Genomic DNA, 576,716 nt, shown 5'->3' on the forward strand with positions numbered 1-576,716 from the left:
TGTCAGGCTGTGTGAGACTGTGTGTCAGGCTGTGTGTCAGGCTGTGTGTCAGGCTGTGTCAGGCTGTGTGTCAGGCTGTGTCAGGCTGTGTGTCAGGCTGTGTGTCAGGCTGTGTCAGGCTGTGTGTCAGGCTGTGTGTCAGGCTGTGTGTCAGGCTGTGTGTCAGGCTGTGTGTCAGGCTGTGTGTCAGGCTGTGTCAGGCTGTGTGTCAGGCTGTGAGTCAGGCTGTGTGTCAGGCTGTGTGTCAGGCTGTGTCAGGCTGTGTCAGGCTGTGTGTCAGGCTGTGTGTCAGGCTGTGTGTCAGGCTGTGTTTCAGGCTGTGTCAGGCTGTGTTTCAGGCTGTGTGTCAGGCTGTGTTTCAGGCTGTGTTTCAGGCTGTGTTTCAGGCTGTGAGTCAGGCTGTGTGTCAGGCTGTATTTCAGGCTGTGTGTCAGGCTGTGTGTCAGGCTGTGTGTCACGCTGTGTGTCAGTCTGTATCAGGCTGTGTTTCAGGCTGTGTGTCAGGCTGTGTGTCAGGCTGTGTGTCAGGCTGTGTTTCAGGCTGTGTGTCAGGCTGTGTCAGGCTGTGTCAGGCTGTGTGTCAGGCTGTGTCAGGCTGTGTCAGGCTGTGAGTCAGGCTGTGTGTCAGGCTGTGTGTCAGGCTGTGTGTCAGGCTGTGTGTCAGGCTGTGTCAGGCTGTGAGTCAGGCTGTGTGAGACTGTGTCAGGCTGTGTGTCAGGTTGTGTGTCAGGCTGTGTCAGGCTGTGTGTCAGGCTGTGTGTCAGGCTGTGAGTCAGGCTGTGTGTCAGGCTGTGTGTCAGGCTGTGTGTCAGGCTGCAACAGGCAAAGAAGGGAAAGCCAGGGAGAGGGAGAAAAAGATATTGTACCATAATGTCTTATTTACCAGCCATACACACAATCCCCTAAATTGCCCAGATCAAAAGAGAGGAGCAAAGTTCATTAAAATCAAACCATTACTTTCAGGCTTTTTTATGGGTTATGGACCATAACGTATCCATAATTGTATGATTTACAAATCCTTATGAAAAATGTGAGCATCTTTTAAAAGATCTTTTTGTTGCAATCTCTAAACAATCCCTCAGTGGTTGAAAGAAGAACCAAACCAAACCAAACCAATCTGCACATCCAAGTAAAGTAAGGCCTAAATAATTCTTTTGCAGTCATGCAGTTATGGATACTTGCAGCATTTAATTTTCACAAAATTGTCCTTATTTTTCTTAAGACAGAAGAAATTTGCCTCAATTAGGGAAATTAACCATACAGTAGGAAGAGAGCCCATCTCTTGTTACCAGAAACAATCACAATAAGTGTTACTTTTTTGATATATATTATGACTGAATGGAATTTTGAATGACAATGGGAATAAAACCAACTATTTTCAAGGAATTGGTCAAAAGCAATTAACAATTAACCAAACATTAATGTCTTTTGTTCTAGCTGACAATTAGCAATTAGCCACTAGTTGGGACCATATGTCACATATCTGCTACGGAAATTAAAATGACTGACAAAGGAAATTAGAGTGACTGGGGTCAGTGATTACATTAAGCCAACTGAGTATAGGCCAGGTCAGTGCATATGTATTGCTTATTGTGCTTTGTGTGAAGTGTGCTTGGAGCTAGGGAAGAAAAGCCCTGCAAGTGACAGGAGGAGAAGGGAAGGACTCCTTTCCCACAGGCAGCAGTGCAGAAGGAGCACTCCTGGAGCAGGCAGAGAAGCTGCTGTGTGAGAATCAGGGAGAGGATACATGCCCTGGTCTACTAGGCAATGGCAAGGGAGAGATTCTTCTAGGGACTCAGTGAATACTGTGCAGAGTTTGGGCAACCTTTAAAGCCACTGAAAAGGATTGGTCCCCTGAGGACACACTGACAGGGAAAAGATTAGTTTTAGTCTTTCCCTTGTGGCATGTCTAAGATTTCTTTATCTGAAGTATTTACTCTCTTGTAGTTTTGTTTTACTCTCTTATAGTTTTGTTTCATCTTCTTATGGCCTTTTGTTTTATAGTCTGGAAGACATCTAGGTGTTTTATGTGCATATTTTAATATTTTAGGGAAAAAGCGCAGCCAGTTCCACACAGATCTGTGTTAGGCATGTGGTCCAACCACCAAGTTTCTCTGCATTGGTTCATCTCCAGTAGTTGAGCAGTGAGATTGAGTACCATGAGAAGTCACTGTCTGAAGAACTACAAAGATGAAAGACTTTTTCCCCTGGGATGAGGCTGTAACTGTCTCTTCTGAGATATGATACTGCAAGGATCAGAGAAAATGTTTCTGACAGTAGGCAGGGTTGCTGAATATGTGTAGGTGACTTGGTGAGATATTTCATTTACCTCCTAAGAAAAGTAGATTCAATTCTGCTAAGGAAATACTTCTATTTCTTCTTTTCTTTTTTTTTCATGGTAGAAGATGCTATGGACTGGGAACCATTCAGCAAAAGCTTTAGTTTTCTTCCTGCCAAACTTGGTTTTAAATATAGAAAGGTGTCAAGTTACTCCTTACTACTAATAGAAAATAAAGTGCAAATAAACCTGTGGCAAAGCATAGCAGATTTATATCACAACTATTTCCATAAATAATATAACGGGCACTTGTTGTCTGAACAGCAAATAATTGATCTAAGGAAGAAGAAGTTTCTCTTTTATATATTTCTATCACTTCACATGCAAGGTTCCTGTCTCAGTGTGGTGTAGGGCAAAGCACTGGCTGGTGTTGCACTGCAGCATAGCCTATGTGACATAATGCAACAGGACAATTGCTATTTAAAGAAAAATGAGGCTAAGCTAAATCAGCCCTTACTACAGGGGCTGTTTAGCTGGATTATAAAAGGAAAACTGTTTCTTCAATTACAGTTAACTATAGTCCATCCTCTGGCTGAAGCTGCACAGAGAAACATTTGCTTTATTCTCCAGAGAGATTCCTCTGAAGGTGACCCTTGCACACAAACCAGTCCCTGGACACTCTCACTTACTGCAGTTAATATGAGCTGGAGAGCCTCAGCTTAGAGACTCATTCTTTCAGAAGTGCTCAGGCTCTGTCGAGAGCTGAGGTGCATGAGAGAAGCTTCAGCCAGGAGAAATGATTCTTGCTTGAAAGGATCAATCTCTGAGGAGCACAGCTTCTCTCACAGAGCAGTGCACAGACCATCCTCCTCCTTGCATCACCCAGCTGGGCTGCTTGAGGGGGCACTGGGTATAACCCAGCTGGTTTTGGCTGGTACCTGGGTTGGTACCTCTTCCATCTGGCTGATATACTGAGACCATCAAAGGTAAGTCTCACAGAGAGATATCAACAAAAGAATAGCAAGACTGCTGTTGGCCTTGATGGTATGTGGAGAGAAGAGCAGGTCAGATGAGCAGGAAGCCCTGAGGGGGGGAAGTCCTCTAAAGAAATGTGCTGGAGAGCTCAGAGAGCTGCCTGGATATGCCAGACCTCATTTGTATGATGGATATGAAGTATTTGTGACATTTTTGTTAAAACATCATTCTAGGTAACCCTGGAGTGAGCATGATGTTTGTATTCATGTTTGGAAGTGTTTGAACAATGTTTCTGGGAGAGAGGGGTCATTGAAAGCTCCATCAAAGCCTTCAGTGTTTGCAAAAAAGAAATAGTGAGAAGTGGGCAGTGGAAGAATATTCTTTCAGGTATTCTGTGTTACAGAGACAAGTGAGAGAAAGTCTGGAGTACAGCTGATGACTCCTTGAAACAGCAGTAGACTTGATGTATAGATTGCTAAGAAAAGGAGGAGGAATAGTTTTGGTGAAGTTCACAGGAGTGAGAAAACCAAAAATTAGATGAAAAGCAACCCTTGGGCTGATTTCAGCAGTGGAGATAAGGAGAGCTGGAGGGGCCCCAGCAGCCCTGCTGAGCTCTGATCCCTGCTGCAGCTCCAAGTAGATCCTGATCAACACTTACATATCCTTGACAGACATATGAACTTTAAACCAAACAAGCTACATGCAAATTTAATCAGAGAAGGAAGACCATAACATCTGCCATACCAGCATCTCTGTCCTGCTGGAATAGCCATGGGCAGGTAGAGTACTTAGCCTTATTCAATTTTCCCAAGTTATTGTTTTCTTGCGTCTTCCTCTCCTTTGTACAGCTTCCTGTTGATTAGTTCTGCTTAATAATTCTCTGATCTAAGAACAAGAAAAGGTTGTTCTGTCCTTAGTCATAGTTGGAATATTAAGAAATATTGCTCATTCTTGAGCACAAAAAATCTTTCTCAGTTCTTTTCGTATTTATCACTCTGTGTAATATATAGAGAGAAGATACATATTTCTCACTGTCATTTTCCATCTGCTTGAAACAACACATCAAGTGTTGGTCAGCAAGGGAATAGAGACAAAAAAAGCACTGGTGTCTGTCAACGAATTTTTGCCATCTTAGCAGGAATCTTTGCTTGGTTTATGCTTTATTATTTCAATTAATTGGGCAGCCATATAACCCAAATATTTATTAGCTTAAAATAATGCTGAGTTTATATGAGTCCCAAATTTTGCCTTAAAAAGTGAAGTATTCTGTCAGTGATTTTACAAGAGTAGACAAGCATGAAATTAATTTTATATATTAGCACTAGGAAAGCTTACAGCTTGCTAACATTGGTAGGAAATTTTACTAGAACTGTAATATAAGGCTGTAGGGATTTTCCCCCTTCAGCTAGGTGAATTTCTTCAGCAATTCAAACCTCTAATAACTTCTTTAAATAGGGTATCTAAATTTCCATACTGGGACTTCCTAATCTAATTCTACTCTGCTGCCTTGTGTGTGCATAGCTGTGATATAGAATATATTTTTGTATACATAATAGTATCATGCCTCTATATAGTTAGACTGGGGCTATGTTGGGAAGATTAGACTCATTGAATTAGAGAAAGCTTGTTTCACAGTTCTGCTTAGACTATGAAAATGGGGTTTGATAAATATGGAGATGTTTGTCCACTATTCCTGTGTAATGGCACAATGAACTGCCAACACAGTAGAGCTTAGGATATTCTTCTGTAACAGCTGATTCTACTCTCCTCATGGATACTCAGGGAAGAGGTTTGTAAGTCTGTGACTAATTTCTATGCATTGCAGGGCTGGGTTCATCCTGATACATCTAGATGTGGCTGATCCAAGTTCTTATATAAACTGTTCAGGCCATCTGCAGCTGGAAATAGCTCCACCTGAGAAGCACCATGTATTCAATATTTCCATATTTTCAAATAATTCCTTTTTTATATGATTGCTTCCTTGCATGCATTCTAGTAAAACCACTCTAGGAATTTGTTCTGCAAGTCAGATTGTAGCTTTATAGCAGCACATATACCATGATTTTTTTGATAATGTCAGTCTCTCAGCAATAAAGCGAGCAGGCCTATTTTTAACAGTAGATCAAGAAGTACTTGTACCTTTGAATGTTTAATTACAGCACATAAGGACTTGTGATAGGTCTAGGCATGGTACTACATGGCTTCTAACACAGTTGTATGAATTCGCTTTTTCATTTCCTATTGAAAACATAATGTAAAAGAATCTTTCGCTGCCTTTCAGTGTAAATTAGAGTTTTAAATTATGTGGCTGTCATTTGAATATGCTAATTATGCTATATTATTTTACAGACCATTAGACACGCCTATAAAAATGTGTCTTAAGTTCTAAGCCTTTTGATTAACTTGTTGACACTCTGTATTCTCCAGTACTTGCTTAAGACTGGTAATTGGCATTCAAAGAGGTAGCAGAATGCACCTGCCATTCTGACCACTGGTGACCTTCACTATGAATTAACTGAAAAATCCATGTCAGGCAGTTAATTGAATGAAGCTGTGAACTTGTAAGTGGTAATGGTTATGATTAGTGTATAACATGCCATAACAGTAATGATGTAATCTTGGTCTCAAGAGATTTAGGGTTGAAGTCTTGGGGGTTTTATATGCCAAACTAAAGAGGGGCTAAATGACAAGAGGGAAGCTTGAAAGGGGGAGAGAGGGAAAGGAATGCCTCTTCTTTCCAAAGACTCTAAAGATAAAAATATTTAATTGGATTTGAGAGGTTGGTGAACTTTTTATTCCCATCAGAGTGCTTCATCTGTCTTTAAGGTAGAAAGAACTGTCAGCAGCCCTTTCGTCTAGTCATGGAGAGGTATTTGTCACTTGTGGCTGGATGTGAGGAGCTGCATGAAAATGACTGTGTTTTGTCATTGTTTCAGGGAGCCAGAGAACATCCATGGCTCGCTGGGGCACATGCTGTGCATAGCATGAACGTGTGGACTGGCTTATATGCTACTTTCTTGTTGAATGCTATCATAGCCATTACAGTAACAAGATTAGTGATGCAAAGCTGTTCATGCTTTCTTTAGACTTTACATTTCTGTATGCTAGTGACAAATATGACCTGAGCAGCCAGAAAAAGACATTTGGTAAGGATGATGTGGATACATCTAAGCACACCCTGCATGCAAGGAGGAAGAGCTTTTGTAAACTGGATGGATCCTGCTGGGCTTTCAGCTTTGGAGCCCTTTTGTGAAATGTGCTTCTAACTCCATGCCCTGTTTATATGCTTGTTAGAATATGACATCTTGCAAATACACTCTACAAGGCATGTTGCTGAACCAATAAATAAGAGAAATGAAGCCTTTCATGGCTGTTGTATCAGGCCAGTAACCAGCTTGCTCATGAGCTGAAATGGAGCATATATCCAGAAATGCAAGGGAAAGCTTTGCCAAGTGCTGCCAGTCTACTTTAAGCATAACACTTTCAATTTAGCAAGAGTTGTACTATTGAATCACAAAAAGTGTATTTCAGGAATCTGCATATTTATACTGAGATTAATTATGTAAATTATATTTAATATGAACGAATTAGGGGAACCAAATTTAACTAGAGTTTAGGAAGAGTAATGGAATAATAATCTAGCTATTAAAGGTGGTCAAAGATCTGCATCACAGGAGTTATATTAACCTTGCTAGTAATTTAGTGTGTCATAATGGAGTTAGACTTTCTCTTGTCAGTGCATTTGCAACCTGGCTATAATAAAACTCAGATTCTACCAAGACAGAATAAGACATAAATATGTCTTCTTTGTGTAGCCCACATGAGAGCTTCATTGGGTTTGTGTTAATGCATACATGTGTTGAGTAGCATGACTAGACTCTATACCTGTATGTTTACACAAAAATAGAAATTAAGTCCTAGTTAATATAATGAATCCTCTCTCATGCATTATAGGGACACAGATAGGCTACATTATTTTTACTCATTATCACTAGAGTGAGGGTGGAACTATGCCTCTCTGGCACTGTTACTCTGAGCTCTTTATGTTTTAAGAATCTGTCTTCTGCATGTCATATAATGATTAAATGGTTCTGAATACAGTGTTTAGAGGTTTGTAATGTACCTTCTATCTAGCATGTCAAGCCTGACTGTATCAAATGTCGTACTTTTTTTTCTCTAAACACCTTCACTGTCCATCATTTTGATCCAAAAAGCCTGAGTCAGTATATGGTTTTCTATATTCCCACACTTTGGTTTTGCTCCTTTCTGCTGAGGTTATTGTTGTTCCACAAGGCTTTGGCACACCTTGTAACCCCAAATCCTAACTAAACAGCTCACTCTGGCCTTGTTTCTGAGTGAAATGAGTGTAGTGTAGTTATATTGCATGTCTTTGAAACCTTCCTGGCAGATTTGATTGAAGCTGACACAAGTTTTCACAATGATTGGAAAAAGTCAGTTAATTCAGGTCTTGTGATGGTAAGAGGACAGGTAGAAGTGACACTCTATTGGCATCTCCTTAAAGGGAAAGATCACATGAAGCCTGTGTTAGGCAGCAGAGAATCCATAAAAAGAAAAGATTTAGAGATGTCTAGACCTGGGAGATGCTTTAGTCTGAATTCATGTTGTCTTGGACCTCCCAAATCAACTAATCTGTGGAAATCCAGGCTACCCTATCTGCAGGTCCCAGAGTGTGGCTTTCTTCAGTGGCTGAACACATTTTTAGAGTATCAGGGGGCCTTCAGCACCAGAAGTGTGAAATGATGACAGAACAGAGGCTGAATGTGTAGTAGCTTGGAAAGCTGTGTGCTGTTCAAGACTGGGGTTAAAAGACAACGAAAGCTAAAAAGATATTTATAAGATAATGAATACCCCAGAACAAACCTGAAAGCACTGAGATTTGGCCCTCTAAAGCATGAGATTTGGATGATTTCTTGCAAAAACACATTCTGAGGCAGAAGTGCAAATCTATCCAAGAGTAACTCAGAGTCCAGGAGCCCTGTCACTATGTAAAGCATGCACATATATAAGTGTTCAAATTTAACACTCTTACAGTGTTAATCCATTGCTTTTGTACATTCAGACAAGTCTTTTGGCTTCTCTGCTTTATCGACTGACATTGCATGGTTAGTTATCATATGGTTAACAATTGTTCTAATATTTAATTTTTACATCATTTAGGTATCTATAGAATAGCAAACATCATCACTGTTAAAGGCAGTGAGTTGACCTCTGGAGAATCTGAATCTCCATACTGGCTGTAAAACTAATGAAGGATTTTTCAGAGCCAGTGCCTTTGTCCTTAGGACAAATGTCTGTGTTTGACAAAGTTCATTTTTGGTTTAATTTCCAGCCCTGCACTAGAGCTTGAATCCTTGATCCTGTTTCTGCCAAGCACTGAGCTCACTGTTCTTCTGCTGTTGTCATCAGTGAGAGCCGAGGGCACTCGCACCTGGCAGGAACTGGCACTTTGATGGCAAGCAGGGATATTGCAAAGCAGGATTAAAGTGCACTTGCTGACAGAGCTGTTTGAAGAAGCTTTCAGAGCACCTGCCCATGCTGTGCCTGACTCTAGACTTTGCTATCAGCCCCTCAACCTCATTAGCACCAAATTCATTCTCAAAATTAAATAAATAAGAGCCTGTGACAGCACTATTTATTTTCTGCAGCATGCCTAAGATATTCCCAAATAATAAAATATAGCATCTTGCTGTTCTTGCTCCCAAGGGCAATTTAAGGGATAGAGCAGTTCTGAATGTTTTGCCCCAGAACAAAAGAGAAAGGGTAAAACATTAAAGATGCCTGAAGTTTCTTTAGTTTTCACTGAAACATTGTTTGTGTTTTTTCCCCAAACCAAGAAAGCAGACAGAATACAAAGTAAAATTCATGGACTGAGGGTTTTCTTGTCCTGAGAGTCTTTTGCCTTCACTATATTTTGGTGGTGACTATTATCATATTAAATCAAAATGGGAGAACAATGCATCCTGCATCATTGGAATTGCTCCCTACCCTTTGGACTTATCTTTCAATAAAAAATTATTTCCTTGCACTTGGGGTGAATTAAAATTTCCAGAGGCAGAGAACATTGACAAGGTAATTGGCTTTCTATAAAACCTTTCAAGATTGAGAAGAAACCTTGCCATAATAAAGGAAACTGTGAGCAGAAAAGAAATGGAGGAAAAAGGAAACAAGAAAAACTGAAAAACAAGTACTTTTTAAAGTCTCTACTTTCCTGTAATGATGAATTCCATTAATTTTGAATTAAAATTTCATATGCACAGTATTTTTGGTAAAAGGCTACCTGAAGACTTCGGGTTTTTTTGTATAACAGGGGGCCTATTCCACTGACAACACAGAAACAGCAGTACTTTGGTATGTTTTAGTGCTTACCATCAACCTCGGGCAAGAATGTAGGCTACTTTCCAAATTAATATTCACTTGCAGCTTTTCTACCCTAGCAAGAACTTGCACCCTCTTTGCCCTAGCTCATCACACAGCCTCTTTCCCTAAAAATATTCCATCTTAGATTCCTACCCCCGCATCCAATGATTTGGTGAATTCATAACTGATCTGCTGCCATTATTTGAGCATCACCCTTGTAATTTTGACAATGTAACAATGAAATTTAGAACTATATGGATCAGGGAGAGATGCATGAGGAAAACTCCAGATGTAATGAAATGTTTCATATATTAATAAAATGTTTTAATTTAGTGAGATTTGGGGTTTTTTATTGTACCTGCAAAACTATTTGTAGGAAAATATGGTTGGTTGTTTCATGACATTTCTGGAGTTTCTGGTGTGTGTGTGTGTGTGTCCACTGACTGGCTTGGCAGCTTCTGTAACATCACTGGATAACCGCTAGAATCAATTTAAATCAAATTACATGCATAAATCTAATTATCTGCTATTGTTTATAGAAGCAAGCCCTGAGGGATTTAACAGACAGGAAAGCAAAGTGTGAAAAAAAAAGGTTTGAAGTGGGTGGTTCTGTTCCACTACCCCTCAGCTTTTCAAAAGTGCAGGAAATTAAAAAAAACCCAAACAAACTCTGAATCTCAAACAGTAAATCCTAACAGCAGGCTTCTCATTGGTTCTTTTTATTTATTCTTTTATTTATTCTTTTTATTCTTTTTTTTTATTGCTGCAATGCAACTTGGACTAAAAATTGCATATTCTTGAGTGGGACGTTTAATATTTGAATTGGAAAAATAACACTGTTTTAGTTTTCCCCTTCCATCTTTGCTCTCCTTCGCCAAATATTTATTAAGAAATAAAAATGAAATTTTATGTTTTATTTCATTAGTTGCTATTTTAAAGATGGTTTTGTCACAGTTTTCTCTGGTTTGAGATTTTCACAATAATATTCTTTTTCTCATTCTGTTTTTCACTGATGTATATAATTTCAAATTCTGTAATAATTTAAGAATATCTTGGGGATTGTCTTCTAATAGTATAAATCAGGAGTAAATCAAGTGAAGTTAATTTAAAACAGATGCAATGGGCTTGAAAATCAAATCTTCTTGTCTACTGTATTATGTTTTAAACAAAGTTGTTGTTCTTGTTTTTAAGTACATGTGTTTATTTCATGTTTTCTCTGTGTTGATTAGATCTCTGTGGATGGCTAAGACAAGCCTGCTCACGTTAAATCAGGAGTGGTGCCTATGAGCTCAACTGATAGGAAGTGCTTTCCAGACTTGCTGAATGCTGCAAACCTTTTACCAACACATTGTTGTCTGCCACAGGACACAGAACAAATATTAATTTATAATATCTAATTAATAAATTCAAATATTAAAATACCATAAACACTTAAGTTTATATGCTATTCTCTGGTTGGTTTGTTGTTTTCTTTTCTTCTTTTTTTTTCTTCTTTGATTGTTTGTTTGGGGGTTTTTTGGGGGGTGATGTTGTGCTGGAACACCACACCATTAATGTTTTGATGAGCTGTCCTGTAAGATACACTGCTTGCTCTTCAGAGATTGCTTTGGTCCTTAACGACCTTTGAACTTTTTTCTTCTTAAAGGCAGACTGGTGTGTACTGCTATAAATTACAGCTCTCATAAGCTGTGCTATTCATCTTTTTAAGAGAGGAATACTTGACACAGAGCTCAAACATACAAACCTTAAAAGGGCTGCAGTATTTGCATTATTTTCTTTCTTGCTGCTTAGTGGAGTAGGTGGGAGACTGACACAAGGAAGACAAGAAAGAGGTGGTCAGCTGCTTCGGACATGATTTCTCATTTTGAGAGTTCTCTGAACTTTGCCATTCACTCTTCCATGATATAAACAAACTTTTATTGTTCTTAAATACTTAGGTAGCTGTTAACAAAAATTAAATAAGTCATTGCTCAAAAAATGTCTGTAATGCTTCTAGCAAGGCTTTATCTTTATGACACTAACGATAATCCCTTGTGTAATTAACTGTGGAGTGGTTATGCATGCAGTATGCAGTCCATGACAAGCCTCATAGAAAATACATCAGTATTAGCCACAGGTGAATTCATTTAGAAAGATTAATGACTGCACCTGAATTTTAATGTCTGAAAAGGGATGGAACACTGAATCCTTAATTAAAAAGTTGAATGACTGGTATGGTTTGTTTAACATCGCAAATTTCACCGGGAGATTTTTATATTCAAATGAAGTCTGCAAAGGAAAACTTTCGTTAGAAAGTGGTGAAGTAAGGGTGAAAAGCAAAAATGTTTTATGTGCTTTATGTAAATTGATACATGGATCAGTACCTTTGATATGGATCAAATGAAGTATAATTATGGCTCCTCTCTGTTTACAGTGAATATGGGGCAAAGAATTCTTAAGAAATGCAAGGCACTGCTATACTCCTACTGATATAAAGTTAGATGAGAAGAGCAGTAAAATTGACGAGTGATCTTATTCTTTCCTTAATGAGATGGTTTCCTCTTCATTATTATTTTACAAAGTTTTTAATGAAGAGAAAGTAACCTTGAAAAACACTGTTACAATCCCATTCCCAGAAGATGCTTAACTCACCTTTCTCAAACTCAGCTTTCAATTACAAAGTTAGTTAAAAGTAATTCAGAGACCCACCATTATCAATGAAAACAGTGCCTTTCAAAAATTTCATGCATTTTAATATTTAATAAAAAGAGAGGCTGGATTTTGAGAAGAATAAATAATTAAAGTAGAATTCTCATACCTGTTCAGAAATGCTAACATAAGGGACATTTGAATGTACTGTTGCTATGCTGCCTAAAATACATCTTTAAAAACCCTCTGCTGACTGCTTTCAGTTAGTCTTAATCATGGGAAATGTATTCTAAAAACTGGAGCCCTGGTAGAGCTTATTTGAACAGCAAAATGGATCACTTTTCAAAAGCAAGACTGTGACGTTTATCTACTGACCTTAATAGACATTGAAGGTCAGTTGTTTTGCTGTCTTATTTCTAACAAATGACAGTCAGCCAAACTTTATTTTTAATGAGATCTCCTTCTCTACTGTAGTACCAGACTCCAGGAAAACAAGTTTCTAAGCAAAAACAAGAACACTGGTTCAATCAAAGATTGTCTTCCTAATAACCTAATTATATTTCCCATTGCTCACTTTTTATCCTCTCGGAAAAGGAACACAGCCTGAAAACTTTCAAATGAGAGAGAGAAGAAAAAAAAGGGAAATCAAAAATCAAGGAAATAGTCCCAGTGATTTATCCTGGGAAGTGTCTGTAACTACTGCTCAGAGCTGTAGTGAAGCAGATTTTGATGCTAAAGCTGCAGCATGGTACCTGCTGTACTGCTTTTGCTGCCAAGGCTTTATTCCTGACTACTTTCCAAGGAAGCATATTTTTAATAAAATGTCATTAAAAAAAAAAGTACCTTCTTGTAAAGCTTGAAGGAAAGGAGGAAGCATTTGAAAAGCTGCAGAGAGGGTGTGTGCACTTGTGTTCCTGTATGTGTTTCAACACTTCCAGTTACTCATGTAAACTACCTGCAGTATTTCCCCAAAAACAGAAAACTAGAACATTATACTTATACACATATCACATATGTCTGTGGGGTTTTTCTTCATGTATATAAAATGGTTTCGTTTTCAGGTACATCAGTTGTTTGAATGGTCAGATGGAGAGGAATACCTATAATAAGCTATTACTAATATCTCTAGTTTAGTGCTCAGCTTGTTTATTTCCCCAGATTTCCACAGTCTGTACTGCAGAACAATCACTGGCATATGAAATGTAAATATTTTTGATATTCAAAGTTTAATTTCCTGGAATTAATTCTGATGTCAGGGATAAAAATGAAGCTGGAAAACATGTTGAAACTTCAAGAATTCCTTGTCTTGATGAACTTGATTAATGCAACTCAGCAAAAATCAACTGCAGGATACAACTTTCAGTGAGCTAAAGTTATGATTTTGTTAATACCAGCTAAAATCAGTTGCAAAAGGTGTTTTTAGATGTTAGCAAGCAAATGCTAACTGACAGAAGCAGGTTAAGTCCTTGGCTATCCAAATTATTTTCCACAAAATATCAGCTGATTTGGGCAAACTGCAAAAGCATAGCAATCGCATTGAGCTCAGATATGTATCCAAATATTTCAATCAACTGTTTTTGGAGCATGACCCAAAATAAATAGAATTCCTTCTGTTGATTTCAGTGGAAGCTGGACCATTATAGCCTAGATAAACAGAGATACCTGGTTCAGAAAGTGTTGTTAAATTTAAGTTCTTTATTTTTAGCTTTTCAATTTTAAGAAGGGTGGTTGTTGTAAGAGATGGGACTAGAATAAGAGCTTGTCTCTTGATATGAATTGTAGACCACATACTTTCTTCAAATTCCCTGGGCAGTAAATGGCTTTGAAGAAAAAATTTACACTAGGCAAGAAAATAAGCAAGATGAGAATTGAAATGATACTAAAAGAATGGAATGTGAAAACAGAAAGTAACAATTTCAAAGTTGTTCAATTTTGCCTTGAATAAGCATTTTTATATTTCTGATTTTATTTAGACAATTTATTTTCATTACTTTCGTGGGGAATCCATATGCTCAGGAGAAAACAAGCTCTTGGTAAACATTTGCTGTACACACTGTCCCACGTGGTAGTTAAGGACTACACACACAGACACGGTCCTAAGGACACAGGGACACACATTTATACACATCCCCCCTCTTAAAATCAAATATCTCTGCACCCTAGGGCTCTGACTTCCTGAAAGAAGTGAGGGGTAAATGTCTTCCTTCACTCTTTGAAAATTCTACAGAAATAGCTCAGAAATTTCCTACAAGTCTCAAAGGTTTATAATGTCCAGAAGGTCACCATCCTGTCCACTCAACAAAGGCAAAGGTAAATGTAATCTCCATCCCAGAAAGCATATGGAAAAGCTCCCTAGTTTTTATGGCAGACTTTCCTATTGAACTATAGCAGTGTTCTGGGTCTGCTGCAAAATGTTGTTTCTTCTGTGAAAGTTACCCCTTATAGGAATAATCTTTCCTAAATCACCCTTTTAACTCAGCCCACCATATTTTTAGAGCAGAAAGGCTTTTAATTTAGTATTTGGTTTAATAGCTGGACAATTTCAGATTGCCACAGATCACTTTGTCCAGTAAAATAGTTTTATGTGTGGGTGCTGCATAAATATAACTGAGGTGGTCCTTTGAGAGTAAAAGACAATTTTATGCAGCTTCTATCAAATCTAGGAATTTGAAAAGTCTTGGACAGTCAGTGTCCTTAACAGGGGAGTGGATAACCTCCTCAGGATGGACTGCAAGTCCTGAGGCACTCTGTAAATCCCCACATCTGCTGCCATCTGGGCCAGTTTGTCCATAACCCAGACATGAAATGTATTGGTGGATCAATCTGAACCTCTTTCTTTGCTGAAAGATGAAAAACAATGGTTTTTTTTTTGCCATAACAGAGCTCAGTAGCATGTTTTGGCATTATCAGTGCGATGCAAACTGGTTTTAACACAGTTTAGACTCACAGCTGTGGTATCTAAGGGGTGTATCTGCAGCAGTCCTGTTTCCTGAGGTAATCACTCGAACAATATATAACCTCAGAGAGAGAAGTCCCAGCTAAAAGCTATTTGAAAACAATGTAGCCCACAGGGCACCCCGAGATAAGCTGATTCCCCTTTCATTACTTCTTAACCATCCATTAAAAGCTAAGCACTCTATTCTGCCCCTGCTGCACACCCCGAGGATCCTGGGGTTTGTGTGAAGTGAATGAAAGGCACTACCCCAATCTGTCATTCAAACTACAATTACACATCCATCTTTAAGAACCCAGGGCAGAAAGAAAATATAAAATAGAGGGAAACAAGAGCTTGCAACGGAAGGTAGGAAACAAAGAACACATGGCCCATATAGGCGTTTTACGTGTGTTTTCATTTCTAAAATGTTTTGTAGGCTTGGAAAAAAATTGGGTGCATAGGTTAAAGCAGTCCCTAGGCAACTTTAACTTGCACAACCAGCATTTACTGAGCTGATCACCATCCGTTATCACTGACCTTGGCAATACTACAAGAATCCTATATTCACATGGATAAACTCCTCTCCGCAACTTCACCAACTTATTAGGGATAAACAGGCTTTGCTTCAGCATCTGGCATGTGTGATTCATATCTGTCTATTTTCCATTCAGCCTCCTCTTTCCACCTCTCTTTGGACAGTGATTGCTTCTCCTCCATTTCTCCTGCTGTGTGCTATGTAAGTAAGTTTTCAAGAGATCAGTTTATTCAACAGAGAAAGCTGACAGTGAATAATATCCAAAAGAATGCAAGCTTATGTTACCCCAATTAGTCATGAAGAAGGATGTGGAAAAATAAGAAATGCAAGGGACCTAACTAGGACTGGAAAAAAAATTCTTTTCATTGGGCTAAATTGTACAGAAGCTACTGTTACCCATTTTATATTATTCTTTACTTGAAAATTGTTGGAGGAAAAAAAACTGAGTCACTGATACCAAAGTGCTTTTTAAGCACCTTGTTACATTTATATTTTAGTTCAGAACCTAAAGTCAAATGTGGATTTCGTTATTTTTGTGAAAAAGTGTGAAAAAAGCCTTTGTGTGTGTATATAAATAATATAAGCTGATTAATACTCAGGATAAATAGCTGTGACTAGCACACTGACATTATATTAAAACCATCTCAGTATCATTCTTGGGCCAGACTGTACACTTGATATCAGAGAAGCTCATGGCTAGGTATTACTGAAAAATAAATTATACCTATAAATGGTGAGATTGAAGTAAGCATTTCCACAATGAAAATACAATTCTTCAACGATAAGTTACTCTTTCAGGTCGTATACTTGAGAAGTGTTTAGGTTTTTCTTTTTTTAAGAGCTGTTTCAGATTTAATATTTCTTCTATAATTTCTTCTATAATAGAATGTCTGTGGCAAAGCCAAGAAGAGCACTTACTGCTAAACCATTCCTCACATAGTTTCACTGTCTATTCTGTACCTTTTGTGTACCAGTAAAATTAATTGTCATTTTAGTAGGAATTGTGTACTGCAGACAATAAAGAGCAACATTAGAGCATAAAAAAGTAAAACATTATGTAAGTATTCATTATACCTGTGTATGTCCTGATTTCAAACATTGCAATAATTTCTTAACCAAGGCAGGCTGCTGTACAGTCATATATTTTATGTGCCCAGCAAAGCTGGAGGTTTACAGTTTTCACATTTAGCATTAATACTTGGGGATTATGCAGTCGAGGAGTTGGATGAACTAACAACAATGCTTTTGTTTATATGGTGTTAAGGTGAAATAGTCCAGTGACAACTGTATTATTTCATGCCTTTTCAGCTGTCCACACTTGTGCAGTAAGCTCAGTGTCCTGTCAGGTTTCATCATGTATCCTCTTTATTATCACATTGTGTGAGCCTGTATAGATATAAAATAGAACAACTTTTATTTTCTTTTTTTTTTAATTTGAATTCCTCTTCACAGCAAAGATGCCACGGTTACCATGTCAATCAGGCATGGGTAATCAAGTCCATAATAAGGGATCTCAGGTATGTTTGGTATTTGGCTGGAAGATTAAAGCTTCAAAAGTTAGTGCCACTAGAACCATGGAGGAAAACAGCTGCAATATGGAACGTGGTAATTTTTTATTTTTTTTTTTTTTACTTTTTTTAAGGCCCAAGAGGAATGCATAAGGCAATGTTGGTTACTTTAAAAATGTTTGTAGATTTGATTGTCTCTCATGTACACACATTTCCATTATCCTTCAGAAAATTCCCTTTGAAAACATGATAGCAAGAGTCTGGTGCTGTTGATCAGGACTATCTGAGCACACCACCAGGTTTCCTGTTTGTACACTGTGTTTGTCACTGCGAAGTGGGACCCATTCTGTTTGCAATCTTCATCGTCTACATTTTCTTTGAAAAGCAGTTAGCAGCTCAGCGCAATCCCGGAGCTTGGCTTGTGTTTGTTTTCATCAGAATGCAATAATCCATTCTCATAGGATGGCTGTGTGAGCCACAAAAGTGTAAATGCCATTCTTGCCTACGCTCTCAGTGCAGGTGCTGAACCAGCTCTTTCTCCTTTGAAAGACCCATGAATCTGCTAGCTGTCAGCAATCTGAGACTTAGATGCTAACTTTTCCTTGTGTTGCAGTGCATTGATCTCTTTTATCCTAATTTCTGTTTGTTTGTTGTTCGGTTCACTATCTCTGAGTAAGCTAATCTGTTTAGACTGTTATGTATACACATGGCTCTGGTTTAGGCTTGTGTTTGCTTTAGGGTGGTAGAAGTACACGAATGCTCGAGGTGTCTGTTACATGGGGCAGCCTCTCTGTTATGCACACACCCCAGGGATACTGGAAACCCTTGGTAATTGCAGGTTCACTATTTGGGTTTTTCTTTCCCTTGATATCCAGGTTTGGGAAAGTAGTATTAAAAAAATTTTTTTAAAAAAAGATAAAATATAGTAACATGGACATCATAGTCAGTTGGATTTCTCTTTGTAGGATACCAGGAGGCCCCAAATCATCCCCTGTCTCTCCTTGTGTGTCACTACATTGCTCCTAAAGCTCCACAATGAGCATTTTGATCCTTTGCCATCTGTGGCTCTACTCATTATTCCAGAGGTACAAAATAGAAACAAAGAACAGAGAACAAGTAATAAACAGAATAGAGTGAATCCCTCAAACCAATATGGAAAAAAATTGCTAATAATTGCTAGTAAATTGATGGTAATTGCTAAAACTCATAGCAATTTGTTTGCTTTGCATAAACAAATTACTAAAATATGTTGCTGTGACTTACAGGTCCCCATTTTATCTCACCCACTACATGGTTAGTGCTCCACACTTTAAAACACTGTTTATACACAATTCTGTAACAACCCCAGTGTACGACAAACTCACATTAGCATCTCTGACTTAGTGTCTGGAGCATTCACACTCACAGAAGGTCTGTCTGGAAGGCCCCTAAGATCAGTGAGAATTTTCCCATTGCTTTCAACATGCTTACTGTGAATCCCAAAGTGAAAAGTAGCTTGCAGGGAGCTGGATACTGAGCAGGCTGGTGCACACAAGTAGGAAGTGCCAGACTGCAAATTTCTGGGGAATGTTTTTGCTTGTGAGCCAGACTGATGGGTTTGGTGTGAAACTTCTGCCTTTGGTTTCCTTAGCAGCCTCTCATGCAGTTGGAGCTCCCCAGCCTGACCTGCACTCTAGCGCTTCAGCTGCCACAATATCGCCTCACCCCACATGGGCGAATGCTAAATTTAAAAAACAACCCTAATGGTTCTTTCATGCACTTCACTAAGCAATTTTTCTTTTAAATGTGTAACATATGCTATGTCTATGTATTTCCTTCTCCTTCACTGCCCTCTCTCTCCTCTCCATTCCCTAAGACAAGGGAATTTTTAACAATTTTTCCTCTGCTGTGCATGGGAACACCATTCAAACTTGTGCTGTGTCAGTCAAAGCTCATCACTCTGCAGTCAGACATATCAGCTTAATCCTGCTACAAAGTTCTGATTTTTTTTAAATCTGAGAACTGAGTTTGTCAGCCAACAAACAGCATCAAATTCCTTGCTCTTCATGTTGAATGATGAAATGTCTGTACTTTATTTCTTTTTCTGGCTTCTAATTTCCCAGCAGTTCATATGCTCCTGTGATGGGAACTTCAAAAACTTTCATTAATTATTAGTAGCCCTGGTCAGAGAAATTTAGCTGGAATCATATTCCCCTGGAACATTCAGGTCTGTTAGCACAGTACAAGGTCAATTCTAATTTTGTCAAAATTGACTTTACAAAAAAGGCTGGAATACATTTCTGCCAATGTTACAGCACTCAAATGTTAACAGTTTGTATTTCAAACTTTTTAATGTTTGTGGTTATAAATGTATGATTTCCATGATAAGTTATGATAATATTTATTATAATAAATCTAAAAAATAAAAGTAACTCTTACCAGTAAGTTAATTTCAGAACACTAAGATTTAATTTCTTGTCTCTTTCTAGATTGAAAATATTTTTATAAGTTGAAAAGTTCCCATGTGATCCAGGAAACTCCAATAAAACACTAAGCAGAGAGGACTCTAATGCACAGATCAGTGAAATGTCTTCTTGTACAGGCTGCCATAGATGTTTATCATTTCTCTGATATTTCCCATTTGACTGAATATAAAGGTAGAAATATTCTGGAAATAATGAACTTATAGAATGCATTTGCAGTTAAGATTTTTTAAATGTGTGCTATACAGTATATTGAGGATCTTAAAATGAATGCAAATCAAACTAATCAGTTTGGTCTAAATGCAGAAAAAAGTCAAATGTTTTTTGCTACAAAACCCAGGTAGCCACTAAATGTAGTTAAAGATCCTAAAACATCCCAAAGCTCTCAGCATTTCTCATCCTTACCTGTTTTACAGTCTGACTTTTTAAATGAAATATTCCAGTACAAAAATCTAAATATACACACAAGCACGCATTCCCATGCTACAAACACTGAATCTTACATGCAGTGAAGGTTAAATGATATCTATCTCTAAAAATATTGTGATAAAATATTTCATATTTATTATTAAAAATATATAAGAAAAAAATACAGGAGAAATATACAACTCAAAAACATGTAGTGGAAGTTTCAGGAAATTAGTTTATTTCTTTGGAATGCATAAGTAACTTCTCCTATGTCTTCTCAGCTTGCTTTTTAGTATCCTGTGTGCTGTACTCTGTATCTAACTTGATGCAAATTGCTTTTAAACACAGGCTTCTAATAATGACAGGGTTTCCACATCCCTATACTGAAAATTCATGCAAACATTAGCTATTAATTCAATAAATGTGGGGCCTGCAAAACAGCACAAGCCTCAGCTCTTCTTTCCTGCACATTGACCCTTCTCAGAACCAACTGTAATAAATTCCACCACACCAGATTAAAATTTCAAAATTAAACTCTTGAAAATAACAGCCCTTTATGCAGTTTTAGTGGGGGCTCAATTCAAAATTCAGGTTCTGTTTAATGGCTAACATCACTGGCTTGAGTGAGCCTCCCTGAAAAGCCTTGTTCTGTCCTCTGCTAAGTGTTCTTTGGCACATAAAAAGCAAATGGTGAGAAACTAAGGTAAAATCTGTTTGCACTTTTTTTTTTTTAATGGAGGTAATTATAGCTGTTTGCTAATTCCACTGAGAGGATCAAATTCTGCTCTCTAAAGGCAGTGTAAGTCCACTGAAACCATCTGAATTACTCCAAATTCATTCCAGGTAAGTGCCAGAGGAATTTGTCCCCTTGGACTACAAAGACACAATGTTAAATGTACTAAACAGAAAATCAGAACTCCAAAAGACAAAGAGTTAATTAGTACACAGCTGAATATATAAACCAAATAAATTATCCAGGACATATTGTGCCCAAAGAAGTGGTGCCAAGCGTAGCTATTTTGAAAAGCTGTCAGATGGAGGCCTTTGGTGGTTTGCATAGCAGACAGAGACTGCTGAATGCCTCCCTCGAGCCTGACACCATTGATGCTGTATAACCTTAATTGCCATCTGATTCCAAACCCTTCTCTCTCTTCTGCTGTTGGCAGTCACGTCCACCTGAGAGTGGACAAAACTCCAGATGTAGTAACTTAAAGCTGTAACCTCCCTCCCTGAACTGATACGTGACAGGAATGCCTAATATTGAAATTGCTCGGAAAGATTAAAATAGCACTTGTCATCTCTCTTCAGAAAAAGAAAATAAACCTGATTTTCCAAGCCGAACAAGATCGAGTGTAATTATGTGACAAAGCGAATACCAGACACACAGCACCAAAGCAAAACGTCTAAAACATAAAGCCAAACAAAACATCCAAGGCTGTCTACTTTTCCCCTCGTTTCTGTTGAAACAGTTGACACGTATGCATAACCACCCATACTTGGCACATCTGCATTCAGAGGCCAATTGTCTCTCTCAAAATAATCCTGATACTAATTGCGAGAATGATCAAGTCAGCTAAGACATACATACCAATGACGTGAGTCAGCAGAAAATACATCCAGCTGTTCTGCCCTTGACAGAGTCCAGGGGCTTACACAATGCAAAGCTCCATCTTCTTTTTTCTTTTTTTTTTTTAATTTTCCTCAAAAACCATGGGTCACAGTTTCATTTTTGTCCTTCTGATCATTAACTTCAAGGATAAGAAGAATGATTTCACCAGAACATCTCAAAAGATTTACAGCCCTTAGTTAAGTTCAGTGACTTCTAGTCTTTGTACCTCTCTCAGTTGTGAAACTGATCCTTTTCTGCTCACCTCTGTGCTGCCAGTGTCTCCCTGCTCTACTTCTCCCAACTTCTGCCCTTTTACCAATGCTTTCACATTATGTTGCCTAAAATCTTGAGACTTTCTTGTGCTTCCTTAGGGCCGTAACACTTAGGGTGTATTCAGCATTTTGCTCTGCTTTGAAGAAAACGCAACAGAAGGAGGAAGAAGACAGGGTATGGTCAGGAAACTTAGATATTCAAAAGGTGCTTTTAAAAAATTTCTTTTTCAGGGTTCATTTATTCTATGGTGTATTCTGAATTATATTAATAAAAAAAGAGAAAATTGATAAGTAGCTATTACTCCCTGTAAGCACTACAAACACAGATCTGGAAGTACCTTTTTACCTTTAATCCTTTTTTTTTCATAAAATAAATTAATTATTATCATGTTTTGTATTGCCTTTAAATGTTAATGTAATTCATTGTCAATAGTCTTTCATTAGCTGTAAACCAGTTTATGGTGCAGTATTTCTTGTGTAAATTGCTGTTTTCACTATACTATTATCCCTAGTTCTGGCAATCACTGAAAGGAAACTACATCTGCAGATGTCTTATTTACATCTGATGACTATACATATATATATATACCACTACTAACATATAGGCTGGATTCTTAGGTGCTGTAAATTGAATTAACTCTCTTGAAGCATCAGAGCATTAGAACCATTCATTTATTTTAACAAGCACATAATTAATTTATTCATTTCCCTATTCATGGTCAGTTAGGTATTTCTGTTTTCTCAATAAATTAGGATATCACACAAAAGATTCACACTTTCTGTGGCCTTCTTTCCATGTATCCTTTACATGTAAAGAGAGTGTTTTTTCTGTAAGGACATGCCTTTTCTGCAAGTTCTCAGGGATAAAACAGGCCTTTTCACAGTGTTATCAAAATCAGATGAGTTCAGGAAGTGGAAATGTCTTTTCTCATATTGAGGACTTGAGAGAGAGAAAATTGGTGGTTTTCCATAAGTGAGGTGCTTGATTGAAGTCAGCTAGTTACTTAGGTCTCATTACGTGTGGTTAATTTGGCTGAGAATAGACACAATCAAACCAGACATCAATGTCTTAAAAGCCACTCATGGGATAAACAACAGCTTCTTTCTTTAAGCCACTTAATTTTTGCCATCAAATTAATATTTTATTATTCCTTAGAGCCCCTGACGTGGTCTTTATGGTTTTAATATGTGCAGCACACCATATACACAAATTCTAAATAGAGTCTTGCAAGTCCATTGAGAAAAGGTGCTGGAACCAAATATTTTAGTTTCTAGCAGAAGTAATTAACTGTGTTTAATGTTATAATAGTTTACTTTAAGTGAAACTGAGCAAGAGAATAAAAGTAAAAATAAATACAATTTCTGGATTGCTTGTCTATAACATTGGCTTCTATTGTCATCTGTAAATATCTTGTTTAAAGCTGTTGATTGAGTATCCTGCTGGTAAGTATAAATTTTATAGCCTAAACCATCCCATATTTCATACAAAAGACTTCATAAAGGAGACAGATTTATATTTTTTTTCACTGATCTCAAAATTATCAATTACTTTTCATATAAATTTTTGCATCATTTACTGAGAAGGTATTCAAGGCTTTATAGACCCTTTCTTTTTTCATCAGTCATTCAGAAGTAAAAGATTTATGAAGTCAAATGTTTTTTATCATGCTCTGATTAATACAAGCATGCTGGTTAAAATTGGTGATGCTTCAGACAAAATAAATGTTCACAGTAATGAATTTATACTTTTTAATAATGCAGAAGAGGTGAATTAAGAAAAAGAGTGGCATGAATACATAGAAAAAGGCAGATTAATGTGGGCCAACATTTTCAAAAAGGACTTTCATGAATTAATTATACCTTCTCATTTGTTTAATACCTGGATATTTTTTCTGGATTATTGTAAGTATTGGGGAAAAACCCAACTCCTGCCACATTTTGAACCATGAAAACATCAAAAAAGCAGAAAGGTAATAAATTATTTGTCAAAAATCGCTAGAACAGTTGTGGCTAGAACATGTCAATAGTAAGCCGCAAAAGGAGACTTAAAAGTCTTTCATATTTAATACAAATCAGGGACCATATAATTAGTAACTTGCAAACACTGTGGGATTAGAAATTGTTTTAACCTGAATTTATGTACATTTTGGGAAGGTTTCTGCACAGCTCCCAAGGCGTGTGCACTGATATTGGTACACTGTGAAGGATTTAGTCAGGTGGGTTTTAATAACACAATTGGGATTCCTTTATGCCTCTGTAATATGTGCTTCTGTAGTAATAAGCCTTTAACTGGAATTTACATGGGTCCATTTCTGTCTGGTTCCCAAGACATGTGCAAGGACTGTTCACAGCTTTGTACTAATATGCTTTACGCAGATCATTTTACCTTAATGTGGAAGTGTACATTTTTTACAGAACACATGACAGGTAGGCAGTATAGCTTCCTGTCAAATATGCCACAAAAAGGCAGCTACCAGTCTTAGTGGTCATTAGCAAATACCTGGATTAAATTCCATATGGAGGAAATCTGATTATGTAGACAGCTTTCTACCAATGATGAGCGGACTGATTATAGAAAAGCACAGAGGATTACAGCAGTATGACCATATCAGAGCAAAAAAAAAGAAGAGTTAGAGAGCTTAATCTGAGCAGAGAGGAACAGGCCAACTGCAGCCAAGTAGGGTAGGATGGCTCCACTGGAGCATAACAAAATAGGCCAATAGTTTTGGCAGTGGGAAAAGAAGCATGAGCCAAGTCTATCATGAGGAAAAGAAGAGCTGAGAAGAACTGTTCCTTTGATGAGAAGTGGAATGAGCCAGCCTTTTTTAAAGAGGGAATCAGACCATACTCAGCAGAGAAGAGAATTGTACAGCAACAGCACTTAAAAAGACTGGAATATTACTTGATTGGAAAGAACTGTAAGTATTATGCCAGAAGAAGCGGCTTAGGTTGGAAACAGAGTCAAAACCCATGAAGTACTCCATGTAAAGTAGCTTGACATGCAGGCAGAGTGCTGAAGAGAAAGTGGGTGAAGGCTTGTGGAAATGTGTGCTCATCAATGCTACTAACAGCAACTTCAGGGATTCAAAAAGTGTCTTTCACTGTATTTTCTTCCCATCTATATTTCTGCTCTCTACTCTGCCTTCCAATGGTACATTGAGAAGAGGAGATAGGTAATCACAGAATTTTTGAGGCATAATTTTGAGAGAAATGTAACCTAGCAATTCTTTCCATTCATTGCAAAATATGATGCAAAAGTGAAGTGAGGGGATTGAGGTAACTGTTCAGTCACAGACAAATGGAACCAAGCAGTAAAACTTTAAAGTATTTTTTTCATGTATGTTAAAGCAAATATTTTCCATTTTATACCTCAGCAGTTTGCATTGAAGCAACAGTTAACTCTTTGCTTTGAATGTTGAATTGCAAATCCTGGACAAGCTGATTTCCCTTAATAGGCTTTGGAGAGATGCACCATGCCTCCTGTAAAAGAATAAAATCTGTGTAACTACAGTATTTGTGTTTTATTTTAAATATCTTTTATTTTTCTTTCACTGTTCCTCTCACGATCTTCAGGTTAGAAGACAACAAGCAGTTCATAAAGCCAAGATGAAGCACAGCCCAGAGCTGTTGTGACATTTATGTTTCACAATGTATGTGTGTTGGTCATTCTGGCCAGAAGTCCACTGGAGTATCCTATCAATGGAAATTAGAAGTTGGGAACTTGGAGGTTAATTTTTAAAAAATAAAGACATAATAATAACATCATGTTATTAACATCTGTTAATTATTTTTTTTTAGTTTGTACTTTATTCTGGGTAAAGGATTGCCTTACAAATCCCTCTGGAATGATAAATGGTGGATGTTTTCCTACTTCTTCCTCTCCCAAAGCTCAGTCCCTGGTTGTGGTAATGATTAATCCTTGAGTATTCATTAGCCTTTCTTTATAATCCTGATCTAGGAATGACAGTAAGGAGGATTCCTTAAAACAGAGTGATGTAATACTCTGAGAAATTAGACACTAAGAGCTCCAGTACAATAATGTTACATTAAAGAGAGATAATCACAAAGGGGAAAAGTCTTACAGTGTCACAGCATGCCTATGAAAGTCTCTGGGTTATAGAATCAAAGTGTTTTCTACAACGCCCTGTCCATGTCAAGCTTTAATAAGGCGTCTCATCATGACATTAGAAAAATCAGACTGAGTTTGCATTATTGTAGTAGCTTCAAGCCAGAACTGAAAATCCTGGTTGTGTCAGATAACCCTAGCTACAAAAAAAAAAAACAAAAAAAAAAACCAAAAAAACAAAATAAAAAGAAAGGTCTCTTTTAATTCCCCAGGGACTGTCTATTATGGGTAAATCACTTTCAAGAAATGAGCTACAATTTGTGGTAAATTAACATTCCTGAGAGTGGATAGTAGCTGAATTTCTGCCAGAGAATGAAGCTGCCCTAGAGACTTGCATGTGATGCTAGACTGGAGCATCCAAGCAAACATCTGATGAGGATTCATTTTGGCCCACATGTAAAAACAACAGTGAAGCCATAACAAAAGTCTCTGAAATTTATGTGTGAAATCTATAAGCCCCAAAAACTTCCCTCAATTATGTACAGGAATTAGAAACAAAAAAGATGCAAAAGAATTGAAATATCACTTAGTATAATATTTAAAAGAAAATAAGCAAGCAGGGAACACTGTGGGGCAAGCAAGAAAAATGATAATATGTAGAACAACCTTATGCTATCTCTATTTAAGTCTAGACTGAAAACTTTTCTATCTGCATCAACTATTCAGGTTTCACTTCCTCTTTCCCCATTTTATAAAGGACTTTGAACTGCCTGCTTGATGTTAAAAGCAGTATATAAATTGAAACTCTATTATGCTTCAGAGCAGATAAAGATATTGCAAATGCGAAGACTTTTAAATGAGACCCACTACAGCTGGAAAGGCAAACCACATTAATCCAAGAAATTTTGGAGGTTTAGTTCTGCCAAAGGAAGAGAGAAGTCAAGGGTGATGTTCTAAAGAATACAGGAAGGGATGTGAAACAAAATCATTGAGGATAGTAAACTAGCTGGATAACAAATGAAAGCACACACTGTCAGAGACCAGGCAGAAAGCCAGCAAATATGGTTGCAATATTAAAAGAAGGCATGAAAATCATCAAGAAAATTATAGACATATTAAATGTCTGTATGTGGGGAGGGAAGGGGCAAAAGTTAGTGACACAGAGAGAGAGTCGTTGGATGGTTATATTTTACAGCACATGCAGAACACTTGGGTTTTGTCACAGTTCACACAGGGCAGTAATGAGGGCATCCTAAATATTAGATAAAATCTGGCCGTGTTGGATTCAATGTGAGTTTTGACATTGATTCTAACAGAGCCAAGATTTCCTTCATTAAGGGAGGACTTTAATACCCACCTCAATGAGGTAGGAAAAAGAAATATTTCATTTTGTAGAGGGCAAACTTGGACTCCAGTAGACAAAAGGTCATATTCTTTAAAGCTTTGTTGCCTCTGTGAGGTACAAGGACTTTGAATTTTAACAGCCATGTGTCTAGCCTGTAGAGTAAGATCTCAAGACAAGATTTAAGTGTTCAGCTTTTCACTACTATATTCAGGTGGAACTAGTTAGGTAACAAATCAAGAGCACTGTCTTGATTTGCTAAGCCAACAGGAGTAATCTTACACTACACACTGAAAAAAACTTAGGCTACTCCAGACATGCCTAGTCAAAAGCCTGTTTAATTATTTGGGTTTTTTTTTTTAGCAAAAACTCTGTAAATAACTGAGAAATAACTGTCTAATTAGCTCAGGCGTGGCACAACACAAACACAGTCACACAGCATTGTTTCAGATCAAAATGTTCTTGTAGTTCACCAGAAGAAATGCCAAAGGACTCATTCATCAAGTCCCCAGTATATGGATGAGGAATAGCTTAGGAAATACAAAGTAAAGAAATCTGCAACCCAACCCTTCAAATTCCAGGTGAGAAGGAAACAACTCCTAGACAGAAGCATTTGTTTGTATCCCTTGAATGAACTATGCATGATTTTTTTTCTCTTTAAAGAGATGTTGGAGGATTTGTTGCATGCATATTAGACAATTATTGACAAAAAAACTCTGAAATACATGCTGGGAGTACAACCTAGAACACGCACCCCTTTTCACAGCTGAATGCCCTGCTAAAATAGAAAGCCATGTACTATCTTTCATTCTTCCTGCTGATGAAGCTACTCTTGCTTTATTTGCTGTTTTTATTATTTGTTATCATACGATGTTATCAAGAAAGAAGGTGTATATTAATTACAGAAAGTCTGGTGACTCACTCATTGTGGTGATTATGGCTTGTAAACCTCCTGATGTGTAGAAATGAACAGTTCCCTGGAACTTAAGTGCTTCCTTGTCTAGTTTTTGGTTTGAGATGGTTCTTAGAGAGATTTCCCATTTACCAGATCTGTCCAAAGAATGTGCACAATGCATATCTGTATATGCTTAAAGATGTCCCAGGTAGGAAAACTATTTTAAAAAAGGGCTTTTTGAGCATATAAGACCAGAAATCATAAGGGCATTTAAGGATTATTGGAACCTAAACCCTAACTAAGTCTCATTTTCAGTGAGTAAGGCATATACAAACATTCACTTTGCAACTGGTTGGAACATCAAAGTACTCCAGCTCCCAGACTCTGTCTTCAGCAAGTTGGAAGCTCATTCTGCTTTCCCTAAACCAAGGAATACATAAGCACTCTATTTCATCCAAAATCGCCAAAGCTTCAGCTCCTGAAACCTTAGCTAAAAGCTTACCAAACTTAGCCTGAAAATAAAAGAGCAGAAACAAGGTCTGTCCCAATACTGGAGCTGCAGCTGCTGGGCTGTAGTTGTAGCTGGATGCAGGAAGGATTTCCGTGCATGCCTCGAACTTCTTGGATCTATTTCTGCAAAATGTGCTTTTGATCTCCCAGATCTCCCAAAGTTTTTGATTAATGAGCTAACGCTCCATCTTCCTTGCTGCTGGGACTTTCCTCATGACTATTTGTCCTGGAGTCTGGCAGTCTTTCCCTAGGCAGCTTGTGCATGAATTATTACAATGTTCCTAATGCAGGGATCGACAAAACACCCTGTCTTATTAGAAACAAGATTTTCAAAATTACTATTTATGTATAGAGTGGCCTACTAAGATGTTGGTTTTAGTCAGGGTGTTTGTTATATTTCACACACTCCATTTTCTGTTTCTGCATCAGCCAGGGACCTCTCTTGGAATCTTTGTTAGAAATAAGTTCAAATAGCAAGCAAAAATATGTATTCCAAATAATTTTTGAGTTGTTGACGAGCTACAGTTTTAGGGTTAGCTATCCATACACCATTGAGCCAGACTAGAGTAAATATCACTCTGGAACAAAAAAATACTCTTTTTGTCCCCTACTGGAAAAAAACCAATTTTATTGGCCTAACTTTCTGACTTGGATTCATGTAAAATTAGGTTGGACGTGTTTTTCCACATTTCTAATTGTTTCTTCACCTTTAACTGCTGTAATTAGAGCTGTATTACAGATGAGGGAGATAAAAAGGTTAAGTACCAATACATTAAATATAAAAAAAAACCCTGTTCAAAACACTTCTCAAATATGTAGAGCACAGATTACATGAAAGTAATTGGTATAAAAGTTTTAATTATGTTAACATTGGCCAGGCTATATAATTCACCTTAAGCTGAACCATTCAAATCTTGCATTTTGAGGCTGACAGTGGGTGAGCAAGGGTCAATGCACATATAACACACAAATAACCAGTCAATCAGCTGTATTCACCAAGTAATTATGTAAGGTGTTTCATCATCTGCCTCCTTATATCTCTGCCTGTGAGCTAAGGCTGGAAGTTGCCCTCCCCATCTGCACCCCAGCTGCAACTTGCCCTTGCAATGCAGGGAACAAGGGCAAGCTCTCCTGCACAGGGGAACTTTCCAGGGCACTCTGGGGGTCTCTCCTTCTGAGAATGTCCCCAGTTGCTGCCAGAAAAGACAAAGAGAGAGAGAGAGATGCATAAAACTAGAATAATATGTTATAAGGCTGGTGATTATAATCAATGTTCAATTCTCCTTGAAATTCAAGTAGTTACAGAATTTTCACATTTTTTCCTATAGATATTATATAGCTCCAATGTGCTAAAAGCTGAGAGGTACTACTGTGGAAAATCAGTCAAAGAAAGCAACATATTTTATTGTCATAAAATCATGATATAACTCATAAAAGAATAACATTTTAAAACATAAAGGTCTGTGAAATGCATAAAGTAGCTGAAAGAAATGCTTTATTGGGAGGTCATAGCCATTCATTGAATGGGTTATCAGCGTAACACATCAAAGCAAGGCAAGTCTCCTGAGAACAAGATTTGGTTTTACTGATCCTAAAGCATCTATGCCATTAGGAAACAAACTCTGAAGAAAAAAAGTCCTGAGTGCACTGTAATTTTTATGTATAGGAAAAGACATAGATATTAAAAAGTTAGCAAAAAAACCCAAAAACTAACCTAAACAAACAACACAATAGCAGAAGGGAGACATGTATATTTTAAAAATGAAGGTAATAATATTTGATAAATGTAAAGTATAGATGGGCTACTGTATGTTGGAGAGCCATTTTCAGCAAAATGCAATGTTGTTATGTTTAATTCCAAGTTGTGCCCTTAAATATTCACATCATTGTTTTTACTGACCTTTCTACTGTTAAAAGCTCTGCTGACCTGAATGGTGGTAAGAATTCAAGATTAGCAAGATTTGGGTTGCTTCAGAAACAAATTATTTGCAACATCTAGTTAGAAATTGCTTCTTGATTACCTTCATATTCTCCTTTTTTTTTCCCCCCCTAATAAACAGCTCACAAACAGTGGCTATGTTAGATAACAGTGATTATGCCTAAACAATTTTTTTAAGGCATCCATTAAAAACCCTTTTTGTAGCCCTTATCTTTTATTATGCACTGTTTAGAGACTGCATCATGAAGACCTGTGAAGGTTATAAAGCCTGTATTCTAAGAAAATACATACAACCATGGGAATAATTTGAACATTGTGTATATAAGCAATCAGTCCTTCCAAGAGCAAGCCATAAATTTGCACAATTAAGAATTTGCCAGTGTCCATAAACTGGTATAGTCCTACAGTCTAACACAAATATTCTTTTTTAATTTTGTCTAGTTTAGAATGAAAAGAATATACTTAAAAATCATGTGTTTGAACAAAAAGACATTAAATTAGAATCTTTCATTGAAAAGCATTATTATCAGAGAAGAATGCAATAAATATAAATCAAGTTTCATCTGAAGAAAAATGAAAAGAAAACCAATGTTTACAGATAATTTTGGACCTGATATGCAATAAGAAACACATGTTTTTCACAGACTGGAAATGAGTTTTGTCTCATACAGAAAGTATACAGCTGTCCTGGTCCTTGTCCTCTTCACCTCTTGCATCATGCAGCACTTTTTAGTGTGGTTCTAGCATGTGGGAATGCCAAAATTCTCTAGAATTCCCTCTATTTCTTCATGCCTCCCAATTTCTCCAATTCAGGAAACAGTTGTAGAAGAACAGAGGACACCTAACAGGCTTTGACTAATGAAAATAATTAAATAAAGTATTAACATTTGCACTCCTTTATCAGTAGCTCCAAAACGAGATAGTAAATAAAGTTGTAGCCTAATTAAACTATATTCATGTTATCTTATCTATTTCTTCCCAAGTGTCCTAGACAGCTGTACCTTACAAAACAGATATCAGAGATGCCTAAAGAGTAAATTCTCATTAGGGAGGTACTATTAAGCATGCATCTTCTTGTATGTCGTACAAAAAACCTTTAAAATGCAATTTTACAGCTCCTTTTGTAGCAAAGTACAAATAAGGTTTTATAGAATAAAATGGTAAAGAAGAATAAAAATATGTTGTCTGTTCATTGCTAGCATGAGATAGTTCTCCAATGACAAAAGCAAGGGAGTCCCACATGGAATGTTATTTTTTCTCTCTTATCACCTCTCAGTGAGATACCACAAATCCCAACATATTAGGGTTTCCCCTATCTCCCCACTCAAGTGGTCATGTGCCTATATCAGACTCCCAAATTTCACTCTGAAATAGAAGTGCTCTTGCACTCATTTTGGGGTGTGAATTGATTCATGACTCTTCACAGCTTGTGTTGCTGGTACAGTTTCTAACCTACTTTAATGTCATTATCTAACAGCAATAAGGGATTTCAATAGCACAAGCAACAACTCAGAAGTGTAACTAGTTCACCCAACAGAAATTTACTAGGAAAAAAAAGCTATATTTCAAGCACTTACCATGGCTGCTGTTTCAAAAACCTGTGACTAGCACCTTATTTCATCCCCAAACATGTCATTTTGACTCATTCATCAAAAGCACTTACTTCAGTCTCAGGCAGCTGCAAAACCATTTGAGGTTATCTTACCAGAGAAGGAACCTTCATATCCTGCTTGACTTAAAAAGCACCTTTGCTCTTTACATACCGGAAGGTAAATACACTATAAAAATGCCAAGGCCTACCACAGTTGAGATATTTGAGAGCCTCATGAAGAAAAGGCACACAGAGAACCTGAGTAGATGCTGCCCATGAACTTTTCAAAGAATGCAAGGACATAATTCTTGCGTCTCTGAGGTGAGCAAGTCATCAGCTCACTCCTAATTCATTCTGCTCTTAACAAGCTTACAGAGCAAACCACTACAGAGAAATGTGTGCTTTAAAGAGAGACCAACAGCAACCCCACTGTGAATCTTCTCAGGAGACAAGAGCTATGTACAGCCTTCCTCACAGCACCGTGTACCATTTACTATCAACAGTAAGCGGCAGCAGCAATAGAATTAAAAATTCCTTTCATTTCTTTCACTTTGCAAAGCAAAGGATGAACAGATTTGAGCAGTGCTCCTAAGGATAAAGCGAACACCTAGTTGGGCTCCAGAGATGGCACCTTCCTGGCGAATGTTATGTCCATGTTGAGATCTCCCTGCTGGTGAAGATTTGGGTTCCTACCAGAAACGAGAACAGATGCTTACATTTACCAGCATTAGCAGATGCCACTTTATTAAAGACAGCATCGGAATGAACTCACCGAGTTTGAATTTCATAAAGTTTGTTAAGGAAACATTTTTGAAAACAGAGAGAGAAACTGTGTTCTAATGATGTTCACATGTTTCCCCAAAGAATGAAAGCTGATATGTGCAGGCGTCGAAAGCATTACATTCTAATTTCATTACAGTGGGGGAAGGTACCTAGAAAAAGCACAAAAGTAAATGCTGTTGACCTCCCTGACAAGAGGCTGAAAAGGAACCTGCTCTGGGAAGCCAAGACTTTTTGCCTCTGTAACAACTGGGTAGGTGATGGCTGTCTTGGAAAATTTATGGTATCATTTTATTTATAGCAGATGTCCTCTAAAAGCAAACAGTTTTGCTTTATGCTCCACAAATCTTATGGATAATTGCACAGTGTAATGTGGAGGCTCAGTAATGCTGCAAATATCAACATTATTTTCTGAAATCTATTATGAAAGAAAAGAGAAAAAAATGTCCTGATACTGATCTAAGGCTTGAAGATAAAAGGTTAATCAAAACAAGACTTTTGCCTTTGCTTTCTAGAAACTTGTTGTTTTAAGGGGAAAAGGTAAAAGTTGAAACTTTGTATGGAGCCCACTAATTAAATTACCATTTACCCCAAATGAGTCTTGCAGTTCCAATAAAGATGATCAGATGCCAAAATATGCCTTAAGTAGCATGAGTTGCTATGGTCATAGACCTATAACCCAAGAGTTTATTTTGGATATGTAACTTTTTGTTCAAGCATAGTTCTACTTGCATCTCTTGCTCTACCTAAGTGAAACAAGTTGAAATGATCAATTTCATTTTCTTAGTGGAACCCATATGATGAACTACTTGTTCACTCCAGCTATGGTGTTTTTTCCTGAGAAGGCATTGTTGAGCTTCATCTTGCAGAAACTGCATCATCTCAAACCAATTAAAATAATCAAGAACAATTAAATCAGACATGGTAATTCCATGGAAAAGTTTTATGAATAGAGAGGATGATTAAAGTGGAAACATCACCTTTCAATATCAAAACTTTAATTTCCCATGTTAAACTCTTTCCAGTTTCAAAGATAAAACTTGAAGCCCTTGGATGTGAAGAAAACTGCTGTTGATGGGATGTTTGCTTCCTTCATTTTTCCCCTCATTAGAAAAGTTGAAGGTGGAAATAAATGAATTTTTTGAAAGCAAAATAGAAATGGACAGAAACAATACATCTGTGCATTTCCTGTTCATTATGCATGGTTTGTTAAGAATGCATATTTCAAAAAGAAAGTCATTAAAGTAATTCTGCTGTTCTGTTTTGCAGGTTTTCGTGACAGTTTAAGCAATAAAATAGTTTAATCTCTCTGGATTGTAAATACAGAAACCCCTGACAAGGACAGGAGATGGCAGAATTTGTAATAATATATTTTTACTTATGTCACATATTTGTAATTTCAAGGACATGATTCACAATGACCCTATTGTAATATTGCATAGGCATTGTTCTACACTGATTTGCATTAGTATCTACAGAAGAGTTTTCTTCTCCTAGTACTGCATCAGAGGCTATGCTTGTCATTAAAATTCTGGTCACAGATGTGGGTTAAAATATCTCTAACCTTTACAAATGTATTATGTGGCACTACTGACATAGCTTTTATTGCAGATAAAATCTATAACAAATCCTGTGTGTGACAGGAGAGGAACATGATTTTGTATTAAACTCAGATGATAGAGATGCATTCCTTGCTTGTACTTTTAAAATGCTTTGGATATAGTAACAATGAGTTAGGCTTTCAACTCCACCGCTGTTAGAAAGCCATTAAATCTATTATTTTCTCCTTTTTTTCTGCTTTGGTACTTTAATAAATTTTTCTTAAACTGTCTTTCAGAAGAGGACATAAAAGAGCAGAAATATTTCATTCACTTCCAATCTTGGTTGAATACTTCAGAAGTAAACAAGAAATAAGTTTATTAAGATGGACTACGTAACATCCATCAATGAAAATCTTTTATAACTTACAATGGACACAGACCACGATCCTCTGCTTCTGTTTCCTAACTTCAATTCACACATCTAAAAGAGTCTCACATTCATATATTTATTTCCCAAGTACCTTTTCCACTTCAGGGTCCAGGGTGCAAAACAGGGATACAGGAAGTGTATCTGACATGAAACCTGGTGCCAGGGCTCTTCAGACCAGTCCAAATAGGTATGTGTGCACTGGAAAAATGCTGGCAAGAGGCAGGGAGAGTTTCACTGAGATGCTGTCAGACCTGTGGATCTTTGATTCTTAAGCACTCCCCCGGCCTTGTACATACCTTAGCACCTTGGATATCCAGGAGCATCTAGGGTTGTGCAGCAGTTCATTGCACATGCAGGGAGGAATAAACTCTGAAAAGTTTACACAATTGTCTGCAGACCCTTGGAGAAGTGGTCCTTAATGACAGTAAAGAAGATGGAGAGAAAATCATTCAAAGTTTTGTTAATTAGGAATGCTCAGTGAGGAAAGTGTGTGGGGAAGACAACCAAGCAAATACCAATGAAAAGATGACATGGGAAGTTACAGAATTAATTAATTAATTTAGAATGGCATGAGGGGTGGGTTTAGGCTGATTAAGTTGATATACTGTTGAAGGTTCCCAATGTCTTTTTCCATACAGAAGGGAGGTATTTTGAAAAGGAATCCTCAGTCTGTGGTGTACCAAAAGCAAATGTTGTTCAGCACTGAGGTGTTGTCCAGTGTGTGCTGCTCACCTCTGCTGGCACGAGACAGAGCCATGCAGAGTGAGGAGAGAACCCTCACAACACCAGCAGAAAAAGTGACAGCACACATTCAAGTGCCTTTAACTGCTATGCTCTTCTTTAACCCTTCCTCCAGCGCAGCAGGAATTTGCCACAGGAACTGGGGAGTGGATACTCAAGTGGAAGAGCTGGGAAGTGCTCACCACTGAGCTGCCATCTGCACCTCTCCACTCTCTGCAAGGCTGCAGAACGCCAGCCCTGCTGAGGGCTAAGGAACAGCTCATGGTAACAGATGCTTTGGGCTCCATCAGTGGGTACTCAGCTCTCCCCAGTGCCCTCTCACTGGCAATGTTGCCTTGTAAAGTCTGAAGTCAACTTCTGTTCCTAGCGAATCCCACGTAAGTATGTATATATTTTGACATTTCGATTTAGGCACAGCAGAATGTACACCCAGTGACTCATTGCCTCGTCTGAAAGAGTGTGAATTCAAATCAAGAACTCTCAAGTTATTTCAGTGTTTCAAATTATCTAATTGACGAGTTTTCAGCCCCTCTCAGATCGATAATTTAGACAGAGAACTGAAAAATAAAATCTTAGTAAAACAAAGTATTTTACCAGTGATAGCAATGAAATGTTTCTTTTGAGAGCTGCAAGAATGTGAGGGGCTTCTTGATGGAAAGCGGATTATGTAGATAAAAGGTCCCCAACACTGCTCTTGAATTTTCTCTGCAATTCACTTAATAAGATTATGGGAACAAATATCATTTTGTTGTTGTTGTTGTTGTTTTAAATTTGTTTAATTTAGTCATGATGCTAAATAATTTCCAGAATTCTTCATGCTGTAATTTGAGATTTGCAGAGAATACTCATTGAGGCCTTTTCTAAATACCAAGTTTCCCTACCTGAGAGTGGGAATAACAATGCCAAATCTATTTTTTGCAGAAAGTCTAAAGTTTGGGAAATTCTAAAGAAAAGTGTTATATTAAATATATGCACTCATAATATTTGTATTCCAATACATTTCCAAACAATCTATTTATTTAAACATAGATAATATCATTATAAACTTTCTGATAATATTTCAAATGCTATTTTATTAACTATTAATATACATTTTCATATGAACAGCAAAATCCTGATGAAAAACACCCCAAAGGTTTCCAATTAATGTTATTCACTTATTTTCAGGTTCTAACACCACTGACAATTCACCACAGCAACTTCATAAAGATGTTAATGAATTTTACATGATATTCATAAGAATGAATGTCTTTCTCATCAAATAAGATGTACGGGATTCTGGCCAGAAAAGTGTAACTGAGTTTGCAAAAATGTTAAGACGTAGCACATTTCTGAGAGAACAATTTGCAGTGTGCATGGAAGAAAGCTGATAGCACTTGATTATATTGTAAATTACATAATCTTTCTCCATATACTATACTTCTACTGAGAGAAGAGAGGGAATTTGCCTCGGTTTAATGCCTTTTTCAGGGGCACTGAACACAGATGGGTACATTTGTATCAGTCTAAAATTTTGTGTCAAGGAAGACAGAAGTCGCTATAAATAAAATTCCAAAGTATTTCAGTTTTCACTCTCTCTTAATGCTGGATGAAAATAGTCATAAACAACTAAAATAAAAACTATTTTTATTTCATTTTGCTTTCCTAGAAGCAATTGCAGGAAAATATTTCTGAATTTCCATTTTTGGCTAAAGCATAATTTTATTTCTTAATTATAACGAATATTTTTGTTCCAATTTCTACTTGATTTTCAGTAAGCTATTTCCTTTCAATAGAGTCTATAGCTGCAAGAACAAATTCAGCCTGGTTCAGATGTGTGACATACTATTGAAGTCAGCAGAGCTGCCTCTCTAGGACATGGATTTCTCTTTCCATCTCCCTGTGTGTCATACACAGTCATGTCAGTGTGACTCAAGACAAATGAGCTCTCAGCACAGGCCAGATTCTGCCAGGTACTGAGTGCCTGAAACTCAAACCAGCTTCAAAAGAGGCACTCATTACCTCTTCCTGGCATATCTGGCTCGAAATACAGTATTTCCTTGCATTTCTCCATAATTACCCTAGGAAATACTTCGAATAGTACAAATATTGAGTTTAGCCAACTGCCAGAGCCAGCCTTAGTGGCCTTGGATAGATCTGTGACAAGTTGCATTTGGTTCATCTTTTGGGTTTTTGACAGCTTTTTCTCTTCTCTCCTTTCTCCTCGACAGACACATAAAGCCTTTTTAGCAGGCAATTGTGCCCTGTAAACCCAGAACAGATTTTAGAGGTGTTTTGGAGGGTCAGATGTAGATTTATGCTGTGTACAAAGGCTGAGTCCACGTGTGCCTCTGTCTCTCAGGGGTTTTTGGGGGCAGGTGATGTCTATAATCCCCGGCACGCTTTCTTTCTGCAGAAGTGGAACCTGGCAGCCTCTAACTGTCATCAGCCTGCCGTAGTCCCTGTCATCATGAAGGAAACTGCCAGCAATAAACTTCTGTCACCTGCTCCAGGAATTGAAATGTTGCTCTCCTTTCCCAGCCGCCCCACAGCAGTCAGTGTTCTGGGCTGTGACTCCTCCGAGACCAAATTTTTAAAAACTTGTTAGGTACATCCTGTGGAACTTTATAAATGACTCTTGTTCCTGCACAGTAAAGATTTGGAGCTAAACCCACTAAAGCAGCAAAGACCTGCTTTCAGCCCTAGATAAGGGAGAGAAAGAGTGCTGGGTTATCTCAACCTGAGCCAGGAGAGGCAGAGGAGAGAGCTCTGCTGTGCAGCTCCAGAGCCTGAAACAGAACCTACACATGACACAGCTGAACCCTCAGCTTCCTTCAGTTGTTCAGTGCTGTCACAAACAGCACCTTTGACAATCCCCCACAAAATAAACCAAATTATATTTGCAGGGAAAAATATATCCAAGCGTTCTAGATGTGAACAAATGGACATAATCCTGCTTACCCCTTCCCAGTTTTTTCCAAGGAGACAACTTGTCTGCATAAATCAGATCTGCTGAATGAAGTGCTGGTACTGTAATAAAACAATGAATATTAATAACAGGACAAAGCATATGACAAGGTGTCACGAGAGAGTGACACAGTAAGGAAAAGGTGGATAAGCTTTACACTCTTTATGGAGTAATTTCTTTGCATTACATAACCCAGTGGAAAAGGCTAAAGTGATTGCTTAAACTCAATCTTCAATATTGCTTCTCTGCAAAAATAAATGTGATGAATTAAAAAGTAAGACTTGCATGAAGAATAGGTTTGCCTGAATTCCTGAGCAAACAGAAAACTAGTCCAGAAAGATTTCCTTAAAGGCTGATCAACTAATTTGTTTGACCTTATTAACTCTTCCTTAGCAATTTTGTTGATTTTTGCCCATTAGTCCCCTGTTTCAAATCAGCTTTGACGCTTGTAGGGAATACAGTTTGGTAGTATGCAAATCACTTTTAATGAAAAAGAGCTTCCTAAAGGCAGCAGAGAACTGAAAGATTTAATTCAACCATGTGCTGCCCAAGCTGTTGTCATTTACATCTGAAGGGGAGGAGTTGGGTTGCTAAACCAAGCAGTGAGAGGAAGTAATAAAAATACTCCAGGAAACAGGAGTCCCTGGCAAAAACAAAACCAAAACCAGAACCAAAACCAACCAACCAACCAAAACAAACAAACAAACAAACAAAAATCAAGAAGAAAAACCACCACAAAATAAACCAACAAACAAACAAACAAAAAAAACACCAACCAAAACCAACAACAACAAAAACCAACCAACAACATTGCTAGAATTTCTATTCAAATCTCCTGGGATAAGGTTTTCAAAACAATGTCAGCAGAGACATCAAATTGTCACTAACTGGAAAGGTAAATGGGTATCAACATCCATTATCTGCTTGTTAAAATGATCCCAAAATAAATGTGTTCATCTTTGACACTGCAAACACAGCTCTGCTCCTGATACCCAGCTGGAATAAAGAACACAGATCCATTTAATCAATCCATCTTCTCTGGAAACTTGCTCTTGTTTCTTCACAGGTGGAAGCTTAGTTCAAAGTTAAAATGGAAGGTTGGGGCTCACCCTGCCTTAGGTAACCTGGATTGCTCTTTGAGGGAATGGCTCTTTCTCTCTCTCCTTTTTCAGTATACAGATAGTTGGAAAGATGAGGCTCCTAGTGTTGCATTTAAATTAAATTTTTAATGTTGGCTTTTATTAATACACCATAGGGTTAGCAAGAAATTAAAATTCTTGGATTTTAAAAATACAATTTTATTTACATGTTTGGCCTTAGCCCCATTAAATAAATGTTAGAATCACAGAATCATAGAATGGTTTAGATTAGAAGGGACATTAAAAGTCATCTAGTTCCAGTGCCCTGCTGTGGACAGGAGCAACTTTCACTGGACCAGATTGCCCAGAGCTCCATCCATCCTGGCCTTGAACACTTCCAGGGATGTGGCATCCACAGCTTCTCCCTGGAGCCTTCTCTTCCCTGGGCTGAACAGCCCCAAATCTCTCTGTCTGTAAAAGAGAGCCCTCCAGTTCATCCTTGTGGCTTCCTCTGAACTCATTTTAACAGGTCCACATCCTTATGCAGGGGACCCCAGAGCTGTTTAATTTTAATGCCTGTGGAGCTGCAGTTTAACAATTAATTTTATGTACTGTGTACAGTTACACTGAAATTACTAGAAACAGAAAATAGGAAACTAAAAAGTAGCCCTAAACCTTTTGGGAATCAAGGTATGAAATTGGAACATTCTCAGCTGAGTGTTATTTAATATACTTGATCATCATACCATTTCTGAAATGAAATAGCAAATCTCAAAATGGTGCTTGAAAAATGAACATTTCATATAATAAAATAGTACATTGGTAATTGGGGAGAAGAGAGGAGGTTGTTGTATGTTGTTGGTACAAATATTATTGTGTTCACTTGACTAATCTTCTGTTCTTCTGCACAGACCAAAACTAACAGACTCTGTTGAAGGGGGATGAAACAGGAAAAGAAACAACATGAACTAATGCCAGGAAAATACCAAAGTCTCCAAGTGAGTCAGCCACTGAAAACATCTCTCTGAAACATTAACAGATCTATTTTTTCAATTGCAAAGACAAAGGTCAGACAGTGGTGAAATCATTAGGCAGTCCTGGGCTGCAGAAAAAGCCCTGAGATGCCTGGAGGAGAGGACTTGGTGCTCCAGGGAGATGATTGGGTGTGCAGAATTTGGAGCAGGGTGAAGAGATAAAAAGGCTCACAGGGGAACATCTGGGGGAAGCCCTGATGCAGGTAAGGAGGCAAAGACCCAGGGAGGATGATTTAGATTTCACTGCCACTGAAAAAGCATGAGGGAATTATCAGACATCCAGCTCACCCCTTGGACCATTCCAGCAATTAAAGGCAAAACCATTAATGCATTTACAGAGAGAAGAGGCACTTGATTTTTTATGACAACAGAGTCACTCTTTTGTCTCATTTGATGACATTATATTCATAAGACACAAGCAGAACAAGCCCCAAGTAACTTTAAAAATACAGCTCCACTTGCACAAAAATTCACTGCTCCCTTTCTTTCATGGAGTTTAGCAGATGTAATTTGTTGCACTTGGTCATTCAAAAAAAAAAGATGTGACAGAGTTGTATCAAATGTTACTCTGTGATATCAATCAATGTAAGCAGATGTGATGACTACACTATTAAACTCACTGTAAATTCTGATAAAAATCTTAATACTAGTAGATAACACTTCTAAAATAGAGAGCTTCTGAAATTTTTGCTAATCTTGGTAAAACAGAACCCCACATAAAACAAATCAAATGTCTTGGATTTTTTATTTTTCTTCATCAGTTCATATGCTGTTTCTTAATTTTTTTTCTTGCTGAACTCATCTATATACATATAAGTTTTCACTTATATATCTAAAAAAGAAAAACTTCAGGCGCTTTAGAAATTTAACTTAGTATTTGTTGCAAGGACTAGCTGGCCCTCAGAGGTGGGTGATAAAGACAGAATAGATTTATGAAAAGAAAGCAGAATCTAGAATTATTTTTGCTTTAAAAAAATTTTAAAATGTGCATTTAGTTTCCATAGATTTTTTAATATTTGTTTTTAATTTGCTTTTAAAAATATTGGAAAGTGGATAAGAATATAATTATTAAAAGGATAAACTTTCCCATATTGCCTTTTTTTGTTTCTATAATTATGATGTTAATGGGCAGACCCTCGTTTGGAAGTCTGTGGTATTCTACCTTATTCTGTCACCTGATATTTATGGTAGTTTTTCTTTCCCTATGCACTGTTCCTCAGAGTCCTTTTCGATGTTCAGAGAGTCACAAGACATAAAACTGTTTCTCAGGGTTAGAATAATTATGCATAACAAGGTGTCTATGTGAAAGAATTCTATCTTTAATATGGAGATATCCTCTGTTATTTTTATTTCTTCTGTCTGATCTTTTCTTGCTTTCTCTATTCCATACCTCATTTTCAACCATTTCTTGGTTTTAATAGATTGTATTAAATAAAAAAAAAATTGTTGCTATAATTATTCTTGTTTAACTAATGAAATTTAATGAATCTCCTGTTTGGCAATTTCTTGTCTTAGTCTGGTTAAGAAATGTGTTTTGTTTCCTTCTGAGCAGGGTAACAGACTGGCACCAAGAAATGTGTTGAGGCCATTTATATGCAGATGATCTGCTGTCCTGCTTCTTTCACTAGGTGCCATAAATTAGCATTCAAATTTTGCTACAATTTTGTCAGGTTTTTTTTATTCATTTCATATGTATTTAATTCCACATCAGCCTCAGTTCTTCTGCAATATGTGCCATATTGTAGCAGCTTTTTGGCTGCCACTGATGATTTTCACATTCCTTTAGTGTGAGGTTTTAATTCTGCTAACACGTTTGTTAATGAAATACATTTCACTTAATGGAATTAAATGCATAGTCTGTCTATTGCTCATTACACTCTCCAGGCTTAGAGTCTGGATTTAAATTTCACCCTTCTTCCATAAAGATTATCCACCATGTTTTGGCCTAAAAGGCACTCTGTTCTTTGTACAAAGTGTGGGAAAGCTGTCATTACAAGTAAAATACCAGTAACTGTTTCAATGTTCTCTGAAATGTTTTCTTTTATTCCTTTCTCTTCTGTTACTAAATATGTTTTAAATGCACTTTCCACCATTTCTTTATGTGGGCTTTGGAAGGCTGAACTAGCAATTTTATCACCTACAGACATCACAGGTAAACCTCAAACAATCCAGAACATCCATTTTTCCATTTTTTTAAATATATTATGAAACTCCTTCAGAGATTATCTCTAAATTAAGAAAAAACATACATATCTGCAAGCAAACAGGAAAATTAAAATCATACAGGAATGCACCAGTGAAATAGTTTCTCACTAGGCAACGTTTTTTTATATTGCACATTTTTTGAAAAATCCATGGAACAATTTTTTCAATTCAATTTTTATTGAGATGTGGATTCTCAGTTTCTGAGTAATTATTCTGGGGGTGAATTCCACATGCATGACCGAATATCTCCCCGGAGGGTTAAATTTGAGCCTCCTCCAAGCTAAAATCTGAAGACTGGCTGCTGTTCAGAGAGGTTGTTTCTGAGGTGATTAACTTTGTCTTTTATGAAGACTTTGGTTAGAGTTTGGGTAAAAAGAGGAAAGCCTTTGGAAATTTCAGGTTTCTTCAGGTAGAATTCATTTCCAATTGAATTATATTCTCTCTCAGACCTACAGAATGTGTGATTTTTACAGAATAGTCCCTTTGGAGTTACGACAGGCAGTTGGAAATCTGGGTATCTGCCTCCCAGGATTAAGAGAGTTTTGTTTCTTTGTTTAAACTGCTAGAAGGACTTTTTTTTTCTTTATTTTTTCTACACTCTAAAACTTCTGAATGAAAATTACATTCCTCTCCCCACCTTTGCTATTATCAGTGAGTTTATCTAAGCAGAACAGTGAATAAATTGCTCACAGTTACACACCTGAGACAGGGAAAACAGGGTTCAAAACTTGCAGCCAGCTGCACTGCTGCTGCAGCACATTTCTTCACCTCTACAAAACGACCTACAAGGGATCAAAGGTTTCCTTAGAGCCTTCCTTGGCATCTACAACACTTTATCAAAAGTTCTCCAGTTTAACAAAGCAGCTTTTCTCAATGAAATTTCTTCAGCCAGAAAATCTCTGACTAGCTTGGCCTCCTTCAAAGGCTTCATTTAGAGGGTCACCAAGGATCTGATTTCCTCTACTTTTCTCCTTAGGAAACCAGATCATAGGCTCTTCTTTCTGGAATTAATCAGCTCTGCCAGAAGTACTTCAGGTAGAACCTTTTGATATTGATTATTTTGAATATTTGGGATTTAGTTACCGTTTGCATATGCATTTATGATAAGTAATGAGAAATCCAGGATCTCTATTATATCTGAATGTGTTTGTTTGCTATTGATGTTCACATCTGTCTATATTGGGAATAGGAATAAACAAAAATAACACCAACAGCAATCACATTGATGTTTTTGCATATTAATCTGACTTTGTAGGTATTGAATTATATCTGCCGGACTTTCCTTTCTGGGATGCAGCAGACAATGTGATAGCCAGTTGTTAGAATGTATTTGGCTTTTCTGCTGTTATAACCATGATTGGTTCTTTTCTGCTTTTCCATTGTCTAATCAACAGAGAATTGTTAAAACGGTGTACAATTGCAGAGCAAGGATGTTCAGGGGGGATTTAAATAAATCAAAGGGCCCTCTTTTATAAGTGAATCAAAATCAAGCCTCTTGTAAAGTTAAAAAATGTTTTCTTGAATTTCTTTGTCCATTTTCTCTAATCTTTTCTACATCCTTCACTCTCTCTGCCTGACTTGCTCTGTGATCTCAGTCATGGCTAAAAGTTAATATGCTTTTCTCATTTCTTTTGCTCCAGCAATACTTTCCTGGTAAACTGCACTCTTGTCTTTTCCTGCTACATTATCTTGTTCCTTTCTATGTTTCTTTTCTTTTTCTTAGTTATCTTGGATGGAGTGCCTAACAGATTCTGTACTGGATGCTAAAATAATTGTTATATCTATGACATAATCTTTCCTTATCAGACAGGTTTCAAAATGCAGGGTAGAAGTGGGAAGAATGCACAGTACATCTACAGACAGCATATTCTGAAGCATGACAGATACACCATTGAGTCTGCTCGAGTCTTCAGCAACACCAGAGACACTGATTGGCACTAAAAAACGGGGAGGGAGAAGACACATGACAGGTCACAGAGTTCAATGGAATATATTACAGAAACTGGGAACAAAAGACAAGGAATCTTTCAAGCCTAGTCTTCTAATTGCATAGGCAACCAGGTGAAAGGACATCTTTGATAGAAGAATCATTCTCCATTAAAACACATTTAATTTTTTCACCCCTACTATAGCTATTGGGAGTCTGGAAAATGCCATTTTCTTAGGGTTAAAATCCTCTCTGCATTTCTTATCTAAGCATGAACTGCTTTACCATTTGTCAGCCTTGTTCCATAGCTTTCTTCAATGGTTTTCCCGTCTGGTGTCCAATAAATACATTTACAGACACCAGACATATCCCCTTTCAGTTTTTTGCTTAGTCAGACAAAAGCAGCAAAATATTTTACTCTCCTCCATGAATGGTGGCTTTCCAGTCTGCCAGCCATTGCAGTTGCACCTCCTTGCAACTACTCCAGTTTTTGCATATTTTTTTTTTAATTCCAAGTGACAAAGACCATGTCCAGGATTTCAGATAAGGTCACACTCTCAGGTCTTTACATGGCATGAATATTATTTTTTTTTTAATTACAGAAAAATATAATACCACATTTCATGTGTGTGTGTATGAAATATTCAGGTACTTGTATTTTATGTAATTAAAACACACTCTCATCCTCTTTGGTAAGGACTTTGTTTCCTAGCTTAACAGAAACTATAGATTTCATACCTCTTCTCTTCATGCCTGAATCTTAAAAAAGATTGATCAAAAGACTGATTTTTGAGGATTCCTGCTAGTAAATTTCCTTGAGTTTGATGCTGCTTCTTTCAATGCCACCAGTTGCCATCTATCCATTAGACAATCTCTTATCCACTTTACAACTCTTCTCCTAATCCCCTGTTTCCTATGTAATGCTGTATCATATGCAGCACAGATATAGATAAGATGTATCACAAATCTTTTGTTTAGAAAATCAGTTATCTTATTAAAGAGTGATAACAAATTCACTTGGTACATTCTATCTTTAGTAAATCCTTTTTGTGTGTTATCCCATTTTCCATTTGCCTCCCTTTTTTCAATTACTTTTTCCTTCAAAATTTCTTCTAAAGCAACTGAGGTCAAACTAATGGGTTTGTAGCTGCATAAGTCTCCCTTTTATAAGTGGATAATACATTTGCTCTTCTCTAGTCAGCCAGTATCATGTCTGAGATGCTTCCTACCAGGTTTGGGATTTCATGTTCCCTTTCTTGTCAGATTGTGGAATGGACTTTATTTGAGATCTCTCCCTGTCCTGAGTACACTGTGGTTTTAGTTTTGCTTCTAGTTTGGTAATTTTCTGTCATCACAGCTTCTTTCCCACTATTTATCCCGTTTCCTCTGGAAACTTACATAAAGTAGTGTTTAATTGTAGATAGATTATTTCTATTACCTCCCCCTCCTATTGAAGCCCTTTTTTTTTTGTCTTTTTTTGACTATTTTTTTTTTGTCCCTTTGTTTGAATAGCCCTTCTGAACTGTAGTTCAGTTTGACTGCTGACAATTTTCACTTTACTTTCTCTTTTGTCCTCTAATACACACCTGTCTGTTGACCCATCTTTTTTCTTTCATCCTGTGATTGCACATCTCTAATAATGTTGAAGGGGTTCTTCCTTTTCATGGAATAGCTTGACCACTTTTCCATGCAGTCTCACCTCTTCATCAGCTACATATTCCACATATCTTTAGCTCCTTTGACCTAAGGAAATTCCAAGGGTTTTACATACTCAAGGTCTTGAATAATCTGGTCTAATTTTACTAACAAGACCTTTTAAGCTGACAAAATTTTCCCTTTGAGCCACAAAGCGTTATTTTTATTAATTGTTCCATTTCATTTAAATGAGCTTAAATCATGATCTGGTTTTGGACCAGTTTTCTCGTAGTATCTGTATTGTTTATCAGAAGAAAGAGAGTGGTATTCTCATTTCTTACTGGCTGGTGACTGCTTGGTAAACATATGTTTTAGTGTGGCCCAAATGTATTCTGTCTGATGCAAGCCATACTTTCTTTTTCCTTTCTAATCTGTCAGACTATTAGAAGGCAGTTACACAAGTTTACTTACTCTTTTTTCAGATCTTTCCTGAGTAGCTTGAACATTTCATGGAGCAGTTTTGCTTCTTGTTGTGTAGAGCAAGAATCATGAGCCTCAATCAAGGTTTCCATGTATTTCTAAAGGTTCTTTTTTATTTAATGATGTGGATCTCAGTCCCATTTTTTTTCCAAGTATATTCAGCCTGCTACTATTCCCATGAGTCTTCCCTTTTTTAGGCATTTTTCTCCTACCTAAAATGAAATCATTTAGTCTAATCATCTTTAATTTATACCAGTGGGAATTTCATAGCATCATTTCCCACTAAAGAAAATTGAATTAAAAAAAAGATTCTTCCCTATTCCCAGCAGAATACATTTTTCCTTTTCCACCCACATCTTCCGTATTGAGAAATGACCTCACATCCTGCTCTGTGGAATTGATTTAGCGACAGTTTATTTGTTTCTGATTAACACAGGCTCCCTGTTCAAGCAGACACTATTTTTTCTTAGTCTATTTTGCCTTCTATTGACAGAAGGCAAAATAATTATTCTATTAATGATTCTTACTTTTGTTCTTCCCTTCTCACTAACTTCTCTACCATTATTATTCCTTTTTGGATCCTTGGTTCCAACAATTTTTTTTCCGGAATTAACTTTTCCATTTCCTTTCTACCTTCTGTTTTGGTTTTTTCTGTTGTAGCTCTTGAGTCTCCCAGACGACAAGCATATTATTTTGCTTTTCTCTGTTTCCCAGATCGCTTCAGTTGTTATATTTTTACAGACTTCCTTGACTCACCAGTCTCCCCTGAGGTATCTCTTATATGACCTCTCTCTCAACAAGTGCCTATAAATCTCCAGCTGCCCATTCAGTTTGCTCTTTCTTACACCATTTCCTCAAATCCACATCTTCATTCAACATTACCTCCGGCACATCTCTAGTAATGTCTTCTCTTGATGAATTTTAGCAGATGACATTGCATGCATACATGTCTTTCTAGAGAATAAGACACACCCTACAGCTTCTGAATCCAGTGGACATTGGCCCTGGAATTTTTCTTGTACCCTCCATGGCTGTCTTGATTCCTTACACAGGCATTTCCTCTTACGTGTACCTTTAAGGTGAAAATCACTCTCACTTCTGGGTAATTCCTTTCTTTTCCTGGGATTCCCTGTTGCTGGTGACATACAGGTTGGTGGGACTGAATAGCTATGCCATTATCAGCTTGGATGCTGCAGCACTGAGGAGTGTATTGCAGGGTGCAGAGTAATAAGAGCAAATTTGGTTTACAGTCCATCTTTTTCAAAGCCATCTATCAACCAGGAGACTGCTTTCCACAGCTATCATATACAGGTTTGATATGGAGACTAGATTTCTGAGTGCTCTGTTGGAGTCACATTCATCTGTTATTACCTGGCGAGTGGTCACTGGAAAAAGAACAATTGAGAAAATAAGAAATAAAATTTGGGGTCCAATTTACAAGTACGATATGGTGAAAGAACATAGGTGAGAAGTTCTGAAGAGTGCACAGGGAAGGATGGTATTTCAGTCAGGTTAAATGCTATCTGGGTAAGTATTCAAAAAGACAGGGTCTGCTTGAAGGATCTTTCCTCCCTCATAATGACATAATCAAACTCCCAGACCTCCAGTGAACCAAGAGCATTTCTCAGAGGAAGCACTTTAAATGGTACACCAATAACTCTGTCATATAGCATGCCTTAGAAAACTCAAATATATTCTCTACTACTTTTTTCAATGTCTATGGAGTCATTTATCTGTAGCAAATTTTACTGTAAATGTGATATTTCAAAGAAGCAGTTTCTCATTAGATTAATTATAGTACTTACCCTACATTCTGTTCAGATAAAGGCACCATTCTGGATTTTGTGTTACAAATAAATGTTGGGATCCACAGAAATGTGAGACCCATCAGAGTCATGTTGGACTCAGCTTGATCTGCAAATGAGCAGGAGAAAGACATTAGTTGTGATTGTCTTCGTAGATAGCTTCATTCTATTTATCTCAGAACAAGCATTATTTTATGGTAAGACATGCATCTTACAAGGCAAGATTTGAGTCTTTTAAGTGTTCATACAGGCCGTTTTGTCCCACCAAAACTCACCAATGAATAATTCTCAAAGAATGCAATTGCATCCATTCCCTTTTTCAGATGTTGATGGAAGAACACATGACCAGCCATTCTACTATCTTTTAGTGACTTTTGGTCTAATTTCTGAGCAGAATGAATCCATGCAGAGGTTCACAAAATTCTATACCATGGAGTACAAAGAACTTATATTAAATACTCTGAACAAAAGAAATGAAGTTTAGTTCAGGATCCTCTTGGATTGGATGCAGGTTCAAGAGGGCTGAACATACTCTCATATTTCTCTAATCAGCTTAAGTACTGCATTTAAATCAAATCAGGAGTGTGCAACAGGTAATGTTTGTGGTATTTATGGTAATAAGGGAGAAATTCTGAAGTGGTTGAATGCAAATTTTTTGTCTCTCTTTTGTCTTGATAGATTTTAGATAACATTGAAAGCACTGGCTGGAACACACACCATCATCCTGTTAGGCATCTTCCCGCACAGCATGCTCTGAATGCCACCATCCCTTAACTTTTTAAAGACACCTGTACACTCATAAATAATAAATCTGTCCTGGCACTCTTGGAAATGTCCCATCTCCACTTGCACAAGTTGCTGTGTTCAAAATATCTCAATGTTTAAAACCGTTTAGCAGGGTTTACCAGATTTATAATCATTTGAGACTCGCAGTCCAAAACCCTGGTTGCACGTCAGGCTGAGTTATTAAGTGTTTATAGAAATCTGATCAAATGGACCATCATAAGCTGGGGGGAGCAGGGGCGGGGGAATCTGTTTTAAACTCGACCGTAATGACATCTTTCCTCGTCTTACGGCTGCGACATGAAGAGGGAGCTGTAGCTCTTCCAGCCGCAGCGCTGCCGAGTCAGCGCACCCAGCCGAGCGCCCCGCTCGCCGCTCGCCCTCCGCGCTCCTCCGCTCCCCGCGCTCCTCCACTCATCCTCTCACTCTTCCTTTTTTTTTCCTTCTCTCCTTTTTTATTTTTTATCCCTGTGCCCCTGTGCCAGTTAATTTAAATGTATCTGTTCAAGTGGAGATAATCCATGCAAATCAGAGGCACTGGCTCCCAGTGCTCGATTCACAAAGAGAACTCAGCTTCAGGAGGTCACTCGTTCACAGCTGCTCCTCCCATTATATTTTTCCCTTATTGCAGAACTACTGCATGTATACAGTGACTGAAAGGACTCAATTCACTGCAACTGCTGCCTGGCTTTACTCACAACTTTCTTTAAAGGGGGACTTACCTTCTATCACTCTTGCTAAGGTAGGAAGTCTGATTCTTCTAAAGACATGTAATGCCTCCAGTGTTTGCTCTTTATCAGATCCCACTATAATGATGCATATTGTTGTCAGAATTAGGTCCTAATAGATTTGCACCAGGTGCCTAATGCTTTTATTACTTGTGTGTATAGATACAACTGTTTAAACAGCTCATTTACTGTTTATTTAGCGAGCTATGTATCCTCTACCCCCTGGTTTTCTTTTCCTTTTCATAATGGCAGGTAGGATCTCAGTGCAGTAGCTTTCTAATCTACAAATGTAATCTTCAGCCAAGTTTGTATTCTGTTTTAAAAATGTTTTCTAATGTCTGTGTAAGTCAATGCAGTGTCCTGTATACCCTCAAAAGAAAACAAGAGAGCTTTCTGGCCTGAAACCTTATTAAGGTGCTATCTCTGGAGCAGAACAAACTGTTGAAAGGTTTTAAACAAAAACAAAAAGGTCACCTTTTACTTTGCAGTGTTGTAAACAAGGAAACTCCAGGCCTCACTGCAAATGGGCCTGTCATAAATTTAGACCACAAGATAAACATATAGTTAGTAGAATTGCCTGCAGAAGTGATGAAATGGAACCCTCACTATTCTGTGTTAATATTTATTGTTTAGAAAGGTTGGATAGGCAGTGCTTGCTCTGCAAACAAAGTGCAACTCTGAAACAACTATTTGAATGTGATTTCTAAAAAACTCTAAAGAAAAGGAAAGTCAGTCACTACGTCATTAGTTACGTTCTAACTTTGAGCATACATCACTTGAAATATTGAACTAATACATCTGGCAGCACACACTGGTTTTATGAAAGCAGATAGTAAATCTTGCATTTATTAATGTATATTTCTTTGAATATGTTGTCAGAATTTAGGGCTGAAAATAGCTATATAAATAACTATATAAACAACTTTTGATATGTTAAATCACAAGTAATGGACTTGAAGACTAATATATTGCAAAAATTAGAATTTTTCTGACTTGTACTTGTCCCACAGTAAAGCTCTTGTTTGTTGTTTTGCACAGCTGGATTTAAAAAATGACAGCAATTAGATTTGGAGACACCCTGCTTTTGTATAACTTGCTATCTAACATACTCAAGTTAATCAAATAACAGTTCTGTGAGGCTTCAAACAGAGTTTAAAATGAAAATTTAGTTGACCAGCCAGGACAGAGAGATAGTCCCAAACATATCCTATCTCATTTCTTCAAGAACACTTGAGTCATATATTCTCATTTTACCTTTTTGGATTAGATAGTTTTACTTAGAATGCTTTACAAGAGTACTTGCTCGCTATATTAAGTATTTCAATACCTAAAATGTGCATCCTTTTGATATACAGTCTGCTTTAAAAAAAAAAAAGCAGCATTCTGATTTTGGATACAGTACAATCCTAGAGAGCCTTGTCATTGTTAGCATAAAGAAGACATCTACACAAGTATTTCTGTGCAGAGGGCAATCTTTCTTTCTCTGGCATTTGTAAGGTTACTGTACACAGAATTTAGCAGATAAATATCTTTTGCTTCATGGCATTTTGGAGATCCTATTGGTATGCAGGTTACCCTGTGAGGATGGCAACTGAAAAAAAAGAAATATGTTTTATAGCAGTGTGTAATAAAAGCCCTTCACAATGATGTAAGTGGAGTCTGACCTTTCTTTCTTATCCTGTAATTAGAATTTTTATTAACTCTTTCAAGTGCAGAGTTTTTGAATAAATTAATGCAAGAGAGAACAAGCATATATACAATATGCAGGAACAAACATGTATTTTTGATATATGAGTTTTAAAATAAAAATTTGAGAATCCTTTCTAGACAGGAAAAAATAAATATATTCTTGCCAGAAACTCAACTTGCTCCCCATGAAGAAATTTTGATTTACAGAAAAGAGGTATTTGATACAGGCATCCTGTGCCCCTAAAAGAACAAAAATAGAAAACAAAAAGGAAGAGGAAAAAAAGAAAGCATTTCTTAAAAAAGGCTTCTTTCATTTTGTGAAAGAGAGGGGAAATGCTTTTTAGAGAAGTGAGCTGAACTTAAGGAAAGACATTAAGGATCTTTTGTCTGACTGAATCCCTGGCCAGGGTAAAGTTGGGAAGTAAAGGTGATCCCTGTGGAGTTCAGCAATATACAGAGATGAGATTAGATGACTCACCACTGGAGATATGAAATAGGCCTTTCCAAGGAAGATTTTTTGTAAGTGGATTAAAATATTGTTGCAGCAGACAGTTATTTCCTGATTCTTTTCCACCTTTTACCCAATGACCAATGTCTCCCAGGAGCAAAAGTGTTCCTTAGTGAGTCATCAGTAGCATTTCATACAGTTACTCCCAAGTTATGTACTCAAGCTTCCTCGAAGTTCACAGGTTTACTTGACACAACTCAGTTTAATTCCTTGATTCACCAAAATAAATGAGATGAAATCAGGTTGAGACTAAATATTATTGAGACCTCTGAATGTATTTTCAGTAAACTCTCAAAGTGAGACCCCGTGTTTCATTTCAGGCTAATTTATGCTATGGGGTTTTCTAGAGAAGATTGACAGTGACCTTCTGCAGCCAGTTCCTTTTTTCCATTGGTGTGGTTTCTTCCTCTGCCTCTGCAAACTCCCCATTGCTATAGTAACTCAGTCAAACCTCTCTCCAAGATAAGTTACCTGATACTGTGCTGTGGTGTGCCTTGCAGCAGGATCCACAGGATGCAGTAAGCCTCGTAGCTGTATACAGTGCAGGGCTCTTACTCCCATCAGGCTCTTTTCTGCTGGTTTTACCCTCTTAAAAGAATGCTTTAGAGATTGCTATTAAGTTCCACCCAACTTCCTGAATGCCTTGTTTTCAATTTGAAGCTAAACTACACCATAAAAATATTCTAGAGAGGGGGAAAAGATGGGAATCCTGAAAAGTAAGTTGTAGAGCTTTTGAGAAAACGTGGCTAAAAATAGGAAATTTAATTGTCAACAAAGTCCTCAAGGAGTAGTTATTAGTATTTTCTATAATTGCATAGAAAGACTATGTTCCCCACAGCTTCTCATCAAATTATGTACACAATTATATTATACTCTCCTTTTTTATTATTGCCTTGTACTGTAGATTATTAAAATGTAATATTGCAGACTATAGACATTGCATATCTTTTGCAGGAAAAGTGTGCTTATACCTCTATGGGTTAAAAGCTGAATCCCATCTGTAACTTGCATACTGACAGCCTTTGAAGTTGCTCCTTATTTAGTTATGTATTTGTTTGTTTATTTATTTATTTTGGTATAAAGATTTGGATTGACAACCTTTAATATGTTTAGAATTCTTCAGCAGATGTAAAATGCTTGGTTATGACTGAAGTTAACCTGAGGCTTTATATATCCATCTTCCCCAGGAACTTCACTGAAGCTTTAGTAAGAGTTGAGAATTTTATGCAAACAACTATTCTCATGAGAACTTCTCATTTTTCTGTCCTATCTGACTCTCTTTATAATTTCTAGAGGTGTTTTAAGACAAGTGGAACCCTTTTGCTTCCCTCTTTCTCAAATACCTGTTCTGGGAGTCTGCATGAAAATTTTCACAGATGAAATGCACCAAAAGAGGAGCTGATAAAAAGAAAATAAGTGGAGTGGAAATGAATCTTTAAATGGCAAGTCTGTGAAACACTGAACATGGTTATCTGACATTATGTCAGTGAGTGTTATCTCTTGAGGAGAAATGAGCAAGAGCAGTCCACATAGGAAAAGTAATTGTTGCTTTACTTCTGTCTGTTTATTTGGGATAGCTTGAACTGCCTCCCACTTTTTTATTTTTCTCAGTGTGAAAAGATTAAGTATTAGAAATGCAGCCAGTAGGCATCTGACTCAAAAGCAATACTCGTTTGACCTTTGGACACAAAATATCTAATGCAAATGAAAATCTAAGCAACCTCAAAAATCACTGAGTACAAGAACTACACAGAATGTGGGTCAGTAGAAATTCAACACTTTTAGAAATGAAAACAAAACAAACCACTGAGATCACTTGGTTAGATTAACATTTATTTCTCCATTCCACATCACAGTATCAGATACTGCATTTTTGTCCCACGTACCTGAGGCAAAAGATCTGTGGCAAAATTCTGATTAGTTTTAACAACTGCATCTGAAAGGTTTTGCAGAAGCATCCAGAGCAAAAGGAGGGGAAGAGATGCCTAATCAATACATACATATTTGTCAAAAGCTAAGTTTTACAGGAGACAAAGAGTACATAGAATTAAGACACATTTAAAGTGTGTGATGCTGCTACTTCTGTGTTTAAAGGTTGCACTTGTCATGTAAGGAACTTCATCCTTCCCACAGTTTTAGTTCTGCTGTTTTGGCTGGGGGGCTGGTTGGTTATCATTAGGGGGAATGGTATGTGAAAATGCATGAGTGTGAATGGATAAAAATCCCTCAGTCACTACACACTATTTCTGACTTCTCTTCCTGCCAAGTTATGAAGGAAGAAGGCAGAAAAGACAAAATGCAATCCTTGTGAGACAAAAGGACTGAAAGAGGCATAAAGGTTCTGTCTCTGGAGAAATAAGACTAGTCACAAGAGGCCTCTAGAGCCAGGACTTTGATATCTGACTTGCCCCTGCAGAAAAGTCTGTGACTTGGAAATTGTGCTCTAAGGAAGAAGATGAAATAGTTGTTAAAGTCAAGTAACAGTCCCCATGCAATTTTTGTTCCTCGTCTTTGCCATGGCTATGTTACACGAGTTCACAGAATGGTGATAGTATAACGTTAATTGACGACCTAAAATTTAAAAAAGGGAAGAAAGTTTGGTATTTTCTCCAGTGAACCTGAGAGTACATAATTACCATGACCCTTAAAATTGAGGCAAGAATTGTTTACCTGGAGGAGGGTACATATATATATGTGTGTGTGTGTGTGTGTATATATATATATATATATCTATATATATATATATATGCATATACATATATTTATACACACACACACACATAGGGGAGGTATATTTCGTTTTTCTTACTAAAATTTCATTGTCCATGTTGAGTCCACACTTGATCACTGCAGAAACAGCTAGGTGAGTGAGCAGGCAGTTTGGAAGGGAGGATCCACAGGCATCCCATGTCCAAGTGACTTTGTTCCATATTTCCTCTAAAGCTTCAAAAGTTTCTGCTTTTCCTTTCCAGTGAGTTATGTGCAAGCTGGTGCCTCCTTTCTCAAGGGAGGAAGGGATGGTCAACAAAGAGATGCCTGAAAGTTAAAGATAAGTGTCAAGCTTTCCAGAAAACTATACAGGCATTGCTTGATGGTTTCCCAGAGTCCACCTGCCAGCCCCAAAAATATGTCTCTAAATGGCAAGATCAGCAACGTTTCACAAATTCATGCTACATGGCAAGTTTTTACGTGAACCTAGCAGGACAGACAGAGAGAGAAATACAGAAGAGTATCGAGGTAACGTGAGGGACAGCCAAGGACATATAAAGGACTGCTTCAAAGTACAAGACATGGTTTACAGTCAGAACACTTGGGTTAATTTAGTTAGAAATTACACTAATAGATTGTAAAAAAACAAATAGAGTATGGCATTTCTGGGGGTCTCCTCTGTGTTGTTTACCATGGATGTTTTCTCTAACCTTGCAGTCTCTTCACCAGGCTTCCCTCTATCCGCCACAAAAACCCCACAAAAAGTGTATCATAAAACCTGTTTAATTTCCGATAAAAGATTATACTAAGTGTGCTTTTAATGTAATGATGTCAGTGGTGGATGATAACGTGTATTAGGTAGTGCAAACTGCTGATTATCTGTCAGGATAAATCTGTTTATTTCAGAAATAGCAGTCTGACAACCCCCTGCTGTTAATCATAAAAGTACATGCTAATGCCAGGTACTGTTTGGTTGGAGCCTCTCAGAGGAATGTGTTTGTTAGATTTGTGCTTTGACAGTCTTTACAACAAGTTTTGCAAATTTTCTGTGTATTTATATTTTTTCACATATTTTTTAATACAGAGGCTAGAACAAAGCTGTTGTCCTACAACTTTGGTTCACAGCAATTCAGAGGAAGGAATGACTTGTGAAAAGAGAGAGTAGATTATAGGATTACACAGTGGTTCAGACTGTGCTCATTGTGCGTTCATCTGTAGTAATTCCAGCGCAAACCCATTAGTGATGAGCAGAAAAAAAACAAAACGAAAGTTAGGGAGTTCTTTTTTTCCTCCAGAGTCACTCTTAAATTTGTTTATTTATTTTTCAGCATTTTCCTAATTATATCCTGAACTAAAAAGACCATCTCCAAATGATGCTCATACCATTCCTTCTTAATGAGGTAAATGGCAAAATACACCAGACAGCTTTTATAATACTGTGAATTTGACCCAGATTTTGTGTAGTAGAAAATTAGTATTATGTATTTTGAGTGAAATATAAATGGAATACTGAGGTAGTTTGTCAAACCTTAGGTGAAAAGGTGTTTTATCTGACTTTATTGCATTTTGATCATTTCATGAATGCCATAAAAAGCTGAATAGCATAATAAAAATTGATATTTATATTGACATTTCAGGATTCTAAATAGAAGCAGAGCAAATCTAAACAGTCCTCGGTATCTCTGCAGCTGTTCCTCAAAAACCATCTGAGTTCTGACTAATTCACTTTTTCTCCCCACATACCCTCAATTGGCACTAATATAAACATCTCTCTCTAAAGCAATTTCTCCCTGGAAGATTATGCACATCTTCATCTTAATTCAGAATTTACATGTGTACTTTGCATATTTTTGCATCAGTATGTGTGTTTTAAATTAGATAAAGGTCACTGTCATTCATAATCAAGAAGAAGGTGCATAAAAGGTCAGGATTCAATAAAAAAACTGATTAGATGTAGAGGTTTGTTCATATGATTCAGTATATCATTGGATAAGTGGAAATCATGAGTCAACAAATTAACCTTGGTATAATGGGTTACTTGCTTCATTAGGATCAGAAATGAGATTCACAATTTTTTTTCCAATATACTAGTTGTTTGTCATCAGTATAAGAAAAACTCTGGTGTTGGTAGTTACATAACTGAGTATTTTTATAATTTAATTTGCCTTAAAATGTGAGACAAATGACAATTCTATGTTAAAAAAGGAACTGAGGCACCAAATACATTTGCCATGCATATAAATATCAATGGAATAAAAACTCTCCCCTGTAAAAATAGAGAAGTTAATTTAAAATAATGGTGTGTATGTTTCACATAGGCTTTAGCTTAAGCACATGCGAGGATCTGTGATGAGTCAGGCTCTCAAGATTTAGTGTCAGGAGGAGGTCCAGGTGCAAGTGAGCCTGAACTAAGAGCAAGGATGAGCTTGCACTCCACATTTTGGTCTTGCCACAAGCTCTCCACAAGAAGACCCTGCTTACAAATTGATCAGGCCTAGGAAAGACAGAAATTATACAAAATGATCATGTTATATTCTCAGCTTTGGACTGTATAAACTTGGTGCAATTTTTATGACTCCACCATGAGCTTTTCCAAACAGGGTTTTTTTACCATGGTTTTTTGTATTTGGGGGTTGGTTTTGGAGTATTGTTGGGTTTTTTTTTTTTTTCTGGTCTGGAAATTATTCCAAGTATTTCAAACTCTACCATAGCAGAATAGTCTATTAAAAAACCAACATTACAATTAAAATAGTTATACATGTCAATGTTTCAGACATTGTGTATTTCTGTGAGCTTTCTTCACGTCTGTGTAGAATAAATATCAAGTTACTACTCGTTCATTTTTTTTCCCTTGGGCAGCATTCTGTACCTATTAAATCCTAAGTATGAAAGAAAATTAGACTTGCCTGTTACCACTATAAACTTACACCCAATGGTTTTTAAATAATGTGTAGGTAATCTCCCTTCTGTAAACATAGAGAGTTGGAGTTGTTCATAATTAAAGCTGCAAGAATCACAATATAAGCTGACACTTTTCTGACATTCATATGCCTCATTCTCTCACAAAATGCAGTGGAAATACACTACACCATAGTGAATATTCTTTATTTACAATATAAAACCTTCTACTACTTCTCCTTCATAGGTTTCTAAGCCTGAAGTATTTGACTCCTGCCCACCTTACAGAGTTCCACTGTGGGCAAACTCCTGATGGATGCTGGCCTTGGAAGTACCAAGGCACAGAACCAGCATGCAGGTTGTACCTCTATGAGGGTGCACTGAAATCAAGAGTGCACTCTTGAAGGAAATCTCCCCATCCTCCCCAAACACTGAGCTGCAGCCCACAGACAAAAATAACCTTGCTCTTTCTGGATATCCCTGAGCTAGAGGATGTGTTTCAGGAGTGCCTCTGATGGGACCCGAGCAGTCATGGGCATTCAAACCACAGGAACAAGCCACAGCTAGCCCAAATTCAAACTCATGACATGTATGTTGGGTTCTCAGTGTTTGATGATTCACACTACAACTTGTCTTCTATTGAGCAGGATATTGGACATATCCTGAGATATATCTACACAGAGAGCTGGCACTAGGCAGAATTCACCAGTTCCAGCCCTTACTTCAATATTAGGAACTCACAGTGTGCAAAAGTCATTAGTTCTTGAGTCTTGCTGCAGACCTAACAGAAGATAACTTTGGCTGTCTCACCAAACCTAGGAAATCATACAAATGAAGGAACACTCTTTCTGCAGTGTGATCATGTCCTGTGGCTGTCAGCTGGTGGGGAAGATGCCCCTCATAGCCTTCCTTCTCAGTAATACCTGCACAGTAACAACCAGAATTGAGAGAAATTCCTCATCCTTCACTGGAGCTGAGGAAGTGACCTTAGCACACTGGACAATCTGGTGCACAACTTCTAAAAGGCATAAACAAAGCTAAACCACAGGAGTTTTGTAGGCATAGCTATTCCAGTCAGTTTTGTGTACTGTGGTAGGAGGTAACATGCAAGCAGGAGAGAGGAGGAGTTTATATAAAATGACCAGACTTCTTCAGAGTCCTCTCCATGAGACAGTGTGGCATCAGCTACTTTTGTAATTAGGCTGCTCTGGGAAGAAGGGAAGGCTCTCTTTTCCCTGCAGTATCTGCACTATCATGCAGTATTCCCTACCCACTCCAACTTATTTTAGCTGCACAGATCTACCATATTGTGATTTTCTTGGTCCATTGTGTCTGTGCTGGAATCTCTGTGAAAATAAAGTGATGAAAATCAAGAATCTACTAGGTTTAACACTGGTTTATAAGGTACCTTTGGAAAAGTCACCTAGGCGAATTATTCCAAACTTAAAGTTGCGAATTTAAATTTCATGTTTAAGCATCCAAATTAGTGGTCTGATTTTAATGTGTGCTGACACTCACATTTTCAGTTGGCTTCAAAGGGAGTTGTGAGTTCTCAGAAGTCTAAACCTATGAAAATCAAGTCAGTTAGAGACTCAAACTTGAAAGGTTTCTCCCATGCCATTATTGTTATTTGCATTACCTTAGTAGCTTGACACCCCAGTTATAAGACTAAAGTGCTGGACACTATATTTTCTATCCCTTTTGTTTTTTTCTCATTTTGTTATATGTAAAACCTGACACACAAGTATGTTGTGATGATTGTTTTGTTAATATTTGTATACAGCTTTGAAAAATAAATGCTCTGTAAACACAGAATATAATTATTTATGGAGAAAAATGAAATGTCTATTATTCATTCCTTTTTGAAACAAGTTCCATGGATTTTGAACCTGTCCTTAAGAAACAGATCTGATACTGCATGCAGAATACATAAAATAAAAGAGAGGGGCCAAATTCATCATTTGCTGTTAAAATATATCCTATACCTGTAGTAGTTTGAACAGTAAACAGAAATTAAATAGTCTCATACTGTGTTCAATTTGAACAGAAATTCACACCACTTAAAACTCCTACATAATCCTCAAAGAAATTAAGTAGGATGATGAACCACAAAGCTTTCCTTAGAAACTTTTGTCTTATCCATACTTCTTTATTTTAGTTAAGCTGATCCCTTACTAGAAAATAGTAGACTCTTTGTAACTGGGACCTATGCAAAGCTTTCTTTTTTTCCCTGTGGATTCAATAACTAAGCTGCTAGGAACACCTTTGATTCTGTCAAAATGTTTTGCTTAAAAGAATGTTTTTGCTCACAAATAATTAAGAAATTTTCCAAAGCCCATTTTTAGTTTAGAACTTTAAAATATGAAGTGTTCTTTGAATCAGTTTCCAACCCCTGAAAAGCTAATGAGTTCAGTAGCAGTGTTCCCATTGACTTCAGTGCCACGGCACAGCTGCTGTGTGTGAGGAAACACAACCATGATCTGTGGTTTTGTAGGACTAAATGCAATATGTATAATCCACCAGATCCCTAGTTTTAAATCAAAACAGAGTGCAAGCATTTTTCAAGGAAAGAAAACAGGGTTTTTATATGAGAGTTTTTACTGTTTGTTGGTGGTATGGCCCATGGCTGTGACACCTCAACACAGGCACTTTGCAGTGCTATCACATCAGGAGTGCAGTATTAATATATTCAAAAGTGCACACTGGTGGTTTCTATTTAAATAGGACAGGTGGTTTAAAACCAGACCTTAACTGATTAATAAGTTTGTTCATGCAGACCTCCATTCAGGCATCAGGAATAAGTGCTCTGTCTGCTTGATAAATATCCAGGCTAAACACAAATGTTGTTATTTGTCAAATAGTAACTGTTTTAATGGGCAATTCTTCATGATCTTTAACAGCTATAAATTGATCTCCAGAACTCAGATGTCACAGCATAGTCCCTGTATTTCTTAAAGAATCTCCTTAAAGGATCCAACTTTAAGGAAAGTATAGAACCAAAGAAAGAAATGCTTTAATTTTCTCCAGGGACAGAGTATATTAGGCATAGTAATTAGGATTTTGGAAACAAGCAGCAAGTAAAGGATATTATTTTTCTACAAAGCAGATAATATAGTAATCAGTCTAGATAGTCATTGTATGTCTTCCAATACTTAGGATTTTAATACAAGTAATCATCGGGAATTCTATTTAGGCTTTCAAACCTTTACATCTTGAACCATTAAAAACAATGATACATGATTTTAATCTGTATGGTGTAAGCTGATTGATTTTTTGCTTGTAAACTGCACACTCTTCAGATAGATCAATTTTCACATTTACCATATCTAATTATTTTCTGTTTCCTTCTGGCTTTAAAAGGCATAGATCATTTGGGGCCCCCTTTCTTTTACTGACAGTTTCATGACAGCTAATACAAATAATAAAATAAAGCCTGAAGAAGAAATAAGTTGTATTTAATAAAAGGTTTAGCACAAGTGTTTATGTCCTGTGAGTACAAAGAGCTATGCATGTTTCCTTTATCTTGTAATAGCAGATAGAAGCATTAACAATATTTTCTGTATTTCATACATAAAGTTCCATGAGATTAAAAACCTGGGTAGTTGAATGAACTTTGCCCAAAAATGAAAAGAAAAACATATGCTCCTGAAAAAGAACCCCGACCTGTATCTTCTGTGAGGTGTGGGAAAGTCACTCTTTTGGAAGCTGCAACGAGACATAAATGTGATAACAAAGGCTCACAATTCTAGCAGGTTCCCCTAGAATAGTACTTCAGAAATGTGAGGTGTGAAAGAAAGGCAATCTGTGCCAAATACTGATTAAATTTCAGTCATCTATCCATAGCAGTCCCTAGCTGCTTGTAAAATGCTCCATGTAATTACAGCAACTACAGTTTTTAAAGCAATTTACACATTAGCCTTTAACTTGAGTTTCTCTTTGTGGGTGAATTTCTTCTATGGAATCAATATCCTTAAAATATATGTAAATAAGTTATATGAATTTGTAGCCATATAGATTTTAAAAATTCCATCTCTAGTATTTTCCCCACAGATTCCTCTTGGCTTTTGAGAAAGCTTAACTGTAATAAAATATCACACTCTGGATGTTTAGCTAACATTGTTCAGTGACCCCAGCTGTAAGTCACAACCATATTTAAAACTGTTAAGGAGTTAAGAATTGATGCAAAATCAAAACAGGATATATTAAAATGCTACCAGGATAAAATAATATTAAGGGCTAAACTTTGTCCTTTGCTGGTTACACAGGTGCAAATATCAAACTTGGAAAATCCTTTCAAAACTTTGTGCATCCTAATCTTTCAAATCTTCTCCTAGTCTTTGGGCATGGAAGATTTTGCTAATGCAGGAGCCACTTATATAGTTACAGGATGAACACTGGCCAAGTAAAAGAAGTCTGGCTCATAGCTGTGGCATTCCAATTTTAAACTAATGTGTGAATTTTGGAAGGAAACTAAACTGGCTATTTCATTAAAGTTATACTTGCTAAAAACAGAAGAAATGCAAGGAGTGAATCAAACTCCTCACAGTCAGTAAAACTGTTCCCACCAGAACTGCACATTGCAGCTGCAGGTAGCTTTACACCTTTTGTGGTTGGGGTCATTTTATTCTGTTTGTTCAAGGTGTCTTTTGTATCTGCCAAGCAAAGAAAAGCTCCTCAGTTATTCTGCACCTCTTTGTTACCAAGGCTATTATCCTAACTGGGGCTAATAATATGAAACACATTTATGTTTGTGTAGGAAAACTAGGGTCACTAGAGATAATCCAAAAAGTTGTTCCACAAGGGATTATCTAGGATGCTGTTTTCCAAAACTGTCACATATCAGAAAAAGGGCAAAGCACTTGTAACTCTTGTGATTGATCCTCTGTCAAGTCATGATTGCTGTCACCAGCAGGTTACATTCCTTCAGCAAAGCAGTAGACACTGCTGAATTTTAAGCGAAACCAGTTAGGCTTTCAGTGTCATATTCCTTTCCTTATCTCCTTCCATACTTCATTCTCTCACATTAGAAGAGATAAATTTGCAACTGAAAAGAGAAGATGACATGGTATATGTTACAATATCTTAAAATTAGCACTCTCCTCCCAATAATATATTTGGACCTGAGGAGTCTCCATAATTTGGCTTATAAACCCTGAAATGCCACAACTAAGGCATTTCATTTGCTTAAGCTGGGAGGGTTCAGAATGATTCATCTGATAAAAGTTAAATATAGGCTTTAGTGTCCTATTACATAAAACCACAGGTTTAAGATTCTTGTGAAATAACATATATTTTTCAACCTGATTTTGAAATCAAATGCTTGTGTATGGTTCTGTCCAAAGACTCTGAAGCCACTCCTGTACCATCTAACATCATTGGCTTGTAAAGTTGTGGTCAAGGATGTAAAGTGCTCTCTGTCTTTATCTATCCAGAGCACTCTCTGTGTTTTTCTTATTCCCTGTTGTCTTTCAGTCTTTGAAAGTGTTCACTGGATAGACCCATAGTTCTCAGATTTTTCATGGATTTTTCGAAAGCATCTAAGAGATTTTATAGATTTTTCCAGCAAATCCTGTCATTTGTAATTTATTTGCATTAATTTATTGTGATTAAATACCTAGTTTTTTCCAACGGCATTTACTTTTTAAATATGTATCTTTTAGTAAATCAGGCAGAAATCTACCTGCTTTTCATTCCACATATTAAGGTATAAGTAAGATTTTAATTAACCATTCACTTTTTGTTTTTAAAGTTTTCATTACCAACTCTTGTTTAAAACTTGTGTTGTCAGTAAATTATTGACTTTTGTAAAAGATTCTTCACTGAGTGCCAATCTCTACAAAACCATCTCAGGGGTGCTCATTGGGCCAGACTTCTGTTTGCCTTGCATAAAAGGTAATGGTCTGTCTGCTTTGACTTAGACTTCATGGGAAAGCATTCCTGAGGAAGCAGTGGAAAATGGCTTTTTCCCCCATGCTGTCACCCTACTCCGGCAGAAGTCGCCATCCTCCAAGCTCTGTTTGTGGTGGAGTTTGTGTACACATTCCTTTGCATTACAGACAAAATGGGCTGGGAAAGCTTAATGGACTGTTGAAGGTGAGGATGAGCTAACCCAGCTCATTTTGTCTGAAATGGATTGAAAAGCACTCACATGACCTCCTTCCTCTCTCAGAGCCCTGGGGTAGCTGTTCCCCATGATGGAAAACAGCACCAACCAATTCAGTGAGGTCTTGAAGAAGACTTTTGTCTGTGTCCTGAAAAACAGGTTCATAAGTCACATCACCTTTTCTCCAGCTTTTAGAGAAAGACTTATATCAACTGTAAATGAGGAGTTGACTTTTAGGGGAAGCTAAGCAACCAGCAATGAATTACAAGTAGGCAACACAGCTTTTTTCGAAGCTATGGCCATAGCCTCTATTGGTCATTTCAATTACTGAATGTCTAGGGGCAAAATGTCCGGGCCAAATTTAGCAAGGTCTGTAACAGCAGTAGTAAAATGCTGTCTATGGAAAATTCTCTCTTCTCTAGATGGTGGTTCATTTTTAAAAATTACTGTCTAGGTGACTGAGTCTTCTATTATCTTTAGCAAAGAAACTTCTGGAGGTGAAAGGCTCTTTCAAATAGCCCTTTCTGACTCCCAGTTTTTAACCCATCTTCCTCCTTATAAATAACATGTAGAAAGCTTATTAACCTAAAATGTCCACATAAATATTCCAAAATATTCTCATGTTCTCCATACACCACTGATGTCTCCATTATTTCATTTATTAGTAAGGCAACCGATTCATCTCTGCTACTCTTTTGCCCTCTAATATAATGTTTGAATAAGGAATCATAAAAGTTCTCATTAGGTTTGTTGTGAGGTTTCATAATGAATTCCTTTTCACAAACTGGAGAGTCTTTTGATTTTGCTTGCATATTCATAGAAGAACTATGTCATAAACAAAGTCTAATTCTGGCACCACTCTCTTGCTAAACCATGCTAAGACTGTGTTGTATCTTTCTACACTTTACTTCATAAAGAAAACAATGTCAATGCCAAGCATGGAAGGTGAAGAAGGTTGCTATTTAAAGAACAATTTTCTGGCACATGAAGCACCATTGGAGGCACATCATAAACAAAAAGAAAGTACATTGTTTTTCTTCCGCAGACCAAAATTCTGCCTTGGTCTATCCCAACAGAAAGGACAATACACTTCTGTGCAAGATTGTCCAGTCAAATCCAGCTGCTCAGTAGAAATTAATCTCTTGCCATATTTACATATATAGAGATAAGTGAAAAATACACATCTTTTTAGAGTCCTTTTTTAACCTACACTCTCCCTCTAACACAAATGTTCACATGAATCAATGAGATTTATCCTGTCAATGTGAAAAGAAAAGCATACATTGATAGATAATCTATATGAATACACTGGTCAAGCAGTGGATTCAAGCTTAACTGATATGTTTCATTCAATGGCAAGTATATTTGCTTAGGGCAGCAAAAAATTCTGTATATCCTAATGATGTGGAACTGAATTCTTTATCTCCCCTGCTGCCAGCTTGCTTTTAAGGCAGAACTGGACATATCTATGACAACTAAATAGGTATTTTGCAAATTGTATTTTACTTAGCTACCTTTATGGAGAGGTCCAAACCACATATTGTATAACCATTGCCAGAAATTTTATCGAGCTTGGCTGGAAAAACAACTTAATGCTACATTCTTCTTGCCAATCAGCACAACAGAATTTGCTGGGGTTTTTCCTACTCTCAGCTAATAGGCTACTATTACAGGCAGAATTTTGACTCGGAGTTGCTGTTCTCTTTTAGAGTCTTTTTAGGGTACTTACACAAATGTCAACAATAATACATAAAATCACTGTCATGGGAAATAATTGATTAGCTGATCAGTTTCCTATTCTATTTCTTTAATACATTTTCCCCAAGAATAATGATTATATTTATAGAAATATAATAATTTTCCATGCTAAAGCAAAATGGTATTTGACATTAACAAAAGGTCAGGTGTCATACTGTAAACCACAATGAGTATTGCTTTTAAAGATTATTGAATTAAGAGGTACATGTATTTGACAAAGTATAGAATTCCAATAACTGCCATAGTAGCAGTGCCCTTTTACATGCCATGGATTTATTGACATTTCCTAACTGTAAAAATGCAAAGTAGTTTGCACGTAATAGGCACTATCAATTTCAAAAATAAAAATGTCTCATTGAGGAACATGTCTATTTTCCTTCTGATTTTGCATGCACACATTTGAACACTCAAATATACGTGTATCCCACTAGGATTGTGGTTCATACAGACAAATATGTGTTCACTTTTTGAGGGCAATTTTGTATTGTCCATTCTTATGCAATAATAAACCATACCTTTTCTATTTCTTTAAAAAAATAGCATCACTGCCCTGTAAACGTGACCTGAGACTTTTCAGGGGAGTTAGTTAAAATGAGTGTGAGGACAGCATCAGAGCCTCTCCGTGGTATTTGCCCACACCACAGATCTGTCACAGTTTGGTGTGACTGACGGGCTTTAACTGAAGTCCTAGGTCTTTCAAGGGTCAGAATCATTATTGGAATTATGCCAAAGCCTGTCTAGAGAAAACACCAGTACTTCAAGAACTGCCAGTGTGTTTCAAGCTGTGAGGGCAAATTAGCTAAAAAGGATTTTTAACATTGATAGGTTTGAATAATAATACTTTGCAAATGTAGCACCTTTTATGTGTGCTTGCAGTTAATAATAATAGCAAAGCCATAGAGAAGGAGCCTTCTATTCCTCAAAGCTGTGCCACGTTACTGTAACACTCTCACAAGGATAAACTGTTTATTAACCAAACGAGCTCAGTTTCACTTTAAAAGGATATTATATGTTTCAATTCAGCTGTATTTTCAAACAACTTTTCTGGTAATATCAGAGGAGTTTCTTATAACAGAAGGTCTTGAGGTTTTTGTTGTTTGTTGTTGCTGTGGTGTTTTCTTTTAAATTTGCAATATATCTTTCAATATTTAGTGACACAAAAAAAATTCTCAGATTCATCAGTTCCATGTTCAGTGATTAAAAACAGAGATTTTAACCCAAAAATCTGCCTTTTCAATAGCTTCCTATATGCAAAATGCAGATTCAATGGAAGGTGGCTAACAGTTTTTCATTAGTTATCATCCACTTGTCATCAGCAAATGTGTCATTCTGGGTGCCCTTAACTCTTTGTTCATCCTTTCTAGACCCTTTAAGCATTTCTCACTTCTGCTGCTTGCAGGGCTGTTCTCCAGTCTTTCTCCTTCAAACTCACCTCAACTGTTATACCCAGGAAATGAAGTTTTGGATAGAAAGGACCAGTTAAAATTTAAAAAAAAAATAACCCAAACTGTAGTGCTTTTTTGTAAAAAAAAGTGGAAAAAAATCCTCCAACAATCAAATAAAAGCAAACAAAACCCAAAGACAAAAACTGGATGCATTGTAGCATCTAATAGGTTAATTCTGTACAGTACCTCAGGTTTTAATGTAAGAATTGCCATGATAGATAGACTGAAGGCTTACTTGTGCTGAAGAGCGGCACAAAGATAGTCACATGTGTTTCAAAGTCAGAACTCACTTTTCAAACATGGGTGCCTTGACAATACTGCCAAATCTTGGATTTGGTCTAATAAATCAGCACTTAGGCAAATAAAACAGCCATTTGAGAGATAATTTCAACATACTAATGAGATATTCAGATGTCAGTGATTGAAAAATACACGTTGGCCTTTTGAATTTAAGCCAAGATAGGCTTTGAGTTATATTAAGAAGGTTTAAGACTTTATAGAAGGATCAAAATAATTTCTGAATTAATCTTTCTGGGAGAGAGGCAGATGGGATTAAAGTTCTTTGTGAAGTCTTCACTAGTTTTTGATATAAAACTTTTCTTTCTCATCATATCATTAATTAGTTGTATTTTGGTTCATATGCAGGTCAAAAAGCATCCTTATTCAAACATCCTCACTTTCACTCTCATTCCGTACAGTTCTTACCACGACACTGTTCCTGTACAAGTGCCTACATCACTTCTACTGACACCAAACTGTACTGCTATCCCTTCCCTTTTTTTTCTCTCTCCATCATCAAAACCAAGGTTAGCTGAGTCTAAAGGGATCTGTGTTAGATATGTTTTGGCAGACACCCAAGCCAGCTTTTTTTTCATATAAATAGTTTTGTTCATATAGATATCAAGTCTTTCATTTTTATCATTGTTCTTCCCCTTTTTATGTATTCATCAGTTTCCTAAAAAATATTAAGACAATGAACATATTGCAGATAATAGTTATCCTAGAGATGAAAAGTGTCTCTTATGCTTTACTTTTCTTAGAAAATTAACTAGAAAATTTATCTTTAATTATGATTGTGACTTTCAAGAACTAAACCAAAGTATGAACTACTCAATGCCATTCTTTTCACTAATTTTTAGTAGTATTAGTATGTTGTCGACAAGCCCTTGTTCTTTTTTGAAGCACACTCTGTTGAACTCCTTCTAAACAGGTTGGAAAAATTCCTGTGCTGTGTTTAAGTATAAGATAGTACAAACAGTATAAAACAAAACAAAATGAGACAAATTTCACCACACAGTAAGTGGTATTCTTTTCAAACCATTCTTTTCAAACCTTACCATTCACAGGTGCAATAGAGCAAAGAGGTTTTAAGGAGGAATTTGAAGTGGAACAATGATGTGTTATTTAACAGACAAATTAGCTCAGATGTTATTGGGCACGCTCTCTGCCTATTCTGATAATGTAATCTATTTTAGCTTATTTGCTAGCTCCTTGAAATTGCTAGGTATCCATTTACTGGATTAATTAATTAAACGTATTTAAATTATGCATTAGTCATGGCTTTAGAAAATTTATTTATTAGAGTAAATAACATAGGCTTTATTAATTTTTCCCTCTCTTATAATTTTCCCAGTCTCTAATTTTCGCCAATTTCACTTTCTCTTTTTTCCCATTCCTTTTAAGTTTTTGTTAATTTTTAAATCATGCTAGCTGCCTAACCACTGGCTGAGACAGGAGCAGGTGTCTTTTCTCCAAAGTGACACCAGAGCTGATCTGTGGAACAACTGAGAACAGAGTTGTCCCTAGGGATGGAGCGCACCCAGTTTTTCCCATGACAAGTTTTCAGGGCTGGAGTCTTAAAAAATTAAAGGGATTTTTTTGTTGTTGTTTTAAGCACAATATTTTCCACCAGTTTTATATTTTCAGAACATTGTTCTGGCCTTGTACAGGAGACAGGGAAATGTAAATGTCAAACATTCACTTCTGTTTAAATAGGCTTATTATACTGCAACGTGTTGAGGTTTTGTTCCCTACCGGCCGGTTCTTTTCACTGTCGTACCCCGTATGCACTTTCCTTGCACCTGCCTGAGGAGACTAATCCTCTATTAAAACATGTTCAAACTGAGCAAAGGCAGAAATAGCAGCCATTTCACTCAAACAAAATGAATCAAAACCTTGTAAAAATAAATAAATCAGGATAGCTTTGGAGAAGACATTTGGCTGTTTGGTCTGTAGTTGAAGCCCTGTTACCTCACTATATTCCATCTGGAGAGCAGGCTCTGCCCTTAGGACATGGACCTGTTTTGTAAACAGTGCAAGGAAAACTACCCCCCATGTAGGTTCTCAGCTGCACAAGAGTATCAGTGCCAGACAGACCTCATCATTTTGGGGGTGCAATCTCCTCACACTAGTGCACTCCTCAATAACTGGTCATGCTCTCATTTTTTTCCTCCAGGACTGCAGCTATTTACTTAGACGGAACAGAAATAATGTGGATAATGTGTATTTCTCTCCCAGCTTTGGTTCAGAGTTATACTCAACAGGGAGCTGCAGAAACATTGCAGAGAATGGTGATGTCGCTGACTGGTTCATTGAGGAGAGAAGCTGAACTGCTTCCACCAGATAACAAAGAACCACAGTCTAACAGGGCAAAGGATGAGGGAAAATCTGTTCTGACATGGTAAATCAGCAGGCTAGATCTGTAGGGCCTGAACTGCACAATGCAGGAACAGAAGTCCTGTTGGACAGCCCTCATCAGTGTAAAGTACAGGACTGATCACATCACAGTGCTCAAGAAATAACTATATTTAAAAAAAACCCTAAGAACACAATAACAATAGACACCCCTTACCCCTGAAAAGATCATTGCAACTGCTGCTCATAAAGCCAAGTAGTTAATTTATGGTACAAGGTCACATTTTTCTACAGCCAAACCTATCTCTGCTGATAAAACTGCTATAGAGATCAAGGATAAACTGTGAACTGTTCAATTTACAGGTAGTCAAATTATTTGAATAAATGTGCTCATGCTAGTTGCAATGAATTTTCAACTCCTTTCAAGTCTAAGCATTTTCTATCTTTCTAAGCTGGGTCTGTGAGCAGATTCTGTTGACATTTGACGACAGTAAATGATTTATAACCAAAAAAGTCACTTGAAAATGCAATACCAGCCATGTTCTCTCCAATTTGTATAACTTCTGTCCTCATTTGTTTCATAACATTATCTTTCATAAGATGGCTTTTGCTGTGTGTTTCCTAAGAAGTTAAAAATGCCTCTGTCTTATGAAAAAAACCCCACTCACCGAAGTTTCCCCGAAAAGAAAGGGAAAAAAGGTCTGTGCTGTTGCTGAGAGACCAACCACACAATCTTAAATCTAGACAAAAGAGAGCTGGATTGATGTTGGTTTTTTTGCTGGAGGCCCACATACACCTAAATGCTTCTCAGAAGAAGTTGAATGGAAGAGAAATTTGGAGTAATATACAGCAAAATCAGTCAAAAATAAATCTGCAGTTGACTCCTCTTACTTTTCTGAAGCTCAAATGGCACTTTATTTTATTTTGGTCCCAAGTATTTTGATATATATGATTTGGTACCTGCTGAAAAGATTCCTTTCCTAATGCTAGCAAAACACAATTAATGATATCATGTTTCTGAATTAAGATTACATTGGAGCACATCAGCAACTGATTGTGATTTTGATTACAGATTCCCACAAATGATTAAAAATAGTAATAACTCCTTTACAGTGCTTCACAAGTTTCACACAGACAAATAAATTGTACACCACCAGTTATTCACATCCTGGAACCTCTTAGTATGGCAGAATGTCAGTTTTCTGCCTTTCCTATTATCATATGTTTGGGCAACCCAGCTAGTGTCTGATTGGCACAAAAGTCATACTCCAGAAAGGGCAAAGACAAAAAAAGTAGAGAAGTTCAACAGACTCTTAAATCATAAGTCCTACTGAGGTTCAAGAGGGACAGCTTATGGACCACCTTGTGTTAATGGTTGTTCTTCAACACAAATTCTAGCCTCTAGAGACACCCTGAGATTTCAAGCCCATGCAATAGTATAATTCAATCTATGAAACAACATGCAACTAGTAGGAGAAAACATTACATAAGTGGAACAGTGGAAGTTTATAAGGCCCTGGGGAAAATGCATTACTAACACTGCTGAATTATTATTGAAGGTTTTGGTTTTGTTTGTTTTGGGGTCTTTTGGGTTGGTTTTTTTTTTGGGGGGGGTGGTTGACAAAGATTTCTTTGACAAGATTTCTTTGTCACTCTATACAAAAGAAATAGGGTCCCTAAATAAAATATTTTAACTTCCAGATTTACACCAATGATATCTCAGTACAGCAGTTGAAACAGCTTAACTATTTACTTTTTCCTTTTTCTTAAAATTTTGCTGGTAACTTTGTCTGTCTCATTTCTAAATAACCAGCAATGATTTTTTAATATGGCCCTTAAAATACTATACTATTATTTCTAAAACTTCAAGATCCACAGAATCTGAACACAATAAGCCATAACCATAGTAATTTGTGATGAAATTCCACTGATTTTGGTACATCTAGCCCTGATGTGATTAAACATGACATTTTATTCTTCTGGTCATCTTATACAGCAGCCTTCATTCACTTATAAAGCAATATGGTTTAATATATTCTTCTTGTCCTCACTACTGCTCTTGAATTACTTTAATAACAGTTGTAAATAAGCAAAGCTCATATGATTGTCCTATTATCTACTTATTAGCTTCAGATCCCAAGATGGACTGTACAGCATATAAGGAGATACAGATTTCAGGGGACCTGTATCTGATATAAACACATGGCTCATGTTAACATAAATGAAAAACTTAGAGAGCATTTCTCATTCAAAAATCTCATACGTAATGAAAAACCTAAACACATTTTTACTCTTTACTCAGAAAAAGACATGGGACAGAAATATGCATTCGCATGCCTGGTCATTGAAAGAATATGTAGGTTATAAGATACATGGTGAGAAAAGTCACAGATTCTTTTCAATCCGTTCAGTTTTGAAGGTCTGAAAATCACAAATGTCCTACAGTAGCCAATTTGAGAGACCACCTGGATACAAAAGAATTGTGCTGATACTGTCTTCAGGGATAAATGCAAAGCTCATTCTCAGCCAGGTGATATGTTCATCTAATACACTCCTTTGTTCTACACTGTAAATGTACAGCCTTTCTCAGCCTCCCTCCTCCAGCCTAGATTTCCCCTTTACACTCCTCTGAAATCCTGGTCTTTGACTCAGATCTCTCAAAGTCTGTTTGGCTGAGGAATATCCTCACTTCCTGCTGTTCAATACCCTGAGCAGGGCCCTAATTTGCTGCCTGAGTTAACTTCATCCAGGCCATTGGGCGCTTGTAAATCCCATCCCAGGGACTTCATGATATTCTTAGTTCTATTTTATTCTGAAAACCCCAGTGCCCAAGGTTACCATATGATGGAAGTTCCATTTCTCTGTGAAAACACAGACCCCAAAAGCTGAAAACACGAGAAATAAATAATAATCTAAATTATGGTTGTTGAAGGGGCTTTAATCTCATTATTTCAGAGACAAGCCCTTGATTTTGCTGGAAGCATAAATCATGATTGTCAAACACTTAGCTATTCTGTACCACTCTGCTAGGAAAAATATTATTTCAAGAAAATGAATTTTATAATATTTCATCTTAACCCATTATTCCTTGTATTTCAAAGAAAAATGTCAGTGCTCCTCATACTGTTAACATCTACCACTTTCTGTTTGGTCATGTCTAATATCCTAAGCGTGGTACTGCTGAGGTCAACTCATAAATTGAAGCGCAACTCATAAACTCTGCCTACCAAATTACATTTAATGCTTTGTAATGCCTCAAAACTGTTATGGAGGTTTAACTGACAAATCTTAGGATAGAACTCATCGCTAAGAAAACACACTCTGACAAGAATGTGTAAAATTATCTCAAAACAAATGCCACAATAGGAGGGGAGGAGGGGTATATTTTTCCTTTAACTGAATTTCTTCAGTCTGCTCCATACCTTAGTGTTTGTTAGTTTCACAAAAATGCTTAAGAAATTAGAATAGATTTTGGAATTAAGATCCAGCCAAGCTTCTCTGGAGTAATACTCAGATATAGTAAACAATTACATTACATAAACCAACCGCCTGAACAAAAATGATAATTAAAGTAATGCATCGGTGTGCTTCATTGATTTATGAATTTGTTTAATGATTCCTGTTAGAGCAGAAGAAGCCATTATGCATTCACTGATTTTAAGAGACAGTATATAGTTGTGTGACCTTTCACTAAAGAAGAAAAGTAATATTCCTGAGCAATCAAAAAAATTGTAAAAGAAGTGTTGTCATGAAAAGGTTTACAACAATTTGAAAATAACATCTCAAGCCCATTATTTTTTTTATGTACAAATCCGTCCCCGTTTTTCACACTACTATTCAGAAAAAAGTAGAGGAATTTGCCTAGTCTGTGCTTGCATGTTGGATCCTGTCTGAAACAAATAAAAGAATGCAAGGCTAAATTTATCATCCTTTGATTCAGATTCAACCCAACCAAGTGCCCCAGGTTCCTGGCTGAAAGATAGTAGCCCACATTCCCCACTCAATTACTGTTATTCATTGGCGTTTGGAGCACCCATCCAAAATCAGAGCTCCGCTGTGTGAATTGGGGTTAACATAGACACTGAAATACATACACTGAATATCTCTGACCCAAAGCACTTATGATCCAGACAGACTGTTGGGGAAAACCCGAGCATACAAATGAAAGCATACAAATAATAACCTCCTGCTGAAATCCAGGGAGATTTTACTCTGTTTCAAGCTAATTCTCAGTGATACTGAAAATCTCACCCACGAAGAACAAGCAAATGTATTTTCTTGCTATTATGGAGATGGGGAATTTAAGCAGAAAAAGATGAAGTATATAATCCAGGTCTGTGAAGGAATTTTTGGTAAAATTGAGTCTTAAAAAAGGATCACAGATTTTTGTGCCAGGCCAACATACCCACTTTCCTACCACAGATAGACCATGTCCTGTCCACAGAAGTTTTGTGATGAGGGTCTTCTCCCAGCCTTAATGTGCATCCATTAGCGCTGGTGAAATCCACACCAGGTAGTAAAAGTAAATAGTATTGAATGCCTTCAAATCTTGACACAGCAGGAGGCATCCTGAAAGTAAGGAAGGAGGAGTCTTTTAAATTAGCTGTTGTAAAACAAATGGAAGGGTCCAGAGGGTGCATTTGACATTTATCTGTGTATTTCCTTGCTTTTGTTGTTTTCTGTCATTGTCCTATCATTCCATTCCCCTTGATTTTTGTGTAAACTTCCTTGTTTGTTTGCTTTTCTGATAACCTGTAGAGTAAACTTCTTCACAAGAGAAAATGCAGCTGGGAGAATACGGCAGGGGAAGGTTTTCTGGCTGAAGTACTTTCAACATGGCATCAGCATAGTTGCTTGTGACTTTGAGTACTGTGAAATATTTGTTTGTCTTGCTTTCTTTCCTTGCTTTTCACAGTCCTTTTCAATCTCCTAAGGAGCTGATGGAAAGAGAGAGAATCCCCTACAACACTAAACACATTTTGTTATTTACTGTTAAATCTCTATTTTCACACACAGCAGAGATTGCACATGTCAATATATTTTTTTAATTGTATGTGGAACTTGTCACATCAGGTTGTAAGTCCCTTGAAGTCCCAGAGCCCATTTTGAACTCGGTTGACACTTCAAAGAAAAAGGGAACAAGTTTGGACAGCTCTTTGAATCACATAGAACCAAACGAAAACACTCCATCAGACTTCAATCCTCAATTATGCTTTTTCTATCTGTATTTGGTCTGCCAAAATCCATAAATGACCTTCAGAATGGCAACATGATAATCTAGAAAACAACTCTTTATCTCTTGTTATCATTTTAGCAGCTCAGCTCATTCAGGCAGTTTGATTTTTTTTTTGTAGGAATACAGAGGTGGACGAGAAACACTGAATTTGCAGAGGGACAGACTCTGAGACCTAAACTTGGACATTGTCCTAGTGATATGTTTTGTCATCAGCTGAGACTGCCATTCATATTCAGTAGGTGAGAAACAGAAGGGTTTACAGGTAAAAACATGCGGTGGTCCTATTATAATTGTTAGGAATATTTTAATTTATCATATTTCATATTTTGAAATAAATGTTAATTTTACTCTAACAGAGGCCCATAGCGTCACAATTCTTGAAAGAAAAGAAGGTAATGGTAGGGAAGATGTGTGCAAATGTCTTTACAAAAAATTCCACGGGTGAGGGTAGGGGTGTTAACAGCTTTGAAATGGGTTTTTATGTCTCTACTAACTGCAAGCAGGAGGTTTGTTACAGAACCCAGACAGTTTGACTCCTGAAACAGATAAGTGGGTCTGCACAAGCTTGACTCTCTGAACTTTGGTGGAAAATGACAGGTTCAAGGCAGAAAATATGGGGGAAAATATGGGGGAAGGTTCGGGAAGCCTGTGCCCTCCTAGCGCCTCAGCTGATGAGGAAGGAAAGAGGGCAACATGCAGCCGGCAGCTCAGGATAAAAGTAGGCCTCGTCCTCCAAAACTTCAAGAGAGAAAACCCCACTGCCATGTGCCCCAATGGACTCTCTCCCTTTATTCGAATAACGTTGCAGGACTCCTCTGTCTCCTTCATGGACACTGGCTTTTCATAGCGTGATTTACTGTACAGTAAGAAAAAGGATATTTTGATTTACATTCTTTCAGGCCTGGATACATGATGACCATTACCATTTCAACTCTTTACAATACTGATAGTAAGAAAGTCATGTGATACCATAAATTGCTGAAGTGTTTGAAAGATACATAATAGAGCAAGAAAAACGTACAACAAGAGGAGGAGGAAGAACTGGGCGAAGAAAGAGGTGAGAAGAGGTCCTTTTGCTCCATGAGCATCCAGCCTTTACCAAAGAACCACAATGGCTAGGGAAAGTAGCACTCCCCCCCTGCTCCACAAAATTACCTGCAGAGACAAAAGAGCCAGCTGCCTCCCCAGGCCTTTGGTTACCAACTCAGTGTGAAAACCAAGAGTCTTTTTGTTCTCACCTCAGAAACAGTGCAGAAGCTAACACCCACTGCACTCCTTAAAGGCTACCTAAGTCCAGAAGTGCTATGTTAAATTTGTGTCTCTCTTTGTACTACATACATTTAAATCCAGGATGGATTTTCCCAGGAAATATTTGGATGTAAACTCTTGCTGTAGCCCCTATGAGCTACCACATAGCTCATTGTCTGTCTCTGAAATATACTCAGGTAACATGGATTTTACCTGACTCCTACACATGCTTATCTTTATTCATTGTAGGGAGGCTCACTGATGTTAGGAGGGTTTTTTGCTACGGATTTACTGTGTATCAGATTAAGCACTTTCATAATTCCTTGATGGATCACTGAGCAAGCAGCACCAGCTTTAGAGTTTATCACCATTACTGGCAGGAACTGGCAAAGCCTTAGCAGTGCTGGTAGAGACCACAGTCAGAGGGACTGTCTAAAATGCAGCAGTGAGAAATTTGATTGAGATTCTACTTTAAAGAGCAGTTTGCAAGCAGAGTTTTGAGTGAAAGCAAAGTATCAGTGTGAGTCTGAAACTTATTCAAGCTGTCAATGTCGATGTCTTGTGTCTGTTAGCATGCCCAGCTTTGGTGTTATTGTTTGTTTGCATGTTAACCAAAATGTAGGCCTACATTTTTCTAGCACACACAGAGTTCTACTGACTGACTTCCATGCAACAGATGTAATTGAGTGGTAATAGATATTCAGCTTTCATCAAGCAAAGCTTTCAGCATAGGCTGGTGGAGCTGACTCTGCACATGCGCCTCCTCATCACTTCAGGTAGCAGATGTTTATGTATCACTCAGTTACTAAAACACAGGTTATGCTGTTGCCACATATTCCCCCCTTGAACCTGCCATTTTCCCCCAAAGTTCAGAAACTCAGGCTGCTGCGGACCCACTGTCTGTTTTGGGAGTCAAGCTGTCTGGGCTCTGTAACAAACCTGCTGCTTGAAGTTAGTAGAGGCTTTAAGACCCATTTCAAAGATGTTAACATCCATGGAATTGTTTGTAAAGACATTAGCACACATCTTCCCTATCAGTAAGCTACTTAAATGCAGAAAAATGCATCTAGGTAGGCTTGCCAAAGCAGTAAAAACAACTTAATTTTAATGTTTGGCATTTTACTAGCTGGCAGCCTTATATAATGAGGAGCTACATAACCTGCTTCAGAGATAGAGGCATCTCCTAAATGTCTGGACCAGTAAATGAAAATAAAGTTTAGTGTTCGTGACGTAAAATATGAACTCTAGGAGCAGTGAACCAAAACAGCAAAAAACCCAAATCTAACCTATTAAATGACAAAAACATGCAGCATACTGATGACGGAAAGAGATTTGGGAGATTACTGCACAAGAAATGTTGATATCTTCCTCTATGTGGCTGCATTAGAAAAGGCAAATATGAAGGATAAACCAACCCTAGAGACAAGAAAGCAAAACAACACAGAGAACCTGAGCTGTATTAACCACAATCCAGTTTAGTATAAATTTGTCAGGGAGAGCAAGAGGCTTTAAGGTAAGATTATGACTTTAGGGAAGAGGCATTTTATAAACAGCATCTGCCAGGGGCAGCCACAGAAAGCATTTAACAAGAGACCCTGCTGGAAAATGCCTCTTCCTCGCTCAGCCCCAGTGGCACAGCAGGAGTTGGCAGTGAGCAGCGATGAGGAGCAGGGATGAGCAGTGGCGAGAGGAGCTGCGGTCTGGCTGGGCTCGGGCTGCACATGGCACGGCCAAAGGCAATGAATGCTCTGCCCTGGGCCTGGGCCTGGGGCTGGGCCTGGCTTGGCTGTTTCCATGGCGATCAGTGAGTTTGTGCCGTGTTCTTTTTCCCTCTTGGGGTGTCAGGGCCGAGTCCCAGGCTGGGGGAAGCGTTGAAGGAAGGATTGAAGCAGCAGTGACTCCTGAGGCTGTAGAGTGGCTGCTGTGCCCAGGGGAGAGCGGCCTGCCTTGGCGGGGAGCGGGGTGCATTGCACTGCTCGGAAATACGCACGGCTTCGGGAGAAACTTGGTGCTTTTCACGTGTAACACCGTCTCTGGAAGGTGTTGGAGGAGGTGCTGAAGGTGGCTCTGCAAGAGGCTTTTTCTGCTTCATTCTTGTCCAGTGACAGAACTAATTCATATAAAGGACAGCACTTCCCCTCTCCCCCACCCCCAGATAATTTTTGTAAAGGATTGCACTCCCCCCACTCCCGATTATTTTCCTGACTGAAATTTAAATGCAGGGACTTGCCTAAAATCAGTTGTCTTCCTCACTTTCCTGGTCTCTCAGCTGTCCCTCTTTCCACAGGGTCTGCCCGAGGGTGCCATTCCCACCCACAAGGCCCAGTCACACAGCTGAAGGCACTGCCCCCATAAGGGAAAAACCCAAGGAAAATAATGATTTTTGGAAAGCTGAGGAAAAAAAAAAGAAGTGTAGGCAAATAGGAATAAAAAGTATTTGTAAAGTTTGTCCCTCTTTGTTTAAGGTGGAAATGTACTGCTGGTAACTTAAAGGAAGAGAAAATGGATAATTTTCAACGGTAGATGCAAAAAGGTTGCTGAACGTAAGCCACCAATGTTCTTACGTTGTTTGTCTCCTGATGTAGTAGAGTAGGCCATATATTTTATTTACTAATAATTTCCACTTTTCATACCTTTTAGCTCTCATACGTAGCAAATTACACAAAGCTGAAAACCAGCATTTTTTCCCTTCATCAGAAGAATTTAAAATATTTTTCCCCAAAAGATTGTTTTATACTGTAGACCTTTTTTCAATTTCTGAAGTGGCAGAGAGGGAACTACCTGGCATTTCAGATATATGTCTGCTCAAGATCAAAATTATGATTTTGAGTAGCTTTGGAAATATTAAAACCTCTTGGGGAACTAATTTTACTATTTAGTGACCTATCAAAAAAAAGAAATAGCAGAACATCACTAGCTTCACAAAGTTTACATGGAGGAGTTGTGTATGAATGCAACCAATATGAAAAACAGTGGCAGAATTTTCAGATGTTGAAATGCATTGCAATATGTAGCTGATAGTGGTGCAAATAACCCCCAACCTCACTGGCTTTCCTGTGGTCCTTCATAGTCTGAAAATGAAACTGCAGGTTGTGTTTCTCTAGAGAAACAGAATTAAGATGGGACAAATATCGCAGGGTTAATTTTGCACTGAAGAAGGGAGACTAAAATATACAGATAAAATCCAAATGTTTGGGATATGTTATGGACCAATGGGTGATACAGTTATCTGCTAGGTGTGTGTATTTAGTGTTTGTGGCTGGTGGGCTGTGTTCTTTTCAGAGCATCTAAACAATTTCAAACACTAGTCACATAGAGAATTGAGGTCAAGCAAGTCTGAAAAGTGCTATTATAAATGACAAAAAAACAAAACAAAAAAACCCCCAAAACAAACAAAAACTAACAAAACTGACAACAGTATTCCCAGGGAAAAAAGCCAAGATGGGATGATATTAATGGGTAGACTGATGGTGCACATGAAGTCTATTTCAACAATTTCTTGTTTGTTTCCTTGTTTGTTTGTTTGTTTCTTCTTGTTTTGACCAAAAAGGGAACTGCCGTTCTCTTTGCGACCCATATAGCTGTGATATGTGACTGTGGCAATACTGAGCCAGAGGTTTACAGAGCACCTGGATTCTGCCTGGTTTATGTGGTTTCCAGGCGATTAAAAATTCTTTCAGGGAGTTTATATGGCTGAGTAAATTAATATTTATAAAGCCTGTAGGACAGCTTATGTTCAACAACTCTAGGGTATTTTTATTCAGGAAAGAGCTCCATTTTGCAAAACAATGTACAGATACTTCAGGAGTGACTCAAGAAGGGGTGTTCAAATCTGTATTGCCTTGGGACTGCTGAAAAAAAAAAATGCTGGCTTCCTCTGGAGACACTGACTGACAGCTGCAATGCCAAAGTAGTTAACTCCTCCGCTGAGGATGTGAAGTTTGCGAGCTGTGGGGGAGTAAAAGCATTATATAGGAGGACCAATGATAGAACATTTTTGTGATGACTTCTTGTTCTCTCTCCATCTCACCAGCTCCTGGCTTATCCACAGGTGTGGTACATGGCCAGAATGTGATTTTCACACAAAATCCCCTTAGGAATCCTCAGTTGTAAAGCTCACAGTGAAATGGAAGGCCAGGCTCCACTTTCTGATTTCCCTTAGCTTAACATTTGTTAGATGAGCATACATTTAAAGGCCACAAAGAATCTCTGCTTGGGTAAATGGAATGGTAATAAATCTGCCTTTTCTAAATGGGCCCTGTTATTATGTAATGTCACTGGATACCAATATAATTATCTCTTCAGAAGAAATTTTGCATATTTTACTGGTTACTTTTATATATACATACATGTATGTATGTATGTGTGTGTATATATATATATACATATACATACATATATATATGATGCTATTAGAAGGAGATTGCTTGACCTACTGAAAGCTTTGTGTCTGCTCATACTAGAATGCTAAGGAAATGACTAGTTTCAGTCCCGGGCTGTGGTTAAAGACAGCTGCTTCTCCTCCATGTCCCTACACCACAGGAAAATCCATTCTTGGTGATCTGGTCTGTGGTCTCTCCTTATCACTCTCTATAGCTGTGTTTATTCTTGTTTAGTGTAACAATGTTGCATTTTCTTACCAAGTTTGTGGCAAAATATTTTGCTGTTGTTTCAAACTGTATGTTTAAATTGACTCTAATTTGAGTTTTTTATTCTCTTCAGATATTGTAAGATCTGAATATATACGTGTGTAGTCATAAATTTCTGGTCAACATTTCAGTGATGCTTGAACTTATCTGGTGTCAGGACTTCATTGTCAGTGTCTCTGGCCTCAAAGCTGTCCTTTTTTGGTATTTAAGCTTGAAATGCACTTTTTTTTTTTTTTTTTGGCAATGAGTAATGAACGATATATTCAGTCGTGTTTGGCACAAAGATTTTCCTGCCACTAGTATTATTGGGTTAATAATAGTGTGTAAAGTAAAAATTCACTGAATATAATTTTCATAAAATACCAATTGATAGAACTATGCCTTGCATCATCAAGGAAAAACGAGTAAATAACACCAAAATGTCAATAAAAGCCACTCAGTCTGTAAGTCCAGCAATACATCTTGTAAAAACACACAGTGTACGTTTATAAATGTAGCCAGAAATTACCAGCATATTGCAAGCATGATGATTACAGCAGAAGGTAACAATGATCAGCTATTACCATGACAAATTGAGGCCCAGATTTGGCTCAGCCTGCAGAAGTACTGCAGTTAGTCTGGGCTCTAACCATGCAAAAGCAGGAGTAGTCTGTGCCGTTATTTGCTCCTACAACAAATACTCTTGTGTTGAAGCTGTCTCAGCTACTCCACCTCACAGTCTCTTTTAATCAAAAACACTTAGTTTGGGATGTGATGAAGGACTTTAGTACTGGAGAAAACCTCTGAGAGAGTCTGCAACAAGTCTCACTCTTGGTTTTCAACAGGCAAAGAGCAAAGTTTGTAGAGTACAGGTTCCTTGCTCCCTGTCTTTCAGCTCTCTTAGTAGCAATTTGCTGGGGAGCCTCTGGTTGCCCAAAGTGTGTCTCACCTCTGAGTGCTGGCTGCAGCTGGCTCTTTCTGCTCTTGGAGCCAAATACACAGGGACAGTGAAAAAGAAAATCACTTCAAGAGTCATATGAATGTACCTGGAGCGTTAAGTGTGAACCCTGGAGCCCTGAAGTTATGGAAACATGTATGTTCGAAAGTCTTGTGGATTTCAATGTTTGCAGCTATGTAGAAATCCTATACCTTTAGTTATTCACATTTTGCATCTTTTTTACTCTTTAAGATTTTTTTAGTTTCCCTGCGATATGCTCCAAGATGACAGAGGTAGAAGACTTTTTATAATACTTGCAATATAATTCTCTCATAAGTGTCACAGTATTATTTTGAATAGGAATTAAAATTAAATAAGACCAGTATTTAATTATATTTAATAATAAATTTTTCTTTAATTTTTCAAAGAAACTTTTTTCACAGTCAGTGGTCTGCTGGACTTGGACAGTGGACTGTAAATCTAGAGTTTTTAGGCAGTCATTTCAACACTCAGCAACACCTTTGCCAGGCTGAATCTGTAGTTACTGTGGAGGTTTCCTGTTGCTCATGTACAAGAGAAAAGGCTCATTCTGCAGTGTAAGCATCCTCTAATTTGAAGAAATGGCTTTATTGCAGCAGTAGTTATTAGAATAACAGCTGGTACTGTCAACACTGCTGTATGGGAAAAGCTGCAGTGGTAGAGATTTGCTTCTCACCTACAATAGGAAGTGGCTTATGAGCCTCTCACACCTTTTTTTTTTTTTCTTAATATAAATGTTGCACATACAGAAGGATCAAAAGGAGAAACCAAGAGTAAATTTAATTTAGCTCTTTACTGTAGCTGTGTATTTTGAGACTGAAAATAACTTCACTACCTACTTCTGGGAATGTAAGAAGCCACAATGTGGAATAATTATTTAAAAGTTTGCAGCTAACATTTATTCTTTGCAGAATGAGATTCTAAACTGAGGATTTACAAAAAAAGCAAAAAGCATCTCAGTTAAGATGCCAGATGTTCCAAAGCAACAATAGTATTTATTTCACTATCTACTTTCAGACAGTAATTTACTACTTGATAGATTGGTTGCCATTGGATTTTTATTTTAAAAAGTAAATGAAAAAGATCGTGGCAATCTTCAAAAGGAGGCATTAATGCATTCAACTATATCTTTTTATAGTGCTTATGTCACACCTTATATAAAGGTCACAGATGGAGGGAAAGCAAAATGTTCCACCACCCATGTCAAACACAGCAGTTCTTGAGAGAAGCAAATTGTTCTGTTACTTGAATCTTGTATCCATTTGGGACTGAACAATTTTTTTTTTGCAAAGCAGTCAGATGTGTCTTCTGTCTGGTAGAATATATCCATCACTGTACTGAAACTATTGTTCTACCCTTGAAAGCAGTTTTCCTCCGTGGATGAGCTTATTCTAAATTGCCAGTTCATGTGAAAAGCCATGTGCCTGGGTTGCTTTTTGTTATTTTTTTTATTTTGTTTGGGTATGAAGCAGAGAAGAGGAAGGTCAGTAAGGAAGGGATGTGTATGTGAGTGTTTGCTTGTCTTCAAGAGAAGGACATAGCCAGGCTAAATTGATTGTTATTTCCAATAAAAGGTGGAGATTGGAGGGAGAATGGAACTGTCAGAGAAAGTGCATGGAAGAAAAATACATTAAATAATGCATCACTAAAATGTGGATAATTCAGGTGTAGAGTTTATATCTTGTAGGAAGGATTGGACCAGTCTTTATACTGGAGTTATGTATTTTAAATTTTTCCAATCCCAATATTGCTGTGACCATTGCTGTTACAATACTGGTGGATTGTTCAAACTTCCTGGATGGTTTCCTCAGAATGGGGGTGTCATTGCTTACACAACATCTTCTGCACACCAGATCTTACCAAGAAGTTATTCTTAATATTATCTGTACTTTGAGCCACTAAAAAAAAGAAATGCCCAACTTCCTTTATTCTGTGTGAAATGAAGTTGTTTAGAAACCAATTGTACAATTCCTGACAGAAACAACAAAGACTCTAAGTTAATAATATTTACGTATATTTAGCTGCTGTCCAGCATGTTTGATTTTAATTGAAGTTTTGGGGGTTTTTGGGGAAAATGGTGTGATAGAAACTATTCTTTGGTACATTAGCAGAAGTTACAGCACAGGAGAAAGTGCTGTTTGTCAAAGCTTATGCCATTAGATTAGTCTTTTCCATTGTCATGCTGTTTAAAAAAGAAAACTATCATCTTGAAGGAAAAATACCTAATTTTTGTCTGAGTAGTATTTTTATCCATGTTATCTGTAACACAGACCTGCATAGTATAACTGTTCATTAAAGTGCTGTTGCACACTAAGGCTGAAGTTACTGGTATCAATTTCCTATGGAAATGGAATCTTTCTGTAACTTTTGATAGTGACCTCTTTGTTCAAGTCTTGTTAGATAATGTAGGATTTTGTTTTCCTTTAAAAGAAAAACACTTTCTTTGAGAAAGTTGATCTATACTTTACATGTAAATCTGTTTAAAATTGATCGCTTCAGCAATGTTGTGACACAAGTCTTTCAAAAGAGTTTTTTTAAATGACACTGGCTATTTTACAGATGCCTTTGAAGGTATTAAAATCATATTGTGGTTTATTAACTATGATTTTTCTTCCTTGCTCTACCTTAAAACTGTTTACCTTTTATGTTTTCACAAGTGAAGTCACTCCTTTAACATTAAATCAACAATTGCCATGTTCTATTATTCATGCTACAGAACTAATTCTGCCACTAAGGAGGTAAACAATAAAATAGAAATGCAGGGTGGGGAAAAACCCAAACACAACCCACACTTAAAGCTGAAATGGAGGTGCTAACAAGGACTGGAATTGGAAATTATTATGCAGTTTCTCATATGACTCCACCTACTGAAGACATTTACATGAAAACATCTTCTAGAGCCTATTTCATAAATAAAATGTTTATCTGGTACTGTCTATGACATTTACAGAGTGAATTGACATGGTTTCTTATGATATGCAAAGGCTTTTCAGTGTCTAAATAGTCTTAAATTATTGTAAATGAGATTAAGACCTTCAAAGACTGTTCCATTTAAATAGCTGAAATCAGATTTTAACTAAACCAAAACAGAAATTTTCCTTAAAACCATTCTTGAGGGCAGAAATAGACCTGGGTTTCAGTGTAGTGCTTCACTTTGTGTATTTTTATTGTTTTGTCATCATATATTCCAATGAGGGAAACCATGTCCTAGGTCTCAGGCTTTCCACATCTCTTCAGGCTTTCCACATCTCTTCAGGCTTTCCACATCACCATCACATCCTATTGCCCTTGCACTTTGGCAGTGCCATTGTGCTCCTTTTGGAGGGCAACACCAACCTGGGGTAGGTGCAAGACATGGGGAGCATCACCTGCAGCAAGAGTTCTCTGCTGGTAAGAAGGGTGGGATTGTGTATTCAGTAGCTACAGCTTTAGAAGAAATTTGCTTATTTAGAGTAGAACTTTGGTTCCCATTTCACCAAGGATCAGAAATGTCAATGATAACATCAAAATATTAATGAGATTTTTCTTGTCCGTTGTTATATGATTGTAGTAAAATGATGCTTCTTACCGTGATTTATAGATGCTTCAGTGTTTGCAGTAGAAGTGCAAGTGTTACCATTTATTGACTTCATAAAGAGAGACCATAAAAGATTAAGGTCAACTTTCTAAAAGGCTTTGCTGATTTTCAGAAGAGAAATAGATGGTACATGGTCTGACTACTTTGGATTTTCACATGTGCAACCTGTTCAAAAATCTGGGCAAAGAGAGTCAGGACTTTGGTTAGCTCTTGATATTCTTGTAGAATCAAGGGGGCTAGATGTGCTGTGTCCTATATACAAAGTTAATGTCATGTAGTTGTTCTCTTGGTTGGTTCAGATGTGTAAAAGCTGAAATCAGAGTAATTAATTTTTCTTCATACAAGAGCAGTTAAGGCAAGATTTCATTTCAGCTGTGAATTAAAAACTTGGATCTGGGCATGTAATACAAGCAGCTACAACTTTCCATAGTGCCTTTAATTATTGGAAAATAATATTTTAACAGTGAACTGAAAGTACAAACCAAAAGATACTTTTTTCAGAAATTCAGTTAAGGATTATTTTTCCTGACTTTTTAAAAGCCACTAATGACACATAGGTATCAGAATATTTTACTTTCTTTCTAGCTATCAATTTTTTTAGAAATAAAATGACTTGATAGCCTCCTTCTAGCTCTGCAGAAAGTATATTTCTATCAAATATTTCCTAATACAACATAATATTATATTTGGTACAGTTATTAGTATGGAAATGGACAGCTTCCAGAACTAATTAATATGATGTTCTTTTTCTTTTTGTAAATAACTGCTGGCTCTAAGGATCTGTGCATGGATACTGGAAAAATGCATGCAATATTTTAATACTGTTTCATTTCATAAATAGGTAGTATATGAGTGTCAGGACAGCATCCTGTAGTCAAATTATTATAGCAAAATTATTTTGTTTTAGTCTCAGATCTTACTGCAAAGTCAACCCAAAGGTACACAAACACATTATGAATATTTCAACGCCCAAATAAGAGCAGTATCTCTCAATATCTGGATAAAGTAAACAGTCCTTATTTGGCAGACATCAATATTATTGCTAATTTATTGTAGATCTTTATGTTTGTACCTAGTTGCTTGATTGATGATGATAAAATCTGAGCCATGTAGCCCTGATCAGTTTATCAGCACTTTATTTGCATTCTGGCTTCAGTCATTATCTCTAGATTGGTACTGTCTGGTTTCTCTTAGGGTAGGGGAATTGAGGATTCATAGCATATGGAAAGCAGACATAACTAACACAGAAGTTTGATAGTTCTAGAGAACTGGAGTTCATGCATTTGGCTCCAGGTTTTATTTTCATATGCTGAAAATGATTTGGCATAAATTTAATTGAGTTTTCACAGGCCATTCAATAATACTTTTTTCCCCTAGGGTTCTTCTGCAACCCAGTCTCATCTATTTTCACCAACTTCCACTCACAAGTGCCAGAAGACCAGCTGAATGCTAACCAAGCATCTAGCCTGGCAGATAAACCCTCAAGGAGGCAAGAAAGAATTATCTGTATTAGAGTGGCATTTCAGAACTAATCCCACATTCCAAAAAGGGGCATATTTGGGTTTAGCAGTCTGCATTAAATAAGCAGGAGGTAAATTTGCAACAGAAGACTTATTCTGTCCTCCCTAGAGGAGTCTGTTATTTGAGATGCCTTGCCCAGTAATGTGATGTGGGTCTGTGGTTGAGTTGAAGTACTTCTAAGTCCAGTGGGAAACAGATAGCATCATCTTGTTTGATTTCTTTTTATTAGTTCTGCCTTTGAGTTTGTAATACAAAGAAGGATGAAACGAAGGTCCTCTAAAGCTGCAGGATTTGGGAGTTTAGATATAGAGGAATGCTTCTGTGTTGGCTTTTTTTTTTTTAATTGAGGGGAGCAGGAGGTTGACACAGAGAAAGTGTAGATTTGCCTACCTGGTGAAGAAGCTGATTTAACTGAGGTTCAGTACACTACTTATAGCTAGGAAGAATTACCTAATTTTATCCTTTCAAACATGGTCTTTGAACTGTGACTCTCATGCTTTCCATTAAATTGTATGAAGAACTACCTCTTCTCATGGTCAATATTACCTGAGCTGTAACACTTCCAAAATTACTTGTTGCTCTCTGACATGTTTTCTGTCTTTGTGACAATATCTCAGATGGGTACAAATTTAAATTTGTTTAAATTCAAACTGAGTTTCAACTGTTCTTTTCTTGGTAAAAAAAAGGCTATGCCATAGCACAGCTAGTATTGGCTCAGGTTATTCTTGGATTGTACTGCAGCCAACAGCCTGGGAACCACAAACATTCAGTCCTGCCATAATCCATTTTGTGTTTGAGGTCCTGCTAGCTTCTAATACTCTATTCGCTTCTATTATTCCACAGTCCTTAGGTAACCTACCATAAAAAACCTGGATTATATATAATGGAAACTTAGCATCAGTCTTCAAACAGCAATCTAATTTCATCATAATACTAATATTTGGTATTACTATTTCATATTATACCTTGCTATTAAATTCTTTTTCTCCCCACAAACTCATGGAAACAAGTTAATGAATTACTGAAATTTTTTGCCTAGTTTGAGGAACTGCTTATTCACCAGGCAAGGTGGCACATTTAAAAGGAAAATCCTGGGTGTTAATGCAGGGCAGAGCAGAATTAATCCAAGATTTAACCCAGTACTCACTTGTTCATTTCAGATACATGGGAAGAATTTGGTTTCCTTTTAAACAGTCTTTCTTCTTTTCATATGCTCCTGCTACCTCCCACTGCAACAATTTACTGGAGAAAGAAATGTTAAAGCATTGTCAAAAGGGCTACTTTTACATGTCTCTTGTCCCAGAGCAAGCTAGAGAGTCAGAGAATTATATGGGAGTAAATTTAATCTCAGACATTTCCTGAGTAATTTTGCAGACACAAGAAGGGTGGCTGGTTCAGATTAAAGCCAGGATAAGAAGTTAAATTTAGGCTGCACTTTGATATGAAATCTTTGGAGTCAATACCAGTGTAAACAATTTTTAGCTATTCTTTGCTCTCTGTTTATGCCCTTGCAGGTTTTTTTCTCAGCTCTACCAGTATCAGCATGAGAAAATTGAACCTGGGAACTGATCTAGATTTTTTGACACAATATTTTTACAAGAAAGAGCTGGGAAAAGGGAAAGTTAATAAAAGGATGAAAGAAAATTTAAACCATTTCTGCTGCTGAGCATTTCATATTGTCTAATCACGGCCATAGAAATAGCTTTTTTTGCCTGTAAGCAGACGATTGCCTATGTTCTTAATGTTCATGGAGTACCTTTCCAAAGGACAGTAAGAAAAATATCTCCTCCTTTTAAATAAATTCTGATTGTACAGGATGATAGTCTTCTCTTGCAAGAAAGTGGGAGTTTGGTCTTCCACTGGCTTGATCCCATAAATCATGTGGTCTGGGAAATAAATGGGTTGGACTCATGTGGTTGCAGAATGTGATAAATAAAAGGCCCATTCTGGGAGCTAAATCCAATTCCAGCTTGCCAGTCTAGGCAAATGCAGTGAGATCCTTAGAAATAATCTGTATGGAGAGAGTGTTGAATAGAAATAAACTAAATAAACCTTCCCGTATGGCTCATTGAGAACACCGGGATCTTCTGTTTGAATGCCTGAGTCCTCATCTGGTTTCGCTCAGTAGAATGTGGATTTATACAAGGTACTGCTTATTTCCGACCATTTTTTAGAAACTCTCATAGCACAAGAAGTTCATAGGGAGCAACAGTAATAGTTTTAAATGTGCCCTGATTAATAGGGACCACCCTATGTCTTGTGTGTTTGACATTTGGAAATATCTGTTATTTAGTCCTGAGGAGACAGAACTCAGCAAGAACCTACAACTGTTAATAGTTCTAAAAATTTGCTTTTTAGTATGTCCAACTGAGAATCAAGCAAAGTTGTGCGGGCAGTATTTTTGTGCCTAGTAATATTTTAATCACTTAATAAAATGCAAAGTCAATATGATTGCATTAGTGGTATGATTCAAATACATGGAAACTCAGATTTCTGGAAAACTGTCCTGACTGGAGGCTGCCTGCTGTTTCAGATGATTATCACTTCCCCTGTGAAAGGGCAGGGGGGAATGGTTCAAGCAGGTAACAGCTTCTTAATTTGCTTTCTTAGTCTCACATCACCCACATATGGAAGAAGCAAAATCAGGTTAACACCCAAATTTAAACATAGTAGACATGTATTCTCATGATGTCAGTAATAAAAGTATGTGTAAAGCAGCATGTGTATTCTGGAAAGGAAGCTAACCGTTAAAGCCAAGAAACATAGTCTGGCACAAATCTTTTTACAAGTCCAGAAAGACTCGATGATCTACAGATAGGTGTAGCTTAACAGCAGGAAGAAAAAGGAAAAGGGGGTTGGGCAGCTGTCTGCCAGACAGTGCCAGAGAGTTGGGAGTAGCTTAAATGGGCTGTAGTGCAATTCCACAAAACTATTGCTTTGTTTCATTCTGAGTTTGGAAGGAACACAGTCCAACACTAAAAAGTTTCACTACACAGTGAGGATCTGGCACAAACTGTGAACAAAAAAATAGAGAAGGAGATTCTTCAAATTATCAGGAGTTAAGATCATATTTGGAGAAATGTTAGCCTGTTGTCCTAGTAATTTTTATCAGAAACATTAAATTCTCCTTATGGGAAAATATTCAAGACATTTTATGGGAAGAATGCAGTTATAGTTTCTAAAAACTTGCTGGAGTAAGATATGAGAATCAATTGTCAGTCACTCAGGTAGTAAAATGTACAAATAAAATCAGTTTTAATAACTACATATTTAGAGTAGACATGTTCTGCAGGTAGTTGCCTGTTTTCTTTGATGCAGTACACAGTGTATAAGCAATCAGTAAAATCTTTCTGGTTTAATTTAAAGGACTCTAATTTTTTCCCTCTGGTTTATTTATTGATGATATTTCACGTTACTGGCATAAACACATCATGCGATGGAAGAAAATCAAGCCTATTGGTAAACAACCTCAGAAGCCCTGTTTAACAAGAATTTTTACAGTAGGCCTTTGCAGTGCATTGGTTTCGGAGTGGGAGAAATGAAAGGATCATTTCTTTGATATTTTCAATCTCACTGCTAAACAATATTTTTCCCTAATGAGAGGGATGCAGCTATTTACAGGGATGTGTGTGTTGCCAAGGGTAAACAGAGCAAGGCTGGGGGGAACATATTCATACCATCAGCACAGGAGCTGCTCCCATAATTGCAGAATGAGACACCAAAAGGTCTGTCTGGTTTAGTGTCATAGTTCTGGTAAACCTGCACTTCTCTGAAGCTTTCCTGTCACGTATTTGAGCACCAGCCATAAAAATCTTAACCAGCTGCATTCTCAGCCTTTCCCAATGTAGTTACTTCTAGGGCTAGAGCCATAAAGTCAAACTAGATGGTTGCTTCGGGCAGAAGGTTGCCATAGGAAGCAGAATTAGCCAAGGCCTTTTGTCTATTTGTGTGTCCTAGAGCCCTTGAAAATCAGACTAGTCACTGAAAAAAAGTGGTCTAGGGGAGTGAAGGGGTGGGAAAATTGCTAGTTCTTTCATTACCCTTATCAGGTCTGGACTGGCTGGCACTGATTCTATCCCGTCATCCTAAGGATGGAAATTCTTTGGGTGTTTTTTCTTTTATTACTCCTTCCCCATACTGGGAAGCTTTGAGTTAGATTCTTGCCTGCTCTTTAAAGCTATTAGTGGAATAATCTTTCTGTACACTTAGCTGCCACCTAAAGCAGCAGTTTAATAATTCTACTGTTACCTTTATGTTGCCAATCCACTGACATTTGTAACAATTAAGAAAGTTTCAAAATCTAAACAAAAATTTGAATATGAATGAGCAGAGAAATTAGTCTCTAATCTACCCAAAGCTGTATTATTGCTGCTTATTGTCTGAGCTCAGTAGTGGGGAAGGGGAAGCATGATAAATGACTGAGGAAGGACGTGCTTCGATAGAGCTCTGCTTTGGTCTTCAAATTAAACCAAAATGAATTGGGCAGAAACACACTTTGAAACAACGTCCTCTTGCCCCCTCCTTTTCCCCTGAGTGCATTAATGATTACAAGATGTGGGATACATATCTGAGCAGTAACAAGAGTCTGCCTCCCAAAGCAGAAGGGAATATGGGAATGCACCCAGAGGAAACATAAGTTAGCCACCAGGCTCTTAACATTAAAAAGTACTATCAGCAACAAGGGATTGTAATACCACACATGTATCAAAACCAGGCTTTGATTCTGTATTTTTATTGGGATGTTAAAGGTATAAAGTGGCCATTTTCAAATAAACAGGCAATTGTCTTTGTTTCTTTTTTTCTGAAGACTTGTATTTAAAGGTCAAAACTTGCTTCCATCTATAACATGAACATAATAGCACTTTACATTCCCTGGAAATGAAATGGCTTTCCAAGACTTAATCTTATTTATAGTTAAGGAAACTGAGGCACAGAGAGGTGAAATAACTGCCACAAAAGGCCAGAGTAAAACTATGTTCCTTGAAATCCAGTCCTATGCCCTGTTCATTGATTAATTCTGTGTATCTGGTGAGCAACCTTTTGTCAACTTCAGTGACTTTTTATTGTTCTTAGAAGTAAAGCAAATTTAAGAGAGGCAGAAAGAGAACACTGTCTCATGAAACAACATAAATCTGTCTTCCTGTGCCTCATTATTTTCTTGAGAAATCTGGGTGAAAAAGGCCATGTATTTTCTATCCCTTGCACTGTTTGCTGTGAATGTATTTGTTCTGGATGGATTGGGAGGGTATGTTCTCAACAAAGGCATTTCTCAGATTTATTGGTTTTCTCTGTAGATGAAAGAATGCTCATTTTTGGAGTTTTTTATGATGCTATTTGCCTAAATTTATTTTTTTCATAACATTATTATTCTGATATCTGAACCCAAACAGTTCAAATTGTGCCTTATGTGTGGACTCTTCCTTACAAGAAGATAGTCTCTTAGATGATTTGACTATTTTATTTCTTCCTGTCTTTATAAAAATTCTCTTCTTCTCACAAAGCCTTGAATGGTATTTTCAGAGTAAAGGTTTGGAGTGGGGCAAAAGATGTGCTTTCCTTTTTCTTTGGCTGGAACTAATGGTATGATGGGTGTTTGCAGTGATGTCTTGGGCCACAGAGGTGTGGTAAACTTCCTTTTAAGATCCTCAAGAGCTGCTGTAAATTTAAGAGGGCTAAGTTACTTCTGCACTAAGAAAATAAAAACAGCTTTTTGTAAGACGTCTCAAATCTCCTTTCCTTTTCTCTCCCTGGGCTACCTCTCCTAAAAGATGCAACTCAAAGATTGCCCAAAGCCTTTTGCCTGTAATTAATAACAGTAAGGAATAGCATGTTGCAATCTGTGTCTTTAGTTTCTGGTTAGACTAAAGACTAAGCCATTTTATTAATAATTATATAGTATTGCCTAAGTTATCAACAAGATAATTTATTGAGAGTTTAATAGGACTGAAGTGTGTTTGGGTTCAGATTTTTCTCTGTGGTCAGTGAATGGAACTGGATACCAGTTTCCTTTAATAATAAAAAAAAGTCCAGGACAGCAGCCTTTTGTCATTACTGCCTTCAGAATTATTCTGGGCTGAATTAATGTACAATCTATCGTATTATCCAAAGGCATTCTATGAATAACTTCAAGTCAGTGCTAGCTTTGGTGAAGATATAAAGGCAAGATATCAAAGTCAGCATTAACTTTCAATTATTTGTTCCAGGGTTAGCTAATGCAGATCAAAGTATTCATCTATGAGATATTTCACGCCACAACAAACTATATTATGGATTGTATGTCTTCTTCAGCTAAAGATCCAAAAGTGGAATAAGTGTTTGTGGATGTGTAAACAGAGGCATTCAGTTGGTGTCTAATATAGAAGGGGTGTTTCCTAGCAAATCAAGAATTTCCAATTATTTCACTCAGAGGTGATTTCTCAGAATTCTGTATTTTGCAGAAATACAGAATTAAAGTAGTAAAAAAAAGTAGTAAAAAAAGTCAATATATTATTTACAGTCCAAATTAGATGTTCGCTTTGCTTAGCAATAACAGATATTTTCATGGCTTAAGAGTTTTTTCTTTCCTTGAAAGAAATCAAAATTAACTTTCTCTAATAATGCTGCTTTTTAAAGAACATGAAAATCTAATAATTTCTACTGGTCATAGTTATTTGGCTGTTAGAGATCTGCTGTCAGTTTCTTTACCACCTTTGGATAATAGAGATAAGAACTCCAAATAGACACTGATAATTTGCATTTGCCTCCAAAACCTGGTTGAAGAAAACCTTCCTCACTACATCAGTGTGCTAAATGCCTGAACTTATTGCATTGGGGTTTGTTTGTGGGTACACATGCAGGTGCTTGCACACATTGGTGTGCAAATGCACACACATCCAATGGGGTTTGCCTTATCTCTTATCTCAGGCTCTTATCTCACTGTTAATGGCTGTTCTTCAGGAACTGACAGACCACTAATAAAAACACTTGGTGAAGTTTTCTCTTGATACTTAAGTGATTTTCTTCAATTATTTTGAATTACCAGCTTGTCTTTCCCATCAGAAATACTGGTCATTCATGCTTGCTTTAAACAGGAATCCTAGATATATTTCATGGCTCTCATCTTCATTACCCCAGTCATGAGTCATCACTACCATAATCTCATAGCTTTATTTGAATTACTGCAGGGGCTCTGACACTCATTTTCTAAGAATTAACACCGAACCTTAGAAGCAGGGAAAAAGCATCCTCTGAGGACCTGGAACCTGTCAAGATGGGGGTACAAACTGACAAGAAAGTTTCAAGGAACTCCATTAACCATTGCCTCTCCCCCTCCATATCTGCTTTCTTTCCCACTCCCTTTCTTTTTGAGACTTAGTGGCTTGGATTTGGCTGGGAGCAGGGTCAGAGTCTATGATCCCAGGGGACATTTTTTCTGACCAGTTGTGAGAGCAGCAGGAAGGGATGGGAGAACAGCTAAAGAATGGGATGGTTTAGGAGAAAATGCAGTGGACTCACCAACAGCAAAATGCTGTTTCCTGAGTTGTTAGAACCCCTCCTTGCATATGGTGGGATCCCTGCCGACCTTGAGGAACTTGTGGTGTTTATGCAGATGCACATAACCCTTAGTCAGTGTCTTTCCTGCTTCCTAGAAAGTCCAGGCTTTTCAGAACAGCTGAGGTGGGGTAACAAAAAAGTGATATCCCTGCAAGGGCATCCTTCTTCAGAAATTAGTAGCCAAGGAAAATATGGAGTACACTAGGGCCATGGGTACTTTCAGGGGATAACACTAACAGTACAGGCAACAGCTAGGGAAGGCTGGTAAACTGTGATAAGAGCTTTGGGGAAAAGGAGGAGGGGGAAACAATCAGCTAAACAAACCCAAGGTTGGTTTTATGGAGCTTACTGCACAAGGAGTGAGGATAGACAGCTCTTTGTGACAGCAGTTGAGCACTGGAGAGTATGGTGCAAGTTAGGGGAGGATGTTTACAGGGAAAGGGCAACAAGCCACTGTTGAGAAGAAGGGTCAACAAACCTAAACACTTTGAATACAACTGACCTGATCCCAAATTTTAGCAGAATTCTTAAAAAAAGCAGAAACCTAAAAACAAAGCAGCCTGTACTGAGTGGGAGTAGACAGTCCAATACTATTTTTAACTTTGTTTTAATATCTGGTCCTGCTGCAGTAGGCATGGGGAGGAGGCAAGCTGTGACATCTTGGCTTTCAGAGAGCTAAAAGGAAAGGATTATTACAACACGTTGCCTCTGGCTGAGGAAGAAAACTCAACCTAACTCTCTTTTTCTCACATAAAGGAGTTCTTGAATTTATGGATGAAAGCAAGATCTTCTCTAAAAACAAAAAAAAAATTAAAAAGCCCTTCATTTATTGTCCAGAAGAAGTGAATTAATCAAGGCTGCTGTATTGTTGTGACCTTGCAAACTCTTCTGCTGAAGTCCCATGTTAGGAGCATCAGGAAGTGGCCTGTTCTAAACTTATTTTGTGGCTACAGTATTAGCAGGAATGTTTTCCAGCTACCTTATAGGAAGGAGATCACCAATCGAATAGTTTTCAATAATACTGCATTAAACTGAGTTTTCTAAACAGCATCCAGCAGCTTTAGTGGAGGAAGAAGTCTTGGCCAAACAATGCCTGCATCTGCTCACCCTGAAAGATGGTCACATTTTCGCTGAGCTTATTTGGATCTATATGTTAACAGAGTTAAAATTCTGCCTTCAAATAAGCATCCGTCTAACCTCTGCGTAAATACTACTTGGTGCCTTTGTAAGCAACCTGCAACACCCCTATCTTGACAGCAAAAGTTCATTCCAATTGTGGTAATGCCACAATATTTACCTTGTTGGCATTGGTTTTTTATTATTAAAGGATTATTAATTTCTGTATTGGATCATGTGGGAATTGTAATGTAAAACAAAATGAAAAAAATAACTCCAAACCAAAGAAGCACAGCCCAAACCAGTTCATAGTCAAGGCAAAGTGATTAAATTCTCTCCAGCTTTGGTTTTGTTGGAACAAAGCTGGCAATTACTGCCCAAAATGTAGAGATGCTTTAGAGACCACAAAATAGTATTAGATAATCTCGGTAACCTCTCAGCTCAAGGTTAGTGGTTCACTGATTTTTGTCTAGCAAGAGACATGCGTTTTTGCTTTATTACACCTTGGGATGCGTCCTTCCTTTAGCTGAGGTAATTTCCTAGATGAAGTGCTGACCGTGGCTGGGGCACTGCAGTTTATCTCCTGTTCAGGTCTGTAATATGTGGTGTCTCTGCTGCCTGTTGTTGTGGCCTTTTAGCCTGCTTGAGCTCCTGTGAGTCTCCTGAGAAGCAGTTCAACAAAACCCTGCTGCCCCTCTGTGACCATGACGGGAGGCTTTGCTGTCTCAGTGGCCGGCTGCAACACTCTCTTGTGCCCTGTGGAGTTTTGAAATTCCTCTTGGCAAAGGAGCACTCCAAACTGCATTATTCTGGCTGCTGCAGGAAATGAACGGTGGCTGGAGTCTTGCCACCCTTTTGGTTATGCAAATCGGGAATTATGCAGAAGAGCTATTTGAGTCTTGTTTTATTTTTGCTTAATCAGTTGTCAACATGTTTATACAGTTCAGTCACTGTCACTTGCCATTGTTTGGCCCTGACTCCATGTTTGCGGAGGAGTTTATCACAGGGAAGGGCGGGCAGAGAGGCTGCTCCTTTGAGAAGCAGCCGGGTGAGGCTTGCAGGCATTCCCCAGAGCACTGGGAAGCCACTGTCCTAACCAAGCACTGCAAACCCCATGAGGCAGAGAAGAAAACTGAAATTGCCAACTTGTGGATCTGCCTATTAAGCCCATGCCAAATCAGTCCCATTTCATACTGGCTTGTCCTAAGAGGGATTCCTGTCTTAATGAAAGCTGTGCAGATCTAGACTAACTTTATCATCTGTAATTGGGTTATCCTAGATTTGTTCAACCCTGAGGTTGGTATGTGGTGCAGAGCCTCCCTCATGGCAGGAGGAGGGAAGGATGAAGGCAGCAATCTTTAGTGTCTGCACTGCCACCTACCCAGGTGCTGTGGCCAAGAAAGACTGAGGTAGAAGTGAGAGTTACTCCCTTTAGGCACACAGGGAGTATAAACCTATCATCCTTATTGGGTAATGACTGAGTGAAGCGAGCAGCATTCACCCACTTGTTCTCATTAGGATGGATTCCACTGGGGCTCAGGGCTTACCCTGGCATAGAAAGCTATAATTCATATTTCACAACACTAGCTCTTGTAAATATGATGTAGAAATCAATAAGTTCATTTTTTTAACTCATGTTCCAGTTTTCAGATTATTAAGAAGTTCCTCATATCCTATTTTGTACAGATCTTACTGCATGTTCTGTCATATTACCTCTAATTTTGTGTTGCCTCTTAAAAGTACACACTCGCTTCTTTTTTTGAATTATAGAAACCCTGAAAGAAATGATTTTTCAGTTCTCAAACCACCATTAATCATGACAGCCATTGTAACTCATGGAGGCAAATTGTGAGCCTGTTTTTCTGGGGCTTTAGTGTTCTGGTGGTGTTTGGGTTTTTTCTTCAGATAACTTTACCATAATATGCAATTACTTTCAAGCAGTGTGTAAATGATGCATCCAGTGTCTGATAAATATTGGTCTACCACTAAAGAATAACTATGGATTTATACCTACTAAAACTGGGGTTTTGCAGTGTAAATAGAACAATATTTCCTCTCCTCAGCTAAAAAGCAAAGCTCATTTTCTTTTTTCTTTTCCTTTATTTTTTTTTCTTGTAATCATAGAATTGGTGGCAGGTAGGAACAGCAGCTTGTTCTCATAAATGAGAAGAGCTGTAAACATTGATTAATCTTCATGTAAATTCCTTTTGCCACAACCCTGCTGAAAGATCATTATCCTCTCGAATGCCTGTCTCTTTAGCCATACTGCCTTGCGACTTTGTCATCCTCTATTAAGTAAACTGGGTTGTGCGTGGCTTGGAAAGGAGAACAATAGAGACTTGGGTGTTGCAGTCAGGGCTGTTGGCAAATTAATAGATGACACCTCTTGCCACTTAGAGAAGCAAGAGGAGGACTAAATGAGTTCATCAGCACAGGGCTCAGCAGTGGTGTTTTGGCTGGGTTTATTGTGGCTGATGAGACACGAAACTAAACCGTAACAGTTGCTCAGCTCCTTGCGTGATTGTTAAGCCTGGTATCTTGGCCATGTTCCATTTTGGGTCATTATGTTGTCCTTTCTGCTGTTCCCCTGGAGTTTCAGCTGGATTAATTCTTTTTTACTTCCCCTTCTGGAACCAGCTATTTGGCACGGCTGGCACTCTTCGCTGGCATCCCATTGGCTGACTGCATGTCAGTGGTAGGTGGATGTGAGAGAGTAATCTTCATCTAAAGCCTATAAAGCACTTGATCTAAAAAGACAAAAGGACCCTCAATAAAGGAAGAAGTATCACTGTTATTCAATCACAAATAGAAAGATGTTCCTGTGATCATCATATTGAGGTTGACCCCTGATACTCAAGGAGAGGAAAAAGTCTTCTGATTTGGTTTTGGTTTCCCCATTTTCCTATTCATATTGCATCTGAAAGCTTGCCTGACCATATTGTTTTTATCCAGTCACTACTGACCAATAATGCATTTATTATATTGCACTATTTCCAAGGTAACACTTTTTCAACTAGAGATGAAAATTGTTGCATTCAATTTCCTCTGCACAGATGACATTCCTCAGGCAAAATGTGCATGATAAACAAGTTATTGTCTATCCAGCACTGAGGAAGGACACCTCCTGAGTTATTAGTAACTAGAATTTGTACATATGAAACAAAACAAAACAAACTTTTCCCAAAGTACTATGCTCTTTAGTATAATGAAACAATACTAGTAATTACCTACTGTAGGTAGCATATGAGAAATGTCAGATTAGATGTAAATTATTCAAAATACAGTTATGCTAAGTAATTTACATATATTTACAGAATATTTCTTGTGTGTAATCAAATACTTACCATTAGCTATAAATCTGTCAGCTTTCAGTGTTGTCAAATGCCTTTGTCCATCGTATTATGGTCTTAAACAACCTCTGTTCTGTATTTTTATAATCTTCTTGCTAATACTGTGGAATAATAGTCTCTGGCCTTTAGTTGAAGGTGTGGGACTAACTATTACAATGAGAAAAACAAATGAAGTGAACATGCTGACCTCATTACAAAATAAGTGGTTGCCAAACAAATATTTCTAGCTTCTTCCTTAGAAACAATCTGATATGAAACAGACAAGTATGTCTTCTGTTCAGCCTGTAAATACTTTGCATAAGTGTAATTAAGGACACACTTTTTTTTTCCCCCCACAGTCAATTTTAATTATGATCCTCTTCTTTTCAAATGTCCATACTTTTCTTATTAAGGTCAAGGGTTGATTTTAATATTTGGAGGGGATAATAGCAGGACTTAGGTCCTGCATGGAAACAGAGATGACAGATTATTTTTATCAAAAGCCACATTTTGTTTTAGCGTTAAGATCCAAATAATTAGTCATAAGAGATGGCATTGGCAAAAAAATCTAATACCCCTGATTTCCCTTTTGCTTCCAAAAAAATCTTACTATAGAGCATTTTTTTTTTCCTTGAGAAAAACCAGAAATCTACAGTAGTTCATATTTGGGAGAGTAAATTTATTGAAAGGTAGAAGGGTATATCCAAATGTTAGAATTTTAAACACCGTGTTATCTGTCTTTACTTTTTTTGAGTGTCATATCAATAAAAATCTCTTTTGATTAGGATCTTTGCATAAAATTAGCACATAGGAGTATTAGTTTGGGAGAAACATTAGCATATATAAATTTTAAGAAGCTATGTTCTTTGGGTAGTGCTTATTTGAGGATTTTGAGCTGATTTTAGGACTCTTTTTTCTCCTGGAAAATGGAAAAAGATGCTACTTGTCTCATAATTCTAGTAGTTCTGGTTCTTGTGTTTAATATCTAATTGTGGGAAAATAGAGTAACAAATAAGGAAGCAGTGGGCAAAATCCTGATTGTAATGTGATCAGAAGTTTGAGAAAAGAACACTAACAAGATGTAGTTCTTTATAAAACTGTGCTATATAATTACTTATGCAATTGCATTAGTGTGTTGGTCAGTTTTCAGAGGCTGTATTTTACACAAATCAAAACTATATCACTTAACAGTCTTACTAAATCACATAAACATTAATGGAAAATTATATTTTTAATAAAATCTGGGTGAAAAGCTGTTTGTCTTGACAAAGTCTCTAGAAAGGCTTTATATGATGCATGGTGGGCTAGTAATTTTATTTTGTTTTCATGAGGAGAGAATAGTAGCTCAGTCTGTGAGTTTATATTAATTTGAATTTGGTGGGTAAATCTCATGAATGTTGCTAAGAACAGGAGAATAGTTCTTAGGACTAGGATCTAAGAACTTCAAAAAAAAGACCAAAAAATCAGACTCAGACAATTTAAAACTGATGCATCTGGCAAAAATAAGAGACAGCACAAGAGTACTGAAAGGTTAAGGAGTGCTCAGACACTGGTGAAAAGTGAGCTAGACTTGAGTATGCAGGAAGGAATGACTCATGTTTGTCTGCCCACACATTGGTGTCAGTGTAGCAGGGTTGTGAAGTGTGACAGTGTCTCCGTTACAACTACAAAACTATTTAATCAACACAAAAAAATACATTAGCAAATGAAAAGGTGTCTGAAGAAGAATTTGAGTATACTAAGAGATAAATTGCTTTGTCATAGATAGGTTGGGCCTAGGCACGTAGACTGCCTGGCCTGCCAGATTCTCCTGGCCTGCTTCTTTGAAAGTTCACAGAATTGAAATTGAAAAATTGGGGGCTGGATTGGTTATTCTGCCAGGCTTATTCCTATGTGCCTGTGGAATATTCTCTGTCCTTTCTCCCACCTCCTGTAGACTCTGATGCTGTCACAAAAACAAATTCATACTTATGCCAATGAAATGTGCATAGGAGGAGATGCTGATAAATGGCATACATAGTCCTGGTCACAGGGAGGCAGTTGGTATGTGTGTCAAATCAGGTGACTTCATGCTGAGATGCTCTCTCCCAGCACACACCTACTCATTGTATCATAGGGATGTATTTAGGTTTCAGTTTGCAACAGGTAATCCCGGTCCTGGGTACTATTTGCCAGATGGCATTTGAAGCCTAGATTCTTCTTTTGGAATTAAATGCCTAGGCTCTTAAAAAGCAAAACTGTTTCTATCCCTATAGCACTTCTTTTCCTGCTCTTATCCAGTAGTTTTGGCCTTCTTACTCCCCATCTATGATATATTAAACTCTCTTCTTTTAAGTTGGTGAAGCAGTAAAAGCTTGTCTACTTGTGCAGAGGACAACATAAGTAGACCTCAGCCTTGACTTGGTTTTGGCAGCTGTTATAATCAGGGCATGACTTGTTATTCCCCTTTAAAGTAACTTCTTACATATGAATCTACTAGGCCCGTCTAGATATTAAGCTGGGAAGAACCTTCTTCAAAAATCCAACTTAAATGCACTTATTTGTGGCGATCAAAATCTGGAAAATATCAACATTCCCATAAACTAAGCAGTTACAAAAGCAACCAGGGCTCTGTTGCGTGGTCTTAAGAGACTTCAAAAGTAAAAATAACTGCACCAAAATTATAGTCAATATTGAGAATGAATTCTATAATAATTGTGAAGTGATTTTGTATTCTTAGATGTGGAAGGAACCCAAAAAGATGTGAAGTTGCATGTGAGTCCTGACATAGATTCCTGTATTTTAAAATTGCATTGTGCTTGGATGCCTCTGTTTTAAAAGCTGCTGATAACAAAAGACACCTGCTTTTGCATTTAAAATATAAAAATTTTTCAGTCCATGGTGGGCAATGAAAGGATTAGCTATAATCATAACTAGGCAACAGTTGTTGTTCTGTAGTCCTGTAATTGTAATGAAAGTCCATAATCCACTTCTTTTCTTGCAAATCCTAATTTACAGATGTTGGTAGAAATTGGAGGTAAATGTAGTTCTGTCATAATCTACTTTCTGTCAGATCTTCACAACATAAATTAAAATAGAAGATTATTGCACAAGGAAAGGATTTTTTATTTATAACATCTTTTTTTAAAAGCAAGCAGCTTGATAATATTTCTAGCACTTGCAGGCTGTCTCTCCTTCAAAGTGATGGAAACAAAAATGTAAAGCAAGTCTAAGGCTTGCATTTCATTAAATTTTGCTGGAGAAGGGGAATACTACTTTACTTAAAGCAGTCAGAGCTGGGGTACTGGGGAACAGCAAATCTCATGCTTCAATAATGCAGGTTTCCTACCAGAAAGAGAGCATACATGAGGTTCTGCTGTGTCCTATAAACCTACAAACTCTCTTTTTTTCTCTCTCCCCCTTCTTGTTTCAAAGTGGAGATAAATCAAAAATTAATCTTTCATTACCAGAAGAAAATGGTTAAGAAACATTGACCCAGTTTCCTCATGATCAGACTTGGGTGATGTTGGCATTAAAAAATTATTCAAAGCGAGTATGGTTTCACTTTTTTATATGCTTCTAATTTCATCAGTGTTCTTTAGATAATAAAGTGGATTAAATTGTTTTCATCTATTAGAGTTTGGGAATGTGTTGTTCATGCAGCTAGTTTTTACTGGAAAGCCTTTATTCTGATTAATTGTGTATTCTGTTCAGGACCTTACTGATGGGAAGCAAAGTGTTTCTCTCCTTCATTTGCACTACTTAAGTGAAGAGCCAGATGGGTCCAGTAGCTGGAGCTATAAAAGAAGCTCTCCTATGCCTTTGGTCTGAAGTTCAATATCGTTACATCCCTAATAGCAGCTGCTTCTGTTTGAACCCTGGGTTATGAAAAATGAACTGCATTAAATGGGAAATCATTAACTATCAGCTGAGTAATAGTTCTGTACTGTGTTGGCCTGCCTAATTCACCAGTGTCTGCCTCCTCACATGCAAAGAGTTGCTCTTCAGAATAACACAGTGAAACATTGACAGAAGGGCTACTAGTTAAGCCTAAAGCCACACAAAAAAAACCTCTCAAGCAACAGTTTTTTTTTTTAGGGTTTCAGCCAGTTACTGACTATCAGAATATAGGCAGCTGAAGAAGTGAAAAAACAGTGTTATGCTAAATTCCTGATGTGTGCACATGTGTGAACAGACATACATATACCAAATATATAGAAATTCGTAACTCTATTCTTGTTCAAAATTCTCCCTGTTATGTGATTGTCCTACCTTAAAATCTGTTAAATTGTGCCTGCCCGCTATCTTGGCTTTCTTGTGAATGCTGAATGTGCTAGTTTTATCTTGCTTTTATGCAGGATGTGAAGGCCACAAACAAAAAAACATATGCTATTTGAAAATCACATCAAATCAGGAATGATGTTGATGGCCTGAATAAAAATTGTTCCAAACTAGACCTTTATTTGTCTGAAAGAATTAGTTTCTATAAAATGTCACAACAGATTAGTACTGGAAAGCTCCCTATTGTGTGTAGTCTCAGAGTGCTCAAACAGATCAGCTGTGGCTGGTGAATCTTTGCAGCAAGATTTTTTCTTTGCTCAGCTTTGCTGTTTTGTGTGTTTGCACCGTGTTTGTTACTGCTTTTTCCAGTGTTTCTGCTCTCAGTCCTTTATCATTTTATATTGTTATATGGTCAAGAATAATATAACAAAAGTAACCATTACCACACTGCTCTCAGCTCAAACTTCTATAACCTCATCTATTCCAAAAGCCAAGAGAAACATGAAATGCCCACTCCCCAAGTTAATGATGCTGAAATAAGGCAAAGTCATGCACATATGAAATAAAGGGATTACTCTTACCCTTTTTTACAAGGAAAATCAATGTCTTATGAGGTGACTTATAGCTAGAATTTATATGAAAACTTCCAGTGTTATGCTGTTATTTGTATGAAGCGTGCAACAGGTGGTTCTTGAGGTTTTAGCTTAGAATGAAACTATAACCACTGGTAATGTTCCACTCATTAATATAGCTCCATGAAACTGTGTGAGACAAACATATGGGATGGGAAATGCTTCACAAAATAGTAATACTATCCAGACTCACACAGATGCACTGCAGACTTCTCCATAGCTTAAGTTTAGAAATTACAAGGGTTCAAAATCCTGCTGTAGTTACTTTTCTATCCTTATCCTTTTTCTTGATGTAAGATAAAGTGTCTGAAACTGGTACAAAAGAGCCTCTAAATGCAAAAGCCAGTGCTGCAAAGAACCATACTTTCTCACTTAATTCTCTTCATATATTAGATAATGAATGCAATGGTACAAATCAGCGAGATACAAAATGATACGGCTACAGCTAGAGAACATACTTTTCTGCAACATGAGATAAATACTATTTAAGTAAGAGAGTATTTAGTGGGAGGTGAAACTATGATAAATGCTTATATTACATATTCTTTGATACTTGCTGAGGCATAAGAGAACTGTGCTGTCTTAAAGGCAGAAATTCATGAGAATCACTGCCTGCACTCTTGGTGTGGGTGCATAGTGAAAACAGGATCCAGAGGACTTCAATGTACTAAGAAAGATTAACCCTCTGATTTACAGCATTAACATCTCTTTCATTTCTAATACTCAGACATACAGTTATACATGAGATTCTGCCAAGCCTGAACCCTGTATGTTCCTGTTGTTCTCTGAGCTCTAAAGTCTTATTAATTGTTTAGTCCAGATTAGTTGGCCATGTCTGACTATCCTGATCTAGCCAGGATGTTGTCTGTCAAGCCCAAGAATAATGAAACAATAAGCACTGCTAAGTTAAGATGTCAGCTTTAGATTCCCTTGGTAGTTTACTGTCTCTAGAGGTGCAATTTGGAAATCAAATATTCAATAAAAGAAGCTTTTGTCAAGGCAGACCATATAGTTTATGTTGAAAATAAGTGGCTGTGATCCTATTGATCAATTACAGGCTCAGGTATAGACTAAGAATCCCTTTTCCTTACCATCCGAAGAGTTGAAGGGTAATAGAAATACAGTATGAAAAGTCATTGAAATTGCCCTATCTCCAATCATTGCCCATAAACCTGACAGAAAAGACAGCAATCTGAAGGTCCTTTGACTAATTTGAAATCTGTCAGTAATTGCATCAGTCAGCTATGTTCTGTGGTAGCCAAACACGGCTAGTGTTAGCAATAATAAGTTGTGTTTGTTGTTGTGGGTTAGTTTCCGTGAGATCTCAATAACTTGCTCAACTTCACACAGGACACAATCTAATGCTGAGCTGTAAAAAGTGAGTCCTGCTTCTCACTGTACCCTCACACTGTCATGGCATCATTCTGCTAATACTTCCAGTGCTAAATATAAGTTTAGGCTTGAAGAATTAGATCATACTCCCTAACTTTAGTTTCCTTTTCATCACACTAGAAGGTGTGTCTTGCTTACTTAAGTACTTGGTTAAATATCTCCTGGCTGTTCAGCAAGGACTGTTGGCAAAGCAATGTAGCCCTTACATTTTCTTTCATCACTGTTAGAGTGTAAATTAACTTGTAAAGCACATCGTTCTTAACAACATGAAAAAATAGGCCTCATAGTGAAGGGCATCATCAAATGTTTGCAATTAAATAAATCATCTATGTCTGCAGTGATAGTCTCTGAACATCCTCATTTAGAATGAGTTGCACTGGAAACAGCATGAGAAAAATGTAGCCACCACTCCTAGGTCAGGACAGAATACCAGTACTAGCCATTCCCAAGATGTCTTTCTTAATCCCTATGATTAAGTACATGAATTTATCCACCTCTTCTCCCTCCATCTCTTATCTCTTGTTTGTTTTTGTATGAGGAGCCACAGTGACTCGCATTGAACTTTGGTAAGTGTGAAATGTAGTGCCCTATGTGGGACACATACAGGGATTGTCACAGTCTCTTCATACCAAACAAGCATATTAGGTGACACTATTATAAAGTTGTTTTAAAACAAACAAAACTCCCAAAAAACATAAAGACAGTCTGGCGTCTTTCAGTACTCAAGCTGATGCGTCTTCCAGTTTGACTCTTAACTATATAATAATGCACTAGGAATAAACTTTAGCACTTAAGATTAAAGGCTGAGGAGTCTTTACTACCTGAAAAGCTTAAAAATACTGTGTATCTTTTACCTGTTTCTTTTTAAAGAAGTTGTGCTAATCAATTTCTTTTCAAAGCACTCAAGCTCCTAGCAGTTTCCTAAAACTGGAGAGAAATTTCTGTTCTTAGTAAACTAAATCAATCTCTGAAGAGCCTTATAAAAATAAAATAGCTTAAGGATGAAACAGCAGTAAGAAAGGAGATCCATCTACCAATTTATCAGTCTATCTATTTTCTAGCCATATCTATCTGTAATGGTTAAAAGTTTTAAAGGACACTAAATTTAAGTATTTTATATTGCTTTCCATAAGGGCATTTCAATTTATCTCTATTCCTTTGGAAAGATGAATATTGTCACTGCACATTGTAGGCTTGTGTTGGCTAAAAAGAGTCAGGGGCATGACAGCATTTATAGAAGGCATGAGCTCAAATGTCAGTAGAGCATCCAAAAATGGATGAAGCATCACCCAGCCACTGCCATCTGTTGAGTGTTTCATGACAGCTGTATCTCCTGACCAGAGCTGGTGCAGATAATCATGAAAGGCACAGAGGAAGCATACAACAGTTATACAGAGAAAGGGGAGGGGGGAATTCCACTTTAAACATTGTTTTTAATTGCACCATAATGATTTTTTAACAGACACCATGGTATGTAGCTTAGGCTCTGGCCTGATTTAAAGCAAACAATAAACCACAGTGCAGCTGAAAAGCAATTGAAATTTCCTCTGCAAGAAGGTTTAACCCAGGCTAAGCATTTAATAGTGTTTCTCCCAGAGAATTTTGCCCTAAAGATACTCCTGCCACAACAAAAGAATAAAAAAAAAAAAAACCCAAACAACAAAAAACAAGAAAAAACACCCCACAAAAATCAACCAAACAACAACAAAAAATTAGTGCCTCAGCTATTGTGTCATCAGGACTATCCAAGGAAATATTATTGTTATTGACTTTCTAATGGGAATGTAATGTTTTTAAACCTTTTTCCTCGTAGAGAGGAGGGAACTTTTGGCCATCAAATCTGAGGTACTAACACTTTGAGGGGCACTTAAACTAAATGCTAGCTGAAATAATAAATGACTGCAGAATAGAGTAAAATCATTCTATTTTTTCTATCATTTTCCTCAGTGTATGGATCTACTTTCTCCCCCAAGGCATACAAAACTGCCATCTGACTTTATTGTTTCTGATACAAACTCTCATAAGCTGGGGAGACTTCTAGATGAACTGGCAACCCGGACATGAAATCAATGGCACAGGCAGTAGCAAAGGGTAGGTGTCATTGCAAAGCAAAGTCTTTGATGTGAAAGCCTTCTCTTATCCTCTTATCTAACCCTTGCCTTCCCATAGCTGTGTCTCATATTGTTCTGTCACTTCAGTATGTCAGGGTTGCTGTTATTACAGCTCTGGGTTGCCCAGCAGATGTTGCTGTAAACTGGTACAGCACGAACAATGGGAATTGAGATCATCCCTTTGATAATGCTAATAAAGCATACTGCTTGGGAAATAGAATTGCTTAAAGATATGTTACTTGTCAACATATCCAAAGTTAGGAGCTGAGACTTTTGCACAATTTCAGGTAACTTTACAAGTATACAACTTTACAGGCAAGTTCGGATAGCGTTAGATGTACTTCAGCTCCTAACTTATCTGATATGATGCTAATGCAACTATTATAAGTATAAGAAGCTTAAATCTTTATGATTTAAAAGTAAATTATGACATGAAAATTATAGTATAATGAATGCTAAGAGCTATGCCTGAGTCTTCAGTAGTTCGAGATTATTCAGTAACTCAATGGGTTGCTGATATGGTTGAGCCTCAAAAGATTACTTTTTTCTTTTGTAAGAACAAGGGAGGTTATGATTGCTGCCATGTAGCTCAACAGGGTCCTCAATATCTCTAAAGAAATGATCCCTCCCAAATCCAGATAACAGTTGACCATGTAATCTATCCAAAAACAAAATTGCCTTGAGGACATACAAGCCAAAGTTCACTTGCAGTACTGGTTCTTCTTTTATTAATCCCAGAAAGATGTCAGGCTGTAGTATGGCTGTAATATCCTTTAGAGCAGAACTGTTTATTTTTTACATCCATTCAAACACTAATAAGATGAGGAAATACGTAATTAATAATAATATGAGGAGGGGTGCCAAAGGCCATGACTTGCCTTCATGATGCATTGCTGCATATCTGAACTGCTCTGCTAGTTTAAATACCTTGCACAATGTTAGCCTTATCTGCCAGCAAGCCTCTGTTACTATTTGAAGTAGGAGTGGGTAGGAGTTATTTCTGAGACGTGTGTGATTCCACAGTGTTGGGTTACACTCAAGAGAAAATGACATTTCAAATACATATATGTATAAAACTTACATTAAAGCAGTGCACCTTTAAAATACCAGCTCTGCTTCTAGGTCAGTGGGAGGCTCTGGCTTACTGCTACATTAGCATTTACAAAATTCTTTGGCATTTATATCTTTTTATTTTACAAGTTTACTCTGAAAGAAGCTAGTAAAACAAAACATAAGTCTACCCTCCCCCTGAAAGTCACTTTTATGTTTCTCTCTTTTTTAACATGGCAAAGTGGTTGTAAAATGTACTCTTGATTCTTAAATAAAACAGCATGTAAGTAGGATGGGTATGGGAAGTGGGCCCCTTTCTTGAGGTTTTATAGACCGCACAGGACCTCAAACAGGAACAATGATGCTGAATGTAGATTTATTTTTTTAAGGGTTTGTACAGAGTGCTTCATATTTCTAAGAAAGAAGGAAAGACAGCAGCAGATACTTCTAAAAATTTCTAAGAAACTCATAAGTAAAGGAGAACTATTTTTTAATAATCAAAATTAAGTTCAGCTGTCACACAATTAAGGAAGAAATGGGTGATTTCAGAATAGCTATTCAGATTCCTGTGAAACTTAACAGAGAACGGGATTGCCCCTCTAAGAATAGGACAGACCATATAATTCGACATCTGGGATCTAGGAAGACCCCCAGTTGAGGGTACTATTGAAATTCAAAACCAAGAAAGAAGTGTGTGAGGGGGAACCCTGCAATAGCTGCAATTGTGATGCCTGCCTTGTTTATGATTAAAGCTGATTAAAAATGCAAAAAGTACATTTCATTGTAAAAAACAGCCAACTGGAAGAGAGGAAAGAAAAGGCTTTAGGATTCAATTTTGTAATTTTTAAATCCAAGGATTAAATGTGGAAAGGAATAGATCTGCAGCATTTTGAGGATTGGGGGTTTTGTTTAAGACTGCAATTGTCTGCTCTTTTTTCCAAGGTAAGCGAATGTTAAGTACACTGAGATGCTATTGCTCCATGCTTCCATGCTAATAAGGCGTGCTTCCCACAGTGTGTGACAGAAAGGATGAATACCATGCAGTGCTAATGGTTAATTTGTAGTGGCATGTGTGTTCCTTGAATGTTTGTGAAGTTTCATGATTCACCATCACACAATTGAATCGCTCCTTTTTTTAAAGATATAGTGATATGTAATGAGATGAAGCAGTGCTGACAGGGTTTTTGAAAGATACATTGTCCTCCACAGGCTATTCACTTCATAATAGTTCCACTTCAATTTGTTAATTTCTCACGATTTGGGGGCTAGAGTGAGTCCTCGTCAAATAATTTCAGTATTGACCATGGTTTAAAATGTTAATTACTGTGGAATTTGTCACAGATAGCATCAAACCACAGTGATACTAATCTATGTCATGGATTTGAAAGTCCTTTGGGAAGCTCATATTTAGACTTACTGCTGAGTGAACATGACTGCTAAGATTACAGAGACCGTGGACAGTGAGGAAAAGCAGTAATGCTCCTTCTGAGTAGAAAGTAAACAATAGGGTGATTGTCTGCTTACACATTGGGGCTAAGCAGCCCAACTGCTGAGAAGCTCTAGGTAAAAAACCTCCTATCAGCAAGGAGTCTTGATGTTTTCTTCATGGAGCTAGATGTTGTCAAGGATTCAGCTGAGCCACCCTAGTGAGTGTACAGGAAGCAAAACAGGATATTCTTGTATAGGCCCTGTTTTGTGTAATTATGCAACACTTGAACTCGTGTATATTCCAGAATGGGTAACACACCTCTGAAAGGATCAGCAGCAACTAGTGAGTGAAATATTCTTATGAAAAGTGCTCTTGATTGAAATCAGTGTGTTTACATTTTCAGTTATCTTTGGTAAGGATTGTTCCACCTCAGTGCACCCTCAAATTAAGAAATTATTTTCACCCGGTTTCATTTCCTGTGTTTGTTTCTTTTAACAAGCAATCTAAATAATTTCCGCTGTCTCTTAAAAAGGAACAATAAGGGAAATGATCAGGAAAATATCAGTTCATCAAATATCCTCAGATATTTCTCAGGAATATGCTGTATTTGATGAAACACTGACAAATTCCCTGAGAGGCAGCTGAGCAGAGGTTTGTGCCTAGTGACTCCCAGATGTGTACTGGGGAGCCTGGACACCCAGGAAGTCCTGGAATGTGCACCAAGGCTTTTGGGCCTGCTGGTCCCTATGTGTAATACAGAAGCCAGAAAACACTGGAAGCCCTGGCTGGGTGTGCATGTGTGTGCACGTGTGTATCTACATAAGTACACTATCTGCATAAGCACTATGCTGGGTTTATTTAAATGATCTGTTTCAATTAGAGTCTCTTTTGTTCTGTTTCTGCAAATAAAAACCACATGTTAACTTTTGAATAATCTCTGGTTTTAATAGCCTGAATCCTGCCATGTCCTGTTTGTACCACAGATAGTAATGAAACTGCTTTTATGAGTAGGAATCAGGGCTGAATATTAGAAACTAAGCTTTGTTTTCAGCAATAAGTTTTTGGTTTGTTTTTGTGTTTGGGGTTTTTGGGTTTTTTTATGTGTCTGGCAATAATGTTACCCAAAGAAAAATTTTTGGCTAATGCAAAGTAATGGACATCCTTCTGTGATCTGTGGATTATAGCACAAGCACAGATTTTGCCATCCCGTTATAAGACCACTCAAAAAGAAATCTGTCGCTTCCAAAACAGAAGAGGGGAAAAAAAAAAACCCAGATCCTTTATTTAAATAATAGCAGTAATCTCATGTTAGACTTTCCTTGTTTTCTAATCTGTATACACAAACCCAAATTCTACTGCAGAAACAGTGAATGTCAACCAGGTTGTAAGAGTGTAAATGATGGCAGAATATGGCAACTGGTTTGTAATTTTTTCTGTCCTCAGTCTTCAATGTAGCTGCTACCAGATAGCCTGCCTTGATCTGTGCTGATACAGTGTCAGTTCATAGTGTGGAAGTCAGAGGAAAACTCACTTTAGTTCTCATATGGTGCTTTTGTTGTTACAGTTTGCACAGTTTTGTTGTTACAGTTTTGTTGTTACAGGGGGCTATAACCTGCACCTTTGCAACATTTTTCTTGTTTCAATTTTTGGGTGGAACAGAATTGCATTTAGTATTTTTATTTCGAGAAATGAAAAAGGTAACAGTAGAATGAACAGGAGAGGCACAAAACACAAATGTCTGTCATCTCCATAGCTCTAGGAATATTTTAATGGCGAAGATTTCATGGAACTATTAAGCTGTTTGACCTATTTCTCCCTAGTGTTTCTTAAAAACGAACAAAAAATATCTGCAGAAGAAAAAGGTTGGTTTGTTGTTTTTTTTTTTAATTAAGAGAGTGGAATATTTTTTACTGGGGTGTCAGACAAGTGCCGATTTCAGCGCAAGGGAAGGAGTAGGACCACATGGCTGGGAACAAAGCAGGGGGGTGAGGCTGCTTCCCCAATCAACAGCAGCAAGCTGTCAAACTGGCTCAATTGTCATGTGAAATCTGAGCCATAGTGAGGATCTAAGGAAGAAATCTCTATCTATTTGGTTTTTTTAATATGCTTTTAGCTTGAAAAGTAACAGCTCTGTTAAACTGAGAAAACAACAATTTTAGAGTGTTCTGCAGAACCCCTGGTAAAGGTATGCATAAGCAGTCTTTTTGTGGCAAAGTCAGGCCGGGTTTTTTTCTTACATATATTATTGAATTTGGGTTTTTTTTTTCCTCCTTCTAATATGCTTTTTGTGCAAACTTTTTCATATTTTTCCTTGCTGTACTTTTTTTTCAGAATTTTTTGTTTTTCCTCCTTCATTGCTATTCATGATTAAAATTTAGAGAGTTCCTTCATATTTGCTTATTCCCTGTGCTTTTGGTTTTTCAGCTTTCAATATCTTACGGCAAACTTTGTTACATTTCAAAATCTTATATTTCTTGATATTTTTGCCCTAGGTTCATGTTATTTCATGACCCTGCCCAGTCTTGACTTATTTTCTTGGTATATTCTAAAGAAACGTGAGGTTCAAAATGCATAGAAGGTATAACTAATACAGATAAACACAACAACAACAATTAAAACTTAAAAGAAATAGAGATACAAAAGTACTTTTTTTTTTTTTTTGGTAGAGCTTTAAAGTCCCTGAATTCTTTGGAACTTGGCACATCAATTTGAGTGTTTTAGATGCCATTGTCTATATTTCAGCAGTATATTACTTTCAAGAATTTTAGGCTTCAAACGTGGGTGAGAATAGCTGGGGGAGGGTGTCACGATCTCTGCCAAATTTAATTCTGGGGCATAATAAGAACCTTTCTGAACAAAATTGTAATTTGTTCTCAATCAAGCACAGCAGCCTGAGATATAGTGTAAATTATGGTGAAGTTTGTACTCTAATTACTTTTAAAAAACTATAAAAATATTTATCCTGGTTTATGTCCAACTCTTAAAGTCATTGTCACATCTTGGGGTGCCTTTTCACTACCCCCAGTGTCAGCCCGATGTCAGCAACTTCCCCTGAGCATTATCGCTGCAGGTTCCCACCAGTAGGTGTGGTGGACAAAGTGCTTTGAAAAGGTTAATCAGCAGCATTCATTAATAACTAGGTAACAGTATCCAGCCTGCGGGCTACAGGTTGTTGGCAAATAGCTCGCGTGGTGCAAAGCTTGTAGTTTTTGTTCGACTGGTTGAGTGCCTTGTTGCCAGGCTTCCTGCTGGAGGAGGAGTTTGGCTGGACCACTGGGGTGTGTTGTGCAATGGCATTCATTGAGCAGCGCTGCTGGCACCTCCGGGACTTCCCAAGGCTTCGCATCGCCACGCTGAACTCGCTAGCAGCAATTTCGTGTTATAAGCAAGAACAGAATAGCCTTCCCAAGCATCCTGATTCGCTTTTGGAGTGCTTCCACTGGTGCTGGTGTCCAGCCTTGCTAGACTGAAACTCAGGAAATCTTGTTGATTGTCAATAGTCTTTTGACGCTTTCCAACGGCTCCCTTTCATGTGATTAGAAACATGGATAAACCCTCCAAGGGCTTACTGAGAAAGACACATAGAGATCAATTTACACAATATTCACAACTCCAAAAAACTCCAAGGTACTCACTTGTGCAGCAGCACAGCAAGTCTCCCTCTCAGCAGAGTCACTGTCACGTACACATGGGTGAGCAAAGCAGCACCAAGACTCAGTAAATAAGCAAGGCCTTTGAGTCAGGCTAATCACTGGGTAGGCTCAGCCTGGGTTAATGGCTGAGATCATGTCCTATTACACTGCTGAGTAATGTACTTTTCAGACAGAAGTTTCTACTGTAGACTTGGCCTCAGGTTTTCCTGGTTTAATATCTCTGTCAAAAAGGTACATGTTCTTCATATATCTTTGCATATTCATTGCATTTTCTAGGTTAGAAAAAATATTATTTTTCTAGCTGGGCTCAGTATTAAGATGAAAAACAAAACAAACAAAAAAGAAAATTACAAACTTCCTGTCTTTATTTGGAAGATAACACACCACAGTAACACAAACAAAGAACAGAATAATTTTTGAGTCCATATACTTACAGAAATAATATTTGAATTAGCTTTTAGGATTTTAGCCTTAGTGTATCAGACTGACATTTGTCAAACAGGCTTATGGTTTACTCCAAGTGGTTTTAGCAGCTCCGGTGGGGCTAGTTATGGTGTGAATTGTTACTCAGCGTGAGTAAAGGGATCAGAACTAAGCCTAGATATGGGCAGAAGGAAAGAGGGTTTTGTCTGATTTGTCTCTGATAGATCTGCCCTGCTGCTAACTCCCTGGTCTTTCATTTAGTTGCTTTTTAGAGACTTTTGTTAAGACTTACAAGGAGTCCTGAGAGGACAATTGAGCTTTTATGGGTTTTTTGCAGAAGCAGGAAGAAGAAATCAAGTTGCTGGTTTTCTGTTAGTCTTGATTTATTTTCTGTTCATCCTGCAAATATTTTTCTATGAAACTTATTTAAGGAAAACCCCAACAAAACAAAAACCCCAAACAACCAAGTAATGTAAATTGGTCTTTGAGGAAGTAAGCGGGTGAGCTTCAAGGCTGATCTGCAGATAAGGATCTCCGAAGTATACAACATTGGGATCAGCCCTTGCAGCAAGGAGGGCTTATAGCTTCTGTTTTCTAGGAGACCTGACTTCCATGTGATCTTGTCCCAGCTCAGAAAGGTCTAGTGACTAAAAAAATCCGATTTTTTTTCAGAAGATGCTATAAAAATGAAACAAACTAGCATAGAGTGTTAAAGTTAGTGGGCTGCGTGCTGGGCTCAGTGGTACAAAGTGGCTCATCTGACCACCTGAAGGCTTCCTTCAGGCAGCCTCAGGGTCCAACTGCCCCTTTGCCCAGGGAAAGCTCCTGGCCAAACTCTGGCTGTGCCTATGGATGGGCCTTCCTAACTCACCCTGCCCTCAGAGGAAGCTCCAGTTCTGGCAACAGAAACAGCTTCTCTTTGCCATGAACTGTCTCTTATTCTCTTGTTCTTTCTGGTGCTTGCATTAAATAGTTACAGCAAACCGGCGGATCTGTGCTGCAAGATGGTCAAAAGAATTTATGGCCTTTGGAGCCAATGGGACTGAGTTTGCTCAGGATCATGCCCTTAGTTAGCATCCTGCAGCAAAAAGGCCTAGAGTTTAGTAAGGAAACTCTCTCAGGGATTTATAGTATTGATGACTGTAACCAAGCCTGGCAGCCCTTGGATCTTACAGCTCTCTCTGGGCCTAATCAAAGGCCATTGACGTAAACTAAAACATTTGACTTCAGAGAGCTGTGGATCAAACTCTGCGTCTACACTGACTGGGTTTGCCTTCCCCTCAGACACAACCTCACTTTAAATTCTTTTCTTCTGACAGGCCTGTAGCCTCATTCCTCTCTCTTAAGCTGGGAGGGCATTTCACAGCTCTCTAAAATGCCCAGAAGTGACTTTTCCCTTCTCACACTGCAGTTTCACATTATACCTAATTCAGTGTAACTGCTGGCTGATCCCAAAAGTCCCATCCCTGTTTTACTGATATCAGGTTTAAAGATCATGTAATCTTGGCAGGATGACTTGACAGAAAATTAACCCAGTCCAACACACATCCCCTCTGTGTCGTTTATGTCCCTCTGTCACCACAAAAAAAAAGGCCAAAAAAAAGCCAAATAAAAACCGAAAACCAAACTACCAAACCCAAAAAGCCACTGTCCTTTCCACACTTTTCCACATTTGCCATGGATTAGTGTAATGTGACTCTGTGCCATGAGTCTCAAAAACTCTGCCAGGGGCATTACATAAAAGCAAAGTTAATTTGCATTAAGGCAGAGAGCCCAGGCAAAGAAAACATTAAGAAGAATTCAAATGAAAATGATATGAAAGGTATTATTACCAGCATACAAGACCTAGTCCAGAAGTATTAATTAGACACTGATCCAAAGATAATGGTTAAGATGGATATTACAAGTGTGAAAACTACCCCTAATTTATGTTATTATACTTAATGTGGTTCTTCTCTTGTTTTTTCCTCAACCCAGTTAGCTGTCAGTCAACATTTAGGATCTTGTTAGAAAGATCTAGTTCTTCATTTTCAACCAAGTGTTCCTGGGCCACTGTAGATCTAATGTCACAGTAAACAGGGAAGGTCTCTCCATCTTTCCTTTTTCTTCTGCAGACCTTGGTGTTTCCTTTCAAGTCCAAAGTCTTTGTTAGCAAGCTAGTTTTTACTGCATTCTTTTGTCCAGACATTGATGAGTAAACAACTTCAGATTTACATGATTAGCTTAATTTTTTTCCTTCACTTTAGATATAAACTCAATTCCTTTCTTTTAATTTAGATGGTGTAAATGTCATCTACTCCCATATTATTCCCATTTCAAAGCATACCCTTGAACCTCACTTAAAGTCTTGAACTCTTTTACTGTGGGTATGCATGTTTAGAAAATAAAGACTCATAAAATGACTACAATATCTATTATTAACCTCTAAATTTTAACATGTCTTCATACCCCTATTGGGAGTCTAAGCAAATGTTCTCAGTTTCCCTTGACACAGTAATGAGGAATTCTCCCTATGTGTTCTCTCTTCTCCATGGCTTGAAAATTAAAGCTCTGTCTTTAGCTATAAGATGTGCAGCACATCATTCTGAAAGATAAAGTTTATATCAGATTCAAGCTACCCAGCTGTTTCAGAGCTCTGCTTTTATGTCAGGTTTTTGGATTTTGTAAGTGGAAGCTGGCTTGCATATTAAAATTCCTATTAATCGTAACTTTTAATGATACTCAATAGCAGAGGTATTATTCTTTATCTTACAGTGTGATTTACCATTCCATTTTTTTTTTTAATTTGGGAATGTGCTTAAAATCCTATGGCAAGATCACTCAGAAAAATAAGAAGCTACTTAAAATGCATGAAACAACAGTTAATTTTGAAAGCTGGAGGTGAAACAATTACCCCCATAAAGCTCCTGAGCATCCTGACTGCCTCCTCACAATGAAATATTGTACATTTGCTAGTAGTTTTCTGGTGGAGGCTTGTTCTGCTCTGATGTAAATTAAATGTGAGATGTTAGAAGCCAAGTCACTTTGGTATTGTCACTGAGCAAAAGAGCTGCTAGAACCCTTTTGAAGAGATTCACAGGTGACGAGAGAGAGCTGCAGTTTCCAAACTCACCAAGAAAGAAGGTTTTTAGTTAGCATAACTTTTTCACTTTGTACCATCTGTGTACTTTTGCCTTTCACAGAAATAAAAACCTGAGCCAGAAGAGTTGCAAGTTGCCTTTATTTTACTCATTTTTATAGAAAAAATTCTTAAAACTCTTTCTGTGAGTGTAAATTTCACTGTTAAGTGCAAATGAGAGCACATTATGAGGTTCCCAGTGTATTTTGCTCTCCTTACCTGATTCCCCTGGGTCTTTTGAATCCATGTATTGCATTCATAACTTCTAAAATTCCTTCCTTTGAAAGTTTGCTTAGGGTTTCCTTTTTCTTTTAATACACTAAAGTTGTTTGGTTTTGGTTTTTTAATTACCTTTATGCCAATGCGTGCTATGAGTGTACAAAAAGCTCTATCAACTTCTTTCTGTTTGCAATTTTATTCTGAGATGGTTGCTCCCAAAGCTATCCTGAAATTTCTCCCTCAAGACAAAACAAAATATTCTCTCTAGGTATAGAAGAGTACTGTTTCTTTAAATATTCCCGGGAGAAATACTGTCTCGTATTCAGAATATCACATTTTATCATCTTAAGAGAAAGGCATCCAGTCTCTCTTCTATCTTATATTCTAAAAAGATAAGCTTTACGACTCAGTCATGGGGCTGGGTTTCATAGAATACCACATTGAAGGGGACCTACATGTTGCCTGTAACCCTTTATTCTATTCCATGCTTCCTCAAACACTTCCTCAAGCACAGAATCTTAGGCAGGAGGAGGTAGGAAAATAAAACCAAGCCCTGCACTAAGAAAGACATCAGGTCTAATGTTTCTTTGCTGAAGATCAACCTGCCAGGCAAGAGGACAGCAGGACAGTTTGGCTTTGGGCCTCTTGTGGGGTGGGCACACTTAGTATGGCAAAGGAGCAGTGCCTCACATCTACCTTTTGTAATAGAAATTGTTTCTCACTTTGATAAGTGAGAGTTATTTCCCCTTATTTCCAACTAACTAAGGGTGTGGGGTAGTAGAAGGGAAGGTATGACTTTTGTGGGGAAAAATGGTTCCCAGTTTCTAGACAGAGCACAATAAAATCATTGTGTTCAATTTCCTAAACATCTGTTCACACACCATTTTTTAAAAAGCAATGGTGTATCTACAGCAGAAAAATGTAAACGTAATCTTTGGCAAATTCTAAAGCTGTAATGGTTGAGCTGCAGACATACACATCTCAATCACACTATCTTTTAGTGAAATGGACTAAGCTTTCCTTCACTGTATGAACAGATAAAGAGTACTGTGCTTTTCCTTTGTTATTAAATCTTCCACAAAACTGTAAAATAACACATTGAAATAAGTTATATCTATTCTTGAATTATTAAAAAAAAATCTGTGTAAAGGAAACTGTCCTCCACGGGCCTGTAAGTTTAGTGCTGACATGACTCTTTTATATGGCCTATTCAAGATAGATACATAAAAGAAAGTAGCTCTTTTTCTGTGTTAGAGACACTTGAAAAACATAATTTTAAAATAAGTACAAGTTTTAACCATTGAGGAAATTTCTTTCTAACATTATATTGTTTCAAGCTTGTAGGCTTTTAATACAACTATTACAGACCAAAGTATTAACAAAAGCTGTTGAACCTCAATCTCTCCTTTCTGCCCCACACTTTGAAAACAGAACTTTTCTATATAAATGACCATTGCCAACCTGAGCCAGAGGGCAGCATTCACCACCTTATGGTACACTACAACTTCTGATGAATCTCAGCTACTTTTTAACTCCTCTTTCTCTGTACAGTACCAATAAATGTATTTAAAAATGGCTTGCCTCATATGGCCTATTGCAGAATTGTTAATTGAATAAATGACATTGCCATCAGCATTCAGTTATAAATACATTTGAATTTTAAACTGAACATATGCTACTTCTCTGCTTGAGACTACCAGCTTTTTCTTGCAAAAACCATGCCACAGACCTAGGCATGCCATAATAATAATACTTAGAATTGAGGATGTCACAGCTCTTTAAAGATGGTTTCACTATCTGAATTTGATTCATTAGATACTAAAGAAGATTCTTTCTTGAGGCTGCACAGTGATCAAAACTGATAGAAGAATAGAGCTTCTGTGTCTTAGCTGTGATCTTGATTTAGTTCCTGCTTTACTAGTCTGGGTATCAATTTCAAAATAAGCTTTTATTTATAGGTTTGTTTTTTTGCTACAAAGCTGTTGTTCATTTTGTTTCCTTTGACAGTATTAAATGTCTTCTATCTCAGCTTAAAATCAAATTTCTGTAGCCAATTTAAACTGGAGAATTCTTTGAATACTCAGTTATTTGTAACTCCAGTTTTACACTCTCCTCCCCCATAACCATTATATAATAATTTCTCCCAAAAAAATGTTTTTGATCAGATCAGAAATGTATGAAAGACTAGAAAATATTTCTTGGCTATGAGGCACATGCAAATCACTTATTTAAGACAGAGCCAGGTCTTAAGACTGATAAACAAGTTTAAAATAAAAAAAAGTAAGGAAACGCTTGTCTGCTTAATTTGGCAAAGAATAAGTCTGGAGTTGTTATTGAATACCAGGAGTGAGTAGAGGAGAAAGTAAGAGAGGGAGGTGGATGGAAAGATTAGGGATGGGGACACTTTGCTCTCAGTTCAGTTTGTAGAAATATATGCTTAGCCATAACAGCAAATCCTGAAGTAACTTAGCTAAATCCAGTGGAAACTTGCTTGCATTACCTGCAAATCTGACATTCTCTGGGCTGATTTCCAAAGAATGTCTCCAGATTTGAATGAGGATAGCTGAAAGTGAAGCTTGACCAGAATTTCCCCGATGATGATGAGAGGGTTTTAACTGTGTTTTGTTTCACAGCAAGTGATGAGGGAGTTTTAATCTGCAGTGGCTAAGATCAGTTTGAAACCATTTGCAGCTGAGTATTGGCCATCACTTTGAAATTTAAGAGAAACCAAACATATTTCAGGAGATTTATTTCAATCACAGATAGAAAACAATGGGGTCCCATGGCAAGCTGAGAGTCTGCTCCTTTTAAAGGAGCACATGCCACTTCAAGGAAAAAAAAGCATGAAAGGAAGCAGTGGTGTGCAAATCAAAATAACCTCTTTGTCTTTCTCTCTGGATCCATGCTTGGGGAAGAATAGAGTGTAGGGGAAGAATTCAGACCTGTCTTTATTCAGTCTCCAAAGGCAGCTACTTTCTCTCTGGATGAGAAAGAAATTTAGTTTTAGTGGTGGTGGAAGCCTTCCTTAACTTTCATGATCAATATAGGCAGTTGGCAAAAATGGTCTCTTCAAATAACTAACTGTCAAAAATTAGGAATTAATTGGTTTGAGTTTGGTGTTTTGGTTGTTATTTTATTTTATTTTATTTTATTTTATTTGTGCCCTTCCTCTGCTACATAAGATTCATCAGTTTTTCACCTGCTCTCAGCTACCAAACTGAGCTTCTGGAATCATTCAGTCACCGTGTTTTTCCCTTGTTCTCTGCAATACAATTTTGGCACTTTCTAAGATCTTTGATCAAGGAAGAAAAGTCTCCCATATCCTTCCTTTTGCTAGATAAATATAGATTTATTTCTGATGAGGGGTGTGATTAAATGTATCATGTTTTACTTTTTAATGCTTGTAACATTTGTATTTTAAATCCACAAATATTTTGTTCTTTTTTGGCAGGTGAAAGTACTCCAGTGGCACCACCTCACCTGAAGCTGGGCAGAATGAAACCTAATCTTGGGTAAGAGACCTATAAGTGATTGAAGGTGCAGACATTAGGTCTCCTGTGGCAGACATAATTTGGTGGCTTCTTCTTTGCTGTTTCCTTTCATCCTTTCCTTAAAGCATTGCTGACGAAGTTGAGATGAAGGTAGGCCTCCCTAAATTCTTCATGTGCATTTATCCCTGAACTAATATAATCTTTGGCAATTTTCACCACTTATTCAATGCAGTGCTGCCTCTCTACCTCCGAGCTTTCAGGCTAGCTCAGGACCCAGGCTCAGATCCCAGCATTGCAGCATGACTCGCTGCCACTTAAGCACTTAATTATACCTAAGGAGACAAGGGTCCACATTGTACCCTTTACAATAGAGCCACAAGGAAAAACAAAGTCCCAGTGCCTTGCTAGCCAAAGGGATCTTTGCCAGCACCAGGTGGTGGGAAGCATGAGGAATTGAGTAGGGTGACTCCTGGCACTGCCTGTGCAGCCACGGTGACAATTCTTTTTTTTAATGCTGCTTTTGAGAGAGAGGCCAGTAGTGTTTGGTTTCAAGGGGCTGAAAAGGGTGCCATGTGGGGCCGAAAAGCTTCATAGCCATTCCTGATGAGCCTTTTTCTGTGCTCCCCCTCCTACTTGGATGATTATATTTACCTGGCTACTGTGTTCTTGCATCCAGGTTTTGCCAAGAGGTTATCTTCCTGCTTGCATCTGTTTATTCTATATCTGCCTCTCTGGAAGGCAAAGTCTGAAAGGGCGCAACCAATTATCAATGATGCTATTGAGATTTTTCTGTCTGGTTGAGCTAATTTCTCCTGGAGTTCTACCAGTGGTCTGATTTAATTACCTTGTTTCAAATCCAGTTTTAGTGGGAAATGCAGAGGAATACAAAACATGAAATCGATCGATTTGCATAAACTTGCACTGTGTTTGTTTTACATCATCTGTGATATCTGTACCCAGCTTCTCTTTTCTAGTAATGGTGGACATTCTCTATGTCATTGGGCAGGGGCAAATGGGGAGCAAGGGTAGGTCTTGCAGAATTTCTGAGCTTAGTAGCTGCATGTAAGTTACAATGTTACATGCTTTCTTTTGAATACAAACACCATTGTGCTGTAACTTCATCTTAAAGGTTTTCCTGTTCTCTTACTAGAAGGAAACTTGCCTTTGTATAAGTTTATTTGGAGGATCAAAATATGTTATATAAATTAATTTTGTGCTAGATAGGTGTAGCTGAAATGAATTGCTAGAATGTTTAGAGTTGTTGAAAATCTGTATTCTTTATAGCCACTGACTGGTGTAGAAGGTTGAGGCATTGTGATTTTCTCTCCTGTGTCTCTGGTTTGAATTTATAGGAGAATAATAGCATCACACTTGATGGCGTACTATAGTGGGACACTGAAGTCACACTGCAAGGTGTTTGAGGCAGTACTAGAAAAATATCATTTTAAAATAGAAAGGTAGGTAGTCAGTGCTTAGGGCTTTCCAAGCTTTTCTTGAAGATTATTTGACAAAATCTCATCTTTTTAACTGTTGAACAAAAAATTTTATGAAGCAAGTATCTGTCTTCGGGAAAATGCATCTATTGTGTGTTTAAAGAGAGGTTTACTTTGTATTCTATGGAAGCTGGACATGCAAATGGAGTATTTGCTTATAAATTCTTATGGTCATTGAAGAGATTTTACCTAATTCTTTTCTTTTAAATGAAAAAACTATGACAAAGACAAAGATTTTAAGCCGATGATTGGGATCCAAACGGCAGATAATGCAGACTCCAACTGCGTTTGTAATAGTTCAATTCTGTAAGTGAAATATGTTCTCTATCTCGAAAAAGAATGAGAATATGAAAGATGTTGTGTCAGTGATTCTTCAGGTTTTCATTCTATTGATCAGAGTTGAAGAAAATGTATTTCCATACACCAATCTCCTTTTTTCAAATTCCCAGTCTCAGTTCTTTTTGTGCTCCTTGGAGAGGCTGTATACAATTATGCCTTGCTAGTAAAACAAGATAAAATATTATAATCCCATTGCATTGTCATAGAGATAAAGCATATGGTAACTTATTGTTTTAGTTGATCAGCAGGGTGGCCTAGTAAAATGAATTCCCATCTCTTGGCTTTGGCTTATCTTCTGATTTCTGAGAGACACAACAAAGAAAAATAACAATAATAATAGAAGTAGTATTTTTGCTTTTGTTTGATGTGCCTATTGCAATAGTGGAGTCTCATGATGGAAAGGAGAGTAATTGTGTGTACTACCTGAACATCAATGGCATCACATGCTGTAGTGTGACTCTGTTGAAATGTTGGACTTGTGTGGTAATAACTACACAGTTATAATAACAATAATAAAACCACATTGAGTAGGCAGTCACCTCTAGCCTGGTTATAATTGGTACCACACCTAAAGGTCCTAAATTAGGTCTGCTCAAGTGCTAAACATAAATACCATAAGTTTCTTCCCAAAACAACTCACATTTTTAATATTTTCATTTCTGGAATGTGCCACTCCAGACTACACCTGTCAGTTACTGCAAACATTTCCATGAAAGAGACAAAGGCTCTGAATCTCATCTGAAAAGCTTTCTTTATGTATCCAAGAAGAGCAGTCAAATCATCATATTATTTTCTCAGAAGTAAAAAATAGGCAGATTCTGCACTTTGTATTTATTGAGAGTGGTTGTCCTTTCTTGGTTTGAGTAACCTGAAAGCAAATACACAGCACTTCCTTCATTGTATCTTGCTTTGGATGAAAACACTGTCCAGCTTCCAGACAGGGTTTTAGCTCAGGCCGTACTGGTTAATTTTGTTAAAAAGAGTCTCAGCATATAACTGATATTAGGGAATTAAGAGAGATTTTTCTCTATACCCTTTTTTTCTCTGTTGTGCTGTGAAAGAAAAGTGAATTTCACAGGTACACAATGTATTCGCCCACGTCTTTTTTGCACCCCAGAGACAGACTACTGCAAAAATCACTGTACAAAACCCATCTGAACCACACTCAGAAGGCCCTGAATGCCTGTGCTCAGACTAGGGCTCTGTATCTTTATTAGCAATTCTTGCTAAACACCTTAAATTTTGTGGTGAGTATCACAAGACAGGATCATTCAGAGAACTTTCACTGCACATCATAGCGGTGTCCGTCAAAGTCTTCCCAGCACCAGCCTCTTCCCCTCCTCCCATCCTTCAGTAAGCAGCATGGAGGGGCTGCCTCTAGGAAGGGCTTTAAAGATCAGCCTCACTGCCATTCTTTAGCAGGAGGGGGGTTCTTGTGCCCTTCTGAGGCCACTGAGAAGCAGCAAAAGCTATATTCCTGAGCCTATAATAGATGCAAATTGTGCAGATGAAGGAGAGGAAACTCTAACAGCCGTTGAATGCAATCTGTGAACACTACTGTTTCATTTATAGTGATGCTACCTAGGCATTTGCACTTAAAAGGAACAATAAAGAGGTGTCAGAACAATTGCAAGGCTGCAGAATTTAAACTGCGGCAAAGACATTTTGAGCCATGTGAAATGTTGCCTGCAAAAGATCTGCTTTTGCCGTTAGTTTTTGTTATTACTGAAGGCTGTTCTAGTTCTCCTTGTTTTATGACACCGACTGGTTCATTTGCCTTCAAAGACTCAGGATGCAAAGAGGCAGGGAAACAAATTAAGTCAAAACTGCAATGTCTGGTGAAAACTGCACGAAGAATGTCATGGCTGCTCTTTATTTGTCTATTTAGTTTTGAAGTAGCTTTGCTATACAACTGGATGGCTGATTCACTAACTTGCCAGCTGCCTCTGGCAGGCAGCGGTAGAGTTGCTGTAATGTTTCAGTGTTATTCTTGCTTGCAGGACAAAGGGCTGATCCTCAATTGATGCAACCTTTGCATATTACCCTGGTGAGGATCTGAACTGCTGATGCCTTCTAGTCTTTTTATTTGAAATAGAGATGGGGTTTTGCATAGGTGAGAAATTGCACACTGAAAAATTAAATAAAAATTTAGCAGTTGTCAAAAAACAGGCAGTTGATGATTAACAAAGAATGATGGGCTTGCATATAGCACCCTGTTAAAAGCACAATAAGTTGTGATTGTTTGCTGAGATTATTATTATCTGCAAGCACTTGCTACTTACTGGCTGCAAGTGTGAAAGCTATGTGTGCCTAGGAAAAACAAGGAAGCAGAGGATTTGTTGTACTGCAATAGGTGTGTTCAAAGTGCCCTAATCCTACTGAATAAGAGCAAATACCCCTTGAAGAGAATATGGAGTTTAAAAAATGAATATATGTAATTTGTACCAAAAAAAAATTGAGTATAGCTGTATGAATTTTAGGGTATGATTGCCTTTGTAGCTACAGCAGAATAAAATGCATTAGAGGACCTGTTGTCATTCTGGATCCTCTAGACTTCCTATGGGATACTAATTATCTGATTTTTATTAATACAAGTCATTTGAATTCCATTAGTGTTCAGAGACCCTTATTTAGACTCAGTCACAGTAATGTCACTGTATTCCAAAGAACTCACAGTTTAAATAGACAGGATAGGCAATTAGCAGGCAAATGTCCCACAACAAAAGAAGAATCAAATTACCTAAGACCTTGTCATATCATAATGTTAGTTCATTTGGTTTTTACACACCTCAGTAAAATGAGTAATCTGTAAAATGAGAACATGCTGTTCTCATATTTCAGAAAAGTTCTAGGAAAACTAATGATAGTAAAATGCTCTCAAAACCTCCTATTTGATATATTATAAGTTTAAAGTGATGATGTTTTTCATATAATATGGATTTGAACTGCATGAGTCTCTTGAATCTTTAGCTTTTAGTGAGGAATGCATTTCCCAGGGAAATGCAGGAGGGGCAGCAAGACTGTTTGTTTTAATAGTTCTCTGTGTGTGTCTGGACATGTGAGTGAACAAGAGATCAGCAGGGCAAAACGTGCCCTAAATGCTGTAAAGTCTCATACAATTGTGTCAGGCAGTAAACCCAAATGAACTTGCAAAGTCATGCACTAGTTCAATTTTGGAAAGGAAAACCTGGCTTTGAAGCCAACCAAATCAATCCCTAGTTCAAATTAAATTTGGAGTATCCTGTGAAGCTCCAATACACAACTCCAATAACAATCAGCACTTAAGGTGCAGGCAAATAATGTTTCATTTAAAGGAAATTGAATAAGGATTACTGACAGAGAAAGTTTTTGATGCTGTTTTGTCATTAAAGTCAAATTATAGCATTATTGTCTTAATCCCATATGTCTCAATCATCTCTCTGTCCCTCTTGTCTCCCTATAATGCACAAAAAGCCCTGTGCATGGTTGGTCTTGTGTCTTCATCTCATTAAAACCTTGCCATGCAAATGTATCATAAGTGTTGCCTGAAGACTTCTGTCTCATGCAAAATTTAGCCTTAACTCTACTGGCATCAAATAATTTGTTATGCACAAACCTTCTGTTTGGTTTGCTGACATTCCTTCTTAGCTGGCTCTCATGGTGATTCATTATCTTGTGATATAGATTTCCAAGTATCATCTTTGTATTGATTTTTATATCTTTAATAACCACTCCACAGAAGATGGCTCCACTTGGTGTCATTGATCGCATCAAAAATTCAAGGCTTACAGAAATACTAGAGGGCTAATTGGTAGCAGAACATTTCAGACTTAATCTTAATACAGTCTTAATCTTCTGCACTAACCTGACCTGAAGATTTCCTTATTAAGGCTAAAGGGAAACTTGTGAATAACTGGAAATTACCTGGTGAGAGCAGGAAAAATGTAGTAAATGGAGATAACAAAGGTTAGATCTGAAAAACAGCTCTCTTTTGTCTCTTCACGTAAGTATCCTCCTTAAAGAAGAGGCAGTACATAATTCCTCTAGCTGTGGAAAAGTGTATGTTCACAGCATCCCATACTGTGCAGTGGGCCAAATGGCATTGAGTTTCTGATGAATTAAAGACAAGTATTAGGTTTCACAAGTTCAGAAATGTGTGCTGTAGGTCACTCATTTCAAGCAGAAGTGATCAAAGATAAGTAATTTTAATCTGTAATTTTTAATGTAAAAATTAAGGGCTCTATTTGTAAGCTAACAGTCTTAGGCAGTCAAGTCTTGGCTAGGTTTGAATCTAGAATATCTGAAAATGTGGGCCAGAGCAGCAATCTGAGAGTCCTTCAGTCTGTTTAATTTGCCTTAATGTGTTGTTTAAAGCTTCTATCTCGTTAGGTTTTTCAGCAATGTGGTTTGTCAATGACAAGGAGGCGATATGTGTGTCCATATTTTTTCATGACTGTATATTTTTTCACTGTGACACTGTTTCACTAAGTTTTTTTCCAGGATTTTGCACTTTTTTATATTCTGAAACTTGAAAGCAACTGAAAATAAACCACACGGAGTTACGGGGATGGAGTTTTTTTTAGAAAATCCAGTGACAGACAAAGAATATATAGAGACAGCAACATGTTAAAACTAGGAAAGATAATTTCTCAAAAAAGCTGCCCTTGTAAATTGTTAAAAAGCTGTTAAAAAAAGTGTCTTCCAACAGCCACATGGTCTGTGGATTAAACATAGCAAGGCAGATTGTCCAGCTACTACTAAGAGTATCAATCAGGGCTACTCAATCAGTTCTTGCCAATAAAAGGCATTGAGACAGCACCAAGTCTGCTGGTTCAGTCAGACACTGCATGCCATCTGTGCAGTGGGAGTTGCCTGGTATGTTTCCTAAAAGATTAGAAGAACGATTAGAAACATAGGATCTCCCACAGCAATGTGAGAGACATCATATATCTGGGAACTTGGTGAGAATAAAAATGAAATGTGTTCATGGAGCAGGCTGGAATAACCTTGGTCCCTTTTGACCTCTGTGGTAAGCAGACCTCTTTTTCCACTAGACCCTATCAAGTCTGTCAGGTTAGCACTAGTTTCTTTATGAACAACCTAAATTTGGAGCTGGCTGTAAGAAACTCACATTATTCTCATAAAGTCCAATCAAAAACACATTACACGGTTAATGCATCCATACACCTCTCATGCCTTTATTATGTTCCTGTTGTCACTCTCAGACTGAGAGGAAATTGTTCACATCAACCAAATCTTCTCAAAGAGGAATCTAGCAGCTCTTTTCATTTCAGATTTTTACTGCGTTCATCACTAACCTGACTGAGGAATGTATTCATGGAGTAAACCAATCAGTCAAGGAAATGCTGTCTCCTTATTTCCAGGGAGAGGAACAGAAAATATGAGGCCAATCTAAGCACTGCTTATTTACAGGGGTGAACGGTGACTCGTAGAATTTTTGTCTAGCCCTGCAGAACAATACCTATGAATGATTATATATGAATCCACTCCTTAGCCATCAGCATAACTGAGGGATTTATGGTTTGGCCCAGGGTAGGCTATGTGATAAGGGGCAGTGATACTTCTGGGATGTAGTCTAAATTTACTGACTTCCAACTTTGTATTGTTCCTCTTAATTTAGAATTGGCTTCCATTAAAAAAAAAAAAAAAGAAAACCAAAACCATTGTGAGCATTCAATGACATTTATTATGGACATGATATTTATTATGGACGTGTACACTACCTACCCATAAACAGAATTGGCAGATGCAACATATTGACAAAAATATGGTGGCTGTATACTTGTACCTGAATTCAAATGTGGACACCTCTCCACCTTACCCTGAATTGGCAACAGAAGACTTGTAAAAGAGTACCAGAGCACACATGGTTCAGATGTCTATTGAATGGCTACTATTCTGTCCTCTTAAGATTTTTTCCATCTTATTTTTCCAATATTATTAAGCATTCAAGGATGGAGAGAAAATGGGGAAAAAAGCTACTGCTTCTTGCAGCAAAAAGCAAGCACTGAACAATCAAAGCTTAAGAGATCATTCATTAGCTTTAATTTCTACACTTTTTTTTTTTTAAATTTCATTCATTATTTTGTTTTCAGAAAACTTCATGCTTTGCGAAAAGACCCGTGGTCTCATATCATAGTTACATATGTTACATAGTTACATATGAGAAAAAGGAAGAATCTCAAAGTATAACTTACATCTTTTAGCAAGCACCATTCTTCAGATCTATCCCTCACTCTGTCCACCTGCCAGTGCTCATAGTTCACGACACGTAGCTGTGAGGCCTGGTTGTGCTGCAGGACATAAGGGTAATTCCCATTGATTTCAATGGGTATTACATGCATCCTGCAGCGGGCAAGTAGGGCCCTCAGGTTTCACTGAATAGCAAATAGTCATGTAAAATCCACGGGTCCTATTCTTTCTCTGCAGGGTATGTTGAAGTCAATGGGAGTTACTTGTTAGACGCTGTGGTGGGAAAAACTTATCCTTATAAGATAAAGTGGTCCATTCATTGTTGCATTTTGATTAATTTTTTACAAAGATCCTAGTAATTAGATTTTTTCTATAGAATATATATTATCTTCTGACCTTCTTTATTCCACTTTATAATTAAAAATTAAGCTAACCAAAAAGAAAATGCATGCAAAAGAAAAGCCCACAGAAGAAATGTGAGAAAACTGAATTTACAAAATTGCCATGATTTTAGTGTAGAGGTTAAACAACTCTTTGTGAGACACTAAAATTTTATTCTCTAGAAACACTCTCTGCTCACACCAGGTATCCTAACACAAACTTCCAGTATTGATTCTATTGATCTAAATAAGGAACTAGAATTTGGCAAATCAATAGAGAATTTGACAGCTGTTTCTTATGGCTTGGATTTTGAGACTGAGTTTCCATCAAATCAAAGTATACACCTAAAGCAGATTTTAAATATCTCCTTCACTAGCATGTTATATCATTAGCTGAAGGGAAAGGGTTTCTTCCCCTCCCCCTGTCCTCTCCTACTCTTCCACCCCCAAGTGCTCTCCTTGAAAGCAGCAAAGAACTTAAGAAATCTGGGCAGTCTATCAGTTTGCTATGGTTCATTTTACCTAATCCAGACATCCAGCACAGCAGGGGGAAAACTGCTGTATCTAGTGAAACAAGAGCATGAATAATTAAAACTCTGTTATTAATGAACTTCCAGTCGTTATGTAAATGAAACTGATTTCAAGTCTAATTTGTCAGCCTGAATTCTTTTTCTGTTCTCCTTTTGTCTAGGACAAGAACTCATCATAATGGACTTGATAATAAAACACTGGCAGACATGCTGTGTGCAGTGCCCATCTGAGTTAGGGCTTTTAGCATGGTTAATTGATACAGTTACTGCGGATAAGTCTATAAGGCATTTGTATGGCTTTACGTTTTACAAGCTTGCTTTTTTTTTCTTTCCTCTCTTTTGACAGTGCTAGCTATTCTTTGCACATTCCTCATTACCGTTTACCTTTACATGAGGGGTGGCTTGTAATTACTGGCTGGTAAATACTTTCCTTCTCATTTTGTGCGCTGTTCAAAGACAGCAGAGTTCAGAAAGGTCTGTGGGAAGGGAAGTCTGTAGTTATCAAACAATGGCTAACAGTCACCAGGAGAAAAAGCCTGTCAAAGCACAAGGCTGCTGGGCCCTGGGTCCTTGCCCCATTGTCTTGGATCAGGTGTCAGTCATCGTCCTGCCCACTACATTTACTTTGATAAAATAACCAGTATTGAAGTTACGTAGAAAGGACAGGCACTCCACTGGGAAGGGTGAGATTAGGTTTTAAAAGAAATCCTGAATTTTAATTTTTTTTTACTTTCACCAAAACCAGGCAGGATCTTTTGAAATAGTCCATGCCCTAAATTGATTAAGCCTGTGGTAGACAGCCAGATACACTGAGATAGATGGGGCTGAAGGGTTGCCATCAAATCATTATTTGTTTCATTTTTTTTAAGTCCTCTAACATCTGTCCTTTAAATCTCACCAGTTAAGTCTCTGTTTTTCTTTTTTTTTTTTCTTTTATTCTTTCAAATATATTCAGTGTATTTTGATTTATTAGTTCTGATTAATATTGTCAAAATATAAATTTTGACAGGAGTTGTTTAGTGAAGGTTCAGAAAATAACCAAGGACAGGAGCATGAGCATAGATTTCCCTACACAAAGTGTGCTAAGACAGGAAGAGTTTAACAAAAGAATCCTCAGAATAGAATATTAAGAGTATTAAAACATTAATAAATAAAATTTAAAAAATAATTTAAAAACCCAGACCTGGAAGAAACAGTGTCTTTAGTCCCCTGGCACCAGCCTAGGTCTGGTATCAAGGGTGGAGGCTCAAAACTGGACATTTTACACACAACAAACTGTGAAGTGAGAATTATTTATTTCCTGTGTCAGGAAAAAAACATTTATCTTTTTTTTTTTGTAGCTTGCTCTTTGGAGCTTTTTCCTTGTTTATTACATACTAAGAGTATTCTTTATGTGCCTTTGTTTTTTTTTAATCAGCTTGCTTTCTTTAAAAGAGGAAGAAAGCAGGGCTGGATCACTGGTTCTACTCATAGAAAATTGAACAAGGGTAAAAAATTCTCAGTTTAGAAATGGGAAAACATATATTAAAGATTTCTTTTCCATTTTTCTTCGTCTTTTCGTCTACCCTAGGCTTTTTCTCTGTGTCAGCACTGTGCAGAGGTGTAAATAAACTCATACAGGGTAATATTTAGAATTACCCTCCAAGCAGACTGGCCTACAAGCCCTACTTTATTCTGGTGGACCAGGCAAAATGTGAAGGCCTGGGAGCTGGAAAGAATTAAGAGGAGGACAAGAAGTAGGTGTGAGTATAGAGAGAAGTAGCATTTTCTTCAACCGGTAAAGCTGGGGAAATGCAGTAGCACAAACCTGGGAAATGATGACTCTGTGGGTAAGGATACTGGGCAAGCAGAGCTGAGGTGTACTGGAAGACATTCAGAGGGCAAGGCTTGGGAAGCCAGTCAGGCAGAGAGCCTGAAGCAGGAAATTTTTTTGCCATGGTTAGAGACTGACGGCAGGTTTCAGAGGAATGGGGACCTGAATGGTTTTCCTTATTCAGCTTACTTACAGGCACTTAAAAGTACAGATTTCTTGCAAATGTTGTGTTAGGTATTAACAGGATTCTAAAGAAAACTTTGCTGACTGGAATTATTTTTAAATAAAGCTTTTGCCCTGAAATCATGTTCATGCATCTTATCAGTGCTAAAGCATAAACAGGCTGGATGTAGACTGCTACATGAAAGGGACAGAAAGGTCTCTCCAGGCTTTTGGGGCACCTTTCTCAGTTCTTGGGTCAACTTGCCTGCAAAGGGAGAGTTTCTGGCTTGTCTATGAGGGCTTCCAAGCATATCTTCAATGCACTGCGTTACACTCTCAATTGTGCTGTATAGTTTAGTGGCCAAAATACTCTATCCTTCCTGAAAGAGGTGCAAATTCCATGGAGGAAAAAGTTCCTTGCTTCCTTCTTCTTGCAAGGTGAGTCAAACAGCAACCTCAGGCTTTCCGTTGGGTAGCTGTTGGGGACATTTCAATTCTCGTGCTGTCTTTCCTTTCCTATGCAAATGGTAAAAGGTAGTCAGGGAATATTGCGTAGTTTCTGTCAAAGGAGGAAGAAGTTTTAAAAGCAACTCATTTCTCATTTCAGCACACCTTAAGCTGGGAACTCTATGGTGCTTTGAGCATTCTGGCGTGCGTAAAAATTGCTGTGGGAATATTACTGGCTGAGAATATCTATTAGATATATATTTAGAGGATGTATTTTAATATCTGCTAGCCTGACTTTATTATTTTTACAATAATAAGACCTAAAATAAATTAGATACTTGCTAAAGCTTTAAAACATTCTTGCAACACAAACATAATGTAAAATCTAATTTAGTTCTAAGGCTAGATCTGAAAAGAAGGAAAAAAAGAAGGGAAGAGCTTCCATGTTTCAGTGAAACAAGTTTTGGGTAACAAAGCAGGTGTTTATAGAATGCTTAATTTTAATTCAGTGAAGCTAATATCCCAGTTTATGTTGTTTGGAGTACTAACAGTGTAACACAAAGCTGTAGCAAAGATTTGCAGGTTTCTTTTAGGTCAGTAACAGTTGCTATAAACACGTCCAACTATTTTTTTTATTATTCTACTCCATCTACATCCAGTAACTGGAGGGGAGGGGAAGGGGAGAGGGTTAACAGTTTTTACAGTTTAGAAGGCTTTTCTTTTTGTCACATTTAAACCAAATATACACAGGTGGCTAGGTGGCACTGTGGATTAATGTACTTCTGCATTAATGTGCCTAGAGTGGCTTGTATCACAAAATGAGTAAGTCTGAAGTGCAGGCTTGCTTCCCTTCCTGGATCACCACGTGTGCAGTCACTTGAATTGCATTATTATTTATGTCAAAATCAGAAATCCAAAATAATAGACACGGTAATCATGAGAGAATTATATTAATGAACCTGTGTTTTGGAGCTATATACTGCTTTGCAGGCCTTGCTTTTGTGCTGAGGCCTGCTATTTATTCTAACTGTAAGAAAGAGAAAGTCACCTAAACTGCAAACAATGTTTTAAAATAAGAAAAAAACCAAAACAGCTTGTCATGTGTTGTATTTTGAGTTTAAAAAGTTACTTTTCCAGCACTGTGGGCACTGAGTGTGCTCTGGGAGCACTCTGAGACTGGGGGCTGTGGGTTCCTGTTGCAGTGTTCAGAACTGCATTCTGTAACTACTTCAATCCAACTATCCCAAGCAGGCAGGCACACATTGCCCAAAGACATAAACAAATTATGCCTTTCTGCAAACCTATATTAATGTAAATATTATGTTTTTCTTCAGAGGTAGTCCTTCTGCTGCAGTAAAATTGATAAATCTAACTCAACAGCAACTTTGGTAAAAGTTAATGATTGCAGTAGTGTCTGCCTGGAGCCAGATGAACCTTACTTATTGAAGTTTTGCTCATTTGAAATGTTTTGCTCCTCTAAGAAAAAGGAAGTAGAATACATATAACCGATAGACCTCAATTATTGCACATTCTTAGTCTCCTCTAGTCAACTCCAGAGGTAATAATCACTATAGGGATTTCTAAAAGGTAATTACTGTATATTGCTTAATTATAGTTTATTAAGATCAAACATACTTCAGTATTTAGTTGATGTAACAGGAAAACACAGTCTGTGTTTATAGTTTTAAATGCAAACAGTGCAATCTGCACTAAGGCTTAAAAACCTCTGGATTTTAGGATACAGCAGTTTAGATGTCAAGACTACTGCATTAGCCACCCTACCCTTTTGAGGAGAAAATGCAGTTTCTGTAACCTGAGGCAATAGTTCTTTATAATGCATGGTATATATTCATTCTTACTCCTTCTTTCTACTAAAGTTGAATGTTGTAACAGGGGGGAATTGGTTTGGTACAGAGTACTAACTGCGAGGTATTCTTTCATGTGCAGTATTAGCCAAAGATGTATACAATTAGTTAAAGAAACAACTTTGGAAAGAACTAAGTGCCTGTAAAAATCAAACTGATTAAGAAAGAAGTACCTAACATCCGACTAGATCTATTTTCCTTAAATTGAAAATGAAAGCTGCCACTTCTACTAAAAGCCCTTGCAGCCAAGAGATTTCACAGCAGTTCAGTTAAAGCCTAGCTAATGAATATAAGTTACTTTAGTGGATTTTAGTTGACTTTGAAATTAAAGTCTGAAACCGTCGGATGCTGCTAGCAGAGCTAGACTATAGCAAAATGGACTTAATAAACTCCATTGTGCAGTTAGATCCCTAGTGAGATTTGCCTTCCACCCATGACCAATTGGTATTATTTTTGTGGTGACTGGTACTTTTGTCTCTGAGACTGGGATTTCTGGGAGTGATTAGCACTTTTCAGCAGTGATTGACAGGTTGTAGCAGCAATGAGACAATAGGAGGAATCATTAGGAATTCAAATGCAGATTTTTGTTTGCATGCTTTAGGACTGGTTTAAGTAGAAGTGAAATCTAGATATGAGGGCAGAAATCAGCTATTATTTCATCCACCTTTACAAAATACAAAAGGAAAAACTGCAAATGTACTAAATTTTAAAATAAATAAATAAATAAAAGAGAATGAGATAGACCATAAGATCACATTACTGTTAATAAGATTCTCCTGCTATATCAGTTTTAGTGTGGGGCTTTTTTCATTGGTTTTTTGTTTGGTTTGGGGTTTTTTGGTGTTTTTCTGGAGAATCTTCTCCTACATGTTTTGTACAAAATGCTGCTGTAAGTTTGTAATAGATGTGGTAGAGTACAGTTTGTAGTAGAAATATTTTTTAATACCGCTGAATTAAAATCCCAGTGAAAAATATTATTGCTTTGCAGGGGAAATGTGTATGTTGGTGTTGTACTGAGGCTTGATGAAACTGTTTCTGTTGCATCTAAACAAGAGGCCGTAGGGAAATAATTATAGTGACTGATTCCAAGCATTGACCAGCAATTGATAATTGTCCATAAATAATTAGGAAATAATGGCATGTCGGTGGTGTAAATTATGTAAATTTGGTAGCTATGTCTCTAGATACTGATTGAGTGCTTTCCAAGTGATTTTTTTTATTCAGATTATAAATTTAATATACTGTACATGACAATTTAATCTTGTTTGGCATCAAAGCTACCAAGATAATACAGAATTATACAAGCCTAATCAAAGAGAGAAAAATCAGATGAACATCATTATTTTGGAGAGCTGGTTTAATGGGAGTTGACATTTTCAAAAGAGCATGGATTCTTTCTTTTTTTTTTTTTTTTTGAGACAACAATTAATCTGAACTAGGTTTCTGAAGCAATAGGCTAACAGAACAAAACACTGACTGAAATTATAAATGTGAGGGTGTGCTTCATTTCTCACAAGATATTAAGTATTTAAAGTATGATTTTGTATTACACACCCTGTTTATGTGAAATGATCATAGCTCTGGATTTTTATTTTTAAATTGTGTGTTCTTCAGGGCAAAGGCTGAATTTTTTTTGTTGTGTTTAAACTTTAGAAGATTTCATCCTCTTTTCCTTATCTGTTGATATCAGCAAAGGTCTGTAACTTTGGTATTTTATATCTTAGTACAATCAGATTATTTTAAAACTCCCATCATTTTAGCTAGCATACATTGCACAGAAATGCATAATGCCTCTCAAAAATATGATTTAGAGCACAAGGGGTTGGGCTTTTGTGAATGCTTCAGCTCTATATAGTCTGGTATTGCTGGACTTGTTAGCAGATGGCCTGAAAGATGTTTCAAAATTGATAAAATGTAGTCCTGATGATATTTTATCTCACAAACTACATCATGTTCCCAAAGCGATCATTTTACTATGTACAGATTAGAAAAATCCTAATATAAACATGAAATAGGTATTTTCAATAAAGTCAGCTAGTTCCTGGACACCAATGCAGCCTAATTTGCAGAGGCTTCTAAAAAGTTCCAGATAAGAAATTCTGGTGCCAAACTGATGACCCAAATAGGTGTGTCTCCACCATAGTGTGTGTGTGTGTGTATATATATGTGTATATAGAATGGACTGAGTGGTTGCTGCTGCACCATCGCACTTCTGCGTCAGCGTGGGAAAGGTTTCAACCCCTGTCTCGACCTTCAGATTTTCATTCCTATTAATTGCATTTGGCATCCAGAATCAAACAGAACCTTTGAATGTACTTTTAACATTCCACACGTATTTGTCTCCCACTGAAGCTGGTAACCTGTGCACAAGGCTTTGCTGCTTCAGGACCTGCAGGGGTGCATTTGCTCAGTGAGGACAGCAACAGTTAGGGTGGGTAGATCAGGTAGAGAAAAGGGATGGGGAGGGGAGGTGGGGTGGAGGGAAGAGCAAGAGAGACACAATTGTGCAAAAACCACTGTCATTTCCTCCCAGTGTCCTGCCAGCCCAGCTTGGAGCATCTTCTGTTGCTGTGTGAGCTGCAGCTCCTGCTGTTTCCAGAAGTGAAACTGCCCTGCCTGCACTTGCCTATCACCACTGCTAAACACTGCTGCTTTTGGTTCCATTAGAACTAGATAGTCACCCAAAAAAGCTGTCAATTCAATATCAATATTATATTTAAAAAAAACAAAACAACCCACAAAAAGCATCAAACTCTCCTGAAGCTAAAGCCTCTCCCTCCACCTTTGCTTTTAGTGAAGAACAATTTTAAACTCACACCTCTTCTAAGCTTGATCTTTATTTAAATTTAAGTTCATTTCCTTATCTTTCATGTGGTTTTATTCATCTCTATGATTAAGAAATAGCTATTTGCTCATTATCACTTAACATTGGAAGACGTTTTTTTCCTTATCTAATTAGTTATAAAAGGCTTTTTTCTTTTTCATTTTTTTTTTTAAAAAAAAAAAGGTCTGATTGCTCCTTCTGCAATACAGTCTAGACATTCTAAGAGAACTAACTAGGGAAAAGTCATAACTGCATTTTAAAAAATAAGGTAATTTTTAAATAACTCCCAAGATAAAGTGGACATATGGTAAGAGATAAAAAGTGTAACCTAACCATATAGATATTTACATTCACACTGCCTTTTTCTGGTTCTGCCTGTGCTTTGCATGGGAAGATAAGGGCAGGCTCATAAGGCTGTGATTCAGTAGAGGCTATTTCGACAAGTTTCCACTCTGAGATTCTGTTCATCAACCTCTAATTAGCACTTCATCGCTTTCAGCTTTGTGTCACCCAGCTGACTAGAGGAAGATGACACCTCCAACTTGAACTGGGCTTTTTTCCATTTTCTTGGAGCTCATCAAGGCATGTGGTGCTTTCTTAAAGTGCAGCTGGTGCTGGCACTTTCATTGTAAATTTAAATCGCTGTGTTTGGAAAAAGGTGATAAGAACAGTTTGTTTCATGTCCCTGGTGTTTAGCCTGAGGCAATTCCCAGCAAATATATTCAAGGCTCCTTCTGGTTTGATCTGCTACACTTTTTTGTATTATTATTATTATTATTATTATTAATAACAATGCTAGAAAATATGCACCTAAAAGAATACCCTGTGCAGTGTATAAATTTTTTTTCCCACTGTCACTAAAGTTTAAAAGAAAACAAAACCCCTTCAAGCTTCAATTTAGAAAAATGGCAAAAAAAATTAATTTTATATATATGTTTGGAGAACGAGGAGTCAGGTTTTTGCAAGTTTTGGGTTTTTTTTCACATTTTCTGTGACACATGTTTTGGAGAAAAGACATTTCATTTTTATTAATTTCACATTTTACTCTATTGCTCTTGCAATAGCATATACCAGTAGTTTATTACATTTTTTTCTGCCTGTCCAATTGTAATATTACTTATCAAATAAAGCTAATGAACAGCAGTATATGTTTATCTCAAAATACCTATGCTTTTAGAAATATGCCTGGAAAGCCAGCTTTCAACATTTTAGCTGTGTCCATTATACTCTGTTCTTATATGCTTAATTGTGTACATTCACACTGTTAAGATCTAAAGGTATAATGCTTAATGGGTACATTTTTTGCTTTTTAAGGTGTCTGCCAAAATGAGTACAGTGTAAAGAAAAGGGACTAAGAATTTACATATCAACTTTTCTATTTTCAAAATTTCCAAATTACTACATAAAGCTAATTATTCTATATGCACAAATTAGTTATAGACTTAACCAAATTAAAGAAATTCCTTCTCAAGAGAGCAGCTATTGTATGTTTACTTAGGGGAACTTGGGTGCTTTTCCAGCTTTGAGTTAAAAATAATATTTCTTTTTGCTATAGAGTTGGAATCAAAAATCATGTTTGCTAGTCATTTTCTTTTCATTCAATAGTTTTACTAACCTCTAGAAACAAAACTTGTATTAAAAAAATTTATGTCAGTTTCTTTGTATTTGGCTTTCCTGTTTGCTGCTGTCCATTTTAATTCTGTTTGAGACCTAGGTTGTAAGTACTGCAGAACCACAATAAACAGCATTAAAGTCTGAGAACCTTTTATAAAGGCCTTATGGAGTAAGCACAGAATTGTGCCTCTCTTCAGTGAGGCAGAAATGAAAGCATACATGAGAAAAATTTAGCTTGATCCAACTTTTAAAAACTGAGCCAACACATTGGCTTGGATCTATTTTTTGCATTCTGACTAATAGTTCTGGTGTAAATTGCCATATTTCCATTGCTATAGAAATTAAACTCTGATTTTTGTATGTATGGAGAAAGGCAACATATGTAGATAGTGGCACAATCCTGTATTTGTGATATTCCATTTTTCTATAAATATAGATGTTCTGTGATTATCAATAGAGCTTCTCATTAAAATTCAGATTTAGATACAAAATGATGCCATTTTGTCTTAATATTTGAAAACCTAAAAATATCTCTATAGCTCTTTGAAAATCTGTATTTTAGCATTTACATTCAGCAGTTTATTGCAATAGGAAATATTTCAAACAGAAGAAACAAATTGTTCCATCAAAGTACTCTAATAATTTAGAATACCATTTTTTTTCCAGCAAACCAAATATTACAAATGAAGTTTAATCAAAGATCTAGCTCTCCATTTCCACTGAAGGCAGGAAATAACTGATTATTTCTCTGAGTTTTTGAGAATCAGCCCTGTTAGGAATAAGATTAAGCTCAATTGCAGTCTTGCAGAATTGGCGTCCTCTTTACTGCAGCCCTGTTACAAATGGTTTTACATTGTGAAAGGCTTCTCTTAATGATTGTTTGCTCTTTTGACGAACTAGCTAATTGTCCACTGCTCCATCCATCTTAATTCAGACCCATTACCCTTCATTTTCTCTCTCTACCCTTCAGCAGCTACTGCTCTGGCCTCACACTGCTATCACATCCAGCAATGGAAAACCATTTTGCTGTAGCGCCAAGGAGATATGAAGTAAATGGGCTGTCTCTATCCCACTTACTTTATGGAGCTTTGGCTGTTGCATTCCCACCTTAATACCCCAAATCCCAGTCTGGCAATTTCCTTTGTCTGGTTACTGACTAGCCCTGACTGGGGCACGCAGGGCTCTCAAATTATCCCTCCTCCTCTCGCGTTTAGGAGGTTGGGTATGGGCCAAGGTGTGTCCTGGAGAGACACCTGTGACACATGATGAGGGTTTTTTTACTTTGAGCCCCTGGCTTCTGCCTTCTGCTTCATGACCCCAGATAACAGACAAAACTGATTTTGTACATGCAGGGGCAGAGCACGGGGAAGCCTCTGCACTGATTAGAAAATGCATTTGATGAAGGTTTACCTACAGGGAGTTTCAGGCTGTCAAGTGCATGAATCTCACATTCAATACGTGGGGCTTGGCTGATCTGCATCTCTTTGCCTTTGTATTGTCTTGGTTTTCTGTCGTTGGTAAAACCCTGTGGATGGCAATTCTGAATTGCCCCCAAAATTTCAAAGAGAAGATTAGTTATATTCATTTTGTTTTTAACCAGCAGCTGTCAGATCAAAGGTATTTTATAACCTTTGGCTGTGTAAATAGTTATGTGAATAAGAGTTGCTTGCAGTTTTCACATTTTTTGACTTTCCCCATGTAGTGCACAGCAGTCAGCATTTCTGAGAATGGCTAATATAGGATTGGATGGAGATATCTGCATGGATTGACAATTGGTAATAAATGAGGATCTTCTTACTAACTGGGGATAAGAGATATTTCCTGGTGAGGGCCGAATTCTCCACATAAAGAGAGACAAGAAAGGAATGGTGGCAGGGACTATCTGTTAGTTGCTAGGCACTTAATTCATCCTCAGACCTCAAGGACTCAGCATGGGGAACAACTGAGATAAATAATTTGCATTGGCTGTGTCATCTCTTGCTTTTGCCAGAAAGTGTCAGGTTTTCCTTTCCTAGTAATAGCACTGATGGCAATTATTATGTTCTAGTATGTTTGGTATAGAATAACCATGCATCTTTGTATAAATGTATATTAAATAAACGGTGAAAAAAATATTATGGTAATGGAAATGTTTGTGTGAGCCAAACCCTATCAGATAAACAGATATGGTTTTTTTCAGTGTAATTCACCACCACAATGATAATCCAGCAATATAACCAATATAAGTACAGATATAAAGGTATGAAACAACATATTGTCAGAAGCAATAAAAAAGATTTAGCAATGTGTAAACAGGATAGATCCACAAGAGGCCAAGCATGGCAGTAGTTTATTATATGTACCTACCCAACTGAAAGTCATACTGAGAAGAATGTAAAAGAGAAAGGAGTGGTAAATTGTGATGGCTGTTTTTATTATTCTGCTCTTTAAGAGGGCTCTAATTCGGAATTTGCCTTTCACAAGAGTTCTGAGGTTCTTTTGAGTCTCATTTTAAGAGCATTTAGCATTTATGTAACTCTTAATTCATCAAGGTACAGACATGAACTCTAAACAGCTGCAACAGCAGCTCAGATGAGAAGGTGTGTGTGCTGCTGTGCCCTAGCTTAGCACACCGCTAAACAGGGAATAGAAACACGAATGTGTCCTTTGTCCCCCCTGTGCAAGAGCCAGCTTTGGTATAGTGATGTGCAGCCCCTGTTCACTGCTCTTTGTTGGCAGCACAAACCTGCCTAAAGCCATCACAGAGAAATGGGATGACAGTAGTACAATTGCTGCTTCTGCTCTCTTTTGTGTAGTGAAGCTAGATTAGTAGTTAAAAAAGAAAAATTTGAAAAAAAAAAATCACCAACTGCACGCCTTCCTGAAGCTCTTTCTCAGCATGCACTTGCTCAGAGCTCCAGGAAGCAATCTTACCAGTCCCAGCATTAGCAAATTAAGGTGACACATTTATGCATTATGAGATTGGCTTAAAAATCATAAAATTACAGAACCAGAGGGAAAAAAAAGAAGCTTTATTTCTTTTCTTTAATAATTATTTGCCTCCATTTTTATTAACTTTTAGAATATACTAGAATAGTATTTTAAAACTCTCCCTGACCTCGTATTTTAAGAACTAGGGTTCTGAAAAATAGTAAGGATTGTGAAATCTTAATAAACCCATGAGTCTTCAATGCACAATGCAGCGGTAGTGGACCAAATGCTGCTCCTGGGAGTCCTGTGGCAGGGCAGGCTTCCAGATTTGCTGCCATTCTGCACCATCCAAGTGAGACTTTGTATTTCTGAAACCTCTGGGAGACCTCATAGAAAACTTGACATTTACCAGTTGTGGTGGACAGTTGTAAGAAACACATCCAAACCATCCCGGTGTCATTATTTTTGTCTTGTGATAAACATACACCCAGTAATAAAGGATCTAAAGAAAATGGGTGTCACTGAGCCACAGATAACAATAACACAGCTTTAACTGTAAATTTTAATGTAACGTGATTGTGAAATAATTAAATTGAAAGCGAACACCTTTGACTTTTGGCAATTCATAGTACTTATGGTAGGCTGATTTAAACCCATTGGACAAGGTAGTCTCATTCTTGTTTAAGTCAGGCATATGGATTTCTGTGGGACCAGGAGTTAGCCGGTAAGTCTTCCAACTAGCTAATTTTTTTAAAAGGTTAGAACGTGTTCTATCCTATTCTTCTTATATGGATCATATTATGCAATTTTTACTGTATCCGGGGTGCAGGGGATTGTATTTTCTGAGAGAGGGATGAGAAGTTTTTCGTGTTTCCAACCATAATGCTTTACTCTCTTAGAACAAAACATACTCTACTTAAACCTGATGGTCTGATATTTATTTTACATGTATGGGTCCTGCTGGGGAATTCATCATACATATACAGATGAGGATAACTCCTCTCTTTCCCTGCGTTGTTTTGATCACAGTGAAACTAAGCTTCTGCAAATAAAAACTTATATATTGAACTTTTAGCTGTTATGTACATTTACAGAGTGTGTATAAAGGTAAGTTATCTTAATTCTGAGCTCTTTCCCTTTCATAATGTGATGGCCTTACAAACCAGAAACAAGTAGTAATGGCTTAACTGTGCCAACAAAGGACTTCACATGGGGCACAGGTTTGGAAATGAACTTCAGCCCAAACCTTGTAGACATCTGAACTCTATAAATCCACAGGTGTTTAAGTAGCCCTAAGGGCTAGGTCAGATAGCAGACTTGTTTCAGTATGACTTTACAAGGATTTAGTACTGTGTAAACAACACTTGCAAGGTTTTCTCTTTACTGCTGAGTAAAACCAGTAGCAGGAAGAGCAACCTTTGATTTTTGTACCATAAAATACAAAGTGTTCTTTTCTTCCATAAGCTGTGTTTGCTAGGATGATTTTGAGCAAGGCTACGTACAAAGTTAAACTTTCTTAGCCAACGTGTTTTGAGACAAGATGATAGAAATTGTAATATTCTTGAAAAGAAATTGCAGGGTAGCTGGAGCTTTTGTTTTTCCTTTCTTCTTTTGGTACTTTTTGTTTGTTGTTGATTTTGGTCTTTGTTTTGGAAGAAGCATTCAAGTCCTTCTGGAGAAAGATAAATTAGGATGCAGTTTTATATGCGAATGAAGTCTGCAGATCTTAGATCTGTGCATTTCCACCTAAAGTAATGTTGTTGTTAAAATTTTGTAAGCAGATGGGCTTATTTCTCAGTAAAGTAACCCCAAAGCATAAACTATCTAGCACAGAAATACTGCTGAAATGATGTTGGGAGAAAAAAGAAAGAAAAAAAGACTAGCTAATGCAGAGTGCTGAGAATAGTGTTCTATTTTTACCCCAAAATCTGGTCTGCTAGTAATAGTGATGGATTTTCATCAGTACCTAAAAAACAAAACAAAACTACACTTAAAAAAAAAAAAAACAAAACAAAAACAACAAAAAAAAAACCCACAAACAAAAATCAACCAAACAACAACAACAACAACAACAAACCACCAAAAAAACCCACCAAAAAACCAAAACGAAAAGAAAACAAAAAACCACTACATCACTACCCAGAATAACATGGTAAATCAGCTTGAATGGGGAAACTAGATCCTAAGCAGAAGGCATAAGGAGCTGAAAGGAGTAGAAAAGCACTCAGAGAGGGAAAACAAGATAACTGGAACCTGAGTGGATACAGTAATTAGGAACTGGAGAAGGAAATTGAAATCCTTAGGGAATTCAGTATCTGAGAAAGGAACTGAGAGAAATCTATTGAGGGTTATGAGAGGACAATTATTCCAAAAGCTTAATTAACTCACATACAGAGCTTGGTTGAAGTTCCTCCTTGTCCTTATTTTTACACTAGTGTATGACTTGAGAAAATATAAATAATTTCTTTAGTAGTTAATGAAAATTTACTGATTGCTGTATTAATCTATAGGAGTGATAGCTGATGATTAATTCAATCATGTTTTCCTGCAGCCTTTTGATTTCTGTTCCTTTGCCCCTTATTGTTTAAACTTAAGTTATTTAAGTTGTGCTGTAGCTAACCACTGTATTTATGATGTGAGATTTTCTTTGCCTAATCAGCATAGAGATTTGCAAGGATATATTGTGGAGTTAGCCAGGTGTTTGCTAAGTTTTGATGGCAAAGAGAGACAGTTGTAATTACCTTCTCTGTCCTGGATTGTGCTTTTTGGGAGAAGTCTAGTCGAGTTTGTGCTATGTGGCCTTTTCTTTCTGGACTGAGATGTTTGTCAGAAATGCACACATTGAATCTGGTGTTCTCTATGCCTTCACACTGCCCGTTACCCTCACTGACATCTCTCTGCCACTCCCAAAGCCAGAGTTTCCTTTCTCAGTCAGAGACTGCCCATAACACTCACAAAGGTATAACTTCCCTCAATTCAACTTAACTAAATTACCACAAGTGTTTCTTGGAATGTGATGGTATTACAAATGAATTCTGTGGAAACATCCTTAGAGCTGCATAAATCAGAAAATCTCAGTGCTGAGTGGATATTTGAGAGGATAACATATATATGGTCATTCAGAAATTTTGTCCATCATCAGACAAATGACCAGATTTTGGTTCCTTCAGTTCCCAAAAATACAATCTGTGAAAATTTTCATCTTATTTGGAAGTGGACCCAAATTACAAAACCATTGAAAAGATTCTGAATTAAGTCTTATTTTTGTCACTAGTTGATAACATTTTTAGTAGAAAAAAAAATGTATGTTATGTTGGCTGGGAAACATTTGTTTTGAAGCATTGTAAGCCAAGAGTTTTATTCTTCTTTCTTCCCCCCACCCCTTTCCATTCTTCAGGTTATTTAAAAAACCTGCCTCTTTACAAATCACATTAGGTTTGTTGTATGCATTAAATGAAAGGCTTTCAACTTTCAGAGCAGGCTGTATGAACTATTGTCTTGTGTGTACATCAACTAGCATCCTACCTAAGTGCAATGAATTTGGTTTGTGTTAATTACAAGGTGCATTTGACTGTGTCTACATGATAGATTAACAGTTCCAAATAACATCATATGCAAATGAAAGGAAATTCTTTTTTCATTTTATGGCACAGTTGAGAAATACAGTGCATTCTGAAAAGAAACAGAAATGCATCTATGCTAGTGACTTGAGAGTCTGTATACATCAACTCTCAACAATAAAAGAAAACTTACATGAAATTGAATGATTACAATGTTTATGCATGGTGGTGTTACCTTAAAATCTGAGTGTTAAGAAATACAATGGAAAACGTGAACTAATATATACCATTTTAAATGGCGCATAAGGACATTATTCCACATTATCCAAATATATTTCTAGAAATACTCATAAAAGAAGTATATATAGATATCATTTGTGGATTTCAAAATGTTTTGTAGTTTCTTGTGGTTTGTTTGGGGTTTTTTTTGTAATTTTTGCATTAGTCAATTGTCAATTGTCAATGGACAAAATCTTCATGCATCTACCTTAAATTCAAGAGAGAAAATCTGTAGTAAGAATATTTTGCTTGTACATGTCTTCTGCCCAAAAGAAATTCTGAGGTTCAGCAGGGCTCACTAACAGTTCAGGTCTAGTCTCACAATGTTCTCCCTTTTTTTTTTTCCTTCCCTTTGTTTGATTGTTTGTTTGTTTTTGGGGGGGTTGGGAGGTTTTGCTATTTTTGGGGGTTTTTTTGGTTGGTTGGTTTGGTTTAGGTAAACTATATAATAGAGAAGCAGCAAAACTGGATCAAAAATAAGTCTCATCTTTTCCACTGGCACTTCATATGCTTGAGTTAATAATTGTAAAGATCTTGATGCTCTCAAGCATTATTGTGATCAGGATTATGTAAAGTGCCTACAACAAATGGTGTATTCATGAGCTGAGTATTTTAACAAGGGGGGCAAGTTTGCCATAAACAGACTTTGTTGTAAGGCAGCCTATGGAGAGCTAACACAGAGTATTTTGCATTTCCCCCCAGGTACCCCAAGCTGAACTCTGTACAGTTGTCATTGCAGAAGGGAAGATGTGGTATTTTTAACAGGGTTAAGTGTAATTGCTCTTTGTGGTCTGGATTTGCTGGCTGTTAATATGGGAGCAGTTGGACCTATTAACTGGCATTATTACTGTACCTTTCAATCGGAGATATTCTGCCATTCTTTGTCAAGAATAAACATTCTACCTTCCCTGCTTTCACCTCAGCTTTTCAAGAGGGGTGAACATTTGATGCTCTGTTTTCCAGGAACTCCTTGCTTGGATAGGTAATCAGGCTGCTGGGGTTTTTTTGTAGTAGAAATAGAGCCTAAAATGTTTAAGACCACAGAGACACATTGAGGAGGAGATTAAAATATTCCTACTGCATTGTGAGGCTGTGCACTTAGAGCCAGAGCTTCATGTGGTAAGTGGCTTTAACCATGAAATAAGCAAGCTGCATTGCACAAAGGTGTCACAATAAGAATGCTTTCATTAGGAAGAAAGAAATACAAATGTAAGACAAGAGAAAATATTTCTCAATTAAAAGGACTTAATATTGCACTATGTGTTTTATTTGTAGTACACTTGACCAGCAAAATATTGAGGTGCCTGTGTTGTTATTAAAATATATAATTTTCATGTTTCTATGATTTCTTCTCTCTATTTCATTGGCTACTTGCCTATCTTTAATTTGGTGTTTGAAATTTTGCCTTATTAATTATTAAGATAGAATTCTGTTTTTCTATTTTTATTCATGTCTCTCAGAACTGCTTGCTTAGTGCAATATATCAAAGTAAAAATAAGGTTGAGACGAGTCCTTGAAATTCATGGAAACACATTGACATTAATTGGGAAAACACCGTAAAAATTAAATTTGGATTTCTCAAGTGAGCTATTGGAATAAGGAAATTCAAAGATGCATCTTTAAACCAAAAGAAAGTATAGTCCTTGTTTCTGATCTGTAGGATAACCAAGTCACCAATTCAGTAAGTTCTGCAATTTATGATTTGGTTTAGTTGCCCCTCTAATTAAAAGCAAACACAAAGTGCATTTTTAAGTTCACTTTGTTTCAATGAGAACAGGCAAACCCTTTCTTGAATAACTACTCTTTCATTATACAAGTTGCAGCTCTGAGAGCTCTGAAAGGACCTGAAATTAGTTGATAGAAAGTGGCTCCCCATAACTAATTCTAGCTGTGAAGGCACTGCCATTTCAGTCTTTTGTATTGTTTTTCTATTTTTAAAAAGATATGGAGAAATCAGAATGCTAACCAACAGGGGCTGCCAGAAAAAGATATTAAAAAAAAATAGTAGAAAAGCTAGGCAGAGATTTTACAGTCTATGGCCTCACCAAAGGAACTGACAAACTATTTTGTTTTAATAATTCTGCATTAGTTTAAGTTTCTGGTTCCAAAAGTAACAAAGTGTGTCATCTTGTGGTTTGGAGATCATTGTATACTGTGTGCTATTCTAAAGACTCTCCCTACCTTTTTAGAAGGGTCCCCTCTTTTACAGGCATTATGAAATAATTTACAGGACTGATCAGAGAGAATCTTGTGCTCGTCATGACAGTATTTCTGACATAAATATAGTAAAAATGTTTTTGATTCCCAAAAGCTAATTTTTCTGAACATTTCAAAGGTTACTTGTGAAAAGACTGCACTTGAGTATTCACTACGGTTCTCTGAATACTGCCTCTGCTATCGCTCATCTGTGCTTAGTTCTGTCTTGCTACGATGTCTTCTTGCTTATTTTCTGTTTCCATTGTACAAAATGGTCTTCTGGTAATAACCTGCTGGGGTTTTTAACCACTGCTGGGGCATATATATATAAAGCAGCAGAAAACTGGCCAGTTTTCTGCTGCTTTATATATATATGCCCCAGCACTGGTTAAAAAAAAAAAAAAGCATGCACATCATTATCACTGTGCATGGGAAACTTATATATGAGGCCAGTACTTCATTTGAGAGAACAATTTAATTGAATTTTGATGCAGCTAAATAGCACCTTTGTTAAAATCCAAATGACCTTGTGTAAATGTGCTTCAGAAATTCACCCAGGTAAATGAACAGGTACAAGGATTCAGTAACTGCAGTGCATTTTACAGTGCATTTGTATTTTCATTGAATTCATCACAATTTTGCCCTCTATTTTTTCCATGTATGGGGTGGAGTAGATTAACAATTTCCATTTTTAAAATGTTCTTGCTTTATAAATTAGTTCCCTTTCTTTCAGCTTTTATGCTCCACGCTCCAGATAATAAATGTGCTCACAAAAGGCTTGTCTGAAATAATGAAGCTGTTAAAGAACATTGTAATTTTTTACTTTAATAAAATTAATCTGGCCCTGTAAACCATTGGAAGGCAAACTTGCTCTTAGAATGCATCACAGTACCACGTTTGTGACACTGATAGATAACTATTAACTCCTTTTAAGCTTTAAAATGCTTCAGAATGCCAGAGTAAAGAATCTAAAACTGCAGATCTTATTCAAATGAATCAGGATAGAGCAGATGGTTGAAGAAGGCACACAAGCAAGAAGTAAATCTCCTGTTCTCCCTTTCTGATTGCTTTGCCCACAGAGGAATAATGATTCAAAGAAAATCAGTAATCATGGCGGATGCCATTAGCATATTCCCAATAAGGGAGCTTACACGAAAATTCCCAGAGAAAATGAATGGCTGCTAGTATAGATCAGTGTGCAAATAGTGCATTTCCAGCTGCCTCCCAAAACATAGATTTTTCCAAGACATTTAGAAATGAAGTTTGAAAAACTGAATTAAAAGAATTGCATGTTTCCTTAGAGAAGAGGTGGGTATTTTGTTAACCTATCAATACAGGCAATATATTTAACACCCATGTCAGTTGTAATGCTGAGCCGAATAGTCTCAAAAGTGTCCTGTGCTTAAAATTAAGGAATCAGCAACCCTTCAATAAAATACAGGGAGAACCTTCTCCTACTTGGTTGTTCCTGTCTGGAGAGCGCGTGCGAACTGCTGTAAATCCCTTCCCCGACATGTTTTCTGATTGCATTATTGTGAACGCATGTGGTAAATGTCTGCTTTCTTGTTGCTTCACACAAGTTATTAAGTTGTTCACAAATCAGAGGCAAAGCAAAACATTTTCTCAAAGTGTTGCGGAAGGAGCACTAACCTAGATAAATGGCTGTTTTCTTGTCTGTCCATAAGCAATGGGAAGCCCATTAGCCAGTGTAAATGAGCATAGCGCTATCGGAACAGTCAAGCTGCTGCCTTTCATTTATACGGAACTAGGATTTTCGCTTGGCATATTTCAAAATGAGAGCAAAGTCAAGAATTGCAGCAGGATTGTCACATTCTTCTGCTTAATATAGTTAAGAAAGTAACATAACATTGTGTTACTCTCATTCACTTTAATTTTTTCGTGAGGCAAAGTCTAAATCATCACTGCTCTGGCCTCTGGATTAGGCAGTCAGCTGCCATTGTTGGAACTGGAAAATGCATGTCTAATTTCTTGTGTGCCAGGCTGAATGTGTATCTTCTATTGGTTCCAAATACAACAACAGACCAACAGTCACTAAAATAAGTGCCATCACCTAGATGGTTGATAAATCTCCTTAGAAAAGCAGCCGTGAGACATGGTATTGACAGGTTTTGTTGCTGAAATAAGAGAGAAACTAGGTAAGGGTGACCATGTTCCTGCAGATGCCATCATTGATTGTGCCAGCAGGAGGCAAATGGTTAAAGGATTCAATGGAAACTGTCACAATAGTTTCAATTTTATTATTGAAGTCCAAACTTTCAGTGGCAGTGGACAGATTGCCTTCATTTTTCATCCATGAAACATCTTCAACATTTCCTAAAAAAACAAAAATCTTTTAAACTAGCTCTGCAACCAATAATGCCTTTTATGTATACTAAGATGGTAGAAACCATTAATAAAATGCCTGTCAACAGCACATCTCCCTTTTCTCTTTAGCAAAAAAGGGAGAAATCATTAATTACAGTTTCTGTCACACACAAAAGACATGTTTTTTTGTTCTGGTCTTTTAGCACTTTAACAGCATGAATTCACCTAGTGGCCACCTATTCTGCAAAATTTGAAAAGGGATGTGTCCTTATCCATCTATGCAAAACCTTCTGAAGACATTGCATGTGTCTGCCTGGGCAACAAATGTGGTATTTTGGGTTGACACTGAAAAGGAGGATTATGAATATGGATAGGATGCAAATACTCCATCTATCTTAATCAGAATACAGGAATTCAAGCTGTTGTAGAAGGAGGGGGAAGGAAGGGGGAGAAAACCTTAGAAACCTAAGCTGTAGGGGCCTGATTCTGCTCTCACTGCTATCAGCTGGAGTTTTACCACTGAAGGTATTAAGGTCAGGATTGGGCAGTAAATTTACAGGATCTTTTGTAAGGTTGTCATTTTACACACAGTTCTGCCAAACAAATTGACTTTGATTGAGATTGCTTGCTCTGCTGAATTCATATGTATTTTAAGTATTTGCTGGAAAGTGGACTTAAAAATCACATCTGAAAAGTATCTAATTGTGTATTTTTTAATATATAAAACTTAAACAAAAAAATTGACATATTGCAAATTTGAAAGGAATGCATAGGGAGAGGCAAGCAATAACAGTTTTTGGGGGAAGAAAGTTGTTATTTCAATTTATCTAACCAGGATAATGGCAACAAAAAGGTCTCCAGTTCCTAGATTTTTCCAGCTGACCATTTCCTATCATTTAATGGATGCCTGTGGTTCATGTAAGAGCAGAATACTAACAAAGTAGCTTTTAAATTTTTTTCAATTTAATTTATTTCTGTAAACTTTGAGAATTGCATTTTTGTAGGTTTTGGTTTTTTTCTGTGCTATCTAAATATTTTGTGAAACCCATACAGAGGATTCCTCTCTTTTTTAAAAGTCATCACTGAAATCTGGCAAACCATAAATCAAAATGTTTTCATTGTGAGCATATGAGACTTTTTCAGCCCTCAGATCTAATGAAAGAGAAAGCAAATACAATACTCTCATTCACTCAGAAGGTAAACATATGTCTATTAGAGATTTCTGAAATGTGTCATTTATCTGTTTCAGTTTCAATAAGTGTCTCATCCATTGTAAATGAAATGCCCAACCTGTCTATTTGGGACTTTTACAAAAATACTAGTCTGAAAAACCAAAAAAAAAAGTCTTAGTGAAATGGAAATTTAAGACCAAATCCTCCGTTGATATAGAACCAGTCTAGATGAACAGATTTAAGTATGTGTTTTGCATTATAAACACAGACTATAAATCTAGAAATGGGGACTTCAGTTTTTAACGCTCCTGCATTTGGTGCCATCTCTTACAATTCCTTGATTAAGAAACATTAAATTTTACATGGCTTTTTTCTGATATTGTGACTACAAATAGAGCAATATTTTTTAATAGTCCAGTGTATGAATAAAATATGTGCTAGAAAAAGAGGACATTGTAGTATCTTTAGCAACTTTAATGCCAAAGTTAAACGGATTCCCAGTAAAAGCCATAAGTTTGTCTTCCGTTTCTTTATGGTTTTGTATTAAGAAGTCAAGATCTTTAATCACCCATAGGAATGTAAACAAGTGGTTTAACTCACATGTTTCACATTATCTGTTTCTATGATTATGTGCCAAAATCTGTAAGGACCTACTCCTGCACAGCTGAAGTGAGTAGAAATCTTACCACACATTTAAAGTCACGAAAACTACAACACTGTGTTTTAATAATTGTCTGACTTTAAAACGTATGGGGTTAGTATATTCAAAATTTGCCTGTGCTATAGTCCTCTTGCATGCATGACTGAATTTTAAGTTTGTTTAATACTCTTTTTTCTTCACAATGTAGAGTCAAATCTGTGATGCTCTTGCTCTAACGTCAATGAGAAAGTTTTGTCAGAGGAGTCATTCATTTGGGGTTAGATATCTGAGTATGGATGAACTACATAGAGGTTTTGATCCAGTAAAATACACAATTCACATCACTGAGACACACAATATGAATGTAGCTATTAATTTGTTGGTTCTGAAAGACAGCAACCAACCAGTCTGTGAACTGCACACACTATTTTTACCTTAAATGTTTTTAAACCTGTGGCGAGCAGAATATTTTAGTAGTTTAGGTTAAAAATGTCATATCTCAAAAAATCTGGAAAGTATTCAGTCATTTAATCTTTCACCAATATTTAATCAGAATAATCTTATATCTCTTTTGTGCTTTGTCAAATGCTCACCACAATTTGTCTCCCCCCATGGTGGACTGACAGATTGAGCAAATAAGCAAAGAGCCGGAACATTTGACTGTAATTGCAATGTCAGCACTGTTAAACTATATTTATGAGAAGAAAGTTAACACTGTGACTGTAATAATTTCATCAGTCTTACATGTGTTTGCTTCATAAACAAGTAAGCTTTTTTTTAATGAATTCTCTGTAACCAGTACTTTGGTCTTCTGGAATAAGGCCAGAAATTCCAGTTTTGAAGGAAAAGTGGGTACAAAAAAATAGTTTGCGTCCATATTACTATGCTTGGGCCATTAAAAAGATCTTTTAAATACCTGCACTGAGCCATAAACTGTGGCTTTCCTGTCAATAAGCAAAAAAATGATGACTAGAAGCAAGCAATAGCATAGGCAAGGCTAGGAAGTGTAGTGTTTTGTCTAGCTCTGCTGTAGCTCTAACATTGCTTTCAGCAGATACATGAAGTCTTTTAGTTTTTCTTGACTCTTTAAACCACTAGATGCTCACCTGCACTTCCAGTGACTTATTGCACTATACCAAATGTACTGGCTCATAAAGACAGTTTGTTACTCTCTAATTTTGTAGGGATATAACACATAAAACTGCAGCAATCTCTTAACTATATATTTCACTCTATAAGGGGAAACATAAGAGAGAACATGACACATATTAAAGAAGTAAATTACAATGTTGTAGTCCTTGGTCCTATAAACCACTGCTGGCTGTCATACCTCTGACTGCTGAGTATTGACGTGTTGTTTTGCACTACAGCTTAATCAGCTGGGCCTGGACTGCTCCTTGGTGTTTCTGTGCCCTAGGCAGTGCAAATGCTGTGATTCACATGCACGATCACATGGGCCTGTGCTGTGCATTTTATACCATGGTGAATAAAATTATATGTTAGAATGATTGATCACATACTTCTTAGCTATTTAAATTATGAGAAGGTAGAGTTTAAAGATCTATAAAGTGATTTGCAAAATTTGAAGGCCACTTGTATGTGTATTTAAACTGTGCTGCTTGTGATTCTAGCACAGGTGAGATTGCCTCAATGGGCTTTCTGGTTATGCTCAAAAAAAATGCAGCTGTCCAAGCTCTAGCATTTTTGAGGAAGTAGCCAACATGCTGCAAAAATTAAACAGTAAATTATGATGTTAATTTACTATTCTCATTGTCTTTTTGATTTGCAAGTAGATGTATATGTATACATACACACAAGAAAAGATCAACTACTTACACTTACTGTGCTTCCACAAAGTTGGAAACGTTCTGGACTCCATGACAGGGAAACAAACCAGTCTCACTTATGTTCTTTTGCTGTGTTCTCCCTTAATCACTCATCAAAAGTGATTAATAGAAGAGAAATATTGAAATAGGAAGAAGAATAATATTTTTCTCCCTAAGGTCCAATAATTGCACCTCCCCTGAAGTTTCTTGCCTGTACCTCAGTGAGAGGAACAGGTAGATGACAAAGGCTCTGAGGGCAGTATACATGAGACCTGTTTCCATAGGATCAAACATATTTCCTCTTGGCTTTAAATCTGCCCAGATGGTTTGCAGCTCCTTTAAGAGACTCAGAAGAGTGCTGTGATAAACTGAGCCATCTGGACCCAGCAACCTCCTGAGGTTCCTACAGTGACCAGAGCAGCTAGTGTGGGCTTGTGTGATTGCTGGCAGATCACACACATGGAGAAACTGAGATTTCTGCTCTTTAAGCACTATCAATCACAAAAAAGAAAATGGGATGCTTTAATTTTAATGATGCATCTAATAACAGTGGCAGTGGGATCTTCCAACAAATAGCCCACAGGAAGCTCATCTCCCACAACCTGAGGACTGTGGGAGTCCTAGGATATCATGTAATGACAACACGAACCTCCTTGCCAGCTATCACATCCAGGGATTGCTTTGATTTTTCCATGAGTCTTCTAATCCCTGAGCTGCTAAAATGTCTGTTCAGCAAATGTAAGTCTTGTGTATGTCCAGAGATGGCAATCTGACTACAGAAGAGAAGAGCAATAAAAAACTATGGAAATTTCATTAGCAAATGTTTTCTAGGTAATTACTATTCTCTGTATGTCTGGAAAGGCCAGGTACAGTATGCCTCATTGATGCTGACAGGGTAAGAATAAGTATTATTATGCACATGTGTGTCTTTTATATCTACGTGAAACCTGGAATAAAAATTTCAGCACTAGACAGACTGAAAAAAAAAAAAAAAAACAACCCATCCTCTATAAACTGAAGAAGAAAACTCAGAAAAATGTCATGAAATAATATCCGGATCACCTTGCATGATTGTCAAATTATAAAAACAGGCATACACGATGTAGCATAATTCATAGAATGGGCAAATCATAATATACTAACACCAAGGGCAGGATGTCTTGCTGGTTAAAGCATCTTGCCTTTGAGGTCTGGAACATCATCACCTCTTCTTTTATGTGAAGAGAGTTGAGCTGTCTGAAATTTGACCACATCACAAAACTAGGAAAGCTTTGCAGTATTTGGTGCAGTTGATGTGTTCAGGTGAGGTCAGAACTGAGTAAGCATGAAGAATGAGTCATTTGTCACCAAGAAGAGATTCCAGTGGGAAAGCAGAAATGTATTCAGTGGGATAGTAATGGAAAATTCACATTACAGCTGCCTGTTTTGTACATGGCCTGTAAATACTTAGAAAGCTGCTTTCTGTGTATAAGCTTCACAATCCTCAGGCTTACTCTGTTTTTTCAAAGGAAGATAGGTTAGAGGCCAGTTGGTTGGAAGACTTGTAAGACTTTTACTTTTGTAGATAAGTATCTCCTCAGCCAAGCAGTGAGTTCACTGCCAGAGCAATACAGGGAAACTCTTAGTGAGATAGTCTTCATTTCAACTGGCATAGAGAAAATAGGATTGCCTCATTTCTTTCCTATGTCTGTTACTGGCATAACCTTTGCAAGGTTAAATATAAAACTGAATTAGTTTGCAATTAGTTTCAGATCTTGATTTGAATAACTTGAGTCTCTTAAACATACTAAAATATAATGATTGTGCTCAGTAAACTTACCACAGGTTTGTTATGTATTCAATCCAGTTGGACCAACATATATATGTACAGTATGCTTATTGTATCTGTAGTGTGAAGGTATTGCCCATCTACCTTTTCTGCAATAATAATGGTAAAATGCCTCTTTTTCTCCTCTCTGCCTTAGTGGAATAATTATTATCCAAGCTACGTTTTGCTTATGATATTTAGCAGACCAGTTCTGACTTTTCCACATCTTTCTGTGGAAAATCTTTCAAAACATCTGAACACATGAGAAATGGCTATTCCTAAGAGGAAGCAAGGATGCCCCCAGTGCATTTCTTTTACTGTCCTATTGCCATTGTGTGATTTCATTAACCTCCTGGCCTTTTCAGATAACTGCTTTGTAACAGATACAGAATAAAGAGCTTTTTGACAGATGGGTTTATATTAATTTACTGTAAATCTGTCTGCTTGCACTGTAGTAAAAGACAGGTAGCCAGTAGGACTTAAACAGTGATGTTTGGTGCTGGTTTCCTACCCTCCCTCCCTCCCTCCCTCTCTCCCTCCCTTCCCTAGCTGAGCCTATTTCCACATCCTATGGAGGACCATTCAAGCAAGAAAGTCCTTTTTAACTGTCATTCATGGAAAGAGTATTAGTCTGCATATAGTTGGGCTGGCACACTCTCTGGCTGAGCCTCACTGATCAGATGAATTGTTTGAGCCAGCTATTTCTTACATGCAAACAGAGAGAACTTGTTCAGACAGTACAGTCACCCTAGAATGGCATGCAGGGATTTAGCAAAGTGCAGTGCATAGGACGGCCTTTTTAATCCTTGTTAGACTTTCTACAACACAGCACATTCAGGAATGATGAGAAATGGCTCTGAGTTGTTCACAGCCTGAATTAAAAAACAGAATTTTATAGTTTGTTGGCCTTGCTGTAAGCATGTTTGTATTTTCTTTATGTTAATGCCCCTATTGGAATAGAAAGCTTCTTTTAACCTTTCCTTAAGATGAACAACAATCCCATGTGATAGGCTCAGATTAATGCTTCCTGCCTTTTTTAGAATGAGCACAAAGTAGTGACTAATGACTTAACAGTAAAATTAATCTTATGTGCTCCGGCAGGATTATCTTTGTTTGGGAAATTAATATTAATGTGAAGACAAAATACACAATGATAATTGTATTTAAGAGCACCTATCTGTCAGTTGGAAACAGGGGAAAGTATATTTTACAGGTAATCTGAGTAAGCAAAAAGTTTATTGGAAAACTCTTTGGAAACAGGGGGCTAACTAATGTAACAAACATACTTGTCCACACTACTCATAGCTGGTATTTTTCATTAATATATGCTGTGCTCATTTTCTCTTGAAAGAACCACAAGAAGAAACACTATGATATTTTTAAGAATATAAATCTGGGGTGGTCATGTATTTTTGATCTTACGCATTTTAAAAAAATACAGTAGCAGCAGAATTATCATGATCAATTATGTGTTTTAGTGATACTGAAAATGAGAATTGCCAAAAATCACAATAGTCAGGGTGGAGTTTTGTTGTTCAGTTCTGTTATGGTCAAGGTGCTAAAAGAATGAAAAAAGTATTTCCCTTTTTACAAGAGAAAAATTTAGCTTCACAATTGTTTTTCTGTCTTTGTTCACAGCTGATGAGTTAATTCAGGACACTTCTAAAACATTTAGTTGTGAGGATGAAACAATATTTTTATTCTTTGCCAAAATAAGGCAGAAAAACTCTCAAAAGAAGTATTAATAAAATTTATTTTTAAATCAAATGTAAAAATATAGAATGTCAAACTTAACCAGCTACATTCAAGTACTTAGAACAAAACTGAGCCTTTTCCAGGAAAATCTGTAGGGTTACATTTTGGTGGTTGATTCAAACCCCATACCTTTTATGGAAAGTGAGGCACTGAAAAGCATTATTAATGAATATCATGTCTAACTCAAACTTATGTTCAATATTTTATTTTAATGACAAACATTGCTGTTCCAATATTTTGAACATGAAATCAATCCTTCAAACAAATTACAGTAGCCAATCTCAACAGTACTGGTTCTGTGAGAATGTTAATCTTTTGTTGAGCAAAGGAAATGAACCTATTTGGAGACTGTGTAAAAAAAAAGTAGATGCAGAGTGAAAAGTAAGAGAAAGCAAGAGAAAGTGAAATAAAAGAATCGAGTGTCAGATCATTTATTAAAATAATAAGCAAACTTTACGGCTTGTTTCTTCAGTGTTACTGAATTTTTCTAAAAATACTCCTTATATCTGCCACAATCTTACATTTTAAGAAGTTTTGTGTCCATCACTGCCAGAAATAAAGAAGAATCATGAGGATAATTTTTATGTTCCTTAAATTAAATTTTAATACTCTTCACATGTTTTTGTTTTTTTTTTTTTTGCTTGTCACAGTACCTAAAAATGTCAGAGGAAATAACAAATAAAATCTGATTCACATCATTGCCACCTGGAACACTTTTGAAGAACTATTTATTTGGAAGTAATTTTTGCTATTAAATGTTTAAGGTAAGACCCATATCATCAATGGTTAATTTCTATAGATTTATCAAATGGAAATGCAGTAGATCCCAGTTCTCATAGAAGAGAACCTGATTGGAAATGTCAGTCTCTGCAGGCACTTCCTTTGGCTGGGGACTCCAGCTGTCTGTGCAGTCATGACCATGACAGTGCTCAGGTGTACTCCTTATTGACTGGAAATTTGTGCTGAGTCAAAACAAAAAGGAAATTATTTTAGTTGACTCCAGTGCAGCTTTATCAAAAATCTTGTTATGCTCCTCTTTTCATTCTTGCCATTCCTTCGTATATACCTACCTACCCATTCTAATGCTTCTGGAAGTACCATGTCACTTTACCAGCAGTAGATGGACATCTGCAGGAAGGATCATCGCAGTAGTTCTGAGCAGAAGCCCCAAAATCCTGGACAGTGGCTGGAGAACACACAGGGGTTGGTTGATTCTACCCTGTCCGCTGCCACTGAGTCCAACGAGTCAGACTGATGTTTAAAGAGCTGTAAGACTCAATCGGGACACTTGGTAGTTCCTTAGTAAATAAGGTGAGCAGCAAATATATATATTTCCCAGATATATACCTGGGAAAACTTCCAGTGTGTGTACTGCATCTCTTTCCATGCAAGAGAATTTGCTTCACATATGCATTCTTTAACTGAAAGTGAATTGTCACCTACTATGGTGTGCTACTTGTTTAGTTCTCTGCTACGGTTTGCAGTGAAATGTTCTACATCAATTAAGAACAGATGAGAGAACAGTTTAGCTGAAGACTTTGTTTCCTTGTAATCAACTGCAAAACAGACCAAGGTCATGTAACAGATTTCTTCTTCACTCTCACTTAGCAGAGACGGCTGTGTGAATGCAAATTGCTTTATTGGTGGAGGGAATTAAAATTATAAAAAGCTAGATTTAAAGAAGTGCAAAATCAGGACTGTGTCGGAACAGGGACAATATAATTGTGGTATGGATTCCCATATGGGACTAAATTATCCCGATTTTACTAATGTCAGCAGTTCTATGTGACTGCTGGAATGCAGCCAATGTGCCACATTTGCTTCATTTTTTTAAGATGGTTCTGATTCTACACAACTTTAAATATGCAGAACGCTAAATTTGCTCTAGGTGTCATAGTGGCACTTCTGTGCTGCATAATTTTGCATGTTAATTTTACTTAAGAGAAACATAAAAGTAGCCTAGAATGTATCCTAATCCAAAGGAAAGTTACTATGATTTTGGTCCAGCTTATGATCTCTTCAGAAAAAGTCTCTTCAGTTCTACAGGCACATATCAAGGTTGTGTCCCTTTACAGAGCATTCCATTCAGTAATACTATTTTGTAGCAACTCAATAAAGCTGATAGTTTTTCTGGGTAATTACCCACAGCCCCCTGCAGGACAAATTAGCATTCATGACCTGAATAATGCTTACTAGAAAGAGTTCAATGGAATTTACTTAATCAGAATCATTGCTTTCTATGGCTACACTATTTTTAACCTAGTCCCTATTGTCTGCTAATAGCAAAAATCCTGTCAGTGCCAGGTCCAACTTGGCACAGGGTGTATAAAGAGAGAACGATTATCCTCCTCAAAGGTACACAGTGTATTTCTAAAGCTTATGGATTGTATTCTGCAGTCTTTACTCAGACCTTGTTTAGGTAAAAGTGCACTGAAGTCAGTGGGAGATTTTCCAGATGACAGAGTGTTGAATCAGACATTATGAAAAGAAGTGTGTATATACACGTTTGCAAGGCTGTCCATGGTTTATAATTTCTGGTAACCATGAAAAGCTGATGAAGAGGACGTTCAAAGGTGAATTTTCTTTTCTGGGTTTGTGAGAGAAGGAAAAGTTCCTGCCTATTTCAATACATTTTGTAGAGTTGTTTTTGTCTGGGGTTTGTTTTTTTGGTTGGTTTTTGTTTGCTTGGGGTTTTTTTGGAGAGGGGAGGCGTGTTAGATTTCTTTTTAATTATGACTGATACTTTCCAAATTATATAAAATTAAAAAAGCTATTCATTTGATGGTTTTGACAATTTGTGTTTTGCCTTCCACTTCCTAAGACTGCGTAACATGTCAAGGTTAATACAACACCCATGAGCCCTTCAGAGGCTTAATGAGATGCTCACTTGAGCAGGCCAGGAGGATTGGAGACAATTTCTGAAATATTGCAGAGATTAGGTGTGTGCATGCACACACATACACACACACACACACAGAGCCACCAACAAAACCAGAAAAATAGAAAACTGGAAAGTTATGTGAAGCTGAGCTACCATTTCCCGTGAAAGAGTTAATGCTTTAGCTGTGCTTTCCTTGTGCAGGATGTATCAATCACAGTAATAGGAAATGGGAGTTGAACCCAATTTGAACAGAACTCAAGGGTTTTGGCAGTGTTGTCTGACCAGTAGCTTCAAACTATGGACAGATGACTTTCAGTTTCTGGCCAAAAGTACAATATTAAAGAAATCATGTGCAGAATTGTAGTTCTCTGATATATAGGAAGGTCCCTGTACACTTTTAAGCAAAGGTCGTTTGCAGTGTGTGTTTGTAGCTAAAAGCAAATTTTAATGACTGATTTAATGGTCCTTGGATGTAGACAGTAGGGATGCTGGAAAACCAGGAAACTTTGGAGGACTGCTGAGGGCAATAGTCTTAGTGAAAGAGAGTATGTGAATGAGTACCAGCATACAACACGAAAATAGCAGTCAGTACACCAAAAAGCTATTTTTGTTGTCTCTCTCCAGGTCAGCCTACAGGAGTCAGAACAATCCCAGGTGAGATTAAGCAAGAAATGGGACAGGCTGAATAAAACAACATGAAGTGTTGAGTAAAGAGAGACTCATCGAGGCCAAATTTATCCTCAGCTGTGTGTTAGCACAATCCAGTTCAGGATGATCCTGACTGACTTGTTTTTTGTAATTGTCGAGAGGCATTTAAGTAGTGCTGCTCTGTGAGGAATGGAGCAATAGCATTGCAGCCAGCAGTACATTTAATTGTTCAGAGGTGCTAAAAAAGGGAGTTGTCCTTTAGGTTATCATTTCTTTTACTTTAGCAGCACAGACTATGCTGGGATGTTTCAGGCAGAACATTTCCTCTTTGCCATCACTGAAGAAATACAGACTGCTCAAGGAAAGCAACAATTGCTTCCTCAGGGAAAGTGAGTACTCCAGTTTCAAAGGCATTAGATGAAATAACAGGTTAATTTATTTTAAATGAGCATCATATTGTTTATTTGAAGAGGAGATGTAATTACAATGGAAACCTTAACACTAGCAGAATTTACCGAGAAGTCTTAGTCACTGAGGTGGAGTTTGTATCATCTGTTTGGCTTTGGTTGGACTGACTCATTGCCAAAGCAGACTGTGAAGCCTTCCTCTTGGGTATCATCCTGTCCCACACCCATCAATTATTTAAAACTTCTTTTCTGGATCTTCACATCCATCCTTGAATTAAAACCTTTCCAGAAGAAGGCTAAAACCAGGTTCTAAAGTTCTACATTATCAAATTCAGGTTTTACTTTTAAAATCTCTTTGGTAGATTGATTTTAATTTGAGACTAAATGTGATTTTCCCTGGGTTTGTATTCAGATGCAGAGAGGTTTTGAAAGACCATCACAACTGGAGAGGGAGCTTCCTTGGGAAAATACTCTATAGGAAGTCTGAATTTTGTGTTTCTTTCAAAGTGACTTGTTCATCAAAAATCTGGACAAGGCAACTAGACAAAAAATGTGTAAGAGAGCTTCATAGTGATTAATTTTTCTGTTTCACAGCAGCAATTACTAACTCTTTGCGTTCATTTTTGATTTTTACAAATGTTGTTGAATCAATTGTTCACATTCCACCATGATATTGACAAAAAATGTTAACTATAATATAATGCATTTGACATTTGATTTCTAGTTCATATTGTTCTAGTTCACATGGTTAACAGAAAACTTTAAAGAATTTTAAAATAAATGTTAAAAAGTAAAACAGAGACAGAAAACAGCCAGGGTTCCAGAACCTCATTTTTTCTTTAATATCTATGTAAGAACAGGTCTCACATGCAAAATATCAGAGTTAAATTCAAATACATTCATAAAAATAATTAACTCGATCAACCACTCCCATCAGGGTTTTTTTTTTTTTTGCTAAAGACAATACATCAGAGCTGTAGACAGATTGGTGAAGGAACAAGTAAAGAAACTTCAGTCATTTCGAATACTCTCTCTACTGCCCATCAAATTGAATTGCCCATTATTGAATCAAATAAGGGGTTATTGATAGTGTTTAATATAAAACAATTTTAACCCCTTCATAGATGCAGGTGTGCAATGCAGATTGCTTTGAGCAGTATTCAGCAATATCTGTCTGTCTGGGATCATAGTTCTTTGCCCAAGAACTGTTTATTCATTCTGATGCAACAGCAATTAGGAGTCATCCACACAGAAACTCTGAACGCCTTGAGAACAATTAAACTTGCAGTAGCACTGATAACCAACAGTAACTGTGAATATTTCCTTGATGAGATTCATAAGCCCATTTTGCCTGAATGCACTGATCTCTGGAATTAAATTCTGAGAGATCCCTGCTACTTAGAGTTTGTGCATTATCAGACTACCTATCTTGGACTTGAACTGAGGCAGCAGTACTCTTATCTAGTCAATGTAAGATCACAATTCTCAACTGTAGTCGTGTACAAAGTACAGGATTAAAAAGAAGCATTTTAACCGCCTCAGAAATGTTTACAGTTCCAAGAAATGAGGAACAAGGAGGTATCAAAAATATAGCACTTAGACTGGTAAACTACTGCAGTAGTTCACAAGCACATAAAAATTGAAGTCCTCCCCTCCAACATATGCCAACCCTGCTTATATTCAATGTCCTAAGTGTAGATAAGGGATGGGTTGTGCTTTGCTCATGCAGGAACAGGAACAGCAGGAGTACTGTGTTGGCTTCTCAGGCAGCTGTAGTCTGGGAACTTAGATAAAGTTGTGTGATTAGAAGTGAATAACTGAGAGATTGACATGACTTTAGTCTGTCTTGCACTGTGAGGTGTTATGGCATCTGACAAGACTGAAGAAAAAAATCCCTTTGAAATACACTGTTGTGTTCACTCTGTATTTCAGTAGAAGACAAGTTGCCAAAATCCTGCCATTAAAAATGGCCAAAATGACAAATAGTCCAAAAGATTATGTAATATGATACTTGATGGTGAGCAGAACTATTTGTCACAATCTAGAATCATGTTGCTCATTTATTAATTTATATAAAGGGATTGGGAACAAGACCTATCAAGGGAGACTCAGGCCTTTGACATCTTAGGGATCTATTTTGGTAAAAAAGACACTCTAGAAGTTGTTTAATTGTTTTTTTCCATGCATTAAATATGTATGCTTTTTTAAGAGGGAACCAATATCCACGTTTATGACTTGTTAAGAAAAAAATATGAATTATCATTACTGATATCTTTAGTTTATCTTGAACAGTAAGTAAATATTCTGTTGTAATCTGAGAGAAACTGCTTAATATTTTACCTCCTAAACCAGTAAGACACTTAAAAATTAATATTCAGTAGCACTCTAATGAGATTGTTAAACACTTTTGCCAGGTAAGAACTGATGTTCTGACACTGTTCTTTATTAAATATTCCCTGAACCTTTAACAATTCTATGCATTGCACAGTGGCAGAACACAGTCCTGATAGATTAAATAGTTTGATTTAGACTTTATTTCTGCTGGGTGAGGATGCAAACTTCTGCCTCCAACTAGCCATGATGCCAGTTTCTTTTTTTCCCACTGGATATTTCTGCAAATGAGAATTTTCATGCCTTTCACCACACTACTGCTTATGCTTCAGAGGACGTTCAATTAATATCCCAAACATATTTCACTGGCCTTCTTTTAACTCTCTTTCAACATCTTTTGCTATGATGTTACAAAAATACATGGCAACGGTGAGGTCACTGGGATTTGCATTCCAGTTGTGCTAACCTCTATGATTTCACACTTGTGTTTCTTGCCTGTTCTGCAGGTCATCACTGTTATGGGGAAGGATGGTCACAGTCTTGTCCAGGGCCAAAAGATCTGATAGAGTGGTGATGATGGGTGGAGCACTGCACAGAAAATCTTGTGTTTGCAGTGATAGGTGATTTGTGTAACTCATCCTTTCCAGAATGGATATGCTTAGTGTTATACTTGCAAAGCTTGTTCTAGTCCTTAGTAAACTTTATCAGTGTGAGCACTGTTGAGATATACTTTTTTTTTTGTAAAAGCCTAAAGATGTTTGTGTGAGTTTTAACAGAAATGAATGCTTCAGTTTTGCAGTAAGAATGACATAACATTATCTTCCAGAAAGTAAAAATAGCAAGTCAAGCTGAGAATTATGTCGTCTGCAATATTTGAGTGGGAGCTTTTTTATCAATAATGTAGCCTTGCCAAGACCAGAAGTATGCTGGAGACCATGACCTTTGGAAAATAATGTTTAGTGACATTAATCTACATCTAATAGAGAGGTTTGTATCATCACTTTGGTTTATATCTGCATTATTGTAGCACATAGGCTGTCACCTGCATTTATATAACATGAGACTGATTATTCCTTATCAGGCACAAAATGCAGACCTCAGGGAAGAGTTCATTTTGGACCATTTCCAGGGGTATGTATAACATGTTATGAGCAGAATACTGCTTTTAAGGCTATCGAGTGCAATTTGCACTCTTTTTCTCTTCAGTATGTCTTACGCTTGACAAGATAATTGGCCCCCATAACACACACACATCCTAAAACACATTCATTACAAAGCCATTGTATTGACATATAGATACAGATATCAGTGAAAGAATGTACTTGATATTCTTTATATAGTATGATATGTCTGGAGTATATCTTCATAAGTAAAAGGCAAGTTAACAGTTGTAATTAACCAAAAATGAAGAAACAAAGTTGAGAACCTTGCATGCGTAAGTGTTCCACTTGTCAGAAAAATAGAACGCTCTATTTCACATAAAACTTTTAAAGAGGTGGTGGTGATCAGGGTTTATTTTTTACTGTGAAGTTTCTTACAAGTTCATGAACTTCCTCAATTTTTTTGTTGTGAATATTCCAGATTTTTTAATTGTATGTATTGCCTAAGCATGTATACATATATATGCATCCTTTGAGTGTGTAGCTTTATGGGACATATGTACTGCAATATTCTATCTGAAGAGTTTATTGTTCATTATTATTTTAATGCTATATATGAGATACATAGAAAATTTACAACAAAGTATAAAATATATTCTTTCTTTGCATATTTGTAAGTTATACATGATATATTTGTCATTATTACCAAGCCTGACTTTGAAACTCTTTAGAAAATAAGCAAAAAATAATTTTAAACCAATTTTGTTAATTTTTTCCCCATACTTCCCTAGGGAGACTGAGTATACACTAGCATTATGGTATTATAAAATATTATTTGTATTTAGTCCATTTACTCTTTTGCTTTTACAATGAGTTCTTCTTTTTGGCAGAGATTATAGGCCATACCTTTATGACTGACTAGCAAAAAAAAAAAAAGAAAAAAGAGCTAGATATCTAGATATTTTACCTTGAACTTTCCATCCTTTCCATTCTTTATTCTAAAAATTCTGTGTCAGTCTTAATTTTCAAAGCATCTAACAGAATTTTCTGGTCCTTTGATATGGTTGTATATAATTTTAACATTGTTAAACATTGATAGATGGTCAGCTGTGTGGTGTGGTACTTCCTGTCTATTGCTTAAGCTATAGTTTTTATTGAGTTACATAATCAAAGAAGATCCCATTATGGCAGCATCTAGATCTCACATTCCAGTTTGATGAGAGCAGTATATATGACAAACAACAGGGAAAAGCTGGTCATGCAGAAAGCAATCATTCCCCTTAACCTCTGTGGTGAATCGTGTTAGGTAAGCTGTGACCAGCTCCTCTTTGGAGAGCAGTTTGCTTATATCCATTCATGAGAGTAAAAGTATATCCTGTGGGAAATATTATTTTACATTATTTCCACTAAAGAAGGTTAAGGTAAAGTGAAATAAACATATATCAAACAGAATTCTATGTGGTAGGTTCTACCAAAAGTCATGTTGTGTGCTTTGGAATGCAGATGGTAAGAAACCTTTCTTCACAAAGGTCTCTGTTTGCCTGTGAGATGCATGGTGTTCCTTTCTTTGTAAGTTATAGGAATTACACTTTTGCTAGGTGGCCTTGCTTTGTAGTCACAGCTAAAAGCAGCTCTGTTCAGTGAAGGTCATTTTTGTTCTCCCCTAAACCTGATACAACATGTATGAAATCAATGGCCCAACCTACTCAACAAAATTCATTTTATAGTGAGGAGTTCCCAGCTAGGCAACATTTTTTCAGGCCTTGCATTTGCAACAGCAGCTGTAACAACAATGAGCAAGTGTGTTTAGACACCACTCTGCTTGCTTGGTGCTACTGAGTGACAAGAGCATGGTGAACCAGAGAGGGTTTTGAGGTTGCATTGCATCAGTCCAGACAAAAAATGTCTGGCTAAGCACAAAGTAAAAGTGAAAGACTGACATTCTGGTGCAGTGATCCAGTGCTCTGTTCTGTTCATTTAAGTCCATACATAAAATACAGACCCATGGAAAATTGCAGGGGAGTAGATTTTGTTTCTTGCATTAATGATGAAGTCTATCTTTAAAGTGACAGCTTTATAAAGACAAAGAATATTTAAGCATTTTTGTTTTCAACACTGGTATCTTTAAATAGATGGTTCTTTTTACCGATATACTGAAGCAAGTAGGGGGTTTTTCGACTGTTTATGTGTATGAAGGTTCTGCTTTGCTTCCTACAAGTACAATCAGGGGTATTTTCCAATGCACCCTCTTTGTGCTGGGCCTGCAGTTCATTTTCAGAGAGGTTGTGTGTTTTCTTCAAATTTGAAATTTAGTCATTCTAGCCATAAGTACTTTTCAGTCTATCACTAATTTTTGTTTCCTACCATCAGAAAAAAATTGGTTTGTTAAAATCTGATTTAAAATTATATTATTTACAGAAATGTGAATCTATGATAACTCCAGTGAAGTTGGGTTTGCATGAAAATAACTGAGTTTACACATGCAAATAATGGGAAGCTTACATCAACAGACCATTGATGGAGTTTTACATCAACAGACCATTGATGTTTATTAACTCTATATTTGTGTGTACTTAAATTGTTACATCCAGGTTAGCTTAGCCTGGGAAAGATAAAATCCCAGAGCACTTTCTTAGAGAAATTTGAGGCAAGTGAGGAGCACTGACTAGGTTTTTATTTTATTAGCTAGAATATCTCTCATTTATAACAAAAAAAAAAAAAATTATGGATCTATCCTGACAGCAAAGATGTGGGGATATACAAGTAGTTCAGTAATATGCATTCAAATTGAGTGTTCAGTAGGGGTTTTTTTGTGTAAAAACTGGACAGTAACATTACAAAGGCAACATTAAAATAAAATTGCATGTGCAAATTGCAGCAATTATACATTAAAATTAAGCTATGCTACAAATTTCTTTTTGTACATGTAGATGCATGTGTGAAGCTTGGAAAATCAGTCCAGAAAACTTAAAGCCCAAATGAAACACATGGATCAGTAAGTAAACAGACTGAAAATTCTGTTGAATATGATGTCATCCATTTGCTGTAGGTCAGAAATAACTTCATACTGTTAATTATAGGTATTTATCATAGTTCATATGATTTTGTGGGGCCTTGTCAGTGATCAAAGCTATTTCTCTGGACACCTGTCATCAAATGAGTTAGTAATTGTAGAATAGCTTATTTACTGAATCTAATATGCCATTAAATAGACTTATTTTCCCCTTTCCAGCAGTTAATGTTGTTGATAAAAAGACAGCTCTGTTTTAGTAAAGTTGATTTGTTGCAGTCAGGTACAATAATTATGTTCTCTTATACATACTATATGTTTGCTCATTAACACATTAAAGTGGTTATATTAGCGCAATTTTAAAGTCTTCACAGGTAAAAGGCATGGAGATAAGAATTAAAGTGAAATGTCCTTTGGAAACTTAATTTAAAAAAGAATAACAAATACAACCAAACCAAAAATAAAAAAAAAAAGGCAGTAAAATTTGTGTCATACATGTTTTCAGTATGCCCAGACAGACTCTTGAAATTGTGGTAAAATAGTTCAGACAAAAATGCTGCAATTGAGAGATGAGGTCTGCTTTTAGAAATCATAGTAATGAGATGGAATACAAAAATAGTAGGATTTGAACTGGAAGTGAAGTAAATAGTATTGCTATTAGACTGTATGACAAGTGGGAACTTTTCCCCCCCTGCTTCTCTGAGCCTGAAACTATATTTTTTTTAACCTTGCACCTGGATGCAACCTACTTTCTTTGAATCGACTTTCATTCTGCCTGGGAAAACCATTTCTGGAAAGAATGACCTCTGTCTGGGTTTTGCAGCTTGTTTGTGGGATAGATGTGTGCCAGTTCAGAGCCCTCTGTTCAGTGTTGACTAAGACCTTGAAGAGTTCTTCAGCCCCACTAGGGCACAGAAGAGCCTATTGAGACTGTCAGCCTTTTTTCCTGCTAGCTACGTTTTTTTATTAGGCTGATAAACTCCTGAATTGTTGAAAAGCAGCCGCTCTGAGGAGGATTTAGCTAATTCTCAGGGCGCTTCTGGGTGTGTGGGAGATATATTTACGTCTGGACTATGAAGGTCCCTTGCATTGTTAGACCTAGGTGACCTCTTGCTAGATCAAAAAGAGGTTGCTGGAATGCAATTAAGATGCAGTGTTACTTTCTTGTAAAGCCCTGGTAGCCCAATCAACAATTCTCTTTCCCTATCTTTTTGTTACTTCCATTGCAGTTTCAGATTTTATTCCCATTTCAAGTTTGTGCCATAAAGTGGTTTTACCTTATTGGAAAATACCTCAGATAGTATTATTAAAACTCTCTTTTAAAAAAAGAAAGAAAAAAATGTGTCCTGTCTTTTAACAGCCAGTTCTGTGGAGGTTCAAGCTATTAATTTTCACATATTGCTCAAGTAAGCAGAGCTATGTGCATTTGATTTTTTTCCTAATAATCTCAGATGTAGTTTTGTTGTAATGTAGTACACAATTCATATTGATTAACAGGTCTGTAAGCAAGATATGCATTTTATAGACACATTCCAATGTGAAGCATGAAATCGAACTGTAAATAATTACTTTTTTTTAAAGGGTGGGTTTTTTTCAGTTCCATGGCAAAGTTTGTACTTACTGAAACAAAGGTTTGATTAAAACTAAAAACAAATTTACATTTGCAGGAGTTTCAGCACTGTTGTTTGCAATTTGTTATAGGCCTTTACCTGGCATGCTATTTCACCCTTCATGACACACATCAATACCTTCTTTATGTCTGGCTATTACCACTCATTTAAAAATCTATTTTACATGATTCTTTCAGCCAAAAATGGACCGTAATGACATAGAATAGAGCCTGTGCTTCATAAATTCTCCAGGAATCAATACTTTGGCTGGGAATTTGTCAGCCTCACAAAGCTATGCATCATTAAACTTTACTATTATTACAGTGGACTCTGCTTCAAAGTTCACTACCTAGCTGATATTGGATGAACCCATTTAAATCAAGGAAAAGATATGAGACACAAATGCTTCTGTACTGACATGTATTTATCCAGATAATGTTTAATTTATGAAATAGAAGTAGCTCTTTAACTGCTTATTGGTTTATGGGCAAAGTTCAGCAATATCATCATTAAAGATTATATGCTGATTACAAGTTATTGGCAAATGACTTTAAACTGAATCCATTCAGGTTATTTCAAATATGACATATTCTGCCCATAGGATCTTACACATTAATCACACAACATTGAATTTGTGAGTATAAACATCCAATTGAATTCAGAATCTGTATCCAGTCAAACCACATTAGCAGGAGTGTTTATTGCTATTAAATACAAACAGGGTTTTTTTTGTCACTCTACCTATTTGTAACATGGGTTTTCTTGGTAAAAATGTAGGTATTTGTGCAAACAAAATATTTGTTACACATTATTGATCATGTGGTATGCATCATTATTTTGTGTGAAATATTTTAGCTCCCTTACGAAACAACAAGGATTTTTACATGGCTCACAGACAGAATAATGAATAAACAATGAAATTCAGGAGTTTATGGATGACACTCGGGAGAAGAACTGTTTATTTCTACTTCTCGAGATTAATCTTGAAAACAGAAAACATACCCACAAATCAGGATTAACTTACAAAAGGGTTACAGGCAGAATAAAAGCTGAATTCAAAAGAAGATTATTTGCATGCAATAAACGAAACAGACTGTATATAGTGTCTGCATCACACACTTGATTGACCAAGATTGGAGAGCTATCAGATCCCTCAGGAAAGCCTTCCTTAGCTTTTCCACAGTGCCTGAGACCATGGGCCAAATAACATTCAGCTCAGCCGAGAGTGTTTGTGCTGACACCCGTGGACATCACAGTGTGCGAGTACTTGAGAAAATACTTAGGATCAGGCTTAACCAAGTATTTTCCCAAGTACAAGGACCAGGATTAATTGAATTGGTTCAAGGGCCTCTTGGTTCCTCCTGCCTCAAAGAAACATGGATGTACGTAAGGCTCCAGTGAAATCACGAGCTTCTAAAGATGCAAGTATTTTTGTTAGTCCCTTGAGAAGTCACCTGCAAAAAGATAAAGGACAAAATCAATGATTTGTTGGCAGGCACACACACAGGCACATGTCCTCTCTATCCTCTCCTTGGGCTTGCCACACCTGCTTGTCTGCTGTGTCAGCATCATCTCTCACACTGGGGAGATCAAAAAAGGAGAAAACAAAAAGGGTCATTAGTTAAGAGGCGCAGGTGTGAAGAAACTTTGTAAAGCATAGACTTTGTGCACCTGCTCTGGGGAGCATTCCTGGGAGCTGGGGCAGGTGTACTAACCTCCAAGGCTTGCCAGGCTTGCAGGGATTGCTAGCTATGGATGCTGGATTTTGTGTGTGTGCAGGAGAAAATGCTGGTCTCACTGCTCCTTTTTGGTGTGATCCAGTGCATGCACAGTCCAGGGCAAATTATGGCACTATGATCTCTTGAACAGGTGTTAGTGATCTGCAAAATAAGCTCTCGTTTAAAGCTAGAACAAATTCTGCATGTCTCACATCAACTGCATTTTTAAAAATGCACTCCTACTTTGATTACCTTGTGCATTTTTCTTTTAAGTAATAAATACTGAAAATTACAAAAATACACAAGTAGGCTGGAAAATTGCACTCAAGTTTACCAGGCTTCGCTCAAATATATTAATCTCATTTATTTTTTAACAGATATTGGAGTTCTTATGTACTTTTTGCAGAGTCAGTTGGGTTACTCAGTTGTTTGCTCATGTTTTGATGGTATCTTAAACATATCCACAAAATCAGGTTTATCATTTTAGACTCAAGCTTATGTCTAAGCTTAGGGGGCTTAGTTAGGTGCCAAAGTAACTGTGCTGGGATCTGTATTCCAGTGCTAAAGATGCTGTTTGTAGGTCATTAATGTCCCACTAAAATCTACAGTGTTTGCACTTCATTTGAAGTTTTGTCACAGCTGAAAACCGGATGTATCTCCAGTCTCTCATGCATGCACTATCTTTTGATATATCTCTCCACAAATTATTTGTTACACAGGTTTCCCATCACAGAGGAGAATACTTGAACTAAATGTAATTAATACAATGGGAGTTGCAAGTAACAAAGAGTAGCGAATGATACAAAAAGAGGATGACTTACAAAACAGGGGTACATGTGGCATGGCTGATAGAAGATCCCTAAGGTTTTAGAGAAATTATTCAGCTTTTCACTAGTATTGAGTACTTCCTCAGGGACTCCAGCTACACAGAACTAGAAAGATAAACTTACCCTTTCACACACAATTCCATTCAAAATTTTTCACAGCACTTCCAAGACAAAGGATATGGCAGAGATGCAACTGCTATATTCATTATTGTCGTAGTATTATTTCATTTATGTCACATACTTACATGGCTGGCATTTCAAATATAAAAGTCAATCCAAGGCCTCTGTCCTTGGCATCTTGCAACCTAACCTAATCAGCAAAATCACATCTGAAGCAAAGCTATTATAAACATGTATAGCTCTATAGGGGAAAAAAAGTGTGAAAACAAAAGTTTCTCCAGGAAATGTTTTTTAGTAAGACTTTTGTTAGCCTAATTACTTTAATACTACTGGTTGTTCTTAAGCAATGATAAGGAGCAGGAAGGGAGGATAAGAAAACATAAGGAATAAAATGAGGAGTTGATGGAAGGTGTATGAGGTCATTGGATGCACTAGGGAACTGGGAGAAGGGTTGACTGCTTGAGACAGAGGCAGCAGCCTGGAAGAGAAAGTATGAAGCAAAGAGACAAAAGGAGCACAACACAGGGCAGAGCCTGCAGAGTGAATGTGGAGTGTCTCGGGAAGCAATAGGAAGCCAGAAAGGAGATGCACATGGATGAGAATCCTTACAGGGATCCCTGAATGTGAACAGCAAAAATTACTGATTCTTTTAAAGGAACAGAAAGGTCTTTTGTAAGGTAAGTGCTGATGTTTTGAGCTAAGAATGCAGGAAAAGTCTTTGCTAGCTTGAGATATACGGAAGTTTTCAGGACAGATTCTTCCTCCAAAGTACCTGTATAAATGGTGCACACAGGCTTTAGGCTGGAACAGCAGATGTCCCTTTGTATTGGCCTTTTGAGCCTAAGACTTTGTGACACATTCTGAATCTACATGGGGCCAAGCCAAAAGAAACATCCCTGCTGTCCCTCCCAGAGCCTACTCACCCATTTGGTCTTCAGCGGCCTAAGAGATGTGACCTTTCAAACCTACTGTGGAGGTCATCTTTTTATGCATGAAGTACGATCCTGACCCATTTGAACAGCAGCAGGAAGGTTCCCACAGATGTGGTGAAATGAGATTCATCGAGGCTGGCAGTGGCTACCAGCAATCCCAGTGTTTTGAAGTGTTTTCTGTTTAATACTACTACATGGGGGGGATGCTGGTGTACTTCCCACTGACTTCAGCATGCCTAGTTTTAGCTTTCTGCATGTATTGAAGTAAGCAGTCCTACTACTCCTGCTTTAGTCTTCCAAAGTTCAGAATCAGGAGTGATTTTTTTTAATATGCTGCCTAGCTATGTGTTCTGTTGAAATTTGAGGAACACCTGTTGTATTTTGAGCAAATATATTCTTATGAGAAATTTCTACTGGACTGCATGAAGAATATATTTTAAAATAGAATTTTCTCTATTAAATGGTCTACAATATTTTTAAAATTCAATATGCTTAGTATAATTTTACATTTTATTTTGTAGGGTTTTGGAGTAATTTTTGCCCAATTATATTTACAGTCCATTGGTTTCCTTCTGTGAGATTCTTGGTTCTTGGGATTTAAATACCTGTTTTTACAACAGTTCAAATTCTCTTTCCTTTTTGGGGGGTTCAATGCACTGCCAAAACTTCTAGAGAGAGTTATAGATACTGCATTCTTTATGCAAACAGCTCAAAATTTATAAATTCTATTTGAGGTGTCATTCAGTAAATAAGTAGGCTTTTTTAAAAAAATTCATTTAGAGTAAGTAGCTATTGGGAACAGTTTCTTCTCTAAATTGAGAGTGCTTGAAGTTCTTTCTGTGATGCCTTTATCGTCCTTGCAGAGTTCAACGATTGCATATTTGACTTCAATTTACAAAAGCTTACCACTGGGGTAAAGGTAATATATTTGGTGTTTTGATATAATCTATTTCGTGAGCACTACTGTCAATATCTATAAACTTCTCTCAATACAGCACACGAATGTTAACATTTTCCTTTTGACTATTATTACCTCCTAAGCGGCAAGGGTGTTCAGGAGGGAAGAGGGAGAGGGATGTTTCGGATGATTTGCCAGCTACAACCCAGGGGACTACAGATGCTACTAGTCTTATTTTTATATTTATTGTAAAATTAAATGTTGACATAAGGTCTGGGGGATTTGCATGAATACAACAACGTCATTATTAAACAGCTGGGATCCTTGAATTTTTCAAAACTAATTCCAGGGGGGAAAAAAAAGAGAGCAGAGCTCAAATGATAGAATGGAATGAATAGTGCCTCTTGTTTTCTCAAGAAATTATTCTGTACTCTTGAAAAATTATCAACAGTGGTAATTTCAGTGCTTCTTTCACTTAATACTTTTTTCATTATTAACATGAAGTCTGTGAAGTCATGTAACATGTACATTGATCTCCTTTTTGCTATACCAGGTGCTAATTTTATTGCGGAATATAAATGTGTGCTATACAGAGGCCCATTTTTCTCCTCAGACAATAATGAGATATGTTTTTGTTGTTTTAAACAGTGTTGGTTGTATTAAAACATCTGGTTACAGAGAAGGGTTGTATTAAGCAAAGGGATATGCCTGTCTCTCCTGGCATATTCAGGACACGAGGTCAAATTTTGCATTAAATGGGTGAATGAAGGGTGAGACGTCAAGACAGGTGTCCCTGGCTGTGCTGTCAAATATTTAAAACTAACATCTGCTGGCAAACCCCAGCCAAACCCAGCGATGGCACAGAGCTGGGTGTTAGTGTATGTGCTAACTCCGTTCCCACATAGCTGGTGTGTCCTTTAAACATCAGTCCATAACCTCAACTGGCCTCCCCTGGTGGAGGCGCTGGGCCCTGGGGAGCTGCAATGCAAAGAACTTTTGCTCTCCATAGGGATGGAGACTCTCCTCTCACTGCTTTAATGGAGCTGCATCAGCCCCGTGCACAAGTTTTGTGGTCCATCTACTCACCACAGTAAGCCACAGTGCATGAGCGAACGCCTATGCATTAAAAGCATGTACACTCATTGACTGAAATTCAGAAAGACTACCAGACATCCTTTCATCCAGGCTGAAGATAATATATAATTATCTTTTTTATGCTACTTCATGCCACCCAAATTGTGGTTGCATGAGTGTAGGTAGTTTCATTAACTCCTGAAAGAGTCCTGTTGAATTCCTTCCCTTTTCATTAAGTGGGCCACTCAAGGGTCAGTATAAGTGAGAAGCCCAAGACAGGTGCTACTAATTGTGGAGCCAACTATTAGAAATAGAAACTCCTCTGTCCTGGAGCAGTGGCAGATTGATGTTCACAGCTGTTCCTAACGTTATCAAACATTCTTGCCACTAGCACACACCTTATTCAGTAAACGCTGCATACAGAGTATGGATAATAAATGGTTCTACTTGTCAGCAAGGCATCTTTAGCTAACATTAGTAGCCACATTTTGAATTTTCTATAATGAAAGATTTGTCAAAGGCAAGTTTACTTCGAGTTCTTTCTCAATTTTCAAACCTACATTTCTTCTCAGTTTACTAAAATGGCAAAGGATGCCAAATTGCTATGCAAAAATCCCAAAGGACTGACAAGAAGCAGTGTATTAATTTTTTTTTCTGTCTGTCTGTTGTCAGTCTTTCTTTCAAGCAAGGAATTTCAGCATTAACATTTGGAAAGCAAGGTCTTCTCATCACAGCTTACTGAATTCCAATGAAGACTTTGCAACTTGTCAGTAAAGCTTCCAAAGCGTTGGAGGCAAGAGAGCACAATGCATCAACATATTTCTAAATTTCATTCACTCCCATCTTTGCAGTTCTTAGGAAAACGGAAAGTATGTCCAAATTCTTGTCATATCCCTTTACACCTATTCTGTTTGTCTTCTTATCCTGATTAATCAGCCAAGTAAGGGAACAAAAGCTAGTGCTGCTCACTCACTTGCTTGTTCCAGCTGTCCAAACTAAAGTCTGTACATCCAGCCAGGCTATTTCCTCACATCCATTTCTTCTTTATGTGTTACTGAGTAGAAAGAAGGAAGGAAGGAAGGACAAACCTGGCCTTTGTACCAGCACTCTTCTCCCTTTCCCACAAAAGCCCTTCTCCTCTATAGCTGATTAGGACAGCTAGCAAACCAGATAAAGGGAAAAAACTGACTTTCATAACTGCAAGAATGTAGCTGTTGTGGAGCAAAGGAAGGGAAAAGGAAGGATGATTTTTATCTTAGTCATGTAAAAGCTGCCTTCCTATGTTAATTATACAGTTAGAAGTGACCACTCTGTGTAACACAGACTGTAGAAAGTCCCTGAACTGATCCGTCCTTAACTGCAACAAATCTTTCAGAAACCTGTGATCTTTTATTTCTAGAGTTTCAGACTTGGAAAATACACTGCTATTACATGTTATGCCTTATTCATGACTGCACTGAAAAGTTCAATCTTGCTTTTAGGGTCTAGGAGACACATTTATCCCCCTTAGTGCTACAGAAAGCCTTTAATAAAGCAAATGCTTTTCCTCCACTGAGCAGAAGGAAAAAAGGAATGACTGGAAAAGGCCTTAGTGAATTGGGGCATGGTTCTAGGGAGGTCTCCAAGCTTCAGTAAGCAGAGCTGAGGAAAGCTGGGACAAGGTTGATCTAATGAGTGCATCATGACCCAATGAATCAATTGGTCGTTCCAGCTGTGCTTTGCCTCTCCAGCTTATTTAAACTGATTTGTTCTGCCAGTTTATTGGTACAACTGAGTGATTTTTCAGAACCCATCCTTGTTGTTTAGACTCTCCACAATTTCTCCCTAATTATGTCATTGCATCGCTACAGTCATCTTTTTAGTTTTAGCCCCAGCATGACTGTGTTTGTCCCCTTTCCTATTGTGCAGAGTGGTCAGGCCCCTATTCATAGCAATTTGCATCACTGATTGTAGAACTGGAGGGTTTAAGTTAAAGACCAAGCTGTATTTTATTGAGGGTGGCTACTTAAGAAGTGACAGTTTTCTGAGTGCTGATAGTCTGCCTCTGTTCAGCGAATCCTTTGGGTAAGACACCCACCCTAGAAATGAACTTTTTTGTTGGGAAAGAATTTGAGAACATTTTATCATAAAAACCACTTTGCTACACCCTTGGGATATGCAGAAATAGCAAGGATGTATAACAGAGAAAGACCTTGCTGTGGGAATCTTTAAACTTAGGCTGAGCTAAGCTGTGAGTTCAGATGTAGTTGCCAATCACTTGAGCTGGCTGTGCAATATAAACATACTGGGAAATATAGCACAAGTGCTAAAGCACATCCCAGTCTTGTTCTGAAGGCTTCATTTTCCACTAACTTCCAGTAAGATTGTAAGACTTTATTATAGCCACATGCTTATTGAGAGCTAAACAAACTAATTTACTTTATATAAAGACTGATAACAATGTGTCATAAAAGGCATAAAAGCAACTAAAATCTGAACTCAAGATGAAAATTAAAATGAATGTCATCATTGGCTCTTTGAACATCCATGTTGGAAAACTTAACAAAAGGCATTTTTGAAGCTGGAGAGTCCAATCTTGCATTAGTTTGGAGGTGTAGAGGATGGTTTGTACGCAGACATTTTCTGAAAATTTGCAGTGAGTCATCTTCCATAATTTTTCAGGATTTGTTACCTCAGAAGTAAATCATCACATCATAAAATACAGGATTGTTTCCAAACCTTGTAAACATTTTCTGCACCATTTTAAAGGCCATTTGCACCATTTCTTACATGTGCATTAATGTGAACTATGATTGTCCCCATGAAATTAATTTCACTTAGTGTACAAGTAGAGAATATTGAAGCAGAAATAGGTTTTTGATTCTTAATAAGTACCAGTGCAGTTCTGAAGATAATAGGATTATTCAAAATGTTAATTACTCTAATTTGCTCCACTTTGATAAGAAGTCAAGTTAGATTTTACTCCTCTCTCTTTCCCAGAAATGGCATCACTGTTTCTCTGAGCTTTTAAACACAAATATTGTAGTGCTAGTATTTTTAAAACACTGTTTTTTACAAGATAATTTATGCCATTGGGAAGAAGATGACTTGTGTGGGTTCACGTGCTGAAAAAAAGAGAAGAGAATAGAAGGTTAAATGATTGATTTTCAAATCGTCCTTGGAATTTCAAAATTACACAACTCCAACTCATTAGCAGCCAGAGACACTATTTAAATTTTCTTCAATCCCCTCCCTAGCCCAGCTGGTGATGCTGTGCCTGGTGCACCCCAGGACACACTTGGCCCTCCTGGCTGACTCATGTTCATCTGCCATCAAACAGGACCCCCAGGTCCCTTTCTGTGGCACTGCTCTCCAGCTTCTCATTGCCCAGTCTGCACATACACCCAGGGCTGCCCCATCCCCGTGCCAAATCTGGCACTTGCCCTTGTTAAACTTGAAAGGGTTGCTGAATGCCATCTCTCTGGTTTGTTGAGGTCTCTCCGCAAGGCCACTCTGCCCTTGAGGGGGTCAACAGCTCCTGCACTTCAGCATCATTGGCAAACTTCCTTAGTATTCCTTCTAGTCCTGCATCCAAGTCATTTATGGAGATGATGAAGAGCACAGGGCCGAGGATTGAGCCCTGCAGAACCTCACTAGTGACAGGTCACCAGTCTGATGTCACCCCATTCACTGTAACCCTTTGTCCCCAACCTGAAAAAAGGTGATTCAACTGATAAAATTTTCCAGCTTCCTTTAACTTAAAATCAGTGCCATGAAAACTAATCTGGTATTGTTTCAGTGCTAGGATGGGAATGTCCTTTAAATTTGGTCCTTGAGTTTGGAGTTGGTTCCTTAAGCACTTATTGTTTGATGTTCTCACAGCTTCATGATAATAAAATATAAAAAGTTGGTGAGATAATAAAAATTCCAGTTAAACAAAATTTTTAAATTATCCTTTTTATTTAGTATAAATTGAAGTTTGTCCTTTTGATTGGAGGAGGAGGTGACTATCAGTATCTACCACTCAGTAGAAACATTTTTGTTCAAGCATGATCAATTATTCTCGGAAGTGAGGAATTATTTACATGCAAAAAAGACTACTGCATGAACTGTAGGAGGATGTCATAGGTTATTGACATTCATTCAATATTTTCAGAAGCTTTATTTTTTTTAAAGCGCTGGCTAATGTGGAAATTAAAATAGTTTCTATCTTATCATGCTTATCTGGCAGATAAAGGACTTTGTTTTTGTCTGTATGATGTCTCCCCTGTCCCCCCCATAGGATTATGTAAATTGCTGTAGGAGTACATGCTACACTGGCTAATGCCAGTGAGAGAGGAGGCAGGAGGTTTAAGGAAGGAAAGTCATTTAAGCCTCTTTTACTTAGGAAAGCTATGTTCACAAATGTATCAGCAATGTAAACTTCTCCATATTTCACTCTTTACATACTTCAACATCGGTCATTTAATCTAAAATATCAGTTCAAAAGGTGCAGAATCATTAATTTTTGAACTTTCAGAAGACTGCAAATAATTCTAGTTGTGTGATGGTTATTTTTATGGTGGGAACGCTTATTTCCTGAAGTTGGATTTTGATTGACAAATTCATTTCATGTTAAAGTATCACATAGCCATCAGGTGGTTAAAAGCTTTCAGCTGTTTCTAGACTTGCCTGGATTTGAACCAGTGACCTAAAGACAAAAAAGTTTGTATCTCATTAGCAAAACCCTCAGCTATGTTGTGCAGCCATTCAATTCAATTTACTTTAATTTAAATTAAAAAATTTAGCTGTGATATGAAACATAACAGAAGCACTTTACATTTAATTTTCTGTGTGTGTGTTTGTTTGGGTTTTTGTTTGTTTGTTTTTTTTTTTTTTAAATATTGGTAGATGGACAGAGAGAGTCAATACAGAGGTGAATTTAAAAAAATTAACACGTTGCCACTGCCATGACTGTTTAAACGCCAGAAAACTCTAATCTAAGCAGAGTTATTTCCTGCTGTGACTAAAGAAAAAGCAGAAAGAAAGCAACTTTGCTTCTTTGCTGTTCTAACATATTTCTAATAATAAAGATTATTGTCTTTGAACTCTCCCAACCTTACTCAGCTCTCCTTTGCTAAAGCCATTAAAATGATTAGAACTTCAAGCAGGGTTACAGTGTTAAAATGCTTGACTTTTCCTTTTCTCCAAACAGAGCAGGCTGGTTTTAAACATGGTACACATCACAGTAATCCAGTCTAACTCTTCTATCAGTCTGGCTAAATTTTTTCAACAGATTTGCCCAAAACTGTGTTAAAAAGCATAAATCACTGGATTAAACCTGTAGAGAATGATGAAAGCTGAATTCATGTATATACATGTGGTGGTACAAATGGACTCTTTTATTATTTAACCTGAATGAAAGCAATAAATTTGAAACAGCTTTAACTGATGATATTGGTAATCCACAACAGATTTCATGAATGTTGTTGAATGAACATTGGTTTTGTTGAGTAATCTCTCAGATTAAAGAAGGGACAGATAACTCAAACAGTCTGTTGAGATTCATATTATTTTCCTGTTAAGTTTTGCTCTGAATGAAAACTATAGTGGTCATTGCATTTTTTAATAATTAATAAATAGAACACTTGTTTAAAGCGCCTCTTAAAACTCTAGAAAGTCCATATTATTTACCTCTAAAATAGTCATTCTCAAGAGCAGAGAACTTTTTCATTGAATTTAATTTCGCTCCAATTAAATTTAGAATTCAAATTCAGATTAGTAATTTTTGGGAGTCTTTACAGGCTGTGTTAATTCCCCCCTTGAATTGTAAGGAACATGATTCTCCTATAATTTATTCTGTCCTATAATTTAGGAAGCCCTTTCCTGGCAATTATGCGAAAGCAATATTTAGCTGCAGGGAACCTTTATGGTGATTTGAATTTTCTAGATGAGGAAGATTTGAACATAAGCAATTGTGGGTGTGTGCTGACACAGACATCATTACTACCCTTGTCTCCATTTGATAATGATGGAACATGTAGTACAAGTATATGGCAACAATATGCTAATCAAGAATATTTCACCAATGGGGAAAAAATTATACTGCAGAATCAATGATTATATCAACAGATCACTGAGATAATCAAGCTGGACTGAAACACTCAAACTGAAAACTTTGAAAAATAATGGTTAATGCTTGACCTTGCTGAAATTGGTGGAAGTCAGAAGCAATGTTTGCCATGACTGCAATAGAGCTCAGAGACTTCTGACTCCTTTAGTTGGGGGTAATTTGAATGGGAGGAGAAGAGATTTAGAATTAGCCCTATGGAAGATGGTTTTGTTAAGGAGCTGTTTTGACATTCTTATCCATCCTTGTCATGTTTGGGGTTTTAATGAGAGACACAGTACCATGCGTCTGTTTTTACATTTTAACCAACCCATTTCGCTCTCACATCTAAAAAGATAGGTCAGTATGTAATCTGTGAAAAGAGCAAGGCAGACTGATTACTAGTAAAGCACACATGGATACACATACTCATGCAAACTGCAATGAAAAGGAAAAGGAAACTGCTAACATAGTTGGTGTATCGAGCTTTTAATAAGCATTTCAGTAATCTTGGAATAATGTTCTGCATAAAGTCATTCCTGTGCTTCTCATTAAATGTCATTGATGTGGATGTTTAACACATTTGGTCATTTAGATGTATGCTTATTTGACAGCAACAAAAATCACTTAACTATATTTTTCTCCAATACAAATTCAGCAAGATATTTAATAATCTGTTTGTATTTAAAATACCCATTTTGTCTCATCTAAAACAATGAGAGTCCTCACATGGTTTAAGTTAGGCAGGTGCTTAAATATCTTCATGAGCTCAGTGATAACTGTGTAACTATGGCACATTGTTTTCAATGTCATAGACAATCCCTAAATTTTACTAGCCTGTCACCAGGAGTAAAATTTGCTCCATGCTGCTTTTTCTCCTGCTGTGTATGTTTTAATACCTGAGCCACACTCTCCACATTAAATATTTCTCTGTGACAATTCCAGTAACATTTTCTAATCACAAAATAATATTTACCATCTTCCCCCATGCGGTTTTCAGAACAGAGGGAGCTGCTGCAGTTCTGTAGAGGTCGTGAACCTGCTTGATGAAGCACAGATGAATAAAAAGTATTCTACTGAGCTTAAGAGGCTTTATTAATGTGCAGATCCAATACACATTTTTATTTAAATTCATCTCGAGTCTAAAGGACACATTTTTCAATTGTTATTTTGCATTTAGGCTTGAGAGATTAGTTTTGCATGTTTGGGGTTTTTTTTAAGTGTGATTGGATATCTACAAATTACTTTTCATTAATTATAGTCACTGCACCTCACAGAGTTTTTGGCATTTTAAAGCAAGAATCAACCAGCAATTTAAGTTGAAATAGACTTGCACATTTGTCCCTAATCCATACCTTCAATCTCAGTTTTGACTAAAATCCAAGCTTTACACTTTTCCTTTGAAAGGACAAAAATAATTCCTTGAATGTAATTTTTCCCTTGCTTTCTACTTCTCATCAGCTAATACAGTGCCATCCATAAATGGGAATATTTTTCCCCACTGCCATTGGGGAAACATTTTTAAAGTGTCTAAGTGAGTTTGTCTGCTCATTAGTAATTTTCACACTTGTGATGACTTGTGATGTGTGACGGGTTCTTTAAAGGTACTTGAGTAACTAAAAATTTACATAACTGATTGTTGAGATTTTTCATAAATATTTGTTGATCCAGTGAAAGACAGAGGCCTTATATTCAAGTGGATGTATTGTAAATTCCCATACTATGTGTATCTTTAAGCAACTCAGCCTTTGGCCCTGAAGTCTTTGGCACACATTCCCTTTGCAGTACAACTGCTGTGTTAGATGTTATCATTTCCCACTGTTTCCCCACTGTGGAGATTACTGCTTCCAATGGAAAGCAGGCAAGTTGGGACACACACCCATATCCCAGTCCTGTCAGCGAGGAGTCTGAGGCCTTTACTTTAAACTGCTGACCAAGGTGCCTTTAATCTAAGCCCTGGGACTTTGCATTTAAGCAGATGAGAGCATGTATGCATTCCATTCCTTGTACTCAGCAGAGGGGCAAAGAAGATAGTGGGAGAAGGTATCTGGCAATTTCCTGCAATTACATTTGCTGCAGCCCCTTTGTAAATGCCCTTAGTCATCTGAATTCCCATTTTCTAAAATATCCTAGATGTTCCTAAAAGATTGGCTCTTCTTAATATATTTAGGTGCTGAAGTTATTGCAAGTCGTTGCCAAGAAGTGGCATGTTACAGATCATACCCATAAAAACACAGCTGAATAAGTTTTAGCTGCCATTTCTCTCCCAGGGTTCAATCTTAGAAAAAAATGGTGCATTGCTTCCTGAAAAGTAGTAGTGAGGTGCTCACTGAGCAACTTTGCAGATGCCAACCCTGCCATCTGGCACAGCCCCACACACTGCATGCCAGCAATATAACCCACACACAAGATAAAATGAGTTGCATACAGCATTCCAGTGCTCCTTTTATTTATCAGTGAAGATATGTGTGCCAATTAGGATTAAGCTGTTTTTTTCTAGAATACAAAGGAGCCAGCCAAAACAACAGGACTTCTGCTCTACAACCAGAGCCATTTTCTGAAACTGAAGCTTCAGCTGCTCACGAGCTCTACCAGTTCGCTCTTCGGATGTCCTGATAGGGGCAATCTGGTATTCATTTAGCTTGTCCCTCTTGCCTTCTCATTTGTGCTGAATCTATTGCTAATAAACATACCTAATTTCAATATGTGAAAGTTTTGTTTCAGTGAAGTTTTAGCTGCTTACCCTTTAAGTCTGGTTTGTTGATTCTTGACACTGACAGCTGGATAGTTTGCTTATAGGACCAGATCTTCAATTGTAGAAGGAGTTGGCATAGCTTGGAGATTTTAAGTCACCTTTATACTTTTTGATCCTGAAGTATTCTAATTGTGAAGCGTGTCAGACCTGTTCTTGGGCTGCTTGGTGGCATCCAGAAGTCATTGCATCAGCCTGAAGCCTGCATAGGTGCAAAGTCATCCTTCGCTGTAGCCATGTCATCTCTGCTTGTTGTTTCATAGTGAAGTAGAGGGATTTTACTGTCATTTGTATCAATGTAGAAAAAGATTCTTCCTTTGTTATCAGAATGTCCAGCACTCGTAACTGATCTTTCTTATGCTATTATATACAATTCAAGAAAGTAGGAGGCAACTACATCTTATTGCATACAGTCATTATTAAAAAAAACAATTATAAGAAGCTTGCCAACCTGATGAGGAAGGCTTTAAACTATGTGGAGTAGGATATGAGAAAAGCTTGTAGTTAAGTAAGGGAACAGAGGTTATAGTTAGTATGTAGGGCAGGTTAACAGGAGGAACGATCAGAGAGGCTAAACCCCACCCTGAGGGCCAACCTCAAGTGCCTGTGCACAAAAGAACACAGCCTGGGAAAAAGAACAGGAGGAGCTGAAGCTCAACATGTGGTTGCAGAACCATCTTTTTTGGGATGACTGATGCAATGGAATGACTTATAGGGCTGAAGTGCAGCTAGGGTGGATGGTACAGGCTCTTTAGGAGGGGTAGGCATGGAAGAAGGTGGCAGGGGGAATGCCATTTACACAAAGTAGCTTGTAGGAGCTTTTCTAAAGAGGTCTTAGGCTGAGTGATGCAAGACTGTTTTGGGGAACTGCTAGGTGGGGTCCCAGTGTTGAAAGAAAAATTAGCTCAGGAAAGCAGGCAGATCTCTACGGACTGCCTCCTCAAAGCACAACAGTGTTTATCCCAACACTCAGAAAAATGTTAATGATCAGGAGAACATCTCGATTAAACTAGAATGACTGAAACTTGTGACTGAATTCCTGTGCAGAAAGGACATAAGAGAAGGCAAACAAACAAAGGGAAAGAGAGAATACAAAGCCTTGCCCAGACAAGCAAAGAAGGTGTTAAGAAAAGCAAACCTCAGCTAGAATTGAAACTGGCAAGTAAAGCTGGAGTTTAACCTGGCAAAGGATATCAAACTCAGCAAGAGCCTCTAGAGCTGTATTAGAAGTGAACAAGGAAATGTGCTAAGAAGGTGCTGCTAAACAGTAACAGCAGGTGCAGATGAGGCTGTAACTCATCGCCCCACTCTTCACTGAAAAAGTCTCCCATGCCTCTGACTAGACACACAGGATTGAAGGAGGACAGAAACTAGCAGTGGGGGGAGAGGATCAAGTCAGAGTCCTCTTGAGAAAACAGACCTATACAGGTCTGCAGGACCAGTTGGGAGGCATCTAGCACTGCTAAGAGAACATGTGTATGAACTGCCCTTGTTGTGCCCACTGAATTGGCCTTTATCCATCATCTTTGAAGGTCATGGAGATCAAGAAAAGTCACTAATTACTGCAGGAAGACAAAATTCCTATCAATCTTCAAGCACATCAAGAAAGACAGCCCAAGGAACAGTAGGCTGGTCATCCTTGCTTTGGTCCCTGGGAAAATAATTGAGTGATGTTAGATTTTGGGCATGCGAAGAGGAGGGTGATTTGGAAGAGCCAACAGAAATGTACAAAGGTAAATCATGCTTTACCAACCTGATTGCCCTCTATGATGAAACAGGCAGATGTGTAGGTGGAGGGGGTGTAATGAGTGCCATTTACAATGACCTTAGCAAGGGTTTCAAAACAACTTCCCCTGTATCCAAGTAAGAACATCACAGCTTAAATGAGGGAACTACTAGGCTGAAAAACTGGTTGGATCATCCAGCACAAAAGGTAATAGCCCATGGTTACTACTCTGCTTGGGAAGTGTAGTTTCTCTGTGATCTATACTGGCACTGGTTTGTATCTTTGCCAGTGACCTGGAGCAGGAGATGCCCATCAATTTCATGGGTTTTGAGAGACGGGGAACTGGGACAATGGGACCCAGTTAATTTCATCAAGAAAATATACAAGACCCTGACCCAGGGATGAATGTTTCTGCAGCAGCATAGGCTGTGGGCTGCTGCACAGCTGCTCTGGAAGGGAAGTGGAAATTTATTGGACAATAGACTACACCAGAGTTATCAGCCATCCTAGCAGTAGTAAGAACTAACAGCATAAAGGGGTTGTGCAACCAGAAGCACAGCCAGATCAAGGGAAGTGATTATTCATCTTTAAATAGCCTTTGCTAGAACAGTAAGACAAATATTGAGAAAAAGGATCAAATTCGGTGAAGGACCTACATGATGATCAGAAGCTGGAGCACTTGGCCTGTGAGGAGAGGCTGAAGAACTGGGATTTATTTACTCTGGAGAAGAGATGTCTCCAAGGGGACCGCAGCCTTCCAATATCTGCAATGACCTGACAGAAAAGAATAGCCAAGCTCTTTACAGAGATGTACAACAGCATTATGAGAGTTGACAGTCATAAACCGTTATAGGAAAGGTTTCACTAGATCTAAGATTTTTTTTTTTAATGCTATGAAAATAATTAGTATTTAGAGCAGCTTGCCAGAGATGTTTTGGGATTCTCCAAGAGAACAGATATTCAAGTCAAAATTCCTGCTAAAGGCTGAATTCTTTGTTTTCTGGTCTAAATTCAGTTTTGAGACAGATTTAAGTAGAAATTTAGACTTAGCAACCTTGCCAGGTCCTTTCCAACCTGAATCTTTCTGTGAATTTTGATTTTGATGAACCTTTGATTTCAAAGGTTAAATTTGAAAACTCTAATTAAGCAAACTGTTAATCTTTACATGTTGTTGATTTGTAGAGCAGATTACCTGGACAAAATTCACTTTGCCTAAGTGCAAATATACATATGAGAAAAGAGGTAAAGAAAAAAAATCCAATTCAATAATTCGATGCTATTTCAGCCTCTCTGTTTCTCTGTGCTTTATCATTCAGCTGCCATGTAACAATGCATTCCCTCACTTCAAGGAAGAGTTGGTATATTCTACAGACTTCTGAGGTGCTGAAGATTTTTGCAGTAGCTTGGGAAGGAGAAACTGTTTAGCACAGATGGTTCTGTACTTGTGATTTTTTGGGAGAATTTAGTGCTAAATGGTCTTCTGATTAGCACTTGTTAATACAGGTGCTACAGTGAGGGGTAGGATTCAAATTAGTACATTGCCCTAAAATATAAATAAGGTAAGACCAAAGGCTGGCTTGGGTGCCAGATGGGTTAGATGGAATACACTTGATCAGCCACCTGTGTCAAGTGTCCTGGTACAGATCCATTCTTAGCTGCAATACATACTAGTAAAAGTTGAATTCACAGTGGAGTAAGGATCTTATGTTGCAGTGTCCTTGTCATTATCAGCTTAATTCAGACCTGTAGCATTAAATTATTGTGATTTGTACTATTTATGCCAGAAAACACAGGTTGGGTAGTTTCCTGGTTTTGAAACTGAACTGTTCTAAAAATACTCAGCTGTGTGGCTTTGAGCAGTGTGATGTTAAGTAGCCCTTAGAGTAAAAAGAAGGAGACAAAAATTCAAATTAATTTTTTCACCTCGTCCAAATTCTTGAATGAAATTACCAGTTAGGAGCTGTTAGCTACTTTGGGGTGTCAGTGTTTCTCCTCTCCACAATTTCAGTTATATGGGCATAAATCCATAAAATTTTCAAATGCTATAGAAGTATTTTAAGTTCTACCAGCAGTTTCAGCTCCTACTTTTCCATGTTGTGACTGAGCTAGCCACCTCACAGACTAGGTACATATGTGCAAGTATCCAAGGATTTGATTTTTTGGGGGGCAGTCCTGGCCTGTCTTTGCATGTAGTAGAAGTAATGCAGATTCTTGGGGCAGCACATGCTGTTCAAAAACACAAATCCAGGTGGCTCTTTTCAAGCCAATTTGGCACTTCGGAACAGCAGCAACTTTTACTGCTTTGGTGAGTTTTTTTCTTTTTTCTTTTTTTTTTTTTTTGACATGTGCATCTGTCATGCAAAAGAAGTTGCTGAGTTCTCAGGCTCATCAAGCTTTTAGAGATTTTGCCATCCATTACATCTCTACATAATAAGTGAGATGTAAGTGCTAAGTTTGGATCATGGTACCAAACATAACTGATAGTAGCCCTGGGGCTATCCTCTGACTTCAGCTAAATTTAAAACTTTCATTCATAAATGCAGATTAGGAGAGCACCCAGATCGTTACAGCACAGCAGCAGTCCCAGCACACCAAGAAATGTGTGTGCATGCATGCACGCAGAATTAAAAGGTAACCTCTAACTCAGGGAAGTTTTGTGCTCAAAGGGCTCTAAAGACTTGCTGGCACAATTCTCTGATTGTAGAGCTGAGTATCTGCCATAGTGTTTTATCCAGCCACTCCAGGGGAATCTCAAATGCATGCGGAAAATGTCTGCCTTCACCTAACATTCTTACTGCATTCACTAAATGAAAATGAGGATATTCGGTCTTAAACAAAGCATTTTTTATTTTTATAAAGAAATCAAAACCAGTTGCAATTAAATAGCAAACAAAGGAAGAACTGGAAACCATAAAACATCAGGGGCAGTATTTAAAGCAACCAAACTAAAATCAGTTCAGTGTTTCTCTGCTGTATTTATATACAAGTGCACTTATTTTTAAAGTACCCTAACACTTAATTTTGCCTTCAGTTGTATTTTTTTATTTGGATTGCATATGGTATTGTGATAGGATGTATCAGAAAGCCATAAAGTGTTCTTGCCTGTAAAAGCAATGTCCTTTCTTGTTAATGCCAAGAATTCTTTTCCCAAAACACTCATTCCCTGCTCAAGACACTGTAGCTGCTAATGAGGAAAACACTGCAAGTACTTCATTCAAATGTTTTCTTTTGTTTATCTACAGGGAGTTTACTCTGTAATAGTGAAGAATCCCTGAGTATCAATGAGTCTGAAAGTACTCATATTCTGCCAAGAATAAAGTTGTAAAGCTTTGTGTGCCAGCACTTTAAATTAATCTGAAATAATGCAAAGGGGACTTTGTCATCTTGGAAGGCTTTTTAAAGCCCCATCACTATTGTCTCAATTAATAAAAATATTCCATATCATTCACATGGCTGCCTTCCTCCATTGCCAATTTCAGTTTCAGTGGATGATGTCCCTCTGCGGACATATGTCGGAACTGATAGAAGGGATGATATCGGCATGCGACAAAATAGACCTTCACACCAGTAGCTTTGCAGCACGTTTCCTAGGCAGCTCTGCTTACTCACAACCTTCTTTTCTAAGCATCACTGAGTGCCCAATGCTAATCAGTCCCTTTAGATTGCTTTTACGAAGTAGATAGCACATTAATTCAGCATACAAATTGAGAGACTATCTTTGATGGTGAAACAAGATTAAAATACCCATGCTCACATTTCAGTTTCATACATAAAACATAAATAATGCAGTAACCCTCCCCAGCATTACAGACAGCTTCACAATTTCTCTGTTGAATACTGTTTAAAATCTACATCTAGCGCAAACTTTAAAAAAAAAAAAAAGGAAAGAGGCCATAAACAAAATACTGTGCCTGCAAAAAGACTTTCTTTATGTTCCCATCCACAGGGCCCTTAGTCACAATTCTGGCCCAGGATTTCCTCATGAGATGTTGTTTAAGAGCTTTTAAAAAAAACCACAATGCCATTCCCATGATATATATAGTTTTAAAATTTGTATTTCTGTATGGCCAAGGCTGCTGGGTTTTGTTATAAATACGTGAAATCGATAGATTGCCCGGGTCTCCATTTTTACAGGGGATACTGCATCATTAAGTACTGAAAGAATATAATATAACTATTCAAACTGCTTAAAATATTTCGTAACCATAAATTATTATCCAAAAATATTTTTCGAGTAGATAAAAAGAGTTGTCAATTCTGCATAGTGAATACCTCATAAGGGGCTCATTTATGGTTGAAAACTGAATAAAAGCAGTAAATTAAGAACAGACGTAACCATAGAGAAGCTGTAATCCACAGCAGATTTCCTTGGTGAATGAAGTATTGTTGTGTGGATTTATCCTCCGTGCTTGTACAGTTAACCAGTCACATCTGTGGCCAAAGTGCTGTCTGTGCACACAGACAAGTTGGGTTCAGTAACCCCATGGAGGTAAGCACATGCTGGTTTATACTGTATTGATAAAGTGCAAAATAAACTCCACCGGCTGTTTCATTGGGGCATGCTATGCTGAAGGGCTGATAGAATATTGAAACTGAATTCCTGTGACTGGGAGACATAAAAATGCTGGGGCATTTGAAAAACTGGAGGCAACAGCACGTTTCTCCTCGATTTTATATTAGTATTGCAGGCCTTGTTTTCTGGCAAGTTACAACAGACTGTGCCGCTGATTCACAGAATTAGTGTTTGTACTTCCTAAATACGATAATGAATGGGAGCTGCTTGAGCTATAGTGTTTGTGAAGGGAAAGCCACTTGTTATAAATATTCATTTGACAAAATGTAAATAGTTTTATAGGAGTGTAAACTGTTGCAAGTTATTTGATTCAGTACAGTTGTCTCTTCTGTATTGTTTGTCACAAATGCACATAATGAACCAGCTAGGATGACATGTAGACTTGACAGTGAATTAGTTTAGCCTTATTGCTGTTTGTTTAACTTTGTGATTACACACCAATCAGATAACTCATCTCCTTTGTCTAGAGAAAGCCACAGCAAGTTCCATATTTCTTATGTCTCTCCAATTCTTTGCTTGTTCCAGTACTTCAGTGTATTATTGGACACTAATTTTGGTTTTATATCAGGAGATTGTAATCTATTTTGACATCACTGGCTTATTAACCCAGAACATTAAAAAAAAGGAAAAATCCTTGTAAATTTGTTTTCATTATTGAGGGATATTTTTAATTTTAATGCATGCTTCCCTGACAATAGATTTCATTTCAAATAAATAAGCTTCTCTCCAACAGTGTCTCAAACAGAATTAAAAAAAAAACACAATAAAGACAGCAACAAATAATGTTATTTTAGAATGCGTCACACCGTTCATTTAGAATCCACTGTCTTCATAAAGATTTTTTGAGTATAAAAACACATCGATTTATGTTTCCTCTTTAATTCATGTTGTAGAGAACACAGTAAATAATTACCATCATCTCAGCATCAAAAGTGAACTGCAGCACCTGTGTCTTACAGAAGATGACTACAAAGTGTTTATAAATTCAGGCTGTACTGTATGTGAGCTGAAGCAATGTTATCTCTTGCTGGTTTGAAGTGTGTACTCATGTTAAACACATGCTTAACCACCATTACTGCACACGTGTGTAGGCAGAGGCTCACTGCATTTCTTTCTATAATCAGGAAACATTAACTGTCTTTAGAGGGCTGATCCTTAACTTGAACTGAACGAAAAAGAATATACAAACCCTTGTGTCCCTTTAAATTAATCACAGACTTTGAAGGTAGCATATATTGTGTTTGATTTTGCTCCTAACTTAATTTAAAGTTTAAAATCATTGTTGTCATTTTGTACTGAGCAAAGAGGTCACAACTCTATGCCAACTACAATCATTTATATGACAACAGTGAATTTGGTTCGGGGCAGTTTTGCTGTTTGTTTTGTTAGTCAGAGTTCTTTTATATCTATTGTTTTGGTCTCGATTGTATTTTCTCAGGAGAAAGAAAAAGTCTGGTGCTATAGAAAGTAAAGTGAATAAAGTATTTTGCCTCTTTCTTTTCTCTTGAAGCCTTTTATGAAAGTTCAGAATCTGGAGGACTAAGCTAGATTACTATTTTAAGGCCTATTCCAAAGACTTCAGCAAGCTTCCACCAGGCCCTTAGAGATTGCTGGAAAAGCTAAGAGTTATGTGTTTTAAACAAGAATATTTTTTTTAAGGTTTACTGGAATTTATCTAAAACCCTTACTATGAAAAATTCAGAGCAGTGAACTTATCCAGTGCTCAGAAAGATAATTTTCTGAAATGGTTGGAGCTTCATTCAGAGGTATCAAATGTTGAAGGATTTGGATTTTGTTTCTTTTTTGTTTTCATTTAGTAAGATTTCTTTCCAAAGAGGTCAGCAGGACTTTTCTGAAGGGATTTAATTAAAGTTAGCAAGTAATTTTGTGTTCTGCAGCGTGTTACATATTGTGAAAAGGTTATGGATTCACCCAATGCAGCGCATCCACAGTGTAAAGGTGATAGGTGAAATTCTTCTTGTTGCAAGTGCTGAGATATAATCATTTAAAAGGTCACTTGCGCTCAAGAAGAGCATTTATTTAAGTAGCAACTTGTTTTGGGATATGCTGCATTTTTAAAGGTTAAAATAGTTTCTCGCTGACCAATGTGATCAGCAAGAAGCAATTTTTTTGTTTATTTTAAAAAATGTCTTCATATTAGTTCGCTGTGTATTTATTACTATCCTGTGTAACACATAATTGATTTGAAAGTTCAAAGTACTATGATTTTTCACAGAATTTCTAAAATTTGATACATAGACTAGTTGAGATCTAGAATTAGTGTGTTTATATTATGCACGTTGCTGTGGTACTAAAGGTGTAACAACTTTAAATGTAAAAATACAGGAGACAAGATTTATCGCAGTGAAGATTCTGTTACTTTGTATATAAATAGTTTTTCTGATAGGACATGCCAATTGTCTACAGTGAGGGGGAAGATTGATCTTTTTATTTTTATGAACTGCTTTGGGAGTGAAAGAGATTATGTAGGTGTGATAGATAGACAAAAGTGAATCATATTTTAAATGACAACATGAAAGACCATATAATCAGAGAGGATATTTAGGGACATGAAAAAGATCTTGTTTAAAACCATTATTTAGTCCTTACTACATCTATGCGGAGAAGTTCATGCGTAATAAAAATTGCATTGTGTCTTTGGAGGATTTTTTCCCTTTTCTCTAGAAACATTTCAAATTGGCCTTAAATTTCTTTAAGTCAGTGTGTTCCTTTCCCTCACACTGCTCAATAATCCATAGATATCAAGGAGGACAGAACTCTTTTGTAACTGCTTTTTGCTGAATAAGATGTTGTGGTCACTCTTCCCCTTGATCTTAAGGATTGCCAGTATAGAGGAGCATTTGGTCAAAATTTTTTAAAAATGCTTTTGTTGAACGATTATTATGTAGATATTATACTAGCCCTGACAGCAAAACTATTGTCCCGAGATGGTATTGATTGCTCATATCCACTGAACAGTGCACATTCCAGAGCAAATTATGTGAGCAGGAAAAAAGGAAAAAAGAGTGTACATAAGGAATTAACAGTTAAAAATGAATGACTTACATTTGTTTCAGGATAATTTTTACTCAAATAAAGTCACCCTCCTTAATTTGCCTTCCTTTCCATTTGAAAGAGTGCAAAATCTATTTCCTGGGCAATTTTGCACAGCACAGATATTAATACTTTGGGGTTTAATTGTATCCTGTGTTTAAATACACTGTGGGTGAAACCCTAGACCTCTGCTTAATTGCTGTGAGAAAATAGCCTGATTTCTCTGAGATTAGGCACACGCTTATGTATACTTTGACCCACGAGTGCCTCCTTCAGAATTAATCTTCTAAGGTAGTGGGATTTGCTTTTGTACGTGCAGTAGACCCATTCATGACAAACGGTGCCTAATAAACCAACTTCACCCTCCAGACCTCTCTTTTGCTGTCAGGGTTTTTCCTCAGCTATTCATTTCACACATCCCTTGTCCAGTTGCTTATTAGCAAATAAACTTTAAAGCTGGCAATAGGAATAAATTTAATGATTTCTCTTAATTAGAAAGGCTTAAGGTTTAAATATTATGCTGCAGAACTGGAAATGTAAAAAATTTACATTTAATTGTCAGGCAAAAATATTCTGAACCCGATTCAAATATGCTGGATGTTAGAAGACAATATTCCTCATATTTATTTTTAAAATTTCCTCTGTGCTATGTTTCAGCTGAACAATCTGTTCCATAAAAGCACTTTTCCCTCTGTCATCTCTGTTAGGATTGTTTCTATAAGATGTTACAAAAAGTTCTGGTTTTCAAATATTTATATTAGTCAAAGTTAGCCCTGTTTATACTTTTTGGCAATATAACTTTTTCCTTAAAAATGAAGCACTTCAGTTTAACTAAACAAAATGTGTTGAAATGGATGGTCTTATAAACTTAAGTACACTTGGCAACAAAAAGGACTAAGGCTCAAACCAGAAAACACTGACTCAAGTGAGTAGCCCCTACTCATACAAATATCTCATTAACTTCAAAGGAACAATTTGTGTGAATTGGAGTTTTCAAAGTTTGGCACTAAAGCACCGATCCTGACTGCAAACACTGACACAGATGTAGAGGTTTTCATTTTATTAATGTCATTAAAATCAGGAATTAGTTTTGTTAGTAAAGGATTCTTTTATGTGTTTTTAATGCTTGCAGGAGCATGTCCTAAAATTAGAAGATTTGTTTCAGTTTTCAGCTAGCTTTAGTCAAAATCATCTTTTTGTGTTTTCATAGTTCTGTAAAGCAGTTCTCTGCTTTATTTGCATTAGATATAAGAAATCCAGTACCCACATATTACATTTTTAAGAGTTTAGCTGCAAATGTTTGACTCAACCTAATAAAATCAGTAATTTATAGTAGTGGAAATAATGATGTAGCAAAAGAAGAAAATCCCACATGAGCTAATACTTTTAATTAAATAACTGGATTGAAAATTATATTAATAAAATATTATTTAACTTCTATAAGTTTATATTTGTCCAATAAGTCTTTCTGCTAATTATCAGTTAGCTTATTTTTGCCTGTTAGTTGTCTGTCATTCCCTAAATAAGTGACCAGAAACAGACTGAAATGAAAGGTTGTGGGGTTTTTTGTTTTGTTTTGTTTTGTTTTGTTTTGTTTTGTTTTGTTTTGTGTTGTGTGGGGTTCTTGCTAGTGGCTTTTTTGGCTTTTTTTCCTTTTTCTTTTTTTTCCTTTTTTTTTTTTTTGTGGTAAACCCTCTAGCTATTGTTCCAGCAATAGTCCTTGGTTGGCTGATACTGAACTACACGGTCGGGACTCTCGTAAGGGAAATGCAGTCTTCATTAAACAAGCCTTTTAACAGCAAGCCAAGCTTGATTAAAATCATATACAGATGAAATCATTTCTTTACAATTCCTTTGTAGTTTTGTGCATTCACAATAACTCTTTAGGCTTAATAATACTTAGGAGACAGCTGGGTTACTGCTCAAGATTCTGTTGTTACTTCCAATTATTGCTCAGAAATCAAAATGCATAGGATAGTTTCTGTTCAAATGGCTGCAAGTATATTAATGTGGTATACAAATGTGAAATGGGTTGGGCAGAAGTAAATATTAGAGACAAGGAATTATGGCTTGCTGTCTTACATGGAATTCCTCTGATAAAACCTGAAGAGGCAAAACTTTAAAAACAAACAGGAAACTTTCTGTGTGTTTCATTTTTACTCTAATCTAACTGTGATAGTATAAGGAAACCCTAAATTGGTTTATATTGTAAAATGGAGCTACCACTTTGCTTAATTTATATTTGAACATTTATTAAGAGTTTACTCCTGCAAAATTTACTCACAATGTAAAAAGAAGCAAATTTCAATAAAAGTTTAGGAAAATAGGAATTCTTCTCCCTGGCATCTGGTCAGAGAAAAATATTGTTGGTAATGCTAAACAAAAGAAAACAAAACAACTCTCTTAAATCTATTGGTTAATTTTATTAGCCAGAGTCCAATTAAGTAACCATAATCCTGTTGATCTTTATTACTGATGTGCATTCCTTCCATGGCATAAATCTCTATAGGAGAGAGCTTAGGACTTCATGGATGGCAGAGACCCGTTGCAAATGACAATTCACTACTAAACAAAGCAAGAAAACAACTCAATCAAAAGGTCAAATTCCTTTCTGTGGGTGATGACAGAAGGACGATAAGAGGAAAGCCTTTTTCTTTCCTTCCTTCTTTTAATGCATCCCTTCCTCAGTAAATGCAAGTCTTTAAACTCCCCCTAATCAGCAGGACCTCCAAAGTGGGTCTACCCTACCCTGCCAGCTGACAAGGGACTCCAGGACATTAGCCACTAGTTGGCTCAACTGCTAGGATGAGTCGCTATAAAGCTCTTTTTTCAAGCACTTGTAATATTTGACCTGCTTTTTCATTCCCAGCCCACGCCCACACATTTGTCTTCACCTTACCAGCTGTTTGTTTCTGTGTACTGCTCCAGTGAAACAACCTAAATGTTTAGGCATGAAAAACATCATTCTGTGCCATTGTCCCAGAAGAAGGTTTCTTGTAACTTATCCTTCAGACTCACAGGATTTTGTCCATATCTGTTACCAGATAGCACATTTGAAAGTGCAGCTTGCCTGTGTATTTGCAAGACAAGTCCTCATGTTTTCTCTTTGGTAATCCAGATATGGAACTGTTTCTGCATTTCTACAGGCTCTGCACTCCATGCTTACTCCCACAGCCTGGCTGTCCCTGTCTGAAGTAGAGTAGGGATGTAGCTACTACTCATCTGATTTTGCAGGAGTTTGTATGCAGTTCAGTCAGTTCTGGATACTTTTTTTTACTGTGTGAAAGGAATCAAAGACTTGAATCATGTACGTTTCTGTGCACTTTTCAGCAGGATCAGAAATAATGCTGTGCTAATGCATAAACTCTTGTGAATCCCCAGAGACTGTGCTGAAGTCATGAACAACCAGTGACAAGTCACAGCGTGCGGGGAGCAAGTTATGAATCACAGCAGTCCTGCTGTTCAGTATTTCTCATATTCTTTCTGTCCTCTTTTCTCCCTCCTTTAAAAATACAGACATGGATTTGCATCTACTAAGCCTATCTAATCTATACACTGCCAGAGTATAGGAATGCTATTTCACAGGCATTGCTGTTTGTGTTTACAGCCAAAGCAATCTTCTGCTGCAACATACAATTTGAAGAAACAAGTAAAATATCAAGAATGAAATGGCAATATCGTGGCAGCCGCTCAGCTACCAGAAATCAGATAACATTGATAATGCCAATGGAGCTGCATCTATTAATATTTTTCTAAGTCTGACTTAAAGTTTTAAGGACTAATGCTTTCTGTTGTCATCTCTACAAAATATTTTTGTGTATTTCCCATGATGTATGGCTGTGCAATAAGCTGTATTGATCTGGAAAGATTTAAAAAAGAGAAGATAGGCCAAGACAGATATCAATAGATAGGAAGATATTGGGAGATGAAAGTAATATGATCCTTTCAAATAATTAATATGCCTGCAGTGGTTCTAATTGAAAACCAAAGAACAGAATATAGACCATTCAAATATAGCCCCTTTTTAGATGGATATTCAGTTTACCAAAAAATATTAACAGCTACACTTTAGAGTCATAACCCAAGATTTGTATCATTAAATTGAGAACAGCCATACTGCAGAAAACAAAGAGAGGGTAGAGCATCTGCTAGTAGGGAGCAGAAAAAGATAGTATAAAAATAGTTATCGAGCTGTTCAGTATTCAGGGAATTTATATATCTGTTAATTTTCTTTTAAGTCTTGAACCCAGTTATTTTACTTTCTTTCTAAATTTTCATGTTTGCCCTAGATTTCTAACTTATTAGATCTAAAATCACTACCCGTACTTAATTTTAGCCAAGGAGTAACTTTTCTGAAGAAACGGTCTCCTTTTGATTTGCCTATATTATTTAGTAGATTACTGTTTATACACCTAAACCTTTGTACTTTTCTTCCCTCACTACTTACACATTAATGGATGCATAAACACCACCAATCCAAAAAGGTATTGTTTCATAACACTTTCCTAGCTCTGTGGTTTAAGTGATGACTCTACCTGTGCTCTAATCCCTTTGTACATATTCTTTCATTCATTGTCTTCTTAGGTTCTTAGTTTCATGCTTCAAAAGTATCATGATCTTTTATCAGCCTATAATAGCGAGCCTCTTCCTCAACAATAGCCCCTGATGTGAAGGTAGATTGTAAATTGTCAGGCACTATCAGACAAAGAATGCATTGGGGAAGGAGTTCTGAATAGGATTGTGCTCTCATAGTCCTTCAATAAAAAAATATCTCTAAGTTCACTATCAGATTTCAGTAAATTAAATTCGTCAAATCTAATTGAGAAACTTTGTACAATTCAGCTTGCTTTTAATCACACTTCAATCTGCCATCAACTGGCTTATCAAAACTTACATATGTGATATTTACAAAAAAAAATTCTTTTTCTGTGTGCAGCATGTCAAATTCTAATATGATTTCATCCCACAGCTAAAGTCTTAATTGAATTGGCATCTGTTTGCTCATCTGTGAAACATGTCCATCTCTCAGTAATATTGTTACAACTTCTCTTTGTATTGATAGAAAAATATGACTGGGATTTATTTGCTATACTTTTTATGGTATGTCATCTCATCAGCTCATTGTTATCTAAAACAAGATAGCCCAGAGGATGCTGTCATTTTAAGGGCAGAACTGTTAAAAAATATTTTTTTATGAAATTACTTTATTCCAGAAAAAAATTAATTTTGAAACTATTTGAAATTTCTTCAAATCTTCTTCCTTCCATCATGTAAGGTCTCATTGTTTAATTTATACAGACACTATAATGTCTTTAATAGTATCTGCTTGTATTATACAGTACTGACAGTCTGCATGTCATTCTTGATATTTAAATGAACAAGTTCTAGTACTAACATTTCTGAAAAAAAAAAACCCTAATAATGAAGTCTCTTTAACAACACATTTTTCTTTATTATAGTAATAGCCAACTTTAAACCTGACATTTACAAGCTCCTTTTTCTTCTTAGGCTGAGTCTCTCTTTCCTGCTTTTTATCAAATGAATCTAATTCGTAGTCTCCTTTTCCTTTTCATTTTTCACTCTTTAGCATTACTAAATTCAGACTGTACAGACCATATCATACTTTAAACCTCTTTCAGTTATTTATCCATGATGCACACAGATCTTCAATTAGAGTTACAACATAACATTTTTTTTACTGAATGGGAGCAAAGTAACCCTATACCTTTAAAGGTCTCACTACTTTAAATCTCAAACAAAGCTAACAAGCAAACTCCACAATGCAGACGATGTGTTGTCTGGTACTTTGGCAAAAAATACAAGTTTGGCAGAACTGAATATTCACAAAGCTCCTTTCCAGTTATGTGGACTTTGATAAATACTACTCTTAATATCCATTTAACTGCTCTATTATCTTCAACTTCATTTTCATTACAAAAGTTTATCTATATAACATTTTAAAAGTTCAGGTTCATAATTATATATGTACTTGAGATCTAAATAAAAAGCACAAGAAGATTTGAAGTACTTTTGAGAGGCAAACTTGAAGAGCTGTGATTATTTATCTGTGACATCTTAATTCTTGAAAAGTAGGAGCATCAAATTACCTGTTGAAAATAAATGCATTGAAACAACTTGTAATTACATGCCTATTTTGTCTGCATTTGGATAAAACATTAGCTTTTGCTGATTTTCCTCCAAGACTGATAAATTCAAATCAAATGTCATCCTGACCAAACAGCATTCAAATGAACATAAAAGTAAAAGAAACAAGACATAATCTGGCTGTGCTGATTCTTACCATTTGTTTCAAGTTGTTTGCTTAAAATTACCATAATAATTGAAAGGTTGCCAGAAATTATGTGGAAGACAGGGAAAACTGCAAAAGTGATCCATGTCAGAGGAATGTGAATACTAATGCACCTCCTCTCTAGGTGGTCAGGAAAAAAGTTCAGTTTCCCTGGAACAGAGCAAAGTGCAGCACAGTGATTTGTAAACTACATGAGAAATACATTATTCAAACAGAACAGCTTATGATACTGCTTGTCCCTTTTTTCACATCTTTTTTGTTGTTAAAAATACATGTGTTTTATCTCATAATATACTGATAACCCTGGTGCTATAATTTAAGGTGATTTGTTTATAATGTAGCTCATAAATGGCATGTGTTGTCTATACTAGTAAGTATTGCTTCTCTTTCAGGTAAAAGTGACATTCCTCTGTTTCCCAAATAAAAGCTTCCAGTGAAGCTAGTGAAGGGTTTTCCTGTATTTGATAGCTTGTATGTCTATTTGGACACCAAAAGTTACACATTTGCACTCAAATCCATCTTTACCAGTATGGTAGAGATGGGCACCCATAACATTTACAGACCCTTGAGTACTCAGTATTAGTAGACTATTGAATTTTAATTATGGGATAAACAGATTCAGAACTGTTGTTCCAGAGAAGCAACAGGTGAAATTATCTATGACCACGGACCACAAAGTCTCCATCAGATGATGCCATGAGTCTCTGGTGTGTGGGGATATGGGCTCTTGCTTTTTCCTCTGCCTATATACTTTTCAGAAGGTGTTGCAGTTCTGAGCAGGACTTGGATCAAAGATCTAAGGGGGGCTACACAATTATTTTTTATCAAAGAATATTTGTTTTTATTAAGAACCTAGCAAAATAATTTGAAATAAGAAGCATTACCAGCATGCACCAAAAGCCTGAGTATATTATATTGAAGGGAACTGAGAAGAAGAAACAAATTGGTGACCTATTTAAGCATCAGGATGAGAAGTGTCCTTTAGTTCTTACTTCCACATAATGAGAGAAAATGAGAGTAAGAGAAATGAGAGAAAATCAGGTAAAGAGTATGCACATCTAAACTCTTGGACTGGGAAAGGTAGTTAGATTTTCACTGAGATCTTATTTCGGGTTTGTTTTATGAATGGGTTTGCTACAATTGTCTTGATAAGCTCTTAGGAGGGTGTTCCACAAACCTCTGTCTTATAATAAAAGTGTAAAGCTTCTTCATAGCTACTTTGTGTTAAAGTTTTCCCAGTAATTTCTCCTTACAACACATCTGGAGTATTGTCTCCAGACAATTATGGTTAGATTTTAAAATCCTAGGGGGAGCAGTGCACATTATCAGTAAAATGTTTATGTTTCAGAGTAAGAATTTAATCCTTTCTTGGCCAATACAGTGAAGTGTACACTCAGACTTCCAGCTACTTTTAATCACTTTCCTTTTAGAACTTTAGCAAGTGGCATCCCCTGTCCCAGCCCCTTTATTAATGGCCAGTTGTAAATGACTTTAGCAAATGGAGCACCATTTGTCACACCATAACAAGTGATGCACTGTACTGTATTTCTAGCCCTACCACTTAATTTAAGCTTTGAGATTTATAGCTTGTCATCATCCTCTCTATCTTTCTGCTCCTTCTTTGTGCCTTCCCAAGTGCTAAAACAGCTTGTTGGGAAAGGGATTTAGAAGTAAAAGCAGACATTTCTACCTTGGCTCAGAGCACTGAGAAACACTCATTCGACTCTTTCACCTGTGTAGTGAATTCTCCTGGTGGATTTTCTTCTCTTTAATTGCTTCTCCACATTTAACTGATATTTGATGAAAAGATCCTCCTATTTTACAATTTCTCTCCAAATAATCCCACTGTAATTCCACTGCAGTCACCTGTGTATACACTGTGTTTGTTTATTACTTTGAAAGACACATACAGTACAGACAGCAGCCAACTTGTATTGCAAATTAAAAACTTTTATTTAAACTTGAAATTAGTTCTTTCTTCAGTGTGCTACTATGCTCCATGCCATCAGCAAATTTCCCTGGGCTACAAATTTGTAGCCCATTCCTCTGTCTAGGCTATATAGATTTTTACATAGATTAGAGGCTCTGTGTGTTATTTATACACTGCCACATGGATAATGGCATCCATCCAAGCGGTGACCCCACCAGTTTAAAGTTCCTGTGAATCAAACATCTGTTCTGTGTTTGTGTGCATCTGTTTGTTTGTTTACTTAAGCACACTGAGCATTGGCCTTGCACATGCTTACCCTGTCTAACATAGCAGATAGGTTGTTGGGGTTTACTTTTAATTATAGTAGATTGCAGACTCTTTAATTTTTGTTTTCCTTGTGCTGCTAGCAATCAACTTGCTCGTTTCCCTCCAAATGGGTGAGACCACTGCTCTCTTGGCCAGCACTATGAAAGCCTAGCTGGGCATGAGGGTCCTGCAGCAGTGTGCAGATTTAGTTCTCCCAAACTGCAAACACTTGGCCTGCTCCTCTGCTGCCCAGTGTGTTGTGAGGTATTTTCACTGATATCAAGTGAGTGCAAAGCACAGACTCAATGATACACATGCAGAATTTCCAAGCACACCAGCACTGATATTTTGCACTGCTCATGTCCAGCTGTAGCTTTTCAGAGGAGACACAGGTTAGCAAAGGAGGGATGTTGGGTGTGCTGGGGACAGAGCAAAGCCAGAGACATTCCCACCTCATGTCTCAGCCTTTCTGTAGCAGTTGTGTCACCAGGTCTGTTTTCTGCACTGAAAGAATGCTGAAACCATTCCAGTGCTTCTTTCTTGCAGCTACAAGCCTAAGCTGGGTCTTGTCATGTGAAAATGGTATAAGAAGCTTTCAGAAATTCCATATAACTAATGTCATATGACTGGAACTTTCCAGAACAAAAGAGCTAAAGATGAAGCAAATTATTTTAGCTAGAATTCTGGTTGCACATGTCTACCTTTGAGCAGCCAGGAGTGCAGGCAGGATCTGTCTGCTCATAAAGTGTGAATAGAACTAAGAACAGAACTGGAAAGTAACTCATTGACCTGCTGACTCCCATGTAGTCTTCTTAAACCTTAGGAGGAATTCCAAGGAGTCCACTAAATTTATGGGAACTAAGAAGACACAGAATTAATGAACAAAATGAATCAAATTCAGGTCTAGGTAAAGGAGGTAAATTTTTTATTAAATTTTATGAAGCTGCGCCTGTTCACATAGATTTGAATTTTAACACAGTAAATCATTTTGTATACTCCTGCATTAATCCATTATTTTCTCCAATGTAGTCCCAAATGCTTTTCGCCTCTGATGCAGTTCCACTGCTTTGCTTTGAATGTGATCCCTTTGTATAGGCTGGCCAAAATCACATTTGTTTGTTTTCTCAGTGCTGTATCACGTTGCAAGCCCTTATTTAATTTGCTGTTCACTACTAGTCCTCAGTCTTTTTTTTTTTTTTTTGTGCTTTCCAAACACTATCTTCCTTCCATAGTATATTTGTGTTTGAGATTATTTCCTTTAAGTATTTGAATTTTGAGTTTTCATTACTGAGGATTGTTTTGTCTTGTTTTTCAGATCTGTTCCCCAGGTCTTGTAAACTCTCTAAGTCTCTGTCATTTAAATAAAGTTTCATAAGTAAATAATGTGCAACTAAGTTGCATCCCCCTCCCCCCCTTTTTAGTTCATTTATAAGTAAGGGGAAGATGCAAACAGGTTCCAATGGAAAAAAAAAGGAAATTTTACAAATGCAATTAACACCAGTGGTCACAGTATTTCACTGGGTACCTCTTATTCCCCGTGTGCATATGAATGTCAAAAGTTGGCATTATACATTCATATATCCTCTTACAGATCATATATGTTGAAATAAATATCTGTTCTCTGTTATATACCACAATAATAAGAGCATTTTATGTCTTTTGAACCTGCACATTTGGGTTTTTTTAATGTTCAGGAACACAGATATGACAGTACTGTTCCCATTCCACAAAACAATGCCAGCTTCTTGCCTCTTTTCAGTACAGAGCCATGTATTTCAGTTAGTAACTGTATTAATTGTGCACCAGGTTAGAATGATGTTTCAATGGCATCATGGTGTTTCTTTAAGCAGTGTTTTTGCAGTTTGGGAGACAATTCTAAGAGCATAATCCAAGAGATTCCCTCTGGACCTTCCTCCATATACAAACACACTTTAATAAGTGAGATCTCTGACGAGGTCATCGAGACCAAAATGAACAACAACAAAAAAAATCTTCAGTGCTGCTCTTATTTAGTTAGTGACCCAACCTTACCCTTTAAATATAGTAGGATCAACATACTGGGCCATGACCTCAAAGAGCTGTCATGTCACTTTTACTCTGCTTTTCTTTTAAAATGTTATGTAAGTTGGGGAACTCAGCTGCACTGTGTGCTGTATCATGTATCTAGATTTATTTCTCTGGATTATGGGAAATATCTGTGGAGAAGGTGTGTTTAATTATTCACAGATTTATATTGGTATTTTAGGATTGAAATGGCAAAACAGAAAAATAAAAATGTCACCAGTAACTTTTTAGCAACTGAAAGTGGTCACCTTAGAAGTATATTCAGTAGTTCTGTAAAAATCCTTAGCCATTCTTTATTACTTCTCTTCCAAACCATCTCAAGTTGGTTCATGCTTGGACAAGTCTTTGGCTGAAAAAGAATTATTATAACAGGATTGCCAAAGTCTTTTTCCCAAGAAAAATCATGTGTCTTCAACACCTCACCCTCTGCTCTCCATTTTTTTATTATTTGAATCTTAATCTGTTTCACTATTAATTTCAGGCAGGAAAGTAACTTTGTTTTTGAGACAGAGATGTATTTTGTGTGTCGCTGGGATTTTTTTACACTGATCTGGGGTTCAAACACAAAGGCAAAATGCTTCTTTTTGTATCCTTAATCCCCTCAAAGTCCTGTGTCTCTGTTCACCTAGCAATTAACTTGATCATATCCAGACATAAATATGTCACAAACAAAACATTATGTGATTGTTTGATGTAGTTTAGTTCATGATGGAAAAAATTTCTTCTTTAGTAAATCAGCAAAGGTAAATTCTGGGCTTAAAGCTCACAATCATCCCATCTTGCTTCAGAATGGCTTGATATTAATTTTAATTTTACTGACCTACACTAGCAATAGGCAGGAACAACATTTGGTACTATGAGCAATATTTCAGTTGTTGTTTTAATTTTAACTGACTTTTCAAGAATTAAGGCAGAATTCCAGATGTGGAATAATACATTTAATCTTTTTTTTCTAAAACGTGACACTTGGGTGTGGACTTTTAGTCTTTTATTTTATCAACACAGGGCATGGGTCAAAAAAGAGCCAGAGCATGGTGTGTGATGATTTGTACCACTGCATGAGACTGGTGATGTCTGCTGCTTTCCACAGTGGATGTGTGAAAGGCTAGTGATCTCATAAAATAAACCAAATCAGGCACAAATGTAGTTTTGAGTGTTTTCAGTTTTATTTTGTAACAATATCATATTTTTACAGTTTTTGCCTAGGAACCTTTTGATTCTTTAAATTGCAAGTCATCATCTCAGACCCCAGTGAAACACTGTGATTCAAAGTTTAGAACATACTCTGTTTAGAACAGATAGTTTCTTCCTTAAAAATAAAGTAAGTTTTTATTTTCTCTCATACCTAAGTTTTCACGTAGAGTTTGGAGTAATTTCTATTCCAACATTTGTCCTGTTATGCTTTTTGAAAGGTTTTTTTCCCAATAATTTTAAAAACATTTTCTTTTTTTAAATGCCACAAAAATTTGCATAAAGTGTAGTAAGAATGTTTAGCTATTTTTTTGGATATTAAAGTATGGCTATGATCTTTTTTAAAATAAACAATAAATCACCTTCAAATTTAGAAGCAAGATTGATGGTTGCTGTATTTATCCTGCCTTTGGCAGCGAGAAGGTCTACTTCTGTTTTCACAATCTTTTGCAGTCATCAGTAGATCATCCAACCCTCTTCCAAAATGTCCATGGACTCTCTTGTCTCTAGCTCTTACTCCCCATCTGGGGAAGCAGGGTGATAAACAAAGTACTTAAAATTTAGAGTAAAATTAACTTTATCATTTCAAAAATGTATCTTCATTTCACTGGAATAATTACAAATAGAGTCCCAGCTGTGTCTAGCAGCAGTGGGAAGGCAGCTCCCGGTTCTGCCTGCCTGCAGGTATTGACAGCAGTCAGGAGCTGTCAGGAGCCAGGTTTTGGGTCTGCCTGCTGGGAGGCATTTGATAAGAATGGGAAGCAGCTCCTGCCGGTGCCTGCTAGCTGGCATAGGCAGCAGTCCTGCAGATCACCACTGGGCTACAGGCTGTCGAGTTGTGCTGGATCAGATTAACCTCCAGAGCGCCTTTCCAGTACTGTTTTCTAAAATAGGATGATATGACTTGCAATAAATTTCAGGGATGTCAACAGGATTTTAGAAGAGGCTTTGTTTTGGAAGATGCTAATGAGTTCTGCTGATAGATTATCGTGCTAGGGTGAAGAGAATTAATTTATTATGTCAACTGGAGACTTTTTAGAAAACTTGTATAAAATTCAGATCACTGCAAATTATCCTCCACTAGTGCCTGAGAAAGGACTGTTAACTGTTGTGTAAGAACCTCCCACAATGACTACACAAAAGTCTATCCATGCCCACCTCCATCATAAAATCAAATGCTGCACCAGATCACTGGTGATGTGATGGCTCACAAAGGACTCTTCAGGAACTCAGCAACTGGAATTAACTTCACTAAGTCAATCAGAGCTGAAGTGTGAGAGAGTGGCAGGGGGAATGCAGGTGCTCCAGCTCTGTTCCCTGTTCCATCTGCTGTAGTTTTGGTGTGGAGCTGTGAGCCCAAAAGGTGGCAGGAGGACAGCTTGAATTGAGTAAAAGGTAATGCATGTCCTACTTTGGTAAAGCTGAGAAAAGGCATGTTTGCACTCACTGTCCTGAAACAAATACTTATTAATCCAAGGAGTTTTTAATTCTGATTACTGTATATTGGATTGTAAAGAACAGGTATCCTTGATCAAGGGTAGGGTCTTGTTTTTTCCTTCTTTTCTGAATGAGAGTACAAATTTCCCCCTCAATTATCAGCCTCTTCTTTTCTAGATGTAAATGTTCTGCAAAAGCATATACAGTTGAGATAACTGGACTAAAAGCTCTGCTCTAGTCCATGGTTTTAAGACAGATAATAAGCCTGATACTTCAGAATATGGTCAGAGAATAATAAGCAAATTTTGTTTCCAGCTCTTTAGGTTCATTAGTGGTATCTCTGTCTAAAAAGGCACTCAAGGGTCAGGAATTGTTCTACAGAATACGTGGCTCTCAACAGTTGAAAATCAGTATAATCTAGTACTTCTTGAGTTACGAGCCTGAAATCTTGTCTTTTAATAGTGGCAAGTAAGAGATAACAGGTTTTATATAATCGTATTTCCAAATGAGTGGATAATAAACAGCAGTATTTGAAAGTAGGAATTATGAGGCAAGATGGACTACTACATTTTTCCAAGAAGTTGATAAAACAGTTTCCAGTGAAGACATTAGTTGGCAGTAGCTCCTGGTATCACAGACTAGGCCGAGTAGACAGTGTCTCATATCATAAAGTAAAAGTCATAAATGGCAGAAAGATTTCAATTCGGTAATAACTCTGTACTTCAGTCAAACCCAAAAGCATAAAACTGAGGCTGTAATATTGCAATAATGTTGCAGTTTTCTGTCAGCTTGGACCAAAGAATTCTGCTGCAGAGTACAAAATTGTATCTACACCTCTCATAAAAATAGTCAACCATTTATGGACTCCTGTCTTAATAAGGTTGTGCAATTTTAAGGATCAAACTACAAAACTAGAGCTCCCTAAAGATTTGTGTGGATAGGAGATTTGCCAAATTTTTGGAGCTCTTAACTTGTTGAGATAAAAGGAAACACTGATTGCAAGAAAACATTTTTGTTCAAATTTGAGACTGGCAATATAATTTTAATGCAATTTATTTTAGAATAGCAAGTATGAATTCACAGTGTTTTAATTTCATATTTCCAAATAAAATTTGTTGTTCTTCAGTTAAACTTAATTTTCCAATGAAAATAGCAGAAGTTTTTGTTTAAAGATTTTCAAATTGTCATTTCTTGGGTTTTGGGTTTTTTAAGTAACCTGTATAAATTTATGCTATATATTTATTTTATATATTTCAACTGTTAAGATTTCAATTTTCACTGTTTCCTTTAAGAATTAATTTTGTGTTGTTTGAAATTCTTATAACTTATTTTCTAGAAAGTACATTGCAGTACTTCTTTGAAATAGGACCCAATAGTCTGGAATACAAAACAGATTCTGAGTAGTTGAATGTACACTTGCATCTTGAAAATAGAGTAAGGTTACGAGACTGACACCAAGGAGATATGTAGTCATTAACTACTTCCAGTCCTTAATTACTGCAAGTGCTATAATGTCCCGTGGTGTCTGATCCTCTCTAAAGATTATGAAGAGTAAAAGAAATAATTTGGTTGCACTGGCTGTGAGCAGTTGCAGGTTACAGATGACAGCAGGTTAAGTCTAAATCAACCTTGCTCCATCTGGGGTTAATATAAATATTGAGTTATTTCCAGGGCTATGATTTTGGCCCAGCCATCAGTTTCATGCAGGCTTTAAGGAATATGGTAGCAAGAATAAAACTACAACTCTGTCAAATTTTAGTCCTTAGAAGTGAGACTCATTTTATTGTTTAGAAAAGGTCCAGTTCTAAGTTGTCTTATTCCTTCAAAAAGACATTCCCAGAGTACTTCAATTAGGTATTAAAATTTCATTCCTTCCTCCTTGTAAGTTTTTTTTCTTCCATCAGCAGTTGCCTACATAGTCTGAAAGCACATCAGATAAAATTAAACTAATATACCACTATTGGCTGTAACTGTCTTGGGAGACTTATGATGCTTAATGATAATGATGTGAATAACAAAGATTTGTAGTAACTGAGTTAAAAGATTGTTATTTGAAAATTGACAAGAAGTTTCCAGGAGATTTTGGTGTCTTTTTATCTATTGTGGTTGAGTTCAAGACAATCCTTGAGGGCATTTGCTTTCACATGTATAAAATAATCATTAAGTGTTTTGAAAGCAATAGAAATCAAAGGCAGTTAAGTTCCACAAATATAACAAGTATTTATCTCACTGAGTTCAGAAAAGAAGCAGATGGACTGTATTTCCAGGGATGGAATGTATTTCCAGTATTATTAAGCATTACAACTTGTTTAAAAGCTCCTGAATTTGCAGTGCAGTGTACCTGAATCACAGATTGTATATTATTCCCCAGTCTCATTAGAGCTTTCAAGGAGAAAGCCATCTTTACTTCTACAAGCTACTAGTGTGTCTGCCAATGCAATTTATGGTGCAGGAGTGACCATTAACTCCTACTCCTTTAAAACATATTTTCTCTTAGAGACCTTGACAACTTAGACATAGGACAAAAGTGTAGTTTATTGACTCCTGATTGAAGAAGATGGAAAAGTAGTCTACTAAAAAAAAAAAAAGAAAAAAAAGAAAGTAACAAAAATAAATCTTGAATTATGTATACTGTAAGGTAATAAACAAGATGTCCTAACTACTAAATCCTCCCATGAGCATATATTGTTATTTATTACTTGTATTACACTGGAGAAGTTAAAGAAGGAGTAGGGCCATGTTGTGCTCAGTGCTGTATTGATAGAACAAAAGCACATTTGTCTAAGAGAATTTACCAAACCCATTAACATTAAAGCATTTATTCACAATCCTAACTCTGTCACATATTTAACATGTTAGTCACAGCAGTCATCTATAATTACCTATCACAATGAATCTGTAGCTCCCCTCTCAAGGCAACATTTGCTTTCCATTCCTACCCACAGCCCCTCAGCAGGAGCGAGGCAGCAGTGTCCTGTCCTTGCCTGGTACCAGCACTGGCACGGCAGAGCCAAGAGCAGCCAAATGCATGACTGGGCATCCCAGAGCAAAGAGGCAAGGAGAGAAAGTGCAGCCTTCCTTCCAGATCAGTTCCTCCCTCTTGTCTAGATCCCTGTGACAGGAATGAAGCCTTGCTTGGTCTGACACTCATTTCCTCATGCAACACTTACTCATGGCAAAGGTCCTGCTCATTCCACTTTGACAGATTGCTGCCAGCACACCATTTAGTTATAAATATTTGCAGAATCTGGCTTTATTCATGACTAAGTAAGTTTAGTTACGAAATAATGCAATTGATACTTAAAGGGACACTAATTTTAACAGTATATTTTCCATTGTAAGTATTTTTACTGCTCTCAGTGGGAATAAGTTTAGATCTTGTTTCAGCTCCAGACCAGAGAACATGACTTCATTGCTGAGTTGCAGCCACTAACATGCAGTTGTGAGGATATTAACAGTATGTAGTGGTGTTTCTAAAGGCAAATACAGAAAGAAATAGTAATAGACATTGAAAAAAAAAAAATAGAGTGAGCAGTTTAACAAAGATGTGATGCCTGAAATGCTTCGTTATGTGTTCCACGTTCCCTGGAAAGGGCTTAATTGTTCTTTCAGTCACATTGCATGGCTTCTTGGGTTTCTTTGTTGCACAGCATAAGACTGTTCAGCCTTTTTCAGAGAAGAGTAAAAAAAATTCCTTTTCTTGCAAATGGTCTGAATTTGATACAGGATGAGATGGTGAATACAGCTGGTCTAATACTTGTATTATGACTTTACTGTCTCTTCAAATTCTTTACATGGTGAATTTCTAGTGAAATGTTGATGCAGATTCCAAGGAAATGTTGTTCAAAAACCTGGGATCTATGGATAGGAAATGACATCTTATTCTCTTTTCTTATTTAAAACAGGCACAGATTCGGCAACCTTGGTAAAAATGTCAAATAAAAAATTGAAACTATTTAAAATGAAAAGTTTAATCAAAGCTTTGAAATGAACCAATAGGAAATTCAGAACCTTTATACTTTACTGCTGTTACATTGCATCTCAAAAGTACAAATTAAATGTCAAATAAGAATTGATTTTCCCATCTTGGACCGACAGCTACTTAATTTCTTTGATATTAAATATGGTATTAAAGTAATAGGAAACCCACAAAAGCTCCTTCAGTTTCACAGACATTTCTTTTTCTATTTGTTTTGCTTTCTTCCATTCTTTCTAAGCAGTAAATGGGAAACCACGAATCCCACAAATCATGAAAGATCCATACAGATCTTAAATATTGAAGGTCTTGTTCCTGTGTCCCAACTCAAGGGCACATAGGAAAAACATTCCTAACTTTCCTTGCAGGATGGCTGAGCAATTGCTGCTGGGCAAAGAGATCTTGGAATTACAAAAGCTAACTGGAGAAAATAAAAAATCCAGCCCAACAAATGAGCCAAAACAAATCTAAAACCATAGTTCACTGCTCAGTAGTGAGCAAAAACTATTAAGAGAGGAAGAGGAACAATCATTACTTCATTATGAGCCCATGGTGCTCTCACAAACCAGATCTTTTAGAAACCTTCCTTCCCACCCTCCTCCCCTCCCTGTTTTTTGAACTGTAGTTAGAACCTGAGAAGTTACAGAGAAAGGCAGATAGGATGATCAGAGATGTGGAACTGTTTTCTGTGCAAAGAATAACTAGGTGTTTTTCAGTCTGGGATAGATGACTGATGAGGGATATAATAAAACTCCATAAAATCAGAATAGCATGGAGAGGATGATTAGGGAACAATTATTCACTGTCTCTCGTAATACAAGAAAAATAGGCTTCAGATTATATTGTCAGATAGCAGGTTAAAATCAAACAATACATAATAATAGATAATAGCAGCTAAAAAATCAGGGGGGCTGTAGATAATAGAATTTGCATGGATTCAAAAGGCAATTAGACAAATTCATGAAATCCATCAAGAACTGACTCAGAATGTATAACTGCAGATGACTGAGAGATGGAATATTATAGTAGGAAGACAGCACTAGGTGCCTGTCTTATTGTTATACTCTTTTCTAAGCATCTTCTACTGAGCACTTGATTACGGTGACTTTTAGTCTGAATAAATAATATTATTTTTACATATTAGATGGTGCTTCCAGAAAGCACAGCCATGCTGGAATCTTCTTGTTAGGATTTTACTTTTCTCTTTATGTTGGAGATGCAGAATACACAGAAGTTCACTGGAAGCCACTGTGATGATGCTCCACACATCTGAAATCAGTCCCCAAGGTGTCTTTTAAAGAGATTCCATACACAGCTGCACCACAAATTGGTCACTTGGTCTTATATTCTTGACAGAATAAAATGCTTGGCCACTTCAGTTATTATCTGTATTTATCTTTTTATTACAATAGCAAATGAGACATGAATTAACTAAGTTAAGGAAGAATGAGAAAAAACAGAATCCGAAGAAAACAGACGTTTCCTTTCCTTTATTAGTTACCATCTGTGTAGGGTTTTGACATCTGGTCATGCTGCACTGCAGCTGCCCACAAACATAACTTGTGTCAGAATAGTATCAGAGATATCAAGAGGTGGGTTTTTTCAAATGGTGTAGATTCTCTTTCAGCATCCTTACCAATGTTTTTTTGTTTTTTTCTTAAAACCAAAAGGCAAAGTTGAAGTAGTTGTTGAAGATATTGAACTTACTCTTAGGATTTATAGGTTCAGTTGGTTCCTTTCTTCATTTGGTGCCTCACTAAAATACTGTGTTATCCCAAAGGCTGGTGATGTGTTACTGCTGTAGTATTCTCCCCTCATATTGGTTTTGTTCTTAATGTACACCATGTATATGCACAGACAGTTCTTTTCCCACTCTTGCATTTTGCTTTATCTTTTCTTAATACTCCACCTGTATTTCTTCAAATAGTAATGATGATACAATATAATAAGATTCTGCTATTCTTCCTCTTCCTTTTACAATGCTTCCCGGAATAGTAAAGGGAATTTACTTACTGGCTTGAGAAACAGGTCCAAAAGCTATACGGAATTTTTCAGTGTCTAAAATGATATACAAAATGCAGAAGAAGAAGGTTCTTCGAATTACAGAAAAATATATCAGTTTTGCCTTCTTTTGCCTATAAAATATACTATGCCTCTCTTTGGAGACCAGAAAAACCTGAAGTTTGTAAGCCTTTTGCCTCATTGGTAAATAGAAATAAATAAACTAAACAAAGCACACCACAAGAGCCTATTCCATCATTCCTAAATCCACTTTCTCTTCAAATAGGCAGGTGTTTGCTCCATATACTCTGTCAGGCTAAACATACTGCACTCTAAAAAGTCCAAGGTACTGTTCATACTCCAAATATAGTGTAATGCCTGAAATACAAATTGAGAGAGAAAATGTAGTCCAAATTTTGCTGACTTTTTTGGATAGATATATATTCTGTGACATGCACAGCAGCACAATTTCACCAATCTTTACAATATAACTATGAGAAAGATTCAGGGCAACAAGCCCTGTTCAGTTTGGTGTCCTTCTTGTAGCCTCCTGGTCCCCATAAAGCATCCTTCCTCCCCACACATAGTGAAGGAATCAAAGCTTCTGTATGTCTCACCAATTGCCAGCTGCTGTTTCAATTCCTTGTCACCTTCATGAGCTATTCCTTATTCAAAGTTATAAGACAAAAATGGAACATTTCAGGACCAAAGAAATAAATATTTCTTGTATTGCCCATCACGCTACATGGTGTGCCACTTAGATGTAGTTGACTATTTGTATTCATACCTTTGTATCTTTTTAACTCTGCCTCATGCACATTTCTTACACTCTGGCCAACTTTGTTGCAGCTTGTTATGTCTCATCATGTTTTCTTGCAATTCATCACTCTAGCTTCCAGCAGCCTAATCGGATGCCATGTAACTGAATTTAACACAACAGAATGTATAAAAAATATTTTTTTCAAAATGTTTTCATCTGCCAGCATGTTAGGTACTGAGCCATGAATCTGTGCATAATGGGGAAATAGAAGCTGTATGCCCAGCGAAGTACATCTGCTGTTTGTGAATTAATAAGCAGATCTCTCCAAAGTAAAACAGTATTTCAATTTACAAACATTTGCTGTAGCTATTGGCATGCCATGGCTTCATATTCCTGCTATTCACAGATCTTTAAGCCATGTTTTCCTCCCTCCTTGCCATGACCAAAGGCACAACTCAGACATCTCTTTCCTGAAGTACAATCCACTATCTCAATTTGCCTTTACTTCTATGAACTTTATTTTTTTATTTGGGTTTTTTTTTCTTGGTTTTGATATAGCTTGACAAAAATGTAGAGGTAATTCCAGTTCCAAAGGAATAAATTAAGTACAGTTTACAGATCAACTCTACTGAATTTTTTAACTAAACTCCTCAAGCTTTGGTGCAAGCCTTGAGGTACTTGAATTATTGTTGTAGCTGTCCATTTCATCTTGTAATGGTTTCCCTTAAAACAGTGTATGATGGAAGAACTGCTCTTCACATTTTAGGAGATGAGACAAAAGCAGAGAAAGGCTAAGTGTCTGAGTAGAGATTATACATAAACTCTGTGTCACAGGGTAGAAAATAACTCTTAAGAACACTTTTTCATCATGTCTTAACTCTAAGCTTCTTCTACACACCTGTATGATCAGTTTATTCTCTTAAAATGTTTGCAGCATCAAAAGATAAATACAGAGCAATTCTCCGGTGGAGGGAAATTGAAAATATCAGACTTAGAAGGACAAAAATTAAAACCAAATTAAAATTTAAGAAGCCCACAAAAGGAAAGGGACATGCAGCTTTTGGAAAAGTAGATGAAATAACATGAGAGAAGAATAAAATAAAAACCAGTGCACTTGAAGTTTTGCAGAAACTTGAATTTGATGGAATAAGATAGGGAAGCAAGTAGAAAATAACAGAGATTGTGAGTTCAAGGCAGCAGGTTGGTTTCAAGAGCTGCCCTTGAGTTTGTGGGGAGAGGGATTAAAGAAACTGGGATAGCTGAGAGTGGAGAGAGACAAGCAGATTTCCCTAGACAGAATGAGAAAAAGTTGTGAACATATTGTAACTGCAATGAGCAAGACTGGGTTGGGATTTTACAGCTACTCTGTTTTAAAAACAAATTTTCTTAAGAACCTGGAGGGTTTGAAAAAGAGGAACAGTTGAGAACAACTTCAAATCTAAGTGGTGCTAACAACATTTGCTATAAAAATGGAAAAGGAGAGGTTCTCAGCAAATAACAAGCTAGTCTTTACAACCTTTAAATGACACAGATATTAATACTCATGAGAATTATCCCATGTTTGCCAGGTTTATATATATTTCCTCCTCAATACAAAAATACGAAAAATTAAGAGACTGCATATGTATGAAGCTGTAGATAACTAGTGTCTGCTGGACCTGTTCTATCTTATACCCAGCTTTAAAATTAGAGTCTCTATCACAAAAAACAATGCTTTGTGTCCTTGTGCCTGCTAAAACACATTTACTTCCAGCAAGAAACAATAGGAAAACTCCATGTGACACTTTGATTACACACAGAATCCAAATCACTAAAGAAACACAACATCACAAATAAGAATTTGTAAAGGTTTGTCAGCTCCAGTGAAGTTATACTTTTCCAGACTCTGCTTTTTTCCATGCACTTCTGCAATTACTCACTTCACAGAAAAAGGATGATGCCACTAAAATGATGAAACCTTAATATAACCTTTTCAGCAAGAGAAATAAAATATATTGATTGCTGACTGCTGAAGGACATCATTAAGTAGTTCAATGTTTGACTTAATTTCTTTTCTTCCTCTTTTTCTTTCCTTCTTTTTCTTTCTTCCTTTCTTTCTTTCTTTCTTTCTTTCTTTCTTTCTTTCTTTCTTTCTTTCTTTCTTTCTTATTTATTATTTGGTTGCCTGGCAGCATGTCTGTACTGACTGACCCTGCCAGTTCAACTATTAAAGAATTTATCTCTCTGAGGAGGCCTGATGTAAACATGATAATCTGTTTGGCGGCCCTTATGATGTCCCATGAATAAAACATATGACAACACAGTTTGAGCTGAAGAGCTTACTATCTGTTACCAAAGAGAGTGTTTGGAAGCTCCCTGATGGCCCAGCCATTCTGAATCCCAAAGGTTGTCTACTTTATACTGTGGCTAACCCACTCAGGCTACTCACAGAAGGTGTAGTTGATTATTTTTGAATGGTTTATCAAAAAAAGGACTAATGCAAGATTGGGGATTTCACTTGCATATCTGTCTGTAGTAAGAGAGAAATAAAGGATTTTCATCAAACCAAAAGAGTGCTTCATGGGGGGAGGGGAGAGAGAGAGAGAACTGAATTTCTGTAAGGAAGATCCTAAATTCCTTATAGTAGAGTGTTAAAATAGCCACTTGAACTTACATGAGATTACAAGTGAAAGTAAGGCAGTTCTACTCATAAAATGTGTTCCTCAAATGCATTTGTGAAGTACTTTAAACAAGTGAACCTTTTCCCTTGACTACCTGTTGAAAACAAAGAACTCTGATTCATGGTTCTTCCCACAAGGCTGAGAATCACTTCTTGGCAAGTTAAAGAGGTAAAACCTGTTCCTAGTTCTTAAGGCGGATAAAGTCAGTGTGGAATTGTTTAATGTGACCTTTCTAGCACAAGTGTGCTGTTGTTTTTCCATTTTCAAGTTTGTTTTCAAAACCTAGTCTTTAAAAAATGCTTATAGCATATTTTTTTCCATTGGAAATCTCTCCCTTTATGTAGAAGCTTTGGTCATTAATTCTTCAATTATGTTCCTGCATATATTTAATTTTGGATCTTCTGTACTAGGAATCATATACTGCACATTTTGTATAAAGTTTGGTTTATAGTACTGCCTAACAGCTGCTATTGGTCAAACAGCTTTCCAGGGACTGTCTCTTGTCCATCAACAGTTCTCTTTTCAGCAGCAAACAGTACACTCAGCAGAGCCCTTTTCGCCCTGCAGATTCCTTGTTTCTTGTTGGTTGTTGTCAGATGCCACTTATTCTTTCATGGTAGTAATATTCTGCACAAAATTCAAGTAAGAATAAATAGACGAGGTTGGGGGGGTTTTAGTAAATCCAAGCCATGCAAGTGAAAAGTAATTTGAATAATCAGTGCAACACTGTAACTGAATGTCAAGGAAATTTCTAGGTTAAAATAAATAAAATTAATGCCTGACTAAATTTGGGGTTGATCATCCTCCTGATGAGTATAATTTATTATATGAGATATTTTTGTTAATATTAAAATTAGTATTTTAGATGTAAAAACTTCTAGATTTTGATTTTAGGAACACGTTAATATAGAAAAGCTCTAACCTCAAAGCTTGCAGTGATAATTATTTTAATAAAAATATAAACAAAAATAACATGCGAGGGGTTGATTCACCTTTATGGTTTTTGATTTTTTTCTTTTCCCCTTCATTTGGGTCATGGATGTTCAGAATGTTCATTCCATATTTATTATGTATTTCCTAGGCTCTTGCAGAGTCCATTTTAGTGGTCAATGTTAATATTTTACCTGAACATATGGCTAGTAATCTTCATCAGGAATTTTGAAATCAACAGATAATATGCTTCAATTATGAATAAGTAAAGGCTTTTTCTTTTTCTTGATTTTTGTTTTTTTTTTTTCTTTTTTGCTTTCTTGTTTTTTTGGGTTTTTTTATGGAAGTTTTTATTTTTTCCTTCATCTTAGGTAAATCACTGTCACCATTGAAGTTTAAGTCTCCCTGCTTCTCAGTTTCAGCCAAAATCTTCACTTTAAGTCATGAATCAAGAAAAGGGCAATAACTTCCTCAGTTGTGTGTTGTCTACTCAGAGTTTGCTTGAAAAACGTTGTTCTTAATATTTCTTTGGTCCCTTTATGACATTCCCACATAGATTTCCCTCATAGAAACCAATTATTTCATTATAAATGCAGACTAGAAGTGCTAAAGGTTATCATAGCGGTACTCCTAGTTTACTCTTCATTATGTGCTTGTAAATTTATTGCCCAAAACATTGTCCCAAGACATCAATTACAGGTGTAAAGAAAATTATGCATTGTTATAGTTAACTACCATCTCTGCTAAGCACTTTACCTGTGAGAAGAAATCGTGCAATAGGATAAGTGCATTCAAAGGTACGTTTGTTCTGTTCTGTTCTGGTTTGTTTGAGAAGTAGCTTTAAAGCCTTTGAAAATTAATCCCAAATATTTATTATAACATGGACGTGCTTTGATGCAAACAGTGAAGGGAAGACATAACAAAGAACATGAATTAGGAAAAAGAAAGTATTTATCTCTTTCAAGGATGTGTCATACATTTTCGGGGGTTAGGTGTTGGGAAAAATTGTTTCAGTGAGAGCTGTGGAAGTGCTGTGTTATATTGCCTGTGGCATCTCCAGCACAGGTTGGACAGACATCCACTGGCAATTACAGGAAGCATATTGGATTCCACCTTGGGCAGAGACTTGGGCTACATGGGTTGTAAAGCTCCTTCTCAATCCCATTTTTAAGTCACAATTTTCCATCAAGGTAAGTGACATATAACAGCTATAGAGAAATACATTACTTTCATTTGCTTTCTGATAGAACTCAGGCTCAATGATAGGAGACCCTAGATCAAACATCAATTAAAGCTACTTTTGAAAGCCAGCAGTTTTGGAATCTAACCTTGCAGAAAGTAGACACCATTCTGTATTCTGTCAGCAGCTATAAGGAAAAAAATAGAGAAATTGTTTTTCATTAGTCTGACTCATTCTGTGATTCTGCTACTCTGTGAACCAATGCAAATAATGTAGTAGGCTGGATTAGGAATGAGACATTCCATTTCACAGCAATCACATGTGATTGTTGCAGGTAGATTTGAAAGGAGTTTTTATGCTCATGGACAATTAGCAGGCTCCAGATTATTTTCTTGTTTGTGAAGTTTCTTAAGACAGAAAAATGCAATCACTTAATAATTAATGTTTTAAAAAAATTGAAGTGAATTGGGAAAAATCTGTATTTTATGCTTATCATCACTCACCTTAGAAGAAATCGTTCAGGTCACTATGAGTTTATAATATATGACAACTTTCTTCCATATCTTTCTCTTCTATGTATTAATACAGCATCCATGATGTAGTAGAATATTTTTGTGAGGACTCTCATGAGGCACTTCAGTGATATGGTGAGACACAACAGATTTCTAGAGTATATATTAGAGACAAGATAGGAGTAAAAAATGTCATGGAACAGAAGAGCAGTGGGGTTTTTGATGAGATAGGAACAACTGTCACCTTTGAGTCTTCCCTCTCCAAATCACTTTCAGCTCTGAATATGCTTTGCACAGGCTGAACAATGATGGTGCCACACGTCTAACTATTAATATTAGACATGAAATGCTGCAGGGAACTGGCACTCTAAACTATTTGATGAGCAACTCTTTTTTTACAGTGAGCAAATTAGGTTTTGAAAATTGAAGAGAACCCAGTTGAAATTTTAGAAAACAGTAATGCGTGGAAACATCAAATGTCAATCATTTAGGACTAGAGTCTTGTCCTTCAGGTAACACTCTAAAGTTTCATACTCTAAACACCCAACAGTGACAGGAAATTTGCTGGTGGCATAAGCTAAAGGCAAGCAGAGTTCCTGCAGAGAAAATTTTGACCAGGGAAGCCTCTTTACAAGACATTACGTGACCAGTCAGGCCAGCTTCACTGCCTAATTAAAAAATAGGGAACAGGTACAGGAGGTCTCTTTGTGTTTATTCTGTGCTTGGAGAAGGTTTTCTCTGAAATCACGCCTCAGCTTTTCCCAGCTCTAATTTTGTGTATCCCATCTAGAACAATACTCAGTTTCACACTCAGTTTACAGGACATTGACATTTCTTCTATCATATAAAATATTAAAAACCAGTAGAGCTTTTACGAGAAGTTTTGTACTGTTAGCCTATGGTGAACTCACGTGATCCATGGATGAAAGGCCAGAAGACTTACTAGCATGCCAAAAGCACTCTGGCTAAGATTATTTGGGTCCTACCTACACACATGCAATGGCTTATAACCCAAAGTTGTGTATTAAATCATGTACTTTTTTGTAGACACAAAACTGTATGGACAATTAATGGGATGTTTACTACAGAATAACCTGGATGAGCTGTCTATACAAACTTTTATGAAAGATTGCTGTTACCTTACATAAACTAAGTATGTGAAGTGATCCATATAAATGGATTTTTGGCTGTTTTTTTCCAATACAGAAAACAGCTATTCAGTTTTTCATAGTTAGTCTGAGAAAAAGAATATCCAATCTTTAGACCTGGCTTGGAAAATAACACCTGCAAAATATAAATCTGAGACTACAGCCATAGTGAGTACTAGGAACACCTGAGAATGTTTTATATTAAAAGGTACAGACCTTTCCTTTCTGTGGTCTCCCTTATAAAAAACTAGAACTGTTTATGAAAATCCTAAAACGTGTAATAATTCTGTCACAAATTATTTTGCTCTTTTCATGAGAAAAATGCTGATTTTTTGCCCCTTCATCTTGAATAGACTTAACATCAATATAGCTGTTTTGTCTAACTTCAGCTTCTTGAAGTGAACACCTTATCATGCCAGAAAACCACTTTTTCTTCATGCACCTGCACAATGATTAATGGAGGTACAACCCTGGAAATAGCATTTGGCAGTTAACAGCTGCTACCAGCACTCTGGAGAGTGCACAGAACCTTGCAAAATTAAAGCCACAGATTTGTTCTCTTCTAAAAAACCAAACAGAAATCCTGAGTCATGTGTGAGGTGTAGATTGTGCATCATAATTTCAGGTATGCTCTTTACCTCTTGTCTAGGAGTGACAAGTGCAAAGTCAGCTGATATATTACAACAAAAGACCTTTCAGAAAACTGCCAGCACACACCTGGCAAATATTGCCAACACAAGCAAAGAATTTTAAAGTAGTCAAATTAAAATAAACAAAAAAAGTTGCAGCATGAAACATAACTGGCACACCTCAGACAAGATGAAAGCACACAGTCTCAGAAGAAAATACATGAAAGATAGTGAAATACATGAGAACTAGGACAGCAACACCAAACTATTCCGTGCCAGTTTTGGTCAACATCAGTTCAGTATTGAAACCACAGCTGTATTTCAGTGGAGTGAATGACCCCATTGTCCTACACCTGTGGCCCAACAGCTGGTAACAGCTGGTAAGTGACAGTCAGACTTTGTGGTTACAAGACACATGTATGACCTGCTCCTGGATTTACTTTGTCCTCAGTAGTAAGTATTCAAGGTGAGCTTCAAAACAAAACTAAAATTATTCTTCTTCACCCTGAAGTGACCTGTAGTATCATTTGCCACAGTAGCACAGCAGTCAAGATACCAGAAAAACTCATATATAGATTGTGATAACTGATCCAAAGTAAATATTTTCAGTCCACAAATTCAGCACCTGAAGGTTCTCTAGAAAGTTTGGATTTGACACCAGCTTGGTTCCCATCAATTCATCAATGTCTTACTGGCCAAGATCCTCAAGTGAGTTTACATATGCTTCCAATATCCATTTAGCCTCAAGGGATTTCTAATTACCAAGGGACTGAAGAGAATGTGAATGCCGATATAAATGCCAGAGGTGACTATCTTAAGAAATAGGAGAGTAAAGCCAAGTTAATCTAGTTCTGATCTGGCACAGCTTTGTGAGAGCTCTGTGCCAAACCTGCTTATACTGTTGCTCAGGAGGATGTTAGATACTGATGTCCATCTTGTGTTAGACTCTCTGAAAGTTTGGCTCATTGCTGGCTCAAGAAAGCCTGACTGGTTTGTTTTAAACCTGGGCCTTCTTTTCTTGCTATGCAGATTGCTATAAATAAGCAGCATTGTTTATTCAAGTCAAAGTGTTGCCATTCTCAAAAAGTTTGTGATTTCCAGTTCTTGCTGATCCCTAACAGTGGTAGTAAAAGGTTGGAGGGAAAGCTGGCTCCATGCACTTGTAGACATCTCACTCATGCTCTGAAGCTTTTTATGGTTTATTAAATAAATGGATTTAATGGATGTGCTGGCCCTCTGTTCCTTCTTTAATACCTTTGAAGTACTCTCAGTGCTAGCTGTCAACTAGGAAAAAAATATCAGTCAAACTAATGAATAGGCCCAAAGTTTCCCTCACTATTCTTCTCCCCTGAGAAAAGGCCATGGCATGTTGTTGAAGCTGTACAATCCAGATTTACTATTCTCATTCATTCCCAGCTAAAATAAAAAGCTTGCATCAATCTGCAGATTACTGGAGCATCTGAGAACAACTACTTAGCAGGAAGAGAAAGTCAGAGTAAAGACCTGGTCGCAAAATCTTTTGAAAGGGAAAGGAAAGGAAGAAGCTCTACTTGAGAGATCAAATTCAGAAAATGTGTCTGCTAAGGAATTTGTGCCAAAGGGGCAACGGTAAGACACTGAAGTACAAAAGGAAACCAAGGGCTAGAGACAGTGAAAGAAGAGGCGTCCCACTGTGGAATGACCGGAATGCTCCAAAAGGGAAGATTCTGTATTGACCATCTTGCTTGATCTGCATGTCAAAAGCAACTTCTGCCACATAGAAACATACTTCTGTTCTGAAAAATGCTGTGGTAAACAAAGCATTCAAGGCCATGTCATTGATCTCTTCCTCCAATGTTTTTAGGGCAGGTATACAGCATGAAATAGCAGGTCTTTCAGAAAATCCTCCTACAAAAGGGATAATGGAAGTAAACAGTAAAGGTCGCCTTGTAATGATTGATTTTACCATAAGTAGAAGTAAGACTCACTAATGTACCATCACATTTTTAGCTATTGCTTTGCAGTTCCACAGTAATTCTCTAGGCAAACTCAAGACTATTTGAGTCTAAGCAGGAAAACACCTTGCCTAAGGAACAGCTTACAGAAGTTAACAAGAGTTTTGTATGTAGCACAAGTGAAAGATGCTGGTATAAAACATGGGAAAATGTTCTGTTGCCTGAATTATCCAAACATTTGCTACATATGATGACTGCTTTTTGAGCACTTGCTGACTACATATTTGGAGATATGCTCATCCATTAAATAAATATACATCCCAGTTGTTTTGATGAGAGGACACATTCCACAAAAAAAAATTAGAAATGTACTGATTTTTGTCATTCTGTCTTCCAGTTATATTCATTCACACTAATTATTTCTTTTCTATTCCATACTGCATCATATAGATTGTAATTTGTGAGAAAATACAGAGTGATTCCAAAGCAAGTACTCAGATAATTTATTGGGATAAAATGTGGTCCAAATGCCATTACCAATGCTAAAAAAAAAAGGAGAAAAAAGCTTTGTTCTTGAAGCTTATTGTTTCCAAACATGACCTCACAAAGGTAAGATGACTGGTACTTTGCATATTTGGTGGGCATTAGGGATGTTTCTTGTATGGTACTCATCTGAGAGCAATCAGCAGCAGCAACAGGAGCCATGGCTGCTAGAACAGTCATTGAGGTGGTACTGTGTTAGATGGCGTCTCCAAGACTGTTAATTTTAAAGGCTGTTTTTAGACAAACAGTAAGGCATGAGATGAGGAGATAATGCTTTTTATGTGATTTGAAACACTCTGACTCTTCATGAGAATCTGGAATTTTCCAGGTTTTAACATTGAAAAGGAAAAAAATCTTGCCACAGTTTTGTTTGTTTCTTATAAATGAGACCTGGTTTGTTGGACATCTAAGTTCTGAACTGGGCAGAATCCATCTTTCTGGCACCTTATAGTAGATGTTTGCACGATTAAATGAACAGTTATCTCTGAACCACAACTCTGCCAATACGAAATGGCTTTTCAAACTCAAAGGAGCAACCGAGGTTGGGTTTAAACAACATGCAGGATCAGCTTGAAATTTCTCCTTGGGTTAGTGACCTTCACTGTGTCTCAGTTTGTAGCACAGAATATTAGGCAGAGACACAAGACTAGCAGCATATGTCTCTCATAAATATGCATGTGGAGTGCCTGGGCCAGATCTTGTGATTTTAGTGGATTCACCTTCTCATACCTTCCATGCAGCCACACCCATACGGCCAGGTTGGAATTTGTCCCAGAGTGTTAAAAATTTCCAGGGAGTAAGACGAATCTTTAAAAAGAGGCAATTTGTTAGTAATAAGATAGCCAAAATGTCTAAGCAAAGGATATTTTCTATCAGATATATTGTAGCTGACCAAAAGTTAAACAGGCCAGTTTGACCTAAGTTAGAGGAGGAAGCTGGGAATGGTTGTTTGTTTGTTGGTTTGTGTTTTTTTTTTTAAAGTTATCAGTCATTAGACAGAGACAAAAAACATCACAGCAGGAGACCTGTAAAATGGTTCTTGCAATCCTCAAGGGCGTTTCTTTCAGTCTTTCAACAACAGAACTGGTCTATATCATAAGTCTTATTTATAAAGAGGCTTTCAGGCAATTTCACACTGCTTTTCTCTGATGCCGCCCAAAAAAACATGTAAACCCGAGGGATTAGTAGTGACTTAGAGGGAAAATAGTGTAAAGTTACAGGATGAACTGAGCCGGTGCAGCTGGTTTGATGCACTGTTCCCTTGGGCTACTGCAATGAATGAAACTTAGATGAGTGCCCCAGTCCACTCCCACCCCACCGGTGTGTGACTTGTTACATGCTGCACTAGAATTACTTGGGCTCAGGGGGCTGCCAAGACTTTAATGGCCTATAGTGCGCTGAGAGAGAGGAGTTCACTACCTCGGAGCTGAAAGTTAAACCTCCTTTTATATTTCTATTTTGACAGTTACAACTGGGAAGCTTGGTAAACAAAATGTTTGCTCACGCACTGCAGTTGGTAGCCTATTTTGATTCAGTTGTTTTTATGTTAGCATTGTAGCATGCAAAATAAATGGCGACATTAATTATCCATTGTGGGTCTGTCATGAGCTACAGGTATCAATTATATTGTGTTACGACTGGTTAATGACACTGCACATCCCAGATTTTGTGTATATATTTTCTAATTTATTAAAATTATCTGCAGAGGAGCTATCAAATATGTAACAAGACAATATCTGTTTTCATCTTTTGTTTACTATATTAACTGACTTACATCTAGTTAATCCTCTTCCCATTGAAGTTATTAGTAAAAGTCTCATAGAAGCAATTGTCTTTCTGTAAACACAGCGAATGAAAATCAACACAAATTTCACTGAAGTCTTCAATATGCGTAAGCTGTCTATAAATGAAGGTCTTGAAAGCCCATCACCTCTGGAAAAATAAAATCTATATAACTCACTCCCATTTTCTAAATGAAAAAGTGATTTGTTTTAGGTTTGTTTTGTTTACAGTTGTGTAGACGCTTCCAACAATTCCATACATTGGAATATTTAGCATTCACTTGTCAGAAAGAATTTTTGTGAGAAAGTGTAGGAATACATATTTAGGTCCTCCTACTATTGAATTCAGTAGCAATTGTCTGTCACTACAAAGTTGGAATTTGAGTATGTTTTAAGGGCTCTGTAATCCTCGTGATCTATGTTCCAATGTTCATACTCACTCTGTTAGTGAGCAAAAGGTTATTGAGGGTGGATAAGGGCAGAGTTTTGCTTTGTAAATAGTGCATGATCAGACTTATTCTTTTCCCACTGAAGTGCTGTGAGGATTAATTTGTTAATGTCAGTGCAGCACTTTGAAGACATAATAAAGAAAATAAAGTTACTCTGGTGATGAGTGCCACAGAAGTGTCTATAAATGAATAAAGTGCTGTCTAAGTGCTAAGTATTATTATGATTACTGCCTGCATTTGCAAAGAAGTGGTTAAATACAGTGGGATGTGGGTGTAAAATTACATTTTAAATGGATCTATTTTTGAGATTACTTATCAGCATGATTAGTGTGATAATAATTATATTTATCATTAATAATACATTTTTGAAAAGTTAGGCAAAAAACGTAACAAGTTTGATTTTGATTTTGCCAGAAATGCGCAGTGCTTTCCAAAAGCAATCTGTGGAACTTGTCTCTGGAATGCAGCTGTGTAAGATTTCACTAACATCTTGCAGGTGGAGCCTAATTTTAGTTCAGCCTTGAGAAGGGGGAATTGTTTTCTCTGATATGCACAGCACCATAACAGCAGCAAAGCAGGTGGAGCTTTGGACAAGTACTTGTTTACTTTCCTGTTTAAAAAAAACCAACAAACCAACACAGATGAGTCATATCATTAATCATACAGTTTCAATTTGATTTTAACAAGTCTAACAGAATAGTCTGCAGTGCATTTGACCTACTGATTCTCAAATGTGGAACAAACCCAACAGAATGGGAAATGTTCAGAAAATGAGCATTCAATCCTAAATATAGTGGAGAAGGGGCTGGTAAATGATGGAAAGGAAAATTTAGAAATGCATCTGCTCAGTCACAAAGAGTGAGCTGCAGAATCAGTTTCAACAATTTCTCTGTCAGCTTCAGCAGTCTCTTATTAGAGCTTTGAAGTTAACTTTATGTAATACTTTGAAATTTTTGAGCTGCAAAACATGAAAATGAACCAGAGTATAAAAGCTGAACAGCAGCTTGCTGCTTTTCGTCCCACTGGTAATATAAACTCAGTATAACAAATCTTGCTCCTTTACTCTTGACCTGTTTATGCTTTAAGCTCACCAAAAATCCTTATTATCTGAATGATCAATAACTGATGTCTTTTTCATCAGTTGTTATGAAACTTCTCAGTTTGTACATGGCAAAATAGAGTAATCCCAGAGTGTCCTTGGGGTAAACAGTCTATTACTAACTCTATTACTTGGCTGGAAAGGCTACATTTCTATACATGCTTCTTTTCTAAGCTTCCACATTTTGGATTCATGTACAAGATACACTGAGGTTTTCAATATTTTATCTTGAAAAAACAGAGGTCCTTTTCAGACCTATGTTCCACGTTTTGTATGTGACAGAGTGTGAAGTTGTTGGCCTCATGCATGATGTACATAGTTGTTCCTGGCTGTTCTTTTCAGGCGGCATTTATTGTTATATTTACTCCTCAAGTTAACTTTTTGCATCTCACTTACTTAAAATTATTCACTATAAAGTTAGTCTAAGGTAAGGTTTCTCAGATGCACCAGAAGAACACAGTTATTGTGTTCTAGGTCATATATCACCTGTAAGGAAATAATGGATTAGAAGATCTACATATTTCTGACTCTGGATTTCTAATAGTTCCTTTAAAATCAATTGAATGGACAGCAGCTGGAACCAACAAAGTACTATTGTTTCATGTGTTGTTATTTCTAGCATCCTTTGGAGAGCTCCTACACCTAATAGACTTGACTATATAGCCCTTGTCTTCCAAACATTTCTTTTTTCCATTTCATCCAAGGAGAGATGAAAATTCATTTACAAATTTTTTGGTAATTTCTCAAGAATCATAAACTACTCCTGCATTTACAAGTAAATGATCTCATCAAAAGTCTCTATACCGCATGCTTTTCTTTTTCTCCAGACAGATATGGCATATCTAAACAATTCCTGAGAATTGTAATAGTTGTGTTGATCACTGCAGTGATCATCTATTTATTTCTTCATAACAGTAATAAAAACATAATACTTTTTATTCAATGGCCCCACAGTACCTATAATTTTTTCATATAGCTCAGCTGCCTCAGAAATGCAGCACACTTTGGAGCATGATGGCACAGACTGCTGACTTCTCTCCAAGTAATTCTAGTATACATTTGATTGGTAGTGACATGCCTGTGAAGCTCAGAGATGGTGAACAGACTCATCTTATCTTACATCTCACCTTATCTTAGCACTTACAAGAGGTCTTCCACATGTCAGAATAGAAAAGTGCCTTATACTGAAGTCATGTTGAGTTGCATCTGTTATCTCCTTCTCTTGGATGTATGGGGCCTGGGTGAGGTCTGGGCATCTGAGACTGATCCCTAGTCTCATTCCTGTCCATTCCAACTCATGGAACTGCATCTGGCTAAGAATGAGGTGTGTGCTAATCTGAGGATCCAACCTGAACTGATTCTATTTAAAGCAGTTTGTGAAGGAAGACACCTGGTGAGAATTAAAGAACTGAGTTCACTGGCATTTTTGAGAAAGCATTACCCCAGGAAGGATTTTGTGGCCAAAATCCTGTTCTTACTCTGCTGCTGGAGCTGTGCAGCCCCAGTTGCAGGCTGAATTTATGACTGATGTTGAATGTCTTCTGAAATATTTAATGGAGATCATAGCATTTATAGCCAGTACCATAAACCTGAGCCTTCAAAACCACCAAGAATGATATCTCTAGTGCTGAAGAAGGGTGATTGCACAATAATTCCCTTTATTCCATCATTTTTTGCTATTGATTTATGTCTTCCCCAGGAGTACCCAGGAGTAAACTCCAGCTCCATGTGTAAGAGGGTTTACTCTTCCCATTGGAGGATTAGCAGTTTTGGTGCTTCAGCCTGTAGAAATTAGCCTTGTAGACATGGCTCAAAAAATGTTATGGTCCTAGTGCAACACACAAGAAATGCCACAAAATACTGTTTGCTTCCAGTGTTATCTGAACTGCAGCAATGCTGGTCAGGATACTCTTGGGCACACAATGTGACTCTTGGGGATGGTGCTGTGCAGGGCAGGAGTTGCACTCTGTGAGCCTTGAGGGTCCCTGCAGCTCAGCTTATTCTGTGATTCTGTGAATAGAGACAAGTCTTTGGGCCTGGCCTGTCCAAGTAGAGGACAGAAGGATGTGAATATAGTGTAGTGTTTGAAAAGAAACTAACATTTAGAAATATGTGGGAATGGCTTTTTCCTTTGCCTAGTTTCAGTGTTTCTTGATTTTAAGGGGGACTCACAGAATATAAGTTTTAAAACATTATCAGAGGCATTCTAAATATTCTAATTGCTTAAGCTCAGTTGATTCTGCAAATATTCACCAAGTCTATATTTATCACTCTGTGTTTCAGATATCTCCAGTTTGTTAACCCAAAATAAGTATTTCCAGTGTTTCCATGTTCTCACCATGTCAAAACAATGTGACCCGACATGCCTTCTTCTGATTTATATTTTTTTTTTATAAGTGATAAAAAAGGACCTAAAATCCAGTAAAAGCTGAATGTGCTCAACACTGAAGGAAGGAGCATAACAGCCACAACAGTGTTTCAATTCAAGCTGAAGAAGGTGGAGTTTGATCTTCTTGTGGCATTTCAGCACTTTCTGTGTCAAGTGAGGAAGATGATGATTAATACTGTTAGGATACAGAAGTCCTCTTTATGATTTGTGTTAGCATAAAGAAACTGCAATTCTCTTTTGTCATATTTTTACTCTGCCTTTTCTGAGGACCAAATTGGGAGTTTACTTTAATGGGAGAGTTAAACAATTTTTTAAACTGTTGTTGCCACTCACTATGGTAAATCAACTGGTACAAATAAGAGAGCAGCTCTGCACCAAGAGCAGTCTACAGCTCCAAGGAAATAAAACCATAAACTCTCTTGGAGTAATTCAGTTCTGTAGCTGAAGAAACAGTCTGTATGAAATTTTGTAAATGCAAAATACCAATGGGGTTGATTATATTATTTTCTCTTCCTGAAGGTTATAGGAGAATGGTCCTATTGCAGTCATATTTGTAAGATAAAAGATCACTATAATATTTTAATTTCTCAGAGGAGATCTCTGCTGAAAAAAATGTATTAAGAAAGAACTTCTTTCAACCAAATTATAAAGTCAGAGCAGGCAACTTTATTGTGAAAGAGACTGGAACTCAGCACTGCCCCAGAAGTCAGCATTTATGGATCTGTGCTGCAAAGAGCTGTCTCTTCTACAGCTCCACTTTATTTGATGAGGAGTCCTGAAATCTAACAGTCAGCTCTTCTGCTCTGCCTCCCCAATTCCCTATTCTTGACTGGAAAGAGCACGCCTTTTAAAACATAAAGCCATTTCAGGGAAAAAGAGAAAGAGAAAGAGAAGGAGTTTTTAAATTAACATTGAAATTGTCAGAGACTAATTGCGTGTTAGCATCAAACAAATGTTGTTGATGTTGTTGTTGGGTTTTGTGTTTTATAACTTTTCTGTAACCCCTAATCAAACATGGGCGAGTATTTGTTGAAACAATGTATGTAATTTGTTTACATTGTTAGTTCAGATAATTACAAAGCAAGCACAATGGAAATAACTGGTTTCTTACTTTTATGTGGAAAGTGTCGGGGGGAGGGGGAGGAGGAGCTCAACAACTAACCAGCGGTTGTCAGCTGCTCTGTAAAATATTGCCTAATTTACAGTTGTTGCATATTAGCATTGCTAAGAATGCTAGGGACATAAAGTGTCATGTTGAATATAGGGTGATGACTTCATACTAGAGCAAGTCTGGGGATATGACCAGTTTGCAGTCACAGAGAAATCAGCTTTAATTAATTTGAGTGCCAGCACTGTGTATAATTACACAGCATGAGAGTTTGCATGCAAATGCTGAAATGCTGATTGTTGAAATACTTGCACTTACTTATTAATACATTGGGACTAAGCAATCCTGGCCTGTAAGCAAGGTATAGAAAAAGCACACGGTGCTGTCGGGCTAATTTGCACTGCGCTGTAGTTAGCAAGCAGAATTCAGATAGTTCTGCTTCTCAAGTGATAAGCATAACATATTAGTCATTCTTGTGGGTGACATACCTTGCAGCCCCCTCTCAGTGTGCAACTAAAACAAGATGATCTATTGTTATTAAAGTTGTCAGAAACATAACAGCAGGGTTTGAGCTTCATTTATTGTAGACACTAGCTACAACTCAATCTTGCTTTTCAATTTCAGTTTTTATTTACTCATTATATATTGTCAGTATTCTCAATTAGGAAAAAAATATCTTGTAGGCAACTGTAATATAGAAATTGTCATAGTGAAGTAAGCCCTCTTGTTTGATGTTTCACAGCTTTCAAAGACCATGACAAAAGACTGTATGTAGCTTTTTATCCCCTACCCAGAAAATACCAGTGCAAGGCTTTTTTCTGGACTTTACAGCTGTTGTGTTCTGAGGAATCAAAACTGGTAGCCTGAGAAATGGAAGTTGTATATCGTCCTATCCAGTTTTTAATCAGTATGTTGGTCTTATCCATGTGTGACTAATCCTGTTTGCAATCAATTTATCTCAGTATTTTACTGTAGCAACGAATTTCACTGATTAATTATATGCTGAATAATGTAATAGCAGGGACACTAGAAACACTGTTCCTTAATTTGGATGAAACTCTTTTGTCTGTTGATATACACAGGGAAAAATACACAGATCTGTCCTTGTCAGTCATTATTTTATACATCAGCAAAATCTGCTGCTAAACTCAGGTAGTCCACTCCTCTTCAGTATCTCACCATATGGAACTTCTTCATATCTTTAATCATGCTGTTGACCTCCTCTAGGTCTTGCCAAAATACATTCATAATTCAGAAGAAAAAAAAGTAGTTTGAATATACTTGTTCATCACACAATGATCTTTGTATACTTCTAGGCAGTAAAACACAGGTTAATACAGAAGCTTACTTTGTATGCATCTGAAAATTTGCTCTGTTTTTTTATGTTGTTTCTTAAACAATGTTTTTCATTTGCAAAACATTAACATTTGTCAGGGTTATTTCCAGCCACACAGAAAAATGTTCCTTTGTGTATTTTGATTATTTAAAGCAATTTTGCTTCTCTAATGTATATGTGCATCCAGCACAGCATGTTCACTGCTTTGAATGAATATGTGGGGAATGCTGTTAATTTCCTCATGTGCATGTAGAGAAATGCTTTTACTGTCTACTGCACATGTTGAGAAGGGGTTGCTTTGTCTTCTCTTTCACATTATTTAGTGCAGACTTCTTTGTATTTGAAATGCAATAACTACCATAGATTACAAAATTGACAATAAACAGTATATGCTAGACACTGGTATGGTCTGGGGCTTCCCAGGGTCTCCAAATGAATTGCAGAGTGCTCTAGTACCATGCAGGGCTTTTACCATGCTCAGGGTGCTGGGTGGTTAAGAGAGGAGTCCAATATAACTAGATGGAAGGTTGTGCTTAGATTACAGTGAGGAAAAATAGTGATGTCCTAAAAGAGAAATTAATACTTTGATCATTTGATTTGTTGAGTTTAAGAATGCTCTAGAGTGCATTAGTTCCAATCCTTCCCCTAAGACATACATTTTTCTGAGCACAGCAGATTTTGCTGCATAGCCAGCAAAAAGTGCTCAAGGAAGCCTATGCCTTCAGCATGCTTCAAAGTCATGTTCTGCATGGATCCAGAGTCTAATAGCTTGGAATGAGTGTCACAGACAAGACTGGTGAGGTGGTGTGAATTGCACTGTGGTTGTATGTATTTTCACTCACCAAGCTTTAAGTACAACTTAAAAATTTCATTTTGAGAGGATTATATGTTTCATTCTGGCTTACATTTAAGCATGTGTCTAATTTTAAACACATAGCTATTTCCATTCATTTCACTGGGATTGTTCTTGTACATAATTTTAAATATGTGCTCAAGTGATTTAGTAAATTGCATTCAGAAAAGGCATCAGAGGCAGGAATACATATAAATGGGATGGGACAGCAAGAGCCCAGCTGTCCAGTGGAAACACCTCTCTTCTGCATCAAAACCACTGTTCTCCAGTTTAAATAAACGTTTCACTTTGTCTTTACTTCTCACATCTTCCCATGTAAGGTCATTGTAGGCTTTTTCCTTTGGAGGGAATTCTTCCAGCAGCCCTCATGATCTGTCCTAGCTATGACACATTGTGCTGCGGTCTCAGTTCAAGTCTTATCAAATGGTTACTCATATTTATACTGTCTCTCACTGTGTATTTCAAGCAAAGTCAGGTATTTGTAAAAACAAACAAAAAGACATTTTCTCATTGTTTTCAGGAGATTTCAGTAGAGCCCAGTGCTGAATAAATAAATGACAGAACAGAAAAAAATATATTCCTTTTCCTGAAATACAAGTCAAGCACAAGACTACAAAACTGATAGCTATGATTTAGAAAACTATAAGTCAGTATTAATGTTTAATGGATGTGGCACATTCCTTGCTGTGAAGTGTTATAAATCACTCCTTGAAAGAAAACAACAGAATATTTGAGGAGCATGTTGACGAGGGTTTTGCGTGGTTCAAAGGTGACATGGAAACAATGACCACCTGAAGACAGTATTGTATTGCTGTGACAAAGAGCAATTCAACTCTATTCATTCCCTAAACACAGGAAAAAAGAGTGACTTCTTTATCATTCTTTTTATTCTGCTTGTATCTTTGGTATATTCTTATTTCTTCTAGGAAGAAGACTTTCCACTCCTATCATTCTTAATTAAAAGGTTTCTTTCCATCCCTGTTTTTAGTCCATCAGGCATAAATGCTTTTCGCTGTGTTTCGCTATAGCATTAAGTGAACTGGCTGTGCCCAGAAGACTGGATTCTGCCATCCTTATTCCTGTTGAGATTGATTTTGATACGGGCTGTACCCACCCTGAGTCGTTTCTTTCTTCTCCATAATTATATGGAAGTCAGCGGGACTATTCATATTAGTAACTGCTCGCTGTGTAATGATGTTCAGAGAACAGCCCTGGAGGACTAACTGATGGCCAGCGTGTTAAGTCTGCATGAATATGGGGAGCTGAACCTGGCCCACTGAGTACTCAGCTTAATAGCACTTTCCAGAGTAATTACTGCCTAGTACAATGGAAGCAGGGTGAGATCCTAACATGTTTTCTCTCTCTGTGTTGCTTCTCACTTTCCTTTTTATTCCTGAAGTGAGTGTATTTGGCTGATTATTTCCCTAGGAAAAGCAAGGTATGTGATTATAACCAAATGAACGACTTGGAACCACAAAACCCCCACAAATCACATTTGTTTATAACTTGTTACTGCTTTTGTTTGTTTCAGAAAAGCCTATTACATTTACTCTTAAATGATACAATATGACCAGCGTGATCTTGTGGTCTAAACAATAAGAATAGCTGTTTCTCAGATTTTGCTTTCTGCGGTTTCTCAATGTTTTTCATTGAACAACAGAGCTTGCAAACTTTAATGCATAAACTCACCTTTTAGCCTCATCAATCATAATAAGGAACCTTAATAGCTAAATGTTCACATCATACAAACTCTCTTGGGGTTCAAATCTTGGTTGATTCCTTTTTTGAAACATTTTTGGAACAACAGTTGGTTTATATTTTGATTATGTATGTTGAAGAGAATCTATACTGTGAATATTCCTTTTTATTTAAATAAATAGATGCTTGTTAGAAGGCAAACTTACACCAAGAGGGAAGAGTACTATTTTAGACATCAATGGCCCCAGTATTTCACAATTTCTGAACTTTGCTAACATTTCTAGATCTGTAGTTTACATATTTGCAAATATTTTACTTCTTTCAGCTCTTAAAAGTGGATGTTTTCACCTTTCCCATAAGAGAAGAATTTATATAAATAGGGAAGTTGTGTATAAAAACACTAACAGTATTAGCAGTACAGTTTTGCCTTGAATGTGGTCACTGGATATTCCTGTTGAGCACTGTGAACCTATCACTTATAGCAGGTTAATACTAAAATTAACACACAAACCCCAGAACAGAAGCACCCAAAGGCCTTGCACAGCTCTTATGTAGCACATGTGTCTTACATTCTGTATTGGCTCTCCCATGATGTCTTTAATCTTTCTAGTACTTAAGATGATTGATAGGCCTGATGGCATGGGCACTTCAATGTGGTAGAAGTATTCTCACAGCATATTTTGCACCAGAGGTATTCATACCAGCTGGATTGAAAAGCAGAACTCAACATTTGAGAATATTTCAAAATAATAAAAATTCTTAGTGTGTGCTTACACATTAAATCTTTATATATGCACACTTTTACAGATATATACAAAATACACAAATATATACACATTTTAATTTTGTAATCAGCAAACATACAAATCTGAAATATCAAAACATCCAAGTTCCAGCTCCACTATGATCAGAACAAATACTGACAAATTAAATTCTATACCTTACACAAGAAAGCATAGTAGAAGGTCACTATAATGACCCTCTTGACCCCAGGTTCTTCTTATTTGAAGTTTATTGACAAAAAAATCAGAGGCATATTCATAGGCAGTTGTGTAAAGCTGCTGAGATGAAAATAATCTATATTCAAAAAATATTTGGCTGATTCTTTGTTAAAAGTTGCCTTCAGGCAAACACTTGGAAAATGATACAGCCTATTAGAGCTTAAACTGAGGAAAATTCTTGATAACTGATGTTCACACATCACTAATAGCCTGAAAAGTTATGGGGTTTAGACAGTGGTATTAAAAGCAAACTCCATGTGATACATTGAACAAATGCCAATCCTATTCATACAAGGGTCCAAATGTTAAAAATATGTATTAAATCAACTTCCTGAATGCCCCTGTTCATTATTTTGCTGACTTGGAAACCTTGAAGTGTTTTGTATCCATTTCATTATCTCTAAAAAGCATGAATTGTAATGGAATTTACATAAAAATCCTGCTTTGGAGTGGAGACTTTACTGCACAGTCAGCTGCCCCCCTAATCCAATCTTCCCCAATGCAGTTGGCCCGCTGGTTGCCAAACTCTAACAGTGGGGATCTCCTTTGTTAAGAAAAGTATGAATTTGAGCTTTAAAATGAGCAGAAGTCTTTTCTATTACTCACGATGCCTCCTCTTGCTGAGTTTACATGAAATGTCTAGCAGGAGGTGTTATTAAATAGCCTCAAAAATTAGGCAAAAAACCAATTATCTAGAAAAGGGACACAAAAGGCTTAAAGAAATGAGCATTTGAATTTTCATTATTGAGTATCCATGGGACACCACACCACTATTTGAATTTTGTTATTAACCCTTTGCATAAAAAGGATTTAATACTTTTAATCAGTTTTGAATTACACTTTGAGGAAAGCACAAGTTGGGAATTTTAAAAAGCCTCCTTCATTTCTTTCAGTATTATTTCAGTGTTCTCATGTTTGCACTTATCTCAAAAGAGTTTTAACTTTGTATTAGATTTTTTGTGAAGGTTGATTACATGGGCATTTCAGTCTCACCTTCATTCTTTATTTAGCTGAAATTTCTAATCACTTCGGTGGGGGGTAGACAGGACTCAAGTGTTCCTTTAGATGAATTTCAGCTTCTAAAAAATCTTAGGGTTTGAGTAATGTATTCTTGTTTGTTTTTCCACTCTACAGATAAAATCTAGAGAGCATTCATCATCACCTGGATAGGAGTGATTTAAAGCAGTTCACAGTTTAGGCTGGCAGCCATTTTCTGGACTTCAGAAGAGGTTCAAAATTAGAATGGCTTGAAATAATATAATAGTGTTTTCATGGGACCTTTGCAAAGGGGATACAGATAGAGATACACATAGTGCTAGGGAATTCTACCTGGAACAGGTCTCACAAAAAGCATCCAGCTTTCCCTGCCTCACGAAAAATGCTTTCTTTAAATCAACATTGCTCTTTAATTCTCCTGAAAATACAGTTTTCTAAGAGGTCAGTTTTGATTTTATTCCGAAGGATTCACTCCCAGTGTTCTGTTCTACCAGTCTGTTTGTGAGAGTCTCCACTTTTCTAATCAGGTTTCTGTACTGATGCTGCTTATTTCCTTCTTCTTGTTTTGGTCCTCTTTATTTATTTTTTCTTTTTTCTATTCCCTTTTACACTGCTTTTCATAAGCTTTTCTTAGTTATAATCCCTCTAACAGTGGTTTTAATCTGAGTATCACTGAACAGTAAAAACAAGCTACTATAGCAGAACACTCTAAGCCCAGAAGTCGTACAGTCACTAACAGACATCTCCTTTTGGTTTCTTTTGTTTTTACTGGGCTCTATTGATTTCTTCTGGAGTACCAGCCTTCCCAAGAGCCAGAGGAGAGCAGTTTTTTGGCTCTCTTCCAAAATGCATTTGCCAAATAGTAGCATTAGAAAACTCCTGGACTTTCTAACGGAGGAGACAATAGCAGTGCTCAAGATCTGTACACCAGGATCCTTCACCTCCACTCAATTAGAGTCTCTGCCAAACTATGCACTTGCTTAGAAAAGATCCACAGAAACCTTTGACATCTATGGATTTACAAGGAGAGAGTTTACTGGACACTAATAGCACTGACGAGAATGACAAGCTATTACAAACATTCTTTTACTGTTTTAAAAACAGTTCAGTTTCCAGGCAAGCATGATATCACTTTGCTTCAAATCCATACAGGAGATAGATCTTCAGACAGCAGTGAAATTTGTCAAATCTTTTTATTTTTATGATCTAACTTAATTGTTATGCATTTTTAGGTGAATGGAAGTTGTTTCTCCATCTGAAAGGAATCCTTAAAAATAGAGTGCAGTCCTTTTATTGACGTAAATGCAGGTTTGACCTTTTTCTGCTCATTTTCAGAGGCTGTAGTTAGTTTTTGGGAGATGGACTGAAGGAAGCATATGGGCACACCTGGTCAGGCCCCCTTGAATATTGCTGAGGAGTGCACACTGCTGGTGAACTCAGGAGGACCTGGAAGGACTGACAGGGTTTTTTTCACTACAGAATCAACAAAATAATGTGGAAATTTAACATGGAAAATCACTGTTATGAGAGGAATAAAATATTTTAGGCCATTCAAAAAACAGAAAATCAGACTCAGGTCTGCAAAACATGTTTGGGAAAAGTTCTGTTTGAAGATTTGTGAAAGGATTCATGGTTGATCCTTGTCCTGAAAAAATTATAACAGAGGAGCCTTTAACATTTGTGTCCACATCTTTAGCTGGGGAAAAGGATGCAGTTCCATTAAGTCAATGCAACTGTCCTAATTTGCACCAGCTGAGCCTCTGCTTCTTTGTTTGTGTAGCCTTGTCGGCACCCCTTCCAAGGGAAAGCAAACATTCATTGTTCTTTCCTGGGTCAAAGAGAAGTCAGTGCAGAAGGATCCCAAAGTTTCCTTATCTCTTCTTGTTTTCATTTTCACAACCAGCATTATTCATGTACAAATGACTTAAACTTACAGTGCAGAACTTAATGTATGTGCTTCTGAATGTACCTGACACTGGCTGATGGATGGATAATTTCCATGAGTAGAATTCATGTACTGTCATTGTTTTATGCAACATAATACATGCTACATTAATTCAAAATGTGTAAACTGAAAAAACAGCATAATCTGAATCACAGTTCATTTCTGATTATATTTAAATCGTCTTTTACCCTAAAGATTTTCTTCTTAACCCTTTATTTCTTTAACAATTATTTTAGGCCCCTTATTATTTTATCCTTTTGTCACAGAACCTGTCCTCAATGAGCTGCTTTTTCACTCTAAGTGGATATCTGAATCCATGCAACACTGTTTGCAAGCCAGTTATTAGTGACTAAGGCATGATCACAGAGAGATAGATGATGGAGCCTTCATTTGCATTCACGTATAAACACTCTTATTGCACATTAAGAGTTATATTGCTAGCTATGATTTTATTATTTACCATATAAATACTTGCTTATATCCTCATAGGAAATTATGTGTTCATTAGAATAAGAGTGTCTTGATTAAGCTGAAATCCATATCATGAAGGGGTTTGGAAGTTATTGAAAAATATTTTTGGAAGCTGTTTTCCAGGAAACAGTTAAGGAGTCACTCTTCAAATGTTGTTAGGTATTTCCAGTCATCCAACTTCTTTCAGAATTAATTGGGAGGTCAATACTTAGTCACCCCTTAATTAATCAATGCTAAATATAATCTAAGAAATATCACAGCCAAACTGGAGTCCTAAGATCCATCCTCTGCTGAGACATTAGAATAACTTTCAGGACTCTGATTGAGGGTTTGGGGCTGAATGTTTCTTGCGACTGTCTCAGAAGGGCTTGCAAATCTCATTAAAATGCTGTAACCAGAATGAAATGTGGTTTGGAGCGATTTCCTTGTCCCTGATGGAAATCACCCGTTCCCAGGATATTGCTATCCCAGTTTTGCCAGGGACAATATATCCCTAAGGCTCACAAAGCACTTGGGAGTAAGGAAAATGTTTGGCCTTTAAAACAGACAAGGTTATGTCAAGAGTCAGTTATTTTAAAAGGAAAAAAGTCCCTGGAGTGAGAATCTTTGCAAGTTTAAAAACTTTCCCCTTTTCAAGTGGTGCAAGCAGAGCAGTGGGCTCTCCTTGGCTGTACATTCAGCACTTTATCCATGAACAAAGTATAAATATTTCCAGAAAACCCATTTCTATATTTATTTTCAGAGTGACATCACTTCCCCTCTGTGTAGCTGGTGAGAGATGGTTCAATCCAAAGCCAGCTCTATTTTCAGAGAATATACAGACACATAGCCAGGGTGCTAGCTCTGGAACTGCGGTGGTTTTCACTGTAAATGAAACAATAATACTTGCCAGTTCCTCACCCGAATTCTCTGTATTTTTTTGGTTCAGTACAGGCTAAAGAGCACATTTTTTTGTGGGGAGTCTCATGTGAAAATATTGACCACCAATCACCAGGCAGACTCCAGTAGCAATTACTGTGAACTGTGCTGCTCCATCCAATAACATTAATATTTTTACCAATTCTCTCTCCAAAAATAACTACCTTTTGTGAGGATCAAAAATGAACAGTTCTCTGCTTTTTTCAAAGTATTTTCTGAAGCAAACTATTATTTAAATGTATTCTTCAGTGCACAGGTACTATTATAATTGATGCAGTGAGTTTATCTGAACCTTTGATCATACTTTTATGAGTATCAAAATATGTTTTATTGCATTTTATAGAAACGTGTTACATTTATATATCTTTTTGTTTGCTCTCCACCACTTTACCCCTGAGAAGAGGCTCTTAGGAGGGAAGGTGTTTAGCAGCAGCCTACTTATGTTTCAGCTGAGGGGTGTGCTCCCCTCAAGGAACAAGAAGGCTGCTCAATTTATAAATATCTTCTCAACCTCCTTCTGTTCCAAAGGCCAGTGCTGCTGGGGCTCAATCACTGGTGGATAGGCAACCTTTCCTGTCTGGCAACAATAAACAATCCTCAGCTTTTACCTTCTCTTCAAGGAGTCTGAGCGCATTTGCTGCATGGCAGACCAGTGCTCAGGACAGAAGGGAGCTGTCACTGCTTTTGTATCTGCAGAGCACAATTAGCTGCATTTCCTGAGCTCTGCCTGCCTCGTTAACAGTGTTCTTTAGAAATATTTCACCAAAAACAAAAAAAAAAGAGATTTGTTTTCTTTTCATTTATTTACATGTAATGCTTACCTCAGCCAGTGTGGCCATGGTTTTTGGAGCAGGGCTTCTTATCTCGACCAGCAAACTGGATGATGTCTTAAAGAAGCCAAGTGGCTCCTCAAAGCCACATGTTCCTCCAGTGGCTCAATCAGGATCAAAAGTCAGGGTGCTCCTACACCTTTCTTCTCCCCACTTAACCACATGGCCTCCCTCATTGCTGGCAATATGAATCTGAATTACATTGGCTGGGAAAACTGCAGCAGACAAGAAAGAAAGGAGTATATCACACCTCCATAGCCTTGGGACTCAGGGCAGGGCAGGGCAGGGTTAGCAGCTGGTTACAGGTGATGCATCTTTTCACCAGGAAAGGTCAATTTAATGGGAGATCCCTATCAAAAATGCTAACTCCGTGCCCTGAAACTGTTATGAGACCCTAAAGAAAGATTTCAGTTAGCTAGGTGCTCCAACTTTAACATTTTAGAGTTTGGAAATTTATTTCCTGGAGATTTAGGTAATACACCAAGTAGCTTGACTCCAATACGGATTTTTAGAACTTGAGTTGATATGGGAATTCTGTGTTGTGCTTTCCTTATTTTGTGTATTGTTAAATTATACACTTTGAGGTGCTCTCATGATTAGTGTCATTTACACTCAAATTCTTGTGAACGTTATTTTGAAGCACTTCAGATATTTTCATTTTAATGATAGATAATTATAAGTACAACTGTTAAAAAATACATCCCTGTGCAAACTTAGTGATGTCTTAAGAATCCTGGAGTTCTTCAGAAAAACAATTAGACAACAAATTGAAATAACACCTAGGCTAATTGTGAGTCAATGTAAAAATTAGTCTTTTAGTTTGCTGATCAAAAGCAAGTGTTTTCATAGTGTCCAGAGGAAAATAATTCCATTGATACAGTAATTTCAGAGCACAGAGGGCAGAAACACACAATTTTTGGTAAACCTTTGGAACAGCTAGCAAAAACAGTGCCACAAGATTAAAAAAAAAAAGGTTATCACTTCCTTAATAGAGAGAGTGCAAAGATCATGTGCTAGCAGTACCCCAAATGTTAATTACAGAATCTTGAAGTCTTTTCAGTATGATATGAAGAATCAATTCAATGACCTGAGATCAGATGAAATATGAAAAGGCTTCTTAGTCTGCCTTTGTACCTTGATGGAGGCACTCTGAATCGGCGGAAACCAGTACGTTCATTTACTTATTAGGGAGTTATTAAAAAAGAGAACTCCACTGTGAATCATCTATAGAACAAACTAATTTGTCTTTCCAGGAGAGATGACCATCTAATGTCTGAAATTCACAAGATAAAAGGAAATTTTTGCTGATGTATAGATACATGCTGATGCTGAATGATGATTAAAAGATAGAAAGGCTCACAAAATTCACCAGAAGCTTTGCTTGCTGATAGAATATGTAATGTCAGTTTTGGAAAAGGAAAGAGGATTTAGGGGAAACAGGGAAAATCATAAAACCACACTGATTTTTATGGGTATCAACTGAAACATACAATATTACAAGAAACAATCTGCAAGAATACAGCAAAGTTTTTAAGAATTCCACCAAATTCAGAAAACCAATAAAGCATTGATGCAGTTCCATTCAGCTCTTATATCCATCCAGTGGTTTTCTGTTGACCTCCCATATTCTGCTGGTTTGACTGTGTACTTGAGAAGACCTCATTATGTCACTTTGATATTCATTTTAGAATAAGATCTAGATTTCTTTTTTTCTCCTATCTCACTCACTATCCTCAGCAATTTATGTAAGGAAACAAAAAAAGGGAGGAGACAGTGCTGGCAAGCAGATACAGCATCAAGGTGCTGCAGTTTCAGGTTTTGTACCTGACTTGATGGCTGAGCACCATTTTACTGTTCTGTGGTGTCATTTCTATAAAATTTCAGTTACCTGATTTCATCAGTACCATGCCTTGTTATGTACATGTGGAGTACACTAGGAAGGACAGATGTTACTTATTATTATGGATATCTCTTGCCAGATATTAAATATTTTCATTAGAATTTAGTTTTAAAATAGTTAAAAAATGTTTTCAATCCCTTTTTTTGTGTGTCCTTGCATTGATCTCCAAGTGGCTGTTTTTAATTTTGGTTACAATGATTAAAAACAAGTTAAGAAGCTAACCAAAATAGAACATTCTTTAGACTTCTTTGTAGCTTTTTAAAGAAAGCACTTCACTTTTTCATCTATTGGGGCAGTTAGTGAATGTAAAGCAAAGAGAAAGAAGGCAGAATACAGAACAGTTAAGAGGTTAATGATGGGAAAATTTGAGAGATTTACTAATGTAAGTGTGGAAAGACGTTTGTGGACACAGTAAGACATCAAAAAGTTAGAAATACAATTTTCTTTTTTTTTCATATGTGTGAAAGATAAGGAGGAAACACAAAGCTCAGGTCTAACCTGTTGAAAGCTCCAAGTATGCAAAGCACCAGCAGTATGTCCAATAAAAAAGGTGGGAAATATGTGATAAGGGAAAGCATTAAACTCAAAGCAATTATATGCATTTATATTTAGAAAAGAACAAAACAGGAACAAAAATACTATGATTAGGAAAAACTGTTCTTAATTGCTAAAACTGAGTGAATTATGAAGGGTTAAGTATTTTTATTGATATTTTCTGATATGAGCTGAGTAGTTCAAAAGGAGCAAGAATTTTTTAGGAGCAAGAGCTTTGCACAATCTTTTTTTCCTCTGTTTATTTTTTGGGGTTTTTTGGTTGTTGGTTTTTGGGGGGTTTTTTGGTTGTTTGTTTGTTTTGTTTTGTTTCTGATCTAGCATTTCTTAATCCTTTCACTTGTGTAGATTCAGAACAAATGCTTGCCATTTCTCTGCCTTGAAAGTCAACATAGCTGCATTTTAATATATTTTTATGACATATAGGGTTAATAAATGTTAGAATTATGTGTGTATATATATAGGTACAGAATTTTGAGAAGATATAACAAATGGAAAGTCATTCTGTAATTAGATGAGTGCTATACTTATTTTTGAATGGAAATCTACTGCTAGCATTTTCTAAACAAATTATTGCATGGCAAACTACTGAGATTCTATCATCAGCACAGTGTTTACCAAGAGCTTCCTGGCAACACCCATGGATTACTGGTATTGAGGGTGAAGTTCACAGCACTGTTTCTGCTCTGGGGATTTTGCTGTGGATCTGGTAGATGAAGCAAATGGACACTGCTTAAGTTCAATTTCTAAAGGTTTTTAAGGGATGCTCACATGGAGTAAACAAAAACTAAGGCAGTGCTTTTGATATATTAGAAAAACCACATCTCAAACCACATTTCATACACAAGTTTTTTCAGGTTTCCATAATGTCCAGAGGCCCACTGTCTCTGCAATATATCTTTGTCTTTATTAATGCTTTCATGATCAGGAGGAGCTGTTTGATTCAGATTTCACACAGAGGGTATGATTTTAATTGGGTGGATTCTTAATAATAAAGGTTCTATAAGAAGTTATTGTATAGCTAGAGCATTTTATGTAAACATAAATCACTGTGTTGTATCAACTTTATATTTACTGTGAGGCTGTTGAGGCAGTGGAACAGAATTCCCAGAATATTTGTGGATGCCCCATCCCTGGAAGGCCAGGCTGGATGGATGGAGCCCTGAGCAGCCTGGTCCTGGAAGGTGTCTGTGCCCACGGCAAGGGGGTTGGAAGCAAATGGTCTTTAGGGCTCTTCTAACCCTAACCATCCTATGACTCTATGATTCCATGATTCTATGACATGTATAGGTACAGTAGATAAACCCTGACTGCACACATTTCCATGTAAAAAACTAGCAATATATCTGTGAGTTAAGTTGTTATAGGGATAGTTGTAACTGCCAACACTTAGCCATAAACAGAATTTTCTCATATCAAGGAAAATCCTGGGAAAATTTATACAGCTTTTAAAAGCAAAGGTTTCAGTGGGCCTTTGCAAAAGTTAACTCAAGGTACCCGTGAGCTGTGTGAGTTTCTGTCCTGCAGGCACAGATGGTGTCACACAAGGCTGTGTAAGTGGAGCAGTCTCCCAGAGGTGCTGCAGCCTTGCCCAGGTAAGGCAGCTGGCAGAAGGGCAGCCATGGCCTCCCAGCACAATGTCCAGCACGATTCAGATCAGAACAATACAGGTGATACTCAGGTCCAGCTGCAGACTCTGTGGTTCTTTACTGTGTCTGTGAAAGAAATCATTAATGCTTATCTGCAAGAAGTGGAGAGACAGCAAATATATGCTATCTGTATAATAGATTGAAAAATTGTAAGAAATTTAAGCTAACATTACATTTAAAAAAAAGATTTAATTTTTTTTTCTTTTTTAGTTAGCAAGCATATTTAGAATATTACTTAATGTTGCTTCTGTAACATAAAAAGTACAACCCAGGTGAATAGTACAAAGTGTCCAGTACTTCAGGAGTCATCCATGCCTTGATTTTGTGGTTTCCTGGTGATTTTGTGTGAGTTTGTCTTGGACTATATTTGATCAAGGCAGGACTTACAGTGATCTGGCTCCCTTCTCAGCACTGAAGAGCTCACATACCTTGTAATTGCCTCTAATGTATTTCAGTATTTGTGTGTGTTTGTTACTATGACATCTGGTTCTTTGCCAGACATTTTGGGTGGCATTGCTGTGCACTTCACTCTCAAAGTGCTGAGTGATATGGTCATGAAAAATGCCTCCTCTTTGCCCATTAAAAAAAAAAAAACCAATCATATCAGAGTTGTTAAAATTTATGCTAAGTCTATTCAGTGAAACATAAATAGTCATCACTTGGAGAACTTGCTGTGCAAGGCATGATCCTGCAATATGCTAGGCTCTTCTGAGATATTCTCAGCACCCTCAACTTTTAGTGAGTTGACTGATGCTCAGCACCTTGTAGGATCTGGCCTCTGAGAAGGAACATGAAAAGACCCAAAGCAAACTGGCAAATATTCAGCTGTTTGTTGTACAACTTCTTTTCTCTCTCAAAAGTAACAGTTCAAACAAAGGATTAATTTAGAAAGAAAAAAAAAATAATTAAAATTGAAAGGAGAGAAATAAGGATGTGTGAAAAAGAATGTTAATAACAGTATTTGAAGAGGCAAAGAAATTAGAGAGATGGAAAACCTGATTTTTCTTTAAATAACATTAGGAAGGTTGTAGAGTTTTTAATATTGTCCTTGAATATTTTGCAAGTGGGACAACCACTTCATGAGATGCCAATTGCTGAATACAGAGTTGTGATTTAAAGTGACAATGTCACCTTAGTTTTAGTCCAAGTGATGGATTTTGTTTTGAAATGGGTTATACCGAACCTAACATGGAAAGATGTGTTTGCATTAGAGTTAATTTCAATTAAAATTAGTTTTTTTAAAAATTTCACTCCCATAACTTTCTATTTAAATTTTATCTCTTCTAATGTGAGCTCAAATGGGCCCTGCAAGATACCAAGTACCTTGGAAGGAAGAGAGTTTATGCATCCAGATAGCCAAGACAGACAGCAAAATTCCCAAACTATACAGAGTAGCTCTAGATATTTCTTTTCTTTTTAACTGAATGGATAAAACAAAATAGACAAAGAGCCTTTAAAAAATAGTGGAAGCATATTCTTAATTGCTTGCACCTGGTTTATGTGAAAAGCTAACATGGATTCCTGTAATATTGACTGATATCACTTTCTTTTCATTTTTTATTATGATAAACAATAAAAATGGCAAGATGGCAGAATAGGAAGCTTTAAGTCTTTATTTCATCGGCTTTTAAATTGCAGATTGCATAGTAAATCAACTTAATTTATATACTATGTTTATTGGTAAATTCTCTGGATTCACTAAAGCCCTGGAACTGCATTCTTATAACAGAATATGGCCTCTTTTCCTGGCTGTTGAATCCATTTTCAAGCTGCATAGACCTCTTTGAATGTGTGTTAAAGTAGTAGCTTCATTTAACAGGGAGATTTCGTAAAGCTTTGAATGTGTATCATTAGAAGGGACACAGTCAATTTGATTTTTTTCAAAACTACCAACTAAAGAAAAGATTTTTTTAAAAATATGGAAGGGTTTTTTAGAATTCCTGGAAAATGTCTAAAATTCTTTTTTTTTTCCCCCTCTGTGAATGTTTGGAAGCATCATTCAGAAGACCAGAGAGTACTACTCTCGTAGCCATCATTATTAATCATGAATACTTTCATATTCCCCTTTCACATCTTTTCCTCTAACAGAAACTCAGTCCAGTGCATTCAGCCAGCCTGAATCCTGTGAATCATTTCAGCATTCTTCTAAAACTTTGGAACCTGACTTTGCTACAGCATTGTTTTGTCCTGTGCACTGTGGTTATTTTCATTCCTTGCTGCCAGTTGTTTGGAGAGGATTTGTAGGCCTGAGCTTTCCAGCACCTCTCTCCAGCAGAGCCCTGCCTGCAGAGCCCTCTCTGCCAGCCAACCTTCCAGCCATGGGGCTGTGGCAGACAAGCTCTGCCAGGTGTCGTTGCCATGATTTCAGATATTCATGCTCACAGCTGTCCATCTTACAGTTCTGCTGGAAATGACTGTCAACCTACAGGGACGAGAGAGAAGCATGTGTCTGTACTTGAGCCACCCACATGCACATTGCCTGGTAATTTAGACTGTCAGGGAAAAAGCCTTTGCCCTGATCTTCGGGAATGGCGATGGGATTACAATCTTCCAGTGGAGGGGCACAGGGTATAAAGCTGGGAAGTGGTAACATCCAAAAGTGTGGCAGCTTTGTACTTCAGTGTATGTGAGCAAGAGCACAAATTACCTGTGCTAAGTAAACAGGAAAAAATGGAGCAAAAAAGGGTCAGCTACACTGCAGGATGATTTTTTAGATGAGAAAGTAGCATTTGAGTTCCCAGTGTCCTTTTAGTGGCTTGATGAAATATATTTTGTTTTCCCAGTAAAGTTGCTAAACTGTGAATATTTTATCCAAGCGATTAAAGTAACTTTTTACTTTTACAAATTAGGCACAGAATATTTAAATATAAGTGAGAGAAGGAACACTGGATATGATAATATCTGACAATGTGTTTCAAATTACAAGCAAAGCATGTGCACACATATATGAATACAGCTGTGGTTTCTCTTCAGCATTACCTAATGTTCTTTTAATGAAAGAAAGGAGTGAAAGCTCCTGCTATTCTGTTCAAAGGAAGGGCATTTATATATTTTATATAGCACTTTTTATACTGCTGTGTTATGGTATGTAATATATTGGAACTTCTCAGTCTGTAATAGACCCCCAAAGGGTAGACATGTAGGTCTAAGAGATGAAAAAAAATCAAAGACATGATCTCTTGACAGAATTATATAACCTTCTCACACTGCCTCTGAACTTCATTGAATCCTCGAGGTGACAGAAAGTTGGCAGGCTAAGTAGAAGCAGCTGCTGGTGATGGCATGGCTGAGATCTATGAATCCATTCAGAGTGATCAATGGCTCAATGCTCAGCCGCCCAGGCCATTGATCACCACTCTGACCCCGGCTCCTGCTAAGTCCAGCAGGTTGCTGGGGAGAGTTTAAGAATGAGGGTGTGGAAAAAGGAAAGCAGGACATAAACAGCAAAGGGAGGAGAAAGACAGAGGCACGAGCCCTCCTCGTAAAAGCTATTCAGGAAATTGCGAAGCTCAATCCTATGTGCGTGGTACTTGATCACAATGAAGTTTTGCTTTAAGGTGCATACCTGAATAAATGCTGAGAAATTCTCTTCTATACATAGTCTGGGATTGCCACTGGAGCTTGTCTTCCACAGAATTTCAATAAGTGCTAGAGGTCTAATTTCTCCATGTGCCTTTGGCAGCCTCAACTGTAATATGCACATAAACATGCATCTTATTTTTATATCCTTTTCTCAAATGTTCTTTAAAATATTGCATGTAATAAATAAAATATCAACATGCAGTATACACCAAATTTTGCCAAAGAAAGCAAAAATATAGAAGGGGTACAAGTGAGTTTTACTAAATGCTTTCTACTAGTACTCAGAAATACTTTAACAATTGAATTGTTTCACAAAAGGAACTATTTCAGTGCAGTTGCATCATGAAAAATTACTTTGTTAGAATGGCAGAATAGGTTTTCACATGCTTTAAGTCTCATAGGGTTTATCTGATTTTCTCTGTTCACTAATAAAAATATTTTTTACAGCTTTTAACTGCAAAACTTGAAAAACTCTAATGGTCTGCAAAAGACCAGGCTGGATTCCTTCTATCTTATGCATCTTGTTATTACTAAAGATGCTCCCAGTTAAACATTAGCAGTTTTTCTGTTACCCTTCATTGGGATAGTGCAGTTTTATTATAGTGCAGAATTGAAACGCACTGCAACTGCATAAATTTCATTGTTGATACAGTAAGTAATGCCAGAAGAGAATTCAGTTCACTCCATCACAAGTGGAAATAAAACCACTTTTTCCACTAAAGTAATCATACATGAATGTGAATATACACAGGGGGCCCGATCCAGAAGTGAAAGTCTCTCCCAATAACTAGAAAGCTGGATTCAGTCCAAAGAGCAGATCTGTTGAGCAAAACCAGTACATCTTACACTGGTGCTTTTAAGAATAGAAGTGCCCTATGAAGGCAGAAGTCTTTGAGACTGTTGTTTTATTTAAGGTTGTATTTGTTATCATAGAGCTTTATTCTGAAGGGAGAATAGTCTCATATATACAAATTGTTTCTTTTCATATAGAAAAAAATTATATGAATCTCAGCTACTTGCATTTAATATTCATGAAGTGGGGAAAGTGCTGACCAAGCCACTTTCTGTCCTTTCCCAGCGGTCATGGCTAACCCAGCTGGCAAAAGCTTAGCAAATATAACACCCATCTACACAAATGGCTGGAAAGGAGGATCCAGGGAACTGCAGGTCTGTCAGTGTGACCTCAGTGCTGGGGAAAGTCATGCAGCAGATCATCTTTAGTGCCATCAGACTGCAGGTGCAGGGCAAACAGGGGATCAGACCCTGCCAACACAGCTTTTTAAAGGCAGATCCTGATTGACCAACCTGATCTCCTTGTATTACAGGGTGACCTGCATAGTGGATGAGAGAAAGGCTTTGAATGTTTTCTGCCTTGACTTATTAAAGCCTTTGACAGTTTCCCACAACGTTCTCCTGAACAGACTGCCTTGCCATGGTGTGGATGAGTGCACCCTCACTGGGTTAAAAACTGGTTGGATGGCTGGGCCCAGAGAGTGGTGGTGAACAGAGCTACATCCATTTTAGTGGCTTGTCATGAGTGGGGCTCCCCAAGGCTCAGTGTTGGAGAAAGTTCTGTTTAATAGCTTCCCTGATGCTCTGGATGAGGGGATTGAGGGCACCCTCAGTCAGTTTGCAGATACCACAAGTCTCTGTGGGAGTGTTGACCTGCTGGAGGGCAGGAAGGCTCTGCAAATGGATCTGGACAGGTTGGATCGATGGGCTGAGCCAATGCTGTGAGGTTTAACAAGGCTCAGTGGCAAGTCCTGCCCTTGGGTCACAACAACCCCACGCAGCACAACAGCCTTGGGGCAGAGTGGCTGGAAAACTGCTCAGCAAAGAAGACCTAGGGATGCTGGTTGACAGCATCTGAACATGAACATGAGCCAGCTGTGCCCAGGTGGCCAGGAAGGCCAGTGGCATCCTGGCCTATATCAGCAACAATGTGGCCAGCAGGGCCAGGGCAGTGGTTGTCCCCCTGTGCTCAGTAGTGGTGGGGCCACACCACAAGTGCTCTGTCCAGTTGTGGTGTCCTCAGTTCAGGAAAATGCAGCCCCTGTTGTTGAGGGCTGCAGCTAGTCCAGAGAAAGACAATGGCACAGGAGCAGAAATCATGAGTGGCTGAGGGATATGGGGTTCCTTAGCCTGGATAAAAGGAGGCTCAGGGTTGACCTTGTCACTCTGCAGCTACCTGAAAGGTGGTTGTAGGTCAGTGTCTTCTGACAAGTACCACGAGACAGGACAAGAGGAAGTGTCCTCAAATTGCACCAGAGGAGGCTTAGAGCGGATATATTTCTTGACTGAGAGGGTGGTCAGGCATTGAAAAAGGCTTCCCAAGGAAGTGGCTGAGTCACCATCCCTGGAGGTAGTCAAAAAACCATGCAGATGTGGTACTTAGGAACATGGTTTAGTGGTGGACTTGGCAGCACAAGTTTTGTGGCAAATGGTTTGACTCAATGATTTTGAGGGTCTTTTCCAATGCAAACACTATATGATTCTATAATACTAATTAGATTATAAGACTTGAACTTGGTAGTCAAAGTGCTCAAAGCAGAAAAGAAGAATTAGTTCTTCACAAATAGAAAGCCATATCATATTTTTTGTGTCATTCTGATGCATGTATTAACACTTTTTTTTTTTTTTTTAAATTTCACATTTTTCCTTTCATTATGTAGCAGCTGGACTATAAATATACCTGTTATTAAGGTATAGTTTCCAAGTACATAGAGTCAGAGGAAGACATGCTTTCTTTTGTCCTGGTGGAAATTGAGAGCACTGCCAGTGGTACCATTGAGAGTACAGTATTGTAAAAATGAGAGGGAATTACATTTTTAATCTTCCTTCCTACCATGGCTTCATATCCTTGCCTCTATGTCCAAATGCTTTTTCATTTTTGAGCACTTCTAAGTCAACAAAGATGCATTGTCATGGTGATAACTGTTGGATAACACTGTCATGAAAATAACTGAATTAACTGGTTGGAGTAAAGTTCCTTATTTCATTATGTGACTGAGATATTGAGCCATGTCATTTCTCTTTCTCAGTGCACAACATGTAATAACTTACACAGCAAATTATTTTGCTGTGAGATACATTGTTTTAAGGTTTGAATGAAGGGAAGTAGTAAACCCAACAATTTTACTCACAAAGATAAATAATCTATTCCATTTGTTCACCTTCACCACTAATGAGTGCATCCATTTGCACCTGCATAAAATGTGATTTGCAAATCCAAATTTAGTATACATTTAACACATGCTACTACTACTACTGTAGTTTTTTATTATTCTGATTTTCATCTCAGTATGCAGACTTTTGGCCATGTCAGTCCTGCACATCTCAGGTATTCTTTGTAGGATCTCATTGCATCTGCCAGTAAAAAAAAAAAATCCCTCTTTTGTATTTAGCTTTTGGAATACTCTATCAGGACAGATTTTTTTGTACAAAATTTCTCAAAGTTGATCTCACACACTCCACTGATTCCAGATGTTATTACATGTGACTGTCAGCAAATCTACCTGCTATCACATTTCTGACCTGGGTAAATACCTCTCTTACTGTTTCTGTGCTCTTCTGTTATGTATTCCCTCCATCCCTCTCCATTCAGCCTTGTAGCTTAATGAATTTTACAGAAATTTTCTTCATTTTTAACCTACAGGCAGAAAAAGAATATTCATGTCATTTTGCTTGAAATTCACACCACCTATATGAAATTTTTTTTAATTGCATTTCCTGCAGCAGAAATGGGAGCACAGTCAGTTGGCCCAGAGGAACTCCAAGACACCCACAGCTGGATAAATTCCTGCTGTTCACTTCTGTCTTGCCTGTAGGCATTTTTTAACAGTTTTCAGTTCATGTGCACTTTTACCTCTTGTTTAATTTTAATTTGTCTTACAACATAATAATACCTTTAGGGAGTATTAGTGCTACAGTAAGAGCATACATAAATTCTGTGTATACATCTACATATGTGTATGTGTGCATAACATACACAAAAGATGAGCAGTGCCTCCCCTGCAGTAGTTCCACCCTCCAGCTAGGTTAAGCTTTAAAAAAAATAATATGGTCACTTGCATAAACATTGATTGGGCTTTCTATAAAGGGTCTTTAAAATAAAGTAGAGATTAAACTAAGTGACTAGAGAAGTAAACAGAAATTGCTGCAAGCAATATACCAAGCAGGGAGTTTTTACCCCAATGAGAGGAAGGAGAATTTGCTGAGCACCTAGAAGTGGGAATTAAAAAAATAAAAGTCTCCAGAGTTTTACTCATCTTTTGAATTTTCCTGTCATGCTACCCTGTCTGTCTGTCACACAAATTCCTCCCTTCCTTGGCAACCATATGAGAAATGGACCTGCAGCAGCTACCTGTGCCACACTCTGTGTCCTCTTCTTGAGACAAGATGTTCAAGCTGCAAAGAGCCAAGGTCAAGGAAAACAGGCACTTCTCCTAAGAAAACGTTTGGTTTGGTTGACCAGAAAGATACTCTGAGACGAATACCTGGATTGCAGCAGCTCTTGGAGAAGTGGGAGGGAGAAGTGCTGGGGAGCAGGAGGATGCCAGGAGCTCTGCTGGTGCTGGAGGGAAACGGGAGGTTTTTTAAGTTATAAAGAATGTAGTTTATTATACTCAGAATGAGGGAAGGGGTGTGGTTAGGTTAAAACAGACTAAGGAAAAATCTACTTAGAGAAGGAATGAAAGGGGGGAAGGAAACAAACTATTACTGAAAATGAAAGGCAACCCATAGCAAAAATTTGTAAACTGCTGATAAGAAGCCTAATGAGAACTGTGTGTCCCGTACAGAACTGTGACGTGCCTTAGTTTAGAGATTACATTTTATTAAACTTAACTGCACCCTGTAGAAATCACACCCTCACCAAAAATTGTTTTGAAAGTGTTTTACTTTCAATTATTTCAGATAAACACAAACAGGTAAAGTGCTTGATAGAGTTTAAAGAACTGTATCTCTAGTGAGTCTACTTTTTTGTATAGGTAACATATAATAAGAAAAGAATATTATTATAGAGACAACAAAACCAGATTGTCAACTGGTGGAAATCAGCATAGCTCTTTCCAAGTTACATGAATCAACATTTAAACTTATTATTTAAGTGGAAGAAGTTATACTACAAACATTTTGTAATGTTTACTTACTCACAGATATTGAAATTTTAAGGTTTAAAGTTTGGGTTTTTTTTTTAATTTTTATTTTCCAATTCAATTTGAAAATCTGAATTTTAAAATTTTTGCATCCCCTATGGCACGAAGTTGTTTGGATACATTGTGTAAAGTTATATATAAAGCTCATATTATATATACAAAGTTGCAAGGAGATACTTACTTTAAACTACTGAGAGCAGTCCTGTAAACTGAAATAGTTTTTATTTATGAGGTTAGAACTATTAATTTCAAAGACAACATATGTACATCTCCAGAAGTACTCATGTGAAAATGCATTGTCGATTATGTAACTCTTAGCTTCTCCTTCAGAGTCCTAAAAAATAACAGCTTCACTGATTGATCAGGAGACAGTGTTGTCATTTGACAGAGGCCTGCAAATGTTAGGCTTTGGTACCTCAGCTGGAAAAATCTCCCCAGATCCATAATTAGCATCCCATATATCATGAGCTTCCTTGTAATATATGATCAGATCCCTTGCCATTTATGGAAAACATAGTGTGCACAATTTTTCCTGTATTTTCTTATAAATTGATGCCTCTATATTTTTGGATATCTTGAGTTATGAAGCCTCTAGTAAAGCTGCTATGGCTCACATGGAGATAAATGTAGAAAGTGACTTTCTGTTGCATGGTCAGGGAGGTTGATCAGACTTTGTTGTCACTGACAAGATGCGGAATGGTTCTGGCTCTGATTCCATTGTACTTCCCTGGAATAAAACAGGGAGTCCAAGACAACTCTGTACTTACCTAGAGTAGTCAAAAACCTTTACAACAGCTGTAATCTAAGACTTTATTAAAAAGTAAGCTGCGATAGTTGATTACATGCAAACAGTTGAACAGCTAAGGAAAAAACATGTAGAACAAAAAGCAGCGTGGAATACTTTCTTTAATGCAAAAAAGCAAAATTGACTATCTAAAGACAATCTTCAGAATATGCAGAATTAAGTTTTAATGCTTTATGCCTGTCTCTCTTTCCTAAATGTTTGACTATAATCCAAACAAATTCAATCCTTCTAATGCATTTCTATGATTTTCACCTTAGACACTAAGGCAGCATTAGGAATTTATCTCTCTTTGCCCTTTACCTTGATGGTGACACGTTGTCAAGCCAGACAATATTCTATGTCAGAAATATCAAGATTTCCCATAACCTGAATTTAGTAATTCCCATGTACTTTTAGCTTCCTGACTCTTTTTACTGTCTGCATTTCAGTAAGGAGTCCCTGCTATCTGCTCATCACTTCTAATTACTTTTATTTTAGCCCATGTTCCTGGTTTCTGGGCCAAGAACTTTAAAGAACTATGAGGTACTCTGACGAAGCATTTAATCAGGGCTGAGTAATCCAACAAAAAGCTTTTCAGGGCAGGGTGGAATATGGGCGGAACCATATTGTCTGCCCAATTATTATGTTTCCTGTTCTCAGCCCTGAAAGAGTTCCTGCAGGGACCAGAGGACCTGCCCATGGCTTGATGGGAAGAGTTCCCGAGTAAGTAGAAGCCATGGGAAAAGGGAGTGGTGGCAAAAGACAACATAAAATCACTGAAGCAGGGAAGACACAGTGAAGTAAGGAAGCACACACACTTTTCAACTCCTAAAGCTTTTGTCATCGGAGAGCAAAACTCTCTAGAAGAATTTGTGGCTATGGGTGAGGGGCAGGGGAAACCTAGCCATTAATTCCTAAGAGGTGTTATCAGATGCATCAGGGTTTGGCTGTAAATTTGACTACATTGCTGTGGTGCACAGAGAAATGAGTGAGGAAATATCTGATTAAAGTGTACATTGCTTCTGAGGCAACTGAATGTTGCCATAGCAATTGAGATGAAATGTGCAAAGAAGTGAGATAATTAAATCTAACCCCTTTAGTAGTTTTGATAGTCAATGCACTGCCAATAGGAAAAGTTATCTACAGTGTTAAAGATAAAACATACTCCTTGTGGAAGTTCTCCTTGCTGGTATTTTGTTGCTCTCTTTCTAAATACTTTGCTTCAGGTAGCTAATTTGAATGTTCTCTTTAATAATCAAATACAGTTTTGACCTTGGTCAAAAGCCTAGGACTTTTGCAGACTTATTGTATCATGGGAAGTGTGTACAGAAATTATTCACCCTTCCTCTGTGTGCAGTACAGTAAAGCCCAGGCTGTCACCTCAAAGCTTACAGTTCAATAATATCTAGAACGTGCTGCCCTCTTCAGGAGCCAGTGATCAGAAATGGGCAGTTTTGTTTAATGCTCCAGAAACCGGATTGAGCAAACAGGAGTACAGGGCTGAATTGTTTTTTTATTTTTGACATTTGTAATGCCAGTGCCAGAGACACTGAAAACGGTTGTAACCTAAATAGACAAATCTGATTTTTGAAAAAGGAATTCAAAGACTTTTTAACATTTCTTTAAATTTGAGAGCTGGGTAGTCATACACACACCCAGCCATTTATTTATTTATTTATTTATTTATTTATTTCAGCCATCAAAGCAAAAGCCAGGAGAAGCCTTGACTCACTTCTTCTATGCGATGAACTCCATATTCTATATAGCAGCAAATAACCTGTTAAAATTACTTGTGCCCAAAAAGAGTCCATACATTAGCAATAACACTAAACTTACTTTACTTTCAGCTGCTCTGCTCATCTGAAACCATACAAGTACTTAAACCATGATTTAGTAGAACATTACAACATATACTTAACTCTGAGCACAAACATTGCTGTAATGCCTTCAGGAGGACACTCGTGTGAAAGTATTGAACAACTTGTGTCTCAGCCTGGTGGATTGCATACCTGACTGATAGGTGGGGAGAGGCCCACAATTTTCAGTTCATATCTTACAGCACTGTCATGTTCTAGAATCTTAATAATTAAGCAGGTAAGAGGCAAAATCTTTCGTGAATATAATTCCTTTTGAAGTCCATGAGAGCTTTGGTTCACCTATGAAGTAGTGACATTTTATTGGTTTACAAATAGATTTGTAAAAAATATAAAAAATACAGCTTTGTGGAAGGAAGACTCAAAAGCTGTGTGGGGGAAAGGCAGCTCTTACTTTGATGAAATGAATGGATTTTTTCAGTAAGAGTCCCAAACAGGAAGTTGATAAATGTGTACCTCACTCAAACAGCATATTTGCAAACTCAGAGGGCTGAGGAGCAGAGATCTATGAGAAGCACACAGAAGCCAGAGCTTTGTGGGAACTTGGTTCCACTGCAACTGATGTTCAAAGAATTACTTTTGAGCTTACGTGAAATATTGTTCCTTTGGCTGAGAGGGACCCTGTTTTCTGTATTTTATAAATGGAGCAAAACAAATATTCTGTGCTACATCTGATGTGGGGCACTATGAAGAAGGTGTGGCCCAGGAAGAATGGAGCAAAAGCAGCTTTAAGCCACCTCTGTAGATGCTGAGATTCAAGGCTGCTACAGGCCAATGAATCTTCACATGAAATAGAGCAGCCCTCAGGGACTGTTCTAATTTACACGAGCTTTAGCCAGGCTCCCTTTTTCTTGTGCTGTGTGCAGCCTAGATTAAGTCTGAATTTCTGCAGCACTGCACACCCTGGAAACTCCCTTTTTGCCCAAGGTAAACTCCTTGAACGGAAATAACTTCTCTACCCTACTGTGGAATTTTCTGTCTGGAGTCTCCCTTACCTTTAAATACCTTGAGTTCCTCCAGTGTACAACTGGTCATGATGAGAACCTGGACTTGATCTATCATTTATCTGAGTTTTTACTTTTTCTCTTTAACTGTAATAGTCCTATTAGATTTCAATTTTTTTTTTTTTTTTTTTTTGGCTTGTGACTGCATCTCTTGGTTCTAGTAGCATTTTCTCAACATAATATTTAATCGAATTCCTTAATTCTCTCCCCCTCATGTTTACTTAAAGATTTCATTTTCTCAAACAGTGAAAACAGTTAAGAGTGATAAGTGAGTTTTAAGTGTTTTTCCTTCTTTGGCATGAAACTCCTTTACCTCAGAAAACTATATATGAGGCAGATTCTGTACCTAACTGGCCACTTCAGCAGGAGTAAAGTTGTATTCTGTGTGAGAAATGATCACAGAATTTAGCCTATTATCCTGAAAACTTTTTATTCTCAAAGTGCACAATTGGTACGTATAGCACATAAAATCACAGAGAAGTCTCTGTCGGTGCTGAGTGAAAGTGATCACTCTCTCTCCCTTCAGCCTTTAGTGCAGGGAATGGCAGCAGTGATTCATTTCTTTCTAAAGAAAACAGAGTAGCCATGATGTCAGGTGTAAAACAGACTGAAAGGGATCATAGAAGGGAAGGAAGTGAAGAGAGTTAAGCAGTATTCATTCTTTCATTTTCACACTGGGGTCAAAGCATGCAGATGAGGTGTGGGGTGTACTCAGTACTTCCTCAGGACCCTAGTCTGACCATTGCAAACTTAGAGCCCATGAGCAATATTATTCTGAAGGAAAATGTAAAGGCTGATTGTTTTAATAGCAATGGAATTTTTTAAATACTAATACAAGTTTCTTAATGAGTTAGGAAGAAAGCCTTTAACACATCATTGGTAATTGTCTCTGCTGATCATAACCCTCAATGCTCATGTTTTCTCCTACTCCACAGTAGAGTGACAGTGAGCCCATGGCTTTATTTTCAAAAATAGAGTCACAAGTTGGATGCCAAGATCCTATGTCTGTGTTTTGTGAAAACTATGCAGATAAACTCCAGCTGGCATGCAGTTCTAAATACAGATATGCACAATAGCTTGTGCTTTTTTCTAATCCAGTACCTGCTAAGTACACGTAATACATATTTGGAACTGCATTAAACTATTGATCCATGATTTGAAAATGCATTTTCATTTTTTGTTTTGATGCTGATGCACTGTTTGGCAGTTAGAATCCCTGCAGATGAGAATATAATAACTAATAACACTTTCTTTGCTTTCTAGGGTCTTTATGGCAGAATGATGAATTCCATCTTTTCCAGAATGGTAAGCAAAAAGCTTTTTCTGTTTCTGATAAGAACAGAAGGTAAATTCTTGTAAGAAAGGATTGCCAAATTGCTTGAGAAATAACTGTACTGTACAATTTAATAATTATATGGCTTATACAACTGAAAATATTTGAATATTCAAATCCTGTAAGCTACCTAGAAAAGATTTGCAGAACATTATGCTAATTATTCAAAAGAAAATATAGGAGGATTTAACATCCTTGTTAGAAATGCTGATGACCACAGAACGCTCAACGATTTATTTTTCTTAACAATGTATTGTAATGTATAAATTCCCTTAAACATAAATATCTCTATTCTTTAGGCTGAAAAAGAGTGAATTCCACAGCGTGCTACTATTTGTATGAAATTGATCTTTATTTATGTTTCACTGGAGCTTTGTTGTATGCCTGAATTTAAAAATATGTAGTTTACAAACATAGATATCACTTCTGCATGCTGTCATGTTGTTTTAAAAAGATGGTTTCATCTTTCATTCTTTTTTTTCAATGGCTGAAAAAGTCAGTATTTATTTTGCCCCTTGATCATAACATCTTTACAATCAAATAAAAAGAAAAATTCATCATACTGTATGTGTAAAGGTCATCCTAAAATAACACTTCTGAGCAAACTACTGAATTCTATGAGTACATTTCCAAGGAGAAATGTTTTCCAACCGGTTTCGGGCATTCACTTTTAAAAAAATCCTTTCCCACAGCATAAAAATATAGTCTGAAATCAACATAAAAACATCATGAAGTAAAACTACTGTGGAAGCTAAAGTGGAAAGAACTATTACTTGAAAAATATATCATTGGAGCACAACTTCTAACTTAAAATTTGCTTCTTAGTGTTACAATTGAAGATTTCCATCTAACCACAAAAGGAGCTCAAGATTTTTCAAAAAAAAAGGAGATTATTCACAAAATTTAATGCATCAAAGTTTAAAATAATAATAGATTTAAAATATGTGAGACTGATATTTTTGTAGTATCTGACAGAACCAGCATCAAAATTGCCAGTGTACAAGAAAACCAATAGTAAAACACAAGTTTTGTGATGACCTTTAGGAATGATTTCTGATCAACATGGAGGGTTAGTTGTTCTTTGAAACTTTTTTCTAGCAAAGTAAATCCTGCAGGTGAAGCTGTTTTGGTGCACTTGGTTTTGACCTGTAGCTCTACCCCTCTGATGACAGCAATGAGGTCTGCTGTGGCAAGGTCTGTAATGTGCTTCTACCTGCCAGCTAAGAGGGAAAGAACAGAGTATTTCAGAGCTATCATGCCTGCAGATCCTTCAGGGGCATATCTGTAAATAAAGAAAGGCAAAAGTCATGCTGAACTAGGGCTGGGGGTGGCGGGAGTAAAAATAAATAAATAAATAAATAAATAAATAAAAGAGCAGTCCAAACAGGCATGAGAACTACATTTAACCTCTTTCATCCACAAACATAAAAATGTTCAAGAAGAACTCAAGAGCCATTTTTAATCTAAAAGATTAACTATGTGACAGTCAAGTATGTACCATCAAAGGGCCTGCCTCCTTTGTGTATATTTGCCTATTAGCAGTGGGCCCTTGGCACAAGGATTGTACGTAGGTTGCAGCCACAGACAGACACTTGCACTGCATACACCCTGCTCTGCAATGTTCATTAGACAAAAATACTGTCAAAGGTAAGTGTTTACCAGCAGCTTTAGTCTACTTAAAATCATTTTAACCTGAGGCTGATTTTGTGAAGAAGGCTTGGGTCAGGAAGGGGAGAAGAAAGACACATTTCATTTTTCATGAAAATGAATGTATTCAGCTAGTATCCTGATCTGAGGTAATTTATAACTAAATTTGCATGTTAAGTGAAATTATAATTATTTTTATTTTGAGGCCAAATGTATGATTTACACTATAAGTGAAGTAGATGGGACAAAAGCTTGGATTTTAAGGGTTACTACAACAAAGACAGTAATAGATTATTGTGCATAGAATTAATTTTTGTATGTGTAACCATGTGCACCTCAGTGGATTTTCTCTGACTTGCTCAGGAATACAGGGTTACCCTGTTGATTATGGATTTCCTTTATGTAAATATTAATTCAAATATAAATATCTTTTCAAGCTGGGTATCTTTTGTTTAAGGAATGGGAAACTGAGCTTCGTCACATTACTTCCTTTCAGCATGGCAAGGCTTTCTCTAATCTTAAAACCAAGACAAATATCACAGAGTAAAATAAATTGTTGAATATATAATTAATATCACTTTAAGAAAATACACTCCCCTTCTCATTTCACTTTACCTCTGCTTAATGTATAAAAATTAAATGCACATTACTATGAAGAGCCATAACTTCTAGATTTTAATGTAAAAATGAACGTTTTTCTATGTATGTTAATAAATGACCTGTTACCTCAAATTATTCCTAAATATGTGCCATTTAGTGGTAGCATTTCATCAAATATATAAACATTTTGTCATAAATGTTTAATTCCACAAGTTTTAATATATGGAAAATCATGTCAGATAGACTGAGAACATAAAAGACCCACTAACACACTCGGAAGACAGCTGCAGCTAAAAACTGAAGAAGACAAAAAAATAGTTCTCACTTTCTTCTCAATTAAAACTCTGCAATTATTCTTTGAGATTATAGATCTCTATTGGGATTCTGGTTACACAGAACTTTTTGGTTCATTTCACAGGAATAATATTCATCTTAATTAGCAAAAACAATTGATGGGCTTTTCTCTTTTTCACAAGAGGGAGTTCACTTGGTGTACTGATTACGAGCAGTAGATTATCCTGATAAATGAAAAGTTCTTGTCTTTCTGAACAGCAGCTGAATATGTTAGCTGTCTTCAGCCTTGTAGCTTCTTTGTTAGACATCACCTTGTTGAGACAGAATGACTTACTTGGTAAGTGGTTGACCCGATTTTTTGTCTGGCACCCTAACATTGCTGGGCATTATGCCAAGATGGATTCTGTAGCTATTTATGACTGCATTCAAGGTTCAACTATGCAAATCACAACTATTAGCCAAAAAAGCAGAGCAGATTTGTTTTTTAAATATTTCCATAGCTCACAAGGTCAAAGCACTTGTTTTCACAATTTCAAAATATAGTTTTATAAGTAATGATCAGCAATGTTTTAAGAGATTGTCACCTTTAACATTTTATTTAGACTGATTTAGACAGAACCTAAGCATTTTTCCTCGTGTGCTACACAATAATTGTATTGAGAACAGGAAGAAGACAAGAGCTGAAGTGAAAAAAATATATTTCATTTTATCTGTCTGTGACTATCTTAGCCATACCATACAGAATTACAGTAAAATAAAAAGAAGATGAACTGTGACCAAATGCCTTTAGAGAGCACAGGCTTCCTCTGAGGCTGCCCTGATGCAGCTGTGGGAATGGCACAGAGGGACAAGGACCAAGTGCCTGCCCTGCCCACAGTGTGGACACACCCACATTGCCTGCACCTCCTTGCTGGGCCTGAAACCAGCCCTGAGTCCCACACAAGTCCCTAGGCAGGATGGATTCACAATTCTTTTTGCCTGACATTTGCCAGACCTAAACTCATGCAGCATCTTTCTGGTGGATTGTGCTTGCAGGCAGTACAGGGCACAGTGGCCCATAGACCTGTTCTTGCATCAGGCACTGAATTGGTGGTGGTGGTTTGCTGGACTTCAGCTTGGAGATTTCTGTAGGGTTTGGTGTCCTCCCCCCATTCCCATGACATTTAACCCTCACTGAGACTCAAAAGTAAAACTTGTGTGATTGCAAAAGGAAGTAGTGCTACAGAAGTTCTTTGGGATAGGTTTGCCATTTGCTCTGTGTTCTCTCCATTGTCCATCCTGATTTGAATCTTTTGGTAGTCATTGCTATCATCCTGCAGAGTGGCTGTTGTTTTGTCTCAGTTCTACAAAGTAATAATGAAAACATACTTACAAAACTAGCAATGGTATATGTTATGTAGTAAGAACTGTGTCTACAGAAAATTGAAATGTGATTTAAACACATATAAAAATGATTACTCATAAGCAGAAATTGAAAAGAGGTTATGTGCACAAGTTGTTACAAGATGGATTTTAAAAAGACATATATCTCTACCATACCCTAATTTCCTGACAAACCTAACAAAAGTACTAATAAACCTTACACACGTATCAGCACTTACCTATTGAAAATACTCAGTTACAAAAGAATAATTCCATTCATCCAACACCTAAAGATTCAAGAACATAATACCAACAGGCAATAAATAATAAAAAATAATAATAATATAGAATATAGAGACATGGGTATAATGATAATATAGACTATATGTAGTAGTCAACATAGTAAATTGAGACATTTCCTCTTAGAGAAAAGGGAAGCAGATTTAAAACCAAATGGAGTCTGTTTTCTAACAGAGGTTTGGGCATACTTTGGATTAGGTCGTCAGACAGAATCTGAGAAGATGGAAGCACAAGTGCCTTCTTCAGAAAAGCATCCTTCACATAACACCAAGCACGGATAAAGGCTGCTTAATTTATTGATTGTAACATAAAATAATTAACAAGGCTGTACCTCTGGTTCAGAGTATATTTCTTTGAGTTAAATGAGGGGTTAACATAAAGAACCTAAAACAGTTAATTGTTTTAACAATTTGCCTTATTGGTCAACAATTTTCTTTATAGTTGTAAAATAAAAAGCATTTTTAAAAATATTCTATTGACTAAGAAAAATCTGAGTGTGAGTTAACAGCGGCTGAGCATAGTTTTCATTTGTGTGATGCTTTTTATTCATCACCTGAGTTTTGTGGGCTGTGGTGAAATAATGTGTTTCAGCAAAAGGAAAAGAATTATGGGAGAAATGTGAATAAGTGCAGAATAAAGCCAATTAAGATAAAGTAATTGGTCAAAGTCTGATTTCTTTGTTTTAGTTACCATCCACTTGGAGCAGGACTCATTGATCTTACAAACTGCAGGACTGAGAGTGTAGGGCTTCCCTGAGTCATCTGTATCAGTATAACCCCAAACTTCTGACAAGGTGTGGAAGAGGCTTCCAAGTAGGGAAAATATTTTAATGTGGGACAAAAAATATCGTTTGAATTGGGAATATGGAAATTTTACATCAAATTCATAGGATTTGTACAAAGAAGTAGAATTTGATCCTTATTAATACAATACAAAGCCTTGGAATTTATTCATTGTTAAACTTCTGTGCTTTAGCCAATTCTTTTTTAAAGAGTCCCTTCTCCAATGGGAGTCACAGAGCCCTGTGTTAAGGTAAACATTGGTAAACTCTGTCCACAGACAAATCTAAATAATACTTAAGAAACTAAATCCAAGACATTAGCAATAAAAATACTTAGCATGTATTTGTTTCCTGGGAGCCTACATGGAAATTGAATTCCACTGAGCTGCACTTACACAGAACAGAATTCAATTAAAAAAAAAATCCGCCTGAATTCCATGCTGTGAAAAGCCCTTGCAAATTTATTTTAGGGACTTCGGGTGTGGAGCCTGGACACAGTTTTATTTTATTTTTTAATGGAATCAGTCTTAATGTCTAAGGTTATTCTTTACTCGCCTCAGCTGAACAGTTTTCACATATAAGCCAACTGAGGACAACTCATTATTAAAGAAGTCAGCAGGTGTCCTGCGCTCTGAAACATATTAAATAAAGAACTCAACGGGATCATGTTGACTGTAAGCTCCACAAAGAAATTAAATAATGAAGACAGCAGCTCTTCAACAAAGACTAGTTCTGCGTAAAAAATCTTGTCACGAGGTGGAAAGCTCTCCTACATGTTTTTACCGGAATGTCTATTCTGGCATTTTCTGAAAACAGGCAGTCTGTAGATTTTAGGCACTTAAACTTTCTGACCTGAATCTTATGCAATAGAAAGTGATCAGAGTGGCAGAACTGAATAGTCCAAATCTGCTCTTCTCTTCACAGTTTCATTGCTCAACAAAAGAGCCATTGCAAAATGGCTTTGTTATCACTCAGGTTGGTTGAATTGTTGTACCTGTGTCAATATTAATATGAAACACCCCAGCAAGATAAAAAAAAAAATAAAATAGGAAAGGGTCCATTTTATTTTTAGTTAATATTTTTTGAATGTATGAAGCCTTTCAACCACAGAAACATTTAAAACACAGTTCCCTTTTCAATTTAAATGTATTTTCAGATAAAGTAACTTTAAACCACATTAGGAAGGTTCAGAATTAATATAAATACAGTTTTGAACTCCCCACTTATTCTGAGTTGTTGAGTAACTGCACCAGACAAATGTTTTTAGAGTGGACTTTAATATAAGGAATCACAAAATTTATTGGGTGTTAATTTCTTTAAAATTTTGTCATGCAGTAATTGTTTGAAGAAAATTGACAATTAAGAAATCTAACTAAGTTTCCTTTTGAAGAAAAATTAAACTTGATTTAATTCTCTTTGGAAAAATAAAAGTTGACTTCAATAGAAGTAGGTCTGGGCAACTCAGAGTCTATTGGAAAATAAATTATCCTAAGTGCATCCAGACTCACCGAGCATCTTTAAGAAACAGAGTGTTCATAATGAACCAAAGTCTTCTGACAGCTTAATATGACTTTAAAATAACTAATATGAAAAAATATTGCAAAACCTTTGTTGACCAGGTGTTTTCCCTTTTTATCAATACAATATATTCCTATAATGGCCATCCCATGCTCTGTCATTAAAATGTGAGTTTTCCTTTCAGGTGCTTTGCCTTAGACATATGGAATTCTCATCTGCAGTTTTTGCCTCCAGCCTCCCAAGTTAATCACACAGGGCTTCTTGAAGAACAGTTTGCTGCAAACACAATTCCACAATCTGGGCCTCAGAGAATTAGTATGAATTTATCACAACAATTAAAAACTTCTCCAAAACTCCCAAATAATTGTAATACAAGATGACACATTTCGCTATATTTGTGATTTCTCAGTTAGTATTGCTGTTGGGATTTAACAGGCATAAGTATTTATAGGACTGGGGATACGGTTTTGGTTCAGCAGAAGTTTGCTGACCTAGACCTGTGTGTTTGCAAAAGAGGGGCCTCAGCTTATGTTAAGTAATGGATGAAAAGGATGAAGTTCTCATGTCCTGGTGCCATTCATTCCGACCAATAATTTATTCCATACCCATATTCATTTTTTATAGAAGGAAACAAACAATTCTCAAGTACTAATTCTTCCATAGACACATCCTAAAGTTGAATTAGTTACATTTGCCAATCTTTTGTTGTCAGTCTGATGCCTCATGTATGGGTAATTGTGTGTTTAACAGATAAATTTCCCAGAAAGTTTGGATGAAACCACAAAACTAGTCCAGTTACATGCACTTCAGCCTCAATGTATGACGAAAAATCTTTCTCCTACCATTTTTTCATTCCAGTTGCCACTGCCAGATCCCCCAGAAAAAAATCCAAAGTGATCCTCATCCTTTCTCAAAATGAGGTCTGTGCACATGGGTCTGCCTGGGTCAGGAATTCCAGCAGTGCTGCATTACAGAACCCACAGCCCAGAGCAAGAATCCCTGTGAGGGGCTGAGTGCTAGAGCTCTTGGGGCACTGCTGGGACCAAAACCTGAGCTTGGAGCAGCAGCCAGGCTGAGCACTGAGCTCACAGCTCCATCTGAATGAGTGTGTAACGCTGCAATCCACGGCAAGGAATGTGTAGGAGTGTGGGAGCTAACCCTTGGAGATCTCTTGAGTGAAGCACAGATGGCAATCTCTAAGTGCATTGGAAGAGTGAGTGACCAAATAAATTGAATTCATTCAATCACTTTTAAGACATGTCATCCTTGTGTAGCGTTTTGATCCCGTGCTTGAGTAAATGTATGATTAAATTTTTATTAAAAGGTAATGCTCCTGTTTTAATGATAGTTAATTATATATAATTAAAATGAAAGGATTAGTAATATTAAACATTTCATCAGAGGTAAAGATAAATATAAATACGTATATTGTAGTATGATTAAATATGAGTATATAATATTGAGTCTATATTATCTTCAATGCATTATGTAAAATAGCAAATGAATAATATAATATATGGAATAATACTATATTCCAGGTACTTTGTAAAATAAATTACTGGTTCATTAATTCTACATTCATAAAATCCATTTGATTTTTGGGGTGCAAGATGCAAAGAATAGTTGAAATAATTTTAAAAATTCTTAGATAAAGTCCCTATTAAATAGATGCATGCACTTCCTTGCTATGTCACCTTTCCCTGTGAAAAGTTAATTACAATGCTAAATGACCTACATTTTTGACCACAGAGTCATAGATTACAATTTGGAAATAGTAATTTCTATCTAACATTGAATCCTTACATCTTTATAGACCTAGCTTCTGATTTTCAGGATCTTTGAAACAGACCTTAAATATTCATGCACAGAGTATTCTTCCTGCATTGCTTATATCTGACATATCCAATCTTATTTTGCCTCTTTTTAAAAAACCTCAGCGTTTAGTGTTGCAGCAACACAACCTGATCCCTACCCATAGATACACCTTGTATCAACAATAATATTCATTCCAGTTGTGATTTCTGCCATTAGATAGAGTGAATCTGTATCTCCAGAAGTAAAATGCTATGAATACACAAAACCTCTGTCCTGTAAAATGTTGTGCATTAACATAGTATAATAAGCTGAGAAATGTGTTAGCTTTTTTAATAATTCTTTAAGCTGTGTAGTTTTAAATCACATAGATGCCTTGGATTCTGTGAACTATAAGGAACTAGTATTTTTCTAACAAGATCTTAAGGCCCTCAGAAGAATTTTAAGGATTTTTATGAACCTCAGTATGCATTTTTTAGCTAGATTTTGGCATTGTTTCAGTGTAACTCCAGTACAACTCAATCAGTTTATTTTATAATTAAAAGCAAGGAAATAGTAACAAAAATACATAATATATGGTACTCGTGTTTATAATAGAAACATCCATAAAGAAAGAAACATGTTCTAACTCTTCTCATTACCCCAAAGGGAATTGCATCTTTAATCACACAAAGCACAACGGCTTTCTAATTTTGTTTAAAGTGTTTCAGTACTTACAAAAACCAGATCAGGTTATTGTAAATCTAGAGCAAATTAGAATCATTGGCCTCTGCTCAGCTGTATTCAAGAATACTATGTAAATCATAAATTTAATGGCATACTGAGACACACATCTGTTTCTATTTTGTAGAAGTTAATAATCTAACTTCAGAGTATTTAAACATTACTTTCATTAACTGGAAAATTGTGAAAAATAGAGACTGTTGTAAGTCATGTGTTGCAACATTATGCTCAGGGAAATATAAAAACTGCAAGTCTCTCCATTAAAGCCTAAGTTTCTATGAGATTTGTGCCATTGTCTGTTTTGTGACCTTGCAGCTCCTCTGTTTACCAGGGAAAACTTACACAAACAGAGCTGCATTGCTAAGGACAATCTGCACCTGCACCTAGTAGATTTCAGCTTATATTTTTAGTAGCAAATGCCTTTCACAACAAGGAATAGATGGTACCTTAATTCCCTGAACTTATATAGATAATGACCTAACGGCTTTTCTTATAGTTAGCATTCTAAATCCAAGTAAATAATCTGCGGATCAATATAAATATTGCAACTGATTTTAAAGATATTTTTGTCACTAGAACTGATAAAAATGCTGTGCTGCATAAATCAATTCCCAGTACATACTTATTTTTATAAAACTTACTTTTTGGTCTGGTGTGCACTCTGTCGTATAAGTTGCTTCGTAACAAAATTGTTATTGAAAAGTTTATTAATTTATTAACACACTATCTTACGCTGTGTCACAAATGAGGCATCATGCACAATTTATGTAATTTAAAAAGAGCCAATTGTGTGTGATTTGTTGGAGAAACACATCAGTATTTTCAATTTTTTTTTTGTTGTAAAGATGGTAATTTTTATGTATTAAAATTATGTCACAGATGTAATTTCTAATAAAATTTTTTCTCTTCAAATAATCTATTTATTAAGACACCCGATCTTTGGGAAGTCAGATATCACTTATGCACTGTTTTGCTTGTGCTAAAATTACCTGCGGTAGTAGATACTTTGCATTAAAGCTTAGGGTGCATAAAGCTGAATGGGATTTATGTAAATAACTGTATGAATATGTATCCCACCTTTTACCAGCGCTAATTTCAATGAACTGTATTTGAGAGGGAATTATATTAATATATACAACTGATAGAAAATTTGCACATTAATTTTACTGTCAACAAAAATTCTGTTGAAAGCCAATTAAACTGACATAGCCATATAGAGAAGCAACAGGAAGAGAAAACCGAAAGGCGAAACTGGGTACCTACATGCTGCAATGCAAATTTGTGGTTTATTCCTCAGAAATATTCTGTGCTTGCACATGCAGAAAATCTCCCATTCCTGTGTAAATGCATACAGAGTTATCACTTTGCTTTTCAAGCATGTCATAAAAGTTTAAGTGTCATGTTTTAATGATATGTTAAATGTAGTATTATGATTTACCAGATATAATACAAAAAGATCATATTTTGGTGCTGAGTAGTCAAACAAACATCAGCCAGTTCTCAAAGTAAGGTGAAGAATAGCATCTTAATTAATTATTGAATACATTTTATTATTTATAATTAGCAGTAGTACTAAGCAGTCAATCGATGTTGCTCAAAACAGGAGCATGGTACTAATGTCATTCTTTGACTGCAGTGTTTTTAGAAAGGCGTAGCCATACCTTCAATCAGATTCAAATCTATTTGTCAAAAACATTGAGGTCTGTCAAAAGTAAATGATCATTTAATTAAAGAAAAAAAAGGTGGAATATCTTTGATCCCTATATTTAGTGATATTAATTCCCCGTGCTGCAGGTGTTTGTAATATATAACAAATCATTACTGAAACAGAGGCTTTTATAGGCAGTTTCAGTGAAGGAAAATGACTGTTCTTTACTGCCAGAGTTACACCTGGCAATGTAACACAGGCACAACAAAATGTGAACTAGAAGATGTAAGCCTGGAAACAAATCTGGGTCTCCCTCTCCATGCTCTGCTCATGTCAGCTGAGATGGATTGCAAAGCAGTGCTGCTGTGCAAAGTTGATGGGGAGGGGAGGGAGAGTGAATTTGCTGCTGTGTCTAGGCTCTCTGACCAGTGATCCATGATGCATCTCTGGTATCTGCTCCGGAGGGAGCCAATCACATAACTTTCACCATTTCAATGGCAATCAGTAAAAAGAGGAAAAAATATAATCTTATAAAAAAATATAAGGTAGCAAGTCCTTGTGTTAAACCACATAACAAAATCAAAGCAAGTATAACCAATCAACTGAGGTTAAAGCACTTCCAGACTAGCATGAGGAACTGATGGGTAGAACCAGATAACTGCATGTAAAGCACAATTAGCATTGCCTTCATTAAAGCTACCAATCGAAAATTCTAAATTTAAAAAGAGACGTTTGCTCTTACAGAATAACACATATTGAAACATGGGGAAAGCAGCAAAAGTGAACTGAAATATGCAAATTTGGAAGCAAATATGGCTCTCATGCCCCATCTTTTGCTAAGGGAAACTTGAAAGTTGCAATCATGAGGTGAGGAAGTCCCAGTGGGAGGTTCTTTTCTGTTCATGATTGATTGTGAGCACCCTGTTCTTTCCTGTTCATAACCTATTACCATATCTCTCAACTTGATTATTATGACTGTGGACCAGATTTTCATGTAGGCAATGTATAGAATTTCTGCAACTTGACTCCTAAAGAGAAACATGGAAAGAATTTAAGACGTTAATTTTAAAGACTACTCTGTTTAACTGCTGCCTACCTGGGGAAGATGTCTCTGTTCAACAGGCACTTCCATGTTTTTTATATCAAATTTTCCTCCTGCAGCTGTAATACTCATCATGCCAAATATTGCTTCAGTCAAGACAAACCAGACTAAAGAGCTCTACACCTATATTATTGCTAAGGCTCTGTGTAAAACAAAGCTGAGCACTTAAAGGTGACAGTCAAACTCCAAGAGCACCTGACCTCCATGAATGCAGTTAGTCTGCCATTAAACCCAGCAGCAATCATCCCTTTCTTTTAAAGGTGTAGCTTTATTCTACAGCTAGCACTCAGAGACTTGTCCAGTGTGTGAAACAGGCTCGGCTCTCTCCTCTGCTTGAAGGGTTTCTAATGCACATTTCTCACCAGCTAAACAATTCTCTAAACCACAACCTGGCTGGAGATGGAAATATTCTCCACTTCTGTTGAAGTTTTGCACCAGCCAGAAAATGGTTCATGATTCACTGGGCTAGAAAGTGAGAACACCAGAGGGAACACAACTCTGTATCTTAATGATTTGAACAATCAGTTGAAATGAGGCGACCTGAGTTCTAGTTGGTGGTCCAAGAATTTGATTTTTTTTATCCCATAACTTCTCAAGAACATAAATTTAACCTTACCTCCAATGCAGGCATGTAAATCTTTATGGGCTTTTAGAGCTGTGCACATCTCCTCAAATCTTAGTCTGTGCCATCAAGAATATGGATTTTAAAAGTGCAGATTAAATGGGGTGTTTGGGTAAGAAGAGAAAAGCCTTCATGGATTCCACCTTGCAAATACAATGGTTTGCCTTTGAATTCTTTGTTTATCTGTCTTGCATTACCTTTCATTTTGCAACACAAAAGCAACAGAAGAGTGGCCAGAATCCTAGGTAGTATGATACTTAATAGCACTATGTAATAAGTTCTAGATTGGAGTCCAGATGCAATTGGAATTTGATAAAGCAAATTATTGCCATTCTTTTATATAAAGCAGGAAGGTGAAAAGAGGTAAGAAGAGATGGTGAGGATATGCAGAGACCACCACACATGCCAGTCTGAGATATGGGGTACTTCTCACTGCAAATTACAAAGACTGAGCAAAGTCATGGCAAATTGTATAACATAGTTGTGTAAGGGGGAGGAGGAGGAGAAGGAGATCCATGCCTGTCAGGCAAAATTGCATTTATTTTAAATACAAAAATCTATTTAATTTCTTTGTATTCTCTTGGGCTTCTATCCTTAAAAAAAAACCAAAAAAAACCCTAAAACAAAACATTTTTTTGCTGCCCAACTGCAGAATGTGTGGATATACAGATATAGCAGTTGGAGAAAAGGAAAACTAGAATGTGCAAAGCTATTTGGAGAATTGGGATCTCATGACATATCTCTTTCCCCAAAAGCTCAGCACTGCAGTTCCTTTCCTGGTATGATCATTTAAGCTTCAACGTTGAGCTTTCCGTATGAAAACAGGGAATTATGCTCATCTTTTTAAATGTGTCCTGCTACGTGACTCCTAACAGCTCAATCTTGAAAACTCTTTGGCCTTTGTAAATGCCTGCAGCATTAAACTATAAACTTTTCTCCACCAACATACAGTCAAAATACCTGAAGTCTAAAGTAAGGAATTTATTTATTCAGTAACACTGAACTCCACTGCTCCCCCAAATTTACTTCAGAGAGTGGAGAGATAACTGCAAAAAATGGCATAAAAACTGCATCTAAATTCTCTGACAAAAATTATATTGATCTCTTCTAATTTATTAATGTGATACAAAAATTCTGCTTCAGAATATGAGTTAATATGGCATGCACATGCTTTTGTTTCATAGCTGCATTTTCTCTGAACAAGGTTGTTTCTAATATTACTTAATTAAACCAAATTAAATTAATTTCTAAGAAACAAGGAAAAACAGCTTTGTTGAATAAAATGATCTTCATTTTCTTGAAGTTATTTAAATTAAAAACATGCGTCTCTACAGTTGGAAAAAAACCATCCATGGTTAAAATGTTTGAAGCCCATCAATCTCTTTAACCACACAGCTAATGTGTTCCTTCTGTTTTCTTTGAATGAAATCACCATGAGTGGTTAGATGTTGATTTAACATAAAGCAAGTGGAAATGGGTGTTTCCTTAGTCATGTGTAGAATTTATTTTTAAAAACAATTAGCAAGTGTTATGAGTAAGTCAATGATTTTGTCATTTCTTAAATAATGATATAGATTATGAGTCATTAAAATTGATTACTGAAGTAAACTATGCAAAATGCAAATTCATATTACATTTATTTGTTAGGAACAGCTGCAGAATTCTCTTATTTTATTGATGTTTTTCATTTTTTTCCCCAAGTGACACTAAAATCAATTACTTAGTTTAAAAGACCAGTAATTGTCAAGATATATTTCCAAACTTTTGAGGCAATACATTGGATATTTCCTATTATGGGTTGTATCATTCACAGTTTATTTATATAAATTTGCCTGCAAAATTAATTGGGGATTTTCCTAAATAAAACAAGCAAAATCTTCCCTTTTCTGTTTTATGTTGAAATGGTAAAATCATTTAATGGTTTGTTACTTTTCGACGGAAAAAAAAAAGCTGAAGTCTTTACTTTATAGCAATTAAACTGTGTCTTTATATTAGTACACCAATTTTAGCTGATGTTACTGCATACATGTATTTACTACCTCTTCTGTCAGTCTTTGCCAACATTACATCTAATTACAGGTTCATTGATACGTTATTCACAGCAGTACAGACAGATAAGAGGAAATGTCAGTCGCTAGTATTTAAAGTTCAGTCATAAAACCTCCGTAATAAAAAAATAGGCTGCATAAAATCTGTGTAAATCATTACTCATGGGGGGACTGACACTTAGGGCAATACAAAGTATTATTTATCAACATATTTAAACATTTTAATATAACATTTTTAAGAATAGGCCGATGTAAAATGCAATTCTATGACAAAAAAAAAAAAAGCTAGTGAAGCCTATAAGATCATATTACAGACATCATAATTTGGCCAGTTTTTGCCACGAGTTAAATCATCCTTCTCAGATGCATCTCCTTCAAGTACACAGCTGACAGTTAAATCCATTCCACTAGTTACTGTCCTACACGTAGTCCCTGGAAATGCTAATTGATACACAATTGTGATTATTTTAAAAATTACTGTGGATTTGCTTTTAGTTTTCCAAGGACATCATCCAGCAGATTCATGAAAGCAACTGGAGAGCAATACACACAGAACACTTTAACATGAAATATTACAAATTTAACATAATAAAAGAGTGGGGATAAAATATTGCAAATGATTTTGATAAGACTATAACATTTCTTGTAGTGTTTTCAAGCAAGACATTTTGCACTGTTGTAGCAAAGCAAGATTTTAGGGAAAATCCACTGTCTGTACTTCTTCGTGGAGTTTGCATGAAATAAGACTCATATTTTATAGGGTTATGTCAAAAAGCAAATAGTAGGAAGCCATAAAGGTGGAAAGGAACTTGTTTTGTTATAATTCCTTCTTACATATTAATATTCAAATATGACAATAATTGTGGCTGAGTGAAAACTACAGGATCAGATTTAAATATGCCATGGGTACATGTGTGTACACTTTTTCTTTTAAAGAAACATAGGCTAATTCATGTGAAGTAAAATTAATCATTTGAATAATAATATTTTACTTGCCAAAACAATATACACCTCTGCCAGGTATTTGTATATCTGAATGCAGTTTTAATGAGAATTAATGGAAACGTGTTTTCGAAACAAATGCTAAAAGGTCTGTGCAGTTTTACCAATTGTTTGAAACTCAGTTTTACAATTTTACCATTGTAAAAGAGATGTAAAAATCCATCTCTGCATGTAGAAGGAAATATGATTCCAGAAGTTTTTGATGAAAAGAGGAAAAATGAACTTCAGTCCTATATTTGAATCCACATAGGTGAATTCACTTTGACTTCTGCAAATATTAGCACAAAGCCTAGTTCTGCAGTTCTTTTCAATCGTTTTGTGAGCAGAAAAAAAATTTCGAGAACCCAACAGACTTTTTTTGTTGCAAACAGAAGAACTTCTCTCTCTCATGTCCTCTCAAAGGAAAACCATCAACCCCAGATAATTCTTGTATTATCGACAGTTTTCTGGCTAAATCCTGTTCTCATCAACTAAGCAAAAGTCTGTTAGCTCAGGGCTATCACTGCTTATCTGCAATTACATTTATTAAAAAAAAAAAAAGAAAGAAAAAGTAGGACTTGTTAATGATACAATTTAAAACTCTGGTAAAATCATAAGAAGTCAATATGCATATCTTAATATTTCTATGACCCTCTTAAGCATGTTTCCATAACAGATGCATCCAGTCCTTCCAATGAAAATCAGCTTCTGATAAAATACATTGAAATACCTGTATCATTTAATTCCATTAGAAATACATAAGGGGTTACTTAGGGATTATACAGGTGTTTATAAGGATACTTTCAGCAAGAAAGGGCAGTTGGCTATATTAGGAATACACAAGGAACTTAACAGAGAATCTGCTCTTTTGCTATATGTTGCTCTCACAGTAACCCGTACTTTTAATTACATATAGTAGGTACAAAACTATTACACAGACAGATGATCTGTCCTTTCATGCTGTTTGGTTTTGAGGCCTTTTGAAGATTTAAAGCAGTTGAAATTGGCCTCAGGAAGGTGCACTTCCTGGCCGCAGGAAGGTGCTCACTATGGCGGAATTCCTCCTTCGGTCCTGAAAGTTTGAGGTTGTTCTTCCACTCCCCAGTCCCCTGGACAGACACCATGAGCTGAGGAAGGTCAGCACAGGTATGACATACCCATATTTCAGTAACTTTTAGATATTCATCCCCAAGATTGTTGCTAGCACTGTTGAAAGCTTAATGTGGTTTTGAAGAGCCCTGGACCAGCTCTATGGTTCTTACTCCATATTGCAAGGTCTTCAAGATCCAGTCTCCTTTTAACATAGCATGTTTCTCTTAATACATGCTACAGTTTCTAAACACTAATTGCACAGGTATGCAGAGACATCAAAATGATTGAGTAAAAAAAATAAAGCATTACCATTAACAAAGGTAATGATGTCGATTCCCTGGTGTGGTGTGGGTGTTGTAAACTGGATTGCCAATGTGCTTTGGACCCAACACAGTTGATCAAGCCCCAAGTGGTCCTGCCTAGTACATGCCATTCCGTGGGTAGATGCAGTTGAGAGGATTTCATTTCAGTGCCGCAGCGAGAGCGGATGGCTAAACCCCCCAAACAAAGGGAGGGGACAGTTAGCAGGTCAAGGCTGAGCTGCTTTGACCGCGGCCGTCCTCCCTCTGGCCACCGCAGCCCCGGGCGGGCGCGGAGCGTGGGACGCGCACACGGCCCTCGCTAATGCCCAGCTGCTTCTCCCTGACCTTGAGAGCTGGGAATTGCCCATGCTGCACAGCCTGAAAGGTCAGAGCGGATCCTCAGTGCTTTGCATCCATACAGAGGAGAAGCCCAAACCTTACCGACAATCCCAGACCTGGTTTCCAAGAGCAGATTTTTGGGAGAATGCAACAACGCTACTAGACTGCGTTTTGTATCCGAGCACAGCAGTGAGTCAACTGAGTATCCTTTAAATCGTTTCCAAGTGCTGTTTACCCTGCCCTGACATGTTTTCCCTAACGCATCGCTGTGCCTCGGCGCGCCGTCCCTGCCGGGCAGAAGCCGGGCCATGTCAGTGCGAGGGAGCGAAGGAAAGGACCAGCGGAGCCGTGAAGGCGCTGGGCTGCCCGGACCCCCGTCCTCCCGCCCTGCCCGCTCTCGCTCGCCACTCGCCCAGCCGGTGAAGGATTTTTTAGTGACGCCGGGGAAGGGGAGGCGGGGGACAGGCGCTGCGGTGCGGAGAGCCGGCCCGGCGCGGAGAGCCCAGCCGGCCGGGCAGCTCCGCTCGGGCTCCGCAGCGCTCGGGGTGCGCGGCAGCGCTGCGCGGTCGGGCACGGGCACGAAGGTGCGGCGGGGACGCCTCCGGCCGGCCGGCCTGCGCGCCTGCAGCCGCCGGGGAGGCAGAGGGAGGGGGCGGCGGCAGGGCCCAGGCCCCAGGCCCGGCTAGCGCCGGGGCCCGAGGCGCCGGGCAGGGGTGCCCAGCGGCTCCGCGGCGGCGGCCGAGCGGCTCCGCGGCCGTGCGCGCCCCTCCGCATCCGCGGCGGCGGCGCGGGCAGCGCCGGAGCGCAGCCGGTCTGCGCGGCCTCTGGTGCCGAGCGGCCGCTATTTAGCCTTCAGCCCCCGCCTCCCCCAAAATGAATGAAGGGCGGGGGGGACTGAAAAAGACAGGAAGGGAGAGATTTTTGTCCTTCGCCGATGCCGCTCTACGTGATAATATGTTTATATGATTAGCTGAGCCCAGGGGTGGGAGCGCAGGGAGAAGGGGTGGAGATTGGAGGGGGAGGAGGCTGGAGGTGACTCCAGTTCAGAGTCGGCGGAGAGTCCGTGTCAGGACTTGGCGCTCCCCAGCCGCAGACGGAGCGGTGCACGAGCACGGAGAGGCTGCCATACATTCATTGGGATTTTTTTTTTTTTTTTTTTTTTGATGTGTATGTATTGCGTTTTTCCCATTACCGCGCGCGTTACTCGCTCAGCGCCCGGCGCCCGATCTCCAGTCGCTGGCGGGGCAGCAGCACAGGGAGGAAGAGGAGAAAATCCGAGGAGGGGCCGGCCCCGCACTCCGCCAGAGGCCAGAATGTCATCCCGGGAGATGTGAATCCGGTCGGTGCGAGCGACAGAGACACGGAGGAGGGGGTCCCCGCTATCCCAGCTGCTGGCATCGCCTCCCGATCGTTTCACAGAAGGGACTGCCGAGGCTGGGCACACACACTGCACTGCGCCCGTCCTCCTCTCCATTTCGGCTTTTATTTTTTTTTTAATCGAATTTATTCCTTGTGTGCGTGCGTGCGGGAGCCTGGCTGCATCGCGCGTTTGCTGCGGAGCGGAGTGTGGGGAACTGCAGGAAAATGTTGACTTAGCCCCCGAAGAGCCTCCCGGCCGGCTGCGTGGAGAAGAAGCCGCCCCTGCTCTGCGCTGCCCCAGCCCTCCGAGCCGCAGCGCCGGCTGCCGCCCGCTCCCGCCCCAGTCCGCCGCCCGCCCGCCCGCTCCCGCGCCGCCGCCGGGGCACCGGGACTAACTCCGCCGCGATCTCCCGCAGCCCTGCGCTCGGCGGGCTGACCCGGACCGCGGGTCCCGCCGGGGACACAGACCCCGGCCCGCCTTCGTCTCCCAGACATAGGTAAGCGGAGCTCCGCGCCGCAGCCGCGCCGCGCGTTCTTGCCGCCGCCTGCTCCCTCACTTCTGGAGGTTCCCCCGCCGAGCCGCCGGCAGGGATGCACTTACTTTAGGCTCTGCCTCGCCCGCCGCTGCCGCGGGGCCGCCTGCGGCGGAGCGATGCGCCCCTCGATGAGCCCGCGGCCCTGGGCGCGGGCAGCGCGGCGGCGCCGCTCCGCACGGCCGAGCTCCGCCCGCGCGGAACAGCCGCGCTCCGCCGGCCGCCCCCCCGCGCCCTGCGGAGGGACCTGCGGCAGCCGCGCCGCGTCCCGCCGCCCCCGCCCGCCGCCGCTGGCCGCCCCGCCGCGGGGGCTGCGGCCGAGCGGGGGTCCGCCCGCCGAGCAGGCCCGGCGCTCCGCGGCGCGCAGCGCGGAAAGTTGCATCCGTTCGCCAAATAATTACCTGTTGCGGGTTTATTTGTGTAACTCTGCCGAGCGCCCGGCTCCCAACCCGTGCGAGGTGGGGGGCGGCTGTGGGAAGAGGAATAAATTACCCTTTGTCGGCTATGGGGTGAGAACAACTTTTTCCCCCCTTTTTTTTTCTTTTTATTTCTATTTATTTTCACATGTAGAAATCTGGGGCCATCTGGAGACAGAAAACAGTGTGTCATGAGGCACCGTTGCTGTGTCTGGCTCTAAAAATAACATCTTGTTGTTAGTCTGCGCCGGCCCTGCTGGGATTTGAGCGCGGTTTGTCAGAAAGTAAAGAGCTCTGCTGGTGCTCAGGTGTGTTTTCTTTGCCCAGAAATGCCCCTGTGCGCGACGGAAGGAATCCTGCGAAACAAATGTTCTGCTGTTTGGCTTCCTCAGACGCTCCGGCTCCCTCCTTTTGTTGCTTGCCACGAAAAGAGGTGCCATTTCGCATCATTCTGCAGAAATTGTTTGAATTAATGCAAGTGTGAATTCTTACCGTTTGAAGGAGGGTATTAGCATATCAAAGGTTTCTTAGCTCCGGCTCAATTGAGAAAACTTCAGCTTGTCTTCCATTTGCTTCCAAGAAGAGGCCCAAAGGGCAGTGGGAATTGTAAAGGGGTAAAATGGGGAGGTGGATTTGGGTTATGTTTCTGAACTTTTGCTGTTTTGCAATTATGCGAGTGAAAAACAAGGTCCCTTCGCTGCAGAGCCTTTGCGAGCGCTCGGACAATTACACTCTATTGATTAATGGTTTGTTCCGAGGAAAAAAAGTGACCTTTTATGACAGGCACTGTGGCGTGGTTTCTGCTGCCTCCTCTCTGAGAGGGGGATTTAGAAAGCCCTTTCTGCCGCGCTCATGCCCTGGCTATGGCCTACACGTTACTGCGTGGAGAGCTCAATGGGGAAGACCTTCTAATTACTTCAGAAAACAAATGAAATCTTGTAATAAAAGACCTCTCGGTTCCAGGCCTTTGAAACAAATATGCTTCCCTCCTTAATGGGTGGGTAGGCTGGAATAATAGATATTTTTATGGAGAGTTTTAAAAGAAGTTTTGATCACCACTGGCCATATGCTTCCATTTCCTTTTCATTCTAGAAAAAGTGAAAATGAGTAATTCTTCTAATCTCATTTAATCAGTGATACTGTGTTTACTAAGATAACCTAATTTGTGGTTAGTATTACCCTATAATAAATAACTTGAAACCAGCAATGGCAGGAGTGTTGTTTTGGTGGCTGTGTAGAACATTTATCGCATTGCAAGTTGTTTTACGAGACTACATGTTCATAGTTTTTTATTCCTTTGTTACTATTTCCTTGAGTCTGAAAGGGGATGTGGCCTAGCCTACCCTTTTATTACCTTTGCAAATCAATATTCATAATCCAGCAACCCAAAAGCCAAGAAAAATCCAGTTATCCATCAATAAGTTGGGACCTTTTCCAGGGACCAGATGTTTCTTGAGAGCTGTATTCTGGTTTATATCTCTGGCAAAAAAAGAACTTCCTATGCTTTCCTTGCCTAATGCTTCTTTGCAAACCTTTTACTTGAATGATACAGATACTAAACCACGTATTTTGTGTTTTTAAAAAGTTGGTTTAAGTCCTTGATATGTAGCATTTGGTCTGTTGTTTGGGGGTTTTTGTTTGTTTATTTTACAAATTTCTTTTCTTCTGCTTCACCATTTGGGAGGTGTTTCTTTTACTGCCCTGAAAGTGACATGCCTTTAGAGAAGGATATCTTCACTCAGGCTTCAATTTCCTTTCATGTAATGAAGGAACTGAGTATATATGACATGTCTTGGTGAAAAACACTGCAGTTGATCAAGTAATTTATATAGATTTCTGTGATTCCTAGATGGACACGGCTATTTGGGCATTTTGTAAATAGATGTATTTAGTTGTCCTAAAATTACATAATTACTTTCAGGTAATTTCCAGCAGTTTATTTACCTAATGTCTTCAGCTGTCTGAAGTAGTACCTTTTGGTGGTGTAAAAGGAACATATTGATGTAATTGCCATTATCACACTTAAGTTGCTGTTAACTAGTCTGCTTTGAATGCAGAGTGCTATAAAGAAAGCACATTATACTTTCAGCTATTAGGGATAATCTAGAAATTGTCTTGAAAATGTTGCACTTTGGTTTATGTGACGGCAACCCCAAATTCGACAAATCTCTGAAGGTAAAAAAGTAGTAAAAAGAAGATATTCAACATTCAGATGACAAAATTGGACCACTTAGAGAAAATTTAATGTGCTGCAGCAGCACTTCAGCTGCCATTTTCAATCACTGTGGGTTACTATGTGTTGGCAACAGTAAAAAAGCCTAGACGTTCAGATAGCTCAGGGAGCTGGTAGTTGGGGGAATCAGGATGTTTAATCATGTGGGGTAGAACAAACCAATTACTTCAGGTTTTGACTTGAGAATTTCCAGTAAACATTTTTTTGCTGGCTTTTGGCTCCCCTGCTCATTAATAGACCAACATCAAAGCAGGCAACCAAACTTCCAAATGTTATAAAAACTAATGTAAAGATACAGATCTCACATGTAGTCTTGCAAGTCTTAATTTAAAACAAGCAGTTGGAGTTTTTATTGCTGCAATTTTCACAATCAGCAGAGACATTAACACCAGGCTTCTGGGTGTTTCCCTTCTGAAATGAGCAAGAGAAAAGCTTTAAAAAAACCAAAGTTTGCTTAGTTAGTTCTTATTTGATCACTTCAGAAGCTTTCTCAATGTTTTATTTATCTCTTACCACTTTTAATGCGTAAAGTCAGGAAAGGGGGTTACTCAGGAATCCTAGTCTCTAGTAAGGAAGCACCTTATTAAAATTTAAATAAGCAAGGTAGTATAGTCTTAGGAGTTAAGAGTATGTAATAATATGGTTGGTTTTATTCTGGAAATGTGATATGTAGTCATGACATTTTGATTAATAGATATTTTTTAAATGAGAATAGTTGTGATGAAGAAAATTTGCTACAGTTTTGAATTACAGCTTTTTTTAAAAGTCCATGATTTTCACTTAAGAGTTTTGGAGCAAGAATTCTCTAGTTAAGAAAAATATTTATCAAAGTTTTAATTTAAATACATTTCTAGATAGTATGTAATAAATTCATGTAAATCATCATAACCATACAGTAGAAAGAATTGACATCTAGAGAGTGCAGAAACACAATAATAAGCTTTTACTGAAATTTGGACTAAAAGTTTATGAATTTCCAAACCCTTGCTCATCCTGTGTCCACCTAAAATGTTGACATACTTGCAAGAAAATACTGTTACCTTATAGTATGGCTCCTGCTGAACACTGTGCCATACCTAATAGTAATGACAAATAACCTACCAGTAACACTTTATATCAAAAAATGCTCTATGATTCCTCTGCATTTCCTGATTATACAGTAACTGGAAGTTACCATTAGTGATTTTTACCTGGTCAGCTGCTAGTGAAGAAGTTAAACTATGTCTGGTGTGTAATGGAAATCATATCCATGCATAGTTAGACAAGGAGTCAGTAATGCACTAAGGTACTTCAGAGAACAGGCTAGTGAAATTTATTGTCAGTCATGTTACTTGGAGATGTCATGTTAAACAGTCTCTTTCAAAGCATTTTTTAGGATTAATGTTTGTGATGTACAAAAGTGATTTGAAATTGCAAGAAATTCACCTTTTAAAAGTATTTATGTGCAGCTTTTAAACTTAAAAGCTGTCTATTATTTTTAAAAAAACCCTAGTTGAAACAAGTAAAAAATTTAAACCATCACAGTTGTAATTGGATGTCAAGAAAACTGGAAAAACAGCAACCTATTTTAAGGCCATTCTCAATACTCTTAACAGTCGTGTTTAATATTTAAATAGTTTTCAAAGATAGCTGCATTTTGTTTCCCACAGTTTTTAAAATAAAAGTAGCAGGTGGCTCTGGGATTTTGGTAACTTGTGATTTAATTTGAACATATACCTAGTGTAGAAAATACTTCTAGTCTTTATTTAGTAAATGTGATTCTTTTTAATATTTTTTCATTTAAAAGGTGAAAAATTACAAGCTTAAAGCCCTCTGCAAGAGATAATTTTTCTAGGAGTTCATGTTTCTTTCAGCCCGTAATATACGAGATGTGTTTCTGCAGCACAGACTGGGACGATTGTGTCGCTTAATATCAGCAATTTAGTTATAGAAAGACACTTGCTTGGTGAGTGCTATGGTCTGACAGCATTCTCTACATGCAAACTGGTAGTTAACTAGAAATTGATTCCAAAAGGAGGAAGAAAAAAAGTCTTCAAATTCAGAATCATAGCATCTCCAGTATGGATTGTTTCATTAAATGGGGTATTTTATGGGTTTTAGAGGAATATGTAATATGCGTATGTCATGAATTCTTTCTTTTTGATTTTCATGAGGAACTCTAATGATTCAACCAACTCTAGCTTGCCATTTACCCAAATTATTTAGAAAGGGGTGATAGTAAAAAGCATTGCAGCCTGACTGAAGCAAGCACAATGCTCAACACCTGCAGGTAGAGTGCAGTCTCTAGCAAAATGCTGTTGATTGTTACTCTGAAACAAAGCAAGCTTAAATACAGTTTGCTTAAGTGCAACAAAAATCCTTTTTAATGAGTAAGATACTCCATGTTTGGGGAATATTTTGTGTGTTGTCTTCTCAGTAAAATCCCATCACACTTGTATACATTTGTTCAATTATCAGAGCAGCTAAGAGGAGGAAAAAAAATCAATTTACCCTGAAAAGCACCAGAAATAAGATTACCTTGGCTAGTAGGAACTTGCCAGCACTGTCTAAATTGCTTAATATTATCAAATGTTGCCATTTTTCATGTTCAGTAAGAAGGATATTGACTACTCTACATGTCCAGGTCTGCTATTTCTCTATTTTTTTATGAGGTATAAGCATGTCTTATTTTTATTCCTACAACAGCAGTTACAGATAAATCAGAGGGTCTTACAATAACTTTATAAAATAGATGGAATAATACCATTCACTGGAGAAATAGTATTTACTTGAGATAAGTGATAACAACTAGTTTTTTCACTTGTTGTTCCCGTAACAGACAAATGTAAATACCTTAGCAGACATTTCAGAGTGAAAGGTAAGAGATAAAATGTAATTACTTTTCAGGGTGGCTCTGACGATGCCCGTGTTCTTGTCTGTAACACACACAAAAAAAAAAATCTTTGCTCATCACCTCAGAATATGAAGGCCGTTGTTACTTCTGAATATAAAAATATTTTCTGATGTTTAATGTTGACCTCGGTATTCATCTTTAGCTCTTCTGTGTAAGCTGGAATCCTTATAGCCATAAATTGTAGTCACTGTTATCCAACTGAGCATTTAATAGAGCACCTAATGGACTCTGCTCCTGTATTTTTCTTGAATGCATAGCATCTTGCTTCATTCAGTCACCAAAACTAACTTTGCTACAAGGACAGGCAACACGACAAGTTAGAATCAATGGACCATTTGTAGGTCACAAAGTCAGTTTACTGGAATTTCAGAGGAAACTGGTTGAAAAGAGAGGACAAATGTCACTTTGAATAGAGATGTTTAAATCAGACTTCTGCCTTAGGGTAAAATTTAGGTCCGTTGTAGCCTAGATGTAATGTCTCCCTCTACAGAGCACAGCATTAATCATGGCTTGACAAGTGATCATGGGCTGAGAAAAATAGGGCCTGTCTTGGTTGTGTGGTTATTTTTTTTTCTATTCCTAATCTCTTAGGAGCACATTACAAACACTAACATTTACACAAAAAAGATTTAAGTATCAGTGTCTGTGTTTCAGTAGTGAGAGCAGCAAGCTTCAGAGAAAATCTAGTTGGAACTAATAAGAAGCTACTTGTGTTTCTTATGTAGATGCAACGTTAGGAATATTTTCCTTTTAATACAATGCAGGGTGGGTTTTTTTTGTCATAAGAGACTTATCTTATGCCATTTCCTCTTACAAGTATGGTAGAGTCTCGGTCTGCCTGTTTTGTCCCTTGGTGTACTAAATAACTCTGAATTCTTCTTTCATTAACATTGTTTTACAATGTGTTTATCACCCAAGGAAAGATACTTCCTTGTGCGAAACAGGCAATATAGGGAAAAGGGGGAGCAGCTTTTCTAAAAGGTAATACAGATAAATGTTTTTTTTACTATGTTTATATATTAATAATGTGTTACTTGCTTGCAGTGGGCTACAAAAGCTGGAATGAAATAACATGAATGAAGAGTGCTGTTTAAGATCCCTAGTTTTGATATATAAAAATATGTCTAATGCTTAAATAAGGGGTGTCTAGATTCACAGATAGGTGTGGGAGTGTTTATACCTTTTATGGTAAAGAAGGGAATTTTCCTATTTCTTGGGCTCCTTTGCTGCTTCCTGTGGTGGGGACAGTGTGGGAGCAGCCGAGCCCTGGGCGTGCACCACTGCTGGAGAGGCACAGCTCCTTCATGTCCAGTCACATCTGAGTCTGCAACTGTTGGAAAAACAGATAATATCAGCAGAGTAGCAGCAAAACGATTTATCACTGGGGAATTATGCTTTAAAAATTAGAGTACTTCTGTTTATCCAGTTGCCTGTGGATGTGATAAAATCCCCAATCTCTCATTTAGGTTGGGCTGCTGCTTTCCTTTGTGCCCTCTGTTAGTATTTTCCCATCAGTCGACACCTCACACCGATTATTGCTCTGAATCCAGATGACAGAATAATAACGCCGATTACTGTTAAAAGTTGTTTCTGGCAGCTGGGGAGGGGATGACCGACCTTGTTCCTGACTATCAGACTTGCTTTGCTGTTGATGGGCTCGGGTGTGCATGGAGTGAGAGCCTTACTGTGAAATCATGCTGCAGTGGTGGAGAGTGATCACATGCCAGAAGGAGACTTTAATTCACTTTTCTATGTATTCTCTTACAGTATCATATTTGTAATTTTTTTACAGCATAGCAGTCTGCGCCGGGGTGAGCAGGGTTCAGAAACAATTCCCTCGCAGTAGGCAGCGTTGCTTCTAAATAAAGTGATGTTTTAAGAAAATATTTCTGAGAACAAGTTCTGCTGTCGGCGCTGCGTTTCTCTGGCAAATTCCTGATGCCTGTGTTGATGGTAGGCAGAATTCTTTTAATCTGATCCAGGCATCCTTTCATTGGACTATTACACTATTTTTTAGACTTTTTTTAATGTGAAGTGAACAATTTGGAAAAACCTGCTTTCCAAGAGTGAATAATGATTGCATCTTCATTTTGAACAAAATGAGTGTTCTACAGAAGACCAATTCATAACTATTTTGTTGGCAGTGTCTCCAGCAGCTTTTATTTACTTCTGTCTAATTTCTTAGATGCAGACTGTCAATTGGTGTGGCTGATTCTTGTGTAAATCAGTATAAAGTGCTTAAAGGAGAGAAAGTGGTGTATTCCTGGCTGAGCTTCTGTGCCAGGAGACCGACTTGAGGCTGGGAGTTGTTTTGTAGAGGGAGGGGAGGTGCAGGCTGACATAATTTGAAATTGAGAAGAAATCCTTTTGCCCTTCAGGCAGCAATCTTACCCGTGCTTGAGTAGAGCATCACCTCTCCGAAAAGTTGTTGGCTTTTTTTTCCCTCTGCTTTCTTTATTTCCTCATTCTTTCCCTCATTTGAGCAGGTGTGTAATAGTATCTCATAGTAACTGCTTGATGATTCAACTGTATGAGGTATTCCATCAGCAAAGAAGAGGTCTGTTTGTAGCAGTCTCATCATCTTGAAGTGAACACCCAAAATTTGTCTTATATTTATCCTATGTAATGGCTGTAGCCATATTGAAATATCAGGAGTATGTCTCCACCCCCCACACCCCCTTAAAAAAAAAAAAAAAAGCTGATATTGAAACCTTGAAGGGTTGTACTTCATAGTTTATTTTCCCAGTGAAAATAAAGTTGACACAGGGCATATGTGACTTTATGCCCAATGTACATGCATTTATTCTATGAGTGTTCTTGATGAGTCTAAGGGCACTACTTGCAGAAAGTGAGATTTGGCTCTGTATGAGAAACAAAACCACAGGCGTACGTTCATGCTCTCTGTGTTAGGAGAGAAATTAATGTTGCCTGATAGCTTCCCAGTTTTTTGTGTGTGTGCTAAAGGTTAGATAGGATGAAGGCTTAATTACGATGTGCTTAATATTTATAGCTTTATTCATTTAAGCTTTGTCCCATTTGCATCGAAGGGATTTTTATCTAGAAAGCTCATGCTACTATGGCAAACAAACTTGAGACATTTTAGGTTAAGAATAGTGTCTTTTGGAAGAAAAACAGTTTACTTCCAGTTGGATGAAAACTACATCGTTACTTCATGATTTGATTTCAGTTGATAGGGACTTTTTTTTAAAAATGTAATTTTCAAGGTAACTTACCATTCAGTTCAATTGCATTTTAAACTTTGGTGGAGTGCATGTGTAATTGTATCCGAAAGTGACATTAGGTTTTACCTCCCAGCAGTAAATAGAATGTGGGATGCTTCTGTTTGGTTGGTTTTCTATTAGAGAAATGCATCAGATAGGATCATCATCAGATAGGATGAATTTGTTTTACTGTTTGGTGTGGTCTTTCATTTTTGTTTAGTTCTGGAGAAGGAGAGCAATTTTTTTTCTTTTCATTCTTTTTTTTTCCCTTTTTTTTTTTTCTTCTTTTTCTGCACTGGAAGCATTTAGGTGACTTTGGAAAAAGAAATTTGTGTGTCTTGATATAGCAAAGACTAAAGCTGAATATTTAACCTTTCCAAGGAGACAAGAAGATACACAGAGCTGGGAAAAAAACAGGAGAATGTTTTCTGTGTTGCCTTCTTATGTTGGATAACATTGGAGAAGGATTTCTGGGGGAGTTTCTTTGAAATGATGACTGATTATTTGGTTTCCTATGCCGGCTGTTACCCACATTTTTCACATATTTTTGCTCATTCTTATTATTACCTGCAGAGGGAGCTTGTATATGAGATAATCAGAGTAATCAAGGCATTGAGGGCTGAATTGTTTCCAGTAAGTACAATTTCATTTCACAGTGCCTTCTCTGTTATGCAGAGCAGAAAGGCTCTGCAAGACAGCTTTTAAGAAGGCTGTCCATCAGTAACAGTAAATCACAGTGGGCAAAGATTTTAAAACATCAGGAAGCACAAGCTGAGTTAAAAAATACTTCCTATTTCGAAGAAGTGCATTTTAATCAAAAGTTTAAAAAGGAGCTGAGGAAAACAATTCTTGCCGGTCAAGATGCAAGAGAACAGTTTTGGTATTCTGTATGACAGGAAGCAGATTTTTGTTGCATAAACTGTCTTCTCAGATTCTAAAAATGTCATGTCAGCATGAAAGAGACAGCAGAGTACTTTCAGGTCTTCGACACATCTCGTGCAGAGTAGTGTGGTAGCCAGAAAGCAGTAGGTAAGTATTTTCTGTTTAAGCAAGCAGTGTTATGAATTGTAATCAAGGTGACTGCTGATGCAAGGCTAACTCTTAATTTTGCTTTTTTTGCTATTTAAATATAAAGAGGTGAATGAGTTTCATCCAAATATAATTATGAATTGATACAGTCGGGGGGACTAAAGCAGACAAACAGTTGTAAGTATTTCTGTCTTAAGCTTTAATAAATACTGACAACAAAGAGAAAGGAATGTCTTAAACTAAGTTTATTTGTAAATTGTAACTTAAAAACTAGCTTGAAGAATCAGAAATTTGTATTCTAAGTAGTTATTTTTCCTTAATGTAGCACAATGAAAGAAGTAATCTGGTGTATTGCAGGCTTTATAATTTGTATTGTAATTATGAGGATGATGAAAGTGTGCGATCCTTCAAAAAGTTAAGACTTCAGAGAAGAAAATAATTCATATATAATACAGTTTTGCTTGCTGAGCAAGAAGCATAATAGATGGTACTTAGATGAATTCTGCACTATTTATCTCTGGAAAAATGGTGGCAGTCATTTTACTTGAAAATAGTTCAGTAAATTTGAAGATGATTTGCTATGATATTGGTAGGAAATAAAGCAGTATGTATGCACATTCCATAAAACAGAAACAGCTCTCCGTAACGTGCTCTCCTGTAATAAATCTGTGGCATAAATTGGTCCAAGAGTTGTTTGTTTGTTTGTTTTTGTTAGTTTAAGCTAACACAACTTTAAGCGTAGTGTATGTTCAGCCTAACGTGGTCTTAGAGTTTTAGTTTGGATTCTCTTTTCAACCACCAGGAAAGATTTACCATATCTGAAAGAGTAGTAACTCTGTGTGAATTTATTATTTATACTGGCTAATCCTTGCTAATGTGAAAAGTCAGCTTGTTATTGTAACACCAAATGGCCCTCTAAGTAGGGAAACAGTTAAGTAGATCTCCTGTAATAGGTTGTTGTCTAATAAAGAGATTTATGGTATTGGCAAGGGCTATTGTATAGGTATTACCCTCTCACAGCATGATCATGTATTATCTTAACAACTCAGTGCCACATTTATGTTGAGCATTTTCATAACAGGGTAAGAATGTTAGCCACAGCAATTACACCCCAATAGGATTATAATGGTAAGATTTACAGAAAATATATAAATTGTGTCTTTCATAGAGATTTTGATAGGTGCTAGGAGTTGAAAAGTTGTACCATCCTTTTTGCATGGGAAAATACTGCTGTGTGAGTCATGATGAAGAAAGAGAGGTTTGTTAATTTAATCTTGTTGAGGAATTGTGGAGAGGCAATGGACATAATCTTTCTTTACACAGTCTGTCTTTTTCTTTCCTGGTGAGGTAGGGATGTTTGAGAAGTTCCACTCAGTGGAGGTTGCAATACAATATGAAAATCAAGACGTGTATGTAACTTTAGTTCTGTTTTGGGGATAATGCAGCTGGGATTAAGATATATTTTTAACAGCCTTGTATTTTGAAGGTAGAACAATGGTAATTTACATGCTGCATTGGAAGAGCCTACTTGAATAAAATAATGCAATTTTTTTGTTTTAGCTATAGCGTAACACATTTTCACTAGTGCCAGGTTTTTATGGTGATAAGTAACTTAGATAAATTTTTAAACTACTGCAAGCAACAAAAAGTGACAATAATGTCATACTTGTACAATTTTCATGTAAGTGACATTCAAGCTGTTCCTTAATTCTTAAAATTTTCCATCTGTTTTTTAAAAAAACAAAAAAGTGAGACATTAATACTCACTTACTTGGCAGAAGCAATGTTCCAGTCACATTTAATAAAACTAAATTATGTTTTGTCAATAAAAAACACTTATGGGGACTAATTGAACAAAATGCATTAGGTTATATAGTCATTTATGAATAACTGCATTGAGTAGCACAGCAGTCTGCATGGCAGAGTGTGATGAAACAGCCACGTATTTTAAGATGATATCTTGGGCTATAATTCAGTAAATACTGAAATAATGAGTGTTTAAACAAACAAAACACCTTTCTTTCCCTGATTTCCGGTACCAAAATTATAATAAGGTCATTCCAAATTATGAAAATATATAGACGGCAATTCTTATTGTATAAGAACCTTCCAGTACAAGTTCCATACCTTGTAGACACGCAGTGATAGTATTGGTTAAATTTATAAGACACGACATTTCCTGGATGCTTTGGATTAGTTTTCTGTGTAAGGGTTTCTATAGAAAGATTCTGTACCCATCTGTTTTAAATTGTTATTATCAGAGAAAAGATGTACATGTTTCTTTTGACATGAAATGTTCAATTTCTGAAAATGTGCTGGTAGAAATTACACGTGGACTTAAATGTGTTTTTTTGTGGATTACTAGAAAATAACCAGGACCTCAAAACTGCTTTAAACTGAGTATTCAAAACTTCATTTTTTTGTAACCATGGTTGTAATGTATGGATTCATCTGTGACCAGTAGCTCTTACAAGTTGTATCTGATACAAAATTCCAGAACTTTACCTTTAGTTTTGTGTTTAGAAAAAGAATAGCATTTTCTATTTTAGACAAACTCCTGTAGGTTCTTAGGTTGGCTTCACATTTCATTCATTTTGAACTGTGGAAAGCGATCGTATCTTTTGTCTGTAAGCAAAAAGGAGACACAAAAGGATGAATGTTCCCCCCGGTGAATGTGGAGCTCCAGCCGATTTAAGAGCATGAACTGTGACTGCATTGTTGAGGGCAGCGCTTGGCTTGTTATACCCGAGCTAAGAAGAAGCCAGTATTTAGAATAAAAGGGTGAATAATGCATTAAAATTCAGTAAGAGGTAAAGCATTGTATGCATATTTTAATATTACAAGTATTTATAATTAATTTTAAAAGTAATAAAATTGATCACAGTGGATTTGTTTTATACATATTTATCCTTCAAAAAGTTGTCTAATGTTTTGGGATACAATTTCTACATTTGAAAGGGGAAAATATATGCAGAAATATTCTTACCAAATTGTTACCCTTATGTGCTCTCCTCAAACATATTCAGAATATGTGTGTGTAATGTGAGATAGATTAACCATTTTTCTTTTTGTGCAAATGCCATAATGAATGGCCTCTTAAAATCAGTATTCTTCAGTTTGTAAGACAACAAATCAAAGCACAAATCCACACTGTACTCATTTTACTTGTCGCATGCATTAGAAATGAAGCCACACTAAGTCATACTTAACTGCCCACCGACAACTAACCCTGAAAAAGGGGCAAGTCTTTTTCTTCTTCTGTCTTTTTTATTATTATTTATATCTCTTTGTCTGTTTGGAACAGCCGTGCTGTTATGACTAATAAAGCTTTTGTATTTGGCAAATGGGATGCAAGTAATCAGCAGTTCTTGGCTCATGACTGAAAAATCTGCCGAGCAGAGCACATAAAACCAATATAACCTTTCAAGTATACCTGTGAATAAAATTCTTCCTTATGCTTCTGTCACCTGTACAGAATTCATATATCCTTCCTACATCTGCACATCTAATAGTATTATTTCTGATTAGTGATTTTTGGACAGTGGCATGATGAGCAGTACTTCCTTATGAAGAAAATTTAATTAAAAAACCCAATATACCAATATGGTGACTAACATTGAAGTCAGCATCTTTCTTTTATCTATCTAATTAATAGCCAACTGAAAATTTTGGTTTATTTTAATTATATTTAGCTTACTTCCCCCCAACATGTAATATATCGCTAAGATTCTGTAGTCAATAAATTTCTTAGTTCTTACATATTTTCCACAGAAGATCACTCAACATGTGAGACAATTATTTAAAACAATTCTTTTTATTCAATACAAAAAAAAAAAAAAGTTACTAAAGTCCTAATGTTGATTGCATAAGACTCAAATAAATTAAAATTTTTTAGTAGGTCTGCTGGAAGATGTCCCATAATTTATTTCTGTTTGTATTTCAAATAGATACATAATAACCAATACACCAAATAAAGCTGCAGTATTGACAGATTATTATAATTTATTGGTAAGGTTTATGAAAAATACGTGGGGCAGTGAGAAAATTTGCCGCTGTTTCAGTGCTGTGGTTAGGCAGTTTGCACAACTGTGTTCACAACCTCTGCACAGCACAGATAGGTTAATATATCCTGAGGTACTTAATTACAGCCGTTATTTAAGTTATCTAAAAGAAAACTCTTCAGGTCTTATGCATATATGAAATATTAGCTGCTGCTGTACCAACTGGGCAAATATGCTGAGTGGAATTTTATTGGGGCTCACAGATGGTGCAAAGAAGTAGCTCCTGGTATTGTACTGCAGCATTCACTTAGGTTCATCTGACCATTGAACAAGTTGTGTTTTTCCTGCAGTGTTGGTGAAACACTGAACGCCAATGTATACAAGAGATTTTCACACCTTCCCACCCTCCTCAAAAAAAAAAAAAGTAGGGAACTACTTTATTACTGTGGGCTTGTGCCTTGTAGCTCTCTGGTGGCATGGGCTGTCGTCATTGTGGATGCAGTGGTGCTCTCTGCCATGGCTGCCCCGTGGGTCTGGGAAAGTATGAGTCCTTCTGTCCTGCAGGTCCAAATTCTTGGCTCTATTCTCTCAGTTGCTTCATGATAAAACGAAGGTGTAATTAGGACTAATTTAGCTAATCATCATGAACTGGAGGTGGTCCCATCTGCCCTTCCCCCTGAAAACCTGCCTGCGATATATAACTGCGATCACTGTGAGAGTGAAGGGGGAGCTTTGCGTGTGCTGTCTGCAGATGAAGATCCTTGGAAACCAGGTTTGTCCTTTTTCTGTTATTCACAGTCAAAAAGTCAAAATCTCCATTTTAATGAAGACATTTCAAAGAACAGGCGGGCTGAGAAAGATATTGTATTTCTTTACATGCTCCTTCCTCTTAAACATGGAAGTACCCTTAGGCTATAAATTAAAGTGTTTTACCCTGTGTAGTTGATCTCAGGCTGCCCAGTTGCCGTGAGGAGTTAAAGTTTAAAAAAAAATTGTAAATGCCTTGACAGCTTTATGTTTTTCAGTCTGTGGTTATCTTTTGTCCCCCTCATGTCCTGTTTTTGTCAATATTTTCCTTTCACCTAAGAACTATAGCAAGTGGGAGGAAAAGTAACTTGAAAGAATGTAGTTATGCCAGAGATGCATTTTCATGTGGGAACCTTTATAATGCCTTCATGTAAATGACATTCACTATGGAAACAGTAAGAGCACTTACGAGCAGAAAGGTTCATCTTGTGCTCCATGGGAAACACTGATTTACTTATCTTCCTTCCCGGAAAGGGCACACACGTGAGCTGGGCTGGGGGAGGCTTGGGCTGTGCTCCCTGTCCAGGGCTGCAGGGCAGTGGTGGGAGCACCCTGGGAAGCTCGCAGGAGCATCTCAAGCGATGGCTTCTCTGGAGTCCATGTGGTTTTAGGAGGGTGTAGGAAATGGAGCCACCTTAGAAGAGCCGTGTATTTTGCACTTTTAATTTTGCCTGGTAGAGTGTTGTTTTCTCTTTCTTTCTGTAAGTTGTTGGGTTCTCAGGTGCTCTTCAGTTTTAGGGAATGCTTATTTCTGGGGGGATCCTCTCTTGGAGCAGCCGAATGCCACTGTGCAGCACCTTGGGTGACAGGCAATGCTTGTAGTTTTGCTGGCTGGATTCCAGAATGTTTCCTAGAGTCCATTTTCCTTTAACCTGGAGCAAGAGGAGGTGTAGATTTTTTTTTATTATTTCAAAAGCACCATATTTGTAAGCTTTGTTGATGAGTCTTGTAAAATTTAAAATTGTTTTGCAGTGTTTGTTACTATCCCTACCGCATTCTTAAAAATTAATTGTCTTCTTGAATAGTGTTTCCCAATCAACTTGAATTATTGATGTTTTGGTCCTTAGTGGAAGAGCAGTGGTATTTTTCCTCCCATACCACAGCCTGTTCAATCCCAGTTTAATGAGTTGTACTTCAGTATGAGTAAGAGAATAACAACACACAAACAAAAAAGTCGTAATTATGGCTTATTGAATGGGGCTAAAAATGAAAAGTGGGAAATGGACTTGTGTGTAAGTTCAGGTTTTGGTGCTCTGTGTATGGAAATTGGTGCTCTGTGTATGTTAAAGCAATCAGTATTTACTGTTTGGAAGTAAGGGCCATTGCAAGATAAACATCTTCCTAGACAGAAATACAAGATTTAGTAGCATAATTAAATATTTGAAAGTAGTAAGATGAATGTATTCTTAGTTTTAGCTATCTTAAGCTATTCTTAGAGTCTGTGTTTTGTATAAGTATTTTCAAAAGTGAATTAAATAATAACAAAGTTTTACCAGTAGTAAGTAAATATCTGCTCATGAATGTGTATATACTTGAATACATGTATGTCTGGGTCTTTATTAAAATGCTACTTATTTAAAAATAAAAAGTGTCCAGTTTATCTTGTGATAAAGTTGTGAGATCAGGAGAAAAAATGTGGGTCCAGAGTCATGGATGAAGGTTGCTTCTAGCCAGGATCCTTCATTCTGCTCTCAGCCAGCTGGACAGTACAGCTACATGTTCTAGTTGGTAAATAACAACACTGTGGGAAAGCTAAAAATTGGTACTTATTTAGCTGTTCTAAAATAATACTGTCACAGTGAATTTGTTTTTTTTATTTTAGAGACAAGTAATCATTGGGGTAAAATTCCTAACTGCTGAAAAATTACACTGTGCTTGCTGCAAGCTCTTCTTTTATTGTACACCATGGTAGTCTTGGACTAGATATTTTTATTTTTAAAGGTCTATAAATCTGCTATTTTTAGGTCAAAAATGCCAAATCGCCTTTTGACTGAAGAGATATTAAAATAAAACTGAGTAACTTTTGGAGAGTATGTTGATAACCAGGCAGCGTCAGGTGAAGTGTTCTGTCATGCCTCTGTCTGTCGCTTCTTACATATCTGAGAAGATGGATTTTAGGTTGACTTGTATTTTCCTTTCCATTTTCAACTGTATTATTCATCTTCCTGTCTTTCTTTTTTTCTTCCAGAAATAAAATCTTAGTTCAGCCCAATAGTGACCCATAAGTAAGCTGTACACTTATTACTGTCACAACCTCTTCTGGATTTGATTTTTAAACAAACAAGCAAACAACAACAAAAAAAAATCAGTCCCAGAATGGGCAATAGATGTGTTGAAATTGTGGTCAGCTTTTTTTTAATTAATACTGTTATGATGATGACATTATGAAATCATCAGCCACTTATAGAATATTGCTGTGGCACTGTGAAATCATCAGTCATTTATAGGAAATCATTACTTGCAGCATAGCAAATGTTTCAAAATCCCTGTGTGCAGGTAGAGATGCAGATGTACATCTCATTGCAGGTGTGCAATGCCCTCTTGTAGCATCGAGTGCCCATGGTCCTGTTCTCTGTCTCCACATTTATTTCTGCTTTGACTCATTGCCCAGACAATTCTGTGCGTTCTCACGTGGATTGCTGGGCTTTTCATCTGGGTTCAGAAGCAAAGAGTTGCAGTCTGCGTTTGTTGCAGTTGTGTCCTGGAGAGGAGAAAGTTCTGTACGCTGGGTTATGGGAGTGTGGCAGCTGATCCTGGCTGCTGGCAGTGTGCTTGCAGGAAATCCAATTACGCTCAGATATTTCATGCAAGCAGGTCTCTCCCTTTTCTGTGCGGTGCCGCCTGTTTTCTGATCCCCGTTGACTTGCATTCCTTCACTTGTCAGTCTGCCTCCACTCCCTCAATCCCCTCTTTATTTCTCTTTATTTCATTTCTCTTTATTTCTCTTTTTTTCTCTTTATTTCCCTTTATTTCTCCCAGGCTCCCCGACCTGTGCCGGCAGGGTGAGCCTGCCTGCTCTGCAGCGGCTCCTGTCCTTAGGCCTTCCCTTTTCCATCTGCTTGCTTTCCTTCTACGCCCTACCCAAGGGCTTTCCCGCTTCCTCTGCACTCGAAACTAGCTGCGGGGAATGCCGTCTTCCCACTCTGCCTGCTCACTTGCGTTTTTATTTTTTTCCCTTTTTTTTTTTCAATCTTTCCTTATTTCCTCCCAGCCCCATGGTGTGACTCTCACTGATTTCTGGTGAGTAACTGGCAGCACGGGGGAGTCTACCTGATGATGAGGATTTCATTGTGCATCTGATTTGCAATCTATTGCAGAAGTGCCTGTAATGCTGAGTGCTGATGGTGTTATTTAGTGTTAGGAGTTTAAAATATTAAAGTACATAGAGCACAAGTTAAAGCAAGGTGGCTTGCTGAGCATGTGTATAAATTGCATGGTTTTGTGAGTGTGAAGGTTTGGCACAATACAATATCTTTGGGCAAGGTGTGAAATCTGGTGATCTAGATTAAATTTGGAGGTTTTCAGATTGCTGAATATGAAGCTGGTAAAATGGCATGCATTTTCTTAACAGGGACAGCTTTTCTTAAATTTCCTTTCTATCTGTTGAGCTGTCAGCCACTCTGTCACTGAAAGCTTAAAGCTATATTCATGAAAACAAGAGTTTTCTGGATTTCAAAGAAAACGCTATTTTTGTTGAAAGTAGCAATCAGACCAAAAGGTTAGAGTATCATCAAAGTGTCTGTAAAAATATGCTTAAGACCCTGTTCTGTTCTTGGCTGTCGGAAGAGAAGATGACTTGTAAATTGCCTTTCATAGAAGTGAGTTTGATTTAAGGTATTAATAAAATCTAAATTTGTGTATTCTGGCTGTGGGGACTGAAGATTTTAATTTAGTGAAATGCCAGAACAATTTTTTTGTGCTCAGTTTGATGAGTGTTGTGTGAGAATTCCATCTTACTAAATTAGGGCAGACATATATATTACAGTGTTTACAAACTGTTATGATTACAACCTGTTAAATTTCATGTTTAATATTCAGTCATCTTTGAGCAAAAAAGTCACCTCATTTTTGTCTCAGCGCTGTTGAATTCTTGTGTTAAAATAGATTAAATTGCAAATGTTAATCTAAGTAACTGGAAAGTTGTGACCTGGATTTGAAATAGCCATGAGACTGTCACAGCAGCAGTAAATCTTCCAGAACATGTTAGGCTGGCACATGGCAGGGATATGTCTGATGTGAGAATTCGAGTGCAGGCGGAGGAATAGCCTGAAAAGAAAATCATGTGCCAGTAGAGTTTTATTCTAAAATAAAAAAAAAGGAAGAAATTGTCACTTTAATGTGAAACTGTGTTTTTACAGGCAGCACACAGTTACTTAATAAAAACTTATTTTAAAATGGTAATCTAAAATTCAAGCTGTATTTAAGAAAGACTGTTTGTGGCACTGAGACACCTGGGCTCTTAATCCTCATGTGCTTCCTCTGGCAATAGTGATTCCGATCTTTGAAATATGTATGAGAATTTCAGGTGCAGACTTCAGCCTAAAGAAACCATCGGTTTGAGCAAAAGTAGATACTAAATGTACTTCCCTTTTGTTTTAAGCTTTTCCCTTCTGTCCTTAAATGACTGTTTTTTCTCATCTAAGCCTGGCTTCAGCCCTAGTTCTGGGTACTTTTAAAGCCTGATATCATCAAAAGGCCCTGAGTGTTAGTTGTCAAGCACTGGCATTGCTGGAATCTTTTATTATCTTATTGCTTTGATTTTCTTCATCTCTCTTAAAACGTGTCAAATAAGAATGTGGGCGATGTCAGGAGAATACGATAATAGTAATTTTTATAGCAATGTTTTGACTTTAAAAATGATGGTAAAACAATCCTGTTCAAGCAAATCATAATGTAAATTGGGGGATATTAATTGATGATTAAAAGTAGAGTACTAAATATTTTCTACATATGTATTTGATCCAGTTTGCTGTTCTTTAATATAAATGGATATTTTTAATACAAATCTATTCTTTCATGAAAGAAAGAAATGAGTTTGCAGATACTGGCCCACGTGTCCACACTACAAAATTATCTTGGGGTGCTATTAAAAGGTACTCTAAGTGTTATCGTATCTATTATTGCAAAATTGACTACTGATTCTTTTGAGTTTCTAAAAAATACTAGAATTGTAGGGCTTACACAGCAAGAGCCTGAAATACTCTACCTCTGTTTTTTTAAAAGCTAGACTATGACTTTGTTCATTTTCTTCACTCCAGAGAAGGGTGATTGGCAGGCTCTGGCATTCGGCTGTCCACAGCTGAACTGCAGGGCTTGAGTTGCCTTGGCAGGGCTGCAAGGAAAAGTTTGTGCCGCTTTTGCCAACTGTGTTCTTGGCTCGAGCTGATGTTACACGTCTCTCGACTCCAAAGCATGCTCATTTGCCAAATTCTACCTAAAAATGTATGCTGGAATTCCTAATTAAATAAACCCCCTGATATTTATTTTACTCCTTGGAAAGGCATGCATTCTTTCACAGTAGATGCTGCTTTGGTAGAAATACAAATAAAAATTTTAACAGCCCAAGGTGGATTAGAAAGTTATAGCTGGTATTAGGAGAGAAATTGTCTCTTGCCAACAGACTGATAGCTTTGGTTTCTTCTAAGTATTGAAATTATGTGACTTTACCAGGTTCTTACCTGAAATTCTTTGCATACATACATTTTTTTGTTTATTTTTCAAGTATTTTGGAAATTGTTCCACTACAAAGGATAACGGTAGTCAGTATATAATTTCGTTGGGTTTTCCAGCTAGATAGCATTATAGGTACCTTATTGTTGCCGTAAGCTAAGGTTACCAGTTGAACGATAAAGGTATAATTTATGCCAAACCAGTCTGGAAGCTTTTTCAGAAGACTGATAGCAACTGCTTTTATACATATTGCTATGTAAAATGCTTATTAATGTTAGCAGATGTTGCACTTTAATCCCCCAGAATGATTGTTTGGTAGCAGCAGGAGATTTATTAAGCTTGAGTTGTGTGAAATTGTGTGTGCATAAGCTGCTATTTAGATTGTAAAAATGCCATTGAAAACTGTAAAAAAGTTCTAACTGTAATTGGCAGAGAGGTATTAGCTGTTTTAAAAGAAGTATATGTGTACCACTGGCCCTTTTGCTATAACCTCTTTATCATTTATCTTCTTGTATTAATGTCACTGAATTATTAATTCATGAGCAGGGTTGGATAGGGTGAAGGCACTATTTAAATGTGTGGCACATGTATCCTTATCGCTGGAGACATGAAAAGAGTCATTTTGTGTTATCTGTAAAATGGAAAGGACATTTAAAAATTTCATTTACGGTAATCCACTTCACTTCCCAGTAAAACACCTAGATTATTGCTACTATAATATAATGTTCTTATTAAAATTTTGTAATCTTTCCACTCTCTCACTTATAAATACTGTTGATAGACAAATGTAGATTTATTTTTTTCTTCAGTTGCACATACAGTTCATGAACTGCAGCAGAATGTATGAAGAGAAGGGTTTTAATAAAAAGCAATTCTCTCTAATTTCTCATAAAAGAATACAAAATAAAAGCCAATAAGTATTTGTAATTATGAAAGGCTAAATAAATTACCATCTAAAATCATAATGTAAACTAATTAAAGAAAAATATGATTTTTTTCCAAAGTAACAGTGTCATTGTCACATTGAGCCACCAAGAGCTATATTATTTAAAAGAAATTGTAAATGTGTGGCACAGAGTTCTTGGTCTGCTTGATGAAACCACAGAATATCAGAGGTCACATTGCTGCTAAAAAATGTGTTAAAAATTTATCTTAAATTTCATTTGTGCTGTATGGATGATTTTTAAAAAAATTAAAATGTACAGGAAATATAATGTTTTCAGTCACTCCAATGGAAAGAGTTCATTCTCTTGAATACTTTAAAAAGTATTCATTCTTTTTAAAAATTCTTCCCATGAAAGCAATTTCAGGATACTTTGTCCTCAAGTGCTCGTGGTGGCTGGCTTGGCAGTGCTGGAGATAACCCATATTCCACTTTGTTTAATATTTAAAATATATCACTTCTCACTTCCCTTTTCACCATGCATGGAAGAGACCTTCCCTGTTTCTCCAATACATGGGCTTTTTTTTTCTTTTTTTCTCTTCAGAAGAGAAAATGTTATGTAGGCTGCTTGGGAGAAGAGTTTAAACAGTGGTATATGCAGATAGAAGGAGTCTTTTTGCTGAATTATAATTTAGCACTCTTCTTGCTTTGAACTTCTCAAAATGTAAGCATTATTGTTTCCTGACTTAGACTTTCTACAAAAGGAATAAAAAAAATTAGGTGAAATAATTTCTATTTTTCTATTGTAGTTTGAATAAATAAGAAAGCCCAGTTTTTCCTAACTGAAAGAATGTTGCACCTCTGATGAATGACTGGTACTTTTTCAGCTGTCTTGAAAAGTTAAGAATAGTCACCTGAATGTTCATTGCTTATTAAATTGTACAAGAAAATACTCTTAACTGCAGTTGCACCATTATGCACCTCGGCAACTTGTATGTCCTTACAGAGCCCATGTAGTAAGAGAATTGAATCCTTTGTTTCATTGCAGAATCAGGCCCTTTCTGCATAGATTCTGAAGATTTATTTGCCAAATTTATTGCATACATTCCTCACCTCCTTGACGATGTGCAAGCAGTAGGTGTGTAATTCAGTAGTATATTTGTGTGTAGGTGCAAGGAAGAGAGTCAGTGCAGTGTGTGCAGGACTGTCATACAGGGCTTCTCACCCCTGAGTTCTTGTTTTGCCATGAATGTGTGTATGAGAAAAGTCAGTTACAAGGGGAGAAAAACAAGGAGTTTGTTGATTTTTATTTCATTATTTTAGTTTTCAGCCTTCTAAGTGCTACTGGTACGTGACAGTGGTGACCCTGAAAGATGTGACTTCTGGCACTCTGCTTACTTTTGTACTTAGGAACTCCATGCAGAAGTCCTCCAAAGGCTTACATAAATTCAGTGGAATTTCCAACTGTAAGTCATAATTGCCTGGGAGAATCTCTTGTCTGCTTAGAAAGCAGTTAAGGACTTCTTCCCTTCTTCCGTTGTCAAAATTAGAAATTTTGTTGTGGCTTATGGCCAAGTATGGGATGGTAGCACACAGCGCTTCTCAGGTTTCTGTGCAAGACATGAGCCACTACCTTTTAATGAATAAATGGTTTGTAAATGGTTTGGAAAATGCAGCTTTATGGAATTACTCCTGGAAGTTTGTTTGGCAGTCGTGATTCTTAGTGGAATTAAAATGTAGTCTTCTAAACATCTTATCAGGGTGCAGGAAAGAAAACACTACTCTCTGATCATTGTAATATTAATTGTGCTTCAGAGAAGAAAAACAAAACTAGGAATAACTTAAGAATGGTTATTTGAAAGATTAAAAAGAAAAATGCTTCGGTACGGCTTGTTTTAAAACATGATTAAAAGCATGCATTATTGAAATGGTCTTTCATAAAATGCATCATTGTGATGCTATGATAAATTCTAATACTTGAGCATATGATGGAAGAAGAAATATTTAAAAATACCTTTTTCCTGCTGTCTATATGTAGTCACAGGTTTTTCGCATTTCCTTACATGCTCCTCTGATGTATTTTATCCTAGATTACCTCATTGCTCCCAAGAAAACCCTTTTGGTAATATTGATAACCTGATATATGACAGATTTTGGTCATTATTATTTCATTTAGTGGTCATATGTATAGACCAAGAGGGAATCTGAATATTGATTTCACTGAATGGCTAGTAACAATGATTTATGAGTCAAGGATTCAGTGCAGTGAGCCAAACACAGCAGAGATTACATCTTAGGTGCCACCATTGATTTTGATTCATATTTCACTGCACAATGATTAGGCCATGGACTCACAGATGTTAACATTAGAACAATATTCCTCTCTAAGCAAAGATCTGCCCAACCTACACCCGGCACCTGGTGACTATATCTGTATGCCTACTGCTTCTGACTCTTTAAAATGGTAAATATTTTTCAATTGCTTATAAAGAGTTGATATTTCTCTGGTAATAACAAAGGGTTTTGATAGAACTTTTTAAAATAATCAAAAGTGATTTTGCTGCAGACTCAAGCTCGTTCGTGAAACTGGAACAATGTCATTTATATTGAATACAGACTACTTAATATGATCATAAGTACAACTGATAGAAAATGGATGCATTAAAATGGATGTTAAACCAGCACCTTCATGAATCTTTTTGATAATATTCCTTGGCACATGCCCAGAAAAATAAGTTTTCAGTGCAGTAGTTTTCAGGAAATTGGTGCTACCAAACTGGGGTTTGTGCATGAATATCAAATGCCGAGGCTGCAGCACAGATATCCCCCAACAGATCCAGTGTGTTGGGGCTATGCAGCCCCCATTAACCCAGGTATAGCATGGATTAAAGTGCTGTACATGCATGGATAAAAATGTGTTCTTGTCTGCTCTTGCCGGTAATTTGATTTTATTTTGGAAGTTAGTAACTCGTGGGTGTTTTGCTGGCTTTGTGCTGCTCTGCAGAGTTGTCTTACAGAATCCTGGAACAGTTTGGGTTGGAAGGGACCTTAAGTTATTGTCTGGTTCCAACCCTGCTTCGATGGGCAGGGACACCTGCTGCTAGACCAGGTTGCTCAAAGCCCCATCCAACCTGGCCTTAAACACTTCCAGAGATATGGCATCAGCAACCTCATTCCAGTGCCTCACCACTCTCATAGTGAAGAGAAGCTTCCAAACATCTACTCTGTATTTACCCTCTTTCAGTTTAGAGCCATTCCCCCTTGTCCTATTGCTGCAGGCCCTTGTAAAAACTCCCTTTCCAGCTCTCATGTGTCCCTTTAAGTACTAGAAAGCTACTATAAGGTCTCTCCAGAACCTATTTTTCTCCAGGCTGAACAGCACCAACTCTCTCAGCCCATCTGCATGGGAAAGGTGCTCCAGCCCTCTGACCATCTTTCTGGCCTCCTCTGGACCTGCTCCAACACATCCACATAATTCTTATCTTGGGGGCCCCAGAGCTGGATTCAGTATTTGATATCAGAACTCATCTCTCTGCCTAAGCCCGGGGCCTAGCGGCCATAAAGCTGATCAGGTGTGTTGAAATCCTTGCAGTCAATTAGAGAAACACCATGTCGCCTCACAGGTACCTACATGTCTGACCACAGTGCCAGGACTTTGTTCTGTTTGTTTTGTTTCTCAGTCTACTTCCACTTCAAACAAGTTCTCGGCTGTGAAAAACAGTGGAGGGGAAGAAGGCAAAAAAAGAGAGATCAGCTAAGTGGCATAACAGCTTTGAGAAATACGGGTCTTTGCAAAGCCTTGTCAAGGCTGTCAACTAACAGTTTCCTGTCTTACAAGACTGCTGTGCCTTTGGTTGATGTTAGTCTAGTGATTTTTTTTTCGAAGGGAAAGAAATGAGATCTTTAATATAAACAGATTATTCTGAGGATTTCTCTTTTCTGAGAAGTTTGAAAAGCCTTTGAATTTTCTTCAGCTGTTACAATTGCTGCTTTAGGTTTGTCATATGGTTCTCGGTGTTTTTTTACAGATACTCATTATTTTCTTGTTTATTTTTGATGTTCATAAAATCTGTCCTACATAGGTTTGAAAATGAGAGCTATTTGTTTTGCAGTTTAATGAAGAGAATGGCAAACAGCCTCAGACTGTGCCTCTGGTGTCCACAGTGATCAGCATATTTAACATGCTCAGCATGACACTAAGATATTACAGCCGATAACGGTTGTAATTGACTTACAGCATCCCTTTCCCTCCCCCTTCTTTGGGTGGCAGGGATTTATCTTTGAGTCCCCAGGAAGCTGTAGTGACATGGAGGGCAGAAGTGGTAGAAAGGTTTTACCTGCACTGCTTGAGTGGAGGTGGTCTCGTGTAGCAGCGTGGTGTCAATTCAGGTGAAATATGGGGAATTTGCAATGAGGATTGAGTGACACCCCCCATCCGCCCCCACCCCCCCTTGATTCTGAGCATTTGTCAAAGGCAAAAAGAGAAATTCAGACATGGCAAAAGGAGAGTGCCTGGAGCCAAAAAAAAAGCCATTCTTATTAGCACCAGCAAAGGTTTACTTTGCTGGCTTATTGAATGAAAACTCCCTAGAGTGACCAGGCTTTATCCTGTGTTAACAAGGGGCAAAGCTGGCTTGTTGGGAATGGACCGCTGTGTAACATGTCTGTAAAACAGGAGAGCGAGGCCAGGCTGAACTAGAGTGCTGATGAGAAATGAAATCTTTGTCTATTTCCTCTCAAATCCTGTTTATTTTCTCTGTGAATGATTGTGGTAGACCACTGAGGTGCTGGGGACTGACAGACTAAATTGTGATGTTCCAGTGTTAAAATAGTGTCAGTACACTCTTTAGTGTCATGTCTTGCATAGGTAGATTGGGTATTTTGAATGATCTGTTACTCTGATTAGCTGGGAGCTCAGGCTGGTGTGGGGTGGATGTTTCTGGGGTCTTGGTCAATTTAGGATACACATTTATTGCTCACTGTTTCAGGCATTCCTCAGGCACGAGCATGTAACCTCAGCGCACAGTGAAGCTGAATGCATTGAAGTAATTTTTTTGTAGCAAGATTGGATGACCTTGGTCAAGTCTTGTTCTTACTGTATTATTCCCTTCCCTCATACTGTATTCCTTCCATGTAATTTGGGAAAAAATGTTTTGGGTTAGAAATCCAGTGTTCAAGGTGACAATTAATAGGAACTGTTGAATACAGAAGCGTAGATAAGACTCCCTGCTACCTTTTGAGCATTAAATTGCTTTTAATGGAAAAGAAGCCTTTGTTAGCCATTTTAGATGGAGCAGAGTTAGCCTTTCCTTTCTCCTTGCAATATGCAGCTGGTTTTATTGGAGCAGATCTGGCATTGATTGTTTACCATAGGTAGTAGAAGGAAGCTAACCAGATTAGCACAGAGTCTTGCTTGTCTTCAGGGCTTTTTTTGTAAGGTCTCATAGCTAAAACTCACAACCAGATTTTCTACAATCTGGTACTGTAGCACTAATGTGGAGTTATTAATGTAAATCAATTTTTGAATAAGCATATTGAAAACCTAGGAATAACTCGCATTGAATGCATCTGAAGATACGTTCAGTGTTGAAAACCAGGACTGGATCTCATTGCAGATACATAGAAAATGGTGGCTCTTGGATCGTAAACAGTATTAGTCTCATTCGAGTATTTTTCTGATGCAGCTTAGACAGTTTTACTAATCACACTTCACTAATTAAATTCTTGTGTTACAGATTATAGGAAGTTTAACTTCTTCATTTTTTTAAATTGGGAAAACCTCATGATGAGAAAGCACATGGACACATGATTTCTCAGGAGACTAAGTAGTCTATTACATTGTATGAATATATTTCTATTCACCCTTGCCTTCTTTTGCCCCTCCTTTCCTCTGCAGAATGGCTCATATATATTACAGAATTACTTAGTTTCATAAACTGGGTTATGAAAGGCAGCGGGGGGTGCTGCATGTGTGGCAAGGTAGGTCACACAGGATTTATAAGAAGGACTGCCTGGTCCTGCTAATTCCTTGCATGTGCGAGCTGTGCAGCTATGCCTGATGTTCCTTATCTCTCTGTGCCTCATCATCTGTAAAGCTAGTATAAATTTTATTTCTGTAATGGGGATGTTAAAGCTTCACTGAGGTTGCTAGTGCTCTGCGGTGTTTCTAAAATGATTTGGAAAATTAAGCACTATACTCTAAAATATATCAGCATTAGTCTGAGTGACTTTTAGCTAAAGAAAAACATCCTTGCGTAGCTGGAGAGATCTCTGTGTTCTCCTTTGTCTTAATTGCCTGAAAAGCTGAGTAGAACAGGAGGGAAAAGGCAGCTTTTGAGCATGCTGTGTCAGTTGTCCGGAGGCTCTTAAAAGACCCTTTTTTGGCTTTTGAAAATAAAACCTTGGGAAGGTTAAACAGAGTAGAGTTGGGATGCAGCAGTCCTTTAGAGGTCTTTCTCTTCAAAGATAAAAGTATTTCAAGGAGCATGCTTGGAGCAGCTTTCTCTTATCTCTGGGGTGCTCTTGAGCAATGTTGCGGGGAGAGGGATGGCCAAGAGTGGCGTGTATTCTGCAGCGGTCGTGTTCCGTCTGTAAGAAGTTTCAGAAGCACAGAAGAACAAGGAAGCGAGGCAGGGGCACTAAGATATTTGGGACTTGGAGCACAGCTTATGAATACAGTATGAAGAGATGCCCAGCACCTTTGCAGTGTACAGGTTTGAACATTAACATTTCTATTCCTGATCTAGCCTTCTTTAAGAGTGCATTTGAGAAGAATCTTAACAAGGTGAACCACTCTACTTCCAGCAGGGGTTCGGGTTTTTTTCCTGTGGGAGATTGCAGTATGGCCCAGAGGTAGGGATTTAAGTTACAACTGAAATTTTCTGGGCAGCTTCTATTGCACTCTGAAATTCAAGCAAGGTTTTGCTCTAGGGAGTTTCTCTCTGCCCCACCCACAAGCAGCCAGCGATGCAGAGAAAAGGTTTATTAAGGTCTGAGGGGAAGTAACTTATTTGCGCAGGACAGCCACTCGCTGCGATCTCCTTTTTCTGTTTACAAAGAAGTAACTTAATACATCTTTTCCTGCTTCTACTCGTTTGGTTTGGGATTTGTTGTTGTGAGATGCCACCGCCAGTCTCTGTATCACTGATAGATGGATGGTCAGAAGGACGTGGCTGACAGCAGAGTCTTTAGTCCAAGTGCTCTCTGGCTCCAGCTCCTGTCTGGATGCCTTTCTCAGGTTTAGCTTTTGTTATGCTGATGAATGGTTGGAACTGCACTGTTCTTTTACTTGGAGCCACGCAGAGTTTCTCAATTCAGAGGCTCCATTAAAATTTGTTTGCTGTGAACATGTTAACTTATTCAAAAGAAAAGAAGCAAACCCATACCCTGTTGCATCAGTTTTCAAACATGGTTTCATTTTTTTCTTGGGTTTTTGGAAAAACATGTGTTACTGATAATCTGGTAGGGGCTGGTTAGTTTATTTTGAATTCTTTTTGCAGCAACACACTGAGTTTAATTCTATGTCTGTAGGGTACAGCAACCTAAAGAGAACAATATATTGCACAAAACACTTAAATTTGTCCTTTAAAATGCTCTCAATTTCTTCTTAATTGAATAGTTTCTGCTGGTTTTGGTATTACAAGTACATCAACATCTTTTCAGAAACCATAGGTCCTTATAAAAGTAGCTAAGTCAGTTTAGAAGGTCAAGAACTCTTACTCAATTGAAAAAAAAATAAAAAGAAAAGTATTTGGCATACATTTTGCAACTATTTCCTAGGGAGATGCTGGGTCTTACCGCAAGTGATGCTTTGATTATTGTTTTTATTTTTAACATAACTCTTTCCTCCCCCCTCCAATTTAAAAAGGCCCACAAGGTTGTGATGACTTTGAGAATGATAAAGCACAGGTATGTCAGTATCTACTTGAAGCTGAAGAAAGATGTCTCAAAATCTGGGAATGTAGTGATATGTTATAGAAATAATGATAAAACTGGAGTCTTAGGAAGTCCAAATCTTCTGGACAGACTGGGAGCAATCAGAAGGCTGATTTAATTTCACTTTTAGCCATTATTATTCATCACCTATTCTCTTGGATTATCTTATTGCTTACTGAAATTATGCTGATTAGTCTGTAGTGTGTGTGAAATAGTTTTATGATTTTTCCTTTGGGTGCTACAGGTGAAAAATTAATCCAAACTCTTCCCAAGCTTCTAGTTGAACTATCTCCAGGGCTTTTTTCTGGAGATCATGGTGGCAATTTTTTCTTCTTAACTCAGCAGGAGCTCCTTTGCAATTTTAATTTCTGCTGAATGCAGTGCATCCTTTGTGGACTTTTAGATTTATTTTCTTTTAGTTGCAAAAGAGTCTCAGCCCAGTGTAAAAGGTCTAGAGCTACAATGGGACTGTCTCTTCATAACCTCCTCAGCATTGTCCTGTATCACCATCTAAATTAAGGTCACCCCTTTTGCATCAAGGCACGAGTGTGTGCCAGGGAGAGCCATGCTGGGTTTGCTGTTACCTGCTCCTTGTTGAAATATGTGTGGAAAAAAGTGTCTGTGACTGAAGAGCACCTGTCTGTAGTTGGAAACTGGAAAAAATGCTCATTTTTATGTATAAATAAACATAAAATCATTTGGTCTCAGATGTCAGTTTTCTTTCATTTCCCCATGTGAGGAATCACAAGCACTCTTGCATTGTGAGAGGGATGCTTCCACTTTTCCAAAGGAGTAGCCAAGTAAAGAAACTTGCTTGGCTGTTCAATAATCTACACAGTTACACTGTCTTCATTGAGAGCCGGAGAAATTGTTCCATAATGTTTTCTGTTAATTCCTGTCTTTGTCTCCTTGGGGAAAAAAACTGAGTGTCAGTCTTGTTGCTGTTTGTGTGCTCAGGGAACAAACACATCATTGATTAAGATTAACATTGACTAATATACACTTTCTACTTCTGAAAATTATCTACATTTCATAGAATTTCTGTATCTGGCATTTTGTGCTCTTCATCCTTTCCACATCTCCTTGCCAAAAGGGTAAATGTATTTTTAAAGCCCTTAACATGCTCTAGTACTCATAAGAATCATAAGTGGCCCTTGGATTCTGCCTCTTAAATTTTTACATTGTCATTGTTACATGGTTTATCTCAGCAATACATCCACACAGTCCTGTTCGTTCATCTCGGAAAGACCGAGCCGATGTGACACTGGGCTCAGCCCTTTGCATCTGTGATTGCTGCAGTGTTCACTGTTCTCCAGTTGTTTCACATATCTGTAGTATGTAGAGCCAGCTTTCTACTTAAAAATAATTTGTTCTTCTATGGATGTTAATTTTTCTCTAGCTTCCCAAACTCTTAACAGTCAGGACTGAAGCATGACCTAGCTTCACACAGTGAGATATGGAAGAGGATGTGTGTAGTTACTCAGCTGGCTGGTGAGAGAATAGAGTCATTAGCAAAAGGGAGCACTCTGCTGTCAAATCTTCTACCACAGCTACTGCACTCTATCACTGTAATTATATTTTCAAATGCAAATGATAGCTTTAAGAATTCTTCCTTTGGTGTGTCGCTTACAGGAGCAGTTCAGTTAGTATTTCTCAGCAGGAGACAAATCTTGTCCGAGGCTAATGACAGGAGAAGGTCTCATCCACTGTTTATTCCCATTTCTCTGAAGGTGTTTATTGTGAAGCGATACAGCTAACTGTGGAGTCATATGAGGGGGCTGCCTCACCAAACAGGGTGTTTTGTCAGCCTCTTTTGTTAGTGCCTCTCTCATCCAAGGAGAGCAATCTATGTGTAGTATTGAAGAACGCCAGAACCATGGCGGGGACCAGACCTGCTCAGCCTTCCTGCTGAGAGAAGTTGCTGTGTTGTTCTCAGCTGCCCCATGTTTCAAATCCCTAAGAAATATGGCAGTGCCCTAGATTTAATTTTACTGTGGTTCTTTGAGGTAGAGCTTAGCCTACTCATCTGCAGATTAAATTGCTTATGTTCGGTGAAAATGTTCTCATGTTGGTTTTTTCATGTGTCTTAGTGCAAATACATCAATAACACTCATACTTTCAACTTTAACACATATCATTATTTGGCATTGCGTTTAGCGATCATTGACCTTGAGAGATTACATCCCAGAAACCTGCTAAATTCCCAGCTACAGTACAGGTGTACTGTCAGTTTTTACTAAACATTTTCATCTTCTTGTGAAGTAAAATTTGGTATTCCAAATTACTGGTGTTCAGATACTGATGGATTTTTTTTTTCTCCTTTTCTTCCAAATCTTCTGCTACTCCAGGTATGAAGATGAATAATGCAGACCACTGGTTTCGATGATGCTGGGCTTTTATAACTGGATTCATTAAGGAATACAAAGAAAATTCTTACAGGGATCAATAATGGTGTCTTCTGGCTGCAGAATGCAAAGTTTTTGGTTTCTGCTCATTATCAGCTTCCTGCAGTGTACTGAAGGTAAGCTTTAGTTTATTTTTCATTTGAGTTTGCAGATGAGTTAAATGGACTGTACAATTAATTTCTGTTAGATAACTTGAGGTTTGAGAATGTCAAACTAAATGTATCTATAGCATATTCTAGGTTTAATTTATAAGACTCAAATTGTCCCTTTTTAATGAAGAAAAGAAGAAAATATATTTTTTCAGTTTGATAATATCATATGTTGAAATTGAAACACAATGTTCAGGCAAGTGAAATGGCAGTATTAAAAGCCTTGATTGGTAGGTGCCTTAGTTTTGGATTCTTCCTTTTTATCCTTCCTTTTTCTATTGTTGTTGCACAACCATTTAGAAGAAATGTATGTATATGTTAAATGTGATATAACACAACTGAATGAAATACCCATTTTACTTTTCTAATTTGGCTCACTGAAAATGAAATGGCAAACACTTCATTAAGATTAGTGCTATGCAAGTTAAATTTCAGGAAATAAAACTCAAAGTTCATACAGAAATAGCATCTACTTGAAAATATTTTTGCTTTTTATAGAAAAAGGAAAAATACTTCACTGCTATCAAATGTGTTTAAAATAGCTGTTAAATTAAAGAGGTGAGGAAGGAAAAAGATTTTTTAAAGAACTTGCATTATCTATTCTTTATCTGTTTTTCTTCATAAACTATACTTTATCCAGTTAGTCTGTCTCCACAGCTGTTCTTGGGGCCCTTTTAATAAACAGAGGAACACAAATGAATGAACAAGAAAACATAATTTATGAATTCTTAATTACAAATATTCGTATAGAACTTGAGGCCAGTTTCGGGTATAAGTATTTTGATTGACTAGATTGCAGGTAAAAAGATTGGTGAAGTAATAAAATAGCGTCTCCATGCCGTTTCACATTATTCTGTAATCCATATATAAAATATAGACTTCACTGGCGCATCTATGTCATGATCTCTCCAGCTTTTAAAGCAGATGCACATCTCACTCTGTCAAAATTCTTTGAATTTTAAGTGTAGATTTTCAGAAATACTACTAGAAATCTACCCTGCCTTCCCCTCCTTTTTTTTCCCTAAATCTGTATAAGTAAAAAGGAACTATTATATAAATAACAAGTCCCTAAAAATGACAAAACCCAAGAATAAAAATTCAAATATTTTATGCAGTCTTCCACTCCCACTGCGTAATTTCCTGAGCTTCCTTTCTTGACTTGTGCGGCTCAGGCTGTGCGTTGTGCTGACAGACGAGCTTTGCTGAAATAGGTTGTTCATCTGCATGTGAGAACATACACAGTATCTCAGAGAGCATGTCCTTGAATCTTCACGAAGGTTCCTCAACTTGGGGAAGACTCATTTCACTTAAATAGCTTTCACAGTCAGTTTCCCATCCCTCCCCTCCTTAAATATTGCCAGGACAGAGAAGGAAGCTGGCATTTCCCAGGGCAGATCTTGCATGTTCCATCCTTGGTGGGACTCCTGATCTGCTGGACTCACTGCTCGCTCTGTGTCTGTCCAGGCTGTGGACTTGGGTGTAGTCTTACTTGTGTAGGAAAGGAAGTACAAACAGCTGGAAGGTGAAATGCTTTTCAGCCTCTTTCATAGGCAGGAAAGGTAAATGTGGATTAGGAAATTGGAGTTATAGATTTTATGATTGGCTGATTTGGAAATAACTGGTGCTAATTATAAATGCACTTACATTGCAAAAGTGGTTGCACTGGGTGGAAGCTAAGGTGTAGGAAGCTGAGACATCTGTTTATGGGTTTTTTTCTGAAGTTCTAAAACACTAAGGATTTTTTTATTATTATTGCAATTGTTTCAAATCCCTCCATCTAATGCATTTTACAAACATTCAGGTACTTGCAGTTTAATGCTGTGTGGTGGTTGAAAACATTTGAAAGCAGAAAGGAAAAGCAGGCAAACAACTTTCTGTGGTGTGGTTACAGTTGCAAACAGCTGGTTACAGTTGCAAACAGCATGCTGTAAAGAGTGTTTTATCTGTTGAGTTTGGAAAGGAAAAAGTCAACTGAGAAGTTCTGCAGATTGAATTTTTGCCATTTGAAGAAAGTTCATTTTCATTGTCATCTGTAATATTTCAAGTTCATTTTGTTCTGTCCCTGTTTTTCTTGCTTTTAGTAGCCAGTAGCAATCTTTTGATGCTTCAGTTGTGAATTCACTTTTTTAAAGTCTATACAAGAGCTGCTTTTTCAGCTAAAAGAAACAGGGAAGGAAATTGGGAGCAGATAACAGAATCATACCAAATTAATTGTAAATTCTTAAAATAAATGAAATACTGTGGCTCTGTATACTGGAAATGAATATTAATATAGAGTTGGCTTCCAGCCACAGAAGAAAAATGAATACTGCATTATTACACTTTCTCACAAGATTACATTGCCTTCTGCTTCAGTAATAAGAGATGCCAAGTATAACATGCTTTAGTAGCACTTCATGCCTGGAAGTATGAACATGAACAAAGGTTAAAATAAGAGCATCTAACTTTTGCTAGAAATAAGAAAATCTTTAATTCTCTTGCTTGGAACGTAGTTTTTTCATGGAAATCTGATGTGTACATGAAGGTTGTTGCAGTAACTGGGGGAGATAAAACCTGGTTGACTTCCCTGGTGTTACATTTTAATGTTTCTGTACAGTTTAATGGAGAGGAAGGGGGGGACAGGATCCTGGGTGTGGACAAATGATTCATTTGTTCATATAATGAAACATTTTCCAATCAAGAAAAGGCTTCATTACTCTCACAACCTTAACTTTAACTCACCAGGGAATTAGCAAGCAGGCACAGTTACACGAAGGCTGTAATTTTCTTTTAGTGTCGCCTATCCAAACAGGAATCGTATGTCCACATAAGAAGGTCTTGGTTTTGCAATTTTTTTCCTGGCTATGCAGTCCAGATGGGTTTGCTGCTGAAGCAGTCCATTCCTTCAGGTAAAATGCACCTGGAACAGACAAGTGCTGACAGCTGGATGGGAAAACCACACTGAGTTATTATATAGTGCTGATACATCTGATCAACAACAGGTCAATATTGTTGTGCTTGTTGTTACTGCCATCAGCAGCAGGCATTGCAGCCCTAAATGAGGACGAGACAAGAGGCTGGAAAAAGGATTGAAAAGCTCAAGTCATGAGCTAGAATATTATTAATCTAATTTCTGGAAGTTATTTTTCTGTCCGTTTCTCTAACGTGTTCTATATAGTCATGTCTCTTTCAAACTGCAGCTCTATTACAGAAGGCAGACTGAAAGGAGTGCCTTGGGAAGCAGTTTGGCTCAGACTTGGGCAGATGGCCTGGGGACTTGGGGCACAGAGGATTCCCTCTGTCCATCCCACACTGTCACGGCTCTGCTCTGCCGAGGGACTCCTGCTCCTGCCAGTCCCATGCAGCTCAGTCCTGCACCTTTACTTACCTGTTTCCTACCAACTCTAGGAAATTAATTACTTTTGACACCACCTCTTTTTTCCCTCTTTTTTTCCCCTCCTAATTAGGTGAAATCATCTAACAAGTTAAAAATTATCTGAGAAAATACAGAATGCCAGAGAGTGAGATCACACATGTCTTGTTTCCATAGCAAAGCAGAGTAGAAAGCTTATTATACATATTATTGGTTTCTCTTCAAGCAAGTTAAGACAAATACACTAATATGCATATGAAAAAAAGATGTCAGAGCTAAACATTCTGGTGAAGATTGGTTTTTGGACTGTGCAGGTTTCAATATTGTAAGCTTTATCTTGCTTACAAAGTCCACCTTTTTGACTACCTTTTGATGCCATTTGTTTTTATTCTCTTTTGCTGCTTGAAAAGCACAAATGCTTGAGAAGCACTGAAATAATTTTCTTTGCTAACATTCTATTTTAATCAAGGTTTAATACAATTTTAATTTATTTTGTTATGAATTATTATCTATGCTTTGTCTATGGGAAGAAACCTCATGCTTTCATGATCTATTTAATTCCGTTTTCCTAAATGGAATTAATGTTTTTTAGAGAAACCCAGCTTGTCTTTGCTTCTGAATGTTTGTTTTAATGAGCATTACACTGAAAAAGATATATTCCTGTAAGTTCCAGTTATACCAGCCAAAGAGCTGAGTGCTGAATAGGAAGCAGTTTTAAGTGTGTATTCAATGTTAGTGCATTTACTAAAGAAAAGACATACTAAACACAGATAACGTACTTTGGGCCTCTTCAAAGGCATTTGCTATTTTAGTATATTACTTCAGCTCTTCAGCTTCCTGTCAAGCCACTCAGACATGGAGTGTCTAAGGCACATGGCACAGGTACTGAACAAAATGTAAAAGCACATCAGTTTTCCTACACTTTTGCTAGGGAGTATTAGTAGGATTTTGCCCAGGATAAAAATTGTAAAAAAACTTGTACCATGGACTTGAGTGGAAATCAACTTCTGTTAATTAGTAGATTTAAGTTCTGCAAGGAGTGAAATCCATTATGGAGTCACACCAGAGCAAATAGGAGCGCTAATTTAATTTCTAGCCAGGGAATTTATCACAGTGAGAGCTCTGTCAGGCACCTGGTTAGCAGGAACTACTTGGTTTCCAGAGGTTGCAAAGCATCCTTAAGCACACCCAGCATGCTAAGGCTGGACAGGTATTGCCTGCCCTTTGGAGGATCACTCTAATAAGGCTCATACTATCTTTGTTTATATCATGGCTATCTGATGTGGTTAGGATTCTTTAGCAAATGTTTTTGGCTTTTTTCTTAATTGGTTAATGCAAATTATGCAGAATTTTTTTAAGAAAGCAGGTGCTGTGCTAGGTCCTGTTTTCTGTCCAGAAAGAACATGCTATTTTTCAGTGGGATTGTCTGGTGCATACTCTTCTGGAATATCTCTCTTTTCTTTTCTGAGGCAGGCCCAACATATCTTCAAAAAAGAAAACTGATCTAAACAGCTAGACCAAACTTCTTCTTAAAGAAGAATGTCTGTTAAGTTTTTCAACTGCATTTCCAGAAAATAGAGACTGACAGACTGCCTGGAAAATCCAGAGATACTTTAACATGCTGGCAGTGAATAACCTTTTGTATATTCCCAGGGCAGTGGGATCTGCAGGATTCTATGCTGTAACATTACATTTTCAAAACCAAAGCAAAACCACTGTTTTAAAATGTAGAAGAACCATGTAAAAGAATGCATGAAGAATCATTTTAAATACTGTACTTACATTTAAATGGGAATTTGCTAGGAAGTGTTAATGTAGGAGTCTTACATTTTAAGCAAAGAAAAGAGTATAAATGCATAATTACTATGAGATGAGTAATAATATTATTATTTTGATATGCTGTCTTCTCAGTTAGTGAAAAACATTCTCCTTTATGAGGGGAGATTTTGCATATTCTTGGACTGTATATATTCAGAATAAGGAAAAAAACCCTGTAATGTGTAATATGATAGAAGTGCAATGTGCTGTGCTAAGGGCAGATGCTGTATTTCTAGAGCTCTCTGAGCTGCTACTTGAGTTTACTGTCTTTAGCTGCCATAACCTTGGTGGGTCTCAGTGGGTTGTGCTGATGACCAGTGCAGTGAGAGGGGATTGACTTAACCTTCAGCTGACCTGCATTGCCATCATTGCCTAAGGGGCTTTTCTTTTGTTAAACATAAATCCAGGAACATTTTAGATTAGTTTATTATGATAAAGGACCTTTGCAGGAGCACAGTAGCAGAATCTGGACATGTTTTTTTAAAAAACAAATAGTCTTCCTAAGTATTCTGTTACTAAATATGGGAAAATATGTAATATTTTTTTATTAAGGGTTGTATTTTAAAAATCTTAAATTATTTTTAATTTCTGTTTTTTGTCAAGTGGAAGATTGCTGTTTGTCTTAGTAACAAGGTTTTTTTAATATAGTTTTAACATTGTTTTATATTGTACTTTCAGGTCATAGTGTAAAATGGAAGTATAACTGCCTGAAGCATCTGATATCAATGAATGCCTCAGCACAGGCTTTCTTATTGCATTTTGTGTCCTTATCAGATTATAAAAATTATCATAAAGTATAATGATTTTAGATTTAATATTTGTTGCCAAGTTCTACAAGCACATAATGGGTTTTATACTTGCAAGTAGATCCATTGATGCTCATGGTCTACCTCTGTGAGTAAATGGCACAGAAAATCATAGTCTGTGCTAATTGTCTATTGCATGGATGGATGTCTTGGTAGCAGGAAGCGTATGTAGAATGAAGGCACTACAGAAAAAACTCTAAAATGTGTTTCATGTATGTGCCTGCTTCTGTGCTTGTGATAGCATTGCAGATCCTGTTACATGAGGATGATAAAACCATTCACAGAGAGGAGTTCTTGGCTTATCCATCCATACCCCCATTATAAATGTACTTACTGGTATAGGAGCTCATAACAATGACAAAGAGACACTTGAAAGCTGTCTGGCCTTTTGCAGTGGTTGGCTGGTGTCATCTTTACTCATCAATGTTGCTTTTGTAGAAGAATATTTATAGTTGCTCCTTGTGATCTTTTTTGTTGTTGTTTGTTATGTTTGGGTTGATATTTTAATTGAGACTCACTAATGCTGGATACTTTTCCAATCATACTTCATTTTTTCAGGAATAATAAATTTTTTACATTTTTGACACAGGATATGTTTTGTATGTGTACCTCTGTAGATGAAAGGTACAGATATGGTACCACAGATACAGTATGATAAACTAAATATGCTGTTCTTTCTGATAGTAGAAGCTAAAAAAATCCTCTTGCACAAAGTGTTCCAAATTTCTGCCATTCCAGAAAGAGTCTCAAACTACTCCACTGGCTATCAAAACCCAGTTGTGCAAAAGCTCTTTTGTTTCTGTAATCTCTGTCTCCTTGCTTTCATTTGAAATTTAAAGAAATGGAGTTGTATGAATGTTAGCTCTGCCTATGGCTCTTTTCATTCAGGGAGACAATTCATCCATGTCACAGTGACATCAGGGCTACCCCTGTAAATGCACAGGAGGGTGTTGGCAGTGGCAGGGGAGATTCCCTGGATGTTCCTTCTGAGCTTGGACCAGTCCAGGTGGTTGGGAATGTTTCATTCTTTTTGTTTTCTCAATTTATACTGGTATAATAACCCCTGATGTTTTCTCGGTGTATAAAAGATGTGTGGGGGAGACTAAATGGGAAGCAAAATGAATTTTTTTTCATCTGTTGCCTGAGCAACCCATACATGTGAGAAACCCAGGGGGACCACATAACTTTCAGTTGTTGGATACAGCGCTCGGTGAGTTTTATGAGGGATCTTGGCGATGGAAGGAAAGCTGGCTTTTGTGTTCTCCCTCGTCAGGGATTTTGATGTCTCTCTCAGGAGTTAGGTAGTTTTCTTCTCTTCCAGCAGAAAGTACAATTAATGCAAGGTGCTGTTTGAGCAATTTTCCTGTTAAATTTGAATTAGGTAATTCATTTAGGAAACCTGAGAGGAAGTTGACACTGAAACCAGATTCGCCTGTGTGCTGCACTTTTAGTTGGAAAAGCAATGGGAAACGTTTGCCTTTTATAGGCTTCAGTGCAATTTCACATCGCTTCTGTTTTAACCATCTTTTGAATGAGCTTCAGTCAGATTTTCCTCTTTACCACTGACTGTGTTCATGACTTGCCTTCCACACTATTTCTCCCGTTGAGCTAACCTGGGCTTGTGAATTGCCTCCAATTGCAAGAAGTTACTTTAATAATTAACTGTCTATTTATTTGCAACATTGTAACATTTCCCATTGAAAGGGTATGGGAAAAGTCTGGGTTTCTGGCTGGAAGCTGATCATGCTTTTTAGTGGCTTAAGATAAATATGCTTTTAGTAAACAAAACTGAACAGTTTGTTGCTTATGCTTTTGCATCATTTAATTTGCAACAGATGAAACTGGCATGCGTGAAGAGTGAAGCATGGAAAGTACTAGAGGGCAAACGGGTGGTTTGTGATGTGGATTATTACCCATAAAGATGGATAGGGTCCACGAAACATCACTTTATGTATTAATGCACCAGCTGGGGAAAAAAAAAATCTATCAGCATAGTATATCATGCATAAACTGCTTGGTTTAGGCCTTCAATTCAAATCCTGCTCAGTAATACACTTTAAATCTTCTCTATTTTATGCTTCTCTAAAGATCTATATATGTATATATATCTTCCTATATAGAAAAAGCATCTGTACATTTTTAAAAATTCACAGTACAAAAGGCTGGAAGTCATCCATATGTAAACTGTCTTGAAGGATTTATGATGCAGTGTTTTGTTCTGCACTGTAAACTAAGTGCTGACAGAAAAATGGTAGGAAATACGTCTAACCAGCCCTCCTTCCTTTACCATTTACTAAGCAGTCTACTAATGTACCAATTATTATATGTTTTATGTGTAATGATATAACAATTATTTTTCTGTGCAAAGTATTTCAAATTTCACACTGATAAATCAACAGAGTCCTAACTCAGTCCTGAGAACAATTCCAGTTATGATATTTAATCTTACCTCCTTGATGCATTATTTTCTAGCTCTTAGATTCGTCACGGGTCCATTTTAAATGTATTTCTATGTTACATTATTTTTACAAAAGGTTTTTTTAAGTATGAAGAGAGACTTTCTGAATATTTGCTATTAAAAAATTGTCATCATGTTAATGTCATTTGTAACAGACTCAGTGATTCTGACTTTTTTTACCTCAGAGCTCATCTGTTTTGTTTCTTTTTATTTCCCTTTTTTATTGGGCTGACTAAAAAATAAAATGAAAAATCTAATGACAGTAATTGGAAAAAACTAGTAAAGAGTATCTTTGGTCAAGGCATGAATGATTGTGACATAATAAAAATTCATTCTCTTGGTCCTGTTTCCATCTAGAGTAAGGGATCATGTTGTAACAGAGGAAAAAAAAGGTACATTTAGAAGCATTCAAGGATGTTAAGCAACAATAAAACTCTGTAACCATTTAAATGACAGCAGCTGACTATTTGAATTAACTTTGTGTTTGGCTTAATTTTGGGGCCTAATTATTCCTAACTTACGTGAGTAGATTTCAATTATACAATACTGCAGGGATTTGTAGCTAAGGCAACTAAAGGAATCATTTTACATAAAGTACTTTTGTTCAACTGATTAGGCAGGTAAAAATGGAATGATGGAAAATGGGAACTCTTGTCTGATAAGGGCCAGTGAATTGTTACCAATGACACTGAGAAGAAATAACCCAAGGAAATCTAATTATTGAAGATTTTGAGAGTTTTTGATAACATGTTTATATCTTGATAGGATGGTGTTAGTTAACTGCTCACAATCAATTCTCCTGAGTATTAACAATATCTCTGTCAATAAAACAGCAATGCACAGTTTTGTGGTACCTTGGTTTGGCTTGCATGAGGTGGATTTTCCTAGGAGCTTGTTAACTAAAAGTTTTGTTCTTAGAAGGACTTTTTAATGTATATTTATTTATGCCAGTTAAGCATTTAAATGGGAAAAAGATGCTATGTTCACTGCATGATATTTCATGTTTTAGACACTAGAGCATATTTAGACATACATCTCATCTCCAACGTCCCATTTGTTTAGAATTACTGTTCCATGAAAATAGTTCTCAATTATGCTACATTCTTAAGATAACCTGGGGGAATTAAAAGTGAAGGAGGTATTGGAATAAAAGCCTGTGGAATCAATTCTCGTTTTAGTGCCCACACACATATATACCCTTCAATGGGAATTAATTTATCAACAAATTACTTGCATAGTTAGAGCTTAAATCTGGGTAGTTTTATGCACAGATGTGTATATATAGATAGATAGATATTTTGACGGTTTAACATATATGCTCAGCTAAAATTTGCTTTTTATTCTTTGAGCATTTATAAAGTCATGCCTCCTAAATTAGATCTGCAGCATAGGTAGGTGTCTCCTTTTGATGATAGTAGACTGACTTCCCTACACTTAGAATGCTTAATTTTGGTTTTCCTCTGTTTTTCAAGCTCAACTATTTTAGTTTCCTCAGCCAAAGTATTGAAGGTTACAAGAGTACTCATTCTGCTGACAACACAATAGCATGTCTGCAACCTAAACTATTAGGTCTGTTTTTAGAGCTGTCGGTTTTGCCTATGTCACTTGAATATACACCTAGATCTTACTGTCAGATGCTTTAGGAGAGCACTGCAGTTGTTTTCTGTGTTTGTTGTGTTTAGGAGGTCAGAACATGGAGGGTTTCTGATGAGATTAATGTAAAGCTTTGATGCTGTTTAAAGGGAGGAAAAAAACCCCACTCATAAAGCATATGGTTAAAATGTATAAAAACAATTTCTAAATTAGATCCCAAATTAATGCTTAAAACATAAAATTAGACAATAGTAAATGCACATGCATCTTTTTCCTCCTTCTTGACAAATTCTAGTTTTCTATGGAAAATACATATTTTTGATCACGTCTGCCATTAACATATTAATGCTACACACTTTCAATTAGTACTTCTGACAAGTTATTTAGGAAAGTCTCTGGAGCATGTGGAGATGTGTACAGCTTCACTGTGTCTGGTGTTTGCTTTCCAAAGTGGAAGTATTAAGATTTAATTATCGGAAGATGTTTGCAGTAGGCACTGTGCCTTGGAAAGCCTGTCAAGGGCAAGGCTGCAGGTGCCCTCTGTGCACCTGGGCAGGGTGACATTCCTGCCAGGGAGAGCCAGGGGACACTGAGCTCCAGCATTTCCATCTGATGGGGGTGGGAAGTGTACACTCCTGCTCTGACACCCCATCAGCTGCCTTGTGGTCCCTCTGGCACCCCTGTGGTGGGCTGATGCAGGAGGCAGGACTGGCAGGAGACAGATTTTCTTTCTCTTTTAGGGAAGAATTTTCCCCCCGCCACTTCCCTGAGCCATTTCACCTAGGTGTTGGACAACTGGGAGAGGTGTAGGTCATGGTGGAGCTGTCAGGGTGCTTCACCCTTAAACAGATGAAAAACCAGTGACATCTATGCATCCACTGAAGCTTGGGAAACCGTTGTGCCAGTTGAATGGACATTTTCTTTTCAAGAGGGAAAACTGGTCTAAAACATGTCATTCTTTGTTAGACTACAGTACCAGTTTGACACTTAAGGTGATTAATGTTCCTTTGTGGGACCCTGTCATTTAAAGTCAGAGTGTGTAGAGCCTGAATCTGCTTGATTTAGTTATGAAGATGATGAAGGGTATCCCAAATTGTCTGCAAGTGTTTACAAGTGCAGATGCAAAGGCAGCCTTTGTGTCTTTATAAGGGTGTGGTTGGGTAGATTCAGAGTTGCTGCTGATTCCTGTCCTGAGGAGGGAAACAAGATTTTTCCAAAGGGTTCATTTCCCAGATAAACTAGCCCTTTCAAGAGTACTTTAGGGATGTTAAGAGTGCATGGACTTTTACTGGAACAGAAATTGCCTCATTATATCTCTGTCCTTCAGATTTTATTCTTGCACTGTAGTCAGTACTGGAAGCCACAGAGGAAAATGCCAAAATACTTAAATGCACAAAGTAGCCTGCTTACAGTGTAGATTTCTTAATCATCCACTGTCACTGAGTACCAGTAGATATTTCTTGGCTCATTGGTTAGAATTAAAAAAAAGTCTCTAAGTTGTATTTTTAGGTTTTGGAGTGCATTACTGTGGCTGTGAATCTCCTTGTCTTTTGTCAACTTTACTTTTATAAGACATTATCACAGAGCATATTTCTCCATTTCTCACTTCCCAATGCATTTCCAGATCATTTAAGGAGAATAATAAATAATACTGATGCCTTGTAACTTTTCCCATCCTGTTCTCTCCCTCCACCCTCGCCATCATCCTTTTCTGATTATTGTCTCCACCTCGCAGACCTCAGCTGTGCAGAGGAAATCATTCTGCTTCTCTGCATTGTCTTCCTTGGCCTTAGTTGGTCACCTAATTCAGCAAACTCGTCACTTCTCACACAAAAGAAGCTTCCTACTTTTGTTGTGCTTAAGAAATTTCTGGTTGTGAAATCATTGGAAAGCATTTTGGATAAAACACCTGTGAGTTTAAGATGTGTACGGAATGTGAGCATGGAAAAACATACTGCAGGGTCAAGAGACAAAACCAGTCATAATCTGCCAGTTTGTTTAATTTTATACGTTGGCACAAGTCATAGAGCCAGATACTTTCCTTTAATTTTGCAGCACAGCTATAAATTTTGCTATATCTAATTGCAGCAAACTTTTTCTGCTCAGCAGTTTTTTCTTCTTGCTGAGTAAGTAGTGTGTTTATATGAAAAATACTTCGATATATAAATTTGGTTTATGGATGTTTAAGGGCTTATAATTTTCCCTTTAAACTCAAGCTTAATTTTTTATATGTTTTTTTAATGGAAAGATTTTATGGCCAACACATGCCCCATGAGAAAAGGAAGAAGTTACAGATGGTCCAGAGTAGAGGGTCTGTTTCATACATAAAAACTTCATGTCAGCATTTCAACAGAGCAGTTTCTTAGGGTATCTCTGTTATCACTGACACTTTCACATTGACAAGCATATGGGATGTAGTGCTGAATGTGTAAATTGAAATGATCACATCTAGCATTTCCCTGTACCAGGTGCCAGCTTGCTGCTGCAGCTCTGCACTTAATGTTGAGGGAGGAGTGCTAGGAATAGTTTCATTTGCTAATTACCTCTTATCTCCAGCACATAGTCCTTGGGCAAACAGCTTACCCAGGTGTTTTTGAGAACACCTATCTGGACAGTGCAGGACTGCAGGTGGTCCTGTGGTGACAATACAGAGTGCAGAACATGTAAGAAATCTCCATCCATCTGTGTATGAGGTTTTTTTCTCTTTTTTTTTTAAGTCTTCAGTGAAGAACAGAAGACAAATTTGTGAGAATTTCCCTATCCTTACAAAATTTGTGAGCCTGAAAAGCAGAAGATTGCTATTCCACAGCCTGAGAAAAATGTGTGCATGTGTGTGTTATGTGTGAGGGGATTGTGATAACAAACCTGATTGTCCTGTCTTGTGATTTCAGTGGAAAGAAAAGAACGTACATGCCAGTAAGTGTTTGGCAAGGACCTGCAAGTTAAAATAAATAAAATGTGGTGGTTTAAGGAAGAGGTAGAGTCTAAATTGCCTTTCGGTACTTCTTTTCCAGGATCCAGTTTAACAGGATTATATAATTTTACTAATAACACTTTGATCTGTCATTTATACAAAATGGCAGGGTTTATGAAGCATTTGCCTTACATGTTCTTTTTGGGCTAGACTTAATCACTTGCAGAACTGATAATATTTTCTCATTCTTTAAAAATTCACATTACAGGCTTACGCTTAATAGGACTGTGGTTTGAGTACAGAATGTTAAAAGGAACCATTTAATTCATAATCCAGTAATTCAGACAGCTAAATTATCCCTCCCTTTACCTGATATTTATTAAAATGAATCCAAAGAAACTTCAGAAATGTTGCTATTATCCAATTGCCCTTTTAGGTTTCTTTAGTGCTGTATAGAACATTCCTTACTGTGAATAAGTGCAACATCTGTTTGTTTATGATTTCTCTTTGCATTTTTCCACTCTACTTATAGGAATTACAGTTTTCATTCTTAGGCATTCTATGCAGTCTAAAATTCATAAAGTTTACGCATTAATCTGAGTGAACCAAGCATCTCAGTTTTATATATCTGCCCAAGACAATTTTATTAGTAATTGCACCTTCACACTTGTTTCATTTCTTGCCTCTAGTTTTCAAGTTAATATTTATTAGCACTCAGGAGGTGTTACATAGCTACTTGGTAATTAAAGAAAAAACACCCCACACCTAACAAACAAAACCAAGAAGAAAAAAGCACCACCCCCTCCCCAAAACCAACCCAAGGGGGAAAAAAAAACCTGACCTGTAGTTCCAAATTGAATGAGACTGCAGAAAAACCTGAGCACTCAGTTACTCTATGCAAATCAGGCTGCCTTAAAAATCTGGGTGTGGGTTTTTGTGTCATGGAGTAGATTTCTGCTCTTTGCATGTCTGAACTGTCGGTGTGTGTTGTGTGCTCAGTCAATTTGCTCCACGGGCTCGGGGTTACAGTGCCCCAGTTTCTCAGTGGGTTCAGCCCCACAGTTCTCTGCCCTGCTCTGGAATGGGAGTGTTCCTCCCAGCCTGGAATGCTGGATCCCCCAGCCCTGGTGGCCCTGTGCTGACAGGAGCTGGGCTTGGCCACCATCCAGCTCCAGCCCGGGTTGTCCCAAGCTCTGGGAGTGGCACGAGTGGCTGGGCGTTGATGGGGACATGCAATGCAGTTTTGTGATGGATCAAATGAATTCTGAAATGATTTCCTCAGTCTCCCGTCAGTGTTCTAGTTTGTACAAAGCTTCAGTTTTCTGTCCTAAGAGCAGGTTTAAAAGTGTTGATAATGCTTAGAGATGGAGGCAGCTGCTGCATTGTAGCTACATGCTGTAGGTTCTTAGGTGTGACTGAAAGTGTGTTAATGGATGCTATTAGCCATTGTGTCTGTATTTTAGGTGCCTAAAACATATTTATGAGAGACTGTGAGAGTGGTGCTTTCCAGCTCTTTTTTCTGCTGAAGTTCATTAACCCGAAGGAAATGGGTAAATAGCAAAGACCAAAAAGCATCTTGAGCCTAGGAATTTATTCCAGGCCTCTGAAGAGCTCATTTACCTTGTTCAAGGGGTCAGCTCTTTCTGTGACTCCTAGACCAGGAAAAACAGGTTTTTTCAGAGAATACCTCCAGGCCAGGTAAGGCCCCAGACCTTTTAACTCTGATTTTCATTATAATGGCTTTCCCAGTCCAGGCATGAATAGACATCTGGAAAACTGATCTGTTCATCCTGAAATAGCCTGAGCAAAAAGTCAGATCAGCGATTTCTCATTTTTTGTCTTTTTGATATTTATTGTAGCAGTTCCATAAGTTTTACTGTGAGATTTATGAGCTCAGCAGGGATTGATCATGTAGAAAAAACTGAATTCAGAGAAAACTGGACACTTTCACAAAACCACGATTTTTTCATTCCTTTCCAAAACTCATAATACAAAAACATGCCTCTAAATTAAATAAATGGGAAATATTCATAGTGAAATATTTTATATTGGAAAAAGATTAAGTGATTTTAAGAGTAATGTTTATGACATATTTTAAGAACAGCAGTTCTTAAAATTAAGAAAAAGATTAAATAAAAATTCTAATCTTATCATATTAAGCAAATTCAATTTCTACATCCTTTAATTTAAATTTACTATTTGACTTTAGTACTATACTGTGTTATGTCTTAAAATTCCAATATAATGATTATTTGAAGGATGGTTTGCTTTTTTTCAGTTTTTGTGCTGCAATGTGTTTCTTTTGGCTTTATACTTTCTTTTTGGTTTTCAGCTTTATATCATTAAGACTATTTTGAAGAATATTTAGGGGGAGATAGAGGTTGAGCTACAGAAATAAACTCTTCCATTGTTTTCATCATACTGGTATTTCCTACGGTCAACATGTAATCTCCTTTGTTCTATCAACAGTCAAAAAGAATTTAGGCACATTATTGTGCAGCTCAGCTCTGTTTCAAGATACAGCTGTCACTATTCTCAAGTATTTTCTTCTGATTTCATGATTCACATGGTGAGCAGTTGGTGCCACGGGATGGCACTTTCTGTGCTCAGGTTGTTCTGTCTCCCGCCGAAGAGGCTGAATTCATGCAGAAGGCAATAGATCAGCTATTTTAAGAAACACAGACGCTATTCTTTCACCTTTTAACATGGCGTGTTTTCTGTTACTGGATCTTAATGGATCTGAATCTGAACAAAGGAATTGGTTATTACAACTGTAGCAGAATTGCAGATTTGTTTTGTTTACTGCTTTCCTTAAATTTCAGCTGGAGGAAACTGCATTTTGTAGTGACAAGACTTTGCAACTGGTATGAAACAGCAATGGACAGGCAGTGCAGATGCTGCCCAAAGCACTGAAAAAGAGCCATTAGGCAATATGTAAGCTATGTATATGCTGAATACTTCTAAATAGATGAGATTTATAATTTGCAGTTCTACATTGCAGTAAATGTCTTCAATCTCATTTGAATGAAACATGATGCCCTGGTTCAAGAAGTGTAGTGTCCTACTTAATTGCATTTTCTTTTAAAATAAATTCTTACTCCAGAAAGTAGAAGGGGAAAATACAAATTTCCATGGCTGTATTTGATATGACTAGTTCTGGAAATTGTGAAAGGCAGAGATGCCTAATAGGAGAGTTTTGATGGAAGGGAGAGGAAGGTAGCCCTAAGCAAATGCTGCGAGCAGCCCTGGGGGGACTCCATCTTTAACAAAGGAACAGAGGAAATGTAGCTGCAAGAAACTCTCTGAAGCAAGTTAGCAATGGGTAAAGGAGGAGCTCAAAAACATGCATGTGAACCAAGACAAGTGCAAGAGCTAGGAAGGGTTTGCTTGGGAAGGAAGCTCTACATTTTTGCTTTCGTATTTTAATTAATTCTTTCCAGTTTTCTAATCAAGAAGGTGACTCTTTCACACCTCTTAATTTTTAAGAATGTTTACCTGCCTAACATGTACAGGGAGTGTTCAGGACATGGGACTGACAGCAGTGGGATACATTTCCAGCTAAATCACCAGCAGCAGCCTGGCAAGTGGGATTATGAGTGTCAGACCAGAGAAGGATGTTCCCCTGGCTGATGCCTCACAGGCAGCAAGGTGCCCCATTTGGCAAGAGGCAGATTGCAACAAGGCAAGATGTTCCTGCAGGGTAGGAGGAAGAAAATGCTTCTTACACAGGAAGAGCTGCAGCCTCTCTGGCCAAACAATTGTATGCAAGAGACTTTTGTAATGAGTAACATGCAGTTTCTCACATGGAGCCTCAAAATAAAGAAAAACAAATATTACAGTTTTTGTAGTTCATTTTTGTGAGGTTTGGAATATTTGGAAGGTGTCTGAGGGAGAAAAGCCTTTGTTCATACACTCCAGCTTTCTCCAAATTGGTGTGCTTGAGTGGGGTTGATGCAAATCAAACACAAACACTTAGCCATATGAACATAATGTACTTTAAACAAGGAGTAGAAACAACTGAATTAGCACTACAATTAAAATATTTGTCAGTAATGTTTGCTTTTTACATTGTTGATGCTCTAAAGGGGTTAGAAATGGTAATGTGTATCTTGTATCTCTCTGAACTGGGTTGTTAGCTGTAATAATCTCACAAAAGATCAGAATCCTCTCAATTCCTCATTTTCTGCAGGACTTTCATTTTCTCTCTAATTTTCCCTTCAGCTGTTCTGTATTTCTGGCTTGTCTACAATTAAAGAAAAAAAAAAAAGAAAAAAGATTTTTAGAACTCATGTCTTGCTAAGCCATTTCTTTTGCAGAGTTTCCCTTTGGGGCAATTCTTAATCTCCCAGAAGCATCAAAACATTCAAGTTAATGTTGGTTTAGTGGCCAGTCCAGATAAGAGAGCATTCTTTAGTGCATATTCTGGTATCTTTTTTGTTTCCCTTTCACCCAGTAGGATTGTGGATTTCTAGCAAGGTTTGGAGTTTAGGCTGCAGATGTGTTCAGCTGCAACTCTCTGCCTCCCACCATCCTACCCTATTTCCTTGCCAATTCAAACAGCACTTTCCAGATTTTCCTAATGAAATTCAGTTCACCTTACTCAGCTTGAAGTGAGTAGTAGAGGGATGTATTAATTTAATCTAGAAACTTGATCTGTGAGTTATCTCAGTTCTATCAGCCTAGGTGCTTGTTCGGACTTGGATCCAAGTCACAGGAGTGAAAATTTCTTGCTAGAAATTTTAACTGCAATTTCTAGGCATAGCTAGCATTATCCAAATATGAAAGAATTAAGTTGTCTCATTACTCTTCATTTTACAGAGGTGAGAAGTGTGTCAGCACCTTCTCAAAATGAGTAGAAGTCTTTAAAATTGGGTTGTTTTTTTTTATTGATTAAATTTAATCTCTTCCCCAGGTGCTTATTAGTTTTTGCCTTCTTTGCCTGTCTAAGACTCTTACTGAAATAAATAAGAAGTCATGCTGTGCATCTGGGGACAGTGCATGGCCCTTTGGAAGTGTTTTGCTGTAGGGTCTCTGCTGCTGTGGTAAAAGGCTCATAATTTGAAATACATATTCTGCATTTTAAACCATAAGAGAGGTAGAAAAAAAAGAAAAAGTCATGACTATGAAGTTTTTTTTCTCATCTGTATGGAAAATGTGGTTCTCTTGTTAACATTGTTAATGTAGTAAGGAAAAATCCTGGCTGAAGCAAAGATACATATCAGTAAAATTCAAAATAATTGGCATCAAGGTAGTAAAAGAAAATAGTCACTGAGATGTAGCTTATTTTTAAAATTAAGGCTTTGAAGTTTTTTAAAAACTGTGGTTTTTATTTTGACATAATTATATACATGTTACCAACATTTCAGTGAAGACGACGTTTCCTGAAACAAAACACATCATTTATAAAGGCTGTTGAAAACTCTGCTCTCAAATTATTCTGACTTCAGTGGTATGAATTACACATATAAGCAGAGCCTTTAACATAAAATGACTGCAGCATCGGCATCATCTTTCGTCTCCTTTCCCTCCCCTGTCTCACACTTCTTCCATCGTTTTAAAAGGTCATATCTGTTAGTGTAAATGCTCTTGTTCCCCTGTACAAGTAATAGAAAGGAAAGGCAAAGGAATCTCTGTTGTGGAGGATCATCAATACACACTGCTTTGTCTGTATTTCAGTAATTACTAATTAAATTACTAAATCCTTCAACTACTGAGTGTAATAAAAACCTGAGATTACACTCATTTGCGATTGAAATAAGCCAGTGTGACCACTTTAAAAGCATATTGCCCTTCTCTGCATCCCTGGGACCTGTTTTCTACTTTAGGTTGCCCCTCCCTACAGAAATGTGGTCTGAACCCTGATCAGTTATGCAACATGGGTGATCCACTTGCACTGAAAAAAAAAAAGCAATCACACACCACAAAACACCTAGCCTAAACAAGGGAGGAGCAGCAAAGATGAAAGGGAAAGTCTTTTTTTCATTCTTGTTTTTTGTGGTGATGCTTGTTTACGCCATTTGAAAATATGGCCTTAGTCTTTTTAAACTCCATTTGTAGTTGGAGAATCAGATTTTTTCAGTGCAACAGGATGTGAGAAGACAAATTGAAGGATAGAGCCCATGATATTTTTACTTCCACTTTTGGGAGGAAATGAGAGATTTTTATGACTCTTTTTATTTAAGGAGAAAAAGAGAACCCAGGTTGGATTTGATGTTTTAAGTATTCCCTTGCTTACAGTTTTGAGGTATTATCAGTTTTATAGGTGGATTTAATTTCCATGGAGTAAAATTGGTGCTAATTTCAGCATGTGGCAGGCTACTGAAATGTTATTTCTTTTGCTGTTTTACAATTTCTTTTTCTGTTCTACTGCTTGATTACTTTTATTGTAAACCCACAAAACAGCTGGCATAATGCACAGATTAAAATTGCACTTTTACAGGAATGATGAAGTGTTAAACTACTTTTACTCTGACATTTTGGGTGGCTAGATTTTAATTATTTGAGCAAAGTTGTTAATTCAGCTCAATAAAAGCCATATCCACATGATAGATGTAGATGTCAAAATGCCACAAAGGCTTCCCCGCCTTTGATTAGAGGTGTTACTATGAAGTTAAACCCAGATTACAAGAGCATCTTAAATTCTATTGATTCTGTCATCCTTTTTTCTAATGTGCTGTTCAAAATCAATGTTTAAAAAAAAAGGAAAAAGGCAAAGAATGGCACTATATTCCCCCCTAGACCTGCTGGTTTCTCTGTGAGTTACCAAGAGACAATCTCCCCGTCTTTCAGTCAAGAAGGAACTCAATGAAACAGGGATTTACTCCGACTCGGCTGTCTTGCTTTAAGTTTCATTTTGTTATACATGCTTCACCCATCTTGGGACGTTGTATTGGAGCATGTGCTTGGGGGATGCAGCTGTCAAGCATTATTTCAGATAAACAGAGCCCCAGCTACATCCTATCAGAGAAACTGTCCAGAAAATCAGATACTGCTTCTTTTGAGGTTGGCTTGACTTTTGCTTACACGAAGCACAAAAGAGCTTACAGAGAGGAAACACAGTCCTTGGCACATTTTGACTAGTTGCAAATTCATGAATACTCTGTATTCTGTCTTTGTTTAAGGCTTAGTCCTTATGACCCCAAGCGTTCAGTTACTCCCTTCCCTTTCCATTACCTTGTGCTTCTTTTCTCAGGGAGATAACAATGGCAATTCTCCTATGCAAATTATGCAATTCTTAAAGGCAGTATTCTTAAAAGAAGAATCGGTAGTATTTTAGGAATAAGAGGTAACGAAAGAAGAAAGCTCTCAGTGTTTATGGGAGTAATCCTGCAGAGGACAGGTCACAAAGTGATTGCATCTTTTCCTTTTAAGTGTGTCTCCCAGCATGTTTTGTTTGAACCTTAAGGGCATAACCTTCTTAGTAGTAACAGTTAAAGTTCACAGCTCATAGGATAAATATATGTATCAACCTTTAGCATTTGAACATGGAAGTGCAGTTAGGAAGTGTCTAGTATTGATCAGAACATTTTACTTCTAGCATTTGTGATTCTAATCTTAAAATTCTGTATCTTGCTCAGCACAATAACAATTGGAAGCAAACTTAAGCCAGTTAACACTATCCTTCTTACAAGTAAAACTCCTACCGTGAGATTTTTTCCCTAGAAGTAAATATTAAAATCGTTGTGCTTTACTTATTTTGAAATTTCTTTTCAATAGGAATTCTGCAGAAACATAATGTAAATGTTATGTTCTGTGACTTGACATTTATTGCATTTCAAATTTTATGCCTTAAATGGATGGCTTAAATAGGAATTAAGACAAAATGATTTTTTTTTTCCATTTAAGTAGTTGCTGGGAAAGAGGGAATAGTCTGAAAATACCATCTTGTAATCATGAATTAGAATGAGTTATGCCAAGTAGCTGTGGAAGCCATTTAGTATTTCAGAAACACAGCAGGGGAGCTTTTTTAAAAGACATAATTAAAAACAACGGATGATATAGGCTGTTATGGATCTTAGGTCCCAGGCTTCCCGAATAATTGTAAGTTGCTCTAAAATACCTCTTGCTGTGGTTGCCTATTAGCATTTGTGTGATATTTCACTCTAGTCTGTATATTTGGATGTGGAGGTTTCAGTAAGTTGTGAATGTGTTGGTCACTTCCATATTATTTTTGTTAACTATTGTTTCCTTGGGTTTAGATAATAGACCTTTTGAGAGAATATTTCAATAACATTCATGAGTTTTGCTGTTTGGAAAACCTTAACTAAGAGAAAGACTGAACCTTGCCAGTTTGGGTGAAGTTACATCTATTGTTATAAATGACAAAGTTGTTCAACTGTATAAAGGTCAGTATTTTTTTTCCCTAGTTGTCAAATTGTATGTGAGTTGTTTGCAATCAACTCTCTACTGCTTTAGGCACAGAGAGCTGTGCTTGAAAACAGTTCTGCATAGCTACACAGGGACGTAGAAATTTCATCATAGTATCAGCAGTCTTAAGTAGAAACTGTAGTATTTGGAGGAAAATTTCTTTGCCACCAGCAGTGAAGATTAATGGGCATCTTTAAAAGATAGAGAACATAAAAACATGCATAACATTTTCAATACTATAGCAATATTCCTGAAAAATGTTAAATGGAATTTTGAATTGGAACCTTGTTTTCCTTACTGCAATGTTGGTCTGTAATCAGTATGTACTGTCCTCTAAATTCCAGTGACATATTCACTGCTCTAGACGTGGGTTAGTAATGCTGCAACACCAACCACTGGCATCTTTAAACAGGATATTGTCTGATACAGTTTATAGCTTCATTCCCTGTGCCATTAAATAAATAAAGCATTCAGTGTGTGCATCAGTGCCATGAAGCATGAATACCCCGGTGGACTGGGAATTAAATGCCAAGTGAGGGTCAGAAGCAACAAAGGCTGAATAACACTCAGCAAATGTATACATATTAGGTAAGGAACAGTGCCCCTGGTGCAGAAGAAATTGAATAAGCACCTTGCAACGTCTAGATGGAGCATAAAGACTTCTTTTGTTTGCCTGAGCTGCCATCATTGACCCAAGTAGAATATTCCATTATTGAATGAACTGCACAATAGTTTATTACAGGTAAAAAGAAATCTTGGGATCCCAAAATCTTCTGTGCTATTATACAATCAGGTCTGATCATTGTTCAACCTGCAGCCCCTCAGGCCAAATGGACTGGTAAAATATATTTTGCAATATGTTTTCTTAGCAGGTAAAACTTATTATTACTGTTTTGCCAGATTTTATGTTTTGAAATGCAATTATAACTTCACATTCTTCCAAGGAATGCCTCTGTGCTAGTGGTGCGAGTTTACTTCTTTCTAATAGTTCAGTTTTTATTCTGTAAAATACTTTGCTTTCCCCAAATATGAAGTATATATATAAGAGACTGTATTGAATTCTGGTGGACCAGCTTGAAGTTACTGCTGAAGCAGCTTTTACTCATCTAATTTAATTTTTTTTTCTGAAAATATCAATTATGTTTTAAGTTCTAATATAAATGTAAAACAATGTGTCTAGCTAAAGTTCCCAGAGGCTGAATATAGTTGTTTCTTTTTTGGGTTATGTTTGAACAATTCCAGAAAAAAGACATATTTTTGTATATACTTAAATTGGTTGTTTTTCATTATTATAGATTGGCTTGTTTCATATTACCCTGTAGTGTAAAAATATCCTAGAAATATTATTTTTGTTATTAAGAATTAACAGGACTGAGTGCTGAAAAGACTTACCCGCTTTGCTTGCCTAAAGTCTGAATAATGAGCTTTTTGGCTGATTTAATGTAGATTCTTTTATTTTAACATTCTAGTAGCCTCTGTCTGCAACTGAAATGAAAAGGCCAAATTTGTATTCTGAAACCTTTGTTAAAACAGAGGGGCAAAAATTAAACAGCCTTGTGGTAAGTTGAATCAAGGGGTAATTATTGCTTTTGATGAGTAGTAACCTGGAATGCTTGAGTGCTGATAACTGTCTATGGTCACATAATTTTTTTTTCTCCAGTCTTCATATATAAAAATTAAGTTGGTTGTAATTCTGACAGTGGGCTAGGAGAATAATTTCCAATAGTTAGCAGGAAAAAGCATGGGTATGACAGAATTTTTATACTCACTTACTTAAATGTGTTCTGCACAAAAACATTCAACAGCCTAAAAAGTCTGTGAATTGCCTGAATTGATGTGAATTAAATAATGAAAATGAAATGAAATTTGGTTTTGAAATAAAAATGGAAAAAAAAAATCAATAATGCATCAAACTGCCATAAGAGGCTACTCAGCTTCTTGCACAGTTTTAGTAACTTATCTCCTGAACTAAACTGGTGTATGTGCTGATATATGATAATACACACTTACCAAATTCTGTAATTTAATCCACACTGTAACTCAATAGCCTTTTGCCTAAGATGTTGTAATCTCTTTAGGATGTGCTTATCCATGAAAGTAGAACCTACCAGCCTATTTGAGACTATATGTGAGTGTGGAATTTCGTGCCCTTTTAAGTAGTCTGATGCCCTTTTTGTTAGGTAGTTTGATAGATCTGATTTTATAAGGACTTGTTTCCTTTAAAAAGACCCTGAAATAAAATTAAAGTAAAATAATAAAATTAAAACTTCATGGTAGTTCTTTTATTCCTGCAGGTGAGAGATTTCAGGACAGATCCTCATTAAATGAGAACAAGTTTAATTGTGATGCCTTCACTACCCGTGAATTCTGTGCTCCCTTTTTCTTATTAAGATACCTTTTGTTTTCTTGAGAGTCTGAAAATAGACATATAAACTCCAGAATTGACAAGCATGTAGTGCCTCCTCTAATTCCTATCTCTGCTTGTATGTTCCAAGCCAGCAGAAACATAAACAGGTGTAATTCTGGGCACTTTAAGGCTTTCCTGTAATCTCTTTCAATGCTCTTTATTTGTGAATTGGATAATAACACAAAAAGGTTGAGCTGTTGTCTTGATTACTCAGTAGCACAGTGTCTTTGGCCACAGCTACAGTAGGCTTGCATCTGGTCATATGAAAAAGGTATCCAGTGTTCATCAGTCTCACTGCAGTTTTGAAAGTTTGATTCAGGCATGTAAACCCAGCAATTTGTTGTAATGAGGCATGAGTGTTTAAAATTACAATCAGACAAGATTTTTATATGGTTAGGACTGTTCACTGCCTAAGCAGGAAAAAAAAGTTCTCCATATTATCCCATTTTAATGATTCTATTACAGTGTCATGGAATAAATGAAATACTGAAATACAGATAATTATAACTACAATAGTGGAAGTAACTGCAATACAGATACTTTTGTATTGGAAAGTAAATTCAAAGAAACTACATAATGAGGCTTGACTATTTTGCATCCAGTTTAAAAACTGGATAGTTTAAAAAAAATTACTTAAAAAAGTAACAGTAGGAATAAGCAACTAATTGCCACTTGGCTGGATGTAAATGCAGACTACAAAATCTGAAGTATTATTTTTCACTCTGTATTTGTGAAGTCCTTACCTTATTAGAAGAAGTAATATGGATCTAACATCTTCTGTAGAAGAACAACGTGAGGATGAGCTTGTGGACATGTGCCCTGTCCACCTTTATCAGAGCCTGATGCTTCACACAGGTGGACTAAAATGTTCATTACTGTAAAAAGAAACTCTGAAGACAGACTATGAGATGTATTTTTAGGAACAACAATTGTAGGTCAGTAGTATTAAAATGTGTTCTATCTTCAGTCAAAAAGACCTTTTCCTCTTCATTTTCAACGCTTCAATCTGTGTATAAAAGATGCCATTTTTCAACATTTTTGTGGAGTTAATAACTATAAATAAAATCCTATTTTGTATGGATTCTCAACAACGTATGATTTGACCCTATTAGCATCCTCAGATCCCTTCATCTCTCCACATCCATTTTTGCTTGTAGTTATTAATTTGTGAAATGATAATTAAGATTTTGTCAATTACTTTTTAAAAAGTTGTAGTAAGTGTATTGTATCACTATGATAAACATGTTCAATTTGTGCTTTTATGGCACAATTTGTTCTTAGGCATCCTGTAATCTCTACTTCATTATCCAAACAAGATTTCAACTTCCCTTTCAAGTACATCCTCATGATTAATTGGGCTATTAGCTAGAAGGTACCTCATGTGACTGAAAGGGTAATGGAGCACTGATGTTTTGGGATGTGTGTTTCGTCGTCCAGAGACCAGAAGAGGCACCCCCAGGATTATGTCTATAACAGACTTGAGATACCCTGTTCATACTTTAATAAGCAATTGGAGTGGGTAATCTGCTAATGCGTCATTGTAAGTAGTGAGCAGTAATTGCTAGAAAATAAACTGAGATCTTACAAAACAACTGCATGCACGCACTTGTGCATTTTCCCTGTAGGTTTGGAGCCAGGAGTTGAGGCAATCACATTTGTACAAGTATGTTTTTACTGAGAAAAATAGAATAAAATAAAGTAAAATGTGTGAGTAAGTTTTCTAAAAGCAGTGTTCTTTCAAGATTGATAGCCTCTGGCTAAATTCACATATCTTGTGAAAAATAATGTAGAAATAACAATTTTCTTATTCATATCATTCCCTGTTTTAGGAATAGCTGTGATGCCCATACCCACTTTTTAAAAAATAAATACCACTAGAGTGTATCAATAATATGATACACTATATATGAACTACTGATTAATACCTTTCAAAATACCAGTGCTTGAATGACATAGCTGTAGCTACAAACTAAACCAAAGTACTTAGTGTGTTAAATAGCTAGGGAGAGGTAATTCTGGTAGTCTTTGCTATTTTTTGTCTTTTAAATTTTTTTAACTTTATCCTTAGGAATGGTGGGCTTTGACATTCCACTGGAAGATCATTATTCTGACAAATTAACAAAACAGTGCTGAGGCTGCCAAACACTCATTCCCCAATAAGTAAGCTTCTCATATCATGGACTGACCACTTGGATTGTTTGTCCCATACAGAAGTCCAGGGATTCATATCATACATGTGTATGTCACAGTATGTAGCCAGGGTGGACTTCAAATTTCAGAACTGGTCAGAAGGACCTGCTTGTTGTGTTCAGACAGCAATGAGTGTTTCTCTTTGCTTTAGAATGTGCTGCTTTCAAAAGTGCTTGGGCCCTTTGGGGTTTTGTCTTATGTTCTGCTTGCTGTGTTTGTGAGCACAGTTACTAGTGACCTTCTCCCTCCTGTAGGTACTCCAACGTAAATCATCTCTTCACCGTCCATTGGATTGATTTCGTACCCCATGTAATTGAAATTCATACATTTTGAGCCATTTCTGTAATGTTGTAATAGATGTTCCTCCTCAGAGGAGCTGCAGGTTTCACACATAGAGCTCTCCAGAGGTTCTGCCTCCAGACCCTTCCTGCACCCCCTGTGACCTGAGAGCCCAACGGGTTCCCAGCAGAGGACACCCCTGAAATGCTGTTCTCCCTCATTCAAATCCTAACTCCTGGCTGAGTATGTTCAGCCTCCTGATCAGAAACCTCACTGTGAATCGAAGGCAACTTCTTCAAAAATTTTATTGAACAAAAAAAGAAACCAGTAAAATTTACAGTAAGTGAATTGCTTCAATCCCTGCTGCATCCACACATCCTCCCAGTCTTGCTCTTCCCAGAACAGCAGAAATGTGGTGTTTCAATGAGCCTGGCCTTGCAAATGCAAGGTTCCTTTGCTGCTGACTGCAGTTTTATTCATCTTGGTTTACATCAAGTTCAACAGCTGCCTGAGTACACCATGGCATAAAACTGAGTGTGCCCAGAGCTGCTCAAGTGTGTAACTGCTCACTATTAACATTGAGCTTCCTCACCCTCCCTCAACCTTGAAGACAGGCTGTGTAGTATTTTACAAGCTAATTGTGCTTGGTCTTGCTGAACTGTAAAACAATAAAACATAAACACTGATTTTGAAATCTGAGCTAGAGAAGGAGCAGTTTAAACACTGCCTGACTTTGAAACTGGAGCTGAAGAACAAACAGTTTTGCCCAGGCACGCAACCTGGAGTGCTGCATTAATTCACCCGATCTGTTCCCGACTGCTCCCTCCCGAGGTGTCAGGGGCTCTTGTCTGTGTCATGCCAGCTGGTGAGGTACACTTGTTGGGTTGAGGATGGCTCTCGGCCAACCTGCATCGCTTCCAAACATGTTGAAGTGAGTAAAATTTGGATTTGAAGTATTTAGTTACTCCGAGCCAGCTCTCCAAGGTTTTCTTTTTCCCATCCCCAGTGACAGCCCCTTTGGTTTTTTTGTGCTGAAAGAAGCAAAAATTGCAGGTTGCTGCTTTGAGACTTGAGCAAAAGTTTCTGATGTACACCAGATGAAGAAATACCATCTTTTGTAAATATTTATGTTACTGTTAAGAAATAATTTCTTCCTAAGCACCTGTAGTTTTAGACAGTAGAGTCTATCTAACAGTTTGGGGATTTTTCGTTTCTTAGTACTTATTTGTACTTTTGTTTTGACTCTTGGGCTCTCATTAGTTTGGCAGATGTCTTGCTCTGAAACTGTGTGATGCCTTCCTGGAAATATAATCATACAAATGGGACTGTACAGATCAATCAAGATACTCTGTTCAGTTTGGTTTTAGTTTTGGCCACTTTTCTTTGGCGTATATATGTGATCTTTGCATTTTTTCTTTTCAGTATCAGTTTTTGTCAGTAAGTAACTGCTAATTCTGGAAGCGGTAACCTTTAGACATTTGCAATATTGTCATGGAAGCTTTGGAGATTAGATGTTCTGCCTTTATCTTGCTTAACGTTAGATATGAGATCCCATTTTTGTAAGAGCACTGTGCTCCTCATCCCTTTGGTGGTACCCCCAAGTAGGATGTGAAGTTGCCAGCGCTCTGACCTGGACCTGTCTGCTGCTAGCCCGTAGAAAATTAGTTTTTCTAGGACTTAGTTCTGAGTTAGCACTGAGGACTGCTTGCAGGCATTTCCTTCTACCTGAGGTCTAGAAGTCAACACTTGTTCTGCATTTAAGCGTCTTTCAGAGGTCAGCCTGCCAGGAGTGGTTCTTGGCACTCACTCAGGAGATGGAAATTTGGAGAGTGTCTTCTGCGCTCGATAGGAGACGAACATTTATCTCCTCTGAGGCCACCCAAAGCTCCAGGCTGAAGAGGTCCACCTGCCTATCCTGTCAATAGTTTGCTTGGGGAGGGTACAAGAAACCCTGCAAGATGCAGTTCTAGAATAGCCCGGTGCTGATGTTAGATATATATGCTCCAAGCTCAATCAAGTGTAAGTTGTCTTAAAGCACAAAGGCTTGCTGTCAGTGATCTCAGAGGAGAGTAAATGCCTCTAACTAGGTCACTCAGCTCTGGTCAAGCTTCTGATCCGATGCAATAGTCTGTCTGAGCTCAGTTCTAGGCCAAGTTACTGCTGCAGTTCTGGCCAGAATTATTTCTTCTGTACTGGAATGAATGACTCCTCAGCTACTTTTGGGTTACAATTTTGTAATAGGTTTCTGGAGCAACCTGGTATTGAGCACTCAGCAATGGTATTACTGTGCTACCTGGGAAATGCTAATTAACCCACACACACCGTTTCTATGAACAGCAAATGCTGAGTGATTTATTAACCTTTTGTCTGAGGAAGGTGGAGAAGAAAATGTAGGCATCACCATTATTCCACCCGCCCAAAGAGATGGGCAGGCAAGAGGTGGAATTGCAGTTTGCTATTTCTCCCCAGTAAGAGTGCCAGTGCCATATACAGAGTTCATTATCAACTCCTGCCCACGGGGAAGTAGGAGAAAGGAAAAAAGCAAAAAAAGTCATTAGTGTCTGCTTAGCAGAAGTGATGTCAGGAGAGTGAGAGCTGTTTTTGTTCACCTGGGCAGGGGTGGGCGGGCACAGCCCTGGGCGCCTGCAGGTGCTGAGGTTCCCTTGCAGGCACTTCTCGGGTTGCATTTCATAAGCAATATTCAAGCCCTACCGGTTTGCTTTCTCTAAGAAAGAGGAATGGTGCAAGCATTGATTTGCTCTGGAACAAAAGACTGGGAGGTGCTAAATTAGCTTTAGGCATGAGTGCTGTCCTCTGCAGGTGTAGAAATAGTTTGGTGTTTCTTTTGTAGTTTCCATTTATTCTGTTCATTCCACTGCTGTGACAACTTTGTTAAAAGTTAGTTATCTAGGAACAGTGAAAGTGGAAAACTTTTTTTTTTTCTTCTGATCTGTTACTAATTTTTTTGAAGTAAGAGGATGGCACTAAACTGGTTTTAAATTTTTATGTGACCTGATCACCAAACCCAAACAATTCAGTTTTTCATCCCAGAAAAAGTGCTTTTTACATTTGTAACATAAACAAGTTGGATAACTTAATTTACGTAGCAATAATCCCCAAGATTTGAAGAGCTGTGTGTTTAGTTGATTTTCAGTCTGGCATTTTTTCCCATAAAAGGTCCAACATAAATAAGAGTAAGATTTGATACTCATTTAATTAAAAAAAAAAAAACTTTTTAGTCTTTTCAGTGTAAGAAAATAGGAAGAGTGTAAAAATCTCCATTGAAATATCATTGAGGTACATAGATCTATAAATTGAGAAAAGGAAGTGCAAATTCATTTTAAAATCTATGTTTATCAATATGTTTTGTTAACAATCACTGAGTTATCCTTTCTTTTGTAATAAAAATACAGATAAAAGTAAATTAGGATAAATTGGTTATCTAAACATAGGTTTCCTTCTGATGATTTAAATTGTTGGATTTTGATTTAAATGGCAGTTTAAGTGATTCTGAACAGTTCGATTTACATTCATCATTTCAGTTTCCAGAGATATGGATGGCAGTGGCTTTCCTTGCCTCCCGCTTATGCAGTTATTCCTTGGGTTAGGATTTAAATTGTTACTGTTGCATCAACAGACTCTTCTGCTCTCCAGTATGTAAACAAGCACAACGATACTGCTGTGGTACCTGGGGAGAGCTGTGGGGCAGGGAAAGCAGAGACCTCGCTGAGCTCTACTCACCTCACTCTTACCACCTAAAGAACCCGCAGAGCAGCAGAGCTTCTGTCCCTCCTGGGAGTCTGAGGGATCGCTCAGACTATCCAGTCTCACCACTTGCTAAAGGAATTTCTGAGTAATACTTGTCACCAGAAGGGATCTCTTTTATCTCGGTTGCTGCCAGTGTAGCTCCTTGAAGGAGTTCTGTTTTCCTGTTAAGAGCCCGTGGGAATTCGCTAAGCACCGTGGCAGTGACCCAAATATCTGCTTTTATCATACAATTAACATCATAACGTAGGCTTGGAACGTTCCCCATTGTTTGGCAGTTATCTTGAATTCACCTTTTAACACCAAAACCTACAAAAGACCAGCGAATATACTCTACCAGTAGACTGCAGATTTACAGTAAGGAAATGAAAGAAAAACACTGCTTGTGTCTACCAGTAACTCAGGTAAAAGGAACCCCTTGGAGTTTATCTGTCTCAAGCTAATGGCATTTTTGTGCAGCCCCATGTCTGAGCATCAACTCTGCACTCTGATGCTCAGTCCTAATGTTTTCCTTTGTAAAGCAAGACCTGTATTTAAGGGATTGGTACTCAGACTGGGGGATGCTATTCATATTTACATTCCCTTCCCCTCTCCAGATTTCTGTGAGTGTAACTTAATTAGTAAGTTGATCTTAACCTTTTCCTGCTGCTGCTTAATTTTTAGAAATGCTAACAACCTTTGGGAATGGTTAGGTGGAGCTATTCCTGTCTAGACAGTAAATACAGCTTAATGACTGTCCTGGTCTTTAAACAATCTTTAACTCATTGTGAAGTACAGGCTCCCTTATTCTTAGTGGCTCAGGGGCCACCTTCAGCATCCTTACCACTTTCCACATAGAAAAATCCCAATTGTATAAACAAATATCCGTATTTATTAGCAACAAAATCTTACTCTGGTCTTTAAATGTGAATCCTGCATGTCAGATTTTACTAATACTCAACCAAAACCAGACAGGTAATAAAAAAGTCCTCTGAGTTTGCAATGGGTTTGTGTGGACTGACCCCAGCCTTGGCTTTCAGGGATACTGGGATAGTGTATTTGATTTCTCCACCTGCTGACCAAAATATGGGAGTTAATTTAGCATAATCTGCAGAGTCTGCTGAGTTATTACTGACCTCTGTGTTTCAAAAGTCACTGTTCTTTGTGGAAATTGGAAACCAGACATCAAAGTAGTAATTCTGGCGGACACTGAATTTCACACAAATTCTGAGGGAGTTGTCAAAATGTGAAAGCAAACATCACAGAGGAAAAGCAACCAAATGCTGGTTTTAGTTACTTTAATCTATTCTGGATTTGTTTAACACATTTGTGATGTTGCTTACTGCTGGCTGTGTACTCTTTTGGGCATGAAGATGGCCTTGATTCTTGTCTCAGGCAGTGTTTCTTCTCACTTCATCAGAAATTGGTCCTGATTGACAACAGACATTTGTGTTTTTAAACTGACTGTTAGAAATAGTCACAATGCCACAAAGAAAAATAGGAGACATATGTCCCTAGAAGTGTGTAGTGAACGTAATCTATTCAGAGAAGTAGTTCCCAGTGGGCTAGCAGCAGGGAAACTTAAACACATGCATCGAAGGATTCAGGAGTCAGTCTTCATCTGTTTATTCCAAAAATGTGTGTTTTAACCAAAAAAAAAAAAGTCATCTATAGAAATCTTTCATAATCTGTTGCGGATTTTACTCAAACCTTTGCAAATAAACTTCTGTAACTCAGTTTGCTGAGCTCATAGATGGTCGTGTCTGTGGCTGTCTGCTAAGGCTCAAGATTAAACTGCCCAGATTTATGCGTAAAATTTAGTTTTTAATTTAGATTAAATACGAACAAAGTGCATGCTGTACTTACTCATGTTCGATTACAGCCCACACAAAGAAAACAGGAAAGTTAAGACTTAAGGTCTATTCTATAATTCAGGGTTTTTACTGATATTTGAAGGCAATTTAAGCCACCTACTTATTTCAAAGGTAGTATCGATAGACCACCTGCTGTTGACATGAACTAAGAAAGATGGAAGGATGTAAATGAGTTTTAGTGATTTGCCTGCCTTTGAATACAAATGAGGCTAACAACCTCCCGTCCTGCACTCAGGCAGTCAGCTACCAGAGAGTTTTCAGCATGCTTTATTGGAAAGTGAGCGTTGGCATCATGAATTATCATTAGACTTTGTTGTTGTTGATGACTGCTTGTTAGCAGTGGATAATTCAAGGGTAATTCAGTTAGAATGTTTCAGGTATGTCACTAACTATGTATTTTGTAACCTGCATTTGACAAGGGAAACTACTTCCAGCTGAAACTTGGGAAGGCTTCTCTCACCTGCACATTGAAGGATTTGTGGTGGTGAGTGAGATTTAAGCTGGATGAGCTAAAAGAGAGAAGAGAGTAGAAAGCTGCCTATCCCAATCCTATTGTCATAAATCTAATCTTCCAAGCTCAGTCAGCATTTTCAGTGCGTCCAGGGAAGATGTGTAAACTTGTTGAACAGTCATCCGTGCTATTCTGCTGAGAGCACCGGGAGACTTGGAAGTTAAATCAAAGTTTACAGAAATATCTGTGCATTTTTCTTTTAATGCGGATGCAGAGGCCTTTGTGATGAAGACATTTCTTCCAGTGGCCAAACAAAGAAGTAGGAAGCAAAGGATTCAGAGCAGGAAGAGCTCAGTCACTTTTTGGGCTGATGAGATAAAAATCTGAACAATCAGGACTGTCTCTTTGGAATAGCATAGCTGGCTGCTGGGGGAGGTTTTTGGACTGATTTCCATTCATTGTTTTCAGTGACCCTTCTTGATGAGCCTGAAAGGCGTTCTTAAAGTCAGTCCCTCTTCTCTCTTCACTTGTAAAGTTTTGAAAGCACACTGCTGTGATTCATCTGTGGTTGCAGACTGCCACTGGCTGTCCCCTCCCATAGCATCAGCCATCCCTTTGAATATTTGATACCTATTCCTTGTTTATGTGTGGCTTCGTAAGCAACAGTTGTCACAAAGAAACAGGCAATCCTAAATGACAGCTTTCACTGCCTTTGAGATCACAGGTCAAATTGGAAAATGAAGGTTCAGGGATGATTTGATAGCACCAGATACTATCCTAATGTCTTCATAAACTGATCTTACAGTTTAATTCAGCACCATAAAAACCTAGTCAGAGAAATGTCTGCTTACCCTTAAATGGGCAGCTACCATAGCAGTAATTTGCTTATGAGATGCTTTTCTCTGTGGAAGACTAATGTGCCTCAGTTTCTATCAAAAATTAATCAATTTCCTGTGAAAACTGGCATGAATCAGATTGTTTCTTCATGTTTTTGCAGTGTTTGTCAGAGTTGCTGTTAGCTATAGCTCAGTGTTGTCTCCTGATGAATTGTAGCAGAGGATGAACAAAACAATATTAATCTGGTTTTGTTAATCCTGTTTTGTAATTAAATACATCTTTCATATAAATCCTGTTAAGATTTGAATGAAAGGGGATTTATGGAAACATGACTTGCTTTTTGTAAGATAGTTTTAGGATTATGAAATGAACACTGGGAAAAAGGAAAGTTTGACTTGCTCACAGAGTAAAAGATTTTCTCTTTGTTATTTTTGCTTTGCTGGTGCGATGAAAAAATATAATAAGAGCATTCAAGCTGGGTTGCCTGTGGTTTAACTCTAATTCCATAGGCTGCACACTCTTTCTCCCCAAAATCCCCACAGCAAGTGACCTTGTCAAACAAAAGTGTGGAATAATGGGAGGCAGCCCAGGGACTGTGGCTCATTTACAAGCAGCTGTTTGCTACTGTCAGAACAAAGGCAAATCAAAGTTGCATTAACGGGGTATGACAGGCACAGTGAGCAACTCCCCAGCAATGTTCATCCTCTCGTGTTGTTCTGGTTATAATATTGGTTTGCCTGAAGGAGAAAATAGTCATAAGGTCAAGTCAGACATCTATGTTTTCAAAGCCTTTCAGAATTGCACACATTATTCAGCTTATCAACTATTGATGTTCTTTAACAAAATTAACATAACAGCAAATAAATACATATTTATATGTGTGTTTGGCTTTTTGTATGAGTATTTGAGCCGTGTAGAGAGCTAACAACTGTATCTTCACAGCAAGTTTGTAGTCTCATCTGCCCTTCTCTTGTCTGATTCAGCCAATCCAAGAACCAAGACAATTGTAGATAATGTGGCTTTTGAATGTTTGCGTGGCATCCTAGCAAGTTTAGTGGGCTACTCTTGTCTTCTGAATAGCTTTTGTAGTTTACTGCTTGACTAGAACTTTTCTGTGTACCTTGCAAAATACCACCAGATTGTCTTACCCCGTGGTAAAGAAATCACATAAATGATGTACAGCCTTCCTTGAATTTCTATTAAAAGTGTACTCTGGATCCTGAAAAACATCAAGAGCAAGGTCTGTTTGACTTAGTCAAAGCCTGGTAATGTGTAGCTATTGGAAATTGGACACCAATAAAGAGCACAGGAAATTTCTTATGGAACAGTGGAATATTTTAGGAAAAAAGGTCCAGAATCTAGCAGATGAATGAGCAGTACTCCCCAGCCATAACTGAATGGAATAAGCAGTAGGTGAGGTTTTAGCCATGTGAATGAGCCTGTTGCATAACCTGAGCCTGTACTGCTCAGCCCAGTCTGTCATCCAAAATTAGGATGAATCAGTTAGACTTGCTAAGAACATGTCTGAGAAAAGCTTGGGAAGAAAGGAAATTCAGACTGAAAGGACAGGAAAATTGCTGGACGTGAACTTTATAACAAGGCACACAATAGGCAGCACATTTCTTAGTGTTTATTGTACCTCACTCAGGGTGATAAAGGCTGAAGGCAAAGTGACTTTTAACAGTCCCCAAAGTGCAGTATTCCCTGAGAAATACAGTTTAAAGTGCCTTACTGCCATTATGAAATTTATAAATAAAACTAAAGCAAGCAATAAGACTTACACATTTATTGGGCAAATGGATATGGCTACTATGTCATTAATAGCTGATCAAAAAGATCTATTTATTCCATAAAACAGCGAGAAACTGTCTTTTATATTTAGCAAGTATTTTGCTACTGGTATAAATTTCTGAATTGCTTGATTGTTTTTTTGATGGAGAGAGAGAGAGGCTAGGAAGAGGAACAAGAGAAAAAAATGCCTTTAAAGTAAAGTATACTGCAGATTTAAGGCAACTGTGGAATACATTTTGGTAAGGGCGTTTGACATCTGCTATATTTCACAATTCAGATGCGATAAACTCGTTTAGAATTTAACAATTTGAAGTGCAGTTACTTCATTTTCAGCCTAATTTGCAGTTTAGTTAGGCATGTTGAGGAGGTACAGATGTGAATAATGTGGATAAAGGCCAACTAAGATATGGCCAGTGTATCTCATAACCCTGAGAGGCAACGTGCTTGAATTCTAAACATTTAGGGTAAAACTTTCAAAAGTGCAGTGGCTTGCATGCATACAAAGTTGTACTGACAACATCTTTTAAAGTGCTAACATGAATGTGAATTTAATTTAATTTATTCTCACAAACTTGCAGTTCTAGCTGTATGTGTTATAGTATCATGTACAGGTGCCAGCCAAGATTACGGCTCCATTGAGCTCTACTCATCCAAAAAGTTCTATATTTATCAGCATGGAGAGCTTGTCGAGTTTCCTCTTTCACTGCCGTTATCAACTGTTTTGAAATATTCAAAACCTTAAGTGATACTGAAAACTTACCCAGTGTCCAAAGCACATTGTGTATTTTGAAGTGAGAAATAGAACTGTACTTGTAAAGTGTGCTTGCATTTAGCTTCACACTCAAAATAGAAGAACACAATTTGCATAGGAAATTTGATAATACTGATTTGTTTCTTGGAAAGGTTCAGATTCTTGTGCTGCTCTAAATGTCCTACAATGTGCAGCAGTTTTATATCATCACCTTATAGTCAGTATATTTAACAATAATTTAAAAAATGAAGATTTAATTTTGTTGTTAATCAATCTGTTAAACTCACAGGACAATATCCTAAATTCCTTTCAGTTAATGGTCCTACTCTTGCTGGGAAAAGAGGACATTTTGTGCATTGCTTTGCTTGAATAGTGCTAAGAGACTAGCAGATGGTCACTTTCCAACTGGTTTGCCTTGAAAAAAAGAAATTAAAATATTATAGTGCCGGGGAGAGATGTTGTAATGTGTCCCTTTCAAATTAACAGGTCGTTTTTTCCTACTATTTTATGGTTGTAAAATAGCTCAATGTCACATAAAAGGTTAAAAGCTGGAGTAAATGGCATCATGGGAAATTTGAAATAAATAGGGTCTCATATGGTTTATGGCTCTATACTTGAACACACAAGGAATATATTTCTTTCCTTGAAAAGACATTCTGTAAGAGCTTACCATGTTAACATGAATTGTGAGCACAGCAGATCCTATCTCAAGTACTTGTAATTCACAAGTTAATTTTTTGTTTGTTTGTTTACTGAATCACTCCTTTCTAAGGCTACTTGTTCAAACTGCTGGCAAGCCTGAGAAGAAATGTGGTATTTTCAGCAAAAAAATGGAAGCCACAGATTCCAGTTCATTGAATTATTCTGCTGGTGTCTCAGTGGTTACTTTGCATGAAGCACAGACCTTCAGAACTGATGAAATTTTAGGCTCCAAACTGTCAGGTATTTCATATTAGTGCCAAATTTGTTTTTTTGTGGTAAAACTGTCTCCACTCTGATGTTTTGCCGTGTCCTAGTTCCAGCAGCCCTACTGAGCAAGGCTTGCACAAATTTAGCTCCTTTGTCTGCTCCACTGGCTGGTTTATTGCTATGCAGGTAAAGGAAGATGATGGGAAAAGCTTCTCACTAGCTACTGAGGTGAGATAACCCTTCTTTTGTCTTCTGATCACCTGTGGCTCTTACAGAGTTACTGTCCAAAGACTAACAGGAAGTGATTAAAACTGAACTTTAAAAATGGAAGGGTTTCTGAATTGTAAGTCTGTAGAATTCTCATGACAATGAGAAGTGCTTAGTCTTTCAATATCATTAGCAGTGGTAACCTTTAAAATTATCAGTCCCGTGCGGCTGGGATGTTTTTTTGTTGAATCTGATACAAAGACAATTTTTGTTTTGAACTGGGGATTGTGAACTATATCTAATGTTATCAGGGAACTGGGGGGAGAAGGACGAGGACCAGGACAGGAAAGAAAAGAGTCAGTGGATCATTATCCTGCACACAGAGCTTGTTCCTCAAAGTTTGTATAATTTTCACAAAGGGCAATGCTGTGGTTTGCTGTTTTGGAGTTTCAATCTCGTTCTACTCTCCCAGAAAGAGTCATGTGGATAAGTTGCCTATAAATAAGCATCACAACCAGTTCATTCCAGGGTGCTTTTAACTTTTTATTTCTGTTTTGGTTCCACTTTGCTTAATATAGATGGTATTCTGTGAGGAAATACAGAACACATTGCCTGTATTTCTTCATAGAGGAATGTCTGTGGTAACGGGAAAAAGAGGGTGTTGAGATAGGTGATGAAGCCTGAAAATCAAATTTCTCTAAAAGTAGCCAATTACAATTAATATCCATTTGTCATAACTACAGCAGGAGAGAGTTGTGGATATTTCAGCATGATACTGTTCAGGGACATATTAAAATTGCATTTGGGTTCAGAATTGTTCAGAAACTGCCTGTCTTATCTTAGCTTAGTGGTACCACGCCTGCCCTCCTAAAGCAGGCAGTGCTCTGACAGCAGGCAGTGCTCAGCAGCCAGCGCTCAGCTCTGGACTGGTTTGAAGCCCAGACAGTGAGCTGAAGTTTGCAGAGGCAGGGGAGCAGCATCCCACTGCTGCCCTGCACAGGCTGGCACAGACAGAGAGCTGGGATGCCCTTGGCTCCCACAGCTGCAGGACAAACTGTTTCAGTTCATACGGTGTGAGTAGCAGGTTGGTTTCAGAAAAGAGCCAATAATGCTGTGCAAAAGCTCCCCACATAATAGCAAAGCTTATTGAAGTCCAGACTTTAGTGTTATAGGGAATAAGACGTTTGAAGGCTTTTGTTCAAAATTGCAGGAGTCTGAGCAAAAAGGTGAAGACAAAAGATGGTGGATAGATACTGTCAGAAGACATAAAAATTCTAAGGAATTGACAAATCAAATTGACCACCTGGAAAATTGTTCAGAGGAGAAATATCAGCTTATTATGGCATCCTACCAACAGAAGAGACAGAGGTATTTTTTTCACAGTGGATTATGATGGAGCAGGTCCTGGGTAATATTGAACACCTTCTCCTGCAAGATGTGTCACTGGGAAAGGCAGTGACACCATTCTTTGAATCTTCAAGTATGTGAAACTCTTGGATGATAAAAACAGATTGTCACAGAGATGTTTAGCCCTAAAGGTTCAATATCACTAAAATTTAGCAAGAGACATAAAAATAAACTGGTTCCTGTCATTGTGCTCAGGAATCCAGACTAATTTTTCAAATAAGGATAAAATAGTGGTAGGAGTATGTCATAGTAAATTATCTGTAAGTCAGCTAAAGGCCTTTTATCTTCTGATGGATATACATGTGTATTTTGCAAACGAATGTATTTATATTCAAATGGCTCAATCATTTGCTTTCGTGTTATCGTTTCTGATGGAAACTTTTATTATATTTTTTTTTCTGGTAAGACAATCAAATTTTAGAGGCATATACAGTGATACAGGAAGAAATGTGCATTATTGTAATTGATTGTAACTAATCCATAACTGTACCTTTTTAACTGGGATGACAACTAGAGGGACTTCAGTTTTTAATTATTGACGATTAACTCTTCCTATGTGTGATATAAGTTTTATAGCTGTAAGAAGAATTTGAATTAAATGCTATTTTGCGCATATAGGAAGAGGCAGGAATCCACTTCAGCCTGAATTATCTCATGATACTCTGCACATATGAATTGTTTTGGAACAAAGGTCAAAGGTTATTCAAGTTCTCTTAGCTACCAAACACCAGCATTGTATTTCCTTGGAAGTGGAATATGGAAGGGATTTGGATTGGGTTTGGAGGAGAGTTTATTTTGCTTTAATTGAGCCTGCTGTGGAACAAGCATTTGTTGCATTTTATGCATTGCATGTCTATGGATCTGTTGAACAAAGGATTTTACCAATGTCTTTAATTAATATTTGAATGGTTGAATATTACAGCAGTAAAACTGTGACGCACCATATGTTTTGTTGAGATGTTTGGTTTATATACCAAGTTAAAAAAAAGATGACAATTGCTAGAGTCAATAAAACTAAATAACAATCTCTCTGTAGTAGCTGAGAAGACAGAGGAAAGTGCTGTTAGCATGCCCCTTTGAGCAATGGATAAAATAAATTAGTAATTTACATTTACCAAAATGTGGTCTCAATATAAAGTTTTGGAATTCTATAGTGAGTATCCATGGTGTCCCATTGAAACTTGGGTCCTGAGCCTTGAATTCTCTACATTCTTTACATAGTGAAAGAAACAAAGATCATCAAAATGGCACACAGCAAAGGATTAAAATCACAAGGGTGGATAAGTCTTATTACGTTTAGTGTGTTTTGCTAACGTTAAATTTATAAGAGTATATTTAAGGAAATTGTTTTGGTGGTTGCTGCTTGGAATAGATTAGGAATAAAAAGAAGACTTATCCATTAGTAAAACAGAAAGGAACCAGTCAAGTAGTTGAGAAGATTCAAAGAAGAATCTTCAAGAAATCTTTCTGGTGGTCTTTTTCTCTCTGTAGTTTCTAAAGGGAGTTTTTATGGGTTTTTTTCATTCTCACAATTCTTCCCCATGTCTCTGATTTTCTTTTCCTTAAAGTCAGCTGGGAACATAATGTACTTGCCCGTTGTTCCTCCTGTTTCCTTACTTTGAAGATACTTCCTCTAAAACCTGCTTCAGGATTTCTTGAAGGATGAGATAGAGACACTAATATAGCTATATTCCCTTTTTGGCCTTCCTGGTGTTGAAGTACTGAGAATTGCTTATGCTCAACGTTTGGTGTTTGTCCAGTGGCCATGTGTGATTACACTAGAAACAGAAGGAAAAAACAAGTTTGGATATGTTTATAGAAGGTAATTATCATCGCAGAGGAAAGAGACAATGATGCATTGAGCTATCTGAATGACTTGGCATGGAGTCAATTTTTAATCTACTTTGTTGTGCTTTTGAAAGCATATTTTGTCTTGTACTTCCCTTTCCCTCTTCATCTCTCTCATGAGCATCTTGCATGTCCGTGAGTGAAACGAATGGCTGATTCCTGCTTCCAGAAGAGTGCTTAAGGGAGTGGGAGCACAGGGGAGCTACAAATAACCTGGGACTTGTGACAGGCTGTGCTCACCAGGCTGAAGGTGTTAGCGCCGGTAAATCGGGAATGCCTCTCTAGTAAACACAGCTGCTGTGGTGTCCCAGTGCCACCACGGAGCTGGCTGTCCCATTTCTCAGCGAGGAGCTGATGGGGCTGTGCTGGAGCTGCCTGGTCCATCCCTGTCTGCGGCTGGGGACGGATGGCGCCGGGAGCTGCCGTGTGCAGCCCGAGCTCCTGCCTGAGAGGAGCAGAAAAGCCACTTTCTCAGTCCCTGACCAGAATGCATGATAAGGCTTGATGTCAAAAAGGGCAAGATTGGGCTCACAGCAATTATGGCAGAGGCATACTGGTTTCCTTGACAACCAGATTGAGGATTCTTTGTGATTTATTATTTACCACTTCAAACTCTCATTCTCTGATTTAATTAGGGAGAAGGATTTCCATAAGTCCCCTCCCTTCCAAATTTGAATACCCCTGCATTATTGCTACGGCCAGCTACACCTATCCCACATTGATGTGGCTCTAAACCAGCTACGAATTAGGCTCTGTGTTTAGCGTTTGGAATTTTAGGCAGGTTGGTCAGACAGCAGATAACTGAAATTCAGTGGATGTTATGTTGGGCAGTGACTTCTTAATCTGCACTTACTAGCAGGAATAATAGACCTCCTAACCTTCTCCCCTCACTCAGTTTTTCAAGGGACTGCAACAAGTGATACTTTTCAATTGTCCTTAGAGCTATGGGAAAGATAATATATCTGCAAGTGCCAGTTTCCCTTGCTTGGGCAATTCACATTATTTTCTCCTTGAAGGCTTTATTAGCAATACATCAGCCACTGTTGTGTAAACAAGGAGGGTATTTTGATCCTTGGGAGGTTTTTACTACTACCAGTTGGATAGCTATTTGAAAAGGAAAATATCTCCTAAAATGTGGCTTAAGTTGGGGAGTACAGCTAGTCTGTTCTAACTTGACATGTATTTCAAATATGTATTTCCCATGTTTTTAAAGCATTGGTTGAATTGTGATCTACAGTGCCTGTTCTAAATTTAGTAATTCAGAATAGAATCCTGAACACAATAATATAAATAATAGAGATTTTTATTCAAATGTCACTGGCAAATTTGTATCATTATATATCAAGATTGAAATTGGGTCCTCCAAAGGGCATTTTTTCTCAAAGTACTTTCCTGGGTTGCATATTTTTTATTTCGTATTCAGCATGAGGAGTCTGCTGCATTTAATAAAATAAAATGAAGGTCACAGAAGATCACTGGTTTTCCCATAATGTGTCCCAGTAGATGACTGGAAAAAAGGTAGTGTTTGAAATGCACTGAGTATATTCTGTGCAGACTATGTATAAAACTTGTGTCATTTTTTAATTACAGGGAGGAATTCTTGTTTTTATTGTGTTTATTTCATTGCATACAGTCTTTCAGCTGTACCACTCCAGTTTTAATTTCCAAAGTGTATACATGTTTTAGCATCACCACCTCAGGGAGTTCCTGAAGTGAGTCAATAGGTGTTGATCTTCCCATGGTGGGCTGAATGTGAAGCTCATTGGGTCAATAAAAGGACTTGCAGTGACCTAAACACTCTTTGTGTCAAGTTCTGTCTCACTCATGCACCAGTGCCCCATTAGGCTGTTGAGGGAAGTTGGCTGCTGAAGATGCTTCTCTAAAATGTAGTTGTCTAATGAAGCTCATTAATGCATTTTTCATTAGAACAAGAATATTGAACATCCAGGTTAAATTCTAAAGAATCTGTCCTGCACTCATTGAGGTTAATGACAAAGCTCCCAATGATATTAGTGATGCAGGATGAGAACTTAATTGAGGTAATTAAGATTCTGCTTACCTAAAATTCCCTATTATTTTCAAGTAGATAAAATATTACAAAATTGCTACTATGAAGAGTTGTATAATGTTGGATCTCAACACATCCTTCAGACATGACAGCAATTCAGTGGGAGATAATACTATTTCTTTATTTTGCACTTGATTCATACAGTACCCTTGTAATCTTCTAGAGGCTTGTGTATGTGAAAACCGTTGTGGAAAATAGGGTTCTTTTTGTTTTGGAGCTCAAATATTGTCCTTATTGTATATTTATTGATAACATGGGCCATGTGTTGCTGAATCCCAGTAAGGATATGGAGGTCAAATTCAGTGCTGGTAGGGATGGAAAAGGCACTGTAGTCATACTATGGTATTGTACAAGTTGCAGAGAATAGTTTAATTAAATGCAGCTCACTTTGCAGTACTGCAGACTTAGTAAAGTCACTGTTTGGACCAAAAGAAATGCTGTTTTGTTGCTAAGTAGAATAGATAGGATATCCAGCTGTAGTGCCTTCCAGGGAGTCTAAAGCCTCTGTAATAAATGATTGTGTCAGGATGCCTAATTTAAATAGTTACCCTAACACCTGCTCATTCCTGCCGCCTTTGGACACCCCTAACCTTCTCCTTCCCTCCTTGGCATCCCCAGCAGATTAACAACTCCCTCCTCAATTAGGCTGCCATAATGGCTGCTTTGATCATGCTCTGAGCTCGATATGGAAATTATCTTGATTAAGAACCCTCACCGCTGCAGAGAAGCAACAATGCAAAAGGTGGGCGAGCAGAGAGACCCCGTAGGTGCAGGCAGGAGCAGCCCTGGGGACCCACAGCTCTGGGCAGCCAGAGCTGGAGCCTCCCCTCTGAAACAGGAGCTGGCTGCGTGTTTGTACACCTAAATAATGTATCGGGAGAGCACGGGGCTTTCGGTAGGAAAGCAGCATTTTAGGTGGTGTGGAAAAAAGCGAATCAGATCTTCTGTACTTCACAGCTGTCTCCTCCTGAAATACTTGCTTTAGATAGGTGGGGAGAGATTTGTTTAGAGGAAAACTCTGACCTGCGATGGTGAAGCACCATGCAAAATACATTAATTACTGAGGAAATTACCTTCCACATCTGTAGTAGTGGTGTAACACTTCTATCTTGCTGGTTTTGAATTTATATTTGAGCACCCCACAATGATTTTTTTCTGGGTGTGGTGCAGAGCTTTCTTACCCCTTGCATTCATTATGGGTTGTATTAAGATCAATGCACAGCTTTGGCAACACAGTCTTCAAGCTATTAGCTGTGTGCATCCAAATTAAATAATTGGCAAATGCAAAGTTTTCTTTTTTGTGTTGTGCTACAGTGTCTGGTCATCCTTCTTGTTACTTTCTAATATAAATAGTAATAAATATGGAACTCCTACACATAATTATGGAAAATTTCTTCGTTTCTGTCTTAGTACTTAGATATTTCAGGGATCCTGATTTTTCCTTTATTTTGTTTAAACATTCATTAGCTGGTTCTCTAAAAGCTGGGAGCATTCCTGCCATACACATTGTGATGGTTGGTGAGGAAAGCACTCAAATTCCAGGACTGAAAAGCAGAATTCAAACTCAGAAGCCTTGAATTTGAGTCCAGGTGGAAGTTAATTATCCTGTCCCTTTATCTCCCGTGTCTTTCATGTTTGCAATGAGGCATATGGATACGCAGTGCCTTTACTGGTGATTAACAGCAGTTTGAGCGGCTGGAAAAGGTGCCTGTTTCCTTTACTTGCTCTGGAAATGGTACCTGTGTTGCCATTGTCACTCCCTGCTGCCCAGGGAGCATGTCAGAGCTGCATATATTCCTTAGGAGTTTTTTAATTACCTCGTTGCTTACAAAAGCTGAAATAGTTTTCCTTTCTCCATGTAATTTATTACTCAGAGGATGCTCTAAAGTATCTACGTAGAATTATTCCATGATTCACAGAATGTGCCAGAACCTTAAGTATGTTGTAAAAACTGTGTGGTATATCCCTATCCTCTCTATAATAGTCTTTCAAAAATCCACAAATATTTCATAGAAGGTAAGGTCAGGGAAGAAAGCCTTTCACTCTGACAGGTATTTTCCAAGATTGCTTGCTACTCTTGTCTCATACCTATTTATGGGAACATTTAAAGTGACAGCACATTTACCTTAAAGTACATTTATCACATGGCTCTTCTTGTTTTCCAAAGGTATGACTGTATATTTTGGTTTAGCAGATTCATCTGCAGGATCCCTAGCTTTTATGTTTCCAAGGGCTCTACTTTCTACCCCTGAGTTCTCAGATATGTTTCAGAAGCTGTACTGAATGAGAAGGGGGTTGCTGTACTATTTGCATACCCATAAGCACTCTTTAAACAGCTTGCCGTCATTAAAATTAACCACATAACTTTTCCACTATAAATTATACTGTGACAACTGACTCCACCCCATCATTTTATTGAAACTAGAGAGTATATGAACTCTTATATTGTTTCTTGATTCCATTTCTAAGGTGTATATCACTTGGTTTGTAAACAAGAAAATGCCCCATTTTTAAATTTAAGGTTGTGATTCCAAATATTGCCATGTGGTAGCAATTGTACAATAATTAAACCTATGATTTTTTTTGTTTTTAACACTAGGGCTGTATTTGGTATTTTAAACTCAGGAAATTGTAGAGGAGCATATTATTTAAAATGAGCCAGAATTATCAGGTATTTTAGTGAGATTAATTGTTTTACTTTCTCCCATAGGTTAGGGTATATTCTGTTGAGCCAGTGATGTACACAAGGACACTAAGGGTTATTATTAGCACCCAGCTTGTCACCTGCTGGGATGATTTGGCTTTCACCAGTGCACATATTCCCAAGGAAATTATACATGTCTTCATGGCTTCTATCAGCTTCTGAGGTGACAAGGCTTTGGGTTTCTTAACGATGGGAGTAAAAGCATATTTCTTTTGTCAGCTGGCCACTCTGAATACTGATGATGGAAATTCCCCTTTCTTCCTCTTCCTCTTTGCCTCCTTAACACATGGTTTCCAATCAAAAATGTGATTGTGATAACTGGAAATATAAATTGTTGTCAAAATACACTTTTATAGAAAATAAAAGCATATTTATTTTTATTCTGTTACCAGTATCCTGTGCAGAGGAAATAATTCAACGGGAAATCCTGTTGACACGACATTTCTGACACATCAGCCTTTGTGTGTCTTACCTCCCTTTTTCAGAGGTTTCTGATTCAGAAGCTTCTCCTTCCTGACAGGTGCTGTGCTCAGAGAGTTCACAGTTGGTAAACTGGAGATAACCTTCCAGGAGGGGGGTTTAGAAAGACCATGGGACTTGAGAAATTTTGAAGATGCAATGTATTTAATGGCAAGAAAGAAAAGGGTAGAGTGCTTTTTGTGAGCTGGCAGAGGATCAAGTGTGTATGATGTGAAGGAAAAAAGGAAGGAGATTCTTGCAGCCTGAGAACAGACATCTGGCTGGCAAAAGAAAAGAAGTATCATTGACAGATGAATACTGTTTTAAACTGGGATAATTTTAGATCAAGAGGGCAAAGTTTTCCTCTCATGCATACAGCTCCACTGAAAGGGGTAGGAAAGGTGCATGAATATGAGAATAAAATGTGGTTCTAAGTGAGAACTGAAGAACACGTATTTTTATATTAGATTAGACTTTCATGTTTAGCTCACATGGTTTCCATCTGCCATATGCAGGCATTGCTAAAATGCTGCCAGGAACCAGGCTCTGGTTTGGTGACTTTCATTAAAGGAATTAGTGGTTTCTCTCCAGTTTCAGTGTGGCTGGATTCAAAGTGCAGAAGCCCATTTTCACAGTTTAGCATTAATTAGCACTCTAATGGCAGCCTCAGCAGGCAGGTGAAGGATTAAATGGGCATGAAGACCAAACTGTCTCTTTCCCGTAGTGGCGATTTCTTGAGACATTCTGGGCTGACGTGGGGATGTGTGCATGGCTGCTGCCTGGCTGTTCTTGTTGCAGGTGACTGAAGGACTGTGATCTGCAGCTCTGTCAGTGCAGCACTCATCTCTCCTCTGTTCATTAAAGTGCACTCACACTCCCCACACACACCCAAACCCTAACAAAAACACAATCATAAAAACCCCTTAATTCTGCTGACTCAGAGAGACACATTCTTGCCCTTCTGAGTGAGGGGTGAGAGCTGTTTAGGAGAATTTAAATGAGATCCTTGCCAGCTGTACACAGGAAGGATCGACGCTGTTAGATTAAAAGGCTGAGACGCTGCTGCTTGCTTTAGGTTTTGCTGAATCATTTAACAAGGTGTAGAAAGTAGGTAAGCCCTGACTCTTTTTTTTTTTTTTTTTTTTGCTGAAGAGAGCCTCACAGGGTTCTATTTGAGTATTGCATGGAGACTGGAAAACTTAGAAGGGCAATTGTAATAAGTTTCAGTGAACCTGGAAGGCAGGACCCAGCCTGGTGTGAGTCAGAGGGTGTAACTCTGGCTTCTCTCCTGAATTTCATTAAGCAGACATACGTGCTTTATGTTTATGTATACTGTATATTAAGTATATAATTACAGAAAATTACATCCAGTTGTAAATTTGCTGCTCACACTGAATGTTGAAAAACATTAAAATTTGACAAAGATTTTTAAAATTTTAATTTTTTAAGAGGCTAAATCATGCTCAAATGAAATGTAAAAAAAATTATAAAAAGCCTTCACTAGTTATTTGATATTTCTAATAGCTTTTATTGATGGGAATTCATATTTCTATTTTGTATGAGACAGGTTTCCAGATTTTAGTTGTGTAATTAAAATATGAAATGTCTGAGAAGCAGAATTCTAGAAACCAGTGTTAAGAATCACCTCTCACAGCTCACTTACTCAGTTAAGAAGTTGGCTGGCTTCAGTGTAATTTAAATGGTCAAGAATGTTCCTTAGGACTCTGTGCCTCTTTGTTAAAGTTCAAATAATCAGATACTTTCATGTACCATGTTTTGACATAATCCCATTTTTATGAATGAGTTTAAAAAAGGAGGGAGATGTCTCTTACTAGAAAATAGTTTGCCTTCACTTTCCTTCCTGATATCTGCTCCTTTCAGCATCTTGACTAACAAGGAGTATATACATAAAATGGCAGAGAATCCAGCTGTAGGAGAATATTTTTGAAATTATCACTTCCTGCCTAATTGGACCCTGACTGAACAGTGGGGTTTTGTGTGCTGGGCTGCAGCAGAGGGTGGCTGTGCACGGCTGCTGGGATTCCCTGAAAGAGGAGCTGAGTGCTGTGAACTCCAGACCTCTGCGCAGTGTCAGAAGCTCTTACTGTGCCAATGTAATCTTCTAATCGACATGCTTGCCAGAATGACTTTTTCCCTTCAAAGATAGAATGGGAAAGCACAGTTGTCATTTAAATTGCCTCTGTCTTTGTAGTAGTTGGTAGTGATCTGTTGACCAGGATTGGATAATTTAAAAGCTGTTTAACAAAATAACATGCTTGTCTGTGTGAAACATATACAGTGCTGAGAGACGGGGAGAAAAGTCTCCCTTGACGGAGTTCGTGGGATTCTTTAGAAACTGCAGGATGCTGAGACTTGTCTGTGGAATTACAAAAGCTTTGCGGAGCCCATGTTGAGCATTTGCATGAATTTCAGATGGCGAAGTGTGTTCAGCTGTCTCCGTGCACCCTCCCGTGTGTGCATGTGAGCACTTCACTGCGCAGGGAGAGCATTCTCAGCACAGTTTGCATCGGGCTTTGCATTTGTTAAACATATATTATTGAAATGCTGCCCAGGACACATCACTTCATCTTGTGTAGAACTTAAATCATCGTGTTGCATGATATGGTAAAATAAAAGAGATTGTGAAAGAGACAACCGTAAACATTCTGTTTGAAAAGATGTGCTCTTTTCAAAAGACCTTTCTGTTGCAGCCAAATAACACAAGAAGCAATATTTCCTTGCTCACAGAGACATATATATATATATTTTTCTGCAGAGATTTGTTTTGGATTCTTAGTGCTTCCAGTATCTGCATTCTTTGAAATAATTTTATACTTCCATGTTGACTTTCTCGGTGCTTTAAGTTTTAATCAAAGGTTCCTTGCTTCTGATGTCGAGTACTGATGTTAGCCTGTTTACATTCCAGTTTTTCCTCTGTATGGGGTGAACATTCAAATGTGATGGTGCCTTTTTGCTTTTATCTACCAAACTTAGCTCACTCTCTTATTATTGACAGCTCAAAAAGATGGTATGCTAGTGGGCAGGGTGCTGTGAATTATTAACTCTTCTTTGCGCTTTGACAAATTTAGGTTATCTTTGTAAAGACAAATAGTTTCTCTGAAGGAACTAAGATAGTGGAATGGTAAATAAGGCTTTGCAAACTTAAAATAAATTTTTTTAGCCAAATTTGAATTTTTCGTATTTCTGAAATATGATTCTGAGTTATGGTTCTTTCATAGGACTTCTATTTTTCATTTCATAGACTAAAGTATCAGAGAAGAGATTTTTGATTGTGATGTTTCCTTTCAGTTTGTCTTTCTATATGGATTGATCAATAAAGCATTAAAGAATCTATATTGCCACTAAACATCCCCTCTACATTTTTTTCTTAGAAATGCAATTTCAAAAAAGCAATTTATTTTCTCCTTTCATTAAAGAGCCTGAACTCAACTAATTTGTGAGCCGATAAAATGTACAGGAAACATATGTTTGCCAGGAAGCTTTTCTATAATCAAAACGGTCAGCAGGATAGAAATAATGGGGTTTTTTCTCATTAGGTGTTAATCTTCTTCCATTAAAAAAAAAAAATTAAAAATTGGCATACAACACTGATTAATATACACAAGCACGAGTGAATCAGAGGACAGCATATGCTGCATTAGGTAATAGACGCTTATTTGAGTTAATGTTTAGGTTGTGCTGGAAGTCCCAGCCCAGGCACCAGGAAGGTCTTTGCAACCTGGGAGCATTTTGGGTGGCAGACAGCTGGAGTGGTGTCATCCAGGGCAGAGTTTGCCTTGAAGCAATTAGCAGGAGGAGGAGGAGTGTTGATTTCAGCTGCCGGAGGACAGCCAAACAAAATAGGTTTGTTCGAGGTGGGGTAAGGCAAGCAGCAAGTTTAATACAGGTTGTTTAAGAAAATACAGCATTGGGAATACTCATACAAGATTGCGTTGGAAATACAGAGTTACTGGTGACAACAGTAATTATTGACAGAGCCACATACTTACGTCTAAAAAAACTCTGGAATGATGCTGGAGCATTCAGATGCCGGTTGTTCAGACTTCCATCCTGTGGCAGTGCATCTGTTTATCAGGAATTATCTCCTGAATGTAAATGAATTTCAGTCCTAAGTCATTGCACCTGTTGCCAAGAGGTATTTATTCCAATCACTTGCCTAAAGCTCAGGGAGTTATTGCTTGACGTTTTATAGCTCCAAAAAAAGCTGTAGTTTCAAAATCATTTGTTCAGAGAGGAGAAAATGGAGCAAAACAGTTCATTTTACCCTAAGCACTGCTATTTGGCAGTATTCACATTTGCACGGCACAAAGCTGCAATATTGATTTTTTGCTTACAGGGCCTCCCACAAGTTCTTTCTTCGATTGTCAGGATTGCAAGATGGATTGAATTACACTTTGCTTGTTGATACACTTATTTTTTTCTTTGGTGATAGGAAAAAATTACAGATAAAGCTTCAGCATAAAGATCACAGCAGCTCTGCTAGTGGACTTTGAATTTATATATTTTATTTAGTTAAAATTCTTTCTGCACCACAGAGATTCCTTAGAGCAGCATTCCCACCTAACGCACGCTGCATTGTTTTGCTTTATTGCTCTCTGCTTTTGCCATGTAAAACCTACATTGCAATCTCAGGTGTGTCCTGTGTTGCCTGTGAAGTGATCTAACCTTGCTCTAATATTTTTAATGTTTTTCCTAATACAAAACTTCTTGTGGATGCCTGCAGGGGGGAAAAACTGCAGGATAAAACACATTCATAGTCCTTATAGCAGTTGCCATAGATGATGAAGTAAGATTTGCAGGCTGCTGATTTCTCTGTAGCAAACGGCAGAGGTCTCATATTTGAATTCAGAGTATTTCCTAGCAGAAGTGGAGCCTGTGCTGCAGGATCTACAGGGAGGGTCAGTGCTGCTCACAGGGAGCTAGCTGTGGGTTTGTCAGCCCAGAGCTATCCGTGCTGCTGAGCTGCTGCTGCACATGGAGCCACTGACACCTCAGCAGCTGTACCCCGTGCCCCTTCCCTCCTGCCCTGGTGCAAACACTTCTTTGGACAGCTGTAGATGCTGCTCCCCTTCTTGCTGACAGAAATCCAAGAAGTTTGGGAGGCTGCAGGCCATGGAATCCCTGCTGAGTGCAGGAGATGAAGCACCGTTGCTGCCAGCTGGAGGGACGAGCTTCCCGGGGACAGCATCACACTGGACAGGAGCAGTAGGATGTAGGAATGGCAGTGACTAGCAGCATTATATTTGGTCCCACCGTGGCTGTTGTGATGGTAATTCATCAAAGGAGATGCTGTATTCACATGTGGTGAGGGCTCTGCAAGTAACCATCTCTGTGCCTGTTTCATGCCCTCACTGAGCTGTGAGCGACTTCTGTCTTCATTGTGTTAATTTGCGGCATGGGAGGAACGTGTAGGGTATTAATGTGATGGATTCGTGTTTTAGCTCTCTCCAGCTTTCATCTCGTGACACCTCAGCAAGCCTCTAATAATAGTGTTTGTTGTTGCTCATGCTATGTGCAGCCAAGCTGACGGCCAGGAGTGAATTTGAGATGGAACTTGATGCTTTCCATAGCAATATGGCTTCTTCCCTCATTAACAAATACTGAAACATACTGGCAGAGTAACAGTGCTGGTTTTCTGTAGGGTATGGTTCCACAAAGTATAAAGGCAGATCTTTATCCATGGATATTAATTCAGTAGAAAAAGTGATGGCCTCTGGTTCATGGGAAAGTTTACTGTCAAGGGGTTATCTCAAGTTGTTCTTGATTTTCTTAGATCCTTACTTCCTTGCTGCTTCTAAGGCAATATACTTTTTAAGAAAAGTTTATTTTATTTGCTTTCAAAAACCAGAGAGCTCCAACTTCCCATACTTAGGAGCTATTTCTCTTTGCTGTCACAACTGGTCTCCAGCAGCCTGCGAAATATTAATGGCCTTGTGCTGCCGTATTACGAAGGCATTTTTAAAAACCAGGAAATCCTGCTGAAAAATTAGGATGTACTGTTTTAAAGAAATAGGTTTTTAACACTGCCACATTACCCAGCTTGTCTTTCAAAATTCACACAGTTTTGTAAGAAATAGAAATACTCTGTTTAATAACAATCCGTCACTAACTGTGTACAAGAACCTAGTATACAGATAGTTTTTTTTCTGATGTAATATATTCTTTTGCATTAAGAAATTTCTCTAAAAGTCCAAACATCTGTATGAATAGCAGAACCTTGTTTTGTTTCTAAAATACTTTTTATTGCTTCTTTGGATAACTTATTTTTAGGAATTATGTAGAAAAAAACATTAAAAATTAAAATACTGTAAAACACGTACCATTTTTGTGAGAAATTGAGAGATTTTATACAGTACACATCTGCAATTTGTTGTACTGCTAATTTCTGTATTTGTTTCAAAATCTTATCTGTACATAATTTAATTTATGTAAAAGACACAGTAAGGAGCCCTGGAGTTCAACCAGGTGAAGTGTCAGCATGTATATTGGATCATGTCCATGCTGAGGTCACAAAACAGCTGAGCAAAAGTAACCAACCCTTCCTGGAGCAAAGGAGACACAAAGTAAGAAAAACTAATGAAGCTGGAAGTTGGAACTATGGCTTTGGGGTTTTTTTGTGGTTGTATTGTTTTCTTTTTTAAAATCACTTCTGCAAATCCTGCCTGCTCTGCTGCTTCCTGCTTTCAGACACAGCCTGTCTGACTGTGCCCAGGGAGTGGAGACAGAAGCAGAGAGAAAAGAGGTGGAAACTGGAATGTGCAGTGTAGCCATGCAGACAGGCACCACTGTCTGCCCTGCCCAGGATTAGAAGCAGTGAAAAGGAATTTTCTCCTTTCCCAGATTAAGGACAGAGAAGCCGTGGTGTAGGGATGTGACAGTTCCATGAAAGATGCTTCACTTAACACGGTACCAGGTCAAACTGGAAAGGTGCACTTCCTTTAGCACACAAGAGTTAGTGCTTATGTGACAAAAAAATAACAGTCCAATGCAATATATCCTTTAGTCTGAATCCTATTTTGTCCTTGGTGTGTTTTTTCAGGTTTCAGCCGAGCAGCACTACCATTTGGGTTGGTTAGGAGGGAGCTCTCCTGCGAAGGCTACTCCATCGACCTGCGGTGTCCAGGCAGCGATGTGATCATGATCGAGAGTGCTAACTATGGACGGACAGATGACAAGATCTGTGATGCTGACCCTTTCCAGATGGAGAACACAGAATGCTTCCTTCCAGACGCCTACAAAATTATGACACAAAGGTAAAAATATGAATGTCATGGTGAGGACCAAAAGGAAAAATGCCTGCATTAACACAGAGGCACGTATATACTGTAAGAAATGTTGAGTTGTAATTGCCACTTTGCTATTCAGGCAGTATTGTTTCTATCTAAAAATATTTAAAGGAAATTAAAACTACCAGTTGCAATTAGAGGTTCTGGGTTTTTTAAAGTTCTGTAAACAAAGATTAAAAAGCAGGAAGACAACTTCAAGGAGAATGAAACAATTCAGTTATTTGGAGATTCTGTATCTCCTTGTCTTTCAGGTGGTCAAACAGCCCTGAGAATGTTGCCAAATGGCTGCTGCATTTTTCAGTAAATGCAGGAAATCACTGCTGTAGTTCCCAACAGTAGCTCCCTCCGACAGAAAGTGTCAGAATGACTACATGCCAGGATGGTTACATGTCATTATACATGTGTGCACGTGCATACATGTGCAAATAAGCACAAGTTACATTCTCTTAGTGACAGTGCTTGTCATTCAGAGAAGACAGAAGAACCAGTAGAATCATAAAACCATTTAGGTTGAAAAGACTTTTAGGATAATTGTATCCAACCATTAGCCTGGTGCTGCCAATTCCACCTCTAAATCATGTCCCCAACTGCCAATAAAAGTATTTTTAGTACAAAAAGTGCATGAGAGCTCAGATTCACAGGAAGTCCTGTGCTAAAGGCCGTGTACAGGCAGCAGTCACCTGCTACTGACAGTTGTGGAAATGTCAGCACAAATCTGTCACTGGCATTGCTACTGGCTTAAAGTAGCAAAAAAAAAAAAAAAAAAAAAAGCCTGAATGAGTTCAGGATTGGCTGGAAGTTTTCCTCCCAGTGCCTTTTTCCTAGGGTGAGGAATCTGAACGAAAAGGGGATGGGAATAACCTGGAAGCTTTCTGGTGCATGTACACAGGTGTGTCAAATGAAATATGCAAGTTGTGCTGCCTGCTGTGCTCCATTTCCTCTGTTCTGTTTGAACATGGTAACACTTAGTAACATAGTCACCTCTTAAAAATTGTCTTCCATTTTGATTTACCAATTCACTCGAGATGTCATGAGTGGGACTCTTACAAATTTTTATCATTTTATGTGAACATGTGGACGTTTTCTACTTCTGTAGTCAAATATTTGGGCTGGATCTCAGATTTCAATTTCAAATGCTGGAGGTAAATTAAGGATATCAGGCCTTTTATTCTTCTTCTGTGTTGAACCTGTGACTTGTTTTGTGATCAGTAAGGGAAAGGCTCCATCGCTACACTATTAAAAAGGTAATATAACTTCTTTAAATCATGTTTGAATTATCTTCTTGTGGTTCTAGTTCGTAGTTGTTAATTAGATCAAGCCAGATTTCCATCGAGACTGCAGCAGCAGTGTCATCATCCTCTAATCTGTCAACTCCCTTTGAAACCACCTTCAATTGCTTTTGTAAATGTAGTGCCTCTCTGTAGACTTCCTTGTTGTGTAAAATGCATGTTGTGTTTTGATCAAAGTCTTCCTTATGTTCACTGCAAATATACAGATTAAGATAGTCAGAGACAAATATAGAGGCACAATCTTGTTTGAAGTGACATCAGACTGTTACTGGAAAGCTGAAATTTCAATCTTTCCTTTTCAGTTAATCAGCTGTAAGTTTAGGATAGTAAAGTGTGTTTTAAAACTGCCCCGATCTTCTACTCTTATGCTTTGTTCAACATTTAAATAAAGTTGTGATTACATGTAGCACATTGGTTCAGATTATCTATGCTCAAAGAGTTTTTCCTTTTTGTTCTCTTTTTTTTTTGTCTGAACAAATGGCAAAGATCATTTGACACTTTGCTTTCTATTTTTGTTTGACATTTATAGCAATTTGGAAGTTCGCTTTCATAGTTTTCTTTCTTAGTTCCTGTCATTAAGTAGAAGAGCTGTCTCTTGTCTTGCTTTCTCTTTTCCAAAATTGCTCAATTTTTGCTATATTGCAAGCATAGAAGAATGTTGCAAATTTCTTATGAAATAATAAAAGTTCTTATATATAATTTATTTGTAACTGCATTGGTGATAGTAAATTTTTGTTGTCTAAAGCAAGTTGTTGTTTGGTACTCAGCACGTCCTTGATCTGATATATAAAAGTAACAAATCAGCTGTATTTTGATGGCAACATTTGCATAGAAAAATCTCACCTGAAGGACTATTAGGTTCATGGTTTTCCTTTTTATTTAACTGATAGGAAAAAAAAGATAGAACTTTTTATGACAGGGGAAGCTGTTCTTCTCTACTTTTAGAAATAAACAGCAATAGTTTCTATATTTCTACTTAAAATCTTGCAGTGTTTACTTTTAAGGACTATTTTTATCACTTCAGTCAACTGTGTTACCACTGATTTGACCACTCAATTCAGTCTAGATGTGCAGTTAAATGTAGTTCCACAGCAATTATTAAGTACTCATTATTCATTTGCGACATTACTCCACAGCTTTTGCACAGCAACTACATTTACTGCAATTACAAGGTGAAAACACTAGCTTAATGAGATCAATACTGTGAAATCTGAAGATTGAAAAATAAGATGAGGTTTCCAGTTTAACACAAAGCCATGTAATCACGTGCCCTGCTCCCCTTCCAGAGAATTTGAGATTGTAGCACACAGACCTTGCCAGTGTCCACTGATGCATCAGCTCCTCTTTCTCCGAATGAGCTGCTACTTAATCTTTTCTACCTCACCCTATTATTTCTTTTCAGCAGTTCTCAAAAGAATTTTAATTTGATGTGTTCCTAGGAAGCCTGACTAGAACACTAATGACTTCATTGCTTTGCTTTTACCTTTGTAATGTAGTTATTAAATTTTTAGTCCCTGATTGAAATTACATCCCAATTATTCCAGAATAAAGTCTTTCAGATGTATTTAGATTCTATGTAAACTTCAGACTGGCATGGTTAAAATTAAAGCTTTGAAGAAAGAGACTAGACCTTTAGAAAATCCTTCTCCTCTTTCACACTTCTCTGATAATTAACCCCAGCGTTTGCATACCGTCAAGTCTGAGCTATCCTACCACACACTGCAGTTCAGTATAGAAATAAGCTCATTTCTGGAATATTTGGTGAACAAGCAGCATAAGTGAGTGGCAGAGGACCCACGTTTCAGGCAGTTAGATCTTAAAATAGTCAAACTCCTCTATGCTCTACTGTCCTTTAGCAGGGACAAATCTCCTCTGTTTCCTTTCCATTTAAAAAGAAATTAAGTGAACAGGGAAGCAGAAGATGCAAAGCAGCCTGAGGAAATTGCTCTAGTTCCTTGCTCATAAAGTGCATTTGTGTGGCTGTAGCAGAAACTGTCATGAAACTTTGAAGTTGATAAAGCTAATTCTGCTCTTTATAGGCATGGCAGAGATTTGAAAATTAACAGCATAAAATTTACTTCTGACCTTGTCTTATCTGCAGCAAGCGGATTGCAGGTGGATCACATGAGATCTACTCAAACCACCTGGGTGTTTACCAAGATTTTCCCTCTCCAGTGTCAACTTCAAAGCCCTAGTCTGGACCATAGGTTTTTGTTAGGACAAGCACTAAGGGTTACCTAGATACCACATAGAGTTTGGGGCTCTGTTTCATTAGCTTACAATGATAGCAGATATTTAGTAGTACTTATGAATACATATTTAAAATATATTTCAAATCAGAGGTCTCTTGTGCATGTAATTTTATAGTGGAATAATAAGATGCTAAGATGGATTTTTGCATGCTGTGACCGTTCTTTTTGCATTAAAAATAAGGGTTGTTTCATAGGAATCATTTTTCCTAGTCCTAATTCTTTTGTTTAATAAAAGTTCATGGTTGTTTATTGTCATGATTGGATACTATAACTATCTTTGTGAATCCAGGACAGTGCAATTAGATTTTTTTTATTTATTTTTTTTAAATTACGTGTATTTAAATATGTACTTGGATGGTGTGGCAGATAATAATTTTGAGTAATATAATTTCAAATCTTGATAAAACCTATATTTAAAAAATATCAGGTCTGTTCCAATCCGAACACCTTATTTTTTAAGCAATGGTAGTTATAGCTATTGTCAGGAGTAGTAGAAAATTAGTATTTTGTATTTAAAGAAAATGAAGCCTATTCACTCTGAATCTGTAGAATCATTTGCCTAGATGCAAAATTCAAACATTTACTCTTGACAGACAAATTAATGTTGAGTTCAGAAGGAAAACACTGTTTCCCTCCTAATAAAGGCTAAAATACCTTGAATTTTTAAATAGGAACTGTATGCTCTCTGAACTGATACTGAGAGTATAGTTTTAAACATTGAAAGAAGAAAATGCAAAATGTTGAAACTTCCTTTGCAGACCATGCAAACCTCTACATTAAAAGACAGTAATCTCACAGTTGGGATATTGATTTTATTTTTGATCTGATTTTTGATCTGCAACAGAAAGGCAGTCACATCAGTTTTGCCCTGAAATAGCCTTTAAATTCTATTTTCACCCACAATTTATACTATAATTGTGGCTTTTGCAAACTTTTAATCTTTACTAAGAATATTCAATTGGTATAATTTTGCTTTCTAAATATGCACAAAAAAGCAAACCTCCTTTTCCATAGGTAAGCTTAAACATAAAAACATGTCAGGTGTAATAGATGAACTTAGGCAACTGCTTTTTTTAGATTCTTTTCCCTTTTAAAACATTGCTGTAAAAGAAAAGTAAAAGGATTAAAAGAGGAATAAATCCTCTTCAGCAGTGTTTGTTTTTTCTGTTGCATGTACCCTGTCCTATCTATAGCACGAGCAACACATGTACCTTCAATTACCATGTCCATCACGACACCAGGGAAGAGTTCATGCCTGGGTTTTTGTTACCATGAACTTTTCTCACATGGCAATGCTCTTAACCTGTTGTGTCCATCATCCCTCTGCCAGACAGCTGCACTCCAGCAGAGGGTTTCCAGAATGTGAGCAACACGTCCCTGCCCTGCTGAGGGACCAGGGAAAGCTGAAGGGAGCAGCATATCCATTCCTTCTCCCAAGACCTATTTTTTCTTAATCCATCCCATGGGAGATTGGGAGACTAGAGGTGTTCATTCTTGTCCATCTATTCACACATCCAAGAAATAGGCCATTTTGAAAAATCCTATATATAAATGAGTGAGACATTTTTGGAACAAAACAGAATGAGTTCTATTCCAGAGAAGACTCATCTCTCAAGTCCTCTTTCCTGTTGCTGCTTGTCAGGTCTGCAGAGAAAGCACTGTCACACCATATTAATGTCCTTTCAAGTGAAAACAAGTTTGGTCTGTTTCATAATGTGAGTGAATAAAGCAAATCTTCCGCTGGACTCCAGGCTTGGGTGGACAATGGGTAAAATCTATTACCAGTGAATGTCATTCATCATAGCAAAAAGGTGTAGTCAAAAGGAAGCTTGGCACAGGGTGCTTTGCTGGTAGAATGCAGGTCCTGCTGTGGGTCACTGCAGAGCTGAATTCCAGCCTTTGCAAGACTTCCACAAAGGAGCATTATTTTAGAAACAGTTCCTTCTCACAGACCCCAGGGTTGATTCAGTGTTTAAACTGCAGCACATTTCAGATTTGCATTTCTAGGTGTGATTTACAGCCTTTTTCACGGGCTGGATTTTATCCTTTGCCATTTGGGGCTGCCTGTGATTGAGGTACTGGCACACTGCACTTCGGGGGTCTGCCAGGCTTAGGCAAGGGCTCTGCTGACCCCTGCTGCTATCCTTGCTTTTTCCCTTGCTTTTCCTCCTGCAGCCGAAGGTTGCCTCTCTTTGCTAAAGATACTACGAGGTGAAAAGTGTCTCCGAGTAAGAGGTACACCTTGCTTTTTTCTGCTCTCTGCATGTCTTTCCTTTTTATGTCAGAGAAATCCCAGTGCTGCTGACAGGGAAGCGCAGGCTGTTGTGGATCGAGTACGTTCTTGGAATTTCCCCGCCGGAGGTTTTGTGGTGCTGATGCTGATCTCACATCGAGGTCCTTCTGCTTTGGCATGCCAGCACTTTCTGTTTCAGCTCGCTTACAGCTGCTTCACAAAACATTTACCACACAACGTTAGCAACATTAGATGTCTTTTTCTTAAGCACCCTTTTAAAATGGAGATTTCTATTAATCTGAAACAGACATAAGTCTTAGTACAGCAGTCAACCCTCTGATTATTTTGATGCAGCAGAAGCTTAAAATGCCCTTTATTTTGAATCTAAGCTTTTCACAATACCGAGCCGTGGCTAGATTGATTTTTGTTTTGTTTTCTATGTGTTAGTCACAAGACTTAGTTGTGACTCAAATACAAAGAAAAAAGCAGAAATACGTGTAGACTGTTTTCGTGAACAAGGCATAAGCACAGAGCCTAGAAGGTTCCCGAAACACACCGTAGTGCTTGGCGTTATTACAGCAGAAAACAATCGTACCCATGACTGAGAAGAACCTTATCTGGCATTGTGTATTTTCACTATCATTAATTCTTAATATGAAAGTGGTAGGTGTAGTTTTTCTCATTAAAAATAGGGGGTTTTATTAATGGGGTTGCTCTATCATGGCATTACTTAGTAAATTAAACACAAATCCTCATATTACGAGGTTCTTAGCAGTCAGGTGAGGGGAAATAGCTGTCAGTGGTACTTGATCATCATTTTGCAGTGTGTTCTATTTCAATTTTCTGCAGGAGAAATTTTATTACACGTGCAAGGGCATAACACACAGGCACGTGGCTGTAGTCACAGCACTGGACAAGCTACAAAGGAAACAACAAAAGGACCATTCATACCAACTAATTACATTTAAAATTTAGATTTAGTTTGCTTCAAAAAAGATGGGATTAATTATTTTACTAGGGTGTAGCTTGATATTCTATTTAGCGTTTTCATATCTTGCATTCAAGTAGTTTTCCTCTTTTATTATTGGCAAAACCACAATCAAATTCTTCTTAAGTCAGCGTATCTCTTATCTGGCAGGATCATATATACATACTCATCAGTCTTTCCTTGCTATTCATGGGGTGAAAATGTGACTAACTATACATATGTATACAGAAAATTTGAAGTATTATATGTTGGTGCTTGTGTATTTGGGCATCATATAAAATACATGCTTCAGCCTGTGTTTTTCTTGTGGTTTTTTTCTCCTTGTAGAAATGGGCTCCACTAGGTGTGCACACTGTTTAGCCCAGTTAATCACGTTTAATATGTTTGGGGTGTGTAATTACCTCTCTTAGTGATTTGCTAATTTTTTGAGAACTTGACTGAGACAACATTGTTTAACCTTCAGCACCTTTCAGTTGAATTTTGTGTCCTCTTGAATGAGTTTGCATGAATTTTGCATGGTTTTCGTATTTCTAGTCTAGCCAATATAAGTTCCTGGTTCAGTTGCAGTCAGGACTTTATTATTAAAAAATTCTGATTTACTTATATATTGCTGAGCCAAATTTAGTTAATATAGAATAATAATGTAATAGTTGAAGCCTATTAATTCCTCCCACCCCAATAAAATCTCTATAATACTTAGCCAAAACAGCTACATTATCTGATAAGTTGATTTAGGACTTTATACATGTGTTCATATAGCCATTTATCTCAACCCTTTCTGAGGAGACCTTTATTAAGCTATGATGACTGCTGAATATGAAATGTAACCAAGATTATTTTTTTATTCAAATATAATTTAAATATTCATCAAAGAGGAGTTATGCTTGAAACTGACAGAGACTATTAACATCAAAAAATATAATTAACTGCACTGGGTATCATGAAGCAGAGTTAGCCAAATAGCCGAGAGGTCTAATTGCTCTAGAGTCTGAGAAGCAATAGTTTTATTTTATACTGTTGCTGTGGAATTAATAGTGATGTGGTTTCCTATGCGAGGCAATTAAAAGCTGCCTGTTAAGGTTCACTGCACTATAGGAAATCTGTTGAATATCACTTAGTAAACAGAACTGACATGGAAAAGGTACATGAAGATGGGCAGAACAGGGTATAGATCATAAATTAGGACAGATTAATATGAATTGAATATATGTAAGTAAATTATGAGTAGTTTCTAGTGTTAAAAGTCAGCAGTAGCCATGAGAGTGAAAAGTTTTCATTAGTAACACAAAGGAAATAGAATTTAAAGATTATAACGGTGAAGATGTTTAATTCAGAGGAAAGAAATAGAAGAGTTACATGGGTTTAAAAATTAAAAACTAACTACAGAGTAGTATCGAAATTAGCAGATCTCATATTCTGTAAATTTCCTTCCTCCACAGAATAATCTCCTACTTACAATAAAAAGAACCTTCTGACCTTTGTGGCTCAATTAAGCTTTTAGTTGAATTGAACAAGAAGAATCTTTATTGAATCCCATAGATTCTGCCTGTGCCCAGGGTATACATTCTAAAAAGGGGTGGCCATGTTTGTGTCATTTGGCATTAATGAGGTTGCTGAAACGGAAGAGTTTAAGGATCAAACATACAAGCAATACTGGTGTTTTACAGCATTTCTTTTTTTCCTCTCTAATAATAAAATTGCAATTTAATTGCTTAATAAATGGGCCATGATTACTGAAAGACATAGATAATTTCCCTCTTTGCATTTTATCTTCTACATATTGCAGAACAATAACTAGCACAAATACTACTGCCACAAATGAAAGAAGTATTTTTTTCCTCTTCATGTAATAACTGTGAATGAAAGGAGTTTGTGTGTGTGTCCTTTAGTCTAGAATGACACTCAACCTCTATGGTTTTTAAGAACCAATTTCAAAAGCTAATATCATACTGGTAAAATAAATTGCACAAAGAATTCAACTAGAATTCCTGCTTTATATAAAGATTGGCTGCCTGTTTCATACATTATTTAGCAGGCTTACCCTGTTTATATCAGTGACATAAGAGTGCGTGCTACTTTCTCAGAAGAGCACTGTCTTTGCCGCTTCACAGCACAGTGCCTTGTACTCCCAGGCTTGCACATGGTGTTAGCAGATATTTAAAGCACTTCAGCTTAACATTTTATAGGTCATGATGAACTGAGCCTATAAAACAAGTTACTGCAATGAAGTTAATGCAGTCTTAAGAGTGTTTCACAGACCGAATACTCAGTATTCAGGATATTTTTAGCCTGCTGTAGATATATCAATGGGAAGGAAAGGTTCTTACCATGAGGAATTTTTTTCCATGTCAAACCTGATTTATAATGCACTTGCAGTACGGAAGCTTTACTACAAATTTACTATTGAAAGCCATTTTTTTCGGGTTTACCCAGTAATACAGTAACTAAGGAATCTTTGAATTTTAATTTGTTTACTACATCCACACACACACATGCAAAACAGAATGAACGCAGAAGAAATGAGGCAGAAAAATCATTTCATTGGGCAAGCTGCCCTGACCAAAATCATGCACTTTGAAGACCTTGGAGGAAGAAATCTTAGTCCTTCTCAAAGACACCAGCCTGTCCAATGTTTCATCTGGCAAGATGTGTACTTTGCTGTTTTAGCCTCAAAGGCATCTATATTGCCTTCTTAGTAGTAATCTGTGATATTTAGCCTCACTGTTCATTGCTTCTCAGATACCTTGCTTCTTGTGATATATAACTACATGATGAAGGAGTAATTTGGAAATGTGTTTAATACTCACCTTTTTGCAGCACTGTGAAATTTTTCCACCATAACTCAAGAGTTTTTGCTCCATTAAATACTTTCTTTTAGGCTGGATTGTAAGTGTAGCAATAACATGACAGTTCTGAACCCATAATCCTTCCCTGTTTACTGAATTTATTACAGGCATTGAGTTCAACTATACTATTACACTCATGAAACTGTAGGTGTTTTCTCATCTAGGATGTAGCAGCAGTGATATTACTTTCAGTACATTATTCTGGTGCCAGCATCACTGGTGGGTATGAAAAACATAATTTACTTTGTGTATTTAGCTTTCTTGGATAATTTTGCTGCCTTTGTGACAGAGATACAGCAAAAGAACACCTCCTGGAGTCACATTTAAAACAGGAGCACTTTGGGTAATGTACTGTAGACAGAACACATATGAGTTAGAGCTCAGTTATCATGAATGCCATCAGCAGTGCCTTGTTGCTTTCTTATCAGCCACTTCCTGCTGTCAGCCCAGTGCTTATTTCAATAGTAAAGGATTTGCATCAAATGTAACACAGTATTATGTATGGCTAACATGCGGTTTTTAATTGTGCAGGCACATGACACTCCTTCAGTGGTAGACACTTTGATAAAAGGATTAGATCATGAATATTTTTGACACAATTAAAGATTATCTATGCATTGACAAAGTGAAGCCAGTGAATTTTCTGCTTTCTGTTTTACAGTGGTGAATCTGCTTGGCTTGTGTAAAAGCCAGCTGCAGAATAGACAGGATTTTTGCAGATGTGGGAACAAGCAAACAGAAGTAGTCCCCTAAACTTTGCTGGGCTTAAAACTGGAAGTTCCAGGAACCAGAGAGTGTACAGTTCAAATCAGTAACTTAGTCCCTTAACTTCAGATTCCAAAGAAAAAGTGGAATTGTGCTTTCCAAGTTAGAACAGCATACTTTTGCAGGGGAAGTCCTATACCTGGAAGCCCTGCAAGCTTTCCAGATGATAATTAGATCCAGACATCACTGTGGGTAATGAATAACAGTGCTTTTGTGACAGGCATTCCTCTCAGAAGAAAAGAAAGTACTTGTAGTGAGGACTCTCAGACACATTTTAATAGGAAATGACACCACTGTTACAGAGTTGATTAAAGATCTACCAAGGGACAGCACTTATGGAAAAAATCAGCAGATGAAATGAGAGAAGTTGTAATTTTATTATTAGTTATCTGTTAAATATGCGTAACTTTAAGGCCATGAAATCTACATTAAAAATTACGGTAAAAAGGACTGTACCTTCTTGCTAGCAGATTGCACTTTTATAAATCTCTTAAAATAACCAAATTGTCTTTTGCCTCTTGCTCAGCATTTTGCCCTGAGTTCTGTTGAGCCATACAAATGAGTCACTCTGCAGCCCTATGGAATTGGTGGATATGCAGCAGTGGGTACATGGCCTCTGTTGATGAAAATGATAGCCCAAAAAGGGGATAGTCCCCAAGGCAAGTTTACAAAAAACAATTTATTCTTTTTCACCCTGTAAAACTCATCTTACATGCAGGATCTCTTGCATTATTACAAACTCTAATCCTCTGAGTGGGTAATTAACGGACCAGAAAAGCCATTTGTGGAAAGAAAGAGCCATAAGGGTGAAAAATATTTCTCTGCTGAATGATCTTTAAGGAGTAAATAATTACAAGAGTGAGAGGTTTGGGATGACCAATCTAAATCTGAACATAATTAGGATGAACACAGTTTGAAAATCGAAGCAGTTGGCATGTGCAACAATTCTCATATCAGAAGACTAATTAAATATTTAAAAGCCCAAAACCCCTCACTATTCATAGAAAAATAATCTGCCACAAAAGGGTCTGTAACTTTGCAGATAATTAGGAAGGGTTATAGGGGAAAAAATCACAGATTGGCTCCAAGGTTCTGCAAGGTCACGTCTTATTATGGTGTATCTTTTATATGGTCTGATAACAAGATCTTGCTAATTTAATCTAAGTAGGGCATCCCACAGCGATTTCCCATTTCCCTTGTTAAAAATATGATCATTTTTCCATATGCAAACTGCAATAGGTGAACATTTTTATAAATAATTTCTCCTAATTGATACAGACTATAATATTTTTAATTATTCAAGGTGAATGCACATGTTAAAGTTGAGTTAGGGTTGCCCTCACTGCATGCCCCATGTGAAATTGTCCTCATCCTTCCCATTGCACAGGGAAGCCAAAGGACTCTGTGGAATCTGGTTGTCTCAGTGACCAATTCTATAAATGACTAAATCTTAGTTTCCTGTTAGAGGCAAAAGAGGTTTTCGTTGAATATGCATTTCTGTAAGCAGAAGAGATGTGTTAAACTTGGGAGAGCCATAGTGAATCAAGCAGAATTTGCATTGCACAGACCTGGAGGTCTGGTGAAGTGTGAGCATTGAAAGTGTACAGGGCTTCTATGTTTCAAAAGTTGCAGTATCAAATCATACCTGTCATTTAAAATACCTTATTTTAGTAATTAAAGTGGGTGATTTTTAAAAATGTATTTCAGATCTGTGCAAATTAACGTGAAGGATAAAGCTACATGTTTTCAATATTGTAACTCTTTGAGTTACTCATTTAATAATGACTCAGAAGCTGTCTTAAGTTATATAACTTTTAACTACGTTATGGATATGCTGCATGCCAAGCCATGGATAAAAAAGATCAACAGTGCTGCAAAAAAAGAATTTTAAAGGGTTTTTACTCTTATCCTATACTCTCTACCTGGTAGTCTCTCCTCCTGCAAGTCTGTTGCAGTGTTATTCCTAAGGATCAGACACTGTGCTTCAGGATTTTCTCTTGGATTTTCTATAGCCCTGCTCTAGCACTGTGCCTGTGAAATAAATGCCCCTTCATAAAGCTCTGGGTTTATTACACAGCCCCACGTTTCTCCCCTGAAACCTGCTCAGCACACGAGGCGTGATGCTGCACTCGTGCTCATTCGGTGTGAATAATCTGTGCAAATTGCTCAGATACGACGATGCTGCACTACTAAAGTTTTCATTAGTAAGTAAGCATAGCTGCAGGCTATTTATTTTGTCTAAATGGTGAAACATTTAATTGGATCTTTTGAACTTATTACTTTTCAGCAGTGCGGATCTGCTTGGCTTAGCTGGTGTTCTGAGATGTACAGTGCCTGTAATCCCACGCTGCAGCTTGCTTGCAAATATGCATGCACTTAAATAATATGACATTATTATTATAAAAATTACAATATTTCAATTTCTTATTCCTCACGTGGGGTTGCATTAGAAACATTTTCTCTAAAAATAAGGTCTCTTCTGCTTCATACCCTTATGGGGTTTGGGTTTGCACCTACACAGACCTCACCAGGAGATTGTTCCATTTACTTTGCACACCTCATTGCATCTTTGATACTTAGTTTTGCTGTCTTTGATTTACAGCCATATCCTCACAAGCTCTGATTTGTCTAGTAAGCCTTTGGTATATGTGGTAAAAAGCAGTAGAGATAGAAAGGTGGGATTATAAAAGCACCTGAAATTACCAAGAGAAAGCCGGAGTTATGTATTCCACTGGAATCCACATTTTCTTTTCCTTTTTCTTTTTTTTTCCCCTCTCCCTGTTTTATCTGATGCTCCAGTTTCAGGTTAATGATAACCCCATAATAATAGCATTTACACCAGTAAGCAAAGCACTAGAGCAAGGATGAACTGTAACGAAAAAACTATTTCTGATATCTTAGATGCGAGTAAGTGAGAAGATTCCTCCTTTTAACAGTGACTGCTTTGAACTCAGAGACATGAATACTAAAAGGCAAATGGGTCATAACTAAATGTATTAAAGGTGTAAGAGGAGATTGAAAGCAAGAAATATTGTTAAATTACTTTGCCGTACAAGTCTGATACACATTCATTGATAGTGAATCAGACTGAGTAATTCTAAGAAAAGGCCTATGGGAGTTGCATATTTTATGCTGTGTTTTATTGTCTATTTGGAGTTTTTATGCTTAATGCGTACCCTTAGACTCCCACAAGATTACATTGTATAAAGCAAGCACAATTAAATATTATTGCCTTTTTTTATTGGGCAAAAGGAAACAAGGCTACAGTGCACCTTCTCCTACAATTTTAATTATACACTATTTAGCTTCCTTATATATGTTTAGTTGGTAATTAGGAAGATTCAACAAATCATCAATATTATATTTAAAAAGAAAACAGAAGGAAAAAAATAACCTTTTCTTTTTCTTTCCACTAAATATTTTTCATCCAAGTCCCCCAGATTTGTTACTGTAATGGTCATGTTGCTAAGTGCATAGAAAATCCCACAACTGGTTCATCAATTTTCAAACCAAGCTCTAGGATGCCTCACTGTTTTAGCAGCCATAGGAGAGTCACCAATAAAATCTGTTTTCTGGCTATTTTATATGTAAGTTTTGTGTGTACTTTCCAAGACAAAATTAATAAAACATAACATATAAGTAATATCTGATATCTTCATAGATATGTAACTTTGTGTTTAATGACAAGGAGTGGAGGTTTAGTGAATATGCATACAAAAGCAGTAACACATCTCACATGGCAGTTGTACACCATTAGGAATACATCTGTAAAGACAGCTACTTTGGGTAAAGAGGTTCAGGAATTTTTCTGTGTAAGTCACTACATGAAGTGCATTCATCCCATATTCCCACATCTTTTTACTCAGACTGCAGCTCACCCAGGGTGAATAAGGAACAAGAAGACCATATGGAGTATGTGGTGCTACAACTCGGAGTTTACGTGCCTCAAGTGGTGTTTAAGCAGGTTGCTGCAGGCGATATGCAGGAACATGCCGTCGTGCTGGCTTTTAAGTATTTAATCAATATGCTGAAAGAGAAATATCGTCAGAACTGACTTGAAAGTTTCAAAACATACCAAGATAGTTTTTTAAAATATATCAACGTCATTAAAATTTGAATTTCATTTATTAAATGTGGATTTTTAATTTTTTTTCAAATAGTGAATTGCATGTGACTGTTTTCCTGTGTTTGCATTTTACCCTACTTAAGGAAACACTGCATTCACAGAAATACAGTATTAGGAATACCCAAAATTATTTTGATAGTTCTTTTCTGGCTATACATTAATTCATATTCTTTTCAAAATTAACTGATGTTTCTTTTATGTTACTATCTTTGTCAAAGTTATGCATGCAAAACAAAAGCATATGAAGGATAAATTGCAATGTGGGCATTATTTCATCCTTACCTTATTTTTCCAAAGTGCAAGAACCACCTGAAAAAGATCTGTAAATATCTTTTTGGGTCCGATGTGACTTGCCCATGAAGATGACCTCTTCTCTCAGCGAGTTGATTTGATCCATGTAATGCTAATGTCTTTCCAGAATCTGTTTCTCAGATCTCACTGATCTGAGAAACACTTTCTGGTCTAGTCATGATACACTGTGTTTTTCATTTTAATGGTGGAGTATTTGTTCAAGTCCATAGACTGTGCATTTTTAATTTTCCTTAGAACAATGGTGAATAATGGCCCTTGGCAGGAGATAATGAAATTTTCTTAATTTATATTTTCAAGCAGAAGCTTCAATTGAAAATGGCATCCTATGGCCTGCAGACATAGCTCTAGTGCAAGTTTCAGGGGAGCTGTAATAATAATGCAGTGCCAGCAGTGACGAGGAATGATAGGAGAGTGAAGAAGTAATTTAAGAAAGAAAAGAGAATGTACCAAAGCTTTATTGTAGCATATCTAATGATCTGCTGAAGATTCCCAATAGCTTTGGGAGCATGACAGGAGAAACTAATGTTATCTTGCCAAAACAGAAGCCCCTGCTTAATCAGCAGAACAAGATTATTGATTAAAACACCTCACACAATAGATTGCACATAGAATCTCATCTCCATACATTGCACATGAAAAAGTGCAATAACAAGCATAAGATAATAATAATAAATTAAAAAAAAAGCAAAAGCAATTTGTTGGGAATTGTACAAGTCAAGATTAGAGTTGAAATACAAACAAATTATTGTGGCAAATACAGCTGTCCTTAAAGCTGAGCAGAGAGGATGGATGCAGCAGGGACATGGCTACATCATGAGCAGAAGAGAATAACAGCCCTGCTGGAGCTGCTTTACTTTCCTTTTTCTCTCTGCATTCATCTGAAATGTGAAGGGCCATTCCTCATTTGCACAGTCTTCTTCCTGAGGTGAAAGGAGTTCAGACATTATACTGTAACTGTTAATTAAACACTCCATTTGATTTTTAGATTACTCTAAGTGATGCATGTGCATTATGAAGATGTAACCTTTCTTCATTCATACTAAAATACAGAAGAAATGAGTGTCAGAGTACACAATTGCTCCTTGCATTCATGAGAATAGTGGTAATTCCTGCATTTCCCCTTGCAAAGATGTTGTCGCTGCTAGCGCAAGAACCTGAATTATCATTTTTTTCACTACTACAGTTAGTCCTTTCCTAACTAGTGTTTCAAATTTAATTCGTATATTGCCTTTCCTAAATCAACTTTTACTGAGTTTATACAGAGTTCTTTGCCGATCTGCTGTATTTCCTTGTAAATGACACTAATTTTATCATAAGTCTTTGTGAATATTGTGAATTCTCCTTAAGCATGAAGACATTTCTGAGTGAGATCATATGAATTTTAAGATTGTACATAACCCCTAAAAATAACCATATTTTAACATATGCTGGGGAAATATGCAGTTATGTAGATTGCAGAATACTTAAATGGTACTTAAAACCTACAGAGAACATAAACACTAGATTACAAACACTGAAACACCAAAGTATTAGTGATTTGTCTTCTTAAGTTTGCAGAAATTACAGCTGGTTTGTATCATGCCTTCGTTGGAACAATTCAAAAAGGGTTTGGATAGATGGACCAAATTAACAGTGTATTGTATAGAAGAAATAACTTTGGTTAAAATGAATGAAGGATTTCAAGTTATTTGCCAGTTAAGGTTTTTAAAGTTTAGAACTGTTTTTTCTGATGCTGTCTAGGCCAGTTTTGCAAATTCCCAGGTACTTTACTTCTTCAATAATCTTGTTTTGGGGAATCCTGTGACACAAGAGGCGTTTGTCCATTGCAAAAAGGAATGGATCTCCAGATTTAAGGCTGTAACAGTGCAATATCCTCTTCTTTGTGCACAGTATTTCTAAGTATAAAAATTTCTCAGAATTATTAAGGTCTGCTATGGCAGTGATGAGGTAGCTTTGATAATCTGTAGCCATGTAGGATAATCTCTTGTTAAGTGCTATTTTGTGGCGAATGGAGTCTCTTTTGTCCAATACACCACAGAATTCAGTGCTTCTTGACTTGAAAAAGCCCAACTGAGACCCTTACTAGTTTGTAAAAAGGTTCTGCAGACAGCAGCAGAAGTATAGGCCAATAGCTAACAGAGAAGTATCCCTGGTTTTTTACCAGAGAAAAACAGTGCAGCAGACAGAAGGCTTTAACTTATCCAGAGAACAAATCACAGTACCGTAAATTCCCTAAATTACTTGTCTCAGAACTACCTCTACAAAGTCCACATATTCTTCATCTCTTTAACTCATGAATTGGGATTGACAGCTGCTGTAGTTGCTGTTGGTTTTTCTTGAAGGTCTCAATCTAATGGAAATATGACCTCTAACTAGGTAAAAAATAGTTACCTGAATTTCATCTTCTTAAACTGTGACTATCCTGATCAAGTGTCTCTTATTTGAAACCTTAGAAGTGCATGAAACTTAGAACCTTATATGAAAATTACTCAGGTTTTATAAAATGCAGCCAAACAGTGCAGCAAAATCAGTGATTTGAATGTGAAAATCTACAACTTTAAGCACAAATACTCCATTCATGGAATTATTCAAGTAATTGCACTTCCTGGGGAAGTGCTGATGGGCCTGGTAGCACTGCTGTGTACTGCAGCAGTAAGCATGGCTTGTTGGTTTTGAATTGGGGTTTTGGGTCTGACCAAAAGTAGGCAAAAGGCTACCATATGCACAGCAGGGGAAATTTTTCATAAAGAAATAGTTTTTAGAGTGTCATGAATTTCCCATAAAGAGCACTCAGTGCCTGAAGTTTGACACTGACACTTACTGTACATGGAAAGAAACCCTGCATTTTCTTCTGAATTATTATTACACATCCTTTTGATAAAATCTAGTATGAAGCTCTTCTCACTTTCCTGGCTGATGGCAGCATTATGAATCTTTCACTGGGGGAAAATGAAACTGTAGAAAACAACTCTTCACAGGGAAATGAGTCCATCTTTTTCCCACCGCTAAATATGACCTTGGTTAGTTTCATTCTCAAGCAATTTCTCCCAACATGTACTCATTTTATTTTGAAATAAATAATTCTGTCTTAATTGCTGCTCATTTGAGTATAAAATCAAATTTTCATATATCTCAAAGCTGTGAAAACCATCATACTGAATGATGCACTAGGAGAAGTCTTGTAGGAATTATTTTGGTTTCAGCATAAGGTTTTTGCTAAAGAAACACAAATTTAAAGAAATTTGTTATAAAATCTTACATCCCAGATTTTCTCATCCTGATTAGAGTACCTGAGGTGTGGCACATAAAAAGCCCTGTATTGGGGATATTCAGAGAGGCCTGTGAGCTTTGGGTCCACGTTGCCTTCTCCTGCTTCTACAGCCTCCATCTACACCACACACACAACAGCAGCACTTTGAGGGGCTGTGTGTACATTTTCAGTGTTACAGACTGAGTACAATGCTTTTCTCAGCAAGTTGGGTGCACCTTTCACCACTTCAGCCTGGCTCTGAAGCCACTGGGTGTGTCAGACTCTCCAACACACTGCACTGACTGACCGTGCCATTGGGATGGGAGTGACATTGTTTGTGCAATAGCTGTGCAGGAGACCTGGCTGAGCCCTCTGGAAAACGTGGCAGATGAATTCCTCACCATCTATCTCTATCCATGGTTGTGTATATACAGAAATCCCTGACTATTTCCAATTAGTTCTGCAATTATGAGCCTTATGATGGCAGAAATAAGTAACTTTTAAAAAGGAGAGGAAAAAGAAAAGAAGAGTTAACTAATTGAGTTGGAAGAGTTGTTGTTTCTGAGTTTGCTCAGCAGAGAGGCACAACATGTCCTGACTAGCTCTGTGCTAGTTTGATTACTGTATAAAAAAGGAAGTGATTTTTATTAGAGTTCTTTGAATGAGTTTGCTCTACCTTTTATGAGGCATCATGGATTATTCTAATACCTGTTGGCACTGTACAGCTGTGGAAAGCCACTGATACAAGACAGATTATTTTAGCTTGGGATATGTGGTGTTCAGGGAGTATGGGAAGAAGGAGGGCAATGGAGAAGTTGATGTACAGCTGGAGTCAAAGGCTAGTCTATTACTTAAATTCAGACTTCTGTTATTCAGTTTGCTGACAAACAAAACTAACCCCTGAGAAGATCAGCCAAGCTCTTTCCCTTTTAGTCACCAAACTCCCTGACCTTCTCTTTTTTTCCTTCCTCTTCCTTGTGACTGTTTTTCTGTATTACATTTTGAGCATCTCTTCAAGGTTATTTTTTCATTTCCAAGCTAATATTTGTTTGTTTGGGTTTCTTTTTCTTTTGTTCTGGAAAAAAATAGTAGTCTAAAAAATATTTTCTATTTTTTTAAAACCCTTCAAAATCATTATGTTCCATAGGTCCTCATAATTAGAGGCAATGTAATAATGTTCTTTTTATCAAAATGCATTTTCTTTCATTGTTAAGCAAATAATTTTTATGCTTCATTCTCCTCAAAAATACATTTTAATTAATTTTCTTGCAATTCTTCTTTTTAACTGTTTTTCTTGTTTCTTCAGATGGTCATTCTTTACTGCTTCCTGTAGCCTAACAAAGGAAGCTTTGAGTCCATCAATTGCTCTGAAAATAATTAAAATGGAAATGCTAATGTTCTTTGTCTACAATAGCTCTTCCAACCAAAATAATTTCCTTGAATCACGAGAAAAATCTCTCTGAGATGGAAAACCATTCAGCAGGATGTATGTCTCTAAAGACTGAAGGAATTACTCAGTGTTGTTATTATTCACTATTCAAAACTGCACATTTTTTCAATCATATCATCTTTGCATTTTGTTTTCATTTTATTGAACAGTAGTACCAAATCAGTATAAACTTGGCACTTGGTACAGCTATCTCTACCAATGGGGACAGTTAAGATAACATCGATCTTCAAATTTAAAAGTATAAAACCTGAACTAAAATTTTGTCCTGAAGCCTTCTTTGGACTTTGGCTAATTAGTATTAATTAACTTTGTTGTCTTATGGATTGAACTGCCCAAGTGTGAAGGGAGTTAGCACTGAATGTAGGACTTTAGTATGAACTTGCAAATTAAATGTAATTTTAAATTAATTAGCTTGCTTTCTTTTCCCATTACAGGTGCAACAACCGAACACAGTGTATAGTAGTTACTGGGTCAGATGTGTTTCCTGATCCTTGTCCTGGAACATACAAATATCTAGAAGTTCAGTATGAATGTGTTCCTTACAGTAAGTATAATCTTTTTATTCTTGCTCACTTCCTCTGGCCCTCACAATTGTAGCTGGAGTGCTGTTACATGGAAAAGAAGCATATGTTTATGGCCCATGGACCCATTATGCATGCAAAGCACTTGCAGACTAGGGCCTCCAATTAGCTTCACAAAGTGTGGAAGGAAGCCATGGTGTGATGCTGGCCAAGTGTCTGTCTGTGTTCTTAAGTGTTTGGCTTTTAAGGCTACTGTTTTTCCAGAAAACAAACTCAAATTAGCTATTCAATAGGCCAGATAGGAATTTGTACTTTTGCCCGCAACCAGTTGCTGACAAATTGGCTTGGCTCACAGACTTGTAAAGCAGGAATTGACTTCAATTTTAATCATGATCTACTTGAAAGGCTACCTGCTGCTGTGGTGACTTTGGGTGCACAACAAAACCCAGCACTGACATTCAGAGGCAAGTGACACAGTTGGGGGACATTGTAAAAGGATTTTGTGCTTCGTTATAAATGAATGCAGATTCAGAGTGAATAATTCATTAATAAGGTACTCACACTGTGTTCTTAAAAAGCAAAGGGGAAAAGAGTGAGAAAGAAATGTTCGCTTTTAATTTAAAGACAAAATATAATTTGTGCCTTGAATCAGCTATCAAAATAGAGTTTTTCACTGAAATCAAAGTAAATAGTGTAATCATATTGAGATAGGAAAATGTGTGGAGTTATGGCTACTTCAGCAATTTTATACAATATTCTTTGTTACACCAAAGTTCAGTAGCTTTAGACATACTTCTTATTTCCTTTCAATAATTAATGCTTTTTTTTATTGACATGCATGCATGTTCATGAAAGTTCTGCAGATTCGACACTTTTAACTGGTTTTGCTTTCTTGTAAGGTCATTCTTTGCAGTGACTTCTCCCTCGTCCCGTAACTCAACAGAGAAATAGCTGTGCTTGCAATGGAATTTGAGCAGTACACTGATCACATTTCCTTGAGTTATTATTAAGCGTGAATTTCTTGATCTGCAGTAATCCTTAACCAAAGTCATATTTTCTGTTGGTACAGGAAACAGGCCAAGTCTGAGATGCAAAAACACTGTGGTGAGAGTATATATCGAGAAAGGAAGGAAATAAGTTCTGGCATAAGCACAGTTATGTCAAAACTGTCCATACTGTTTCCTGCAAATTTTAGAATTCTGAAACTGAAATACTGCTCTGTACTGCTTCACCACACTGAGTCTTCACTGTTGTTAAAGGTCAAGCACAGATCATCTGTTTTTTCTTCATTTCTGCTGTGTCATTGTGAAATGGTTGCTTGCTGATTTTTTTCCCTGTACCATTTGTAGGATTGGAAGCCTACTGCAAACAGTGATCCCTAGTACCATTCCTCCTGTGTGTAGTATTGGTGGCTTGTTGTAACTGTTCTTCTCGTGCCACTTTTGAGGAGTGATGTCTTACCCCAATCTAACCAAAGTTTTGTTCCACAAAGACCACTTCTGCTTTAGCACTCTTTCATTCCCAAATTCTCAGAAAAGAGGTCAGTGCATCTGATTCCAAACCATGAGGTCAGTCGAGTGACAAGAAGTTACGTTTCCAGTTCCAGTAGGCTAGCTCATAGAGGAAAAAATGTAATGCAAATAATGTTCAAACATAATTTCTTATGCTGTTTTAGGAAGAGAAGTGTGGATATGTTCTACTGATTAAGTATTGCTATCTCCGGGAATCTTTTCTTTTCCAGTTTCGGAAGTTTAGTGCCAGAGCGCGGCCTCCCCTGTACTCTAACTTGTAGTTACTCTAATTTTAAAGTGTTTATTTTTGTTTACTGTCAATTGCATTTGCCTACCCTTTGAACTCTGTAATTCTGTGTCTATCATAATTTAGGATTCTGGATACTTTACTGTTTTTTAAAGTCTATAAGTTTTGGAGTTTGTCAACTGCAGCATGTACAGGTATGACACTGCCCAATTCCAGAGCTGTAAGAGGCATCACCTGTCATTACCAGCAGTCATCAAAAAGATTGCCAGTTACTAAAATGAGTTTGAAAGTTGATTTCAAATCACATTGTACTTCACTAGCCATTTTGATTGTTGACTGTCTTTCTTCCTGGTCCCACAAAGCCTATCCTATTATTTTCCCAAGTTTCTTTTTTTGATGCCTGGTAAACTCTAGTTATCAAGTTTAAATTTTTATTTCCTTAGTTGTTCCTGTGTTCCCTATCTAAATTTACAGAATGACTGAAATAATTAGATGTGCAAATAGACTTGTTACAAAGGTAGGAGAAGCTTTTGTGGGCCCAGGAAAGAGAGGAGTTTAGTGATCACAGCACTTCTAACCAAGATTCAGTTATGGTTCTTACTTTTCCTGAATTTCATCTTCATAATTTCATCTTTTCCAAGACTGCAAAATATGCAATGTCTCGCTGTGGTAGTTTTCAGTCCATGAGAGATGACAAACAGCAATCATAACAGGTTTTGTGGGGAAAGGTGGGAATTCTTACGCACTGGACTTGCTGTCACCGTTGTACAAAATGCAGTTTATAAGCTCCTCTATGTCTTGCTGGCCTACAGAAATACATAGCTGCTTTGTTCGTTTAAAAGTACTTAATTTTGCAAGTTTAATTAAGTTTGAAAGTACTTAATAAAAGCTTTCTATTTTGCATCTCAAAGTGTAAACAAAAAAACCTCCCTAGCAAAACAACTTTTCAGATACTCAGTTGGATCTCTAACAAAAATTCCAGACAAATTTGATAGGCATTGCTTTGTCCTGGAAAAAGAGTGTTATCGATTAAATTACAAAGAAATTGAAAGTACTACACTTGACATTTCTCTCACTTATGCTGCACAATGTATGTTGACACTTTGACTAACAGAAGTCAGCCTTTTTATAAAGATGCACATCAAAAGTGCCATTTTGTACATCTGTGCATTTTTATTTTAAGCCTATTTTGGACTCAAGAATTCAATAGAAAACATTTTAAAGTGTTTTATTCTCTCTCTGTGTGTATTGATTGGACTTTGCAGCATTTGTTTATTTCAATAAGCCCATCTGTCCCTGAAAAATGTACAGCTGTACACCAGTGCATGCAGAGCAGACACGCCAGTAATGATTTTAGTTATCCCTATGTTTTTCCCTCCTCTCCTATTGCTAATTCTAAGCAGGTAGAATATCAATATTGCTCATTCGTAAGAAATAAGCACATTCATAGAAGTTCACAAACAGAATCGTCTGAAAGTCATTAATACTAATGGTGAAACCCAAGAATTCACATCAGAATACATCTTCTGTTTACTTGGATAAGTCCAGAATTACAAATTGCAGAAAAACGAGTATTTTGCCTAAAGACAAGTAACAATACAAAGGCTAGGAAAACTTCTGATCATTTTGAAAATATTAACCCCCTCCAGTTCCCCTGTAAAGTTACGGAATTGTTCTCTGAAGAAACAGTAGATAAGATCAGCCAATATCAGTCTCAAAATAATCATATGTAATTTTATTAAATGAAACTGAAAATCCAAAACTTTATATGAAACATACAAAGACATTCTTCAGGATAATACTGTAATACTGAAAATGTAATAGCTGTGCAAATAGTTTTGATACACTTCCCTGGTATCAGCAGCTACTGTTACACAGATTGGTACATCTGTCATTTTCCAGGTCATTTTATGAAACCAAGGGAGCATGCTTCAAAGGCCACAGAGTATATGAAATAGGTTTTATTGAAAATAATTATTGAAAAACTATTTACTAGCTGGGCTTCAGCTATATATCTTTCTGTAACTTCCTTAAAACTTCCTTGGGGAAAAATAGCTATAGTAATATAACTTTGTTAATTGGGTTTGCTTTATGTCTTCCATGTGTGGTGGCAGGATGGATGTTTGTTTTAAACACAATATGGCTGTCCTTGCATACTAGCTTGCTGTTTCGGGCTTAATCGATGATGCTGGAGAATATCTGAATGAGCTAATGGTTAATTTTTTCTTCTCTTTTCCTCTTGCTTACTGTGCTTTTGCTTCTTTTTTCTAGATGTTTTTGCTTATTCCTTCTAGTCTGATTTTGCAGTTATAGACTAAGAAGTGGCAAAAGTTCTTAAGATTAACATTCAGGAAAATAAATAAAATAAAGCCTAAGGAGAGCCAAAGGGTGCAAGCTGCTTTCTTTGAAAGAAAGAAAAGCAGGGAAATGTCTGATGCAAAGATGGGGGGAGGTTTAATAATCACATATGCAATCCTATATAATTAATATACTGAATTCTGTATTTCTAATTACCTAATTAATATAATATATATATGTGCACTTGCACATATATGATAAATTAATATGTTGCTTAAAAAACAACTTGATTAGCATTATACTTTTAGAAGAAGAAGAGTATCTATAGCATGTATTAGTAAAGTAATAAATCATTTATTCAGGTTCACTAAGTGAAACTACATGCCAACATGTCTGTATTCCCTCCTTAATCTACTGAAATGATTGATCCATGTTCATTTGTGTAACCGTAGAATCTCTCTCCTGCTAGGTTATCCTGTTGTCTGTTTCTCTTTATCCAATATAGTGCAGTTCTTATTCTCCCTATATTTAGCGTCTGTTACTAATTTAATCTTTTAGATTAATAGTCAATTTATGTTAATCTTCTTTCTTTTTTCCTTGCACTTTTTTATTTTTCTTCCGATGCTTAAAATAGAAGTGGAGCAAAAAGGTAAATAACGTATACAGTCCAAACCCCAGCTCCTTGTTATGTGCCTTATGGATGTTAACCTCTTCCCTTCCCCTCCCCACAACACTCTTATATTATGATAATCAGCAGGATCTCATAAGTACACCTCATAAAGAAGTCGACTGTTTGCAATAAAGTGACTTGGCTGCTTAAAGTAGGTGGCGGGGTATAGTGTCTGAAGTACTTGGGCTGGAGGGAAGACTCCCTTGCTTTTTTCTCTCCCTTTCTCTTTGTCTTTCTTTCCCTCTCTTTCTCTCACCCTTGGGTAAATTCTTGTTAATCAAGTGTCATCTTGCCTGGCTTCCAGAACCCTCTCCATAGCATGCCATGGTTACAGGGTTTCCTGGTCTGTTTCATTCATTGCTTTGGTTGTGTTTTGTTTTCTCTGCTCCTAATTGCTTTCTCTATATACCTGATGATTTGTTTTGTTCCTTTATTTTTAATCGAGGCACCTCCTTTTTCAGCCTCACCACTTCTTAAAGTTCTAAACAAGTTGATGTGATTTTTTTTGGACTGAAATGACCTAGCACACTGCTGCACACCAGTTAAAAGCTCTGGGGCGTTAATGTGTACTCACTAAAAGTCTGAAACGAAAATGCAAGAGTAGCTCTACATTTTCAGCTGTCTGTGTATGCCATTGAGCCTTGGTCTGTACTAGTGAAAACAGTTCCCATCCACTTTCCACACTGGTACAGCAAGAACATGGTAACTTTAAGAAAAGTGGATGATAAAGGGTGATAATTGCATTAATTATAACATAAGGTATAATCTAGTGCCAATTAAATTGATTTTTTTTTCTTCCTGACACAGTCATTATGATTTACCTACCTTTTTGTTTTTTTCTTTTTTTTTCTCTTTTTTATATTTTTATTATGAGATGGTCTTAATTTGACGTAATTCTTGTCTTACTTCTCTCTGTGACTGTTAGTTTTTGTTTGCCCGGGGACGTTGAAAGCAATTGTGGACTCACCGTATTTATACGAAGCTGAACAAAAAGCAGGTGCTTGGTGCAAAGATCCTCTCCAGGCTGCAGATAAAATATACTTCATGCCATGGACTCCGTATCGCACCGATACTTTGATAGAATATGCTTCCTTAGAGGACTTCCAAAACGGACGCCAGCAGACGACGTACAAACTCCCGAACCGAGTGGATGGCACTGGATTTGTAGTGTATGACGGCGCTGTCTTTTTTAACAAGGAAAGGACTCGGAACATAGTTAAATTTGACTTGAGGACTAGAATTAAGAGTGGAGAGGCCATAATCAATTATGCTAATTACCACGACACCTCTCCGTACCGATGGGGAGGAAAGACTGATATTGACTTGGCAGTTGATGAGAATGGCTTGTGGGTAATTTATGCTACTGAGCAAAACAACGGGATGATAGTAATTAGCCAGCTGAACCCCTACACTCTGCGCTTCGAAGCCACCTGGGAAACGAGCTACGACAAGCGGGCAGCATCCAATGCTTTCATGATCTGTGGTGTCCTGTACGTGGTGCGGTCGGTGTACCAGGACAACGAGAGTGAGACCGGCAGGAACGCCATCGATTACATCTACAACACCAGGCTGAGCAGAGGCGAGCACGTGGACATTCCTTTCCCCAACCAGTACCAGTACATCGCCGCAGTGGATTACAACCCCCGAGACAACCAGCTCTATGTGTGGAATAACAACTTCATTCTGCGATACTCTTTGGAGTTTGGCCCACCTGATCCTGCCCAAGGTAAGAATTTCTCTTTTTTTCTCGTTTTTGATCTCTTTGTGTTTCCATTCAGAGAAATATGTTGCGATATTTTTGGTCTTAGACATAGCTCATAGCTGAAAGGCAAGGAGGGGTTGTTTGTCCTGCACCATGCTGAGCTGTGCAGCGTTATGGCGGTGCAAGACAAATTTGCAGAACCTGTGAAGAGAAATAGAATTACTTTATTCAGTTTGCAGGCTCATGCTTTTCTTTTTATCTCCTTCCTTGTCTTTTTTTTTTTTTTTTTTTAATACAAGTGTGTCGCTTTCCTGTGTTTGAGAATGAGTCAGGGAATTATTTACTCTATACCATCAGTCAGTTTGAGTCCTATAGCTAAACCGAGTTGGAGCTGCTTCATGCTGAGCCAGAAGCCTGTTCCCATCCGCTCAGCGTTACCTGCCTTCTGAATTGATTACAGCATCCACGCAGACCTTTTAACTTCTTGGCGCCAGCAGTGCAGAGCAATGTGTGCTGGGAGGTCCCAGAGGAGACATATGGGGTTAATGTGCAATACTGAGCATAAGTATTTTTCCACAGCCTTATTTTCACAGTTTCTAATGCTGGGTTAGACAAGATTGTCTGACATCTTTTTAGTGGATTTCTCAGTAAGTCACTTACAATTGCATTTCAGCTCAGTAGAAGTTAGAACTACTAGCTAAAAGGAAAGATACTAACTGTCAAAAGGGAAAAGAAAAACAGGTCTTTAGGCCTCAGAAATCCCTAAAAATGACATGAACAGGCACAGCCACATATTAACATCTACAGAGGAGAGTAAATACCAGGAGAAATGCTCTGTGGCAGAAGATGTATGCAGCAAGGAACAGAATGTTGATAAGCTGCTTTAGCAATGAAGGTAATACTTCACTTCTCTCATCTAACTGCTATGCATGTTTAGCAGCCGTTTTTTCTCCTTCAAAAAGGTAGTAATAATGGCTTCTCCACATGAAAAGTAGCTGTCCTGCTTCAGTGAAGCTGATTCATGCACAGCAGTGCAAACTGTAATGTGCACACAATTATAGCAACACTCATACAGCTTTTCCAGGCACGAAACTGCATATGAGGCAGCAGAACAGGGCAGTGCAGAGCCCATACATTAGCAATCTCCAGAGCCAAGGGATCTCTCCCGTCTCCTGCAGACCTCCCTGGCAATACCCAGCCAGGCTCAGGCAGGTTCCAGGTGTTTGGGGAGCTGGCCAGCTTTGCTCTCTGTGCATCAAGCAAGTCCATTCCTCAGGGACACTTTGAGGCTGCTCTTAACAGGGAGATAACCACCTATGTAATTTAAAAAAAAAAAATCAAAGCTTTCATTTTCATACATTCTCATGCACTCCACTTTTCATTCAGTTCAATTGAGACAAAGATGCGTTTTAAATTCTCAGAAGTTTTAAGAGTAAGAGTAGAAAATGAAGGTGCAGGCTCTAAGTAGCTTCTGCAGTTCAGGCAGGTGCTGTGAACGTGACAGAAGCTAATCTTTAAGTCATTGCATAGAAGGAAAAGTGTAAAGGAAAAGCGGGGAGAGAATAGGCTTTGTGGAATCCTTCCTTTGCTTTAGTAAACCTCCAAAGGTCTCCAGTAAGACATTTCATAATGTTTTTATTATGAGAGACTCTCCAAGATCCTAAATTACAGTGCATGTGCTAGCCATATCCCATCTACTATCAAAACCAGATTTGGGCATCCACTAGCAGCCCTCCCTGTTCCTGGGTTCCTGGCTGGCATGCAAGGCAGGAGGAAAAATAGTTTACTCCAACTGGACTTAGGCAAGAATGGGTCCAGGGCACACTGCAGGGTGATTGCTTCTCCTCCGAGCTCTTTGCCCATTCACCCATGAAGACAGAGAAGGAATATTTGAGTAAATTATGAGTTTGGGTTTTAAATGCATTAAGACATCAGTAAATATATTTTGATTTTGGTCTCTTTAAAATATAGAAACCATGTGGGAACACTCAATTTATTTGAGCTTGTGATGCATATATTCACAAATGGTATTTTTCCTAAGATAAAGCCAATATTTTAATTTTGTATGGGTATGTACATAGCAAATCTAAGAATATGTTTCAGGTCATTTCCTCTTTTGCCTAAGCCAATTGCCTTTGGTTAGAAACTACTAAATGAAAGGAAAAATTATCTAACATAATTGTCCTTGAGATGTACTACTTTAAAAACAAGGAGAAATTCTGTACAATATCTACTTCTATATTTATTTCTATTATATTTTCAGTTCCTCTTTGTTTCAGCAGTCCTTAGACTATTACATAAAGGATCTATATGTATAATACACATTTGGATTTTTTATCTCACATGGAATTAGATCAGCTTTTAAGCACACTTGATGAAGGGCATTTTTTGCTCCTTTTATTCTGATTTGGTTTGGTTTTTTTGTGGTCAGCTCAGCTTTCTTAATCATCTACTCAGCAACATAGTGTTAGGATGACATTCTGTAAGTCAGCTAACACAAGAACCTTCTTTTAGTGTCCTTTGCAACAGTACTTTAATATCAAGTATTTAATGGTGTCACAAGTTCAGTGTCTCAAAATTGGAAGTCATGGCCTTTTCTTTTCAAATGGTTAACTTGGGACCATTGCGGAAAACTCAGTAATCTGTGTTCCCTCCATTGCCATGTGAGAAATAATAATAGATAAGACACACGCTGTTTTTTATATTTTTTCCCTGTCTATCTATCTTGGCTATTAGTTTTTGTCTACGCCACAATGTCCAGCTACTGAGTGCTTCAAAAACACCAGTCTTTCTTCCTACATGAAAGATGAATTTGTCTTGAGTTGAGCTTTCACTTCACATTTGCTCCCAGGGCCAAAACTTGGGCTCATCCATGTCCTGAAACTCCTGGTTTTGTTTTCTTTGTTGTCTCTTTCATTTTTAAATCTCCCTGTTGAAACCTCTGAAATACCACTATAATTAACCTAATGTTGACCTTGTTCTTGCTGCAGACCTACACCATTTTCTCTTCTTGCAGCTTTCCCTGTATCTTTGTATTCTTAATCTTCAGGAGAAGCTCTTCAGATTTCTAAAATTGTAGATGCTGTAGGCAGACTACTGCTTTAATGTTCTGACAGTGGGGTCTGATGCCCTTAGAACTCCTCCTTAACCTCATTATTTTTATGTTATTTTTTCTTCTTGTTTCTCTTGGAAATTATTGTACATGGATATATCACAGAATGATGGAAAAGATCATTAAGTCCGACTGTAAAGCTCACCCTGCTGAGTCCACCACTGAACCTTGTCCCTAAGCTCCACATCTGCACATCTGATGCTGAGCAAATGCCCCAGCTGCATTTTCAAGGGATCCTCCTGTTTCTGCAGTGCTTGTGTCTGCCAAGACAATGCATTTGCAAGGTGTCTGCCAAGACAATGCAATATGTAAAACATTCAGCTTCCAGCTGGTGCATCTCTGGTATAGATGTAGAAATGGTTTTCAGAGCTACAGCTGTCAAGTACCAGTCAGATGTTGCAGAAGAGCATGTTTTCTAAGGTTAAGAATAAAAAAGCATTTAAAAACCAAAACCCTAATTTAAAAATGAAATAAAATATATCAGGCCTTGCAAAAAGCCACCATGGAAAATTTGAGACAAAACAGAGTTTTTATATCCTTGGTAAATATAATGGATATATCCAGTTACATTCTTTCTACAGGAGGTACCAAGGGTCCAAATGAATCCTTGCTGAAATAGGAATTTTAAAAGGAATTTTAAGTTAAAAGACCAGGACGAATGAGGGAATTTTCACTCTAAAAAGTGAATATGAGCATTACATTCTAAGGTTTCCTTGGTAACAAAAAGAAGATAAATCCTTTTGTTCTGTGTTAGTGCATTAGGGAGAGATTTCATCTACACTCATCCCAATTTGTGCTAACTGTTCAAACTGAAGTTGTCTTCCCTTTTGCACCATGATACCCATCATTAAGTATTATTGGATCACTGCAGGAAGATATGGATGTTGTGAGTGTGGACAGAACAGAAACTCGGAGAGTAGCATCACCAAGGGCTTGAAGTAATAGGAAACTAGTGCAACACCAAGAATCTCAAGTCATACAGCAAATTAAGTAAATTGGGTCTGTATTAGAATATCAAATCTGATAGACTATAGATGAATGAAAGAGTGGTTGTACAAGTAAATGTGATATAATGGGGTCCAGGTAGCATGTTTCTTAACCACAGGTATTTTGCTAATTTTTTTGTCACATTTGCTATAATTTTCAGGGTATAAATTTATGAAGGGCTGGGTAAACATTTCATTTTCGATTGAATGGGATTTGTCAGGGTCAATAGAGCACTGGCTAACATAATGGCTGGAACCTATAGGTAATTAGGTGACTCCTAGTACCTTCCCTGCTATTCACTGAAGCACAAAAACAGGTACACAGCAGTAATAAGCAGAAGGCAGGAAAATCGTGATTTGCACAGGTTTCTGATCTCTGTTGCTTTACATAGCAGCTCTATTTATGATACCTTTTGAGAATAAAGGTGGGCACATAGATTTTCATGTGTCATAAATTGAAATACCTGACCTGTAAGAAAATGCATTTAACTAAAAAACCCATGCAGCTGATTTCTCAAATGACCTGGATGCCAGAGGTGAGAATGAAACCATTAGTATTTTCAGAAGTAGCACATCATCTGGGCATTTTACCACAATTGTAAATCTAAGGTCAGAGTTGTATTTTAGGTGGGAATATTTTTGATTTGGCTTGGTTTAGTATTTTTTTTAAACTTATTTTATGCCTGCCTAGAATAGAAACCTGTTGGCAAGGAATACTGTATAGCTTGAGTGCCTTCTCTAAATCTGGTCTTCACTGTCAGATGGGGAAAGAAAGTTACTATTCCCCTGCTTTCCTACAGCAATTGTGTTAAGTTTTTTATAGACATCACACTGTTAAACAGGTGTTAAGTTTTACTCCAGTGGTGTCTTCATTTTTAGTAACAGATAGGATACATAACTGTTTAAATCAGCTGTTAGGAACTGCATGAAACAAATGTAAATTAATTACCCCTCAATTTGAGACTTTGGATTTACTTCTTATTCCTATTTTCTTTAATTTTAATAAGACTGTCTTCAACTGATTATAAGAAGAAACTATGCTTAAAAAAAAAAGAAGAGGCAGAAGATGTTTTGGTCTTTTCCTCAGCACGTCAAGCCTAGTCAAAAAGTCAAAATAGAATCTCACATTTTAAAAGGGCTTTTTTTGGAGTTGGACAAAAACTACGTATCTTCAGCCTTGTAGAGACTCACCCCTGCTGCTTAGAACAATAGGTTAATAACCTCGACATGGAGTTTGCTCCTCTTCTCAGTTGCAGCCTATTAATCATCTCTGCCATTATCTTATATCGGCGAAGTGCTCTGCAGGGCAGTGCAGGGGATCCTGCAGATGCCACCACCCTCAGCTCTGAGAACGAGACACATCAGGTGGTGGCAGCTGTCATGTGTCTTCTTGCAGCTCAGGAGAATGGCCCAGCAGATTAAGTTCCCACAGGTCATTAAAGACAAAATGACCTGCCTTCTAAAAGCTAGATGTATTCCTTGAAGTGATGTGTTCAGTTGTTTCTTATTTTTCAACTACTCTCTTTCCCAGACTTCCAGCACTGTCTGAAGTTTCCTGGTACATTCTTAAAAATGCTGACTTCTTTTTAAAGATTTGATTAAAGAGAAAAGCTCTTAGAAGTTATCTGCAATTTTTTTCAGTATTTTGAGAGAGGTGGTTTAAAGTCTTTCTCCTAAAATGTGAGATTTTAAATATATTTCTAAGTATGTGGTACTACCATGCTATGCAGGTCACTTTTGAATCATAGGTGATAGGCTTTGAAATTGATTTTAATGGATAGCATGAAAATTGTACTAACTAAAGTTGTGTAATGACAGCAGAATTGTTTTAGCTCAGGGTGCAACACCAAATATGTTCTGAAAATTGTTATCTCACTGCTGAACTTCAGAGTGTTTTTATGAATTCTGACAGTGATATTTTGCTCCTGAGACAAAACTGTCCTAAGCATTACAGGGTTTGAGTAGTAATTGCAATAATGCTAATACACATTTTGGTGATTAAATATGTATTAATTAGCGGAGTGTATTAGGGGATGGATGGTAATAATTGGTTGTCCCCTGCATCATTCTCCATCCCCACATGCTCCCTGCTCCCGAGGACCTGATTCAGCAGGCCTTGCCTGACACTTGTGCAAGTGATCGCAAATGCTTTTGACAAATGTTAATTGGGGAAGCACTAGAAGGCTGGATGCATTGTAATCAAAGGAAAATTAGAGCAGTTTCACAAGATGTCAGGCAAGCACTTGCAGAACAGATCTGAGGGTTTCAATAGCTGGCTGCACCACAAGTTCAGCACGATTACACAGGCTGTGTTCAAGCAGCCAAGAATGAGACTGAAGAGAAGACAGGCTCTGCAGAAGTTTCTCATTTGTGAGCAGGAGAGGGATGAAAAGCACATCTTTGCCTTTAGACTTTAAAAACAGATCATGATGCTCATGATCTCTCAACTCTAAATTCATGTGAAAATAAAAAGATAAATTAACTTTTTAAACCTCTAATATAAGTGAAATATAACTGAAAAAGGTTTTGTGAAAATTGTTATTTGCCAAACTTCTGAAAGTTAATATTATTCAAAACACTAACTTAAAAAACAACTGCTGAACAAAGTGAGACTGCTTTTCTTTTCTTTTTATTTATGATTTAATTTAGAGAAGCTACATTGTCCAGTAAGTCAGAGTTCAAGGACCTAGCAGAATAAGAATAAAAGACAAAGAAAGAAAGAAAGAGAGAAAAAGAGAGAGAGAAAGAGAGAGAGAGAGAGAGAGAGAGAGAGAGGAAAGAAAGAAAGAAAGAAAGAAAGAAAGAAAGAAAGAAAGAAAGAAAGCAAGCAAAAAATATTTTTCATTACCCTATTTTTTCTCAGCACAAGGATCTGTACTTTTCTGTGCCTATAAATCCCTGTGAACACTAATGAAGATTTGGAAATAATAGCAACTGTTGCAGTTACTTTGCTCACTAGCAGTGTTTCTCAATCTACATGTGAAAGGTGTTGCAGAGGCATTCCAGGCTCCACTAGCATTAACTTGTAGTATCTCTCCAAAGGCTCAAAACCCTGGCATGGCTTGGGCTGTACCTCAGCATCTCCAGCCATGAGTTCCTGCTGTGGGTCAGTGGCAGGAGCAGCTGCACATCCTGAGCAGAAGGGATTTGGCCTAAGCCAGTCCTGGTGTTTCATAAAAGATGAAAACTAGGTCCTTGCCTAGTTGTGTCTCCTTACCTGCTTTATCAAAAAAGGATGTTAAGGCCCCAAATGTTCAAAGAGGAGAATGCTGCGTACCTGCTGGGTGCTGCCTCTGTTTGGAGCTAATCAGGCATGCTGCAGCTCTCTCAGGCAGAATGACTGCTGGGTAGGAAGATGTTATCATAATTATTGCCCTGGAAGGTGTGTACTGGATGACTTGAAGTTTTGGGGTCTGTTTTTCAGAAATGGTCTCGTTAGTTACAGCCCGCTGCCTTTGTTGTTAAAGCTGGACGACATTGTTCACGGCACGCTGATTCAAATGATTCTATCTATTGAGTTGTTCCTGCTGCAAATGTGATTAAGTAATCTTTAATTGCTTTGAGCGTGTTTGTTATGTACTGATAACTCACTAGTATGCCTTTCAGCTTTTAGAAATGCAGCTATCAATTTTTATTACAGAAGAGATTATTTGGAGAATGTGCTGAAATGTCCATACCAGTATGAGCTGGGAATAAAAAAAAAAAACCAAAACCAAAAAAAGTCAGTCAAAGTTATATCTTAAGCACCCAGAATAGCAATAAGAGTAATATTAAGATAAAGGAAAAGAGACGCCAGAGAATCCTTTAAAGCTACATAAATAACTTTTAAATAACTTTTTTTATATATAATTCTGAAGTAATTTACTTTATTATTACTCTGATTTTTCCCTGTGCAGTGCCTACCACAGCAGTGACGATAACTTCCTCAGCAGAGCTTTACAAAACCACAGTGTCAACCACTAGCACTACGTCACAGAAAGGTCCCATAAGCACAACATTAGCTGGAGGAACAAAGGAAGGAAGCAGAGGACCCAAACCACCACCACCCATTTCCACAACCAAAATCCCTCCCGTGACAAGTTTTTTCCCTTTGCCAGAGAGATTCTGTGAACCGACTGAGGCCAGGGGGATTAGCTGGCCTCAAACACAAAGAGGAATGATGGTTGAACGCCCTTGCCCCAAAGGAACACGAGGTATTGCCTTTAAAAATATATCTTGATTTTAAGCAGATATTTCAAAGTAATGTGCAGCTCTCTCATGATGGATATTTTTTTAATCTCAGGCTGGCTGTCACATGATTTTTTGTTACCCAGAGAGTGCAGTATCTACAGGCAATGGTCAAGTTATAATCTGCAAACATCATTTGAGCGTAGCCGCAGAATTACCTTATGCTTGCACTTTTGAGAATCCAGGTCAAATTTTAGGGCATTGCTTGAGGACTGTTGTGAAATATGCTTACAGCTGCCTTTCTCATTATGAATTCCCCTCTGGATGAGCTCCAGGAAAAATCAAGGGCTTTTTGTTTGTTTGCAGAAAACGTCTGGTACTTTTCACTGACTTTTTTTGTTGCTCTTTGTAATCTACATTATTTCCTTACGTTTTTGTCAATTATTGTCAAGTACTACCATTAGCAGCATTCAGAATTTAACGTTGTTTAGGAGCACAGAGCGGCCAATTTCCTGAATGCATGCAGAAAAATGGTTTCCATTTCACTGTAGTTTTCTACATCTGTTGTAGGAACTGCCTCGTATCTCTGCGTGGTCTTAACGGGAATGTGGAACCCCAAAGGCCCTGATCTTAGCAACTGTACCTCACACTGGGTAAATCAGCTGGCTCAGAAGGTTGGTTGAAACCTTTTAATCTGGTGTACACTGGTGATTAAGGATTTTAACTCTGAGCATTAATAATTCAGTTTGTTGAAGCTGTCTTTATTACTCTGTGTTCATTAAAAGTAGAAGGAGTATGTGTACTCCATGTGCAAAGCACTGGCCAACGGTTAGGTTCTTATATGTTTTGGTGTGCCCTCTCTAAATTCCTATGTTGAATTTGTGATTACATGTTCTCATCACTATTTTAAACAAAATAGCTTTGTTTGTTTTCAAAAACCAAAAGTAATATTTGCTTAATAAATCAAATACTATAAATCACAACGCAAAACCTGTGGTATACAGCAAAGGTTTTTTGTTCAGTAAAAATTACACTGTAATAAATAGATTTTTGTCTGAGTGAATTGGTAACAGTGTGATTAGAGCAAAGAACCACTTTCTGTATTTTCCTTCCCTACTGAGATTTACAAAGTTTATGAAAACTGGATAATTTGTTGTCAGTACAAGGCTACTTGACTTTCAAATGCCTCAAGCACTGGTATGAACAAACAGATTTCTTACTGTCTGATAATGGCAGTAAAATAAAAGTGAGGATGAATAGAAGATCGAGCCCAAAAGTCCCAGTCAGATTTCTGGTTTTGATGGCTGTTAAGAGCTGCTTTTGTGTGTCATGGATCTAAGAACCTTTAATCTTCTGAGATAAAGAGAACGTTATTGGTCTCAATTAGTTACAGATTTCAATGTATGTGCAAATGGTTTATTTCACCACAACAAAGGTACTCAGGGAATTGGAATTAGGAGCCGCAAGCAGAACAAGGAACCCTGCTGAGATAATATAAACTGTCATTTCAGATCAGAAGTGGAGAAAATGCTGCTAGTCTGGCCAATGAACTGGCTAAACACACCAAAGGACCAGTGTTTGCTGGCGATGTTAGCTCATCAGTGAGGCTGATGGAGCAGCTCGTGGACATTTTGGATGCTCAACTTCAGGAACTACGGCCCAGTGAAAAAGACTCTGCTGGAAGGAGTTATAACAAGGTACACACCTCCCACCACCTCCTCCTGCTGGGATAACAATTGCTCTTGGGTTTTGTATTTTTTTCCTTTCAGAAATATTAATCTATACTTTGTTCCTGCATGTGTATAGTTCTGGAATGAGCATATAAGAGAAAACAGCAGTAAATATACAGTGGAAAGTCGTAATTACCTTCTTTAGGGAATAAGGTATAATTCACAATAGCTGACTGGTCCTGTAATACATAGCTATGTCCCATATTAAAATCTGGAATTCATTATAACTAGTACGAGGGAAATGAGTATTAGCTCTCAGAAATTCTGTAACAAATCAGCATGTTTACCCAGTGATCCTTTTAACCCTGAACATATAATAAAATCAGTGGGATTCTTCATAGGTGCAGGGTTTTATTTTAATCTTACTTCCTACAGAATTATACCACTTTCTTAGACTTTTAAAGACACCAACATGACTTACAATTGATCTTCATAAAAGTGCCTTACTACACATATCTAAAATGTGAATTAATGTTTTCTTTGGAAACGTGTTCCAAGAAACATTTCAGAGAAAATGTGTCTTTGTGGTTTAAATACAAATTACAGTGTTATTACCTTTCCTCTTTTTCTCAGAGGAAATGCTGTATTTCTGAGCCTTTTCCTTGTGTCAGCGTAGTCAGCAAGCCACAAACGAAATATTTTTTCATCCTCCTTTAGAGAGACAGATCCATGAACTTCTCTGTTATTTTGGCAATAGTTTTATTTACAGTCCCTAGCCGCCCTTAAAATAGTTTTCCCAGAGACAGATCAAGTGCCCACACAGGGATTTTTTCCTTTGACCTTTTTATACAAATCCCTCCATTTGGGCAAAAGATACCTATACACTTGAATAAAGGTTGTTGTGCTGCTTTTGGCTGGGGTAGAGTTTTTTTTTTTTTTCACAGTGGCTAGTATGGGACTACATTTTGGATTTGTACCAAAATATATCTTTGATATCTTTGATAATATAAAGATGCTTCTGGTTAATGCTGAGTGGTACTTCCACAGCATCAAGACCTTTTCTGCTTTTCATACTGCCACACTGACAAGGAAGTTGGGAGTGCATGGGACTTAGGGAGGGGACACAGCTGGGACAGCTGAGCCCAGCTGACCAAAAGGATTCTCCAGACCATATGACATCATACTCAGCATATAAAGCTGGTGGGAATTAGGAAGAAGTGGGAGACTTCGAAGCTATGGTGTTTATCTTCCCAAGTACATGTTACATGTGATGGAGCTTGGCTTTCCTGGGAATGGCTGAACACCTGCCTACCCATGGGAAGCAGTGAGTTAATTCCCTGGTTTATTTTGTTTTCATACGCTGCTTTTGTTTTACCTATTGAGCTGTGTTTATCTCAACTCATGGATTTTCTCAGTTTTACCCTTGTGATTCTTTCCCCAATCCTGCTGGTGAGCAAAGGAGCAAGTGGCTGTGTGGTCTTTGGGAAAAAACCTTTCCTGTGTGATGTTTTTTTATGGTCATCATGGACAGAAACTAGATTCATGTCCAAGCTCTCATTCAAAATCGGGATTTGAAACACCAGAGTATTTTTTTTCTCTTTCTGAACTTTTCCAGAATCTTTCTAACTTCTGATTTTCTTTTTCCTTGTTAAAAAGCTCCAAAAACGAGAGAAGACGTGCAGGGCTTACCTTAAGGTATATCTCCTGTGCTGTCACCCTGCTTTATCCCTGCTTCAGCAACCTGCCACGCTTTATCATCTTGCTGCATGATCCTATGTATTTCAGTCTTTGATAAATGTGTATTGTGCCCCATATCAACTTTACAAATGTTGGCTTTGCACAGGTATAACATTCAGAAAAAAAAATTAAGATCAAAGTTCTTGTACCTTAACTTGTTCAAAACTAAAAGAGCAGAAAGGATTATTATCTGAATTGGAAGCAACATCTCTCCTGTAATAAAATTTTGGGTAGGGGGAAAAAGCTGGCAACTCCAAAGAAATTACTTCAGCTTGGTAGAATTTTGTATCAAAGACTGTTCAGAGTTAACTTGCTTGCGTGAAAAATGTATGTTATATAGCTTGTTTTGTGTGTATTCTTATGCCTAGTAAAATCACTCTTTCTTACAGTTTTAAGAATTGTTACAATTCAGTGACTTGAGGATACAATGCAAAGACAAACATTTCTCTAACTTCACTATTGAAATGTCTGCCATGTGTCCCATTAACCAGGCTATGTAGAAGGCGTGTAACACATTGCTGCCTGATTTCCAGCTCCTTTCATCAGCTGTAGAATGGTTGCTTTTCATGGCCAGCTCCTTCTCTGCAGTACAATGCCAGTAATGTCACCTTGCCCCTATGAAGGGGAGAAAAAAGTCCTAGAACAGATGTGTCTGGCTCTGGAAGATTTTGTTGCACATTTTTCAAAACTTCTTTTAAAATACTGACTTTTGCTTGTACTCTCTGAGATGAAATGTAAGAATGATTTTTGGAAAGATTATTGAAATGCTTTTGACATAATAAAAAAATTCAGGCTCTTACTGGGAAGAGATTTCTCTGTACAGGGCATTTCTGGGTTTTATCCTAAAGTCCTGGAACTGGATGTGATACAGAAATTATTTATACAGAAATTTGGCAAGAAGACATAGTGATCCGGAGAGAAATTCACTTCTCAAATAATAATAATTGTAATTAGTTTTTATTGGAAAATATTTTTAATAGTAATGATAAATCTGGCAGATATGGTTTGAGTAGAGTGGGTTTTCTGCTTCCTTTTCATTAGTAAACAGGACCTTGAGAAGAGCTGCTCTGACAGCTGTGTCACATGGGCTGTGGGGTTTTTCCCACCCATTTGCCTCTGTCTGCAAGGGGAAGAGCTTCAGAAATATTACTGGGCAGGTGATGATTTTCCCCAGGAAAAATGCAGAGTTGGGTTATCCCATAATAAATGAAAAGCGCATGATATCAATGAATACATACTGTCAGCGTTATATGGCTATACATGAGAAACCAGAGCAGAACCTTAATTTCCAACTGGTGTCATTTTCTGTAGGTCTCAAATGGGCTTCTCTGCTTAGATAAGACTAATAAACCTCTTGAAATTACAAATCAAAAGCTGACTTACACTATGCAAATGAAGCAAGTTCCCACTTTGTGACAGAGGATTCATTTGTACCTCAGATTAGAGGCTCCAATCGGTATTTCTTAGTGACTAATGAATCTGGCCTCTGCAGACCAATTTCTGTTCCACTCTAGTTAATGGCTGCAGCAGTATCAGTGTGAGCATTTTGACTATTCTGTCTCCCATTAGAAAAAGAAAAAGGGTTTTAATGCCACTTCGAAGTATCTTCCACGTACCAGGAAGGTCGTGGTAGCTCGCAATGCAGACAGAAAGAGGATATTAAAATGGATTAGGCTAATTAATCTTGCTCTGACAATAGCCTTCACCAAGTTTTCCCATTCGTTTGTTTGCATGATACAGTATTCCAGACCGATATCTTTCTGTTTGTATAATGTGTTCTGTTTCCATTTCCAATGCTTTTAAATTGATCAAACAAATTATATATGTGCTTAATGACACATTAGGAGTAGGGAAACGGGACAGAGTAAACAGGGTGTTAGAGCAATGCCTGGTGTACTCAGTGCACAGCATACTTGGTGCACAGCAACATTGTGCATTAATGGAAAAGCCTGCCTTCAATTGATTAACTGATTACTCTGATTGGATTATTTTGTAAAATAATGTAATCATGTCACTGAATTATTCTCCTTCCTTATTTATTGTTACTTTGTATGCAGCTCAATGAACCTTAAAACAGGATGATAGAGTTGTTACAAGGAAAACTTTTTAAAGTAGCAGATTTTATTCAGCTTTACAGTTTTGCCTTCACTGATAACAGGGACGGTCAGTGGACATCTTGTTTGCTCTATTGATTTCCTTTTCTAACTGACCTTTGTGCAGGAATGGGAGTTGGTAATCCTTCTAAGTATCTATGAACAGGTACAGGAACAGGAGGGGGAGTGAGAATGGCCAGGGCTAATTTATATCCACTGAGTCAGCTTCATTTCATGCCTCCTGTAATAAAGGAGGCAATTTGTCATAGACAACTGGTTTATAGTGCTATGGCTGCACTAGTAGGGCTCAGTTTCCAGAGGAGTATTATTGTCATTTTAGCCTAAACTGTGGAATGCTAATTTTGGCGTTAGTATTTTTAAATAGATGTTATACATTTTGACATTAAGATGAAAGCTTCAGGCAAGACTTCTGGCATTTATTTTTACATTTTTAAGCACATATTAACAATACCATGTTTGTATCTGATACAAAACAAGTCAAATTTGCATGTTTACTGCTTAGAGACCACGCAATGCTACTGGCTAGCTGTGCTTCTGTTCATGCTAATCCAACAAGAGGATGGAAAATATTTTAATGTTGAAAATAGTGTTCTAGTGCCATTAAATCACAGTAAATCATTCTGACAGTTAAGTATTATAATTGTCGCCATATAACATTGGGAATTTTCCCCAGCTGCCTAGGGCTTCTGGGGAAAATGATAATTTTCCTAATGATAATTTTCTAATGAATGCAGGCAGTTGTGGACACAGTGGACAACTTGCTCAGGCCTGAAGCTCTGGAGTCCTGGAAGGACATGAATTCTTCTGAACAAGCCCACGCAGCCACAATGTTACTTGATACATTAGAAGAAGGGGCTTTTGTCTTGGCTGATAACCTTGTAGATCCAACTAGAGTCTCAATGCCCACAGAAAATATTGGTAAGTAAACTTCTTTTCAAGCATAAGTTAAAGTGCTGTGTATTGCTTAACACAAAAGGAGGATCAAATACTCCAGATAGCCACATACTTTGTGAAGACTGAGCTGTGCAACATCTGATGGAAAAGCAAGTGCTCCAAAGCAGGGAAAACACACTTTTCTTGTTTAGTTCTTCGAAATTAGCATTCTTCTTTAGTGTCATTAGTACAGTATAAAATGGAAAGTAGTTGATGTTGCAAAGTTGATTTGTCATGGAAAAATCATTAGCAGAACATATGGATATTAAGAGTCCTTAAACGGCAGAGTATGGATTTTTTTGAGGTAAATGCTTTCAGTAGAGCTGCAGAAAATACTTTTCTGTTAAATATAAACTCTTCCTAATGAATTTAAATTACTTTTTTTGCAACGTACTGTGCCAGTTAAATATTTTAGGCACTCAACATAGGCCAAATGTTTATATTAAACACGACTGCCTTCAGGTAAAAATGTGTTCAGTGAACTACATCTCCCATAATGCAGAATAGCTATGCTCCAGAGACTGCAAAATAGCTGAAGATAGTTGGAGCGTAATTTAGAATTTAAGTGGTGACAGAGAAATGAAGGGGTTTGGTATTAGAAATGTGCAAATATTGTTGCGCAGGATGTGTTAAAGCAAAAATCATTGCTATGCATAAAATTAAAATTCCTTCGACTTATTACAGAGATTAATATAGTCTCAGTGAGGTACAAGGAACCTGAAAGTCTCTAATGTGCAGAGTACCAAGATAGAGACTGCAGAAATGAGACTTTTCACGTTTCACTGTCTGCATATTTGTAACTGTAGAAGATGATTCTGCCTAGTTTTTAATTGAGTAGGAAGATACTGGTAAAGGATGGGGGAAAGTCTTACAGTCTGTTATCAAAGGAACTGGAGCAGTTGTTATGAAGGAATGTGGGTAGAATCACAGATCTGCCTCAGGATGTACACAAGCAGTTCCATGGAGCTGAGTAGACTCTGAATATTAGTTCTTGTGATAAGCTGTCTTCATGTCATAGTAACACATTCCTGATGCTGTGCAAGACTGAATGCCTCGTGCACATAGATATGTATGGCTTGGAGAAAGAGAGGTTATTCCCAAATTTCATACCTTTTGTCACCCTATAGTTCAGACCTGTAGCTAGACTGGTTTAATATAACAGACTTTGTCAACCAGTTGTCCACTCTCACCTGTATGATTTTATCTATCCAAGGAAATCCAGCATTTGATCCCATGAAAGTTTCCCAATATACAATGTGTTATAAAAGTAATGCTTAAGTATGGCTGACTGGCATCTGATTTTTCAATTTAAATGTTTCTTACCAGAACTAATAAAATTATTTCCTATAAATATGCAGGATTAGATTTAGCAAAAATATTGGAAATAATTTTTAGCTACATATCCTGATTTAGGTAAATACATGGTGTAAGTATACTTAGGTATTCTTAGCTGACTGGTTAAAAAACTCTTTACATCTAAATCAATACTTAAAGTTCTAAATTTGTCAGCAGAGGATACTGCATAGGCATTAAGATCTTCAAAAGTAACATTTTTCTGCAACGTGTGTGTGGTATTTTTAAGTGGATGTTTTGTGGGCACAAATTTGAACAAGGTTTGATGTCATGTTATCACTACTAAAGTGCTGTCATTTTAGCAGTGTGCACAAGATTTAGTTAAAGGAGCCAACTCTGTGTGATTGAAGCATGCAGTACAAATCTGCCTTACAGACAGCCATGTGAGAAAACTAAATAAAGACTGGGGGAATGATTGTCGTCTGGCATATTGTAATCTGGCCAAGAGACTTTCTCTGCATTCTCATTTTTTAACACTTTTTTTTCCCTCTGGTCTGCTTAGTTTTGGATGTTGCAGTGCTCGCTACCGAGGGCCAGGTGCAGGACTTGAGATTTCCTCAGGCTGGTAAGGGAGGCAACTGGATCCAGCTCTCTGCCAGCACCATGAAACAGAACAGCAGGAATGGTGAGCCTTGGGCACGGGACAGTGAAACTCCAGTAACTTTTATTTTTACTATTATAAAACCTCCACTGGTTAAAACATCAAAACAAAACATAACCAAGCTGCTCTGTGGCTTTTTCTGATGATCACAGGGTACCTGGTTGTTTTTCTTCAAATCCATAGGTTGAAAGTACCCCTCAGTCTACTGATGCTTAATTGATGCTTAATTGATTAGAGTACAGATTGCTGTCTTTCTGTAGACCTCTGTGACCTGATGATTTTTTGTTGTTTGTTTTTTTGTTTTGTAGGATTAGCAAAACTGGTTTTCATTATTTACAAAAGTTTGGGTCGTTTCCTCAGTACTGAAAATGCTACCATAAAGTTAGGCAGCGACTTGGCGGGGCGGAACAACACGATCGCCGTCAACTCCCACGTCATCGCAGCCTCCATCAACAAGGAGTCGAGCCGAGTGTACCTGACTAACCCTGTGCATTTCACCCTGGAGCACATTGATGTGAGTTATGCTAATGAATTAATGGGAAGGGCAGAAAATCAGCGAGAGAGAACAGCAATGCAGAAAAAGAACCTTTTTTTTTTTTCCATTTGAATTTTAAATGTTGGACTAGGTCAGAGACACAATTTAAGTCTATGAAGATAAAATTAAATGAGCCTGGTTCAGTGATTATTAGAACTTAAGTGTATTCTTAATGAAAGCTAATTCAGTAATCAACATGAAAATGTAAATGACGAGTTTGTTTCTAACTGAAAATTAACTCTTACCTTAGTAGAAGGGTAGAAAATAACTGTTAAGTTTCCTGATGGCTTGATGTAGTAAGTTTTAATGACACTTTAACTTTTTATATTAATTTTGGACCAAACTATGGAAGCCTATGCAAATTGTTTAAATTGCATTTATTCAATAAATATTAAAGTAGGGTATCTGGGTTTGTTATACTTTAAATTTATGTGCATTTTCTTGGTGGTATTTGATGTGTTTCTTTGTTCTTAGATTGGCCCTCTCTCTTTTCATGTCTCAGGTGGGGAAAGTAAATAGTCACTATTGTGACAGAGAAAATATGGTTGATTTTCCTTTCATTTTGCCTGTGTTTATAAATCTGGTTTGATTGTTTTTCATCAAAATAGATAGGCATTGAGAAATGAACTTTTTTGTGATATCTGTTCACATGACTTTGGCCTGACCAAAGGTGAGAATCAAAGGTTTTCAAATTGGTGGTTACAGGAAAAATACCTTCAGAATAAATTCACAGTCCTAACTTTCCAGAAAGCAAAAATAGCTATAATGCACCATCCATGCATAAAATCATAAGATGGAAATTGTAATTGTTTAAAATTGGGTCTACAGTAATTGAGACTACACTTCAGTGTGCTTCGGACTATAAAGTCCCTTTTAAACTAGATGTCTTCTTTGTGTAACATAGTCCACAATTTTGCTGATGAAAAGCTTTATTGTCCGAAACATGCAAAGTTTAATCTACATTACCCTTTACACATATTAAACAATTGTTATTGCCATCTTAGTGTGTAAAATCCTCATTTTGTGTTATCCTTTTATCTCCCAGCCTGACAATTATTTCAATGCAAATTGCTCCTTCTGGAACTACTCAGAGAGGACTATGATGGGATACTGGTCGACTCAAGGCTGCAAACTGGTTGACACTAATAGAACTCACACAACGTGTGCTTGCAGTCACCTCACCAACTTTGCAATTCTTATGGCTCGTCGGGAAATCGTGGTAGGTAGCGATGATTCCAGCCATCAGCAGGGGACAAACTTAAAAGACTTAGCTTTAAATTTTTAGCAAGATACAAAATTGCTGAAGTTTCTTTGGTATTTATAGCTCCTACTCACTCCTTCCAAAGCAATTTGCTTTCTGTAGCACTTTTCTTCCTCATCCATAAAGTTACAAGCAAAATAACATGAAAGAAAAATCAAGGAAGGACAAGAGTTATCTACAAGCCATATTTTAAAGTTACTGACCAACCTTACAACACTTCTAAAGGTTTTCCCTCAGTACAGATGGAGAGTATCTGTAGAGACAGCTGTGCAGGCTGTTCCCTGGGAGCACAAGTGCCAGCTCTCCTTAGAGAGGAAGGTCAAGGAATTTCCACAGTGGTTGTTTAAACACCTCTTCACAGTCAGATATTTTGTTGTCTATTTAAAGCATTTCCTGGATGTCAGGGGTCCTAGAACATGCAATATTTGCAGGGATATGGGACTTCTCATAAAGCCATTGTATTCGAAAAGGTCACTGCAAAGAGCTGAAGCAAGAAAACTCCTTCAACTAAACATGAGATTGAAGCCAGAATTGCATCTGCAGCATATTCTGCATTTTCTCCTGATCAGTGTTTAAAATATTGCTTTCTTCTCTGCTGTGGAGTTTCAGGTCTGTAGGAAAGAACATGTACCCTCATAGGAGGTCCCAGGGAAAGCTCTCCGCTCTCTTTGCATCACAGCCTAGTGGCACTTTAAAAATGTTATGTTTCTCTGCTTGTTTTTCCAACCACTTTGCAGTGAGACATGTGAAAAGTAAAAATGCTATCTGAACTCAGTAAAATAGTCACATTTTTCTATCAGACCTGCTCCTCTTCTCCTTACCCTAATTTTGCTCTTCTGGGAGGCTGACCTGAGACTGAGAAATTACTGAATACATTTTGCCCATCTCATGTAATGAACAAGTAACTTTTCTGTATGCTACCTGTGAAAATAGGTTTTTGTTTATACTCATAAAGAGTCATATTAATTTTCTCCATTCTTGGTTATTTCTAGTACAAAGATGGAGTGCACGAATTGCTCCTCACTGTCATCACCTGGGTGGGAATTGTCATCTCTCTTGTTTGCCTGGCCATCTGCATCTTCACATTCTGTTTTTTCCGTGGCCTGCAAAGTGATCGTAACACTATTCACAAGAACCTTTGTATCAACCTATTCATTGCTGAGTTCATTTTCCTAATAGGCATCGATAAGACAGAGTACAAGGTAAGTTTTCTCTCTGTGTACTGATCTTGCTCTCTGAAATGACTGTTTGAAATGGATTTGAATTAAAACATGACAACACTGACAAGTTTTCAGCATTCTAACACAGCAAGGCTGAAATAAAAGCTCAGCATGAAAATAAGATAGATCTATTCATACATAGTATTTACATCCTTCCAAGATATGCTTTTCATTTTCAGCTGAGAAACACTGACTATTAACGAAGCAGGTGGTTAGACTTTTGAAAGAGGGGATGAAAATGAATGTTGACTATTAGGAACATATATATGTTTTCTCTATATATTCATATGTCTTAACAGCTATTGACTACATTTATATATATATATATATAAAAATACAGCTACAGAGTCTTTTCTATGTATATACACAGTTTTTACACTTCACATTCATGCAGGTATTTTGATAGTATTGGTAAAATTAATTCTGCAGTGATTCATTGGATTGAAATTTAACAATCTAGTATAGTTTCATCCAGAATTTTGCCAATGGGGAGAGAATTCAGATTGATTTCTGTTATAACAGTACAAATTTTTAAATTACAGTAGATAAAAATTGCTGTGTAGACACTTTTAAAATAAGTAGTATCACATTATACATGTAGAACCAACTGTTCATGTCTAGGATTATCTAAACTGTAAGTCCTAAAACCATATCACTTTCAAAATTAAAGAGTTGCTTATAAAATTAAAAAGACCACTCTGTAATTGATGACTGGGAGATGAGGGTTCAATTTCCTTATCTTCATTCACTCTGTTCAGCTAATTCACTTTCTGTAGCTACTGAGCCCATATTAGTGTTTTCAAATACTCAGAGTATGTTTTGAGGTAGGGAAAATGCCCCTGAATTTGTGAAAGGTTTCTGATAAAACTATATACTGTTCTATTGCACACAGTTCAGTTGGAGAGGTAATGACATGAAGGGTTTGTGATTTACATTTCCATCTCTCTCTTTCTTTGCAGATTGCATGTCCGGTATTTGCAGGTCTCTTACACTTTTTCTTCCTGGCAGCCTTTGCCTGGATGTGTCTAGAAGGAGTGCAGCTTTATCTAATGTTAGTAGAAGTATTTGAAAGTGAATATTCTAGAAAGAAGTACTATTATGTTGCTGGCTACCTCTTCCCTGCCACAGTAGTTGGTGTCTCAGCAGCTATCGACTATAAGAGCTACGGAACAGAGAAAGCGTAAGTAATTGCAAGTGACCTGAGTGTTTTTCAAGTGAATAATTTTTTAAAGCCTATTAGCTGTCAGAGGGTCCCTGACAGACTAAAATACCATCTGAAAGCTTTATTGGTAAGAGAATGGCAATGTTGTGCACAAATTACAATCAAGTCTTTTGTAATTCTCTAGGTTCAGGGGATTTGTACTCTGGAGAGACCAATTCTAAATTATGGTCTTTCTTTTAACACAAAAGATTGACCTGAAACAAATTGAAAAAGTAAATAACTTTTTGTCCTCAGATGTATATTAAGCAAAATTTCTCAACTTAAAGTATCTGACAAGCCTAACCACCCAATTTTAAGCTAATGCTTCATTAGATCTCTTTGTTCAGCTGCCCCTCTAGCTAGCTCTCATCCTCAATCATGACAGTACAATATTCCAACCTATATGTTTTATTTTGATAATATTTTATCAGGCGAGTAGAGTGGGATTAAAATTAGCCACTGCCTTTTGTTTACAAAAATGCAGATATATATAGGATGTGACAGAAGGTAGACAGAAAACATTTCTGAGGATTTGAGTTGCTGGAGGCATGAATTTGCCTTTCAGTAGTGTTTATTTTGTCCTTTGATGAAATTAGTTACAGAATGGAAAGATACTGTTGACTACAAGAAAGCTGCTTGATTTTGCTACTGATGAAAGACAAATAAGAGAATTCAGCAGGGAACTGGGCTGTATGAAAAATGAATTGCTGAGTGAAGTTGGCCCTAATAGGTTTGCACGTCATTTAGTCTGGTATCTTATGTATTCTTTCTCTACTGTTCAACTCCCAGATGGGGCATTTTATTTATACCATATTGTTTTTCAGCAAAACATGGCATCTGAACATTTTCTGTCTCATATTCCTCAGGAGTGAGCACTTCACATATGATATGAAGTTAAAAGCAGATTTTGATGATTACGTGAAAAGCCTGCAAAAAATATTTACTGATGTTAGTTTCATTAGTCCATGCTAGCACCTGTCACTGAACCTTTTGACCGAAAGGAGAGAGAGAGAGCTTGTTTTGGTTTTGTTTCTCCTTATGTTAGTTGTTCCTGATGATGTAGTTTTAGGTTCAGTTGTGTTAGTATACAGGGTTCATCAGAAAAGTTTCAGGTTAGGTATTGTCCATGCAATAAGTGGTACTGTGCAATGTTCATCATTGTTTACTGGCAAAATGTTACCTTAAGAAGTATTTTTGCACTTTCCATTTATCAGACTGAGGTGCTAATGCAGTTTTTCTCTTCTCATTCTCTTTTTTCTGTAATAGTTGCTGGCTACATGTAGATAACTATTTTATCTGGAGTTTCATTGGACCCGTTACATTTATAATTCTGGTAAGAACTTTTTTTTTGCTTTCCATTTAGGTTGCCTCACAGCAAAGTTAAAAAGATTTAAAATTTCATTCAATTCCTTCCTTATTCACAAGACATTCCATGAAAATGTTTAAAAACAGTTTGTAATGTGACCAATAGTTATATAAATATGTAGAAATCTTTAAAGAGTGCTGACCAAATGATTAATTTTCAAAGCTGTGGTGGCACTGCAGCATAGCCACTTTAGCCACTTTTTTCTAATGGCTTGAATTCTGAAGGTCATATTGACATATGTAGTCATATGAAAGATCAATGAAGTACTAAACACAGGGGTTTTTTTAAAGGAACCATCATTATTGCTTTCAATTGAGTCACTACTGTACACATTCTAAAATTTAACTGCTAATTATCCAACATAATTATCTCAAAAGGGTTTTCTACCTCATTGGAGAATTAAATAAAATTTATGTTCCATTACACTTACACACTTTGTGTGTGTATTTGCATGACTACTTCTGTGTGTATTTGTGTTCCCTGTGTACCTGTCAGACACAAAGTTCCCCTGTTTTAGTGTGAATAACGGGCTGTTAGGTAACCAGCAGCAAGCCTGTGCACATCGATTGCTGAAGTCACTGTGTTCATGCAAACCCATAGCTGGGTGCCCCAGTGTCCACTTTGGACAGAATGTTGCATTCTTACATCAATTACCAATTCTCTGAGCACTTCCAGGTAAAAAGTGTGTAGTCACTTGTCAGCCCAGGGAGAAAGCTTCTCCCATTTATTTCAGACTAATAATACCAACACCTCACCGTGGAGGAATTAGTGAGCAATGAGAGTGCAAGATACACATTTGGACTCATCTTGTTTTTCTCTGCTAGCTCTGTATCTTTAAAGCCTGGCTATACTTGGGAAATATTGTAGAAGGCTGGTGCTTGGGGCATAGCCTATGTACATAGAGAGTTTTTCTCAAATTGCTGATAGTTTGAAAGAATGAATTAATTTGTTTTCATGTTTTTGAAATTTTAAATAGTTGCATGTTCTCCTGCCCTTACACAGTAGTAGAGCTGTGAAAAGTTAACAGAATTTCAGTTCACTTGAATTTCCAAAGTCAGGAATTGTATTTTTCCATATTCAGAAATATTATTTTTTCAGTGTGAAGCACATGCATCAGGCATAATTTTGAAATTTCTTTTACTTTTATAGATCTATGTGCCAGATATATTGTTTCAGCACTTTTTGTACTTCTAGTACAAACTGATATTTTGATCATGGAAACTTCTATTAAAAAATGTGCCTGGCCAATGTTTTGGGTTGCATTTACTCTGTTTGTATCAAAAACTATTTGAATCCTTAAGCAATCATTAAAGAAAAGATAGTTGTGCAATGTAGAAGGTGTTAGAGTTCATTGGCATATTTTCAAAGGCACGGGTATAGATGCCAAAACTTATATATATATATGTATATGAGTTGAATTAGAAAAATTGTAGTGTTTGTAAGATTTAAGTATAGAGCATAATAATTGTACAGAGTTTATTCTAAATACATGCTAATAAAATCGTGTCTCAGAATGATGGGGATCCTTTTTTAACTAAACCTACAATAGCAATTGAAAGATACATTTAGTATGCTCAATATTATAGACAATATTTTCCAACATGAATTTGTTTCTTGTAGTTGTTGTAATTATTCTGGAAATTGTTCCAAGTTTCATGCTACCATGGTTAAGTCACCTCAAGTCTGGTTGTGTGGTGATAATTTTGCTTTTTGTTTGTCGTTCCTTATTTTATTTTTACTGGGGGTATTTTGCTAAATCACCTACATTTCTCTCCCTTCCTCTAAAATAACATTTCACATGGGAAGCCTTGGGCTTTGCTGACGGCTTTTTCACTTCCTCATAACCAGGTCAGAGTGAGAATAGAGGTGAAGGACATTTAATCATATTGACCATGTACAGACATAGTTCACTATTATTTACTGGCCATGACATTATTATCCTCCAGCAAATCATTTAGACTGAGACGCAAAAGGCTTTTGGGAGCAGTATTCCTAACTTGAAAAATATGAAACAGCAGGTAGCAATCACAGCACAGTTCCTGGGAGTAATTCTTCTCTAGCAATTGCTTTGCCCTCTAATCGTCCCAGCTGAGAAAGCAAGAGAAACCAGAGGAAGAAGTGTGAGAAGTGTAGTGGCTGAAAAATAATATGTCATGTGCAGTGTAACCAAAGAGCTATATTTGTAGTGTGGCTTACTTAGTGTCAGTAGCATGTGAGAATTTTGCCTTGGTAAGCTTTTTAACATGTTACTCAAATCACTTTTATGTTTCTCAGCTTAATAGGACTGTCAATGCACATAAACTCTTTTTTGACAGGATTGCTTTCTATTTTAATTTACAATTTCTTTTCTCTGAATTTGTAAGCATTTGTACTTGTATCTCTGCACATTTTTGCACAAAATGAGAATGGGAAGTGTGAGGGGGAAGTATGAAGTTCCTCAGTATATCTTCTGAGGAACTTTTAACTTCACTATTTCTATAGCCTGTCATGCCTTTGGGCACCAGGGTTATTATATCTATGAGAAAAGAGCATGTAAGTAATGAGCGGTGGGAAACCATTAGTATGCCTGAAATGGTTTAATGAAAGCTTGGATCATGATACGTCAGGAGCTGTTCTTATCATTTGGACAGCTCCATCTGCATCTTTAATAATTAATTCAGTTCAGTAAGAGTTCAGTGTGCACACTCATTTAGAAGCCTTCAGAGAGCACCTCTCTCACTGCGAGTCCCAGGGAGAAATAGGCTTCTGCATGGCTAAGAGCAAAGATCTGGAGATACAAGAGCAGTTTTAGAGCTGCATTTGCCAGGTAACAAAAGCTCCGGGGAGTTCAAAAAGGGTCAGAACATGTGCAGTTCAGCTAGGTTACTTCAGAGTGGTGTTTCTGTTCTTCTGTCTTATCGTATCCATGTCAGCACTGCAGGCTGTGTGGAATGAATTTTAAGCTGAAGGCGGACGTGATTCCATTGAGCAGGTTCATGGCTATAAAACAAACAGGGCACTTCTGTAATCTGTGGTCACAAAAGCCTGAGCACTTAGACTGCTGTGTAGATCCATATTCATTCATGTCCAAGGAGTGGGTGGTGTCGGTTTAATTTAGCCAAAACTATTGCAGTTTGCTTCTCCCAGCTCACAGATGGAGCCCATGTATTTGTCTATCAATTGTCAAAGCAAAAATTACTGAGATGCCCCATTTCATTAACATAGGATGTGTTAAATGTTCTCACTCAGGTTAAAGTATTGGTTACTAAAGACAGTGGATGTACAAATGTTCACTTCACTTAGGTCCAGAAAATGGACTGTATTGGTAAACTTATTTTTATAAATAATACATGTTTATCTTTCTATAGTAGACACTTGGCAAATGATATTTATCTATTACTGATAGTGGGAAATTTATCATAATTATTGCAAAATCTAGCTATTTAGCTTTATTTTGCTACTTATTCATTGTACCTGCAACCAACTCCAATTGATTAGTCTTCTGTGCAGGTTTTTACACCCACTTTTTAAAAAAAGTTAATTTGACTTGAAGACACTCCCTCTCTCAAAATAACATAGGTTTCAGGTGCCAGAAAGACAAGTTTCCTACTTTCATACCTTCTTTCATATCTAGCTCCTTCTAATTTCCATGAAATGGCCATATGTGTGTTGCCTGTGAAAGAAGCATTATCTTCCAGACTGCTGCATTTGATTATTACCATAAAAATTCTTCATGTTTTATATTTTAAAGTAGTTACTTATTATTTTTTAATATATATCAATTGTCTTTCACTTTGTTCTATCCAATTACACTTGTTATTTTAAGAGATGAGAAGGAACTGCTATATTAGAGGATGCTCTTTTTTTTTTTACTCAAAGTTCTAAAATCAGGGTATAGATTAAGCTAGTTCTCTATACAGTATGCCATCTCTTCCAGTAGATAATATGTTTTAGAAACCAGAGCAAAATCAAGTATAAACAGAAATTAAATACTATCAATTTAAATTTTTGCTTAGTATTACCAGCTAACTTTTAAAAGATCTCATATTATAGCTCCACCTTCTGTAGATGTGTGTTCTGTCACTCTTTGGTATCATAGTAGAATCTTCAAATCCAAATTTGATGCCTGACTAGACTTTTAATTTGTTATTTTTAGTCTTTGAAAGAGCATTGGTCTGATTTGCAGACATGCAGCATGAAAGAGATTTTACAGACTTGATTAAGGCTATAATTTTATGACTGTTTGAGATGTATATACATTGTGCATCTGTGTGTGTGTTTGCACAATGTATTTATATTTTTATTAGCATTGAAGAAGATGGGTACTTTTCAGCTGCAGATCTTGTCTCAGCCAGGATGGATGAAGCCCAGCTGTCAGGATGAGGCCCAGCCAGTCACTAACTATTTATATTACATGAAGTGATGAGAAAGCCACCATTGTCAGAGGCACATTTTTTTCTCTTAGAAGATTGCTCTCAAAGGGCCATCTTGCCATTCATGGGGGCTTTTGTGTGACCTCAGAGCACTGCACGCTTGTGGTGAGCATTCTTCTCAAAGAAAGGTGTCCTACTCAGACCATCTGTTAAGCTTGGAAAACATCTACAGATTCATTTGCTTAAACCAGTAACAGTTCAGTCCTCACAGAAACAATTTAGGTTGAAAGGGGCTTCAGATCTGTGGTTGAGCCTTCTTCTCAAAACAGGCTCAGCTCTGAGCCAGACTAGGTTGCTCAGAGCTGAAAAATCTTTGCTTGTACAAATGAATACAAAAGCCCTAACTGTGTTTTCTTCTCCTCTCTACATATTTCTCACCAAGAAAAGGAATTCAGCTATTACTTATAAAAGCAATTATTTTCCAGCAAGTTCCCTTCCCTCATTGCTTAGTGTCTTCCGTGAGAAAAAAGAAAAAAAAAAAAGGGGGGATGCCTAAAAGTCTTTAACTCACAGGTTCCTCCAAAATAATCAATTTCTAGATGAAAAGCAGTAAGGGAGCCAAAAGCAAATCTGTAGAAAGGTTTAGTTACAGTATCTGTAACCAGGCAAAATAGGGTTTTTATAATGATAAAATGTGTAACAGAGATGCCAGCATGTTTGAACAAGTGGCAAACCATGGTCTTTTGACTGCTGAAACTGAAAACTATGCAATATTTCACAGTGATGCAGAAACAAGTATCATATGCTCAGTTGTCATAGTTACTTTGTCTTCAAAGTACAGTATTTTTCCTTTTTTCTTGGAAGGACTTTTTCAGCTGCTATGATACAGCATCATTATTATTATTTCTGTGGGCTGGTTTTGTGGGTCTGTACCTAAATTACAATTAATGTGTCACTTAAGAAACTGCTAAGTGCAGTTGTTCCCTGGTGCAGCAAGGACATACACCCAGAGAGAGCTGAGTACCTACATAAAACCTGTTTAACACAATGGAGCTTGGCTCAAGCTCTGGGGTAGGACCATGCCTGCTCACATGCCACTGAAGGAACCTCAGTATGTGAATACAAGTTTTTATTTGTCTTGTGTCAAACCAGCACTTCAGTTGTACAAAGAAGCAGAGGATAAAACCCTCTTGTTTCATAAGGCAGTCATTTATGGGCTAAGCCATATCTATGAGTTTTTGATCCAAGAATGATGATGATAGCACAATACAGGATACTCCAGGGTAGCTACTTAGGCAAGGATTAGCTTCCAGCTGTGCTGTAAATACTATTCTGAACTGGATTGTGCACTCCCGGATGCACAGGTTGCAGCCAAAGTTGATATACGTGTTGGGATTGACATGGGGCATGCATCTTAGCTCTTAATCTGTTTGTTTTCACAAAAAGCAAATGAAGCTGCATTTTTTAAGCAGGCTGAAGAAGTTCATTTTATGTCAGCTACCAAACTGTGCAAGAAACTTTTCCAAACACTAAAATAGGATTTCTGTGCAAAGACGTGGAACTGAGGGTCAGGTCAGGTGCAGAGCCCTTGTGCAAAGGCCAGGGAGAGGAGCAACTTCTTTCCTCATCCAATGAAGTCACACCATACAGTGGAAACCTAGATAAGAGGAAGAGATCACAATGATATAATGCAATGGTTTTTCTCATCTGGTTAGTAATTTTCTGTAAAAATCATAAAAGATAATCACCAAGATCATGAATTATTGACACTTCTATTACATTTTGCAGCAACGGAAATATGCTTAACCTACACCATGTGCATACATCAGCTTAAAGGTTAAGTACTTTCAGCCAGTTCTTGAAACACAAACAGAAATCAATCATAAAAGCTTATTTTCATTATTTGTATCACAAACACTTTTTTCTATTAATGTAAAAATGTTGTTATACTTTGCATGGTAAGGTCAAAAGTTGCCAGACACTTTTCTGGTGTTGAGAACTGCATTATAGTTCATGCTGTCCATCCTGATTTTGACACAGCAGCAGGAGTGATAACATGATTGCCCATAGCAGTAGGAATTATTTCTATAATACATGTTCTTATTAACAGACTCTGATCATCAAAATACTCATCTGTTCAAGATTAAAACCAGCTCTTTATTAGGATTTCAGTGACATTTCTGACCATTGAGGCACAGCTGCAGGAACACATCTGGCATGGGCTGGTATCCTCAATGTTACAAAAATAGTGAAGATTTTGAATCTGTCTCAAACCAAAGGCTACCTAAATTGAGAGACTGGGTATAATCATGCTCCATCAGTAACCAGTTGCAGATATATATATATATATATATATATATATGTGTGTGTGTGTGTGTATATATATATGTATGTGTGAAAGATTATAAGAATGGGCTTCTCTATCTAATATATGTATTACAAGGATGTCCAAGCATATTCTTCCATCTTCTCTTAGCTTTTGGTTCAGCCACTTTGTGTGGACCATTGTAATAGTAGATAAGGATGTGTGTCTTCTCCCTGAAAGGACATGACTCTTACTGGCTTCAAAGATACAGTTTTGTCTGATTTGTTCACATGATATAGGACAGCACAAAGTAATTACTCAAATTAATTGGATACCACTTTTCAGCCCATATTCTGCAGGCATCCTTGTATTTGGCTTGTCTGTGCTTTTCACAGGCTTTGAAATCGATAGGAGAAAGGCACCCAGTAACTTTGATATCTGTGATTCTGTTTCACAATAAGAAAATGATAAAACATTTCCTTCAGTATCTTCCCTGGTGTTACCTGTATGAATGACACAACAAGAATAAGATGCCACAGTCCTTCAAGTGGCACACACAGTCTCACTTCGACAGAATCCAGACTACAAAGGGAAAGAGGGCAGCAGGAGGGTGCACCACCAGCATAGTCTATGGCACTGTTAAGTTTGATGCATTTGCTACATCTTTGTGTTTCCTTTTTCTTTTTTTCTCTCTTTTTCTTTTTCTTCAGTTACATTTAAGCTCTTTTCAAGACCCCAGTAGGATTTGTGAGAACAAAAGGGAATAAAAAAAAAAATAAAGGATAAAGCAGCAAAGGTGAAAAAAACATTTCGAAAGCAGGATGGGGTGATAAAAAGACAACTAGTATAGCCCAGTAAAGGAGTGACCATAGGCCTCAGAGAGTGAGACAGGGAACAGGGCCAGAGGTGACAGGTAAAGGAGAGCAGGTGATGAGCACAACATGCTGCAGGACAGAGCTACACTGACAATGGCAAGTGCTGGACATGAGTTAAATATGGTGGTTCGTGAAGGTGTGGTGCATTTGGGAAATAAAGTGAAACAAGGACTCTAATATCTTTACATCTTCATTCTTATTTGCAATCACCATTTGCAGACCACCTGGTACAGTTACCAATTTTCACTGCCTACTTGGAAATAAACTACAGGGGTTTTGTTTAGCTTGTAACATCATCATTATTCAACCTATTACTTGTAGTAGTTTAATTTCATTCTTATCTGTTTTGACAGCTGAATCTTATCTTCCTGGTGATCACATTGTGCAAAATGGTGAAGCACTCAAACACTTTGAAACCAGACTCTAGCAGGTTGGAAAACATTAAGTAAGTGCTTTGTGTTCAAGTATGAGAACTATGATTATTTTCTGATTGCTGAACTGATTGAAAGCTACTCTCCATTAGGAGCACATGCCATTGTCTCCCAGCAACTGCAGATGTCAATTACAAGCAAAGAGAGCCAATCCTGCTTTCGTCACATTGTTGCTGTAATGTCACAAACGCCGGTCAAAATTAGATAATTTCAGCCTGGAACTAGTGCCAAGAAACTGTTTCACGGAAATGCCACAGCACTGTAGTAATTTCATTTGCATTTAAAATGCAGTTCAAAAATGATGTTCCTGTTTGCATGGCTGATATGATTATATTAAGTTTGTTTTGTTAAATGACTTTTTGATTTAGGGATTCTGAGCAGTTTCTACTCGTAATCCTGTTTTCCCAAGAGAATTGACTCTATTGTTATTGTTAACTTGAAGATTATCTGCTGTTTTCATGCTAATTTAACAAATGTTTACTTTATCATGGTGCTCTACTGTAGTATCCCTTTTGCAGAGTAATATAAGTTCTATATAACTAACAAGTTTTATATAACTAACAATGCTTTGGCAGCTTTCACTTCTTTAGATAGCTTTTTACTGTGTTCTGTATAGCTTTACATTGTATTGAAGGTTTTTGTTACCAACACTGAAGGGATGGTGCAACTTTCTAACGCTGAGGGTTGGATGTGAAAGGGTCTTACAGATCTGCTTTGAACGTTGGAAATGGCAAAGGGAGACTTTCAGTAAGGATAACATTGTGAACTAGATGTTCTAGATAGGTCAGTATCAGCTTCATTGCATGTTGCATGATGAGAGAGAGAGCTAATCTTTAGCATCTCTCTCTTTTCTTCCTTTTCCTCTTTCTGTCTTCTCATCCACACCAGTAATTACCGTGTTTGTGATGGCTACTATAATACGGACTTACCTGGGTAAGATAGAACCCTACATTAACAAACTTCTAGCATGATTTTTAACTTTACAAACTCGGTCATATTGTGGATTTCCCTTAATTTTAATTAACTATTTTTGAGATACCTGATTTGCTAAAAACTTTTAAACTACTATATGCCTTTATAATTTTAAATTGCTTGCCTCTGCATTTTGAATTTCCTAATTTTGACTAATTTTTATAGACAATTAAAAATGCTCTTATTAATTTCTGTTTCAATTCTGTCTAATAATTTTGTTTCTCTTTTCTGCTTATAATGCTTTCTAGCTATGAAGATAATAAGCCATTTATCAAGTAAGATCATTAGTTAGATGTGGAATTCACTGACTAAATTCCCTTTCCCTTTCATTCTGTGCTGTTTGCTACAATTCCTTTTCCTTAACCTATTCATGATGGAATCTTTTTTAGACTGTTCTGTAAAGCAATATCCATATTTTTGTCGCATTTCAGCAGGGTTTCTTCATGCGGAAGTTACATCCTCTAGCTTCAGTTTAGCTGAGTTTATCGAAGCATTAACGATTTGGGCTCTAGGCTTTTAATCTGCTGTTTAACCTTTGTGCATTTGTGTTACATTATTTGGTGTCATATGGCAGCACCACTGTTTAAAATCTATGGTGTGATTAGTGGCTAAGCCAGATTTATCAATCTCTTCTCTAAAAGCAGATAAAGCAATGGAGTAGCTGGGGCTTGTGCTGTACTTCTGCATTTCAAAATAATTTTGACATCCTATGCTGTTCTTGAGAAAGACAAAGGTTATATCTACTCTTGCTGTTTTCACTGGAGTCTAAGAGTACTAAATGGAATTGTTCTTTCTTTAATAGATAAAAGGTTAAACCCAAGGAATTTTTACATTTGAATGTGAAACTAGTAAAAGTCAACTGCAGGAACTGAAATGTTAATATTGGATTTGGTGAAGTACATTCTCATAAGTAATATTACTAAAATTAATTTTCTTTTACAGATCCTGGGTCCTGGGTGCATTTGCTCTCCTGTGTCTCCTTGGCCTAACATGGTCATTTGGTCTGCTGTTTATAAATGAGGGGACCGTTGTGATGACATATCTCTTCACAGTATTTAATGCTTTCCAAGGAATGTTTATTTTCATCTTTCATTGTGCCCTTCAAAAGAAAGTAAGTTACCAAAACCACAGATGAATGGTCCCTAACACCTTCAGAATGCCACACATAATTCTTAAGAAAATAGAGATAAAATTAGCAATGTGAAGAAGTGGAGTATTTTGAATAGTTTGAGGGGGGGACTAGAATTCCAAAGCAGTTCTTGCTGTATGTGCTAGTGGGAGTCGTGTAACTGCTCTGTGGCCCAGGAAGATTTAACAAGGATGCATTTCCAACCTGGGCTTGAAGAGTTTTGAGGTTTTGTGAAGAAAATTACTACAGAAAATGTACTGTTAAACATTGGTAATGTGGTAAGTCTGGACTCAGAGCCAAAAGTCTTTTATGTCCACATGAAAGAAGTCCTGCCTTTGCTGCAGTGCTGCAAACAAAGGATCAGTTACAATATCAGCCCACATAAGCCTGGAAATGCTCTCCTTTTCTCAGATCAAGGCAGAGCACCTCTCCTGAGATCCCATTAAGCTGCCACATAAAGCAGTGGGTGACAGGCAGGGATTGTACTATGTGTGCTTGTTCATTACAAAATTAAGTGGGATGTAAAAATTAATTTTATTATGAACTTTGACACACCTTAGAAAAAAGTACTCATTAATGCTAGACAGCTGGTAACAGGAATAGTTTTCTGAAGACAGAAAAGATGCCAGCCTTACTACTTTTTTCCCAAGTGTTTGCCTCCCCTAGAAATCCCAATAGCTTTGTGCTCTTCACTGGAGCCTCCCTCACGAGTGGGATGAGCTAAATTAGCTCTGCTCCCCTTGGCCAGGTGAAAGCAGAAGGGTCTGGAAGAAGCAGGTCTGCTGGAAAAAAAAGGAGAGAGAGAGAGAAAGCTGGAAGGGGAGAGAGAAGCAAACAGGAGAGAAGGAAAGTGAAGGGCACAGCTCTGTGAGATCCTTTTTTGGGTTCCCTGCACCCCTTCTCTTCCCGAGATGGTGGAGATCACTTCCAAGGATGCCTTAGAGGTGCTTTAAGGAAGAGTGCATGAAAAAAGCTGACAGCCTTTGTTAGAGGGCAGGACAAATGTAAGTAGTAAGAATTGAGGGGAAGGGTGAACATCAAAAAATCCCACCCAAACAAACTTAACATGAAATGCAGTACGTCCTACATTTGCAAACACGCAATTTGCAATATTTAGATTCTAAATATTTTTACCAATTTTAGGCAGGAGACCTAGCAATTATTAACTCCCATTATAATTAGCTCACCAGAGACATCATTAGCTGATATTTGTAAGACAGTTTGAGACCAATGGATAAAGTGTTGTTGTGTAAATACAAAAATGATATGTGCATGTTCTCAACTGTACCAGCTCTAACATTGCCAGAATCTCTAAATTTGTTGTAGACAATGGCATCCAGATGTGTTTTAGCAAAAGATCTGGTAGACAGAATTTTACCCAGATGGACATGACACTCCTCTCATTTGGAGAGAACAAAAGCACACTTAGAGAGAAGACTGAGCATAAGAAAAGAAGATAGGGAAGAAAATGCAAACATTCTCAAAATGCAAATAATTTGGAGGTTAGGGTTTCATATAATGTTTCCCTTTTTACTATTTGTATTGGAGTTGAAAATCAGAAACAGATTCCTTTTTTACTTCTTTTTACAGCTGTGCATTGTTTTTATATAACGTGGAGTCAGCAAAAAGCAATATTAAAATACCAGTCAAGTGTGAAAAAGCATAACCTAGAGCAATAAGATTTATACCTGAAAGAATGTTAAAGCTGCCATTTAAGATTTTTAAGTGTCACTGCCTTTTACTGGATATTGTCCTATCCTCTGTCTGCATAGCTAATGTAGTCTTTTTATTCTGTTATTACTACTTGGTCACTAAATTGAACAGAGAAATAGAATTGTGGAAGTGAAAACTATTATGTTTCCCGTTCTGACGAGATGATAGTGCTGTTGCTTCCATCAGTTTCCAACAAGCTATAATTTAGAAATAATGACAGTGGAACGTGCAGTCCTGACAGATAATGTGCATTCACTGCAATATAGGCATTAGGCAAAACCAGCCCTGGAGGGTGGTATTTGGGTAAAAATACACTTTTGATTGCTATTGTCTCTCCTGTGTAGTGGTTTAGAGCATTTAATATCTATTAGTGTCCAGGAATGTATTTTCTTAGGTGCTATACCATCTAGGGATGATGTACATAGACCTATGTTTTCCATAGGTCCACAGGGTTAAAAATTATAATTCTAAGTTGTTTCATTTCTGTTTTCATTTTTTACATGTCTTTTGTGCTGATATAGATAGGGGTTAACTTAAATACGTACCATATACTTTTATAAAAAGCTGAATTATTGTGCCTAGCTTGAAGTTAAAGCACAAATTACTCAACTTTTCTTCAATCTTGTGGTTTATACAAATATCACAGTATGTATTCCATGAGTGGAACTCCTGTTGAAAACAGCACATTACATATGTAAATCCACACTATTAATTTTTTGCATTTTCTCCTCTCTCATTTTTGATTACACATAACGTTCTGTCTTATATATTCATAGATCAGGCAGAATTTCCAGATTAGCTGAAATCCCACTTTTCACAGAAACTTATGAGTCTCATTGATGTAGAAGAGACACTTAAATTCCCATGTAATCTGGTGGAAGGTTCATGAATTTAGACTTACACATCTATACAAATTCTATCCACTGTGTCCTTTCACTGATGCAGTCTTGCTGCCAAGACATGCACACACTCTTCTGTTATCCAAAAATAGTAGTCAGTGAAGCAGGCATGGAATATAAGAGAATTGACTGCTCTGTGAAATGATCCTGATTACTTTCATGGCACTTGTTATCACGCATAACAAAACTAAAGTTTCCAGGAGGTCACTGGAGACAGATGGTGAACAAATGCAGCCCAAATACTGGAATCATTAATTAGTTTTGCCCCTCTGTCAGAAAACAAAAAAAAAATCATAAACACAGGTATATTCAAATGTATTGACTTAGCAAAGACAGGAATTAGAATTTTACATTTTGGTGCTAAAAGTTGAAAGTTCTGCACTCTGTATTGGAAGGCATCACATAAAGGGCAGTACTGAGCAGTGCTCAGCCTTTCTTCCCTGCTGGGGTGGGAAGATAGGCTTTCTGTGGTTTCTGCACCAAAAGCTCATATAAAAACCACTATTTTCAGCTAGCATTCAATTCAGGTAAACTTAACTATATTAATCTACAACATGAAAATAAAAATAATTCTATAACTAACACAGTAATGATTATTCAGGGACATCTCCAAGAAGTGTGTGTGTATACCTTGGAAATAATTGGTTCAAAACTCCTGGGTAGCTGCTAATACTGCCACTGAGTAGGGAGAAATATGTGGTTTTGCTAACAGCCAGCAATTCACCAGACAAGAATTATCTATTAGCTTGAAAAGTGAGTAGTTTCAATGCAAGGTTCATGTGTTTTTGCTAGCAGATATTTAAGACTATTCTGTGTGCTAAGCAATTATTTTTTCCCCCCATAGGTACGTAAGGAATATGGGAAATGCTTCCGACATTCCTACTGCTGTGGAGGACTTCCAACTGAGAGTCCCCACAGTTCAGTGAAAGCATCAACAACAAGAACTAGTGCTCGCTATTCCTCTGGCACTCAGGTAACAAAGATTTTGACAGCATCTTTTAATTACCTTGTTTATGAAAAGCCTGCTGAGATGTCTTCCAATCAGAAGGACTAATTGTCTTCTCATTATTGTCACTTAGATGGCAAATACGTACTTCTGCAAAGTAGAATTATTTCTTTTTAAACATTTCTTTTTACTTTGGTCCAATACAGACACCTTATTTCTTCTTGTAACTAGGGGTTGGTTTATAGGAAAGTTTATACCATCATGTTTCATTTAAATTAAGTTTAATAAGTTTTAAAAAAAGAAGAAGGAATTTTCACTATGTGCTGGAAGAATGGGTTACTTTAGGCTAAAATAAACACAAATAATCTACATATTAGCACACGAGTAGGAAAAAATCTTTTTGTAACTTACTGTACTTTTGTCTCACTGCTTTATGTTAACAGAGTCGGATAAGAAGGATGTGGAATGACACTGTGAGAAAACAATCGGAATCGTCTTTTATCTCAGGTGACATCAACAGCACTTCAACACTTAATCAAGGTCAGTCACTGGGAACATTTCCGTTTTAGAATCCGTAAATTTAATACAGATTTTATATAATTTAATGCAGAAGAATTGAAAAGAATGTTTAAAAAAAATCTGGAACAAATGTTTTCTAAAAGCAGACTTTCAAAGTTATCCACCAGCATTTTTTAAAACTATGTTCCCTTAACTGGCCCCTGCTATAGAAGCTGAATTCTTCCATTCATGGGAATGTATTTAAATTAGTTTCATCAATAATTTAGCTAAAAGCAAGATCATAATTTTAAATCTTTCCTAACCTTTATAGGTTAAATCTGAAATAGAAATATGAGTGCAGTAACATTTTAATGCATATTTGACTGAATTTTAGGTGCAGAAATTTTCCCAGTGAAATCTAATTGATATCATTTCTATGCAAAAGATGTCTGTAAAACATTTATCTTTTCCATTTCAAAGAGCATCATATCTGTAACATGGGATAGAATCCAGATTTTCAGGCAGAGAGAAGTCAAAACTGAAAACTTCTCAGCTCAAATAGTCTTTGAAATCTGTAACCTCATTCTCATGTCCAGATAGAAAATAAGGGTATTAACTGAGACAGTCCCTCCCTTTCTCCCCTCCACCCTGTGTTTTTAAGGCAGTTTGAGCCAGGTTTGAAGCCTGTTCTTCCACCCACATCCCTAAGTGAAGAGCAGGTAGCCCTGGTCTCACTGCAAACAGTTCCTGCTCAACTCAGAAAGTTTCAGACAGGAAATTCAAATTCAGGATTCAATGGCAGGGACATGTACTTAGCTCACATTCATTTTGGAAGTAAAATCCGTGGTGTTTGCAAAGGAAAAGGTATTAGAGAGCATGATTCTGGTTTTGCTATTTGGTGTATAGAAAGTGGGTAAGACCTGTGTGTCTCTCTGCTCCTCCCAACCCCTTATGAATCCTGTGTGTTCTTCTGGTAAAAGTCAAAATTAAGTAACTTCTCCTAGGTAGAAAATGTATATTTTTCATGTCCCCTTCAGCGTCTTATTAAAATTCCGAAAACACAAGCCACAGAAAAGTTTGGTATTTACCTAATTTGCTGTCTCTGACTCCTGAGGTTTGCTCTAACTGTGCTGCACTGTTAGCTAATTCAGAGTTGAACAGAGGTCTTTGAAGTTTCTCCCTATTTCAAGTTCCAGGCTCAAGTCACTAGAGATGTTCTGCCATGATTAGAAAAATTGGTAGCAACTCTATTCAGTTATAATATTGTCACTATCTCAGTGATACATACATATAAGGGAAGTTTTATAATTAATGGCAAGTGTCATTTTTCCTTTAAAATAAAAATCAAGCTTTTAATTAAGCTCTCTTTTCTTGTGGCAAAGAAATTTGGACTGAAAATAATTCTTAGCTATAAATTACATGTAATTATTCTAACCAAGATTAAACATAGTGCACAAAAAAAACCCAAACAAGCAAAATATATTTCAGTTATTATTTCTAGTGAGAAGTACTTTACAATAGAAAAAAGCTGTGATAATTTTTTTAGTTGATCACTAATACAAACTTTCAAATAAGATTAACATAGTCAGACAATAATTCTCTGAGTGTTAGAAATTTCTGCTCATTTCTGCTACTAAGTAGCTATGGGAGTACTAAAGCATTAATATTTGGAATATATAATATCATTCCTTGCCAAATAAAAACATCTCTACTATAAAAATATAGCTGTCTCTTTAGTTGTCTTTGGGTCTGTAATACAGTGTTCCTGATGTACTCCTTTGCAAAGTAATAGAAAAGAAATCTGAAATTTATCTTATAGAAATGTTTAAATTAATTTTTAAACACAGAATTTTTGTGGGATTTTTTTTTTTTGGTCATTATTCCAATCCATTTATCTTGTAGTAGCTAGAAATCAGAAATGAATTAACTTTTTAATAATTCCTCGAAATATGTTGGGTTTTTTCTGATTATTCTGAGAGTTGTTTAAATGATGTTGCTTAACATGTAAATTTGGTTTTAAAGAGTCTGTTTATGTAATATTTGTATTATGTTGTTTGTAAACTGATAGTTTAAAGAAATTTGTCATTCGAGGAATTCTTTTTTAAAACCTGGCAGATAAATTTGCAGCATGAATGTCCCAGGAGAAAATGTGAATGATCTGATTTCTTAGAGCAAATATTTTGCTTTCCCCTCAGCATGCATACTTTTGCATATACTAAGAAATGCTTCTTGCAATTTGTCATCCACTGTCTGAAAACAGCAATTCCCTTCCACTATTTGTGTGTTTTTAATAAAGTCAGTAACAGCTCTGATCCTGTCATAAGAGGTTTTTCAATACCTTTCAGTTCGAGAAATTATGTTCTCTCAATTCTGGACATAAGTGTTCCATATGATAATTTTTAAAGATCCAAAGTACCTTGATCTCTAAACATTTAATTTCTACTCTTGTGTAACAGTGATTTTGTATACATTAGTAAATATCACTTTCACTAGATGTTTACATTGGGGATTTGGATAGCACCTGTGAATTACTGGAATCTTAACTGTATTTTCCTGCTCCCATTTCAAATACATAGCTCAAATACATCCAGATATTTTCAGCTGAACTACATTTTAGAAATCCTACATGATTCATGATGAATAAAAATTATTCTTTATTGAAACAGGCTAAATTTAAGGAACTGACATTTTTTTTTCTGTTTCTTTTGCTTTAGGAATGACTGGCAATTACCTACTAACAAACCCTCTTCTTCGACCACACGGCACTAACAACCCCTATAACACATTGCTCGCTGAAACAGTTGTATGTAATGCCCCTTCAGCTCCTGTGTTTAACTCACCAGGTGTGCTTATACTTCCTGAATAAACTGCTTTTCTTGGCTCGCTCCAAATTCCCTCTCTTCCCTAGACAGAAACCCAAGTTGCAATACCCCAGCCGTACAGTCTGAATTTCTGAAATAAATTCGAGAAATACAGTTTTGCCAATGTCAGCTTGTAAAACTGCACTATATTATAGTAATGCCTTTGCCCTAACAGTATTTACCAATAATTATCCATGTTTTTAACACAGGTGGCATAAATCTTAATATACTATTAAAGGACTGACACCACATGGTCCGAGAGCCCATCTTCAAGATATATATCACTTAGAGGTATCATGTCTATGCAATATAAGGTTGACTCTAAAGCTTGCTGAGAAAATCCTGCTTACGGAATGGATTAGAGACTAAAGCAGTGCAAGGCATCTTGACACCTTGGGATACCCTGGTGTAGAAAATTGTATCCAGCGTCAAACTGAGCTAAACTATAGTATAGTGCAGCTTTATGGGAGATCATTTTCCTGTAGGAAAATCTTGAGATTAACAGTTAGAACAGTTTAGTTCTGTAGGATTAAAGGGTGTCATCATTTACCTAACATTTTGTTGTTGCATTATCTACTTGCTTTTTTTAACAATGTTGTTGCAATTCATCAGTAAATATCTTGCAGATACTGTTTGATGAGTCATAAGATCACTTTAGTGTAACTGGAACGATAAATCTTTGAAAAAGAGCTCATAAAACCTTGTTTCCAGTTTTTATTTCAAGTTTCCTTTTTAACTGAACTGTAGTTTCTATTTTCATTCTCTTGTTTTCTTACTTTCCTTATGCTTTCCTCTAGCAACCTACAGAGAGACAAGTATGGGAGTAAAACTTAACTTTGCCTATCAAATGTAAATTTTTTCAGCATGATTTTTAATGGGCACAATTAAAACATAACTAGCGGTCATGAAGTAGACTCAGCGGGCAAGTGGTTCACAATTTGCAAATGAAATGTTTCCACATTGAAAAAGTACTTGCATATTGCTTTTTGGGAAACGACATGAGGTCTGTAGCAAACCCTATTGGTAACACAAGTTATGCAATGCTGAAATAATTTGCTGTTTAAAAACCAAAGCAGTGTCATGCCGAAATGCTTAACAATTTACTTGTATTTTTACATTCCTACAGTAATCTTGCTACAGGCTATGAAAGATTTCAAATTAATTACCTGATCATGGGCAACAAAATTTGCCTCATCAAACCAATTTGAATATATTCTAGCATGCTTAACTCTGCAGTATATCATAGAAAACTCATTTTGGATTATCAGATGTATTTTGATATCTGTTTAGCAGAGAAAAAGAAAATTAAAATTACAGAATTAAATCACTTTCACAAGGGAAATGAATCCAGCATGTGGTCCATGTGTTGTCTACTTTTATAAATGCCATATGTTCTGCAGAGCTAAATCCATTGCAAGGAAAATCTTGGAACATACATGAAATTGCAAAACTACGATGTTGTTTAATCAAAGCTTAAAGAGACCTTTCAAACAACCCTCATCACTGTTTAAATCAGTACACATGGAGAAGACTTAGCAATAAGACAATTGCAAAATGACTTGCAAATTGCTTAGAACTTATTTGGAAATTATTAGTCTATTTTTTTAAAGTTGAAGACAAAAATGTTTTAATGAGAAAATGCAATTACTTTTTAATTGAAAACAATATTTCCAGAGAATGGTGAATTTTCTAGGATAAGCTGCAGCTTTAATTATGAAAAAAAAATCCACAAAATGAGAAAATGTAAAATCTTTTTCAAAAACTTTTCCCTTATACTCCTCCAAGCCTTGCATATTATGCAGCAGCCTCACAGTGGTCAGTCTCATTTCAGTAAAGTCACTTCATTCTTTCTTTACTTCCAGACATATCTGTAGATAAAGTGCTTTTCTAGGAATGCTCTAACCATCTGATTTCCATGGTTCAGACTGTTTAATTTCTTGCAAAGTTTTTTTTTTTTCTTCTTTTTTTTTCCTTTGCTTGGGAAGCACTGTGCTGTCATAGTTTACATGTCTTTGTGTCTATAGGAAAACCTTTTATTTATCAAGTTATTGGGAAAAAAAAAAGCCCAAACCCAAAGCATAAATACTTTAATCATCATAAGACTTCATTTTCCCCCTCTTAAACTCCTTTTCATGTTTTCAGCTGACTTACCCAATCTGTCATTCCCTCAACAGCTATGAGATATCAGCCATGGCTGATTTCCTCTTCCCATTCCACAACTAATATTTATTCTTTGGTTTAATTTCTGTGACCCATACTTACAGAAATTCCTAACATTTCTGCATTTGACTTCCATGCCCATGGTAACTGTGGGCCCAACTCTTAATTAACTATTCTGGTTCATTCAGCGCTGTCACTGTGACTGATGCAGACTGCAGGCAAACTTTGACCTTTAGGAGCCTGAGGCCATTGTTGGCAGACAGAATATTAGTGAAAAAAATTACACTAAGTGGGAAAAGAAAAGCTGTTATTGCTTAGTAATCTAATTTGCTGAACCCTTGCTCTGACTAAGTTGCTGAGAAGCTCAGTAATTCTTCATCATGTTACAATAAATCATTTTACTTTCTTTTATATATCAGCTACTCTTAGGCCAGATAGCCTGAGCAGACAGACATGATGTGAGTTGTCCAAAGTGAGTCATTCCACCTGCTGTCTATCGTGTTGTTGGATGGTGCTTGTGGGCCCTGGTCCCTGTAGTGTGAAAGATGGCTGTCCTTGTTTAACATAAATTCTTTGTATTTATCCATTTTTTTCATTCTTTTCTTTACTTCATCTCCAAAAAAACCAAAAACAAACCAGGAGAAAATGTTAGAAATGTTGTTAAAGTAGTTGCTTGCCAGTTATGTGGGTTTATGTTGTACATTTACCTTCAGTTATGTCTGTGATCTAATTCCTTTTTAATTTAGTGTCGTTTAGGACAAATTCTGTTAATTTTCTTTTTCTAAATCATGGTGATGTACTTCAAAACATAGATGTTTCCAAATGAATTGCTTTGCATTACATATGCAAGGGCATGGAGTGAACAGTTCCTTGTGGAAAAGTCACAGAATTGACACTAAATTAAGAAATTCAAATGGCACTATTCCCCACAGGAAACACACGTTACTATTTTCAGAATGCATCTTTCCTATAAGGTGTGCAACTGTTTACATTTGGGAATGTTCGATAACCTAACTTTTCTCAAGTTTTACTTCCAAGTACAACTTTGTCCTGAACTACATTAAAGAATTTTGTTAAAAAGAAAAAAAAAAACAAAAAAAAGGTGATAAACACACATCAGGCACTAACCAGAGCTGTCCTTTTCTGTTTCAGGACATTCACTGAACAATGCCAGGGATACAAGTGCCATGGATACTCTACCGCTAAATGGTAATTTCAACAACAGCTACTCATTGCGCAACGGAGACTATAACGACAGCGTGCAAGTTGTAGACTGTGGACTAAGCCTGAATGATACTGCTTTTGAGAAAATGATCATTTCAGAGTTAGTGCACAACAACCTGCGGGGCAGCAGCAAGAACCACAACCTGGAGCGGGCGCTGCCAGCCAAGGCGGTGATCGGCGGCAGCAGTAGCGAAGATGACGCCATCGTGGCAGACGCCTCCTCTCTGATGCACAGCGACACGCCCGGGCTGGAGCTCCACCACAAAGAGCTGGAGGCGCCACTCATCCCCCAGCGGACTCACTCCCTTCTGTACCAGCCCCAGAAGAAAGTGAAGACCGAGGGCACCGACAGCTACGTCTCACAGCTGACAGCCGAGGCTGACGACCACCTCCAGTCCCCCAACAGAGACTCCCTTTACACGAGCATGCCCAACCTCAGAGACTCTCCCTACCCAGAGAGCAGCCCCGACGTTGAAGAAGATCTCTCCCCTTCCAGGAGGAGTGAAAATGAGGACATTTACTACAAGAGCATGCCAAACCTAGGAGCTGGCCATCAGCTTCAGATGTACTATCAAATCAGCAGGGGTAATAGCGACGGCTATATCATTCCCATTAACAAGGAAGGATGTATTCCAGAAGGAGACGTTAGAGAAGGACAAATGCAACTAGTGACAAGCCTTTAATAGTGTAGCAAAGAAATATTAAAGGCCACGTTCAAGTATTAAAAAGACTTAATTGGCCCCGTGCAGGCTCCCTCATATCTGCTCGAAGAGACAATTCTGTTGACCCTGTGGTTCTCCAGTAACAGGGATGACTGGACCTCGCAGTTCTGTGAATTTTTATAAAACAAAAACTTTGTATATACACAGAGTATACTAAAATGAATTATTTGTTACAAAGAAAAGAAATACCAACAAGGTATTTAAGATATCTTCTGCTGCTGAATTTAACAAAATTGTGGGAAAAAAAGAGAAATAAACACTTTCCAGCCATTTTACTGCAGCAGTTTGTGAACTAAATTTGTAAATATGGCTGCACCATTTTTTTTTTCCTAGGCCTACATTGTATTATATACAAGGCGTAGGCTTTAAAATCCTGTGGGACAAATTTACTGTACCTTACTATTCCTGACAAGACTTGCAAAAGCAGGAGAGATATTCTGCATCAGTTTGCAGTTCACTGCAAATCTTTTCCATTAGGGCAAAGATTGAATACATGTCTAACCACTAGCAATCAAGCCACAGGCCTTATTTCATATATTTCCTCAACTGTACAATGAACCGTTCTCATGAAAAAATGGCTAAAGAAATTATATTTTGTTCTATTGCTAGGGTAAAATAAATACATTTGTGTCCAACTGAAATATAATTGTCATTAAAAAATAATTTTGAAGAGTTTGAAGAAAATATTGTGAAAAGCTCTTGGTTGCACATATGTTATAAGCTGTTTTTCTTACACTGTTCATAGTACGATAGTTTGTTTAAAATGCAAGTTCTACCTGTTTTCACTTATTTTTCACTGTAAACAGTGTTCTGCTTTGACAAGTTAGTTTTTATTCTTAAGTTTTGAATTTTTATTGCCAAAAAACCATAATTTGGGGAGAAAGTTGTTTTAGAAGCCAATTATGCCAAGCCTTGCACAAATTTGGTATAGCTAACAAAGATTGTAACTCAATTCCCTGTTCATTCTTTAATCAGGGTTGGGTGGTAAGGGGTAAAGGGGACACTGGACACTTCTCACAAGCTTTCTCGTGAATAAAAGGTGCCTGTCCTTTAAAAAAAAATAAATAAAACGTAACTATTACTCTTCCATATTCCTTCTGCCTATATTTAGTAATTAATTTATTTTATGATAAAAAATCTAATGAAATGTAAATTGTTTCAACAAAATTCTGCTTTTTTCATCCCTTTGTGTAAACCTGTTAATAATGAGCCCATCACTAATATCCAGTGTAAAGTTTAACACCTGTTTGACAGTAAATAAATGTGAATTTTTTTCCAAATAGGTAAAACGTGCATTATTATGTACAAAGCATAATTGGCATCAGCAGTCCTTCGACCCAGATGTGTCCTGCCTAGAATGGCATCTTTACATTTCATGATTTAAGTGTCAAGGATACAACAGAAACTGTCTATAGCATTACAGAAGATAGGTCATCTTTACTGTTATTTTGTCACAATTGATAGGATCAAACCCAGACATAGCAGGTCATTAGGAAAATGTACTGTAATTTCATACATTTACATAACTTTTAAGTAGGCATCTGCACTGAAATTAAAACTAAGGTGGTAAACACCACTATCATATTCTCAGCAGTAGTAATTAGCAGTTAATTATTAGTGATGAAGATACATTGTTGCAGTGGGGAAAACATGAATAAGCAGCATTTGGTTAGCACTCTGAGTGCTATCTAAATAATTCATCCATCACGACACTGGTTTGTGTTAGATAAATAAGCATGACTGTCCCTATTTTTATCAAGCTAGAGAACTGCAGAAGGCAGCTGATGCCCAAGATGTTATCCACAAATCAGTGGCTAAATTGGAAGTCTGAAATCTTTGTTGTGTCGATTCCCAAGCCTCTTTTTTCCCTCTCATCCAGGGCCTTTCAAAGATAACATCAAGAACTGCATTTGTCACCATTTCCAAAATTGTGTTCCTTCAAATAACTCTCAAATTAATGCGCCATCATCACAGAGGCCACAGTTTCATGTATGGCCACTGTGACTCTGTATGATAACAGCAAAAATTCACTTGAAAGCTGCATCAACTGTTACCTTCTAATGCATTGGAACATATAAAGTCCTTTTGGAAAAAAAGTCAATGCATTTTTAAGAAGTTTGGATGTCAGAAGAATGTTTTGGGCAAGACTTCCTGATGTTGAGAAAGTTCAAACTCTAAAAAAATTAAAATCCAGGTTGAGATGGAACCATGGGGTTCAGGTAACCTCAATATATCTGTTCAGGACTGTGACACTGTAGCAATTATTCATGAGGAAAAAAGCATCTTCCACCATCAGCTACTGGTAACTCTTGCCAGTAGGTTCCTTAACATTTAAAAATTACTGTGCTTGCAGTAGAGTCACTGAAACATTTAAAATGTAATCAGAAATTGTTTACTTCTGTTTAGTAGAGATGCTTTAAAAATCCGAAGTCTGTATGAAACAGGAGTTAGTTCTGATTCAGGGCATACAGCAGACTCTTCGGAGCAAAAATTAGTCCCTTAGTCTGTCTGAGAAAAGCATACTTGCTGCCTTCTACCTAGGAAATCACGTTCGTAAGGATTTCAAAATTATGGTGCTCAAGTTATTACAGTACACATGACCTAATAACATCACCAACTCTGCAGAATCTTCAACCCTAGTTCAAGCAAGTACTCCTTTGTGTCTAACTAGAAGTGGCAAAACTACATACTGGAGAAAGGTTTGTAGCATTGTAATCCTAAATACATATTCAGTTGCAAATGTAACAAGTATTCATAAAACAAGAAAATGTAGCTGATGAACCTAAGATGAACCAGCTGAACCTAAGTATCATAAGGGAATTCTTTTGTTAGCTTCTTTGTAATGTAGATGTTGCTTTTTAGTGAGCCTGTTTTCTTCTTTTTTCTTTTTTTTTTTTTTTTTAATGTTGAGCCAGTGAGTGTCCTGTGTTTAGCTAGCAGCCAATACATTGCCAAATTTCTGTTGGTGTAACTTCTCAGTGTAGTAGGTTACAGTATAATTATATAGTTGACGGCTTATTGTGATTTCTTTATGTTCTCTTCTCACATTCCTGCCATCTTGTATTGGGATCAGAAGGACAGAAGAATTCAGAGGAAGAGTTCAAGAATAGAGAAATCATGACAGCAGAATTAATGGAAACAAGTGTTTCTTCAGGGTCATCAGTTAACCAGTTCCTAGGATGGTGCCCACGATATGTCGCTGTTTCAGGCACTGTCTTTCAGAAAAGCTGTAATTTTGTCATGGCTGGTAATCTCCTGTTAGTATCAGTGTTAACCCTACTGGCTCAGTTCAATCCTTCCTTGTAACTTCAGTCCAGTTATATTATTCCTACAAAAGATTGAATGGGATGTGCATTTAGTGAACTGTTGTATAATGGTGCTATGCATTGTTTAATATAAAATACATCTCAATTCTTCATAAGTGAACCATAACATGAAGAAATGCAACACTGGTAATAACTTTTTAGTTAAAACTAACCTTTATCTGTAAATTCTACAATACACCTTTGCTTATTTTTAATTTGAAATGAAGTTACTAATAAAGTTTACATATATTCACTTATGTAGGCAATAAAAGGTGTTTCAAATTGCCATAAGTTATGGATAAAATATGTGTCATACTTGATGTCCTAAGTTTTAAGGATTTTTTTTTTAACTACTCAGAACAGACATTGACAGAACAACAAAAAAAGTAAACAGTCCCTTTGTACTGTAACTGGTGTTATCCCACTTTGCCTCAAAACTAACAAAATTTATCTTCTAGACTTGATTACATGACAATATAACATAGTGGAAAGTTTTATCCCTTAATAATTTTTTTTTTTAAATTGGGAGAAGCTACAGGTAGACAATCATATACATATGCATAGATATACTCACACAACATTTTAACTCACTAATTCTAGAGGACAATGAAGAATTAAAAATAATGCAGTTCAGCAGTAATCCTTCAGTTCTTCAATAACCCTGCAAAGACACCCCGGAGAGGTCGCAGCAAAGCATACCTTAATTTTTTAAAAAATACACAGTCACAATCACCTTCCACATTTATGAAGAGCAGTGCTACCATTTCAGTAAGCAAGGATCTTGCTATATGGCTGCACTGTGGAATGAGGATCCCAGATTAATGGGTGCCACTGGCATGCTGGGTCTCCACAATGACACCACAGCTTGGAATCCAGCTTTGCACTGAGTTGGAGATAAAAATTATCCCTGTCACAGCCCTGGAAGCAAGAGATCTGTCATTTACACAAATATTTACACAATTTTTTTGTAAATTAGTAGGAATTCAGTTAATGGCTCCAGCTCAATCATCTGGCTCTGCCAAAAGTCTAGAGTAAGGGTTCATTAGGACCCTGTCTATTTCAACAGTGTTTGGGGGTTTTTTTCAGTAAAATCTTCATGTGGTTTTTAGAACGACAACTTCCAAATCCTTTTATTCATGCAGGATAAATTCTCAATGTTATTTCATTAATTCATGCCTAAGAGCATTAATATCTCTTCTTAGTGTATTATGTCATCATTAATCTCAGCCGCTCCCCATCAAAGTTCCTGGCATGTGCAGCAGATCACACCATGGTGCAGCCAGAGTGGTTATAAATGCTACTGAAAATCACACAAGCCTCAACTCAGCAGCAAGGAGATTTTAAAGGACCATTCAATATAATGCACCAGCTGCTGCAGACATCATTCTGGGATCCCAGATGGGGGAAGTCACAGTTACATAAATTACACTCAGAATAGGTAGTTTCCATAAAGAAAATTTTTGTACTGCAAAGTTTGTGTACTGAACCATTTCTTCCTTGGGTGCACACCTCCTTTTATATGTTGGAGTAGGAGCCCTGGCACAATGTAGACTCTGCACTGCCAACCAGTTCAAAGTTTAGACAGTAAAGCTGAGCACAGAAACATCAATGCACATTAGAAGCTCAGGTTGCCAAACAGGAGGCAGCAGGTTAGTACCTGTATGGGCTTTTCTGATAGAGAAGCTGGATCTCTGTAGATAGCATTGGAATAACTGTTCCAGTCCTATTGTAGCACTTGAATTGTTTTAAAATAACATAATGCTGCTGAACATTTGGCCTCCATGATTGCTTAACAGAATGATTCCCAAAGGTTAATGAGGTTCTCATGAAAATAATTCATTTTAATTCTCTTTAAATATACCACTTTGCTTCTTTTTTTGCTCTAGCAATATAAATAGAAGCTTCTTAGTTTGTATTCTTTACACCACTCATTGTTTTAAATACTTGCCCTCTGTCTTCTATTACTTAACTTCTTTCTAAACACACCCTTGTTTTCAGCCTCCTCCATCTCTCTAATTATTTAGTTGCCGGTCTTCAGAGTTACTTTTTCTCAGTATGCTTTCACAGACAGGCAAGAAGAAAATTATAGGTGATTTGTTCATGTTGATTCATGGGTGGGAGTTGTATCTCCTGTGCTACTCCCACCCCCCACAGTCTCACATCATCTTTTGTCTTTATAGGATCCCTTCACAACACCCTATTCCACTAGGCTGGTCATAGTAAGGAATGACCTAAATAGTGATGGTTAATTTAGAGCCTTGCAAAGCCTACAAATACTTCCAATTATTCTCTTGAATGTGTGCCCAACCTTGCATTTGTCAGCATTGCATTTCATCTGCATCACACTGCCCATTTATTCACTTTGTTAACCCAGGTCAATCACAATCTTCCCTAGTTCTGATTAACTGAAGTAATTCTCTGCCAACAGCAAATAGTGCCACCCCTCCAACAGCTTGTTCATCCCCATTTTCAGATAGCACCAGCTGAACAGTGCAGGGCACTATACCATTAGCCTTTTGCCATGCTAAAAAAATCGACCATTTAATCCTGCTCTACCTCTTAGTTTCTAATGCACAACTACTTTAGCTCTCACTTCCTTAATACTCGTTTGCTTTAATGGCTTCTTGGTGGGGATATTTTTATATGGATTTTTTTTTCTTTTTTAAATCCAAATAAATTACATCAACCATTCCCTCTAGTCTCAACAGCTGCACGATTGACTTAATTTTAGTACGTTAGAGAGGCACAATTTTCTTGCCCTAAGCAGTTACATCTCTTTGGCAATGTTTCCTCTGCAGTTTGTGCTTAAATGTGGATCTGCTAGACGTCAGACCCAAAAAGCAGTTCACTGTACAAAGTGAAACTTTGGTGGAATGTAGGCACTGAAATCCCATGTACAACAGACACTGCTTCAGGGACAGAATTAATTCTAAGCTGGAAGACATGTACGTTTTTGTCAGTAAAAGCTTTTTATCATCACAAGTTTGGTGGCTGTGCATTTGCACACCTGTCGTTGCAGCAGAGAGAGCCAAGGCCAGACAAGCACCATGAGCAGTGTCCCTGCCTTGCTGTGCTTACCAGTGCAGCCCCTGAATGCCATAACCCAGAAATTAGGGTACTAAAGAGCTCCTTCCTTACCCTGCTGAGGCTAAAGTCCTGACAACAACTAAAGTGCTGACACTTACTCCAGTAACTTTGTGGTGTAAATGCCACCACCAGAGCTCTGCAGCACCCATGGATCTGCCCTTACTCCAGCTGGATCACTGTGCAGGAGCTGCATTTGACAATATTTCCAAGTCTCTGTGAGCCTATGTGTACCCCTTTGCTGTGAAAAACAGGCTCTAAAATTTCTCTTTTTTTTTTTTTATTTTTTTATATCACATGTCAGCTGAAGGCTCTGACCACACCAAGTTCATTGTTCCTTTTGAGAAAGGGTCACAACTCCTGCCTGCACTCCAAAGTTCCAGGGATTTTGGCCTGGTGTCCCTCCCATGCAGGGACTGTGTGAAGCTGCAGAAAGGCCACACTCTGCCATGTTCATGGCACTGACCGTGCCAGGGGACCTGCAAGGTGGTGTGAGGTGCTCTCAGCCCCAGTGGGCACTCAGACCCTGCCTGCCCACCCACAGCTGCCAGCTCAGGAGTCAGAGAGCCACAGTGGGGCTGGCAGGGTGGGCAGCCCTCAGCCTGCCCTGTCCACAGTGCCTGCTTCCCTCCGTGTCCCTGCTCAGGGACAGCCATGGCTGCAAACACTGGCCCCAGCTCTCAGCTCTCCATTTCCCTCGGGCATGAGTGGCTTAATGAGAAGCTACTGCTAAAATCCTTCCTGAGCAGAACATAGCTGAAATAACTGATGACAGGGTTATCTCCATGACAAAGCCCAAACATGTGGAAGTTTATATGAAAAAGTGAAAGTTTCAAAGCACATTAGAGGTCGCTGGAAGAACCTGGACCTTTTACAAAAGCTTGGGGGGAAGAGGAATACAGACAGATGGAGAAGAAAATAAAAGGATAATATAAAGCAAATGAGGTGCAGAATTAATTTTGCCCTTTCTCATTTCTCTTCTTTACAGCACCACTAGCTGCTGCCTCTTCAAGGCAAGACAGAAAAATCTCAGAAGTGTCAATCTGTGTGGGTAATTCGACAAAATACTTCAGAGAAGCATTCCTAACTCTGAATTCAAACTTGTTGATTCATGTTTATGACCTAGCCATGCTAGATCACAATATGCTTACAGAAAGCAGTCAAGAAATTTTTCATTCCAATGTATTGAAATTTTCAAAGCACGCTTTCAAAACCCAATTTAACAAAACCAACTTACTTCAATGGACCAAAACTTTACCAGTCAAAAAAATCACTGTAAATTAAGGAAACAGTCGAAACACCTAGCAAGAGAAAGTTGATTTGGGATTTGCCCTGGCACATGCTTTCTGTAAGTTATCTGGGCAAGTTTCACAAAGCAAGCTTCCCTGACAACAAGGCTGATTAGTACCAGCAAGGCAATGTTATCCATCCATGGGTGCTGTTAATACACACAGTGCTGTACTCCCCAGCATCACTACAGGGATCTGCTCTATGTCCATTCTCAGAAGTTCTAAAATGTCTGCAGAGACAATATTCATCTCATATTTAAAGGATTACTCTCCTGAACGAACACTAAAAGTAAGCAAAAGAAACAGTGACACCTATATATAAGGAAGGATAACCCACAGTCCTACGAAGTCCTGTGTAATTTGCTTTCATGATCCAGCTCATGGTGAGCACACAGGAATTGCTCTTAATGAAGATGCAGAAAGTACACGAAGCTAAGTTTTGAATAGTCTGACACCTGAAGTACACAGGTAGCTGCTGCAGGGTGATTCTTATAGGTCTCAGCAAAAGTTTGATGCAGATTAGCTGGCACTTAAGAGACTACTTGGTCTCCCCACGTCAAGATAAGAATATGCTTATAGTTGTAAGTGCTCTAATTAGGTCAACTTGGCTATTGTTCTGTGGTTTGACAGACACCGTATTTAAAGTAATTTCAAACACTAATTTTTAGACCTTTTCTGTGAACTGGTAAATCAAGTGCTATTTATTCATGAAATTATTCTTTCCTTTCTTAATGCTTATTCCCTCTGGCTTGTAACTTTAATTAGAACCTGCTATCTGTTCATGTTGGTAATGGTAACAGTTGTCACCAGAGTACAGATGCACAGATTCAGCTCCTATTGCCACTTTGACATTATACTTAAAGCCTAACAATCTCCCCAGCTATGCATCTGAGCACATCATCCATTAGTGCTTTATCTCACTGCCACCCTGAACTCCAGACTCTAAACACTAACAGTCTGATTGTTTTTTAACCAACCAATAATGTATTTTCTAAAGACTAGAAACTGTACAAAAAATAGCTTCATTTGAAGATAAATATCTGCCTGAAAAGGTTATTCAGCCCATCCAGATTTCTCTTTTATTACCATAGATTTTCCCAAGGCAGTATTGTTTCTTGAATAATTATCGATCTAAGCAATCATGTGCTAAAGCAGTCTGATTCACTCATTAAACATACACACAGAAAAGCACTTGGTTGCCCTGGTGAAAATAAACAACTCCTCTTGTTGTTTCTGCCTGCTCCTCAACCCTTTCATAGAATATAATGACTACACTGAAACATAATCAGTTAATATTTGATTTGCATTTGTCAGGAAAAGGAAACATCAAATATATTTTTTAAAGCAGAGGAATCAGGATCTGGAACATTGTTCAAATAATACTAACCTGGTTTGATTTGTGCCTTTACATACTGATTCATAGGTTTCAGTGAGGGTCTTACAGCACCTAGTTGCAATTAGGTTCTAAAAGCTTGCCAACTTAAAATTTAGATAAATTATTTAAATAAAATTTTCCTTCAAATAAAAACTAATTCGTTTTTCATTATTTTTCATTCTGTGATATAGAAAATTGCATCTATTTCCCATGTTTCTGATTAAATGTATCAGGAACAGAATAGGTTTCAAGATCTCTGTTTGTTGTAAAGACACAGACATACTGCTCTTGAAATGGTCTGCACACCTTGTGTGAGAGTCATCAGCACCAGCCAGCAGCAGGGTTATGAAGGTATCCATTAGCAAATACTGCAATTTAAAGGACATTTTTTGCATTGACTCATGTGCAACCTCACATCTTCAGACACCAAGTACCACTCTCTCACAGAAAAGGGACATTCTGCTGAATGAATGGTGATGATGCTTTAGGCAGGCAAGGGAAAAGGGCTTCTGCACATCAAATATTTAGTCTTGTCCTCACAAACAGGACAAGTGACTTAAGTGTCTCCCAGTGGCATTGTAGTTCCATATGCTGCTATCTGCTGTGTGCCACAGAATAAAGTATTATATATTCTTGGCAACAAAAAGGTGGTAGCTCCAAACAAAGAAAGGTTCACCAGCTGTGAATTCTGCAGTTGGTGAGTCCTGGGTGCTAGAGGCAGCAGGACTCCTGCATAGCCTGGTCTAGGGGAAAGCTCCCTGCCAATGGCAGGAGAGGTGGAAGCAAATGATCTTTAAGATCTCTTCCAACCCAAATAATTCTGTGATTCTGATTTACTGAAAGCATCCAGTTGAAAAAAGTTAGTATTGGGAATGAAATTTAATTCTCTAACTCATGTATTTGAGAGATCAGGAAGATACCTGGTGGGCTTTGGTAAATTATGGGAAAATACTGTGGCCTCCTGATACAACTCTCAGCAAATATTTTTCCTGAAATACTGAAAGATTATCACAGTCATTTCATTGTAGATACAAGTCAGTACACAAGCAGGAGTTCTCCTACAACAGGGAGTGGCAGAGCATGCAGGATATGCCCAAATAAATTTTTGACTGAATTTATGCCAATCCAAAATTAGCATATTTTGATTGAGGTCTGTGAGATTATTCCAGTCCTGCACCAGTTAACGGGAACAGAGTGAGGGTTGCTGTCTGGTGCTATTTCCTGCCATTTCTCTCTGCTGCTCACCCCCTGTTTTATTACCTTATCGCAGAGCCAGTGCTGTTCCACATCCATGCACTCCTTCTTGTAGCATCACTGCTAAATTTAATGCTCACTACTTAATCAATTTTCTCTCAACAGGTAACGAATAATTGAACAGTTGGGGGGTGGGGAATGACAAGATTTAGTGTGTTATTTCCTCGTAGGAAACAAGACAACTCACCCATTTATATTTATGCATATTCAATATCTTCCATTAGCCAAATGACCCTAAGAGAAAAGGAATCTATGTCGACTCATTCAATTGGGAGAAAATAGCAGGTACCCTGTACTCCAAGCCCAGCACTGGGCCACAATAAATAACATTTTCAACTGGAGGAAAAGGGAAGACAGCAGATGACAGGAACTTTTGCAACCTATTTCTTTGTTGCCATGTTTTGTTCTGCCACCAGCACCAGATTGCTGTTCATAAGAGTAAAGCCTGCAGGGAAGCCCTGGCCCCAGTTAAATCAATGGCAAAATTTTTTGCTGTCTTCAATGAGACCATGATTTCTCTTCTGAATCATTAAGAGAATCTTTCTGGACATTAAAAACAAAGGCAAAAAATACTTCCATTTTTCAAAATTATTTCCAGCCATGGAAAAATGCTTTGTTTCTTCACTACTCATAACCTTGTTCCACATGCATCACCCCCAGTAAGTGCTATTTCACAAAGGAGAGCACACACAGTTTTTTGCCCACTAGATCAATACCTGTCTAAAAGTATTTACTCACCAAAAGGGCTGTGATCCTTTTCTTTTTCACCCTTGAACTTCTGTTCTGCTCTTGAATTTTTTTTTGCTTTTTGACACAGGTTCTTCTTTTATTTCCTGGCTATTGCTAGCTCCTAATAGGATGTTTTTTAGTTCTTTGCTCTTCTTTGCTCTGACATTTATTATAGAGTACACATCATAGCTTTTCCACTTGTCTAATCAGAGGGTAGGTCCAGCACTGAAATTGCAGCTGTTTTAAAATGCTACCTATAAACACACGCTTTATCTTCAGTTCCTGTTCACAGTAGCTCAAAGGAGACAAGAAGATGATGATCAAAATACGAAATGGAAAAGACTGATGGGAGACTTGTTTTATAGAAACAGAAGAAGAGTAGAAGGGCAAGCAAGACATACAGGTAATCTACTCTCTGCTGGAATAGGGCAGAAGTTATTGTATCATACTCTGTGAATGCATTCAACCCAACAACTTATATTCTGACTAGCAAAGACTAAAGTGATGAAAGAAGCTGGAATAAAAGGATATTAAATAAGCCCTGCAAAGTTGACTGCAATATTCACAGCCTTTGGAATCCTTTATCTTTCCTGCAATTGGCTGCTGACATACCATTTGTCTTCAGAGGAGCTTGTGCTTTCGTCCGACTGTCTGAAATACAGATAAACCATGTTCACTGTCAGTAGAGACTTAAAACCTGTTTTCTAAAGGCAGTGTCTGGAGCAAAAAGCAGTTGTTCACTTCCTCCAGTCCATCTGAAAGCTTTTTACAGAGATGGAGGTACAACAGGAAAATTAAGGTTGTCACCCTTTTGGCACCAGGGGTTGATGTTCCCACTTTGAATCAGCTGTAAGGGATTTAACAACAGATCCCTCATCTACAGGAAGAGTGAGCCAATTACTGCAACACTGGGTGCCCAGGACACATGACCAGTACCTCCCTCCTGGGCCCTGACACAAAGTGAGCACCAGAATTCCTGGTTTGGGAATGAGTCTCTCAACGGAATTGCTTCTTTCAACTGGTGCCCCAAATTTTCAGTCATTTGTAATATATATCCCATCTGGGAACTTACCTGCTACAGCTTATTCCAAAAAAAGTGTGACAGTGTCTGATTTCACATTCCAGATAACATAATCTTTACCTATACCCTGACCTCATTTCACCTTATGCTGATGTGCTTCCAGAGGCTACTAACCCCTGTCCTATTGCACAGAGGTAGCAGCATTTACAGCCCAGATTTTGACATGAGACACATTTATGGATTTGGAATAAAATCTGAAGTGAATCTTTGTCAGTGTAGCTGAAAGAATATATTTTTTTTTCCAAAAAGCAACATTTTAGCATATCTTTGAACTTGACACAAAATGGGAACGCTGACAGCGCTCTCTTACATAACAAAGTGTTTTAATTAATTCACTTTCCCAGATTTTTAGTGGCAGTTACCTATTTCAACCTTAGCAACTACTCATATCTACATAATCACAAGGAGTACACAGTGCACAGTGTATGATCAGAAGCATATAATATACTTGAAGTGTAAAATGCTCCAACAATAAATCTAAAAAAAACTATTGTTTAGTTTTTGGCACAACTGGCATTTATAGTTTCATCCAAATAGCTCCAGCTCTGAAATTAATGTCTGTGCATAACTTTTTCAGTGTAGTGCATATTATTTTTCTTTTATTAAGCAATAGGTTAAAATCAGAGACAGGAATATTTTGAACTACAAACATATTGTAGCTTATACAACCTCTGTGCTGGACTGCTATGATTGATTTACGGTAGTAAGTGCTTTCTTCCCAAGTTTTCTCATTCATTCCAAAGTCAGGAGCAAACCAAGGCAAAGGTTACCAAGCAGAAATGCACTCCTGTTTTGTGCTGCTCTCTCTCTAAGCCTGTGCAGCAGCAGTGTCTAATGCAGCACAAAGTACCTGAAGCACAGAACACCACTTGCAGCCCAGCAGCTGCACAGCTTCTTTTCTCCTCTAGTGATAAAATGAGTGCAGTTGACCTTGTATTAGGCTGGGTTTAAAAGAGAATAGTAGTGAGAACTGTGTCATGTAAGGGTCTACTGCTGTAGGAATTAGCTGATTAAGTCAATAAAATCCTTCCAATTTGCTCAAAATTTTGGTTTCCATCACCTGTCTGCCACAAACCATTACACATGCACACATCCCCCTGCCCTCTCCAAAGAAATATTAAAGGTGCTTCATTCATGTAAGATCATGGAAGAGAGGAGTCCTTGGTTTCAGAATTACAGGCAGCTCAACCCAAAACTTGAACAAAAAATAAAATGTTGCAAAATCCATCCACAGATGACTAAGAGATGAACTTCAGTCCAACAGTGCTTAGGACTACAGTACCAATAGTAGGTTACAGGCTGATTTGTCCATATTTTTTCAAGGTGACTGCATTTTTATGTAGCATATGCCTAACACCATGGGTATGATTACCACCACTATGTAACGCCAGTTTTCATGGGTTATTAATTGATAAATGGCAGCCAACTCCTTTTTAGCTGCTACATAAGTCCTTTATTAACAGATCTAATTCAATAAAGAGTGGGATAGTACAAATCATAGTGAAGGACAGAGAATTTGTTCATATCACATCCTGACTTCTGCAGTGCTCAGTACCAGGGCATGGCTCATTGCTTTCTCTTACAATGGCTCACCTGCACTCGGGAGACAACAAACACTAAAACCAACAGACACCATGCTTTTCCCAGAAGCACTTAAAATTAAGAGGAGGAAAGGACAGAAATCTCACAGGCCTGTCCTTTCAGGTTATTCACTGTGGCTGCAATGTTATATGAGATGAATGAATGCTCTGAACATAACATAAGCCCCGGAAAATAAAAATTTACCAAAAGGAAGCAGGATGACAACAGAGTAACAAAAATCACAGAAGAAGAAAGAAAAATTTGAAAAAAAATTTGAAAAAGAAATTAAAAAAACCCAAATACCAGAGCATGATGACTAAGCATGAGAATTTTAATGATGGACTAAAATAAGCCCAAGTATTTATCCAGTGAGATATTTAAGCATGAAAAATAATGGCGCTAAAGGAAGGATCCAAAATAGATTCTCTTTCTGTCATGTGAAGAACAAAGAGCTGGTGGAAATCTTTATTGTAGCTAATTTGGTATATTTTAAAATAAACGAATCCTGACAGATTTCTAGTAAAAACAGTCCACTTACGTTAATATCTCAAAATCTCCTGTTTACTTTTGTGAATCCAAATTTAACCTTTGAAATGGAATACCTAAAAACATTTGCTATGCCAATGTTGTTGAGAAAAAGTTTCACAACAGCTGCATAAAACTGATGTAAAGTGAAGTTATAAAATTAATATATGCATTTTAATAGTGTGTTAGAGGTATAGTCCTGACAATGCTAACTGCAAGTCATGTCCTTCCCTGGAAAACTTTTAAAGAAAGTCTCCCCTAATTTGTCATTCTATACCTAAAGAATAATACAGAGCTTATCTAAATGTTCTTTACTATAAAATAAACTGAATTTGCTGACCTTCTGACAGGCTGCAAAAGGCATGTCTCTGACTGAGATTTTGGTAGAATGCCAAACTGAAGGAGCTGCATTTTAAAAGGTGTCTTTAGGTAGCTAAGTATTTACTGCAATGGAAATTATTGGCTAAATTCCTGCCTGAGTCATTATTATAGTCCTGCTACAAAATTGTGATATTATTACTTAGAAATTATTGTAACTTGACTTGGATTTAATAATGTAGTCAGGCAACTATCTAACATCAGCCTTGTAGAGCTCTTTACTGATTGTTACTGATGTCAAATAAATAATTTAAATGAATTATACTTTTCCTTTTCCTTTTTTTTTTCTCTTACCAGCATTTCTTTGCTGAAAAATGTCGAAGTTCTGGAATTCCTGCTCAAAACAGAAGGAATACATGTTATCTACAATTGTGTTTTCAATTCTGAATTCAATTTTGGATTCTTGTTTCACCTAGCTTTATTGAGATATGTCTGACTCTCTTCTCATATACTTCTTCAAGCCTGTGGGTGGCTTCAAAAATCACTTTTTTTTCTGCTATGTTAATCTACAGTATACAGATAACTCTAATGTGTACTTGGTGGCATAGCTCAAAAGTGAAGACATTTGGGAGAACACAGCCCTCATCCAGCAGAAAAGTCTCCCTCAAGACTTTTGTCTCAAATACTTTTCCAGAATGATGAGACAGATGCTTCTACTAATGATCATTTTGTTTAGCTGTTCATGGTCTCTTCTCTGCAGCAATTTGTCTGAAGAAAGACTCAGACAAACAAGTCTCTTGTACCCTGCTCTTGATCAAAGGCTATGGAGCAAAGCCCTTTTGCTCAGAGAGGATGGAGCAGCACAAGCACCAATAGCAAACTGGGGAGGAAATCTCTGGGGCAGGTTGGTTTTAAAGGTTCAAAAGATTCCTAAACAGCTGCTTCCCACCAGGCCCTGTACAGGCTCCAGCTTCAGGAGCAGCTGGGAGAAAGCCACAGCCTGCATCTGCACTCAGGGCAAATCTCCAAGGCTGTCTAATTACATCTGAGATTTCTCTGCCCCTGTAAGACACGAGGAGCAGCCAAGCAATAAACAACGAAAATAATTCTGTGCTTAAACAAGTATCTAGTGTCATTTTAGACACGGAGTGAAGACATCTGCCCAGAGAGCAACCCAGATGGGACTTTAGGGGACCATTCTAAGAGACAGAGTAATTGCTACTACATGCCTAATTCCTTTAAACAGAAAACAGAAGTTGACAATGTTTCCATATTTATTAGTTGAGGCCATGATCCTTAAAACATCACACAATATTTAATATTAATCACAGCAAAAATATATGCAAAGATAAGGACTTGTACTCCTGCTGATTTGAAGACAGTGAAATATGTAATAGTGCTTGTGAAGCTCACAATTTTCAGAAAATCCACAAGACTTTCATTCATTTAACCTCATCTTAGAACATCTTGCCTCTCAGATATTTTTCTGTAAGAGACACACAACCTTTTGAAGAGGTTTAGTAGAAAAAGTGAGATATTACAACCTCTGTTATTTTGTATTCAAATACATTATCATTCTACCAAGCAAGGAGATAATGATAAAAATCCTTTTATGCTTGTATTTAATTCTGTGATTTAAATTGGAAATATTGTGCATTATGAGTCTTCATCTTTGTTTCAACCACATAAATATTCTTAAAGGCATAAAATTTTTACCACAATGTTATACCATACCATACTAATGCTGCCAAATTTTAAAAGAGCATATTACAGTTCAGTATCAAAACTAAATACAACATATATACACATCTCATATCTCTTTTGAAGTCCCAGCCTTTTTTCTCAAAAAATCAGTGGCTTTTTTAATGTCCATATCAGCAGTGGCTGCCATTTGTAAAAGGCCTGATACCCAGAGAAACAGAAACATAAGGAAGGGTAATGGGAAGGTATAAAAAGTGCTACAAAAGGAACAATCACTTTCTGAAATCCTAGTGGAGATTGAAGATGAAGTGTTTTAGAGTAACTCAAAATCATATCATTTACCTGTCAAAAAGAGAACCTGATCATTCCAGTCTCATAATAAACCTATTAATCTACAGAGTTTGGGGATGAAAAATATGAATGTTCTTGCCTGCACCTTTGGAGTTCAGAAGCAGTCAGGGAGGAGAAGATTGTTCCTCTCCTTGCAAGCTGCATCTTGCTTAGTTTGTCTGCTTTTCCATACAGACTCAGGTTACTTCTAAGTGTCAGGTGAGTCCTCCTCAACAAAAATCAAGTATTTAAACACTTTCTATTCCAATCACCTTCTCTAAGGGATTTGAAAATGATAGCAAGACCTACATGCCTGCTCTGGAGCTTCTGGAAACTATGCCATGGCAACCACTTTTCCTGTTGCCAAGAGAACAAACTGGAAGTTTTGGGCTGAAATAAAACTTTGTTATTCACCATGGAGAGGAGAAGAGTCCTCTGGTGAAAATTAGCCATGTGTGCTATAGCCACCTTACACTATATTTAGAAATTATATGAAGAAGATGGACTTTAGTTCTCCTGATATCTTAGGAGTGTCAGTTTTCAATTCCATCTTTCTCTTCTATCCTAATTTTATCTATTACAGTGTGGGAAAAATTTTAAAGCCAAACTTGGGCTGCAAAATAAATCCTAGGTCAGAAGTATTGAGTACTTGGCATTCATTGCTGACAGTGTCAAATAGGTGAAGATGAAAACCTATCCTGAAAGCATAGTTACGAAGGCTATTTAAAATAAAATAAACCCTGAAATGTCAAACACAACTGTAAGAGTAGAGGTTGGACTATATTCAACATTTCATCGCCACTGCACTTCTTGAACCTGTGTCAAATGCTAGAAATAAATTCACTTTCAGCTGCAATTGAAGATTCCTTTTTTTCTTTTTTTTTTCAGATAACGGTGAAGCCAGATAAAAGCTGATCTGTCAATTTTACAGGTAGTAGGAACTAAAAAATCATCGCCAATGAGAAGACAGGAGGCTGGACTCAAGTCTTCAGGAAGATTTTTCACTAGGGGGGATCCCTGACTGAAGGAATGCATCTATTCACTCACTGTCAATCGTTTGGTGATATGAGCTGCATTGTTTGTGTTTTATAGGACGTTTTCAGAAATATATCAAAATACCTCTGGTTTGTCTTTTACTGAGTCCTGATACATTATCAGAGGTACTTTTGCCCACTATATATGTATGTACATATACATATACATATACATCATATACATATACATGTACATGTATATGTATATGTATATGTATATGTATATGTATGTATATGTATACATATGTGTGTCTCATGTGTGTCCATATATACATATATACATACATATATGTACGTGTGTGTATATATATGTGTGTGTGTACATATATATATACACATACACATATTTATATCTACATATCTATCTATCTGTATGTATGTATGTATGTATGTGTAAAACACATGACTTTTGTATTTACCTCATTTTTTCCCAGAGAAAAAAGTAAATCTATTACAACAGCAGAAGATAACCGAATTCCAACATCCATGAGTTTTGAACTGACTTTGGTGATACCAGTTTGTGTCTGAAAATGCTATAGGCTGAGAACCCATTTCATAACAGTGGTACACTAATTCTTAGCCCCAGCAGGCCGGATAGCATTGCCTAATAGATGATGTCCTTCTCAGGCTGATAGTGGATACAAGTTTTGGCATCTTTTCAGTCACGTGAAGTTCAGTACAATAGAGCTGAATTCAGTGGTACAAAACCCACAGATAAGCTGCCTACACAGGACTAACATTTATTCTGCGCATAAAACACAAGCTTGCTGCTGAGTAATGGAAGAAGTGAGGGAAGAAAATACAGCAAAGATCAGAAATGAGGACAGTTCTAATTACTATAAGTAAAAGTATAGCATAGCAAACAAGACAAAATTGCCCTTTGGAGACCATGGAGGGTGGTTTATTAGCAATTTCAGAAGTAGTTTTTATACTTTAAGATATCAGCTCAATAGTCTCCAGAGTCAAAGCTTCTGCTTTCACTACTGAGCTGCTGTTTGGCTGAGTGTTACTGTTTCCAACTTGATCCTGCCTCAAACAGAAGGTTCCATGGTTGGTAGCACTGAAAACACAAATTAAAACTTATAAAAATTATGTTTGTGGAAAATATTCACTCTCATATACACAGCATTAGTTTGAGTCAGGCTTCCTTGAACACTAAATTAACCTTTTACATGCTAGACTATTTTCCACTCTCGATTACTTATTTTTAAGGGGCACCTTCACAGGTTCATCAGGTTGCAGACTCTGAAGGAACTAAGCGGATTAACATAACTGTACCCCATGAGAGGATGCTCCCAAGATATCTTGCACCCTGCATTTCCATTAATATTTCCCACCTCTGAATCAAATAGCTAATTGCTGGGAGCTGTGTAGTCACACTGCTGCTTGCTTAGATGGACATAGCAACTCTGATGAGGAACAAAACATATTTATTCTGGCAAAGGCCCACTCTACAGACACTGTAGTATTTCTTATGCTAGCACTGTCTTAGTTATCTTTTTTACATCATCACACTGCAGCACAATTACATTTGTGTGATTATGAAATGGCATAAAGGTTAAGGGTTTGTTGCTGATCAAATTTAGAGGTCAATGTCAGACCTCACTTGGCTGACCTTGCACAGTCAGTCTAATGAGGCTGCTTTATCTTCAGGGCAATTTCTTAAGAAATAGAAATGTAATCTAGCAAAACAACTGCCACGGAAGGATGCAGTAGTGTTGATAGCAGCTTAAGATGACCATTTAGTAAGATCTCTTCATTTGTCCCAAGGTTTCCTAGGCTCAAAAGAAGTTGCACTTAATTTTAGGCATTTGTATATGAAATGAAAAGATTTTGAATATAGCCCTAATTATAATTTTCAAAAACAAAACAAAAAACAAAACAAAAAACCCCCAAACAAAAAAAACCAAAAACAAACCAACAACAAAAAAAATCTACATCAGAAGGATCACCAAGAACTCAGCAGAAGCTGATGCTTTGTTCTCCTTTCAGCACTTCTAGAACAGGCTACTGGATCCCAGCTCAGGCTCTCTTTAAGCTTACTGGGAGCTGGGAAACCCAGTCTCCCCTGACCTGGGGATCACACCAACCTTTCCACTCTTCAGAGTCAATATCCTCAGGAAGACAGACTTGTACCTTTGAGAAAAAGAGGAGCTAAGATCTCTTCATAGGCTGTGAAATCAATGGGACTGGTGAGACACTGATGCAGGATTTTGCCTTTAAAATCAGCTGCTTCTGGCTTCCAAGCCAAATGGAGCTCTGTAGCAGCCCAACTGCTACACCTGATTTCAGGACTAAACCCTCCATTCAACTGCTGCCTCACATACAGCAAGCAAAGATCACAGAGCAAATAAAACGTTACACATCTAGCAGCTGTACTAATATGGAGCCTATTAACTTGTCTCCCCTCTACCCCCCAAAAGCCTTCTAACTCATGGCTTCCTCTCAGCTTGCAGGGAATTGTGCTGACACAGGTAAAGGGGCAAATAGCAATCATTTGCTCTCTTGCATTGATCCTGCCACAGAGAAGCACAAACAAAGCCTTCAAAGGGCCTGATCCAACCTCTCTCTGGAAAGCCAACTCCATTCCTCACTAAGTACATAAGTAACACATGTCTAAAGGAAGGTCAAACATCTGCGCATAAGATGTACATAATCCTACACAAAACCACCAATTCATCATCCTCGGGCATATAATATAGATATTTTACTATTGAGGACTTAATTTCTTAGTTCAGATAGAATTTACATGAGTTGCTCCAGGAAATCTAGGGGGGAGGTAATTGTAAAAGCATTAGCAGAAGCTGTCTGTGTTTAAACCACTTCTGTAAATCTCTGTACAGAGCTATACATCCTGAACACGAGGGGAAAGCAACTATGACAAAGAGCATCTGGTCTTTGAGCAGCTGTGACACAATGAACTCTTTAAAGTGACAACCCAAGTGTGGGGAAGGGCATTGCTTAGATGAAGCCCACATGCTGCTGCTCTTAGTAGATATGCTCTATGGAAAATGAAAATTAAACTGAACAGTTTGGCAGGGTGGAACTCTTGTGAAAATTTCTTGCTTGTGTGCAATAAGGAAAATTAATTTGAACATGGGAGAAGAAAATAACTCAGAAAATGATTTAATGGTCCTACAGAATGGTCCAAACCCTTGAAGCCTCCTAGATGGAAAATATTTAGCATTCCATCACTCCAAAAAATTGCTTCCTTGGACTAGAGATCCACCTTCATCTCCTGAGTCACAAATTAATTAGTAAGTTGCAAGAAAAGGAGGGCATTGCAATCGTCTGGATCTGGGAAAAAATTCTTTCTGTCATGTGCTGGCCAACACCATCCACATATAAAAAAAGAAAATTGAATTTGGTGACATACAGGCCTGCAGGATTAAGCAAATGCTGGTTTTATCTGTGCTTAGGTAGGAAAGAAGAAAAGAAAAATATGTTTTGGTTCTGCTGTCAGAAGACATGCTGAAGCCAAGCTTCATAATGTATTTTTCCCAGTTTTACTTAGTTATAGCATAAGAACAATAGCAATAATAATGAGAAAAACCAAAAAATACTCAGAAAACACAGCACTAGGTCAGGAGAATGAGGTGCCATACAAAATAAATAAAGACCAGTGAGCCAGACCACATCAATAATGTAGGTCAACAAGAATATCTGGGAGGAAGCCTGTGTAAGACTTCTACAATTAAGAAAAGAAATTCTTTTGACTGCATGGCATGTTTTCTGAGATAAATATCCCATGGCTACAATTAAAAATATTGTTTGGGTTGGTTGACTGTCTCTGCACACATACCCCAAACTTTTAAAGTATTTGTTTTTCAAGGTGAACGGAACAGATCATCATGTGAATGGGAGTGAGTGAGTGTGTTACACACACCCACACACACTGCTACACACTCACACACACTCAAACACAGTTATTTAGACATTAAAATTCTCCTGGCAGAGACACACCAAGAAAAGGTATCTGATGCTCATAGAAGATTCATAGTAGTGCTGATCTGCTCATTTTATAAATCAGTTTTCTAATCCCTTCATGTTTCTGTATTCCATCAACCAAACTAATATAATTAATACTATTTAAGCTTTGAGAGGTGTAGATTTGCAGAAGCCATGGATTTCCTATGATAGTTTCCTTTTCCATTATTTTGAGAATAAAAAAAAAAAATCAAGTTGCTTACTGCAATTCTATCATGTAAATATGAACAAAAGAGAAACATCTGTCCATTGGTCTGGAGGCGTCTGGCCTTCCATTCTCAGCTTCCCATGGCATTTGAATGTACTGAAGTAATCACATTTTAGTTTTTTTCTTGGCTCTTGGAAGACAGCATTTCATGACCCAATGATTTTTTAAAAGGAATTGAAAAAAGTAAGTATGAATAGTTTGAGAATAAATTGTTCCAACATGAAATGAGCTCTTATTCAGCAATACTTACAAATAGCTTTAGCAAAGATAAAATAATGTGTATTGTAATTAATATTTTAATTTGCTAAGAAAAGCTAAATAGTGATTAAACCCCTTCCCCTCCCCTTTCCCCCTGACAATAATGAAGCTAGGCAGTTTCAAGAGAAGCAGTGCAGCCAGGAGTTTAACGTCGTTGATTAAGAACATGTTTCCATGGTGGCTATTATGTCCCTCTAAGAGACGAAAACAAAACCAAGCCTTATTTCCTTTTAGAACTACAGGGTTTCTTCTGCCTTTATAGGACAGACAACAAGAAAATGTTTAGGGATAATTAAAGGCAATTAGGCTCATCAAGGCTCATTTCTGGTCTAGCTCCACTTCTTTTCTCTACAATGTGTACTAATTGCTGCTTCAACATATCAAGTAGCATGGATGACTTTTTTTTGTACTTCCACAAACAAGACTGCTTGGTCATTACCAGCTTTGACAGTGTGAATAAGAGACTCCTGATTAGCTTTTTGTTTGCTTTTTTAAAGATTTATACTACATGTCCTATTGAATCTGATTATAGAGAATAATAAATTAACACTTAGCAATTGTGTAGTACCTTCTGCTAGAGGATCTCAAAGTTCTTTGCAAACATTAATGAATTAATTATCTATACTGTTTAGTTGTGTTTAAAAGGTATCATCATCATAATTTTGTGGACTACTGAATACAGACACAAAGAGGTTGGGTAGCACATTTAGTGTCGCAGTCAACATGTTACAATGTTGGTCTCCTGTTCACAAACAATTAGCATGTTTGCTATAAACCTGCCTCCTGTGTAACTTCTGTTACATCTGGCTTTGATTCATTGATGGTCAGGTCATTTAAGTTATTCAAATGTCCAAATTTCAAAGAGAGGTTTTCTAGAGGGAAATTACTAAGAGACAGAGGATATCCAGAACTATACACAGAAATATTCAAGTGCTTCTATATTAAGTGTTGCAGAAGAGGATATTGGGGAGTTCAGTTATTGGAAGCAGAAGAGGTTCATTAGCAGAACTCTAGGATTGTCAATTCCTGACAGCACAGTCATGACAGCTCCAATCCCACAGACCCTTTCATGTAAAACTGCAGTCCACTTACCCAACCGAATAGCTCTCCAGTCTTGAAAGCAGTTGGCTGACACACACATTTAATTCTTCTGCCAGAAAATGTCTTCCTTTACTGGTTCTAAGTCCAGAACTGCCAACAAAGAAACTTTGTCTCAGAAGTATCACAGAATCACAGCATATTCTGGGTTGGGAAGGGACCCACAAGGATCATTGCATGCTTATGCTTTCATGGTTTTGAGTATTTTTGCACATTAATCAACAATACCTCCTCCAGCACTGAGATGGCTAAGATTGCATGTACAGCACATAAGAGACTGCTGCTGATGCACTGATTTCATTTCTTTGCACACAGCAATTTGTTCATTAATCACACATCCCAATAACTAAACGAAATGGATGCCAAATCTCCACCAAAGTCCAGTCTGGATCCACAAATTAGACAATTGTTTAGTCTTCTCATTCTCTAGACCTGTCTAGTGAATATAATCACATAGATTAGGCTTCTTACAGACCAGGCATGCTCAGTCATCACATTTAAAACCTGGATACAATCCTCTGCCTTGGAGGCACTTAGGCTCACATGTCTAACCTCCCACATCCCCATTTACAAAGTCATGAGGTGGAGGAAAAGAATCACTTACTCCTTGTTTAAAGTCTTTTGTTTTGATAAATATTTAATAATCAAAAATAAAATAAGAGTACAGACACCCACATGAGCAATAGCTACAGCACACCTGAGCTTTGCCACTTGAGAACTTCCCCCAGTCTCGTCTCTGCCTCTGGTGGGTGGAGCACTGTTCTGAGAGGCAAGAGAGGAGCTCAACTCCACAGACAATGGGAGATCTTCTTCCTGTTTGCCAGATGCTGGCTGACTGCTCTGGTGACACAAAAACTGGGTGACAGGTGCCACAGTGTCAGCCTGCATTGCAGTGTCCTGAGAGGAGATTTGGGATCCCAGCATCACAGACATGACAACACAGGTCACTTCAGGCAGCTCCAGTGACCGAAGGGCACAGTGGGTTCCTATGTCATCTTGGTGTCTTTGACAACCCAAATAGCAGGATTGTGCTGCTACTTTGTTGTCTTACATATGTCCTACCCACAAGAGCTCTGCAGCTTTTAAATGTCCTGATTCCTCATCTGCTCCCAAGTAACTACAGATTTAGGATTATTACTGACATTAGCTACACCTACTTATAGTTTCTCCAGGGTCTTGAACAACAACAAAGGAAACAATATGGACACCAGGTGTTCTGCAAGTAGTTTAGCACATATCTTAATGCTCATATGGAAAAGGATTATATGCAGTTTAAGTAGACATGGCATTACTACTTCCTGTGGTGATTTTTCACAAGTAAAATGGCTTATTTGGTGCAGAAAAGCATGCATGATAACAGATATAGTGTAGAGAAGCAGCCTGGCTGGAAATTTCAAGCAGTAAACTGTACTTTTGTGCAGCTAAAAAGTAAGGCTGAGGGCTGCAGTCCCTGGCTCTAATAGCTGTCTCTGCTGCTATTCACCAGTCTTTGCTCAAGGTAAGTAAGAGGGACAACAAAATGTCCTGCACAAACTTTACTGCTCCACCAAATCCAAGAAATAATTAAGTTGCTTAAATCAGAATGAACTTTCTACCCACTTGCATCCTAGACCTCACTGTACCTTCATTCTTCTGGACAATTATATCCCTCCAAAAACATTAGTACAACTTCAAATTGCCTTTTTTTTGAGAAGAGTGGCACAAATCCTGCTCTGCAAGTTTGCATATGAGAGGGTATGCAACTATTTACAACTCTCAATAAGGTGTACTTTGGGATCAAAGCAGAATTATTTTCTTTTCTCCAGCTGAACTTCAGTGTATTCTACAGGTACTGTGAAAGCAAAAAGAACTCACTTGGATTTTCTTAATAAAAGGACTATGATTTAATAAAAGAATATAACACATTTTCAAATGGCCAGAGATGAATAACACAGCTTGCCCTATTTTAATAACGGAAATACTTCCCTCACTTCTCAAAAGCTGTTCCCATTCTCAGCCCATGCCCTTCCACACTAATAATATCTTCGGGCAGCTAAAAGATTAGTTACATGGTGCACTCTATTCTTTTATTTTCATGTCATTTATAACCAAGAGACTCAGAAGAATTTTTGCAATGCATAAATTGATTCAACTTAAAAAAAAAACTTTCAAAAAGTATTTCCACAGTCATTTTTAGCAGACATGCTGAGCACCAGTTATCACATCTGATATACAAACTCCCTAAACAGAGCCTGATATAAATCCCTACTCAATCATATCCTGCATAACACCTTCTACATCGAGGATAACAAATTTACTCTCTTAAAGTTGTTTTCAACTGAATAGGAATTCAACATCATCCTCCCTGCCAGTCCTCACACTTGTTGAACAAAGAAAACCTGGCTAGACCACTCTTTCTAGCTTTCCTTAATTAATTTCCTTCTATTTAGAAATTTATTTAAGGTACAGATATTTGTCTTATAATGTGAAATCTGCTACTGCACAAGGCAAGGAGAGACACCTGTCTTGATAATACATTTAATTTTAGGGTAAGAGCTAGAATACTATTTCTTCTTTTTTGTCCATATCTTTGAGATACTGCATATGAAAAAGTTAGGCCTTCACTGTGGCATCTGAGATTTCAGGCATAAATACAGCACAGTTGAATCATCAGTTCTGAACAGCAGTTGCAAGTGGTGAGGTACTGCATAAAAGTCAGTCATTTCCAGGGATGTTGAAATGTCCTGTTACACTTTCCAGTCCTCCCCAAAGAACTATTGATTTTAAACTACAGTGTCATGGATTATATTACTGAAAACAAGTTAGGTAGAAACTTCCTTTAATAATTAAACAGCTGAAAAAGGAGCTCACTTCTTTTGATTACCTGTGACTTTGCCTTCTGCTTCAGCTTTGATCTGGACAAGCAGGTAGAGAAAGGTTCACATAGAAGGTCACACAACTTCAATCATGAAATTCTGGAAGTCTGTGCTGCAGATATCTATATCTATCTATATCATCTATATCTGTATCTATATCTATATCTATATCTATATCTATATCTATCTATCTATATCTATATCTATCTATCTATCTGTATCTATATCTATATCATCTATATCTATATCTATATCTATATCTATATCTATATCTATCTATATCTATATCTATCTATATCTATATACATATACATATACAGTTATGTTCATATATGTATGGGCATATAAATTTATTAACATATACATACCTCAGGCATTCACCTGATGTTCACACTACAGGCTTTTAATTGCATCCAAGGCAAGCCTGGAGTGCTCTTTCACTCATAATAAAAGGCACCTAGGGTAGAATTTTCCAGAGCCTATCTCTAGGACTCTATCTATTTCCAGCCTTCCTTTATCTACCTATACTTTTGATCAGTGATGGCAGATATTTTCAAAGGCCTCAGTTGAGATGATTCCAAGGTTTTTCTTTTGAGAACACGAAGTTCATTAGTAGAATCCCTGTTCTCATGTACTTCATCGAAGCTGATCTTTTCATCATTTACTTAGAGCAAATATCAGCCACAATTTATTACAAAATAACATGCTCATGCTTCTAATATTAAACTTGCTGGGTCCAAAATGCTTTCAACTTTATTCTACTGGAAAATGAGAAACAGTTTCCTTTCTAATCCCCCAGAAGTGATTGCCTAGATGCAGAGAAGATGGAGATGCCATATTAGCAGCTGGAGCTGTTTACGTATTGCAAAACAAAAGCAAAGGTGGGCCAATAGAGTGTTGAACATCTGAAAATCTAAATAAATGAAGGACTGCTATAATACTGATTCCAATTATTTAGCCTTGGCGCTTCTCCCTAGACAAAGGAAAAGTAATTTGAGCATCCCAAACCCACCTTTATGTGTTATCCCAAACACATCCTTACAGCCTGTGTTCACACCTTCAGCAATGCTCTGAGCATTACCCCATGCTGACTGTAAACACCCTGGCATTTTATTCTATTACTTTGATATGGGCTCCCTATGGAAGTTTATGATGAGACATTTTCAAAACTTAACCTGTTGGAAAACATCACATGACTCTAGTATTCTAAACATTCAACCCTTCCTTGCCTTTCTTGAATGGCCAAATCAGTTTTGCTTTTCATAATCTGTATATTGGTCCTTTCACAGGTAAGAGTCCCTGACTGTGACACTCTCCCCAACAGAGAGATCCAACACAGCTTGGACTGTCCACCTTTGGTACAATTCTTTAAAAAAATAAAACACTTTACATCCAGTTTCTCAAAACCAAATCTTTACGTAAATATGACCTCAGCACTTATGATGAAATGTTGTTTTTTAAGCCTCTTCAAAAACCTAAGAAATGGACCAGTAACACATTGCCATGCTGTTGTTAACAGTAGGAAACCATATTTTATTTAAAATAAATAGGGATTTTAGAATAACATATGGTGCCTATCACAGAAATCCCCCCACACTGGGAAACAAAGTACATACTTATCTATCACTAGATGGAGGCAGTACAAAAAGGTCAAAAATTGTAATACCTGGGAAACAGGAATAGTCAGAGCTTCAGATTTCTGCTTCTAGCTCTCAAGTAAGGTATTTCCACTTTTTATAATATATGTTTTACCACACATTTCTTACATTACAAATGAATATACTCCAGGGTTGCAGAAGCTGAGCACAATATGAGCAGCTACATAGCAATACAGCAGGAGTGATTTACAGCATGTCATTTCAGTGAAATAAATTGGCACCTAACCTATAGTATCTATGTTTTTATCTGGTTGAAGGAGATAACATTGTTTGTGAAGTACATCACATTTGTTATCTTGCTGTAACACGGATTTCCCTTGAAATTACTTGCTCTTGTATCACTTGAGAATAGATGGAAGGAAGGGAAGAAACTTAGCATGGGTGCTTTATTCTTAACATACACACAATCTTAACTTGACTTCACCTACTGAAACAGCTCTGATTTATTATTTACAAAAAAAGGTCTGGAAGACATCTATAGCATTTCATTTTGAATTTGTCCTTGATTAAAATCCAGATTTTGATCCATGATCCAGATTATGATCCATGATCATAATGCTGACTGCTGAAGTCACTCAAACACTTTCAGTTGCAATTATTACTCAGCTGCATATAAGTAATTACTCACGAGTGGGAGAAAAGGCTGCAATCATTTCCTTTAATCATGAGACTTTTCAGAAGCCCTTGCAGCCTTCAGCTTCTAACTCAGTTTCATGCTACACTTCTACTCTGCCTCTCCTGCTCTTCCCTGACATTCTTACTCTTCCTATTGTTCTTATTGACTAGACTGGCTTCAGGATACATTTAAGAACATCAAAATTGCAACATGGAGAAGGTGATGAAAGTTGTTAAAATTTAGATCTGGTATGTAAATATTTTTCCCTATTTTAATTTAATACCAGTAAAGGAAAAAAAAAAAAAGCCCGGAGATGCCAAATTTAATACCACAAAAAAAAAATTTACTGAAACCAGCTGGCAAGACTTCTGAATTTAGATTTCCTTCCAGTTTGTTTTGTGATTTTAGTTTATTTTTAAAGATGCAGATATCAGTCAAAATTTTGAAATTACTATCCCTGGAAAAGAGAAATAGAAAAAGAAAAGGAAAAAAAAAATTCTATCTTATTCTTTCCATTTCCATTCTTTTTCTTGGCAGCCTTCTAGACATCTATTCCCTCTTGCTTTGGCATATCTCCAACAGTTAGCAATAGTAACTTATGTTAAAGACAGGTATTTCTGCACCTCTATAGAAAACTTTGTATAAATGAAGAAAGACCTATCAGTTTATCTAGAAAAGTTAGTTCAGAGACTATAAATTTGCATTTCCACCTTTTGGGAGCAGGAGTCCAATAAATGTTCATAAGCCACAAATTATAGACAAAATACTGACTCAAGTTACTCTGGAAGAATTCAGTTTTAGGGGATGGGTACAAACATATAAGCTAAGCATTTGCACACACCTGTGATTAGCTAGGGACATTTAAATTTTCTGCTATAAACAGAATATTTGCAATATACACAGGTACACAGAATTCGGAGTATATAATGCATAATTAAAGAAAAAAAATTAGCCAATCATTTCTTTCTTAATGAATTTTCCTTAAAAACCAACAATCTTAGAAATGTCTGTAAGCATTACTGTTAAAAATCAGACCAAAATAATTCTTCTGTAACTTTTTTTTCCTTTCAAGATAGAACAGGCACAGCTAGTGCACTGCTTTTCTTGCTGCCTTCAATGTCAGGCTTTCCCAGGATGTTGTATCTAGTCAGACCCCATTAAAATCATCAACAAATAGAAATGTCTCTAACCTAGATTTAAACCCACAGCCCGATCCAGTGTTTAAGATCTTGGCCAGGAATTTGTTCCACAGTCACCATCCATAATGACTGAGAGGTCAGAGGCTACTTTGCTACTCACAAGTGCAAATGCAAGAGCAAATGTACTGGAGTTCACTCGCTGCCAGTTGTGAGGCCAAGGTTTGTTTTGCAATAGGGCATGGAAGATTAAAACAACACAGGAAACTTGGCTACAGAATAGGTCCAAGTGGACCTCGAAGGAAGTAATTACTTTGTACTACTGTACTCCCTCTTCCTCCCTCCACTCTTACCCTTCTTTATGTGCTTAATTGTAAATTACCCTCTACTCCTTCTCTCACTCAGTTTTGCCTTCTGCCGGTGCAGCAACAGCAAAGTGCTGTACTAAATTCCTGCTGTAAAACCAGTGCCAGTGCTCCATGTCTGCGAGCTCCAGAGCACTTTGAGCACTGGAGCTCGTGACATTACAAAGCTTGTTAACGTAAAACCTTCTTTGTGTTACATTTTTTGCAATACATTTTACAAAAATCTACCCCAGGGAGCCAAGGGGCAGTTGCTTCTTTATTACATTTTAGGAGAGACGCATTATTAGCGTTCCAGTCTATATATTATGAAATTAAGTGGATACCCTTGGGGTTAATTCCTTGTTGTAATTGTAATGAAAAGAAACAATTTCTAACCCTCCATTTAGGATCTATAACTATTAAAATCCACTAGTCTTAGTGACTCCTGGGGCCAGTGAAGTACTTCAGTGTATATGAAAAAGGGCACTCCCACAGTGTCCAATATAAGTAATTTATAAAAATAACAGCCTCCAAGTGGGAAAACTAACAAATGAGTTTCCATTGAGCCCCTCCCTGCTGTTTACTATTGCATGCTGGATTCATCAACTACGTAAAATTATATGCATATCAAAATCGTGGAGCTGGGTTCCAAGATTATAGTTTGCCAAGAGTGCGAAAGGTAGAGCAGGAATCACAGAATACAATAACTAAATACAAGGAAAAATCATGCAATAAAGCAATAAAGAATCCTCCCAGGAAAAAAAAAAGTTGAAAAGCAACATTTCTTTTCAATGGCTTCTCTGTATTAAATGATACCATTTGCTTCAACGCATTTCAAATTATAATAAAACATATTTCAAATAATCAAAGATTAACTATCTATTTCAAAAACATTTACTTTGCTTTGAAAATGCTTAATTTATTTCGTTTGGTAGATGCATAGTAGTAACAATGCTATTGCCTGTTTTCAATGTCTTTATTGTGTATCTCGCTGTATTTTGTCTGAGAATTCCCACTCAGTAGTGTTTTCCCTCTGACTTTAAAATTGTCAGCTTTCACGTCATCATGCATGTCAGGTTTCACCATCTCGCCTACACACTTGTACCCCTGTTCACTTTTCATAATGCCCAAAAGAGAGAGAAACTTTTTCATAAATGAGATGAGAAAAAAATGGATTTAAAACCGCAGTAGCAAAAGGAATACTGTGCTCCAGGAACCTGCTATTAAATCATTTTTATGAACTGACTAGGTTTCAGTTTGACAGCAAACCTTTAGCATGTAATTCAGCTTGTTAGTAACAAAATAAAACATATATCATCAGATAGCGTCTTCCAATTTGATATTGTTATTAAGATCATTGTTTCTATTAAGCTGAAAACAATATAAGTGCATTATTACCTAATACAGCATAAGTTGCCATTTGGAATGCAGGCATGCTGACTGGACTTACTCACTTAATAGCAGGAGAATTTTCTAATACTTTGTTAGAATTGCCTTGTGAAAAGAATACCCTTTAAGATTTCAGGAGTTGTCTGTCTTTCTGTTACTTCTTTAGCTGCAGTTGACACAACTTTAATACCATTTATCTCTCTGGTTTGATTCATCATACTATAAACTCCCTTAGAAGAAAGGAAAAGGGTCTTATAAGATGCAAAGGAAGAAAATAGTTTGTTTTTTAAAGTCAGCCTTTCCATTGGGTAATAAAATATGATGTAAGTTGCTCTGTACAGAGGAGTTTAGTCTCTCATGATTAATTTTAAGGGAAAGAAGGAAAGCAGCATCATTTCATATGTTCATGACCAGCAAAAAAATGGGGTTTTTTTTAGGTATTTATTGCAAATTCATGTTAACGTTTCATCTGTTGCTACTGGCAAGCCATGATCATGAATGTCCTTTTTTCTCCAGTGTCTACAAACCTTCTGCAAGCCTGACCATTCACAGCTTGTGCATTCTCTAGTCATCACACCAGCCAGGGAGACTGGCACCACCACCCCAGGCTGGTACCTGAGTGAGGTGTAAAGTGCCAGCTTGCAAGGACAAGGACCTGTTACTCCTGTCTGCTTCCAAAGGACCACAGAGCATTGTAATACAACAATGGCGATAGAAGATGAAATTGGAAGGTTGACTAGGAACTACAAATACTTCCATTTCTACCACTGGCACTGCATAATATGCTGAATAGATGGATCTTTAGGCACAGACAATTTTTAGAAGTTACATAAAATGAGCAGGTGGCCTCCATCTCACTGGACAGGTGTTGGTATCACATCTAATGAAGCTAAACTGAACCACTGTCAATAGAAGGCTGTAAGTGTAACGCTTTTCATGGTCATTACATCCCTTTTAATAAATCAAGAGCTGTTCAGAAAATACATGACTATCCCTAGGAACTGCAACACTTTCTAATATTGATTGTGCAGATGGTAGAAAGGGCTGCACTTCTCAAGGCCAGTTGCTAATTATCCCATATCAAATATGGATAGGATGACTGCTGGGCAAATAACTGAGTAAAATGTTGATACTGGGAACCTCGGCAAGAATTGGAAATCATTAAAAATTAATCAGAGAGCTCCAACCTCTGAACTTCCGATTGTTTCTTCCTTCATAGAAATTGGTTTATTCAAATTTATCTGCAAGTCCCTGCAATTTATCTGCTGATCATGTACTGAAAGGAGCTTTCCTGAGCTGGGACAGAGCAACACACTGATAAGTGTGGAAACCATTTTGTGCTACCAATAAAGTTATATAAAAGCTGAGAATGAGTCCTTTTATATGTGAGAGAGCATGGGTAGGGTGAAGAAGACAAAGATGATATTATACCCCTGAGATGCTGAGTCTGTGTATTATGCCTGTTTAGTTTGATAGTTGTAGTAGAGATTTTATTTGTCCTGTGAATTTCATTTAGAATTAGGAAGTTGAAAATAAACCTAAAACACAGCACAGATGTTAATGTTACAGATCAACTTGAATAACTACATTATAACTGCCTAAAAATGTATTGTAATTTCCATTCCATAAGGTACCCTTTACTTTTTTCTTACTCATATCTCTTATTTCTGCAAATATAAACATCACAACATTTATGAAGGGATTTATTTACCACATGTATATTTGCCAATGCTGAATGGCATATATATACAAAATTATCAATATTGCCTGTTAAATACTGACCGGTAAACTGCCAAAAGGATTCAAAGCAAAGAGCAATACTGGAGCATTCAAATAATGTAGAAATGTGCTTATGTTTAATAACTATTTATGAAAAAGTGACCAAAAGTAAAATTTGCTTCTTACAGGAAAAAACCAACAAACAAACCAAACAAAAAGAGACATTCTATTTTAATGGCTTTTGTTCATTTTTAAAACTTGACATCTTAGCTACTGATGTAATTTCTCTTGAATATACTCCTAACATAAATAGCTGTATTTTTCAGACTGCATTTTGTGAAAGAGGGAAATACACATGGAAGAACCTGGTCTTAAAGTTCTCTGTCACACCAAAAATACAAGACTGCAATGCTCTTGGTTTGTGGTGGGAGTTGGTAAAACACTTGTATATGGCTAAAAGACTAATAAAAGTCCCAGCACTGGTTGGTTCAGTGAAAATCAAAATAAAAGTTTTCTACAGACATGAAGTGAAACTATTTGTTTCCTCATATAAAAGGACAAATCACACCCATATATTTTGCTGTTACATCCTAACTACAAAGTCATAGACAAAAGGCATAAAATAAGAGCAAATATCACTCCAGAAACCAAATTGATTGAGCATTCACCTGGGAGAATGGAATTCTGGCTTCCAGTTTCTGCATTCAATTAATATTTGGATTATCTCCATCCTAAATACCTCATAGCCATGTGGATTCAATCAGCAAGCACAGAGAGCAACTGAAGGCAGGATTTCCACATTCCTGATGGTCCCTCAGCCCTGCTGTGTGATCAGGTAAAATCAGGCACTTGCCAAATGGGTGCAACCTAACCCAAAGGCCAGCCTGGGACTGCCAGTGTCTTTGACCCTTTTGGGAAACAAGGGGGAAGAAAAGGCCTATCACTATAGACCAAAGCAACAAAAAAAGTTATTTAAAGTCATATCTGAACTACTGAATCCAGCCACACAGCACAAAGATAACTTATCCATGGGTCCCTCACATCAGCACCATTGTGACTTGCCAGGGCCGAAGACAAGCTACCAAAAGCTGCAGCTGGGTTTGCTGTTGAAGGAATATTTCTCCTACTTTCTGATGAGTATTTTTTTAAAATGCCCCTGTCCCAACCAGGAGAATGCAGAGCAGGAAGAATCACACACCATCTGTGCTCAGCCTGGCACACCACACCACTCAAACAAGTCTGCCTGAGGGTTTTAAATGAGCAAAAGGAACAACTATGCACCTCCAGGAGCCTTTGTGCCTTTGCTTTAAGCTCACATATTTTCCATTGTGAACAACTTGTTACTTCATTAATCCATGAAGGATTTTACATAAAATAAATAAATAACCAAATGAAGTGAATAACCTGTCATCTCCTCACTGATAAGTAAATTGTCCTTCAGTGTGGTAGATATCTGGAGCTATTTACCATCAAGCTGAAGAGCTGGTATGCTAGAGAATTATTTCCTACAAGCACCTCATTCAAGTGCACAAGGCATTGCCTCTCTTCAGACATTTTGTTTAGAAAGTTTAATCGTCTGAACTGCTTTGTTCTCCACATATGTTAAAAGCAGATTCATCACTGAGTTAAAGAAAATAAACAAAAACTGTTAAATAACAGTTCTTCCCCTTTCACTCTTGGCATGGCTACAAATGGAAAACAGAATATTGGAGGATTGCTACAGATCCCTGGGCTGTTCCATTTGCAAAGAAAAGTTGAGCTTTTTAAAAAGGAGCATGTCATAGTTACAGAAGTGTTTCCAGAAGCTTCACACTCCTCGTAGTCTTGTTTCAGTGACACTTAAAAGCAGAACATGCATTAGATATTCCTTCTGACCAAAGCCTCTTTCTAGTATCTTAAACAAAGGTATTCAACACTCCCTTTTCAGCCCGATTATGGAGTGAATTGCTCAACAATCCTGGAACCCTTCCTCAGGTTTTCTAAAAAACTTCCTCTTTTAGATTTCTAATGACTTTGAATTAGATTACTAATGATAACAGTTTATAAATTAGACCTCTTTACTTACCAGACTTATTCTTTTCCTAGTGCATACAGTATTTTGAGTGCTCAGTCAGAAGTTTTCAATAGCAGCAAATGCCAAGTTTAGAACTCAGAGCTCTTAAAAAATTGAATAAGAAAAATACTCCTACTTAAAACCAGGAAAAAATATTTTGCTGGGATCACATGCTGGTCAGTACATTCCCATTCACAAATAAACTTTTTGGTACAAAACAAAGTTTCAGTAAATGGAAGTGCAACACAGCATTAATTTATGAAAGCACAGCAGCAGAGTGGGAAACTATTTTTAAAGTAAGTAAAATACACCCCCAAACAGGGTCAAGAGCAACTGACTGTTGGTAGAACCCCAAACACATTTGGACACTCTTCTCCAGGCTGCAGGAGAAAACAGCCCTGCACTTCATGTCACCTGCACTGCCTCCCCAGATATCTCTTGCTGGGTGATCTCTCCAGCTGAAATGTCATCTCTACACGGGGCCAGCCTGGCCTCAGCACTTCTATAGGCATTGGGAAGGATTTTTTCGGTGCTGGATGGATGGTCTAGGTCTCCTCAGATGTCCACAAAGACGCAGCCCTTGCTGCAGCTGCAAAATAAGTCCAGGTGTTCATCCAATCCTTTGGTGATGGAGAAAGGGAGATTTCAGACAGCTCATTTGGAGCCTGAAGTCTTCTGCCAACTCCTCACTATCTCCAGCCATGCTGCCAAATCTTTTTCAGAACAGCAGAGTCCAGCTAATGAAGATACATTTCGGTAATTAGGCGAAGACTGCACTCTTGTTTATTTCCTCAGTGCAACCTCTAGGTCATGCATGGCCAAGTGTGAGTACAGCATGTGCTTCCATTCACTGCTCAGAAAAATTCTAATGGATGATCACACTGTCTCAAGGCTTGTTAGTTGTGTGCTTTGCTCTGTCTCTCCTTACATCATGTTCATCAATATAAAAAAAAAATCAATATATGAACAGATTTTCAGCTGTCAGGTATACTCAGAAAACTGCCTCAAATAACCATTGAAATTTAACTTAGCTGTACTTTCCTTTAAAGTGGATTTAGATTGTCATAGTTTTCAACATACTTCTTTCAATTTTACACTCATCTTTTATATATATTTATCACTTAATTTTCGTGCATGTAGATATGCTTCAAGAGTTCCTCCCTGGAGATTTCTCATCTTGTGGCTATTTTCTTAAGAAAATGTAACTCCAGGGATATTTGTATTAAGCAATACAAGACTAGGGTGATGAGTAAAAATGTATAATAGAATTGGAAGAATACAATATTTAATATTAGTTTGAAAGCTGATTTAATAAAACATGGAAAAACAAAATAGATATTGTTCAGATCTCAGTATTTAATTCCAAATTCTTGTTTTGGCCATGTGCCCATCATCTACCAAAATTCTACCAAATTTTGCTAACAGAAAATTTAATATAATTTAAATATTTTAAGGCACACTTGTAGCTCTCACAGATATCCATAACAAAATATACTGAATACTCTGATCATTTGTTACTGCCTCAAAACCAACTGAGGGCAAATATTGCTGTGCAGTATCAATGCCAAGATTTTTAAGAGAGGTAGTATTTTTACCATTCTCCCCATGTGGGTGACAATGAAATGCCAGAAAGTTTGGCCAACACTGATTTTTTACTGTACTAGATAAAGTCAGCTTACATTTCCTACAACAAGAGGATGACAAGTACAAAAGAGTTGAATATTTTAAAAGTTCCAAAGACCGTGAATCCTTTTTTATTGGAGGTAGCTTGATTTCTGTTGCCCCATTCCCTTCCACAGATTTTTTGATAGCTCAGAAGAGAAAGAAATCTCCAAATACAGACCAGCACATCTGCAGCCCAGATAAGGAAAGTGATAAACAGCCCATGATAAATGATATCTCAGGGAACCACACCAGATATTTTGATGAGTAACAAAGAATTTCCATGTGGAGAACAAACACTGTCAGAAAAAAGGAAGATATGATAAAATCAAAAATATTTCAAGGAAATGAGAAAAAAGGCAAAGAGATGGAAATGCAACAGTTGTCTTTGAAACTGCATTGAAAGTGACTCTTTCCATGTTAGTAATGTTTAGCCAGGGTGTCTGTAGTTTTTATTGAAACCTTCACTATTGACATTGGACCCTAAAAATAGTTGAGTTAAAATGGATCACAAATGTTTTACACCCTTGGAATTCTGATATTCTGTGGATGAAATTGAATATTACCTTTCAAGAACTAATAGAAATGCTTTTCTTCTTCCTTGAAGAGAAAAGAAAAACAGTGAAAACTCCTTCTTCACTTCATTTTTTCTTCCCCAGTATTGGCAATTGTCAGCAATGCCTCTTTTTCTTAAACTTTTAAAATGTAAAATTAAAAGGAAAATAGTTTCAGATGAACAAATTTTCCATCAAATGAACAGTTAATTCAGAATTTGATGGCAGAACCTTTACTGTCCTCACTATACATAATTCCCATTTAGAAAAGCCTTAACCCTAGAATTATAGTAGAAGAAGCAGTGCTTACTTTAGTATTTTTTTCCTTAATCCAAGATAAATCTCTATAATTAGAATTGACTGCTTTTTAAAAGAACAGAAATGGCAAGTGGCTCTATCTTAAATTAAAAGATCTATTACCTTTGGTTTTCTAATTCTTCTCAGCAATGTGTTTTCTCAGGAGGCACTTTCTCATCCTTATGAAAACCAACTTACTGTAGGTGTAGAGGGAAAAATACATCTTTGGATTTATGTTCTAAGTGGCTGGATGGGGAAGATACATACAAGTTTAGAGAAATGGGAAATAATTGCCAAGTATGTCATGAACATATTATTAAAAAATATCTGTAGCATAAGATATGCATCAAATAAGACATTTTTATTGAAGGCTAAATTTTCATTCCCTCATGCAAATGAGACATATGAAAGTAAAAAGTAGAGACTCACCATTCCTGCATTCAAGAGTTGGATACCTAAAAAGCTTAGAGGCACTTCTGGTAAACCACAGCTTTGTACAGCCATACCACAGAAACCCTTATAGCCGGCAGTAAAAGGTGGTATAGGTTGCCAGGATATCATGGCATGTGTATTCAGTTAGCTTCATTTTTTTCCTCCCAGGATATTCTTTGTTTCCTGTTTCCTGTAAGCTTATCTTTTTTAGCTTCACTCTGTTAATGCCCCTTTCTGTCCTGCTCTCTACATAGCTTTGGTTTTAAATCTGGACCTCACCAATCCTGATTTTGTATGCTCTTGTATTTCCTAGACACACAAGAAGCAAATGTCTGCTAGATGATCTGAGATTTTCCAAGACCTGTTGTACCCTGGAATTAGTGAACACTGGCAGCATGTACAATAGGAACAATGTTGGAAGCTTTCTGTTGGCTGAAGCTTTGATTGCAAAGTCATTTATTTAACAGTAACCAATACCATTGTCTGACCATTCATAACATTCAGTCGATGGGATGTACCCCATGTTAAAAAAATCTGTATCCACACCAGTCCATCTTTATTTTACCCTAAATAAATAAATAAACAAATAAAAATACTCCCCAAAAAACCCCCCAACACCTTATGACGCAAAACATTGCTCAAACGCAAAAATTATTATTTCACTGGTCCCTCCTCCAAATGCTTAGTTTTATTCATTCTGACAAATATTTCATCTAGGTATTGTAATAGCTTCTATATTTCAATGGCTTCTGCTTTTCAGACCTGTATGTATTTCCCCTTAAAATTACACCATATGACCATGCATTGGCATCTGCTGGAGGGATTTTCAAAGTCATCAACAGGCCAGATAGCTTATGGTTGCTGAACACAAGATATTTTGACTCTCCTGGCTAATTCCATTTATTTCAGCAGAGCTGTGCCAAGAGTGAATCTGAGCCCTCTATCTAAATTTAATCTGTTCATTACCTCCAAAGACTATTGCAAATAAATAGGCAATCAAGTAGCTAGAAGGACAGAAAAGAGGGATATGGTGCATAATAGGTAACCTTACAGAAGAGAATCAAAGCACTGATTCCTTTCCTTCCAAACAGCAGACAATAACAGTTCAGACTAATCACATTTCAGATTTTCTTTTCTACATTTCTGGAGATTCTCTGGAGACTTTTTTCCGCTCATTCTAAATCAGCCCCTTGGTAATTGACTTCCCCGATAACTGGATCAACCTGCAGGTAAGAGCTGGATTGGGATCTGTTGAGCATGAAGCTCTCTGCTTCACACAGCAGTGAAAGCTGCTCCAACACAGACACAGCGTAAGCAATTGCTAAGAAACACTTCAAATGCCCTGACAATGTATTTTACCTTGAACTGCCAAAAGAAGCCCTATTTTACCCAGTTCTTGGCTTCTTCACTGCTGCTACATTTAGAGTGACACTTATGAAATAGACATATTTCCCTAGGGAATGAAGTTAAGAAAAATTCAGTTTACAAACCCTAGGCTAAAAAGATCCTCTCTGATAATGCTTCCAGTAAGGACTGATTGGGATGTCTCTTTACCTGGAATACACAATTCACCTCTACATTCCTGTGGATTCCTGCTACCTGTCTGATATTTTCTAGTCATTGCCAAAGAGAATTCTATGTATTTGGAAAATTTCAATAGACCTTGCTATTTAAAAACTTTCCAAAGATATAGTTGAATGTGTCTCTGGGTCAAAGGAGAATCTTATCTCACTATGGTTTCTAAATCTGTGAGATTTTCTGAGGAATGGAGTGTTGATATCTGATTGCTGAGGCTGTGCAACAAGAATGAAAGATAAAGAGAAAGATTAAAGATGTTTAAAGTTCAGATATATCATTACTACCTTTTTCAGCACATTGACATAGGGATTAAATACAGTTTCTCAGAAAAATGAAAAAAATTCAATAGACTTTAGTCAGAATTAGGTAATGTAAGAATTGTTATTCTCACACATAAAATAAGAATATTCTATAATGAAACAGAATAGTCCTCAAAGAAGCATATTCAATAATAATACTATTCCTAAAAGTGCCTGGTTTTGATCAGACTTCAGAATTTTGAATCTATTTATTTATTTTAACTCTTCAGGGCAGCATGTATTGAATTTTGGTGTCCTGGTGCTGCTGTCTCTATCTTCAAATGGTTCCTCAGAAACTGTATTTCTTTTCCTCTGTCCTCAGACTAAAGATGTATAGTGCCATATGAGGCTTTCCCATCTTACAGCAATAATGGAATTCAATCTCTTAATGTGGGGCACAAACTCCTGCTTTACCCAATCATTTGGCCAAACCATTTAGTCTTTGGGAGCTCATACACATGACTGACATATGACGAATGACCAACACAGGATTTCAGTTCACTGGAAGAAAACCAGAACTCTTGTCAGCCTCAGCCACTCTACAAACCTCTAGCATAAATGTCATGAGTAACCCAGAGGGGAGGAGCAAGCAGAAGAACAAACTCAAAGCAGCCCAGGTTTATACAGCATTTTTCTTGAGCTGGTATGACTTTTATTCATAAGGCTATTAGATAGCTCAATATGGGTATTTGATCCTTTGAATAGTTCTCTTTTTTTTTGCCTAATTATTACTAATGGAGTTAATTCCCTGCCATTCCCATGGCTGTTTTTAGCAGTTGAATACTCAATAAGAAAAGGTGTGGGGAACAATTGAGGAGGAAAGTGTTGAATTGTAAAAAGGGAAAGGTATTTTAGTCTAAAATACATTTGCATTTCAAAAGATTAGAGTAAATCATGTGTGCTTACCTGGCACTTGCTTTTTAAAATTTAATTAATGCTGGAAAGACACTTTAAGACATAGTGCTCTAAAGGTGCTTGGAAGGAAAAAAATTGTCCCCCAAGTGTCTGATGTGAAGAGCCCCTAGGTGACACTCAGAGTAATGCACTTTTTGAGCACTTAAATTTACTAGTGTCTTTCAGTGCTTCATTAACATAATTCGACACAATTATAGATATAAACACTTTATAAGCACTTAGTGCTAGGAGTATCAAAAAATTGTTGATCTCCATCAGTTTATACTGAAAACAAAAAGCTCCAGCACAGCACTCCAATAAATGCTTAGAACTGTTCCATGCTCATCAACAGCATGCAAAATGTGCCAAAAAGCAAAAAGAAGAGCCTTTCCCACGTGTTCTCTGGATAAATTCTTTAAGGATTTCAAACATCCACGTAGCAGGTTACCCAAAACAATTACAATTGCATGAAATGAACCATCAGATTTACTTAATCCTGCTGCTCACTAACTAGCTGCAATGACTAGCTAAGTCAACAGTGTTTGGGGGGGAAAGGAAAACCAAAAATTGTGCCATTCAGAATAACAATCATCACCTTATCTATCACATTGACATTTAAAATCTTCTGGAAAAGGATTAGGAATACACAGGCTGGTATGCAGTACAGGCCCAAGTCACAGTAATTAAGGTGAAACTGAGTGCAGGTATGGCACGTGGCACCACACCTACAGAGTTTTCTGTTTATGATCCCAATTACTTGAAAACCTATTTTGGGAAAAAAAAAAAAAGCCCACATGAAATGTGCTGTTTATTTTCCTGATGCAGTCAGTGAGTGCTCCACATGCCTTAAGCACTTCAGAGAGCTTCTTTAGAAGAGTTGTTCCCCCAGAAGGAACTCGAGGACAGCTCTGACAGGCAGAGTTTGGCCAGCAGTGAGCCCACGTCAGCTGCCTGTGCACACACTCCATTTCTCACCTGAGCCACACATCCAGGCTCTGTGCTGAAAGTTCCCTCTCTTCAACAGGGAAAAGAGCAACAGCACAAAGCTGAGGTCTGCTCACAGGACACTTCAATATCACCTCTGCCTCTCTTTTGATCCATGGATTTTCTTTTAATGGAAACCGTTTTCAATTATTAACTTTTTAATTAATAACTTCTGTGCAGTCCAAAATTTCAGATCAGGGTGAGGACTAAGTAAACACATAGTAAAAGGATCTGTTTCTAAGGATTGATTTGAAATAAAATTAAAGGAAAAAAAAACCACAGGGTTTTTTTATCTCTTTTCCCTTCTCTTCATATTTATAATTTAGCATGCATCTACTCAAGTCACAGGCTCAGTTTTGCACAGCAAGTGAAGCACATAAACCTTGAAACATATTATCTCTTTTTATGTATTGTAGGTCAGTGAAATTTATGAATATTTCACCTGACAGTTATATTAATCATCTTAACACTTCACTATATTTTTGTCAGTAAAGTGAAGTCACAATTGATCATACTAAAGACCAGTCATCATGTTAAGAAGATACTATCTATGTAAACTAAAAAAAACCCCAGAAGACTATGTAAAAGGTGGCATTTTTCAGGTGACATTTTTCAAAGTCATCCCTTATCTTCACTAGGGTTAGCACCTAACTGCTTTTGAAAATAACCCATTAGAAATTGTCTCTATTTACCTTGTTAAGTGCTGGACATGGGTTCTTGCAGGATCGATCCATTTTGGTTTAGGATATGCCTGATTTGCCTTGAAATTATCTCTGTCATGTGCAACTGTTGAAACATTGCTTGCTGAAATCGGACTAGGACATCTCTTCTTTTACATCTGGAATGAGACTGGGAGTGGTATATAAATGAGAAGCCTAAGAAAAAGAGAACAAAATAGCTCTGAAAAAAGGCACCAAAAGAATAAAAGAAAATTGGAGACAGTAGGAATTTAGGATTATTTGAAAAATCGAACCAATTTTTAGGCATCTACCAGCAGAGACTGCAAAAACTGCCTTCCTTTCTCTGTCTAAAATTTTCCATCTACCAGTTTAAGACACTGTTGCAGCAAAGCACCTAAACGTTGCTTAAATCCTCTTGAAGTCAGAGGGATTTAAGTACGTGAATAAAATTATGTGCATACTGAAGTACTTGGCTGGGCTGGGTTGTATTGTTGAATTTGGCCATGGACAATTTTAAAAGATTACCCCAAGACTGAAACTGTTATCTGTAATTTCCTTGACAAAAGAGGATGTATTCCGCCTTTCTTTCTCTAATACACTTGAGATAAATAGGAGAACAGAAACAGCTAAAACTGGTTATTTTACAGGGGGAGAGAGAGAGTCTCCGAGAGAAAAAATGCAAGCTGATTTTTACTTCTCTTGGATAAATATCATTTATTTCAGGTTCTCAATCCATCTTTTCCAACACCAATATCTTCACAGTGTAGGAGTTCTGTCAAGTTGCACATTATGTCTCAAAGTTTTGGGTGTTGCTGTGAAAAACACTCATTGTTAGAGACATTCAAAAAAACCCAAACAACCCACCCATTCTCCCCTGAATTCAACTGCAGTTAAGGAAAAGTCTAAAATTATGACTGAAAAAGCTTCAGCCTCATCACTATCTAACCACAGAGGCATTTCTTTGTTTGACTTAGTCTAAATCCTCCAGGATCTAGGAGTCTGCTTCAGAGCATGTTCAAAACTATTCCAGTTTTAGCAGTTCATTTAGTTTGTCTTAAGCTTGATAGAAACCCAAAAATTATGCAGAGGATATCTTAAATCCTGAAGGGTGCAATCCAGGGTGTACAGGAAAAATATACATAATATATACACACAATTTAGTCTTAATGAAAATACAGCTAAATATTCTTTCATAATGAATGCAAGAAATGGTGCAACAGCCTAGAAGGGAGAGCTGTCGCTACAAATAGGAAATGTATTAAATTCCTTTTTCATCCTGGGATGGTTTACAGCAGAAAAACCCTATGCTTAACCTTGTGGTTTCTTCTCCACATGTGCATTTGAGAAGCCAACTACCATCATTCTGGTCTTCAAAGAACAGTTCTAGGTATATAACACTGGGAGCTTTGGGACTGCAGATCCCAAGTAGGCAGAGTTCAACCTAAAAACCTTCCTGCAAGCAACTTAGCTCAAGACAGAGAAGTAATTTAAAGCAGATTTCTGGAAACATATCTTGTCACATAGCCTCACATGTCTCTACTTACCACACAAATAACTTAGGTTATTGTTCCACCATGTTTTCTAGTCAGGCAATGTAGAACAGACTAGATGACCAGGGATTACAAACCTAAAACTTTGTTCCTAAGCCAAATCCTTTTTGAATGGTTATTCTTTATATTTAACATAACTACAAGACCCTGGATTCAGCCCTCCTCATGAAAAAAAGTGGTTTCAGCTTAACAGTTTTTGTGACTGTAATTTTATTATCAGAAAGCAATGAAAGAAGCAAGTTGGGTTTTTTTCTTTTTAAACAAAAATGTAAAGTTTAATTGTTACACTACACTAGTTTATCCACCTAATTCCACTTGCAAAAAAAATTATTTTCCTACTAAAACCCCATGGTGGAACAGTTAATTTAGATGACAACTATCTGTCTGTTACTCCTTGGCTGCCACTATTTCACAAATCACTCTGGCACTGTGGGACTGCCAGCCATGTCACGTATAGGAAACAGTTAAACATGGACCTTTGCACAGAATGGTCTGGGTTGGAAGAGACCTTAATTGTCACCTAGTTCCAACCTCCCTGCCATGGGCAAGGACACCTTCCACTCAACCTGGTTGCTCAAAGCTCCATCCAACATGGCCTTGGATGCATCCAGGTATGGAGCATCCACCTCTCTCTGGGCAGCCTGTGCCAGTGTCTCACCACCCTCACAGCAAAGAATTTTTTCCTGGTATCTAATCTAAACCTCTCCTCAGTTTGAATGCATCCCCCCTGGTCCTGTCACTACATATACTTATGTATAGCACAATAATAGATTTCTTAACAAAAGCAGTCCAGGAACAATCAACCTCACCCCTTTGCACACTTTCAAACCCTGAATTAATTCAGCATACATTATGAATTGCATTCCTCCCCAGACAATAAGCATGTGGTGTCCTCTGGCTTGCATGGCCTTTTACTCACAAAAGGTCTCATTTTGTTCCACCCATAGGCTGTTTGGGGGTTTTTCGCCTCACAGCTTTAGTCTCCTAGAAAAAACAACATTTTCCTTAAAAAAAATGCATCAACTGAATACATAAATACCATTACATGAGTATGAGGGGATATGTAAATAACAAAATATTAAGACAATCATCACAGTTAAAACTGCAGATGCATAAAGACACTGATGGAATGATTATTCCAGTGCTGAACTATGTACATATACACACCCTTATGATGGAAATTATATAAATATTACTTACTGGGTTGGACTCTACATCTGATGATTGCATTTGTCTCAATCAATGAAGAGGTTATAGTTCAGCATGGATATGACAACAGAACACAGCGCTCCAGTGGAAAATGTAGAGCAACCTTAATAGCAACACAATCAGACCCACTTAAAGCATCATACAGTCATTACATTTTGGGAGGCAAACATTTGTTCAGCATCTATCTTAATATTTTGCATGTGATTAGCTTAGGTCTATCACACTGTGGAAGCATGCCAATAACATACTGATGAAGTGATATCAGCATAAATGAAGCTTTGGGGTTTTTATGTTTTTTGTCTCTTTGCTTTTTTCTTTATATTGTCAAGGGCAATGAGAAGAATCCAGTAAACTGTGCTAAACCGAGGCCTGCAGCATCAGCTACAGCCCTGGATACTTACATGAAAATATGACACAGCTGGAGCTGAGTCTCATTTACCTTCTCTGTGCAATCGTATTTAATCCACAACTACCTTCTCTACCTCTTTGTCCAAAAAGAGCATATCCAATGTCCATTGATTTTTTTCGAAGACATCACTGTATGCAGTTTTTCTTGTCATTAGGAAGTTCTAAAGACAGTCTTGACAAGTATCATTTATTTTAATAGGTTGAATTGCATTCAAATCTTCATTTAATTCCACAGTCTGCTTAATTAATTATCTATCCAAGTTTGTTGTTCCACTTCCAAACTGTCTTTTGCTAGGGAACTGACTGGTCACCAATGGCTGCTTATATCTGCCAAGGAGAAAACAAGAAAATCCTGTCTTCCCTTTCCTTAAGCTTGTCATGTGCCATTAAAATTCAATTCTTCCCTCTTGACAAAGAGGCAACACAAATTTGCAATAAAACAAGCTTGAAAATGCTCTGCTGTGCAGATTTTTTTCTCCCTTCTGAAAATCACTCATCTCAATCTCCTTGTTCCCTCTTTATGCTCCTCCTGCCCACAGCCTCCCTGTTCATAATGAGCAGTCTGCAGGCACTCCGATCAGAGCAGCTAAAGCTGATCTGGGGGAGCAGATTTGTCAGCAGCACCACAGAGCTCAGCCACAGAAGCACGGGGATGTGTGTCACACAGAGCTGCTGCAGATCCCACAGAAACACAAGGGTTGGCTTGTACTCCATAGCAGAGTTCTGATTGAATTGGATGGGAAAAAAAAAAACCAAATATGCAGGCACATGCCATCATTTCATATGATGTGGGAGAGTGTGCATGCTCTTTTGGGTTTGTAGGTGAGAGGTGGAGACCTTCTTGAAGAAATTACAGAAAAAACATGGCTTTATAAAAAAAGGAGATAATTTTTTGTTGTCTTAAAATGCTTCAAAATTTTTTAAATTATCCAATTTATTCATGTTTAATCTATAAACTTGCATTAATTTTCTTCAATTAAAAAAAACCAACTTCTCCCATGGCTACTGTATGAGGAGGGGTTTGCAGTAAGTGGTGTCATTGGAATTAGTATATCACAGTAAGGGGAAGCACAGAACTAAAAATTAAACAGCCTTAACAGCATGAAAATCCATTGGACTGTGTTAACAAGGGATCTCTAGACAGGTGAGACTGGATTTAAGAAACATTATTGAGATCTGAACACTGTCTATAGTAATTTTGAATATTAATTAAGCACCACTGTGTAGCTTTGCATATCCAAATGTGAATTCCAGTTTAGGTTTTTGTAGCTGAATAACTAATCTTTATTATGTTAAAATCAAGGTTCTGAGTTTTTTAACATTTACATGATTGATTCATGCATACAGGATCAATTTATAGGTCACTGTTTTCTTTGTTTTCAACAGTTTGTTCCTCCATGATGAAAAACAGTTGATCCAACCATTGCTCATTGCACTGGAATTTAGCTTTTGTGACTTTTATTAGATCATATTTTCAATATTGAAAAATTACCTTGTGACTGAATTTCTGGTGATAAGTCTTCTGCTGCTCTTTCACATCTTTTTTCAAATAAGAATAACAATTGTCAGTTGTCTAGATGATTACTTTCTCAATACTCACAGGGTCACATTTGTTTGCAAGGCAAGTGATACAAAAAATTAACAGGAAAGAAAAAGGGAAATATATTTCTAATCACAGACTTTATACTCTTATCTCTTCTGTCTTTGAGGCAATGTAGATGATGGTTTTAGGAGTGGACAACTGCCTCTGTAGAACCATATTTCCAATTACTGCCTCCCAGAAAGATTTTCCATTGAGCTTTTAAGAGTGTTTTTGCTGCCTCTTTACATGCAAGGAGAATGACATAACATAAAAAGGTCATGGCACGCGCAATGCCTCCAGAAGAGTTTTGATTCAAGGCATAAAAATATCAACAAAAAGAGGATAAGTCTACTAATTAGCAAATTATCATCTAAACCTCGAATAAAGTAAGTAAAAAAATAGTCCTTGTAAGCACTACTTTTTATCCAAATAATGGAAAAATATCCCCTGTTTACATTATGAGACTTAGCTGAAGTATGAAGGACACCATGCCAATAAGGGAATTAGCAGCAGCCCCACATAAATGCAAGATTACCAAAGAACATGGACAACTCCACTCAGAGAATTCTTTTCTTGGAGTATCTTTTGGGATGCATATGAAGCCCTAGAGATCTTCTTGATATTGTGAACTGTTCCTTTATCTTCAAGAAAACAACTCTAAAGGAGTTTATAATCCTTATAATATTGAAGTCTGCAACACTCCAAAATGACCACTTTACAAGTATTTTCTAAAGAAAACATATTCCTTGTAACACTTGAAAAAGTTCAGGGTGATTTACTAGAAAAACTAGGGAATTTATTAGAATAACCAGAGACACACAGCACTATAATTGACTGCTTCATCTGGACTAAAAACGTTTAGGAACATCAATGCAAATGAATTGAAGAAACAAAAATGACGTCATCAAATTAATTATTTTTCTGTATTACATAAATAAATATCCTAAACAGTGGAGAAGCTCCTCCATCTAAGAAAAGTTTCAAATACATTCTCTTAACCCCTTTGAAATATACCTCACATAGCTTTGGATCAGGAAAAATTTAACCAGCTATTTTACCCAAAATAATAATGTTATTTTTTTATCTGAAAGGTAATAGGATATAGTTTCATACCAAGAGACATGAGCAACTAACTACTATAGTGAATGAAGACTAGAGCAAATCCTTTGGTTTTATAGGCAAAACATCATGAAAGAAACAGGACAAGTTCCATGAAGGATAGATAGAGATTCAAACTTTGGACTTCAGGTTTCAGATCAGTTTTGTACTTTACTGTGTCCTTCCCTTCTCAGCTCTTGGAAATCAAGTTAGAACTGTGCACATGCAGATGAGAAATACACACTAATTGTGAACCTGCAAGGTACTAAAGAGTTAGTATGGATCAAAGCATTACAAATATCTCAAGCCATTTGCTCACTCCATATTCATACATCTCCCGCAGGGTAAATGATGACCTATCACTGCACTTTTCTAGTTACTCCATGGTATAGACTGTTAAAGGCCAACAAAAGTCAACTGAAAGAATGTTCCATCTTAGAAAGTATTCAGTAAAACTTGCAGTGATTTTGAGTAGGGGCTAGTTCAATGAAGTGAGAATTCATTTTTAAATTCAGTGTAATCACTGGTTATGCTGCATAATGCTATAGTGGTTTGCTTCTAACAGTTTGGATAAAAATTTCCTATTTCATAAGAAGCTTTCTTTCCGTAGTCCCTGGTAGAGATGTTTGTCAGAAGATGTGTACATTGTTCACTGTCATTCATTCCAAGTTCACTAACAGCTGGTAGGGAGGAATTCAATCTGTCTTAGGGAAATAGGAACAAAAATACCAAAACCAAGACTACCAGAAAATTCAAATTACAGTTGCACTCAGTGCATGAAGTTTCTTTGAAGGAAAGCGGTTTCAGGTCCAGATTTATTTATAGAAGAATATAGACATTTTTTTCAAATGACCGCATTAATTTATGACCTCCAGTGAATCCTGCTGAAATGAATTGGGAAAGCTCATTTTAAAAAATCATATACAGTAAAAAGCAGGGCTCACCCCTTTCCCACTTTTAAGAGTGTTTCTCTAAGCTTCGACCTTAGTCCCATTATATTAAATGCAGCCATTAAAAATTAAATAAGTTCACATATTCAAATTATTGACATTTATCTTACAAAGAAAATAATCAGAATTGTAAACTTGAGTCATGAGGATATTTTTCTTGTATGTTACAAAGCTCTGGGTATCTTGTGATCACAGTTACACAATTACTCTGGTACACAAGAAACAAAGCCTTGTGATGTTATGAAAACATCAACACACCTTAAACAATAGAATTAGAACTTCATAGGTATAATAATTAATATGTGCGAAAAGGAGAACAAAAGATCAAAACAACTTAATTAAATGCCAAACTTTACAAGCATATCCTCACCTCTGATACACAGACTTAAAAGCATGTAGGCAAGACTCACAGTAGGAACCATTCTTTGGTTTAATTAATTACTGGAATAGTTAAATAGCATTGACTGAAGAAAATATAGGATCATTTAATGGAAATGCAGAAGTTCATAACAATCTCCAAGGTGCAAAATAAGAAATTATTTGATCTTGTACTAATAGCTGTTTAAAACATTCTTTTAAATTTCCAAGATTAATTCAAAAATAATACATTTTTCAAGAAAAAAATATATTTTTAGTATTTTAAGAAAAAATGACTAGACCATTCTCAAAATTACTATGAAGTTCTCAAAAAGCACAAACCATAACTACAGATTAATTCTAAAACTGGGAGATTATCTCAGATGTGAGCTGTACAAATTAGAGCACTGTGGCAAGTTCTAATTCACCCAGTCAGCTCCTTACACAATAGAAAAATGCAAGGTTGCTTTGTCTTGGCACACTTCTGGGATAACATTTCCAAAATGTTTTCATTTAGAACTCTTTTTAAAAACATCAGGCACATAGAGAAATATAATTGCTCTAAAATATTAACAGGGTTTTGTAGAGCTATGAATTAATTGCTTACATGTGTGAAAGACTAATGATTCTCGGCCAGCCAGGTACAGAAGGTCAGAGCCAAGCCTCCTGCTGAATTCCTGTCAATGGACATCCACAAACCAAACCTTGGCCTCTGCAGTGAGGACACCTTGCAGACACACAGACATCTATCACCTATTGCACTAAACCCACCATCAGCTGGAATTTCAAGTCACAAAAAATGGCACCTTTTCAACCTCTTAATTAGCTGTTATATACCCTTAGCACTTAGAAAAATTTTCATGTGAAGACTAAAAAATTATAATCCTCTTATATATATATTAATTTTATATATATAGATATATTTTTTAAAAAACTCCAACCAAACCACAGAAAAACAAACAATCAAACAAAACCAAACCGACTTTAAATTCAGGTAGAGTTCAGAAACAGAACTGTAAAGGATCTAGCCCCAAATTTAGAGATAATAAAAATGCTTTTTCATCGCATAAGATAATATGAAGGAAATCTGAGATAACTAACCTCAGGACATGCAGTTAATTAAGAACTGAACTGGAACAAAGCTCATGGCTTCCAAATCGGAAGCTAATGTGTTGCCAGCTGGAATCCACGGAACCCCCATGGTAAGGCTGAAAATACATGTTTGTAAACTGTGCTCCTCCATGTTTTCTGTGCTCTGGAGAAACCCAGAACTGGAAAAGATAGAGAGCAATAAGTCACAATTAGTGCACAGCTAAAGAGAAGACTTTTTTTTTTCCCCTCCCAAAAAAAGATAAAAGAACTCCTTCCTATGAAGGGAAAATGAAAAACTGAGGGTGGAATAGCACTTATTTGGACAAGAATAGCCAGTAAAGCTTTTTTCCAAGTACCTTATGCAAATACTTTCTGTCTGCTTCTGCAGTCCACCAATTTTTTTATAATTTCTTAACCAAATTTGACTGGAGGATTTAGTTTTTCCAGTTTCCTTTAAAAATTCAGAAAGTTAAGAATCAGCTTTAGAAAAACTTAAGAGACAACTTGGTGATTGCTGTTCATTTGCATATAGAGATTTAAGCAAAGCCATTAGGTGTGGTTTAGATCAATTTCAAACAAACATATAACTGATTGAAGAAAAGCTCTACCTCATAAACTTAATATAACGATAACATTCAGAGAAATCTGTCAATAAAGCCCATTCTGTGTCTGAAGAACTCCAGCACCATTGCACATGTGCTAGCAGAGTGCATGCTCATAAAATGAGATGTAGCCAATACACCAAGTTAGATTCATGAAGGAATGGCTTCCTCAATCGCCAAAAAAGGTCCTTCACTGTGCCAGGAAAGAAAAAGAGAACAAGGAAACCTAGAAGTGCTAAATGTACCTTCCTCTGAAATGAGATGCTAAGTCCACAATTACACAATTTCACTATAGTCTACCTAAAGTAGGAAACTCCTAACAATACAAAGAAAGCTGCATGATAGAACCATGAAAAACAACCAAACCAACCATTATTTCTGCAATTCAATTTCAGCGTCATTGATGACATACTATTGGCAAAAGATCTTCTAAGAGATTAGATTAAATAATTTTTTATTATCAACAACAAGAATTTTAATAATAATTCTAGAATTTACAGTAGCAACAAATCACTCCAAATGCATATTATATCGTTTATTGTGCAGTCTAGAAAGAATATAAATTTTAATTAACAAAAATTAATTTATTTCTAATTTGACACCTACAATCTTCATTCATATGTCTGTTTCAAATTCTCTTTATAAAGAGAGGTCTAAAAACTAAAATCCACGGATATTCATCCCATTATTTAAATTAAACACCTCCAATTCCATTAGGTCAAGTCACTTGCATTTCTGCATTTACTAACTCTTAGCTAATCCAAAATGCCAGTAAGGATTTACCAGTTCTAAAACTGAATCCCTCTGTCTATCTCTAAACCATTGCAGTTATCTCTTACAGAATAAATTAAGAATAATGGGATTCTTGTTTCTCTAGACTATAACTATTTTAGTAATTTAGAGATAAAACCAATTAGTATAAGATCCTTTTTGCATCTCATTTTAATTGGTATTATATTGAAAATTCTTACTCTTTATTGGGTAGCTCCTCTACAGGATTCTAATATTAGCATGTCTTTTGTACCTTTTAACTATGTGAAATGTTTCCAGTAAGGGTAATAAAAAGACTTCTTAGACATCTTTTCCATTTACTAGTCAGCTAACATGGTAAGACTAATATTTAATGTTATTAATAATTCTCAAGTCAGGAGTTCAGAATTAAATAAGGAATACAAAAGATTGCTAAATTTAAAACACTGTTTAATTTTGGTAGAGGTATGCAAATCCAAAACTGGTACAATGCCTGGGAGAAAACCATTTAAACATGCTTGAATTTCTCTTTAGCTCTGTTTAACCCTCAGGTTATTCTTTCCTGATAAACATTTGCCCTAATGCCTGCTGGGCAAAGAACAAAAGGAAAATCACCAGAGCTCCCCACACCATATCAGTGACTTTTCCTCAGTCATTATCTTACAGCTACCACAAGTGGCACGAAAGATATGATTTCTGCCATTCCCATCAGGGATCCAGGGCAAAGTACTCAGCATGGTGTCTCACAGGGAGAAAACACCACCTAGGACCTACGTCAGCACCTATCTAAATTCAGTCTCCAGCCTCCAACACCAGAAGAAAAACATTCCAAGTGCAGTTAATGCATGCAATTCCTTTTCCTGTTCTCAAGAAAAACTGGAGCACTACACTCTTTTGTTAGCTTGTTGATGAGCCCAGTGGCTTTTCTACTAATGACAGCTGTCATGGGGAAAACAAAAATCCTAACATAAGCTGATCAGAGGTTGTCTAAGGGGAAAATCCAATTCCAAGGATGAAAATGCAGTGTACAGAGTATGCTAAAATATCATAGCTTTATGAAGCACAATAAGATATGTTACACTTTTTAATATATTAAAAGTATTTCTTCCTTGACAAAAACTTTATTCTTAGGGATGTCAGGGCAGCTTTTGTTGGCTTTTACAGCCATAAAAACAATACTTGTGAGCCAGGAGACTGCCTCAGGAATACTTCATTATTAAGTCTATTTTTTAAAATATATTAGTGGTATTTTTAGCCTGAAAGAATTTTAGGTCTAACATTAGTTAAAATATAACTATACTTAAATAGAAACCAGATTTCTTTTTCTTTTCTTTTCTTTTTTTTTTTTTTGTATATACATATATATATGTAAAGACAGACAACATGGCTTAAAGAATGAATGTTTTATTAATCTCTGCATTACCCTCAGTACTTACAAATCCTGTTTTTCAGGGAAAAATACTGCCATGTTCTAAAGTTACATAAATAAATATATAGCTCACTTAGAGAATACAGGATAGATGGTGATTCTAAGTACTAGTTTATAGCAATACCATATGTCCCTATGGTTGAGGGCTTTTGATTTCAGCTCAGAATATAAAGCTTCTATCAGTTTTCAGATGGCAAAAACTGCAACAACTTTTGCAATTAGCAAATGTGACATAGATTTATCCAGTATTTGCTAAAGGTAAAGGAAGAGGTGTAAAAAGTCATAGATACTTGAAAACTAAACACTAAGTAAACATAAACCAGAGTTCTGTGGGACTAGATTATATCCATGACATTTCATCCAATTGTTTCTGTCTCCCCTGTTATCCTTTGTTAGAGATCTGAAAGTATAAAACTTCAAAAGTCTTATGGGGACAAAGCTCATGGGGTGAGAGAGAGAAAAATAGCCTAGATAAAAGGTCAGGAGTTGTGGAAAAGGACATAAAGTAGAATCCAAACATAAGTACCATGTGTGATGGATTCCTAGGAATACTTCCACTGAAATTATCACCAACACAAATTTTTGAAATTAAGTGCAGATATATGCAGACAAACAGACAAGCCAATAAAGCAGTATGAGTAAACACCAATGCCACAAGACAGTGAACAAAATATTGAACACATACTGTACATGCCAAAGACTTTTACTGTAAATTTTGAGGTTCAAATTGATTTTTTTTTTAGTAGAAATCCAAGGCTTATTTTAGCTTCTTTTTTAAAACTTTGCTTTATGTAATAATCCTAGCCAATATAGAGTTCTGTGGTACATTTTATAACATTATTATTTCAATTAAAATAACACAACATACATGCATATGAAATATATAAATATGTGTATGGAATTTCATTTGAGTATATCTGCTACAAATAATTTTGTTCAGAAAAGGCAAATCGAGTCTACATGTATTTTTTCCTCAAAATGAAATCGAGGAGTTGCATATGATTTTTTTTTCAGGCAGAATAGTTTCCAAATTGACCTATATATCTACTTAAAGAACACCCTTTTTTGTGTACAATGATTGTTTTTAACTTTTTGCATTAAAAACTCAATCTATACACACAGAATTGTGAACACACAGAATTGTGAACACACATAAGAAAATTTAATTAAACTATTAAACCTGTAGCCTATTAAACTTGAAGTAAAAGTTGTCAAACGCCAGGGAAGCCATTCCACAAATACAATCACTCTTATACCACCATAAAGAAAATATACCTGAATGGAGTTACAGAACACAGTTTCATGGCCACATGAAATAATATTTTTCTAAGTCTTAAACATAATCAGAAACCAGCCCATAAAAATCACACATACTTGTTAAGAGAAATAAATACCTATGAGCCTAAAAGAGGACAAATAATTTCATTTCATTAGTTACACTGTGTACTGCCTTAATCAAGCTATGATTAATGCACATGTTTATGCACACAAACTACCTCATGGATAAATCTCACACACGTAGCTCAAGACAAACTAGCTGTTGTAGGATCAGGCCCTAAATAAGTGCATGCTCAGATGATTGGGAAGCTGTTCCTCAGATTGATACTCAGCCATCTCCAGTGTTGGCTATTTAATTGAATAATCCAACCCAATGCATTTGAATTGGATTATTTTTGGAGTTAATGCAACACAACATGAGAAAAATGGCAGCATTGCACCATTAGAGATGACAATTGTTGGTTGATCAACCTGAAGTTATCATGCTGCAACGTTAATGAGAAGCCTGAGAAAAACCTCAGGGGAAAGAGCCTAAGAAATGCTTCTTTAATTAAGTAATATGTTAAAATCTTTAGTCATTACCACCATCAATCTATTTTCATGGATTGTTCAGGAGAATTAACCAAGCCAATATTGGAGGTATCATAATGTCTTAAAAACCTATAAACATGTAAGAGAAAATTACTTAAGTGTGTAAAGCTGGCATGCAGAACAAAACTAATCCCATTTACTGAACTTTGTTCCTGCTTAGTTTCAGTCTTGCAGGGTCCAAGGCGATTACCTACCTCATTTCACAAACTAATTCTATGAAATGTTAAGAACAATGTCTAAGTCACCATTTGCTTTTACAAACACATCTATCCTGCTGTGCCACTGCCAGCTGATGAGTGATGAGAAGCATCAAATCAAAGTGATTAAGAGAAATATAAGTAAGATGGCACATCTTAATGACAGGCAATATTAATTATGCCCTGCAAATGCCCACTACAGCTTGATGGTCACTGCAGGGAAGAATTATTAGTGGCAAGTTATTCTGATTTTGTGAGCCAAATTGTACTTGGCCTCTTAGAGTCCATCTAAAGATTCATATGAGCTGTGAGAGGAATTTTATGGTTGAAAATGTGCATAAAGCCCCTGCCACAAAGAGGTGACTGGAATAGAATGGCTGCCCACAGAGATGTAGTGCAGAGAGACTTGTGGGTCCCTATTCCATGTCAGCTAAGGAGGAGGAACTTCTGGGGCAGGCAGCCTATGTGGGGCAGTTTGAAGACCAGGATCCTTCTACTGCTGCTATTTATTATTTGTTTCATCATAGTCATATTGTGTTTTCCTGCTAAAACAGGTGCAATCAAGGAGAAAGTGCCTCACATGCCACACGCAGTGCAGCACATGCACAACCCACAGGCTGTTTTCAAAATACTGACTGAAAATAAACACAGGGAAAGAAATCAAACCCCATTTGCAGGAAGTCCTCGTGGAAAACATGAACGCTGTCTTCCAGCAGACATGGGGTGACAGGGAAGGATGTTTGATTAGCTCTTCAGTGTGCTGCTGATGACTCACAGGGAATTATATGATCCTCCTCTGTTGGGAAGAGTGATAAGATACAGGCCATGCAGGGAGGAATCAATCCGGCTCACCTCCTTTTAACAGAAGGTGTGTTTAATTTAATAGAATTATATCCTCTTAGGGTTCGCTGTGAATGGATAAAAAGGTGATGGCCAAGACTCACAATGCATCTTCAGTCTAATCTAATATTTCCATATTTCTGATGTTTGGAAATGGTGCTCTCAAACCTGAATGAATCTAGTTTCAATTCATGAAATGTTTTATATAAAATTTATGACTGTTCCCATGCAGCACTAAGACGATGGAGACTCCAGTCAATTCAGGAGGCCAGTTTCCATTTCAGCCATGTGGGTCTAACAAGCCTTCACTAGGTAAAAGAATGAGGGAAGGCAACCCAGAATATTTGTGTGGAAGTCCTGAGATGAGGAACCAATACAAAAATCTATTTAGTGAATGAGAATTTAAAAAAAATACCCACCAAAAAAAAAAAAAAGAAAAACCAAAAAAGCCCCCTAAGTTGTTCCCAAAAGAAAAAGCATTTTAAGTTAATAGCCACAGTGAAAAAGCAAATCCCATATGGAATGAATAATTTTCCTAACACGTCTTTTTTAATTTGGAATAAGATTTGTGATAAAAATGTTAATGCTGGGGATTTTAAGTGACAGAATATTATTCCAACTCATTCCTTTAAAGTCTCAAAAAAAAAAAACCCCTCACAAAAGCTCTTTTGTTAGGCCTAGTTTAGGCCACCTTAAAGCTCCTTTCAATCAAAGTACAGCTTCTCATTAAGGGAAAAATGATTATTAACATCCTCATTTTGCTTCCTCATGTGAATTATTTGCATTCAAAAATGTGCACGGCATTAGTTTCAGGGTAAATGCAAATATGACAGCGGGATTTCTCACCAAGCTCCTTTTTATTATTAGCTCTTTTTATGCCCTCCATTTATTATTCCCTCATCATTTTTCACAATGTATTAAAATGTTACATTTCTTAAAATAATAATATTTTCCTTCATTTGGTAATTGTCTCAGTCCAGTCTACAAAAGTCTCCATCACAGTGCCTACAGTCTATAATTTGGAATAGTTTATAATAATTGTTCATCACTGCTTAGGGGAGCCTTGGGCATTAGCTATCACAGTGACAGAATCCCCACTCTCCCACTGAGTTTGTGATTATTTTAGGTGAAGTTCATGTGGCAGGGGAATAGGGCAGGGGCATGGCAAAGCTTATATTGTGACTGTCCCTGATAGACTCTCAGCCGGTGGTCTGAAGATAAATTGAGATGTTTTTCAGTTTTTTAAGCTTCATCCATCCCATATCTGCCAGAAATGAGGCCAGCTTTAAAACATATTTTGAGCTTACTTTAAATACAACACCAAAAGAAAACAAATAAACTATCACTCTGACTCATCTTCCTGACATTTTAAGAGAAATTATCCTGGATGCTGAAGATTAGTCAAAACATAGAATGTTCAGTTAGAACAAAATCAAGTTACCCGTGGCATACTCTCCGCCAGTGTTGTATTTGATAAACTGATTACAATTACTTCTTTTTTCCCTGGTCATATTAAAGAAATGAAAATAGATCTGACTAATAAAAGCAAACTAATAAAATCATTTGATCATCCTGATTCACCGCACTTCATCGTGCCAAGCTTCCCTGTTGACTCTCAAATTGTTATTGTCAAATCCTCAAGCATTTATTACACTCAGGATGACTTAGGTGTCCCTTTTTTCTGCCACTGGGTTGATGTCCATCATTGCACCACCACCACCATTTAATTGCAGCCAAGCAGAGCAAAGACCACTCTGATACCACCCAGAGAATGTGAAATAATGTTGTTTCAGAGTAACATGATTCTGCAATAAAATCATCTACCGTGATCTGTGTTGACATGAACACAGCATCAAATTCAGAAATCTATCTAAATACATTTAAAAAGAGTCCATGGTTGATATAATTTTTAATTTTCTTCCAAAGGAGACCCTGAGATTTACCATAATATCATTTACCACTATACCATTGAAACATTGCTACTGAGTTTGACCTATGATGTTGAAAATTACTGAGAGGAGTAGAACCAATAAAGCAGTTACTGGCAGGATGTATGCTAAAAGCAGATCATATTCTATTTATATCTTCCCTATGCCTTATTCCGTCTCACTTACACAAAGGTATGTGCCCATTTTGTACTCATGAGTGTCAGTGTGAGTAATCTATGTAATTGTGAGTTCAAGTAGCGTAACTTACTGCCTTGGAATTCGTTCCTTCTCTCAAAGTGGTTTCTGAGTTATAGTGGATTAGTTTTCTGCAATGTTCTGTGGGAGAGACTTAGGTTACCTTAGGGATCATAATGAAATGCACCACAAACAGCTAGAAGCGAAGAAAAACGCAGAAACACATCATCCACATTATTTGGTTGTGACACACTTAGCCAAATTAGAAACAGCTTAAATCAACTCCAAAAATTGTTCTACCCATGTGAAATCAAGACAGACATGAATTGGGGGGGAGGAATATGGGGGATAGGTGTGGCAGGTGTGGCAGTGAATTCAAGAGATTGCAGGATAAAATCGTTGCTCACCAATCTGTTAACAAGGCTGCTAAGTATTGCTGTGGGCATTTCTAGTGTTTTTAACAGCCAACAGTGAATTTCAAATCAAACTAATCTTTTGAACCTAAGAAATTCTAAGAAGAATTTTACTTCTATGCTCTTTTTCATCTTTTCTTCTCTATTTTCTCACTCTGATAAGAGGATATCCAACAATTATCTTTATTATATGTTTTTAAAGACATATTTGGCTCAGTGACATTTCTCTCATTCTTTAACCATAGATAATTAAATCAGTAACTTATTCCCTGCTCTTTTCAGAGGTCCTTCAGAGTGCTAAGCCTTTCATTTGGGCAAGTAGTACAGCTTATTAAAATAAATTCATTTTAATGCCATCTAATTCTGCAGTGATCAGTTAATTATGGACTCCTGTTTAGTTCCCAGTCCAAGATGAAGAAATAAAATCATCACCTGACAATCAGAGGAGTGCATTTCTTTGATTTAAACCATAGTGTAGTACTCAGACACACCCTGAGTATCTCATTATTTCAGGAATAGGAAGGGCAGGGGCACAGGTTGCAGTGCAAGGTTGTATTGGCTGTTTATTAATTTTTGTTAGTCAGCTCTACTTCCACTTCCTCCACCACATGGAGATGTTCTGAACAACGGAAAATAAAATAACACCTACAGACCAAATAGGTCACAAACACAAAATCTGAGCTCCTGTCAAAACTAGTAAGACAATGCCATTTTCAAGTACTTGTTGAAGAACCAGCTATGATTTGCATAGGAACTCTATTTCGAGGGAACACCACAGACTTGATATTTTCTCTTAAAGGTAAAAACCAATTAAGCAACTCTTCCAAAATACTTTCAGACTTTTCTTACTTGGAGAGTGGTGGCTTTCCATCTCGAAACCTGACCTTTCTGTTATACACAACTATTCTCCCTACTGGAGACAGCAAGGAGTTGTTTCAGAGTTATATATCAGAAGGAACTACATGTCAGAATCGTTATTTTAAGGAATTATAGTCTGTCCTGTGTTTCTGTTCCACAAAGCAGAAAGCCTCACATTTTTGTTAGGGAATCAAGAAAACTTTTGTGCTAACTGTGCCAATAGCTGTACTATAAATCTCCCACTTTTCCTCTCAGCATTTGCATTTAGCTGTTCCAAAGTCCATCAGAATGGGGCAATAATCTCTGTTGGGACCTGTGGTACATCTGGATCACAAGCTGAGCCACAATCCCCCTGTCCTTAGTGAAAGAAGTCAGGATTCACTGAGGCCAGTGTCTGCCACAAGGACAAGATACAGACTGCAGTTGACAGAACACCTACTTATATCACATACAGGCTGTTATTCTTCAGACCTAGGAAACCAAATCCTGACCTACACATCTATTGGCTTTCAGCTACATAAATGTGTTTTTCCCTGGACCAAATTTATAGAAGTACGAAATCTTACACGGCTCCAGGCAGAAGTAGCAGCATGAGCACTGACTCAGCTTTGCTGAGGTCATAGTCTTTACAGAGCCAGCAAAAAGGACTGGCCATTAATTTCCTCCAGTATGATTTCACTTTTCTCGTTACGTGCAGAAGTGTTGTTCCAGACTAGCAGGCTGTGGCTGTAGGCTGGGGACAATGCATTTCAGTGAGACAGAGCTCGTAAAAAAAGTGCAAAAAACTTCAGTGTGAAGGTTATCCTTGTTGCTAGTGACATACCAAGATGAAATCTCAGCCCCAACAATAAGGACACTGACAGAGCTGTGCTGGTTGCAATAGTGCCTCTCCTAAACTGCACTGCAGGGCACAGCCACCAAAGCCCAATACACTTATGCTGTAGTTTAACCACAGCTGGTAACAAAGTACCAGAGAGGCACTGGCTCTCCACATCCCCTGCCATGGTGGGATGGGGAGGAGATTCTTGGGGTGAGAAAAAACCAGTTTCATAATTTAAATATAGTAATAGTTACAATAAACAAACAATGACCAAAACAGCAACACTAAGTAATAAAAAGGAGGGAGTTGCTCACCACCCAGTAACCAATGCCCAGTCTCTCTCCCAGCCGGGGGCTCCTGGCCAAAGCCTTCCAGTTTATACACTGAGCGTGAATTTTATAGAATGGAATATCCCTCTGGCCAGTTTGGGTCAGCTGTCCAGGCTGTGCTCCCCTGCAGGTTTCTTGTGTACCTGGTCACTGGCAGAGTATGGGAAAATGCAAAATCCTTGATTTAGGAGAAACATCCCTTAGTGACAACTAAAATATGAGTGCATTATCAGCGTTGTTCTCATACTAAATCAAAAACACAGCACTGCACCAGGTACTAAGAAGAAAATAACTCTATTGCAGCCAAAATCAGGACTACTTAGAGGCCCTTACACCTAAAGGATGTTTTCAGAAAAAAAACCCCAAACAACCCAACCTAACAATTATTTCAATTTATACAGCTATTGTTATTTACTTATTTAATTATTTGTTTTTCTCATTTAAAAAAAATTAAAAATCAAGTTGTTTCAATGCCTTTCTAGCCATGGAGAATGATCCCCATTTATATAGCAAAAAGCTGCTTCAAAATATTTTCTAAGGGAAAAATATCTCCTTCATCCACTATGAGATTATCTGTATTCAATTTCACTTGATTTTGTCTCACTTTTATCATGTATGCCATTCCACCTGCCAAAGAAGTTGAAATGTCTATCACAATCTGGCAATATATATAGGAACAATAGGTCTGGATCTTTTATTAGTAGTCTTTACCGAAGATACACTTTCACACATCTGCAGGCTGAGGAGAAAATGATAACTCTTACATGATACACATTTTTCAATTCAATAACGTATGATTGGCATAGCACGATTCAAAAGAGATACTGAAGCAGGTATCTCCTGGTAGGTAACCACTGATACCTCAGTTAAGCACAGCTGATCCAAGACAGAGAGGTGAAGGTCAAGATGTTGATCCATTTGAGCCCATTCTTTTAGGAAAAGGTTTATTGATGAGACAAAGTTCATTACTTTTTGGAAGGGTTAAGGGAGCATTTCATGTCAGAATGGAGAAAAGGGAGAGGAAATACAGAGCTGAGACGACATCTCTGGAAAAAGGCATGAGGAAGAACTTTTTCCACGAGTACTTAATAATAAAAGCAAATAATAAAAGTAAAACCTAACACATACAAAATACTAAACCAGAAAATACTACTTAAATGCTAACCATTTACAAATTGGCATTTTTCTTCTTACTTTTTAAGGCTGTGAGGCATTCTGGGAAATAAGAGTCTATCAGTGGATCAGTGCAGGTGTTTTTTGAGAGGAGAGTTATAAGGCAGGTTACATACTGTGTGGAACTCTGCTCAGCTGAACCAGATTTATCAGGCTATTGCCTGTAAGCCAAAATATGAGAAAAAATAACAACATACAGTCCATTTTTGTTTGCATAGATGAAATTAACTATTTTCACAGTTTCTGCATCTTCCTGGGCAAATTGAACCCTGAAGCTTTGTCTTGACAGTCTCTTACAAAAAAGCATTTATTTTGGCTCTCATATTAATGCCTTTATCAGATAAAACTTTTACTTAGTCATATTTATATTAATTTATGTAGCCAGCTTAGTGACTCAGCTTTCCAGGGGGCTATCACCTGCTTTCTTTCCTTTAAAAAAATGATTATTTGTGCTTATGAGAACAATGGGTACAGCAACACACTAAAGACAAAAATATATTAAATTATCCACAGAAAAATTACAGAGAAGCTACAACTGGAGTAAGTGTTCCCACTTTTACTGACCTGCATCTAAAATTACATAATTGAGTGAGTGACACAGCACAAAATCTGAAGACCCATTTGGCTATCAACCCATTGAAAATGTCAACTGAGCTCATTTGTTGAGGAGTTCTGTTCATATCGATAATTTGCTAAAACTCTCAGTACAATAGAGGCTTAGCAAGCACAAAGATTAATTCAATGACAGCATCTATTTTTATAAAGACACAGATTTGCTCGAGTGTTTGCAGCATGATCCCCTAATTTGAGATTTAAAAGAGTCCATTGCACTGGGAAAATGTACTTTAAAATGCACAAAAATTCTACAATCTCAACTGGAAAATATGGTATCAGGGACAGGGGATTTTTTCCTAGTTTTTACATAAACCTGTTGAAGCCAGAATTTAATAATGTACATTGGCTGCTGTACAAATGTTATTTGACATTAAAACAAATCCAGATATCTAGTACAATGGGATGTAAAATACAGATACACTATATATTAGTTTTCAAAACCAAGATTTGACTTACAGAAGTGAAAGCACTGTACATTAAGGGAAGAATAATGTGATTGATTTGAATGAGAGTTCCTGGTCTTTCCAATGCTGTTATCTTGCTGCTGCTGCCAAGGCACCTTTCTTTATTAGTTATGTTATTTGTATGTGGATGAATTCATCCAGCAAACATCTTTTGCACTCAGTAAAAATGAGATGTAAGAACCATTACAATATAGGTGGAAAGGTAGGTTTTAGAAAGGACAACAAAGTCAGCAGAACAGTTGTTGTAGCACTTATTAAAACTTTTCAAAATGGTAATTCTTCTCGTGTCCCTAATTACTGAACCACACTTCTTGTATCCTGACAGATAAACCTGTTTAAAATTCTTGAAGGGGCTGAAGAGGAATGACGTCTCCAGCCCACAGCACCTTCCGCCACATCTCTGACAACATTCAGCTCAAGGCACTCTGACCCCACAGCTGATTATCTGTGCATTGACAATGCTGTCTGCAAAAAATGCCAGAAAATTAGCACTTCTGAATGCCTGTTTTGCATTCTTCAAGTACATTATTAGAATTCTTTTGTCAAGAGAAGCATGCTACATCATTGTATTCATAACAAATGCTCTTTGATTTGTATGACTTTGTGCTTGTAATAGACCCAAACAAAGATCTCATTTGTTCTGCTGGCAAAAGCTAATCTGTACAAGGATTTTTTTATTATTTTCTGCAGAAACTGCCTTTCTGAGCCTAGAGATTGGGTTAGCTAAAAGCTTCACATTCATTATCTTTAAGGTACCATGTTAATGAAAGGATTTTAATCATTGACATTGCTTTGTGAATTATTATTACACAAACCCCTGCTGTTGAGTAAGACAAAATTAACCCAGTGTAAGGGGTATTAAAAAAATCACAGCTAATTAGTAAGCTAACAGGAACAAAGAGAATGTATAACGAAGATGTTGAGAGGAACACACGTAAAATCTGTAGCTTCCATTCCAACATTGATCTTTCTGTATGGAAATCTTTTTTCTCTCTGATTTGTTCCATTTGTCTTGAGCATTTTTATGTTTGTAATTAGTTTCCTAAGCCACAATGTCTCACTTCTCTCAAACTGTGGAAATCCAAAGGCTCATAATAGAAAATGGAAGATATTTAAAAATGCTTTTAAATTATTTCCCTAGCGATCTATATCAGAAACATAAAGTAATTCTCTGGATTATTCTAGCAAATTATTTCCTTATTCTCTGCTGTTCTCCATGAATTGTAGAATACTTTAACTAATCTAGCCAGGTTCCATTGGAATAAACCCTTCATTTTAATGGATTGATACTATTGTCCAGGTTGTAATTCCATATGGAGCAGATAAATGAAGCTATAGGTTTAAATCACTGCATGGCTTCCCTTCCACACTCCTAGTCATGCTGGTTTCCAATGGGCATCACATCATTGTGCTGATGTAAGAGCCAAGGATGAGACAATCAAATCACAGAGAAGTATTCATGCTGGGTGCCATTTGCTTATAATTGCTCTTTGTAAGTTATAGTTTCAGATAAAGCTCCCAAAATGGAATGAAGAGAAAATAATAATTAAGTCTGTTTCTCTTTCTGAGCCTGACAAAGGCTTTAAATTTTTTTTAACGTGTTTGCCCTTCTGTTTACTATTCCACACATCCCCCCCTTCTCTCTTTTGTTCATCAGCCTTTTCAGCCTGATAATTAAGACTCAAAATATTTGCTGCAGTTGTTTTTTTTCTGAGACATCAATTGGTTTGTGTTGTAAATGTAGAACAACAATCATCTAGTTCTCTTGTGTGCCAGTAATTTAGTATTTCAATAATCTCCAATTGTTGAAAGGTTTAAAACAAATCAACATTTCTAGCAATTTCCTTTTCTTTGTGGGGAAAAAAAAATATGTGAACATAACATTTACAGCATATACTCTTCTATTTTCTTTTTTTTCCCTCCTTTTTTATTTTGTGATCTTTATGAGGGAATTAAAACACAGGGCAATTGCTCATCATAAAACAGAAGACTCACTTCAATAAAAACATAACATTCTTGCACAGGGGCAGTTTTTACAACCAGTATCATTGCTTCAGATCTGCTAGTACTGAATAATTCCATTAACTCTTTCACAAGATTAAAGTAAAATAAAGAAAAGTAGCATCTAATTATTATGCAAGGGGCAGAATGTTTTTGTACATAGAATTTTCCATGGAAGGATATTATAATGTTCAAAAAATATTGGCTAACCAAGCCAAAAAACTGTAAGTCAAATTTTTTTAGGTCTGTGACACAGACAGTGGATCCAGGAAGGGTAATGACAAAACTGGGAACTAGATGTTAAGCACCCCAGAACACACTTTAGAGTTATGAAATTTATTTCCATAATCCTGGGGAAATGTTCCCCTCTCCAGATTATCAAATAATTAGGGGAATGCCTAAGTGACTGTTTTGGAGGGATCTGTGGATATTAATCAGGCCAATTGTCTAAAATGGATTTAGCTATCCAGTTGCTATAGCACTGGATATATCTAGTTTATATGGAAACTGTTTTCCATGACTGACCTAGAGTCAAGTAAATCAGTGATAACTCTCAGAGCAGAACCAACCCCACAGTCCTCACTGCCAGTGTATTCTTTTTTTCATTTAACTTTGATACTCCAGGAACAAAATACAGTTTTTTCTACATTACAAGCTTTCCTGCAACACAACTTTCAGAGCACAGAAAAGCAACACAGAGGCTGTTCCCAAATTTATATCAAAATCCACAAATTATTCAGCTGGAAAACTAGCAAGGACTTTCAAGTTGCAGACAAGAGAGAGACTGTAGACTTCTGTAGCTCCTCTAGATTTGGAAGCAATTCATTAGTCCAGCTGAGAAATGACTGGCAGTCACAGAAGACAGAATTCAGTCTCTCATGCTGTGGCCCTTCGCTGTGGCTTCCTCGTCCTGGAAACGAGGAACCTTCTGGGGAGTGCAGGATAACAAAGCTACTCAGTAACATAAGCTCTGCCTCCAGTCAGTATTCCTAGAATGCCATCCAGGCTGATTACAGCTTCTCTTTACAGTGTTATACAGATGTGGACAAAATTCCTTGAATAATCACAAATAATTCACGGGCTCCTTACCAAATTTTAGAAAATTCTGGCAAAGACTTCCTATGCCTTTTTCCTAGCCAAAGTGGCTCCTTTCCCTTCCTTGTACTAATGCTGACCTGCTTTAAATCTTGCAATGTGGAAAACTACCAATAGCTTCAGTTCTAATAACCCCTACTTATAGAGCATCCACATGCTGCATTTGACTAAGCATGAACTGAGAATAAAGAAATTCATGAAAGAAAAGGAGCTGAATTATTTTTTCAGATGTCTGCAGCAAATCTCTGTTGTCTTTTGAATGCCATGTTTTTACTTATGGTAGATGGTATGTATTTATGAAAAGTAAATACAAGTCTATCTGTCTGTATGTGTATGACTTCACATATAAGTGAGTATGTGCTTTGGCCTGTAAGAATTGCATAGGAAAACTGATTAGAAAAATAAACTATCAACCCTGGTCCATTTGTGCTTTTCAGTTTCATATGCTACATGAGTATTTACTCAGATTTCATACTCATGGCTGTGGAAACTGCATGCAAGCAATGAATGCATGATATAAAATAGAAATTTGTTACTTATAGCAGAGAGATTTCTTCTCAATAAATATTATTCAAGCTAGCCATTAAAATCTGAAAATATAGAGATCAAGACAATACCCTATTTGAACAAATATTTCATATTTTTCCAAATGTTTCCAGCTCTGTTTCTTCACAGAACTTATGTAAATACTTCCATATTAGCATGCATTTAAGTTCGTTGTTGAGTAGGGTTGGTTTTGTTGGTTTTTTTTAAGATACTTTCTTACTATTTTAATGTTAAAAAAAAATCACACGACTTCTTTATGTCTTATACAAATGATTTACAAAAATTTTCGAATTTTCGTCTTTGCTCTGCGTCCCCACAAAGCAGTTATCAGACCCCATTGTGAACACTTTGGAAAAACACAGCCTGGCTGACAAATTAGTAGTGTTTGGTGCTAATATTACTAATTCAGCATTTGAAAAGGCTGCTCACTGGGCAAAAATGACATGTTCTCTAAGTCACAGGAGAAACTAGGGAGATAGTTAATGGGTGTTGGCTGTGCTGCACATATTGTGCTCAACGCTGTTCACATTGCAGCTGACTGACTGCCAATAGATGTAGGAGCAATTGTCAACAAGATTTATTGTTAGTTTCACATCTATATAGTTAGGGAGGAAAGGCTGAAAGAGTTTTGTGAAGTTCAGTCCTGACTTCTACTGAACAATAGCAACACACACTGATTAACATTAATGCTCTCACTGAAACAATTTTGCACCTTCGGAGGTCTTAAAAGTAATTTTCTGGAAAGAGCAAAATCCCCACAAACCTCAGTAATTTTTTTTTTTCCTGAGATCAATATCTGACCCCAACTTCAGTTCTAGCTCACAAAATAGCAATTTTTCAGTTTACAACTGGATTTGGAAACCTCAGACTTTCTTAGCAAAAGAAGTAGGGTACACAAAGTAATTAAAATAACCACTGAAGAGAAGCAGATGTTTTCTACTCAAAATTACAGAAGAATTACAGTTGGAAGAAGCGAGGGGAGGGGTCTGGGCACATGGTCTGGGGAGAGGGCAGTGGGTCATCTTTGCACACTTCAGATTTTAGCTCACCAGTTGAAAAGATCACAACAAAGTTGTTATATAAATGTATGAATTCCAGAGGCATGAATTTCAATGAATGCTTTTTTCAGTTTCTGCTCCTGCGGTTTGTGCTTCTAGAGAATGTTTTTAACCTAGCTTCACTAAGGCAAAATGGCATGATTTACATATATTTTATATCCATATACATTCTAACTTTAGAAGATATATTTATTTACCAAATGCTACAGAATTTAAGCAGAAATCAAGACTCAATATCTCAGGGATTATTGTGTCTAGCCAAATAGAACAAAGGGTTTGTGTACTTTGAACAGTAAAAGTATTTTGAAGGCTCTTAGGATTGTCTTCCTTGAATCTCTAGTGTGTTTATTTCTTTGTTTCAGATAGAAATCAACTGAGGTGAATTTAATTACATTTTTTATTGTAGAAGACATCTCTAGCTCTGGAATCTTCTTAACTAATAGCTTGAGACTATGATACATGAGACAGACTGCCAAGAAATAACCACCTGGATTGTTTCAAACAAAAATTTCTGCAAAGACACCCTAACATGGAGGGGAGAAGGTGGCTATAATTAGAGGACTTACCCAGTGCTACTAGATGTTGCTGCACTCTGTATCAAGATCTTGGAAAGCAAACAGGAAAGGTATTTGGGCACATGCAAACACACACCAGCCAAACGGCTGATAAAAATCTCTGCGTTCATTTTTTTCTCCACCTAAGTGGGTACAGCTTATTGTAAACCCATAAAATAAAAAATTATCTCGTGTCATCCAATTTCAGGTGGCATTTCCCAGCACTGCTGCAGCTATTCAGAGAATTATCTTGGTACTGAAGGACATCTGGATAACGGACAGCATAAGAGCATCAGAATATGTAGAAAATAGGATGGTACAAATTTATGTCAATTCTGGGTTGGAATGACTAAATAAAGTGTCCTAACAAGTATTAGAAAAACTGACATTTCAGATGAGCAACCAGCTTATCTAAACATTATTTAGAGGGCAGTCACTCTTATTTTTTTTGCAGGAAGAGAGCTGAAATTGTAATGCCTATTTAAAAAAAAAATAAAATTCACTACTGAGAAGAAAATCAAAACAGTTGGAAAGAGTCTTCTGAAAATTAGGACAACACTATTACATGATACAATACAGGAAAGAGTTTGTACAGATCCTTGTGAAAGGAATGAATTGGAACTTTGCTGCTGAGTGTGAGTGACAGTTAGATTTGACATTGTGTTCAGTTTGCATGGCATCATTTTGATAGCATGGGCAGGGGGAAAGCATTTTATATCTTTCTCTCTCTCTGTTTTAGGATTTCCCCTGTTTCCCAAAATGTTTAACATTTTATACTATTCTTCATAAACTTCTACATTCTAATTTAGAAAAAAAAAGATAATAGTGTATTTGAAAATAATATTATAAATATCATCCACGTATGGGCAATACAACTGTTCTTTTCACATAGGCTGAGAGTTCCAAAGCTTGATAACATGTGAATGCACTCACACAGGGACTGCCTCTCCAACTCTGCCTGCACTGGCTGTCCACAGAAACAATACACTCACAGGGAAATTTAGTCCCTTATAGCCTGCCAGTTCCCAGAATTAGCAGAAGTGTAAATAATGTGAGATTCTGAGAATTCATTGATGGCTGTTGTGTATCTGCCCGAGCCAGAATAAGAGCAATCACAGAGCTGTGAGAATCAGAAGGTATTACAAGGATAAAGCAGAGTATTAAAAAGGGTAATTTCTGAGGAAATGAGGCCAGAGGATGAGGTACATGCTGCACTGCACAGTGGGCAAGAGAGACCCCCTCTGAACCCTTCATTCCAGCACTTCTGTGGTATGCACATGAAATTAATGAAAATATTTTTCTGGCTACAGAAAAATAGGCTAAGTGGAGTAGTTCAAACTTAGTGATTTTGGATGGCAGAAATTTCTGTCAATTCCTTTCTTTTGCAGAGAATCAAATCCAAAGCTTCACCAGATTTGTCTGAACAGTGCTGCAGACTGACAGCAGGACTGAAGTTATACCTGGTTGGTCCTCTCCCTGAATAAAGAGACAGGGCACTACATCAGTCATAAGCAAAGCTTTCTCTGCCAGAGCATAAATCACTGTCTTCTTTCCAGGCTCATCACTTGTACCCCCATATTTAAGCGTTCTTGTTCAAACAGGAGAAAGGTTAATTTTGAAAGAAAAGATCTAAGGAGTAAAATCCTATCTCCTTGAACATTACTGTGAGCTAACATAACAGTCTGAAAAATAAGTTAATTTGTTGGACCATTAAAGATAATTTGAATGATTTAAGATACAATTGGCCAATTAACAAAGAGGTCAGGTAAGGCAACAAATTATTTAGGAGAGAAAAATTCCTAGGTGGTTATACAACAAAAATATTTACCACGACTGTTTTTTGAGATAGCACTATAGCTCTCACCCATCATGCCTACTTGATAAAAGCAGCAACGGAAGAGCTATTTTAATTACAAAGAATCAGTGTAGCACATACCACGATTTGGCAGTTGGATGGAATTAATGCTGAGTAACGCAGAAAGTTTCCAGAGATAACATCTTCATTAGTGAGACTATGATTTCTACACTGACTTGCTTGTAGGTCCACCAGGCTGAGAAACAAATACTATAGATTAACCCTTCAAACATCATGAACAATGCTGCTGCATGTTTCCTGAAGAGAAAGAAGAATTATAAAACAATCTGGTGACTGGTGCAGACAATCATGTTTCTCTTTCTCCCACACATGTCTGAGGCACTCATCCATTTGACATCAGCCCCTTACCCACTGGTCACCTTCCCTTTTTATGTGTCAGTAAAAGCCTAGTACAGATAAATTAAGGTAGTTCACAGCATATCCCTGGGTTTCATCATCTCCTCAGTTACCAGCCACAGGACAGATTACAATTTCACAGATGCTAGGAGAGGAGATATTATAGCAAAGTAGTAGTGCCACTACAGATAAGGTTAAGATGGCATTTCCATTATAGACATCTATTTGCAGTGGCTTATAACTTCAGGCTAAAAATTTCTCTCAGGCTGAAACTGGGCATATTTGGGCTCAGCTTGGTAGTAGTTTTCCCTGTTGCTTCATACCATTTTGATTAGGTGTTTCTGATATGAGAATGCAAACAAATATATGTCTCAGGTAGTTTCAAACAGCAATGAAATGTGTTTCTTTCATGAAAATGCCTGGAGGACAGCATGTTCCCATCAAGCAACGACCATTTTATTGTCCATTATTTGCCCCCAAATATAATTTTTAAAGTGACAAAATTTACATTATTTTTTCCCAAAAGCATTCAGGGCAGCCAAGGTATGTGGTCCCAGGCAGTTGGCTCTGAAGGTCGTGCTGTGTCCCTCTGAGCCACAGGAGCTCACAGTGCTCACCAGTGCCATGCAGTCTAGGCCAGTCTTTGCTTAGGGCTTGGATAAAAGCCTCCCTTGGCAGAACAGCATTTTCGGGAGTTCAGCCTATTAACCAAAACTTCCATAGTTCGGAAGGAGAAACAAACAAGCGCCATTGTACAGCACACAAATCTCATTATTTTAATGAGGCATTCATTCTAATTGTCTAATTTATTTTGAATTATACCTCATTATTAAAATCCTACACTTTTGTTCTGATCTTTAATGAAGGATGTAATGAAATCCCTAAATACAGTAATGTCTTTTTTTTTTTCCTGTGGCCTTTTCCACCTATAAAGTTTAGAACTTTTGCCAAAGATTATAATTTTTCATCAATCATCCAAAGCAATAAAGTACAAAGCCTTGCTTGTATGTCTGTCTATCTGCCTGGTTCCTTTCATAGTAGTATCTACTTCAACAGGTATTTAAAACCATAAATTACTGTAATAAACCTGTTGAATGAGACAAATTTTGTGTTACTTTTCCTTTGTATTTCTCATGTACCAAGATATATGCTGAATTATTCTATCACAAGCAAGGCACAACCCTTCTGTGGTTTTAATGAGCTAAGAGGATGCTATAACTATCAAAGCATATTTTTAAAGAATCAGACTCACAGTGGGCACAGTACAAAAAGACAAAGAAATAGGAGCAGGAAGAGGAGAGAAAAAAAAGAAAATGTACCAACATTTGGAGAGGGAATATAAAAATGACTGGACTTCAGTTATTCTTGTTATTTTTCAAAGCTCATTTCTAATTTCCCTTGTCAATTTAATTTTTTCTCTGGCATGTCCTGTGCACACTGTAACTGGAACATGTGGGATGTGTGCAATCTGGAGGGCGCTGGGCTGCAGTGAGCCTGCTGTGCACATTCCTGGGCACAGACACATGGTGGCTTTATGTGAAGCAAAACTCCTCGAAGGCTGGGGGGTATAAATACCACCTTGGTATTTATTTTAGACGGGAGACATTCAGGTGGGGCAGATATAGACAACAGTGTGATGCACGTGGAAGGAAGTAAAATACCTCTTACTCTGCTGACTCCATGTGGGAAACTGGAAAGATACTAAAGACAAAAACAAATGAAAATGGATATGCTGTTGTTTTTTGAAAAAGAGGCCAGAAAGAAGATGGGATACAAATTACAACAATAATGGCAGAACAAGAAATATAGGAAATGTTTAGATGGAACACAGCCACCGAGAAGCCACCGACTTTTGCAGGAAAGCAATGATTTGAGTGTCTGCATCCCTGCTATGGTGAGAGTCCATCAGGAATGCCAGCAGCACCCAGGGAGCCCCACGGTGGCTCTGCTCTCTCCCGTGCTCCAGCAGGCACCAGGGGCTCAGCAGGAGCTGATTTACTCAGCTCCTCAGCAAAGCAAATCGTGCTGAGCTCGGTGCTGCCTCCGTTAGATTGTTAGCAGTGTTTGAATTTACATCTGGCTCAGGTTTCTGTGCATTACACTGCAGGCACTTTTGCTGGTTAATGCACAGAAAGACTGTAGAAAGACAGTTTCTAGATAAATTGCACACCTATGGAATTCCTCCTAAAAATATTATTGTGTTAATAAAATAGTGCAGTAAGGCTCCTCCCAAAATACTGGATACACAGACAGTAGGAATATCCACGATTACATTACAGAGAATGAAATAATTGCAAAGGCTATAAGGGAGAGATATTATTATGCTTCAGGGCATAAACCTCAATTTAAAGTTCCCTATAAACTGCTGGTACAGGTAAGGTTTGGATGACAATCCTGTATGGTATATTTTATATTCCTAATTGGATATCCTGATTAAAGGTACCTTTCCTGTGCTTGTTGTAGAAGAATATTTTTAGTATATATTAGCCATCATCACAAACACTGTTTAAAAGCCTGAGTCCAATCTCATGAAGAATTAAATCAGCATGTAGACAAAAGCAAAATAGAAAAAAAAACCAAAAAACCAATCATACAATGCAAACCAAAATCCCCAGATTTAGGAATGTTTAGCACTTAGTTTCAAATTCCAACTCACAAATGCAGGCATCTATCTCAAATGTTAATGTACTAGTGAATAGAATTATCTATAACAGTTATGTCAGATGGCTGTATGGTTACAAAAATATTCCTTGAAGAGATGGATGTTATTTCCTTTTTGTAAGAAGGATTGGTCATGGTTCAGCACGACCGCAAAAATAATTTCAGTTTAGGCATGGGCTGGTGATAATTGCTAGTGATTGAATGCCAATGAGTAAGAGAGAGAAAAAAAAACATATAATGACAGATGATGGTACAGGAAAGTGCTGGTTACACTGACATCGTATCACTTCATCAGATGTTATAAATTAAGGCAAATTAAATTAGGTTAAATATATGGTTATTTAACAACGCTCAACCAAATATTTCTTTGCTGGATAGCAAATAAGGCTTGTATTTAACCAAAGATTAGTGCATTCCAATTCTAATACCAATGCAGTTTGTTTTTATAGGACGATCTAAACAGCACTTTATGTTGACATTTCTATTGCGTATTTAATGAAAGCATATCAAATATGCATGGCAAATAAATACTGTGTTCCATGTAAACCTTCTCTGCATACTCCCTATCTTTTATTCTTAGAAATATATTTGTTCTAATAAAAATGTGTATCACTACAATGTAACTAATTCTTATTTTCCTTTTTTTCCAGACAAGAAACGGAAATCTAGATTGTTATAAGTACAGCTGTACCACTGTTTTAAAACACAGCACTGAGCTGTTCCTCTGCCTCCCTCTAAAGAGTCAGTCTGCTGAGGAAGTTCCCTTGTGACAGAACAGATTAAGACTATCTGAAAGTCCTTAATCTGCTGTCCATAGAGAGCAGCATCACACACAATGCAACCAACAGCAATCAGAGCTGGCAGCAGATCCTGACTCCACTGCTCAGCCTGCACAGCTGAACTGCTCTGTGTGCTCAGCTAGAGCAGAGGAACCTCGTTTGACAGTGTCTGGTTAGTTCTAGCTATGGGGGGTGGATTTCCACCACAGTGTTCAATTGGTCTGTTTAAACATAGACTGTGAATTACACTATCAAATGAATAAATTAAGATATATGTCTACTGCACATGTCTTCTGGATACTTGCAAATAAATCTAATGATATGAAAATTATTTCAATTTTCATTATAAATGATGTAATTTAATCTATCAGTTTCCTATTTGAGTGGCCTACTCAATGACCACAGAGCAGGCAACTCCTTTTTAGGTGCAAATATATGAAGATAAAGGCACTAATTAATACTTTTTTTTTTTTTAATTCACAAAGGTTTTTCAAGTAATATTGCAAAGTTTTTTTCAGAAAACAAAAACATTGCATTTGTTTAGTATCTTCAAGTGTAGAAACAAACCCCAGATTCCTTAGCTCAAGGGATTCTGAAACAAATACTTATTTCTGCACACCTTCAGGTTCTGTTATTTTATAAAGGAGTTTTAGTGCTAGTCCACCTAGTAATTCACTTTGGGATGTCTTTATAATACCACTGACAGTAATACGACTCATTTTGGGTGATTAACTTAACCCCCAGTATTGCAAGTGCCTTGCTACATTAGCATATCTTTCAAGGAATAGTTGCAATGTGAGAAAATTGCCTGTAGGATTATTTGCAACTAGGAACCTGTGAAATGTAAAATAAAATTGAAGACTATAAAGTAAAACATCAAAGATATCTAAAATATTAATAGTGAGTACTCCAAACAGTAATTTAGAAGAATTGCACAAGGGAACAAAAATTACTAATTTAAAAACAGATAGCCTTGGCAAAACAAAGTCAGACATTTAGAAGAAACAATAGATAATACAAGTTCCCTGTATACACAATATGGAAAGAATGCAAGCAGCTCTAGCAACTCTAGCAGCCGAAGAAGGCTGGGACAGAAATGCCTCACCAAGCAAGCAACTAGATCTATACAAATGAAACAGCAAAGTCGCATTATATTGAATTTAGGCTACTGAAGAGAAAGAAAAACAAGTAGTCTTTAATCTACCTAGTTTTCTGTTACATTTTAATTCTAATTGAATGCAGACAGAATTTCTGGGCAGAAGGATTTTCTTTTTAATTGCAGAATTTGGAGCTGACAGGCATTGTCACGCTGCTCCAAATCATGTTTTCACCCGCTCTCTGCGGGGCAAACCACACTGGAGGTTTCAGATGGGTTTCTGTGGGAGATTACAAGCTTCAAAGCTAACATTTTGAAACCTGTTTCCCTTTTGATACACACTTTTTCTTTCAATAAATTTCAGAACAAAGAAATAAACTCAGATGAATCATAAAGGCACAAAAAGTAGGAGGAAAAAGTCTCTAGTCTTGAATTAGGCCCTGTTTCTGCATGACAAATAGCACAGCTTCAGGTTGGATTAATGCTTAATCTTCCTACTTCCCCATGATTAGGCATTAGTGCATGTTCTAAGGAAAACAACACAATTTTGGTTGAAAGGGAGCTGACTTAATGAATAAAGAGGTCTTTTTTAATCTCTAATAACTGTGATCCTGCTATTCCCATAGACACTTACAGTCTATAGTACAAGATGGTAAAAACTGAACTTGTTTGGGAAGTTCCAGTACTTAAAAATGTAGAGAATTCTACCAGCTGCTTTTAAAGCAAGAGGAGTTTTCTGTATTAAATACTCCAGACCAAATTCTGTAATTCTTGATAATGTGTGGATTCTTTCAACCTGTGATTAACATATCACAAGACCCTACTAATAATCACGCTCACTTATATCATGATACAGCGTGAATAAAAGGATTAAAAAACCTGTTGATACAGCACTTCTAGCTTATATTTAAAAGTCTGGGAAGGAAGCTCTTTCAAACTGACCTATCCATCCAGGCAGCAGACGAAAAAGCAACGCCAGCAGCTATTTTCAGATGACTTACTCTAAACACCAACTGGAACAAAATACCTTTAAAAGAAAGGTGCATTTTGTTCTCCTTTGTGATATAACATGTAAAGCGATAAGGTAAAGGCACCTTAGAGGGAATGATTCACTTTCGTATAGCAATGTGTGGAGCCTCTCCTCATTGTGCCATGCTTACAAGGCAGCAAAAATCACCTTTGAAATGACTTAACTGAATCACAGGGATTATTCTATGGATAACCTACTGCAAGGCTGCTGTAACTTAGTCTATTTCCTTCCTTCTTCCACAAAGGGAATCATCCTAAAGAACACTGAATTTCATTATATGGATAAACTAGTGATCCCGTCTATCCTGTATGGTTTCTTCGGACAACCAACTACCAGGGATCAGGCAGAGCAGCAGGAAGACTCTAAATCAGTGTGGGCTAGAGGGATTAGACCCACCTTTCACCACTGTTGCAATGAAGGCCTTTTGACTCCATTTGCAGAAATCATCAGGAAATTGCAGTGCTTCTGTACTGGGCTTTAAGAACAAAGTTATATTTCACTGTAAAAAAATAAAAAAACTTGGCAGAGCCAAACTTAATTGGTCTTGCTTAATGGTTTCCCAAAATTCTCTTCTATCTGCCTGCTTCTGTGTATTATGAGCTATCTGGCCAAATGTGTTTCACCCAGTGAGAGCAAATGAGTGACCTTTACAGTGAAATCTTTAATAACTATAAAGTTCAAACAGATATTCGAGCAAAAGAACAGAAAAATAAAAATATCCAGAGGTAATACAGCGGTTAAATGAGGGCTAAATGACCACTGGCTGATTACTATAATTTCACTGCTGATTTCTGAAATCAATTACGTGATGTATCCTACAGATGCTGGATTCTTTCCTCATTGAATGTGTACACCAGGATTTCCATAACAGAAGTCAGTGCTGATTTTTATGAGCAGTGTCTCATCTGCTATGAAAAGGAAAGGAGCTGTTAAGCCAACAATTTTTTTTTCTTTTTTTTTTTTTTCTTCTATCTTTACACTTAGTAACAGAATTTTGGAGAGAGAATTATGCTTCTTTCAGCTGTGAAACACTGTGTCTTGGCAGACTCCATTCTGTGGATCCACGATCCTGGGGCTGGTTGCCACAGATGCCATGAGCAGGCACGTGGAGGGCTTTCAGCAGCTGAATATTTTGGAAATGTGTCAGTATCCCAATTCTTTCCCATTTTCTTTGGGAGTGCTGCTTTTTGTGAGGCTACCTGGGCTAGAATGCTCTCACCTGAGCTGGTGGCTTGACTGGCACTCATATACCCACTAAACAGGGAGGCGAAGAGAAGTCACAACTTTGAAGACATATTCAATACTTACATCAGTACATTGATTTTCTACCAGCTGCGGCAGCTGGCAAAAAAAGGCTTAAAACTTGGAAGGGTTTTGTTTTCTTTTGTTTTCTGAGTATTTCCATTCTATTCACGACCATAAAACTCTGTGACTATAAGAAATATTTATTGCTGAAGTACATGACACTTCTATAAGAATTTGTAGTCACTTGACTTTTGTGCATGTGTTGATAACAGTGCTATTTATTACAGAAGCCTAAAGTGTCTCTTTGAAAAGAAATTACCAAACATAATATTTCGCTTTGTACAAAAATATCCTGTTAAAAGATTATTTTCATGAATAGCAAGACTTCGCTTCAATTTATACATGTCTATTTGCAATTTCTAAAGACACTTTTAGATAGATCTCATTTCTATGAGGATTTGATAAGACAACTCTGTGGAAGTAATAAACAATTCTATTTATAAAGGACTTGCTAACTAGCACTCAAAAAAGGCTTTTATGTGTGAGGTCTTTTTCTTTGAATTGATCTTCTCTGGGATAAACCATTATCATAGGATCCCATTCAGTCCTTAAGTATACAGAAACTTGATTTTGTCTGAATCCAGATAAAAAAAGAAAAATTCAATGCTTCTTGGCACAGTAGGTGATGTCAGTGTACATTTCTATTAAAATAAACCCAAAAACCAAGATTCTGTTTTCACCATTTCTGGGTTCTTGGGGAGATCTCATAATGTCATGCCTACAATGTCAGAGTGATTTCTTGTCTGGTAGCATTCACACCTAACTAGTTTATCACGGAAGGAGGACATGACCTACTTTTCTCAGATTTCCCATTGTCCTTAATAAAGATTGTAGAATTTATATACTGAGACATAGTGAAAAGTTCAGATATTCAGAATTACAGGAAGCTTAAGCTCCCACAAATAATAGCTTACTGTGATTGAATGGATAAACTGATGACTTTCACATACAAATATTTAAATCCTCAATGAGAAGAGATTCCAGGAGTGACAGGCAAGTTTCCAATGCCAAGTTCATTATGTTCAGGAGAAATGGGCAGGACGTTTTATTCTGAAATGCAATGTCCCTGTAGAAGAGCGCCTATATGAAACTACAACTGGCCAGTTTTATTCCACTGCCCATTCCCACTCAACTCAGCCATCAAAACTATCATTTGTACATTTAAGAAGCTGATTTATCTAACCTGATTTGTATAAAATTAAGGAATAGGAAACATCAGTCTTACTTTCCCACTGCATGCAGAACTTCATATTGTGGAGACTTGTGTAACTGGTTTAGACCAACAACAAATCCATTCCTCCGCTTGAAGACCTGGAACAGGATAATGTGAGGCAGTGGGAAAGAAGAACCACCCTGGGTTGCAGAGTCCTTTCCCACAGTAGGCAGCTGTCAGTAACTTTGAAAGTTTCAAGCATGAAGTCTCCAGCATCAAAGGTTACTGATGAAATTTTCCTGCACCATACATCTGCTGCCATCTGATCTGGCTGTCTGGGACACAGTCAGGAAATAGTGCAGAAACACATGGCCCAAATATTTTCAGAGCAGTTATCTCTAAAATATTACAAAGGGATTGTAGTTCAGTGATAAAAAGAATAAATAATTTTAAAAAGCTTTATTTTAAAAGCTCTTTTTTTACCACCACAATGTGTTGAAGAAAATAAAAAATGTAAAACACTTTACCATTATTTTAATAGATACATCATGTTCCCCAGCATCAGAATTACAGAGGTATAATTTGTTGTATTTATACCTTCTATGCTCATTTGCAGTGAAAATCTTACACATTTTCTTTAAAGAGATTTCACTTGGAATAGTTACCTACATTGTTATTTTGCTTTTATTTATTACTATTACATACTTTATTCTATTCCTTCTATGAAAATGAGTGGCAAAAGACTAACTCATTATACAGCATCTCATAAAACTCTCACATTTCTTGGGAAATGGTTTATGCTAAGATTGCTACTGACAAGCACTTTTTTAATTGCTAGTAATGTATACACAAAGAATACAGTAGATCTCAGCACTGATATCGCTGCTGAGGCTACAGCAATCTTCTCTGTATCAGAAGTCAGTGCCACAATTTTGTTCTCTAGAGGATATGGCTTGATTAGGGCAGTCCCATTGTTTCATCTGCAGTCTCAGCAGATTAATACTTTCATCAGGGCATCAATTTGCCCCACTTTTCTTTTCGCTGTTCTGTGTGAGTGACACAGCCAAAGGAATGCACCTCTTTAAACTGTCACTCAGTTTAACTCCTCCTCTGCAATTATACTCGCATGCATAATACATCATAACAAATTGGATTTTGCAAAGAAACAACAACAGAAATTACATTTGCTTGTGGCATAAGATAGAAACTGTTCTAATAGAAAAGGGGGGGTGTGAGAAAGAGATAAAGAAATCTAATGACTTAAAACCACTTACAGAAAACTGTTGCCTTCTGTTTTCCCAAGGTTTCTTCTTCTTCTTCTTTAGCATAAAGACCAATTGCAAAAGGGGAATGAAAGTAAAAAGGAAATATTAAAACAAATTAAAGAGCTTTTCAGTTATTAAAGGTTATACAAAATTGTACGGTGTGTTTGTGATTTTAGCAGAAAAGTTTTCTTCTGGCTTTAGAGGTTAAAAACAACTGCCTTACTTCAAGGAACACTTTTTGTTTGAACAAAAATTATTACAGAGACAACATGAGGTGAAAAATCAAATCGAAGAAATATCTTTACTAGATCTCCTGGCTGGAGTAAGGAACTCCCATTTTCCTTTGATGAGTAAAAGCCCCTCCCTTATATGCCAAGCTCTGTGATGGTTTTCCAAGTCTCTCTAAGTCTAGCAGACTCAGTGGCTGATTATTCCTCCTCCATGCATCTATTTGGAGTTACTGAAGAGAAGAGGCAACCCAGAATATCCTTCAAGTAGCTGACTGGAGCCAAAAACATACCCCAGTGTTCATGGGACTTCAAGACAGCAACCAGATCAATTGTCTGCTCCAGACCCCTCAAAAAAAGCAAAATATGCATTTGGCAGAACATCAGGAAGAAGTCTTTTGCTTTATAAAGAATTTAGATGAAAGGCAGGAACATTTTCAGCAGAACATTGAAATCATTCTAATGTTTTAGCTCTGAGATTGTTTGTCTTCAAGATATCCTTCAAAATTTAAACTGTGTTTTTTCCAGGAAATTTTTACTGGCTTCAATTAATTTCAGTTCTGTGGCAGGAGCTCCACTTCATTTGAAAAGTAAAGAAGGACAAAGGAGAGATGAGTTTTGCTGGGACTATATATTTGTCCTTTGAAAAAGAAGGTATGTTTTTCTCAATATTAAGAAAACAAAAATTCGTGGGTAAAATCAGAACAATTAATGTGGAAGTTCTTCGAACTTCAATAACATAACAAACAGGTATGCAAGAAAAATAAAAGGAAAGGTCAGGAAATAAATAAGTGAAAACACAATAGCCAAAGTACAAACCCCAAAAGCAGTAAATAGTGGCATTTTAATGAAATCCAAAGGTTGGGTTTTTTTGGTTTTTTGGGTTTTTTTTTTTGTTTTTTTGCATAGGCTTTATAGTGACGGATATTCCCTGGAATATTTCTCTTAGCTTAAGGACGGTAGCAGTGCCATAGGTGTCAACTTCACATGCTGAGGTCGTAAGTGATCTAGATATAAGGGGTAACTGTGACAAGTTACCATGTGAGGTGGGAGTTTAGACAGTGAACATTTCAAAATACCCATGTTAGGAAAATGGAGCATATCCCTATAGATAAGGGATTTATTCTTATCCCCTCTAAAACTGTGTCCTATTAATTTTTACCTTAATGATGGATGATAGCTGCAGGACCATTGCAAGACCTCACAACATAGAAGCACTGTACTCGGAATTATGGGGAGAGCAGAAATTAGCAGCAAGATGACAATTTCTAAACTGATCTTAAAATAACCAGGTACCTTCTTGCCTATAATTAAGCCAAGAACTTCCTTCTCAATTAGACTGGCAGAAATTCCGGCTCAATGACACTGGCAGGTGGATATGTAGTTATTTCCAATAGTGTTAGTGTTTGTCACAGGGATAGAAATGAATTAGAGCTGGGAAACGGGAGAGCCTTATGTGAACAGGCAAGTTTGGCTGCCAGTTATTTAGGCTGCGTTGGCAGGCTGTTATCTCAGATTCCACCACAGCCAAAGCTGAGAAATGTCCTGTCTTTTCAGCACATACTGTGTTCGTCTACTCTTCTTATTAGGATGAGACATTTGGTTGCTCACACAATTATTATCATATTAGTGGCCATTTTCAAGTGCCCTTCAGCTACTCCTTTTCCCACACTAACACTGCAGAAACAAACCACTGGGATTTCTCTGAGAGTAAAATGAGTATCTGTGGAGAATGATTAAAGAACAGACTCCAAGCACGTTTCTCTATTTGGTATCTTCCTGTCACAACCCTTTCTTACAGTAAAACTGCATTTCCTATAATAATCCTTGGCTTGCACACTTATTTTATACTAATTATATGACTATATTGTTACACAGATAATTATGTGATTTGTCAATTAAATTCTCATTTATATTCAAGCATGATAAGTCTGCTCTTAGTACCTTATGCACAGAAGAAATCTGCCTCTTGTAAACTACAGTTTGCTTGATATATGCAGGTTTTACAGTTTATCAGATATTATGCTGAAAACTTCCATTATCTTCATTTTTTTTACAATGCAGGGCTGCATAAGAAGGTACTCTGTATTCATTTTTCAGACCATATTTTAAAGTTCATTTTTCAAACTTTAAAAATAATAATGAAAAACTCCCAATGGATTATGTCCAAAGATCATAATCAGGTCGGTATCTGGATGAGATTTTTTTAATAATTTTTCCCTTCTATTGAAGTTAGCACATTTCACAGCACTAGCCCTTCTTAACAATAAGAAATTCATTTCTAAGACTAGGAAAAACAGAATACTTGCATGCTAACAGGTACTGCTGTCCACTACATAATAGGGAATTTCCCACAGGAAGAAATGTGCTGACACTGACCTAGCTTTTCATGATTTTTGTACTAATCAATGTGTGCAACAGCATCACAGGTAGTGATACCATTTAAAACAACATTTGTTAGATTTTTTACATTCCTTTGCATTATATGTGAACACAAACAGTACAGTACTATGTAGTACGGAAAATAAAATCATCAGCCCTTTACTTTTGTCTAAATTGAACACGAAGTTGACTAGCAGCAACAGGTGGTGAAAAATAAATTACATTTAGAAAATTCCATAATTTAATAATTTAGGGCATAATTAATAATACAGGAAAATTGATTAATTCTTTTCATGAGTTTTAGCCTACTGTGTCCTTCTAAATACAAGGAAGATCTGCTATCGAAATCAAAGGAAGTTTATCAGTTCACCTCAATGACTTCTAAGACTTGCTCATCAGAGTTTATAAAATAATGCACACACTGACCTGGAGCAGAGGGTGCACAGGTTTGGCTTGAAAATTAAAGGCTGAGAAAGAAAGGTTATACTGGCTTGGCTCCCTAATTCACATGTTATGTTATCCTGCACAGAGTTTAAGTGCCCACAGACTGCAAAAATGCTCCAATGGTTTTCTCATAAAATTGAATATATGATACAGATATTTACTCGTCTCTGCATCTGGGGAAAAGTTAGTCAAAGAGGACTAGGAGGTCCAGTAACTTCCTTAACTTTTAAGTACTTAATGAATCTTCTTGATGAAGCTAGAAATCTTGTAAGACCAGGCTTTTAGAAAATACCCAGTCCTGTCTATTTCTATCCAGATGAGATGTACCAAGACAGCAGCTTATACAATTAGATCCACGGCTGATTCACTTTTTTTTTTTAAACTTATAGGAAACTCCTGAAATTTGGCAATACAAGATGCTGTTATCAGACATTATTGATCATAGTAAATATTTGTTTTGAAACAGAGAACTCAATAATGGCAAGGACTTGAATCACACTTATCACCTTGTTAGACTCAAAGATGACATCCCTTGAAAGGCCTTCCAAAATCCCAAGGGCTGCTCTGCCCTGAGCTGCTGAACAACAGTCTGTCCTCAGTGCTGACATTTCATCACATATCACATCCTGCACTGCAACACCTGAATTCAGCATGGATCTTTCCTACCTTAAGAAAAACAGAAAAAATTGCAACCATAGGACATTCCTGACTGAAGCAATTGATGCACCATTGTAACAACTATCATAATAACAGTCTAGCTATGGAGAAGGAATGCAGTGCAATGGTAGCAGGGCACACCAGCCAAAGAACCATGGTGCACATCAGAAAAAGCCAGAGCTGTGAGTGGATGGTTAAAAGACAGAAACCCCTTTGATTTCTGGTATAGAATTCATGCCAGTCAGCAACACAAACTGAGACTCTTCTCTTCTTCAGAATGCCAGTATTTCCCAGGTGTCACTGACAGGACCACCCTGAACATCCAATTCAATTCAACTTCTTGTAGTGATAATCAATATGTACTTTAAAAGGCTCAAAGATGAGATAGGCAAAATGTTACTGTAAATGCATTAAAGGATTGATACTATTTTAGACTTGAAAGGACCTTTAGTAGAACTGGACCATGGCACTGAAATTGCTTAGAAATTGAGATGGATCTTTAGCTGTAAATAGGTGGAAGACATTCACCCTTATTGTACAAATGCATTTAAAAACAGTTTCTCTGAAGATATCTTGGTATCTTTTGAAAGAGGTGAAAAGAGTACATGGCTTTTAATTCTCCTCAAACAGTCACAATTTATTTTACTCTCAGTCACCAAGGGGAATTTGTCAGATCATCTAGAGTTGTATGTTACTAAAATTAATGTTCAGCTCTTTCTATGTTTTTACCACAACTCCAGTATACAAAGTGCTTAGATAAAATCAATTTATTTATAAAAACACCAGGCTGCATTTGAATCTAAAAAAGACAGAGCACTGAGGGGCAGAGGGAGGAATTACAAAGAATATAAAGGAAGGTGAATTCTTCCTTGATTGAAAGCGTACCCCGAATTAGCCAGTTTTATACATAGCTTGAGAGTATATGGATTCCTTCATGCAACTAAGTTCCACAGCACTATCCATAAGCAGCAGTTTCTATCATCAGTGATTGCTACAAGGTCCCATCCCATCTTGGCAGATGAAGCCCAGCTTTTGGTTATTTACATGTGTCACCTCTCAGCTGGATTACAGCCATGTAGTTCCTGGGCATGAAGCCATCACACCTTAGGAAACTCCAATTAGTACAACATGCTGTAATACATGAGCTGCCCTGGGCAAATCTATCCTCTCTTACAGTGACTTCTTTTGACTCCTAAAGCAAGGGAAAATCTCAGTTACCCCTTGCAAGACAGACGATAGTCTGGGGCCAAGATTTTTAGAAGACTAAATAAAATTTTGGGATCTACACCCTTAAAATACAACTTTACTCTTTCAGTATCATAAAGCTCAGAAAAGGAGTTACAATTTGTCTACCTAGAAGACAGAACATCCCAAATAATGGAAGACAGAAATAAATTCAACATGCACTTCTGTGATCATACAATATTTACGAAATACTTCTTGTTATTAAAAAATGAGGAAGGGAGAGGAGAGGAGAGGAGAGGAGAGGAGAGGAGAGGAGAGGAGAGGAGAGGAGAGGAGAGGAGAGGAGAGGAGAGAAGAGAAAGAATCAACACAAACAATAATACTGTCTAAATCACAGCCTCCACTACACATGAGTTTTTGCCCCTAGGGAGAATATTTTGAGAATAAAAAAGAACAAGCAATAAGGAAATGAAATAATAAATATTAAACAGATGTTTCCTAATAATCTACTGAAAGGCACTCACAAAAGATTAATGAGTGCAGCACAACGCCTGTGTAGAGCTGAGAGCGTGGACTACCTGACCGTGAAGTCATGTTTCCAGTCATTTAGCTCTTTCTTTTCCTGCACATATCAAATCTGTGGGTTAAAAGGGACATTATTTCTTTAATGAGCACATTCGTCAGAAAAGAGAATGTGCCAGTGTAGTGACAAAAGCTTCATTACTATCAACTGAGCGCTTCTTATCATCTTTCTGAGAAGAGCCCAGCTCTTTACGCTGGACAAATTTCTGTTTGGAAACCAACACTGCTGCTGCCAGTCTCGGATCACAGGCCATGGGACACTGGCACCTTTATTTTCTCTCCTTTGATGATTTTCCCTCCCAGTGGGGTGAACAAATCCATGCTGGTGCTGGAGCAAAACTGCCAGGTCGCTGCCTGTGCCACCTGCACTGTGCCTGATGCCATGCCCAGCCCAGGGCTGCTGTCCCCAGGGCTCCATCCAGCACCTTTCTAAAGCACTAAATTAACTCCAAAAGAAAGAGTTAATGTGCAACTGCGACACATGAGCAAATGATGCCAACTCTATCAATGATGAGTGTTCTGCTTGCCATGTTCAAATTGTTTGTCCTGTTGTGCATATCCATAAATTAAGCAGCTGTTATTTTTTTCCCAATTAAACACAGCCCTTACAATTTATAATAGGTCATTCAGAAGTGCGTCTAATCTGTCTGTCCTCACCAAACAAATACTGGATTCAGGCTTACAAACAAGGAGTCAGTTGTAGCACATTAATGGGGGGAAAAAAAAAAAACAGGAAAAAAAAGGCAGGGAAAAAAAAAAAGCTGTGGAATTGTATTCTTAAAAGATTAACACTGGGAAAATCTTCAGGCCAATGAAAGAAAAAAGAACAAGTGTGTCCACACTCCAAACTTGATGGCAAAACTCCCTTTCTGCTATTTCAGGGGATAAGAGCAGCTTATGTGTAATTAAAAATAACCATGCATTTGCACTTGCTAAACTGACCTCCAGACCCCATAGGCTTTTTCAGTGAAGGCCATACAAAATGCTTTGTTAATTTGTCATCTCGGAATTCAGCTGGTATGCAGATTCCTGTGGACAGGTGAAGCTAGTGTCACAGGTCATTAATCAGATATCCTCCCCCTCACGTACAAGAAAGCATGGCAATTGATCAGTGATCCTTAAATCTTTTCGAAGTCACTGAACAGCAAGAGTTCAGCTTTTCCTAACAACTAAGAAGTTGAATTTCCTTACAAACAAACCACTCTTCTGCCACTGCATTGAATAGCTCAAAAAGAAGCACTGGAATTCCATGTTGTGTGCAGAGTAACCTATCCTTTAAAAATATTTATTTCTTTCTTCCACTTCCCTACCTCTGTGGTGATGAAAGAACACATCTAACCTTTATAACCTTGACACTTGCCTGCAGTAATAATCTTTTCTTATCCATATGAAATGTGATTTTCTGGGACTCTTAAATTTGTGACCAGTGACATCTTAGAGCAAATAGTTCACCAGACAAGGACAAAAGCAAAACATGTCAGCAAGAAAAACCTCTCCAACCTGGATCCTCCAGTCCAGCTGAGCTGAGCTCACTGAAGACTTAAGTAGGAAATGAAGAATTGAGGATAAAATAGAGGATAGACTTGGGTTCCTAACTTCAATCTCCTCCTAGGGAGAAAGTCACTTAAGAGCAAAAAGGCAAGTTAGCCTCAGCTGTACCTCTCTAGCACTACCACTTTTGGAGACTGAGATACCGGTGAAAGGACAAGGAACATTTCCAATCCTCATTTCTCCTTTTGCAGTCAAGCTGAACTGGCAGAACTTACTCAATATCTGTATTATTTAACATCCTGTTTGGTTTGGAAAACATTCATCCATTGTTATGCAATGCTCTCCAGGGCACTGCCTGCTCCCTTCTTTGCAGGTTTGGAGTGGATAAGAGCTCTTGAGACCACACTAATTCAGGCAGGATACAGCAAAAGGCACAAGAAAGACTGGACAGTTCTCAGATTTCATACATGCTTTTGGTGTAGTTATTCTTAATAGATGAATTCTTACTCATAGGATTTCATGCCTCCCTAGGAGTATCAGATTTACTAAAAATGCCAAAGTGCTGCCATAAACTGAAAATGAACTAGGAAAAAAAGCCATTCTTTAAAATTCAAAAAGCCAGTTTGGTGATATTTTCACCCGAGTTTGCTATTTTTGCTGGCTTTACAGATTTAACGCTTTTTATCTGCCAGAAAACTTTGTCTCCTGCTGGGGAGAAATGAGACTTTTTCTAAAGAAAAGAAAGGGGGAAAAAAGAAAAGAAAAACAACATTTTCTTAGAGATATTTTAGTGAAATTGTTGGTAGTCCTAGAGTTCGTGACAGTTGTGTCTGGGGGAATAAATCAATGCTGCTAAAGCTGTAGATTGTTAGATGACATTTTTCTCAGGTGAAAATACTAAACTACCTTTCAATTGACTTTGGGATATAGGAAAAAAGAGTGAAGAAAGGATTCTGATCAGAGCAAATAGAGGACAAAGGCAAGAGAATCAAGGTCTTCTCCATGAATCTCTTCTGCCCCAAATCATCACTGTCTGCCTAGACTGCAAGGATGTCAAATGGGGATAGCTTCCTGCTGGAGCTGCTTCAGGGCCCTGGTAGGTCTGGGCACCACACCAACAGCCACTTACTCTCACCACTCATCCTCTTCCACTCTGATAATCACAGCAGCAGGTTGATTATTGGGTTGTAAAATACAAGGGATTTAGTGCTGACTGCAGCACTGAGTGCCTCGTCAAATTCCTCACTGTAGATCATTTTCATAAAATTTGTCAAGGGTCTCTTCTGAATTGTATTTTCACATAGTTAATCCTGTGTCTGCACAGCAATCTGGCCATGTGCTGCTCGCACTGCAGAGCACGCCTGGGGCTGACCTTCCTGCTCCCCCTGCACATTCATCACTATGCCACTGGCCCAGCCACCCACTCAGCAGCTCCTGACAAACACTGCCACAGGCACATGTGCACTGACCACAAAGGAAAGGAAAGACAGTGAGGAAATGAAAAAAATCTAGAGGAGGTAATACGAGATTACTGCTGACAGACTTCCCTGAAGTACTCTCTGCAATGTGTAGGAATAGTCTGTGGAAAGGAGAGAGACATATCTCTGACTTTAGGCCCTGAACTCTGGCAGAGTTCACAGAAAAGTTCACTAGGAGCCAAGCTTAGCAGTTTATGATAAGGATGAGTTAATAAAATGGAGAATGGACTTCACTGGTGCCCAACAGTAGTAGTGGAGCAAGTTCTGACTACAAGAAAATGGAGTATTAAAACACAAATCTGTTTGACCTTAATACAAGAGAGAGAAATAGTTGGAATTTTCCCCATGCATTTTCTTGTCCCTTTCAGTTCATTTGGTGTATTTTTGTTTTCCTTTCTTTCTTTTTAATCATGGGTAATGAAACTCTTGCCACCTTTGATTCCACTTGCGACCATGTTCAAGGTATTTAAGCCCTGCAATTAAAAATTAAGCCTGCAATTAAAACCCAAGCATTTTTTGGTTCTTCCTCCAACGCTTCACTACTTACAGCGTTGAAAATGACTACAAATATCTGCCTAGAAATAGGGAAGAAATGGGGGCAGAACAAGGGAAAGATAGCACAAGAATGCATTGTGTTTCATCTTGACAGACAACAATACTCTTCTTAGGTCATGTTTCCATTCTGAAAATTAAATGCAGTGGAAAACAATGGAAGTATTTTGTAAAGGAAACAAAGATTATATTATTCAAGAAGGAAAGGAAACAGTACAAAAATACCTCAGGAGGAGACAAGAGACAAAATGTCAAGAACTTCAATATTTATTTTTGGAAGCTCCATAATTTTGTTTTTAATTAATAACTAGTAACTCCCCTCGAACAAACAATGCCTTCTTCCATAATCCCCTTGGAACACAGGTCATTTCCATTATGCATTCATTTCCCTAAGTATTTTTAACAGATAGTTATCCTAGCAAGATGACTGATATATGAAAAGAAAAAAAAAAAGCTTGCTGTGCAGCTGAACTGAGAACCAGGACTTTGTTCACTCTCACTAATGGATCAACTGACAGTCAAAAATAGGTGTCATTTTGTCTGAAGGAAGACACTTAGTTAGCAAAATTCAGTGACGTTTTCAGGTGAATTCAACTATAGTAAATTGAAGCCTGTTATTTACAAAAAAAACCCATAAAAATGTATTAGGTTTCTTGGCTCAAAAGCTGAGAGAAAGGTATTAATTCAAACATGGTTCAAAAGTATGAGAAATGTGCAAATACAGACCTTTAAACACAGACTATTTTTATTTCTGTAACAGCATTAAGATGCCCGATGACCCAAATTCAACAGCAATGCAGCATATAGTATTTTACACAGCAACATGGCCAACTCTGGATATTATTCCTAACACTTCTTTCTTTACATATATTTTAAATTGTCTCTATAAACTGAGAAGTAATACTTGTTGTTGCTATCACTTTTGGCAAGTAATATTAGCAAAGGTATGTTAAAATAATTTCTTTCCTGTGTTCATATCATTGTTCACAGGAAAAAGCTGCTGAAGACACCTTCATGCTCACATTTATTCCTTTTGCCTGATTGTAAAAAATGTCTATTAGTAGACTTTTTGCACTGAAAATTATTACTTTGTAACTAATGATCTACTTTATCATATTTCTAATGTTTTGCTACATATTCACAAGCCCATTCTCATTTCTTAACTACAGGCTTATTACTTCTGATAAAAATAAGATTATAATTTCACTTGAAATTAAGTGCATGTGGAGTAATTGCAGTACCTTTCAGGAGTGACACTCTAAACTTAAAGCATAACTATACTCAGGCTCCAGTAATTAAGTTTTTACCTCTCAAGGTTGTTTCTAAGCATCCAAGAAGAGCATAGAGGAGAAAAGAAGACAAAGAAAAAAAAAATCCTTTCTCATTTTCTTAAATTCAGTGTTTTGGTATGGCAGTGTTGTACTGACAAAATACCGTAAGGAATAAAATCTTTATATGCACTTTCTATTTAAAATTCAGTATTCTCTTTTTCTTCAGATAGCAGCTACTGAAAAAAAACCAACAAAAAACCATATTGTAATACTGAATGGTGAACAATCACTATCACCCCCAGGCATTCTCTATGTAATGTAGCAGGAGGCTGTGTTTAAACACATCCTGAATGTCTGACACACGCTGTACGATCAGCGTCTGCCATGGCTGTGCTGTCTTAGGGCCAAAGACTCTGAACTGCTCCCTGAACCCGCCAGCTACGATTTTTGAAGTTCAGGATTGAAATACAGGAGCAACAGGGAAAGGTAAAGATGCTGTTACCCTAGGAATTCATTACTGAGTTATTCGGTTGCATCCTTTTCACAAACACTAAAAATTCCTTACAAATACATATAAGCCACAAGAACAAAAAGGTGCATGGGGCCTTGGTTGCCAGCTGGGGTTAAACTACAGCAACTCTCAAGACTGGGAAGTCTGAAGCCTTGCAGCTTCTGGCACCTGGCTCCTTCTCCACCTGCAGCTTTGCAATTCCAAAGCCGGTTCAGTTCCCTTGTAGCAGGCTAAGGGAAGAAACCTCTGTTTTGGGCAGCATCCCCAACAGGATGCAGCAAGTGACAGCAGAGGAAGAACTGGTGCTGCAGGGAAAGGGACACCCATCTGCCATCAGACTCGCAGTGCTGGCAGATTTGTTGCTTACTGGGGGGCTGAGCAGAACAGAAGGGACCCAAGAGGTTGTGCACTCTCCTTCTTTGGAGGTTTCCAAGGAGCATCTGAACAGACTGAGCAGCTTTGTCTGACCTCCAGCTGGCCCTGCTTTATGCCTGCAGGTGGACTAGAGACCTCATAAGGTCCCCTCCAACCTGAATTGATCTGAGCTTCCATCAGGCCAGGAGAACATATTGCTCAAATTACAGGCAAACTGTGCGATAGCATCTCCCTTCAGTTACAGCAGCATTAGATCATGTGAAAGAAAATGGAGTGAATTTATACCAGCCATCAAGCATAACTAGCTGAGAACAGAAACTTGTACAAAACAGAGGGAGATGTAGAGTTGTTCCTTCTCAAAGTGTATTAGTAAAATATGTTTGCTTTGTTGCTTCAGGCCAGAGAGTTCAGGTACTGCAAGAGATTTTGTGCTTTAAAATACAGCTGGGGTTACACATCAGCAACAAAATTCAGTAAAGATCTCCTTACACTAATAAAGTCAGAATAAAAAGCAAGAGCAACTCTTATAATTATGGCAGTGCATTGCAACTGTGATACACAAAAGCAGAGGCAGAGATAGCAGCAAATGCAGTTCTGCAGTTCTGCACCACTGATGTTATCCCTCACCTTTTACATCCAGCTTAACATATTTCATTTTTCCCCACTCACAAAAGCCTTGGTTTACTCAAATACTTTGCTTCTGAACATCACCTCAAGGAAGGAGCATGGAAACTACCCAAAGACTTTCTAGACCCAGCTTTGAAACTTGCTCCAGGCTCATAGCCAGGAAGTCAACCGTGCCAATGTGCTCTGCGGAATAAAACCCCCACAGGAAGAGCATGGGGTTGGCACAGCCAGACCAGCACACTGTGTCCCTTTTCTCTACACCCTCAGGGGAAGGCTGTCCATGTAGTGAACTTTGATGGATGACCAGGCTGGCAAATCCTAGGTACAGGAACAGCAAACTGAGACAGTTGCAGCACCTGGTGCCTGTGGCTAGCACAGGTTTTTCCCATGAGAAATTTTCTTGTGTTTTATAAATAAAGATAAAGTTTGGATGTTTTTGGAACAGTGTCCCAGAACTTGGACAGTGCAGGCCTGGCCAATCAGGCCTGGGGGAAGGCTTCTGACTGACCAATCTGGGTGACTTTTGAGAACTCTATATATGCGATGAAATCAAAACAATAAAGGTCATTCCTTCTTGCCACTGAGAACTGGTGCCTTCATTACTCTGCTAGCTGCTCAACAGCGACAGGTGCCAGGGTCAGACCATTGCTCTTGATTGCCACCTGCCCTTTTTATAACCTGCCATGAAGTGCTAGGAGGGCCTAAAACACCTCCAAAGGGAGAGGTACTATTTAAATGCCCTTTCCCCTTTGCCCTGCACTGGCATAAAGAAGCTGTTTAATGCCATCTAGAAGCAGTATTGATGATTTAAGTGGCCTCCTTTTGAGGATGAAACCACTCGATCTCCCTCTGCCTTCCTGATGTGAAATCCTCATGCCTGGAGTTGCATCCTGGCCCAGTTTCCCCTCTGGTGACTGAACAGTATTTTAGACTTTGATGGTCAGACTGTTAAACAGGCAGAGTAAACATTTACTCATTTTTGTTAGGAAGCTGCTTTCCCTTCCCTTGGAAAGACACAGTGAGCTGGCTGCCTCTAACACTTACTGCAGCAGTGCCCCCGAAGAAGATAACTGTAGCCCATATCTTTTAAAAACGACTAATGAAGAGCTCTGTCCATGCATAAATATTTATGACAAAACAGCTGTTTTAGTTGAAGATGTTTAACTTATCAGATCTCAATTTTATAATCAAGGCTAACAAGTCCCATGAGCACAGGCTGGAATGTAAACACCCATTTTGGTGATTCTGACTGAAGAATGCTCCACCACAAATTTCCAAATGAGAAGAAGGAAGGAAAAAAAATAGCATGTGATATGATGAGAAAAAGCACCACTAGTTTATTTATGTTGTTCAACCATTAGTATAATTAATTAACATCAATAAATTTCATGTAGAGTTTAGAAAAATTTTGCCAGTTATGGCCCTGAGGGTGGTGATTCCTTCTTTGGCAAAGAATATTAGCATCACATCCTTTCATTATAGTACCTGTGCCTCCTAAAAATGCACTTAAATTTAACGTGTGAAAATGTAAGTCTTTTTAAAGACAGGACCAGATCTCATATAATAGATATTTATCTAGTTAGTACCTATTTATTGATCTAATGTGTGTGTTTACACAAAATACACAAATGTTATACAAAAAGTATATAGCAGCAGATGCTTTAAACAGATTAAATGTTATTTTTATACATCTCTGAAGTCTGTGCTTCATATTAATAAAATGGATTGTCAGAATTTTCCATTGTTCCACTTCAAAGCATGCAATTATATTACCTTAATTGGAAGCACTGATGTGTTTTTACCAAGGATGTTTATTTGTATTCTGACTATTGAGATATAAATATGGGACCATTTGCTACATTTAGTTTTCTACTTATATGATTTTTTGTTCTCTGCATTTTATCTTTACAAACTATTATACTGAGTATACTTCCAATGCAGGAACGATGATTTTAAACTAATATAATCTAAAAATCTTTTCCTGATTGTGATCTCTGCTTGATCCTCTGTAGTCACAGAACTTGTTAACTGCAGAGTGTTAATGTCGGTAAGAAGCATCACAAGTTTTTGACTTTTGAATTGCAGCAGAATCCAACAGGTTAAGAATTCATATACTGAAGCATTGGAATCCACTAATCCAAAAGCAAAGTTTATGTGTTATTTGTTATCAGAACAGTCAACATGGATATCCAGAAATTTTTATAGCTTCTGCATTAGTGAAAATACAGTGTATCTGAGAGGTTCTGAACTGCTGGGATGAGAATGTAATCCTTTCAGGAGTTTTCCCTTAGACAACATTTACCAAATTACACTAATCCTTTTCTAATCCTGCAATAAAAATACATTACTTTGCTTTGCACTTTGTTTGCTGTAATACAGTTTTGCTTGTCCCAATAGAGAGTGAGGTCTGCTCATAGTTTGACAATTCCCTCACACCTGTGGTCAATGGTGGTGAGAACTGGGGGTATTCATTAGAAAAACAGCCTTACATTTCACTTAGTAAAACATGCCTTCTAAGAGGTGTTTTCCTCAGATAAGTCGCTATTAACTGAAAAAAACTGTCATTCAAAAAACCTCAAAATTACTTATCAGATCATAAAATTCTAGATTTATCATCTAATTAAGGTTTAACTCCACAGAAGAGTATGTCTTTGGGCTTTGCTTTGACTCATCTAATGTACAATAAATGTATTACTAAGGATTTGACTTGCTTCGTTTTTGGTCTCCTGGTGATTTACACTTGAATTTGCATAACAGCACCAATGAGACTGTCTCAGAAATGCAATTCCCAGCACAAGTCTAAAAAGTGCACATGAAGTACCTAGCTGTAACCTTATACAGTCACATCTGTTCACCTCAGAATTGTCTAATGTGACCTTTTGAATTTAGCTGGGTTTTTTGGTATTCACACAGTGTTCAGTCCAATGAGAAAAACATTTAGGATTTCTCACAATGTACGCCCAGAGATGAAATGTCATTTCTCTTGGGGGTGATCAGAACATGTTTAGTGTTATGCTTGCATTAGCTGACACATGAGTGCTGATTAGATGAAAAGGTCTGCAGCCATCCCAAGCTGACAGTGTACAACAGCAGCACAGGTACTAATCATGCTTCCCCTTTAATCCTGAGCACAGAAATATGTGAAGAAGAATACAAAGAGAGCAAACCATCCAAATTCTGAAAGAGAATAAAATCCCAGGGAGGTCTCTGACAGCTCCATAGCCCGCAAATCAGTATCCATATTCTCAGTACTCCTCTGACATTTTGGGGGGCTGTTTTTCAGAGGAAACAGGACTGGTGTCAAAATACTGTGAGTCAGTATTCTGGACTTTGCAGTGAATCTTCCCTGCATGATCCCAAAAGCTACCCTCCAGGTGTGTTCAGAAGATTACGGCAAATCCTGGACTTTTATGAACCCTTGTCACACTGTGTCATAGAGTTTTACTTCCAGAGGAGACAAAAACAGATGCACAAGCAAGAAGAGAGAAGTTTTCACTTTTCACAAAACATGGAAGGTAAGAAAACCCTCCTTTTATTTTGGTTAGGAGTGAAGCGCTGTTAAAGCCACAGCACTAGAATACCATTACTGAAAAATAAATTTTGCTGATATGATTATATATCAGAGGCTTTTCCATTAACAGGGACCTCTTTGTTTGGAACAAGCATATGTCTAGCAAGGAATTGGATGGTTTTGTCCTTGCAGTGGGTACTGACACCACAAGTGGAATTGATCTAACAAAAACGCTCACATGTTCCCTTGTGTTCCCTGTCTCTGAGCTCATCAGCATTGTCACACCAGTACTGCATGAAGGCAGATGACATTTCTGTCACAGACCCACTCAGGACACACACGTTTGGCTACCTCAAGATGCCACTAAACTGCTGCAACCAAAATCATTGGTAGCAGCAGGTGTGGGAGAAGGTCATTGAAAGAAAGGAAAGAATGGAAATGGTTTTGTAAGCCAGACTTAGACACAGTTGGTGTTTGTCATAAGAATCTTCTTCAAGACACAGCTGATACTTGTCATGAGAATCTTCTTCACCTTTTGCCAAGGCTTTTATAAATGAACAAATACAACTTAGACAGGGACTACACAGCTCAAGGTCCATATGCCAAGGTGCAGATATATGCAAAGGTAGGGAGAAATGTGGCAGCCAGGTAAACAAGAGACATCCTTCTTCCAGGATGATCCAGGCCAGCTACACTGTACTGCTGCTCTCTCTGTGTGGGGCACAAACTGAGGTACCTCTCTTCTCCTCAAAATCTTTATCCTTAACAAATAAATAAAAATACTTGCTTGTCTAAGCATCTTTGACATGCTACATCTAAAGTGTTTGTGACCTGGATGAGACACTAGAGCTGCCTTGACTTTGCTAGAATTTTCAGCACTATAACTTTCCTTTCAGCATGAAAGTTTCTCCTTTGGAAGAGCTTGTTCTCATTCTTTGTGCATCACTGATGGCTTCAGCTCACTGGAGAACTGATCCAATCCACTGGAATCAGCTTTCAATGATGCAAAATGCAATCAAATCAAGGAACTGCCCTAGGATATCAGCTACAGAATAGATTATAAAAAAAGGTTTCAAATTTTAATTTCAGTTCAGGGGAGTTTTTTTATAAGCATTTCTGTAGGTGCCCCTGCAGAAAACAGTTAATGTAGAATGATTACTACCAATCTTGACAACTTCCTACAAAAAAGCCCACAATCAGACAAACCCCACAATGTCCTTTCACCATCTGCAAAAACTGAAAACATCAGTACACTCTACAGCTCTAACTCTGCTATTCCTTGAATACCCTAGGAAGCCAGGTTATAACACTCATATTTAAAAGTAAATGTACTAAAGGATTTGTCTTTAAACATATAAAATATACTGTTTCAGGTAAGTATGAGATAAGAATTTTTTTCACTAAAGATTCTTTAATGTAAATTAAGTAAGACATGAAAGTGTGTGGCAGTGTGAGACTGAAACACCACCCATCTTATGAGTTCTAACCAGAAATACTAAGCATTGGTTCACTTAAAATGAAACTAATAAAAAAAAAAAAGCCAACATTCCCCATGGAACAATGATGTGAGCAAAGGTCTCTGCAAATTCCCTTAACGACGGAACAAATCTTTATATTGCAAGCCATAAGGATGATTGAATGGTTCCTCAGTAAAACGTGAAGAAAATATATGGGGGGAAATATTTTAGAAGATGCCACACTAAATTAGGAGTTTCATGCCTGTGAAGAAAATTCAAGGAAAATCTATCTCCAGGATAGATTTTCACTTTATTACAATAGAACTAATTATACATTCATTAAAAACAATGGCTGTTTTATAAAATGTGATCCCTTCTGCTGCATTTTTTCTCTTAATGAATTGGAACAGACCTAATGCTAATACTAATGGCCTATACATAAAAAATAAAAATAAAATATATATGGAGCACAAGACTCCTTTTGCTTAAATTATTTGATTGCACTCACAGAGTCAGGACCAATGTATATTTTGACCATACAAATTAACTAAATACAAATTCAAATTCTTGAAGGTTTCCAGGAAACTATACCTCATAGTACCAGTATAATAGCTAACTTAATATTTCAATAAGTTTATTTTTCTGTTGATTTAAGTAGCAATTCTTATTATTTAAGAATTCATCAAAGAAAGAGCTTTTCAGGTATTTCCTTTTTAGATGCTTTGCAACTGAAATGTTCTGATGTGGAGATTTTTTTTTAATATTACACAATTAAGTAAAATTTTATACATTAAGCATCTCATTTTCATAAGGGAAATATTTAAATTGGGCATTTATTAGCCAATATTGTTCTATTTTTTAAATTACTGTCAAACTACATATGTCTGGTAACTCCCTTTGAAGTAAATGAGCAACATTTATTCTCCATAAAGCTTTCATTTTAACTAGGCACATTAGATATCATTAGTACAAATTCATTATAAATTATACTTCAGATTTCATAGAGAGTTATTTACCCAGCCCTTTTTTATATTTGAAAGTTAACTAAGATAATATTAGTTTTAGTAAATGCCCTGCAGTTACCCAGATTTTAATATGAAATTATTTTCCTTGTTTTCCATTATACTCACAAGGCACAAATACATAACCTAGGTTTATTTCACAACTATTATATTAAGTTCTATATTTATTTTCATTCCAATGATATATCTCAATTCATGAGTTTAATTTAATATGATGCATTACAAACCACTATTTTGAATACAATTAATTACTTTAAAAGTTACATGAATTCCAAATTATTGCCCAATTATAAATGAGCTTGATGCTGTTTATTATGATCCATCTTTGAAAATTGATCTCTGCTTCATGTGACAAAGGCACCAGGGAGTGCAGCCTGCATGGGCACAGTTTGGGTCCAAGCAGCTCAGCCCCATGCATAAAACAAGGAAGTGTAACTGAGAAGGAATTGCCTGGATTTTTCTGTCAGAAAGATTTATGACTTTTTTGCCATAGAAATGCCAGGGAAGAATAATACCACTGAAGCAGGAATAACAGGATAGATGTGCAACATGACCCTTATAATTAAATAAAGGATGCAAATGGCAAATCTAATGAGGGAAGAAGTATGTATATGATCACTTTACCTGCTATCTTTAAATATTAAATATTTGTTTTCTGTAATTACATTTAGATATTTTTCCTTTCCTGCCCACCCCAAATTAGATATGAAGGGGGAACCAGTGTTCAGGTAGGAAAGGAAGCAAGAACTCCAGCTGTGCCTGCAGCTAGAAAAGCAGTAGACAAAAGAATTTTTGTGCTCTTAAGAACAGCAAAACAGTACAAAGGACAAAATAACCTTTTCCCTTTGCCTCCTTTTTTCAGTCTTTGTTTCAAGTGGGCAAATATCTTCAAAATCACTGTTCTCAAGCAATCACCAAACTCACAAGATTTTTTTCCATCCTCTGTAAACAGAAGAAAATATTTGAAAAGCTCAATATGAAACGTTGGTCTGATTTTCAAAAGCTGTCAGCAGCCACAGTTTCTGAGATCTGCAGGTGTTTAGTAATCAAGATCTCACTCAGCTTTGTTAGCCTAGTTATTACAGTTTTTAAAAAGAATTTATAAATTAATAAATTTAAAGAGCTAAGTTCTAGAAATAAGGTGGGAAGACATAACCAAAGCTTTTTTTGAACATATTCTTCTTCTGTTTCCATAAATATTTCAGAATTTCCTACCCATCTTTAATACAGACTTGGCTAATTTTGTATTATCTTATCAATCAGGACTGATTTGAATAAATCTTTCCCATCAAAAATTAAAAATAACTGGTATGTGACTGGACAGGAAATTAAAAAACCATAAGCAAGTTTCCATTTGAAAAAACAGATAGAACTTCCTAATGTTATGTCATTGAACCTCACCTATGTTTGTAGCCCTCGAAATTTTTCACTGTAAGAATCTCATGTGATGAATTTTGGTTGCAAAGGGTGCTGCACTTCAATTCTTCTTCTGGCTTCTGCTGGGACTCACCAGCTGAAGCAGAACACAGAAAGCAGCCCTGAAATCACCTGCATGACAATACAGTCACTTGGTGGGACTTGCAGATTGACATCCACAATTGCAACTCAAACTCTTGTAAGTCCCATCAGAGCCTCTAAATACCACACAAAAATTAGTTTTTATTTTCTCTTAGGCTACTCTAATGGAAATGTGTTTAAGTTCATCTCCTATACAAGCTCAAAAATTTTATTATTGTCACAAGAAATCGCAGTGTATCCAAACAACTCTGGATCACAACATTTGACTTTTCCTTGCATCACTATTATTTGGCATGCTTACCCCTTCTATTAGCACTTCTAAAATATATAGTGTTTTCTGTAACAGATAACCAAAGGCACAGGATTCTCCTCTCAGTGCCCTGAAGTACCTCTGGAAAACCCCACAACTGATAGCTGACTCATTCATGTATTGTTGCCCCCCCAGAGGCTCACTGCACAGCATCACATGTGGGAATCAACATTATTTGCGGTGAGAAAAGCATTGAGACCTGTGAGCCTAGGTCTGTACACTGTTTTCAGTAAATCACTTTCATTAGCTGCTGTTTCACCACATCTCCCAGGCTGGCTGTGGCCAACTTTCAACATGGCTGCTTCATATGACCTGGAATGGTGACAGTGAAAGCTCATCCTCCTAAAAAAGCTCTTTTATTTTTATAAAAATACCCTCTGCTTATGAATTATTTAGTGTCTCAGATTTTTTAATGTCTTTTTTTAAAGGGAAATTTTAGAGGTACCCAAACAAAATCGTTCAGAAAATAACAACTTGGCTAATCTAAAGTGCCAGGATAACATTAACCTTACTGTTACAAATTAACTTTATACACATTCTAAAACACAACTATGAAAATAATGGAAAAAAAAACACTGCAAGATAAAGTAAAAGCAATACATAATTAATGCCATAATAAAAGAGCAATATGATGGAAAACTGTAATGGAACTAAATACAGCACTGTGAAATGCAGCCCATAAATGTGCATAAAATATGCATAAAGGTGCAACTGCTCTCAGCCTGGTCGCACAAAGGAGGATTTCATGAAGTGACTAATGGTTCACTTGTTCCAACCTGTAGCCTAGAAAAGTACTGAGAGACAGGAATTTTATTTGTCACTTGAACCATTGGTATTGACTGAAGGGAGAGAAAAGCACCAGGGAAGTGGTAAGGGGAGGCTGGGGGGGAGAGGCTGCTGAGGAGGCTGAAAGAGCATCTGAGGTATTGCAGTCAGCAGTAGAAAATTTTATTCTATCATCATTTATTCATACCATGGTAGTACCTAAGTACCATAATCAGGTTTCAATGCCTTGTTGTGACATGCTCTGGAAACATTTTGCTAAAGGTGGCAGTACCATTTAATGTGCACTTTCAGAGCCTCACTAATTACTCTTCAGTGTACCAATCCCTACCAGAAAACACAAGAGAAGCGTTATTTGGCATCCTAGCGCTTTGGCATTTTAGGATAATATGTAACTGTAGTTAGGCATTTCTCTAGCAAATTATTTTTTTAATTATTTCCCAGTGCCATAAAAACATTATGAGAAAATGTACAAACTATGCTTTTAATTATGGCCAATGCTCAGAATCAGGGCTGCACTGTATCCCAAACACACACTGAGCACTGTTTGCTACAGACAAAGAAAGGACTCCAGTGCTCATGCCAGACTTGGATACCTTTTCACATACTGAGCATGAGACTAACAAGAGTTGAGTTTTACTCAACAAGGAGAATGAACATTTCTGGGACTGATTGCTAAATTTCCTGTGTTATGCTGGGCTTTTCAGCATTCAAAAGATAATTTATGACCCCGCTTTTCAAGCTGCATCCATCTCCCTTCTCTTTGTTTATTTGCCTATTGGCAAGGAGAGATACCTGACTTCACACACATAAAATTTGAATGCACAGCTATCTGCCTAAATTACTTGAAGTCCTGATCTTAAATAATTTTGAAAATTAATAGCTGAAGAGAAAACCAATTTCTATTTTACAGAGCTTCTGTTCCAAGCTAAGACTATACTTTACTGAATAATATATAACTGTTTTCTGCTTTAATCTACAGAAAATATTTATATTTGTCATAATCATAACATGACATATTCCCAACCAACTCAACATACAAGCTGTGTCTTAGATACCTTCTCTGAAGCCAGTGTATAAACAGAAACAGATTTTGTTTTAGGATGAATTACAGGAGAGTGGGCACTTGAAAAAAAATGTGGGCAGAAAAGCTTTCTTGAACACTAGAGAAATAAAATCATATCACTGAAGAGGGTACAACACATTTCCTTCCTATTACTTTACAAATACACTTCAGCATCATGAAAAAAAAAAAAGCAATAACTTAAAAAAAAAAAATTACTCTATAAAGCAATATGCTAAAAAAAAATGAAAACATGGACTAGCACTAGGATGAATTATGCTTCTCAGACCACTATGATTATTTGAAATGGTAAACAAGACAGTGGATAAAGAAGCAGCAATGAATATGATATACTTATGACTTTCGAAAGGCTTTTGATAAAGTTCATCGCAAGAGACTATTAAGGAAATTTAATGACCACAAGGTAAGAGGTAAATTCTTGTCAGTGATTAAATGCTGGCTAATAGGAAGGAAGCAAGGGGTAGGAATAAATAGCTCATTCTCAGTGTAGGAAAGATTAACAGTGGGATACTCTAGGGACCAGCAACAAGGCTAATATTGTTTCATATATTTAATTATAATGAGAAATGGGTCAAAAAGCCCCTACAGCTCTTAATATTTCTGAACACACAGAAGGTTTGAAATCAGGATCTGGCACTCAAAAGTTGTAGCTCAGACTCCTTTCAGTCTAGTGGTCAGAAGAAAAATGGGAGAAACATCACAGAAACACAGAAACTCAAAGTACCTGGTCCAGAAAAGCCATCAGTACATGAAATACACTATCCAAAAAGTCTGTATTTCAGCAGTGGCTGACATAATTTAAATATATGAGGTAAATCACTTTAATCATTCAGCATGATATTCACTAAAGATTAGATCTTCAAATTACTCTGCCTTCTTGCCCTAAACATTCTGTTGCAATTCAGGACTCTGTCAGGAGAAACTTCCTCTGTTTATCTTCTCTGAAAATATAAGTGCATTGCTTCTTTCTTCAAAGGCATGTGTAAAATCCTGGTCCCCTCAGCACAGGGGACAGGTATCTTGAACAGTTTCTCCCTCGGTTTTTAGAGCAACAGTCTTTCCAGGCTCTTCTGTTCATTCATTTATTTATTTAGGACAAAACTAAAAGCATACAAGAGGGACGGTGTGTGGACTTCTGTTTGGTTTGGGATTTGGAGGGAGGGACACACCCTTGCTTTTCTCTGTCTTTTCACCAGTTTCTTTTATATTTTTTTTTATTTCTTTGCAGGCACAGACATCAGTAAAACACCACAAGCTAAATCGGTGACAGCAGATACTATGTGTCTTTCTGGGTTTGAAATAATGTAATTGAGGAAAATAATGTCTAATACAGCATAGCGTAAGAAAATGCAAGGACAACATAAAAGAAGTTAACAGAAAGTGAGTAAATCTTTCAGCCATATATTTTAAATTAAGCCTGAGTCATGAAAGGCAAGGAACAGAATTCAGCGGTCTTGATAGGCTCCCCAGCCATATGCACTTACACACCTGACAGCAAATTTATTAATACTGTCTTCTCCGTCTCTGTGAACTTCTGTAATTTTTGTCTGGAACCTCTATAACAACTTGAATCACAGAGTATATATAAGCAGTCTGTTTTGCACACTTTTTGGACCAATGCCAAGAAGCATATTCTATAATAGATTACTAAAAATGGATCTCCTCTCTACTGATAATCTGAGATGAGGTGCAAGACAGAGCACAGGTGAATATCGGAAATCAGTGAGTTGTATAACAGGTCTCACTTAGCATGGATTTATTGTGGAATCCTACCACTGCATGCTGCATGCTGGAACATATTGTACCCTAATACATAATATTTCAGAGATGAATAAAAAGAATGAGATAAATAAAATTTTTGCAGCTCAAGAAAGCTCACTGGCATTAGGGATTTAATTTGGCTGGATGACTGGGTGGAGAAAGGGAAGCTGCAGGGCAGTGCTGGAACGTGCAAGAACAAAAGACATACAGTTCCCTACCCTGTGCAGTGCACAGGGCAGAAGTTGGAAGGGCTGTGTGCCAGTATCTAAAAGCAGCAGAGAGTGGGAGCAGATTATAGTAAGTGAAACTGCTATTCATCTCTTTGCTTGTCTTTTTCAACCAGAGCTGAGAGAAAGATGATTAAGAAAAAACAGGACTTGTATCCATAGCCATGAAGATCTATCCAGGAAAGCTATTTGCCAAAAAAAATTGCTAATTTGCCTAAATATTTTAGTTTTTAATAGAGTGTTCTACATAATAAAAGACCCTTTCAGTTTAGCAATGCAAGTAAAATTGGCAGGGAATTCTAATGTTCTCGAGAGATCAGTGAGTGGATATACTGAATGGCACATTTACCTGTGCCTATGCTCAAGTGCACTGGTATATAAAGGACAGTTTTCTTCTACTACATACTTAAACAGAGCAGTGAAGAGCAGTAAGAGCAACAAGGTCTGAGAAACTGTCTCTTTATATTTTGACTTGCTGTCCTACAGAAGCAATTTAAAAGAACATGTTAATCAACACACAACCTTACAAAGTAAAATTGACAAGGGAAGAACTGAAACACTTTTGAAAAGGATCCTCTTCAACATTGGATTTGGGCATTCATGGAAAATTAAATGCAAGGAGACACCTGCTACCATACAATTATTACAATACTCTTTAGGACCAAACTGCTTGCTTGATGATTATAAAATCCCTGTGCATTTTCTTGCTTTCTTGCTCAGAAAATCAATTACAGACATATTTCAGAGAAAAACTGTGCTGCTTGGAGGTGGAAAATAAGTTTTTATTGTTTTTTATAAATTCCTATTACCTCTACAGGAACAAAACAGACCAAGAGCATTCGAGATGGCATTTGTTCTTTGTCTTTTTCCTTCGTGGGCCATTGGGAAGAAGATTATTTTGAAACTTCTGCTAGCACTTGCCCTGCTGCATCAAGCCTCTTCTAGCTGCCAAAAGCCAGAAAGGCTCTGATGCTAGTGAATATTCATGCTTGTGAATACTGAAACTATGTACCTGCAATGCCACATTCCTCTGCAGCTAACAGAGTTGAATGTTCTCTGTGTCTCAGCTTATTTGGCATACTACACTGCCATGCTCAGCTGGGGTGTTCACATCCAGCATTGTTCTGTGCCACAGAGATGTATAACTGTCAATGCCCTTAGCTGAGATAAAGAATTGGAGAGGGAGAAAAAGATGCACTGTATATACAGTCTACCTCTTAACAAAATATTTCAATTTCTTTGGCACAATCTCAAGAAAAATACAGCTCTCAATTCTTGTTTTGGTACATGCAAGAACTTAATTCAGAGCAAATTAAATTTGTAATTTAAATCAGTTTGCTAATTTTTGCATTTGAGTAGGAAGAATATGTTACACCATAAACAAAAGAGCTACTTTACTTCAAAAGCATAATACAATTGCCCATAATGGCCCCCATTTTATGAAATGAAAGACAAAGCACCAAGCCTTGTGTGTCATCATAGTTAAGTCTGCTGGGAAATGACATACAAGCTTTCAACACCTTAGGAGAAATTAATTACATGAAATCTAACAGACCAAATGGTCAAGCATAAGGAGTAGCATCACTCGTATTGACGAGCTGCTGTATAGCAAAATTCTCCCATTACCTCTTTGTTCAACTAACTATAGTACGTAATTATAACAAGCTCTCTTTAATGTCATCATTGCATGTTGAGCTGCTTAAGGTCTTTTACTAATTGGAAGTCACTCCCATGGATCTCATGTAGGGATGACATCACTTTTAAGTGAAGAAGATTGATGTAAAGCCATGGACTCATGCTGTTTTTCTAAATTTCTAATATTTCTGTCAATTTTAAATTGCTGCTTAGATCAATTGATGCTTTCATCTATTATTAAGGATTTAATGGATTCTCTTCTGTCTGTTGATTATACTTGAGGTAAAATGCAGGAGGTTCTCAGGAAAAGATTTGTTACTCAAAAGCTCTCCATCATTAGTAATTTGCTAGTGAAAACTTCCCATTTTTTAGTATTTAGTTCAGTGTTCTCTATTTAGGTCTGAAATTCAGACATTACTTAGAAAAATAAATTTTTCATTTTACAACTCAGTTATTTCTTTAAACAACAACTGTTCCCACTTCTTTGGAAATTTTGCTTTTGCTGAGAATCCTGTGTCAGCAACAACCTGTAATGATTATCCTTTCAATGGGTCCAGATCCACAGTACTAAAAGTTTATAAACACAGTTTACAAATTTTTGAGAAATGCAAAATTTTTACAACTTCTTGATCTGCATCGTTAGATAGAATTTTAGCAAGTAAATGTTACGCCTTTACGTGCATAGAAATACATCTCCCATTTCTGATTACATGAAACAAGTATTAAAAGGAAGGTTTGCATTGCTTTATTAATCTACATTCAGGCCTACCACCAGAAGAACTAACTTGGACTGAAACAGATTCCCTTTTAAGTCAACAAGAATCAGATTGCACTTCCCCAAGGAGCCTGTTCAGTGCCTGACCACCCTCTGGGGGAAGAACCTTTCCCTGATATCCAGCCTAAAGCTCCCCTGGCACAACTTCAGGCCATTCCCTCGGGTCATGTCACTGTCACCAGTGAGGAGATCAGTGTCTGCCCCTCCTTTTCCCCTCACGAGGCAGTTCTAACTGCAATGAGGTCTCCCCTCAGTCTCCTCTCCTCCAGGCTGAACAGACCCAGAGCCCTCAGCTGCTCCTCACACAGCTTCTCTTCGAGGCTCTTCACCACTTTGATCCTTCACCATCTCCTTCCCTAATGACATTTAATATGAGGTAACTAACTGGGGGACAGAAGGCTGTAGAAACACACTTAAAGCTTGATTTTAGTTTATTGTCATTGATTTTACTTTCTTTTAATTATTATTTACAAAAACAGATTACCAAACCCCCCCCCAAAAAAACCCACAAAAAACAAAACCCAAAACCAACCAACCAACCAAAAACCCAACCAAAAAAACCCACAAGCATTGCGAACTATAAGAAATCTCCCTGTGTCCACATCCAGTCTTGCTGAGAGACCAGGACCAGCAGCAAGTACATCTTAGTATTACAAAATAAAAAGACAGAAGTATTTTGGGGGGTGGGGGGGTGGGGCTGTACTTATCCACCACACTTAAAAGCTGCCAGGTGATGAAGAATACATCCTACACTGACCAAGAAACTGGAACTGCCAAGAGCCCTGCAGATGTGATTCTCTCCAGCTCCCAATAGCACGTACAGCTCTATAGACTCTCAAAATCCAGGCAGAACCTCCTACAGCATTTCCTGGAACAATGAGCTAAACAAATGTTATAACAAAATCAAAAGCCTCAGAAAATTATTATTTTTTTAAGGGAAAAATGTAAATATAGCATTAGTGTTCCTCATATGATTTATTGCTACTCTGTATCTTTAGGATAACACAAGTCCATTTTGTTGTTCTACTTGACAGCACTTTTTTTCATGTATGGTTGAGCATAGAATAAACAGGCTCATAACTGTCAGCACATAAGTTACTGCCAATGCTGCCTTGGGGTCACATTAACTTATATACCTAATTTTTTATATTTCGGGGTTTTGTTGTTGTTTTTCTTAATTAATAGATTTTCTTACATGTATAAATTTAGCATTTTCTTGTTTAGCTGACATACTATACTTTTGGGGTTTCCCCTGTGGGTGTGGGAGAAAAAGATTGATGAATTATAATTTGAGAAAGGTAGTTATGGTAGCAAAAAGTGAGAAATAGAATATTTGCAAAATGCCAGAGGTGAAGGAATAAGACACACATGATTAAAGCTGCTATAAAATCAAAGCTGTCAAAGCAACAATAGCAGTAAAAGAGAAATATTCAAGCAATGTTGGCTTCCCCAGAACATCCAGTGTTGCCATGAAGCATATTATTTAGGCAAGTCTGTTAGGAGTACAGGGGGATTGGACTGGTTGTTTTTCTCACCAACTACAACAAACATGTTGAATTATAAACATTGTTTGCTCCAGGAATTTTGTCCAGGAAAACTGGGGATTGCAATTTCTCAATAGACTCCACAAAGGAAACATTTACAGCAGCCCACACAAGGTCCAACAAAATGGAAGAAAGGTAAAGAGCAGGCTTAGCAAAGGACTGAAGAGAAACAGGCTTAGCAAAGGACTGAAGTAAGAAGGATGTAAAGGCTGCCTTTGATATAAAGAACTTTCCATTGTGGTTAAACACAAACAATCAGGCTTTTGGCATACTGGTGTCTGACTCACCTGTCCCTCAAGTAAGCAGGGGCAAAACAACTGGAAACCATCTTGGCTCTTAAGTATAATCCAGAATTGTTTTTTTAAAATATATAATTTTCTCTCTTTTAACTTTGTTTCCAAATTTGTCAGCAACTATTTAATGCCTTGACAAAAGTTTATTTTCACCTTTAAGGTCAGCATGATAGGGGATTTTGTCCAAAACACATAATTTCATTGAATGCAAAAAAGCCCCAGAAATCTAAATGAAGCCCTATGTGTGCAGAAAAAATCTTGTAGGCAACTCCAAGACTAAGGAAATACACATGTTGTTACATGGCAGCCAGCATCCCCTGGCAGAAGGTGGGTAGGCGATGGGGAGACAGTTCCTACAGAGGATAAACTTATGTTGTTCCTATTCTCTGTCTGCTATGAGACTATTGAGAAACAGCTGAACTATATTTTATATATTGCCACCAGGAAAGGACTAAAGGGAATAGCAAAAGAGGATAATGACCACAAGAGGAAGCAAAGTATTAGAAATTAAATTATTAAATGCAAGTGGTGGAAAGAGAAGCACCGTGAAAGCTGCTTTATAGAGTTACTTAGAGATGTTAGTGTGAAGCAGGGGCTACAGAAGAGTAAAAGAGACATGTTTTCAAAAAGAGAGCACAGAAGTTGCTGAATGCTTCTTCCCTGTTTTAGTTCAGACAGCAGCTTTATCTGCTAGCCCAGGGAAGCAACACCTTTCTCACATGGCAAACCTCAAAAGGTGCAGAACGAATCTGTAGAGCAGTAATGATGAACAGATTTGGTGCCTAGTGTCACACTTATTGTTGAAAGATCTTTGCCTTATTGCTCCTTTGTGCCAGTCCAGATCTCTGACTGTGCTAAAGCTGACTCTGTTGTTAATGGTTTTCAAGAAGGCTGTGAGAAAACTGACAACAAAATTTCAACAGAACCAGATGAGATTTTACATGACTCCAACTTTTGTCATAAACCTGGAATTCAGACCAGGTTTGTCCAAAAATGTTTTCAGTGACTCATACCAAATGTTCACCTTGCACTCTTCTTTTCAGTGAAACACGTAACATATGGATTTGTTTATGCATGGACTGAGGAATGGGTTTAGTTACCCAGAGATTCAAAAGAAAAAAAAAAAAGCTAAACCAGAGCAAGTACAAGTACAAAACCTGCAGCTGCATTCAGAACCACACATACTAAGAAAGGACTCATACCAAGGAGGACAAAACAGAGATTTCCCCTCCTCTATGTCATTTTCTAAGCGATGCTGACAAGTACAGGAGACACTTATATTTAAACACAGATTTTACTGGTTTATTTCAACTTCTCTCCATCTGACAGTGAAATAGAAGATGTCAGGTCTGGCCCTGGAATCAGCACAATTATTCCAGTCACATTGCCAGGTTAGTTGCCTACCTGTTTCCCCCCCAGTGCAGAAATTGTTGTGAGTCTTTTGTTTCCATAGTGATGGGATGTTATGGAGGCTGGAGGTTTCCCTACTTCAAGGAGAGCTGGGATGCAATGGAGAAAGCCCTTAGCTGATGACAGTGAAGGGCCTTCAAGGAATTATCAGGTGCTAGAACTTCTCCAGGAGTGAGTGCCTTGCTTTTAATGTTGTCCTGCATTAAAGCTGAGATTTCAAAGCTGTCTAGAAACACCTAATTCTAATGGGAGATTGAGCACCAAAATTCTTAGGATTCATTTTTCAGTTTATCTGAAGAGAAAAATAAAAGATGCCAAATACTAAGTTTTTCATGAAGACATATACATTTCATTAAGCAAGTATTTTTGGCTTTATATTAAATGAAGATTTTATGAACACAGCAAAGTTACATTCCTCAACACAATGTACTAGCGCTTTTGATATATGCTAGACTATTTATGTCCCCATCTGTTCAAAAGACACTGTCTGATCCTTTATTCCTTCAGGTTCTTTATTGTGTCCTCATTATGTATCCCTGACAGCACTAGCTGAATTTGGACACTGAAATATTTCTCACGTTTAATGCACTCCTCATGTTATCTGGTTTTTGCTTTCATTTTCCCTGAAGTCTTTAGTGGCCATCTCACTGAAAGCAAAGTCTGAAACTAGCAAAAAAGCTTCAAAAAAGAAAAACAACCAAACTTTATTTGAAAACAATGAGGTGCTTATTGCTTATCTTTTCTGTTCAAGCTCACTGAAACCTTATCCAGTAGAGTGCAGTGATTTCAATCAGGAAATTAAAATTAAACTTCTCCCATTAACTAATTTTTAAAAGGAAATACTAAAGCAAAATCAAATTTAATTAGTCTTGGTTCCATCCAGTCAACAAACCTGAGCTTCTAGTTGTGTTATGTAGACCTTAAGACCAGACAGCTCCTTATAGGATTAGCATCTATCTGGAACAGCAAAGCTGCTAGGGTTGAGAGGGAACAGACAGCACTATGCAACACCCAAATCCTTGGAAGGTATGAAGTGTACCTAATTATGTATTTATAAACACAAAGGTCTTCCCAATTTACTGCAGACTAAAGCTTTTGAGTAAAACAGTGTATATTACAAGGCCTCTGGCCACATTTGTGATGACCAAAAGCAAAGCTACAGACTCTTGTTCCAGAGCAGAGGCTCTTGATTTTTTTACTTGTTCAAATCCAACATCAAAGGGCAAGATCTGAAATAACAAGGATCTCAAGTGAGACACAAGATAATGCCCAGTGATCCCATTCTACAAACATATTCATTATCTGTGTGCACAAGTGAAAGCCTGAAAAATATTATTCTAGAATCCACCAGACAGAGACAATGAGCTCCCATGCTTGCTATCCACAAATTCTCTCCTGTGTTTTACATAGGGTATTATCTATGAATGCCAAATATATTTCTTATAAGGAGAGATACAGTAGATACTCATAGGTAATTGTAGACACTTCTATCTCAAAAAATTGCCATAAAAGACAGAGACATTAGCTGTGAAGGAATTATGCCACAAAATAGTAGTTCCTGGTACCATAAAATTGCAGCATCCATTCTCTACTGAAACAGCAGGGATACCTCAAAACTAAGACTGCAAGTTATGCTCTTTATTAGAGAAAGTGTGTAAAATTGGAAAGCTACCCCACAATTCTAATGGAACACGGTGTTTTAAGTATGACAAAAAAGTCACTTCAAAGACCCAAATCACACTTTGAATACTTATTCCACAAAAGCAGGGGATGAATTTTAAAGTGGGATTTAATGTTTCTGTTATAAAATATAATTTTCTCAATTACTGAATGTTTACATGTGCAAAGAAATATAACTTTGTAGTCTTTTCTGTACTCTAGATCCTATTAAATTCTAATATCTGTTTTATCTTTCCAAGCAGAATCTTTTTGCTGTTCAAAGGGAGTAATCTCAGGATGAAAACTCTCCAAATGGAAATGAATTCAAACTGTGCATGACACTGGTTTCTACAAAACTGACCAGTTTTTCAATATCTTTAGGTCACTGTAGATCCAATATGATACTGTATGAAATTCCATCTGAAATAACAGGCTTTGGAATATTTTTATAGTGTTATTTCTGTAGTTCTTAGTACTTCTGCAGTACTGAGGCTGTTCTTAGACAAAAAAGAGATCACAGCATGAAAGAAATCTCATTCCTTCTACCAACTCACCTTCACCAGAAGCTCTTTACTAAAAGGAAGACAGTCCAAGCATTTAACTCTAGTTTTATCTATCCCTAGTTCGATCTAAAAGTGTTCCTGCCCAGAAGCTGGAATGCAGTAACAATTATAGCCTAGATCTAAAACAGGAAACTTGGCTTTTATATTTTGAGAGAAAAGTTTGGGGGTTTTCCTCAGGCTTTCGCTTTCATACATGCATTTAAGTTAAGAATGTCTGCAAGGAATACAAGTGCTCCTTTTGCAGGAAATACATAATCCTTGCATAAAACCATTTTAAAGATCACACAGTAAAGAGAGCACAGACAATTATTCCCTATAAATAAACCTTTATAACTATTTTTAAAATTAGTAAAGAAATAAATTTTACTCTCTTTTCCACTGATTATTTTTGTATTGTTGCACTTCCTGGATCTAATCAGGGCTGGAAGTAGATTTTGGGAACACAGGAAAAAAACTGAAGAAGGGAGTTGAAGTCCATTTAGAAATATAAAGTGCCAGAGTCTAAAAACAAAGCTAATTCTGAGAAAATGGTGAATGCAATAATGCAGACCCAGGTTCTCAGATAAGTGACCTGCTGGCAAATGCAACACCTAGAGGTTTGCTTGCAGCTCCTGAGGTTTATGATGAAGGCAGGAAATCTCCCAGATGAAAAAGCCTTCTTTTGTTCAGTTTTGGTTTCAGTGAAATTATCGCAGCAATGAAAAATGCTTTCCCCAAATGCAAAAAACCCCATGCAAGAGGCTCCTTGTGCAATGATCTCTGTTCCACTTGCACAAGGAAGGGAAGTCCCAGCCACCCAGCTTTCCTGATCCAAGGCATCAGGCTCACTCTGGAGCACTTTCTTTCCTAGAAAAGCAGAACACTTTGTGCTTTTCTCCTAAACAGCATGTTTGACCACAAATTAATTCCACTGGATTGATGACAGCACTAAATAAATTAAATATGGAAACTCCCAAAGCAGTGATTCACATTAACTGTCTAAGGACTTATGCACAGGGTGCAGAGGGAATCTTCATGGAAAATGACAAAAAAAATATACTAAAGGGACCATGCTATGAAAAAATTTCTACAGAGGAGAAGTAGTAAAAAGGCAGTTCATCAAAGGTTATAAAATTATTACAGCTATTACAGTTTGTCCTTAACCTAAGAATAAGCTTTTATAACACAAGGAGACAGATATTATTTGTGGTTTGGCAGCTGAACTGAAAGCAAAAATGTTACACAAAAAATAGTTCAGAGCAAAACTTAAAGTGATTAGGACTCTTGTTGCTGAAATGAAATGAAAAAAAAATCAAAAAAGTATCCTTTTTTGTGTAAAATTGCAAAGGAAATGAAACAACAGATTCCCTAACAGAAGACAACCTCTTTTTAATAAATAGTTGGTAACAACTTCCACCTGGCTCACAGAAAATATGGTTTCAACATCTACCAGCTAAAGAGATGTGAATCCCTTTCTAAAGCACATGTCCTAACCAACAGGCTAGAGGGGAATCCTTGTCCTTAGATTCTCAGTGCAAGCAACAAACTGAATTTTTTTGTATCTCTTGTAAAGTATGAGAAAGATGTGACCTTCCAAATGCACTTTTATTTCCATTACTCAGATACCCATTTTGACTTTCCAAATCCACTTTTATTTCCGTTACTCAGACACTCATTTAAGAGCTAGCTATATTGGCTTGTGTAATCACATACTGTACTGAAGCAGAAAAAGATTAGGTTTAAACTTGAGTCTTGTAGCTTTAGAACTGAAAAAACCCCAAGCATTTGAAGTAGCATCCCTTCTCTTTAACTTTGTATCGAATATTTAGCAATTAAGACAACAAAAGAATAAGAACAAACTCCTGAAGTGCCATAATAATGGCACTCAGCTGTGCAACCAAAGGTACCTCATCCTGCTCCTGATTATTTGAATGCTGAACTATTTCAGGTAAGAATAAAATAGCTTCAACATTAGAGTGTGGTTAGAGTGCATCTTAAACATCACAGCATCCTCTTGGTATGTGAGTTCTACTCCCTTAGACAGGTGTGTGTGAGTATGTAATACATATTTACATATATACACATATGTAAGAACTGACCTTTGATTTTACACACCTTGAAAAGCATGTACTTCTGAACCACTCAGTGAAAAGGCAACAGCAACCTCATAACTAGTAAAACAATAATCTTCACAGATAATTTTTTGTTGTGATAATTCCAAGCAGATGTTGTCACAACAGTGAATGCTTGAAATTCTCCACTTTTCCAAAGGAAAGCTAGGGAGGAGTCAGATGAAGCTGATCCAGCCCTTCACTGATTGTTATGATTGGCTTTCTAGCCCTTTGAACCTTGGAGCAGCAAAACCAGGCTGTAATGCAGACCAGAACCTGGCTCTAAGCCTTTGTGTTTTCAGCAGCAGAAAATACAGTTTTCAATAAGCACAATGAACTTCATAGGCCTGACAGGTTTTCAAAGTTTGGTCCAAGCAGTTTAATGTAAAGCTGTACATTTCTGTACATTGTCTAGATTCATATAACAGGTCTTTACAGAAATCTAAGTGTTGACAGATAAGATGGAATGCTTTCATGTATTTAACATCTCTCCTGCCCTGCCAAATGAGAATTATAGTGCCACAGTTTAATGTGCTTGTAAAGAAAACTACCTTATCAAAAATTTAAAATCAGCTTTATTTTGAAAAATGCAGGAAGAAACGTTAAATAAAAATAAACCAGTGTTATCTAAAGTACTCAAAGTTATAAGAGTCTGAGTGTTTTTTTTCCTGCCTGCTCTCAACATTTATAACTGAAGTTGTTTGAAATGCAATTAGTGAGAAAACTTTGAAAGGAAACCTTGACAATTCTGTTCAAAAAAATATTTATTTTTACTTCACTGGTCTGAGAATGTCATGATTTTTTCCTTTGGGGCTCAGAACTGCACTTTAATACCTTGATAGATCATAACTGTTAGGTTATTATAAAATGCTGACAGATGAGGCTGTGATTTGTGAAAGCTCCATATGAATTTTACTTTTAATTTCAGTTAACATTTGACAGAGCTTCATGACATTAGAACCACAAAGTTCATTGAAATTCAGCAGTAGTTGAGCACCTCGCATACATTTCTCATTTACAGATAACACTTGTACATCTCCTGACACAAAGATTCAAAATTAATCTCGTCAAAAGCTGTAAGAAATACACAGTGTTTTATTTCACAATAAAACTGAATGCATCAAAGGGCCTCTGTGTTGGTAAATTACTCCAGTTGGGCATAGGGAGGATTTTTAATTGGTTTGCATCTTTCCTGTTCTGACAATGCTATATCAAACACATCAAAAAGTAAATAAATGACTAAGGTTGCCCCCAAGGTGGCATGTCAGCAGCAGTTTTCCTGAAAATTATTACCAAAATCATGAATGTCTCATACAGAGTAACAGCTTCTGGAATTTTTCGATTATTTGTGTAATAAAGTATGAACAAGCTTTGTGAGTTATGAATCAATATTTAATGAAGTCTAGCTTTCATAACTGACATCCTTACTTATTAACATAATCAGCTATTTGAAGAAAAATGTACTAAGATAATAAAATTAGAAGCAATAAATAACAACACAATAAATATAGTAATAGCAATATAATCATTCTGGTTTTCTGAAATTTCATGTATTAGTCCTACTTTACTGACTAGGGTGAAATATTACTCAAAATGGGTTCTATATCAGTTGTTGGGGTAATGGAGTGGTAGCCCGTGCAGAAATTATGTGCAATTTTTGTGAATTGCATCATATCAGGGCATTTCTTCAGAGGGAAAGCAACACATCAGGGAGAGCAACACCATCCAACAACAAATCAGCTGGGGAAGCTGGAAGTGAAGCAGCTGAATCTGGAAATTTACAGACCCTCTCTTGAAAATTGGCAAGACAGAGTGGATAATCCAGATGACTTTCTGAGTATTCTTTCAGCTCTAAAAAGACCACTTCCATATACTTGCTCAAAAGTGACTGCAGAAGTTGTCAATGCTCTGTTTTACTTCAGTAAATAGCCCAAGGTGTAACTTATCAGTTATTTCTTGTGAAATCCTTGAGATATTTCTCAAGGAATAAGAGCATAAGAAAATGTCTAATAAGATTCAAATTTTCCTCATTTCATGGACCCTATTGACTTTAAAATAGCATTGATTTCAACAGAATACACAGACTAATGACAAGTTTATAATTTCATGTAATAGTTGCATCATATTTAGTACTTTATTTCTAGTTAATTATCACCTGAACAGAACTGGAAGTGAGAATGCTATTTTCACCTTTCTAGTGGGATGAAGCTAATCCACCTTCATAACCTGCTTCATATTTGAAAATATCAGACAGCTGGTACTCAGATCACAGCAGAAGGTATTTAGTGGAAACAACTGTCAGATTTGATTTATTTAGCATTATTCAGATTTACAACCACGGCTTTTAACTGATGTGTGAATTCTAGAGAGACATTTAAATGCCCCTTTACTATTTCGATTGTTTGTTATAAAATTTTGTCTTTAACAAATCTACAGAAGTGCATTATCTTTCATCATTGTGACCAGGGTCCTTTAGGTTTTGTTGAGATGTCTGTGACTTGGGCTGTGTGTTTATTTAAACTGGAGAGATATGAGAGATTCCTCTACAGCCCACACTTCACTAAGGACTTCCAACACACTTCTAATGTTTTCATTCCATCTGCACAAATATTCAATAAGACAGCAGGTAGCTATGTTTATTCTGGTGATAAATACACAGGGTCAATTCAAGTACTGAATGTGGATTTTCAAGTGCCAGAAGTGTAGACCTCTTTCATTTCCCTAGAGTAATAATTTTATTGGCTACTGTAATATAGGAAAGTATCTTGCCCTGGGACAGAAAATAACTGTAGACAATTAAATGTAGCTAAGGTATTACAAATGAAATGTAATAGCTTGGCATATGGACCAGAATTTCAATTTTTTGCATGTTGATCTGAATTGATCTTCAAACCTCCTGAACTTGTGTTACCAGGATGAAAGAGAATGTTGTGTAAAAATAGGCATTTGTTAAAAAAAGAAGCAAAATGGAAAGAGTACCTTCATTCAAATATGTCTTTGATAATTAACACTTCGCCTTAGAGAAATTATTGTGAATACGAATCAATGGAGCAGCTCTTTGCAATAGTACATGAATGAATGATGTGAAATAAGAAGTTACATTTTCTTCAACTTTATCCTGAACTATTTCAGAGGTAAGTATCATACTCCACTGCAATGACAGCATGCCAAAGAGAAAAAACACTACATGCTTATGAACATGAACAACTGGAGGGTGCTTCCAATAAGGATCACAGGAACAAGAAAAGAGAAACACTACTGATTTTTGACAGAGCTGCAGGTACACCTCTAAGTGATTTATCTCTAGATAATCTATTTCAGATATAAAACTAGTAAGACCTTTGAAACATAGTGTAGTCATATAGAGATGAAACCATAAAGGTCAGGATACATTCTGAAATTCAAACACATACTGAGGTGCCAAACACATTCAACTGGAAAAATTTATCCTTAATGTAATTGCCATTCCTGAGACCATTGTGAGGAACAGTGAAGTGATTTTTGTATTTTCTTATGCAACCAGACAGGAAAACAAGAAAAATCTGTAGAAGTCTGCAAGTCTAAGAAATGCTCTTGAAGTGGGAATTATGTAACAATTACAGAACAAACACATTAAGAATAAATATATGGCTGAATTAAGACGATCAAACAACCTCTGCTCTGGAATCTGACATAACTCACGCAAATAATTAGAGATGCATTCAAATAGGAATGTAGAGCCTTTTATAAGATGTCCAATAAATTCTACACAGATTAAATACTTTTTCTACATTAAAGATTTTAAAATATAGATAAAGGAATTAAATTAGGATTCTACCATGCTCTATTTACAGTATTTTAGATGTAAAGGTCACTGCAGTAGCATGAATTCCAGGAACTAGAAACATTATAAACGCATTCAGGGTGTATATTCAGTATATTCTGACAGTAAATCCTTCCAAAAATAATGTCTTTTCAAGCACTGTGAAAAACAAGAAAAGTGATGCATGCAAAATAGCAGCAGGTATGCAGTTATGGCCACCCACCAATAAAACCATTACATACACAAAAGTATAAAACAAAATTGTATAAACAGAAACAATTTCTGACAGTGATCTATAGCCCCACTTCCGAAAGGAAATCTTAGTTGAGTGACACATCAAGAATTGTAATAAAAAATTAGCTCAATACCACAGTCACAGGCTACATCAATCTTTGTTTCCAATGACAGTTTCTGACTTTGAGTTAAACCCAAAAAAAAAAAAAAAAAAGTTCTTTTGCTCACCAATGTCAGAGAATCAATATTCATGCAAGGCACAACTTTTTGAAAAGAAGAGATAGTATCTAGGGCTTTTTCCCAACAATGATTAAAGGGTTAGTCTCACATGGTCATTGAAAAGACCTGTATGTGACTCTTTTCTATGTATCAAAAATGTTGATCCAAGATCAGACAAACAAGACTAAAACATTGGGTAGTTTTCCGTACCATCTCAAGCTTTTATATTCTTATAGTTCCTCTTAGCACCTATGAATATAGTGCTAAACTAAAGGACTTCCTGACAGTCTCATGTTCTCTTCTATTTCCACAGGGATCTGAGAAAACAAGTAGATATCTCTAAGTTTAACTATAAAATGGTATTATTCAGTTGTTAAATTTCTATTTTCTTACAAGGTGATTATCTCCACAATACCCAGACTCTGAAAAGAATTTTAAAAATAAACACTGTCTTTCCCTTCTCCAGATAACAGGAAAAATGAGATAGAAAAGTGTGTGTGTGTGTGTGTGTCTATGCATGAGAAATGTAATGAGGGAAAGCCAATTCAATGAGCTGAGATTTGCTGAACGCTGGCACAGTGAGAGCAATTTTTATTTATTCCTGTGGTAAGTTTCATAAACTTAGTTCTCCTCTCTGTTAGTGAGATTTCTTCTTCTGGTCACAGTTTTGTGATTCCAGTGGAATGTAGCTGTCAGAGCTTATAGCAAGGAGTATATTTAAAATATATAGGGCTCTGAATATCAGGGAATAAAACAATCTACAACATATATTCACTAGGAGACTGAGTGGAATGCAGAGCAGAGAAATTATGTTTTCAGTTGCTTGCAATTTCTACCGCTTGGAACTTTCATCATTTGCAGTTTCTTTACAAAGAGTGGATTATAATAAACACATCTGGGGATCAGAAACCATCATTGTAACAGCTGTGCTCAGGAGACTGAATTATGCATTTCTGAAATACTATGTCCCAAATAATAATAGAAATTTTGAAGCCATAATCAATCAGAAATCTGCAGTAATATTAAGGGATCTGTGATAGCCATATAATATACCTATAAAACATATACACTATATTTTTTTAAGGATTCAATAAAAAAAAGAGGAAGGCTGCTGAGGTCACAGAGACATAAGGTAGAAATATTTTCTAAGACTCTGGCTCATCACCATTCCTCTAATCTCTCCATCTACACCTGGCAGGCAACAACGTTTTCTTCTTCCTCAAAATTGCTTTTCCTTTTGTGCCTTGGTTCAAATCCACAGGACCAGAGAAAGAGTCATTTTCATTTAGCACAGTCCAGATTCAGGCCTGCCAAGGAGTGAGAGGGGCTGAGAGACCATACGAGCTACAGACTCCTTGCCACCAGGTGCCTTCAATAGGAGCAGAAATTGGGGCAAAAAAAAAATAAAAAAAGATCCTCTTCTGATAACCAGTGGCTCCTGCCTCTCAGTTTCTACCAAGGCCTGAGTTAACAGATCACAAAACTTCTAACAAACACATGATTTGCTTTGGTGAAAAGTAGCTGCATTTGGCTTTTAATTCTTACAGAATTCTGAAGAATGTTGTAGCTGAAAGACACTGCTTTCAAGCACTGCTATTTAAGGCAAAATTCTAAATGTCCCAAGACCTTGAGATAAAGTTTGAAAGACCCTCCAAAATCCAACAGTGAATTCTAGGTTTGCCAGATAGGAGGCATTATATGGAAGATCACATTACTACTGATAAAACATGTATACATGTTTTACTATGACCATTCAGCTTCTGTCTAATTATGAAGATAATTGAACTTCATTGTCTCCACTGCAATTTTCCCAAAACGTTTAGAACTGAAAACTCAGGAATCAACAGAATATTTTAATCTAGACTAGATTCAACATCTTGACAGGCTTGAAACTGTCCTACTTGATATCAAATACTAAAGCAGAAATCTAACTAAGCAGAGAGAGACCAGAACCTAAGACTCCTGGCAAGTGTCCTGATCACTGAACTACAAGTTTATGTTTCTGTGCTTGCCAGGTTTCTGCATAATGGTACAGCCACACCAGGAGAGGGAAGCTGATGCCTAACTGGTTTGGTAGGCATATTCCCAAGAGGCAGAAATACCAACTCAAATCTGCTTCACTAGGAAAAAAAAATGTTATTGAAGTACTGGAAAGTTTGTGAGGATGCTAAGAGTTGACTACAAACCTGTTATAGAGAAGAGTTCTTCCACTTTTGTATGTGTTTTAAAAGATTGCAATACCTGAAAGTCAGAGAGCCCAGCACATGTCTCCCATGGGATTTAGCCTTCTACAGTGCATGCCTCAGTACTCATTGTAAATTGAATAATATTACTCCAGACTAATTTGACTAAATATGAATATGCTTATGCACAAGTAACCCAAAAGATGGTGGTGCAGGTTATAGGTGCTTCAGATAAACTCACATTTAGATTATGATTTGAATTTCAATTAATAGAATCGACTCAACTGACTTCAGATCTCAATATTACTTGAAGAACAGCAAGCATCAAAACTCAACCATCGTTCTGCAGGCTGCCCCTACAGCTGCCAAACTACCAAATAGTCAAATGAATACTCAGTTCTGGCTTTTTCTGTAACTACCTAGGATTTAAAATTCCAGTCGGCTTTTCCCACATTTTCCAAAATTTCCTACATTCCAAATGCTTTGTAAATTTCCATTGGGTTAATAACAGTATTCTTCTTGGTGAATGTCATCTGTTTGGTAAATATCACCAAATGTCATGTGTTTGGTAAATAACATTAATTGTGTGCCTCAGCAAAATAAAGAAGTCAGACTATTTACATGGGTCTTAAATTGTTTATCACTTGCAGCACAGACAAACCTGACTGTGCTACAAGTGGAAAACATACAGGATACATGAGTAACAGACATGGTCATGAATGAAAGCATAAAAATTCCCTAGGAAATTGTCATAAATTTTAAATGTCTAATGACACCTCATAGGTTAGTTCTGCTCAGCAGTCCCTAACTGGAAAATCCAGGATATTAAAAGACTTTTAAAAGTCACTACTTTTGTAACTACTTTACTTTAGTAAAAGTCAGATAACAGCTGTAGTGAAGAATAATTCTTTTGTTTAATCTGCTTTTTATTGGTTAAGCCAAGTACTCTGTAGCTACTTGGCCAAGAAATTATAGAAAGATATTCAGGTGTCACTGGATGTAATTTTGAAGTTTACACACTTTTTTAGCCTGGCAAGCAAAAATATTTCACCCAGGATATTATGCATGCACAGGGCTGCCAAAAATATGTTTAAATGTTACAGATCTACAGTGCCATCTGGCCAAGCAGCTTTTCAGATACAGTCTAGAGACATAAGAGAGAGAGACACTGCTGGATATCTCATAAGAGATATCTATTATATCTATTTCCAAGGAATGAAAGATCTTATCTAAAATACAGCAGACCACTCTCAAAAGTAGCCACCATGTTTTCCAAGAGAGTTAAGGAAACAAAGCATGAAGAAGAACTTCCATAAATTCTCAACAGTATAATGTATTCACAGATGCATTATGGATATATACATCAATACACTGACCCACATGGATTTGTCATTGTTTTTGTTTTTCTTTTTTCCCTAAGAAATAACAGATAATATGTGTTTCAAACTAAGAAAGTTTGAAAGGGAACACTGGCAACTTGCTAATAAAAGCAAATGCTGCATAACAGCAGAAATTAAAAATACAATTGCTAGAAACTCATGAAGATTTAATAGAATCATTTAATATTAGAACAGAGGGGAAAAAAAGACCACAAAACAACCACAGTCAGCAATATAGTCAGCACATGTAGCTTCTTTTCCTGATTCCAGAGATTGTCAGCAGACCATGTTTTCACAAATGCATTCATATTTTGTCAATGAATTTTCCCATTTCATTCTTTTAAAAATAACTAACTTTCTTAAAAGCCTGAGTTTTATTAAAAAATCTTAATACTCAGCATGAAAAATTCTGAGTGGCTAAGGGATAAGTAGTGTCATGCCACTCCATAAGCAAATGTTTATAATTTTGAACATTTTTTAAACAGCTATGATTTTAAGTCTATGGGAAAGACAAATGTAAAGGAGATTCAGCTGGCAAAGAGTATCAGGAATTTTTGAATAATTATAAGCTTAGCCTTGGTGCAAAAAAACTAGTTTTGTCTTTGTCATTGTACAAAAATGAGATAGACTACTCTAAAACTGACTGGCTAAGGATAGAATCAGTTTTCAAAGTAATTACAGAATAAAGTGATGAAAATAACAGCACAGGGTATGATTTTGGACAATACAAACGGGTCCCTTCCCAAGCAAAAGTCTCCCAGAAGTCTGAATTTTGGGGGAGAAGCATTAAGAACCTTGTATTTCTGCTGCACTAGTAACAATGCAATTTATTAAAATAAATAAATAACCATCCATACATTCTAACTTTCTGTCATCAATACAAGCTAATTGAGTAAGTGGGCTTGTTATAAACTCGGGAGGGAGTTCTCCTCCTGTCTGGCTTGCTTAGCTGGGTCTGTGCCAGAGCCCTAAAGAATCTGTCACAGAGCAGGGGAAGTGAAGTCCCTCCTGTGTCACACACCTATAGACAGGCATGTATGTATATGTATGGGCATGTCTCCATGTGTTTCATTTTCTAGTGCAAATAAACAAGCACATTCAAAATTCACTCCTGAGCATTTCCAACAATTAATTTTTGGCAATTTTCAAACAGCACAAGGGCATTAGAATGCACAGCCTGTGCTCTGTTTACAAGAATATAAACTCTATGCATGTCTGGCTGCCCCTCACTCCCTGCCCAACTTACTCCAACACAGGGAATGGGTTTTGTATTTCCCGAGCTTCCACCTTGACTGGTAGAAAGAAAGAATATATATGCTCACCATATATAAATGAAGTTATACCTTTATCTGTGGATGCCCATGCAGAATATAAAGCACTAATCTGACACAATTAATAATGAAAAAATAATTCAAACAAAACACACAAAAAAAGCTCCAAACTCATAATAGAAAAATTCATGCTCCACTGAAACATTTACTGAACAAACCCATAAACCAAAGAAAAGAATTCAGAATCACTCCTCACCTATCCTTTCCACAGATGCAGTAAAAGAAACAAATCAATATTGATCAACAAACCCTCTCCCCTGGGCCACATCTGGAAAATTCAGCTGCGACAGCCACTTGGGCCTCTACACTTGATGACTCTTTCTCCTTCCTATAACTATCTTATAAGAAGAGTCTGGCCTGCACCTTTTTTTAAGGGGTCAAAAAGAAATTTAATGTGATTATACTGGGGCAAACACAGCCCCTGAAACTCTTGCACATCAGCCAGGAAGCTCTTCTGTTGCTTATGGTAGCTTCTCTCTTACTCTGCCAGTAACACCCTTAGTCAGACCCCATAAAGAAACAGTAATCCAAGATACAAACCTCTTCTTTCCTGTCAGGATTAATGAGAAATGAAGCTGAAACATTGTGCTGACAAGGATGAGAAGGCAACATTTAAATCAGAGCAAAACCTAGTACACACTGTATGTAATTAGATTAAACAGGAATCTAAGTGATCAGTGTTAACAAGGGTCTGCTTTGTTTTCTGATAAGCAGAGAAACATTTAACAAACTCTTCCCAATTAAAAATGGGGCCAGCCCGCCTGCTGCTGCCTTCAGTGGGATGAGGGTGGCCTTCCCAGCTGGGTGGCAGCAGCTGGCAGGCGCCCAGCCGTGCCAGGGACAGCATCCCTGCATCCCTCCGTGCTCAGTACCTGCGGCACCTGCCCAGCCCTGCAGGAGCAGCTCCCCGCCGCACCCGGGGACAAGAGAGCTGCTGGCCGCTCTCTGGGGCTGAATTACAAATCCACTTGCGTGAAAAGGAGCCTGCCCAGTGCCAGGAAACAGACAAAGCCTGTGCAAAGAGTCAGCCCTCAGAAGGGATAAAGCAGCTCCGAGAGGAGACAGTGATTAAATGAAGTCCAGCAAATGATGCCAATAAACAAGTTTTCAATTATCAAAGGACACCCAGGCAGCCAAAAAGAGGCTGCTAAAAGCTGTAATCACACTATTCTACAGTACCCACTTCAAAAACTAGAGAAACATATAATATATTTTGGCTGGGAAAGAACACGTAAAGCAGACTATTTAAGAAAATTGCAACCTGCTACAAAAACAAGCTTGAGTGCCTTCTATTTAAGAGAGTGGGGCTGCATTTCAGATCCCATTTCTTACTTCAGGTGAATTATATCTCTGAATCACATAGCAGTTATCTGTCTGCATGGTTTTCTTTGACACCATTATATCCTCCTGTCCTTGACCCCATCTGAGACTGACAATCCCTCGGGACTGCTAATGGGACAAAATTTTCCATTAATATGTTTGTATTTATCAACCAATTTACTTAAGCCACACTAATGTAATTTGTGTATTTGCTTTCTGAAAAAAATATTGTTCATTTGCCTTTTCATGACATGAATATTTACTAAAGTAAATTCCAAAGATGTAGCCAAAGGTATTAGAATCAGAAAGAGGTTTTTAAACTGTACTGTAGTGTGTCAGTGCATTTATATTTGCACAAGACAAATGATTCTCACTTGGCCTGCCAAGGAAGAGAGGGAAAATTTGGAGGTTTCCTGGCCAGTCATAATGAACCAATACAGCATGAAACATAAGTGCTAAAAGCGGAAAATCTGTTGGTAACAAACAAAAACAGTTCCATGTGTTACCAGGTAGTATTCAAACATTTTTTTCAGACTGGATAGATTCAAAGATGCAATATGGTCACACTGACTATGCACAGAGCAGAGCCCTACAGAGTGGAAGTCTCCTAGGATAGGAGCCCAGAATCTATAAAGGATTTACTTGTTTTGAAAGACAAATCTATATTTGTACATGGACTATGCTACAGCAGAATTCCTGAAGCACCACAAAGCAATAAATTTTTTTGTCTGACCTCTTGTGTCATACTTTCAAGTCCCTGGGAAGACCAAATCTGAATGTGGGCTTGAACATAGAGCATAGGGGACTCTGAACAACTAATTTTTCTAACTGAAGTACTGTTTAGCTCCCAAATTATTTAGCTTTTATATCTATGTTCATGCAACAGCATGCTAAGGGTAAATTACTTTATTTGGTTTGCTCTTTTAGTAATTTGACACACTGAAAAAAAAAAAGCACATGTCAGCTCAACAAATTTAAGTCAATTGTGGTTTAATCATTTTCCCTTTAGCCAAGACCATTAGCATGGCACAATTAAGTAAATGCTAAAAGCTAGAAGAGGAGTCTGCAAGGCAGAGCTGCCATTCCTGCTGCTGAACAGCAATGGGGGAATTCCTGGGAGACAGACACCAGTACCCTCTGCCCCACAGCAGCAGCACCTTTCCTTGACTGATCTGACAGAACAGCAGCTTTCTTCTGATGCTCACACCCAGCCTGACCATGTCCTGCAGAAGGAAAAGAGCTGTCTAGAGTATTTTTTGTTTGCAGTATCACAGAAAATGAAACCTCTTGCTGTAGATTAGTAGCCTGTCCCAGACTCCCATTAAAGGAGGCCAGGGCATCAAAAACATGAAGCCATGAAGAAATCAAAGAGACCATGTTTTCAGCCAATTTTTGCCAGAATTATAGCTATTTAAAGCATTGAAAGCTGGTTTAACTGTGCTTTGGATTATATGATGTTGATTTGAACCTCTCCAGTCTGAAAATTAGTCTGAATTCTTCCACATCAAATTTTATAGTACTTCATATGGGAAGGCAAGATGCACAACACTACAAATTCTCTTATACACCTTCATTGTATTTTTCCAGACCATTTGTGAGCTAAGCTTTGAAGAAAGTCTTTAGTTCTCTTTAGTAATTGAAACTGATTTGCACTTCACTGCTGTCTTAGACCTTTAGGGACATTAGCATGAGATTCCACCATCATTCCAGGTATTGTATGATCTTGATGGAATGTTGTGATTCCCATAACTAGTGAATTGTATTTAAGAGGACTACAATAGATTAATTGACAGGTTAATTTAAGCAGTGTATGTTCTCATCTGAACTATTAGGATGACTAAAATTTGTATTTAGGCATGGTTAAACTCAAAGCACATACTCATGCAATACCTGGCAACCAGAGTAAGCAACAATTTCCCTCAGCTTTTTATTTTATCAAATACACCTGTATAAGGATTAAGAAAGATCCCAACAGGCACAAATAATGACAGACTTTTCATGGGGATTTTTGTGCCCATTTGGAAAACAGTGTCTCCTTATATCATCATGCATATCCATCCAAAAGGATATGCACTCATGCTAAGAAACTTGGACATGGTGAGCAAAACAATTTCTGGTGTATAGGCTAAGAACATTGCTGTGACATGTTAGTGTTGAGTAGCTTCAAACTTATCCTCACCAATGCTGCAAGGATTTCCTCAGCTGTCACATTCTAGAATCAGATTCCTTTCCATGTATTTTGATATATGATGACAATCAGACTGGCTAGAGGACTAACCCCACTTAGCTAAGAACTGTATTTCAAAGAACAACGTTAACTATGTTAAGAATTATGTTTAACAATCTTAAAAGTACTATTTTCATAAAATATGGCCTTTCATAATGGAGAGAGCAAAACAGATATAAATTATGATCTTAGAATTTTGTGAGATGATTGGCACATGAACTACTTTAAATATGTAACCCTAAATGAAATAATTCCTGAGGGAAATGTGTTAGCAGTAGACAACTTTGAAAAATCATCTGTCACCTTTGGGAGTCCTAAAATAGGATCTGAATTCACCTGGAAATCCATTTCAGTTGTGTGTGCCGGGTACCTGAAAAACTAGAATGTTATTGAAATTTTCTTCTCATATGCTTCACTGCATGATTCATGCATAGAATTACTGTTCATCAGCATGGGCTGTGTCGTGCAATGGGATTCCTGCTTGTTATCCAGCTGTGAGAAATGCACAAGCTGTAAAATAACTTAGGAAAGGCGTGAAAGAGACTGAAACCAATGCAAATGAACATACTAAAAAAGGAATAAAAGTGCAATACTATTTGTAAAAGGAAACAGGACAAGTCATGGATAATTTAGGGTTAGTATCTAACAATCATGTTCACTCCATATCACTTGATCTTTTGGTGCAGATGGTACTTTCTCAGTTCTGAAAATCTGATTTTGTTCAGGGCTACAACTCTGTGAGAAGTCTTTCCTGTGTGTTAATACAAGAGTTCGTCCTTTCATCTCTGCAATTTTGCCATTTCTTTCCTTGTACAGAATTAGCCTCAATATTGATGCAAAAGGTGTTCCTATTCTAATCTCAGCTTATTAGAATATGACCTATACTTTATGCTTGCTATCCTTTGAAGAGAATTTATAGTAAGTGTTTATTTAGTTAATGAAATTAAGGTTAAAAGGTTCCCAGAGTTAAGGAAATTCCCAGAGTTTTTTAAATTGCAGTGTTTGCTAAGAAATTACTAACCCCAAAAGTATCAAATAATCATAGCTATAAACACCAAAGTTTTATACTGCCAACTGCACTTACGCAGAAACTAAGATACAGCTTTCTGACTTACTCAATACTTGAAACTTTATTATTTATTTTGAGAGAATGTGCGTATGAGTGCACTCTGCAGACTACTTGACAGTAGTTGTTCACTCCAAACTATAAACATACTATGAATTGTGAAACAGAAAAAGACTGGCTGCAGGCAAACTACCAACAAGTAACTTCTAAGAGACCAAGATACAATCTCTTCTTACAGGGTAGCAGCTGTTGTGATAATGATCTTTATTTACAGAAAACAAGTTCTTTTAAACATTTATGCTTTAGAAGAAAACACAAGTATGTAAAACAGTGTCAAGATTTAGGATAAGGATAACTGTCAATCATTTTGTTACCAAGGTTTTAAATCAGTAGTGCTTCTCCTCTTGCAAACCTTTAGTTTTAAGTCTACAAAAAGAATTCTTGAAACTCATTAGAAATAATCTATATTCTCAAACACAGTGCAAAATTCTTGTAGCTGAAATATTTCCAGCAGATTTTCTTTCTTAGAAATTAAAAAAAAAAAACCAAACAACTTTTCCACCTCTTAAATGTTTTAATGCTTCTTTAAGATGTTGGCTGAAAATACTGGCTGCTCAATAATGATATTTTTTGAATTGTGAAATGTCTGTATTCAATAAATAAAATGTAAACAAATGACCTTTCATAAGATCACCTTAGTACATTAATAAATTAATGAGCATTAAGGCATTGTATATTTAAGTTAATTCACAATATTTCTGTCACAAAATTGTTCTTCAAACTTTTACTTTGAAAAGACTTAAGTACTTTTTACCTTAAAGGCCTAATGATAATATATGTCTTTCCAATTATAAAATTATGTATAACATACAAATTGGCAATCTACCATTCATCAACACTCAAATGGCATTTCTTTGCCCAAATAGAAGCTTTAGAAAATCTATACAGAAAGCCATACATAAGTTTTAAAACTGTTAAAGTAACAGTTTTATCTAGAAACAGTGAGCTCATCAGGTATATTCTCTTGAAAATTTGAAACAAAAAATTCCACAAACCAAAATCATATATAAGACATTGTAACCAAAGATATCATCATTGAGCTCTTAACAATGAAATGTTTGATCTATCTTGTATCATTTGGTCTAGTAATAATTAAATATTCCTCTCTAGCAATTGTAATTATTTTACTTTTCTTTAAACATAGGGCTCCCTTAAGGTGTAGTCACAAACCCATGTGGCTAAACTACTGAGAACAGTTTCCCTAAATAATCACTGATGAATGATCTGCCAGTATTTGTGTATGTTTGAAATATTTTTGTTAATTACTTGGAAAGCAGTACCTTGAGCACTCTTCCTTATTCTCTCTCCAGATAATTGTACTGAATAATAAGAAGCATCATTACTATAAATAAAAATCCACTTTCCCTTGACACCCTTAAATGTCTACATTTCTTTTGTGCTGAAAACTAGGGCGGTGGTAGGCTATGGTATTTTTCTTGTTCCAGATCCCAGTCTTATTTTTAGATACGTTATTACTGCTGAGGAAACAGAGAAGCTCTGCAAAGAGTGTTTGTGTACCACAGTTACATATTTTTTCCATCTGGGGAAAAAGAAAAAAGATTTTCCTCAGCCTCCTTTTAACATATGGAGTTTGTCACATCAATCATTGGTGGAGTACATGTAGTGGCATCCATGTCATATGGGTGACAGGGCTGTTTTACATAGTATCAGTATTTTAGATTCATGCTTTCCCAAGCTACACAGCACATACATTCTACTTAGCAATAGCATAGTTCTTCCAAAGAAGAGCTGTCTTTTGTCAAGTGTTTTCACCAGAGAGATGTAAAAATGTTACAAACGATCCCTAAGTAATAATCTAGGTACTCCAGCAGGCAGTCTTTCTCTAGCTTGTATAATAAAATTCAGTTGGGTGCTTAATACATATGGGGATCACACCAGGGAAACCTTTCCCTTGGTGCCTACAGTCACATAGAAACCATGGCTTGATTTTATGTGTGGCTGAATGGAGGCCCAGTCAGTGAGATAATATTTCAGAGAAGAGCAACAGATTTGAGGCCTGTAGTCAGTAGCATTCCCCAGGGGTCTATACCAGGTTTAGTCTTATTCAACTCATTTATCAGCAAGCTCAACAAAGTGACAGAATGCACCCTTAGCAAGCTTAAAACTGGGGGAGTGGCTGGTACCGAAAAGGGCTGTGCTGCCATTCAGTGGGACCTGGACAGGCTGCAGGCTTGGGTAGGAGAAATCTAATGAGGTTCAACAAAGGCATATCTGGGTCCTGCCTCTGGGGAGGAATAACCCCAAGCAGCAGTACAGGCCAAGGGCTGACCTACCAGAGAGAAGCTCTGCTGAGAACGACCTCGGTGTCTTTGCGGATGGCAAGTTGCCCATGAGCCAGTAGTGTCCTTGTGGCCAGGGGTCAGTGGGACATCCTCGGATGCGTCAGGAAGTGTGGACAGTAGGTGAAGGGAGGTGGTCTTTTCCCTCTACTAGGCCCTGGTAAGGCACATCTGGAGTACAGTGTTCAATCCGATCTCCACAGCTCAAGGAGACAAGGAGAGGGTCCAGTGGAGCCACAGGATGATGAGGGGTCGGGAGCATCTCTTATGTGGAGAGACTGTGGGAGCTGGGTCTGCTCAGTCCAGAGAAGACTGAGTGGGGATCTCATCAATACACACAAATGTCTCAAAGGCAGGTGCCAAGACGATGGTGCCAGACTCTTTGCAGCTCTGTCCAGTGACAGGATGAGGAGCCATGGCCATAAGCTAAAACTAAAGAAAGACATCCCACCTCAACAGGAGGAAGAACTTCTTTACATTGAGGCTGGCAGAGCACTGGAACAGGCTGCCCAGGGAGATTGGAGGGTGTCCCTGCCTGGAGATATTCAATACCTACCTGAACGGGTTCCTGGGTAACCTGCTTTAGGTGACCCTGCCTTGGCAAGGGCAACTGGACTAGATGATCTCCACACATTCCTTCCTACACTATTCTGTGAAATTTTATAAAAAATCTTGCCCCATTTATTTTTCCTTCAATTTTAAAAAGTGACAACTGTGTTATATGTCAAGCCCCAAATGTATTAAAGTGGGGCTGTTACAATCTGCCACTTCCCTGTTACAGCTCACCTACCACCATTCTTAGGCTCCTTTCCTACACAAAAAGGATGCCAACTCCATAGTATCCCTGTTCTCTTGTCTGCAGGCACCACAATATTGTGAGCAATTAAAATTACCCTGGTAAGGCACTTATTGCCTGTTACTGTTCAGTACATTGGCTTCTTGACCTCTCTGCGAATAGCTAGATAACTAATTTAGGGTATAAATGGCTGTGATAATTATAATTCAATTTAATTTCCTTTCAGTAATTCACACACAGATGTTTTGATAGCACTGAAACTATTAGCTGAAGAGACCACACACTGCAGAGTGCCTAAAAATTTAGCACTGTGTCCTAGAGGACTTAGGCAGGATATGAATGCAAAACTGCAGTTTCTGAAGATTATAATTTCACCAAGTGAAATCCTAAGAAATCCTCAAACCTCATCCCACTAGGAGACTCAGCCTGGACAACCTGAATTTTGCTGTTTAATTGTTCAAAATTAAACAGCACAAATATTTATAAGGCTGGCAGTGCCTGGCATAACATGAGAGCATAATGGATAAGGAAACCTGTGTGGTTGTCCCTCACATTAAAAACCTGCCAGGACAATTGACAAGAAACTAGTCAAGGTTTTCCAGGTCAGAGAGCCTTCAAAATATAACCTCACATGTGAAATTAGCAGCGTTCATTGTTTTCTGAATGCTTTTTAACTATGAATTCAGTGAATAAAACATTGCATTAGGACAATGTGATTTAATGTCCTCTTGCTCATGAGAACTCAAATAATTTCTCCTAAGAAATTCTCTGTTCTTAGTGGGCATCTTCCAGTGTTGAAAGTGCATCCATTACACATGGGCTTAAATATTCATTCAGGAAGAGAAAAATCTTCTAGTTTATTACTATAACATTGACAGTGAGGTGCTCCTGGTTCTTTTGGTGAGATGGTCTCTTTGAAACAGGCTTATATCTGCAAAGGTCTGCTGACTGAATGCAATGCATTTCACTAAATAAGTTCATTTTTTAACTGGTCTCAAGATCTACCATCTTTGCAAATAAACACCCAGCACCAGCAATGCTTACAATAACAAATTCCCAGACAGTCACTATGAGCAGCGAATTGCTTGTCTCACAGAATTCAAAGTGGTAAGGGAAAGAAGAAACATACTTTATCACTCCCAGAGACACAAGCAAAAATTAAGAAGTCATTGTCATATCTGTCCCTGGTGAGTCTGGTGACAACACTTGACAAAGCACATATGTCATTAATGTCCAGGATAAGGAATGTATTCCTGTCACAGGACTTACTGGCATTAATGCCCCTGTAGGACCTTGCCTAGAAAAGCAAGTTGTCACTGCTGCCTCTGAGTGTCCCTCTCAAAGGAAATGTATCGCTTTGCTTTTAGAACGAGACAAATAAAATAAAGCACAGAGCATGACACAGAAAAAATCAAGGAACCTCTAAAGCATGCATAGTTTCATGTCCCTTCCATGGGACTTGTACAAAAAAGGATGAGATGGCACAGATGTTTGATAAAAGGCAAGGCAAAGCAACTGTAAAGAACATGCCTGTGACGATCACAATAGGGGAGCACCTTTTATTCAGTAGCCTGCAAATTCTGCATGCAAGCACATAAACGCAGAAACTTCAAGCCTGTCTACATAATGCATTTTAGATGGTTTTCCCTGCTTGAAGAAATTGTAAGTAAACTGTCTGTAAAGGTGATTTGTATCCCTGGGTATAACTGTTACATTGGGCTTCTGGCAGCAAGCAATTGTTTGTCAGATGTGATGCTCATAAGACCTTTCACTATAGTGATACTAGCAATTGCCTCTATAATACTTAACACATAAAACAAATTATAACAATATCCTTAAGATTAGCATATAAGTAATAGTGCTATATAAAAACTCATAAAAGCAAAATGTATGGCTACAATAACCATATTAAAACAACCATAGTTCTGCTTTAAATAACCATATGAGCCACGTTTGGAAGATATTATAGTATTTACTGGTTAAGCATGAGGAAAAGTCTATTGCTGTCATCTTGGAAGTTAGAAATTGATTCCAGTTTCTGTCTTTCCCGCAGGTTTTGGAAGGCTAGCTCATGGCAAAAGTCGAACAGAACCATCTAAAGAGCTTCAATAATACTTTGATATTTTTAAATAGTTTGATAGTTTTAATTATTTTAAATAGTTGAAAAGCATTAAAATAAATCCTTTTTATGCACACTTTTTGTTGCTTGGGTGGATCTTTAGGGGGTTTGTTTGTTTGTTTGTTTTCCAAAAGTGTACAATCATGTGTCATAGACAACAGAAGAACATGATATATATCATTAATTGAACAGTAAATCATCTTCTCAGAGAACTGGACAATTGGACCTCTGGACCACACTGGTGACTTAAAAAGTCAAATTGACACTAATGCTAAGAAGTCAAATTTACACTGATGCTAAACTGTGAAAAATTAATCAAGACAATACATCTCTTTTAAACTGTGACAACATTTAGGGCCAGGGAAAAGTAAAATGCAGAATGGGTTCATCTGAATGAGCACTAGACAAGACTGTACCCAAATATTGACAAGATTTTTCTGTGTGGAAATTTGCAGAGAAAACCCTTGTTTTGTCACAGAACTGGTGCTTCCAGTCAGTTTTGCAGTTTCATTTTTCACTTGGCAGCTGAAGTGCTGAAATCCAGTAAAAATGAAAACAAACAGATTATGTTTCTAAGACCAATAAAAGCTAAAGGAAAGAAGATTATCCCTGTAGGTGGGGACCAATTGAAAGGCCTTTTGCACCTCCATTGAAAAGCTCAGGAATAGGACTGGTGTGTGTGGAGCAGCTTTAGAAAAGAGCCTTGGGAGCAGCACAGCCCACTGTGTCCTGTGCTCCACTGCCCCTCTCCTTCCCAGAGCATGGCAGCTGCCCTGAGGCCAGTGCACCCCAAGGAGGAATATCAGGATATCATCGAGTCCTGGGCTCAGTACAGTGACCCACTAACAGACAATCAGGCAGAGCAGAGCAAATAAAGGAAACACCAGTCATTTTTCATTTGCCTATGGACAGGCAACTTATGATGATACTCCGATGATTACTTTCTATTGAATGAATCACCTTCTGACCCGTTCTGCTCAGTCATTTTCATTGTACACTAAATTCCGTTTGCCATGTCAGACCCTCAATTTTATCAGATCCACTAACACAATTTTCCAGAGCAGCAGCATTAGCTCAGCTTCCTCATTTTGTCTCTGGTGCCTTGTAGTTCAATTTATAGGCGGAAATAAAGACTTGTTGGAACTTGTCTCCTGCCCCCGACAGTAATCTTAATCCAAACCCAAGGCAGAATCTGGGCCCAACCTCCAGGCTTTTTCTCCCAAGAGGTGATATATCAGCAGATGATCCATGTAAGTTATATCACTATCATTGGATAAAAAGCAATTAGCACTATCAAAAGATTTCCAGCATAGAGAGATTCACAGATACCTGAAAAAGGAGCACACTGTTTTTCTTCCTGATAAAAACAGGAGGAAAAAACATGCTCAAAAAGCCTCAAAGCACCAAATGAACAGAAAATTACAAACCAGCATAATGCAAATTGAAATATATTTGCATTAAATAATTTTTGAATCCTCCTGTTTATTCATATTTAGCAGCTATATCCATCTTATAAAATCAGTAACAAAATCTAGACAATCTTCCTTGTTCACAGTAAAAGAATCTTATGTGAAAGACAAAATGTGTCATTTTTGTAGAGAATAGGGAATTCATACATTTTATTCCTCGCCCCCCCATAATGTGAAAGGTTTGGATTTGCTTAACACCAACAGCAGCCTGTCCCAGCACAGTATTATTTTAGTCAGAACACCTGCCTTAGCATTGCCTAAAGCAACTTCATTGAGAATTAACCATTTCCAAGCTCTCAGAAATACTTACAGGACAATTCCAAGAAACTAGGAGCTCAGGTCATGACTGTGTCATCAGAATAAAAATGAACATTGCACCCAGTGCACTGGCTTGTCAGTTCATTTGCAGAGATCATAAATATCAATGGTCCAAGCATAGATCCCTGAGGTACTTCTGTAATGACATCCATTAAATCTGACATGATGCTGTTTAATAACACAAGCTGTATGTGCCCTCCTAAATAGCTGGCACCCAGTTAATTACAGATGATTCCATTCCTAATCCACTCAATTTATCTTGTAAAGGAACATAATTTATGAAATAGACAATAAAAAACAAATTTAAATGCACTCCATACACATTCCCTGGAAACAACTTGCATTTCATCTGCAGTGTTTAAAAGCATCTGATTTGCTCTTTCCAAATTAACCATAAACATTCAAATGTTATTCTGCTCAAGAGTCCCTTATTATTGCTGTGGCAAACGAACACAGCGTCCAGTCTTCATGCTGCTGAACACCAGCAAGGGGTGCTCCGTGGGAGCACACCCAAATTAGATTACTGGTGTTCAAACTGTGCCTCTTCAAGGCCTGCAACACAGATCCTGGGTAATCTGCAAGTCTGAGCAGGGCAAGCCTGGCTTTGGCCGAGTCTCACTGGTGCTGGATGCAGTCTGTGCTGCCACACTTCTCTCCAGGGAGCAGTGAGAGATGCTGAACGAACATACTGGTGCTAAGAGGGCATCAATGCTTCTTTTGGAGATGAAGAAAAGGAGCTGATGTGATTCCCAGTGACAACCAGAAAGTGTGAGAGAGGGAAAAAGGTGAGAAAGGGAGGGAGATGGGAGACACTGCTTTGGCTTGCTCTCTCACTTAAGAATGAAGGGAGAGTAGGATGTCTCCATGGCAACCAGCAAAAAGCATGGAAAAGCAGAGAGCAACAATGATTATAATAAGATTAGAAGAGGTCACACAAATCATCAAATAGTCCCCCAAAATCTCAAGCAATCATATAAAAATAGCTGCTTAGTCTGGAAGTGCTCCATGGAACAAGAGCTCCACATCCACACACATCATAAACTTCTTCATGACTTACGACTAATTTCTGTAGGTAAAAATAAAATAAAATGAAAAATATTATACTCTGAAGTGAATGAAATTCAGAGAATGGGTATCCTATATCTTTGTGGCAGGAAGGAACTCACTGGATCTAGAGGGTGATTTTAGGACAAGCATCTCACCTCCTGCTGTTCAGCAAGGCTGGCACAACAGCCCCACACATCTAACCTGAACATAATTCTCCAGGAGAATTATTTCATGATAACAAAATTAGGAACCATGTTAACCCTCAGGATGTAAGCAAGATGCATCAGTGAGATTTCTGAACACTCAAAAGAACACCATGTCACCCCTTCTGCATGAATCTTATCCCTGACACTACATCACTGTGGGTGGATACAGAACATATGGGTTTCTGAAAGGGGTATCTGTGAAAATGAAAACAAGTAATGGGACCCCCACACACCAGGCTTTAGCTGCCACACTCAATTCACTTCCAGAAAGTGGCCACACATCACAATGGTGAGTAAAATACAATGCTTCAAAGAGAAGGAATAATTTATTTCTCTCACTAGTGGGTGGATGAAATTTTTTTGGAAGACAGAAGAAGGACTGCATTCACATGCTCCTCCATTAGGTCAGAGCACAGAGATAAATCTGGATGCAACTGGCTAGACAGAATAAAATGAAGATACTCAGTCTGAAACTGAATGATGCCCCACACCTCTAGAAATATGCTGAGTCTTGTCATTTGCCTCTGATATTGGAAGGAAACAAGTGAGGGAAACAAGAGTGTTTGTACTCTAATGCACTTACACTTGTTAGACAGCAGTGACTTCCAATTTTCAAATACAGTCCCATGGTTATATATTGTTTTCAATACCACACTGATTTAAAATCAGACAATGCACGGTATAAGTCTCCACCAAACTGACACTGACCTGAGCAGCAATTCAGGGTGAAAATCTGTAACTGATGTCTGCATGCTCCATGGGGCTGGGAATAGGAAATAAAGACACTTTTCTTATCTATATTCCTATCCATCACACCTCCACAGAAAGGATACGTCGTGTTTCAGAACTGCATGTTTCATGAGATCCTGAAGAATTCCAGTGCCCAAATAAATAAACAGAAAAGTCAAGTATACTATATATGCATTTGTAGAATAGATTTTGAATTTGCCTTCTTACATTGCATGATGATTTGTGATGCATTTTGTTGCTGTTGCAACTGTTTTTTCAATAGCAGGTTACGTCTAATTGGGCAATTTGCATACCCTTTATGCCTGTCACTTTGCTACCTGTGCCACTTCCTTCAGGAGTGACTTGAAAGTGCAAACTATACTCACACTGTAATGTCTGACTACAGGACACTGTGGAAAGGCAGCTCAGCTGAAAGTCTGAAGCCAGTATGCATAAGATACAGTTTTCCCACTCTTGTGTGAAGTGCAGCTAAACTTTACAGCTGCTTTACTCCAGAATGAGATAATCCACATGGCGGAATCAATTTCAGCTGATTTGCCTTAACCTTCCTAAGTCCTTCTACAGACATGGAATTAATTTGTGTTTTCCCAGCTCTGCCCTTCCTTCCTCTGCAGGTAACTCTCTCAGGCTTTTCTATGCTAGCTATTTGAATCTCCATTCCTAAAGCTGTTTTCTTTCTACCGATACTTTCTGCAGCTGTGGCAGATTGTATTGTTTTTCCTTTCCTATCGAAGGGCAGGGGGTGATATCCAACATGTTAGCTTCTTTTCAGCATGCCTGGCAGCAAGGCATATGTGCCTCTGCCTCCCACACTATTTTCTCCATCCCCTGTATTCCTGTTTGTAACAGATGTTTTCTCTGGCCTTTGCTTCTTCCTGTCTCAGCGCCCCTTGATTCCACTGGGACATTTGTACCCTGTCATTTTGAAGTCTCTGACAGCTTCTTCTGCCAGTACTAATGCCATTATATGTGCTAACAAATATGTCCTACACATGTACAGGCATCTGTGATACGTGTCCCAGCCACTATGATTGCACCAAAGGCTTATGGCTATCCCTGGGGTAGGGCCAGGGAAGCCCAACGAGAGCATCCTTGTCCTGTTCATGCTTTATACAAGCACTGGCATTGCCCCTGAATGTTCATCTCACTAGACTTCTTAATCAATCCTACAACATTTATTGAGAAGGAACTTTTTTCATCTCTTTTCTCATATTTTTCCAGTAAGAAAGAAATATTTCCAATTCCTTAGTGGCTAAGCAAGTGATAAGTCCACTAATGAGGGGCAAAAGCAGGACGCATAGCATGCCTGGATAACGAGAGAAGTGCTGTTGCCTTATCTTTCCCTTACTTTAATAATCTCTCTTTAACAGAAAAGCACATAGTTCAATACACAGCCTTGAGCTTTAAACTTCTGCTTGTCCTACAGGGGATTTCCTGCCCTGTCGGGTGAATTCCACTTAATAATACTGAATTCCTCTAACAGAACAATCCCTTCCTGTGGGAATTTAGAGACTTCAAGACTGTTTATTATATTTTAACTGGTGATTTTCCCTGTAGCTTCAATTGTATTTGGTTTAATTGCAAAGAAAATGTTTATTCCCTCCCTATATTTTTCTTTCACAGTCTCAGCTCACTTCTACTTTTCCCACAAAGAGAAGCAAAGTTACTTTTAGGTCGTATTATCTAACCAGTATGCACTTAAGGATGCACTTAAACCCCCCCACAGAGAGGTGTTATTTGCAAAATGTATTACCTTTTCTTTTCTTCAAACACTGTGTGTAATCTCTCCCTTGCTCAAGTCTCTCCGGTGTGACATAGGTAAATTTCACAATAACAAAGCAAGTTCAAACACCACCTCACTGTACATTATATGCCCTCTGGGAGACTTTACCTCATATGCAGTTATTTTGGACCCCTCACAAGAAAAGCACCACAGCTCTACAGAAATAAATACATGTACCAGTTAAACAATATTTTGCTTATACCTAGAATAAGAGATCCAGAGGCATTTTAATATTAAATTATTATTTCCATGCAGCCGAAGCAGTAGAAGAGGATTAGTAAACCCGTGGTTCTTTAGTTGTGCACAATTTACAAGCAGTTCACACAGTTCCTGGCCCACACCTCAGGTAACCAGCAGTAGATCACAGGAGCTGCTGGAAAGTGCAACCTCCCAGGGTGGGGAAGGAACAGAACCACAAAGAGGAAGTACTGAACTCAGAGCACCTAATTCACCCTGGGGCCTCAGTGGACACCTAGCACAGCTCCAGACACAGCCATCGCCATCTCCAGCTGCTGGACCACAAGAGGTCCAGTTTTATGTGCCACACGTGTTTCACAGGTTTGGTTACGGATGTTTCCAGCTGATGGCTCACGCAAGGAGGAAGCACAGTGACTCAAACCAAAGGTACTCTTACAAATTCGCTGTACAGATGAGGGCAAACAGAACCAGGGCGGGTGTAAATCACCATCGTCCTCGAGAGTGCTTCAGGTAAGGAGGAGATCAGAGCAGAGCAGAACATGCATGAGCCAAGGCAGGGACAGGAATGGTGTGGCTGAAGGAGATGCACTGGTGCACCCTCTACATGGAGCTAGTCTTTAGGGCTGAGACAGTTTGCCTTAGGACAAAGCACATCCCCATAAGAAGATCTCACTGCAAGGCTTTCTGCATCTGTTCTGCTCTTACCTGTTTGTAATTTAATTTTGGAAACATTTTGTCTCCACAAAGAAATTTTAGTTCAAGGAAAATATTTACGTAACATAAGGCAGTGTATTACAAAATTAATTAGAGTTGCAATGCAAAATAAAAAGGGTATTCATTCTCTTTTCCATTTCACATGGAGAAATTTGAAGTAACTGAATCAAGTTAGAGAAATTTCTTCGGCAAAGGTAATATTAAAGACAAGGACTCAAACACATATGATTTACATACCTCTAGAAATGGCTATGATAAAAACAAGGGTATCATAATATTAACTTTTTACTTATGTTGCACTTAGAGTTATCTATTTAAAATACATTCAGATGATAAAAAAATCTATTAAGTGATAAATATGTAGGCTATCTGATGAAATACATTTGAATTTCTACTTAAACACTTTAACTTTTAGTTGAGACATCAATCAAAGCCAAAGATCTAAAAATCCATGTACTTCAAAAGAGACTGGTTTTTCATACTGATTCTGTAGCCTGGGACCATCTTTGAGGTATGTAACTGAGTTCTCTGATGATATCTGTTAAAATGCTGTTTGTAGCCAAACATTTGCACAATGCAAATAATGAAATGGATTTTCTTTTTTCCTAAATACATTTCTACACCCTGGTAGTTTGTTAAGAAGAAAAGAAAGTCAAAAGTAAACCTTACTAGATTTGATAATCAAATCACAGTAATCCTATAAAACAGGTTAACACATAAATTGTTATAGCACATTTTTTTTTAATCTCGATGGTAGTACAGAATAGCATGGACCACCTTGTTGTTATATAGCATTACCATTTTAAAAGGGAGATGTGCTTGGTGATATAGTAGTTTTACCATCTGTAACCTCTTTGATTCTAATGAAAGCAATAATTTTAATTAAATGCTACAAGTAATAGCATAGTGTAACACCTCAAATTGAAGAAATAATTTCCAACATATGGCATAAGCTTTTATATTTGGTCCAGACCAACAAAAAAAGGAGTGTTTTATTTAATATTTGAGGTTGTAAGACATTTTTATTACCATGTAAAGTTTCAGAAATATTTCTGAACTATAGAAACCAGTTTCAAGTTAACAACTGAGGTCCTGGATCCACTTCAAGGGTAGCAAAAATAAAATAATACTTGAAGTTTAAATCTCTCTGAAGGCTGTGAAAAACTCTTTGATTTTTTTCACTTTGAAAATAGTTCACTTACAAATTTTAACTACAATACAGATAACCATCTGATGGCTGCTCAGTGGATCCTATGAAATAAAATCAGCTTCAGTCTGTAACATTTAGGTAGGACTCAGGAGCAACATTCGTTAGCAGAAAACCCACAACACTTCTTATCACTTAGGGAAGTACTCATCTTGATCTGAATGGCTCACGTTTTGGAAGAATTTCCTTTCCATATTAGTCATGCCTACATGCTTTCCAAATTATTAGCAGTCTAGACTATGCAAACACAGCTTTGCCTTATTTGCATATCCATCCCCAGATATTTCAAGATTGCTCCCTTAGTAACTGTATCCTGATGGAAAATGCAGACTTCCTGCTTGCAGTCCAAATAAGAAAACAACAGAGCAGTTGACATCTGCCTGCATGATATCATATAGATTATAGAAAAATAAATATACTTGGCAATGAAAATAACATGAGAAACAATAATATTTGATATTCAAAATATTATTGCAATGGTTTTAGTTATCATAAACACAAACACTGTAAATTTGTGCTGAACTGTTGTCATTCATGATTGAGTCTTTTGCAACCATAAAGGCTGGAAAAAGTTTGAGGACAGAGAAAGCAAGCAAAGGGAAATAACCACACAATTCTCCATTTCCAATAGCTGCTAACTTGGTTAGTTCACATTCTAGAGTTAAAGCTTGATTTACTATTCCCAAGTTCCAGCTAATTTCTCCATCATCAAATCTGGTGTGAAGGATTCTTTGAGCCTGACACATCTGACAGATGACATGGATAATAAGTCAGTTCTCCCATCACAATCCAGCCTCAGTTCTTTGGAGACTAAATTCACTCCAAGTGATCCTGAGTTTAAGAGTCACAAACATTAGATTTCTAGAAAAAGCCAAATAAGAGAAGGAGGCAGAGTAAACTTAACAAGAGTTACTTTTCATGCTGAAGATACACTCATGCATCAGCATGAAAGAAAAGACAGACAAGAGAAGTTGGCAGTAACACCAACTTGTTTTCAAAAATATATTTTTATCTTTGCCTCTGCAGGAGAAACCTTTTCATCATTCATGTGTTAAACTTCATTTAGAGTCTAGATGGTTGTGTCCATGTACACTTGCAAATAAAATATTATTTATGGGCTGATCTAACAAATATTTACTACTGAACATATGGGTGAATGTTCAGCTGGTGTAAATCAGCAGAACCACCAATCTCATTTACATTAGCTGAGGCTACAACATGTTATGTTTATTACATTAGGGACCCATTCATATGGATAGGATTTACCCTGGTAACCATCTATAGGTTGCTTAATCCAATCTACATATTGATGATGATGGCAGAATCCCTTCCCTATTTATGCTTTGTGCACTGCAGAGCCTTAAACCATTGCTTTATGAATATTTTGTTCTATATAATATACAAATTAAAGATCAATGTTGTGTTCCTGATATTTTCATAGAAACCAACTGAAAAATTAGAATATTAGTTTGGAAACCCTCATTTTAATTATACAGTCACATGAAGTACTCAGCAATGCACACCCCAAGCCAAAAAGGTGTGAGCATAACCCTGAGCTCTTCCTGCACAGGGCAGGAATCCTTTGGCTGCTGTTCAGCACACTCAACACCTCCCAGGATTTACTCAGCAAGCCTCAGTGTGGAATCAACAACTTGTCAGAATATTATACCAAAACCACATGGGTTTCTGGAGAAGAGAGACTGGAAGCACTTTTTCCTTACAGACCCTCTTTATCAAAGGAGGGAAGTGTTTGTGTGAAGAGCTTCTACTCTAACAGTCACAGTGATCCATCCCTGTATGTAAATTAGCTTTACATCATTATTAAAAAAAAACGAAAAAAAGGCAAAACAAACCCACACTGAATCATTACTTTAATTTGCCTTTTGGCTCTGGATGAAGCACAAAGGTAAATCTAAAAATTACTAGTGCAATTTGGAATAGAAGTTATGCAACAATAGAAATTTAATCTATTTTTTCACTTCTTGTTATATAACCACAAAAAGCAATATATTTATTGCTAGATTTGCCTATCCACTAGGCAGAGAGTTTATTACATAGCAGGATAACTAGACGTAAAACTGAGTTTTCTGCTCTCCACTCAAGCCTGTCTTTTCTTGTTTTCTCTCAATTACCGTATTTTCCATATTGCTTCCTGTAGCATTTATGGCTTACATTTTGAACATAGGATCAAATACTTAAAAAACATATTTCCCTCCAGGTTTTAAAATTCTTTACTCATTCTTTTTTTTTTCCAGACAACTATTCAAAGCCGTTGCTCAAATAAGTAGTAATAAAAGGTAGCAGACAACTGACCTCCTCTGTATTTCTGGAAAAGTAATTAGTGAAATTCTCTAGACACCAGAGACATGGGTGATATATTACCACCTGTAAGTGGTTTAGAAAGGCATATTTTATAACACCCACACAGTTATAATCAACTTACATATTTTAATGTAGAAGAATTGCAACCAAGTTAGACAGAAATGAGTTTTTAAAGTAACCTATTTCAGTTTCCTTGGACTGATACTGTCTTCCTTTAAAACATCTATTATTATAGACCTGATGGCACAAAGACAACTGATGGTGGAGGCAGACATAATCAACTAAAGTTTTCAACACTCCTAATCTCATCCAACAACCAATAACCATCTCCCTGCTAGGATTTCGCAATACAAGAAACAATGTAAACTAGGCACACTCATTTTTCATCTCCTCCTTTGGGGATTTTTGCTTGTCATCATCACTGCATGCATTTCCCCCTTTATAAGTGAGACCTAGAAGCTGTCTTCAAAAAAATTTTCAGGTAAAATGTTGAAAAGCATGATTGCCAGTCAGTGATTTCAACCAAGACATCTTAATTCCTCTTTTAAGACTAGAATTAAATCTTAAGTATCCTTGAAAAGACATTCCTTTAAGTACTTGTACATTTCTATAATGGCAAGGATTTCAGATTTGAATATTTTCCCCTGTAAAAGGAAATGAGTCTTCATCTCAATATCCTCATCTTTACACATTTGAAGTGCTACATTTAGCAATGCTACATCTAGGACTTCTAGTGAAAACATTCCAAAAGACTAGAAAAAAACAAAACTCCAGAAGGAAATAAACCTACCACACAATACTTTTCCCCAATGAAATTATTTATGTGGTAATCTGAAAAAAAATAAATAAAGCGTGTGCTGGTTTTGATAGGGATAGAATTAATTTTCTTCACAGTAGCTAGTATGGGACTGTGCTTGGATCTATGATGAAAACAGTGTTGAAAATTTCGGGATGTTTCATTTATTGCTGAGCAGGGCTTACACAGAGCCAAGGCCTTTTCTGGCTCTTTACCTTCACACTGACGAGAAGGATAGGGATTCACAAGAAGCTGGGAGGGGACACAGCTGGAACAGCTGATCCCAAGTCACCAAAAACACATTCCATGTCATATGACATCAGGCTGAGAGGGTAAAGCTGGGGGAAGCAGCAGGAAAGGCGATGTTCGGGGTGATGGCTTTTGTCTTTCCAAGTAACTGTCATGTGTGATGGAGCCCAGCTTTCCTGAGAAAGGCTGAACACCTGCCTGCCCATGGGAAGCAGTGAATGAATTCCTTGTTTTTATTTGCCTTTGTGCACAGCTTTTAGTAAACTGTCTTTGTCTCAATCCACGAGTTTCCCCCCTTCTACTCAACCGATTCTCTCCTCCATCCTGAAGTGGAAAGAAAGAGGGAGCAGCTACATAGAACTTATTTGCTGGCTGGGGTTAAACCACGACAAGTCTCTGCACAGGGACCCAAAGAAATAAAAGGACAGGATGTAAACTGAGATAATACAGGGGAATATGATAAAGGAGAGAACTGACTGTTCCTCATGACATCGAAGAAGGTAAAGCAGCGATCAGAATGCACATCTTTTGTGTTGCTCCTGTCAGAGTGCACAGGGAAAAGGAAGAGTGGTTGCATTCTCACTCCCTCAGTGTATTCCAAGGACTGAAAATGAGAAGTTGCAATTGCCAAACCTTTCTAGTTTCCTGTATCTGTTGCAAGACATACTGGTGCATTACGAGGAACATGATGATACAACCTTCACACTATTGCTCATCTCCTAGTTTTAGGGCTAGACAGTGTAAGAGGGGAGATGGAGATGATGGAGATGCCTGGCACATGTCAGCTCCAAGATTTCATTCAGCACGTTGTTCTGCTTTCACAGATCCCTGGATTCACACTCAATGTACTATTCTAGTGATATACTGCAACAGAACAACTTTTACGAACTTTTGTCTTTATTTTAATCAGAAATGGAGCAAGGAATGCAAGAAAAAAAGCACCAGCAATTCAAAGTTCAGTTCCACAGAAGTAAAAATCAATTTCTGATTGCATGAACACAGGACAAAGCTTGGAAATAGTTCTTGATTAATAACGTTCATGTTATGAATAGATTTACCAGAAGGAGGAATGCAAATCAAAGATTCCATAATGATTTCTAGTAGAAGCCTTCATGACTAGAATCCAGACTGAGATGATTTAGAATTCATACAAAGGTATTGGTCTACTACGTGGAATCTGTGAGAGCAATCAGTTTTATGGCATTAATTATATTAAGACTTCTCTTGATGTATCTCTTTCTGCTCCTGATATTTTTCTTTTAATAAAATTTATTTATTTATTTTTCAATTGAGAACTAACCAGGATATCTCCAGAAGCAATATGCCAAGGAGGTTTCTTCATACAGGTGAAAATGTCTATTTTGCACAAGTTTCAAGTGCCATAAGGCAATTTCTCATTCAAAAGGCTCTATAAGAAACACAGTACAGTTGACCTGTCTTTGTCACAATGCCATGTTAAAACAGCTACAGAGGTTTGGGAGTGGGGCTGACTGGAGCCTTACCAAGAGAAACTAAGTCATCCCTCAGGCAAAGGAGCCTGCACTATTTATGTTTGTCCACCTTGACACATGTAGGCAAAAGCTAGAGCTGGATTGTAAAAATAGAAGTCAAAACTAGAATAAGTGTCAGTGAAGTCAAGAACTTCAAGCTGTTTTAATAATGAAGTTAAGCTGGTTAAATCACTGATATTTTGTTTGGGTTTGTATTATTGTTTTGTTTGGTTTGAGTGGTTTTTATTTGTTTCTTTTAGGGTTTTTTGTTTGTTTGTCTTATTTTTGATGGTTTGGGCTTTTTTGTGGTGTTGAGGCTTTTTGTTTGTGTTTTTGGGGGGTTTTTATGTAGTGTGCTTGCAGTTAAAATTGACTGCAATGTTTCTATTCATATAGCCTGTTGTGGACTGAAGACCCTCAATATATTTCTGTGCATCAGATGTTGCATTTTTTAATTTAGTTGCCTTATAGAATCATCGAATCATCAAGGTTGGAAGAGACCATCCAGATCATCAAGCCCAACATCAATCCAGCACTGCCATGGTAACCCCTCAACCACTAAATTCTGTCCCCCAGTGCTAGATCCAGACACCTTTTGAACACCTCCAGGGACTCCACCACCTATCCCAATGCATATTAAAATACAGCAGAAAAAGGGTTTTTTTATCCATGGATCTTAAAATATTTTCAAAGAATAATAAAATTAATTTATGACTGAGAAATATAGTTTATCGAAAGATATAGTGACCCAATAAGAGGAAAGAGCATATCTGTAGGCAATCTGAAAATAAAATCCAGGTATTTTGGTTCTTAGAGCACAGGTATCCTGTGACTGTACATTTGGAGCAGCAGCATAGCCCAGAATCCAGCAAAGGATAAAAGATTCAAGTTAGTTAAGCTTTCACAGTAGAAATTTGATGATCCTGCAAGCATGCAATTACAAAGGCACCTACTTTGAACCCTGTCTCAGTGCATCAGTGTCTCTTCGTCTGCTTTGTGTGCTTTTTAACCTTTCACATCTATAACCCCAATGCTCAAAACTGAGTGTACAATGACAAAGCTGAAAGTTTAAAACACACCTTCTATAAGCACATGAATTTTCCATCCTGGGCTGATGCTCTCCCAACAATTTTGTGCAAGCCTAGGTTGGAAAACTTGTCATGTAAGATGGTCTCCCCCCAAGTGAGAATGCATCATGCATGCTGCTGTAGGAAGCAGAGCGCAGTGCAAATACGTGTATGGAGATATTTTTCACCTCACAAATATTCTCATATAAAAATAACTCTTTTCTGCCTGTAAAAACTGCTCTGAGTTCTCTTTATAAGCCCAAAGTGAGAAGAAATGTTTTGCTTTTTCACAAAACTAAGAAAATAGGATTTCCCTGTATAGCTGAGAAAACATCCCTGTTCAGCTGTCACACTGCTCAACTGAATAACTACAAGCCAAATTATTCATTTGGATTGTACATAACTCTTCCTCATTTTAAATAGGTGCCATCTAACAGTAGAATTTGACCTAGTTTTTCCTCTAGAATATGCACAGAGAAAAGAAACAGGAAGAAGTGATGAGATCAATTCACAGCTGATTCAAATTTCTGTTAAGCCACTAAATCCAGAACACAGTCTTACAAACAAGCAGTTTCTTGACAATCTCCAGTGAA

General features: G+C 37.3%; 1 protein-coding gene across 16 annotated transcripts; it reads left to right on the top strand.

The window, feature by feature from the left end:
* The first annotated feature begins 50,204 nt into the window (after window positions 1–50,204).
* On the top strand, window positions 50,205–431,537 carry ADGRL2 (adhesion G protein-coupled receptor L2). 16 transcript variants are annotated; one of them, XM_085067912.1, is made up of 28 exons: window positions 50,205–50,460; window positions 75,545–75,665; window positions 121,093–121,153; window positions 167,559–167,623; window positions 257,139–257,180; window positions 307,708–307,880; window positions 360,208–360,421; window positions 380,400–380,509; window positions 386,138–386,938; window positions 394,909–395,205; window positions 395,750–395,853; window positions 396,691–396,876; window positions 398,506–398,544; window positions 401,435–401,618; window positions 403,489–403,611; window positions 403,896–404,101; window positions 405,168–405,341; window positions 406,376–406,585; window positions 407,563–407,783; window positions 409,071–409,137; window positions 417,056–417,147; window positions 418,022–418,066; window positions 418,354–418,380; window positions 419,048–419,216; window positions 422,691–422,819; window positions 423,236–423,332; window positions 426,005–426,133; window positions 429,464–431,537. In XM_085067912.1, exons 6-28 carry the CDS (start codon window positions 307,808–307,810, stop codon window positions 430,216–430,218), a joined length of 4,452 nt encoding a protein of 1,483 aa, XP_084924038.1. In that variant the 5' UTR covers window positions 50,205–50,460; window positions 75,545–75,665; window positions 121,093–121,153; window positions 167,559–167,623; window positions 257,139–257,180; window positions 307,708–307,807; the 3' UTR covers window positions 430,219–431,537. The 16 variants fall into 16 exon arrangements, with proteins under 16 accessions (XP_084924038.1, XP_084924039.1, XP_084924037.1 ...); XM_085067913.1 differs by lacking the exons at window positions 75,545–75,665; window positions 167,559–167,623; XM_085067924.1 differs by lacking the exons at window positions 50,205–50,460; window positions 75,545–75,665; window positions 121,093–121,153; window positions 167,559–167,623; window positions 257,139–257,180 and adding exons at window positions 275,397–276,235; window positions 428,731–428,783 and having other exon boundaries at window positions 429,464–429,604.
* Window positions 431,538–576,716: the final 145,179 nt, after the last annotated feature.

This window comes from Lichenostomus cassidix, chromosome 8 (assembly GCF_008360975.1).
Source record: "Lichenostomus cassidix isolate B80296 chromosome 8, HeHo_3.0, whole genome shotgun sequence".
NCBI classification, from domain to species: domain Eukaryota; kingdom Metazoa; phylum Chordata; class Aves; order Passeriformes; family Meliphagidae; genus Lichenostomus; species Lichenostomus cassidix.

What these genes read in the sequence shown, in the direction of transcription:
- ADGRL2 (XM_085067912.1), top strand. Translation starts at nt 307,808, where the DNA reads ATGGTGTCTTCTGGCTGCAGAATGCAAAGTTTTTGGTTTCTGCTCATT. An exon ending in CTGGAAGGAGTTATAACAAG is followed by an intron (nt 396,877 to 398,505) that starts GTACACACCTCC and finishes CTTGTTAAAAAG; the next exon opens with CTCCAAAAACGAGAGAAGAC. An exon ending in TCACCCTGGAGCACATTGAT is followed by an intron (nt 404,102 to 405,167) that starts GTGAGTTATGCT and finishes TTTATCTCCCAG; the next exon opens with CCTGACAATTATTTCAATGC.